Below are 576,716 nucleotides of genomic sequence, written 5' to 3'. Positions count from 1 at the left end.
TCTTTGAATTTTCCTGTCCTTGAAGATTTTACTTTTTCCTTGACCTAAAAGACAGATTTTCTGTATATTATCTCCAATATAGGCAAGTCATGAGCTGCTGGAAACATCTCCCATTACATTCTCATGGAATTTCCATTTCAATTTCCAATCCAAATAATTTTAGACAAGTTCAGATACATTAGCTTAGATATGTTAAGGCATAGGAGCAGGGATTTTTTTTAAGCTTCAGATCGGAAGGACAAAGACCTCCTTAAAACACAAATTAAAAATTTGATAAAACTGTCACAGTTCATCTCCCTGAAACAAGCACTTTCTCTTCTTCTCAGTAAACTGCTGGCTTTTTATGATATGCTATTCAAAAGTCAAGATCCTTTCCAATTCTCACAGACGTCAGATATTCCATCGTATTCATTAAACACATGAAGAGTGTAGAAATATTATTTGTCAGCATTGTCCTTCCCTTCCTCCAGCAAGCTCTACAGATTGACGCTGGTGTGGTTTGCCTGTACAGCTGCATCCCCCAATTAGTTCTTGTCGATATGGATTTCTTAACTGACTGTAACAGAATCGATGATGAGTCTTAATTTGTGGTGCAGGTACATGATACACCTTTGGTATATGAAGTACATTTGGAATAGGGGTGTACGCAAAAAGATTCCCCCACCCCTACCCCCCTAAGATATGTCATATATAGTGTTGTAAAATGACTTAGACTGAGAAAAGAAAAAAGCAAATAGCATTGCTAAAACTTTTTAATATTTACACCAAAACCATATGAATGAAAATTGTATGTTTGTGCATGTGACAAAAAGTCTTTGAAGTGTTTCTAGCCAGCCCTTGTGAAGAAAATCAATATCAAGCAACAAGGATGGAGCTTTCAGTTCTACTAATGCTTCAAACTGATAATCCATTTGGAGGAAAAGCATGTCTAAAGTTCTATTCTAGTTACGTAGCCCTCCTCTCCTGCTGTGCAGGGCTCAGGTGCCAGCTGCCCTGACTGCAAACCGGCAGACACAGTCCAAAACTAGAAAAATCTTTTGTCTGCCCTTGCCCACTCAGAATTCCTGGGAATTTGTATTCTGAAAGACGGACTTTTCAGTATTGCTTCATACATATCCTTACAGAAATCACACTTCATGGTTTGGGGATTTCACTTAAGAACTTTCGTTATTAATTTTTTTTCCTCCAGCCGCTGGTGTAAATCTCCCATGTTTTAGAATCTGCCAGAAGCCAAAGTAGCAGAGGGCTTTCATGTCTGTATATGGCTAGAAAATCTAGTTTGTGAGACCCTGGTGTTTTTTTGCTATTCCTGCTTACTGTTGCTGAGCAAAACAAACCCACCCAACCATCTGGCAGAACTTTTCCATTTCTTCCAGATTACCAGCTTTGTTTCTCTTTCCTGCCTGTTTGCTTTTTTTGTTTTGTTTTGTTTTTTTCCCCTGAAATCGCAGGGCCTTGCTGAACTTTAATCTCTCGCAAGTCTCTGTTTCTAAACAGTCTGGCGGCATTTCCCCCTTTTCCCATCCTCCCGTGGAGCAGTTCATGCACACACATCTCGCTCCTGCTGCAGCCTTCGCCCTTGCCATCCTCACTGCTTCTGGGTGACCTACTACCATTCCCATCACTGACTTCTTTAACAAAAAAATTTATTACATTTATTTAATATCTTCCTTACAAAAAATGTCTGCAAGCAGACTGACTGGGAATTTTTGTCATGACTGTCCACTCCAAACACACATACAAATGGAAATCATAGCTCTTTGAAAATTCCAGTCCCTGGGATTTAAGATAAGCCAAGCAGAACAAAATGTTTTGCTTCAGTTTTCACAAAGGAAAACTGAAACACAATTTGTGATCTTTCTAAAATGGAAACATTTGTTTTTTTCCAGCCAAAGTGAACCGTTTTGTCTGGCATCAGTTCAGCGCTAGCCTGTCTGCCTGTGGAGTTACAGCTCCTACCAGGAGCAGCAGACTGGTTGTCTGTGGCATATATACCTTGTCATTTCGGTTCTGGGAAAATCAAGGACACTGTTCAAGGCAAAAGGAAAGTTGTTTGCAACATTTTGTCCTTGTGAGAAAAACTGGAAACATTTCTATTTCATTTAATCATAACCAATTACATTTGGTGGTTTGTTGTTGGGGTTTTGGGTTGGATTTTTGTTTGTTGGGTTTTGTTTTTGTTTTTGTTTTTTTTGTTAGCAGCTGAAATAAAATATCAATTATTGTTCCATGTATTCTACGGTACACTGCTGCACTGCTCAAAATATCTTTTAAGTTTTGGTCCTTAATACCTAAGTGAGATTTCCAGAAACAGGGGGTTGTATTTTCCTTTCTAGGTCAATAAAATCCCAAGGGAATGTAGAATGTTTTACGTGACAGTTATTCCCAGACTGAAATCCCTAGACCTTTCCATTAATTTATCAACCAAGTAGAATTTATGAGGTATCTAAATTGGAAATTAGATGTGTATTTTAACGGTCTGTTCCCCCTGTAAGCGAATGAATAAATAAATAAATCACACTACTTTTGTGGACAAAATGCAGTTACTTCCATCCCTCTATTCAAGTTTTAAACACTTGCAGATCAAGTGTACACAATGAAAGGAAGAATGATAGAAAATTTGTCACATGCCCGTGATGCACTGTGCAAGAAAAAAATCTATTTGTTGATAAGATGGAAAGTAATAAATATCATTACAAGGATAAACCACAGATTCTAGAACACCTCATACTGCTTAAGATCTAGAGAATATTATTTAGCAGGTGTAGAACGCTGCATGTTTCACACATTGAAAAACAGCGTAACTCAACCCATTATTGCCATGGAGCTTTCAGATCAACTTGGTGTTTTAAGATTTTAATGAAAATAATTAATAAATGAACGTTAGAATTCAAACCCCAGGTTTACAATAATGTACATGATGACCTAACCAAAATAAATGATCGCAGACATCTGTAGTAGGAAACCATTTCACACGTACATCCCTATAACTCATAAAAATATCACCTACTTTTACACAAGAGTTGCTATTCTAAAATACTTGTTAGGGTTTTTTGTTTGTTTGTTTTGGTTTTTTTTCAATGTTTTCTTTCCCGGAACATAATCTTTGATAATATAGCTGATCAAATGTAAATATATTAGTATAATTAGACTGCTTGGAATGTGCTAAAAATTGACCTCTGACCTCTGCTTATGAAAACTGGACATGCTTGATTGCTCCTCACCAACACAGAGCATGTTCAATTAATGCTTACATTATAAGGATTGTGCTAACAACACAAATGGAAATTAAACCTTTTCACTGCCCATCTGCATCTGAACATTCATAAATTGAAATAAGTGTAGAAGAGCTGCACTCAATCAATTTCAGCTTGAGTCCCTGACCTGATTATGTTATGCATGTCAATATACATTCTCTTAATCAATGTGGTTCAGCGAACACTAGTAGTAAGAAAAAGGGAGACTATTGTCCGCTTATTGCTACCCAAAATATTACCAGCAAAACAATAGAAAGCAAATTAATAGGGAAAAACATCAACTAAAGACAAAGCTGTTGTTTTATGTTTTCCTATGCTGAGAAACCAAGCAGGTAACAGTGTCACTATTTTTCCCTTGATGACCAACTGTGGAGCTTAACAACTACACAAAAAGGCATATCATCTCTGAGGAAAATCAAATGCTACACTTAACTGCGTATCACCAATCATCTGCTGTTGCAGACAACAGGAAGGCACCTGCTGGAAAACTGTAATTTAGGAATGAAAGAGCAGCATTGGGCCCAAGGCTTCCTACCGCCCTCAGCTCTCTACATTTCACATCAGCCTGATGTGGTGTCTGCACAGCACAGCAGGCTTTGTGTTTTGGTTTGGTACACACAGAGAGCTTGCTTTCTTCTCAATTCTCTCATTTCTTGCTCCTTTTCTACCTTTTCCCTAACCAGACTGCCACGGTGTCACCCACTGAAGCCACTGGACAGTGGTTGGTGGCACACACAGAACGTAAATGGTTTCAACAAGGAAATATTTTCATCAGTATGAATTGGTAACAGAGGGTCCCACACAAAGACCAAGTTTGCAAGGCTGCAAAGAGCTGATAATGATGTTTGAAAGCATTAATTAAGTTTCTGACAAAGATAGCTTTTTACTCAGGCTGATGCAGATCCTTGGAGGAAAAGAGTTGATGGACTGGAAGAGTCACTGAGCACTGGCATAGAGACTGGCTCAGGAGGAGAAAAAATACCTACAATTGGCTTGTGTTATTTCTATGGTATCTTTTTCTCTTCCCTCTCAGAGTCAGGCTATGGATTACACAGCACATGATTCAGAAGGAATAAAACATCCTCTGGTGTACAAGTGAGCATGTGTTGCTTTGCACAGGTGGGAGTTGGAGGATTCCAAATATCTTTTCCCACCACTGCTGAATGCACGTGGTAGACAGCCTCTTGTTTTAGCCCATTGTGATGAGCTAATCAATTCTGGACCTGGGAATAATATTTAGAAAAAGACGATTTAAGTTCACCTTCATGCACCAAAGCAAATTAAAGCAAGCAAATCAAACATGTTGAAACAAGCTATTTGGAGCAGACTACACTGGAACACAAATCTGACTCAGCACAGTATGGCAACTGTTGTCAGGCTTGAAGAGATAAATATGATGGTGGCTCTCCATCTTGCCTTCCAGAAACCCAGCCAAATCTTATGAACACTCTCTTCCCCCTCTCCCCCCGTGCTCCTCCAATCTAACAACTCTGAAATCCAAACAGGTGAGAGAGGTTTCCATTGCATGTATTGAAGCATATAAATTTTTGTCTTATTTAGCTCTATTTTTTTTCCCCAGTCATGGATGGTTTTCAGGTGCACTGCAATTGGTTCTTATTTATTTGCACAGTAATTTCAGAAAACACTTATAGGCCTTAGATTTTTCACACATATATACTATGATTTTCAGCAAATAGCAGGAAAATTCAGCACTATATGCTTCTAAGTGAAACACAGAAAGATGGTCCCAGTCCCAAATGGAAACAGCTGCAAAAAAAAAGTACATGGCCAAGAAAACACAATATTATCTGTGAAAGAAGAGCCACAGGCAGTAGAAAGTAAATGAGTAAAGCTTAGGGTATATTTATTTTCAATACAGAACTATGTGAAGTGAAAGCACAAACAAATAAATGGGAAAATAAAAAATTCATTAAACTACCATGGGGAAACATTTTGCCTTTTGGTGTTTAACAATGACTGATATTTTTTGCTCCCATAGTGGAAGATTAGAATCAATCAATGGAGGAGAAGGAAGCAAGTTTCTATTTTAATCAGGGCAGTTTGTCTAAGCAAATGCCTTTACTGAAATATGTCAAGGCAGCAAAACAGTAGACATGCAACTGAGATCTGGAAAATTCTGGTTTGGCTAATTTGGCTACTACAGGTGGAAAAAGCTCTGGGTCTTCAACCTTATTTCTTTGAAGCAGAGCAATACAGGGGAGTGCTTGTCTAACACACCAGTAACTTCTGCATCTCTACCTTCAGCTTTTCCTTGCACTGAGAGAACTATTAATAAAAAAATATCTGAACTTCATCAGCACCTGCTTTGTAGAGGGAAGCCACGCACCACTGAGGACTTGACAATGACCTGTTTTTCCAGCAGCCCATCTCTGTGTCATGGTATGGTCTTCATTTTCTTTCAAGGACTCTATGGGTGAACAGTTAGGGAGGGATAGAAAGATCCTAGTGAAGATATTCAAGGTAATTTTGTTATTTACTAGCTCTTCTGGATCTATGTGTTCTTACATTTCAGTTTGTCTCAGTGAAGATGGAGCAGAAAAGCAGCTTTACAGGTACCTGCCCCTACTGTCTTCTCAGTAGCTTTTAGTCTTGCCAGTGGCAGAAGAATCATCAGCAAATACTAGATATGGACCTCATAACTCAAGCATGGAAACAAGCCGTATATTCAATCTTCAGTACTTAAGCAATTGACACAGATTACTTGTCTCCAGTTCCTCAGGCTACAAAATCATGTGTAGCATCATTGTTAGTTCATATGACTTCAGCTGTGAGCCATCTAGGTTTCCCACCAGTCATCATACTAAATCTAGAGCAACTACTCAATCTTCTAACATGACCTACTTTTCCACATAAGATAAACCTCTTGCAAAGCTGTTGATTAAGGGTGATAAGATACTTCAGCCTTTGCTGATGTTGCCAAACAGGATGCTAATTAAAGCTGTTTCTGGTGATAGCGTTTTCTTATTCTCTTTGTTCTTCCCCCACCAGCCCCCACCCCCTTAGTCACATAAAATCCAGACTAAGTGCAAACAACCTTAATCCAATGCTAACATAGAGGCCCTCTTCGCCATCAGCTTCTCAGGGGCTCTGAATGGCAGTCAAGTTCCTAGAATTTCAATAGCTGACATGGTGCCTCTTCCAGAAATTTCCCCTCTTTCCTCTGAGAGCTCTGCAGGCACAGTACTGTAAGTAAAATCAATGACTGCTCTGATAATTGTAAAGCTGTCAGGCTAGCACAAGAAGGGTCCTTTCCCTGCTATTTTTAAAATCAGGAAACCATACTTTTCCATTGACCTTCCCAGATTAATCCAAATTCCCCCTTTGCAAGAACATCTGGAGGTAATTAAATGTAGTAACACAAATCTTTCTAAATGGTTTGAGTTGATGCTTCCATAAAAGTCCCATTTCATTTATGTTCCTATATTTCCCCTGTCTTTCCACTCTCTCACCTATTCAGGGACAATAAAAGATATTATTCACGTCTATCAAAAGATACTTAAGAGCTAAGGAAGTAGAGCAAGTCCACCGAGTCTGACCCATACTGATGAAGCAAAAATCCCAAACAAAACAGCATACATGGCTTATGTAAACGATTAGATTTTAGGCCTGAGGTTGGCTCTGTGAACGTAAAGATTTTCCACCTTTTCACGCAAACACCTCAGCCTTGGTCAAATAATTTCTTTCTTCCACCGAGAGTTTTCTCTCCCAGTTCATCACATGTATCAGTGAGCTTGATTAAGACTTTCCATTGGTTCTGTCTCCCCTTCATCCTTTTGTCTCTCTGCCTACCCCAACCCATTAATCCATCACCCTCAGCACGTTGCTGCTCTTTCAGCCCAAATGTATTAAAAGGTTTAAAATTTAACGTAAAAAAGATAAGAGCTATCCAATGTTAAATTCATACTGCTTTTCCATCTATATCCCTGCACATGTCTTTACCTAGCATATCAAACAAAACCTGATTTTAACATAGCAGATTCATATAATAATCTAAAATTAGTAAGCAATGAAGTTCAAATTTTTTTTGTATGAGATGCATTAAAAAAATTATGCAAATAGCAACACAATTTGCCTTTTGCCATTTAGGAAATCTGACATTGCTTCCCCTGAGATAACAAATTCAATAGCTTGACTAGAACAGTAGAGGAAGTATCCATATATCTCTTTTCCCCTCAGCCACATGTCCCCTGAAGTGACATCTAAGAAGCTCCACCTGCAATAAACAGCACCGATTTTATATTGTGGCAGATCAAGGACATTTCAGTATTATAAATTTCTTATTTACTGGTTGAGAGTTAAGCAGATGCCAGCAACTGATGGTTCCATATTTTGTCTTTAAGGGCTACTGAACTGATATCCAGAGAAAAGCAGACTTGCTGTTGTATTTTCATAGGGATGCCATGACATCTGGAATACAAGTCAGTTAATTTTACTCTTGGTTAATACTCCCCTATGGCAATCCACCCAAAAACAGATCAATTACAATTTTACACTTGTGCTAAAAGTCAATTAGAGGGATGTGTGACCTGATAGTTAAAATCAACCAAAAACAAAACAAATTTTGTTTCTGGTGGTGAAGTCGCAAGTCTCAGAGTTCACATGAAAGGATAGTTTTCCTCATGCCATCTTGATATTATCTCCTTCTTTTGCATCATTATTAAACACAAGGCTGATCACTTCAGCCTGAAGCTTCCACTTGCAAGACCCAGAACATGGTTAAATCTATATCCAGTTGCATGGCATTCCAGTTTTCATGCTGCTGGTCTGATGGCAGTAGGCTAAATTCTTGCCTGTGGATGAATGGTTATACATGTGTTCATGCTCACATGCAAAATTTCAGTCATAGATTTCCAAGAATGAGTCGGAGCAAAGCTGAATATTCAGCACCATTTAAGTGTCACTGTCCCTTTTTCTGAAATGTCCTGGTACTCCACAGTTTTGAATAGAGAATTTTCCATTTAGGAAAAAGGTAACAATAATATCTAGACAGGGGAATAATGAGCAAATTTCCTTGATGATGTCAAAACTAGTTTTTCACTAAATAGGGCTAGCTGGTATTTCTCCAAAATGAAAATTTTATTTTAGATAATTTTAATGCAAAAATTTTCCTCAGTTTTAAAGAAGTGCATTATTTCAGTTTAGAATTTCAAAAATATATAATAATGAAGTATTTTCAAACTACTGGTCGACACATCAGTATCTGTTGAGCCAACTACGTATTATAAAGATGCAATTCATACTTCATTCACTCAAATGATTTCTAAAATCTTTTTCCTTCATTTGGATTTTTTTTAAATGTGTTTTTTTCATATTCAAATTATTAGTAGTTTTACTAAAATTTTACTGTAAGTAAATGTCAATGTGATTTTAGAATAGTTAAATTTACATACATTTTAAATGTTTTAAAATCACTAAATAATGCTACTTGAAATATTTTACCTTCTTTTCTGCAAGAAAATTTGGTGGTTTAAATTTATTATGTTTCTGGGTTTGGCCTCAACACTGTCACGTCACAATCAGTTTTACAGTCCTAGAAAGAGCTTTTCTGTATCCCCTGTATGGAATTAGGCACTTATTGAAGCACAGTGACTGTGCCCCAAAGTTTTCTACCCAAGTTCTGCTAACATTTGCATTGTAGACTGATGGGTCTAATATAAGGACAGGACTTGGGTAATGAAAGGTAAGCAGCCATAGACAAGATGCTATCCTCTTGGGATGGGAAACAGATGACCACATTTTTTAAGACACATGGTTATAGATTGAAAGTCTTTTGGAGAGAAATGTCAGTATCACTATTACATAGTCAGTAAATAACAAATACGACAAAACCATCTAATCCTCTAATCCTTTGAATATCAGGGTCCAGACCTGCTCTTTCTGAAGCCAACAAGGACTTAGGTTCAACTTCCAAATACTTTAATGAAGTTTTATCTCAAGATAGAGGAACAGATTATGCAACAACTGCCACCATTTGAAAAAAGAAACCAAAAAAAGTATGATTTCAATGCTTTTAAACCTGAACTGTACTTAAATATTTAGATTAATTACTACCTCTTCTGCCCCCTCTCCTGCAAATAAGCACTTGAATAATCTTTATTGATTTTGTAAAATAAGCTGAATCGGCAGCTGAAAGAAATTTACTGGGTTTGGATAGTGGTACTGGAAAAAGAAAAAAATTCAAACCTGAAAGAGACAATCTGGCCAGACACCAGGTACATAACTTAAAACTTCTGAAACTGTTCTTCATCTGGGGCGCTTCAAATGAACAGAGATTTTATGAAAGTTACATCACAACATAATTACCAAAAAGTAGGGTGGGAGCATGAGCACATGCAAAGAATGTATGTTTAAAATTTGGAAGACTGTTAACAATGAGTGTGGAAAGAGTTTAGAAGCCTTTCCTTACCATTATGCAGAAAATCTTTTGTCACACCATGATTTTTTTACTGAGCCTGCTCGAAGTATATGGTACATCAATGATGGGAAAAAATCTAAGCCACATGAAAACTGAGTGGACCCACTCCTTGCATATTCTTGGTTCTCCTAATAAGAATCATCCATCATGCTCCAAAACCTTCTTAACAGCTTAGTCTTTTAGAAGATGTTACAGATTTTAGGGCCTTCCCCCCTCCAGGACCTGTTTATTACACTTAATTTGCATGTTGGGATTGCAATACCATGTTTATCATATCAAGTAGTCTCAATACTTAACAGAGTGGACCCTGGACCAACTGTAAGGCATTATATGAGAAAAGGCTGCAGTGAAACCCTCAGCTCCAAAGCTTGAACAAAAAAACAGAGAGAAAAACAAAACAAAACAAAACCGGTTTGGTTGCCTTTCTGTGCACTCAGTGGAAAGAAACTATCAAACTTTTGCACCCCACTGTTCCAAGATGCATTAAAAATCTCTCTCTGGCTGAGAGCAAAATGTGTCAACCACCATTGCTATTCTGGCTCAGTTTAAGGGGAAAGAAATCTATTTATATAAAAGCTTTCACTGAAAAAAAAAATCCATCTAAACATTTATTTATGCTCAGGAGTGGTCCTGTATTTCATGCTTAATGGGCCAAATTTAAAGAACCCCAATGCTGACAGCCAGCACTAACACATGATGGGTAAAGGGCACACGTATGTGGCACTGTTTTCTACTAACAAGAATGCAACTTTGTTTAGAGCATCTTCCAAACAGTTTTGGGTTTAGTTTTCTTCATTCAGCAGCTGTAGGGTGCTAGTACATGGTACTGAGATCAGATCAGATCAATGAAGCCAGTGAGCTCAGGGCTTTCCTGGGCCATCAATAGAAATTTCTGAAAGAGATACAGACATCCAGTGCTTGAAAACAAAGCACAGGTGGTAGCCATGGGGATGGAAGTGGGGGGAGTCAGGAGCTGAATCCCCTCTGCAGTCATCAGCTTACCCTGAAGTGAGAGGTTTTCTTATTGCTACTGCAACACACGGTGCGTACCGGGCAGAAGCCTCACACAGTTCCTGGCATGGTAAGTGTAATTACATATGCTGCCTGCACCTCTGATCAGTTAGAAGCAACAGATATACAACAGTCACGCATTAATATTTGAAAAAAAGCTGTAAGTGAAGAGAAATGAAGGGATGCAAGGAGAATATGACCTTTAGAAGATTAGAGTATCACATTGCCTCTATCAGTGTGTGCCGAGACAAAACCTGTCCCTTTTCAGATGTCTCTCTTTCCTTCTTTTATAGTAAAACACTGAACATGAACACTTATGAGTAATACTTGGTGCAAAACCAGGATATTAATTCTGAGCAATAAACTCCAATAGGAAACCCTGCCTAGGAGCACTGTGAATACTTATAAATTCTTGTCTAATCTTTTCCTACAAACCTTTGGTGAGAGCAGGGAGCGTATATTATGATTTTAGCCTAATGTCGATCTAAATGTTTACTTGATAGGAGTGCTACCCACAGAACTTTTTTCCCAGATTTTATTACGAGGGTAAAACAGTGAGCCAGATGTAAGGAACAGGGCAGCAAAATACCCTTCTTGAGACTGTAATCAGAAGTTAATTTTGTATTCATATCCACTCTTGTTGCCATCTAACTCAGAAAAAAGGGGTGGGGGACCTCATTTGCACCATCTGTTTCTTTTAGATCAACATTTCTCTGGAAATCAGGTCTTGAAATTCTTCTAATTGGTTTTGTTTATTATATGACCATGATAAGACATTCTGTTCTATCAGGTGTGTTTCATTGATTGACATTTTAAATAAGATGTGATAAATTTACAATGATCTGAGCGGTATGTGCCAACTGCTAGGAAATGAACTTCATTTACCATTGAAGCGGTCTACATCTAATGTCCAGGAAGGCAGGATGTGCTGGGTGTCACTGCCTGGGAACAAGCATGTTTCAGACTCCCATTATCGTTAAATCACCCCTAAGATGGGCTTGCAGTTGTGGTTTCCATTTCCCAGCACAGTGACCTCAAAAACACACACAGTGGGATGCCCTTCAGCACCGAAGTGGACCTTGAAATGATGATAAAAGTCCACATCTAGGGATTACTCAATTCTGTAAAAAAAAGATCTTATGTTCTTATTTTGCATTCTTATTTTCACATTTTTGTGCACTTCCTTATTTGGTTTCTAACTTTTAATTAATTTATTTATTTTTACTGCCTGCCTCTATTCTTTCTTCCTTCTTATACTCAAAAGACAAAAACCCTGCAACCAAGTTCCATGCATGTGAGCAGCCGCTTTCCCTAGAGACACTAATTACACTGGCTGGCGGACTCTTGCTGGAGGCAAGAGATGTTGCTGGCAAGAGCTCTTTCCTGTCGCCAGCTGCATTGGGGACAACATGCTAAGAGGCTGCTTGTTATCAGAAATGCAGTCTCCACAACCTATCTTCTGCCTACCTTTTGCTCTTACTGTCCACCAAAATACCCACTTCTGATGTATACCTAGTGTCCATCTCCAGTGCCCATTCATTACATCTTCAAAGAAAACCCATTGTCTCTAATGTTTGGGGTGAACTCTCCATCCGGGGTTTGTCAAGGTGAATTAGCTGAGACAGAGCACATCACCAACATGGCATAATGTCCTGGGAACTCAGGTTACTTAGTTTACAGCCAGCTTTTTCATCATACGGGATACACAGGTCCCCAGGCATATGCAAAAGCACCTCTCTGTCCTCATTCAGACTCTCATGATGTTTATAGGAAAACTTTGGTGACTGTGAGGTGGTAGAAACTGTCACCCCACAGATCATACTGACCAAATTCTGCCTGTTTCTTCTACTCCCCTAACTTTTCTCTACCTCTTTTTGTTTAAATACTTAGGTATTGTACTTTGGTTGTAAAGTTCTCTAGGGCAGGAACTAGGGTTGTCTGCTCTGTAGTGCTTCTGGATAATTTAGTAATGTAATTAACTACAAGCAGGTGTGCAGCAACATCAGGAGGTAGATCCAGGTAGATGTAAGTTGCACACTTCCTTACCCGTCTGATCATATTTTATCATCAGACTGGCCTAAATCCACATTTTAACCTCAAGTCTATTTAAAGTCAAGTGTTATTTTGAGATGTGAAACTGTCCAAATTTTGGACACAAGGAATAATTAGGTAGCTTTCCATACTTGCCAGGTGAGATGGTCTTCTGTATCGTGCCTTAGATGGTCTTACTCTTATTTATCTAAATATACTTGGCCATCTCAGTCCTCCTCTTTGAGTAGCTAAGAGGGATGCACTAAACTTTTGCATCCATGGGACATGCAGATTACTGAGGGTTGTGAGGTTCAAATAGCAAAGCCACTTGATATCCTGTTACATTATTACTTCCGTGGCTTTAGCAGTTAATATGATAGACACCACAGAAGAAATCCTATACTTAATTCACACAGTTGCATAGATAGTAGGGATATGCACACCAGGTAGACTGACATTAGAATGTTTTGCACAGACTCTAGAAGCAAGCACATAAAATAGCAGATTAATTCATTTTCAGGGGTAAAGAGCATATGAGCAGTAAAGAAAAACTCCAAGCTTTCACCTTCACACACCTAATCAGAGATCTGACATTACAATTTTACTGCATTTCCCTTTTGATATATTAAATATGATTATTGGAAGTAACTAAACAACTGTGTTTGGTAGAAAGAGTGGAAAAATAATGAAGATGGTAGTCAATTTTTTATATATTATACACAGACACAACATCTCCTACATATAATCTTAGATATGCTGTTTTGGAGCTCCAAAGGAGAAACAACTTTAAAAAAGCAGTTGGAAAAATAATGTATCAGTGCACTTATTTCCACAGCAGGGAGTGGAGAGCAGAGACGGCAATACCAACAGTAAGCATGTGCCTAATGGCTCAGCAGAAACATCCTCCTACGTCTGGTAACTCTCCATACACAGAGCTATTCAGTGCCCTTTGAACGTACAATCAGTGCTTTCTGAACTAATTATGATGCTGGCATATGGTACATTTACCAAGAAAGAAAGAGACAGACTTTTTGAAAGCTCTGTCATGACCATTATGGCAGAGAAAAAGTTGGCCACTATTACAGGGACGGAGCCAACATTTATTTAAATCAATGCAAAGACTTTCAGTGACTACACAGTGTACTTTGGATCTGGTCCACAGTAAATGGAGAGTTTGCTGAGAGTCCTGGCCTCATAAAGAGCCAAAGACTACTACAGCATGACCAACACCTAGCTAAACAGAAACTGTTCTTACAAAAAAGCCTAGAAGGCATAATAGGGGGAAAAGCAGAAGGTTCCTTTGGAGTTCAAGAGGCTTCTGAAAATGAATGATATGATTCTTACGGAATTTTAATGAACCTGTGTTATTCAATAAAGAACTGTAGCTGTGCTGTAAAATTCTATCGATCAAAATTACTGAATATGACTTATGGGCATTCTCCAGTAAATGCTATAATAGTTTTCCACAAAACTATAACAATATAAGACAATATGCAATGTCTTGTTAAATCTTGTCTAAGCAGTCCCAAGGGAGATTTCTGGTTACAGCATGGTGCTTACTGCCCTAGTAGGGGCTCAGTTTAGAGTCATCCCTTAAGAACTGCCAGTTTGCTGACTATGCAGTAGTCTCCTGCAAATCCCTCAGATCAATTCAAAAAACCAGTTCGTCTCAGACTGGAAAGTTCTGCGTAAGCCCCAAGGCTGAGGTCAGTCTGGAGTTTTCTCAACTCCCATCTCCCTTCTTGCAGAAGTGTTTCCACACACCCTGCAGGCCTCCTGCATGGGAAATCAGTGAGCAGTCACCCCATGATTCCCTGTCTTGACTTCCTCCCTCTGTGTCCCCTCTGGCACTCCTGAACTCTCTGCCAACCCTAGGCAAGGACAGCTTCGTGAAAGAAGACAAGGTGCCTGCAGAGTGATCGCACTGCTTTGTGCAACGCAGCAAAGCTCAGGAGGCATCTTAACGCTGTGCTGGAGATGCTGTACAAATGATTCTGGTTAGGAAGGGTGATGAAGATGAGACAGTTTGAACTTGCTGAGGACAACACTGAGACCAACAGTATCACAGCAGACACAAAATGTCTGATGGTCCAAAATGAGACTGTCAATGCATCTGAGGCTGGCATCTGGAAACATTTGCATTAACAAGGTTTCTGTCTGGGTACAGACTTTCAGAAACAGATCCCCAAAACAGATCACCAAACTTATGCAACTTATTTTTAATCATTTTAACTACTACAGTTCAAACCCTCAGTTATAAAACACATACTCTACCAGGAACTTCCACCACAACCCCAGTTTCCATTAACTCTTAAACTGTAACCCATGTGTTTCTTTTTCAATCTTGCAGCTATTAAAATGATGCAAAGCCCTGCTTTCAAATAGGTGGTGTGCAGCTCATGCTTTAAGCAGCAACATTTTTCTGAACAACCTTAAACTCTTGTCATAAACTCACACACACAAGTGTGAAAAAAAGCTGCTGCAAAACAGAGTATGATGGAAGAAAGTGACAAGGTACCTGGGACACTGCAGGCAGCAGAAGCTGTGGAAGGGTGCTAGCTCTGGCCTCAGCCTGTGCAGCAGGGCAGCAATCCAACAGAGGCAGCATATATTCCCTGATGTCACCAGTACACGTGTGTGCTCACTACAATCTCACCTTCAGCTTTGCCTTGCAGAGATGCTTTCTTCCTGAACCAAAATGAAGCCTAGGAGTGTTTTGGATGAGCATAGAACATGGATGTGGCATCTATAAACTATGACCTACTCTGCACAAGTGCAAAGAGAGAAAAAAGCAGTTTAAGAAAAAGCTTCTGTATAATACAATTTAAACAATCAAACCAACCCTTAAAGGGCTATGGAACAGCAAAAATTGTAATCCTTCTTCTAAACATTTATTTTTTAGGTTTCTTTTTTATTTACATTTGAAATGTATCCAAGTTTTTTGACACAAAGTATACTACAACAGAGCTTAGAACTGTTAATTGAGAACTAAAGTGACAAAACTGTTTAGGAAAACATAAATTCAGCAGTGGTGTGGCCAACAAATCTGACTGCACTGTGAAACAGGCACCCAGCACAGACCTCCTTACATCATCCAAGCATCAAATGTTGCCAATAAAAGAGTTTAGGTTGCATAGAATATATAGCCTGGAATGAGTGTACAACAAAAAAAAAAAAAAAAAGAAAAAAGAAAAAAAGTGTTCAGAATTTTATATGGATTTCAAGAATGCATTTGATATTGTATCAGCACAACAGGAAAGATAGAGTGGTAAAAAGAGAGAGAAATATTATATTGACTTACACACTTAAACGCGTATCAATAGAAGATGGTACAGTTAAATTATGTACTCTGCTTATTATATTGTATATCATGGTCTACAATGAACAGGCCAACACTAGTATGCAGGAAAGTTTTTTTCTTGAAAAAATAAATACCTGTCTTCTCATTCTGAGAAAAATAAACCCTCACTTTTAGAAGTGATGTGTCACCAGTTGCTTTAACTCTTAAGTGCCTTGAAATCATTAATGTCTTCATCTTCACATGCCTCTGGAAGTGATGCCATTTACATTTCAGAGTTTAAGGTGTTTTTTAAAGACTAGTGAGTTCTTTTATTGCCTGTTTCTGTTTAAGGAAACTGCAGGAGCCCAGGTCTTATGGACTGCAGAGATCTAGGATCCTATCTGCACCACAAACTTTAAAAGTCATTTTGGACAGTTTGCATGACAGGGAACTAAATACAGATTTCCATAACCCCAGGCTGCCTCCTTAGCTTCTGAACCACCTTTTTTCTATTATAAGATGGGCATTAAGCAGACTGGCAAAAAAAAAGTGGAGAACCAGGCTGTATTCTTAAGAAAGAGGTGAAAAACAAAAGCTTTCCCGCTAGTTAAGCTCTCACAAGGATAATTTTACGCACATACCAGTTTGATTTAGTTTTCTTGTCTTATTTCTAGAACTGGTGCTGCCCCATAGCAACAGGCTTTTTGTTCCAGAAGTTGGTATTCCCAAAAGCATGAGACATCTCCAGCTTTAATAATAGTAACAACAACCACCAAAGAGTAAGAGAGCGCACCCTAAAAATAAGCCCTGCTAACAATATATATAGACCTAAATGATCACACACCACCAGTGCTGCTCATGTGGGTTCACACACAGCCCACCCTCCTCACCCCCCCCAAAATCATTGCTTAATTCTTATTACACTTCATCATATTCATAGACAGCTCTATCATGAATCAATAGCAAATAAGTTTGTTCATTTCACTTGGCTGACTCACTTAACTCATTTAAATTAATCCTTTTGAATGAACATGCATTATTTAACACGTTAGATCTTACAGCAAGTACCATCCATATTTGTGGGGAAAGGGGTAGAAGACGACATGAATTTAGTATATAAATTTGGGATATAAAATGGTAAGTAGGCAATTGGACAAAATAAAAAGAATAAACATCCAGTAATCCCATTGCTCTTCTTCAGTTTCAAGAAATAGAGATGAAGAACAGAAGCAACAAGCACAGTCAGAAGAACTGATTAGGGAGAGTTAATCTTTATAGTGATAATTCATGATGGTTGAGTGAAGCTGAGATGATGCAGACTGATATTCAGATTTAGGGTGTCGGCTGGACCACCTGCACCTTATCACTTGGACCTCCAGGACAGTATTAAAGGCGCATCTTTCTGATCTGGAAAGAAAATAACAGACCTAAAAAAAGAATGCTGTCTGCTTGGTCTCTTTATGCTACTAGTAACGGTGATGAGAGATGCAAAGAGAGGGTGACAGCCCCTGAATAAGTCTGTAATTACTTCCATTAAAGATGTTACAGCTTCCAAGGCACAGTGCTAACAGGTTTGAAATGAGTAACATTGCATACATCTGACACAACAAGCACATTAGCTAGACAGAGGAGCTTAAGCTCTGAAAATGTCAATTTTCAGCCTATAAAGGGTTACAGACTTTAATGCCAGTGATTTTTTTCAGGTAACACCCATCAATATTAGAAGGGCATGAGTTATGCTCATAACTTCCCATGCATCAAGAACGACAAGGCTATCCTTCAGAGTCTGCAGAATAGAGAGATCTACCAGAAGCAGATGGGAAATAATATTTTGTTGAAAAACAGAAGATTCTAATCTCATCAACAGAACCTAAAAATTACTCTGCGAGCTCTATCAAAGTAAAAAAGGCTATGGACAAAACCTTAGTGAAAGAAAACACATCAGCATGTGTGCATCTGGCTCCAAATAGCTGGCTCATGTTCTGCATCATCTGTGCTCTGTGGCTTTGCCTGTACTTAAGTTTATGAAGCTTGCTGCCTATCACTAAAATAATGATATACACCTTCAGGGTTATGCTAGGATGTGTGATGGTGCAGTGCAGAGGGTTACACCACATAGGTCAGGATGAACCTTGAATGTTAAGAACAAAACATAACATAGGAACAAGAAGTATTGAATGGGTGTAACTTGTGCACTCATTTGTGAGCAACCTGTGCTCAGCATGACTGGTACGGCGGTCAGAGAGCACCTCCACCTCTGAAATAAATGAAGAATCATCAGGCAGGGGCAATTGCCCAAGATTACTCTGTCAAAGGTAAGGAAACTAACCCTACTGCACGGGCTCTGTGTGCACTCCCCTCACATGTACCTTACCCAGCCCAGGATACAGTTGTGTCTTAAGTACTACAGATACTAAGGGCTCTGTGCTATAATCACTACTAATATGTTCACACTCCTTCACTTATTGTAAATACACCTTCCTGTGGACTGTGGTACACAGACCAGCTTTCAAGTTCTCCAAGGACTTTCTGTCTGGAATGGACCAACAAGGGAGCACAGGGTTGGAAGACCACCTCCAAGTAAACCACCAGCTACAAAATATATGCAAAACGTATACAGCAACGGAAATTTCTTAACATCTCCTTTTATGTGACCCTGCTTTTCACTGCTCACTGCTACATTTTACCTGTACTTGCTGGAAACTGAACTATTTAAAGGAATTATTCACCACCTCCCCTCCTCATTAATCTACACAGAGACACTGCTGTACTGATGTTGACACCGCTTCTGCAGCTGGTGAAGCTGGAATCTGAAATGGCTGTGTGTCAGTGCCCTCCTCTTTAAAGTCAGTTGGGGTTTGGTTCCCAGTGTCAAACGCGGAGCCCTTTCACGTTCTTGTGGGAAGTCAGTCTTCTGTTTAGCTGTATATGCATTTTAAAAGCTAGAGTTGACACAGCAGAAGCTCACCATTTTTAAACACCACTCTCTCTCACCCCATATAAGAAAAAAACCACAAAGTCCTTACTCACAAGAGATGTTCTAGCTTAGATCAAGTGGAGCTCTTCCTGCAATAGCAAACTTCTGAACCAAGAGCATTTCTCTTTCCACTACTGCCAGAGCCCAGAAGCTTCCCAGGAGCTGGATAGGAAGACACCCAATGCTGCAGATAAAGGTGAGGAGGAGATTTGGACTGGAGAATGTGTGACTTGGGCCATGCCAGAGGGATTTGGGGGCTGGCTGAATAATGCTAGAACATCAGAGGAAAGGACATAGACTTTATGTGTTTCAGGTCAAGTGAGTCTTGGGCAGTAGCTGAGACCATCTGCAGAAAATGACTAGGAAATGGGAGCCAGTGCTGCAGAGGGGCCATGCTGAATAAGAGACCAAAGTAGAAGACCAGGCCTGAGTGAGCCAAGCATTAAGTAATGAAAAGTGGCTGAATGAGCAGCAAAGTCTAAAAAAAAAAAAAAAAAAAAAAAAAAAGAAAAGGCAAATTCTGGAGGCTACACCACACAAAATAACCTGGAAAAAGGGAAAGGAGAAACTCAGAAATAGATGTAGGCAACTGAAAAAAGGGGAATAGGTAAGTTTTCTGATTAAAAGGCTGGATACAGTATTTGATGGAAAAGTGTCACAGCACTCTCAAAACTATCAAACTACAACAAGGTCTTTTACCATCACATACCAAGATACTCTTCACATCAGTCCCTCTGCTGCCTTCTCCTGGTCTCTCCTCACCCAAACCACACTTCCCTCCTCTCTCTGCTTCTTCCTCCTCCCTCTTTATTGGCTGCAAACCCCTTAACAGAACCAGACACACCTGCACCTTATCTACATTGGCCAACCCACCGCCCTTGAAGCCAACCCACAGCTGTATATTATCAATATGAATTAACCCAGCTTCATTCCTCTACAGGAAAGGAAACAGAACTGAAAGGCAGGGCAGACGAGACTGGATATGAAAGGACTCAAGCAGATTGGAGGATCTGTGTCATTAAAGTACACTTATCTCCAGGGTGGGAAGGGTGCCAATGAGTAGAAACCTCCCCTCTCCCTCTGAAACCAGGCACTGTCCCAGAACGGCTCACCTCCTGTTGAGGTCTTGGCCACTGTTACCTCTAGTGATGGGGCAAACCGTGAATAGTGAGCAGATGGGGTTTTCTTCCAGATATTTTGTTCATTAATTCTAGAAGCTACATGCACCACACAGTTAGTAGAATGACAAAATTTAAATGCAAATGCTCGAGAACCAGAAAATCCCCAAATGAAATTTGCTTTTGCTGAATTCAGTGCGCTGGGAGTATACACAATTCACTAATATTTTTAACTATGCAATCATAGGCAAACTGTCCCCAAATATATATGCCCACCTACATTTTGTAGGGATGGCTCTAACTTGCTGTTTTCAGAAGAGCCCTAGGAATGAGGAAGCAGCAATTGAAGTAAACTGTTTTCCAGAGTAGAGATCCTTTAACTTCATCTTTTCCTTTATGTGCATAAGTCCCACTGAAGCAAAACAAAACAAAAAGATAACACATTTGTACAGGAGCACATTAAACAACAGCAAACCAGCTGACCAAAACACATCCATATCTATCTTTGTCTCTCTGTCTCAGGTTTCTACCAAACCTAATTTAGAAAAAATAAATAAATAGCACGCACTTTACTGGAAAAATGCATCCTTAGTTCTCCCACAGGCACTGCAGGGGGCAATACTGAGGTCAAGGGCCCTAGTTTTCTAAGTTATTTATAGATTCCTACCTCATAGAAATGTGGGATCGGACTCACAGCCACTTGGGAAGATCCTGGAGGGGAAATGCTGTAGCAATAAAGAGAGTATGATCTGTATGTTAAAGTGAAATTGTGGAGAGGGAGGTACGGAGCTTTTGTCCCTGGTATCCAGTAACAGGACATGCGGGAGTAGTTCAAAGCTGTGTCGGGGAGGTTTAGCCTGGTCGTTAGTATGTTTTTCTTTATAGAAAGTGTGATCAAGCGCTGGACCTGGCTTCCTAGAGAGGTGGTCAGTACCCCAAGCCTGTCAGTGTTTAAGAAGCATTTGGACAATGCCCTTAATAACAGGTTTTAAGTTTTGATCAGCCCTGAAGTGGTTAGGCAGTAGGACTAGATGATCACTGTAGGTCCCTCCCAACTGAAACAGTCTAGTCTAGCCTATCCTATTCTGTTCTGTTCTATTCTATTGTAATTTTTTGCAAGGCCAGCTTCACTGGAAAAGAAAAATAACAAAGTTTTGGACACACTAGCCCTTCCATCACAGCTACAGCAGCACTAACACTGCTATGAAAACACAGTATTATAAAGCAAAGCTGTTCACACTATGAAAAGACCAAGGCGAAGAAAGAAAATGTGGACAATATCCAATAACCTGATCGACCAGGCCAAGCCCTTTATCAGTTATTTTCATCTACTGGTATGAAAGTTTCTGTGTTTGTTTTCTTTACAAAAACAGAGTAGCTGCCATTACAAGAATTTCAGAACCTCTCAGTTTTTCTGTGTCCATCATCTTTTTTCTTCACACATCATTTCTTGGGTAATACATCACACTCTCCACCCTTTGCAGCCACTGGTATGATATTATTGAGTAGATGCAGTGCATTGATTCTGGACTGCTGGGAATTACCAGCTGGCGCAGTGGGTAACAGGGTAAGTATTAACTGCTGCAGATAGAATTGTTTCTTCTGTACAGAGAATGGCTCCCTTCAGTTAAAACTAAATAAATATATTCAAAGCATTTCTCTCTCTTTAAGGTCTCCCAATTTCCAGAACTTTTGAAGTGGATCCCTATAATTCATCTTCCATATGCAACATTAGAAGATAACAACTACAGAGTTTTTGCTGCTCTGTATTTATACGCCTGATCCTTACTTCAAAGCTCTGATTTTCACAATGCTCAGACAGATTCAGAATTGATTAGTGCAACGTAACGTCTTCCAAATTCCACCTACATATAAGAAATGCCACACGAGTTACGCAGCATTAAGATGAATAAAGTACAGTAATCCAGGCTGCAACGGGAAGAATTTGCAGTATCGTAATCAGCACACATTGTCATAAACCCCCTGTATTTTCTGGTTTACAAACAGTGCAGATGCAGTACAGGTTTTAACTCTGGCAAGCATATATGAGATTAGATTTTCTTTTCCACGTAATCTTTGTTAAACTTGCCTCCGCATAGGAATCAAGCTAGCAGAGGGCTCTGGGGGGAGTGTACAAATCAAGTCTTACAGGTAATGAGAAATAAGGTTTAAGATACAGTTTAATGTTATTCTCAATAGACTCCTTCTCATGCCAAATTACATCTCAAATGTTTATGGTGCTTCCAAAGGGCATGTTGCCATTCTGAAGGAAGTATGTGATCTGGACATATGGATAATGCACACAGACCATCCAATCTTAATGACATTTGTAACAAGATGTTGTTGCTGTCATGAATATCCTATTGAGACACACCCCCCCCAAAAAAAAAAAAAAGTAACAAAAACAATTGCAGTGCCATTATCTGTATAAGAAAGCCTTTTTATTAATTGTATCTCATTAGTGACTGAAATATTTCACTAGCAAGTACAAACACTGCCATGGGAGGCTTTTAAATTGCTTTGTTGTTTGTTTTTTTGTCTTTTAAGTTGCTTGAATGTGATAAAGGATCTAAACTCCGGAAGATGTTCTAACTTTTGTGGAGCTTAAATGAGAAATAACTTTAGGAAAACTAAAAATTACTCAGGTTTAAATTCAATAATGGGAAGTTGTCGCAGCACTCTACAAACTAGCCAGCTACAACAAGGTCTTTTACCATCTCATACCAACATACTCTTCATGCCAGTCCCTCTGCTGTCTTCTCCTTGTCTCTCCCCACCCAAAGCACACTCCCTCTCTCTGCTCCTTCCTCCTCTCTCTGCTCCTTCCTCCTCTCTCTTTTTTGGCTGCCCAACCACTTAACAGAATGAGCTACAGCTGCACCTTCTCTACATCAGCCAACCCACTGCCCCTGAAGCCAGACCACAGCTGTACATTATCAATGTTAATTAACCCAGCTTCATTCCTCTACAGGGAGCCAATGCATATTATTGGAAGGACAAAGCACCGAGGTGATGGTGCTAAGCAAAATTATGATTAATAACATGAGAATTTGTGCTAAAATACAGAAAAAAAAAGAAGAAAAAATATGAAGGATATCAGAAATACACTTCGTAATGTGGTCATGATGAGATGTAGCTAAACAGGTTGAATGGCTTTTCTGGTACATAAGAAAAGGAATGATACTTGTAGGGAAGTCATAATACCTCATTTCTTGAAACTGATAAGGCACATTCAGAACAAAATTGGAGGTATTTAAGTAAGACAGTGATGTTATATATTAGAAATTGGAGACAAAGGTTTCTAAGCTGATCTAAGTCACAGGCTGTTAGACTAGATGAGTGAGTAGAAAAATGTTAAATAATTCCTTCTTCATTCAACCTGTTCTTTTTTACCATCTTCCCCACCCCACCCCCTCATTTCCCACAACTATGAAGCATCAGTTAGTAAGTATAAAGGCCCTAAACTAATGTGCTGATGTGCACCTTACATCACTTTACATATCTTAATTTGATAATTAGATGAGGGAATGTGAGGAGGAAACATGAAATAGCCCTGCAGGGTGCAGTTTCATGACATAGCTAAATTATCCTAATGGCATTCTCTGCCAGTTTAGCTACCAAAACTGTCACACTAGTCAGGTGAGTGCCAGCGCCATAGCAAGTAAGGAGAGTAAGGAGGACAAAGGAGGGGCAAAGCCCTTTTCACAAGCAGTTAGTTACAGGATTAATGTAGCTGCAATGCAAAATGCAGTAGTTTGTGTTGGAATGAGTGAGTGTTGGTGGAGAGGGAGGGCAGGGAGTAGGTTGTTATGCTTTAATTCCTCCTCCAGATCAGCTCGCTAATGTGGCATTTCATCATAGAATCACAGAATGGTTTGGGGTTGGAAGGGACCTTATAGATCATCTCATTCCAACCTCCCTGCCATGGGCAGGGTCACCTTCCACTACACCAGGTTGCTTAAAGCTCCATCCAACCAGAACTGAACACTTCCAGGGATGGGGCATCTACAACTGCTCTGGGCAACCTGTGCCAGTGCCTCACCACTCTCATAGTGAAGAATTTCTTCCTAATATCTATTTAAATCTACATTCTTTCAGATTAAAACCATTATGCCTTGTCTTATTGTCGCATGCCCTTTTAAAAAGTCCCTCTGCAGCTTTCTCATAGGCCCCTTGAAGTATTAAAAGGCTGCTTTAAGGTCTCCCCAAAGCCTTTTCTTCTCCAGGCTGAACAACAACTCATGGACATATTAGAACTGCTACTAACATGAGTGAGGGAACCAGGAAGGTTTGTGGGGAGAAAGGGGAAAAAGGAAGCTTTGATCTGGGTGCTTCTGCTGCTGTGGAGCTAGCTGCCTTAAGTTCAGGAGGTACCAAAGTCAGACACAGAACAGGGAGTTCTCACTTTTCTCAGTCTTGCAAGATCTGGTTGAGAAAAGCAGCTAGATATTTGACAGGTACAGCAGGTCTGCCACACTTGATCAGGTCATTACTCCATTTGGCCTTTGGACTTAACAGTAATTGAGTTTTCAAAGACAGCCCATAATAGACTGACTACTATTTGGAAATAGCATATGCATAAGAAAATTTCTGCTTCCCCAATAAGCATTTCCCTTATGCAATGAAGCTTCAAGTTTGAGTTTTTGTCTTAGCTTGCATAACTGCAAAAATTATTCATGATTCTAACATTACCAAATGCATTTGCAAGATTTGTCTGGCTGACCTCATAAGGCTCTGATATCCGTAAGGCGATGACTACACATTAGACAAAAAAATATTTTCTTCTATTAGCTCTAGATTTAATACTCTTTGATTTTATTGTCTGTATTTTCCCCCATGTTTCTAAGCGGGTGAATATGAGGGGTTGATCTGTTTTCATTATGCTCATCATACTGCAAGAATATGGGAGAACAATTATACAAAAGCAAACATAATCACATTAAAAAAAAGCAGGGAAAAGCACTTTATCTCATCCTCTGCTTAGGCAAAGACAGTTTCCCCATGTTTCAATCTTTTTTAACACTAGATACCTCAATAGCAGCTTTGGGTTTAATCCATTATTAACTTCTGCAGGGCCTGCCATGCCATAGCTTGAGTGCATAAGCTTGGAAACACCTCCCTGAATCCACTCAACTAAACAATCCCACCTAGATCTTTCAAATGCTGTTGAAGGATCTCACATCATGTATTTCACTTGGTATTATATCTGTAATATATTTATAGAATCAAGCTATCTCACATGCATGCACTTTTTTTTTTTTTTTTTTTTTTGCTAAATTACCTGAGATTTTCAATTCTTCTACCAAATAAACAACCTCATTGATCTATGTAGGTAAAGAGACTCTGAATCAATCAACTATTGGGGTACCAGACATTATAAACAAAGCAAACCAAGTTTTAATTCTGCCAGACTAAACAGAATTCATACTAGAAAAAAAAATCATTTAGTCATCACAGACATATAATTTATTTCAATTTTACTCAACAGAATTCGCATCCTCCTCATTTTAGTTGATACAGGAAAAATAAATTATTTGATGGAGCAGATCCAAGTGTTTCTGTACCCACCGTTCTTTAATTTGAGGCAATTTTTTGATACAATGAGAACTCCAGTCACACTTTATTCCCATTCTGCAACATTAAGTAATGGATTTATTTCAGCTTGGTTTAAGCAAGAACATTATGTTACTATTGGCAAAGCCTTTCTTTCTCTTTCACATCTCAAAAGCAGAATTTTTACCATCCTAGAATGCCTCCTGCAGATGAGTCAGGAGCCTCTGCTTATATGCATAATCTGAATTCCTCCTCTTTTCCACTCTAGAGATTGAAAACAAGGGCAATAACCACCATCCTTTGAAGTCCTTCATTCAATAACTTAAAGCAATTGCTGGGATTAACAGCTTCCAAAATATTGTTTGCTTTCCTATCACCTGGCTATAGAAACAGCTAGATAAGAATGAATGTTATTTTCTCCATCGCTGGTGAAATGTGCAGTAAGAAAACACTTTCTATCAAGCTCAGAGCAGAACAATTGCCAAGAGAGAAGAAGTCAGACCTAGGTCATCTTCTGACTTAATTACTGGAGCAGGATAGAAAGAACAGGGTCAAAGTTCAGAGTTCTGCTGGAGCCAGACACTGCCAGAGCATGCAGAAACCTGTTATAAACATGTTCATGCTTTTGGGTTTATTTGCTCTCTGTCTCTGAGTAGCGCCATTAGTGTAGTTACAACTCAGTGTGCTCTAAATCATAATTTTTGCATGGGAAGTTCTGTAGATTTGTGTTATTTTATGCAAGTTCCTCTTATACAAAAATAAATAAATATTAGGAGCTGTTTGAATGACAGTCCTTTTGTGGACACTTGCTTCCTCTGGATCTTTCTGATCTCTAGTTTTTATTTTGTTATTTATCTGAAAAAGTCAATTCAATTATAAAAAAAATATTAGGGAAAACATTGTAAAATTAGACATTAGGATTATTAGTAAAACTTTGCACTCTTCCAGCCTATGTTTGTCAGTAGATCACAAACCTCAGAAAACATGGAAATAGGTAATTAATTACAGGCCCGTACAAATTTGACTCTGACCCCTATAGAGAGCATTAGCACTGGAAATCTTCTTCACTAAAATACAAGGAGGCAAGAATACACATTTTATTCATCTTTCTCTTTCTTGTCATCCCACATTTTGGTATAAGCACAAAAGAGATAGATATGTAGCTAGAGGGGCCCAGACTGTTTCCTTTTCTAACTGAGTTCTATCAATTCTGGAAGTAGAAATGTGCAGGGAGGCTGTTCATCAAGGTGACTGCCAGCAGTGAGGGAGAATACGGGTTTCCCAGAACGTAAGTAAAATTCTGATGTTAGATGGAAGTCATAGAATAATAGAATGGTTTGAGTTGGAAAGGATTTTAAACATCATCTAGTTCCAACCCCCCCTGCCATGGGAAGGGCCACCGTCCCCTAGACCACACTGCTCAAAGCCTCATCCAACCTGGCATTGAACAATTCTAGGGAGAGGACATCCACTTCCCTGGGCAACCTGTTCCAGTGCCTCACCACTCTCATAGTAAAGAATTTCTTCCTAATATCTAATCTAAATCTACCCTCTTTCAGTTTAAAACCATTACCCCTTGTTCTATCACTACATGCCCTCATAAAAAGCCCCCCTCCAACTTTCTCATAAGCCCCCTTTAAGTACTGGAAGGCTGCTATAAGGTCTCCCTGAAACCTTTTCTGCAGAACAACCCCAGATCTCTCAGATTGTCTTCATATGAGAGGTGCTCCAGCCCTCTGATCATCTTGGTGGCCTGTGGTGACGCATGTTGAGGCAGACTGAAAAAACACTATGTCTGTGTGGCTAGGTTCAGATAAAATGGCCTTTATTGTTTATACAAATTATTTATATATATTAGACAGTAAATGTGTCAGACCCTGATAGGTTTTTGTGTCCTTCTTGCTTGCTATTTCCTGTTGCTGTAGGTGCCCGTATGCTGCGGTTCTAAGTTCCAATTCTTCACATCCTGTTCACATACCTGACAATTTGTGGCTGTCTTAAAGGTACACGGCTAAGTCTTTGAAGTCAACTAACTTGTCTGCAGACCCCAACAGGGGCTCTCCTCTGGACTAGCTCCAACAGGTCCATGTCTTTGTTGTGTTGGAGGCTCCAGAACTAAATACAGAACTCCAGGTGGGGTCTCACAAGAGCAGAATAGAGGTGGAGAATCACCTCCCTCGACCTGCTGGCCATGTTTCTTCTGATGCAGCCCAGGATACAGCTGGCTCTCTGGGCTGCAAGCACATATTGCTGGGTCATGCTGAGCTTGTCATCAACTAACAACTCCGAGTCTTTCTTCTCAGAGCTGCTCTCAATCCATTCTCTGCCCAGCCTGTATTTGTGCTTGGGATTGCCCAGAAACACATGCAGGACCTTGCACTTGGCATTATTGAACTTCATGAGGTTTGCACAGGCCCACTTCTCCAGGCTGTCAAGGTCCCTCTGGATGGCATCTCTTCCCTCCAGTGTATTGACCTCACCACACAGCTTGGTATCATCAGCAAACGTGCAGAGGGTGCACTTAATGCCACTGTGTGTGTCACCTAAAAAGGTGTTGGACATCACCAGACCCAGTACAGACCCCTGAGGAACACCAGTCATCACGGAGCTCCGCTTGGACATTCAGCCATTGACCACAACTCTTTGCATTCCTTATCCACCAAGTAGTCCATCCATCAAATCCATCTCTCCCCAGTTTAGGGACAAGGATGTTGAGTGGGACAGTGTCAAAAGCTTTGCACAAATCCAGATAGATGACATCCATTGCTCTTCCCTTACCCACCAATGCTGTAAGCCTGTTATAGAAGGCCACCAAATTTTTCAGGTGTTACTTGCCCTTAGTGAAGCCATGTTGGCTGTCACCAATCACCTCCTTATTGTCCCTGTGCCTTAGCATAGTTTCCAGGAGGATCTGTTCCATGATCTTGCCAGACACGGAGGTGAGACTGACCAGACTGCAGTTTCACAGGGCTTCCTTATTTCCTTATTTTTAAAGGCGGGGGTTATGTTTCCTCTTTTCTGGTCAGTGGGAGCTTCATTGGACTCAGATATGATGGATAGTGCCTTAGCCACTTGATCTGCCAGTTCCCTCAGGACCCACAGGTGCATCTCATCAGGTCCCATGGACTTGTGGACAAGGTCCCACATGGCACCTCTCCTCAAGTGGAGAAGGGAGTTACCATCAATGCACTCCAAGAACCTCCTGGGTTACCTATGCCTCTTGTGTTACCTATAGGTTGTTCCTCGAATTTATACAGGAGTCTGAGGGGGTAGATGCTGCAGTAGCAGTTGTTAGTGCCCCTGGATGGGCACTGGTCTGCTTGCTGGGCTTGGGCACAGCTGCTTTCTCTGAGCAAGTTTGCCTCTCTGTGAACAACTTTGCACTCCTCTGTTCCTTTCAGTTGGCCTAATTCCTGGCACAAAACTACACACTTTGTATTCTTATACTAGAGCTTCAATTCCCACACACTTGGTTTAGAGGGAAAAGTCTTTTCTCTGTTATTTAGTGGCAATGACACAAAGCTCTAACTATGCTTATTTGTCTTTATTTTAAATAAGGGAAGTCCTGACTGCAGGATATCCAGCTCAAGCATTTTTTACCAACTTGAAATATTTTGCCTCATTAGAAAAGTATTTATAGCTGTTTCTAAATGACCTATTACAAAAGATTACCCATCTCCCGTATTTTCCCCCTCAAAGGTTTTTATGTGCCAGCTCCTGAAAATAAAACACATTGTTCTCATTCTTGCTTTATTATTACTTAATCTATCAAGGACTTCTGAATTCTTGAAGCTCCTTCAAATCCATAGACCTGTAACATGGCAAACAAAATAAAATGTTCTGAATACATTTTTTTTCCCTTGCATGCTTTGGAGGGAATATAGGAAGGCAGCAGGACCTTAGAGGACTTCAAAATCTGAGTGGTTACAAGTTTAAGGACGAATAGAGGAAACACTGAAATCTGGATGCATAACTTCCTAACAAGAAAAAAAATATGAGAAAACAGGGAAGGATAAGTTAGTCTGGGTTTCCTCTCGTTATGGATGCTGATGTCTTAGTTCAAGTAGGGAAATTATAACTGTATTTCTGTAATGACTTTGGTATTACACTGGGTTTTTTTCTGCTGTCAGGCTTCCTGCATATCAACTGCAGAAGGTCCCACATACAACAGCTGCACAGGTACTTCTGCTTCAGCCAGCACCAGCAATGTGCCACAAAGCTCCTTGTTTTCCTCTCTGAGAGTAAGACTATGATCTACGTTGGCACCACTCTCCAGCAGCTCCATAAGATAGCAGATTAATCTTGGTCACTTCTGCTGCTGCTGAAGTTTACCAATATTTGGCCAACCTCTAGTTTCCTTTATGAATGTTGCTACTGCTCATATTATCTTTGACAACACCAACTTTGGATTAAATTCAGCTCATTTTTCCTATGACAGACAAGCTAAACTTCTTTGGCTATTTCACATATCATCCTTCTTTAGCACCTCTGGAGCTTCCTTTTTTTTAATTTTAGGTAAGACTAGTTAAAAAAAAGCTTGTTGATTTTGGAAACCTTAAACTTTGATGGTCGAACACAAAGGCAACATAATTAATCTGTATCTTCATGGTCTACAGATTGCTATTTGCATTTATGCCTGTTTAAACATTAAGTTAGCATGCTGTTAGATATCCACACCAGTTGCTAAATAAGGAGGAGGTGGCATCTGGAAGTTTGTAAAAATAATAATAATAAAAAGGATATCTGAATTTGAGAATACTGAGTCCCAGTGAAAGTGAGATTCATTGAAGTCTAGACCGAGTCACCTGAGGCCTCACATAACAGCAAAAAGAGAAGCCTAAACCAGGAAAATGTAACTATCCCCAAGGAAGCGCCAGCACCTCTGCGCTGTTTCAGAGAAGGTATTCTAAATGCCAGCTCCACCTCACTGTGCTACCTCTCCCAACAGCTGCAGATCTCTGTATGGACTTACTACCAAAGCACAGAAACTGAAATACCATTCATTTCACTTAAAAGAGAAATTTTATACCGCAGAAAATTGTCATTAGTTGGGGATTTATTATTATTATGAAAATGTAATTGTTACTTTATGTGGAAGAAGTGTGTGCATTCAGAATTTGGTACCAAGCACTTTTGTATGGAGAGCTTTCTTAAGCCACTGAGAAAGTATCGGTTCAAGTGGGAAGAAAACAGAGAGAGCTAAAACTTTACAAAGTTGCAGAGTAAACACAAAAGCATAAAAGTAAACACAAAACATGTCAACCCTCTGTTAATCAAGCAGAGATCCAGGATACTAATCAAGTGTTCAGAATATCCTGTAGCAAATCTGTAGCTGAGATTACAGAATACATATCTGACAGTTAAAGAACATCTGTTGATGTGTTGACTTTGGAGTTAGGGGTTGGGTGTCTGGAACATACAATGCATGTATGGTGTGTTTAATAATACATGTGTTTGTCACTTCACTTTTGACAATATTCCTGGAGAAGAAGAGTCTGTAGTCTAAGACCTCCTGCAATCCAGACACATAACTTCTGAAAGAACAGAGTGTGCTAGAGACTTACTCATGGCTCAGCTAGCTGATTCACCTATTGAGCTAGGCTGCAAACCTCACACCATAAATGTCACATCTGTCTAAATTTGGGTAAGCTAATTAGGTATTGCAGAACTAAGTGAAAGTATTCATGGCACTGGGTGTCATTGCAAGCATCCTTGTCCCATGGCTTCCAGAAATCAATTCCAAGTTCAACAGACACTTATCTAGTACCGTCAGAAAATAATTATGTTATAGGCCATTCTGTAAAAAAGGGGCATACATGCAAGCTATGAAAGTGCTATTTAACAGTGCAGAATGGTTACTTGTTACATACCAATTCACATGTCTCCTTTAATGGCAGTCCAAGGCTCCAGCTGTGGAAATGAGGAGTTCTGCAGCATTGCCCTTGCCTCTCACACACACTGCCCCTTGGAAATTCTTTACATGAGAATGCCCAGGCTTATGACCAAGAGATCTAAAGCTTGGTATCAGAACTGTATTTCTTATGGCAATTCAGATCACTCGCTACTCAGGATTTCTGCACATCAAGTACTCTGAAGTTGTTAGATGGAAGTTATAGTCTTGTAAATTAAGCAAGTTCAATCTTTGTGGATTTTAATTGCAGCAGAAATTTGGAAATTGGTACACACAATTAAAATTGATCAGGAATCTTAAGGCAAAATAATGATTTCCATCAGAAATACAATTAATGGAAATGTGTCCCCATGTCTGTTTTTAGAAAATTCTGTGGAAACTCTGGGACATTTCCACTGGAGATCTTCTAAGCTTCAAGCTAGCTTGTATAATTCCCTTAGGAAATCCCAGTCTCCAAAATCTCCAACTCTGAGAGCTTCACCTTGTTGGCTGTCTTGCAATCAAGGTTTGCAAGGCTTTAAGCCTCGAAAACATAAGCAAGGCATGAGGTTCATGATTCTTTTAGCCTCATCACTCCACTAGGACACTTCTTTGCCAGGAATAATGGCTATAAACGCACTCTTATGTGTTTTGACAAATACAAATAAAATAAATGCACTTCCCACACACACAATTGAGCTAACGAATCTGTGACTGCATCAGTGTATATGGAGACTCTCCAAGTCAGAAATTACAGATAGCCAGGACTGCCTGGATGTCCTAGTGAAGGTCAGAGTAAGTAAAATGCTAAATGAGAAAATATCCCTCACTGTAAAGGGGAAATAGCAAGAAATAACCCACAAACATACCCCAAATAAGTTTGGTCAGATCACCAACATACTCAACTGAACTTACACTTGGCTATAAATAGCCAGGGAAGCAAACTTTTTCATTTTTCATATCAGCAGAATAAGAAATCTAAAACCTATTCCAAAGTGAAAGACAGCTTCAGAGAAACCTGCCCAACACTGATGAGAGATGGATCATGATGTACCTGTAGTTGGAGAGATGAATACATCATTCCTGTCTGGCCTAGTTGGTTTTTTTTTTTTTTTCCCCAGATATAATTAATTATCCTTAATCTAAACCTGAAAACCACTACAGCTGCTCTCTATAGTTGCATTCATTGTTTTGGCAGGATAAATCATAAATTACAATCACCATCAGAACAATTATTCATGATATTTATTCGGTGAAGTTTCTTGATACACATTGGGATAAGCCAAACTTTAGCAGACCTTGGATTTACATAAATCCAGTGTTGTTTTTCCAAGCAATGATTCTATCTACAGTATTTTCTTGATCATTATTAATTTTGATGCTAGGGACAGCTTTTTTTTCCCCCCTCTTTTCCTAAAACACATGCTATTTTTGGCCTAGAAAGAGCAGACATATTCTGAAAATATTCAACAAATATCAACACTTTCAGAATCCTTTGGAAGATGGTTTGCTTATTTGTCCTGTATGTAATAGCCAATCACACAGTTAATTTGTGATCAAATTAATCTTTGGTGATGTTTTCCTCAAGACTTTATAACTTTTTTAAAAAGTTTTAATTTATAATTTGATCATATTATAAATCCCAGAAATGGAGAACATTAGAAATGTGAAAGCTTCTATTTCATTGTGACAGATTTTTAATTTGGCATATACACAATACCTCCCAAGCAAAGATCCCAGAATTTCAAAAACATTAGTTCAAACAACGTAAGATAGGTTCATGATCAGTGAATTCTACTTTGTCATTATATGCACTGGTCAGCTGAGGAACAGAACATCTGCATGAATCATCCAGGCTAAGGCTACTGAGGAAGTAAAAGGGAGAGGGAAGGACAGATAAAAACACCATCTTGACTCTTCATTTGTTGTTCCAACCATCTCCAACACGCTCCCGCCATGAGGAACAGTAGGCAAGTTAATGGCTTTAGTTGCCACAACAGCTACTGGTTTTCGTTTGACAAAGTCACCGATTTTATCAATATCTGGAGTCCCATTGTCCTCAGGCAAATAACTGAGATTATTATTCACCAGCTACGAACTAAGACAGTCCTGCTTGTAATTTCTTCTGCACTGACAGAAGAGAGGTCACCTATTATACCTGGCCGTGTGACAATCAGAAAAGGCTACTCAAAAAAGCTATTAAATGTTCTGAATAAAATTACCATTTATAGTCATAACAATGAATTTTGGCAACTAACACACCATGTTTACATCTACAAAAGCTTCAAATTACCCCTTTACAAACAGGGCATTTCAAAAATCTTGTTAACTGTTCCCAAATGGAATCAGGAAACAATGGAAGAGATTTTAAATTTTAACCTCTCTGTTTTAAGACAGTTTCTGACACTTGATTGATGGCCACAGAATTCAAGAGCTACAGTTTGAGAGCCTGCTGATTAAAAGCTCACATCACCTTGAGCTTGGAGGTGAAAAGCAGGGAGAGTGAATATCCTCTAGCTCCATGAACAAAAGCAAGGCAGAAAAAAAAAAAAAAGCGTAGAAAAGAATAACATTTGACTACTAAATGGTATTGATTTCTCATTCATAATTACCATGGTTCCTTGACACCTGAGATGAAAAACACAGCTCCTCTGTGCTAGGTACTGTACAGAGTGATGGTGTGCCAACAGGCTGTATATATATATAGCAACAGACACCAGAAGCAGAAACAAAGAATTAAGGATTCTGATACTGAAACAAGGATTAAGACACTGATTCTTTCCTCCTAATTTGAAGCACTTAACTGACCTACCTAAATCAGGAAGCTAGGAACTTGCACTTTCGCTCTCATCGTCAGTGATGAAAGTGAGAGGGGATGAAGTCCCTGGGTTTTATTCTGCTAGCTTATTCACCAGGTTCCTGACTGATGCGGTTTGCTGCTGTTACCTGTTACAACAGACCACAGCAATTTTGTCCTGTTTTTTCATGTCAGTCCACAGAGTTGAGGTAGGAATTTAGTTCAGATCTTCTCAGCCAGAAAGAAGACCTGTATTCATAGGCAATTTTTCTACCAGCATGTTAGAATGGAAGAGTTGAAATAGTGTTGATGTAGCGCCACAGAAGAATACCTACCCAGACAGAGATTACTTTTCTTTAAATTGGTTTAAGGCAAACTAAAGTGATAAGCTAAAAGGAAAAGAGATGCGCCTACATAAGTAGAACAATGTCCACATAATAATTACAGGGATTTTGATTCACATTACAGCTTGAACTAGCAATAACTGCCCAGCACAACTGAGTTGTGGTCTATGGCCTTATCCGTAGAAAAATCCTCCTTTTTAAGGGAGTTATAGGAAAGATATCAAATATTGAAACATAATTCCACAGTAAAACAAAGCTAAGGATTCATTGATTCGGAAGGTAACAAAGCCCAGGCATGGGTACCTCAGTTTCTGACTGCTTCAGTCTCCTGTACTGCTAGCAGAAGGAATGCTGTATCCCTTCGAAAGGAAAATAAACATCTGGGCTTTGTTTTAACCATCCAAATCTGGATGGAGATACCCAAGGAACACAGAACTGTTGTTAGAGCAGAAAATCCCTCATAACACTGCCTTTGAACAAGACCCAGTTCAGTAGGTCTAGGTTTAGAAGTGTCTGCCTGCCACAGTGAAGTAAGTGCTTGTATTCCAGCATGTACAGTTATAAAATCCTATTGTGAAAACTGCATCTGGGCTAAATTTCCCTACAAATTCACATTGTAGATGTTCATTATATCATACACTGTCCAAAATCTGGAGACAGAAATATTTCTCAAACACCGGGGCTCAGAAACACTAGCACTTTCAGAACAGAAGCACTGCTTCTTCACTCAGTTCCCTCCTGCCCTCTTCAGCAGCTGTACCCAATGCCTGGGACCTCTGTATTCCATACCAGTGCCTGGGACAGCCCATAACTCACCAACCAAATTAGTGGCAGGTTTCAGATCTATCCCAGCACTGAGTCAGAGCCCTGCCCATTACTAAATGCTAAGGAAAGGGGACGGAAACTCTACACAAGCTCCTCAAAACAGGGACATGTAGATGGAGCCACCAAAGAGCTCACTTCAGCATCCATCTGGAGAAAGAGCCATTCCCACCATGAACCAGCTGAGACAAGCGAGAGAACAGGCTGGTGGAGAGGGCAGAGAGCCCATCTCTTGCCTGTGAATAACCTGGCAGGATACTAAACTGTCTGTCAGAAGCAAAGGTAACATCACTACTGTCCTAGCCTGCAGGAAGGAGTTATTTGTCATTGCCTCAGCTCTTCACAGCCTGGACTGTTTTGGGCAGAACATGAGATATAAGCAGGAGGAAAAAAAATTAAAAATCCCAGTGTTCCCCTGTGTAAATCTCATAGAGGTAGAGATTAAATAATTGAACAGCGGATCACCGTTCCAGCCTATGCCTCCAATCTAAGAAATGCATTGACTATTTGTCAGCAGCGACAACAGGCATTTGGGGAGCCAGGCGAGCCTCCAAGCAGGGAAAGCACCCTGGGGTGAGGCAAAGGCATTTGCTCTAATCCACAGAAAAGTGGGAACTCCATTTCCCACACTGTACAAAATGGGACAGAAGACCTCATTTTGCTAAGAGTTTTAAGGGTGCATTGGTTAAAAATGAGTTAAAAGTCATTAGCTAAAAATGTAAACATCCAGGCTGAATTCTAGAGCAAAGACTGTATTATTCATAGTACTTTGAATGTTAACTATTCAAGATTTCATTTAGAATACTTTTCCAACAATGAGATCACTGAATAATACCAAAATACAGTGTATGTGTATGATCTTTTAAGATTGCAATTTGTTTTGATTACATCAAACAGCATCTGCTCTGTTTTCTCTTTACCCAAAGCATCAAGAATACGCATAATCACAATATCACTCTGTATTTTGGAATTTGCAAGTCTTTCTACACATTTCATTAGAGAGGAAGTCTTCTAAGGAAAACTTGAAAATATATAACACAACATGAAAAAAACCCCACCCAACTGTCAGGAATATGGTATATTTGGATTTCTTTTACTAGAGGCATTCATGTTTGAGGGAAAACGTCTGTTTCACCTCAGACCGCCTCAACAGTAGAGAAGTCATAATCTTATGTTTATTCCGTGCCTTGGTGTAGTCAGTCAGGCATAGGCTATGATCACTGTGGTGTACAGTTTTTAATTTCCTAGGGGCAACATTTTTTATTGCAACTGGCAGGTTCTTTATAGTTGTCATTTTGATCTGTTTTTTTGTTTTTCTTCTTTGGGTCTTTTATTAACATACTGCCAGATATCATTCTATGATGGCCCACGCTGGGTTAGTGATAATGTTGTCTGCAGTGGCAGGTCTACCTTGGCAGATTATGGGTATAAAATGGGCAGGGGGCAATTGACTTGTCAGAAAATTTACAAATTCCAAATTGCTATCTGCACCCTTAATGACCTGAAAGATGAAAAAGATTGCTATGCCACCATATCTGCTCTGCGTGATGTATGGTAACAGTTGGAGAAGGTGGAGGGAGACAGCCCTCATTAAAAACAAATAGCTGTGATTGACTTGAAAAACTCTGACGGGAAAAGGAAGTTAAGCACATTCAGATTTAAGTGGCTTTATTGGAGGGCTTACTGAACCAAGAAGCCTTGCTAGCCTTACATAGACTCTGCTACAGAAATAAGTATCAGTCTCAGCCCAATAGCTATTATTCCTGAAGGTACATCTATCTCTTCTTCTGGCTACATTAATCCAAAAAACCACCACCTAAAATCCAAAAAGACTATCACGGCTTTTTTATCTTACATTTTATTCACCTGTCACATGATGTTAAACAATTCAACCTTCTTTTTAATGCAACCTATTACACCTCACATGCATTCTTGCTGCATTTTCCTTTTTCTGAATTCATGTCCCTTTCCCCCAGGCCCCCACCCCTTGGACCACAGAACAGCCCACATTATGATTTCTCTGGAGTGGCTTCCAGTATCGTTTAGTCTCTTAATAGGAAAGGGGAATAAAGACGAAACTGTTGCGATGGAGGGAAGACACAGTCACTCAATATGAGTGATCAGCAGACTTTGTTTATTGTACCTTACAGTCACCTTTTATGCCTTGTTATAATTAGCTCATACATATTACAAAAGTTAAGCTCATTATTGGTTAGTTGCCTAAATACCAAGCCCGCCCCTAGTTTCTCTTCTGTAGTTATCTGTTCCCACCTGCAACATTATTTTCCCACCGCAATCTTCCTGTTATTGTGTAACTTTTGCTTTACTTCAGATAAGCTGAGAGCGATGTGCATTTTTGTCCAGCCAGCTGGACTATGTCTATGTGAACTTTTTCAGCTAGCCAGTTATCCACACAAAACCATCTTTCTTCAATTGTCGTAGAACATCTTTCCCCATCTTTTTTATAGAATGTTCTCGTTATCCTCCCTTTTCCTTCTTCTCTGTGCTTCCTCAACTTATTATCAATTTTTCCTCAGGCTTATAGTCACAAGTGTGGTGAATTTCCAACAATTTTTCCAGCCTTTGGTCAAAGCCTCCATCATAATCTGGGATTCCTGCTTCCAGGCTGGAGACTAATATGGGGCAAAAGCACCAGCCTTTCTCCCACAGAGGCCAGACATTTCAGCAGACACCTGTCAAACAGGAGTCTAAACCCATTAACCAAAGACCTTCATGAACCACAGCATCATGAGCCATAGCATCACCACAGTACAGATCTGACACTGACACAGGCAGGCGTTGGACCACCCAGGGGTCACCAAGAGAACCCAGAGAGGGTTGGCTGCTGCTGAGGTGCAGGCAAGCTGGGAGCAGAGGTGACCCTGGCACAGGCCATGCCCACACCCATGGACACTGTCCCTTGGGTGGCTGAACAAAACGGGCAGAGCCAGGGCTGGTGACAGGGTCTATCAACAGCACCAAGCACAGCAAGGGGACAAACCAGCTCCAGGGACTCCAGGCAGGAGCAGCAGGAGAAAACTTCAAAGACAGGACAGGAGGCAAGGTCACAGCATGGGTCCAAGGGGTCCATCCAGAAGACAGGGCCAAAGGCAGGACTGGGCACAGGCACAACTTTGGCATGGCTCAGGCAGCACTGACGGCCACGGCCTGAGGTGAAATGGGCAGAGCCTGTGGGTGGGCACCAGGTGAGGCTGCGAGGGTCATTAGGCATGTTAACAGTGGACCTTGCACAGCCTTGTTCCCAAACCTGGCAAAGAACCTCATAGAAATTGACTGCAGTTCAAAAGCTACTATCTGACCATTCTTGACACAACAGAAAGCCACTGATTGTCTGTTTCTTCACCACCTATCAGTTTTCTGGGATACCTCACCTTTTTTTGTTGCTATCCTCCTCAAGCTAAGGCGGGATGGGGAAAGCCTCTCAGTCATAGTAAAAAGCAGTAAGAAGAGAAGTTTATAATTTTTTTTAATTATTATTATTTATTTCAGCTGTTTTGCAAACTGAGTTACACTTTATCACTGTCTGTGCCCTCCTGTGGAACCAACTGCTGAAAGACCCATCAACATCCCTGCTAAATGACTCCATCCAGCCCTTCTGCCTCTTCAGAGGTCTCAATATTACTCTTGCCAGAAGGGAAGTACAAAAGCATGCCACCTTGTACCAGCCTAATCATTCCTTCTGGTGAGTAAGATTTTTTCCACTGACTGGAGTGGTGGACTGCATTCTTAATGAGAGCATCTTGTGTGCCCAACGATGCATGGCCACTTAGACGGCAAGACAATGAGGATGATTCAATACATAGCTACTACATATCATGCTTTCATCAATAGATGTCTAAACACTTCAGTAAAATGGTAAGCACCATGTTAGATCACTCGTTCAGATGTCACATGAAAGACAAGAGATTTGCTCTGACAAAACCAGAGTGACAGTAGTAGAACTGGGGAAAGAAACCAGATCTCCTAAATACTAAATACTGTGCCTTATCCACCCAGCAATGCTTTATGCCTAGGATGCTTTCCTTCATACAACATTTACAACAATTTTTGTTAGCATCAGTACAATTTTTCATGATCTTTGAAAATCTTACAAAAGAAGGGGTAACAGTCTAAGCATCTGGTTTGTTAAAAAATGGAATGCGTTTACCTAAAAGTGAAAGATTCACAAATGTTTTTAATGTTACTGTGGAAAGCAGAAAATCTCAAACCACTTGTGTCAGAGCTGTTAACATAGGAATGACACATATTTTCTCCATACCTATGTAAAAACATATTCCTAGCAGAAGCCTCCTGTTTTCATTCTAAAGAAAATGGAAATGGATACAAAATCTTTTGAAATCCAGCACCATTGCTTAACCATGGACCGACAGCAACACAAAAGGGTCAGCATCATAGGACACTGCCAAAATCCCTCATAATCTGAATCTTTGGTCTATCTCTCAGTGGTGTATTTCTTACATTTGCTACCTAACAAGCCATCACATCAAAGGCATTTCAACATGGAAAAGTACTTATTAGAAACTACGTCACCTTCACCTTCATCCCAAACCAAAGCACAAACCAACTTTTTTTGCTGTTATTTTTTTTCTCTTTCTTTCTTTTTAAGTACTCCCATATGAGGTCAACAGGTATTTAAAAGTGAGGGGCCTTGCTTCAGAATAAGTACTGCATTATGAAGAAAATATTTAGTTAATCTGATGTGGCAAAAGAAGCTTAAATTTATATATGCAAAAACCCTCATCACAATCAAGAAGCCAATGTTTACATAAAATTGTACATGTACAGCTAGCCTGAGTCCCATGTACTTCTGGGCATCTCAGTGAGATTTGGGCACTGGGTGCACAGCTATACTCTAGAGACAGGTAGAGAGACCTGGCCATCTCCATGGTTCACCAGTTAGGTGGAAAGAATCAGCCTTTGGTTATGATCATACATCTCTACTGAGTATAAAGGGAGTGTGGAGCAACCACAACCTTAATTCAAAGACTCCATCAAAACAGGGGAAATATATGTAGTGCTCCATATAGCTTCATAGCTTGCCCAGAAAGGGGAAAAAAAAAAAAAAAAAAGCCTCAATAGCGTATATAGCAAACTTAAGGCCTTAGGAACCTGTAACTGGCACTCTAAGTGTAGTCTCTGAACTTGGAAATAATTTTATTTTCACTTATAAGACTTCAGACCTCAAACTGAGAAATACCTGAACTCACCAGAGTGCCAAGGCAGAGTAGTGGATGAGCTACTACTCTGCACCCTAAAGAATCGATTTATAAACATTTGGGTAAGTAAATACAGAAGGAAACTCCAATCTAATCCAGTTTAGTCCCAGATGTCTAAAACCATTCATGAAAATTACTTTAAGAATTAGAACCCTTTATTTCTCTTTGACGTGATTTCCTGATCTCTAATATGAGACCCATGAGACTTACACGTTTTGAGATATATGTAATAAAGAGCAATCCATAGGCAGTAACATCACCATTACAGAGATCCTCAGCATCTGAAATCATGCTTTATATAGTTGCAGACAAAACCATGCCATAACTATTTGCATGCTTCTGTGGGAAAAAAAAAAAAAAGGTACTTAGCCTGTGAAAAGTATGATGAAAAAGAACAAAATTTGGATGTTATGCTAAACTAAGTCACTTGTATATTTTATTCTCTCACAGAGTGCTACCAGAAAAAGCTTTTCTTACCACAGTCCCCTCCAAACTGTCACATCTGTAAATTTGAAAGTGTCAGCTTTTTTTTAATTATTATTTATTTTTTATTAAATACAGGCCATAATGTTTCTGGCTATTAACAACTGATATGAAAGATGGAATTCCCCTCATGTGATTTCACATATCTCACAGTTTAATGGTTTGTTACAGCTAGAAATATAAGCTCCTTTTAACATCAACTGAGAGAAAGAAACTTGCATAAATAAATTAGAACAAAGTGCACTTAAAAGCACACATCCTTTAGATGAGACAAGGTGACTAGACACCTAATTTTTGGATGGATAAAGTTAGCTGAAACAAATTCTCTTCCATCCTGCCTCAACCAGACTTCAAATGCTAGCCTTACAAGAGGCTGAATGTCATCACATACGCAATCTCTGTGAATCCTGTGTTACTTTCACTAGTATAGTAGGTAGCAGCGTTGGTTTAGGTATTACAGTCTTTAAGGAACTGCTGGAGTAAACCCAGGGATCAGGGGTCCAGTGGCTGATGAGGACAATGTGAGAACAATGTGCTGTTCCTCTGGAGAACTAGAATGTGAACTTCAATGATTGCATTTATCCTGATGAAAATGACCTCTGAAAGTCTAGCTCAACTAGAGATACTTCACAACTATCTCATAATACATATCTGAGCACATCTTTCTGAGACAGATTGGACAGCATAAACTCACGAATTAATGCAAATACTCTTCATGAAAACAGCGGCAGTAGTAATGTGAACAAATGCCTGCTAAAATAAGACATGTACAATGTGACACATGAAGGTTGCCACCTATCAATCAGACCTCTTGAAAAAGGCAAGGCTGAGCATTCAGTTTTCCTTCAGTTTCTATGGTTATTTTGAGGTCTTTGAATGACCACTCTAGAGAAGTTAAATTAAACATTGGGAAAGAAATGCGCTATCTAACTTCATTCAACACTAATTTTCCTATAACCATACACACATAACAGGTTTATAAATTATAATACTGACATGTTGCTCCCTGGCATTTAGAATTAATGTTTTATTAGTCATCATCCAAATACTATATATTAGGACTCCCAATGGACCTCTGCTATACTGGAAACAGCAAATACAAACAATTACTATTTTAAAAACAAAGTGATGATGCCATATCTCAAAACTGTGATACTGAAGTACAAATATCTGTTTCAATACATTCTCTACTAGCCAAAATTAAGCAAAATTGGTGTCTAAACAATCCACTTTCAGATGTATCAATAACATACTGAAATCCCTTACTGTTATTTCTGTGCATATTCACAAACATTGCCACCAGTACAACCCTGCCCATGACAACGTACACAGGTGAACTGACCAGATTGCCACTAAAAAAACCTGCTTCAGGATAGAAGGGAAAACAAAGACAAAATTGTTCCCCCCAGAAAAACCAAAACATACTTAGTTGCTTTCACATGTCTGCAGATATTTCCTATGTTTATTTTCTCCTCTCATTAAGGACCTTGTCCTTTATTATTAATTAAATGGAATATATCCATAGCATGCAATTGAATTACCCCAAAGTATCTGCTTAAAATGATCGATATTGATCAAACTAAAGGGTAGAAAGTACTGCTAGTCTTCTTAATGTAAGTGATTTGGCTCAAGAAATGTTTTGATCAAATTAAGTGGAGGATCTAATTAACCTGTGATTAAATTAAGTGGAGGGCAAGCCATATAGGCATAAATCCCATACACATTGAGATGAAACTAATAGTAATGCACATATTTACAGAGGCTGCCAAGAGAAAGCATGCAATAAATTCAGCAAAGAAAAAAGGTCACAGAAAGAAAGGGAAAATAAAGCATGAAGGGATTAGAATACAGAAAGAAGATAAATACAGCCGCAGATAATGATTACCATTGGAAGAGCATTAGCCAAGCCTGGGAGATTAAAGACTGTGAATACGCTGGAGTATGAAAAAAATTCTTCCAGATTAAAAATCTAATGCAATGCAAAACTCCATGATTCAGATTGAAATAGAATTCCAGAAGCTACAAAACAGGCTCTTAGACAAGGCCAAATCCTATATGCTTGTAGTTTGTACCTCATGGGCAGCACATGCTTAAATCAGGGGTAGGGACAAGTTTTCAACTCACAATGCAGGCAGACAGACTCAATGCCGTTCCTGCATGCAGCAGATCCTTGCTGTTTGGGAATTAGGGTGTTTCTGGCTCTACACTCACTGAAGAGCCATTTACAACAATTCAAAAAGATATTCCTCCTTGCACGACCCACTTTCTTTTTGAGACCACTGCCTTAATTCTGTCTGAGGACTCTGAATAGAATCATCACAACTTGTTCCCAAAGAAGCATGCATATTTTCCACCCACTGCCACAATCCTAATACAGCAAGGCTGGAACAACAGAACTGAGGGCTCTTCGTGACTCCACACCAGCCAGAGTCAGAACAAAGCTGTCTCCAAAACAACTGGTTTCAAAATTAGCATCACACTTAAACAAATGAGGAGATTTTAAGCTGGATGACAAATCAGGAAGAAATCCTGAGACCAATCTATGCGTCATTATCTCGCAGAGACTTGTTTTTTTCCAAAGTTTTTTAAGAATTGTTGACATTGTATAGCACCAAACAATAAGCCCTATGTCTTTTGCCCTAATTAGGCCATAATAATACATTAATCTTGATCCTTGTCAGCTGGAGTTTTGAAACCCCACTAGTACTCCCTGTATGCAATCTAGAGGCATATATGCAAACTTTGTTCAACGTTTTTGATAAATTTCTCAGATTAAAGCAATGGGGGGAAATAACTGGCTTTAAATTATTCAAGAAAAATAAATTACGGATATGGAACTTAATGGTACTATATAATTCCTATACTTCTGCCAGATACTTATAACAACAAATGATTATTTAAAAAGACCGTTCCAGAAGTGATAATTCCATTCTGCCAAGGCACTGGTAGTTTTTTCAGACATTCTACTATCTTTCTGTGTTCAGGCAAACGTTCCCCAGAATTTGGAGTCTCCCCTGAAGCGCAAGGCAATCATTTAGAAGAAACCCCATAGTATTTCAGGGCTCAGTGATTATGCAAGAAACATCTGTGCATCTTCCTGAAACTTGCCTGCTCTGAGACAACAGGCAACTATCTTAGGCTCCAATTGTACATAGTAACTCTACTTCTACATCCATTGGCAATTTTCCACAGACTCAGTCACCTTTTTCAGGAGTTTTGCAGGCTTGCAATAACTACAGCAGACAGTGGACTTAATAGGCACTCAGCATTTTCAGCTCACAGATTTAAAGCATCTCTGTGAAAAAACTTTAAATAAGGAAGTTCTTAAAAAAATTCTGGACTTCATCATCTGGATACACCAAACCAAAAAAAAGGCAGCTTTGGCTAATCCAACCTAATACTAAACTTCAGCTATCCAAAGCAGTGTAAGCTATTTTACTGCCATGCTTTGTCTGGATTAATTAATGCTGCTGAAAATGGCAGGTAGAGTTTAGGTAGTCCTACATGGTAATACATTGTCCATTGTACATGTTTCCTCTTCCATGAAGCCAGTGGCGACTACTATAGTTGAAATTTTTGAGGTGATTTATTTAGCTGAGAACTGTCATTTCGTGCAAGTCATCTTAATTGTTTAAGCATAGTATTTCCTTATACAATTTGCAGAAAGCTTAATTAAGCTTTCTTCTCTTTTGTTCTAAGTTCTAGTTTGGAAAAAAAAATTCAGAGACACCTTATTTTACACAAAAACATTTGTTTCTCCCCCATTCCACTTTTTGCCTCTAGGAATGCTCCAGTTTTGACTGGAAGCAGAAGAGCCACAATACATTCTGACAACAAATGTACTTTGAACCTGTGCAGAGAGTTATTAAAAAAGAAATCCCTCAGAAAGAAAAAGAAAACCCTTTGGAAGACTGAACCTTTTTCAGATGCTTTTCAGACCAAATTTGCTGAGCTGCATAGATCGGAAAGATCTGCTGAGCTCTAAGCAGCTCCATGAAGTTGTATGCCTATACAGTGTTGACTTTGGAAAGCATTCACAGGTATCCTAATTCTTTTTTCTTTTCCCTCTCCTGTCAGTTAGAACTGAGGTCTAACTATAGGGAAATTATACACTTAAAATTATGCTTGTCTGTGTGATAATAGAATAGATAATACGGTGGTAAAATTAATGGATGTCAGCAGTTGGAGGGGGGTACAAGTACTCTGGAATACTTCTAGGGCAGGTGTGGAATTCAGAATGATTGTGACACATTTGGGAAAAGCTGTGGAATCAACAAGATGAAATGCAAATCAATATGAGTGCAAAGTACTACACTCAGAATCGTAAAAGTAAGGCACATATAAGAGGAACCAACTGGCCAGGCAATAAGAAAGCAGAAAGCTGAAAGGCTTGGGAACACAATAAAATGTGCATTGATCAGCACTGTGATATAGCCTTGTAAATAAGATAAATCCATTAAAAACCAGGGTGTCATACATACAGCCCAGGAAATACCCTTCTTTTCAGATCCTCTCAATGCTCAGTAGGTTCACCTGAGTTTCTCCTATCCAGTCTGGGAAACACAGTTTCCAAACATTGAGCCTAAGAAAGAGCAACAAGAGATTTGAAAAATGTGCCCAGAAAGGTAAAATTATTGGACTTGCTTTCTTTAAGAAAAGAGGGGGTATGAAGGAATTAATTATGATCTTCCAATAATTAAAAAGTATGAAAAACGAGGACATCTGTGTTAAAAAGAAGTCCTCATTGAGAAGAGGATCTCCACATTTTATAAGGATGGGACAGGACATGTCTAGGTTAACGTACAGCCAGGGAAATTTGGACTGGATATTGAGATATACAACAACAGTTTCTCTGGGGACATTAAAGAATTTCCTTCACTAAGGGGTATTTAAGAATAGCCTGGACAACAATCTACCAGTTGAAGTTAGACTAGACCCTTCCTCACTTTATAAGGAGGAACATGATTTCCCTTTCTACATGCTATAAAGTGTGATATCTCCATTAGTTGTGTTGCTTTAAAGGACCTAAAGAAACTGTTTTATAAAACAGCATTTTGGATACCTCAGTACTTGAGCCACCCACCTTAAGGTATCTCCAGGGATACAACATCTGGTGGGCTGTTACTCTTTAGTTTCTGAGAATCAGAGTGTTTATAAAGCAGAAAATCCAGCTAGTCGGAGTCATTGCCAAGTCTGAAAACCTGACAACTTTTCTTAATATTCCAGCAATGCCTTAATATAGATTTTTGATTGATTACACTGAATGCATAGTGAAGATTTCTTCTTCAAGCTAGGAGGGAATAACGGTCACAGGCAACTTTTTTTTCTTTTTCTTTTTCAGTCAAAGAGATTTACTCCTACACAAAATAATCTCCATTTTGCAACCAATAGCAGTACTGAACAATTGGATTGGAAATCATCGTGCATAATCAACTCCAGCACTCAAACAGCAGAATCCCTATTGTTCTTTCCTGAGCAGACAAATTGAGATCTCTGTTATCTTTTAAGTATCAACAGTTGTGCAGTGAAGATATTAATTTTCCATTAATAGGCATGGAATTGTACATCTGCCTGCTGTCAGCTGTTTTATGTTACTGGAACAATGAATTAACCTTGCACCATGCTGGCAACTCTGCAAAATTATATATTATATCAAGAGCATCCCTTTCCCAACTCAGATGATTGTAATAACTTTGTATCATAAAACCTTATAAAGCAGTTTAATCTTCTTTTATGCATGAAGTAACTTAATCTTTTTATATAGTACCAGTTCATTTCTGTACGTCTAATAGTAACAATAGCTTAATAGAAGGTGTAATAATAATATTTTTCACTTCATCTCTTCTGGGTTACAGAACTCATTGCAGCATCTTCAGTTCCCTAGGACAGTTCTGTTGGTTTCTTCTTTATAATTTGCTATACCCCAAGCAAAATTGGCAGGTGCCCTGCCAACAATCAGGAACATTTGAAGGGTCCAAAAAAGGCCTCTGGTTTTCCACTTCATTGCACATAATCATGGTTTCCATGACCTTCATGACACTGTACCACATGCCTTGAAACAAGAAGGACAACTAGATAGCAAACCTAAGGAAATGGCTGAAACTAAACACATTATTTATCTGGGTTCTCATGACAGCCATAGATTAATGGACAAATGACTCCAGACAATTTCTCTTCCATTTAACTTTTCAGACAGTTTTTTGTTCAGACCTTTGTATCTTAACTCCTTGCTCCTCAGAAGGCACCTACTTTTCTAACTGATTCCAACTGAAGTACCTGCAGAAAGATTCTTGCGATTTCTTTGAGTTTATTCTCGCTGACAAAACCAAGGTGTTAACAGCTAGACTAGGACAATAAACAGTGCATTGACTTCTTCGGTGTAGAGCAGTCCTTTGAATTTTCCTTATGCATTTATTAACTCCTGTGTCTTACACTATTATCTCTACCTGTGGAGAATAATCAGCCCCTTATCCTGGTACTTAATGTCATGTACACTTAACACTGTTAGACTTCAGTGCAAGTGATTTGATGCTTATTCCATAAGCAATTTTTACTTACTTGGGGGAAAAAAATGAGCCTGGAAGGTATCTATAAACAACTGTGTGTACTAGCAGGATGGCTGTACTTGTGGCATTCTAATTCTGCATATGTAGAACCAGTGTCTTAGGAGGCAGAAGGATTCTTTTTTTCTTTCTTTTTTACATGTTTTCAAAGAAGGGGCTAGAAGCATCAGAACAAAGGCAAATTTGGGGAAGTAATCATTCACTTAAGATGCTCCTAACCTGTACTTTGAGAATAGTCCATAATGTAACACGCACACAGAACACCTAACTTGGGGAAAACAGTGAGTTCATCTGTGAATTCTTCCCTCTAGCATCATCACTGGAGAACCACACTCCTGAGACCCACCTCTAGAATCCTAGATGTTTCTGCCAGGCAGAAGGAGCAGATACATGGAAAAAAGTATGGTCAAGGCAGAAGTCCAGCGTGTCTGGAGTTTTTGCTGCCTGCCTTTCAGAGACTTCCACCAAAACCAATGCAGTAATGATTCTCCTTTCTTTTGGATTGTCAGATGTGGATAGATTTTCATAAGAACATCCAAGTCTCAAGCATGGTAACACTTCTGTCACTAAGTGGAGAGGTAGTTCAGCTTCTGAAATCATTGCAAGACTGTTTCCCACCACCTCATAATAGAATAATAAATTTTCTTTAAAGTTCATATTCTAAAACCTAACAAGGTTAATTTTGATGTCTCAAACATTCCCCTAATTCCTTTTTTATTTTTTCTTATTTTTTTTAGTATTTCTAAAAAAATTTGGTAGAGGAAATAGCCATGAAAATTCCAAGCCTACTGGTAAAATCTTGGCAAAACTGTGGGCAATAGACAAAGAGACTCCAGAGTAAAAATCCTTAGTGCAAGTTCCACAGACAATATGTATACATGCTTTGACATCTAGATATCCTTTTTGTCCAAAGAAATTCTGTTAAATTAATTGTGTGTTTGAGAGACCTAGGAAGTGATTGCTGTCTTAATAACTTGTACTAAGAAGCAGTAATTCACTTGACATTAGCAATTACAATCAAACCATTTCAGTACAAATTGATACACATGATATTATAATATTTACTAAAAATTCCTTCTGTCCCTCCTGTTTCAGTTCCTAAGCTATATATTCCCTCGGCTTCTGAGGGGGAAGTCAATAGAAATTGCACATGAAGAACTAGGACAACATACCGGCCTCTGAGGAGTTTGGATGCCCCAGGCAACCTGGAAATCATCCATCCTTCCTTGTTTTCAGTCTCTCACACAGCAGAGACACTAAACATTACACAGCTTTTAATATGCTGGTTCACACACATCTCCAAAGAATATGGATATAATTGGCAATTGCCTAAGAAAACAAAGGAAACAAAAATACACCCAAACGCATAAAAAAATCACGACAGAAAACCTCAGATATTTGTTTTGCTTTCTAAACCTGTGCCTCAAGCAGAATTGTGTCAGATGCCAAGCAGCGTGGGAGAAAGACCACAAATTCTTTATTTTAAGATCAAGTTTCATGAAAAGATTGCCTTTCACTTGCATCTCAGTGAAGGACAAGGTGGACCTACAAGCAACAAGAGGTCTCTTCTTGTTATTACGTCTCTTGTGATGTGACCTCATGTGACCTGATTTAGTAAGCTGAACACTTTGTTTTATGCCTATGTACTTGGCAAAGCGCCACACAGAAATAGCTAAGCTGGTATTTGAAGGTGTTGGCTTGTGTACTAGAAGCTGTAAACAGGATGAGCACACTGGGTCATACCAAACATTCATTTAGGCTACTAACCTCTTCCCAGTGGTGGCCAGCAGCATAAGTTCAGGAAACAGCACCGGTACATAACTGTCTCAGCTCTAGAACAGACTCTTACCTGTCAGTGACCTGGGGGACTTTTAAGGACTTTCAGCCAGTACAGCATCTTTTTCTTCCATAGTCCTCTGTAGCCTTTTCTCCCATGAGTTTGTGCAGCTGTTTTTCAAGTTGGCACGAAGCTGAGAACCCAGGGCTGTTGTGATAGGCAGAGCACTGCGCTAATTATCATTACTTCATGTAGATATAAGTAAATTTTTCTATGAGCACACGCATATAAGAGACTTAACATAGGAGGTAGTTGTATATGAAATTCCTATGCACTCAAACAGCTGTCAGCATACCTAGTTTTCTGAAAGGAAATGTTTATGTGTATCGTAGAGGAATGAAGGCAGTGGGTTGATTGGCATTGATAACATGCATCTGTGGCCTTGCCTCAGAGGCAGTGGGTTGATTGACGTGGACGATGTGCAGCTGTAGCTCATTCCTGCTAAGTGGTTAAATAGCCCTGAGGCATGTGGGGGAAGGGTCTGGATGGAGGAGCAGCATTGTGGTCTGGTCTCTGGAAGAAGGAGAAACAGCACAGATAGTAGACTCTGAGTGATGGTAAAAGCCTTGTTGTAGCTTGCTTGTGCTGTGACAATCGGTGTCCTGCGTAAGGGAAAATGATTTGGGCTCCAACTACAACAGTATATATCATTACAAAAGACAAAGCAAAAGAACAAGGAGGGCAAGGAACTCTGGTCCACAAGAAGAAGACAAGTTCAGAACTTGAAAGATGGGTTTATCTGGTTTGTTCATAGTCTCATGACTATGGTTACAAACACATTTCACCATTTCTGCATTCTAAAGCTAAAGTATAGCAACATCAAATTATAGCCAAAGAAATTAAAAATGCTTTCATTTAAATGTAATTATATCATTAAATGTAATTTTTGTATTACACAAAAGGTTAATATCATAGCAACTTATTAAAAGAATTTCTGTGAACCTCATCAAGAAAGTTAATAATTTAGATACTGTATGAAGTACAAGAAAAATTCCTCTGATACATTTGTATGTATAAAGCAATAGTTTTCAAGGTTATTCCTTTCATATGTCTTAATAGAGGTGAATGCTGCTAACTGTAAAACTAAATATAATTTGAGATTTATTATTCCAGTAATTGCATTTCAGGTGCTAATTAAAAGCAAAGCCAAGAAGAATATTTCAGGAGATTAAAAAAGTGACTTTTTGTGAATACACACATACACATGATATAAAGTACACATACAATACCACTGTCTAGAGCTTCCCTGTCCAGTATCTAAGGTGATGCACATGCAGATCTCCCCCAAAGGAGCAATTCTGGCCAGAAATTCTGCCGTTCCCCTTCCTGCTGGGACCACAGAACACCAATCAGTTCACTATACAATACAATATTCTGAACGGGGCAAAGAAGCAATGAAAAGGCAGAAAAGCTAAAGAGGATTCTTGATCTTGGTTCGTGCAAAGTACACCAAAGTTAAAATGCAAAGGTTGCTATTTGTAAGGTTTAGAAGGGGAGTTGGAAAGCCAGTTCTAGAGGTGTGAAATACTTCCAGATTTGTGCAGAAAGAGACTAGAAAGATCAGGAAACAGAATGAAAACACTCACAAGAAGAGAAGGTGGAAAATCTGGGTATCAGGAGAAAAAAAAAAAAAAAAAAGGAAACTCAAGGCAAAATGTCATAGGACCCTTCTGTAATTCTATAGACATATTAAATGGCATTTTCTTAATAGATGTGATTCATGTAGATTATTAATCTCTAAGTGGAGGGAGAAGAACAAGTGTGGTGGCTTGGATAAGTTTCCTTGACTAGTAAGCAGGGGTATCCATTTACCACCATGATGTATTTTGAAAGTGTACCAAAGACTCTTGTTTTCTACCAAGGGGAGTTTAATATTGTTTCAAATGTTCACCAAGAGATGAAAAAAGATATAAGAATATGGGCATTTCAGAAATCATATTCACTAGAGTCTTATTTAGAGGAACATTTTAATTTCTCTTTTTCACAATCATTCCTTACATTGCAGCAACATGTATACCTTTTCATCTCCTTTTCCTTTTCTTTCCTTGTTGCTGGCTGTAATAACTCAAATGGAGTTATTACAGCAGGCTTTTCATCCTTACTGGTATTATGCTTACATTTTAAAGAAATGGCTTTGAACTAAGAGTAGTAATGGATGAAAGAGCAAAGTTGAATTCAGGGAGAAAACTGCCAGGTAGCAGAGAAGAAGCCAAATGGGAAGGTAAAGATGACCTCATTTGTGTGAAAAGCATTATGGATTATTTTACATTAGTTCTTAGCCACAGATTCAAAAAATTAATATTTTTAATTTTCTCAGTTCAGACTTTTAGTGTCTGTATAAGCATAGGGAATACTGTAAATCTAAGTGGGATATCTTGCTGTAAAAATAACTATACAACCTTTTTTCATTATCCTAATGGAAAAATAATCTATTGTCCACTTCCTGTATCTTGTCCTTGAGAGACTAGTTCTTAAACAAGATGTACAATTGCTTTTGGTTGAAATGGCAGCACAAACAAGAGTGTAAAGGTACAAATATAAAGGCCAAGAACAAACCTCATATAACAAAGTGAGGCAGTGGAAGATGTTATGAATTTCTCTTCCAGTTTTCCACCTGTGTAGTCACTCTAAAGACACCAAGGCCAGCCAGGCAAAGGGATATTATCTGACATACAACTGAAGTCAATAGCACTCTTTATATAAAAGTGCAGAAAGTTGGAGCAGAGTGCAGTTGCATATGATGGTATAGCAAATGTAGGAGAGCTTTTTCATATCAGCTTACTACACAGACTAAGTGTAAGTTGCTGGGCCAAATCAGACATGAAATGTAACTTAAAAGAAATAATAATTCCAATGGAATTCTTTGCTGTAATTACAAACTCATCTATCTGCTATTTACACCTGAAACTGAAGAAAAAAAAGAGCATAAAGAGAAGGGGTCCATTTACCAAACAGAGCAACACAATATGGAACAAAAGTGAAGTTTAACTCGGTTTTCACTTTGTATAGGAGGGAACTTTGTTAAAGCACGTAGTTATTTATTGCAAAAGACACCATTAACAGAAAGTGAAATTGTCTAGTGCTGCTCATCCCATTCTGGCTCAACTTAGACCTCTTAAATAGAGAATTAAAATAAAGCTTTCCATATCACAACATTATCCTGGTATTACAGTATTCAGGGCATGAATTCCTTCTTTGCTGGCAAGAATACTTTTGACTTTTCTTAGCATCATAGCTGTAATATTAAAGACTATCAAAAATGTATTTTGAAAACAACGCAAGTTTTTCTACAAACAGCAAAGACTCTTTAGTCCCACAGACGTGGGTAACTTGTGTTAAGAGGCATTGTAAATTCCCCGTGGACCATGACAGTTCTGACTTGACAGCAGTATGTATTGGGTGATGAACCTGTATTCTGTTGTCTGCTATTTATTTCTTTGGGGAAAAAAGAATAATTGTTTCATAGAAATATCTGATCTGTTGGGAATGCTTTCTGGATTCAGAGTTCTTTGGTTGGGGTTTTTCTTTTTTCCTTTACATAATGGCAGAAACATCTGCAGCTAGTTCTCCCATGACAAGAGATTGCAATTAAGTGTCTTAATGAAGAGCTGGGATAAGTTTATCTTTTTCTTTTTAGCAACCAGTTCATACTCAGGCTGTACATTTTCCTCACAGAAACATTTCCAACTGCAGGAACTATAACCACAGTGGTTTTCATGTTGAGAATCTGTTCTAGTCTCCCATGATATTCATAGTTTCTGAAAATTGAGGGATTTTCGGAAGGATTTTTCTATACAGACTGTCTGAAACACTAAACCAATCTCTCTCTTCCCATCTCAATGTCTTGCCTCAATAGTATGTTAACATTCTTTCTTTTTTAGTTGTTTACAATGAGGGAGAGAACAAATTGTCTGAAAATGGCATCTTGTGGCGCTTTGCAGATGGCAGGTACACATCAGGGAGCTGGTACTCAGCCCAGTGGAAACTATTCCTTGGCAGGGATGTTCTGTACTTTCATGTCAGCTACAGCACAGTGACATAGGATTTGCCACATTAGATCAAGCCACTGGCCCATCAAGCCCAGCCCCTGGCAGCAGCCAGCACGTGGTGCAGCAGGGTGGGGGTATGCAACATAAATACCCGGGAGCATGGGATAGTCTGTGGAAAAATCACTGAGCTGCCTTCCCCTCCAGCACTTATTCCTCCCTGGCTCTTTAAAGGATTCACTAAATACCGCCACTGCATCTGCAGTTGTTTCCTGCGTTGCTTTCTTTTGAGTTTTTCGTCTGTTAAACATTAAGGATTGGTCCATAATGTTCTTTCAGGGGGAAATGGGCTTTTTTAAAAAAATATCTGTTTTCCTGAGTACCAGGACAGTCTGAACTGCCAGCTTTTCTACGAGGGTTATCAGCAAAAGGAACATCAGGGTTGTTTTATGATGTCAGCTCTTTTACAACATGATGATAATATATTTAATGAGAAACATAAGAACATCCAGAGAAAAAAAGAGCCACTATCCTGCCAAGATGCAGGTGCTTGATTTCAGACATACTGACAACAGGGTTGGAAGCTGGGGAAAAAAAAAACATTGAAAACTAAGGATGCAGCAGTAACCTGACTGAAAGAGCTTTTCAAGAGCAGAGTCATTTCATAATCTAGGTTACATTTTTGTACACAATCATTGCTGTCAGTTTATTTGACCAGGTATTTGTGGATTCACAGTTAAAGCCCACTTATTAGAGCTGTCCCACAACTCAGTCTGAATAAAAAGGTGCTGCGAAGTACTATGAGTGAGGCATCATGGGTTTTGCACTCTAAATTATCTGTTTTAGACTAAAGAAGGGATGAACAGTAAGCTTTAATGAAATGCAGTAATTTCTTTCCCCCTCTGCCTGCTCATGCCATTCAGCACGACGATGGTAGAAATGACAACTGAGTCACTAAAACAACATAATTGGAATTGACAGGGACTGAGACAGTCATATTTGACTCTAAAAGATGCAGTCTAGGGGCATCTGACTGGGCTGAAGTTGGCAAATTTAGGTACCTGCAGACTCACATCTGGTTACATTTTATTCTAAATTCCAATGAGGTTATTGATTCTGTTTGTATAAGAATTCAGGTGAAACTGGGTGTTCTTTACAAAGTAAATTGTTACCTGAACCATGCTATAAGTGACTGCTCATCTCACAAATAATTTTGTATGCAGTCGCTTATAGAATATGGCTATGGCCACTATAGATATTGCTGGCTTTCTGGAGATTAAATGTTCTACAGTACTAATTCCAGAGATTTATAACTCATGACAATTTTATATCCTGCCTTAAATAGTTGCCCTCTGTAAAAAGGCACCCTGTACTTAGAACAGCATGAATGGTATGAGCTTCTTTGCATAAGTTTTACAGATCATGTGCTTCAGTGTTTAGCACTAGGTATCAGTGGACAATTCACTCTGAGACAAATCTCCAAGTGCCCAATGAAGTCCGGGGGGGTGGGGGGGTGCGAGTGTGTGAAGAAAAGGTGACAAATTACAACCTTGCAATAGCTTATACAAACAGGCTGCTTCTCTCTCACTGTATAACAGCAGATCAACAGCGCAGTGCCAAAAAACACAGAAGAAGTAATCTTAATATTTGCGTGCTTCTCTGCAGTTTTTCCTTTCATCATGACTGTGAAAGTCCTATTAAAAATGAAATAAGTGAATAAGCTACTAATAAGTAGTACTTTCAATAGGTAAAAGTGAGTGAGACAGTGTAAGAACTGTGTGTGTAGAGCCAGAGTTCCTCCCACAAACATTACTTATTTTAACTCATTTTTCTCATGGTGTAATGCTGATGGGAGCTCACGTATAGTCACCTTTCCTGGGGAGACTATTATGGCAGAAAGCTTTATAATGAGGAGAGGAAGGAGGAATTACCTGTTCACACCCTCTCACTTTTGAGCAGAGAGGGTTTGTGTCTATGCAGTTGAATTACATTTCATAAGGTCATTCTCCCAGGTATTAATATTTGTACTAGCATTATCACAGCACACATAGAAACCCAGGGACTATATAATAAAACCAAGGGGCAGGAGACAGTGTCTGAACAAAGGTGATCATGAAGAACTAGATTTTGCAATGTTTTTCCTATCTGACCACAAACAGCACAGAAAATTGAGATGAAAAACAAGGCCAGAGGGCACAGGTTTGAGAGGTTAGGAAAAAACAATGAGAGTTTTGAGCTGAATGAATGTACTGGAATTTACAGATGTTCCGTTTCAGAATTCTGTTAATAGTAAATAACTTTATAGAAGTATGTTGGCAGATTCTAGGTACAAAGCCATTACAAGGAAGCAGCTTTATTAAGTGGCTCCTTCACACATCTTTGAAAGTCCAGTTTGAAGTGCAACCTGGCAAGATGCATATTGCCACACAGGCAGATCTGCAACCCATTCATATCCAGGTTCAGGGGTCCAATATAAAAACTGTAATGCTTAACCAAGTTTGGAATTAAACCTTAGATAAAAGAAGGTAGAAAGATGACAGAAGACAAGTTTGGTAGCAGAGAGCAAGTTTGCAGGTGTTCCTATGGCTTCATTTCCCTGTGGACACTGTTTGCAGAAAGCAAAGTCTATAATGAAGCAAAGCAATTGCAGTGAATTACCACAAAGCAAACCAATTACATTAACTGGAGAGAGGACTTGTCACCAAGCTCAGATCTAGCTGAGCTGTAAAACACAGCCACAGAATGGTATAGTAAGTTAACTTTGACTTTGACCTCTCTGAGTAGAAGTGTTGCAATATGTGTTATTATCTATTGATATTAATGAGTTTGGGACCATTTGAAAACTGTTATGTGCACGAGCAAGAGCAAGATACTTCTAACCTGTAATAAACAATGCTTATGTTACACTAAATCAGTTCTTTGAAAGATCTGGTGACAATTGTAAAGATAAGTTTTTTACAGAAGCCCTTCCTTTTTAACTTCTCATCAGGTAAAACTCAATGAATACCACAAAGTTTTTATTACAGTCTTGATGGACCTGTTAGGATGCATAGAGGGCATCCAGAGAGCAAGACTGCTGGCATCTCTTCCATATCTACAGATGGTATCAACTGTCTCTAGGAGCAAACAATAGAATTTAAAATCAAAGAGTAAAGCAGGCCAATAAAAATGTTGATGCATAGAGAAGTTTGGGGGGGGTGGGTGGGGGGTGGGTGGGTGTTGTTTGTTTGGTTTTTAATTACTTGATATTACTTATCTTCTGCTCTTGACCACTTAACCTACAAGCTTCTAAAAGTCAGTGAACCAAGCTGTAAGCGTCAGATCAGACATGGCAACTTCTTTGCACTTCAGCTATTTCCCACAGGCAATACCCTTCTAGCAACACAGCATTTGTACTGAAACATTGTGACATGCCACAAGAAGCACAGTTTCTCAAAATTGATGGGTTGCTAAAGAAGCTGTGTCTCTAACTTCATGAGTCAAATGACATGGAATCTTATGCACAACTTAAGCTTTCCTGGGCCTTTACTGGACTCTAAAGCCAATAGGACTGGGGATGTCTCCCCTCTGCAGAAAAGATTCTGATATAAGCCACATCCCCCTTAGCACTCCAATAACAGAAAAAAAAAAAAAAGGAAGTACAAGTACTGAGCACAACAAAGTCCTGCAGTGGTCAGTGGAAATGGTATATTAGCTGCTGGAGCATTGTTGTTTGCACAGCTGAAAACTGGCATCATACTTAGAAAGAGCTTTCAATCGTTACTTGTCAGCTTTAGAAAGGATCACTTAGAAATACATATATCTCCAAATTAAATAATTTGTAATTGTCCTCAGAACTTAAAAAAAAAAAAATATTTCTGTTCAACTTTCTAGAATTTATTGGAAGACACAAAGTGTTTTCCAGTGTGACTCCTCTTCAAAAATTAAGGACTTTATAGATCCCAAGTAGAGATACCTTTGAAAGCCTTTCTTTGATATCCCTTTTCTCTTCTGAAAAGTTGCCTAGGGGCCTTCCAAGCACCCTATAAAGATAAATCAGTTTTGTAACACAAGATAAATGATATGGTTTTGTAATACACAACTGGATTGACACTGATGATTTTCCACTGTTCCTGTGCACAGGTGATCAGGCAGATGCAAAATTCTCCCTCCCTTGTAGGAAGGCTGCACAGACTCTCCCTGGGGTTCAGCAGGTGGCACAGAGGCAGTCCTGTCGAAAGTGCTGCTCTCAGAAGTATGCAAGCAGGTAACACAGCTGGGGAATGACCAGAGATGTGGTTTTATTCACAGCTGCATAGAAACTGATGAAACCAAACCCACATTTACTTTTTGAGCAGCCTTATCACAGGCACCTCCTTACTCGGGGCAGATTGTACTATAGTTTAACCTTTGTTCCAGGGAGTATTTTAGGGGCATATCTTTGCCAAGAGACAACTGTGGGAAATTGAGAAAGTCAGCAAACTGCATGCCATGCAAAAAGCTTAGGCACCCAAGGCAAGTTCCACAAGGATTTGAGGTCAATGCACACAATTAAAAATTAACCATCAGTGAATTAAGGCCACCACATTTCTTGGATGACAAAGATGCTTTAGGGTTTAACAGGCATTTGTGTCTCATTTCTAATCAACTCTCCTGTGGTTTCATAAAGAAAAAAAATAACAAAACTCACAATAGTGGCTTATTTTTCTATAGACATTAAAAAAAATGCAGCAGATGGGTTAGTACTAACCATGTAGCATTCACCAAAACCATACAGATGTAGAAATACACAGTGAAGCTGAAAGCACCATGAAGGACTACCATGAATCACAACCAAAAGAAACTGAGTAGAGACCTTTTAGGTTATTCCTTATTTGCCCATCCAGCAAAGAAATACAGCAGTTCCAAATGACAAGGCGGGTGAAAATCCTGAATTGCTTCTCAGAATGGCCTATTATCACCTCAGCAGCCCTTGGGCACATATATTTGATAGGGGAAAAGCAGTTTCTGATGCCCAGGGCAAAATCATTTTTTGAGGGGGGAAAAAAAAAGATAAACAAATTGTGGCATATAAAATCTGCAGGCAATTTAGGGCAGTAAAATAAAATGTGAAAGAAATGGAAAACAATCTGGAAAATCATCCTAAGGAAGGAGGTCTTTAACAAGTGTCTTGTAAGCCAGGTGGCTCAAGGTGTTCCCCTGAGGTGATTAAGAGACCCTTTGAGATAACATCTTCGTGAAAATAACACTGCAGCTGTTTGGTGCAGCCCCTGCTCTAGGTAGGCTGAGAGAAAGTTTTCTGTGGAGTGAAGAAGTAAATGTATTTTGGCAATGGAGGTGATATATGATGATTTTACAGGAACTTCCTGGTGGAAACCAAGCCCCCAGTGACAAAGCATCAATTTGCTGCTCTTCTAAGCAGCAGTGGGCTTCCTCAATGAGGACTCGGAGACCCTTCTTTCTAGAAAGCAGCATACACAGCAACAAGGGGTTTGGCTATGAGATATTCCATGAAGAACCACAATGCAATGGGTTTCTTTTAAAATTCACTTCTCCCAGCTACTCCAGCTGAAAGACCCTGTGCACTGTATATGGACTTAGGACAGAAGTACATTGCAGGTTGCAGAGATATCCGAGCCACTGTGAAATGAACTAGCTTAGGAACCAGAAGTGGTTTACCCTTAGCAGCTTTCTAACTTATTCTGCTGATGCATCTGATGATACAACGAGATCAAAAAGATTCAGTTCTTTTAATCTGCAATGGAATCAAGTGGCTGAAAAAACAGACTGAAAACCCAACACCACGCTACCTAACTTTTGAATTTATCTACTCATCTCAATTGTCTTTGTAAGGGGGTGACATGTCTTTTGGCCAGGAAGCACAACAAAAGGTGATGATGACTAATATTCAATAGATGGGTTGTATGAAGTGCTTATAATCTGTAAGTCTTTACCTACTGAAATCCTAGGTTGACATCCTTGAACAGATATGGTCAAATAGGATGCATATCCAACCCATGCTGTGCTGAAAATTTCAGCCTGTTGAATTAATATGAATCATCACCAATCACAACCTGTGCTAATGTGCTGAGCTGAGAAATGGAGTAGCACTTATGAGTTAACACGCCCACTGTTAGGCTTTCCTGCTCCTGGCAGCTTCTTAAAGACATGGTGTAGGCAGCTGTTGACAGTAATCACACTGTGAGTTACGGTTAAATCTACCACCAAACATGAACCAGAACTCTAATTTGGCTGATTAAATTAAACACAGTTGTGTGAATCTTGAAACTGTGCTCAGTTCCAAACAGGGAGACATCTCCTTGGGGTGATGAGGTAGACCAGGTATCTTATTCTTCACCTATACAATTCATTTTTCTACAGAGCAATCCAAACAAGGTACACTGCTTCATGGGTTCAGCTAGCTGATTGCCAGGATTTTGGAGGACACTCCATTGTGCAAGGCAGACATGCCCTTAATCACAATAGAGACAATAAGCAAGGAAGAATACCAGGTTACACTTGACAGCCTCACAATATTTTGGAGTTTTTACTAGATTTGAGAAACAGAAAAAAGCCAGAATCCTTGCAAAGTAAATTATCAGATAAAGCATACATAGAACATGCAAACAAACAAACACAGCCCGCTTATTGAAAAGACACCAGGCTAAGATGTCCAATTCAATACCACAGGTGATCAAAACCCAGAGTTACTATCCCCCAGCATTTTCCTGTATTTCACCTTTGTCTTCGACTAGACTCAGAATGTTTCATTTTCAGCCCTGCACGATGTATGCTTAAACTACCCCTATGGAATAATATATGCACTCTACTTCCTATGCTTATACTGTCTTCCCAGATGGATTGCATTTTCCACGAGGTGTTGGCTATGGGGTTCCTATGACATATTTCAGCAGAAGGAGCTGCAGAAAAGATGCAGTCTGGTTGAATGAGGAAAAAAGAAAAGAGTATGTCATGATGGCTGATCTGCCAAACTCTCTCTTTAACACTTTAACAAAAAGACAATAATGTAATCATTTGCAGTCATCTCTGACTTCAAAGGGTTGGATGATGATTACCTCTGGAAGAAAAATTAACCTGCAAACATAGGCACATTACATATATTGACAATTATTACCATATAACCTGAAATAGGCTGATAATTAGCCAGTGGGATGACTGCTGTAAGCAGTTCTCAAGAGTTTGGGAATTATATCTTAAAATAAAAGGTGGCACTCCAAGTAAAATACCAGCTCTGACAACATATCAGCTGCACACACAGATGATTCGGTAAACACAGGAGGTGCAACACAACTCCAGTGTGCCTGTGACCACCTTCAGGCCAAAGCCAAAAAACAAAGGAAAACCTGAGCATGGCAGACCAACATTCTGCAAGCAGAGTGAAGCCCACAGAATTTGGATAGTACGGAACAGATGCAGAAATTAACAGAAATTCTCATGGTTGACAGTTATTGGGAAGAAGTGGTTGATTAATTCATCAGACAAAAAAGAAGTCAAGTGAACTAAAGCACTTAATTGAATGTCTACCTACAATATTTACTCTGGTTATTACTCCCATTTATTTAGCAACCCGTCCAAAAAAGTATAGCTAAGGACCAAAATGCAGCGATATCCTATTTTGCCAATGTTTTTACTTCTTGTTTAATACACCAATATATTCTTCTAATCCATTGCTTGGTCTAAATTTCCTTACAATTTAAAAAAATCCAGTGACACTTGGGGTATGGGAATCATGATGGGATGCTCTCAGGCAAAAGGGGATTAATTGTAATTGTCGCCTTTTCTGAGCACACTTAACAAAGTAGCAGCCACACGCTGCCTTATTCCATGAATCAGGAGATTCTTTGAGCAGGCAGTGTTATATTACTCCGGGGTGGGAATGAAATCATGTGGGAGCAGCAAGCACAGCTCATGGAGAAAAATTACCATTTTATATTTATTACTTTGGCTGGCTTAAGTGCCACAGGAATAGACTTTCTAATGCATTTGAGTGCAATTCCCCAACAATTTGACTCTGTCGCTTTGTAAACTATTTTTAGGGAAAGTCTCACAGGGCTGTTAAAGGCACAAGCCATCTGATTTTCAAAGGTTATTTTAGTAGTTTATCAAAAGGATATAAATAACATGATACATCTCTCCAGATTAGATTGATACTTTGAATTCAGTTAGGAGATCAGAACTTTAGGACAAAAATGCACATTTTTAACTTGCACATCATTTTTGTTCCATAAGCTTGAGTACACTTCTTCAGCAAGCTTATTATCATTTTGGCTTTCCATTGGTAACTGTAAAGTGTGTATTCTTCATGCTTTTAAAACAAGGTATTATTCTAATGAAGCTACAAGTCTGAAGGTACATAATCATAGAACTATACTGTTCACATGTTAATGGAAAAAGAGCACAAAGAAGTTCTTTTTTAGAGGAGATGCATCTTAAGGAAAAAGTAGACAGGCATAAGTTCATGTTTCTAAAAGGATATCTAATCAAAACTACATTCTTAGAAAACAAGGTAATTTCAGGTTCACTTCCCTGCCTTACACCTTCACGTAGCCATAGAATTTAGCTACATCCAGTTCTTCATGTTGCATGTGGGAAATCTGGTTTACCAGCATAAAAATGTACCTTCCAGCTGCTAGGACCATACTACTGGTAAATATTTGGGTTGGTCTTCCAATACATTAAATTGGTACCCTGAGGAAGTATATGCATTGTTCCTGTGTATGTAGTAATAGCCATATATTGAATGAACCAGGTGCTAAAACTGAAAACTCAGCCTGGTTACTGATTTATGACATTATATAGACATCAGTGGTGCTTCCTGTTTAAGTCTTTTCTATCTTAGTTACTGAATCTTGGACTGGATACATTCCAAGGCAGAGTCAGAGGATGCTTTGAGTCTGAAACCTCTGAACAAGGTCTCTTTTCTCAGCTGTGATTTCAGTAAATACCAGCAAGTATTTTCCAAGCCACCCAGCTTGCTGCCAAAACTGCTGTGCTAAACTTTATAAAATATTTATAGTGCTTCTTAAAGGACACAACAGGCTCTCATAACAGCTCAAAATCATTTCTATAAGGAGCTCACGTACTCTCCCCTGGAACTGCCCAGGGCATCCTTAAAGCAGCAGACAGTGTAGGTGTGGGAGGAGCCAATACTTTTTTTGCCATTATACTGTTTATACTAGCACTAGGAGAGAAAGTGAGAAAAGCATCGACATCTAACTATCGTCATCCCAGGAAATCCTAATTCAGAATGCAACATTAGCCCATCCTAATTCATCACAAATCAGCAGTTTCAAGCTCTGTTTCCTTTCAGAAAGCTGGATGCACCAAGCAGCCAACCTATTTGATGCACCAGATGAGGACAGCCACACCAAATTGGCAAGGTCATTGAGCCTTGCAGGGTCTGATAGGAACCACATGATCTTTGCCAGACTGCAGTAGCCTTAGGACTGCAGCTGTCTTCCTGGAACAAGACTTTCAGATGGCTATTCCTTCTCCTACCTCTCAGGTAAGTTGGTGAATTGATAAAGGGAATAGAAAAAAGTAAGCAATCTCTCCTTTAGTCGCACACAACAACATCTGTGCTTGAATAACGGTGCTGGAGTTGCGTGGCATGCAGCTGGCAGTGAATCACACCAAGGAAATCGGTGTAGACCTGACGACTTTGGTGAGTCACACTGATTTAAGTTAACTGTAGCTGTAATATACCAAATGACACAACAAAATCAGAAAACACATTATTCTAGTAGTTTTGTTATTGCATTCAAAGATCCTCCTGTTCTGAGATGTACTAACCATTTTTTTTCCCAATTTTTGCACATAAAGATACAAGTAAAGTATCCTATAACAAGGTTAAACTATGTGTTAAATGCTTTCTGAGAAACACTGTACAGATCACTGGACGGTCTTCCTCAGTGCTTTAGAGCAGGCCAGATCCTTCTCCCACTGCTTTTATTCATTGTCCCATTTTCTCTAATTGGATTACTCCTTAAGGAATGGAATGAATGTCTTCACTCCAGCTCTCAAGACTAAAAAGTTCAGTGTCTTTACAACTAGGGTCTTCAAACCTGCATGGATTTAGCAACAGTAGGAAAGAAAAGGATCTTCCAAATCTTGTTCTTCATTTCCGTGAGAGTTACCATTATATGCAACAATTCCAACACAACAATTCCACATCTTTGACTTTTTTTTTAAGTGATGTGACATATATAGTTGACTGTAAGGGCAAGGCATAGTAAATAAATTGAAAAGAAATTCAAGAAAATGCAATTATTTCTCATGGAAAAAAAAAAAAAAAAAAAAAAAAAAGCCAAACAGTACACATGAAAGCAGCAATATAAATGCACCCTGAAAATAGTACCAGAAAGACGTTAAAACCAGTAGTCAGATATAGATCAGACGAGTCAGAAAAGTATTTTCTTTCTTTCTTTCCTTCTCCCCTAGCCCCAGCCATATTCACATAAACATGAAGCCATACCACAGAAACAACTATTAATGAGAAAAGCAAAGGACAATGCAGAGATCAGTGCAAAGATCAACAGGTGACCTTGCTTCTAGAAAATCTCTCTCTTTCCAAACTCCTGAAACTGCATGCAATGAACTACAGCCACTTGCCATTTATAGATGAAAAAATAAGTCAAAAGAAAAATGGCAGCAATGACAGTAAATTAAGATAAATAATGAGTTCTACCATAGCACTGCATGGGCTAGGAAGGGGGGAAGGACACACATCAGATACCTACACTGCATTGGAAAAAGACAGTTCAGACACATTTTTACAGCTGTTTTCTTCTCATCATTTCTCACTTAATATCTGTAACTGGGAGAACATAGATGAAAAAAGCCAAAGATTTAGGGAAGTAGGGATTGAGAAGCAAGACATCAATAGTTTCCTACAGAGATGAAAGAAAGAACAGAGCAGCAAGATCAAATCTAACCAAGAAAGAAATCACATATGGCAGCTCAGTAATGGTCAAATACACATCTCTGGTACAGTTTTTAACCCGTACAACACAGAGTTCTAGGTTTAAAATAAGGTAGAAACATTGCCACATTTGCTTCATCTGCAAGTAACAGTGAAGAATTCATTTTAAACAGCCAGCCAACAGACTTCTTCCCTAGTCATAGAAATGCACAATGACATTCAGTGACATTGGATTTTATCTGTCATTTTCTGCTGGTTACCCAATTAAGCACTGGCTTACGAAATTTCTTGCATCTGATGTATTCTGTAGCAGAACAGTTACTACATCTGTCGAATTTTTGAGAGATCCTTGAAAGTATCAACTTTGCTATTTGGCCAGGATTTTTTAAAAACTTTTTTCTTCATGCAGAATGAAAGACAAGTGATACAGTTAAACTCATCAATACAGAACCCCTTTTTAAACTAATTCAGATAAAAAGTTTTGGGTATCAGGTAATACAGAAAAAAAGTCTGAGATGCAAGCTTAATTTATATATTTAGTTTCATCCAGCAAATACTTTTGCTAGTTGATATTACGTGACCAAATTTCAAGTGACTTTTCCCCTTAACTTCAAGGAAAGAGAAAAAGAGAAGAATGAAATTTTCTTTTGCTTTAAATCCACATCTACTTCACGTACAGCTTTCTGCAAGAAAAGCTGAACTCACTTTTAGATTATAAAATTAAGCACTTAATAGTCCCTCCCCCCCCAAATAAATAATTCTGAACACTTTGGTGAAGCAAATACATTTTTAAAATTTAAGAGACTTCTCTGTGTTTAAGCAGAGATGGAAAAACTTCACACTTAAAATAATGTTTTCTGAGGAAGTGGAAAGAAAGCTGGAAATAAAGCTCAAGTTAATCTTTTAGCCTTAAATTATGGTGGTCTTCTCTGACTCCACAGGAAGTCAATAGTCCGATGGGTGACATGCTTAGCCAGGGATCAGACAACTGCAGGGTTGATTATCCCTGTCTTGTGTAGATTTGTAACTTCCCTTTGGAAATTATTTACGCAGACCAAAACTTTTGGAGCAAAATCAGAAGAATGAGGTTGATATTGCCACAAGCTGGTTATGCATTTAGCATATCTGGCTATAATTTGTCACTGTTTTTATGTACCTCTACAACAGGTTATGATTCTGTTCTGAGTGTAAACCAGGAGGTTACAGAAAAACAGAGAAAAACCACTTTACTCAGAGTCATAAAAAAATGCAAAACCTACATCAATTCTCTACATTTTTGATCATATATTTAAGCACATTACGGTTCTCCATTCTAGTCTCAAGTCTGACTTGTCTGTTGGAGATGTGAAGTTAGACCTGTAAATGAAAGTGCTAACTAAATGAATAGCAGACTGTCAAGGAGAGGATGCCGGCTCTGTTCTCACGAGGCTACAAAGCTACATTGCGAGCTACCATTTTTATTCTTGCAACAGCAAGTAGTTCCAAAGCTCTGACTGTTTTATTTTCAGTATAGTCCACTCTGAAATCATTTTGTCAGTGTGCATGTCTTTTGGCACTTGTTTGCTATGGTTGCAGACCCTAACAAAGATCTTGCCACAGTCATCTCTCTTTGATAAGTGAGAGTTCAAGTTTCAGGTGTTAAACAAAGAATACAGGTAAGGTCATTTCTGTCCCCTCACCCTCCCCACCTTTCCAGCCTCTGGTATGCAGCTTACCTAAGGAATTAAATGGCAGCCTTTAACAGCAGCAAAAGGATAGCCAGTAGCCCCTGTTGTGTTTGATTCATGACCCACTTAACGAGTGCTCTGGTGAAACTTCAATTCATTTCTTTAGGTCTATTTCTTATTTTCTCACAGCACAATCTCTCTTATGGCTCAGTCAGCACCACGAGGCAAACTGCAGTCCCATCTCCCAGCCTGTGCAACGGGATGCAAGTATGAAGAGGAGGAGACGCGCTGCAGATGCTGTCAGTCAGCCCAATGAACATATGAAACAACCCACTGCTCATTCCCAGGCACCAGAAACAACCTGTACTCTCACGCTATGATTCAGACTCATCAGGTGCTTGCAGTTAGGCAGCAGCTCAGGAGCGTGGCTCTGCCAGTGCCAGAAGAGCAACCAGCTCCAGAAACAGCAACTGAAATGTGCTGTGTGGGCAAAGATGGAGCAGCAGTGCTACCCTTCATTGGCTATCACTGGTCAGAGCAGGGGGGGACGTGCCATTCCCCAAGTGTCCCTGCCTCAGCACTGACAAAGAAGCGCTTTGGGTGTCTCACAGATCAGTCAAGACTACAACCTTCTTTACAAGTGCCACTGAACATGTTGCAGTGCTCCAAACACACATAGGCTGCTTTCTACGGGGAAATATCTTAACTGCACAAGCAGTGAGTATTTTGTAAAACTGCCAGAGGATGCAGCCAGCATCACTGATGTCATCACACAAAACACTGATGGTAAGAACATTATTTAAAAAAATTGTAGTCCAAATCAATTAGAAAAGTTAAAATATATACCCTAGAATTCCAAAGCGATGCACAATTTTATATACAGAAACTACCCATATAACCAAAAAAACAGATGAGATTGAATTTTCAAGAGGTTCTTATTTCTTATAAAACCAACGAGAAATAGCTACAGTAAAGCCTGCCAATTTGCAGTGTTTGAGGGATTTATATCCCTTTGCAGACAGCTTCTGATTTTGATTGGATTTTTCAGGTTATTAGCAGATCTATCCTTCTCAAGGAAAACCATTGCTTTATTGAATGGGCCCGAGATCAAAACCCAAATCCAGGGCTGCAGAGGCCCATGCAGAAGGCAAATAAGCAGAGTGGCGGGAAGGGTTCATCTCTACCTCCAAGCAGCTGCTGGGGGTTACAGCCCAGCCCTTTCGACAGGAACCGAAGCCAGCAGCAGCCCGTGCTCCCACGCTGTGAAATGCCGACATCTGGGCAGGCACTGGCCTTTTCCAACACCCCTCTGCCTGGGATCTGTGCGTGGGACACACAGAGGGTGTTGGGCTGCTGGCAAGGGAGAGCAGGGGCAGCAGCCACAGCCACCAGCCTTTCTGAGCTTGCTGCCTGCTGGTGATCAGTCCCCCACAGAAAACAGGGGAAAGGACCCAGCAGCTTACGTTCCACAGGCAGCCGCCCAGACGATGCTGGTGGATTGCCCACAAGGGTACTGAGGGCCACCTCCCAGCAGGCTGGGCTGGAGCTGAGATCCTAAAAGGCCAGGACATGGGAGAGCTGCCTTTTCAACATCTTGGGTAACACGATTATACCGTACATATACAAGTATGCTTATTTCAGGGTAAACATTTTACATGTTTAATGATTTGGCTGATGGAAAATCAAGAACAGACCCTGATAGCTATTACCCACATGGCCAGGTTCTGACCCACTTTGCTCGGCACCTCACACTTTATTTGATGAACTGACCAGTTTTGATGAAGTAGGGAGGCTGTTCAAGGAGCAGGACTTTATACACAGTATGAAAAAGGATGGAAGAATTCAGAAAGAAATTAACTGTTATAAACAGTATAAGTTATTTTGAACTCTTTGTTATCTAAATGAAAGGTTAAATAGTGCAGTGTTTGGGAGCACACAGAAAAACTCTGATTCTTAATTGCTACATTTTCTTCAAGGCTCATGTGCAACAATTGGATGTACATTAAACTATCACTTCAAATATATTACAGGAAAACAAGCCTCTCTTTTTTATTTATTTTCTTTTTCCCATTATCTGCCCAAATGGGCAGAGGCTATATAATTTTGCGGTTTGTGACCTAGTAAAAACAAAGACCAAATAACTCTTCCAAAGCTGTGAACGCTCTCCAGTGGACTTCTTTTCTGGTGTCTGCTCTGAGGGGAGCCAATTTACAATGAAGAAAATAAGGGATCCAGTCCTGTACCCTCCAAACATTTTAATGGCAGCAGGATTGAGCCTCAGAGTAGAGAATTAAGAATCCTTTCACAAGTTAAATGCTGATTGTGCTGGCAGTACACTTAACATCAAACAAGGCTGGTTGGAATTGGGTTTATCACTTAGTAGCAACCACCATCGCAGCCTGGCTTGTGGGAGGGAAACAAACCGTGTCTGCAACCTCCAGGTGACGCTCTGCCTCCTGCAAGAAACCTCCCCAGATCTGCCCTCAGAAAAGCAGCTCCAACTCACTCACCCTTTGGGGTATTTGCACTGCTGAGCTCTGGATTAACATAAAGGGCTGTTAATAAAGTAAATAAAACAAGATACATCCCTCAGAAGACAGTCACAAATAAAAATGAAAATAAAAAGAAAAAACAAAATCAAGAGGTGTTTGGTTTGTTTTAGGGGAAATTTTTGGGTTTTTTTGGGGGGAGGATTGTGTCATTTTTAAGGAGAAACTAGGAGAGAAAACAGGATGAGGGAAGAAAAGACATTTCCCATCATGAATGCTTGAATGCTGTACACGTGATCTCACTGGTAATGGGTCAATGCCTCCTGCTGTGCCTTGGGCAAGATGGCTGTGATACATAAAATACTTGTAGTGGCTATTGATGTTGCAGAAATCTTCTCTCTCTCTCTCTCTCTCTCTTTCTCTCTTTTTAACTGCATCTATGTCTCCATCTTAAGCCTATAAAAATTAAGAATTTCGTAGCAATCAGTTAGCTTAGCTAGCAATTGTATAAGACACCATTTACCACACACAATCAACATTTGTCGCTCTGTTAACAAAAGGAGCTGAAAATTTAAACACAAGTAAGGACATTCATGACACATTGTCATCAGTGGTGCTGATGTCAGGGACCAGTTCCAGCAAATCGTCAGGGGCCTGGAGACATCAGCTCACACCCAAACTACCTGAAATCAACAGAAAGATTCCCTTCCATACCAGGAAGAAAATAGTAAGTGGTGTAACCACTAAGAGGTTATTTTTGCTTTCAGTAGCTCATTTATCAAACATTTTGGGGAAAAAAAAATCCTACTACTTTTCCTTCAGGAAAATTGCTATTTCATGCAATCATTGTCCTCAGAGAAACACGAAACCCCAAGAGGGCTCAGCAAAGTATCCTGATGCTTCTAAGGGGAAGGTGATGGGCAGAGATCAGATAGGAGTTTTTGCTCTACATAAAGAGCAGACAGAGGCTGGTATAGAAATGACATAGCAGAAGAAAGCAGTAAAATTGCAAAATATAGCCTCATTATAGCAAATACATAGGATCATGATTACTAATGGCAAAAAGCAAGTGAATTTTCTAGATTACCAGTGACATTTCATCTTTCTGTAGGACACTGAAACAGAAATTTCATGTATAGTAGACGGAGAGTGATTCTTCCTTTTCCTCTGTTTTTTCCAGTTAAACAGTAAACCAAATAGGAATAGACTATTAATATGATTAGAATCTAGCACAAAGAAGAAGAAATAATATTTGAATATTTTGTACCCCATACTTCCATGGGCTCACTATGGTGCCCATCAGTAAACAAGGAGAGATTAGAGTGCCAAAAGCCATCTGCTTATTTTTATTGTGTTTATTACTTACTGTTATTTACTTGCAGTTCTTAAAACTAACACAGGATGCCATTTAAAATGATTTAGAAGATGAGTTTTGCTGCACTATCCTTTCCTCTTCCCAAGGGAAAAAGCTAAGTTACAATACACAGGCAGTGAAGAATTTCAGAGGCTGGATATTGCTCAGGCTATTAAGATCCAAAGCAAAACCCATGATGCCAGAAATTTCAGCAAGAATGTACTATAGAAAACACATGCAGAGTGTCTAACACTAACTATTTTTCCTCATTCGTGGTACTTTTTACTGCATTCTTTCTTCTCTGTATTCAGGTGCATGTAAGCTTATTCTGTACTATGGAAGAGACGTCAAGGTATAATTCCCTGCTTTTGCCAAAGGGGCACAGTAAAACTCAGCTGCTGTCAGAATATTTGCTCCAGGATGCTGCTTTTCACGAAAAGTACCACTACAGACAGACACCAAGAAGGGCAGTCAGACTAATCAGATTCTTTCCCCGCAATGTTTAGTAAAATCTCCATTTTATAGTTCCATTTGTAATAACCAGCTTCTAATCAAAGGAGGAAGACATTTTCCACACCAAAAAATTACTAACAAGAAAGGTGGAAAAGCAGAAGGCTCCATTGGGTTTAACTGCATCCACTCACACAGATCCAAGCTCTCTGGAGAGCTTAGTAGCCCAGGGAAAGACCTTAAGGAACTATCCTTATCCCATTTCCACCAGGAAAGACAGAAAAATCTGTAAGATGCATGAAGGCCAGCTGTTCTGATCCATACCCAACTCACCCAAACATTTGGCCCCAGTATGAAAGAAACTGAATGCAAGGCTTCAGCTTGCACTTCAAAACTTAAAATGGGTGATCTCAGAGACTACTTTAAGCCTTAAAAAAAGCCCCTATGTATTACTTTTTGTACCCTTTTATGTTCTCTCCTTTTTATTCTGTTTCTTTCCCTCAGACAACTTGTTGCATCTATCTGTAATTTGGTAAAAGGAATAAGTAGAATCTCTGCAAACACACAGAGTGTACGTATGTGTGTGTAGCTACACCTCTCCCCCAGCCTGGGCCAGAAACGAGGGATGTGCTAAGGGGACACATTAAACGTCCTGGCAAAAACAAGCATTGGATGAAATTCAGTATCTTTTGGATATGCAATGAATACGGGGACGGTAGAGTTAAAAATACAACCTGTCCTACTACAGAAAATATAAATTCATGTATTGTATCTTTCATGGCTATCTGTTGTTCTGTCTCATATTCTTTTGCCCTCCTTCCATATGCAAGGCTGCTCATTTCAAAATGTCAGGAGGTCAAATAAAAATCGAAAGACTTCTAAGCCACTGAAGAAAACTCTCAGTACTCACTGGGTGGCATTTGCCTTCAGAGAAGCATTACTAGCATGCAATCCTTGACCACTCAGCCGTAAGGTACAGCAGATGATCACCACATCCTAAAGGATATGCCCTACTCAAAACCCAAGTGAACAGGTAAGGCAATGACTGACTGATTAAAAATAAAATAACTCCCAAACTTTGGCTTATCTCTGTCCTGCACACCCTGCAAAACTGCAGCTCAAAAATAAGGAGAGCACCTTGATAATTTATGACAGAAAATACCTCTCCCAGGCGTTGTGATTTTGTCTGGCTCAAGATACTTCCTAGTCAAGCCCAAGGTAAAATGGTGAAATTAGGGTAAAAGAGTGGCTGAAAATGTTAAACATTTAGATCCAAAACAGAAAACCAAGGCCGAAAGCCTGGCCTCCACACACTCTAAAATGCAAAACCAAAAAGAGCAACTATAATATTAATAATTAAAATTAAATTAAAAGTAGTGTAAGTTAAGGCCAAGGGAGTATTTTTAGTTTATAAATTTTTTATTGGTTTTGATCACTCAGAGCCATGGAAGGCTGTGAATACAGAAATATGCATGTAAATGAAATAGTATGTACTAAGATGGCCTATCTGAGAACTGACTTTTTTTTTTATAAACCATAAAACCTGTATAATTAATGTAATAATAGATTAAGGATACGAATAAGTAATGAGAATTATGTTTGAATAACTGCTGCGTAGACAAGAGTCCAAGAGAATAAAAATACAACCTTGAAGCCAGATTCTCATTTTGTCAACACCATAGCAATTGCTGTAGAGTTGTAATGCTAGGGTGATCATAGCCTTGCATCCTTAGCCTAGCTTTGAATTATTATGGTGTGGCAAGATTGGCTTGACTTGAATTACACGGTATTTCTGAGAGCCTTAAAGGGAACCTTTTTTCCAGAAAAGTAAGGGCAATAATCATCCTCAGATTTGGAAAATTCATTGGTTATACATCAGTCTCCAAAGGTTAATGGCATGTCAGAAGCAGAGGGCTGAGGGAGGAAAGGCTGTATCTCCTTCCTCCACTCTATCTGGGATGCTTGGGTACCCACCCAGCTCCCATGGAAGGTTCACCACAGCAGGTTTCTCAAAGGCAGGGGGAGAGATTGATCTGGGGGACCCAGGAGGAACAGTCCCAGTGCTTGAAGGGTCCGGTGTTGACCTGAGCTCAGCAGTCATGAAGTCTGTTCTGTTGCATCTGGGATGGGAAGGGGTGGCTTGGCTCTCCAGGAAGAAGGAGAGCAAAGGAAGCTTTACACTCCCAAATTCTCCATGCTGATTTGGAGAACAGACTTTAACCACTGTGCCCGCTCTCCCCTCTGCAGCCTTGGCATTAGGTGGGTGTGGGAATCCCCGCAGGGCACCACTCCACTTCCAGAATTCTCACCACCACATGCCCCACCGCCACTGCCTGGCACACTGCCTCCCTAGTCATGTCTGCTATGGCCCAGTCATAGCCAGTATTTAAAAACCTGAGTATTTACTCAGCTCTTTGAAGGTGAAAGGCAGCATCTGATCATTACAATGGAATTCAGTGTTTAGGCTGCATAATAATAGACGGTGCATGAGGGTTTTTAAATGTACATTATTAGTATTTTGTAACACTAGGCAAATGAGATTTTTTAAAGATGTTATTACCTCTGATGCAATTGCTATCCACCACATCCCCTGTCTGATAACTGGATCTGAGATACAGATGATCCTTCACAAATACTCTGGGCTTTGTGGAGGAAGAATAAATAGTCTGTCTAGAGCTGTCATCACAGCGATTGCAGATTAAAGATGAGGTCTGAAGTCCAGCTGCTAGAATACTTCAGAAGTGTTGCTGAAAACATTTTAATGGCAATAAGAGTTTGATGCTTCGTAAACTAATAATACAAATATTTTAAGCATTCATATGAGAAAAATATTAAGTCGATATGATGAATCCTGCAAAAGATTCACTGGTCAGAACTGCAGCACTGTTCCACACCAGACTTAAGGACTACCTGCTGTGTTTAGATGCCTGGCCGTGACTGACTGCCCTGGTTTTCAGTCATATAAGTCAGCAGAAAACTCGGACCTTAAGGTCAGTCTTAAAAACAATCACTTTTCTGCTCCCCACCCCTCTCTGAGATCACTGGAAAGTTACATTGGGATCCATCATTCCTCTTGCCATCTTCTGACCCTGCCCCTCAACCCTTGCATTTTTTTCCTCCTTGCAGGAAAGTCAAAGTGCCAGCAAGACCGTGAAAGAAGGAAGGAAAAAGTAATACTGAAAATAATTATTCTTTTAAAGTGAATCCTGCCCATGTGAAGCATGATTTCACAGACACCTTAATGTATCATGAACTTAGCTACTCCTTTAAGCGATTGTGGCATGTACAGTCACCCTGAGAAAGTTATTAGTTATTCCTTGCTGACAAAACCAGTGCCAGTTAGTGGGAAAACAACCCAAACTTCTTGGCTAGCTGGCCATACTCTTCCTAAGAAAAAAACTTTCTCTTCCAAGGCTGACATACATACATAAGAGGATTCTCCCTCAAAACCAGTCTAATTTACCATCGTTCATAAAGTAAATACACATGCATCTTACTTCCAGTGCCTCAGAAAAATCGTATTAAGACATGGACTTAACTTCAACATTATTACCCATTATGGCTAACAATTTTTTTTTTATTTAGACTCTGGACTGAATTAACCTCTCATATACTGCGGTAAAAGTCACAGAAAACAAAGGAGCAAAGCACAGGATAACTTTCTGCAGTTGAATGGCGCCCTGCCTCCAGCGCACCCACGCTGGTGCCCATGAGCCGAACACACTGCTGGGTGGGGGTACATCCATTTTAAAATAAAAATATTGATTGCATGTAGGTTGATGGCTTCATGTCACGGAGCTGAGGAGTCATGCTACACCCACTTTTTTGATTGTTCTCTTGTGGTACCTCAAGGATTCTCATTGTGGTAGTGATATGCTGCAAATAAAGTGTTCACTGTGGACCTGACATAACTGCATGACCTTAACCTTGTGCTTTTGAGAAGAAGGAGACAGGTGACAGAGGCATGGCCATGTTATCTGAAAATGTGTCTTTATTTTACACATATGATCTGTCTAAAAAAAACCCACAGAAGAGCAACATTAGCCCTAAGGCACTTTTTTTGCCTGGAACAGAAGGGTTGCACAGGAGCTTAGGGGCAATTTCTGCTTTCCAAACAAAAACAAAAGGGAAAGGAAAAAAAAAATTGGATGTGCAGATTTATTCTGAACAGTAATGGTAAGGAACACAATTTTGACATGTACAAAAGCTGGGTTTATTATCCCCTGGAGAGAAGATGAGTGGAGAAGCTGACATTGGTTGCACAGTGACATTTCAGGATGGAAGGCAGGCATGTAGCCAATTAAGTCTAGCATTTGTACCCTGTAGTGTTTTTCCCCTCAAGTGCTTATCTAACCCTCTTTAGAATATGTTCACAGCTGCAGCTTCTATTTCTGCCATTAGTAAACTTTTCTACTCTTGCTTTAAAGGAACATGCCCTAAACTTCCTTCCTGATTCATTCTTTCTGTGATTTGGCAGGATCTGGGACCTCAAATGAAACACAAACATTTTATCCTACTTACTATTTTCAGCCCTCTTCTAACTAATTTAAAATCTTCCCTATTTTAAAATGAACTCACTGTCAGCTGAATCAGTGCCTATTTATTCATTGCCCTTTGATTTCAATCCTGCATTGACTAGCCATATTGTTTCTAGTATTACCCTAGATGAAAATGAAAAGACCACATACAATATTGGTCTCACTCTTATTACATTTGCTGCCTCTCTTCCACTGTATCTATAACCATTTACAGGTTCCCTAGTCTTGAAAACAAGGTGTTTTCATAGGACTGCATTCTTAACTGATGCAGGTATGCTTCATTCCCTTGCTCACTGTACCACCAAAGCATCCTCAATATGCTTAGTATTGTAGCACATTGTAGGGTGCATATCAGCTAAATTTCCCAGCTTCAGAACCTGAAACAACCCAGGGGTCCAGACCATTCTCCCCTTGATAACAGTGAAGTTACAAACCACCATCTGACTTGCAGAGATTTCCAGCCCCTACAGCTGTAAGTTTGCTTTAAATCATGTGCAGCTGCTCCAGTGCTGAAGAATCAACAGTAAGAAACTTGGCCCAAAGGACTACACTTCCTTTTCTCATTAAGGAGTTTGTACAAAGCCAGAAACTGGACAGCTTCCCAATTATTTTTCTATAACATAAGGAGGAACTCTACTTCTCCCTCCATAAATGTGATAGTAGCTTTGGCTGGAAAACAATTTTTTTTTTTCCCCCAAAAAGCAGAAAAGCTCTGGATATTGACTTACACAACATCAAAATAAAACAAAAGCATTGAAAGGATTTTCAGGCCCAAAGAAGGTTTTATACATTGGAGTTTTTGTTGTTCTTTTAAAAATTTGGCTCAAAACTTTTTGCTTCAATGAGTTAATATTCTTCAACAAAAAGTGTTGTTCAAGATGACATTAACTATTTATTAACAAGATACACAGCAATCTAAGCAACTGACTCAATTTTAAAAAATAGTTACCCACCCAGTGGTTTATTCCAAAGGAGGAAAAAGAGCATGTTTTTCTCACATAACTTCATAGTCATGTTATTTGACCAAAAACTGTATCCAGATTTAATTGTTGTAACAAGAGTAGTGGAATCAGCCCACACTGGCCTCTTTCAGGTACTTATCTTTGTAAAACACAAGCTGATAATTAGGAATGCTGATGTAACACAAGGATGTTGTAAATAGCTATGGCTACTCAACAGCACAGGTAGGTTGTTGTTGTTGTTGTTTTGGTGTTTTTAAGCCAGCTATAAGAGGTAATGAGATAAAACCCTAGGTATTCTTCTGCTAACAGAATTGTTTGCATAAGGGAGTAAGAAAATTAGAGCAGATATATGCGTTTATAAGAACATTGTGAAAGTGTGCAATAGACCTTACAATGCATGCTGATATTTTAAGGTACTTCACAGAACATTTTGAGGATGTTCATACAAATTACAATGGCTCTTGTATATGAAGCTGTGTCATCTGCAAGAACCTATTTCAGGACATTATCTGCAAATTGGTTCGAACTTGTCATTGATGGAAAATTACTGCCATTAAAGAGATTCCTACATCACAATCAGCTGGTGATTTTGTCCTGGTACAGACTCTGATCTCTCCCTGGGAACTGCACAGGCAACTGTATTGGGACTAATACAGCAGATCCATATGCTTTTAAACTCTTCAGTGCAGAATACACTCTATCCAGAGCCTCAGGACACAAACACTGCCACTGATATGTTTAGGAAGCACTCCCTAAATTTGTTCCAGAGCTAAAGAACACACTTGTAAGGCAAAGCACAAAATGCAGTGTATAAGCAATTTCCTCCCTTGTGCATGGGGCATGCTGGTGCGCTTGGGGTCCCACTTGCTTATCGTTTCTTACAGCAAGTTCATTGTTTTCCTCAGCCCTGCTTTCTTGTTCCAGCTGCACAGCAAGTGACCTAGACGAATTCTTGTCCTTCATGAATTTCCTCTCCCCTGTCCCACACAATTTTTTGTTATATGGAAAAAGTTCCCAAGAGCAAATTTCCCAAGAAAACAAATCAGTTTGTCACCTATCTGAAATCCAAGATGGGAAACAATAAGTGTTTCCTGAGCTTTAGCAACAGCTCTGAGGACATAACTGGTATCACAAAGACAAAGTCACTCTCTGTTAATGACCCTTAATTGCTCATCACTGTTTGCTCCCTTGTGTCAACACCTTTTGGAATTTCAGTTCAAGTTGAAGACTAAAAATAACAGAGAATACACAATTAAATTGACAAAACAGAATACATGTTGATACTCTAAAACATCCCAGAGGGCCTTATCTATTCCGTGAGAAAAAAAGTTGATATTGGAACAAAATACTACAAGGAGCTCCTGTCTTTTTTGCCAGAGGCTAAGGACAGATCATTTCTTTCACCAATATGACTGATTAGACAACCATTGGGATAAAGAACAAGGAGTTTTATGAAATATTCCTCTAGGATGGGCCATAGTTACAGGAATGTCTTTTTGACTTCACCTGTATCACTAAGTAGTAAAAGTACCTGAGCCTCATTAGTAGAGTTTTGGATGGCTTTTTGGACATCTATCCACCCACTAGCTCAGTCAGCTGTTTACCATTCTGTTACTTCCCCTATGAAACACTTTTAAAACCCCCAAACACATACTTAACCTAACAACAATACTGTTACACTCTATCTCCATTTGTTTATTGTTTCTTTCTTAGAAAGCCATTGACATTAAAGTCTATAATGCAAGAGCCTTGTGAGCTCACCTAGCAGAGCCAGACCATGGCTTTTCAAACTTAAGCCTCTATTCTAAAAGCCAGACACTCTTTACATTGAAGTCAGCAACAAAAGTTTAACCTACTCAAAAAGGAAGGAAATGTAGCAAAATACAGGTATTTCCTTTTGTATTAAAGTAGTGAGAGTAGAGGAACAATTTTTGCTGAATCTGAAGAACACAAGCTGTGGATGTTCATTCTTCCTTGTTCCTGAGGAACAAGGATAGATGGGGAAAGAAGATGACGGATCAGTTATGTCACTGGCACAGCAATGACCTTATCTCAATTCTACTTTCCCCGAAATTGCTGCTGACCAATGTTTTAGGTGCAGTTAGTCTATTCTCGTATGCAAGCCACAGCACAGCAAAACATTTCTTGTGAAGCCTACAAAAAGGAGTGTGGAGAGAAAAGGGATCCACTGACCTTGAGGCTATAGCAAACTGTTCAGTTTCCTGCTTCTCTTCTCCAGTTCACATCTAGGAAGTTAGAATGGCAGAGGACTGCTGATGTGAAAATATATTCCAGATGACAAAGGAAAATGGCATGTCCAAAACTGGGAAAATGAATAGTGAAGAGGGCCAAAGCAGTAAGAAAATTATCACTTTCTAAAAAGCACATGGAAAAATACTATGATTTTTCATTTTAGCTGACATTCAGCTCCTTCCTTTAGGGCATTGCTTTACTACTGAGTGAAAAACAAAGGTTTCCCTTAGACACAGAATCACAGGCTGAAGTCAGAAAAGACATCTGGAGGTCATCTCATCCAATCTCCCTGCTCAGGCAGGGTCTCCTAAAGCAAGTTGCCCAAGACCGTATCCAGATACCACATATGTATGTAGCTATATATACACATATAATATATAGAAAAAGAGGTAGTTTACAAAAGATAGAAGTACTTTATATATAAGCTGTATATATAGATAATCAACATAGACGTTACATATAGATACCAAATGTATATTAAAATGCATATACACAACATAGACAATAATAATAATGATATTAATAATGATGATTATGATAATGATTAATATATAGATGTTATATAGAGAAATATACAATAGAGTGCAGACAATAGCAGGACTCAATAATCCTCAAGTGCTGCATGGACTTACCCTGTAGTCACTAAAGGAAGAGCTCTGGCTTCTTTGTTAAAAGCGCTTGAGTTAAGCCTGCAGCTCCAGTGGAGGTTTAAACAGGCTCTGTTTAATCCAGCCATTCCAAATCTGGAGCTCAACATATTTTTCATTCTCATACAACCGATTTCACAATAAGCTGTTACAGACAGGTGATAATTGTGACCCTGATCTTTTTGTAAGCACAAAGATATCCCCAAAGCTGGATGTGGGACATCACTTCGGCATTTTGTTAACATACCAGGTTGGCTTCATGGTTAATTCACTTTAGTATTAGTCCATAGGAAGATATTTACAACCTGTAAATACATGAGAGCGCTAATATCAAAGATGACAATACTTATATAACTGCTTGCACAAGTTTGTGCATGTAGAACTTTTTTATTTTGACACAACGAGTTTATTGAATATTCTTGTCTCGCAGTGATGGGTCATTTAGGGATTTGCCTCAGATTGCCCTCCTCAAAACTGACACTCTCCAGCTCAGTTCAAGGCCATCACACTCTGTATCCCATCCCTGCTCATCTGAAGGGAATTACATGTCTATTCATATCATCTTGCAAGCTTTTTCCCTTCTAAAGGACCTGCAGACTGCTGAACTGCACTCTTGTAGATCCATACTGCTGACTCTCCATTGCTTCTTAAAGTTTACCACTCTTCTGTTGCCCAGACTTCTTCATTTCTCCCTCACTCCTACTCTTCCTGCAGTAAGATGCCGTTTCCCATAGCGTTTTTACAAGTAGTTCATTTGAAGAACAATGCAGATCTTTTTTTAAGAACAGAAGGGATAAATACAGTAGGGGCGAAATATTAATGTCTTTCTGGTTTTCTTTCCTTTTGGCTTTTCACCTGATTTAAAGTCTAGTCCTCCTTGCAATGGATGCCTGACTCCTGTTAATCACTGCTTCTTTGGCTGTCCTCCCACACTGGACTTCAGGATATTCCCATGATCCATTCTTACATCTAACCCTACTGGCCATGCAACCACCAGCACCACAGGTCCAGGAGCTGGGGGGATAGAGCTACTGTGAAAATGCAAAGACATAAGAAGATTTCAGGAAGCAGAGGTAAGGTGGAAAACTCAACAGAGGCATCTTTTGAGCTCCTTATATACAGAAAATAAGTATTTTTCTTCACTCTTGGACACTGTCATTGGTCCCTTCCAAATACCAACGGAAAAATGGGGGGAAAACTGCAAACAGATCACTGAGTATTTCTTCCTTGAACTCCTTAACAGGGTGGGATCATATAGACCTCTAGAAACCTGGTCTATGACTATGCCAACTTAAAATCAGATTTCTTTCCCTGGGAAAACTGGGGTCTACTAAAACTTGAGATTTCTCTCCCTCTCTTCTCTAAAATATCAGCAAGGGACCTTTGACAATCAAACTAGATAATTAATAGATTTCTATGAATTGATACAAATCATATAAAAATGCAACTGGGTTTTTCACTAGTACCTAGATGTAGCAACACGAATACTGACATCAGTTGTGATTTTCTTGTTGTCAGTTGTTGGTATAAGGCCAATAAATATAAGCACTTATTGTATTGCTTTTAATCTGGACTTGCTTTGCAAACTGCAGCAGAAAGCAAGGTGCTAATATTAGTTTGCACTGCAGTAGTAACAAATTAAAAATGGCACATTGTTACATCAGGCAGTGTACAGTTCTGCCAATTGATTTATGAGGTCAGGAGTAAAAAAATTTATCACCTGGCATTATCTCTGCCCAGATTTAATGCCTGCTTTGTCATCAATGCACAAAAAAAGTATAGAGTAGCGAAAGGTCTTTTGCAAAGACAAGGGCTGTTTACAAAGGAGTGTTTCTCCCTAAGACACCTTAATAAAATAATAGCCTCAGTGACATAAATCTCACAGCATAGTAAGAAATCTGTATGGTGGTGGCTTTTGGCTCCAGACAAATATTTTTCAATTCATTGTCAAATAATGAGAAGACTGTCACGTTACCTCTAGCCGTGAGGAACATATTAAGCTCTGGACTGTCTGGCATCTTTGCTCCCCCTTTCTGTCTCCCGGTATCACAAATTTAAAGGTAGACTGAGACGCTTTGCTGAAGTTCAGAACAACATGTTCACCGTTAACTCAAAGTCTCCTTTCAAAAACAAGCACTGACAAAGGACAGAGAACTGTGTTAGTTCCAGTATAAGAAATCATAGGAAGAAAAAGAAAGGGAGAAGGTAGTCCTCGATTTATGGTATAGCTTCATCCTCTTTTTTTTTTTTAAAAAAAAAAAGTGATCAGACTACCAGCAGTACTTTAATGTAAGAACTGCTGCCAGGTTTCACCTCAGAGGTGACTGCACTTCAGTGACAGATGAATATGTCCCTCTTCACTGTATGCTGAATACATTTAAATACTTCCTGGACTGGAAGAGAGGTTGTAAACAAAAGGGTTTATTATAATGGCATTCATCTGAAGAGAAACAGGAATAAGTATGTACTCAGGAGACCGTAAGAAGTTTATCAGCACTACCAGCTTCTACTCTCATTGTAATCCTTGATATAAGAGTGATTTGGGTGTCTTCCACTTCCACTATGCATAGATACTCAAAATCACAAAAGTTCTAATTCACAGTCTTACAATAGACAATTCATGCCCTATTTACTGCTCAGAGTCCATGAAATTCATTGCTGGAAAAATATCAGGTGATTCACATTCTAAAAGGGAGGATGAGGAATCCGAGACTTTATTAAAACCTAGTGAAAATGTTGAACATTATTAAATCCTAAAAAAAACATTTTGACATCACCTCATTTATAATTATGCTAAATACAAATGAGTACAACTAAAGTTGTAAATCTAATGTCAAAAGTCAGGAAAAATATTTAATTTTTTAGATGCTAAGTATAACTTTAGGGCCCAGTAAATTCAAAGCCTGCTTAAGGTCATATAAATTGCTGTGGTCAGGCTGGGGAAACTTAAGTCTATTTTACGCATTTTGCTGAATTGTATGCTGCTACATGTTGTAGAAGACCTGCACTTTGCTACTGGTCACTCTACTCTTAATTAAAACAGTATTCCTCTCTGAACACACTCAGACTTTGGAAAAGATCAGCTTTGGCATCTGCTCATTTCTAATTACAAGTCATACAGTCTTAATGGAGTCTAGCCAAGTGCAGAACCCCCCAGCTGTCTGTCACTGTACGACCATTCATCTGAAATTAATAATATGAATATATTTTTAATTAAGAACTATTTTAAAATGTTAAGAGGCCTGTGTATGGAGGTATTTTTTTCTTCATTTCCCAATTTTAAGCAGCAGCAAAGCAAATACAGGCATCACCTGGAACTGCATTTTAGATACTCTGAAGCATAAATGAAAATGTGGTATAAAAGAATCATTTGTTAGGGATTTAACTGGGGGTGGGTGGGAGTGTAGGGATGGGAAGGAAGACACATTTTGATCCACCTACTAGGGCTTTACCTCAAGCTTTATTTTACCCCAAATCCAAAAATCCCATAATAATGTAACTCCCCTGATTTCTCTCACATAGTCACTGTACTCAAGGAACATGTTACAGTTGGTATTTTGTATATAAAATTATTTTGCTCCCATATATACTGCAAAATAGGACTAAAATAGTTTCATAGGCCCTATGGCAGTTAAGAAAAATGAAAATATGTGTACATGTGCCCCTTAGTTTCCTTTTAATAGTTGGGGTTTCTTCATTTCAAAAGTGGTTGCTGTTCAGCAATCCAGACTTTGTGTCAGACTTTAGACCCATGGAAACCCAGTAATTTTAGCAGAGCTTTGTCTTATGTACAGCACAGTCATCAACCTTCTCCCACATCCTATCAAACCTATTGCTTCTATTGCTGAAAAAGATTAGATTATTATGTATGTATGTTTCTCAATAACAATACCAGCCTTTTCTCTTCTAATATACAATAAAAGAGTCAAAATACAGCTTTAGGTCTCAGAGAAAAATGTAAGCAGTGCCCCATAGTGCTGAAATTGTCCCTGCAGTGATCTGAAGCCGAAGTCTAGGCCGCTTCCTCAGCTCCTGACCTAGGAAAACATATTGGATTATACTTAATCCCTTCAGAGTCTCACCATCTTCAGATGGGTTGCTCCGCCTCTTATACAACTTTGCATTAAGAAATCTTCTTTCAAAAGTTCTTCATCTGCAGCCTTTAAACGTGAGGGTGTTCAACTACATACAGCAACACGGTGTAGTATAGGGCCTGGGAACACACTCCAAACACTCATATGTGTAGATCAGCTTCAGAGGGTTGGGGACTGGGCAACTGTGGCTGTGCCTAACCACAGGCTTAGCTGAAATCAGGGGTGGAAGTTTGGGAAGGTGAACCAGAGCACTCAGTCATCACTTCTTTTACCCATTAGGTGCACGTCCACCTTTCTACTTGTAACTAGCTGTTACTCTGTGACTGACTCTTTCAAGGACAAAGATCCTGCCCTGAGAGAGAATGAAATCATCCCACTTGAAATTACTGAAAACGCTGGGCTTTGGAGCCTTCCTACTGCAACTAACATAAAATTCCAAAGCAGCATTTCTTGTAACACCAAAAGAGACCTGTGCATTCCACATACCCAAGCTCTTGGCTCTACATCTGTAATCAAGACAGAGCAACACTGCACAGAGCCCTGTTGGAATATTAGTTGAATGCTGACACAGGAGCAGGTATAATAGCATCTAATAAATGAATCACTGACAAGTACCAGAATAAACATACGCTGTTTGTATATAAACACAAGTGCGTAGGCATAACAATGGGTGTCCATGCATCTCTCAGACACACATACACATGTAAGACACCATTGCTACATATACAAGTGGCATGAGTAAACTGAACTCCCATACACTTTTTTGATATAGAAAGCCAGGGTTTTGTAGTAATTAGCAGCTAATTTGTATTAACACAGATGCACTTGGAAAGTTACTGCAGTTCCCTGGTACGTTCTCACTCAGTTTCAGTAAGGGCCACTGAACCTAAGCTGTTGGTTACTTCTGTAAGAAGAAAGAGGTTTCAAAGAGCAAGTTAATCTCCAAACCTAGTTTTTCATCTTACTAGTGAACATTTTGTCTGGCCTTTGTTATTTTTTATCCCACACCTTTTGTTATTTCTAGGCTTCTCTAAGAAGCCCCAGCAGGAGAAGAGGTCACAGTACCATAAAAATACTACTGCTTTTGAATAATTTATTTCTAATTTCTGGGTTTTAGAACTTCTCTCTGTGATGTGTATCCCACTTTCCCCTTCCCCCATTCACAAATGACATTTTATTACTCCACCGTATTCTAAGAAAAATCTTTCAGCAGCCAGCTTCCAGTGATGCTGAAGCCTGAGCAGAATGCAAAGGTATACAACAGGGCCACCCCATGGATCTCAGGGAGGAGGGAGGAAGGACACAATACCACTACATACAGAGATTAACCGTACAAAAACATATCCAGTTGGCAATGCAACTAAATCTTTATTGTATTTGAGTCACTCGTTCATTTCTATCCCCCGCTGCCCATAGGTTAAAAGTGTTACAATTAAGATATTGATGATCAAACAAGGAAATAATTTCACGCAATTCCTTGCACTGAACATTGTTTTGAGATCTCTTTGTCCAGGAGTGACTGAGAACTGAGCTTCCCTCTCCTCTGTTAGAGTTGTTTCTTTCAGATAAAATGTGAGGTTACACAGGTGGTGACCAGTTCTGATTTTTTCTGCACTACTCATATTTCATACCTAAGCAAGGAAATTCTTAGGTAGGCTGCTGCTCAGTCACCTTTCCCAAAGTGATTTTGGATCCCATCAAAATGTGAAATCTTTTAGTAGATATAGGAAAAATGCAATTGTAGCCAAGGGCTACTGTTAAAATGTGGTAGCCATCCTTAGGTCTCTGTAAAGTCAGGCATTTATTGTGAATAATCTTTGTAAAGACAGTGGAGAAATCACACCAAAGAATTTTGTGGTGATACAGAGGAGAAACTCAGTAATAAGTGTCCTTGACTTTAATCCTCTTGCACTCATATCTGAAACAACGCTTATTCTTCAAGACCTTACTGCCTAGGGAGCATCTGGGAAAACAAACCTGACAAAATGAAAGGTAACCAAAAGCCATACCAGGAAGATATAAGGAAAGAAAAAGTGAAAATGGCACCCCAGTGGAAGAATAAGCATGATAGATTTGAAAGGCCAATGTACATGAGAAAGCAAAAGTTACTTTTTTTAATCCTTGCTTATATGTTTTGAAAAAGGAATACAAATGATGAATATCTGTGTAACTACACCGAGTGTTTTCAGGACTGCATTTTTAGGAAAAGGTTCAATTGTTATTTTATTACCCAGATTACTGAGACATGGCAGATATCGTTTTTCAGCGTACTGTAGCACTTAGGCTCAGGGCCACTGGGTAACCACAGCATGAACCCTTGAGAAATCCACTGGGCCCCGTGGAGGCGGTTAGAGCTCTTACGTATCTATCGATAGAGATAGATAGATAGGTATTAAGGTTTGATCTTTCAGTCATTTCTCAAATCCGTTCAGCTATGAGTTGACCACAGGCATGTAACATGACTGCAGGATGGCCTTGTAGTAGGATGTCTGAGCATTAATGAAGCTTTATTCCGTTGCCAAGTGTTTCTTCTGCTTCCATGCTCTTTATCATCCAGCATCATCCTCCCTTATTCAGCATAGCACAAGTAATGAAATGAACAATGTCCTTCAGGGCTGAGGCTTATGTGCTATCACTAATTAGCTTACAAGGCTTCCCACCCTAAGGGATGTGGGAGGTAGACCTGGGAGTTAGTGGCTTGGAGATTAAATTTATATTACACATGTGGATGTAATGTATTTAATATGTATTTCCCAATACATTCACAGGAAAGTTCCAAAGAGATTCATACCACTACTAATGATTGCTTTATCTCGGCTAAGGCACAAAAAGGAACAAAAAGAGTATTTTAAATCGGAATTCTCCTCCTAGGAAATCACATAACCAACAATACATAGCAACTCAAAAGTTCAGTGTGCCTCTAAGTTCATCAAAGCAGCTCTTTGCTGATGATGGGCACAGGGGAAGGGGGAGGAAGAAGGAGAAGAGATCAAAACCCAGAATGACATGGATCGAGGTGGCAGCGCTGAGCATGTGTCATGAGACAGGAGGGCTCAAAAGGCTTAGCTGTGGGTTTCATTACTTAGGAAGATAAGCTACTAAGAGACAGAGTAAATATCAAACCCTGATTTTTGGTACCTCATTATACAAAAGGTTCCAAAAGTTGGGACATTCCTGAATGCTGACATTCTTTCCCCATTAATCACCTGGCATTTCCACCCTCTCAGCATCCCACTGAAGAGCCAAGGCCAAGATTATGCCAGTCTGCCGATCTGTACTGATGAAAATCTTTGCACAAACTCTTTGTTAAAAATAAGCTGCCTTGACAAAAGTCTCACCATTAGATCTATCTTCCATCATTCCCACCATGCACATATGCACTGCTCATTTCCCACATGAAAGGTTTTGTATATATTTCCACAGCAGGCTTTATTCGATCTTACTTGACAGCCATCCTTTTTAGATTGCTTTGCTACTGACACCAAAAGCCAAGAACAGCTCAGGAAAATCCTTTGTCATAACTCCCTTGGTACTGCAGTATCTGTACCAGGATACCAAAGATCTTATTACTCCTGCTCCTGCCTGTCCTGCTGGTAACGGTAGAATCAGAGACCCTCGTTATAGGCAGGTCCTATGCCTGATCAGGATAAACTCACTTGTCAGCACTTCCTTTCCTCCAATGCCATTTAATAGAAATTTAAACCATTTGAGAAACACAATTCTGAATCAATTTCTTTTGTCTGATTACCTATCTCCCAAAAGCCCACCTTTCCAAGGCACAGAATCTCCAGTGAACATATATCCATGTCAAAAGATATGACTGCCTTTGTTGTTATACCTCTGGCCCTTTCTCCCTTCCTGTGGAAATATGCCATAAATAAAACCCATGTTTGCCAAGCTTAGAACAGTTTAAAAGCATGATTAGCTGCAGAGATGCACTACTTAACTTTTTGTTGTTGTTGCTGTTTAGAAAATGCCCAAGATTAACAAAATATGTGGTATAATTTATGGGAAGAATTGGTAAGAATTCTGGCCTTTATGAGGATAGAACCATCCTACAGTACTTCTGTTGACCCAAAGCAGGAATACCTATCAGAGTCTGAGGATGCTGACCAAACTCAGAACCACCACTTGCAGAGTAAAAAATTGCTCTGTAAGTAAGTATGCCACAGGCTGAGCATAGCTGAAATATTCAATACAATGCTTAATTAGCTTGGACTGGTGGATACTCCTGCTGATAAGCTATCACAGTTTGAAGACACTAGGGCAGAGCAAACAGGTATGGAAGAAACTATAATGCATAGGAAATGAATTCCAATTGTTTCTGGCTGAAAGTTGCCTGTTTGAAATTTCTCATCATGGAAGAGAACTAATTAAGTCCTGAATGCTCCTGACTGTGGTGCATAATGTTAATTTTTTGCTCAGACAAATTGTAGGGTGGTCAGAGATATGCAAAGCCATGTGGAAAAGTACTTGTGTGAGCAGGTCATACAAGGTTTTAAGCCCAAAAGCTCCAAAAGTTCTTTTTGCTCATCACATCATTTTAGTGGTGGATTTGTGGCTATGCAGGTGAGGGGGAAAAAAATGGTAAAAAAAAGAATCTTATGTTTTCATCGATTATTCACAATATGTAAGCCTGCATAACATTTCTGCATACCAAAATGAACTTTTCTGTGACAGGCTTTTCTAGCGTTAGCTGAAATAGCACAGCAGCAGGCCTTCAATGATTCCTCTGGAGTACCCAGGACTAGGCTCTACTAATCCATAATGTTTCATTTTTCTAACTCTATCACTGCATCCAATTTATATGTCTAGAAATGGAAAACTTCAAGTTATTCTGGTTTCAGTTATAGCTTACAAGAAGCCTTGGGGAAGCCAGGTCTTCAGACAATGCAGCATGGCTTACTCTATCATCTGTAAAAAATTGTAACGACAAGCGTTGCCGGGAAAACCACCAAAATGTTATGAAATACAGTTATGTGGCAAAAATATGGTTATATGTAATGTCATTCACCTTCCTGTTTCTTTTCTTTTCTGCTTTTATTTTTTTCAACTTTTCTGCTACAGTTCTCAGTAACAGTGGCCTTTCTATTTCTGCAGGATCCATGTTTTGGTCAACGGCTGAGCTCAGTTCATTACTGTGGTGCATCTTCACAGTATGTGGTCCATGACTTATGATTCAAACTGTTCCCAAAACAGAATTTTCCCTTGGCTTTTCTATGGTACTCCCCATGGCAAGGCCTGAATAGGAATTAACTTTCACAACCTGCAAGCAAGGCAGAAGCATTCCTTCCATTCTGCAGAAGGGCAACAAGGCCACAAATTTATTAAGATCGAAAGTTCTCTCACTTCAGGCTTCACAACTGGGCACCGGTTGTTTTTTCCTTGTGTGCCCAGTACTGCATGCCATCACTTATGATCATAGCACAGCTCCAAGAAATTCAGTTATAGCTGAAAGAGGTCCCATCTTAGACACCATAAATGGCATGCAGGAAATTCCTTGCCAACTGTGACAAGAATGATTTGAAACCCCTCACCTAACATCACATAGGATTTCTATGGCAAGAAAAGGAAGAAAATCCATCTCTATAGGCTGATATTCAAGGATACAATCAAGAAACTATAATTTCTCTCCTTGCAGCTACCTATCTGATTCACTATATGTATTTAAAAGAATACAGACAACAAGACAAGACACTTACAGGGAATAATGTCATTTGTTAACATTTTCCTCACTTCTCTTTTGTATAGGCCCATCCTGCACACAGGTCACAAATCCTGAGAAAAGGGTAGCATCTGATCACACAAGTAGGCTGTAGTAATAAGCACATGTGTAGTGGAGCACACCAAAGTTATATAAACAAATTAACTCTGTCATTTTCTAGCTTTTTCACATTTGGAGTCTTTTTTGCAACTTCACTGTCTTTTCACATGGGTATACTTGTTTATTTGCTTAGCATTGTGTGTGTGTGTGTGGTTGCCATGGTTTTTAAGAGGGCAAAGTAGGAAAAAGATAATTTATCCCAAGGCATCAGAGTGATCATCTGTAGGGTTGTAACCTTCACATCAGCCACACAAACCTCTGCTGTTTCAGATGGTTGCCTTCAGAAAGGCTGATAGCAGGAATAGCCTGTCATTGTTAACACAGATCAGATTTAGAGGTCAACAAGATTAGCACTATTTTTCTGACTGCTCTGAATATTGTAGAAAAGAGTCTACGTATTTCATGAAAGACAGTCCTGACCAAACTGTTTTGTCCTGTTTAGACAAGATTTGTTTGGAGCAGCTTCACAGTTCAGTTTTATAGGCATTCTGTTCCTAAAAGACACCTTCAGCTGATCTCAAGCAACTGTGGCCCTTCCCACAAGGGCACATGCTCTTGCCTGCATAACCCTCTGTTTCACCACATAGACGGATGTGCTACTTGCTCCACCTTTTACACCCTTCATATCTATCTCCTCCTTACATAGTGGAAAGATGGAGGTAGAAGAGAGGATGTGGTGTTCCCACAAGAGCTACAGGGACATCCGGTATTGTTGGAAAAGAGGGACCAAGGTACCTTTTTGCAAGAAAAGATTCCAGATTGCAGTAGTTAATCCTCCATTTGCAGACTCTTATTTTCTTCATATAAAACATTTTTACTAAATTGGCTTCTTAGTAGGGTTTGCTGCAACAAAACTCAAATGAGACTAGCCTTTTCCACAGGAGAGCAAGGAAAAGTATGTTTGGGCACAGCAGAAGTGGGTCTGAAATTCAGCCAACATTAAGCATCCTACATTGTTTGTCAGACAGGAAGGCTTGCTCATTCCTGTGTTCAGGCCCTCTTTTCTGGAGGACCGTTTTCTTAAAAAAAAAGGAAAACAAAACACAAACCCAAACAGAAATAATACAAACCCCACAAAACAGTAACTCCCCTCCCCCGATAGCAATGGTCATTGGTTATTGAGCAAAGGTTGTCTCAGCTCTGTCCATCTGCCTGTGTTACTGATACAGATTAATGATTTGACAGATTACTGTGTTTTAATAATATCCGAACTGTAATCCAAACCATGTTAGAACTTCAACATTGCAGCACAAAGTTATCTAGGTGCCTTAATTTTCTTTCTCAAAGAAGCTAAAGGTCAAGTCAATAAAAGGTTAAGCTGACTAGTATGAATTGTTATAATATGCTTCTTAACCTGTCACAAGATCAATAATTGGTGTCATCATTCATTTTCTAGAACTAAAGACACTCAGACTATTATTCTAATACGAGAGAAAGAAAGTATATCAAATTCCTGCTGTTTCTATTCTATTAAATTTGGAAGTTTAGAACTCAAGTGAGTAAAAGAAAATAACCCAATGAAATCAAAACTCAAACTCTCTGTCCTGCATAGAAAAGAAATGACCATTTGATTAATGACATATTGGAAAGCTATAGTACTTTCTGAAGTGTTTAAAGTATGGCATTGAAATAAACTGGGTTTTGCAATGAATTTACCTTAGTGATCTTTGAAGTTATAAGAGTGTTTCACTTTCCTTTAACGCCTGAATACTTTTTCTCAGTTGGTATTTTTTTAACTCATTATAGACTTTCAGAAGAATGCTATGGGCCTAGTTCCCCAGCACTGCATATTTGCAAAGAAAAATTACAATAGAAAAAAGTGGATGTTAAGTAGTAGTATAACACTTTTAGGAGGTGCCATTTCCTTCCTGTTCATTTTGCTCACTGTTTTTAAAAAAAACTCCTTATTCAACAGATGTGAATGATCCTGCTTGCTTCAAGTCAGCATGCAGCCTAGCTAAGTGTTCACTCTTTCATAGTAGCATCTGATTTTTGCTTTCTGTATTGTTCACTTTGCTTCAGCTAAAGGTCATACAGAATTGGCTTCTCTGCACTTAAAAGGATTTCCCAGGAGAGCTGTATGGGCCAATACTGCCAGGGATGACCAGGTTTTATACTGTCAAAAGCTTTCTTTTGATATTGTAAATTAAAATATTCCCTCACGTGGCACTGGTCACAAACAGAAAGGCAGAGTATGGGTATCTTTAGTAGGACATATATATGCATAGTTGCAGACTTAGGCATACAGTTTTTTAAGCAGTAGATGAAATAAGGGAAGAAAGAATGAATTCATATCATGCCAGAAAATTAAAAAACTAAAGCCAAGCCAGTTCTGCAAGACTGAGTCTGAAATTCTATACCTCTGGAAGGCAATGCCGTAAAAGACTCGAAATAACACACAGCAGCTCTGTAGAAGATCTAAATGGGTCCTCAGTAAAATTCTGTAGATGACATAATCTGTATCATGAGATTTTGAATAAGCAAATGTGAAATAGTGAGATATGAAAAATGGTAAATGCATTGTAGTGAATACTAAAATGTAACAGAAAAAATAAGCTCCCTGCAATAAAACAAGGCCATATGGCAAAATAGCATAGATTAACTAAGAAAGCCTTAGGAAATTGATCCAAATTTGATGCTACTACCATGTAATATTTTTAAGTCTGTATTGTCCTCTTACAGACCTGAGAAGCCTCAAGCCCTTTCAGGCAAAAATCCCAATCCACCACCCAATCACTGAAAGAAAAACAAGCAGCGAGACAGTTTGGTTTGGCAGACTTGTGGATGATACACAGACTGAGGCGTAGCTTCACTCTGCATCAGTAGTACGGCATCTAAAATAGCAGTATCAAGTGTCAGGATTTGATTTCATGTTTCCCAGATGTGTAATGGAAGTAGAGCTGTGCAAAAGCTATTTACTCAGAAAAAAATGTCTGTTGTAGCAAAGGAGTCTCTCTAAAGTTCATACAAATCTGGTTATTAGTTTTAGTTATCCACTCAAAAAAAGTTTCTTTTACACATTTGTGTAGTACTTGACTGTAATTTCAAAATATTTTTTTGAACAATTTCCTTCATGTAGTTATAAAGTACTAAAAGAATAAAACCTAAAAGCAATTTTATACAAGCAAAATGTTTTTTTGTTGTTTGGGGTTTTTTTTGACAGCTACAAAATATTTTGTTCTTTTCCTTTAAAAAAAAAAAATAAAAATATTTCTTAATAAGTCCACAAAAACATAGTCATTACTACGGGTATGCTGACCCATCCAGCTCTGACAGGTTCCAGACCTGGGCCTATGTCCCCAGAATTTTTGAAACGGTAGAAATTCACACTTCATTTCATAAAATTTCAGTCTACCTTGAACCCAAACATGGGATCACTATTTCCATTTCTGAATGGAACAAAAGTCTTTTTCGAGTGGTCATAGCACAGAAACCATAACCACCAGTTATAACTGATACTGCACCAGCTAAAAATAGAAGATTCAACAAAAACTCGTATCTGAGGGACCTAAGAGGCCACTGAGAACACTGAAATACATTCTGTGCTAGATTTACTATAGCTGGATTTTAGTATATCATTTGATATAGGGATTCTGCCTTACAAACTTAATTCAGATTGGCTTGCATATGACCATAGTTACTTGGACAATAAATTGGTTGAAAAAATCTGTAAACAAAAAGTAGTGATAAATGCTACCATATGAAGTTGGAAAACCATACAGTATAGTGATATAGAGATTAATGTTCAGTAGAGCCTCTTAATTTTCATCTTTGTTCGGGCAATGGGCAGTAAGTACCCTTTTTTTATATATACATATATAAGAAATTTATGTACTCACACACACAGAATAGTGAACTGGGAAATCTTGTAAATTATAGTGAAGAGAGAACAATGCTATAAGGGGATCCAAAGTCTGAAAACAGATGGTACATCTGTCATGATTTAATCCCAGCCGGTAACCAAGTACCATGCAGCCTCTTGCTCGCTCCCCTTTCACCCAGAGGGATGGGGAGGAGAATTGGAAAGAAATGTAAAACTTAAGGACTGAGATAGGAACAACTTAATAATTGAAATAAAATGAAACAAAACTACTACTACTACTACTACTACTACTACTACTACTACTAGTAACAATGAAAAGGAGGGAGAAGGGGAGAGGACTGAAATCCAAAGGGAAGGGAGAAAAGAAACCAAGTGATGCACAGTACAGCTGCTCACCACCTGCTGACTGATGCCCAGCCAGTCCCCAAGTAACAACCAGCATGCTCCAGCCAACCCCTCCACTCCAACTTTATATACTGAGCATTAACATCCCATGGTATAGAATACCTCTTTGGCTAGTTCAGGTCAGCTGTTCTAGCTGTATCCTGTCCCAATTTCTTGTGCCCCTCCAGTCTTCTCACTGGCAAGGTCTGAGAAACTGAAAAGTCCTTGACTTAACAACAACCAAAATCATCAGCATGTTAATAATATTGTTCACTCATGAAATCCAAAACACAGCACTGCACCAGCTACTAAGAAGAAAGTTAACTCTATCCTATCTGAAACCAGGACAACATCTTAGGAAATGAGAAGCTAATGTCAAATATTCACTAGTAAGAAATCTAGAATACAGGGATCCAGAAGGCAAAGTTAAGGGGTAGCACCGAACGCTACCTTAGAAGCAATTTTCAGTGCTGTATGCTAGTAAGAAGTGCAACACAATCTGGGAGATGCACATACTGAGGTGATATACAACACAGCAAAGCAAACGAGACTGGCCAAGATGCTCCTGGAATATCACGTTCAGTTCTGTGCTCCTTAGTATCTAATACTGACAAATTAGTAGTAATTCAGAGGAGAAAAAAACCCTGCTGCTTAATGGTAGTAATATCTAGGCCAGAGTTCTACTGAAGTCAATGACAGGCACCTACATACCTTTGAGGATCAGGCCCTCAATATCATGTAAAAGGATTTGCTTATGAAGAAAGATTAAAAGGTCTAAATATGAACAGCTCAGCTAAGCTCTGACTAAAGGGAGACGTGATAACTGCCTATAAATATTTGAAGGGTATAAACATTAAGAAGGGCAATGAATTATTTAGATTGGTACAAGGGATATAACGAGGAGTAATGGGATGAAATTAAGAAAGTGAAAATTTAGGCTGCTCCCTGACAGCGAGGTATATTTCATCTGTGAAATAATTTACACTGAACATCATGAAAAACTTCTTCAATGTGAGGCGTATTAACCTGTTATAGTCTCCTAAACAGTAGTGGCAGAAGTCCCATCTTCTTTTGGGGGTTGCTAAAATTAGATGAAACAAAGTATAGGAAAATAAATAGAGGACTATCTTGCATTGGCCAGAAGACTCTTCGAATGACCTAGCTAATAAATCTATTCCCCCACCCCAACTTCTCAGACTCCTGTTAGCTTTTCTATCCAAGAACAACACAGCACTTTCAGCACAATCTCTGTAACCACGTAAGAAAGAGAATACAATCTTGGGAAGCGGATACAATTTGCTTAGAGAAAGAAAGCATCATACTCACCTTTAATTACAACTGTTATCCAGCCAGTACAAGGTAGAACAGGGTTCTGAGAGGAGCACACCAGCGTTTGCAGTCAGCATTATGACAGATTCACAATTAAGACAGTGATGGGGAGTGGGAGAGAAGGACTAGCTAGAAGATGAACTTGTACATCACAGAAATACTATTTAGGAGGCAATCTCATGCCTCTAAGGTTGGCATGCAAAACTTTGCAATTTCATCAGTTGGCTTGTGTCTGTTCAAGCATGACATGCCATAAGTGAAACCCATCTAGTTAGAGCATGACCTTGTCCATTCGCAAAATGATGCAGTGCTGTGGAAAAGAGGGTGTGCACTACCCCAAGGAATTTCATTGTAACTGTAGAAAAAAACAGCTTCAAGGTCTAAATAGAGCTGTCTTTCATCTCTGCCAGCAGTGCTCAGCTAGTACTGCAGCTTACAAAGTTCCCATTTCTGCTCTTTCCATGATGGATTTGCCATCATAGCATCACTGTTTCTTGAATCAAACTTAGGAGGGAATTCAGCAAATAGGCTTTCAGGCAGAACGTAATTTAATTAATTAAAAGCAACCACAGAAGAAGGCCGGGTATCTCAGGAGCACATGGGGGAAAAGATGTGAGATGATTCCTGGTGAAAAGAATGTATTTGTTTTCATGGCAAGGTGTTGGTAGCGGGGGGCACAGGGGTGGCTTCTGTGAGAAGCCGCCAGAAGCCGCCCCATGTCCGATGGAGCCCATGCCAGCCGGCTCCAGGATGGACCCACTGCTGGCCCAGGCCGAGCCCATCAGCCACGGTGGTGGTGCCTGTGGGATAACGGATTTAAGAAGGGGGCGGAAAATTATGAGCAACAGCAATTGCTGCTGGGGAGAGGAGTGGGCCTGTGTGAGAGCAGCAGCCCTGCAGCCCCCAGGCCAGGCCAGGAGCGGCAGGGACAGCGTGTGAGGGACTGACCCCAGCCCCATGCCAGTGTCCCTGCACTGCTGGGGGAGCAGGGAGAGAAACCGCGGGGGAGGCTCAGACCGGGAAGAAGGGAGGTGGGGGGGGACGTGGTTTTATTTCTCATTATTCTACTCTGATTTGATTGGTAATAAATTACCTTAAGTTTTCCCCAAGTCAGGTCAGTTTTGCCCATGATGTAACTAGTGAGTAATGTCTCCCAGACCTTATCTCGACCCAGAAGCCTTTCATTACATTTCCTCTCCCCTGCCCAGCTGAGGAGGGCAGAGATAGAGCAGCTTCCGTGGGCACCTGGCATCCAGCCGGGGTCAACCCACCACAGAGAGATGGGAAAAATATTTAGCTATTTGAATTCCACTGTAGGAGAAAAATGGTTCCACTTTTAAATAATCCCATTACTTTTTATAGTCAATTAAAATGGAAGGCAGTGATATTCAGCATATCTCAAGAATTCATCTCAATGAAATGGATCCTGAAGTTTTTAGAGCGTTCATAGGCTTAGTCTTGCACTACTGAGAGTAGGGAACCATATCAGAACCATATCGCTCATCAACTCAAAACACTTAGGTTAACTCTTCAGCGTACAAAAAGTGACACCTAACTCCCAGTTTTAAGATGTGTGTATTTGTGTGTGTCAATTAATTTTTACTCACTTCTCTAAATACTACATTTTCAAGACAAGAAAGAATCTTTAAAGACTGGCATGAATTTCCAGCAACTAAAATGGTCACAGACAATTTTTTCCCCCACATTAGAGACCAGCAGCAGACCTCAAATGACTCAGACTCCATGCTGGAACATTGCTAACTCGAGTACCACCTACTAACTCACAAATATGCCTTTCTCTATCAAAACAAGTGTTGACCAAGCTAAATACTTTCCATTTTATGATACCTGACAAACACAAGACAGCACTATTACAGTTTAAGGACAATACCCAGTGCTCCAACCTAATTAATCCTGACTGGACTGCTAGCAGGAGTTTGCCTTTCAACTGTACTCTAGACCAAGTATCAAATTTTTTTGTACTCTCACTCCTATTCTAAAGAACCTGTGGACCAAAGCTGTTTATTAAACGGTTTTTCTTTCATTTTTCTTTCATAGAATTATAAGTAAGCATGTTGAGGAAGACATAGCTGAAATTAACTCAGTAACAGTTAAGACTATATATTGCAGGAAGAGGAGCAAGCAAACCTACTGAGAGTTTTTGCCTTATAATGGGTGCAGTTAGCATAGTTTATTTTCATTCTACAGCAGTAACTTGTATGTAGTGCTCTGACACAGTATTTTTGTAATCATTTACATGTGCATTTAAAAATTGGAATCAACTACACTTGTATGAACAAAACTTGTCCTGACTCATATTTATGCAGTCCCAGAGAATTCAATGAGCCAAATTCCACTCCTAGTTGTACCAGCATTAATCCAGGGGACTTAATTGGTCTCCATGGCTTTGCTCCAGAGCATGGAATATACCTTAGCATAACTTCATAGCATAGAAATCAGGATGGGGCATGTTTTCTGCAGTAAAAAGTAAAATAGGACCTTTCAGATTAGTTTATGCTATTTTTGCAGTTTTACTTTCTGACTCCAAAATTTGAGATACTGTGAACAGCAATGCTCAGCAGATTTTCTTTATTTTCAACCTGTATTTTGTGTTAAAAACACACAAACAAACCAACCACCATCACCTTGCAGACCAACATAAATAGCTAATGCTTTATTCTAAGTGGAGATTACAGAAAGTAGTACTGGAAGGGACATCAAGATACTGTCCAGTTCACTCTCTGCTCCAAGGCAGAGTCTGCTGTATATAAATTAGTCTTGACAGACATCTAACACAAGCTGGGAAGCATCTGATAATTGAAATTATCAGCCTTGTTATATAAAATCCATTTCAGTGTTTAACTGCCCTTCCTGCTAGAAGGATAAATCTACAAAAGGATTCTATATTTAGAAGTTGGATTAAAGTGGGATTTACAAGTCCAGAACTGAGATCATCAGACCACCTGCCTGGCTGTCACTGACTTTAGAGGTACATCCCTTTTCCACATGAAAGTTACCCAGACACCTAAGACTTGCATTTGTTCATACAGAGGAGCATCACACTGAGTGACTCAGCATCTGGTTCATGCTTGCACAGTGCTAGAGTCAGTCAACAGGAAAGGCAGCTGAAGGATGGAGAGACTCAGTCTAGAGCCCATGGTGTTGGCAACACCATCAGATTGATTTTTACAAACCTACAGCGCCAACTACCACCTTCCTTCAAAATTAAAAGGATAGAGGAAGGAGAGAGAAGCAGTATAGCACTTAGGTACTCCCTCACTTTCTACTTCATGAAGCACTTTAAATCAGGGTTTTGGAGATGCATCTGCAATTTCCTTCTTCCAGTTAAAAAAGCACTCACCCACCAAGGTGGTGAATCCCAGCGTTGTTCATCCACTTCCACTTAACAGGCTGGAAAACGAGCATAACTGAAGTTGTCTAAAAGCCACTACTCACAGCTAATTTTAGAATCACTGATAAAAAACCCTTTTGAGAGACCATTATAGAGGCTTTGTGAGTCAAAGGGGCCTAGAAACTGCCTTTGGGAAGCCTGGTCCTGGGAAACACCTCACCTTTGTGATCTACAACAATGTCCATGGAACAGGGTGGTGACTGAAATAAGGACCACTTTGAGAGAGAAGAGCTCTTCTCTGGACCACAGAATTTGAAGATATTGTCAGTAAATTAAAATGACCCAGAATAATTGCAATCTAGGGATTCAGACGCTCTTAGAGAGCAGGATGTAAGTTCAAGACCCCAAGGCACAGCATAATGCTAAACTTTCCCCTTCCCACTCATACTGGTAAGTGATCTTGTCTTCAAGTACAAAGCAAAGGAGCCCACATTACTTTCAGCCTTGGGGGCGGGGGGGAGGTTCTATTGTTGGGTTTGTTTCTTTAAAGCAGTGACTTTTGCACTATTGTTTTCATGTTTCTTTTACAAGGCATAGGTGCTTCATATCAGGACTGATTCTAGACAGTGAATTCCAAAGAGGGTAGAATGTTCCTTGAAAGCAAGAGATAGCAACTTGAATTTTTCACCCACTTCCCACAGTTGTGTAAAACAACGCTGTCTCCAGCAGATAGCCTCTAGCCAATCCATATTGTCAGGTTTGAGGCAGTTCAGTGATAACTGGCTGATCCTGAAACTAATGCTCAAACCAGTCTGGAGATTGGTGGGTTTTGTCAGTCCCTATTTCTAAGACATCTAGCTTTCTCAAAGTGTTGCACAGGGACCCTGATGTGCCTTGGTAAGGTTGGTAAGGTTATAGATTCCCCTGCACCAGTGAAATGCCTAAAGCATTGATGTCATAGCACAGAGCCTAGTCTCTGTGTTGTATGCTATATTGTAATGGAAGTTCCAGAAATAAAACCTGACCAAGAAAAACTCTGGACTACTTCATTATAAAAGAACATTATAAACAAAGATAAATCAGCAGATTTATTTCAGAACTGAAACAAAATGCTAATAATTTTTAAAAATACATTGCTCCAGGAACTCATAACTTGAGTGCCTTTGTATATAGAGGCTGTGCCTAGCAGCTTACGCTAGGTGTTATCGGGAATGTTTCAACACAGTACTGACTTCAGCCATATTAGCTTTAAAGACCTAAGCACCATGTGAGGAATTGGCACGATAAACAGAAAATTCATAACAGGTGCATAATAGGCACTTCTGCAAAATGTTATGGACCTTTACCACTCTCACAGATGACACATTTATAATAACTATATACAGATAACTACAAGTTTCAGGAAGTCCACTGTGTGTGCTCTTTTCACGTCTGAACCTGAAGGTGTTTAGTTTCACCCTCAAATAAAACCATGCTTTCCTTTTTTCAGAGACCAGAAAGATTAGTAGAAAAAAGTGTTTATCTCATATATATTTCTGCTGATTTCTACATCTTTTCTCCCAGCATCATTAAATATCAGATATGAGTAGCTTGCTTCAACTAGGTATGATCTTAAAGGTCTTTTCCAACCTAAATTATTCTATGATTCAATGATCCTATGTTCAAGCTTTATATCAATGCAAAAATATATTTTCAAATTTATTTTGTGTTAACTTGTGTAAACAATGCTATATGTGACTTTTCTACATCAGTTCATCACTATGCAAAACCAAGACTTGATCAGTCCAGACAGTAAAAAGTATTAAAGTGACCAAGCTAAATATATCTCCTTTCCCACCTGTTCTATGGATAATTATCAGTCTAGGAAAGGGGGAAAGAAAAAAAAAAAAAAAAGAAAAGAAAAAAAAGGCAAGAAAAAGCCTTTGCCATAGTGCTACAATGCAATAAAAATAGGATCAGTGCCTAAACCTCACAAGCAACCTTAGTTTAAGAAAAATCAAACCAAAATAACAAGCTTTTCTTTTGGTTGCAGCTAAAACTTGAGTTAGTCAGTGGGCAACAAACTGATCAATGGGTCTTGAGACAACAGAAAGTCTTTTTTTCCCTCTTATTCACTTTTTCTTAAGTTACAAGGATGCACCAGCTTGGGAGAATCACTACAGCGACTAAGCAATGAAAGAAAATCAACTAAAAAAATCCCTGTCCACTTCAAAGGGCAGTCACTGGTATGACTGGTTGGGTGCCTGTCATCTACCCAGCACTGGATTGGGCTCAGGCTCAGCTAAGAATGTAAAAACTAAATTCATTTTCCCTGAGCAACTTTTATCCTTTCACAACAAAAAACCCATCCCTGTCCTTTCATAAAGATTTTAACTTGAGACAGTGACAGGTTTTAGACTCCCAGATCTCTACAGCAGCTGTTTTCCAGGAAGGAGATGGCAGTGGAATGCTTGCTTCTTACACCCAGCCAACTTTGGCAGCAGCTGAAGGACTTAAAGAGCTGCCAGCATTGAGGACAGATCCTAGAGATGCACCTGACTGATGGAAATGCCTCGTCCTTAGGAAGAAAACAAAGCTGTGAGCAAAACGCTGACCCAACCCCGCGGCAGAGGGAGTTTCAGCAGCTCAGCCTCGGCTCTGCTCTGGGCTCACGGAGAGAATTTACTCAGCTCAATGGCCCTGGCTTTGCCCTTTTTCCTCACCTCTGTGGAAAATAAAAGCAATTGCTAATTACCTCCAAAAGATAGTGTGAGACACAAGAGCTGAAAACTACCTTTTAAACACACACTTAAAGGAAAGGGCAACACAGTTTGAAGACCCGTGTAGCAAATTAGACAATTACACATTTTTCCTGGACAATTGCACCTGATTTCTGTGTAGTCTAAGTTTGCCAATTAAAAACAAACCAACAAAAATAACCCTTTCTACCTTCTTGGCAAGAAAGCCATCCTGGTGTGAAAACAAAGCACTCTTGTTTCCCAGCATTTCTGTCAGGGAAGCTCCAGGACTTCTGCTGTTGTTCAGACATTTCTCAAGCCACCAAGCAGAGACCATTCGGGGTTTTACCACTTCTCAGGATTTTGCCACTTGCTGGAAGTGTTTTCCAGAACACCATAAAGCAAGGAAACGGATGGGGTTCAAACAGGCCTGGCACTGCAGCTTGAGGAATCTCCCTGCTGAGCAGGAGCAAGGAGCACCAAGCATGTGTGGGAACAGTGAGACATGTAAGAATGGGAAGGAGGTAAAACGAGCTGGCCCCATCACATTAGGGCACCAGCTGACAACTACTTGCAGCTACACTCTCAGCAGCAGATGGCTTGGAGGCAGATGGGTGCAGAGACAGGAAAATAACCTGTGTGTATGAACCAATAAATGGAATTTGGGGATCATTTCACCCAGTCAAAACAGGAGTGTGATGTGTAGCACCAAGAAGCTCAGTGCCCTTCTTCCCTGGAAGCCTGTAGTAAAAGGAGTTATTTTTCACCTAAACACAGCTTTTGACTAGTGCCAACATCATTATTTCCTAGTGGTTCACAACTATGAAATACGTGGCATGTTTCCAAGATGTGTACATGAGAGTTTAAGAGTCATTGGTTTTACAGAGGAAAGAATTTGAGAAAAGTGCAGAAAGGAATAAAATAAAATGTACAAGCTGAAAGAGCAAACATGACGTGAGGGGGGAAGAGAAAAAAGTACAACAGGTCACCCATGGGTGAGGAAGAAGAAACAGGTCAAGAAGATAATTATGGTAAAGGTGAGGAAGCAACATTATGATCAGGAAACCCATAAATGTACTTACCGGAAAATGCATAAAGAAAATGGAGCCATGCCAAGAAAATTAAAAGGCTTCAAAAAGCAACTGAGAATGTGGGACCTGCCAAGCTACATTCATCACATATTAGACACATTCCACCAGTATATGTCAAATTTACTCAACAAATACTATTTGCTGCCTTAGCTGGCCAAGTACTTTCCAGCAAACATATTGTTCAGCAAATATCAGGGAAATTAATTCAATAATCTATTCAGTTACTATTTTTCTAGTTATATCACCCATTCCAAAAGTGAGCTGTGCTGTCGTTAAATTTGTTAACTGGAATGAGTGCTATTTGTGACAAGAAGAGTTTATCCCATCGTAGCTGATGTACATATGGGTCTTATTTATAGGAATAAAAACAGGAATCTGGCAGCACTACAATTGACTACCATACTTAGCAAACCGTATATAACCTGTTTTCTCTTTGCTTATGTTATGCAGGCATGGGTAATTTTCTCTTGGTGTAGTAGGACTAGTCCTTTGCCTAGTAAGTGTCAACTTTTGACAACCAGATTACCATAATTAAAATCCTTTGGTGCTAAATAAAAAAGCTACAGTTACCAGCAGGTAATTTGCGTCTCATCTGTTTAAATACACCAGTGCTCTGTCAGATTAGCTTTGGCCCTATTACTGGAAGGGTATAAGATAAGGTAATTTTCAGCTCCGTATGTATTCATATCAGTTTTCTGTACTGTTAAAAGACAACATCCTTTCTCCCTTATACTGTTTTTGATCCCAAAATATATTGCAAATTAAGTACTATGTTAGAATCTGAAAAGATACATTAAAATTAACTTTACATACAAAGGAAACTATCAAATATTAGGAAAACTTCACATTTAATGCTGTACAGGTGACCTTAATTTAGACCCCTGGTGTACCTACATTACAATACAATCTTTAATAATGCAATTGCATAGGAAATTTCCACATGACCCTTCCTTCAATCAGTGTACAAGCTGGATGGTTCTTTGGGACTGAATTAGCTATTCAGTATTTCTTTTTATCCTCATCGTTCAACATGTAGTCTCACCTTATTTACTGCATAACATCCATACCCTGCTCTGAATACCTAATTATTAATGTCCTCATGGGCTTTTCTGTGGCACTCATCACTACGGTATTTGATGTTTCACAAATATTAATGAATTTCTCTTCCAACCCTGTGAGAAAAGCTAATAATACTTTCCCCACTTTGCAGCTGTAGAAAGGGGAACAAAGACCATGGGAATTGCCTGAGACCACAGAGAGAATTCAGGAGCAGAGACAAATTTAGAGTCGCAGGTCCCTGGGATCCCAAAGCCAGCCCTCACTCTGCCAGACTACATCATCTTGCTGGCAGAGGTGCCAAGGACTAGCAGACTCCATTTATCTAAATCATGGCTGCTTGTGCTCAGCACCCACCCAGGTCAGGCACCCATGGCTGTGGCCAGTCCAGGGAACACACTGCCCAGCTACCAGCTCCTGCCACCCTTCCCACATCTCTGAGTGCCTCACATACAAGTATCTGCCTGACCCCAGCTTTCTTTTTTTTTTTTTTTTTTTTTTTTTCCCCGCATTAGATGGAATTACAGTCCAAAACTATCCAGAGAAAAACGGGGATAGCAATCTATTACTACACAGTAATAAAATTCAGGAGCCTTACATTTGCAGTACAGGTTCACCAAAGTGTCTGATTCTGGATCCAGATCCTTGGTGCCTCCTGTTTCCTGTAATGAAAGGCACTATGCTAATTCTCCACCTGCTGCCTGGCAGAATTAGAAACAGATTCCCATAGCTTCTTCACAACTGGTACCTCCAGACATATACAACTGGGGGCAAGGAGAGAGAAAGTAAACATACATATATTTGGAGAACTGAGAAGGTGGGTGCGAAAGCCTAAGTTTACATGTGCAAATTGAGAGTTGAAGTTATCTTCATAGTTAGTTTTGGGTTTTCTTAATACTATTATTCAGGAAGCTGTTGTTACAAAAATGAAGCAACCCCCCTAAATATTACACAAGCTTCCAATGATCAACTCAATGTCCCAGACCACTTCTATATTTTTAAGGATTTTTTCAGAATGCTATTATGAAGTCCTATTGAACATGTCTGTGCATGCAAAAGCATAGATGTCCATGCACATTTAATCCTAACTCTGAGCAGTTCAGACTAATTTTAAAATTTGTAGGACAGATTCTCAACATAAAACTCTTCTGCCTTCCCTACTTTAGCATAATGAAGTAAAACCAAAGTGAGTTTAAGTACACAGATGAGTTTTTTGCAGCTGCAGAAAGCATTTAACTGTCACTCAGAAAGTGTTTATTTTTCAGGGGAAAAAAGGTGAGAAAACAAATATATATTGACTCTGTTGACCTTGCCAGCTAGCGAGGTGACTTTTCATAGAGGACAATTTGGCCAAATGACAAATAACATATTCCTAAGTACTTCAAATGGATCCCAACAGCTAGAGCACCCTAAAGGACTAAAAAGACTACTTTGAATCTTGCAAGGAGCACACACAGACACTCCTGCATGCTCACAGACCATACATGTGTTTCATAAAGACAATGCATTAAACACAGCAAAGATCACAGGGAAACCAAACAAACCCCAACATAGTGAGCTAAAGCTATGGATTCTTTCTCTAGCAAAAGCCTAGCTGATTTCTACACTCTCAAGTTTACTGACTCACACAGGGCAGAATGAAATCTCAAGAATTAGTTCCTCTGATAAACAGCTCAGCTTTCCATCAAGCTGACATGAAGTGCAATCTCTGCTCTAAAAAGCCAAAATGCTCTGTGATGGAGAGAGAGCAGGAGGAGATGCATCACCCAAGTAGTGATGGCTGGAGAATTTTTTTCAAGCAGAAACCCAAAGAAGGTATTATGTCTTCACTGGATGCTGAAAAGCATTGCTTTCAGCAACCGTACAGAGGCTTCCACAGTGTTTTCTCTCCCCCAGGGAAATTGTGTGTGCATAACCATCACTTTCCTTGTACAGGCATGCCCATGAGGAGCACTGCTGGGTCGCTAATGGGTCTCTTTCCTTTCTGCCCTAACAGACACATTTTAGCTGCCCTACAAGGGCAGCACAGGCAGGAGGGTCACCTGATAGCTCTCTGGTGTTTGGCACCCCAGGCAGCAGTACCAAATTATGCTCAGAAGCACACATGAACTGCAGAAGTCCTACAGCAGCAGAGCTGGGCTTCAAAACTGGATCAAATCACATGACTGTCAGTACCAAAACTTTCAGCAGGTTCAGCAGGCACCAGATCAGACCTGGAGCATTTTGTCTGTCCCTTTCACCCAGAGAATCCCAAGGCCAGACCTCAGGGTCTTTCAACGCCTTAACTTGCAGCTCTAAGTTTTTTTACAGCAGCGTCAGCAAGAAGTTTTAGAAACCTGATTTTTTTTTTTTTTTTTTTTCCCCTCTAGGAATATGTTTTCTACCTAAACAGCTTGGGTAATTAGAGTGCTTTTTTTCCCACGTGAAGTATTACATTTCTTTCTCATTTCCCCACTCATCTCCACCTACTAGGTTTAATGTATTTCCAGGTCAGTTCTCATACAGCTTTAACACTTTCTACTCAGCTTGCTTAGGAAATTCAGCAAATTTTACTCAGCCAGCTTGCTCATGCTGCTTTATAGCTTGCTGTGGTCATTCATTCTCAGCTGAACTGAGCATTCAAGATAAACACAAGGTAGGTGCTCTGCTTTAAAGCCCAGAATCACTCACAAAAATCCACTAGACCTGCTAGACAGTCCTTTCAAACCAAGTACTCTGCATCAGTACTCTACTAGCAGCGCCCTGTCCTCCTTTATTCCCAGTTCCAGGGAGGCAGATACCCCTCTAGGTCCAGGATTTATTTATTTTTTTTAAGACAAAACAACCTCATCTATATGACAACACTTTGTTTGAAATATCCCCTCCTGTTGCCAAATACATAGCTAGCCCCTCACCCATCCACTCCCCCATCCCTGCTATCCCAGCTAATGAGGTGCTGGGCACCCAGGCTTCTCTCCTCTCCCATGGGGAAGGCCCTGCGTCCCTACCCGCTATTGTGAGGCAGGACATTCAATCTCCCTTTCCCTCCCCATCAGAAGCAAGATGCCAAGTAGGCCACCTCCCTTCAACTTTCTCACTGCCCCATAAACAAACAAACAAACAAAATTACTTATTAACAATGTTTCATATGGGATGGAGAAAACAGTGTCAGTTACAGATGACCCAAGCACATCAACCATCAGATTTCATTACATTGAAATACCATAATAGCTTATTAGTTGGGATTTTATTTTGCTTTTTCTCACAGAACAGAAAAAAATCTTGCTAGCAATTGCCCATGTTAAAATGTGAATTCTTTTTGTCCTTTCAGCAAACAGGCAACTATTTCTCTCCTTGGAAAGTTTCTAATTAAAAGCTAGGTTTCTCTCTCTTTCCCTTTCGAAAGTACCATAAATTATAAATAAATAACTAGTCTTTCACTGTCTCTAATGCACAGAACCTAATATACTTTCTCCACTTTTTCCAACTTTGCTGTCAGAGGGACTTTTTATATTTGGGTTGGGAGGAGACAGGCTGCTCAAGATATCTGATGAAACCCCAAGACTGAAAGCGTCTTGAAATCCCAAGAATGAAACCTACAGGAAGCACATTATGAAGGCAGCTGCAATGCAATCAAAGTCACTACACAGTATGGGCTCCTTCAAATGACTTTCCCCGTGATATGGTGCAGTTTCTTTGAGCACAAGGTAATGCAGTGTTCATGCTAGCTTAGTCCTGGGCCTCTCTGAAGCAGATACTGTCAATCATTTCAGACTGTGTTGAACTGAACATAACATTTTCAATATGGTGTTTACAGTTTTCCAGTGAAGGTAAAGCTGACATGGCCAATGCATTTTACTGAGCAGTATGTTAAAGTCCCCTTAAACTATGCCATGGATATGAAAGAGGTGACTAAACACAGTCTGGTCATTAAGAATCAGTTTCCGTATTGTACTAAGCATCCTATCACTAGGGGGCGTAGATAAAGAGCTCAGCCCCTTATTTAATACCAAAAAAAAAAAAAAAAAAAAAAAAAAAAGAAAGGGGAAAAAAAAAGGAAAAAGAAATTAAAATAAAAGATACAGCATCATTAGAGTTTGGATCCTGAAACTACCGTTGCCACCATGAGAAATCTTACGAGCACATGCTGGAATGAGGTTGCTGCTCCTTACAGCAGGCTGCCTCCTAGCCCTAAACCATCCTTGTATCCAAGCAGACTGGTAGGGGTAGGTAAATGAGCCACAGCCTCTAACTCTGTACTCAAACTGCAAAGCAGCAATTGGATGCAAATATGTATTGACAAAAGCGGTCAGTCTGTGGGTGTTCTGTGAGGAAAAGCACTCTATGAGTTATACTGCAGATGGCTCATCTTATACCTCCTCACTTTGCAACACCAAACTGGCAGTCCCACAGGAACAATTTCACTCAGGGGATTTTGGCATCTCTGCATCTGGCAATGATCAGGATAATGAGCAGTGCAGGCAAAGGGGCCTTGGGAGTCACAACCCTTCCAGTGTTTCAGCCTCCTCAGGACTCATCACATCCATCCATGCCTCCACAGCTCACTTCCAAGCCTTTTTCCCGACACTGCACTGAAGGGATGCTCTATAGTGCCCTGCCTCTCTCCTCTGGGCTCACATGTGAGGCATTCACCTTTCCCTGTATCCTCCGTTATGCCTCAAATTTAAGAGGTGGGTTTGCACTCTCCTCCCTGGTACCAGCACCCTTAGACTTCCTGGCACACACACCCTCCTTCAGTGCTCTTCACACTCAGATTTGTAAGTATTTCCCTATGCACCATGACAGGGGATCTGCAAACTCTTTTTAATCAAAGTGAAGGACTTGGAACCCACCATCTGGAGACAAAGGAGATTCTCTTTCCCTCTATTCTACATTCCTCATTCCTTTCTTCCACACGCTGTCTTTCCCCTGACACTCTACCAAGCTGGTCCAGGTAGCAGGTTCTCCCCATCCACAGCCTCCATACCAGTCCTCCTCCCTTATCTCTCCTGCTCTGGGGAGAATTTGCTCAAAAAAATATCCTGACATGTGATAAAACAGTGACTTTACTTGGAGGGGGGTGCAGGGTGGGGGCAGGGAGAGGGGTTTACACTGAAAACAATATATATAGTGCTTAAAAATATGTTAAGAATTATTTGTAGAGTGGTTACAACAGCTATAATTGTTGCACAGTCAGCCCTCAGATCCCCATCAGAGATGAGATCTAAAGCCTTGATTTGGCAAGTATCATTACTTTCATTTAACAGATGGCAAAACTTAAGCTACAACTTGCCTGAATGAGTGGTTTTTAAAGAGACAGAAAAAAGACAAACCAAATTTCTTTTTAATACACAGTTTATGGTTTTTGCCTTCCCTTCTTATAAGAAGTAAGCTCTGTCACAGAAGTGAACATACTACTCTCAGAACAATGTGAGAAAGAGTTGCAGTTCCCACCGTCTCTACTTCTGTCCCATCAGGACCCAGATGTTCCCTGCCTTCAGATGCACTCCTTATTTTGCTTTAGGTAAAAGTTAGGTTATCTAAGCTACTCAATCTAAAACGGTTCAAGTTAACTGGTTGTTTTACTTGAAACTGACCTCAAACTCAAACTGCCTTGCTGTAGCTCATAGCAAAACCACCTTGCGCCATCCCCACTAGGTGATCCTGGACGACAAAAGCTTTCCATGGTCAAAGACTCCAAGCTATCTTTTTGGCACTGCCCTTTTTCTAAACTGAGCAATCTTTGGTTTTACTTTGGTTTTTAGTGGAAGTAAGAGCCACCACACACCAACCTTTGAGGTGACCTGATCTTGAATTCACTCTAAAGTTTTTACTTCTGCTCTGTCTGCCCTCCTTTCTCCTCTTCATGCAAAAGATTTTTAGGGGGACATCAGCACAATTGTTCTGACATCAATTCCCAGCCATGGGAAGCTGCAACAACCTCTGACTCTTCTCTCAAAGATCTGCTGTTTGTACACTTTGCTCTTCTATTCAGCCCATTGACTTACCTCCCTTATCTTCAATCTATAATTAGCAGAGATTAAGTGACCTGATTTTTTTAGAAAAGGAAATAAACAAAAGGGATCGGGGATGTGTTGAAGTCTAGGGGGGGGGGGGAAGTAAAGAATCGGCACAGTCTTCCTCTTGAGAAGGTCATTCCGAGGAGGAGAAAGAGCAAAATCAATGAGGTTTGGCTCAGCAGTGATGGGAGTCAATCCATCAGGCAAACCGATGGCAGTCAGTCAGGCTCTCACAGACAGCACCTGTCCCTGCCAGCAAAATGTCACATTTCTGAATTAATTTCCATAGTAAGATAGCACTCCCTCTGGGGCAGCACTTAACAGTTTCACAGCTGTGAGAGCAACCTACTGAGCAGGGACAGAAGAGGCAGCTCTTCCCCACCGGGGCAGCCAGCATTTCAAAGGAATGGTGGTATGGACCATATCCAGAGTCACACTTTTTCAGGCATTTTCCTTCTGTAGGCTGTGGTCCCTAAACCAAAATTCACTAAAGGAATATCTCAATTTCCCGTTTTTTGTGTCACTAACCAGAGCAAAAGAGCAAAATTCTGCACCTGTACCTTTCTCACCCCCGAGTTTAAGTTCCCCAGCTGCATCAAATCCCTCACAGATAAAGGTGACAGCATTGACCTCAACTAGCTACATCAAAGTAAAAATTTAGTCCATATTCAGTATAATTCTAGCTGTCTTTCTATAGCAGAGACTTTTCATGATAGGACTGATTCCCTTCAGCTTGTTCAGAGAGCACACTTTCAGTGGTTGTCATTCATTGCTGAACATAGAGGTGACATAACCCTGAATTCTCTGCTCACCCACACGAAAACAAGTGCTTATCTTTCCACCACAACAAGGTGAACAACACTGTACTCTTCCCTTCCACCTTCCATCACTGGAGTATCATCAGGGTGATTTTCAATATAAGACAGTGTCAACAGAATCTCCAGAAGTGGCAAATTTCTATCACAGAAATACTTTCAGGAACTTTATTTTTAAACGGTTTTAATTGGCAGTGCAACAGGCTGGAGTGAGATAGAGAGAGAAGATAGTCCAATTGCACCCTGAGCTTTAATTTTGTCCATTTAGACATATATTACATCATTAGAGACAGTTTAAAAGTTTAAGATGTCAAGCTGTTGGGCACAATGTTTACACAACTTACGAGGCACAAGTTTAAAATAAAATTAATACCAAAGTTTTGATTTAGCAGAGCACTTATCCCAAATTCCCAAAATATTTCACACCTCTCTACTTCTTTAAAGGTATAACTCCACCATTTAGGTTCTTCTGACATCCTCAGAAATCATCATTTACCAGCTGTCTAACACCATGGGTTGTCTAGTTCCAACACCCTCAAATTCACAGGCAAGAGTTAGTGAAAAAACAACAGAGGTGGGACAGTGATGCCAGCCAACTCCCAAGTGTGGGAGGTTCTTGCCAGTGGACGAGGATTTAAGTAAAGATACCTGACAATCTTTCAAGACAGGTACACACATTCTTCCTGTTGGCTCTGCTGTTGGATGTCCAGAAAAGGACAGATGAACTGATGGGAGGGTAACACCCTAAATGTCCCCAGTTAGCTTTGTCAGAACTGGTTTGACTGGTGTCACACCCTGCTAGCTGTAGAAGTGCACAGTGACAGGCTGGCTGAAGTTTTGGCCCCAAAGTTCCTCAAGCAGGATTGACAGACTGTGAAGGGGAGCCTGCCTGCACAAGAGCCCCAGGATCATCCAAAAGATCAGATACATCGCAGGGGAGAGACACTGGGCTGTGTGGTGTGCTGACACCCAACGGTGTAAGCACTCTGAAACACAGGATGCCCTAGGAGGGCATCTGCTCAGAGGCGTGTGGTTCACCATGAAACCTGAAGCTGAGCCTTCAGATTCTCAATTTTTTACATATAGAGAGAGACAGATAGATAGATAGTTATAATAAAACTCTCATTTCATGGCAAGCTCTACCTGATCTCTTTTCAGAAATTTGTAGAAAAACATACAGACGGCTCACAGTTTTGCAAACATTTCAATGCTTTGGTAAAAAGTCTTTGATGACAAATATTGCTAACTGCCTTACAGGAGCAGATTTGCAAACAAATCATCACACTGTTTATAGTATGAGAGTGTTTAGCAGATTCTTCATCTTTAAACCTATATTGCTAATCTACTTAAATGCCATTTCAGGGGTTTTGTGGTTGTGTTTGGTTTTTCTAAAAAAGTCTTCTTTTAAATTAATATATATTAATTTGGAATTCACAGTCATTGTATGTGTTAACCCAGTTGGTGGAATAATTGTAAGGTACTTTGTCTTAATTATAGCACCATGATACAGAGCAGTTAAATATCCATATAATTTCATATTGTTGCCCTGAAGGCCCTTACTTGAAGTCAACCTTTTCTTTTCTTTTCCTATTTTTTAAGCAGGACTTAATTTGTAAGTGTTAGGAAAGTAGGGAGAATTACTTCACTGTAGTTCCTTTATATTTTTTCTCCACTTTTATTCTCACTTTTGAAGATTAATATAAATGAGTATAGAGAAGTGTCTTTCTAGTTAATTATGCTTTGGGGAACTTTATTCTCTCCTCCCTACCCCGAATTCTATTTTAAGGCCTAATATCATTCTCTTGTTCATTAAGAAACATTAGGAAACAGCCAACTGTATCATATAGCAGCTGATTCTTCCTTTCATGCACGTCCCCAGCTCACCCTCTTTGCATTGTATAACTCAAAGAGAATTCAAGTTGAAATAGGCCCCTTTGAAAAAACTGAGGGGTAGGATGTTTGGGATTATTTTTTTTTCCCTTGATTGCCAGGTAAAATTATAGCATGATATCCACTATCATTACCTTCTTACATACAAAAAGTAAAATACAACCCACATCTCCAGTGACAGTTTTCCCTGTGATTCTCCTCCTCCATAACCCTTGTCCAGAAATTATTTATTCTGAAGCAAGAATCCAGCCTGACACAGGTAACAAAGCCAAGCTCCAGTTTTCAAATGGACCCTGCGGCAACATTTAAACACAGATTCAGGAGGGAGTCCCTAACTGAATGGTATCATCAGTCACAGGCATTTAACAAATCAGAATTCACATCCCCTTCTTCTAGCACCTTCACAACCCTTGTGTTGTTGCACTCCCCCGTCTTTGTCAATAACACATCTGGATAGGCAGAAGCCCCCATCTTACCAGGAAGGACTTCTGTCACTCTGTGTGAGAACTGGTACTCGTAAATTCAATAGCAAAGAAACCATAAAAAATATTAAAAGACCATTTCATGATTCTGTAATACAATGTCATAGTAGGTCAAAGGAGTTCCTATTACAATACCACTAAACAGTAGTGCTAAAAAGGACAGGGAGACAGTTGTTTCTGGCCATTGCTTCCTCATGTTGAAATACTTTGGGCCAGTTAATACTGTGGCCAGAAATCTCATCAGCCAACAGCAGCAGAGGCAGTGACAAATTCCCTTTTTTTTTTTTTTTTTTCTACAGCACCGTCACGATACAGTGCTGATGGCACAACCAGTGGATCAGTTTGGCATGCATGACATGAAGGCAGAAACAGGCAGCAGCAGTGGGAACACCTTTAGTCAGTGTTGCAGCCAGATGCAGTAAGTTAGTCTTTGTTCTGTCTGCTAGCACAGCTGGGTGAAGAACCTCTGTTGTCTGAAATAAGTTTTAAATTTAAAAATGTGTTTTTAAAAACAGCTTAATGGATTTTATGGTTTTAATTTCAAAAATACATTCCTGGGTTTGAAGTTTTGAGCTTTTTTTCTACTTCTTTGTATTTTAACTCTTAAAATAGGGTCAGAATTGAAGAGTCAAAAATATAGGAATATAAAATCTAACATTTTCTCTGAATTAAGGAAACAGATTCCTTTGTTGTTGGCTGGTTTTGGTTTGTATTTTTATTTCTATTTTAGAAACATACTATTTACCCAAGGAAGAGTATAAGACCAAAAAAACCCCAACAAAACAAAACCTAAAAAAACCCAAAAAACCCACAACCAAAAACCCCAAACAACACAGAAGGGATTTTTTGGGTAAACACATCAGTCTTTATGACTAGGTATAAAAAAATTGGTTAGGCCATTGGCCAGGTGTGTTAGGAATAAAGATTTGCTCTGAGTAACACCTAATGCTGTTAATAGAGCAATAAAGAGTTATTTTCTCTGAGCACTGAGCCAGCAGAGCAAAGCTATCTCCAGAGTCACGAGCACATCCTGTCCATTTTCTGCACAACAGGCTTTCTGTCTGCAAACTCTTTGTGCTGTCTCCACACTTGTTTAAAGTTATTGTGGAAAACCAAAGAAACCACTTACACACACATTTCTATGCTTGGTTTCACAGTCTTCTGTCAGTTTATAATAAAGCAACATTTCTCTCTGTTATTGGATGACATGAAAAACAGAAGGGCAATTTACTAAAACAAATAGTCCAGCAATTGATCTGCAGCAGCTGTTAAACTCTTAAGCCAGGAAGAGCCTCAGTGAGTTATCTGCCCATCGAACACGGCTTCCATCTGCAACGCAGATATGTCAAGGTAAGACACAAGTTTTGCTAAGTCAATGGCACAGCTCCCAGTGACCTCCTTACAGGATCCAAAACAGTAACTGGGTCTCTCAAGAGTCAACAAACCTAAAGAACAGATAGGGACCCCCAAGGTTTTAAAGGCATGAAAAGAGGAAAAGTGGCCACTATCAGAGGGAGGATACTGGATGTTAGTCTCATCTGCTAAGTCAAACTAGTCTTGGACTCCAGCTGTATCTCCAATCACAGGCAGAGTGCTCTGCACAGCAATGTTTCCAGCAGCAGCATGTGACTTCACAGCATCTGCACTGAAAGGAAGAATATAGTTCAAAGGAAGACCTTGCCCATTTTGAAATTCTAAAGGCCAGTGGGTTTTCCTTCTTAAGATATTGACCACAGTGTTTAAAATAGAAAGGTTTTTGTTGGTTGGTTTTTTTTAATCAGCATACCTAGATAGCTTTATCTTAAAGAATTGCACATGTCCAGGTAAGACATTGATTTTTAAAATAAAATTTTTCAGAAGATGAATGTTTCTGTATACCTACGGTAGCATTCAGCTTTCTTAGAGGGTTTCTCAGCACTTTTTTTTTTTCTTTAATGGGTTATTAAGACCATTAACACTCCAATTATTTTGAAGTACTATTACTCTACATTATGTGGTAGAGTTAAGGAGAGGTCTATTACAACCAAGAGTTGCTTTATTTCCTTTAATTCTCTAAGGTGAACTTAAATACCAAGAAAAAGACAACACTTGTATCAGAATGCTTCAGTGAAGCAAGGACAGGGGGAGGAGGAACGAAGCTTTAAAAATTTCTTTCTAGACTCCTATGTATTTCTTCAACTTAGTCAACTAGGCAGAGACAATACCCTCTTAATTTTCTTCCCACCAGTGACAGTTACAATGAGTCATAGTACCTGCCTACTCCAAGCATTTTTGTGTCTTGCCTACCACCATTTTCAGAGATTTATTGAATGCTATCCTGACCTACTTGTTGCCCATGTGAAGAAGCAGAAGCCAGTTACAATGAGTAATAATTTTAATATTGAGAAGAAGAAAAGAAATTAAAATGCTTGGACATAGCATAGAACTTTGCTACTGTATTCTTTCAAGCAGCCATTCTCCTGCCATCCCAAGTCTCCAAGAAGTAAATAAGCAAATGATTGTATTTACCTGTCAGGTTCCAGCCCAAAATACTTTAAAAGCTGTACAAACTACATTAAGAGAGAGTTAAATCCTGGAGAGTTAAAAAAAATAATTTGCAAATGCTGTATATTGTAGAGGTACTCTCATTCTTCTGAGGGTTTTTGAGTAGGACTTCAGCCATTAAGATATTAGGATCTTGCCCATATGAATTACACAGGGTCACTTAGAGCCAAAGGGAAAACTCAGGTACCTTCAGGTTTCAAGACATTTACCTCCAGCAGAAGCATTCAAGATGGATTACATTAATTATTCTCTAGAAATACTCCTTTCTCCTTGTATACAGTAGAGACTTTCTAGCCAACATGACTTTCTTTGGTCATCTAAAAGGCCATGACTAAGTGTGGGACTCATGGAAGCTATCTCCTGTCTCCTGGTTTAAATAACGCATCCTTCATCCTTCTGAGATATGTAACGTTGTTCAACTAAAGAATGATATTCTATTACAAACTTAACAAATGCTTTAGTACAGCACCTGCCATATGTTACAGACCTTCTTAAGCAAGCCAATATAAATGTCTACAGCCCAGCTCTGGGCCTCTCACTTGGGTTACAAAGCCAGCATTGTTTTACTGAAATGAGAGTTATGCTTTTAAAAATCAAGATCTTTATAAAAGTTGTTCCTTGGATGACTAAAAAATATGATTCAGTAAAAAAAAAAAAAAAAAAAGGTTGTAGTCCTTACATTTCTGATATTCTGCTAGATGTCTGCCTTTTATTCTTCATTTCAAAGAAAACCATATCTTCCTCCAAGTATCAGAGCAGACATATTTTTTTTTTTCCTTTTGCATGCTTCCTTTCCCAAGTAAATCCTCAATTTACAGCTTATCCTCATGGAAGTAGAGTGAGAAGCACAGCTGAGCATAGGAGGGAGTTTAACCAGGAAACTAGAGAAATCAGTCTCTGGATGGAAAACCATCCTCCCAGAAGGAGCAAATTTATACATTACACATAGGGAGCCCATTTCTGTCACAAAGGGTACGTGGGGGAATTCTCCTGCTGGAATAAGTTCATCATTTCTTCCCACAAGTTTTATCGTCAAGAGTTTCAGGAAAGTGCTGAAAAGAGCTCTCTTGGGTCCTGTTTCAGCACAGCACTAAAATCCATTAACTTTTGGATTCCTATATTTGGGCTTCTAGGTCAATATCAGGATCTACTGCAAATATTTGAAGTGATTTGCCATGAGAGCACCTTGCTTCTTTGTGATGCATGCTTTGAACCATGTTATCTTCCCTAAATCTCCTCCAGAACTTAGTTTAGCAGGTAGCATCAAGGATGGAGAAGCTGCAAAAGCCAGCATTAGAGCTCAGGGTGATCTGGCCAATGTGGATAAATTGATCTCGAAACAGATAATATAACTTAGCCAAAACAAGTATTATCCAGAGGAGTATATGGGATAAAGAATGACTGTGTCAGTGCATCAGTTCTCTAGAAAGGGAGCCACAAGCTCAACTGGACAACATTTGTTCTGTTCCTGAAGAAAGAACGCATTCAGATAGACTTGCAAGCAGAAATACAGCCTGTAAAAGAGAAAACCATCCTTTTGCTCAGTACTAAAAAGGCTTCTTCTGTGTTTGGGTATCATATTTCAAGAAGGTGGAGATAGTTCACATGAGAAGCAAAAAAGGATCAGTAAACTGCAAAGCCTGCCCTCTAAGGAAAGTCCATGAGAACTGGAGCTGTCCATCATAAGGAAGAGACGGCTGAAAGGTAATAACTTTAAGGTAGATCAAAGATTGCTGCAAAGAAGAAGAAAATAAATTATTTTTCAATTTCTATTGTCAATGAACAGTAATAGTTCTGATCAACCTGGATGCCTCTTGCTGTCAAATTCAGGACAATCTTTCCAGCAGTAGGGAGAAGAAAACATTGAAGAGGTTGCGGGAGGACGCTGGCAGGACCACTACTAGAGGGGTTTTTGACAACGGGTCTGACAAAGAAACATCATTAAAGAAGATTCCGGCATAGCTGATCTGCCTCAGGGGCAGAAGCATGAACTACGAAATTTTTTGAGGTCTTTTTAAGGTTGTCACCTTCTGTATACAAAACACATGGACACATAATGAGTAGAAACAGCTAAAATGCAGCAATTAATTTGCTAAGGCTAGTACCAGATCAACACCATCCATAGTTTGCAGCAAGCTGTTCAAAGCCCAGGCAAAACCGTATATTGTTAATGCTCCTGCCACTGGATCCAGTTGGGCTAGCACATGTACTGCCTGGGCCACGGGTGTTGAAGCTTCAGGGCAGACAGATGTTAGAAATTATTTGCACTGGGGTCACACAGGCCTGCATTTTCAAATCTTGGAGAGGCCTGTATGTAAGATAATAATTGTTGATACCCCTCCAGGCACTCTCCATGTATAAATCAGGCATAGGACACATACTATTACAAACATCACTAAGGAACTAAGCCAGGCTCTTCTGTTTTTCTAAGCAATTTTACAAACCTGAGGAACGCAAAGGAACAAGCACCCTGGGAGTTCAACAAATGAACAGGATCAAGATTTCAAACTGTGAGTAGCATTGAAGGATTTCTTTGCCATTGATGCAGATCCCTGGTGGACAGTCTGCTGCCACTTTGAGAAGAATAAGTAACAATTATTAATTGATTGTGTAGTGCCAATAATTTACCAGGTGGTTTCTTGGTTTTCATTTAGCAGCATACATGAATTTGGAAGCAATGCTGAAGCAAGGAGCTACTCAGGACAGAGGAGGACAGGAGTGTCTCAGAAACAAGGCTCACAGTGTCATGAGGGAAAGCTTATCTGAGCTGTTTTCTTTTGTTTCAGGAGAGAGCACATACACTATGGAATTTTCTACTTCTGGGGAAAATGCAGGGCTCAACACACATTCTGAACCATGGGATCTCCTCCTCTCAGGTCAGTATGGTTTTCTGTTTCATGTGGGTCTGCAGCACTGTCTGAAAAAGAGTTTGTTGGCTGTCCAAGTTAGCAAACACAAAGGGCAGATGTTAGGATCAGTGCCTAGCAGCCAGTGGTTAATAAACACAGTCTTCAGCAGGACGCACAAGCAAACTGAAAGGTGAATGGCTTCACCAGGAATGGTATGGCAAATCCCACTAGGTCTTTCTCAGTCTTTCTTCCTCTTTCTCTCTTGCATAAGAAAGTAACACCATGATGACAGGAGAGAGAGTAGGATTTTTCGGGTACTCCACACAGAGGGGTGGAAGTGAAGATATTAATTTAGCACATAAACAAAACTTATAATGATTTACAGAATAACTCAGCTGAAGATTTTTAAGGGTCAAGATCTGGTATCACTGATGGAGCAATGTGTTGCATCAGACAGTTAAAGAAGAAAAACAGCAAAAACAAGCAAACAAAACAGCCATCTTTAGTTCATCTAGTGCTGTCTAACCTCCATTCTCAATCAGAAGTAACGGCTCCAGCTCATGTTACAATCATCTCTTGTCTTATACACAATGGTGAGTAGAAAACACAATGTCAGGAGCCCAGGACCATGTCCTTGTGGGTCTGCAAGGACAAGGTGCAAGACCTCAGTTTTCACTGTAGAAAAGTCAGGAATTTTAATACAAAAAGCTATAAAATGGCTAATACTTAAGGAAATACCCCCCCACACCCCCCACCCCCAAAATCTAGAAAAAGCAGAAATAATTTAAAGGCAGGAATTTTGAGGCTGGAAATATAAATACTACCCCTTTCTGCTAACTTACATGTTTGCTTGAGTCAGATTGTAAGCATTGGCTTTCATCTGGGTTGAAATTCATGGATAGTTCACTAATGTTTGAAGGTGATATTTTGCATAGATTTATTCTTGGTACTGCTGGTTGTTCATGACATTTATCTGATGGTCCACATTTAATCTTTATCATTCTTTTTATTGAAGAAATAAATTCTCATTAATATTTTTAATGGGTTTTAGTGGGTGTTAATGAATTTGGGAAGGTCCTCCAGGGACCATACTTTCTGCCACATTGGAAGTGACACTACGTGATGTGATAAACAATAACACATTAGGAGTCATCAGGGTTTAGCTGAGCGCTGTCATGGAACTAAAAAGTTCCTTCTCTGTGCACAATATCAAAAATAACTGAGCAAATTTAACAAAATGCATCAATAACACACACAAAAATAAGGAGCTTCTTGAAACAAGTATTAAAAGTCATCTTGTAGTCCAGATGGAAGATCCTGCTTATTCCCAAACAAACCAAACCAAACCAAAAACCACTTATAGAGGATTGAGGTTGGATGTGTGGTTTACAGTTTCTAGCCAACATATAACAAGTCATCCAGTAAAGGGACAGTCAAATCAATTACCCATCTTTTTCCAAGTACGAGTTGCTTTAAGAAGAAATAAGTCCTTTTCCTGAAGAGTGCTACATTTCAAAACAACTGTCCTACACAAAAAGTCAGCAAATGAACTTGTTATGGAGGCTATTCTGATCCTTTAATGCTAAATAATACTTTGTCACCCACTGTAACCCCAGATGACCTTAATTTTATATGCCTTTGTTTTATTCTGTAATCAAAATGTAATATTTTCTCCTTGCTTAATACAGTAATAGAAATACAATATTTAATGTATAAGCTTAGGATTGTAAAATTATTGCTTATTAAATGTATAAATAAGGGAATAGTCATTGAGGGTGCATTATTTATGCCAGAGTTCTCTGGTGCTTTCATAACATTGTTGGTAAAGAATAGCATATTTTGAAGGAAGTATAAAATGATTGAGCCAACCCTGTACTGGGTAAGTGCTTTATATCTTACTTGTTTATGTTTCAGTTGTACTGTGTCTGAATTAAAACAGGCCTTTTCTCAGTCACTAATGACACATTTTTGGAATTAACAGCAATATACCACATTAATCCAGTGTCTTAGTTACTGAAATGAAAGTTAATGAAGTATGGTGATGCAACAAGCCTATACAGAAAACAAAGAAACAAGCAAGAGGAAGAGTTCCTTACAAGACAGAAGTCATGTAGGAAATCAGTCTAGAGCTCCTGTCTGCCAGAATTCTAAAAGCCTAGGTAGGAAAGGCACACATTTTTGGCTTTATCTAGGAACTACTGCAACCTTTGAAGCTCAGAGAACTTCAGACAACGCCAGATCCCATCACTGCGGAATGAGATTTTTTTACTTGAAGAGGAACAGTGAGTGAGACTTGGGATATGAACTTTGACCCAAATAAGAGATAATATTTTCTGAATGAAAATAAGCTAGGTGAGTTGCATGTATAAGATACATGGAATTCTAAAAACAAAATTTGCTCCAAATTCAGTCTATTCACAAATAAAGATCTTCTGGTGATAGCGATGACATTACAGCACAAAACAACTTTTGAGAACACAGCTGAATGCTAGGAAAGGCACAGAGCTAATAAAGATAGTATATCACACAGACACTGTTGTTATCACCAAAGTACCACAGATGACTGGTGCTAGGATGAAGCCATTCATTATAGCTGGTATTAAGAGTGCAGTTGAAAGTCTCCCCACCTAAGATAAGAAGTGAGACAATTCCAGCAGCTAAAAGTACATTTGATCAGCCAATCTCTTCTCAGATTAGTAGTTTATTTCCTCTGGTTTGTTTTCCAAGCAACCCAGTTCTGAAGAGATGCTTCATCATGTTTGTCTCCATTGGCACTCAGATATGGCAACCTACAAACTTTACACGCCAACGGAAGGAAACATTCATTTAGCTGAGGCAAGTACCATTCTCTTAAGCTCATTTTAGGAACTTGTGAAATGCACTAGGTATGGAGTGGCAGGAAATATGACGAAAACATTGTTGGGCCAACATCACAGACAGTTCTGGCAGTGTGCCAGAAGTACCCTTCACCTAAATTTGTGAATCACTAGATTTGTGATGTTACAGTAATCCATATGGTGATGTCCTTTACTGTACTCCTAAATAATAACAATTTTAAAAAGTAAAAAGATCTTACTCTTATGTGATTCTTATGGTACCTTCTGTTTTTATGGGCAGAAAGAGAAGAAAAAAAAAGGATTATGATGTACATTTACATAAAAATACAGACCAGACTGCAGGAGCCAAACCCTTCACTGCTTCTCTGTGGCATTAAAGACCTGTGATTTGTGGAGGCAGACTGGGGTGCACAAGAGGGCCAGAAGGACTACAACCATCGGCAGTTCCATCATTTACTACAATAACAAAACCCAACAAACAAAAGAAAGCCCAGTTCAGGGGCTGAATCCCCATGAGCACAGCTAGTTTCCTTTCTGCCCAGTCTGGGTGCTGACTATCCAGCATGCATGACACTAGCTGCCATACCCACACCCAAGGACACATCAGCTCATTGTCACAACACCTTGGTTTCTCCTTTTACTTTGAAATCTACAGTCTTGTCTCGCTCACTGCAACAGCTAGCAAATGAGACTGTTGGACTATTCTCACTACAACAGACAGCAAATAAGAGTTTGGGCCAATACAATACCTGAAGGCAAAAATGCTGGATACAGCAAATTATTAAAAAGTGAAATAACTGGGGAAGAATAATCTGGAAAAATTATTAGAAACAGCAGTGTCTTCATGTGATGGGCTACTACAACAGAAATATGGTCATCTTCCAATATAAGAAGCATAAACTTGTCTCCTGAAGAACAGAGCAGACACAGCTGAGGGAAGAGATCACAGAGGCATTCTTCAGTAGTTATGCTTTATCAAAGGTTTAAAAGACCAGATATGGTGGGTTGACCCCGGCTGGATGCCAGGTGCCCACGGAAGCTGCTCTATCTCTGCCCTCCTCAGCTGGGCAGGGGAGAGGAAATGTAATGAAAGGCTTCTGGGTCGAGATAAGGTCTGGGAGACATTACTCACTAGTTACATCATGGGCAAAACTGACCTGACTTGGGGAAAACTTAAGGTAATTTATTACCAATCAAATCAGAGTAGAATAATGAGAAATAAAACCACGTCCCCCCCCACCTCCCTTCTTCCCAGTCTGAGCCTCCCCCGCGGTTTCTCTCCCTGCTCCCCCAGCAGTGCAGGGACACTGGCATGGGGCTGGGGTCGGTCCCTCACACGCTGTCCCTGCCGCTCCTGCCCTGGCCTGGGGGCTGCAGGGCTGCTGCTCTCACACAGGCCCACTCCTCTCCCCAGCAGCAATTGCTGTTGCTCATAATTTTCCGCCCCCTTCTTAAATCCGTTATCCCACAGGCACCGCCACCGTGGGTGATGGGCTCGGCCTGGGCCAGCAGTGGGTCCATCCTGGAGCCGGCTGGCATGGGCTCCATCGGACATGGGGCGGCTTCTGGCGGCTTCTCACAGAAGCCACCCCTGTGCCCCCCGCTACCAACACCTTGCCATGCAAAACCAATACACCAGAGTAGTAATTTTAAATTCAAAGCAGTGATGGACAGAACACACTGTGGGCAGCCTATTAAGACAACAACTACACAGTCCGCTCTGTAAATATGTAATGGTGACAGCACCAATTATAGATTTTCTTTTATTCCTTGAAGCCCTCAGAAAGGTGAAGGAGTGATAAAAACACGAACACTGCTAGAAATATAAAACACTAGTAAGGCCATAGTATGACATTTTTTACTACCCTGGCAACATTACTAGACAGAAACAGAATAAGATTAAGTCAAATACACTTCGAGGTGACTTTACTAGAAGCAGCATTCTTTTCGTCAGTTTCCTCAATATTTTTTTCTTCTATATTCATATATGCATAATTAAAGACAATTATGAACATTATATATAATTAAACAGATGAATTTACAGAGTATTCAACCCCCTGACAAAGAACTAAATATATTTGCTGATAATTAAAATCTTCTGATATATTGTCTTCTGCAGCCAAAAATTCCACTATCACCTTTCTGGGAAACAGTGGCAGGAGTATTCTGTTACTGTAGACAGGCCTTATTTTTCAGTAATCAGATCTGCTAAACATTTCCTCTTTTCTGGAAAGCTGGCAGCTTGAGTTTGTTACTTTTTTATTCTTTTAATTTTAGAAAAATTGTTGCACCTTCTGATTAATTTTTCCACATCGCTCCCTGTATAAAGGCAGCTTATATGAAAGACAGATGCTTTTTATCAGAGCTTGTAGTGAACAGGACAAAGGACCATAATTTTAAACTGAAAGAAGGTAGATTTACATTAGACGTAAGGAAGAATTTTTTGTTTTCATTATGAGGGTAGTGAGACAGTGGAATGGGTTGCTCAGAGAAATTTTTTATGCCCCTTGCTGGAAGAGCTGCAACCTGATCTAGTGAAAGATGTCCCTGGCCATGACAGGGGGGTCAAGCTAGCTTGTAAGGGTCTCTTCCAAGCCAAACCTTTCTATGATTCTGTGATAATTACTTCTGAGGTTACTTATAGTTTTAACATGTTAGAATTGTTACAGGTTGCATATTTCTTTAAGCCTTAAATGGAAAGATTTCCATACAAAACATAAAATTATGAAAGCTTATCATTTGCAATAAAAACATTGCAAAAGACAAACAACAGGACTTGCATTTATACACATATTTATATTAGTCTTTAGGAAACCCATTGTGTCTATTAAGAAGTAGTAAATTTTATTGTGATGGGTTGGATATGCAGTGCTCCTGAGCATTTTTAACCACGTAATGCAGTCTGTGATGCGAGCTGTTCAGAAAAGCACACATTCTGAACTGAGCATTCATCTTCTGTGTTAAAGACTTTCATTCTTAAAGCCTCACTTACAAGGGGTGGTGATTGCTTAAGTGCATAAGGATTAGTGACTATGATGGTGAAATCCACTTGCTGCTCACAATTTCTTCTCATAAGATGTTCAAGCCCTAGAGGTCCAGCACAGAGCACTTACCAGGGCCCGCTGTGTGCCTTGGCTGGCACTCAGACAGCCCCAAGGAAAAGTATCATTGGAGTCTCCTAAGGATTGCAGGGTAGGGGGGGCTAAAAAGGAGGAAAAGCCATAAAAGCCCCAAAACCTAAACCACAGAATATCTGTCTAACCTGCCGCTCCTCTGTTTAGGGTAAGTCTTTATCTGCCACAGGGACTTGAGAACGAAATGACAGCCTAATAGTTTGTAAGCATTGAAATCAAAGTTTAAGGCACAGGTCTCTTTGTATTCAAATACGTGCTGAAGATATAGTTAAGTATCTCATATTAAGACCTGAAATAGAATAATGAAAACAGACATTTTAACTATGAAAATAGATTTCTAGCTCTAATAGAGGTGCTTGATAACACTTCCATTATAAAGATTGCAGTAAAGGTCCCATTCTAAGTCTTACCCTGAAGGCGTCTTTCCATCCAAAACAATGAAATATTCTCTGCTTTCAGTGCACAGACTTAACTATGAACAATTTATTTCTAAACTATTTTTACAGATGGAATGAAAATATTGATCTGTCTCCATTTTTGTAGCTTGTTTCTAACATTCTTATTTTCTGTAGATTAAAAATTGCTTTCATTCCAAAGTTTTGTTTTGTTTTTTTTTAAAGAGTATGGTGTTTATATCACATAAATCTTATCTGAATATTTTTCCTCTTCCTTCTCTTCTCCTCACAGAATTACAATTTCAGAAAGAACTTTCACAATGAATTTTACTGGGATTCCAAATAAGGAAAAATAAGTAATGAAATCTATGAAAATGGGCATTTTATTCCACTAAAAGTAAAGCTGCACTTCACAATGTCTTTATTGCTAATGAGCTTTTATGATTACAGCGAACTAAAGTTTATATAACACTATTTTTCTGTAGTTTTAAAGCACACCAAGGATAGATATTTCATCTCTCATTGACTACTGCTACCCACATTTAGCAGACTACAAAAAAACCTATCTCCTAATGTGTATGATTATTCAACAAAATGAAACACATTTTGCATCTTTTGTGTACACTTCTTTTAATGCAAGACTCTGGGAATCAAAAATTCATGAATCTTTCTTGGTATATGCAAACCTGTTTTGAGAGCTTATTAAAGCCTTTGAGGATTCAGACTTGGACAATTCTCTCAAGTGAACAGTTTTCTTTCCAGCTAAAGGAAATATGGTTTGAAAACTTAGCATTTTGTCTCTCTCCTATATCTGGAAATCAAAAATAAATAAATAAATAAATAAATAAATTAAATATAATAAAAAAGTATCTGCGAAGAGGAGCAGGAATTTAACTGACCACTTGAGCTTCAAGAATCTTTCAAAAAGGATTTAGTCTAAAACTTAGAGTAAGATTTCACATATAAAGAAAAGGACACACATTCCAGATTGCAAAAGGGAGACTCCAAATGGATGATGAAGATCTTGCCAGCACCATGAAAATTAAATTCATTTTGTAAAGGTGAAGGAAGGACCTGGGTGGATTCCTGAAACCCAAATTTCCTGACAGGGAAATCTAATCTAAACTAGGCATTGAAAGTAGGTACATTTGCATGGCCATGCCTGTGAACATGTATGTCCCTGCACACACAGCTTGTGTGGTCAAGGACAGACTTCACTTATCACAGACTTCCATGCAAATCATCACATTACAACCACTTCAAGCACCACACACCAAATCAACTTGTCTTATCTTCTGTCCTGGGTTCAACAAGGACTACCTTTACTCTTGCTTCCACTGTCTAGGAGGACAATAAACCAAAAAACAGAAATAGAATAGCTCTTTTAATAATTCAAATAATCATACATTAATTTAGGTTGAAAAAGACCTTTGAGATCATCAGTCCAACTGTTAACCCAGGGCTGCCGAGTCCACCACTAAACCTGTCCCTAAGTGTCACATCTACACATCTTCTGAATACCTCCAGGGATGGTGATTCCACCAGCATCCTAGGCAGCCTGTTCCAATGCTTGACCACCCCTTCAGTGAAGAAATTTTTCCTAATATCCAATCTAAGCCATCCCTGCTGTAACTTGAGGCCATTTCCTCACGCCCTGTCACTTGTTATCTGGGAGAAGGGTCTGACCCCCACCTTGCTACAGCCTCCCTTCAGGTAGCTGTAGAGAGCAGTAAGGTCTCCCCTAAGTCTCCTTTCCTCCAGGCTAAACAACCCCAGTTCCCTCAGCCGCTCCTCATTAAGACTTGTGCTCCAGGCCCTTCATGAGCCCCATGGCCCATCTCTGGACACGCTCCAGCACCTCAGTGTCTGCTTTGTGGTGAGGGGCCCAAAACTGAACACAGTATTTGAGGTGCAGCCTCACCAGTGCCCAGTACAGTGGGACCATCACTCCTCTAGTCCTGCTGGCCACACTGTTTTGGATAGGAGCCAGGATGCTGTTGGCCACCTTGGCCACCTGGGCACACTGCTGGCTCATGCTCAGCTGGCTGTCAACCAGCACCCCCAGGCCCTTTCCCACCAGGCAGTTTCCAGCCGCTCTTCCCCAGCCTGTAGCGCTGTGTGGGGTTGGTGTGACTCAAGTGCAGGACCCGGCACTTGTCCTTCTTGACCCTCATACAATTGGCCTTGGCCCATCAGCCCAGCCTGTCCAGATCCCCCTGCAGAGCCTTCCTGCCCTCAGGCAGGTCAACACTCCCCCCAACTTGGTGTTGTCTGCAAACTTACTGAAGGGTACGCTCAATCCCCTTGTCCAGATCATTCATAAAGACATTAAACAACTGGCCCCAGTACTGAGCCCTAGTGAACACACCTTGTGACCAGCCACTAACCAGATGTAAATCCATTTACTACCACTATTTGGGCTCGGCCACTCTGCCAGCTTTTTAGCCAGCATGAAGTATACATGCCCAAGCCATTTTGCTCCATTCTTTTTCGTATTTGATGTGTACAAGAAACCACTAGGAGAATTACTCAGCAATAGCATTTACAGTGTATCCAAATATGGATGATACCTACTTGCATCCCATATTTGACCTGCCTGGCACATGGGAACAATGGCTCACCCCGATTCAGATTCTCTAATGCCAAGTTTCTATTTGAAGGTGTTGAATCCGTGAAGTCTAAGCTTTCCTGGATACCACAACTGTTAAAAGTGCCAATGCAACAAACACCAGCCTGAATATCCTGCTTCCAGAGCATCCCAAGAGCATGGGTTGCTGAATGGAAAGGTTCTTCAGCCTGCAAGTCCACTAGCCATCAAGCTATCACACTGGCTACTCAGTACAATTATTTGTTTTGGGTTTGTTTGGTTGTTGGGTTGGTTTTTTTGCCTTGGTCTGCATCAGGGGGGAAAAAAAAAAAAAATGAATCTGGAATTTCCTAAACAGATGTTCAAAGCATTTTTGGACCATCAGGTCCCTTCAGTTCCCATCTTCTCTCTGATATTTCAGGTCCTCTATACCCAACTTTCTCTATGGCTGTCTTGATGGACCCTCAGCTATTTGGGAAAGAACAGTGTCTCAAGTCTAATGCTGAGTGAAAATGAACTGCAACGCACACTCTTTAACTTCTGTTTAAGGGTTAAAAAGACTTGTGTTCTTTTAATGTGCACACATGCAACAGATCTTTTTAATAAACAATATTTATTTAGGGATGAAAATTGCTTCATTTTATAAAGGTCAGTGGAATGTAAATAAACCTCTTTCCTTGAATATAGGTTTTACATGCATGGTCTTAATAGGCAAGGCATGCTTGCTTAGTTTCACAAAACAACAGCAACAAAAGCTCATAGCTTCTTTATCTTTGTTTAAATGTCACAATCACAGATGTCCTCTGTCTAATCACTTTGGCTGAACCAACTTACATACGCAAACTCACCTTCCTTTATTTGCATCTCCCACATTCTACATTGGCTTTCTCTTCTACAATAAATTGTGGTACCTTAATCAGTGGCCCACCAGGGTACAAAAACCTTTGCAAGGGATGAATGACAGCTTTCCAACTGCTTCTCCATTGTCCTCAAAATTTTTCATTATCTCTATTACTTTCACAAAACAGAAGGGGCAGAGTATTTCTTTTGATAAGACGTCCATTTTTCTCTTATTGATAGGAAGAGAGAGAAGACCAGGGAGATCCTCAAAAAGAGAGCTGCCATCAAATCTACTTTTTTATAGGGCCATAATAGTACTTCTATTTCCTTTAGGTTCATGTTTGTTTTGCTCATGAATCTCTTGTTCACTAAGAACCAACCACAAGTGCATTTAAAATAACAAGGGTTTCACAGAGTTTTCATTCAATATCATTGGAGAACTGACCAGACAGAAAAAGGTTAAAGGTTTAGCGTTATTACCATTAGAAACTTTGGAGAAGTCCCAGATCTTATCCTCAATTATCTTTTTCTAGTTTTTTTTCATTCCTTTCCATTAAATTTTGTCTTTTTCTGTTTTCTTGACATTCAACTATGAAAGATAATGTGCTAATTAGAGACACAGCATATATATAGTTTCACTTTCATTCTTGCAAGGATTATACATTGATTTCCAGCCAGCTTCCTTTCATTTGTCTACAAGCTGCATATAACGTAAGAACATAATCTATTCTTGACTGGGTCTCTCCATGACATATTTTTATCTGGAATGTTCATTTGTACTAGAAACAGTGCAATTTCTTTCAATTCATAAAACCATGAGAATGTGCTTTCCATTGTATCATCTCTGCTTGAATGACACTTGTGTTTCTCCAGGGAAGTCAATCTGTTGTGAAGGACATTGAGTGCTGTGGTGAGGGTAACATCCTTTGCCTGCAAGGCAGTGCAAACAACCTGAGCCAGTCCATGAAATTCATCACACACAAGCAAACAGACAATGAAATGAAGGGCATTCAGCTGAAACCACAGACCATATGCTTCCATGGTATACTTTCACTATGGTTCACTTAATTCTGTCAAAGCCTTTATGATGGCAGGGAGAGAGACATGTGAGTGCATATGTTCCTATGTACTTTTTTCCTCTTTTTCCCAAAGCTTTGAGAAGGCTTTAACTGGCAAACCCAGAAGTTTCCAATCAGCCTTGGAATTTCATGTTTTCTGAATCTTAGAAGGCAGCCCATTTTTGCAAGGTATTTTAAGCCTACCAAATAAACTCTCAAGCTTACAGGAGTCAAGACAGGTTTCTAAACAGAGGCCTTACTAACTTCTCTTCTCCCATAGATACTGAGAAACAAACTATTGCAATTTACAAGCAATACCATGCTGTAAACTGAATTATTTTTCAAATACAACTGTTCTCTAAAAACAGGTGGAGAAAGACAGGCATTTGTTTTTTGCTGGGTATGTCATTTCATACCAAATATATCCACTGTTCCTCCAAAAGAAAAAGACGTAGTAGCTCCTTACTGTTAGAAGAACAATTAATCTTCATTCTAAGGAAGTGTTCTGTGACCTGTTCAACGAGTTCCTGGTGTATCATTATAATTACAGAGTGATTAAAACTACATTGTCTTATAGCAGACTGGTTTGTCTGGAGTGATAACAGGAGGGAAAAATAATAGAAAGACTTTCTCACATTAACACCACATCATCTCTACTCCAGTTTTTCCTGTGGAAAGCTGAGAACATTTTGAAAAACCCTTCTGCAGACCCCTCAGAGACATAGTAGAGTCCTCAGAGTTAGAGAATCTGCCCACAGAAACTGGGAACTGTTGACGCGAAACCAAACCTTGTAACTGCATGTATCAACGCAGACACCAGAGAACTGGTAAGAAACCTCTGTATTATGTTACTGCTGCTTCTTGCACAACACTATTGTGCTATTTAAATTAATGGGCTTCCACTGCGGTCCATTACCATTTCCCTCTCCTATGGGGAGGCAAAAAGCATGTAGCAGCGACTTACTGAATTAAAACCACTGCAGGCAGTGGTTTATAGTTTCAGGTTTATAGTTTCAAAGATGTTAAAACTACAAGAAAACTGTTAAAATTATGTACTCTGACTACCTTTATATCTAACAATACAGTCTGCCCATATACCCCTAAGACCAATAAACTCTGTTTGGCTAAAATATATCTTCCAGATAGTTTTGATGTTAAGACAGAGCTAGAGAATCCTTTTTTCACGCATGGTAATTTGTTCCAGTGGTCAGTCTCTCTCACTAGCAGTTTTTGTGCACACTAATTTTCCATTTTAAATTTGCTAGACTTAAACTTTCAGCCACTAGTTCTGTCTTTACCTTTTCCTTCAGTAGGTCAAATATATTTCAGAACCCATTTTTCCCCTATGTGTTCATGTATTACACTGCAAAAGCTCCCAAGGCAATTTCCTAATAAACCAAAGTCTTTCATCTCTCTCCCCATGTGCATTTCTGACTGTTCTCCAGTTCAGTAGGAGTTTTGTGTTTACTTTCTAGACTGTCAGTGAAAGTGCTGAACTGGCAGATCTGGACTGAGTACTGGCACTTTCAGAGCCTCATTTGAAAAGTATCTACTCAGTGATGGTCCCCCTTGTTGGGGATTTTGTTATCTGTCAGTTTATCAGTTCACAAGTCACTTGTATCTGCACTTGTATGGTCCTGTCAATCCACATGGCACCAAGTCAATCCGCTTACCTCCCACTACTCCCCACTCTCAGTCAAATTTCATAAATTTCCTTTCATAAGACTGTTGTTGCCTGACAAGACCAGCTCTCCAACATCCTCTTTCTGTCTTCCACTTCTAGAACAGAAGAAATTTCCTCTACGTGCACTCCCAATGCTGTAAGTCAGCTTACAGAATGTATATTCCAGCATTTAATTCTTCACTAAAGGTAGCCCATTTCAGTTGTTCCATTGCTTTCTCCCAGGCTGAAGTCAGGCTAAACACTTTATACTTACCCATGTTACCTTACTCGACATTTAAGAACAGCCAGAATGACCTTATTTTTGCAGGCAAGCTGGGATACGAACAGGGTTTATCGCACACACCTCATTTTTGCTCAATGCTCAGAAAATAACCCAGATCCATTGCAGCTTTTTTTCACAGAGGAACCCCTGACCTCAGGCTTCCAAGAACCTTGTATTTGGCTCTGTCTTATTCAGGATCTGGTGCCTGTCAAGAGGATAGCCCTCAAGTAAGCAGTACAGAACAGCATACACTTCTGTCAGTGGCCTACCTAACATCAACTCCAGCAACAGAAATAGTAAAACATTTGTGGGATGATAACTGCAAAGGGAAGAAACAATTTGCTTACTTGCACAGCAACAAGTAGTGGCAGCAGCCTCACCTCTTCAAGCTTCAACCTTCCCATCCCAAGAAACCAGAGACAAAAAGGAGGAGCCACCAGATTTCAGCAGAACATGAAAATCAAGCAGGTAACCTGCAGCACAAATGCAACAATTTTATTTATGCACCATTTAAATGCAAACACCCCTTGGGAACACAGGACTACAAGAGGCAGGGAGTGGGCAGTAGCAGCATTTTCTCTGAGCACAGCACTAGTTCTCAGCCTTCAGATCTGCTGCAGCAGACCTGGCCAGCAGGCTGAGAACCCGAAAGAAGGGGAACAGGAGCAGGCTTGACATTTTAACTCTCTGCAGGCCAAATTGGACTGTGTGGAGTGCTTAAGGAACAGTAAAGGGCTCCTTTACAACATCCTCCCACTTCTCAGCAGATATCTTTTCTCTGACTAAGCACCTATCTACTAACTACAGGCTCACCAAAAATACAGTGAAAGCTTTCAGACCCTGGGTTTAAAAATGTACAGAAAGCAAAAGTTCCCCCACCTACCCAAGCTATCTTGTACTGAAGGAAAGAATACATTCATTCCCCAGTTAGAAGGGTTGTATCTGAGAGGAGGGAACAGAGTATGCTAAACATACTACTGTTCAGAAACATTTAATGGTTTTAGTGAAAACCATTATGGTACACTTAGAATAATTAGACTTGAATAAGACAGAACCTGAGCAAAGACTCAGACAAACTAGATAGCCCATTAGCCAGATACCTCAAAATAAAGTGAAAACTAGAGCCAGTTTCTTTAAGGGAATACTGCTGTTTCAGGAATTTTTGTCCCCTTATCCTCTGCAACATTCAGCTTGCTTTTTCCTTTGCCAAATTTCATTTCATTATATTTCTTGGACCACCCCAAACAACACTTCTGCTTCTGCTTGGTGTGGACAGCCTCCAGATACTTGTAGATGTTTATTGCACTAACCCTGCCTGTTAGCACATGCTTAGCTGAGAAACATCAGTTCTCATTTGGATCATCTCTGATGCCTACAATATTTGTTATTTTCCAATTCCAGCATCCAACTAGCTCTTATTTTAGATAGCTACACAGTTGTGCTCCCATCCAGAACACCACACACACATAACTATCTGTATTGCTAAACTCATTGTATCGTCAGGAAAAAATTTGCCATAATTAAGAGTCTAAAACAAACATATCCCACTGAGGGCCTTTAAAGTTTATGGTCCGTCTAGCCTTGTGTCCTGCACTGTGTAATTTGTGAAGTGCTGTGTTAGCAGGACCACAGAAGCCTAGATTTGGCATGGGTAGATGCTCTCCCTACCCTCCCAACTAATTTATAATCTGCACAGTATTTTAAGTCTCAGACAGTTGACTGCGAAATAACGACGCACATAGTGATTATCTCTCCAGTCTAATAATCTGATTTGAGTTGGAACCTGCTGCAATGATAACATTTCACAAGGAAATGGTTGAATGCCTTCTCTTCAATCTTTCTGTACATCAGAGATCTCAGGAGAGAAGCTCTGAACAGACAGAAAAAGCTACAATCTTATTATATGGAGTTAAAGGGAAGCCACTATGTAATACATGCTGTTTTCAAGCCTGTTATGCTTGAGGAATCATTTTTAATGTCCATGGCCAAATTAAAATTTTGTTATGACTGAATTCAGTGAAAATTGGTGGGTTTCTCATTACCTGATTAGAAGATATGCTGAAGATTTTTTTTTTTTCCCTGGCAAATTCCAGCTCTTCTTTTTCTTGGTGGCTGATTCAGAGGGAGGATTTGGCTGGCAAAAATAATGCTTTAAAAAAAAAAAAAAAACAAAAAACAAAAAACAAAAATCTGGGTCCAAGCCTCATCTGCTGTGATATGGAGCAGAACACCTGAATAATGGGCTAAGAACTCTACACCTTTTGATTGCTTTTCTGCTGGTATAAACTAGAACAGATTTTGGACCTTAGGCAGAGAAACCCATATTCAGGCTGGGTTTTATTAGTTTTTCTTAGAGCTTAGTGTAAAAAAATCCACAACAACCCACAACCCCCAAACAAACAAACAAACAAAAAAAAAAAAAAAAACAACCCCAAAACCCCCGGAAAACAGCACAGTGCCAAAACCAGAACCCACTACTCATGTCCTTTCAGAGTAAATGTGGTCAGGAGAAAGAAGGGGATTTTTCTTTAGTGTGGTTCTGCACAGTTTGTGGAATGCTGGGATGTAAGCATAAAGGCTAAGAAACATGCACAGCCTATAAGCAGCACACTGACCAGAATCAGAAGAAATATTCTTCTTGGCAAACCAGCTCCTTCCCAGTGAAAGAATTGGAGGCATCATTTGTCCTCTGTCTCTTTCACCCCCCTCTTACCTACCCAAAGTGCCTTTTAAAGCATCATTACCTATCAACAATCAAGCTGACAATCCTACAGACCAGGAATAACAAGAGGGGGAGAACAGGTGTTTGCAGTCAGGTGGCTGAGTCTGACTTCCACCCCACAGTAAAAAAAAAAAAAAAAAATAAATAAGAAAGGTTTTGCATCCTCCAAACTCTGGCAGTCACTTATGCATGGCAAATAGGGTTAGGATATCTTCAATAGCAGCACTGCCATCTCTAACAGTGTCACAGCTCTATCCATCGTTCCTTGCTATATTTAAATTAATATCAACACAGGGGAAAACAAAGGCAAGATACAAACCTTCCCAGATCCTCAACAGTATTTCATAGATTGAGTCCTCTCCCTTCCCCCAGGCCATCCCCATAACTGTGAATTCCTCAAACTTACATGCTTTTGCTGCCTGCACGAAGTGGTGGTGTCAGCACAGACAAGTCCACACATTATAAGGACAGGTGCAAAAATTAGTAGAAAGCCAACAAGATATAAATATTTTTGTAAAGCAACTTGAGGTGATACAGGCATACCCTTCAGTTCAGGGTACAGGTTTATATCCAATAGCAGCTGATGGACAATAACTTTCTTTTAGGTGACCCTGCACCTAGACATGAGTAAAGGTTATGAGTGTGTGCTACTACTCAATTATGAGAGCACTAGTAGTACTTTTGGTTATGAGGATTCATAGATACATGCAGAAATCAAAGGGGCAGAGAACAGAATATGTAGACAAAGAATGACTCAACCTATCTGTTTTAAAATGTGAAAGAGCCAAAGCACATGCATAGCACAGGGAATTGGACACATGAGCACTTCCTGACAATACCAGAGCTATGTATGTCCTGTGGATTACAGCCTAAAAACAACAAAACCAAATGAACCCCTAAGTGTCCAGCTAACATGTTGCTTAAGTGAAGTGCTAAACTATAAAAAGTCTCTATATTATATCTGCCCACATAAAATCTCCTAGGGGAAAAAAAGGAGAGAAAAAAAAAAAAAAGCTAAAAGAGAACACATTAACTCTCTAATATGTCATATGAACTTCAGTATTGAAATTGTCTTAGGGGAAAATGTTTCATAAGAAATTGACATTTTTCTTTTAAGACTCTAGTAGGAACAAAGCTGTTTTCCATGCTGTCTCCCTCTTTCTATAATAAAAGAAGAGGTTGCAGCTTATATATGATTTTTAAAAACAGAACCTTGTCCAAGGAGATTATACCCCTAAAGCAGTCCAAAAAAGTTTTGATGATGGCATGACTTTTGGCAGACCAACACTAAAAAAATTCACAAGGACTGTTTAAAGAATCCAATTAATTTGGACCCTTTGCAGGGGGGGGAAGTGTCTCAGAAGGAAGCTTGTCAAGCAGAAGCAGAGTCACATCAAGATCAGACCTTGTTCCTCAAGGCTGGTGAAATGCCTGCTTGCCAAGCAAACACATTTTCACTGTTCAATACTGTTTTCTTGATTAACTTGATTCATGTTGCACTGCATGGGACATTTTAGACTTGTTATGTTGCAGTGAGCATTAGAGATTAGAAATTAAAGGAAAGCCCAGTAACCGCATCCTGAAGTACTGGCTAGACATCCCACAAAAAGTGGGTTTAGTTCCGTCTATTTCTAATGGTCTCTGGAAGACTTTAATTCTTAGTGTACTTTATCAATCAAAAAATCCCAATGTTTTCGATGCCCTCCACTCTAACTGTTTGAGTGAAAATCTCACAGATTTTCTTTTCAATTACCCTGCTTTTCATATGACAGAAGATCAGAAAAAAACGTAAATATTTCCCTTTTTCTTCACTGTAAAACTTCATTTCCATTGCTTCCCACACATGATTTCCCCAAAACACCTAGCATTTTTTAAATCCATTTTAAAAGATACTAATGGAATTTGCACACTCACATCACCTTTAGGTGGCTTTGAAGAATACCTCTCTCTATTATTTTTGTCTGTCATGGGAATTAACACAAGTGCTGCCCTGTTGCACAGAAGTCTCAGCAATTAAGCAAGGGCTCCCTACAGTGCTAGTACAGTTCCTTTCTCCCAAAATAATCCAACTGAGAACAGCCACACAAACATGACATCAAACCCTACCAGCAAAAAACACCCCAAAACCACCCACAAACCCCAAAATAAACAAAAACAAAACCCCCAACTAACCAAACTAGACAAAAAAAAAAATCCAAAGCAGTACTTTTAATATGTTAAGAAAGCTATTTTCTATTATTGCTATATAAAATCCATCAGGTCTGATATTATACTTGATGAAGCAGGTAGAAGGAAAGCAAGTGTGAGTTTTTGTTAACCATAACTTGCAATTCCCCTACCCCGGCTCTCCACCTGTCACTGAAGTTCATTATTGCAAACACAGAAACACAAGTGCGTGTATTGTAAAACTCAGTATTAAACCCTTCATTGAAAAGGACAGAGGGGGTTTTTTGGTAATCAGGAACAGATTACTGAAGACATGACAAGTGCCAGTCTTAACAAAGTGTTTAAGTCAACACACAGAAACACTTTGAACACGTTGAAACACTTGAGCACATGCCTATCTCTAAGTGGTGACATAAAAGCTTTGTTGAATAGAGATGAGTCTTCTTGCATGTGACAATAAGGTACACACTTAAGTCCTTGTCTGAATCAGCATCTACTTGAACAAACAATCTCCTGGATTTCCACTTACTGTTTGCACACAGAAAACCTGCAAGGACAAACACTAAAAGCATACTGAGAGCACATCCACTCTCCCCACTGTATCAGTGGGGCTTTTGTGTTTGGGATTAACTTTGTTTCCTCTCTGATCCCATGTTGCTACCTAATACTCAGGAAATACACACTTCAGGGAACCTCTTGGAAGAAAAGGAAGTGCAACAAGATGTTTTGGAAATTGCCCACAGTGGGACACTGTACTGATGATATGGCCTGAACACGAGGAAATTAGAGCTATACTACCAGTGAAGGACCCATTTACAGAAAACAGAGTTCCTCACGTACATGGACCCAGGCTACTTAGCACTGAAAATTAGTGAATTAAAACTGGAATGTTTTTTTAAAATTAAATCATTATTTAAATGGAATCAGTAGGAATCAGCTGGGAAAATAAAATAGGGAGCACTGATTCTCTTCAAGTCAATTGCACCTCCAAAGCAAGAGCTCCTAAACTTTTACAGATTAACAATCAACATCTAAAATACTAGATGGCATCTTCTGCAGACCACCACTGCAAACTGGACTACAGCACAGCCTTCACCTCTTATGTGGGTTAATTATCTGTAGCAAAGAGGAAAACAACCTGAGCCATTAACCTCAAATACTAGAGGTCTCAACATATTAGTATTAAAATATTCTGCAGTTTATACTTAGTTTATATAGATATATATATATAAATTGACCTACAATTTTCCACATTCAACACATGGTCATCTTACAATAGCTGTCACCCAGACAGATGAAGCATTCCCAAAACAAGAGAAGGAATCATTGCTTAGATAGAGTCAGATGTTACTATCCTGTTGCATATAGGCATAAAAGTGAAACTACTAATCTAAGTGTAATGGCTGTAAACATATCCATTTTCCAAGCTGGAAAACATCAGCCTAATCATCTTAGAGAAGGGGAAAAATGCAGATTATAAATTATAGTTAAGTTAAAATAGGTAAGAACCATTTAAAACAACCAGGATATGTTCCCAAAAGTCACAATCCATCTGCTATGAATGGAAGTCATTGTGGACTAAGAAAAGTCTCTTTTAGAGAAATAAGAAAAATCTGTCAATAAATACACACTCTCACACGGAGATGACAGCATTATAACAGTGAATATGAATTAAAAGCTAGAAAGACCAGAAATTTTATACAGCAAACAATAGACATAAAAATAACTGACTAGCACTCAAAGGTTTTTAATGACAGCAAGAATACAAATGGATCTCAGTACATATGGATTACTAGCAAGTTATGCACAACAATATAAAAAAGGGAAGAATTATTAAATATTTTTCTCCTGAATTTTGTGAAGGAAAAATGGAAAGTATTGGCATTCTCTGAAGATAATAATATACTTCTACATCATCTTCAGTTACAGTTGGAATGTAAATACCAGTTCAACATCTTAAAAATAAAGTCATCAGGAAAACAAAACAAAAAAGCCAAAAAAAACCCCTGCAATCATACAAAAAGAGCTGGCTAAGAAGCAACCTGAGTCACTAAAATAGATTTTCAACAGCTTCTGGAGCCCTAAAAAACTTCAGCAGTACAAGAAAATGAAGTAGTGATAGAACAATACTTCACAAAGGCAAATGGGCTGACTGGTTTAACATCAGCAATCAGGAAACCTGGCATCAGTCCCAACAAAATAACGAAATGACTAATTTATGGTACAGTTTGGCATTAAAAGGAATGCAATGTAATCAAAGACAATGAACGTGGGCTTATGAAATCTAAATCTTGCTTTCAAACAAGCTTTTGCTGTTAGGAAGGTAAACCTGTTAAAGTAATAGATTTCTTTAAAGTATTAGGTTTGACCTTAATTAATGAATTAGAATTATGCAAGATCAGCATGGCATGCATTACACAAATTCAAAACTCCCAGAGTAATAGGCTTTTAAATGTTGGGTTTTGTTGTTGTTTTAAATGTAGAGCACCGCTGAACAGCAGCATTTCTGGAGATGTGTTCTGAGACCTACACTATTTGCTCCCAAAAAAAAGGGAGAGTGGAGAGTAGCCCCAAGCCATTTGGATCATCTTGGGCAGTTTTCAAACATTCCTCTCCCCCCAGCCATAAGATTATGGATCTTCTAAAAATACATACTTCTGGGCCAGGTATTAGGCATGGCCACACAACCACAATTCCAGAGGTTAGTCATCCAGGGTCCTTTACTGCAGTTCAAGACAGCTAGGTATCGCAGGAAATGTTTCCATGAAACCTGCTGTGAAATTTAGCTAATCAGCTCTGAAATACAGAGGAAAAAGCCAAGTCCTACATGCCGATGTAATAATCACTATAGGAGAGTTCAGATCTAGCATCTATTTCCCCAAAAATAAAGTGGTGAAATAAAAGTGTTTAACAAATAGTCTAAAGGATGACTAAAGGCCCGGAAAACCTGCTTTATAATAAACAATAAAATGAGTTCAGGGTATTTAACTGTCAGAGAGAATATTGAAGTTCATTTTGACTGTATACCAACATGCGCATGGAATAGAAATTTTATAGAATGCATTTCAATTTAGCAGACAAAGAAATTATAAGATCCACAGCATCTTGAATCTTTGTCTGGGTATGTTCAGACCAGAATGAGGTATTTAGGGAACAACGAAGATAACTGAACAGTTTAATTAGCACAGAAACAAAAAACCCAGAATACTACACTGCTCCTATTGCTATTCCTTTTCCTATTGACAGTTTATGCAGTGTGAACAGGAAAAAAATAAAATAAAAATCAGACTACATCTTTGAAACCGTTCAGACACAGCAGCACAAGATTTATACTTGCAGTGCTTGGGTTGGGAACACAGGAAGTTTACTTGTACTTTGTTTTAATGCATAATGCCAGTCAAATAAAGTTTTCTAATACAAGTTTTTGTAACACTTCACAAAATGCAAGCAACAGATTCAGGCCAAATTTCATCTAACAGCCTCCTTTCACATTTGTACCATCCTGGTATCACTGCTGTGAAACAGTGAAGTGACAAATTATTTCGTACCCACTATTCACTGTGCAGTCCAACATTAACCTAAACACCCTAATGTCCCCAGTGCACTATGATGTTGCTGTCTGCCTTGTCCCGTTACTGCAATTTTAGCAAGATGGTTTCTTCTTTTGGTAACTGCATGACAAATAATCACAACCTTTAGCTTTACTACTAAAATTACAGGCATAACAATAGCACTTCCATAATGTATATGCTAATATAGTGGTATTATTCCGTATGCTAAGATATTGCTGATTTCTTATGCAACAAATATAATTATAATATATAATATATATAATTAGTATCATACACAGTCATTTTGCCAGTATTTCTCAAGTCACTGTATTTGAATAACTATGTTAAAATACTGTGAATGTAAACTAAGAGTTAATTTTATGTTGATCTTCAGTAAAATCAAAATGAAATCATTGCTTAATTTGTATAAATCTTAACACATAATGAAATATATTATTTAAGCTGTTAAAAAAAACCCCTAAGATCTTTAACAAAAGTTTAAGCATTTGCTTTAACTCTGATTTACATTGCCCTCCATAAGTTGAGAGTAATGATGAGTCCAGCAGATTTAGGCTTTAATGAGGGCCCTGAGTAATGATGAACAGCTGGCCATCTTGAATCAGGATGTCTGCTGAGAGTGGGCAATTTGAAAAAACATAGACTATCTGTTGCCAACATTTCAGAAGCAATGCCAAAAATCTAAGAAATCAAGGGGAAAATGCCTTTACTAGGATTTAAACCTCTGGCTATCCCAAGTGCGTGGAGAGAGTGACCACGTTTGTACGCTCAGCAAGGGAATGAGTGACACAGCACAAGAGTGAAATCTGACTGTCCTTTCATGGCTGCAGCCAGACAGTTTTGGGGCAGGAGATGAAAACACAGAAGCATTTGATCTCTCTTCCTTGGAAAAGAATCGAGACCTTTTCATAGCTGTACTACACAGACCACTGAAAGCTACTACAAACCAGCAGCTGTCCACAGGTGAAAGGTTTTATCCCCTTGTTGCTGCCTCTTGAGAAAGTAAACCCCTGCAACACACTGTAGTTATCGTTACTACATGTTGCAACTTGCATTACAGAGCTAAGCAATGCATTAGAGCAACTTAGTAAAGAAAAACTTTTCCATTAAATAAGTCTACTGGCTACAGTACATATTCACTGAATAACTGGGACAAAGACTAGAATGAAAAATCCAGAAGGATGTAACAATAGCAGACTTGCCATCTTTTTTTTTTTTTTTAATGTTGCCTTGTTATATTTTACAATTTTTGTGACCAGTTACTATACCATCCATCACAAATAGCCCAAGAACATTCCAAACTATGATTAACTATCACAGTAAGCTGAAGGAGAACATAACCAAGTTGCCCTGTACCTGAAAGATTATCACCTCTCTCTTCTCACTGTTTTCTTTCCTAAGCCATTACACATCCCATTAGTTTTGCTAACATTCATTTTCCATCCTGCTTTTATGCTGTCATCTCTTACAATAAATTCCACATTCTTTTCCTTAAATCAATACACCATCAGCTGCAAATCCACAGTGATTCAGCCTTGCTTTCTATTTACCCTAATAGCCATTCTCATCTGAGCTCTTGTTAAACACCACGTGTAGGGTCCAAATAGCACACACATTATGTCAGAAGGAAACAGTGGCTCCTCTCTGAAATCTCCTTGATCAAACACAGCCTCATGTGTGCTGGCTGCTTGTTCTAATAGCACTGTATGCAAGTCAGGACAGCCAAGAAAGAGCAGGTAAAAGGGAAGAAAACTGCATGACCACTGGATGAAGTCCTGGTATGGACTCTGACTATGCTAGACCCAAATCGCAGATGCCACAGGATTACCAGAGAGAGTCCACTGGCCATTGGGCTGTCAACTTATAGGCAGACTTCTGGGTCAGTCTCGCTCTAGCATATGTTTTGCTTAAAACCTCAGACCAAGGCTGAGTTACTCAAAGTTTCTTTGTAGAAATGGCATGTTCTCTCCTCAACAAATGTGTTAGCTTTGACTTCCTAAGAGACAGTTAAAAGCAAGAGGCACACCAATACTGCAATGGAATTTTATCCCAGCCATTTTACAAGCAAGATACTCTTCCCCAAGAACAGCAGATCAAAGCACAAAAGTTATCTTTGGAGACAGAAAACACTGACACAGCTGATTCACAGGATGAACAGAAAGACTGGCTGCTTGCATAGACAAATGAGAAAGTATGGGAGACTGAAAGGGAGCTTTCACACTCCTCGTGTCTTTGGAGATACAAATCTGCCACTAGACTCAGAGAAGTGCTGTTTGTAGCCCTTTGCAGTCTGTGATTGTTTTCTTCAGTAAGGGTTTACAGTGCATAGAGTTGTCTGAAGTGATTGGTGCAAAATGGCTGTCAGGACTTATTGATTAGACTTCATCCTACCAACTGTTAATTGCTGGCTATGCCTGATCCCATATGACTGCATAAAGGAAATGAAGGTGACCAAGGTTGGCATTTGGCCTGGGGTGCCTCATGCACAACTAAAGCAGAAAAGAAACAGTATGAACATTAATGTATTTCTCAATAAAACTGTTTATTCTCCATCTGCAGCTTTGGTTTTAATATCTCCCATTATGAAACCATACTTCGTTTTCTCCTGGTTATTCCCTCTCTTAGAAAAAGTAGAGAACTCCATACAGTATTTAAATTAATTACACTTTTGAATGAAGAATGATAAGTTATCAGACAAAAAAGATTGCATTGCTTTAAAACAATGTATATTAACTATGTGAATGAGAGATTTTTGCAGTACTTCATAGGAAAAAACTGTACGCTGCTTCTGCTGAGTTGTTTGTGTTTTGTATCCTGCCAGTTGTATAGCCCATGTCCCTATTCACAGGCTGTTCTGATGTGCTTGTTTTCTTTAAGTTACTGCCTTACGGTTAGGGATCAGAGTGACTGCATTACTTGTATGGCATTTCTTGGAAGGAGACTGAACTGCTGCACTAGGGGAACACTCAGGTTGAATGTGTCTTCTGGAGAAGAAATATTTTCTCTAAAGTGACTGAGAGACAAATGAAAGAAAGAGAGTCCAAAATACGGGGCAGAGCTGCTACAGATGTGAATAACTACCCATTTTCACCTCATAAGCATTTGCGTGAGGAAAACTAGTTGCTACAAGTACAGTGTCTTCAGTGTAATTTAGTCACCAGTTGGCACTTAATTTGATCCTCCATTTAATTTGATCAAGACCTCTGAAACTAAATCATCTGGTGCTTAAAAGTACAACTTCCTCTCCTAATTTTTTTTTCTGCTTTAGTCAGGATAAATTGCTGCTGGATAAATTGATTCTTGGCTACAATTAGTTCCTATTTAATTAATGGTGATGAGCATAAAGAAATGCTTAGAAATAAATGAAGGACGTAATCCAAAAAGGATAGAGGCTGATCAAGGAAAACTTGTACAACAGTTAAGGATAGCTACAAAGCTAAGAAAATATTTTTATAAGTACTGCCATAATAGCACTCAGGGCTCATTATTTCTCTCCTATTACTAGCATACTATATGGCTGTCATTTACTTCCAAAGAGTTCTTGTTAAGTAATATTATGCCCATTTCACAGATGAGCAAACGCAAACTGATTAAGATTTTCTATGTCGTTACATGTGTGATACATCTGCACAACATCTGGGAACAGAACCACTTCCTTGAAAGTCCCTGTTCAGGACACTTGACACAGGACCAGTCTGCTTCCTCACAGGCTGGACAAGCTACAGCATAGACCCCAACAGCCGTATCAATAACACAAGAAACCACAGATTTTAGTAAGAAGAGGGAAAAAGAAGGATTAACATTAAACAGAAGGCTGACATTATATAGTCCAATGCAGGGAACACTTTACCCTTCAACTCTATTCCTACAGGGACATTGCTTTTCATCCTCCAAGTTAAAATATTTTCCTCACACATATTTGGCAGATTTAAACCTTGATTTTATGACATACAATATGGAAAATGGATTTGGCTAATGCAGAGAGCCCTTGGTAGATGACCAAAGAGATGAATATAGCAGACAACGGATACTGCCCTTGGTAGCCGAAGTAAAGAGGTGAAACACTCTGTAGCATACCAAATTTCAGGGCTCAAACGTTTGTAGTGTCACTTGGCATCCCAACTCACCATTTCATAGAGCCAGACACATAATGTATGAGGTCACAAATGATTCATCATCACTGCACAATATCTTTGTAAAGATGCCATCAGAAAGAACACAAGCATGGCACATAGTGATATGCATCATGCATGGAGAGTACTTTTTTCCCCATGTTTTCCCAGGGATCAAGAGCTTTTGTTTTTAGCCTGTTCCACCACCACCACTCCCCACCATGGGACAGTATTATGTTTGAGGCTGTCTTAGTCACATAATGTTACTCATATTCCCCTTCCACTCTGCACATGTTCTTCCTTGATTAATTTTATTTTTCAGGTGGTGGCTGTACTGTTGGTTGTCCAATAACATTATTTTTATTTTTATTAATCTGTTCCATGCTAGTCTATTCAGAGGGTAGCTTGTGTCAGCAGCACATTTCTGTATCTTAGGTAATTTTCTCCCTTTTAAAATAAATCAGGGCACTGACAACTCTTCTGTTTTGAAAGATACAATGAGATAGAACATCTCTTATCCCCCCCCCCCCCCCCCCCCCAGTCAGGATCATTCAAAAAAAGCTCACTACAGCATTTCTACACCATCTTCCACTCCTTTGCAATGCCTTCCCTCACTTCTACATTTCAAGAAGCAAACAGACAGAAGGAGAACACTAACAAACACCTAAGGCAGAGAGGGGGTTAATGAGACTTATAGCCAAGGGTTCTCATTAGACGTGAAGACATCTTATTAGAGGATTATGTGGATTACGAAAGTAAAGTGAGGCACTGCACAGCAGTGTCACTGAATTTCAGAGGATCTCATTCCAGTCACCGTAACATTAAAAAAAAAATAAATAAAAAAATAAAAAGGAAAGTAGACCTAATTAATTACTATTGCACAAGAGGTATGACCATTGCAACCTGTCATGGACAATTTCACAGTCAGGATTTGTGACTCAAATATAACGTGGTTTTAATTGTTCATGATGCAAAGCACTTTATGTTGACTGCAACTCTGCTACAAATAAAAACTACTTGACAGGGAAAGAAAGACAACCGCAAAGCAAAGCCGCACCGCTCAAACCGCTGCATATTTCCATTGTCAGCCATAGAAAGCGGATTGTCTCTCTGGGGCAAAACAGAGGGACAGAAATTTGAGACTACTCTTTTGCTTCAGCCCAGCAGGCTGCATCATTGCATGTTATTGAGAAGAAAAGTGATGGAGAGGACAGGGCTAGGGGGGCAGCAGCACCCCAGATTGGCACCAGCAGAAGTAGCACTTACTTGAGTCAAGTGGTGGAGGAACAGATTTTGCCCCTCCCCTATCAAGGCTGCATGCCTTGCCCCATCACCATATGCCTACATTCAATTTAACTCAATCTAAGCATTAAGTATTTTTGAATAATTATTATGTGCCTGTTTCCCCACACAGGTTTGAAATTGAGGAATACCATAGCTGAATACAGTATTTCACGCAGCTCACGAGAAGGGGATGTTTTTGTTTTGAGGAGATTTTGTTATTTTTATGTTCTGTGCTTTGCAATACATGCAGCATTTGCCATACTCTCAGCTACTGTAATTATTATAAAGCTGTGTATGTTACAAGAAATGAAGTAAAATTCAGCCATCGCTTTGGTACCTAAGAATAATTCAGATATGCACAAAGTAAAGCAATTCTCCTATCTGGATCTACCCACGTCTCTTTCTTCCACAAGAGAATTAAAAAAAATATATATAATTAAATGTGAAAAAAAAAAGTAAGGGGCCAATACAAAAGTGTACTTCCTGAAGCTGTGTATTCCTACTTATATTAGCAAAAGCAGCACTCAGTTTGGAAATTAACAATTTTCTATGATCTCAAAAGGGCTTTTCATCAGCATACCCACAAATATATACTTCCTGTAAATAATAAATCAAAGTGCTCTTACCCTCAGTTGTTTCAAAGATAGAAAGCTATGTGTGGAGTGTGAGCAACACCCTTGAACTGGTTAAAAATACACTGTTAAACAGAGGCTGAGAAGGACTTTGAGAAGCAGCAGGGGGGAAGGAAAAGGGCACCAGATAACTCAGGTGAGAGATGAAGATAAGTTCATCAGCATATTAGAGAAGCAGAAAAAAATGCTCATCTTTGTCTGGAGGTCCCAGTGGGCACTCAGTGCCTCACCTGCAGCCCCATGCTGGGTGGATTACAGCACAGCAGCCTTTCACTGATCGACTTATAGGAAGTCTCACCTCACTGGCCTCCTGAAGGAAGGGAAGCGTATCTCTGCATAAGTCTACCTAAAGAACAGACTAGTAACTTCCCTTTACCCTGAATTAATTTTGACCCAAGAAGATTTTAGTGTGGATTTTAAAAGAATTACACAATTGTAGTACAAGCTGAACATGAGACACGGTAGTTAGTATATGTTAGGAAACATCTATACAACTTTTGAAAAAATTATTATTTTTTCAAGTTGAAAATCAAAGTCAAAGGGTAGGGTAGACTGAAGGCCATACCAAGAAAAATACAGCAGTGTCAGGAGTCTGTATCCAGTTCTTCCATGTTCATGCTCCAACTACAAGTCTAAACTATTTCTCACATGGACAGTTGGACCAACGAATAAAGTAAAGAGAAGGGGAAAAACTAACTAGGCACAGGAGATGTGGACAGAGAGCCTGTCACTTCCTGAATTACCATAGAGCTTGTTATTGCTGCTGCATTAAGTTCAGTTGTTTCAATAATTTAACAGGAGCTCAAACAAGGTTGCCAGCTTCAGACAAAACATAGCAGATTGAACAGATAAATAGGAGACTACTGTAGCCAGATAGACCAGCTGATAGGTGTGGTTTACTAATAATATAATTAGTAGGAAATATATTACTATTATTATTATCATCATCGTTACTGTCATTAAAAAAGCCCCGAACCAAAGCCCCAAAACATCACCTCCATGCTACCCCGATGCACTTTTGATAAGCCTTAGTTAACACAAAACCAGTCATAAAACTGGTAAAGATCTAGTGCTACACATAGAACCCAAACCAAGATAAACACTGACAGCAACAAACTCAAGATTATAGTAGCTGAATAGAGGCGTACAATAACTGCTAAAATAACATGTTTTAAAAAAATGCAAAAATGCAATTGCAATGGTTTACTGTTGTACAAGCTGCCCTTTGTTCACAGAAGCAGAAATTACGTAAGATTTTAAGATTAATTTACCCACTTAATTCCAGACAAGTAAAATAGGGTAGGATGATTCTAGCAGGCTTTGTTCACTATTCATGAGCAGCTTCTAATCTGGATTTAGAGTTTAGCATGTAGAAGTGCCACTTTTCACAGTAAACTGCAGATTTAACAGTATTACACTTTGTTAATTCTGCAGAGCTTTAATGGGACTTCCCAGCTCACACACTTAGTTAACTCCTTGCTCCCCAACTGAGCAGTAATGGCAAAGCAAAAAAACCCCCAAAAAACAACAAACCAAACAAAAAAAAAAAAAAAAAACAAAGAAAAAATATCTCTTAATAATCAGATGATGTTCCTGTCCAGCCTGAAGCAGGTAACAGTGAATTTTTGTTTCATTTTCTATAGACTCTTTGTGTCAGAGCACTCTGTCTTCCTGGTAATACTTAGATTTCACATATCCACCCCCCACCCCCCTCCAATTTTATTTTATTTTTTGTCCAAATTCCATTTGTCTACTGCCTTCATTTAGCTTTTTTTTAGAATCCTTCAGCTTTCAATTCAACCATCGACCTACCACCACCACCACACCTGCCCAAAAAATGAACTAAATTGAATGGAGGGACCTTAAAGTCATTGCTCTGGAGAGCATTCTGGGGAGTGGGGTAGGGAGGAAGTGTGCATGCATTCATTATTTCTCTCATTGAAACGTGTTTCTGAAACCTCAGAGCATCCAGCTGAGTGCTGCTTGATCCAAATGGAAAGAGCCTCATCAGCTCAGTGGACATCAGACCTGCAGACTGGATATCAGTGAAAAGGCAAAGGATAGCAGTTTATCTGAAATACCATTCTTACCAAGAAATTTATGAGGACACAGAAGACTTACCCTTGCTGGACAAGGATCAGGTGTATGAATGTTTAAACAAGCTGGACATGCACAAGTCCAAGGGACTTGACAGTTTTTACCCGTAAGTGTTGAGGGAGCTGGCCAACACCATTGTGAGATGACCCCCAATTACCTTTGAAACATCATAGGAAATGGTGAAAATTCCGAAGGACTGAAGGAAAACAAGTATCACTCCTATGGTCAAGAAGTGAACTACAGGCCAGTCAGCTTCACCTCAGTGCTGGGAAGCAGATGAAACAAATCCTCCCGGAACCCATTTCCAAATACATGAAAGCAATGAGGAGTAGTTAGCAAGGATGTAGAAAGAGAAAAATCATGCTTAGCCAACCCAGCAACCTACAACAAGGTGACTGGCTTGGTGGATAAGGAGGCAGGGGGGATGGGATCTAATGGATATGGCTTATATCAAATTTAGTAAGGCTTTGACACTATCTCCCATAAGATCCTCGTAGACAAACTGATGAATTAGTTGACAGATAAATGTGAAAACTGAATGAACTGCCTAGGTCACAGAAATGTTGTACCAGTGGCAGTAAAGTTCATGTGGAGGCAGTTGCTTGGTGTTCCAAAGAGATCAGTACTGAGACCAATGCAGCTAAACACCTTCATGAAATGTCCCATTAATGACTGGAGAATGCAACTTCACCAGAAGAGGCTTCCTAGGGAGGCAGTCAATGCCCCAAGCCTGCAAGTATTTAAGACATATTTGGAAAGTGTTCTTAACAACATGGTTTAACTTTTGGTCATCCCTGAAGTGATCAGGTAGTTGGAGTAGATGTTCTTTGTAAGGCCCTTCCAACTGAAATAGTCTAGTCTAGTCTATAAATGAGTAGAGCCTGAGAGAGCTAGGACTGTTCAGTGTGGCAAAGAGAAGGCTTGCAGGGCTTTGATCAATGTATAATAAACACCTGATGGGGGAATAAGACAGAGCCAGACTCTTCTCAGTAGTTCCCAGTGACTGGAGAAGAGGCAATGGCACAAACTGCATTACAGGAAACTCTGTTTAAACCTAAGAAAATACTTTTTTACTCTGAGGGTGATTAAACACTGGAACAAGTTTGGAAAGAAGTTGTGGGAAGTTCAACCTCTGAGATATTCAAAACGAGACTGAACACATCCCTGAGCAACCTCTTATAGTTAACCCCCTTCTGAGCCAGTGGGGATGGGGAGAGTGGACTATGGACCAGATGATTTCCAGAAGTGCCTTCGCACCTCAGTAATTCTATAGCTCACCCTGGGAAGAATTACAAGATGGGCAGATGGGATAGTCTGCAGGCATCCAGTTGCTAAATATCAAAACAGAAGCTCACTTCATCCTAACCCTGTTCACCATTACAAAAGCATTTGACCAAAAGTGAGTAGATTTTCAGCTTCTTGCATCAGGCAGATCTTGAAGTTGTAGGAGCATCCAAAAATTCTGCTGACAAGATGAAGGCCCTCCAACTCAGCAGTCAATTCTGTGAAGTGTTCTCAGCTGCTTCTAACCATGCTGAACAAAACAAATTTTCTGTCAGTCTCTAGTGACAGTAAGCAGCACTCTAACATGGCTTTAAACTCAGCAGAACTGCGTGATCAAGCAACAACTTTTCATTGTGCTTCTAGCCTGCTTGATTGTTTATTCATTCAACTCAGAATTCATCGCACTTAGGTTAACATCAGGAGTTTTTCAGATGTTTCTCTTAGCTCTACAAACCATCAGCACATTAGCAAAGTTGGCTTGAAGGTGATGCTGTTTCAAATTATATTTAGCAGATGTAAACAGACCATACAAATCCACTTCTGCTTTGGATTTCAGTTGTTTAACAGGGAATTCAAACGCCACAGTGCAGACTGACTCAGAGAGCTCCAGGAAGGGTTGCCAGCATGCTAGTTTGGTATTATTCCATTATTTCTGTACTGTTGCAAGCATTGGTTAAGATTGTCTATATCGACTTGCTCTACAAAGTCTTGCTTTCAATTCTAGTGTTTCAACATTTTCTTGCAAAGTAGTTAAAGAAACAAAGATGAATGGATTGGCACTCAAACATATAGCAAGGAGTCACATTAAAACAAGGTTTAAAGAAATTGAGGTAACTCATACTGGTTCAACTTCTGCCTGTGTAAAATGGGAAGAGTTCATTTGTAAATAAATTTTTTTAGATTGAATAAATTCCTGGGGTTTTTTTTTGGTCTAATTTAATTTAATTTAAATAATAATTAATTTGTCTAATTGAGAAGGAGAACAATATTGCCTACTGATTTCCAGGAAATCCTGGTGGGTTTTAGTTTGTTTGGTTTGTTGTTTTTGTGTTGGGTTTTTGTTTTGTTTTGTTTTTAAGGTTTGCTTACATCTCTCATTTCACCTCCATTTTTTAACTTTAAGATTTTTGCAATTTGAGAGTGAGTGAGTAGCAGGGAGTGAAGAAAGCTTCTAAAGACTGCTGCAGGGGAGAAAAAACAAAAATCCCCCAAGGAACACTTTTCTTAATGGCAATTCAGAATGGCAAGAGCCACGCATGGAGAACCATGCTGGGCTGGCAGCTTCAAGAGAGGCTTTTCTTTCCGTTGCCATGACACTTGCTTCCCACTACCAAGGAACCCCTTGAGGGCACTAATATAGAAATGTCCAGCACGCATTCTTTTTCATCGCAAAAATTTGAAACTGGCTTTAAGCTTTGGAAAAGAGTGGACCAATCTTTAGAAAACAAATTACTGCAGACTGATCATCGTGGAGGGTTTGACTGTAAAGTCAAAACCAGAGAGCTTAGGTGAAAGCAGTCACCATCACATTTATCATTTTGGCTTTAATACTGAAATGCCAAAACTGGAAATGTTTTCCACTAGAGTTTTAAAAATATTCACTCTTAGCTTATCCTTCAGGAGATAAGCTATTCCAACAATCTTTATAAAGAATGATTTTATTATAAAAGTATAAGAAAGCTATTCCTGTCTGAGCAAATGAGTGGTGAAATATGCAGTTGATTAATATAATCAGAATTAATGGGGAGATCACTAGACTTCACAACTCTTCACTAGAGGAGGAAGGATCCATCCACATACTGCTCTTATGCAAGAGACAATAACAAGAAATCTCCAGTCTTAATCTGTGATTCTGTGGAACCTGTCAAATATCAATACGTATCTCCTTGGAGGCTTTTGGATATTAAGTCTTGTCACCCACATGTCAAGGGGATACCAGCTGACTCTGCATTACAGTGGTTCCTCAGAGTGTGCATGGTGGGCAACTCCCTCATGAAGGAGATGTAGTCACAGATATTAGTGTGACTGATGATTCTTTCAGGTACTTCTGTGTTTCCCCCATATTACTCCGTGTGCCATTACTGTCCTATCCTTTTTATTAAAAAAAAATAAAAAATCTAATTTTTGCTACAACTGCCACCAAAAACTAACCCACATCTGGACACAGAGTACTCAAGACAAATCATGTGCAAATACTTGACATGACATTGATCCAATTCTCAGAGATACTGAGAATTTAGGAGTCTGGCCAAACTCAGCTTGATGTTCTATCTCCAAATCAGGGATTGAAAATTAGCAGAATGCACACCTCAGAGTGGGAGACATTGGTTCCAGTGGTTCAGCTGTGTTCACTATAGCATTTTGCCAGGGGATGCTGCATGCCAAAATAAAAATGATATCTTCAGCACTGAATGAAGCCAAGGAAAGCTGCCAAACCTTTTCAAAATGGTACCTGTCCTAGAAGCTCTTCATAGTACACAAGAAGCAGCAGCTCTGTGTTTATTTTACAGTAGCAATGCAGAACTGTGCAGGACCCAGCCTCATCAGGGACATTGCCTGGATAAAAAAGCCCTTAGTTCCCCAGCTAGGTGGAACATTCTAGGCTATATAAATGCCACAAAAGTTAATCCATTAAGTCTGGCTTGGAGTGGAAGGGAAAAAAAAAACCCAACCCAAACCACAACCAAAAAAACCCCAGTCCTGAAATCAGGAGTCATACACTCCTGGCAAGTCATAGTAAGTATTACCATCAGGTGCCAACCTCCCTTTCTTTTGTTGCCTACATTCCTTGAACATGGGAAGCTAAACCACCTAACTCCAAGTCGTGTATTACTGTAGAAATTTAAGTTTCAGCTCCTCATTACATTGCATGACGGCATGCACCAAAACCCTTTTCAGGAGAAATGAGTCCTTTAGAACTTCTTTCTGCTACAAATTGTGCTACAATTTCCCCATCCCCAACTGCAGGTATTACCTCATCAGCTCTGCAGAGCTGTTCAGGTGTTTCCCCACTACATTTCAACATAGGAAAAGTTCAGCTGTACATTGGAGAAGGTTCTGAGACAGTTGGTACTGCTGTGCTTTTAGGTTCTCCTATGCAAGATAAGCCATAGAAATAAAGAGTTCAGAATGTGTTAAAGCCAAGTTACTGGCTAATAAATAAATAAAAATATACAGAGAAGAAAGGAAATTAAATGTGAGAGACTGAAGCACCAATAAAACTACCCTCACAACCGGAGGCAGAACCATTAATCTTTTCCAAGCTCATTAAGAGCAGTTATGCTCCTAAATGTTATCTACAGACCTAATATTTTGAGGTTGTCTAAGTGCAGGACAGTTTTCTTGACAACCATAACAGTGCTGACTGGACTTGGCAACCTGCAGTCCATGAGCAGTCACTTTAAAAAAGTCAGTCCTCTGATCCATTAGAAAATTTCTGTCTCTTTGAACTTCTTTGGTCCAGAATTGTTGCTGTTCCCCCAGTGCCACATCTCCCATCAATTACTGATTGCTGTGGAATATTGTTTAATAAACATCATTTTTTTGGCAAAGTACATCTTCTAAGTGATCAGTCATAAGAGTCTAGGAAATAGAGTTCTAAGTACTATATCAGCTTCCTGTCTCTCCACTGAATGGTATCCCATAGTCATTTAAAAAAAAACGCCCCACCCTTAGCATTAACATGATTTATTTTAATATAAACAGAGATTACTTTAATTAAACACACTTTATTCCACTTGAAAGTGACAGAGCACTCCCCTGAAGGCCTCTACCACTCTATTTATCAAATGATTCCAGAGGGAGCAGCAAGCTGCTCCTCCCAGACCACTTTGCTATGAAGCTTCTGTTTTGCTTCAAAAACAGGGAGAAGAAAAATTCACAATAAGAAAATATAGATCGAACTAATCTCAGATAACACTACAGCTACGTCAAGGGACTTCTACTACCATGAATCAGCTACTGAGTTGTAACTGGATACTAAACAAAGCTGCACAGTTTATATAAAAAAAAATAAAATCCATGTTTCAACACTGACAAAACATAGGAACATCTGAAGCTAGAGTTTTGTTCAGGCAAAGGAAAGGGTCTGGCTCATCTTTATGATTATTCTGGAGCATTTGTAGTGACTGAAGGTCAATAAAACCCAGAGCTTGCTGTACAGGGGCTTTACAAATGGAGCAGCAGAGGTCTCCTGATCAGAGAATGTTGCATAAGAAAACATTGACACTCACCCTTAAGATATTTGTAGACATTGGTAAGATCCCCTCTCAGTCTTCTCTTGTCCAGGCTGAACAGACCCAGCTCTCTCAGCCTCTCCTCATAAGGGAGATGGTCCAGTCCCCTGATCATCTTCATAGCGCTCTGCTGGACCCCCTCCAGTACTTCCCTTTCTCTCTTGAACTGGGCAACCCAGAACTGGACCCAGCACTCCAGATGGGGCCTCACCAGGGCAGAGTAGAGGGGCAGGGTCACCTCACTTAACCTGCTGGCCACACTTCTCCTAACACACCCCTAATGCACCGAAGGAGATCCTTTTCAGTGGTGCCCAGCGACAGGACAAGGGGCAATGGGCACAAACTGCAACACAAGAAGTTTCATCTGATTATGAGGAAAAAATTCTTTACCGTGTGGGTGATGGAGCACTGGAACAGGCTGTCCAGAGAGGCTGTGGAGTCTCCTTCTCTGGAGACATTCAAAACCCTCCTGGACACGACTCTGTGCAACCTGCTTTAGGAGAACCTGCTTTAGCAGGGGAGTGGATTAGATGAATTAATCCAGAGGTCCCTGGCCATTCTGTGATTGCTGGAGAAGCATCAGATAAGCAGTTTAAGGAGATGCTGGGAAGGTATGACTAACAACAGATGCACAGGACTGCAAAGTTAGTTCACGGTGAGTCAGAAATAATAACAAAGTAAGTACTTTAAATCAGCCATGCTAACATTTAATCCTCCTCTAAGACATCCCAGAAAACACTGGGAGGAATGTTATTGGAGTCAGAGGAATTATATCTGCCTATGTCTAGAGCTGTGCTTTGAAAGCAGTTAGGACTGTTTGAAGAGTAGGAGGAATAGACACATAAATATGCTTTCACCTTTCTTTTAGCAAGATTTTTTTTTATTTATTTAAAAAAGCAACAAAACCCATTTCAGAAAGATCAAAATATGCAGTGGATTCCTTTTTCTTGTCACCTCCAATATACAGGGGAGGTGGGGAGTCATCGTATTGTCACAAGAAAAGACTGGTTTACATCAGCATTAAACCAAAATATAACTAGAGGTACTCATAAACATCTCAAAATAATCCATTTCCCCTTCCTTCCAAATTCAACATTTCCAGTCTAATTTACAGACAAGTATCTGAAATGCATCCAAACTATTATCAAATCAGCATGCTAGGTGACTGACATTCACCCTTCACTGAAAGTCTCTTGGAAGAGATTCATGAAAATTCTACTCCAGATGTCTGAGCCTTTTAATGACTAATAGAACAGTGTCTTTCCAGGCTCACCTTTCATTTGTTATTTACTCAGCAGTATTTACACACTGTTAAGGCAGGCTAAGCCATACAGCACAAATATAAACAGAATTATAATGTCCTGGTTGCAAGATAGCTGTGATAGAAAAATATACTGGCTGCGTGGAAGAACCTAGGGATGAGTCACCACTCTGAAACATTCAGGCAGTTCTTAAAACGGCTATAATTATCCTTCCCACTCAAGTATGGGATACACCTTTTATTGCCTTTGAGCCATTTACCGCCATGCACTGCGCTTCCAAGGATTTGTACCCGAGGAGGCTGGCAGAAAGAGAGTCTTAGTCCTGCAGTACACATCTTGGAAGACATAAGGGTACCCACTGATCCTGATCTTAAACTACAGGGACAGGTTTTGTCCCTCAGCTGTTTTAAAGCACAAGAATACAGACAAAGCCCCACCGAAACAGAAAGAAAATTACTACCAAAAAATCCCACAAAAATATAGGTAAGAGTACCTGTATCTCCTAGTGGGCAGCATAAATACATGAGAACTCTGATGAAGCTGTTTATCCTGCAGGAACCAAGCCTCCTTTAGACATTTTCATTGATCAAATTCTTTATATGCACTTATCAGTATTCAGGTGTGCTTAATATTTTTCATGCTTAGAGGGCTAATTAAACCTATACAAAGTCTCTAGTCACTCCATCTCAGGGCTATGTCTTCCTCCAGATAAAACGTGATGATTTAACAAATCAAATAGTGTTAGCCTAGAGAGAAGTTCACAACTTTTTGCATGTAAAAGACTAATCTTCCCTGTAACTTATTCTCTGCTGAGTGAACAATCTAGCTTGGTAAGACCATGCCCTGTGTTCCAGGTATCACACAGTGAGAGGATTTCATGCACATGAGAAATTAATACTCCATTCCCCTAGGTTCTACTTCTGCCCTTTTTTAGAGGCTGCCGGCTCCCTGACTCAACGCTTCACCAGCCTACAGGCAAAAACATCAAGCAAGTAAAGTGCTCTAGGCAACACTGTATTTTTCCTACCATCTTGGCCTGCAGAGGCAGAGACCTCCTGACAGCAGGGAGAAGTAACAGGGAGGGGTGTGGCTGAACCCAAAATTAATCCTTATCAGACAGGTAAAGCATCTTCATCCTTACTCTGTCAGAAAACTTGTTTGAATACTCAAAATATGCAACAAATTCTCTTCAGAAAGCTCTCAAAAGTTAGTGTCCTAATAAGGTCAGAAGGACAAGCTACAAAATTCCCTTCCCTGGTTAGGACAAGCTGGTTGACAGATGCTTTCCTACTTTAAACTTTCTTCTGCAGCTTTGGTTAGCTCACCTGTGTTTTTTAAAAAGCAATATTAGTTATGAGCACCAACAAACTGGCTCCTCACAAATCTCTACATAGGGATACATCCCAGGTCTTCTCCTTCCCACAAGAGAAAGCTCAGCCACCTTCTCTTGCAAAGGGAGAGTGACTGGCTGTGACACCATCCCTTGAGGCAATCCTAGGCAGTCCCATAGAATAATTTTTGGATTGGAAAAGGTCTTTTCACCAAGAAAACAACAAATACTAAGTCTTCCTCTGGAAAGATATTAACAGAAGAAAGGAAGGAAGAGAAGGGAATTTGTGTGGGGAGATGTAAAGGTTTTCTGATTCAAGGAATGAACTGCAGTGTGTTTTGGGGTGTGAAGATACTAGAAATGCTGTTGTTTAGTGCCTGGTTATCTAAAAAATATTCTAGTTTATTTTCAGTCACCCTTTACAGTTTACTTTAGGTACCCCACAAAGAGACATCTCTCCAGACATAAGACTGCAAAACAACAATAATAAAAAGTAATATCCTGTATTACTAGACATTGATTTGGTTGTCATTTCAGAAAATTTATTCATAATCCATAAAAAAAATAGTGACCTGTTCTCTAGGGAAAGAGGCAAGAAGGAAAGGGATTGGGGCCGAGATTTTTCCTGTGTAAAAAATTCCACCTACACATGTTAATCGCTGTTTTCATTTTACTATCTCATCCTAGGAAGCTAACACAATGCTATCATTCCAGTCTATTAAAAACATTTACTCTGGTTTTGTTTCTCCTTTCCACTTCAATTTAAATACTTCAACAGCTCTCACCACAAGCAAGATCTGTTGATACATCGCAGCACAAGTTAGTGACTTGGCAAACCAAACACACAACCTTCTCCATCTAATCAGTTCTTCAGACTCTACAAATACAAGAATTAAATTAGGCAAATTCCTAACTGGTGCAGACTGCTTTCCCTGCTAGCAATGAACCTTTATATCATTGTTACCAGTCTCCTATGATTAATTAGGTCAATGGCAGCAGACTAAACTTCTTATTTCTATAGGCTTGCAAAACACAGCATTCATTATAGAGGCAGTGGTAAAAAAAAAAATCATTATGCAGTTCATCTTGTACCTCACTTTACAATGGCTTTGGCTCTAGCAGCTTTCAATAACTGGCACTTCAGTTCTTCCCCTCCCACAGTTTGGAGGTGCAAGGCAGGTAGCCAAAGATAGAACATGCTATGAGTGAGCACTCTTGCCTTAGACTGGGTTTTGCTTGCCAAAACTGAGGCTGAGAGACAAGGAAGGAAGAAAAGAAAGAGAGTTGCCTAAAGAATAAAGCGATAAGATTTGCCTTAAAGCAACATGTACTACCATACACAGTGACCTATGCTTGGACAAGTGTTCATCATATATTTTATTGAAAAAATATAGAATTCAAAATAACATGTGGAAAAAGCATAGCTTCTGCCTGTTATTCCTGTAGCATTTGCCACTTTCTGGAAATAAAGACTGATGAGCTGAAAGAATCAGGAGTTTAGAAACCATCCAAGCAGTAAGCATGGAGATAGGAGTCAGACCTTTAAACATCTTGAAACAACCATAGTAAAAATTCAAGGTTTGGGCTAGCGATATTTTACAGAGAAATTCCCTGTATATTAAAATCTCTTTTCATCAAGATAGTGTTGCCTCACAGAATTTCCACGTTGAGAAACAACTGTAAGAGAACATTAAGAGGGATGGAGAGAAGGCTATGATATATTGAACAGTAACGCTTCCACAAAACCCTACCTGGAAAACAGGATTACAGCCGGTTTCACCTAAAGAGGAATAATTTTCACTTATGCTTTATCCACTACCATTTTCCCCAAACATAACAAAGCAACTCTAAAAAGTTAGAAGTGAACTTGCAGCTTCAAAAGCTCAAAGTCATACTGCTAACACAGGCCAAACAAGTCTTGTCTGTGTTTGTTACATTCAAAGATCCCTCATTTTAAAATTTCTTCATTAAAAAAAACAACAAAACAAACAAAAAAAAAAAGAAAAAAGCCATTTTTCTGAATTCATTAGGGGTTAAAAAAATCCAGACCTCTGTAAACACTTGAAACCAGCATTATGTTCAGTATTTTAATTGATATTACATGTGAAGTTTGTTTGAATTTCCTATAAACCACACTGAAATTCTTCCTTTTTAAGGCAGTTTCTTCAAAATGAATTTTTTAAAAATCATGCCTCTAAGCACCACATCTACATGTCTTCTGAACACTTCCAGGGATGGTGATTCCACCACGTCCCTTGGCAGCCTCTTCCAATGCTTGACCACCCTTGCAGTGAAGAAATATCAGCTTATAAACAAGACTTCAGTTTCAGCAGTGGAAATGAAATGGACTACTCACTACATAAATGAGATTCCAGTATTCCCCTGATCTGAACAGCACAGCAGACAACTTCTATGCCAGGAGCAGAGAAACAAGACAGTTAATGGGTCTTAGCCACAGTAGTCTGTAGAAATAATAAATAAATAAAAAAAAAAACAAACAAAACAACAAAAAAACAACCACCAAACCACCAACATCCTACCACCAAATAACCACCAAACAACAAAACAAGGGTGAAAAAGAATTAAGACAGCTCCCAGAAATACTTCGACTGAGGTGTAATAAATAATGGTTATTTGAGTTTAAAGACCTAAGAACCAAAGGTCTTTTGGCCACAATTTATACCTGTCTAGAGCTTCAAAACTTTACTTTATCAAATAGACCTTTCCAGGGGCATTTAAGGAATTAACAAATATGTTAAGTGAAAGAGTCGTTCATAATATTGTTTCTTGTGAGTTTGCATTGAATGTGTAAGAGTAATTGTCAAGATAAAATACTGATATATTTTTGGAAAATGTAACCATTTTTAGTGAAGTGTACAAACAGTATTGCTCAAGCCCAAAAATCAACCCACAAGGAAATTTTATCTCCTTCAGAAATATACTTCTACAGCTGAGAACTTTTTGGTCAGTGGCTTGCTGTTTTCTTTTTAAAAAGTATTGAGAAGTCCTCAGTAACAACTTTCTAGTTGATGTGGAACAAAACCCTCAATTCTGGTCCTCTAAAGGCTAGATGCCAGGCGCAAAAATGCCAAATAGAACTGCAACAACCAGATCAGAGTCCAAGAAGAACCTGTTCTCAGATTTAGTTCACTGGTTAAAAGCTCTCAGATACTGGTCAACACCCTTTCCACAAAGGTTCAGAGGGAAAGCAAACAAATATGAAACTGTCTCTTTACAAGATTTGTTTTGATCCAAAAATCCGAGCCTTTATTACAGACTACAGTATAATCAGTAAAATAAGTAGTTGTGGGTTTTTTTTTTTCCCTTGGGGGGTTGCGGGGGGTGGGGGTGCTATTGCACTAATATAAAAACTCCTTTGTGTTAAAAACACCCAGTTATCCTCTATTTGTAAGACAATGTCCTGAACGCCTGCTAACACATGCCTTCTTACCGGCTCACTTTGTGAGAAATGGACACAAGCCTGTACTGGGTAACAGCTTTTGTGTCTGCTGTGGGGAGTGGGAGATAACAAGGTGATACCCGTCTGTTTCAGAGATGAAGCACAGGGATAAGCAAAACTCTAGGAATAATATTAATAGATTCATCTCTGCCACCTTACATCCTCTCCTCACCCTCCAAAACTCCCCTATAGAAATTCTCTGACTTGTTGAAACTGAGAGATAGAAGGGCCTCAGTCATCTGCTTGACCCCCACCAGCTCAGCCCCTTCTCACATTGACTCCCACTTATCTGCTTAACTTGGTTTGAATTTCAGATAGTTTCAATCTTATCACTGCATAGCTAAATTCAACCCCACTAAAAACGCAAAAGCTCTGCTGTAATTCAGTTGCTTAGAATACTTAATAATATTTTATTGTGGTTTTAAATATGATACACAGCACCAAAAAGACACATTAAACAGGAAGTCTAAAATCACATAAAATACTGCAATTTGAAAGGAAACTATAACTCTATAGTTAACATGTCTCTTCTATAAAAAATCTGGTTTTACATTAAAAGACTTGATAGGAAGCTGTTTAAACAGGTCACCCTATAACAATAATGAGTAGAACTACACATAGCTACATCTTCTAATAAATTTAAACAAAGACATACAGATCCGAGTCCAACACGCTGGCAAGCCATATAAAGCTCTGTCAGCCAAACCTGGGTTAAAGGACTAAGCCAGCCAAGCAGGCTTTTCCAAGGGAGAAATATTGATTCACAGAATCTAAAATGTTTTCAGGAAACATATCTAGTCTCAGGATCTTTCTAATGTAGCTTAACAAAACATTTTATTTTAAAGTATACAAATGTTTGAAATAATTTTTAATAGGTCACAATGAAATCTAAACAGACTAATTCTATGAGACCAAAACTAAGTGTGCTGTGAAAGATAAATGCATTTCTACCTAATTGGGGCCACTACTTTAAAATGTCTCAGGAGGTGGGAATCATATTTTGAATCTGTGTCTGTCTAGTAGCCTATATTGGTGGAACATAACCTCATGCAAGAGAATAATGATTTTTGAACAGAGGTATTTGGAATTGCAGGCTCAGTTTCAGCACTTGCACACCCCACAACATATAAACTTTGCATCTGTAATGAGTTTCACAGTGTATGGTACAAATAGCAAACAATAGTGTTCGCATTCTGATACAGAACACCCAAGACGAGACCACTTCAGTCTTGTATTCATTGCAACAGACTAGTGATGCAGTTAAATACAAGCATAAATAACCATTCTTCATTACATTTAATTGTAAAGGGCATGAGATCTAGGTGATGTTCCCTGCCACGTAATAAACTGAACAAAGAAAACCTGATGCACTACTCACCACAGCTGCTGTATGGCAAATCGAGTGGCCAATAAAGTTTTTAGCACTGTGATGCCTATTACTTGAATTTTATAAAGGGCCTTCTTTTATTTTTGCAAACAAGTCACAAAGAAAAAATAGTCAGAAAATCCGGTTTTAAAGCCCTGTGCTTCTGGTGAAACAGAACAGGGACAGAAAACAACATAAGGCAAAAATAATCTGGAAGTTAGATACATACCACAGTTGCAGCAAGAGTCACAGAAGTTCAATTTCAGTTATCACTAGAGATCATCATCCTCACTTACCAGATTTCTGCTGATAATGTGCAACATTAAGGTAGTAAAAAACCTGGTATACGGATGCAGCAACTATGTAAACCATCTGCTGCTTAAAAAGTCAGCTGAGAGAATGACTATGGACATATGGGGATACCAGCAGTGAATCAACCCTTTAAGAGTAAGGCAAATCTGGTCAAATCAAGCTCTGAAAACCAAGCAAGGATGGGGAAGGGGCCATAAGGCAACAACTGCTGCTGGTTTGTGGTGTCGTCAGGGCTCATCCCAAAGCTGCCACCACCTCTAAGGTCAGCCTGTCACCTGGGACATCACTTGCTGTAGTTCAGCATAATTTAAATACTGTCCATCAGTGGAGGACTGGCAGGGAAAATGCAGGCACCAGGGATACTTGTGAAGGCACTTTAAGATAGGAAGAATGAAATTATTTAAAAGACCCCAAAACTGAATCAAAGAGGGATTTTTATTCAGATTTTAAAAGTTCAGGTTCTGTTTCCAAAGTGAACAGAGGGCTGGATCAAATCCTTTAACCTAAATTTGTCCTTTTGCCTTTATCTGAGTGCCCAGCAGACCTTCCACTGCTTTCTCCATTGTCACAGAAAGCACTGGAGTGGAGTCAACCAAATGAGCCACCCAGGCTGATATTTTGCCTCCAGCTGGCAAAAGTAGATCTCAGGAAAGCATATGACATTGGACACTTTTCCATATGGAGGCAGAAATTATTTTTTGCTGGACTTACTAACAAGTAGGTTGATGCAACAGCAGCACAACAGATATAAGATCTGTGGCTGCAGGGGGGATGCTGTTCATGTTGCAGTAACAAAACAGAAGACACACAAAACAGGTTGCTCCAAAGTGGGTCTCAATGAATCCTTCCTACAGACTAACACAATTTTCATCTGTGCAAATTCAAACAGACACTGAACAAGATATTGCTAACAAGATATTACTAACAAAACTATGCACACCAAAAGTCCCCCAAACCACCAAACCCACAATATCTTACACCAACAAAACTACGCACACCAGAAGTCCCCCAAACCACCAAAAAAAACCACCTCACCCTCAAATGCCATAACGCTGAAATTAAAGTACTCTGCAGAACTTCCATCCTCAAAGCATCCCACAGAAGTACGTTCAATTGATATTTGCAGAGGAAGCCATCTCCTTTCAATAATTTAATATTTTTCACCTTTTCATCCAAAGACCTAATTCATTGTTTCCAGAAAAAACAAATACTGTGCTTGTAGACGATATAAATGCTACCCCCACTACTTCTGATTTGCCTATTTTGTACCTTCACTTCCCCTTTTACTCTGTTAGAGGAAAGCCTTATTAGAGGAAAAAATTGTGTTACTAAGGTACCAGATACAAACCAGATAGTTGTAACTTCACAGTTCAAACCCTTCACTCTTAACCTGAGATACGCAGAGAGATGCCTGGTGAGAGGCTGCTGCTTCTTGGCAAACCAGGTCTTTTGCACTTGATCAGAACTGCCCTGAGGAGTAGCAACTGCAAGAAATGTGTTTTATACATGAATGTCCTGTCTTTACTCTCCAAGGACATCTAAAATGTGGTAAATGCACGAACACCACAGAAACACAGGATGGCTGAGGTTTGAGGGTACCTCTGGAGGTCATCTGGTCCGCTTAGAGCAGGCTGCCCAGGACCAGACAGCTTTTAAATATCTCCAAGGATGAAGACTCCACAACCTCTCTAGGCAACCTGTTCCAAAGCTCAGTCACCTTCACAGTAAAAAGGAAGTGTTTCCTGGTGTTCAGACACAGACTCCTGTGCTTCATTTTGTCCCTGTTACCTCTTGCCCTGTCACTAGGCGTCACTAAAAAGAGCCTGGCACCCTCTTCTTCACACCCTGCCTTCAGGTTTTTATATATATTGATCAGATCCTCCTAAGCCTTCTCTTCTCCAGGCTAACCATTCCCAACTCTCAGCCTTTCCTCATAGGAGATGCTCCGGTCCCTTCCTCATCTTCATGGTCCTACAGTATGTAACAAATATTTTTTGTTCTTTTCCATGTTAGAAGTTCAGAAAAAAATGATAGTTAAATCATTAGTAATGACTATTTGTCCTGTGAAGTAATCTTCCTATCAAAATAACTTTTTTTAGCCACATGAAGGGCCAGTACGCTACATTTTTAAGACAGTGTATTGTTTTGCATTGTTTTAAGGTTCTTAACATTTTAACAGCATGTTACAATGTGACAGTCAAAATACTGACACAATTTTATCTTGGGAAACTTGCAAGGACTTTGGGTTATCCACAACTATATACAAAGTCAGAGACAGAGTCTGGCCAAAAAGGCCAGTGTCCATTCTATACATTAGCCACAAAACGTAATCTCATTGGGCATCAGTATTTAGTGTTTTAATTGCAGTGTTTTTTGGTGTGCATGGTTCTGTTACTGGAAGACATTTCCTACTAGGTCAAGAATGGCATTCCCAGTCAGTACTGCAGCCAGTTCTGTTTAACGTCTTTATCATTGATCTGGATGAGAGAATCAAGCACACCCTCAGTAAGTTTGCAGACAACACCAAGTTGGGGGGAGTGTTGACCTGCCTGAGGGCAGGAGGGCTCTGCAGGGGGATCTGGACAGGCTGGGCTGATGGGCCAAGGCCAATTGTATGAGGGTCAAGAAGGGCAAGTGCTGGGTCCTGCCCTTGGGTCACACCAACCCCACACAACCCTAAAGGCTTGGTGATGAGCAGCTGGAAAGCTGCCTGGTGGGAAAGGATCTGAGGGTGCTGGTTAACGGCCAACTGAGCATGAGCCAGCAGTGTGCCCAGGTGGCCAAGGTGGCCAACAGCATCCTGGCTCCTATCCAAAACAGTGTGGCCAGCAGGACTAGAGGAGTGATGGTCCCACTGTACTGGGCACTGGTGAGGCTGCACCTCAAATACTGTGTTCAGTTTTGGGCCCCTCACCACAAAGCAGACACTGAGGTGCTGGAGCGTGTCCAGAGATGGGCCATGGGGCTCATGAAGGGCCTGGAGCACAAGTCTTAATGAGGAGCGGCTGAGGGAACTGGGGTTGTTTAGCCTGGAGGAAAGGAGACTTAGGGGAGACCTTACTGCTCTCTACAGCTACCTGAAGGGAGGCTGTAGCAAGGTGGGGGTCAGACCCTTCTCCCAGATAACAAGTGACAGGGCGTGAGGAAATGGCCTCAAGTTACAGCAGGGGTGGCTTAGATTGGATATTAGGAAAAATTTCTTCACTGAAGGGGTGGTCAAGCATTGGAAAAGGCTGCTCAGTGAAGTGGTTGAGTCACCATCCCTGGAGGTATTCAGAAGATGTGTAGATGTGACACTTAGGGACAGGTTTAGTGGTGGACTTGGCACTGTTAGGTTAACAGTTGGACTCCACAATCTTAAAGGTCTTTTCCAACCTAAACCATTCTATGATTCTATCTCCAGACCCTGGTGTGAATACGAAATAGCAAGACACCTGTTTTCAGCAAGATTTTGGTAGAGTCAGAGAAAAATCTACCCCAGAATATAGTAAATATTTGAGATTATTCTACATTATGCTGTTCTAGTTTTCAATAGCCAGTTTGTGGAGGCCAGACATGTGGAAGCACAAGTGACAGCAGCACCTGCAGGCAGCTTTTGTTCTGTCCAAGATAAACGTTCTTCTCAACACTTTACAGAATGTGAGTGGAAATGGTTATAGCAAGCAAATACATAACCCGTACACCTATCCTGCCTTTCACCAAAGCCACAGAGCTTCACTATACTGCTGTGTCTCCATCTGTACCACATTTTCTGCTTGTCTGAAAAGAGGCTTTATTATAGAAGCAAGGATTTGTTTACAGTAATGTTTCCTCTTCTCTTTCCTCCTGCTATTTTAACTCTCCTCCAGATGTTTTCTTTCCTTTATGCAAGGCAAATGGAGTTAAATGGGAAGATCAAACTGAGGCAAGGAAGGTATGTCCATCTGAGACATTACTTTATGACAATCCAAATTTTGAATTTTAATTAGGTTCATTACCAGAACAGCTGTGCTGCCTTTTCATCACTGTATATAAAAGATGAAGAACTGGTCCCATTCTTAAGTTCTTGTTTCACTTTCAGTTCTCATCCTCTCAGATTCCCTTTGCCCCTTTCAGCAGCATCCTTTCAACTGTTCTATTAAAGTTTTACTTTTTTTCTGGCATGCAGGCCCTTAGTTTCTAGTGGCAGAGGATCAGTAGCTCTGCACTGGCCTCTCTACCCAGATAAAATATTCTGGCACCGAGACCACCAAGGTCATTGATGCCAAAGGCTGGCTAAGACCCTGGCCTCAGCCCCAGTCAGCTAAAGGAGCCACAAACCTCCAGGCTTCATTCGTGTTTTTATGAAGTTTGTTCTTAGCAACCCAAATATCATTCCAAGGGTTTTCATAGACCATGATCTTCTGGAGGTTACTCAGGAAATGGGAGTGGCCGCAGGGTCAGAGGGTTTGGGAACCTGTGTTGAACACTGGGATACTGTTTCTGAGATCGCTGTGGGTATGAATTGGGTCACAGCATCTGATGAATGAGGTTAGTCAGCCTGTTATTTCCTCCATCTGTAAAAAGCTTGTTTTCTTTTCTCCCTGGCCTCCCACGAGACAAAATTTGTACAACAGATTACTGCAGCTTCTCAAAGGTGCCAATAGAAAATCCTTCTTTCTTTATTATTAATTATCCTCATAATCACTGGTATTTTAATAAACCTCTAAGCAGGGTGGATTATTTAAAATACCCACTCAGTTTTAATTACAGTATTTTTTAAGATAGTATTTTGTAACAAAGATTGTTACATTAGCTCTGAGACAGTACTAACAAGTTATAGCCACTGTGTTTTTTCCTTCCAACAAACAAATGCCATCCTTATTCAGATTAACATATTTGCATGGCAATTGTGCTTAAGACTCCTGTCAGTCAGCAGTACTAGAAATAACACAAGTGAGTACTCTGGGTCTTTGCCGCAAGGAAATACATTTTAACCAGGTAACAGGAAAAATACAGTCACAGGTTAAAGACTTAATTTTCCACAGACATTCATGCAGGTGTCCATTGTGCAGCTTTGTGCCTCCTAAGGGGCACATTCACACTATTTAAGTTAAGGCATCTAAGTCAGGAACTAGTTTGATGGCAGCAGGTTTTGAACTGAAGTAATTAAAGTTGCCTTCAGGAGGCTAAATGGGGAACTGAGGTTCTGGATGGCCACAGTTAGACACGAGCACCCCCAGGTATTTGAAAAACCTGTTCACAAGTTCAAAACTAAGCCTTTTTCCCCCACTTCTGAAAGCGGGAAGGACATGCTGTTGTGCTCAAAATTTTGTGTATGGATAACGAGGAAACATCCTATGTTTAAAACCAAGGATTTATTGTTAATGTAATTGACATTTTGTGATCACTGGCAGTTCAGAACTGGTTGCTACAAAAAAAGAAAAGGCTAATAATACTGTTAGAACACAGAAAAAAACCTTAGTAATGGTTGTAATACTCTGAACACTATTTTACACAAAGTTCTTGTCTGTACCCTATTTCCTGGTGTTATGGCAACCCTGTACTGCTCCTCTGAGTCTTAAAGTTTGTGTTTTCACCCTGAGATTGGCAGAAGCAGGGAAAAAGGTGTTATGGCAACCTATGAGCATCTGGAGTCTTTCACCAGGAGGAATGTAATGTTTATGTTGGTGGCTTTTTTCTTTGTTACTCTAGGATCCACTTGGGGTCCTTTTTATAGCCCAGCTAACACAGTTTTATTCCTTTGTTCCTTCATCAGTTTGTAGCTCCACATAGCCTCTAAGTTTACTATATATGGTGCCTTTTACATATGTTAGATACTACTTCTTTGTTCTCTTTGTTACCTCTAAAGCCAGTTTTGTCCAGCTCCAAGTCTGCATTTTTTTAACCAGTGGTTGGCAAGCTGTTAATATCTGCTGGGTCTCCCTAGCCAAGCCACATCTCTTATTGTCACATGTTGACACTCCTCTACACCACATCCTGCATCTCCAATTGTCAAGGCCTCTTCTTTACACTACATCATTACATTAGCATCATAAATTTCTGATTCTACTCAGAATAACTGCTTCTTAATGCTATTTATGTAAAAGGTTGTACCACACAAAGATAACAAAAGTTTTAAAAAATTTGCCATAGATACCTGGTCAGTTAAAGAAACCACTGTCACAGCTAACCCACATAAAATAAAGCTGCTGGCAAGTCAAGAAAGTCAAGCAAGCCTGACAAAGGAGAGTCCTGAGACCTTGCAAATTCAGTACATTCAGTACAGAGCTAATGCCTTGTTACTAGGAACAGCAATGCTGTATTACAGCACCACACAGCTACAACACGCAGAAATACGAAAGTGCCTTCCAGTATGCCAAAAGACCTTTTATGAATTTAAGAGGTAACTTCTTTAATACAAAGATGGAGAGGGAATGAATCTTATAGAAGATTCCAGGACCTGAAGCATCCAGCAAGTCTGCAGCCATGCTACAGAATGTGCTATTCAAGGAAGGAAGGGGAAGGTGTATCTTGTATCCATGGTCCCGTAATTTTTTCCCTTAATGCCAGCAACTTCACAAGTAAGAGACGCCTTTGTATCCAACACTAATTCTCACTGTTCTCAGAACTCACAACTCTTCAGTAATTCAACTCTACACAGAAAAGGCTCCACAGACAAGAGGTGGAGCATTTCACAGCTCGTACACTTGAAACATTACCAATTCCACCATCCAAACTTTACTTGGACTCTAGATCTCTTTATTATCACCAGCTGCAGCCAAAGCACAGTGATGGCTACATTTCCACCCTAAAGATATGTGTTTGCTAAAGTTACATGTTAATTTAAATCAAAAGGCAACCTCTGACCTGAGCTGTCCCAGCTGCAGCAACAGAGAAAGACAAGGATACACATCTGGGCAGAAATGCTCTTCCTACCGAAATCAGGTAGGCAGGATCCACAAGACTAAATTTACAGGTTGTTAATTCAGTGAAAAATGAACTGATACTGCCAGGACACATGAACAGCTTATGTGGATTTCTGGAAAACCTGGTGGAGAGGAATACTGATAATTTAACTAGTGTTATAAAAATGAAAAGATTAATATCACTGCAGCCTTCCTATCTAAGAAGGCTTCAAATATGAATGCCTCTTTCAAAAGCGATTTGATTGATATGATTTGTATTAACAAAAGAAGAAATGAGTTAATCAAAACATTCACTTTTGGAAGAAAAAAAGTTTTCTGAGAGTTCAGATACTGAAGCCCAGCAAATACTGCCCACCTTTTTACACAAAGACAAGCCCCACAGCAAAGCAAGCCCTGCTAAACATGCAGGGGAGACTATGGATTATGAGATATGCCGCAACTCTGATAAGTGCTACCGTGGATTTCTTATCTGCAGAAGCCATATGACAAATCACCCTACAACAAAACCTTATTGTGCCTTATTCATTTTCCTCCAAGCCAAATCATACATTGCTCTTTGACTGATATGCTAATGATACAGGGCAGGGGGAGGGAGATGTGGTTGCAACTTCAGGATCACATTAACAAAGATACCAGGAGGGACTCTGAAACCAGATCTTTTTGTGTTCATGCAGAATTTTTACCAAGGTCCCTAGAGGTCACGCGTGTCAAATCACTGAATTTGTCCACTGTGCCTCTAGCTCTCTCAAGGCTTTGCATTAGGAAGACAAATGGCTAATTCGCTACAGCCAAATGTTGCACACTTCATGATTAAACACAAGCCTCCTCAGACTTGGCTTCATTTATTTCCTCTGCAATGAAATATGTGCAGGTTTATGTTTTTTCATTACTAGATGAATACAAGCAGTTTATAAAATGCTGGAAGAATTATCAAAGCTGAATCTTTCATTCCAACATCAAAATTTGTTTTGGTCACTATTTTTTCCTACTGTCTGCTGCGATATAGTTATTTAATGGCATTATTTAATTGTGTTTAAATGATTTTAATAATTGCCAATGCTCCTCCCCTTAAGAAGTGAATTAAATCTAACCCCAGATCTGTAGACATTAATAGGAAGAGTGAAATCATGCTACTCCAACTAGCTATTGTTATTAAGATTTATATAGTGTTAATTATCAGTAGACCCTTATTATTCAGTTTTCAACATTAGCATAGCTAACAAAAAGCACCCTGTAGTATGCTCATGACCATGAATGCTAGCTTGGTGCTTAATGACGTTAAATGATTGGTGCAGGTGGTGTTTGGTTGGTGGTGGGACTTACTGTTTTGTGTAGGTTTTTTTGGTTTGTGGGTTGGGGGGTTTTGGGGTTTTTTTTTGGGTTTTTTTGTTGTTGTTGGGGGGGAGGTGAGCTGAGCAGCAGGGGTTGTAGTTTCTTTGGTTTTTAAAGAAGAACTGTCCATACCATAAAGACCTTGTGTATGACATAATCTTTATCAGGCCTGATTCCTTGTATACCCACGACTGCACAACAAACATTGCCTTTCTTCACTCACCACTCCACCTCAATCCCTACTGTTACAAACACTGTTACAGCAGTTCAGAGACATTGGCTATATTCAGCTTTTTCCATTAAGAATTCCCCTGTAGAACAGGGCTCTTCTGTGGTGATGGAGAAGCAAATCATCAATTTCTTGAGATGAAACCCCATCATTCTACAAGCATACACCTGCACGGCAGTCCTTCCTCTTCACTGTCCACAATGACCTCTGCCCACCTGCTCTATTGCCATCTAGCCTTGACAGATTTGCACACCCCCAGCTTGCTCTCACTTCAGCCAACAAAGGCAATGAGAGTGCCAAATTTATCTTCTGCTGATATAAATAGCAGATTGTACTGTCCCTACTGTAAATGAAACTAAAGACACGGTAGTGAAATTGTTAATCTATGAGCATAAAAGCTTAGAAAGAAAATGTGTTTCTCATTTAAACCTCCCCAACCATGCAAAGCCCCTAATCCAATTCAAAAAACTCTGAGAAGGTGGCTGTAGCACCTCAGACTACCAAGGAGGAAGAGTCTACACGCTGAAGCAGGTAAGATGCAGGAAACGGACCAATAGGTTAAAATTATTCTTCCACTTTTCCAAATCAACCTAATGTCTGAATGACTGGGGCTTTGAGAGCTTAACACCTTCTGTCTTCACAGGCAGGAGAGAGAGGTATAGCACATGGCTTCAAGCTGCCAGATAAATCACTGCAATGCCTTCCTTTACAGTTTTCAACAACTACTCCAAAAAAACACAGGAACAAGGAGATACCTGATCTTACCCCAAGTGGGATCTTTGTGCTTCTTTTTCACTTCTCCAGCTTCACTACACACTGCACCTTCTTTCCTTCTCTACCCCCAAGGTTACCATGGGCCAAGGAAAGGGCTTGTGCCTCCCTGAGGTTTGTGCAACAACTTGTGGGCTGCTGCATCTGCTGCTATCTCAGCAGGTACACAGTACAAATACACAGTTGCTCAGGTAAAAAAAAATTTGTCAAGAATTACAGCAAAAATTTTTGGCCTATTTAAGACCAACACAATCTAACTTTATCTTTTGTTTGTGTTATATCGATACATACAAAATTTTACATTTTATTAAAATTGTCTTCTTTTTTTGGTATGTCACTCTTGTGGGGACTAATAAAAAGAAATAACCATGACAACAAAGTAATAAATGGTACTTCTAGAATATCTTTAAATAATTTTTGAATAACTTCTTGACAGTTACTATAGGCAAAACATGTGCATATTTTTCACAAAATACATGTTACATTATTGCCACTGTAAGCAACAGAGATAAATTATAGGTAATTTCTACTTTTAAAGTCCTGTTTCTATGGTAATATGAGCAACTGCCATTACTTCAGCACTTGTTACCATGGTTATTTCAGGTAATTCCTGGGTTTTAATACCCTTAAACCTGAAGTGATACTTTTTCCTCCTATTTTGCTGTTGAGCAAAATCACAGCTCAACTTCAGGGGGAACACAACTCTTCCAGTTAAAATAAATACAGCATATAATGCACACCTGTGAAAAGACAAGCCAAAGTGAATTACTTACCATGCATTCCCTAGCTAACTCTCTTCTAAAAGGGCAGTGGCTCTTTCCCAGACATATTTCTATTAAAAAAGGAAGGTGTAAATCCTCTAACTGCCCTCAGCTGTGCAGACCACTCCCTGTGGCTATCACGCTCCCTGATAAAGCTGCAGAAGTGGGATATAGTAGGCTAGGGGTTTGCTCCTCCAAATCCTAGTTTTGAGAGCTGACTGATGAGCTGTTAGCTGCCTTCCAGCTCCTTAACAGAGAGGGTCAATGGGGAGCCTGGGTCTGCTCACTGGCAAGTCATCCAACACTTATACCTAATTAAAATGCCCTGAAGATTAAAAGGGGCTTAATAGAGCCTTCTGAGGTAGTGGGGCAACCTTCATCACTCCTGTACTGATGTGAACAGTACCAGAATCTTCACCAATGCTCCGTAGGTACCTTTGGGGATTTGAAAATGACCAGGATAATTCTGCCTGCACTTTTGTGTAGGAAAGAGGCAGCAGGAGGTTTTGTGTACCAGCAGCTAAGTGATAACAGAAATCACTCTAAATCTGATTTTTCTTCTTGAGAAATCTTTATGTGGTAGCTGTGTGACCACAGCCTGCCTTTTCGATAGGTCTCCTTGCTCATGCCTTCTCCAAGTGCTGCTCTTGACCTCAGTCCATGCAGACTGGTCCCACGAAGAGTTTTCCAAGCTTTACTTAGAAAGGACAATTTGTGTGATCTGCCTCTTTTCCATCACAGTGGGAGTCACTTGCTTGAACAAACTGTTACTTGCACTGAAGAGCAATTTTTGCTTACAGTAATTTGCTATAGCTGGGTTATGAGGTCAGGGCACTGGTCCAGTCTGAGTCACTCAGAGACCATATGATGCTACTGAGTTGGCTTCAGCGTTGTCAGGATTTTGGCGTTTTCATTACCATTTCTTTTGAAAACACAAATGAGAGAACATCACCTTTTTTTTTTTAAGCAAAAAATAATTTTAAGCCACATAATTGTAGAGAAAAGATAACTCTGAAATAAATGGACCCAAATGACTTGGAAGCAGGTAAGCAAATATCAATATTCCAAGATGTTTTGCCGTTTTCAATTAACCTTTTATTTTAACATACCTAAAACCCTCATACTTCAGGCTAACAGTGTTATGTCTGTTATATGGCTGTGATTTTTTTTTTCATACTGATTAATAAGATTTATTATAGTAAGGTACTCTGTTCAGTTCTTTATTCACCAAAAAAAGTGTTAGTCCTTTTGCAAGGTTTACTTACAAACACTCAAAAGTCAGCTTCAGTCATCCAGGCATGGATTTTATCCAAATAATTAACACATGTCCTCAAATTCAACGGTTAATAACATCAAGACAGTGTAGTAGCTTAGAACAAGGGAAAGAAGTATGTGACCTCAGAAACCCGTTTTCCTGCCAGTGGGTGATTAGTGGAACCTAATATTGATGTTCCACATGAACTGTACTGATCAGCACTGGCTATGCCTATATACATTATTAAATACCTTGGTATCATAGGACAGATCCATAAATCAAAGCAGTTGGTGCTGATGCTCTCTCAATAAAAGTATTTTGGGGGTTTTACCTCATATTAACCTTACAGTGCTCTGGACAATGCATGCCCACCATGCATTTGGTTTAATACATATGCTCTGTATGCATCTGATGTGTATTTCCTCATCACTGGTTATAGTGCATTTGCCATCCATCTGGAGCTCCTGGGGAACAGGGAAAACCAGGGCATGTACATTGCTGCTCTAAAACAAAACAGTAACCTGCACACAGCCTTTCTATCCTCTTGGATATGAATATCACTTTAGACAGAGAGCAAGCAGTGGAGGGCTGGTTTAAGTTACGCAAGAATAATGGGCTGTTGTTAGAGATATGAAACAGTGAGCCAGGGTATCACCTGGGTTGGGGTTTTTTTTCCAGTTGCTTCAAGGGCAACGGTGAATATGTAATGGCTGAAACTCTTCTACTTGCACTTGGGAGTTTACAAAGAGAATCTCTAACTCTGAGAGGAAGAACAGGTCCAGCTGAGCAAGTAGTGCCCAGATTACACTCACAAACCTGAGTATGGGGAGCAGGTACATCTGAAACTCCTCTGGACCAAAAGTGCTATCACTGTCTGAAAAACTCTCTTATTTCCTAGTAATACTGGAAATACTGTGTTGTTGTCGAATGGCTACCATGGAGTTCTCAACCACCTTGGAGTCATGCGCATGCCCATCATTTGAGAAGTACGGTCAGTCCAAAAAGTTTTAGGTTTCTTTGAGATTTCTTTATGGCCAGGCATTATGCATACATGTTACACATTTTCTAAGCTGATACATTGATGTCACCTAAGGTGTCGACATCTGTAGAGAGCAGTCCTGCAAATGGCATGGCAAGCTGTTCCACAAAATTCTGTATACTGCCAGGCCAGCTGGCAGAAAGGCACTAGTCTAACCAGTTAAATTGCTCAGGCATTTTCTAGAACCAACCCTTAAATGCAGGTTTGCAACATAAAAAAAAATTAACAAGGCTTTCTGGGAGCTCTTTGGACTGCCCTTTCTTTTAGAGTTATGACTTCTAAGATCCTGATAAGATGAAGGGCTTGTTTTTGCTTCCTTAAAATGTGACGACTCTCCTGTTCTCAGATTTATCCATCACTATTTACAGGATCAGCTTGAACTGTATTTATAGACAATATCTTTTTATAGCAGTGGCACATTTCTCGTTTGGCTATTCTGTTTCATTTTCCTTTTTTTAATGGCAACCTTGGACTCTATTATGACAAACTCCTGGCATTTTGCTTGAGCTCAGTCAGGGTGGGCCTAAGTTAGAAGCTTTGAAAAAAGCCCAAGACATATCTCTCTCTCCAGTGCACGCCAGCTGTGCTTTTTCCATGATGAATTCTCCTAAGGATTGTGATATTTTTAATTATTTGTCTCCTTTGTTCCCGAAAATACTATCTATTTCCTAATCTACCCACTGAAATAATCTCTGACGTAGGCAGATCATACAATGACAAACTGGAAAAAAGTACTGATAGATGTCTGTCTATATGATCCAAACCTCTGATCCTGATTTTTTTGAAAAACATAAACGTTTCTGCTTTTTCAGTTTCCTCTTTCTGCATTTCGGCCATTGCCAAATTCAGCTTCCAGAGAGAGGAGACTGGAAGGGACTAAACCATTCCCTGTTTCAAAACACTAACTACAGCATCGGTTAATGTGCATTTCAGCAATTACCTGTTTCTATTTGGAAACACTCTTTCTCTAACAAAAAGTGTCCCCATAGCTTTCTCCATCTTGGAAGGATTTTTCCTACCTTTGTGTCAGATAATTCAAGGAACTAGTTCCATGACAAATACAGACCTATTATCTAAATCGGAACTACTTCTTTTCTTGTCGGAGAAACATGGGTTGGAGGTGTAGGGGAGAAGCAGGGGAGGTAGGAGGTGCATGTTCAGAGCAGCCTTGGAGGTTTCAAAGTAAGTCTTCCATTGAAGTTAACTGGTGACCAGCACACAAGAGAGTTAAATTTCTCAGGACTTGCTTTGGAAAGCTTAGCCAATGAATTCTTTTCAGAAATTCATCTTTTTTAGAAATTTAGTAATTGGAATTAATTCAAACTGTTAAAAAGTCATTGGAAGATTCATGTCATTTTACATACGCTACATCTAGTTCTCCAGAAAATACCAGTCAACAGAAGAAACCAACTCCTACTACAGTGGACCTTCACTAGGACCTCTAGAAAGTAGGAATAAATTCTACCAGATGCAAATGATACTGTTGTAATACCTCACTTGCAAAAGCAAGAAACAAGCTCGTGGGTTTGACACACCTTCCTGAAAAACGTGGCACAGGCTGTGTTTCTTGAGACAATGGGTCTTCTAAAACGATCTCAGGGTCCTTTGAGAAGGAAAGAGCTAGCAGTAAGATCAGTCATCACTAACATTTGAGACACAGGCTACCTATTTTCCAACAGCACAGAATATACTTTAACTGGCATTTCAGGGAATATTTGGCTCAGGCAGTGAGGTTCTGCAAGAACTTCTCATTAAGCAAAGCAAAAGCAACTTGCGTCATTGGTTTTAAGATGCAGCTCAATCTGTTTATTATAGCAAATCTAACACAGCACTTTTGGTGCTGTGCTCAGGAGAATGGCTTTGATGGTTCAGGATATCCCTCTGAGTCCTATGTTCTTGTTGTTATCACAGAGCTAAGACAGAAAGGTATGTTCCACTCATAAATCCCTCCCTTCCCTCATACTGACTTTGAGGGACACCATCCCAGCACGGCCCTCAGCAGTACCACTTCTCACCTGCTCTGTGGAGTGGGATGTGAAGCATGTAGGCTATGTGTAGGCTACATCAGCTAAGTAGAGACATGAGCAGGGCCAGAGGCTCACAGAAAACTCTGGGCAATTGCAGTTGCCCATGGGCCCTACAGCTGTGGCCTTGGCCATCTGGCACCTCCTGTAGCACATCGGTGGGGGTTTACGTCCCTCCCCCAGGCAGCAGCAAGCAGAGCACATTCACCATGGGCCAGCATTTCAGAGGGAATGTGAGGGAACTTGAGCATTCAAACAATCTCTGCTCAACCTGGAGCCTAGAAAACCTGACTTTAACCCCAGTGGGGGGATCTGCATGGTTTAGCACTTCAGAAACCTGTGCAATTGATATGGGAAATCTCAGATCACTGACTGAATGATCTGGACCTGTGTTTGACTCTCCTGTCCATCTCCTTCCTTCTCCCTGGAATTTTCTCACCAACTGTTTGTCTTCAAGATCTCCATTCTCAAGCAAAAAGTGTACTGACTCCAAGTGGAGGAGGTAGGTCACAGTGGGTATTTCCCATATGACCTTTTCATCTATAATTCCCTCCTACATAAAGGACACAGCCGCATATTTATTATAAATCAACCCCAGAGAATAACCACTATCTGAAAAAATGTTAACAATTAAACTATAATTCAGGGATTTTGAAATTAAGTACCCTGTGTGTGAACAGATTAAGAGAATATTGTCTATGTAATTCTGGAGAAAACCAATTAAGCTTACAATCTAATGAGCAATGATGCTCTCTCACATCTGCCAGCAAAATGAATCAACATAATCTATTGCAGGTGTTCTGCTTTCTATTCACTATGCTACAGAAATGATTCAGCACCATAAATTATGGAACCATAATCAGCAATTGGTAATACGAGGGAGCTTACCCTTTCCTTAGTTTATAGGCTCATAGCTCCTATTACGTCAAAAAGGAGCACTCAGATTTTGCCCACAATTAACAGCTACTCATAAAACATCAACATTATTTTTTTTCACCAGCTCTTAGTCACATGACATTTCAAGACCCCAGCCAAACTGAACTAATGACAGAAGTTCAAGAATCATCACTTTCTGCCAAAAGTTTGCCTTTCATATAGATGATCAGAAAGTCATCAAATCAGGAGACAGATTTCCTACTTGCATTGCAAGGGGGATAACATTTTTCCTGTTCTATCATCTTTGACATAACCTTGTTATTCAATAATGCATTTTTTTATCCTTTGGTAAAGTTGGTCTGATAACAATCTTACATGAACTTCCACTAACTTCTAAAAGTTTTTGGGTTTAGTAGGGAAATGTTTTGGTACATGTACATAAAAACATTCTAGCCCCTAACATAATGTTGTATAACTGTAAACATAAGGACTCCACATTTTTCTAAGACTTGGTAAAATTACTGATTTCTGGCACAATGGACCCTTCTAATATGAGCCACATAAATGTGCAGAGTCCCAGAGTAAATCCATGAACACCTGATACAAAGCCATTGAACTGAGGGTAATTAAATCAAAGAGAAATGTAGCCCATAATCATTACCCATAGCTGCAACGAAAATCAGCATAAGCGTGGCCCACCCACCCTGCTGTCTTCCCAAAGTTGATATATCACTCAAGTAACTGGTGCTGGAGTTTCTTCCATAAGAAAGAGTAACTCAATCAAAATAGAAACAGTATTATTGCATTGTATCCTTCAACCTATCATGCTGCTGTACAAAGGGAACTAATTTGTGTTCGAAAAAATATATCACCTGTTTCCAGTTTTAGGGAAATAAACTTCCACTTCTAACAGTCCAAATAGGAGTTGGACGCAGAATCCATGACATGGTAGGTCTCTGACATCTAGAACTTTAGAAACCTAAAATAGCAAGTAACACTTCAGAAATCATATTCTTTTCCGGTTCAAGTTAGAGAAAGTTTCAGATGAAAATAACAGAAAACAGTTTTCTATTATACCCATGGTATTCTTAATGTTATTTTGAAATTTACTAAATAAATAAATAAATAATAATATTTAAATACTTAAATAAACCAAACGTTTCAAGGATATTTTCCATGGATATATTTGATTGCTTGTTTGTTTTGGAGTTTTTGTGTGTGTGTGTATTTTTGATTGCTTGTTTGGTTATTTTTTGGGAGGTATGTTATTTTTGTTCATTTTTCTTTGCTTGGGGAGGCCTTTTGTTTGCTTAACAAAAAAAAACCCCACATTTGCTCACTTCAATTTGAAGGCAAATGGTTTCTTCAGTTTGTCTCTTGCTTTCTCTTTTGAAGGTTTCATAAAGCATCCCGAGGTCACTAGATGCCTCCGCAGCCATTCGGCAGGGGGTGATGAGGAAAATTCAGAAGATAACTTCACCCCTTCTACACACACTTCAACAGAACATTTTGCTGGGAGAACAAAGGAAGAATGCCCCCCTTCCCAGTTCACAGGTTTCCCTGTAATATTTTGACAGAGATCCCGACTAAGCTGGAGATACTCAGGGTTCTGAGGAGCAAAATGAAGGCTTGTGCCAAAAGACCTTCTGAACCTCTTGCAAAACATGAACAAAGTTACACGGAAAGAAGCAACTTTCTGATAAGCTGCAAAAGGGTAAAAAAAGAGCCACTGAATCACAAAAGCTTAGAAAGGAAGCTATTTAGTGATCGTAACTAAAGTAGACTGTGACTGATATCAGTATAATACAGATAGTTAAAATGTCATAGGTTGGTTTATTGCTTACTATTTCACTGTAGTCATTCATGAGGAAACCTTGAAAAAAAAATTCTTGTGTAAAAATGTTTTTACCTGGCATCTGAAATAAACCCTCCTTCTTCCTTTACATAGGAGTCTATTTCTTGTGAAAATGACAGCCAATGTTTATTACTGAATATAACCTGGAAATGATCAATCCAGCCTGAAAATCACACTATAAAGATCTGCATGTTTACCAGGGCACAGAAAAGGTCTCAGTGAACCTGTAAAAGTGCCCAGTGGTTATAAGAAAGCTTGCAACAGGGTCTTTTTTATCATTATTCACCCTCAGTGACAAACCAGTGATTCTATAAAAAATAAGAAACAAGAAAACACATCAGTGTGTGCCCCTTATACTTTCTGCTGTTAAAGTGCTCTAATAGTATATTCCTTAACAGATTGCACAGCATATCTATTTTTAATATTTCTAACAGATTCACATCTACAGACTGCACTCCCTGAGGAGCAGGGGAGTGATGTCCTCTTTCCCCCTTCAGCTGTTTTCTCCCCTTAGCTGTAATAGCTTCTTTCTCTCACAAATGGGAAGACTCACACAAATAACAGGAATCTCAAGAATCACATTGTTTCTTGTTATTTCAATGGAGATGAGGGTTTAAAACCCATCATATACATTCCACAAATGGTAACGTGAATAGTGTACATACACACTCTTCGCATTTCCATTTCCCCAGACCCACAGGACAGCAGGGAATAAAACCATCTGAATTTACATATGCTCGCAGTCTACTTAAATGAAGACACTATGGAGACACAGTATCTCTCTGATCTGGCCCTGCTGGCCCTCTGGTCTTAGCTATTATTAGCTGTTTTATTCTTTACTGAAGTTTTAGGAATATTATAAATGATAACTCCTCATCTAACTGAACAGGGAATGGGACTGTGAACTAGTACACAGTGAAAAAATATAACCTCTGACTGGATCTGGGGCCACAGAGAGAGCATCAAAAGCAAAGGCCAACCATAAATATAATAAAGAAGAATGGGTCATTTAACTGTCATTTGGTAAAACCACCACTACAACTTGTTGAACTCTTGGATAACAGCTAGAGGTTGTTAGCACATTACACACCATGTGCCATTTCTTTGTGTTTAACTTTATTTAATAGTTGGCAGCACAATGTGTTTGTGTACTTCTGTCATTACCTTAGCACTTCCCAAATTTTGCATCATCTCTCCTTTTTTGTATACCTTTTTTACCCCAAAGAATCTTAAACTTGCTTCTAAGATCTTATGGATGGATGAAGCCACAAGAACTTCATGACATGCACTTTCTGAATGAGCATCTCTACTCTCACCTGCCTTACGAACTCTATCAAAAAGGGATTTATGGCACTGGCTCTGGCACACAGTTCTTCCTTGCTTCTGTTGTATGCTTTTTGTTATTATATAGTGCTCCAGTTTTGCTATAGCCATCCCTTCGATTGTGCAGAAGCTTTACCACAAAAGTGCTATTAAAAAGAGCTAGATAACTTTCATATAACCTTTGCAGAGCCTCTGCCTTCGAAGAATTTTTTATTAATATTGTACATATGCTGCAAGTCTACCTATAATCCTTATTATATAAAGCTTTGCTCTCCATTTGACAGATGCAGGCTTCTAGTAATCTGCAATAACAATGAGCATTTGCAATTACACATGTAATGTGTTTTTTACTTTAAATACAACTGCAAAGCCAGCTGTGGAGGCCCCACTCTATTTAACCTGCACTATCAATGATACAACACAGAAAAGACATTCCAGTAGCACCATTAAAGTCAACTGTAAAAGGACCAGTAACTTTAAGAAGGTGAAGTTTTTCTATGAAAACTAAATTACAGTAATGAAGGAAAAAATTAAAGGTTTACCTGATGTTCCACTATGCTTTTTCTAGTCACTGCACTTGTGTTAGTGTTGTATAAAACATTCAAGCCTTCACAGTGCAAACATGCATCTAAGATTTGGTCTTTTTCTAAATTACATTTAAATTAGCAGAGATTACATGTCTCTATAGATGTGTCCTTGTGACAAGAAGGTAAAAAAGGATCTAAATGGACTGAGAAATTCATAGGTCAGAAAACTGCTTTTTACGCCTTTTGCTTGTGTGCTTCACTAGTCTCAAAATTTTCAGTCTTGTATTTATGTCTACCCAGGCACATACATGTGCTGCCAAGCTGTTCATTTATAAGCCCTTCCCTGAACTTGTTGAAGCAAGAACAGTATACACAAACCTTTTGTTCCCGGAAAAAAAAAAAAGAGCTCTTTTTGAAGAGGAAACACATCAAATAGAACAAACCCTTTGTCAGCCCTGAGGTCAAGTTATCTCAATGAGTAACAGTAGAAAGCAGAGACTGTATCTGTATCTTCTTTCCCAGACTGGCCACCTTTTTACAAAGTCCCACCAAAACAGCAGCTTTGTGGCAGTTACATGCATCTATGTGGGAATGCCAATTATTTTCATACCATTTTCTGAAATACATGCCATTGGGAGGGAAGCAAAGTGTATGTGTATTACTCCACAAGGTAACATTTCTTCTAACATTAAGGGAGCTGCCAGCAGCAGGCTCCGTGTGGAGTACTTACGGTATCAAGTAGCAGATCAATTCTCAGCTGCATCATGGAACAAACTTTAAGTGAATGCATCAGGATGTAATTGTATGAATGCATATTGACAAATGACTGATTCTTTGTAGTCCCACTGAATAGCAAACGCTGTCATAACAAATTGCTGCTGTTAGGAACAGGTATCTAGAAAAAGCTGACACAGAGTACACTTGTGACTATTGCCCAGTACTTTACACAATAGGAGCAAAACACTATTGTTTCCTTAACATTCATAGTTCTACCATCCATCACTAAGCATTCTTTTGCCATTCACATAGACATAATGAGCCTTTCCATAGCAATTTCAGTAGTATTTAAAACCAGCATCCATTAGTGTCTGCTTATTGTCAAATGCTTGTTTATGCACAGTTGTACTACTGAGATATAGCTGTGCTGCCCGTGTACCATGTCACGTTGCAACCTCATAACTCCACAGTGGCTGTGATTTTTGTGAGGGAAAAGTGATCTGTAAAGGGTCACATTAAAATTCCTTGATTTTTCTTAAGAAAAATGTGACCTAATCTTCATTACTTCCAAATAAATGTCATATTTCAGTTGAAGGAATGTTGGTGATAGCCTGTATCTTTTATGAAATTGACCAAGGATGATATTTCATTCCCCTCTATCCAGAAGAATAATGAGCTAGGTTTGACTAAGAACAGTTAAAAAGGTCATATCTTTGTTTCCTTAATATGATATAGATAGTTAGTAATAAAAAAATGCAACATTTATCCCTCTTGTTGACAGTCATAATTGACAATTAAATAATGCAATGGATTACGAAAGGGAAACCCAGCTCATTCACTGAGTTCCTGTTACAGCAGCTTTAATTACATTACAGAGCAGTTCCAATATTGAGAAGTGTGCCAGCTTCATACTGGTTGTTTCATACTGGTATTGTTGACTCCCCCACTTCATAGGTTTAAAACTGATTTTATGTTAGACATTATACCTGTCTACATCCACATCAGCCAGACTATTCAGTCTCGGGCTTTCAATTTTGCTGAAGAGCTGTTCTCCTACTTCCAACACTTCCTGCTTTAAAAAGATGAAATCCTCCTTCATCCCAACTACTGTGGTGATAGGGAAGTTAAAATGCAGTAGATGACAATGGGTCTGATTCTGGCAGCAAACACAGGTGTCTGTGCAGTATTTGTATCCTTTCAGAGACAAAAGGGGGAGACAAAGCCTGGTGAGCCCAAAGCATGTGGTCTGTCTTTTGGCCCGCTGAGAATCACAAGCCTGCAATAAGGACAGCGCTCATTTAAAAGTAATACCCTTAAATGTGTACACATACTTACATATAAACTTAACTGCACTCCTTGTATGAAGAAAAGAAGCCAAATCTTGGGGCATTTTCCCAACTAAAAAATAAAGAAATTCAATCAGCCTGCTGCCCTTTTCTCAGATCAGGCACAGACAGATACTTCATGCCATGTAAAACATTGCCGGTAGCCTAGTTTAAGCACAACCCCTGAAAACATATCTTATTTTAGTTCTGGTTCTTATCAACATCTACCATAGTATCACTCTCTTGGGTCTCTTTATTGCTCTTCTTGAGCCCATATCAAGCCTCCCCCTCCTTTGATCCCTTTCTCCCAGTAACCCCATGGGTAACTATGATGGATACATTTGCAAGGCTACTGTATAAACCAGCTCCCATGCATGCCTGGTTAATGATTTCCTAGTTTATTACTGGAATTAAAGCCCAACTTCTTTTACCTAAAAGTGCCCTCTTTGCATTGTCAGGTGAAGGAAATCTTTTTGTTAGGCAGATTCCTTCCTAATCAGAGTTCAGGTTTTTCTCCCAAATCTTCAGTCTTGTTTTCCCAAACTCCAGTTCTCCATCAGACTTTCTCTAACCTCATGAGTCTTTCACTTCTCCTGAAATCTTCTCTAATTGGCAATTTTCTGGTTTTCTCTCCAGTCCCTCCTCAAGCAGAGGCACATGCTTAAATATTTGAGGACAATGTCTCTGATAAACGGAACCATTGCGAGTCCCAAGATATTAACTCACATTTTATGTCCAACAGTAAACATTACTCTCTTAGAAATATTAATACGTGCCTCCTCTCACTAAAATAAATTCCCTAAATTATATACTATTTTCTTGCAGAACTTGTAAGTAACATATCAAAGCTTTCTTGAAATTCTATTAATAAGTGTAAAGATGTTTTGAGATATTTCTCCTAATTGTCCTTAAAATAAAAACTAGGTATTCCCTGACTTCAACAAAAACCTCGTACAACTGATGTATTCACAGGAACAGAAGTCTTGCACACTTGCAATAAATATTTACTTACAAAACGGTATATGCCAAACCCATGGAAGGGTCACAGTGAAATCTGATTTGCTTTCTCTTTTTGAGCTCTTCTGTCATTTAATCATGAAGGAAAAAGAATAGGATACAATTTTAAAAGGTCAATTACTCATGAGCAAATGGTTGGTGACAATCCACATAAATAGCCTAGAAACACCCCATAGGCTGAAATGCGCTTCATTAAGTTTCTGAGTGCTACCAAGCTAAAGCTGTGTACAAAAATACATTCTGATGATTTATAAGCAGCAGGAGTTAAATTGGGCAATTATATGTTCACTACTAATTAACTCACTTGTTAATTGGTGTTTATTTGCTATTTCATGTTCTCCAGACATGTGCTAATATGTGCATATGGAAACGTTGTGACATCATGAAACAAGCATGAATATAATTGTGACAGTTAAGTGTTTAAGACCCAAATAAGGGGGAAATGATGTTTCAAAATCATTATTTCACTTCTTCTCCAGCTCAGTTTATGACTCTCTTCCTTCCCTTGCCAATATGTACACAATCTTCCTTTATAGCATCAGTAAAACTATTTGGGTATCCACCTTCACACATTTGGATTTCTTTTTAAGATTAGTCTCCTTCTTAAAAATGTCTTAGATTTGGAATGCTTGATTTGAAAATATTTAGAGTGTCACTGTAATAAACATTTATTTGAAATAATTCATACGTTGTCTTTAAACACTATTTTAACATAACATTTGTCTAACAATGTGCATGCTTGTAAGACTAAATATTTCCTGCAGTAAGACATAAAAACCCACAACCTACTATTTTTACTATTTTCATACCAAGGTATTAGGAATAAACCATTTTCCATTTAAATGCATTTTTTTTCTAGACTAATCAGGAAAAATGTTTTGACCCTTTTTGGCCCCTCTGTAGTAGTGTAATGCACCCATAGAGTATTTTCCAGCTGAGTTTCCACCAATTCTGCCTCGTACCTCATTCAACAGGTCTTCATTTCCTCCCTCCCGTCCCACCACAGCCACGCACCCCCTTGAACAATCTTCCTATACTGATCATCCATCACACTTCTCCCAGTTTCTGCCTATCCAGACGCAAATATGTATATTTATGTGCAATTTCATTTCCCCTTCCAGGCAGCCCTCACTTCTGAGTACACTGTCGTTGCAGTATCATATCAAAGCTGGTATATCATCACAGACTGCTGCATGGTTGTGTTTTTTTCCCTTCAGAACTGAAGTCAGACATTTCAAAACCTTGTTTCTAGTAAACATGAGGCCATAGGCCAATGTTATATTTCAGACATCAGCCCCCTATACGGTTCTAGATAAAAAGAAAAGCAAAAGTAATTCCCTTATCTCTCTGGTGACAGCGGGGAGTATTTGGCCCCTATTTCAAATAGCAAGATGGAAACGTCCACATGTCATTGTCTCATCAAGATGAATGTGAGTCAGCAAAGATTTGGAAAGAAGTCATTTATACAGAGGCATGGTGTATATTTCCCCTGGGTACTGATACTCCTAGTGATGATGCACTGGTCAGTCAGCAGTCACCCCCATCCTCTGGGTCCTTAACCCCGACCAGTACTATCACTGACCTTTGGAACGTCCCTGGTTATCCGAGTACTCAAAGAGTTTGATATCTTCAGAACAATGTTAGGATGACATGTATTTGCATTTTAATTTTGACAAAACACTGAAGCCTCTGAAATAATTTTGTGGAGGTGTGTTTCTACTGTGAAGAACTGGAAAGACATGATGCAAAGGTCTTAGTGATGTGAGAGACCTTGAAACCAGGGTTTCCCAGTCCCATTTGAGGCCCAGCTGGCTGGTTCTCAAACCAGAAAGTTTAGAACATTCAGGGTTAATTCCTTCCCAACACAGTTGTCACCAGAACTAGTATCTTCCTAAAAATAAACTCAGTTTAAACACATTTTTGTTTTCTGACTAGGAAGATTCTTTAGAAAAAGTTTCCCCACCCAATTCTGTTACTAACCTCATTCCATTGCTGGCAGTGGTCATTTGCTGGTCCCCTCACTCTGACACCCACCAGAAAACTTAATTCAACAGCGTTCAAAAACCTAAGTGCATCATTACATTTGTGAGTTGTATTTCATTATTTTACCTTATCACATAAGCAGTGATTGTTAGTGATTTAAATATTCTCTAAATTAAAGATACTCTCGGCAGGCTTATTTCTCACAAGCAATGCTAACAAGAGAAAATAAATAAATAAATCAGTCCTACAATATTAAGGGAGAGGGAAGAAATATTTAAAGATTTATTCCAAAAAGCTTGAAATTATTCGGCCTGCAGCATCTGTTTTAATATGAAAAATATTTCTGCACAGATATATGCATATTTTTCCTATATGCAGAAAAGTAGCACCATCTTCAAGAGGCATACAGCATCTGACTTTCAATACCTGCAGCCTCGTCTCTTTAGGAATAAAATAAAAGCTCTTCAAAGCCCTGGGTCACATCTTCAGTTAACCATTTCACATGCAACTTTTGAGGAAAAAAATAATTGTATGGGCCGCATCCAAACCCTTTGAAGCAAACTTTTTGAGGTCTAATGGACTTTAAGTCAGATTTTTGTTTGTTTAGAGTATTTTTCTCCTTGTATTATTTTATTTTTAAATAAACCTCTTTAATGTCAGTTCACAATACTGGAATTATTCTGAACTGGTAAGGAACCTGGTTTTGTTATCAAAATCTACTTTTTTCCGCTATTGTATAAGATATTTATATTTTGTATGGGATACAAAAGATGAAATAGAACTGAAAAGAAACTGCTGAAGATTTTTGAATTATAAAACCCAGGTTGGTTGAGTTATGTTTTCCGTGACTAACGCTGTTATAAAGCCTCAATGTCCAGAGGTCTAACATATTGAAGGAAAAAGCTGTAAAATTTATAATAAGCATGAGATATTCAAAATTTAGAGCACAGAACTTTGCTTCAGGACTCATGAAGACTTCATTGCCATCAGGGATTCACTGTATGACAGGGAACAATTAACATCTCTGCTGCAGCCTACTTCATCGGTAAAACAAACTGTAATATGCTACCTGTACTGGGAATTGGAGAAGGTGGGAGCTGCAGCTTAATTGTTTTTACAATTTATAAAAATACACCTGGTCCCTAAACATAGAGTCCTTTTTCCCCCTCCCACAAATTAATGTATATGTAGAATAAGAAATTTTAAAAATTGTCACCAGCCCTGCAAAAACACTCACACTTAGACTTCAAGACACTTAAGAAATACGTGAAGAAGCCAGAGATCTTCACTGAGGTGCTCTGAAGATCAGGACAGTCGATCTAAGTAAGAAAATGCTTACGGGGATGCTGTCATACCCACTCTACAGCCTCAGGCAGAGAAGTCTGAGGCTGCCAGGGTGACAACCACGACTCAGCTGTGACACCAGGTCTGTGCAGTACTTTAAGATCCACAGTTGGAAGGGGGAGCTCTGTACCCACAACACCTGCACTGCAAGTACCCAAGGTACCTCCACTGTCCTGCCTTGGACAAACCAGGTCCCTTTAGCTGTAGAATTATGCAGTATGGCAGTTGCTATGGAAACTAGTTTTATTTCATTTTTTAATAATATTTTTGTCAATAAGAACACCCTGTATGTTGTATGTCTCAGCTGCCAGAATGACTTATGCCCTCTTTGCTTGAACATGAATACCCGTATTTATACAGAAATGGACGGGCTGTTTATTTCTTATGTGACTGACTGTGCTCCTTTTGGCATGGTATGCTCTTATAAATAGTCAGGTGAAAACAACCCACTTACCTCCACAATAATAAATTAGCCTGTGTGACTCAGAGAGGAAGTAACAGGGCCAAAGGGGAGCAAGAATTAAAGTTTTGTGCAGCTCTGCTGAAATTCAAGCTACATAATCCCCACACACCCATGCATATAAAAGGGAGGCTCTGGAGCAGTAAAGGTTCTATAGAAAAGAAAATTTTAAGACCTGACTGGCCTTTGGTTATGTAAAGAAATGAAGATTGAGCAGCTGCACTGACATTTCGTTTCTGGATAGCAGAGGATGGTAGTGACTCATTCCTCATTGCTATGCCAGCATACCTTTTCTGCACAAGTTTTCATTAAGGTTAAAAACAAATGAGAAGGCAATGCATTTCAGCTTGCATCAATGTGTTGCTGACAAGTAGCGTGAGTAAGTGACCTGCCACAGTGGCCCAAGCTAAAGCATTCTCATTTGGATAGCTCAAGAGCAAGTATTTCTTATGTGAAATTCAGAAAGGGCATGCTATATAGAAATGAAATTAGGTTTTACTCTTGCACTGCAAAAAGCCATGGAGCCTACATTCACAGCTATTCACGCTATATAAAAGAAAGCCTGAATTACCACGCACAATGGAATATAAATGGCAAATATAAGAAACTAATACAGTATATGATGAATTAAGTGTGGAGATAAAAACAGACACAGCATAATCAGTACCTGCCTCTGGTAATGATAAAATTTGATCAAGAAAGAATAGGTCTGTACGCAGAATATTAGTCAGAGCTCAAAGGGGAATATTAGTCAGAAGCTAAAACTTCCTTAGCAAAGTATTTATGTATGGCAGAGAAAACCTATGCAGGGCTAGCTGGGACACCTTGAGCTAAGCTTCAGGTCCTGCAGTTAGAAACTTTTCAGCTAACACCTCATGTTAATTCTTGTTCAGGAAAGACGTCAGTGCCCTCAGGCACTGATCCTTCTAAAAGCCATTTTGGGCTTCTTTCAGCCTCCCGTCTGCACTGTGCTTTAGAGCGAGCAGGTGAGTGCAAGCCGTCTCCCAGACCTCACACAACACCTAAGGAAAGCTCAGCTAAATGCCATTCATACAATAAGAGCTCTTCCCCATGCCTTGGACACTACCCCAGAAGATGCTCCCCTGAGCTTCACACCTGAGCCCTGGCTCTCTGCCTGGGAGAAGCCAGAGATGTCCCATTCTCTGTGAAACTCACCCCAGACAAGCCACATCTGTTAAGTGTAAGAAAAGCTGACCCTAAGGGAAAGACACCTTCCTGACTGTAGCATCTCTGAGAGTCAGATCACTGACCAAGCAAGAAAACACATGTAGTGACAGCACCAGTTCTTTTCTGTGGAGTAATTCCACATCCATCAGCCAGGGAACATTAGTATTTGACCTTCTAGTTAGTGGGACTGGAGAGGTTTTGTACAGGCTGTCCCAAAAGTGGGATATTGCTTCTGTTTCACTCCTTAGCAGCAGCAAAATCACACAACAGCAGAATTCAGAGTACTCTCAGTGTTATACCATTTTTCCAACACTAAAAAACGCTGCTCCTTTCATTGCTTTTCATACGCTTCAAAGTCCTGATCTAGAAGGTTATCTCCAGCCACAGCAGTTTCTATGCTTATTAAATCTGGCTTTGTCTCCTAATGAATGAACTTGTAATGCTGGGTCTTAAAACACAGGCATCTGTCCTTGAAGTTAAGAGACAAATAGAAATCAACCATTCCCTGCACCCCATAGCCCTGTGAACAGTTTTTAGCTAGTAACAACAGTAAAAGACCTGGTAGTTAACAAGAACTAGGTTTGGGCTAGTTATGTATGAAAGCTAAAGCTGTCATTCTTGTGTCACTAATCTTGTGAACCATCTGACGCAAAAATGCAATATGAACAGAACCTCTTAACAAAAAAACAGCTTTTCAGTACTAGGTAAAACCTGCATTGTAAAATCACTGTACTTCATCAGAAAGGTTCGACTTAAGTTAACTAAGAGGTCCTAGTAAAACACATAGCAAATAGCTCAAGTTCTATTCTCAGCTATGCAGAGATAAGTAAGCCTCCAGTGACTTCTGTGGTGGTCTATAGCAGAATTTAGTCAATTACATAAAAGCTTCACTATTCTGCACATCTCATATGTATTAAAGAAGCAAATGGGAGCAAGCTGAAAATTGGTAGGATTTGATTTCCTATCCCGGAATCAGCTTGTTGCCAGCAGTCTGCACAATGAGATGGCATGGAACAAATGGAGTAGGGCTGAAAATCCATTGCACTTAAGAGTGCACAAAAAAGCATCTTTCAATGGAGTGCCGGTTCTCTAAAAAGTGGGGTTATTCATGTCCGTTCCTGTACAGAAACATTAATGCATTTTGTTTTGTGTTAGGTTAGCCTAAAACTCCTCAAGATTGAGCCTCAGATGTCTGAGGAAGTGGACTTGAAAGGTTCTTAACCGTGCAAATCCTTGTGCAGAATTCTACAATTAATGCATCCACAGTGGTAACTAACTGCCTGTAATAATAACCCCAAATCACCATGTTGTCCATCTGTTTCCTTTCTACCTTGTTACAGAGTTAATAGACTTACAGATGGAGAAGAAAAAAGTAATGAAATCTCATCTTCTTTCCAAACACTTTCAGCACAGTGCAGAGCAGAGAAAGCCATGTTTGGAGGCAATGACCTTAGCGTGGTTCTCCACAAGCAACTGGGTCTACATTTTTCTTGTTCGAAAAGGACTCAAACATGCCCCTTCTACAGGCATTGCTGTTTAGGCTGCCATTTCCATTTCACTGTACTGGCAGCACTTGTCTTTACATACTTCATAAAGATAAAAGCCAAGGAACCACAGTGAGGAAACCCTTTGTACAACTGGGCAGAGGGAGGGAGACAGGAAGGTGAAGGCAAGGATGAAGAGAAAAAATTAAAGAAAACAAATTTCCTGCTATTGGAAGGGCCAAGAAAAGAGGACTTACTGGTTTTCTTTCACATATTGTGTAGAGAGCATGGATCCTGTGCCAGTTAGTGGTCTTCTGTAGTTTTTAAGTGTGTTACAGGAAACTGTGATCTGTGGTATAAGGCAGAATGACTTTCACAGCTATTACATGATTACTTGCAATTGCAGTGAACTGCAATCAGTGAGTCCTTTCCAGTCCTCAGTACTATGATCCACAAATGCTCAGCTTACCTTGAACTCTTCTCCGATGGATACCTAACTCATATTTCACCTCTCTCAGGGGGAGCGTTTCTCCTCTTGCTCTTATCAGAGCTAGCATTTAAGGTTCCCTACTAAAACGCATAAAAGAAAATTCACTGTCCAAAGGTTGTGTCCCAGGCAGGAGGAGAGCCACACAGCTAAAAACCCTGAAAAAATCATGCTCAGACTGCAGACATTAGTGGATACATACAGACATACACGTACCCCTGCACAATCTATAAAGTCTATATTTATATATGCATAGTCTTTCTCAGTCTACTTTGATGGCATTTACCTTGCCCTGTCAGAAAGCAGCTTCCAGGCCTGCTGGCTGAGGAGCCGTCACAGGGATGCTCAGCAGATGCTCTATCTCATACACTGGATGTATGTCCTCAGACCTGACTCAACCATTTAGTTCATCAGGATGACACACACAAGAAACGTATAACTCAGCCAGTCAGCATCCATCCTAGTAGTCTGCATGCTGTAATCAACATTCTTTATCCCAAAGCATTTCCCATAAACAAGCAGAGAAGTGTCTAACTGGAGTAATTCTTACTAGGCAGTATAACACCTTCTTTGCTACATGGATTGCCTGTGCTCTGCTCCCAACACAGACCCTTTTGCCACTCCTTTTTCTTCCTTTCACCCCAGACCCACCTCCAACAACCAACTTACCTGCATCTCAGCCTGGCTTATACGTGTGCCCTCCTCCATAAAACATCCTCTTTCCAGGAAGGACAGGGTACATAAGGTCACACTGTTTGGCCGTAGAGGGTGTTTCTGATTGACATCTGCTGTGTCTTTATAGTGTCATGCGGTAATATGATGGCCAAAGCAAGGACGAGGAGTCTTAATACAGAGCTCATGATGAGAAAGTCTGTCTGCCCACTCCACCATCCATCAATCCACCAGGATGGGGTCATACCATGGTCCGCTAGGTCCCTAATTCAGGGTTTTATGTCATCATGGTGCTCCTAAGATGGTCGGATGAACCTTCCACTTCCATGCAGGGTTATCTGTAAAATAGGCCCTTCATGGCCTCTTCTGTTTAATCACAATATTGTGCAGTAGGGCAAAAATGTTACAGACATGCAGAGCTCCATTTGAGCCAGTATTGGAGCAGGATACTCTTTGTATAGAATGTTCACAATACACTTGATCTTGTACCTTCATCTCTTGTATTGGATGGCAGACACTGCTTCCTCTTCAGTGCTTCAATAATTTCTGGCTGAGGATCAATTCTTAGAGATGGAGGAGAAGAAGCGCTGAAAAGGAAAAGAAGAAAGCATTATTAGCGTTGTCGGTACCTGTTCTAAGACCTTGTTGTCCCTCCACCTTTCTTTGTCCCAGCTGCCACTCTGTTCTTCCTTTCCTTCGTCTTGTTTTTCTTAAGAGTAAACCAAGCCATCTTTGGGTCCTGCTGATGTGCTTGGATCCAGAAACCCAGACGAAGGACAAAAGGAGGCACACTTTATCAGTCATTCAGGAGGGTAGTGCTGTGCACATGAGCTCTCCAGCCCTGTGTGGGCTGCCACGTACACTTGAAGCTGGGAGATGAACAAGACCTGGCCACCCTACAGTTATAAGCACAAGTGTCCCCTGTGATGATTAGGACAGCCTCAGCTCAGGTGTTCAGGAAGTGCCTAAAAGGTTTCCCTGAAGCAGATGCTTGAAGCATTGTCACCCAGGGGTGACCCAACAGAGAAATATAAACACGCTGAGAGTCAACGGGGTATGATAGTATGAACCAGCTTTGCTGGCATGTTGTAACGTTCTTTTCATTCTCACAGTCTTTCCAAGAGCCTTTCCTCAGCTCATGTTTACAGTGTGTCAGGCTGCTGACAGATGCTGCCTTCTCTTTCCCAGGAGACACCTTAGAAAAAAGAGCGACGAATCTCCACAGGCAATCTAATTTGTCCTGTATTTAAACTGAGTTGGCTAACCCAGGCTAAGGGTCCTTTTTTTAACTCTCGAAAAAGAAGATGAACTCTCGAAAAAGAAGATGAAGAAGTGACTCAAAACAGAGGCAACACTTTATACAGTACCAGGTGGAAAAAGCTGCTTCAATAGAAGGAGCTCTGAGAGTTTTACAGAAAGAAGTTGTAACAACTCTTAACACTGAATTCCCCAGCTGGAAGTGAAACTGCTGTGAGACATTACTTTAATGTGCATTCTTTGTCTCCGCTACATTGCCTGCTTCATGTTTATAAATTAATAAGTAAGCTGGCACAGAACATGGTTCACCTATGGGATAGAAACAGGTAAAATCCAGAAACTAAAATTTAAATTACAGTAAAATCAGGCACTAGAAATTCTTTAGAAGAATTTAAGTCTGAAGGCTCTCCTACAGACATTTTTCTTCACTTAGGAAAATAAATGTAATCAATACAAACCAGGAATTTATTCATAATCTAAACTGCAAATTGCATTATGACAAATCAATAAAATACAAGCTTTGCATGAGATAACCATGTGATTTATTATTTTAAATCAGTAACTTTATGATCATTTAGAAAACAGGCAAAAACATAGTATAACATTAATAAATCTTATTCTCAGCAGCTGAGAAACCTTTACTTTTGTGAGGCTTTGCTCTTGGGGAGGCTCCCAAGGAACTTATATATTTAAGGAAGAAGTGTTTAGCTAGCACCACACTCCCAAAATTGAGTGTTTTTATATTAATCAGCTAAGGTAGAATTAATCTCATCCACCTTTAGAACCCCAGTGTCCACAATTAAGCTAGTCATGAAGAGAAATAGGTGCTTTTTAGACCTAGCTCACCTGATGAAATACGGACTTTTGCTTTAGTATGAGAGGAGTCATGCACTAGAAGTACCTATTTAACTCCACTGATCATAGAGGGAGCCTAGGATGTCTGATTTGGATGCAAGTATCTCCAATACAGAAATCTGCATGGGGTCATTTTAATCACATCCCCGCTGACCAGGGATATAGGGAAATAAATATCTCAGACCTTTGCTTCCCTTCCCCTCCCCGCCCCTCTCCCCACCCCACCCCCCCGGCCCAGTTTTGAGTTTCATATAAGAAACCACAGTCCCTCTCCCATTTAGTCCCTCTGTCTTATCTTCTGTCACGACACTTCTTGTGGTCCTCCTAACTGCACTTTTTCTTCTTTTCAGATCAGCTATTATCTCATAAAGGACATTTAATATATTTAGGGCAAACTATAGAAAGCAAGAGCACATCTACTAGTTCTGTTATCAAGCAGAAAGATTCCCTGGATGCATTCAAGCTAATTCATAGATATCGTAAGATTATCAAATGCTCTGAATAGAACTACCTAGGCCTCTTAATGAAGAGACAGAACATGGGAATGTTTGTACTTGACTGAACTTGTATTGCACTATCAACTCTGAAATTAAAACAGACCTCGTCAGTGTCACCATCTTAAGAAACGTGACCAGTTCATTCAAAGGTAAGCAGGACTAGAAGCCAGAAATTCGTTGGCACCAGCCCAATTACATATATTACTTAGGAAAACTGTCCAAGTCTTGGAAAAGGGGTGATAAAGAGATAAGCTCGGCTGATCTTCTCTGAGATATTTCTAGTTCTAGGGAGACTAAAAAAAGTTGAAAATTCTTGAGAAGGTGGTTAGGTGCACAGGAAGTACAAAGCAGAGAGTCTGGATTGCATGGACTAGCAGGATGCATTCTCATGGAAGAAAAAGCCATACTGAGGAAATGGCCTGTATCACCTAGGTAAGGTAAATAATTTGATCGTTAGAAACTGTCTGGAAGATTCAAAAAGGTCTGAAAATTAAACATGAAAGGAAAGGTATTCAGAAAATAATTCATACAACTTAAATCCAGCATATTCTAAATTTGGAAGTATTTTTTTTATTTGAAAAATATTTGAATATTTTGAAGTAATGTGGCAAAGGAATGAAAATAATAAGATTTCTCTTTTATACCATCACTATAAATTCAGACAGTAAGCAAAAATAATTGAAAATTGTTGTTGATGAGAAGAAATTCAATACAATTGGCATTACTGAAAGGTGGTGAGACTATTTTCATGTCTAGGATGCTCAAATCACAGCCTATAACCTGTTTGGGAAAAGCTATATAAGAAAAAGAGGTTGAAAGGGTGTTCATTTTAGAAGAAAATTACCAGCTTTAGAGTTATTGATAACTCAGAACAGCAGGACCTTGAGCGTACATGGATCAATGAGTTCACTAACAAAACCCCAGAGGGGGTTCTGATGAGCAGCTGTTGCAGACCACCAAATCAAACTACAGAAGAGGATGAGCTAATCCTTAAATACTTGTCAGAGATGTGGGGAAAGAGATATCTTGAGGCTTCCACTCAGCAGATGAATGCTCCAAGTTTCAATCAGCTAACAGTAAATCATCATTAAATCTTCTGATATAACGCTTATCTTTATTCTAAAACCATAGCGTGCTCTGTGCAACATGAGGCAACTATTTTATAACAAATCAGATGACTGAGTCATTAGACTGGAAGTTGGCAGTTATCTAAAGATCAATGGTAGCAATCCAATTATGTTCAACAAGGGCAAAGGGAGGATAGTCTCAAAGGGCTTTGTAGGCAAGCAGACAGTTAGACAGGCAGCACTTCCAAAGTGTTAATTTCCGAAAGCCAAGGAAAGTACAAACAAAACTAAAAGGGAACTCCAACAATACAAATGAAAATCTAAGCTCCTGAAAAATAATAACTCAAAAGCTTCACTTGCACAGTAAAGAAAACTTGACCAAAAACTTGGGAAGCTACATGTATGAAAAGATACCTAACAAATAGATATCAAATGCAACATGTGTAAATAAATACTGGTTGGCATAAATCGAGGTAGCAACCCCAGAAAGTAGATAAGGAAGGAATGAAGAGGCTGTATTGAACCCACGTCTGTCAACACTAATGCAATCAGAAGTTACTTTGTGCTAGGTTATGGGATTAAGCCTCATCTCTGTGAGCAGATACAAGCAATGGCTGGAGGATGCCCAATATCAAACTGAAGCTCCTGAATCCCCCTGCACTTGTCTCCTGAGATTGTCCCAGGAGAGGTGCCAAACCACAGTCTCTCAGACGTACTGACAGGAAAGGCTCTCCCTGAGTCATCTCAGACTGAGGGATCTACAGAGGCACAAGTTGAGGTGGAAAGCTGGGGAGGAGCATTTAGGGAGTGCATAAGTCTTGGGTTTTGGTGTTTACAACAAGGGCCTAAACATGGAAAAGGGAAAGATTGTGGTGGTTTGGGGGAACACGTGCAGGCAAGCAGAAGGAAAAGAGGATGAAAGGGGCCAGTCATGTACGAACAGGCTGCTGCTCAGCAGCGGGTCTGACCATGCTGCTCTGACCAGCAATGGCTGTCCTGTCTCCTCTCTGAGCATTGCTTCCAGCCCTTCTCCTGGGAGAAGGAGCTTTTCTGTCCATGGGGATGGGGGTTCGACTGCAGCAACTGGAATGAGACCAGGGCCTGGGTGAGGGGGGCACGTGCCTGCGGCCAGCAGCTGGAGAGGCTGAAGGGTGTGCATGCTGTGCATGTGCCTATGCCCCATCGCTGCCAACCTCCAGCCAGGCCAACCAGTCAGCAGGACGGGAGGTGGCTGTGAGCCTGTGCTGGGCACAGGAGAGACCACTGGATCTGCATGTTGGCTGCTGGAGGAACCAGGAGGTCCAAGCCAGCTGCTGGAGAGAATCTGTGCATGTGTTTGTGTGTGGCAAGGGGAGACTAGGGGATGATGTGAATAGTCACTGGATGGGTTGAGTGTCTGACCCTGGCTGCCAGAGGGATCCATCTTGTATTCATGTCTGTATACACGTGTAGGCCTTTTTCCAGTAAGGGGCTTTCATCCCAGCCAGCCAGAGGGGAGCAGGATGAGTGTGCATGCCCACTGGGAACATGTGCTCAGCGTTCCCCCAGCTGGGTCTGGGGACCTGAAGCTGTGGCAGCATTGCTTCTGTCAAGCAGATTCAGCAGCTCCCTGCAGTCTGAGCTTGCCGAAAACAAAAAGCAGCACTACAAACAGGTGGTAATATTTCCTAGGTGAAAACTGTAGCACTAGTCATCGGAAATCTGAAGAGTTCAAAATATTCTTGTTCTGTATTTGGAAAGAGGGGGACTGAAGCAGTGCTCTGCAAGGTACTCGTTACCAAGAGGAGTGTTAAACAGTACATACTAAAAAAAAACTGAATCAGAAAGAAAACAATATCTGAATTTTCTTTGTATTGTTTTCAGCCCGATGAAATATATACAAGACTCATCAAAAGAGCCATCTATTCCCTGGGGGTAGGGGGTTAGGGGAGTGGTTGTTTGTGGAGGGGGTTGTAGGGGTTTTGGATTTTGATAAAATAATACAATTGCTGAATGTTTCCAACACTACAGTGTTGGAAGAACACTGTTTATCAGTGCTCAAAAAGAAAACCACTCAGCAGCTGTGAGTTGGGTAGATTGGCTAGCCAGTCATCAACCCCAAACCAAATTATGGCTAACCAGACATCAACCCCAAGCAAAACTGCAGAAAGAATAAAATAGGATTCAACTGATATAGAATTAGGATAGAGAAAGAAAGAATTATTGATAATAAAAATCACTTTATAGAAAATTACACCAAGGAAACCTGATTTCCTCCTTTGAGGGGATTTTGTTCCATCACTAAAGGTAGATTCAGAGAACAAGATTCTTGGGTATTTTTGTAACATTTGCCATAGCTCTATAGAACATTCTGATTAAAACTGGCACTGTAGAATATGGCATGCATTAGATGAGATAAGAACTAGGCTGGCCCAAAAAGTATTTGTCAGATAGTGAATATTTGCCAATGGGAGTTTGTTTCAAAGGAGTCCTGCTATGACTAGCAATAGGTCTAATTCTATTCCACATTTTCATTAATGAAACATAATAAATAAATAACAGTCAATTAAATCTTCATTTAAGACAATGATTGATGGAATGGTTAATAGCAATCACAAAAGGACTTGGGATTACTCAAACAAAATGTGCTTAAGTATAGCCAAGCACACAATAATGTGGCTAAAAGGAAGGGTGCATGTGCCAGTCATGGAGTGGGAAAGATGTCACTCCAAAATGGCTTTTGCAGGGATGGCTGGTAAGCAACTCAGTACCTGCTCCTTGGACAATGTTGTAGGCAAAAGGTCTATTATAATCTCTGGACATGTAAGCAGCAGAAGTAGGACTGGTATTGGTATGCTGCCAACAGTTTTACTGGCCAAATTTTGAGAAGGACATTAGAAAACAGAAGAAGGTGAAGAGAAAGGTTATTAAAAATTGACTTTGAGAGCTGAAGAATATGTGTTAAAGTGGAAAACTTTAACAGCTCAAGCTGTTTAGCTTTTGAGAGGGCAGACTGAGAGTGATTTGACTGCAGTATTTAAATATTTTTGATGGAAGAAAATAGGAAGCGTTAAAGGATTATTTAACAAAAACAGCTATAACAAGAATCAAATTTAGAAATTAAGCCAAATATGAAATCATGCACTAATTTGTAATTGTAAGAGCAATTAGGCGCTGGGAAAAAATATAAAGGAAAGCCTATCTTCATCTCTTGATGCCTCCAGATCATGAGTAGACGCCTTTGTGGAATATATTGTTTTGACAGAGAAGTTATTTTTTTTAAATCAATGTGTTCAGCTAATAACCAGCCTGGGAATTAGATCCATAGGAAATTTCTATTTGGCCTGCAGCTCTTTTCTTGAAAAAGGCTGGCGCTCTGGCTTGGGCAGCAGCCTTCCCATCCTTGCTCTTACTCCCCTGCTTCTCCAGCAGCAGATGCCCAGCTCTGCTTTGGTTCTGCAGGAAGGAGATTTCTGCCATCTGCTGCTGCCTGTGGAGGGTGCCAGTTGATCAGCCATTGTGCAGGGGGAGCAGAGATCCTGTGCTGCTGTCAGGAGGAGGAAGAGGCTTGAAACTTGCTCTAGCCCCGTGGCTGCTGCGATCAGATGTCCCTGCTTTGCCTTTAGTAAGTTATTGAACTTTGGATGATGAGAAGTACAGAAAGCTGTGCATTTCATCAAGGCACAAAGTGGTTCATATAGCATGAGTATTATAGTTCATGTCTAAATTTATGTATAGAATCAAGCCTGATAAAGCAGCCTTGCTAATGAGGAAAAGTTGACACATCCTTTATCAATGAAAAATAAAGTAATCTAATAGTCTTTGGAAGGCTTTTGGAAAAAAGTTTCCCATCTAATTCAGATGCCTACAGCTAGACAAAGTGGAGGGAACCCACCTCTGGAGAGAAGCCTCCATTGCTCACTATTGACTAGGCAGAGCGTTTAGACTTGAACAGTAGCAAGGTGATTCATCAGGCACTGTACAATGTGTAGGTACAAATTAGATCCAGCTCAGGTACGTGAAATCTTGTTTGTAGCTTGGATCATCTAACAAGGTCTTCTGCCCTTAAAGCCTAAGACTCTGAATACCATTCAAGTGAGGCAAGGCTTATAGGGAGAAGTGTATTTAACTAGACCAAGTGATGTATTACAGCTATATATCACCACTAATACTACTAAAGAAAGGACTAAGAGCAGAGGGAGAGCTGGGACTTGCAAGCAGAGAAGCAGTGTTTGGTCACAGAGCTATCTAACAGGCTATGGGAAGAGGAAAAAATCCCAGACTTCAGAAAATTTAGAAGAGCAGTTCAATGTTTTTAGACAATTTGGTTTAAATCCCCATATTTCTTAAATCTTTCAGCAACCAGAGAACAGAAATTGGGAAGTCAGCTATCAGTGTCTGACCCGCAGTTACTCACCCAGGATAAGCTGCAGCCACAAAGGCAGAGCGTGGGCATATGCTCCCGTCCAGACTCCCAGCATGATGACTTCTTCCCTGGAACATCACCAGCAGTGTGGACAGGGAGTGCTGTGGCCTGTGTGGTATGTATATGACAATCACAGATTTACCTTTGTAATAAATTGTTTCCCCTGGGGTGCACCTGACAATAAGATGTTGAGCATTTTTCATTGATGAAATCACCACTTCTTGAGATGCATCTAAAAGGTTTGGGTTGTTGTTTTTTGTTTTTTGTTTTGTTTTTTTTTATAGAGACATCAGTCTGTACCTTTGATTTATAACATGCATTGGCCTCTCTTTGTTTTGGTTTTGTTTGTTTGTTTGGGTTTTGATTTGAGTTTCTTTGGCATGTGGAAGTGGGTAGAGGGAGGAAGAAAAAGACTTAATATGTCACATTCGGGAATTTGGGTTTTGCTTTGGGGAAAGAATGGCAGATACAAAAGTATTCTTTTATATCAAAATATTGCCAAATTCAGGTATGTTTATACTTTCTCCATAAACTAGAAGTTCTTTGGAACTTTGTGGACAACTTTTCGTTCATGAACATTTTTAAGGAGAGACAGGTTTTCACCTAAATACCCTTAACATCATGAAAGCCAGAGCTTCCATACAGGAACAACAATATTTGCTACCTACTACTTGCCTTACACAATTTAGACATGCCATCAAAAACCATTTGACACAAAACAATCTGGCTATTGAACAGCAAAATGGATCACAGACAATCTGTAGTCTAACTATTTTTTTAACCAAACTATCCAATAAGCATTTATGAATAATATACATGCTTCTGTGCTCAGAAATTGTTCACAAATGATTTGTGAACAGAAAAAAGAGACAAATCTGCAATGCATATTTTTTGTAATAACCCATTCAATCAGAATTACTTCGGGAAAGATTGTTCAGCATTAGCTAGTCATCGTACCATGCATTTTTAGGGAACATATTAGATTGGTAAGTGGTCCATCAAAAAAATGATAATTCAGCACTATAAAGTAATTTGAGGGCATGCTTTAAAATATATGGTGTTTAGGAGGATATCTAAACACTCTCACAATTCTAAAAAACGATTCATTGTCCAAAGAGTGCTGAGATTTAGGCTGGCTCATAAGTGTTAAGCAATCAATTTTTGTAGACACAGCTTCAAAAATGCTTCCATTTTGTCTGGTTGAATTACAAATGAGTTATTTCATTAGCAGAATTATTATTTTGGATGAACTCCAGAACATTAAAGTTTTACATTTAACCTCCATTACAGTCCAGAATTGAATTAACTTTTCTTTCCCATATAAAAGTAGCTAATGCACTTTCCTTGTAAAATGCAAATGTCTATATACTATACTTTGCAGAAAGCACTTAGAAATATTCAGTGGAATTATGGTTCATAATATTTTTTATGCATTCAATTAAAACACTACATTTTAAGAAAATTAGTTTATTTTCTTTCCTGTCACTGAATACTGACACTTGGTGTAACAAGTACTGCTGAGTTACATGCTGAAATATCAAGTCAGTATCTCAAGGAAAAACTCAGTGCTGCTGCAACACATACGATGTACAAACACAAAGGCAGATGTTGGAAGTTCCATGTTCAGTGTAGTTAAAAGAATCAATCAGGACTTTATTTTTCCTAAAATCTTAGAAGCTTTTAGAAGCACCTCTGGGCTTATTTTGCTCCCATTCCTCATTCCGAATTAAAAAAGAAATAAAGCATAAATTTTCATGTTGCTGGAAGCAGGCTGAATCAAAGCTGAAGATTTTGTGAGTGGCTCTACTTCTGATGCCTATTATCTTCAAATCATGACTGAAATTCTGTGTCTCTAGTTACGCTTCACCATGTTTTTCTAATGTTATATAATAGTTACGATTTGGAAGTAGATTCTTGTGATTTGGCTTTGTTCTGAATAAGAACAGAAAACTTCTACACATACTGAAAAGGAAAAATCTGGAAAAAAACACATGCCAAATAGTCATTTCACTGAACACTTTAGTGTTAGCTATTTCTTTACAATATGAAACAAAAATATGCAGGACAAAGTGAAAAAATATTAATCTTGAAACAGGGTATTTTAGCAGGAAATCTGTAAGGTTTTGTTTTGTTTTGTTTTTGTTTTAGTTACTGGAAACACACCTGATTTTGCAGTGTGCCAGTTTTTATAAATAGCATACACAGACTGAATTCTGGGTTCAAATGGCAACAACAAACTTGACATTGTTCAAAGCATGATGAATTCGACCATGAGATCTTGTCAACTGAAAAGATCAAGCAGTTGAAACACAGAGAGAAGAGGCTGGATCCTAGCTGGTGATGATAATAGATATAAAATGATATAGTGGCTTTTATTGGTGCAACATAGCCATATGATAGTCATAGTCACTGTTACAGCTATGGCAAATAGCAAATAACATGGACCATTTTTGTATTGTATCAGAAGTATAGTCACCTAGAAAAATGAAAGGGAGTGGTTTTGTAGGGCTCAGAATCCATCATATTTCCAAACAAATTTTCTAAATGTTGATGGGACTACCCAGATAAAGATAATTTTCTTTTCTGACCAGCTGTATTTTCTTGCATTCAGAAAGAATTCATTCACTGCAAGAAATTCAGGTGCCAGGAGCTGAATGAAGAAGCTCTCAGAGACTGCCAGCTTACATTGCTTGACAAGAATCTCAGAAAGGCCACATCCAGAAAAAGCCCTGGTTTAATCTGAAGATTATCCCTCGCTTTGCAGTAGATTTTCCAAAAACATCCAAACTGGAAAAAAACAGCTAATATAGAAAGTGAAAATTTGTGTGTTAGAATAAAGAAGAAAGCACCACTGAAGTGTGCTAAAAACTAACTAAGGAATGTTGGAGTACTCTTCTAAAGTAGCTCACGGTCAGTCCTCTAGGCTGTCACTAATATCAGAAAGATCAAAAACAAAATGGGTAAGGATGAAGAGTACAGGTAAAGCCATTATAAAAGAACAAGGCAATTTATCAAGTATATTGATATATTTTAAGGATAGGACACTGGCAGAATCTTCCACCAGCAGATAATTAGATTAATATTTTCACATTTTCTTTTATCCTTTCCAAGTTTATTCCCCACATTAGAATGCAGGTTTTACAGTTTTGACAAGACATTTAAGAGGAGTCAGTCTGTAAAGCTTAATTGTTTGTTTTCTCCTGGGGGTCTTTTGCACTTGTTTTGAACCATTCATTGGAGGTGGCTTTCAATTATGAGCCAAGATTCAGATCCTTGTATAGACAGACCTTACACTGTCCATAAATCTTGGAATTTCACAACCATCAGACAGACTCTCTAAAAGCTTTTATGAGAAAATATGGTTTAGGATGGAGACAGCTGGTATTTAAATTATCCATGTGAGAGAAATTACTCTTATTCATTCACCAGATGCTTTATTCATATATAGATTTTTAAATTAATAATTCCATAATACTTACAGATCCTAAGATCCACACAGTGTTGCACAATGACCTTAACAAGCTTTGACATCTTTTTTTTATTTTTTGGAAATAGTGCAGCAGATTTTGCCAATTGCCATTTTGATGAAACATTACAACAGATGAAGGAATACAAAAGTCAGTGTCCACTGACAAGATGAATGAAGTTCATCAGACTGTTCTTTCTGCTTCTACTCTAGGTACAGGCTCCAGAACCATGAAACTAGGAAAAATATATCTGCTAGTCCCATGCAACATCTAGCCCTACTACTCACAAACTGTTCTGTAATATATTTTTAAAACCCAATAACTAGGAGCCAGAGATACCTGAAAAGATGGGAAAATACTTCTTCTCTACTAGCATAAATTGGCAGCAAAAGGTTTAGGGAAGAAAAAGAGGAATAACAGGAAATACAAAAGAAAAAAAATGCTGGAACATTCTGGGAGATGATTTCAGTTGACATGGTTGGCATTTATGATAAATAATAAAGAGGTGGAAATGCAGCTGAGCTCTCTTGAGCATGGACTCCATGAAAAATAAACCTGAAATCTCAAGGTACATCATTTTTCAGAAAAAAACTTTATTCAGTCAAATGATGTTGTTCTTCCTTGCAACCCTGAAAATATTTTTCTCTTTTTCCACTGGAATACTTGTTCATTTGTAATTCTTTCATTGTGATCACTACAGCTTCCTTCTTCCAGGTTTCACTGCATTTTTTTTTCCTCCTCTTGGAAAGTGCTACCACTTTTTCCTCACTTTGAATCCCTGAACTGGTTAAATTCCACTTTACATGGAGTCCAGAAGCCTTTTCTTTACTCTGGAGGCACCACACAACGCTTCTTACACCTTCAGCATTCCTCTTATTTCCTCTGCTCTTAAGTCTTCTGCCACACACTCTTGTGTGAAGGGCATTCCCTAATCATCACTCGTGCCTATCAAAACCCACAGTCTTTTTATCTTAATCCTTCTTTAATGTACTTGTCTGTGAGAGGTTTATCAGAAATCATAATATTAAAAAAAACAACAAGAACGAGTAAATGTATTTGAAAGCTACTCCAACTCATGTGTCTAAATGGTAAGCTGCCTAGCAGTTCGTTTTCTTCTAACCATGCCAAAACCAATAAGGATACATAAGTGAGCCCTCCTTTCTCTTCCAGTTTCTCAACATTTAAAGATTTCTGCCTGGGCAAGGTTTTCAGAAGGACTGGCTCTTGAGACACAAAGCTCCAACCACAGGTTTCCTAACTTGAAGGCTTAGAAATAACGTACCTGTCTACAATACAAGTCTTTCACTCCTCTTCCAAGGTATTCCATGGATAAAAGTGGTAGTAATAGGTTTTTCAGTAAGAGTTCAAATGTGGCAGCTATGATATGGGAATGACCCACGCTTGTTAAGTGCCAGCATTCCGTCAGAAAATACATATGAACCTTGAAGTCTGTGAGCCTCTGTGATTCTTGCCCAAGCTAACTGAATACCTATCATCCTTCAAAGGCCTTTCAAATATTTGCAGCTAGGAATCAACCCCAGCACATTATCTGATTTCCAGCTCTGCAGCAAGACCTTAAGCATGGAAAGTAAGCCTAGTTTCCTCCTTCATTTTTGTAAAGGACTTGTTTAAGCTTCAGGCACCGACCAAAAGCATCACATGCCTGACCTTTCACAGATGTTCTCCCAGACACTACCAAGCAGAGGATATGGTCACATTCAGCAGGAGAGTGGGGCCAAACTGTAAACAGAGAGTTTCAGGGGGCTGTCGACACAGAGCACACCTGCTGCATGCAACTCCTGCAGCCTCGCACTGCTGCTGGCCCTGCCAGGGAAAATGCGCAAGGTGGGGTTTATGTTCTTTCGCCTCACTCTGCTTTTTCAACCAATTTTCTTGATTTCTAATTCAGTATAGACCAAGTATACTTTAAAGTACACTTCAATTACATCAATCAATTTAAACCAAAGCACCTTTGTTAAGTAAGGAGTGCAGAAAATATTTAGTAAGTACTTCTACTTCATAATCCTTTCCATGCATGGCAGGATACTAACAGTTGTAGCGACAGCCAGAAGTCCACACTAGAACAGCTTGTGATTACTTGTGAGACCAGAGAAAACACAATTTGAGCAATTACACCCTGGAATACCTCCATATAACTCACCCATCACAAACTGGGCTTTTACAGCAGCTTGAAAAAACTGACTTTATCAAGGCAACTTTCCTGCAATAATCTGAATGCCAGAACACAGACAATACACGTACTCCACAGCGCTAGGCAGTGTGACCCAGAACAGGTTAGCAACAGAAAATCTTCACATCTCACCCTCTGCTCCAATCCCCTCTGGCTTTTGCTCAAGTTTCCCCATCCCCAACAGATGTAGTGCTCACCCACCCAATACACAGTTGTGTTATGAGGATTACTTAGTATCTAACTACTTGAATATTTAAAGTGCTATTCTTAAAGTCCTAATTTTATCACCAGTACATTTGCATATGATTTTATTTATGCTTCTGACATTTGCTTTCCAGATTTTATTAGAGCTTATAAACAATTGAAAACTACTGCTGCCAGGCCCTACTACGCACTTCCATGAAATGACTAAGGCACTCTCAGACCCTTCAGGTTTGTTGAACTCATAACCACTTAACAAATTTACTGAACTGCTTTGGATCAGACCCTTCCGTAAAAAGAGAAATGACATTTTTATCTTACTCTAATGTTCTTTCTACAGCAAAGAATTAGTTCGATATCACTATAACAACAGCATTTTCAGTTCTTTGAATGAAGAAAGAAGGAAGTCCCAGATCTCTGCAGTGATCACTGCCCTGTTACTTTGGTTAAATGTATGCCTCCAGAGTACTACAAGAGCTTCAGCAGCTGGGTGCAAAAAAGGTGATCTCTGATCTGATGCTCCTGAGTCAGGCTATTTTATGCGCAGTGGAAATTTCTGCAGATAATAAAAAGGAGAAATAATAGCTCTGCAGAGATGGTTCTCTTAGATGTTTTGGCAGACTGGTCTATTCTGTTCATATACTTTAGAAAAACTTTGATTTTTGACATAAAATAGCCAAGTTTTGTTATTTCCCTGTGTGCAACCCAAAGCCCACTAGTTACAGTCATGGTCTCAGTCTTCAGGCTTTCATTTGATGTGTGTGCACACATCCATGCATGCGACATCGATGTATTGAGAGTGATGGGGAGTTGGCTGAAAGTTTGTCTATGTTACTTTCCATTAGTTGTCTATTGAAAGTAATGTTTTAATAACAATCATAATATATCTTCCCATCTCAAATAAAATACATTAATTTTGTCACACATCAGTTGTTCATTAATACTAGTTAAAAACTCCTTGATCTTTGAATTCAAAGCTGTCCCTTTTGCCCTCTGGACACAACAAATTCATTCTCTCTGAATTCTTAATTTACATGCATGCACTCACACACCAAAACTTGCACATACCTCAGAGCTTTCAAATAGCTACCATCCCAGGAAATCTTATGCTCTAAACATGAACAATCACACTAAAACAGTCACAGCACATTTTAGGAGTTTGAGAGGAGTCACTTGGTCCAACAGTTGATCTTTGCAATGACAAAACTATTGGACCTCTGACATTTTCTCTTGCATGCAAGTGAAAAAAACATTCAGACTTTTCCAGAACCGAGAGGAATTGGGGACCAGGAAAAATGTTGATTTGTACCAAAGATCTGATTCCCTATTTTCAACTTTCTACTTAAACTGGATTCATTTCACTGAATCAGAAAGGCTGCAGGAGATTGTCTAGTCCACACATACCCTTGCTCAACTGTTCTGCCTAAATCTGTATCCACAGGCTTTTCTGGTAGTACTTTAAATATGTATAAAAAGAGAGGACAGAAAGCCTTCCATGATCATGATCTGGAATTCAGTTTAGGATTAGTATGGAGTACATAGTAGAATTTTTGTATACCACTCAAAAATACACCCTATCAAAAGGCTAACTAATAAATGAAGGCACATACACAATATATCTATATCCAAAAAGGTCCTATAGGATCTGTCAAAATCTTTGGCCTCAAGTCCTGAAACACTGAGGTATCTGCATAATTTTCTAGTTTTGATGCTACTTGCTTATATACACATAGCTCAGGTACACGTGGAGCCTCTAAAAAGAAAATGTCTGACATAAACTTTGCCTATGTATAATCAGCAAACCTTCCCTTTTCCATAAGGGATATAAATTATAGGTAATTATGTCTTCTACAGCTACATGGGTGATTATCTGTTTCTCTGGAGCTTATCAACAAATTAAGACTCTTATATTAACTACACTCAATATCGCCAACTGTGCTGCTCTGGCAGTCCTGTTAAGAAACATTCTCATATCACAAAACGGATTGACGAGCAAAGAATAAATCTGTATAACTAAGTAACCTAGTTTATGTTGATGGTTTGTTACTGGATAAGACTTAAAGAATGCCAGTAGAAATACAAAGATGTTGATGTGTTCCAGAATATACTGGGTATTCATTCTTCCTGTTATAAAAAGCCAAAACGTGGATTAACAGCTATCCATTTATCCTGAAAGTTTGACATCTGCCAAAGCCCTTATTAATCACTCAGAGATAGCCAAACACTACATATTGGTGTTTGGTTTTGGATGTCATAACTGATACCATAAAGGAGCTAAGATAGTAAACAGGCAATTGCAAGCATGCAGGAGCCAATGTGAAGAGTATCCATTAGCTATACTTCAGTGGTAACCACATCATCGATGATGCACTGTCCTACTGAGAGGCTTGCAAGCTTTCAAAGCATTAGCTACTCCCCAGCCTTATTATGCCTGCTATCAAGATTACTAACAGATGATTTCATCTAAGTTATAGCAATGACTCCAAAAATAAGCTTGCTGACGGTAGTTTTTTAAAAAACAGCAAACAAGAAAAAAAAAGTTATAAAAAGTGCTGAAGTAGTTAGCAATGAGTCAGCCTGGAAGCATCATTTAGGACATCTACACATTGAGTTGGCAATTATAATATATGTCGATGAGTCCAATCAGAACAGCTGGAATGTTAAATATCAAACCTCACAACAAACTGCTGCAGACCAAGAATTATTCAGTGAATCATTCTGAGTGGAAGTACCTCTGAGAAGTCATGATCTCTTGTGGATAATTCATGAACAGAAAAAGGCCAAATTCGTAAAATTATTCATTATAAATTATTCACCCTCCTTTTTGGAAGTATGAAGTGTAAAATTAAGTGTTTAGTTTTGATTAAGTGGGGAACTGAACATCATAAATACAGCATTTGACTCAATAGATCCTAGGAAATTAACTGCTTTTGGAGGAAGGAGAATAAACTTCTCTTTCTATCACTCTTGAAACCTGATTAGCTGTTTGCACTGTGAATGTGTACACAGAGCCATATCCCAAAAGATGCTGAGCTTGTACAACTCCCACCACCTTCAGCTGTGGTTACTCGGTACATTTCAAGTTCATCTGCAAAACAACATATGCAAAATGCTAAATTTTGGTATCTTTTCTTGGAAAAGCTCATCAAATTAAAGAAAGCACGGATAAATGTTGGAAGAATTGTATCAGAACTTTCACTAGCAACCCCTTACCTTCCCAGTCTTCCTTTCTGAAGGCATCTTTGCCCCTGATTAAGCTGGAAATACCAGGTTCACAACTCTTCCCATTGATGTTTGTTTCTGCACATAAAGAAACTTTTCCTTTTGAAGAGCTGCTTTTTTTCTCAACTCAGAAATACCTCATTCCTCATCCACCCATTGCACTGTACACGAAGACAAGCACAAAACATGCAGATTCAGTTAGATGAAAATATAACACCCAGGGTAGAGGACTACTTGCATTTTTTAAAAAAAAAATAATAATTTTGAAATTGCATTTCCCAATAGGCTAGTTGCTGAATATTTTCCTTTTATCTTTTAAAGTGCACTGAAGATTTTCCTCTCCCCTGTTATTAATTACATAGCATTTGCTTTTTGTCTATTTGGGGTGTGTTTTGGTCAGGCCCCAAAGAGGCATCATCAGACAGAATCTCCCATGTCTTGCTTTGTTCTTTCCTGCCTGCTGCTGCATTAGCTTCAGCTTTGTTAGCATTGTTACCTATAAACACTCTCTCATATTGCTAAGATACTAATGAGAGCACTAAAACTGCACACATTAATTACTAACAAGAACACACACAGATTTTCCTTTTTAAGCTCATTCAGATGTGGCAGGACTTGCAGCCATCGTACTTTTAATACGTTTCAACAGTGAAACATACATACAGTTTTCTATGAGTATGTTTTTTCGAGTTGCTGCCCATATAAAGTCCTGGCAAAGCAGGGAAGAAAGTAAAAGCTGATGCGAAAGCACACAACACAACACCCTGTCCTGAACAAAATTGAACACAGCGAAAATCAATGAGATGTAAGGTCAAGTGATGGCCATACCTTAGAAAATGTGTCACATGTGCTTGCCTTTTCAAACCCATGCAAGAATTTGGGGGGATCTAAGCATACAGAGCAGAGAAACGGATGCAGAGATATACAACCAAATTTGTGACAAACCACATGGCTAGAACAACCCCAAAATCAAGGGAAGATCTGGCACTGTTCGTATTCAAACTGAAGCAGTTTCCTTATCCTTTTGTGAAATTGAACCACTTCTTTTCACACACCAGTTGTCCTGTGAACTCGGACAATGGTGGGCAATGAAAAAAAAAGCAGCCTACAGGGATGAAATCTTACTGACAGATAACATTAGTGAATGTTACCCCTTTCATGAAAAGCAGAAACCTGCCATCCTTCCCAGCCTCTGCAAGACTTTTGCACCCCCTGAAGGTGCTTTTACATTTCTCCTTAGCTCTCCCGAACTAAAAGGAAACTTTCCCAAGGTTACAGTAGTTAGAGGTGAGATTGATGTGTCTTATCACCCTGGGCTCAGGAATATTAAAACATGACAAAAATGAAGCATTTTCTTTCAAAATTACTTAAAAGTATTACATCTCCTAAAAGGGAAACTGTGGACCCTCATTTGTTTCACTTATTCCTCAGTCTACAGCTTTTTCCCAGGAGGAAAGAGTCATCTTTTCTTTAGCCTTCTGAGGAGGAAAAGCTGTAACTAGTTCATTGCCAAATGTTGCACTCCACCAACAGGGCACTCTTGCAGACTGGTGTTTTTTCCAACATCACAGACACAATTTTAGAAATAAAAAATAATTCCTGTCTGCTAGCTTTGCAGAACTCCATTTCATAACACATCAGCTTAGGACGTAAACTTAAAGCCTATCTCCTGTCAAAAGCATGTAAGTTTTTACCCTTACCCTGTGAGTCTGGCATCTCTCCAGCCTAGATCCATATTTAGGAGCAATATTAATTTGTGTTTCTCTCAGTTGCAGCTGTGCAGGGATAAAAAAGTCATTTTTCTATCCTGGCAGGATATAACATGCTTTTTAATTTGTCACTAGATTAAGTTAATGGCCAAGTACTGAAATCATTCGTTGGAATGACCTACCATCCAACTGGAGGTGGGAGGTGCACAATCTCCTTGTACTGGAGCTTTTCTCTTTTATAGTAGAGTGACAGTCAAACTTTTCAGGTGTCCCAGAGAAAGCCTTGCCTAATCCTGTGCATTGCAGGTGTCAGCAGCCAAAGCCACATATCCATATTGATTAAGGATAACTAAAATTGGTAAAACCTAAGCTTTTCTGCTGATAGGAGAAAAAAACAAAACCACTTTCTGCCAGCTGAAGAACGCTGGTAGGAGCACATTACCTTTCATCCAGCCTTACCAACACAATCCACATTTTATCTGTGAAGCATGTTGCTGTAGGCATATGCAAACTGCACAGAAATATACACCATGCAAGAAGGCATCCCAGACAGGATAGCTGTAGGGGAATGGTAGGACCACTGAGTGTTAGTGCAGATGGCACTACACATGGAAATTCAAAACCAGTCCTGAAACGGTGCGTGTATACAACACCAACTGCACCGTCAGTCTGTCGCAAGGTAGGTAGCAAGGGTAATTGAACATCTGCTAGAATTTGGTCCCATAGTTATTTCTAATTGGGTTCTTTCTCTTTCTACACCTGAATTGATAGCGGGTGTTTGGTCTAAGCACTGTTTTAAACATTTCTGATGGTTCTGGCACATCTCTTTATGAGGCACCAGATGTGCAGGTACGGAAATAGCTGCTGCCGACTTCTACCTATAGGGAAACTGGTAAGCACGTAATTAAAAATTAAAATAAAATATAATAAAATAAAAACTTTTCTGCATTTTGATAATTAAAAAAAGAAGAAAGAGAGAAAGAGAAAAAGAGAGAAAGAGAAAAAGAGAGAAAGAAAGAGAGAGAAAGAAAGAGAGAGAAAGAGAGAGAGAAAGAGAGAGAGAGAAAGAGAGAGAGAGAAAGAGAGAAAGAGAGAAAGAGAGAAAGAGAGAAAGAGAGAAAGAGAGAAAGAGAGAAAGAGAGAAAGAGAGAAAGAAAGAGAAAGAAAGAGAGAAAGAAAGAGAGAAAGAAAGAGAGAAAGAGAGAAAGAGAGAAAGAGAGAAAGAAAGAAAGAGAGAAAGAAAGAAAGAAAGAAAGAAAGAAAGAAAGAAAGAAAGAAAGAAAGAGAAAGAAAGAAAGAAAGATTGAAAAGTGGGTTAACCAGGGGTAAGCGGGAGATTTCTATTTTGATATGCTGTTTTGAATTTCTCCAGGCTTGACAGTCCATCTGGACATTGCTAGATGCCTAGTTACAGCAACACATCATGTTTCATTTCAGTTCTCATATTTTTTTGCTTTTAGAGTGTCCCCTATAGTCTCACCCCACCACAACATATTGCTAAAATTCCATATTACGTTTTTGTCAGAAAAGCATCAGTAAAAAGCAACACATGGGTTGCTTAGTGCAGTGCTCAGGCCACCAGGAAAGCAATGACTGTTCCTCTCTTCTGCCTGTTATTTTCTTGGCTCCCTTATCAGCATCTTCCCTGGATAGTTCCACACAACTCTAATTATAGGACTGAGGATAACAACCATCATGAAAGCAATACTTTATTTTTATACCTACTGCCAGTAGTTTGCTACTCACATTGCTCTAGGAAAAGAGAAAAAAAAATGTTTACAAATGTATCATTATACAGCAGATCTTAAATTGCACAACTATTAGCTGTAAGTATTGACTATTGTCAGAGCTCTGCTGTGGCCCATGAAAAGGTCAGGCCTTTTCATTTGTGTTCTTTTTATGTGAGGAATACCAAATAATAAAGTACACAATTTATTGGACTGCTGAAATTTTTTTCCCCCAGACCTGCAAAACAGTCACCAGGTTTGAATCTTCTTTCCAATTATTATAGCAATAAGGTGATTTCACTTTCTTTTCTTTCTTGAGGAAAAGAATTTAATTTCCCATAGTAGCACCCAAAACAAATAGTCTTTATTTTCCAGGTAAGCATTATACAAACATTTATATCTTTATGAGCTTTCTGTACGTCTATCCTTAGGATGTCAATAGAGAGTGGGGTGCTTTTGCTCAGAAGACATGATAGAAATAATAGCTCCTTTACTGGTCTATCAAGCCAGCTAACAACGTTTTCAAAGCACCAACATTTTCAAAGCGCTGAGTACCTCATTTTAAGGAATCATATCCAAATGTAGACGTCTGAATGAAAACAATTTGACCTTAGGATCCCTCAATCTCTAATAGTGCTCGACATTCAGCACTTTTATAAACCATCCATTTTATATAAATTTCCTAATTAACTACATGAAATTTTAATCTTAAGCCATATGAGTCATACAAATGGAGCTGCCTAGCTCCATTTGTACAGCCTCACAATTTCACAATAGATGTCAGGTGTTTTTCTGAAGCTTAATTCTGTGTTGTTACACCAAGCGCATCATCTTCTGAATAGCCGGTGAAGTTAATACTGCTTTAGGGAGAACTATAAAACACAGGAGGCAAAAGCCAACAAGACTCTCAGCCCATTATTTTTAATTCTTCTGCCACTTAAAAGGAAATATCACAGTAAGATAAAACTACATGGAAATACCTACTACCTTTGCAGTCAAACACATGACACCAGAGAAATGTACAATTTATCTGGCATTTGCAAACTGTAACAGCGATGGCATTACTTACTTATCCCAAGCCGAAGATCACCCAAGCTTCATGGAGGCAAACTCCAGCTGCTCCTGCAGGAAGCAAGGCGAGTATATTCCTTACCTGGCTGGGGCAAGACTCCAAATCTACTAAGGTTTCAATAAAGGTCAGTCTTTAGCTCTCAGACCAAAAGCTTACTACAGAAGATTTATTTTCTCCCCTAAGTAACCTGGGAGGCTACAAAATCCCATCAAATACACTTGCACTGGTCCATGTAAATACATGGGGAAACTGATAACTTCAAATAACAAGTTTGGCAACCAAGGTCTATGCAGAACCAAGTTAGTTCTTCAAAGATGATAATAAAAAGGATAAGATTATTGGTAAAAGATAGCTAAAGACTTGAAGAGCTTCAGGGACTCTTTTTTTCTGTTCACCTTTTCCTCACTCCCTGAAGGCTGCAGACCTTCTGACTGCAAACATTTTTTAGCACCTCTCTCCTCACCTAACACTGGCAACCCATCCAGCTTCTGCCAACCCATTCAAACCCAGTGTCCTCGTTTTGGCTGGGATAGAGTTAATTTTCTTCTTAGTAGCTGGTAGAGTGCTGCATTTTGGATTTAATATGAGAATAATGTCGGTAAGACACTGATGTATTTAGTTGCTGCTAAGTAACACATACTCTAAGTCAAGCACTTTTCAAGTTACCCATGCTCTGCCAGTGAGCAGGTGCACAAGAAGCTGGGAGGGAGCAAAGCCAGGACAGCTGACACAAACTAGCCACAAGGATATTCCATACCATTGAACATCATGCACAGTACATAAACTGGGGGGAATTTGGTGGGGTCTGCCAATCACTGCTTGGGGACTAGCTGGGCATGGGTCAACAGGTGGTGAGCAACTGTATTGTGTATCTTTGGGGTTTAGGCTTTTTCTCCCCCTCACTGGGTTTTATACCTCTCTCTTTCTCTCTCCCTTTTATTACAATTGCTATTACTATTATTATTATTATATTTCAATTATTAAATTGTTGTTGGCTCAACCCACAGGTTTTACCCTTTTCCCAATTCTCCTCCCCATCCCATGGGGCAGGGTGGTGGGGGGAGGTGGGTGAGTAAATAGCTGCCTGGTACTTAGCTGCTGCCTGGGATTAAACCACAACACCCAGGAATCTCCATGACAAACGTGCCAAACACTTCACATGATGGTCCTGAGAAAGCATGAACCTAGAGACCATCATACCCCAAACACATGTACTGCATTACCCACTGAAAACTCCAGACTGCAACGTGGTAACTCCAAGGTAGGACTCACATTGTCTGTCATTCCTGTGCTAGGGCAGAAGCACCAAGTAAGGGCCAGGAGACAACACCTCAATACTACCATTTTCAATGGCCTCAGCCACTTTTACTGATGAGCAATCATTAACAGTTTTGCTCCCCTATTTGCTACACTGCTCTCTATGCCACGCTGGAAGACACAAGACTGCTGGTGAAAGGAAGAGAAATTTGGTGGGGGTGTGTGTGTAAAATAAATTAATAAATAAAATCTTAGACACAACTCCATGCCAACAGCCCTGTTGTTTATTTCATGGCTGTTTCCAGGTGTCAAATATTTCCATTTTATTATTATATAATAATCATCTAGGGACTGTTGAACTACTACAGCACCAAAATTAAGTTTGACTTTAGAGGCTACAGAGTGTACATCTTTTCTTACCCTGTTTCCAGGAACCTCCAGACATCTATGATGAATGGGGCAAACTTAGCTGATCCACCTTGGGGATGGAAAGGATGACTTCCAGCACTTCTCAATTCCCACAGCCTTATTTTCTGTGATCCTGTGGAAATAATACACTTGTGTAGCAAGTAAGACCATTCCTCCTTCTAAAGTTAATTTTAAAGCAAGAGTTTTGAGTAAGACATAAGACTGTGCTTCAGGGTTTACATTAATATTGAGGATGTGTATTTTTTCAGAATGGTGTGGATAGAGTTTCATCCACCTCACTCTGATGCATCCCATATTGGCCAGGCCTTGGGATGAGGATCAGGCAGACTGCACTTTGGATACGGTATGACAATTCCAAGGTGGCATATCTGTGCAGAAAACCACGGACATGACTTCATGCACAGAAGAGCACTTAACATTTTGAAAAGTTTCACTTTCTTAAGTAACATTTTACCTATTAAATATACGACATAGCAATAAAATTAGTTTTTCCCAACATGCATACATACATATAATACACATACACTAACTATATGTATACTTACAAATAAAGTCTCTTGCATGGCACAAAAGCGTGATTATTTTGTTGTTAAATACAAATGAACATTGTTTCTAAATTAAATGAATTGAACTTCAAAGGCCTTGAACACAGATTTAATCATTAGAGCCGAGGTTTGACGACAACAGCATCAACCATGTCTCCCTTGAAAGATCAAACAATACTCTGCTCTTCTGCTTCAGTAGACAAAGTTTCATTCAATGACATTTTTGATCTCAAGGAATGTGAAGAAACTGATATTCTGCACTTTAAGTAATGTCCAGCAATATTTTTTTCTCTTGCTTTTAACAGCTCTTGCAAGTGTTTACATTTTACCCTGGAATTGTCAGATTTAATTCCTTCAGACCACTTAATCCCTCGTTTCTTTACCACTCCCTTCAAAGTTAGGCATCTGGAGACAAATAAATTCATATACTGATGTTTGGCAACCACTGAACACTGATTATTGTTTGCAGTTCTGATCAGCAGCTTTCACATTTCGTGCAGTTAGAAGAAGAAAACCTCTTAGTGAAGTCTGTGTATTCACACACCAAAAACTGGACAAGGAAAGAGCTAGTCAATTTTTACTGGTTTGTGTCAGTTCGATGTGTTTTAGCTCTTTGTAGAAAAACACAAAAGAGAAGTCAGGAGGGCTCAAACACACCCCAATACATAAAAAAACCTTACAGCTACTTCATTCTTCAACAGTGAACAACTGCTAAGCTGATAGACACCAGTTTACCCAGGAAGACACGTTTTCATTTTCCTCTAAGTTTCTGTGTAGCTTTTGCGTGTTCACTTTTTTATATGTTGTCTCTCCTGAGAAACTGGTATTTTTCAAGTTTTTAACCATAGAATAAAATTCAAGTTATATTTTTAATACACTAAAAAATGGAAAATACTTTCGATACAACTTCAGACAGATTTTTCAGAATGGCACAGATTAAACCCAATCAAAAATATTAGAAGTTGCCTTGGGATTGCTTGACTAAGGGAAAAAAACCAACCCACACCATCTGTTTAAAAATACAGGAATATATTTTTCTCCATTGCTTCAGCAGAAGAAGTCAAGGGAAGAGGGAGGTAGGGCAGAACGGAAGGGATAAAGAGATCTTCAGGCTTGCCTGCTACACATACAGCTCTGCTTACACCAGAAACGCCAGCATTACACTGAACACTGATCTGTTCACTGGAGAAACCATGGCAGCTGTTACTGACATCTTCTGAAAGGGTACTGGAAAATTCCCAAATATTACATTGATGAGACTGATAAGTATAAAAATCAATATAGAACAGCACACACAGGTTTAAAGGCAAAGCTCATATGATGAAGGTAGAAGAGGCTCGGTTTTAGTTGCATACAAACCATTTTCCCCATTGCTGGAAACATATCCCACACTTCCAAAAAACATTGACAGAGAGCAAATATTGCCTCCTGCACATCCATGCAATAGAAAAAAAAACCTGAGGCAGTCACAGCTAGGGACAACAACAGTCTACATCATCTCAAACTCTTCCTCATCTCAAACATTGCCCTGTCTTGATTATTCACGGACTCATATTATAACATGCACACCTAATTCCTGGAAGGATTTTCCATGGACAAAACTTCTACTCCTTTAATTTTCTTCTTTGATTCAGGTATCTTCATTTTGTGGAGGCAGAGCAGAGTTTGTACCTTTAGCTGATTGTCAGGAATTTAAGGTACATTAATAACTGTAGATTAAGAATAAAAAGGAGATTATCTAAGAGTAGTAAGTGCCAGAAATTCGGTAAGATAGTATTTGGAAAATAAATTGTATCAATTTTGATTCACTTATTGTCCCAACTGGAGTTTTACGGAGTTCTAGTGCAATTACATTGAGAAGATTTTCACAGAAAACCTTAATTTTGGATTAAAATGTCTGGGGAAACAAATGCATTAGGGTTTGTATTTTATTTTTCTTTAGCAATCTGAAAAATCTATATTACAGCATTTATTATGGACTCAGAGATACTTCATTGCACTTCTGTAGAAAACAGCTGTTTATCCTACTGTGTCTCTGAACTCAGTGAGGCAGTCCTTAAAAATGGAATACCGAAAGGCTGGGGACTCCCACTCCTCTCTTGCAGAAAGTGTATGCCCCTCATGGCATTAGGAATGGTGAAGGGCTCCATTTACTACTGACTTCTGGCACAAAACACCATGAGAAATTGAATAGATGACAGTTCCTGCTGTTAGAATATTTTTTCCTTTTTGTTCTTTTTTTTTTTTTTTTATAATTAATGTTTCTATGTCTGCACATAGGACCCTATCACCTGACTTTGACAGAGAACTAGTATCTTCAGTGTGCAGAATGCCCCCTCTGAAGTTACACGTGTGTATATTTGTTCATGCACACTGTGCACACCCACCGCAATGAGCAAAAAAATCAGAATGGCAAGAAACTGCTTTTCTCTTTGGGAATCCTGCATTAATCTTTTCCCTTTTCTTTCCTTGTCAGTAAATGTAATGAAAACACTGGCTCAATACAGCATAACTCATTAATACTAGAACCTAATGTGTTAAGCACTGTTAGAACATCTAGCCCATTATACAATAATGAACGCTAATCTAAATATGCAGTCCAAAACAAAAATCTATGACCTTTTTATTTTTCATTTGGTAGGTTTCTTGCTGACTTCATTTTGCTGCTCTGCTTTCCCTACATTTTGTAGAAGCCAAGGAAAAAAAAAAAAAAAAAAAAAAAGGTAAGAAACCATTATAAAAAGCAGGACACAATAGAGCGATTGCATAGTACCATCTAGAGCCTGTGACTGTTATAACACCTCTGAAAAGAAAGCTGTTACTGGACTCTCGCTAGTAGGGTCTGTGTGAAAGAGGGAAAAAGAAATACTGTCTTTTTCCCAGGGCCACAGAGGGGATATTCCAGTATGATGGAAAGCAACCTAGAACCAAGCACTTTGTATCCTTTATGCAAGCATGCTGGTTTTAATACTCTGTTTTCACAGATGCCATTTTCAGGATGCTTTACTATCCTACCGCTGATCCTTCACAGAAAATGGATCAAGGGATAAAATGTTCTATTTGACTTAATCATTTTGGCATGTTGAATTCTTTGGTCTGTCAGTGTCTCCTGAAAGCATATTTTTCACCAGTCACTGCAGACAGACTCACAGCATGTAGCTCACATCTCAGCAGCACTTTCAAGATGACTAACTGTTGACAATATTTGAACTTCTGAGCCCTGCCATCCTTGGGCACAGTAACAAGAAGAGCAGGCAAAAATACATCAGTCTTCAAGGACACTAGGTCCCTCCCCCTCTTCAAGAACTAAAGCATTCAGCCTCCCCTTTCAAAACCCCTCTCAAAACCAAACCATGAATCCCATTTAGTTAGAAATGCTCTCACACATTCATTATACATGCGGGTTTTGACTCAGAGAGCGTATTCTTCTGGCTCATTTCTATATGCAGCAGCTCTGTTCAAACACAAGGCTCCATAAGCAGGACCTGTGTTTTCCCTATGCTTTCTTAAGCCAGGAATTGAGCCCTCTGGCAACTCTTAAATATTAGTAATAGTAACAGGCCACTTAGACTTCTAGGGACATGTGAAAGAGGAGTGGACAGACAGACAAATCCATGCCCATACACCTCTTTCACTTCCCCCTTGCCCCATTCCTTTTTCTCCAGCCAGTCAGCCTTTCCTCTTGCCTCTATTCCATTTTATGAATATCTCTTCCACAGAGGCTTGCCTACTGCTATCGGTGGTCCACAGCATAGCAGAATTAATGTAGTTGATATGTGATAGAAAGGGGAAATGTTGGCAATATATGATTACAGATTAAATGATGCAATTTCAGGGTCAGCACTACAGAAGGCACTTATGAAGAGGCTGACAAGTAAAGATGAATGGCAAATGAATGAGGGCAGTTACAGTATTTAGTGTACATTTGCCTTCTCTGAAATCTGTAGACTCTGCTACCATCTGCTGGTTTATGAAAAAGAGCCAGGGAATCTATTTTAGTGGCTCTATATACATAATCTTTCAGCTGTCTCTCATTATAAGAACAGTCCTCATTTCAGGTCACAGCCTACCTTCAGTCTCCACAGAGCTGTCAATTAGGCTTACTTTTGTTTCCTGATGCATTTCCGACAGCAGGCATGAGGAAGAATGGCAAACAGGCAGTGTAAAATTTATGCTAGAGTAGAGCATATTTTCAGTATTCTGGAAAAAAAAAAAAAAAAAAAAAAGAAAAGAAAAAAAAATGAATCATTGCAATTAGTTTCCGTTTATTCTAGAGGGCAGAGGGTGAGGACAGATTGACAGGCATTCAATTCCGGTGTTGAATGAGCATACCCTTCATTATGCTTCCCTATACAACTGATACATAAATTGTCATACTCCACAGAAATCAATGGAGCAATGCAGCCCACTGTCCTCTGAGAATCTGACCCAGGGAAGATATGCCAGACCTAAATGTAACTTAATGCAAAGTCATGGCCAAGTTACATTAAATACAGGAAGAGAGAAAACATGAATGTATTTCCAAATATAGCATTTTTATTCTACACATTCTTCCCTTAGACACATGCGATAATACTTAGACACTTACAGAACTCACAAAATAAACTAATTTTAAAATCACCACCTCTTCTTCATCCATTTACCCTGTCAGGTCTACCAGGAAAGGGTTGCCAGTGGTGGTAGCCTCTACAGAAGTGTGGATTTAGAAATTGGATGCACACAATCAAGCTACTTCTGTAGAGTTTAAGGCCAAAAGTGATCCTCATGGCCACTTCCATACTTACCACAGTCCCCAGAGTTTCCTCTTTCGGATAATCACTTCTAGCAGAGCTGGAGTTTCAGAGTGGAGAAAAGCACATGTATGTTCCTCAATTGAGAAGATTAACTACATGCTCAGGTCATTTATTCTCACTCAGCCTTATTTCTGGCGCACAGTAAGGTCCTCCTTGGTACTTGAACAAATTTGTAGCACTCCATGGGAAGCTCAAGGAGTCTGGCAAGCTGGAGGCCAGAGCCCTCCAACAGCTACCTGGCTTCACAAAAAAAAAGTCCATGCTATCCCAGTATCCCAGCCCTTTGGATAGTCATTTCCCCTCCTGGAACTAACCAAAGCTCCCCTAGCCCAGCTGGAGGATGCTGTGCCTCACTGATGGCACTGGTTACCTCCATATCATGACAATGTCTAGTGGCGGAGGATTCCTAGATTTGGAGGCATTTGAGCAAAGAGCTTTTGGAAGCAGTTTTGCGAAAAGCCTGTGATTAATGGCCTGTAGCGAGCCTTCTGTATATTCCCTCACAAAATTGGACTCATAACCAGCACCATAAAGTAACAGCAAGCAGCTTCCTTTAGGACCTCCATATTAACATGAACGAGGAAAAGGGATGTGCTCACACTGCTTTGCAAGGGTAAACACCGCAGCAGCCTGTGTTCACTACTTGCCATCTAGCAAAAAGGAAACTTAGGTTACTAGAGTCAATGAGAAAACATTGGCTATATCTTTTCACACAGGTTACACCAGAACTCCTTTTAAAACAAAATTGGACACAAACCCAGCGGTACATATTCTCTGGAGAAACAGAATTAAGGTGGCTGACATGTGCTGCTTGGTTCAGAGGTGAGATGAGGCAACAGAAACCTTGCAGATGAATCACAGCAAAGCCCTGGTGTAGCCCCAAGGGACTTGGAGCAGTCTGTCTAGAGATGGACTTTTCTTGGTATATTTCAGCCAGAACTTTTCTATTACTACAGTGTTTTTAATAGCTTTGTACTTCTATAAACAACTCTGTGATGAGCGTAAAAAAATGAAAAAATTAAAACCACACCTTCTGATAAATTTAAATCTTTAACAATTTTTAACTATGTGTCATCCTAATATTTGCTTTTGGGAGGGACAGAGAGCAAGTATTCCATTAGGTTAAACCAACAAGAGTTATAGACCATGCATTGCTTGTCATTAACAGGCATAGAAGAATATGGGAAAAGATCTGGCTCAAAAAAAAAGAAATCATCAAAGACAGCAACATAGAATGAATTATTTATACAACAAACTTCTTGAGCTGCTTCATACACCCAAGAAGCCAAGGGACAAATGAAAGAATCAGGCTCCAGTCACATGGTTACCCATCCCTACTAGATTAATTCAGTCATCTACAGGATTTGCTATTTATACCAAACAAATTAAAAAAATATACAATATGTTTGGTTCTATTTATTAGAAAGGAGCAAATGCACAAATAAGTTTTGCAATTATAGTTTCCTTTTTTTTTTGCTATATAGCTGAGAAGAGAATTTGGCTTTTATTTTTGAGACCCCAGAAGGGGATAATCCTTGACACTAGAAAAGAGCTTTTTTTTCAGTTTCCAGAGAACCACAAGGGAAGGATAAGAAACAGCCACAAATGTAACCACTAACATAGGCTTCAGATCGACATAGCAGGACTTCTACACACAAACAGCCTCGCAGCCCAAGGGGCACAATAATGGTCTTTGCTCCTTGTAGGTCCCAGCTCCAAGCTCCCCCTCCTTTCTATTGAGCCAGCATTGCTCTGGGGGGTGTGGGGTGGGTGTGTGTGTGTGTGTGTTTGTATGTGCTTTAGGTCTAGAAGACCTACATCTATTTACAACACTACATTTGAAGAGCAGGTGGCTTCGTGCAAGTATTGGAGAGCTGCTACCTACAATATGGCTTTGCAGAGGTATATAACATGTAACATGATATGCTGCACTTATTTGCCTAACTCTTAATAGTCTACATTAACACTAATAAAACACTCCCTATAAGGGAGGGGTTTTTTTAGCATTAATCAATCTCATTTGTAAATAAGACAGCAGAGAGAAATAAAATCCAGGTCCTAAGATGTTTTACTTGTAAGATCAGAACAAAAATATTGCTTTGTGATTCACACACAGCTAAGGGTTATACAGAGATTAATTCTCACACTTGTTGATGTCAGAGTCGCTGCAAAATAACTATGCATTTCATCAGAGAACCATTAAAATGAGCTAAAATGTATATAAATTTATAGCAAGAATAGCAATAAATTTCCTTTATTTTCAAGCTAAAGAAAATTGAGAGGGCAGATCATTCAGCTTTTTCCCAATAAAATTATATGATTAAAAAATTATAGAGTACAGAAAACATTTAATTTTTTCACTAATCTGTTATTTAGTCAGTCTGACATTTTATTTAGGCAGTAGAAATGAAAGTTCTGAATAACAGTATATATGTGTGTGTGTAGTTTAATTCTTCATGTATCCATCTTTCCCAAAGGAATCGGCTAAAATTAATTATTAACTTCATCATGTGAATACACAGATGCACATAGCACTCCTATAACAAATAGATAGGAACAGCAAAGAAAAGAAATCCATTATTTTGTGCCTGTTAAAATTCCACTGGTCTACTAAGTCTTGCTTTCATATGGGTTATTCTAATGTAATTACTATTTTTCACAAGAAAACAGGATGACACATTTGGCGCGTCTATGATAAGAATGAAATTTAACATGAAAAGGTAATAATAGTGCACTCTCATTCTCATTCTCATTTTCTTCCTGCTGTGAATTAACCAAATGTTCCTTAAATTACCTCAGAAATCCAAGAATCAACAAAAATATTTCCATTAAATTACCATGAGAGAATTTTCATTTTCCATAAATCTCTTCATGTCTGTTAGCAGAAAGAGGTTTTTGCCTTCACATCTGATCTTTTCCCTGATAGGAGTGCTCTGAGTGGCATCACACCTACCAAAATAGCCACTTGCTTAAATGACTTTCCAGAAACAGAGGTTCTGTCTGTCCTTTGCATAAGACAGATGATGATTTTGAACATAAAGCTGATACCTCCCAGACACATATCCCTTTAACTGAGCGAATATTTCATAAGAATTACAGCACTTCCCAACTGTGAATAGAGAGCTACATTTTGACATTTAATTTTTTTTTTAAATGAGGTAACAGATTTTTTTTTTCTAACTTCAGTGATAATCTCAATTAGTACCTTCTTCTGAAGTCCTTCTTCTAGGCATAGAACCAACATTTACCAAGGGTAAATATTAAAACCTCCATGTTTACTGTTTTGGGGAAAGTAAAAAAACTAAAAAGACTAACTCTTTAGTTGTAAATATGAGCAACAGCTTTGCCTTCTCAGTAAAACCAGTAGTCAAATCTGGACCCAACTAAATCAGCAGAAATCTTTCCCCTGACTTAATGAAGCATAGCTTTTCACCCTAAAACTTTAAACCAAGTAAAAGGGAAGAGCAAAGCTTACCTCTATAGCAAGAAAAGAGAGCAAAGAAAAGAAAATGGATTTTTTTTAAGAGTTAAAAGGTCATTCATCTTTACAAAAGCTAACGTAACAAATGTCATTAGATGTAGGAGATATAAAAGGTCAAATAAATATCCTGAACATGGATCTAAAATGTTACAGAAAGACTAAAGGAAGAGGAGAAGCACATTTCTTCCTTTGAGGATAAAATGATTAAAGAATAAAAATAATTTTAGAAAAAACAAGCTCAAGCAAGAAAAAGAAAAAGTCCACATGGAAAATATTTTAAGTAATAAACCTGCAGTAGAAAAGAAATCATGGAACAGTTTGGGTTGGAAGCTTTAAGATCATCTAGTTCCAACCCCCCTGCCATGGAGGGACAACTTCCACTAGATCAGATTGCTCAAAGCCCCATCCAGCCTGGCCTTGAAAATTTCCAGGGATGGGACATCCACAGCTTCTCTGGGAAACATGTTCCTATATCTTGCCACCCTCACAGTAAAGAATTTCTTCCTAGTATCTAATCTAAATCTACCCTCTTTCAGTTTAAAGCCATTATCTAAGGAGCAAGAAGTATCAAGAAGCTATAGTGATCACGTCTAGAACATTATTGAACTTGGGTTTTGAAACTTCACATTTCATAGGAATCAACCCCAACAGAAGAAAGAACATTCCATGACAGAATGATATCTGTTATATCTCATCTGAATAACCATATCTGACCAATTAATGAAAAGCAAAAGGAAAAAAGAAGCAAGTCCAAAAAGAAAAAAAGCAGCAAGAGAAATGTTAATTTATGAGTGGATTTTTACCAAAGGATGCATTAAACTACATTGATCCTTTGACTCAGGGTTAGATAACTCTTCACAATTGTCCTTGAAAGGGAGGTCTTCATGTTTAGGAAATCTTCTTTAAAAATTACAGGGGTTTGGATGTGCAGATGGAGTACCTGCCCATTGCATAAGGCCAAACCAAAACAAAAAAATCACTGACATTGCCACCAACTTTCAGGATCAAAGCTATCATCCAAGAAGATTTATTCAGGACTGTATTGATGTCTAAGTGCTGCAGATTTAGGGTCATATATACATTAGAATTCTTGGGGAAATTTTATTTCTTTATTCTTCTGTATTTACTAGATTTTCATCACTAGAAATTGTGTATAATTTTAGAACCTTTAAGATAGAATAGACACATTACACTATTTTTCTTATTACTTGAGTAACTGTCAGCGTTCTTATTCCTTCCCTTTCTTGATTCTGACAAAGTCTCTGAACAATAAGTTGATTATGATAATGTCAACATGCTATTTCTAGAGAAGCATATGTTCTGGTGAATTCATAACATATTTTATATACTTTCTGATTTGATTATATGAAGTCAGCTATGAGGTGAATCAGGACCAGGATGCACTTTCTCCTAATTTAATGCTCTGTTTTAAAAGTATGACCCTTCTCCTCTGACCTGAAAAATATCAGCTGCTCTCCAACAGGATAAGCATGAGTAAACTGAAAATGTCATATTTCTACATTCAATCACAGGTACACACACCTGTTTCCAGATGCTAAGTATTCCATACGGCTATATGGCAAGTGCGCTTTCCACACAGAAGAGTTAAGCTTCATTGGCTATACTGTACGTATATGGGACAATTAAGCATAGAAATAGGAAGTAAACTACCCAACATCTATCGTTGTTTCATGATTAGGACAGATATGTTTTCTACAAACCAGTCTTAAGTGTCCTGATCTTCCTGTATCTCACCTTGTAACGGATAGGGCTGGGCAGAGATTAATGTGTCACGGTCTACCCAAAGTGAACAGAATTACAGTCAGACAGCAGGAAAGATAAGAAAGGAGTCTCACACAAAACACACTTCAAGGTGTGGTCAGAGTAACTGTGTTGTAAGCTAAGACAAGAATTTAGGCTGTCCATAGCTCTTCAGTAAATGGCCGTTGGTATACACAATGTAGCTCAGCCAGCCCTCTTCCACTGAAGGTAAGACTTTTCACTGCAAGACATGTGCATGCAAACAGTTCCTGGAAAATTATGATAGGCTGTAAACACACATCTGTGATTACTCAGGAATAACTAGTTGTTTGTCCATATCCCCCTGAGGGCCAGAGGGATGGGACAGAGCAGAGGGTCACATGCAGAAACGAGTTCCCTTTTGCCAGATCCCAAATTACATAAGTGATACATGCAATGTTGTCCCATACCTTTGAAACTGCTCTAGTTACTCACACATCCCTCCAGTGAGTTTCATAAACCAAAGTACAACTTCACCCCCCTCAAACACTTGCAGAGACATTTACACCCCGTTTCTGTAAATTTCCCTCTCAGTTCTTCACACTATGTGTGGGGGGGTTGCAAGTATTTTGACATAACTCAAAACCCAGAGCAGGACTGTGTAGTCAATACAATAAAAACAGTTCTCCTGTTTCAGTGACACAGGTGGAGCTTTGCTACAGAAGTGTCATTGACAGCTGAGAGGACTCTGTATTATGGTCATCTCTAAAAGTTCACACCAGTTTAGCCCAATTTAAGTGAGGCAACACCAGCATAAAATCTGACATTATGGAAATCAGTCTCCCCTCTCTGTAGAAGCTGGATGCCAGCTGCTGGAAAAGAGACTAAGTAAGTGTGCTATACCCTGTACCTTTGCACTGGTAATCACTTACAAAGTGCCAAGAGAAAGCCACGACACCTCTTTGCACTAGTTCCAAAGGGAGCCCTGAGTCACATCAGTAGAGATGCAAGTGGGAAAGAACAAGTCACCTATGGGCTCCATCAATGTGCAATATCCTAAATGGGACAATAAATTCTGCTGCCAGTTTCTGTAAGCATTGATGGAGAAACAGAGAATTCACCAGAAAATCACTGAAAAGCCTACTTCTCTGGTAACATGGCCCTAGCACTCCTCTACTGCTCAGGGTTATCCTTTCTTCTGAGAAAGCAGGCCAAAGACCTCAGGGCCTGCAATGTCCTGATGCACACCTGCTAACCTCACATCTCTGCCTTTCTCAATCTTTACTTTGAAAGCCTACACAGGATGGAAGTAGAGAAGATCTGTTGCTTCCCACAGCTACACCAAGTTAGCATATAGATTAAAATAATTAGAACATTCCAATACGACACACAAGCAAGGACATCCAGGCTACTGCCCAGAATTTGTAATTGCAGTTACAGCTAGGTGCTGACATTGCATGCCATGGTTCTTTCCAATATTTATGTGTACTTATGTGGTCACCTGGCTCCTAGAAGAGGTTGACCCTTTCAGAGAACTACACAACACTCTGCCACAATACCAGTAATGCTTGTAAATGTTGAGGATTACACGGGGTGAAATGCTTACAGAGGATGTTTACTCAGATGACCTCATGTTTCCTTCTAACCTCAAAACCCGTTAGCCTAAAAGTCGATTAGTAAAGGGATTTCTGATACTAATAAAAATGTTAAAATGCTGATTACCTAGAAGCAAACATAATGGCACTAATTTTCCTCAGAACAAAAACCTTGGATTTGAGAAATAGTCTTCTAAAAACTAGATGACAGTTCTGCCTTTCTCCAGGAAGTTTTAGAATTAGTTCTTAGAACAGTTACATACATACATGTGTAGATACGTAACATCTATGTGATTAAAGAATTTATTCAGTGAAAATCTATTTTGTCAGGTTATTCACAGGAGATTGCTCCAGGACTCTAGTCCTTACCCCTAGCATCCCCAAAAGCTTGTGGAAATAACTAGAGAAAACTGTTTTCAAATAAATAATCCAAGATAATATCTTCAGTGTTCTGATTATATATAGCTGCATTATGTGCATCTTGTGCTATTGACTATATTCTCTTGTATGTCCACACAGAAACAAGGACTGAGCCTCTGTAAGAAGGGAGAGAATAAAAAAGAAACAAACCACCAAAACAGTCACATATTTCAGAAAAGGTGCTGCTGTAGAGTGGTGCCACAGCTCTGAAAAGATCATTCTTTGATAATTTTATTGGTTAAATATTTATGAAGAACCTCTGCTTGAGCAGGTGAAACATATATCCACCTCTCAGTTGCCAGTCTGTCTTCTTGCAGGCTAATTCATAAAAGGGAGCACAATTATTCTAATTCAATGAAAAAAAAATCTACATACAGAGATACAAATTAATACAATTTTGTAACATTACAGATACAAAATATATTAATAATTAAGTGGTGCAACAAAGTTGTGAAGAAATAAGGAAATAAATGAATACAGTTTGAAATGACACCCAAAACTATGCTGCTTCAAAATCGTATGGTCAATAATGCACTGAATGGTTTTACTCTGAAAGAAACACAAGTATGCCCACTACCCACAACACAAGCAAAGCTGCAGTTCTGCAAAATATATAATTTTAAACTTAAATTATTTGAAAATAAATGCAGGTTTTTGATTAAAACTGTAAAATATTATTTTCAGTTAAGCAACTAACACAAATTTAATGGATGAAATCTACACTGTCACTATTTAATCGCCCAAAGATGGTTTCAGATGCATTCAAATCATATTACCTGTAAGCAAGGAAGAATGATAAAACACTTTGCAGTTTGTAGAGTAGGAGATGTCAATCAGGCTTGACTTACTTAAAGCTCTTTGAAGAACTGGGGCATAAAAATGAAAGCAGCAAGTGAAAGTCTTTCTGTTTGGTAAAAAAAGCACTGATACAGCTGTGATTGATTGATTGTTTTTCCACAATGCAGCCATGCCTTGGATATAACTCCCATGGTCGTCAGATGGTGATGATAAAAGAAAAAGAAAAAAAAAATAGAAAAAATTTAATCCAAAATCTTGATCTTCACTGGCAGCTCATATCTTTTGCTGAGAGCAAGCTATACAAGAAAAAAAATAAAATTCCATATTTCCAAGATATTTTTGCTCTTAAATTATATAAATTTGGCAGAATTGATATGTGAATTGCAATTCAAAGCTTATACATACAGCTTAATGAAACTCCTGCACTAGATTTGCAGGATTTGAACAGCTTAGCTTAGTTACAGAACATAAATAGACACAACTAAATAAATATATACATTTCTAAAAATCCTCCCATCTTTGTGGATGAAGTGATTAATCTCATATGGAAACAAGAACTGATGTTACATGTGAGCTTCAGATAGGATCCCCATGTACCATTGCAGCAAAATGTGAACATATTGACTGCCATCAGTAGATCAGAATTGTAGCTGCTCTCAACACACTAGTGTCTATAATAGTTGGTTTGAGTTGCTGCAGCAAAAGGTGCATGAAACTATAGAAGGCTGAGGTAGGATAATCTCCCTTTAACTTATCCCTGACACTTAAGAAAAAGACATGCAAGAAAATTAGTAACGGATGCCTTGGAAACCATTGTAAAGAATCTTTCTCATGGACAGGACACGCAAGAATCTGGCTGGATTATACATACCTCACTAATAATGGCTTCAGCATCTTTTATGGTAAAAGATTTGAAGCTTAGCTAAGTAAATATGAAAAGATCCTGCTACCTCTGTGTAATGCACACAATTACAATTGCTAAAAAAGCAAATCACAGTACCTAAAAAAACCTCTCTTTATCCATGTCCTAGCAAACTCTCAGGTCCACATCTCTTCCTTTCCGGTTTGTTTTATCTGACTTGTCATCTCTAAAGCCTTGTGTGTGTTGAGATATATATCACACGATGCACAAGGCAACACAACACTACTATGCAGCAAATCCCTTCACTCAAAACAGGAAAAAACTCATTCCTTTCTTGCCAGTGCTAGATGGGGTTTATTTACCCCACCACAGTGACTTCTGTGGTCATAGAGTTGGCTCATTATATAAATGACTACAAAACATACATACCCAGCAATCCTCAGAGGAAACTGGAAATCATCGGTTACTGATGCATAGCTGAAAAAAGAGCTGAATTTGTCCCCACAGGCACTATTTGTGCATTCACGCACTTAATATTTCACATCACATCTGACTGTTTGAGTAAATAAAGTGACATTTTGATTATGGAACATATTAGAGACTGACAGTAGTTTTATTGATCTATCAAAACATTTGAAGGATTGATTACTATAGTTTCAAAGTCATTCATTTCAACAGAGGTGCAGGCACCAGACTGCTCTTGTCCATGGCAAGTAGGTAAGAACAAAGCCTGAATAATGTCAATTAGAAATCTAAGTCTAAGACTTGTAAATAAAGAAAACTTTATAATTTAAGGAGCCATTCAACAATGTTTGATTACTGCAGTGATGCAGCTCTCTTTTTATAGGGCCCTAGAAGATTCTTCTTTCATACTCTGCCCTTGGTAATCTCAAGGGAAAAACAACGTGATTACACTGAAAATCCCCTAGAATGAAATAATATATGTCCAGTAATGAAACTAAACCAAACTCATTACAATCAGGTGCATAACAATAATTATTCAATTTAGATAAGTCACTTCAGGCTGGTTTCAGCAGTACTCCTCTTTCTCACACTCCCGAGTGTGACCAACGCACGGCACTCCCCTACCCTTTATCTGCTAGTCCAACAAATGAACCTTCCAAATTTCACAGTAAAATTACAGCCATTTGCCTTCCAAATTGTGCTGCTATCCATGCCTAGTAATTTAAAGCCTCTTAAAGTTCCTTAAAGCCCCAAGAAGAGTGGGAGACAGAAACAACCACACACATCTTCAGCAGTGCAATTTTATCACTGTGATGCCTTCAAATTGTAGTCTCCCCATTATGAGACCCCTTAGCATAATTACCTGCAGAGCCAAGGGTGGGGAGAGAGTACAGAACAGAGTGTAACAAATCAAAATGCTTTGAGAGGTGTCACAGCCTTCATGTAGCACAGAGATGAAGTTTTATAAAACCAAAAGGAGAGGTTAAAAATAAAAGACAGACTCAAGACAAGGTCCTCTAATGAGATGTATTAAGTAGCATCTCAGGATAGCAAAATAGCATAAGACATGACCAGCATGAAACAGACTCAAAACCAGAAGCTGAAATACAGTGTTCATGTCACATGCTTCTACAAATACCTGGGTCACAGAAGGGGTTCTTAAGGTTTACTGCAAGTTTTGGTTCACACATGTTTTAACTCAGTTATCTGAAGACAATGGTGAAGAGGCTCCCTCTTGTAAAAAAACAAACAAACAAACAAACAAACCACAACCAAAACCCCCCAAACAAATCCAGATCACCAAGCTTAGGTGAAAATGTTGTAAGAACATAACTGTAGCAAGGACTACACTTTAACACAGGGAAAAACTAATGGAGTAGCAAGAGAGTGTCAAAGAGATTAACTAATACCTTTTCCTTTTGTGACCTTCACTTCCTACAGGACAGGGGAGGAGAAAGGTCCCTCCAAGCTACAGTCCCTATCTGGACCTCCTCTTCCTAGGACAAATCTGCTTTCTGTCATCCCTTTCAGAGGGCTAAAGATAAACCTTGAAGTTGACCTAGATCAGTTTGGTATAAGGGTCCTATTTTGTCTTCCTATATGGCAATACAGTGAGTAAGACCTTCACATATAGACCTTGTTCCCAAATCTAAGTCCACCTTTTTTGCCAAGAGTTTGAGAGCTTTTGAGTGGGTTTGGTTCTGAAGCAAATGAAAAGGGAGAAATTGTGATTATAACACTTCTGGAGAAAAAAAAAAAATAAAAGAAAAAAAAGAAAAAGCGGGGGCAATTTCTGTCAGCCAAAGGCAGTTTTTCAGTGAGAATCAAAAATAAAACTTTAAAGACACTTAAAGATACATTCCATTGTATTCCAAAAGGGAATAATAATTTTAAATGTGAAGATAAGCTTATCAGTAAGTTATCACAAGCAGACATGTTCTCCAGAAATTTCCAAAGCAGAGAAAATCAGCTTATTAGGATGTTTTCATTCCTCTGTGGCTCCTTCTGATCCTGGAGTAGACAAGGTAGAAATGCACCCTGAATGTCCCACCACATTTATTTCTAGGGAGAAGAGCCATTCCCATAAGGAGAGTCATACTTATTGGGACCCTCCTTATACAAAATTTACTCATCAGCTCAGCATTTTATCTCAGTTAAAAATATAATTTAACAGACTACAGAAATATTTCCTCTTAGAAAAATAGAAAATACACTGGCTTTATCCGCTACCAGAGGAAATAAAAAACTCTAAGAAGGAAGGAAAAAACACAGTGCTCCAAGCATAAAGAGCTGACAAGAGAGGTGAAGGAGCAGCCAGTCCAGAGTTTCCTAATGAGGTTGATTTCTTTTGCTCTAGCTTCCTGTAGTTAACTATCCAGTATACATGTGGGTTATTATTATTATTTTTAATTGAATGATTTAAAGAAAGCAGAGGACAAACCCCACAGTCCTAGATGCCAAACCTTTTCTCAGCTGAGGCATAACATTGCCAAAAACAATCAGGAGTTTGGCTGGGTTTAGTCCTTTATTCAGCACATGATGTTTGAAGAGAAAATTCTATACTTTAATGAAAAGTTTTAAATACGCACCCAAAATTCATTATCAATATTTGAGCTACATAGTACCAGATGTTTCCAACACTTAGGAAAGGTAAAGAAGGAAGCAGAATGGCACATATAGCAACTGAATGGAACATGTAAATTAGCTTCATTGCACCAAGCGCATTAGTGTACAGAGTGCATGTGTTCCACCAGCAGTTCACTGAGCTAATTTGCTCATAGACTGCTTTACCATGCTCACAGAGAAACAAGCACCAGGAAGAATGCTTTTTAATGAAAAGTGCTTTGTGTAACATCCACTACAAAGTGGTCATGTAAATATACTAAACCTTTGAATTACAGGAGCAGACAAAGAACTTCACCCGCACCAATGACTCCCAAGCAGAGTAGCCTCTTACATTCTACTATACATTTGCTTAACGTACCTTAACATGAGAAAGGCGTATCCAACACTAAGCCAAAAAGATAGCTGTCATGGGTCAGTCTGGTCTTTCTGAAAAGAGGCACAACCTCTGACATAGATCACAAGTGAAGTAGTCACCACTGGTTTAATTTTCTACCACCCTTTAAGTTAAGCTGTAGGCACCTATCCTACACTGTAGAGATGAAGTAAGCAAACGTGTTAATTGCTATATTTGGTTAACCAGAATGACTAGTCCATTGTTTTAAATAAAGATATTTCCAAAGGAAAGTCACCAATGCATGAAATTGTGACCAAGAGAGCATAAGATAGGAATAACCAAAGATGGTCATCCACACTGCAGAAGCACTGTTATCACTCTAGTTATAAGGCTGGAACAGAATCTTCAGATTAAAAATCCACTGAAGATTCAATGAACTGGCCCACAAGTGCACTAGCATATTAACTGTGTTCCTTTCAGAAAGTCTGCAAGTCTTTCATTAGGTCCAGGACTACCTGAACATTGCTAGTTACAATTTCAATAGACCCCATTTACTCTCCACATTTTCTTCTAGAGAACCTTGTGACATAGTCTATTTTTTCCCTCTGACTGCTGTGCTTTTGACAAAATGAGATCTTTATGATCTCCATCAAGGCTTCATTTTCATTGGTTTCAATAAGCTACCCCATGAAAAATGCATTGATGTTTGTACCTCCACTGTCAGACATACCCTATGTAGATGGCCCCTTAGACAGCCAAACTGCAAAGGCAATACTGCTGAATACTAAAACTGTTACCTGGAAGTAGATATTTGGAGAGCCTTCAAATTCACTGCAACAGCAATCCGGGTTTTTATTACAGTGTAAGACAGTATTTTTTAAAACATGCTTCAGCAAATAAATATACCCATTGTACTGGATAGCTTTCAGTGACCTGGAGCTGGTTTATCAGTTGCAGCCACCAGGATAAGGACTGCAAATGGAAAAAAAGAATAATATCTGGCCACAGAGTTGTCATCTTAGGGGGCTGCTTTTGTGGCCAGTAAAGTGACGTGAAAAAAACACAAATAGGTCAGGACAGCCTAAAGGCTGGGCTAATTTGCACTGAGTTTGGAAAGAGTGGCAAGGCTTGAAGCATGCAGGTGGTATTTGCGTCCTTCTCATCACTGTGATCATCAGACTTTATCCAAACAAGGGAAATGGACCTTCTTGATCTCCAGAGCTCCGTTTCTTATCCATAAGCCAAGACTTAACTTCCTCAAAGTACTCAAAAAAAAAAAAAAAAAAAAATTTTTGCAACTATGTGTCCCCCAAGTTCAAGCCAAAATAGAATGAAAGTTTCAAAGCAAGGTTTAAAGTGTTCGGAACTAAGAACTGGGCACTGTGCCACTCTTTGGACCGGACTTAGCAATAGAATTTACCCCAGGCTGGTCCTTAAATTAAGGAAACTCCTTATTCTGACACCTAATGTCAAAAAGAGGAAGGCAGCTGACAAGACACCATTCCAGGGCTTCTGCAAAAACGGAGCACACTATTTTAAGTGGGCAGGTGTGAATGGCTGGAAAAGGAGAGAAGTAGACCATTAACATTTGCTAATCTAATTGAAATCCAAAAATAGGAACTATTTTTTTTCCTTCTATAGGACTTTAAAGACTGCTCTAAACAATAATAAAAATCTCCTAAATATAAGCTTCCTAAATGAAGTACATAATGTTCCATGCTATAATCACCACTTCAACAAGAAAATTGCTCAAATCGTTTTTGAGCCAGATTTGTCAGTCATGCTGCTTTGTGCTCTGAGTAACAATGTTCTGTGCAATTAATATCAAACCTTCCAAGGCAGCTCTGAGTTCTGATGTTCTGGGTGTTTCTGTCATTACAGAAACTGCAAAGCCATTCTAGACTGTAATACAGAGCACCGATGGGAAGGAGAGAAAGAAATGGGGGTGAGGGAATAGAAAAAAGGAAAAAAAAAATTGCAGCCAAACCAGAGGCCAGGAATAGTAAAATAATTAGGGTAGTTGGTTTTGGTTTGTTTTTTTTTCAAGCAGCAGCTTGAATTGCTGCCCCCGTTTTATGTTTAATTACAGTTTTTATTGCACTCATAAGAAATTCAGCTGCTGAAATAATCCAAGGAGCCAAGAACAATTCATTTCTCCTCATTCTTCTAAAACTTTCAGCTCAGCCATTATATACTCTGTAACACAAGACAGAACAATGTGCTATTGCACTATTGTTTATGTTACGGTCTTAGATGCCATCATTATTCTCAATCTGCCTGAAAATCCTAGGATAAGAAATGAATTGGGGAGACACAGGGTCATAAAGAGGATAGAATTATTTTTCTCACTGTGCCTCTGCATTGCAAAATTACCACTTACATCAATAAAACACACATCAGGTGATAATGAATGTATAGAGACCTTGCAGAGGGAAAAATCACAGCTCCAATACAGACGAAACATCAGCTTCCTACATATGCTTAAAATTGTACACCGTATGCTGAGACTTCTGAAGAGGCATTCACTCAGTGGAAATGCAGGGATGGGAGAGGACGGAGTACATACACCATTCCTAAAGAGCATTCCGATCTGCTAAATACTGATTACTGTCAAACCTTAAAGCATAATATTTAGCACAATAAAAAGCTGCAGGTACTTAATATCTGTGACCAGATCAAAAATTAAGCCTATACACTGGCAAGCAGTATATGGGAATAAACAGGAAGCCATTGAACAGACTGCATACACCTGTCACAGTATATTCAGCTTTTGATCCACAACCCTGGCCTGCGTGGATAGTCATACTGAAATCAATAAAATTTTTATCAATAAAAGTTAGTGGATTGGGCCAGTCACATCATTTTCATAGTGGGGAAACATATTACAAAAACAGTCACTTGCATTCAGACTGCACAAACGAAACCTTTCGTTCAGGAATTCTGGGGATACATTGGAGAAGGGAAAAAAATACCTTCTTTATATTGAGAGTTAAAACTCAGCTGAAGGAAAACACACTAATGCACTACTACTTACAGAGAATTTCACTCCTCATCACTGACTTGAGGCTTGTCTGCAGCTGTCTTCTTCATAATGTTCTCTTCAACCCTAGCCTCAGCTACGCCCCCCCCCCCCCCCCAAATTAGTAACAAAGATATTTTTCTACAGAAAAGTATCAATGTAACATTCATAGATGCTGAACAACCTGGCAGGAATTTCACCTATGATACCTCCACAGGCAACTGCCTTATTTGAAGGGACAACTATTCCATTTTAGCCTGATACGGCAACAGTGAGCTTTTACCAGAATTAAGCTCAAAGCAATGTCCCAAATGCCACACACATAAAAAGGAAAAGAACCAGACAAAACCAACAACAACAACAAAAAAAAAAAAAAACACCAAACAAAAACCACCCACAAAAGAAAGAAACAATAGGCCCAAACAAACAAGGCAAACTAAAACCTTCCACTATGACTGAGGGAACTGGCACAGTAGAATAGGCAAATGAAACAAAAAAATGGAAGTTGAACAAAAAAACAGCTTTCACTATTAGCAGAGTACAGAACAAAACATTAGCCACAGAAAAGGAAAAGATGTTCCGTTCTGCCCTCAAGATGAGTCATTCATGAAGGGAACCGGTCAAAGTTCTCTAGCAAAGAACCTTACCATAGCCTAGGCAGTGTAGGAGTTAAGGAAAAAAATACTTGAAGGCCTTGTGATGACTTCACGTCTCATTGACCATCAAAAATGGGTACACTCAAGGAGAAATAGATCAGGAAGTAATATTTAGGCATGAAAATCAAAGTTTGCTTTGATCAAACAGGCCTTCACAACAACCCTCCAGCAGAAATCAGTTGCAATTGTCCCCTTGAACATGAGTAGAAGCCTGGTGAGACACAAGGTTAGCCATATGCCTGAGACTTGACTTTTTACCTTTGAAAGGCCTAGGCAACTGACTGAATTTTCCAAAGGCTCAAATGATTAAGGAGCAAAAGACCTGCTGACCATGGTGTTCTCATTCTTCAAAGAACCGTTACAGTGCTCTTAATAATGGACAACTTTATCTTAAGACACTGCATGTCAAAGAGTGTTGCATGGAATAAAAAAGAGAGAACAAGTTTTCCCTGCCCTTTACCTAACGGTATGAGCATTTCCAGCCCTTGGCATCTGTCTCTCTGCTTTTCTCACTCCCCCCTTAGCATTTGCAGGCACACCTTGCAGTAATGGAGTTTACAAACCAGCAATCTCACCCATAATCCCACCTGGCTGTGGGGTTAGATCACATTTAAAATAGCATTGTATTTTAAGGCCCTTATCTTTCAGAGGCTGTCAAAGCCAAATGGAGGAAAAACATTAAAGAGGGAGAAATCTCGAGTGATGCTGAGAAAAAAAAAGATCTGGATCTGAGGAAGAAAGCATAACTAATGCGTATATAAATCGAAACCTTCACAGCAAGCCTAGTTCAGCCATTCAGAGTGGCATTGTCTGTGCTGCACAGTCTGGAGACAAAATCAGAGCGGTCCTCTGGGCATAAAATCTTCCATTGCCTCTGTGATAATATGTCTGATCTTCCTGTTTATCATTTCAGATTTTATCTCCTCTCAGCACATTTGATTAATCTTGGATTTCTGGGGGAAATGGAGCAGGAGGTGCAATACAGCCTCAGACTAAGTGAGGCAATGGCACATTTGCTGAGCTGTATAACAGCACAGGAGCATCACCGCCACAGCCAGCTCCACCAGCTGGGTCAGCAAGTACCACCCTCCCTGCCCCAGGACACCCATACACCTGTCATATGGCATGAAGCAGGTGTAAATCTGACCCAAGGAATCCTCATCAATGAACAGAAGAATACCAAGGTTCACTTCTTCAGCATTACATTTTCTCTTGCCTGTGAAGATGTTAAGTATGATATAACATTTTCAGCTTACACTGCTGTACCTCCAAACTTAAAGCCCAGTAGTGTCTTGCTCACAATCACTTGTGTACATAGGTCTCCTGGCCCCACTGAATACCAGGAGCTAGCCATCCCTACTCATGTGAAGTATTTTATCATTTATAATGGCTTCTTATTAAAGCAATACATCTTTCCAAATACACTTATCATAAAAGATTAAGTGATAATTTTTCCACCTCAGAATATTCACAAGTAAGCTAGCATGAAATGCCAAATTCTTTTCAACTCTATTCAGTCTTTGCATTTGACTTATGGATAGAAATTTCCCTTGGTAACTTGCCATTCAATTTCATTTTCCCAGACATCCCTAGAAGCTGTTAAGCTTGAACTCTTGATCATGTACTTAAACTTTCTGCAGTGTCATAATATCCAAACTTTTCTCAGATGAAATATCATTACCCTCTATGTCCCATAAGAATTTTTTAAATCAATAATTAATACTATTAAGAAGATGAGAAAAGCCAAGCTTCCCAGTATTCATTAACCTTGAACAGATCTAAACTTCTTTGTTTTAAACTGGGAGGAAGATGGAGTATCAACTCTATAAATATCTGGGAAGACTTCTCAACAGGCTTTCATTTATACTCACACAGAACTACTGATTAATTTTTCCAGAAGGTACACACACTAGTTTCAGAAAGCCCAACAAAAAGTTAATTCTCTCACAACTTCTAGGCTGTATTACAGCATAAGGAGTCACAGCTCTCCCCTTCCTTTAGCTTCTCAAAACAGGTCTGGAGCAAAACACCTTCCTTGCTCTGTTGTGGAGGCCCTTTAATTACCAGAAGTAGTCCTTATACATCTCTAAAAACGCTGGGGAAAACAACCATAGTTAAATCAACTGAATAATACATAGCTATAAAACAAGATTGTTGCTTTTCTCCCTCCCTGAGACTCACCTCCAACAGGCCAATGCTGATGGCAGTAGAGATCAGAGTGAAAGCTAACAAATCTCTTCCCTGCCACCCCTCTTCCCAGTCACCCACCAGCAACAGCCATCCTTGCCTTTGTGCCACAGCGATGTTTGACTAGACACAGCAGTGAGCAGGAAAATGGAGTTCTTCTGAGATTCAGTCTGTCTTGTCTTCTGTGCTTTTCCTGTAGCAGAGACGATCAGCTTTTCTTCCCTGTTAAAACCAGACTCCATCAAGGCATAACACAAAGCTAGGGCAACTAAAACAGGGAACACACTCTCTGCAGGAATTTGCAGTAAGGATAGCGCAAAGCTGTAGGAATGGGGAGTAGAAATGAATTTGCTAGAAATTAATTTGCATTCAGTGCTTCCAGGATTAAGAGAAGAACAGGGGGAGCCTATCTTGGCAAATGGGTGGTAACAGCCTCCATTTCTACCACTGTTGTCAACCAACTCACATGTCCCAGGAGTCTGTCCTGAAGAAGGAAATGTAACTCTCAGACAAAAGATGATGTTCAAATTTCCCCTTTCAGTATGAAAATTACGCTTTTCAGAGTTGATACTCACAAGAGAACATTTGAGTTGGTGAGAAAAAGTAGGACATTTTGCATTGGTAGCACACCAGAAAACAAGAAACACCAGTTTGGGATTAATAGGCCATTATGCAACCCAAATAACCTTGGGTATAACACAGTATTGTTTGTTGTTGTTACGGTGATTTTTGTGTATAAAGTTCTTCATCTTCATAAGGGAATATGAGAAGTTGTCACATACCCTGTTTGTCCTTGTAGCTGGGACAATAAAGAAGAGGCACTGAGCAGAAGCAGGGCTTTCTTCTCCTTAGAAGGAGGGTATTAACTTGCGCCAGATGTCCTTGGCCATTTGGGGTATGAAGTTTAATAACAGAAAACCCATTTTGCTACCCACTTTGTTGCTTATGATTATAAAAACACTTGCTCTAATTTAGCCAAAAAGAATGGCTGTATTAGAAAGCTGGAGATAAATTGTTTGGCTTCTTGGGGCATGAGACTTCTAAATGAAGGGGAAGGATTTGGAGAGAGATGAAAAGAATAAAAAATACAATCTGAAAGAAGGATTTTCTCTTAAAAAAAAAAAAAAAAGTTGATATAATTATACAAACACAAAAACAAGGAAAAAAATACCACAAGACAAAAAAACCCAAGCTCTGTAACTGAATTCAGTTACGTTAGTGTTAACATTGATTTACTCACAAATGTGCAATCACGCCTAAAGCACAGTTGAAGTAGATTTTGTAGGGGAGTCATTTTTGTACATTACATTAGCTTTTCTACTTCCTATTTAAAAATAAAAATGGTATTTTAACACTCATATTACTCTCTACTGGGCACTTCGCAAGTACTGAAGATCTTGCAAAAGATACCCCTTACTCTGACACTAGACTTCCACTCCTGAGAGCCAAGGGAATTGTGATTGTTTCACTAGCCATTCGTTTTTGAAACAGCAAGTCTCCTGTCTTCCTCCTTCAACATCCTGGCAGGATAACGGTCAATAGGAGGTCACAACCACCCCCACTTTGACCATCATTTCCTCAGTGTCACCAGTTTCCTCTCTCCTCTGTACAATAGAAAGTACATGTGAAGTCTGCAGACTTTAATTAGTCCATCTAGACAACAGTCACTTTTTGTTCATCTTCTGGGCAAGGCAAAAGTGAAAAGAAAAGCAAGAAGTCTTGAAGCAGCTCCTGCAGACTCTTTATGTTTCAATCAGTTGGCAGGTTTGTTAGATCCTCTTTGACAGGATCCTACTGTATTGGGACAGTTTTTCCGCACTGAAGAACAACTTCTAAACACCTGAGCTTCAAACTTGGGGGAATTTGAACAATTTAAACTAAAATTAGGGATGCAAGTAAATGATCAGCACAGGACAAAACTGCTTTTTCTCATCAAAACTATGCCAGCTGCACATCCAGTCATGTCAGCTTGCTATGGGAGCAAAGCCCTTGTTAATCCTGCAGCACCAGGTCAGTGAACAGAAATGTTAGGCATAGTCTGTCCTTTGGAACAACAGCATTGCTGTGCAAATTAAATTGATTACACTTGAAGAAATGCACCTATGTCTGTGGGGGTTGCACAAGTGTCATGAGGAGCAAAATACAGTTAGAGTAGGATTGTATTACTCTCAATTAAATCAACCCAGCTCAATATTCAGAGCAAGGACTGACTGAACTGATATGGCTGGTGGATAAAAAATTTCAATGCACCTAGTTCCTATTCAATTTAAGCTGTGCCCACAACTTTTTTAAGCCTAAGAGTAGTTAATAACAGCACTTACTATCAGATAATCTGTCTTCCTTTACATAGTCTAGGCTGGATTACTTTAAGCTTTAAAGAAATATACAAATTTTTGGCAAAATCAATATTTATTTTCTTATTTTAAGTTATACTGGTGATTGTCTAAATCAGAAGAAATAGAAGAGAAAGGTCTCAAAGGATTAGCACTAGAAAGAAACATTTCCTCTACTTTAGGCTGAAGTCCAGTCTGAATAGTACTTGAAAATAACCTGAAAATTTAGGTTGAGCCCAAAATAACCTAAAACTTCAGGTTGAGCCCAAGTGGGATGGGCTCAAGAGCAGAGTGAGAGCTGCTTCTCTGCTCCGTCTCTCATCAGAGAAGTCAAAGCTATGATCTGACTCATGGACAAAAAGAAAGCTTCAGGTAGTCAACTGTTTATTTTCCTTTGAATACTGCCTCATTAACTATAGACAGGCAAGTATAGCCATGTTTTCCCAGCTGCACAATGCTGGCTATACGCCTATTGAGACACCACATGCAGCATGAGTTCGCATCTAATCCAGGCACATAAACTTTTTGGGTTGATTCTCTGCAATCCATAGGTCAGCCCCAAAGATAAGAGCTAAAAGACAACTGACAACTAAGGACTTAGTAAAGCAGCTGAGAGAAACTGGAGAATATTTCCAAAAGGGAACCAACTTCCCCAAAGCTTTTCTAAAAGAGTCTCTCTAGAAACTCAGGTGGCTCTATTTCCCCTCCTATTCCCCTCCCAAGCTTATTAGAGAATAAGCTGTGTGGAGGTTATAAAGGAGTCAGTCTGATGTTTTCCCATCAGTATAAAACTCACATTTAGAAAAGGAACAAAGTGAAAAGAAGTTTAATTTCTCTACTGCTGTTAAAATTTTGTTTCCAGGCAGGTTGTAGGTGCCAAGCAAAGGCATTTTTAGAAGAACTTGTAATATCTTCATGTGCCACATTTTCCAGGGAAGTAAGTCTTCCCTCCAGACAACAGTGTTACCACTCCAGTGCCACATGCCTCTTTTTGATGGATCAAACCTAGTGACATTTACAGAATCAAAAAGAAATACCTGAACAGCTCAGGGAAAGACGCTTTCTTTATGTTAGAAGACAATTAGATACTATGGGAACTGCTGCCTGCAAATAGAGTACCAAAATATGCACTAAGAGGAGTAGTCTTGCACATGAAGACAGATCATCTGGATGCTCCTGGAGGCAGGAGCAACAGGGGAATAACTCATACAATTACAATGGATTTTTAGGATACCAGAATAAAATGCAGATAACCAAATGGGAATGTAGAACAGGGAGCACAACAGCTGTAAGCTTCCCCTTCAGCCTCTCTGGTTCCCTTCATTTACACTGTATATTCCTGGAGAAGCAAGAAAAGGTCTCCAAAAACCAAAAGGTTACATTAACATGAAGGGATGACTGTGACCTGCCCTGTTAGGAGAAATAAGGACACTTTTCTGTATCTGCCAGAATTGTTCCGACCTTCACAAATGCCATCTTCCAGAAACCCCGGATATAATGAACCAATAGCCACCTGTTAGAAGTGTCATTCAATCAGGACAAAGTTACTGCCTGACCAAAGACTGTTAAGAAAGTACCTTTCATTTCACAGACAGGAGATTGTTAGGGTTTTAGTCCATGCTCCACAAACCAACCCTTCCCTGTCTGGGGCTAGTTTAAATGTCAGAAAACATAGCCCTACATATATACACACAAAGTCATAGCATTTCCACATGCAGATTTAGCTTATTTGTAAGCTTCCCATTACAGAGATCAACAAGGAGAACAGCAAGTCCATAGCTACTTGTCCTGGTTACATGCACATATTAAAGCTGGTCCATTTTTCCTTGTGTCATTTGGAAAAGATCTGCAGCCCCTTGCTCACACCTGGAGTTTCAGTCTTGGCAGATATCTTAACGTTCTCTCTAGGCTCTAGCTCATTGCCTCTGTACTGGCAGCATGCAGTCGCTCTGCACGGCTGTTTTTTCCCCACCGTTTGTCAGTACACGCGCTCTGGGCTTCCCGCTGCCATCTGGCAATCAGTGTGCGATCACAGCTCCTGGTCCCATGAGGAAGGCACCACAAGACAAGGTCACAGATAAAACAATACCAGAATACACAAACCTTTGTGTAGCTGCACCACACAGTTTGGCATTCCTGTGACCCATTTTTTTACCTTTTCATAGCAATTCAATCAGTGATTTTCCTACAGTAGGTAAACAGTTGTTTACTGATACCACAAAACCATACAGTCCAGGAATTCTCATAGATCCTAATGCCAGTCAGTTCATTAATCTTTGGCAACTGATTTCATCGAGCACCAAAACTGAATTACACAGTGTTTTCCTTTATTCAGAAATCATATTGCTGATGTCTCCTTATTGTTTCTTCAGAGTCTAACAACAGCATTTCTGCTCCGGTTTCTTCAGCTGCTTAGAGGACATCACATCTCTTAGCATTTGCACTACCCTATTTCTTACATACCTCACATTTTGCACAGAATTACAGGATTGTCAAGTTTGGATGGGATACCTGGGTGTCATTTTTGCATAGATATAGGGACAATCTATGAGTAAGAACAAAACTGGCAAATTAATCTTGAGGGATTGCAGTATCCTTAATTTGCACCAATCTGACTAGGGGGAAGAGACAGCTCAGTGTCATTTAGGCTGTCTGGACCTGACTAGGTCAAAAGGCAATTAAACCACCAGAAGGCTGGGCAAGGCATTTTAAGTTACCAAAGACAAATGTGCACCTTAATGTATTTTAGAAAGAAAACTCCTCATCCAGCTTCCCACATACTTCATCTTAAATTATGTTTAATAAAAGCTGGGAAAACTAACACCCACCAACACACAAATTAAGATTTTTCTCTTTGGTTCCAGCTATTTTGTTGCTTTAAATGTGAATTTCTCATAAGCAGTAACCCAGTATACTCATGTGATTGCTACAGAATGGCAGAGAGCAGTGGAGTCTTTCTTTGCCATGTGCTGTACATTCAGAATTTTTCACAACACCCAGAACTCTTGCCTAAGAAAAAAATTTCTCATAGTAATTTTCAATGAAGCTCTGTGCAGCTTATTCCATAAACAAAATTGATCTGTCAACTTTTTATCTAGTGTAATGGAAAATTCAGATGAGAAAGCCAAGCCTTTTTAAACATGTTAAGTAACTTCTCTCTTAAATGTTGAGTAGTCATGGAAGTTATTACTGTCCTGTATGGCTCAGATATTTTCTTGGTTGAATAGAGTTTTCTTTAATAGCTTGTGCTCACATTCAGTTTCTAGTTCATTGTCTCTCCAGGGTTATGAGGCCCTTCATCAAGGAAAACATGTGCAGTTCAGGCACTCTTCAGAATATATATCTTTCCTTGTACTCTTCATTACTGCTTACGTAAGAAAAGAGTTCATAAATGTGTTGAGTCTCTCTGTAATTTCATTAAGGCACATATTCACTTTCAGAGCTAAGAACATTTCCTCTCTATTTATTTTTAGTTTTTTAAAAGGACTGACTCAAACAAACTTAGGAAAGATTGGATAAGCAAAGAGACACATCTGAAATAAAAACAGAAAGTGAGTTGAAACTGTAAGATGCAAACCTAAGTAAACCCTTTGAACTGTGAAGACATTCAGAGTCTTAACTATGGTACTGATTTATTTACTAGAAAATGTCAATTTTGTCAGAATTTGAAAGAAACCAGCAAACATCTGAGCTCGTTTCTCTGAATTATCCTCAGTACTGAGACTGCTATTTCTGTGTACATTTAATTCAAATACTGCAACATTATTAGCACAGATCATTATCCACATAGTATGTCACTTGTGCAGTAGGAGTTATGGTTAAAAACAAAAGTCTGAGAAAGGGAGAAGGAGAACATTTTTGCCAGCTAATGTTACTGTGTATTTTCATCACTACCACAGCATTTGTTCTGTATATCATACAAGATGATGAAGTCAGAAGAACTCCCTGCAGCCAAGACCTGGCAATGGGAATTTACGCAGAGCCTCAAGAGTAATGGGGTTCAATTTACTTTATATATTCCTGGGAAAATAAGCAAGATTTGCCACATATATATTTCATCATGTTTAACATACTTCACTGCAAAATGGAATCTTTGTAAATATGTTTCCATCTTTACTGTATTCTGCTCAATTTAATTTTGACCTTAATGAAACCTGAGACTGGAGTTGAAGATGAGATGTAGCATTTTATCACACAAGATCAAGCGTGTGCGCAACTGAATTTGGTGCTTAGTCACTAGGGACAGTCGTCAGAAATACCTTAACATGGCTTTCATCACTGTGCTGAAACAGGTAGAAGGATTCTCTTGGTGGGAAGGGCAGTTGTGATAACTAGGTCAAAGGAGAAAAGTGAGGTAAGTGAGAATAAATCAGAAAAGAAATATGTTTAAAGACTGACAGTGTTCAGCCCTGTAGCAACATTAAGCAACAAATACACAGCAACAAATACACCCAAAACACCCTTTTAGTCAGGAGTGTTATTTTCCCTCAGGCTAAAAGGCAACAGTTCTCACATATGTAAAGACATTTAGCCATCTAAATTAATTTTCACACTCAAAGGCTGCTGAGAGCTGCAATAAGATACCTTGTGAGGTTCACTGTATGGCTCATGATTTTATGTTTCACTGAACACCAGAACTTGCCACAACAGCACTGTACCTATGTTGCTAGTATTCAGATACTCTATTTAGGTATTAAACAGTATTCAGCAGCCAATTCTTCAATGGAAAACAAATTTGCAGTTTAGCTTATCCAGGCGTCATCCTATCACAGACAGGTTTTCACCTACCATTACTTGTGAAATATTTCATGCTTTTCTTGAGGAATCACTTTTTCGAACCAAAAGATTCTGCAAAAATCTGTTTTCGTGTCCTGGAGGAACACAAAGGGACTCTTGCCACTATAATCATAGAGGAAACCTTGAAAGCATTCATTGAGTACATCCTCCTCAGATTACTTGAACCCTTTTTTTTCCCTTTTTTTTTAAATTTATATATATATATATATATATATATATAAAATATCAAGTAGATTTGTAAACCTGATGCACAGTTTCTTCCAAGATTTGGCAGTTCTTCTAGATTATTTTTACCAGGCTACATAATACACCAGTAGAACAACAAAGTATTTAGCTGGCCTTCCCACACATAGCCTTCACCTGGACTTCTAAAGATGTGTTTGCTATAGATGCAGGAGCATGTGGGCCTTACCCTCCCTACATGTGCAGTATAAAAATACTGCAAACTGAAATGAAAAAAAAAAATTGATGTGATTTAGTACAAGCAATGTACTGCATGCCCAAATACAGCATATATGAATTGTCTTCTAGCAACTTTGATTTATTTTTGCATTATTCATTTTTGCCTAAATAGATAGGCAGTGTTACCCAACCAATAGAAAATATAGCCTTGTATTAGACAGTTTCATTTCCCAGAAAAGCACAGAACATGTGGGTCTCCATTTAATTTCAGAATATAATCAAACAATTAAGAAATTCAAAGAACTAGGCGAGGGGAGGGGAAGGAAAGCTTTACTTACATTGGGTTTTCAAAAATTAAAAGAAATTAATATAAAATGTACAATAACAGCTGCCTGTGTCAGATTCTGCTGAAGAAAAATGGAAGCCGGAGTTCATCATGTTCATTGTCAACACTTTCAAAAAAAAAAAAAAAAAAAAGCAAGAACTAACATCTGCAAAAGTGTTTGTTCTGCACAGTGAGAAATTATCCATCAATCTCCTTGTAATGTTTTCTGCTATGGTGCCGACTTGTTATCCTCCCATATTTTACTCAATGCTTTGGGGAAAAAAAGACACACATAACAAAATCAAAGCATATGCATCCTTGAATAAATTTCTCTCTAAAACAGAGAGGTTTATGTATTAGTTATCTTTTGTGAACACAGAAACTCACCTGTTAACCTCATGCATGCAAGTTTATATGACAGACCAAGAGCCATTCACTGGCTGGATCCCAGTGACAATTAAAACTGCAGTAGCTGGTAGCTTACAAAACTACAGATGTAAGCATTAATTTGATCTGCTTACTGATATGAAACCCATTTTTACTTAACCATGAGCATAGAAATATTGATTCATTGTTCATGAGTTATGCTTTCACTGTAAAATCTGAAGTCATAGTTGTCAGCCTGGAACAAATTAAGATGTTAAATAGCAACAGCAGATCTTCTGTGTCTAGACGAATTAAAACAAACAAACAAACAAAAAAAAAAACCACCAAAAAAACCCAACAAAAAAAACCCCAGGCTATTACAAGGTAGGAATGGTATCCCAATATTAATCCTTATATTTAGAGTTTATTTATAGTGTATATTTTCACTCCTACTCTCCTGAACTACCAAATCTTCCTTATTATAAAACTTATTAGAGCCATTTCCAAAAATATAGTTACACATAAAGTATTTCATGTTAATAAACTTTTCTGCTTTAATGGTATAAGCAGGGAAATAAGCACTAATGTTAGGTCTTAATCCAAGAAATGAACAAAAATGAACCAGAAATGAACAAAGAAAAACTGTAACAGGCAAGAATCAAAATATTCTGTTGGGTTTAACATCAAGGATGTTGAATTTTCTACCATATCTCTTTAAAAATTAGGTTTAGTATATATGCAAAACAAAGTGTTTATTATTCACTGATTTTTTTCCTGATCAGAAGCTGGAGTGGGAGGAGGGAATTAAAAAAACAGAACAAGTTTCTGTGAACACAGTGCAAACAGAATTTATATAAATTGCCAAATGAGACCTCAGTCAGTAGCAACATCTATTTCCTTACTTTTATGCAACACATAAATGACCATTTCTTGATGGCAGTAGCTGCCACTCTGCTCGGGTATACAACAGGCTAAAGGCTGCGTGGACACAGAAGCTAGAACTCTGCGCTTAAGTAATCCCTTACACGAGAGGATTAAAACATGGTGTCAAGGTGTCAAGACAAAACCAGGTTTTATTGCTTGCGTTCGTTTTTATCTAGGGGTTTTGTTGTTCTAGGATTTTGTGTTTGGGGGTGGTGTTTTTTGGGGTAAGACTTCTTTGGTTTGTTGGGTTTTTTTCAGAAGAAACAATCACATATCTGTCTTAAAAAACAAAGATGCAGCCTTTGTAGTAGTTAACCTTGTGCTTCAGATGCATACCAAAGCAAAATAAATAAAAGGAAATGAAAAACCTGTCTGTTCATACTCTGCTACACCTGAAGCATCTTTCTTAGCATCCATTAATTTAGCATACCAATTTTTAATGAACTTTGTCTTGGCTTGATTTAACCTCTACTAACTTTTTCCTCTTAGGAAACCATGAAGTTGCTGTACTGGATCAAGGACAAAGATAAGCCAACAATCAAAATCAAGAGGTGATATTGCAAATTTTGCAGCTATATTATAGTTTTAATCCACCTAACAGGTGTAGGGAGTCAATAAGATGCAGATTCCAGCAGCATCTTTATTCACCACGTTACCTGGCATGTATATGTCAACCTGCCACCACCTCATGTCACCAAAACTGCTTCACTGACAATACTCACACCACATAATGCCAAGGTAGATTTAGTATCTCCATGTGAATATTAGTTTACAGCACACCTGATAGTCCCCTAGAAAAGCTCAGCTCCACTTGTTTCAGAGGACAAGCTCAAGATTTCTCCTGAAGACACACAGGCGCCACAGTATTGGCGTGATCCCATCAGTAAAGGGGGTATCTGGAACTGTCATAATTCACAGAAAAGCTGCATTGGCTTCAGGTCAGTACTAAGGGTGCTTCAGCAGCTGCAAAAGATGTTGTGTGGTCATCAGAAACAGTACTGGAAACCAGTGAAAAATTTGCATTACCCCTTCCGTGCATATCACTGAAAGAAGAAAGCTAAAAGGAGAGTCATGTGCTAATATACTCCACTGACGGCCCATAAGGGAGTCTGCTCTGGAAAACTGATACACATATACCACATTTTCGAAGGCACCCTGTAGAAAATTCCTTTTAGTGCCCCTGAAAGCCACTGAAAATATTCCTTCTTCTGGATAGTTTGCAAGAATTCAGCCCTTTCTTCCTCAGCTCTTGGACTGTGTCATGATGCAATATCATGACCAAAAGATTTGAATTCAATGTTATTTCAGGACAGACCCCCTCACTGATGATATTACAACATCAAGTTCCCGTTCTCACTTCAGAACAAAGCAACATCTCAGCTCAGTATAGCACATACAAAGGCTTATAATTCAGCAAGTGTTCAGAATTACGCCACCCTCTCTGCCTTTACAAGGGAGGCAGAAGCAATGAAATATTAACATGCTTTGTTGCAGCAGTGCCCTTAGAAGTCAGCATCTATTCCCAATTACCACATTCTGCCCAAGCAAACAAAATAATACACAGAAAACCTTTTAAAAATCTGATAGTCACAGAAATTATGGAAAATTAAAATGCCTGTGACTAAGCAGGAGTGTCAAGACATTTGCTTTTCTAGATGGCCAGCAGCAAAGTAGCCTTTAATTAATCTCTTTTATATTAAAGTAATCTTCTTGAAAATATAATTTTCTTTCTGAAAGACCCAAAACTTAGACTTGAAACAGTTGTACTCATCCAAACAAAAACAAGCACAAGAAAAAACATAAACATCCCATTTCTTAATTCATTTTATCATGTAACTTTCACAGGCATTTGGATAACAGCCATTTAATCCTTCTCAATCCCTTTTCTGTTAAAATCATTCTTCACAGATTATTGCCTTTTTCCTTTCTCTTTTTATGGTGTATAAAATCATGCTGCCAGATCCAATGAGTTGACACCCCTGGCTGTAACCACAAGCCAGAGCTTGATTTCAGTTCAGTTCTTCACCTGAAAAAGACAGACCATTCAGTGTTAGAAGTGTGAACGAGCCTAGTGAGGTTATATAATAAAGGCTAATTAAAAGTTATACTCTGAGATTCCACAATTGAGCCCTATGACCTGGAAGTAAGTCACAAGCTGGGCAGCACAGTGCACTGCAGCAAAGTAAACATCTGTTTGCAGCCCAGACCTTTACCTGTTTGGAGCACATGCCCCAAGTAAATATCTTGCATGGATTCCCTCTTTGCTTACCTGAAGTCATCTTGATCTTGCTGATCACAAGCGATCCACACAGTTAGCAGACAACAAGGTTTCCATTTCCATGCTCTGAAAACCATGTTCTTTTTAACAGGTCATATAAAAAAAGCAGCAGAGAGGTGGGGAAAAGAACAATATTTCTGTATTTGTTTGTGTTTTCTGTTTTTTTCCTGATCATTTCCATGAATTAGAATGGCTCTGAAATTATAAGACAATAGGGGAAAAGAAATCAATAATATTTATTTTTGGATTTCAGAACCAGAGATCAGTTGAACATCATTCACATTTCTGCAGTGAACCCATACTTGCAGAGCAAAACTTTCAGCTTCGTATGCTAGGCCAGTCTTTAGCCAAACCTGCAGTCAGGAAGGAAATATAGGAAGAAGAGAAAAGAGAAAAATTAACAGAATAAAAGTGTTCATTTCCAAGATGGAAACCATCATGTTTCATCTTCTTACCTGAATTCCATTTTACAGTCTGCATAACAAAGTGTGTCCTGCTGAAAATCTTTTGCTCCTCAAGGAATTGCAGAGGAATAGACAGAAAAGCCACAAACACATCAGTGCTTTTATTTACACTCCCCATGCTACAGCAGCTGCTACAGAGAGACGTATTTTGATGGAGAGAGATGACAATAGAGTCAAGAAAAAGCCCCAAAAGGTGTGTGAAGGGCCCAAAACCATAGCAATGCAGCAACCCCTAGCCACTATATGGTTCCTTAGAGATCATACATGACAGAATTTACACCAGCTTTCTGTAATCTGAGCTAAGGCTGACATAGAATATGAGGATCAGCTGCTGGCTTTTTGGGTAGCCATTTTATTGTTCCTAGCAAAAATCAGAGGCATCAGAAAACATGCCACATCAGATGCAAAATCAAGAGAGGAATTATTTAAAAACAGCAAATAAACCATTAGGAAGTTTTTGAAGTTTGTTTATGTTCATGCATCTTGAAGGTAAAAAAACCTCAAACAACCCAACACCTGCTTTCAGTAGATTAAATTATTAATGAAATAATCAGCAAAATTCAGTATTATAACTGATCTATGCAGTCTTTTGCTGCACTATTATGTTAATAAGAACTGCAGTATTGATTTGTGTGAGGCTAATGTAATTCCAAATTTTGGACTTTATTCTCTTCCAGAGAACAGTCAGAGCCCAGAGCAGGAACTCAAGACTTTGGATGCAGTGTCCAGCATTTCCATCCACTTTTGGTGTGACATTGTGCAGACTGCTTTATTCCTCCAGGCTTTCCTTATCTATGAGAGTCATTATTCCTTTCTCTTGCCATTTATTGTTTATAAACCACCCCGCTTGACATGGCATGATCAACATTTCAACAGGAAACCTAACAATGTGTTAAAAATATTGTATTTTCAAAGTCTAGGGAACGTTACTTACTACATGGCTACAGTATCTAAAACAGCCACACAAAGTCACTAAAGATACTTCCAAGCTTGCTGTGATGTCACCCTGAACCAACAAAAGGTAACGCAACTGTAATGTGCACAGTAGGAACCCCAAGAAAAATACCTCGACCCAAGGAAAAGGTATATTACCTCAGGTTTAGCACCATGTAAACACAGCGTTGCAGTTAGCCTGAAGTGCATAGTGTGGAGCAATCCTCTTGACCTACCCCACACTGTCATCTGTCCCTGATCCTCATTCGTCACATTCAATCATACCTTGCTCTGAATAGCATACAGCCTACAGCAGGCAGGGCTGGATATCTGCTAAGTTGTCCCAGTTTTCTGAATGATACTAGATCATTGCCTCCTTTGACATTTCTTGCCAGTAGTGAATACAATAGTCTTCATCACAAAGCAACAACTGGCAGAAAACCCCGTTCTAGACTGACACATATTCAAAATCTTGTATGACACAGCAAAGTCATTAAGCACATACTGTGCTAAATCCCAAATATCTCTAATCACAGACTCAGAGAATAATTTAGGTTGGGAGGGATTTCCAGTGGCCATCTAATCCAACCCCCAGTTCAAAGCAGATCTAGCCAGACCACACTTTTCAAGGCCTTGTCCAGGGTCCTGTACACCTCCCAGGATGGAGATTCCCTCCCCTCCTCTGGCAATTCATGTTTGATCCCCCTCGTCACAAAAAGGATTTCTTAGCACCCAGTCAGAATTTCACATCTTGCAACTGATCCACACTGTCTCGCACCTTTTCTTTGGGTACCTCCAAGAAGGGTCTGACTCCATCTTATCAGTGTCCTGCAAGCAGGTAGTTGTAGACAGCAACAAGATCTCCCCCAGTCCTCTTCTCCAGGCCAGTTCCTTCAGCCTTATTCATATGTCATGGGTCAGCACCTTGGCTATCTTGGCAGCCCTTCTGCCTTTAGAATCTGTGGCATGGTTCACTTTTCCTCGTGTATTCAATCTTTCAGAGGTTGATCAAGGGTGTCCATACTGGGACAACAACTATCTCTTGGGATTGAAAAATTATAACTCTCTTTAATCAAATCCCAAGACCAGAGCTCCAGGAGGAGACTGCTCCTAATGTCATGAGGGGTTAAAATCAATTGCCAGTAACTTGAATATTTTCTCTTGTATTAAAAACAAACAAACAAAACAAACAAACAAACAAACCACCACAAACCCAACTAAACAGGGTGATTATTATTTATTATTTTTTAGTGTAGACTTTCTTTTTAATGAAAACTAGCATGACATAAATTTTCCTTTCCAGCCTGCAACAGAAATTAAATCTTCACAAAGGCAGCTGATTTTTTTTTCCTCTTGATCAATCCACCTTGAAAGATGTTCTACATTACTTACCATTGGCAACGAGTACATGATGGCGTAGAATATTGGCACGTTTGTCACAGAGATTTCTCTGTACCCATGGACCTATGCCAGTTTTAAATTGTCTAGCATCCCGATTACAAGGGTACCGAGTACTGCAATCAAGGAGATTCTACTATGCAATTTCATCATTTAAAGCTGGGCTGGCTTCCATGACAGTAGCTAGTTTCCGTAAGTCCTGTGACAGTGCCAGAAACATATGTCATAGGATAAGATCTGGATACGGAACTATTTTCTCGGGGACATTTTTTAAACCACTATTTTATGTTTTATTGCTAGTGCCACATACTGAGTCAGCCACAATTAACCCTGCAAATGCCCTGTCTAAGCATGGATAGAAGATAAGTTAGCTGTTCTCATTGATTCTTTAAGCAGTAATGAATTATTTTATCTACATTTACCTCTGATCTCACCAAGGTGCTAAATGAGCAACTTCCTACCTGATTAATTATCTTCTGATCCACTCCTTCCCCAAACAAATAATTTGAAAATCTCCACCTCTTCCTTGCAAACAAGGAGTCTCCCATAACACACTCCGTTACCCAGTGCTTTTTCAAGACCCATTCCACAACCCAAATCTGAACTATGTCTCCAGCTAGTAGATGTTAGGGCAAAACCCAGCAGCATAATTTCAAGCAGTCTCAAAAAAGGCTGGTTGGAAAGAACTGTCCATTGACTAAGAGAGACCTATAGGGAGAAATGAGAAAGAAAAGCTGTAGCAGGGTGCCATGGGAAAAGACCTTACCTACTTTTCAGTACAGGATAATTTGCAGCCCTCTCTCATCCTGGGTAACAATTAGAAAATGTTATAAGAATCAGCATAGGTTTTGTGTAACAAGGTAATAAAATAAGATTCACACCTTGATTCTCATCCAGCACTACAGTGCGTGGCCTAGATGCTCTAGAGATGCATTAACAACCTTACAAGGATCTTAAGGCTGACTATCTCCTCTTCTGAAAAGCTGCAGGGTTTGCAGTCTGTGTGTGGCAAATCTTAGTCAAAACAACGTATCTGCAATGACTGGGTGAATCAAGTAACGGTTATTCTGCAGGCATTTGCCAGCCCACACCACATCAAAGCATCTCTTGTGCTTGAGCATATATGACTGGCAACAACGTGGAGCCAAAGCAATACAGGGTAAGGATAGACACATGCATTCTAGTCTGAATGAGGAGATAAAACAAGTTTCAGATCTACTTCTGTGCAGGCATTTGCATCTGTAGCTGCTACAACATAGTCCTCAGTGGAACATTTATGCCAAACAATGCAATATCAATAAGCTTCACGTGTACTGAGCCCAATTATACCTGGAAAGAGGATGTCAACTTACTGCAGTTGGTGCAGCTGCCTCTTGGCAGCAGTGATGAATTCAAAAGACAAGGATTCTGTACTATTTTCAGACATATTGCTGTTATGCATGAAGCTCAGAACTTCCAGAAGCATCATTTAGACCCTTACTGCCCAGCAGCAGCTGCCTTGATTCCTCACATTCTCTTTCCTTCTGTTCATTTTATTCCCCTGAGCAGACAAGAAGCAGAAGCAGGTGCACCACTGCTAGTTCTCATGCTAGCATCCCAGGCAGAAATATCCAACAGGGTGTATTTGCTATTCTCGCTTTCCTCAGGCAGGGCAATGGGATCATGGCCTTCTACACCTATGCCATGGCACTGCTATGACTGCTCGGGGAAAAGTGAAGGTTCAAAGAGGGATCTTGTTATTCAGTTCCATTTCTCCTTTTGCACCATGTGGCAAAGATGAAGTGTGACACTGCAGTGTGACTGTTTCCTGCATATAATCTGGATGCTGATTTTTAAAATAACATTTTTAAGGAAGGAGAAACCATGGAAATTCTCCACAGCCCTAAGACAACATTCATAAAAGGAAAAACCTTTTGTTTTCTCTAGACAGCTGATCCACAGCCTCTTGCACTATTTCTCTGCATTTTGGGGTACGCTGCTAAGCTTAACAATCTTGCCTCTGCTTGCAGTTGCCATTTCTCTTGCCACCTCTTTTATGTGCAGTGACAACTTTTAATCTACCTACTATGGTCCTAGGAAAAAGGAAAGACTTTCTCCCATACTTGGCATTTCTGCAGGTAAAAAGAGTCAGAGTGAAGCTGGGAACGTTCATCTTGGGTGAACAGCACTACCACTAACTGCAAAGTGTAGAGAGAATGTTAATGGAGAGAGAAGAAAGGAAACCAGGAACAATTGTGGTCCTGGTTCCATTTTCTGCAGCGCTCAGAGGTACTACTGTCATAAGTTACAACAGAAGGGACATCAAGACACATCTGCTCAAGACATGGCTTTCACAGCAACACTAGTCCTGAGAGCAGTAGAACTAACAAAGCCAACATTCCTAGGGATGTGTGCCTCATGCCTGAATTTCCTTATGTGTAAAAACGAAAACCTCAGTCAATGCTTTCTCCATGGCTGGAGCATTTTTAAATGCTGACTGCATGTGGTTTCTACTCCTCAAATGCTTAATTAAGGTTAAGACCACTCTTCTTTTCTATTGGCTGTTTTCTCTCTGCAAATACCTATCTATTGGGTCTCTACTACCATACAGATACGTCTGGCTTCAAATTTTTACAAAAGAAACATTAGATACTAAGAGGAAGATGTTTAACAACCAAAGTATGTCTACAACAGGTCCATTTCTCCAGGAAACCACTGTCAACAAATAAAAAGAAAAAAAAAGCTATCTGTGCAGACTACCAGAATTCCTATCTTCAGGTTAATTAATGATCACTGTGTTCCATAAAATCCCTTTCAGAAATTCCTCTGTGTGTTTTTCATTTTGCAGGTGGGGAAACTGAGGCAACAAATATCTTCCCAAGTCCATATAATATCATTTATGGTCATGGATAAAAGGTGGAAATTGCTGCTCCAAACCTGTTGTAAAATGGTTACTGAGTTTTTCTCTACTGTTCTGCCAATATCACTCAAAGCTACAGAACTCTAACCATAGCAGAGGACCATCAAGGTCACTACTAATCAAAGTCACTTGTCATTTTCACATACCTGGAAGATTTTACCCTGATTTCCAGGAAGCCACAATCTCCTGTTAGATCTAATGTGCAATAGACCCCAGACAATAACTGAGTTTACGGAAGAAAATATTCTGAAGCTGTTTTCAGAGGTGACATTCTACTCTTATAACAGGGCCATCTAAAAAGGTGCTTCCCAATACCAGTACATTATCTGAAGCTTTGAGTTTTCCCTAGACTTCATTGACTTCTTTAAAAAAAGTTAAAAAATTTAAGCTCTCTGCCACATCTGCATCTTACTTTCTCTTTCACTGTATTCTTGATCTTACAGTATTCTCTGGCAACTCGCATTGTATTTTATAGTCAACTCTACTGCCTTCTGTAAGTTATACTACTTAGCATTACTTAATTGTATAGAGCTCACACCAAACAGAAATGCTCTGCAGAGTAAAACAGTGGCATGCTCCTGGTCTCAGCACGATTTCCTTATGCTTGCAATCAGCTATGAAAGTGAATACCGCCAGTGAGCAATATAGGACACACAGGGAACTCAGCTTGCATTTGCAGACACATAGGCATGTACAGAATAGACGTATTCAAGAAGTCATTCAGCAGGTCAGTCACATTTAGGGTGGCAGAGGAAATAAAAATCAGAACCTGTTTCATTAAGGATCTGAAATTTTCCTATATTGCAAAGCATTGCCTTTTGTTCCACACGTTGTGCTGGGCAAAATTTTTACTGAAGAAAATACCTTTTAAAGCAAACAGCTTAAAGCTTTCAAAGTTTGCTTCCAAGCTCCCCATGGCTTCATGTGTTTATTCACACAGGCCAAATATCTTGTCTCCTTCCAAAGGAATACAATGAGAGCTTTAGTTTACATGGCACACGCAGTCGGCTTATCTTGTAATTTGCACCAGCAGTGTGGCCCACAAGCCTTCCCTGTACCAGTGAACAATGCAGCCATCAAACCTGCTAATCAGGTAAGCTTCCAACAGGATTCAAGCTGTGCAGAACCCCAACAGCAGCAGCACCTTCTGCATTGTCAAATCCCTCCCTTGTAAGGCACAGTGACTGGAAAGGAGCAGGACCCAGACAGAAGGGCCACAGCCTGTAGGGTTTCTTGGCCTTTTTGACCTGCTCTTTCTTTTGCTGGATATCAGTTACACAGCAAAGCCCTTCCACATCAGACCTGTGAACCCCCTGGGCCACCTTCATGACAAGCACATAGGCAGGCATACCTACTCCAGCATTTCTTAGTTGCAGGCATAAAGGAAAGAGAGGAGAGAGGTCAGTCAGATGCATTTCTGGCATGTGATGGAAAGAGGTCTGGTGGGGGAGAAAAGAACAATCTTTTCAGCACCACTCAACACAGTTCAGTTCTGTATGTTTCTGCCACCAGCACCACTAATAGCACACAGGAAGGGAAAACCAGCTGTCCTAACCTGTCATCCCAAACACCTCCAGCACCAGGTCAGACCACTCTCTGGGCTTCCTCCCCACGTAGAGCCTCTTGCTTCCTTGTGACCATTTGTCTCTTGACTGACACTCCCACAAGCTACCTCACCTTTCTTATACTGTAGCTTTATATCTGTGCTGTGACAGATGTAACATACACTATCCTCACATGCAGCAAAAAGGCACTCTCTGCCAAGGACAAAGGAGACTGATAGTTTCCTTTAGGAAAAATGTGCATTACCACATGTTACTATTAGTTCAGGTGAGGTCAAAGGGAGGTATTTTACCTGTGGAGCAGAAGATATGGGAGTGCTCTGCGGTGCTTTCATCCTTGGGCAGGTACATTGCACAGGTTCAGACCTGTAGCTACGGAACATCTGTCTATTGGCCCAGAAGCATACTCTACCTGAGGAGAGATTTTACTAATGATGATGTCCACTGAAAAGTATGAGAAATCGCCAGAAGGACAGGATGAGGAAAAGAAAATAGGGATCTCTCACCTCTGGTGTCTTGTGTGCTTTCTACTTACCATTTGTGACCATAGCTGTATCTAATTTGGACTGCTTTCAAAAAAGAAGGCTCTGCCAGCACTACTCTGACAGCTTGTTGGCTGCACCAGAGCCACAGGTATACATTACAGAGCTAGAAAGTGGAGGAGCAGTTAGCCTAAAGGGAACAGATACAACAAAAGGCAGAAGAAGATGCCATTGGTAAGTGTAGGAAAAAAGAAACAAATTGTTCTAACCAAAATCATCAAGTGAAAGAGAGAAAGGTTACTAAACACACTAGAAAGAGAAGATTGATAAAACTATTCTCTAGCTAGCACAGTGGCATGTTTACTTCAGGAAGGATGCTCTGACACCTGAGGCACTGAACAAAGAATCAAGATATGTGGCTTCAGCTTCCAGCTCTGACAGGTTTCCTGTCTGATCTGTGGAGCTTCCCATCTCCCTGCCCTCGGTTCTGCAGCTGCAGAACATACTCCCCTCCTTGGTACTGCTCTTTTAATGGAGGACATTTTGCAAAAAAGCTGGCTCTGGACCTGTGAGGGATGACTGCAGTGGCAGCAGCAGCACTGGTGCTGCCAGAGCAGTGTCGTGGCAGCAGGCTGCAGACCATGCTCACCACTTGCCACCAGCACTCACATGCAGGCATGCCCTGCAGGCCAGCTGTGGGGCAGCACAGCTGTGGCTCTCAAGCAGAAAATCTCAGTCGTACTACAGGATCTGGGACCCATTGCCCTGCTGTTTGGAAGGGCTTTGAACTTCTTTTGTCTAATCAGCAGCTTCCAGCCACTCTGGGGCTGAGGTCTCATATCCACTGTATGGCAGCTAAAACCACCTAAAAGATGAGAAAGTCCCAGAAAGGCCCCATCCCTTGATAGCTCTTTTTTGCAATCTGAGCTCAAGCTGCCCATGCACACAGTGTAGACACAAGAGCTTCACGTGCATCAGCGTTTCACCACTTTTCAGGGCCTCTCAGCTAGCAGTCACTACACATGAAGGTGGTTTGTTATTTACAACTAACCTATAGCCAGAAATGAAGGCAATACGCCATTGCACTGCAAGGTGGACAGCAAAAGACGTGTGATTTCTAATCAAAGAAATAAATTGGTATGTGGACATAGCTCAAAAGCTGGCTTCTTATTCTGTAGTCTTTAGCATATGTGATTTTTTCCCCAGGTCATACTTACTAGTAAAAACTAAGGTAGGCATCACCGCAAGAAAGGCAGCAAAGCCAAAATGTCATGTTGTTTCATCTTCATCAAGAAAAGGCACTTGCCAACAAGCCAAAGTGCAGCATTTCTGCAAGGCACAGATCTATTCTGCAGGCACAGGCCAACCTGAACCAACCTAGCTAGCTCCCTCAGCCTGTCATCATGCTTCCACTAACCATCTTTGTACCCATCTACCGGATTCCTTCCAATTTGGTAAAGTACCAGAAGGCCCAGCGCTGGGCATGCCATTCCAGATGCAGTCTCACAATCACTAAATAGAAGAGAATCACTTCCTTTGACTTTAAAGGTCTTTTTAAAGCTGGCTGTGCTTTAAAAAGATGTTATCTACCTTTACTTTCAACCCCCAAAAAGTCTAATATGGTGTTTCAAAACTTGCCACCATCCACCAAATCTCACACAAGTGGTAGCTGGGACTAATGCTACCATTATTAAGGCTGCCTCCTACTTCTTCCATTATTTCTTTTTTCTGTTTTTCCAGTTGGTTACTGTTTGGCAGCACTTGGGCTAGTGTCCCCTGTCAACATCCATCTCAAGCTGAACCTTTGTGGAAAACTTCAGTCAAAATGATTCAGCCATTTCTGAGCACACAAGTAGAGATAATTATTCCAACCAATATGAAAAATTTTGACAGGGTCTGCTTTGGGTCAGAAAAATACTTTTTCCTACCCTTGTGAAAGACTGCCAAAACCTGGGTGAGTTACAAGCCTTCAAAATGTCACAGTTCATATACGCTCAGATAAAACCCAGCAAGCAAAATCTCTGAGGGTTCTGTCTGAACTGGACATGCTTCATTTTCTTGCAAAGCTTAACACTCCCCAGACCACACAAGTACAGACCAGCTGGATACAGCTGCTATGGAGACCCGTGCAGTAGCAGGTGCGGGTGCATTCCAGGCTTCATTCTGGCAGAGGCTAGATTTTGAGCAAATCATTTGAACCTTTATTTGCAGGTTAAAAATAAAAAATAAAATAATAAATAGAAGCCATGAATCAACAGGACTTGTATGAGACAAAGTTTGCAAGTTAGAGATGATAGGATGAAAGATAGTTAAGGAAAGTTAAATATAGTTAAGGAAGTTTACTTTTATTAGACAGACCTATGAAATTCCTTCGTTGCATTCTGACAGATGTAGCTGATTGTCAGACTTGGCTGGTAAAACAGCTATCTGTTCAGACTGCTTATAGCAGAGAGACAAGCCCGACTTCTACTGGAAACATAAAATGTTTATCCACCACCTGCTAGGAAGGCTTTTGTTACTTGAAATTTGTCTTTTGAGCTCTGTGGAAGGCAAGTATGTATTCTAAATGTACTTTCAAATAATGAAGCAGTTTTGATGTCTTAAAACATGTTTTCTTCAAAATAAATAACAGGTTTTATCACTTGAATTGACTTTTAAATGCTTATAAAAAGGTTCAGGATGGAACACCCTAGAGAGAATAAGTTTCTCAAGTCCCAGACAGACTGTAAATCCCTTACCACCAATGGCAAACAGCTACTCACATTCATAAGCCGGTGAGCACTGGTGTGAACAATTCTTCACTGACAGGAATTAAGCCTTCATATTTTTAACTCAGTACAGCACAAAACGGTTATCATCAGTGGATATTTTCCCCATTACATTCTTCAAAATGTGCAGCAAACATCCATCTGGAAACGGTCTCTCATAGGAAAAAAAAAAAAAAAAAAAAAAAAACAACAACACAGCCAAAACATCAGAAGCCACCGTTTACTGGAGCAAAAGTTAGATGCTCTTTTGATGGAAAAGCATTTATTTGATACCAGGCTGCACTGGGAATTCTGTTTTACAGAAACCTGGAACCAAACACCTCACGCTGTACAGGCAACATGAAACAGTCTACAGAAAGAAGTCTTGACTTGGGCTGAGGGTGAGCCAGGCAGTATGGGAACAGGGCACCCCGAGCCCTCTGCCACCAGACCTCAGCAGCTATTGTCATTTATAATGGGAGTCTGGCAGTGGAGAATACGAAAGAAAAAATAACAGCATACTAGCAAGCATGTGTCAATAACAGTATCATTAAAACACTGGAAAAGGACTGGTTTTTAGAGGTCTTCATCAGCTCTAGCAGAATTCTCCCCTGCATACTGGCAGCACTATTAAAAAGAATAGATCTGTGAATTTTTGATCCAGAGGAGAACATTGCTAGCAATTTTGTCTGACCTAAATATACAAAATCACATCCAAATAAAATACTTTAAAAATAATGCCATTAAGGTCATATAATCTAGCATTCAAAAGCCGCAAAATGGCAGTATTAAGGTCACCCGCATGACCTTAATTCAGCAACCCTTAATTCAGCCTCCCTCAGTGTCACATTATGTGACTGCAGAGAATGGACAAGGCTCCTTAAATAGGTAGCTAATCAGCTTCTACTTTTGCCCTTGCTCAACTTGTATCTCAGAGTAGCAGCTAACACGTACCACATGAACCCAGCCCCAGAACTGCCTGTTATTTTACAGGTCATTACAAGCCCAGAGCAATGCTCTCGGTGACCCCAGGCTGCAGCACTCCTAGGGGATTCAGAAATACTATCTCAAGGCTGAGACTGAAAAAAAACGGGAAAGGCACAAGCCAGATTTTTAAAGCCCTTTTGAAACTTGGCTGCCATTTTAAGAGTCCAAAACTTAGAACCTCTGCATCACCACTTTTAACCTGTTGTGCCTGCAATCCTTTACTGGTAAAAAAGCACCTGCTTCTAGACGTACACAAAGGAGCTTGTGCCTGGGCAACAGTACACTTCTCAGCAGCAGTCTCATAACTACACTCCAGAAGAAATCCCATACTTACTCTTTCCTGACCTCTGTGGTCCACTGTGGTAATATACTCATAAATAACTACAAAGGTCAGAGGGAGAGGTGGTGTGCCTGCCCTCTCCTTTATCACACTATCACACTGGTCAGAGCATTCACACCAGGCTGAAGAGGCCTGGGTTTCAAAGTATCTCTTCCCTAAATGGGTTCATGCCCATCTTTGGGGAGCGCTTCCATTCCACCAAATCAGCATTTTGTGAGCAGCCGCACACACCAACAACAGGAATGCCCACAACAGTGGCTGGACGCTTTGCTATCACAGTGCTTTATGTGTCAGCATAATTACTTTTTTTCCATGGCATCCAACTCAACAGACTGGTATGTTCTTTACTCAAGTACTTTCAGACACACATATCAGATGAATAAGGTGAATTCTAAACAAGATAAAGGGAATCCACTTTGGATCATCCAGCACCCCTCAGTATAGCCTGATCTGAACCCAGGAAGTAGAGAAGATGATAGCTCATAAGAAGGACGTTAGACAACTCAATTCTGTAGAAGTAAGGCAAGCAGTGAACTTCTATTCTAGTCCTTTAAGTCAGCTTTCATGATTCAAACATTTCACATACAAATGTGACTTGATACAGCCCTCCCAAAAAATACATCCCTACTGCACAGCACAGTGCCATGCAGAGACTTGGAAGCTGCCAGAAAGCAGCATCCTTTCACTCCTTCCACTGTTTATGGACCTGGGCAAGCCAAAACAATTTGTTCAGCCACAGGGAGAGCTACACCAGTATTTTCACAAAGCCATGGGAAGATTTCTCACTCTGCCACCTGGTTTCTGAGCGTATATTCATGCCCTAATCCTCTAGATGCTGTGCTGAGGAGGACAGGATCTGTGAAGGCTTTGAAGACCCTGGGCAGGTAATTTCTCAGGTAATTCTGAAAGCAAAACAAAGTGGCAGTCTGTTTCCTGATCCATTTTTCTAGGAAAATTATGTTTTATGGCAAATTCTGTCCTTACACACTGACTATAAAATTAACTTATTAGCTGACTCAACTCCATTTTGTGTGAAGGATTGAGAACGATTGCCTCCAGCCCTTGTCCCTTTAACTCTAATTATCAAGTGTATACCAGATTAAATTCAGAATGAAGTAGCCGGGTCAAGCAATCTACTTAAAGTTTAATGGAAGTTAATGATTCATTGATCAAACTCATTTATGTCTAATTAAAGCCTTCTTGCATTATAAAAGACAAGGGGGAAGTTTTATAATGCACCTCGCTCCCTCTCTGTGTATGGTGGATTTTCTGCAGAACAGAATGGAAAATTCACAGCATCTGTCTTCCGTGAGTACATGGTTTGGCAACAGGCCTGTAGATTTAAAAGTATAATTATATTAGATGACTTCACTAAATGGATAGAGTTTATACAATGCTGCCCGATACAACACCAACATTCAGCTGCACACAACCACATTGCAAATGAGTCTTGTATGCACCAGCACCAGCTCACAACGATGAAATTCAGGGATGGTAATAATAACCAGACCTGCACGTGGCTCCCAGGCATGAGCCTTACTGGAATAAGGCAGCAGTGACGTTAAGCCTGAGACAGGGAGGAAAGCTTCCCATTGCATATGGTTTCACTTCAGGTGCTGCTCATGCTTCAAAACTGGCAAAGCAGCCGAGCTGTCCAAATCACAGCACAGATAGTGTTCAGCATTCTAGCATAAATGAGAGTGACAGGCAACCCACTGCCACACTCAGGATTTATTCCTTCCTCCACTGACTGTCCCTTCTTATTCAGCACTTCCTAGACATTGTCTTGTACATAAATATGTGATCACACTACAATGCCCCTATTGAGGGACTATCCACCAGAACATTACTTTTGGCACATTTATTCAAGACATTATAATTAAACAGGAATACCATGGCCTACTTACATATTTATCATTCTGTTACATGGTTTTAAATTTTGTACCATTCATGTGAGGAGAAAAAAAACACCACATTTTTACAATTTCAGGCTGCTGGGCTACAAAGAGCTTTTTTTTTTTTTTAGCTGTGTAATTTGAATTGATTGGTACCTCACATGTTAGATAGCATTATATAGTCTTTAAAATTATGTTTTTCCAATCTTTTTGATGTATAGGTCCATAAAATGGCATAATGGCATAAATTACTTCAGAGAAACAAAATTAAATGTACTGTAATAATTTGCCTTCTTTGGTAATCAAACGTATCACTTCTCACATGTCTACCAAACACAGGATAAAACTAGCTGGCATTGCAAGTTAATGGATAGTTTAAACAAATTTGTGTTGAAGCAAGTAACAGGTTTTCATGTGATGGAAAGATAATTCTTCCCCACGCACATCACCACCACACACACACACCACACCCTATGTCATTTTAGTTGTATGACATTTTGCAAATCTGTATGGATGTCTTGATAACTTCTTGACCTCTTCCTTCTTGCTCATTAACTCCCAGTGGAGTGCGCATTTCACCACCCTCAAAATTACATTTCTGCTTTGCATTCCTGATTGCCCAATATAATTGTCCTTTAAGTAAACTTGTATTGTTACTCACTACGAGGTTAATATGAATGGTTGCTTATACGTTAAATGAATGCTATTTCCCAGCAAAAACCTGAATTGTCCCAAAGGACCATTTTGAACCTAACCAGTTATAGTTCATGGAAATCTAGTAGAAACAGCAGCAAGCTTTAGTCTTTTATACTTTTTTAGATATAACCTTTCTACCATCGTTTTGAGCCCTGGTACACCAGAAAAACGTGGTACCCAGCACTCTGCTAAGCTGCAGATTAAACAGGCCTTTGGTAGCATCTCTTTTCACTCCCAAAATGGTTTGCCATATATTTCCTTTGCTTTTTGTAGTTTTCTTTCATAAAGCCTTTACAGTTTTAACTCAGTTTAACAGCAGCGAGCGGCTGTTCTTGTATGGCAGTAAGATACGGCTTAATTTCTATTTTATGGTAAATTGTACAGACCTGCTGTGAATACACTGGGGTCTGTGATCTTAAATCGTACTGTTTTAAACTCCATTCCTGCCCAAATATTTTCTTTCTTTATCCGCAACTGTTTCAAGTCCAAGAAATCAGTCAGTTCCCAGAATTCTACAGAGCAGACTATAATAATGAGGCTGTGTGCATGATTTGCAATGGAAAGGTCGTTTCCTACTTTTTTCCAAGGTCTGTTGGGAATGTCTTTTATTTTTATTGTTTCTTTTTGCTATATGGCCTACATATAATTTAACTGCAATAAAATCAAATGGCAATTGCAATTTAATTTAATTGCAATTTAATTTAACTGCAATTGCAATTAATTCTAAGATCTCTGAAAGACTTGGTCAAGTTTGACTGGTATATGGCCCCTCTGGGTTTCCAGAGGCAGGCTTTGATTCCAGAATGGTCATACGTATACTTGGGGAAAAAAACCAAGGAGTTCTCTATGATCTAGGCATTATGATCCAACCACCTCTATATGTGCCACTATATATGCTCAAATCATCTTAATATTTCCATTAACCTTGAAAGACAGGTGGGCTTCATCTTAGCTGTCAGACTATTCAGGGAGAATGATGTACATGAATACTTGTAAATCTTTAGTAGATTGTTCACCAGTTCTTTTCAGTCTGCCTTGTGATTCACACATAAACATTTAATAAACTGAAAATTAGAGAAGAACCATGCAAGAAGTGGAAACAAGGACACATGACTAAGAATGAATGAGGGAGAAACACAGCCCATAAGAATAAAATCAGGAAGAGGAAGATACTAAAGGAGTTACGGCTAGCAAGGAACATAAAAGGCTCCAAGAAAAAGTTCACAGATTGCATCAGAAACACTTCTATCTTATTCATTGCATATAAGGGAAAGAATAGAAAAAAAGCACATACCATAGAAGAAAAACAAATAATGTATGACACAGATATGACTGAAATACTGACATTGCCATTCTCTTTTTAGAATGACACGAGTGATAAAAAAGGGGAGAGGAACATGGACCAGAATAAGGAAAGGACATCTTAAAAGTATGAAGGCAAGACAGATATTTTCAACATAGCTGGACCTGATGAAGTTCACCTTAAAGTATTTCAGGAACCAGCTAAAGTAATCCCTAATAAGTCAGAGGACAAAAGTGTCTCTGAAACAGAGAAAAGCAAAGCAGCACCAACGGTGCCTGTCTAAAATAACTTTCCAATATACACTAATTAAGTTATTTACAGTGCTTAACAAAAATACCAGCAAGAAAAATTACTGGTTACTAGGACAAAGAAGATAATAGGCTAACAAAAAGCAATAATAAAACAAGGATAAATTCTATTATGCCAGTTTAATTTGGTATATTTGTTAGGATAATTGGTCTACAGGACAAGGAGAAAGGAACCAATATGACATTTATATCTTTTATTTAATTTTTTTCACACACCTGCATGATATTTTCACATCAGGAAAATATGATTCAAAGGAAATATCAGTGCATGAATACCTGACTTTAAAACAGGATCAAATGTTAACTAAAAATGTTTAACCTCAAGCTGAGATTTGGAGGGACCTGCTGAATCCGGCGCTACTCAGTATTTTCAACAGTGACTTAAAATTAAATAAAATTATATTTAGAGTATTTAGTGTAGTCACGTGCTGAAAAGGATTGTAAGCAAGTCAGAACATAGAATGACTTTGAGAATCAGAGAAACAACGATAGGAAAATTTAGATTGGAAAGGACCTCAAGAGATCTCTAGTCCAACTTCCTGCTCAAAGGATCAGACCAGGTTGCTCAGAAAGATTTTCAAGACCTGACTGAGTAAAGCCACGTATGGAGACAGCAGAAACTACATTCACAACCTGCCATAAGCAATCTGTTCCACTGACCTCACTATGAATGTTTTCCCTTATATTCAGTCTCAGCCTTTCTTATTCCCAATTATACCCATTGCCTGTCATCCTCCCATCTTTGCTAAGAGTTTGGCTCTCATCTTCTTGATGATCTCCTCATTGGTACTGGGGGGAGCCATCTGGTCTCCACAGTCTTTTGCCTGTTTAAATGTTGTTCTCCTTCTCCTAATAAGAAAAAATATAATACAAAGGTAAGTGTTTAGATCCATGGAGAAGCAGCTAAATTCACAAATACAAAATGGGAAATAACTAGCAAGGCAGCAGTGTTTCAAATACTGACAGGCTGTTGCACTGTATCAATACATGTGCCACATGAAATACATTAATTTGTTGTGCTTTGGGGATTTTCTTTGTTAGGAAAGACAAAGAAATCGCTTTGTGGGAGCATGGTGGTAGTGGTGGTATGTGCAGGGAGGGAGGAGGGGGAGAGAGAGAGAGAAGACTGAAGAAGGGCGTGGAAACAGCATTCCAGTAGCTCAGTAGATAGAAGTCTTCCAGTATTAGAGGTAAAAAGAGCAAGGTCCCCTGTGCTCACTGTGATCATGACAAATAGAAATATGCTCACAGCCAAAAAATATTAGATCAGATATTATGAAAAAACCTCTAACTACAAGAATAATCAAGTGGCAAACCAGGCTGCAAAGCAAGCGCATGGAATCTACATCAGCGCAGCCTTTCAACCAAGGGTATATAAATATGTCAGGTTAGACACTGCCAGCCCTTTGTCAGGGCAGAGAGGAGCAGCAGATGTCTCATAGCCCTTCCTATTCAAAGACCAAAAAACTTCTTCACATTTGAGTGATGCTTTATATAGACGCCTGTTCTAAATAAAATCTAAACAAGAGCACTGCCTTAAAGATTTGAGAGATTCTAATGTCATTAAAGGGAACCAAAGAAACACTGGCTGAAAGCAACCTCTTGTATGATGTTTACACAATGTGAATTCTCAGAACGAGTATTTTTCCTTAGAATTTCCTTGTAGTTCACAGTATCCTAATGACATTGTTTCTTGCTAACAGAACTTTAATTTGGCTTTTTTTTTATTTTTCTTTTTTCTTTATCTTGTCTAATCTAGCTTATTTGTTGATATTTAACAATTTATTCATCATTTATGTCTCTTTTTTGTAGAGTGTTGCCATATTATTAAAGCATTATGCCTTGTTGTTTGTTCAGAGGGTTGGGTTTGTGGTGCTTTTATTTTCTTAAGTACATTTACGTAACATTTGTTTAAAAAAAAATCTTATTCTTTGCATCATACGCTTCTGTAATTTTTCTTTTCTTTCTAAGCTTCCAAGCTTTGGTACGTCTTTTATCACAGTTGCTTCATATGACTTTACATACAGATTTGTATGTTTACTTCTGCAGATATCTACAGCTTGGCGCAATGATGTTCTCAAAACATTTCTACTTAACTTATACATCTGCTATCCCTGCGGACTGGGATCTGAAACCCTGTAACAAGGACACTGAGACATTCTCTTGTCCTGAAACACCATACATGTGGTAAAAGCCCTGACTGAAGACAAATTGGGGACTGAACAAATTGTCAGGTAGAAGCAAGGAATGGAAGAACATTTGGGACATGAATGCCCTTGGCTCCACCAGCAGGTCCACCTGGAGTTATTCAATCAGCCAGTCAAGCTTCAATGCCCAAAGAACAGTCTACCAACCAGAGCCACATTTACTACTTGCAAACCTCTTCTTACAGCTTACCTTGGCTTCCAAAGTATGATACAAGCAGGGAATTTCTTATACATTATTTCTTAACAATTAAAAATAAATTCAACTTTTATAGATGGATTTTCACATGATAACATTAACGATGTAATTTTAGAGACTTTGTCACAGTACCTGAAAACTTGGCTTTTGCTTATCTTTTCCACTGCATATCTGGTAAGCAAAAAGTGTTCTGGATTACAGTTAAGATCCCACATGAGACCTCATCTGCTACCAGCACATCAAGGTACTCTAGAAGCATAAAATCCTCTCTGTCCATTAAAGCAAGATGCAGCTGCTTTTACCGAATCCTGTTAAAGTGAGCTCTTTCCCTGTTGTGAGCTAAAGACTAATTGCTACACATGTAACCACTTTTACATTTGTATGCTGTATTCTTTTGGGGAATAGTAGAAAAAAGGTAACCTTCATGTATTTTATTTGTTTTTGTAATAACTCCAGTTTCTGATAAACTGTATCCACAGAAAGCTAATTCACTTTGAAAACAGTGCTCAATTTGACTATAAAACGATACATGAAAAAAACCTGTGCATCTGGGGTTTTCATTCCTTGTCCTAAGTGTACTATTCTCTCATCAGGCTGTTCCTAAAAGTATGTGCCTGAACACTGAGGTATTATCTCAGTACAGTAATAGTTTTCACCATCCTTGGCGCCTTTTCTAGGGTCCTGTTCCCCACGCATGGTCTTTTCAAGTGATAGTGCTGCGTTTCCACTTTTCTTTGGAGAAAAGGGCTCTGTAGTGTAACCATATTTATCGGCATGATGGGGTTATTCCATTTTGATTAGCAGCCTTGATAACAAGCAGGATTAACAGCTCCCCTGAGGGAGTCTTGCATAATAACAGTGTGCAGCAGCTTCCTCAAAACTAAAGTATCCATCAAAAAGTCCATGGCACTCAGATGAAGCTATTTAAAGATCAGGCTTATGTGGACAATGTCTTTCCTATTCTTGGCATGTCTTTTTAACCCCCACAGGAAAACATGACTTCAGGACAGTGTCTCTTGAGGATGTCATTATGATTCACCTGACCTTAGTGTGTCCATGTCACTTTGCTGCAGCTGACAACTCTCCCACATCCATTCCCTCACTTTCCACACACTGTTTTCTGAGCTCTAACTCTTCAACGTCGTAATCCAGCCAGGAGAAGCTATTCATGGAAAGTGGGCTTTAAATAAAGAAAAAATTCCCATGCAGCTCTCCACCAGGTGACTCCATGAAGGTATGCATAAAGCTGAGGATGACCTCCTGTCACTCAGCTGCTGACACACTCTGGACCTTCCTCATACTCTGGAAAACAACCCACCCTTCAGCTGCACCTTCATTAAGGGCAGCTGAAAAAAACCTGTCAAAACTGTGTTTATGAAGTTACAGTATTTGGAATGTATTTACATTCCTTTGTCTCTTCCTTTCATTTTTAGGGAAAGTTAGACACACTGCAAATGGAGAAATTAACATCTGGAAACCTGATCTCGAACAAAGATTCAGGGGACACTGATCTCTGCAAGACCCTGTGAACAATATCAGGATGGTCCGACTTAAAATTTCTCTCCCTAATGGGTACTGTTAAGTTACTTAGGAGCACCATATACATGTATACATCTTATACTTCTACGAACATAATTTAAATAAGCGTTATCTGTCTTAAGCAAATAAAAAGCATAGAGGTTTTCTAAAAGAACTGGACTATTAGGAAAAATAAAAATAAGGAAACAAAAAAAGCACCAGTTTTACATTGTAGAAAAACTCAGCTGAGAAGCTCACATGGTCAGGAAGGAAAGAGCAAAAAAAGGCAGAAGCACTGGTTTATCACCCCTGAAGCCTGAAAGCTATTCATTTCAATGGTTCAGAGCAATCACGAGGACTTAACAAAATAGCAAGAGTTCCCTGACTGGAACCCCACTATATTAGATGATGTGTTAACAAAAACATAGCACTTACCCTGCAGAGGTTTATCACCAACTATAAGATGACAGAGACACACGTTTGACTGAGGCAAATGTAATGACAGGTGAGACAGCAAAAGAGAGATGCTCTTTTGCAAACCTCATTGCTAAAAAGTAGTTAAGTATCTATGAGATGCCTATTTCCTAGCAGAACAATAGAAAACAAAACAAAACAAACCGAGCCATAATCTGTAGCATAGCTTATATTTGGAGTATGGCTGAATACGAGCCAAGTTAAATAACAATCTTTTAATTAAGGTTTAGAGCACAACTCAGGCAACGTTGAACAAATAAATAGCACTGATCTCAATAAGGCAGTACCAAAATACAAAAATAACTATCCTTAAATACATTTTTTATTTTTCTTCTTTGAAGAAATTTAAGAAGCCATGAAAATTCATGAACTATAATATTTAGAAGAAATCTGTATGTTATTTCATGAACAGTAGACTTAGTAAAGTCTGCCTTCCTACAAATTGTATCTTTCCTACCCAGAACATCACTTCCTACCTCAATACCAAACCATATTCTCAGTCTCCCTGCAAAACTTCCACTGTAGGTAGGAAGCTAGAGACTCCCATCCCTCTTTCAACTAAGCTTTGTCAAAACTGGCTAAAAGGCCCCACCTATTTCTAGGGTCAGAAAAGCAGCAAAATCACATCAGCTGATTTCCTATAAGAAACAGGATATAACTGAGAAGGTTCCTAAACTCTTACACTTTATTGCTATCTTCCTGCTCCAGTGAGTGCAGTAAATAAAATATGAACCTTGACCAGTAAGGAAAACAATAAAATGCACAGCACAGTTACCACTCCAAGCCTCAGCCTGGCTCCTGTTGAACTTCTCAGGGCTGGCAGCCAGGAGCTGCTTTCTCACAGGAATGTACTCATTCCTCCTGCAGCCTAGCACTCCTTGCCAACCACATTGCCTTCTTTTTTTTTTCTTTTTTTTTTTTTTCCTTTTTTTTAATTGCTGCCTTGTTGGCATACACGCTCATCATAGGGCTTCTTGGACTTTCAGATTCTTACCACTGTTAGACAAAAATTATGGTTTAAGTATATAACTAGTTTGCTCCAGTTTATCTCCTGTGGCTTTACTGCCCAAATTTTAAAGTAGAACTATTACACCTCTGTTAAAACTATCTACCTTTGAAAGATGTAGTGACACAAAAGATCTTAAGGAAATGAGATTACTCTTTTGGAAGATCAGTGGTATCTGCAGTTCCTAAATTACTAAATTATTTTAGAAAGATTCAAGCAAAGATGTTGCTACAATGAATAATCACCCATGTATGTTACAGTTTTGAGGCCATTAATATTTGCTACATGGCTGGAAAAACTGGATACTGCGTAATTAATAATAAGCCATTCTTTCTTATGACATTGTAAAACCAAAGACCATATTATTTTAGGATTAGGTGGCTAAAAACCACAGAAAATGCACCAAGTTATACACAGTAATTACAATATGGCTGAATTTGTCCTTTCTTTGTGTCTACAGCCACATGAGCAAAGCATAAAAGTCCCAGTCTTTCTTCCCACAAAGTTTCTAGAGCTGACTGTTTCCTTCAGCAGATATGTGTGCAACAAGTACAGAAGGGTGGACACTTCCACCCACACATATCAGATCATAGATGATCACACAGCCAATGATAAGCAGGTATCCATCAATTTGCTAACTTCTTAATGCTGAGCAGTCTTTGTAATTCCCTTTAAAGAGATCGCATCTGTAGTTTTTTTACCATAGGAGAGGAAGAATAAAAGTTCTTGTGCAAATTTCCAGCAAAGCAAAATAACAAAGATGGTCCAGACCTGATTTTATTGCAGCCAAGCATCTGACATGACCAGAAATGTCTAGTATTGCAGCCAAATCAATTTCAAGGGACTGCAGCATGACGGACTGTCATCATGAAGCTGTGGGTGTGGGAAGTAGAATGTCTGTGGCATACTAAGATGGAAAGCATACAGATAGGAAACAGATTTCATGGAAAAGATTTGCCAGGGGAGATTAAGATGACTGGTTTTGACATTAAAAAGTAGTATTTAAGTTGTAAAGCCCCACATGAATTCAGGATAAGTTTCTCCTCCCTGTAACACAACAGGGAGAAAACCTCCTTTCTTCTGCAGTCTTAGAGTTCCACCCATCTTGGGAATGACATTCAGTCTTCCTAGGTAAATATTACCGAACAACAAAGAATTTTTGTAAGTTTTATTTTGTTCAATAAAGATTTCCTGCAAAAGTTTGGAGGATTCTTAAATCTTCAAGACTAAGTATGAGCAATCTTTAAATTGCCACTACCTCTACAGAGAGTTTATGCCAGCTGTTTTCAACTGGAGAGCAGATTGCAGTAAAATCTCCTACAGTGCTCTCAATCTCAAAAGCCAGCACAAGGTAATCATTCTCACCTGTCCTTCCTGTTCCCTGAGAAAAGCCTGGGCATGGAAAACAGGAAAAAAGAACTGCATTAAGGAGAGGAAACAATCTGCATGTAGCTATCAAGAGAAGAAGGGAGACATCAAGAAGACGTATTTGTCTGGTAAAAGAAAGGATTCCTATATAATAAATACTGGGCAAAGCGACAAACAGCTGTAGTGAAAAAAAAAATATTTAGTTACTAGCTTTACTAAAGGATTCAGTTTCAAAGAATTTCTTCAATGAAGGGCCTACACTGTACATGACAATTCAGTGAACAGGTGTCCTACATCACTTATGTGATCAAATATGCTTCAGAAATGCTAGTCTTTTAAGAAGACCACACCTAATAGTGTAGTTTTATTAACATACACACATTTCTCATATAGGTTGATACAGGGCTCCAAGATCCTGAGCTGCAGAACCACAGTATCCGAGTTAGTTCTCACAGGATGGCCAGTGCAGGCACGTTAGGCTAAGTCATCCTGCCAGCAAGGCATTGCACCCACAAACCTCGTGGGACCACAAGGGATAGCAAAGCAGAAAAGACCAAGAAAACAAGCTCCTTCAGTGGCAGGGAGCACTTAAGCTAGAACAACAACAGGGCACACAGAGGGGAGGGCACGAAGAAGCTTGAGGTATTGGGGCAAAAAGGAGCCGGAATATCGCTTTCTATAGATTGCAAAATCCAAGCGTAAGAAACCCTGAATGTCAGCAGTTGTTTGGAGTTAAGACAAAACTTACAGCACAGAGTGTTCATTAGGTGACCACATTTCTATTCCACTAAAAAGGGTGAATCTGCATTACTAATCCTGAAATTATAACTCAAACATTATTCTTGTCACTCTCTTCAGACCTGAAGCACTAATTTTCCACATCAAAACGTTTTAATAGATGATGCATTACGGGAAAAGATGAAAGAATATAACTTGCATTGAAGAAAACAATATTTTAATAAGTTTTTAATTATAATTAGTCAAAAGTACTTTTAAACAACTGTCATATAAGATCTGAATCTGCTAATTCTCTGACTAGTTGAGGGTTTTTGTGGTTGTTGTTAAAGAAACACTAAAAATACCTGTAATCCTTCTAATGAAAATAGAAAACTTTAGCAAACATACATGGGATACTCCCAACATTCAACACCCATATTTCCTTTATTAGTATACTCTTAATTAAATAAACCAATCCTATTCAGAATAACAATATACCTTAGAATTCCTATGGGTTATAATCACAAACAGTTCTTGTTATTTGATGTCTTTTGTCTGTTTTAATAATCCAGAAATGCTGGTGTTTTTTCTCATGTAAACTGAGAAACTTTGATTAATGAGGAAAGGAAAAGGTCAAAAAGGTAGAGCTGATGGATGCTTTCCATTGTTACCTACCCATACGCACCAAATCAGGACTCAGTGGCCACATGGCATATACTCAGAAAGAGTACAGCCTTAGTAGTGTTCGGAAAGGACATGACCTGCAAATATTATAGATATAGTTGTTCTCTAGGCCTGATAGCATTAGCTAGAAATACTGGAATATAAAATGCAGAACTTTTATTGAACGTGTTCAAATAAAAATCCCAAAATCAATGTTAAAGAAATTCAATAAAATTGCTTTTAGATTATAACATCTTTCATGGCAGAATGAAAACAAAACAAAAACATATGGCCAATTACCCTTGTGAATTATCATCTGCAGAAAATAGATGATAAAGAGTCCCTGTAATAGGGAAAATTGCCTGAATCACTTTTAAAGGTGTCAAAAGAGAATGACAAGAGCTTTCTTTGTGTCTACAGTTCTACATCAATCCACAAACCTTTGCAGCCTCCCTCCAGGCCCATATCAATGAATGTTGTTGAAATTAGTCCGTTTAAAGGATAAGTTGAACCATTTTCACATTGGCTTATATAAAGCCATTTTTCTGTTTTATTAGTCACATTAGCATTCTATTGCCCTTTAAATGTCACAAGTTCAAGAGCATAGCTGTACATATCCTGGAAATATTCCTGGTTGATGTAATAAAACAGAAAGCCACAATTTCCTGGGACAGATAAGGTGACAAAAAAGAGGGAAACAAACACGGCATAACAGCACAGAGTAAAACAACAGGCAGTAAAGCAAGATTGTTTCCAAGTGAAAGAGGAGCAGGAGTGTTACTGGGAGTGGAAATTTAGAAAGGCTTGTTTGCATTGTCTCTACCAACATGTGTGAAACAACTGATGAACCTGCCACTCCCTGTAGCTCACAGAAAGGAAGAAAAATGACACTGCACTCCTTTCAGACATATTCCCTAGTGTGTTACGTACCTTTGCAAAGCCACATTGTACATTGCAACTACATTCATTTATTAGCGGTGATTGATTTCAAAACAGAAACCTGCAAAATTCCCTGGCTGCATGTTATCTAACCTGGAGCATTGTCAGGGTTATCAAGGGCAATGTGAAAAAATCAGAAAATAGTTGGAAAGAATTTTTGGAGATCAAATTAATTTTGAAGTCTGCAGGATCTGACCTACCACCTTCTTCTGCCAAAGGCACAGAGAGGATTGGGGGGGGGGGGGGGGGGGGAAGGAGGAGAAATGTAGAAGTGTGCTTCTTCTACACTTCTACACAAGAAGAGAAGATACAAGACAGTGAAAAATAGTACATTAAATAGTACAGTGAAACCAAAGTAGTAATCCTTATCCTGTGAACTTCTTGTTTTGGAAATACATTATATGTTAATGGAGCTGCATTATGAGTCCCCTGGTCTAAGTACTGTCTAAGGCAGGCAAGCCTGCAGCTAACAGCAGTGTAGTGTTTAGAACAGGGTAAATGTGGCTTGAAAATATCACCTGAACCACCAAGTCCAGTTACGCACAAAGGAAAGCAATGTACAAAAGTTTTTCCCAAAACTGCTATGAAAATGACTTCCCTATGCGCCACCACAACCTACACTACCTACCACCTCCGCACAAATACAGGCCTCATTAATGTGGCTTTTAAATGTCCACTGCAATGGGCCACACAAAAACACAACTCTGTGTCTTGTTTCTGTTGCCAGGTGTCACAGCTCCCCACAATTACAACCAACTTGCTAGATAAAGTTCTCAAATTATGTTAAGAAGAATGTCCCATGGTACAAAGAAGGGCAACCTCTTCCTCCCCTCTCCCTTCCCTCCACTCCAGAAATCCCTGCCAACCTCATCAAGGAGAAAGCTACATACACCCACAAGGATGCACATAACATGACAACTTAAACATCTCCACAGCCACTCAGTGGGCACATTTTTAAACTTGGCATGTTACAACCATGTCATGACACATGAACTGTGTCCACACCAACAAACCCATGGTGGCTTCAGTGCTCTGTGTCCCATTGTGCACATGAAAGTCTACTCACATTTCATCAGGGTGTCACAGGGGCCAGCGGTTCCCTGTTGGCTGGGGCTCCCCATGAGGGTCTGCTGGGGCAGTGCCCAGCCCTGTGACACAGCCCCTGGCCAAGCAGAGGAAGCTCACCTGAAATCCTCAGTCTTGCCAAGAGCCCTGCTAACCAAAACCTCAAAGGCAGCACTGGTACAGCCTCTGTGCCACCACCATGCAGCAGTCCCTTGAAGGGGCTGAGCTCCCAAGCAGGGCTGCACACACGGACCTCCTGCTGTGGGAACTTCACCCAGCAGCTCTCCCAGAGGTGGGAGGCAGAGGGGGGCATGGGGTAAGGAGAACCATGGCAATACAGGCACGCAGAGATCCTCCACCTGTGGATGTAGCTACCTTCTCCAGTGCAACCTGCATATCTGCTGTCAGGCTCGGGGCAGGTGTGGTGTGGGGGGGTGAGAAACAAATGCATGACTGACAGTCTGAAGGTCCAGTTACAGCTCTGGGAGGACAGGAAGGCCAGCAAGGGAGAGGGATGTCTGCTCAAACGAAAGTGGGAGCTTGTAGTACTGGCTTAGTATTGCTACCTGGTCCTTCCAGCTGGCAGGCTGTCACCACCTCCTGAGGGTAGAGCAGGGCCCCAGTGAGGCAGAACCAAGGACTCTGTTGGGGGGCACTGCCCAGCTGTTCCGGGATCCCACACTGCAAGTACTTGGCATGTGGCAAAGTTCCACGTATGGCAACAGGCGAAGAAACTCATCTGCCATTGCTGCTGAAGGGCAGCCAATACCAGCCAGCTTTGTAGAAGGGACCTGGGTGCACAAGACACAAGATGAGTGCTGTTTAAGCAGGCTGTTGGTAAAAAAGTAAAGTCTGCAGATGGCTGCATAAAAATGCCAAGGCACAGGGAACTTTCTGTGCCTGACAAAGCCAATATATCAGTCTCCAGGAGGATGAGTAAAAGAAGCCAGGGAAAGGGGTTTCTCTGACCCAGCAGGTGCTTAAACCACTACACCAAGGAACAGCCTCAACGCTGTATTTAGGCAGGGCAAGTGAGCAGACCATCTGGAAGCTATTGTGTCATCTTGTCACACTAAATGATGGAGTAGTTCAAGGCTGAGAAACATGACTTCCAGTCAGGTCTTCTGTTTTAGACTATCCTGATCCATTCCTGGTTTACATATAGCACAGAATACATTAAAGAGTCCAACACAATCCTTAAAAAAGACCTGGACTCAGCTCTTGTGCACATACTTTCTTCCTATGCATGCTCCAACTCCAACTGACCAAAAGATCGGATGCAAGTGTCTTCTAAGAAATTGTATAAATATTTTCATGCATGGTGCCCACTGGAAAGTTTGTTCTCTTTCCCTGAAGCTGTGATGGCTCTTCCCTTGCAGTCTGCCAGGTTTGCAACTAGAGTACTAAAAATGTGCTCCCAGGAACTGTTAAATGCACTCATCAGATGCAGTACAGCAATTCTGGTCAAAGCTGACTGTGCTTCTGGAACTGACAGCCCACATGATTCATCCTCAGTGATAGACACAGATTGCTTTCTTCATGAGAGCAGCTCCTTGCTCTGAACTAACGCACAAATCCCACACCTTTCATTCAAGTTTCTCCAGAAAATACATCCTAGATTGTCCTCCTGCAAGTTCTGTTGGCGTTTCTTCCCTCCCTCTGTTGTTTCAAACACAAGGAAAAGGAATTTAGGTAGAACTACATTCAACTATTTTCCGAAGCTATAGAAATCAGACATCGCTTAAGCTGCATGTTAAATCAACAAGCTATGCAATGGCCATCATCTTGTTCCAGAAAACTATTGATCCACTCATCCATTTCTGCATTCTTATGGAATAGAACTAAGCATTTCTGAAAAAAAAACTTCTATCTCCCTCATTTACAGTAGATGTGTCTTCTTTATCTAAAGAGATATTTCAGGCTCATCCATACTGAAATACACTAGGAAAGCCAATAATACTGGATATGCTTTATTTTCCTGCATTTTCAAAAAGTTTTTACTTACGAGTAAGATTACTCATGATGCTTTAGTTCTGTCATGTTTTCATGACTTTTTTCTTTTGTTGGTCTGTCCTTATGAAGAAAAACATCCAAACTCTGGAAGTCTGGTATTTGTATTCCACTGCAATAATGCAGAAGTGGTCCTACCAACTCAGGGTAGACATTCATCTGGTTCGCAGTTCTGCCTCTACTATGACTAGGGAAAAAGGAAAAATCAGAGAAAGCATGGCTACGTGTTTCATAGAGCATCTCCCAAATCCCAGCAATTAGAAAAGAGGGAAGCAAGAATTAATACTTTTTCTGGGGTGATCTGTTTCAGCTCTCAGTTTGTGTATGAGAATCATACCCAAGTGTAAACTGTGTGATTACTATGCTTGCTTGTGTTCTCTCACAAATTTAATCAGGGGTCTGCATTTTCTACTCTACATAATGTAGACTTTCAACGTTCACTACCATCTTCCTGGGTGCAAGGAAATTAAGGTCACTTTTAGTCCTCTTTGTGCAATACCCATTCTGAGCTGTTCCCACAAAGTAAACTGCTTTCTCAAAGACCTCTAGGTTCCTGTGCCAATACCAACATTTCTCTAAAATCAGCCTCCTAACCTACTTCCTCTTACGGGCCAGAATATTACCTGGAATAATTTCAGTGTTTCAGGTCTGTCCCTCAATGCATCTCTTACTCCTCCATCCTTCTCCAGCCCTCTGCTCTGCATTAGCCCCCTATGCAAGGAGATCCTTGGAAAGCAGATTAAATTAGGGGAAAAGATTTCTCCAGTCCTTACCCATCTAAATGTCAAGCAGAGGCTGAAAAAAGGCTAGTGCTCTAACACAAGTCCCTGACTACCTATCAGAGCAAAGAGTACCAAAGAGCCTGACAGAGACATCATAACTCAACATGAACCCAAGGGGTGTGTTAGTTTATGTTTTCTAGATTTATGCAATTGAAAGTCATACCTAGCGTAAAAGCTAATCTTTAAAACCTTCATTACTTCTCACCCAACATAAAATTTGAAAAGCAAGTCAGGAATCTCCTTTTCATCTATCTACTTGATATTTCCTGTTCACAGGTGTAAAAAAGGAAGCTTACTGTTACTGGAAGCTTTTGAAGGTCCCAACATCTTTGCCTCCATAATGCCACTGCCAGGGTCTGCAGCAGTGATATCCTCCTCAGCTTCCAAACAACAAAAGTGTAATCCCTGAATTGCACATTAACTTTAACTTTTGTGGTTCCCAAGAAATCTGGAGGGTTTTACATGCCCATGGCCCATGATACAGCCTGAGTCTGGGATACCGTATTAGAAGCAGTAACCCATCACCCTCTGTCAGCACAACTGGGGCAGGCTGCTGTGAGGAGAAGCTAGCATTTTCATTGCATCTCTTTACCAGAGAGGCCAATTAAATAAATAATTAAAAAAAAATAAAAAGAGGACAAAAAAAAGGCTGCTATTTCCACCCCTAATATTTTCCAGCTGGCCAGGATGCTGAATAGAAATGTCACAGCAAAATCCACTTTTCCTGTAGCTAAGCAGTAAAGACACTTGTGCATCACAACCCAGAGCTGAAGACACAATATTCCTGGAAAGGGATATTTTGCTGATCTGAATCTCTTCTCTGGCATCAGCAACATTTCTGCTAATAAGAGTCAGCCCCACAGTGGGGCTTGTGACAGCATTGGGGTAGACTGGGAGATGATGGAAAAGGCAGGGGGGAAATTCTAAGCTATCAAAGGACAAGCTCTAATCCAATTCTTCTGTGTTTATGAAAAGAGCAAGTGAAAGCTGATGCACCCCCTAAGAAGGCAAGGACTGTCATCACTGACCTTAGTGAGTGATTTGTGCATGCCTATTGTAACACAGCCTCCTATTCTGTTCTCTAGCAGGAGAAAGACTGTTTATCATCGTTCAGTGACTTTAGCGGAACAAGAGGAAGTTCCCCGCTCCTTTCCCTGCCTTGCTCAGAAGCCAGGAGGTGCAGCCTCAGGAGCTGGCTCTGATTGGTACTGTGATGTACTGGATATAAGTAGGTCCTGTGTGCATCCCTGTCCTTGAATGGATGTAATGTCAGCTGTGATCATGGGCTTACTATGCCAAACATATCAAGCTGGCCTGAAAAACAGGCTTTTTGCTTTACTGACACCACGTGGAGAGACTGCTGCTTTTTCTGTAACAGCCTGCAACCGTGAACCTGCAGTCCTCAGCTGGAGCCAGGACCTTGTCTCCTCATCTACACGCATCTGACACCACAAAGTAATCAGGGAGCCAGATAATGAAGACCTCATTGCCCCCTCCGACCCCCTGTGCCCATACCTAAGCAAGTGTCCTACAACATGGAATGAGCAGCACACAAACAGGGCTGCAGTGACTTTATAGCCAGCAATTCTTCTCTTACATGATGATGCTTTGGGGGAGGGGGATGCCTACCACCCAAACTATAAGTTACAAAAAATCCATCCTGCCACAGCCAGATCCTTAGCTGATTGAAGTGGTTGAGGGCATAAAAAGGACAAAGCTTACATCTACTGTGCCCCAAGCATATAGTAATGAAGAACCAAGTCTATAGGATCACATATGTTTGCTGTTGCTGCGGTTACAAGCTCTCCATAATATTGCCATACATTTGTCTCTTTGCAGAGACCACTTGGTAGGTTTCTCATAGCCCAGACAATGTTTAATGTCAGAAGCCTTGGGCATATGTAAGAATTTCTTTAAACCCTTGTATGAAAGAATATAGAAGGTGAAAAAAAAAGGTTTATTTTTGAAAACTGTTTTCTGTCTTTTTTTTTTTTTTTTTACGAAAATAGGAACACATTTTCTCATAGGCTTTACTAAACACAATATTGACTAAGAATCATGCCATTTGTATCTGTGAGGCAGAGTATGACAGAGCAGGCAGAAAATAATGTTTACATTGTGGTATAGAAATCATTAATTTTCATCACTGGCATACAAAGGGTAAAGATAATGAAGAACGGTAGCTGAGAACTTGACATAAAATAGCTATAATTTTTGAGTATAGTATTTGAGATCTCTAATTAAACAGATTTCAACATGCACACTTGATGAGAGCTGTATAAAATTAATAGCAAAAGAAAATCCTCTGCATTTTGCTAATGGCACCAGACTGCTTGAAACCTACAGGTCAGTTGTAACTGATGGTCTCTTATTTCTTTTAATACAGCAAAATAAATGCCACACATTTGTAAAATCTACATTTCATAAAGTCAGAACAAATAAAAATGAGCCCTTGCTTTCCTCCATCAGCTTTTTGCAATTCAATACTTCTTTCTTTATCCTCCCTTCTTTCACAGATATGCTTTTTTCTTTCCCCTTAAGAAATCGAAACTGAGAGCTTAAAATATCCCATGTATCTGATTTTTTTTTTTTAAGGTAATTGAAGTTTCAGACAGTGAAGCCAAGGGTATAAACACATCTGAAACTCATGACCAGTCTATTCTTTCAATATTAAAACCATATTTTTAAAGCCCTTCACATGACTAAGCTATGAATCCAATGTCTTGTTATACATAGGCCTACACTTCAAGTAGCAGAAGGATGCTGAGTGACAGTTTCTGTACAAGAATTCCACAAGTCACATTGTACAACAGTTGTTATTCTTAGACAAACACAGGGCTTTTATTATAAAATACTTTAAAATGCATTGCAGTGATGAAGACAGAAACTCCTGGTCCTCATTACTCATTCCACTGATATAGAAATATACTTTCACAAATACTGGTGCTAAGTTTATTCGGAGGAATATTTTCACTTGCAATTACACAAGCATCTTTCTCTTTCCACTCTTATTTCAGGCTGTGATTTTACCAGAGACTTCAGGGCAAACAGAAACATGAGCAACCACAGCTCCAAATAAACCCCACAATTCAAATGTCAATAGATCACTTTCCAGAACCTGATTAATCCTCTCCAGAACCTGGTTAATAGGAAGTACATGTAAATTCACTGAATTCAGTGGAAATAACATTTTAGATGAGAATAGCCTCTCCAAGTACTAGGGCAGAGTTGTGAGCTAATTCAAAGACAGAGCTCTTAAACCGTTTCTTCCAATATGACACTGAATGGGATTATACTCCTAAACCTGCACTTATACTACATTGCACCTCATGTAAAAGTTGTTGGAATTTACTGTTCCACAAAAGAAATGTAAAATGCTCATAAAACAGCTCTGCAATGGAGGTTCAAGGCACTAAGGTTTTGAATAATGGATGACATCCAGGCCTAAGTAACATTCAGCAATTAGAACAGGTGCTAATTGTCCAGATACAGGGAAGACTAGAATACATAGTTATAGCAGTGCTATAAATAAAATAATCAAAACAGAACCCTCAAAGGCAATCTCCTTCACAAACAATTGTCTCCCTGGGGAAAGGATGAGATTAAAAAAGCTAACAAAAAATGCAATTCGTGACACAAATCTTATTGCTTAATGAACTCAGATATTCTGAATAATACAGTTGTCCAAGAGCCTACCTAAATCAGAGTCAAATCACTAGCTGAAGATTTGGCCAGAAAAAAATAGAAGATTGTATTTTGAACTACTTGTATGTGAATATTTGCCACCAGTGTGACACACCAGCTTTCCATTTGTATTAATTACAGCATTGTTTGACACTTACGCATGATGAACATTTTATTCTGCGAGGGGAGTGGCAGACCCAACAGGAAATATTTAATCCTGATTTTCTCTGAGACAAAAGACTTTTTGCTATGTCAGGGTCTCTTACATTGAAAATTGTGCTGTCATGATAAGTGCTATTTGAAAAACCAAAAAGAACAAGAAACAAAAAAATCAAATACTTAACAATTACCACCAAAACCTGACCAGTGCTACAGTTAAACAAAGTACAGTCACAGAAGAGGCTTTTTTATAGATGGAGCCTTAACTTAAATCTGACCTCAGATTTTGATCACTTGAAGGTAAGCTTAATATCTTATCACTCTAAAATGCACTCAACTTCTAATTTAAATCCTCTTGCTTTGATTAGACTGTAATTCTGCAGAAAGTCCCTAAACCCAAGAAAGGAATAAGCAAAAGTGTATGCATGAAATATGTTAGAAAGTAGATTTTCCAAGGGCATATTGAAAGCGTAGCCTAAGAACAAGTAAATAACATTTTAACTTAAGTAGCTTCACCCAAATAGCCCTCTATTTAAAGAATGTTCCAAGTTTTCAGGAAAGATGCATTATATTGTGAAATCTGTTCATTGTTCAATAAAGATGATACCACAGAAAGATGATGGCCAAGGGAATAATCTGCAAAAAAAGTCAGACATGAGAGATTTGGATCACCAGCTGGTAAACTGAGCCTCATTAGTGTCCCTCTCCCCACTACTCCCAATTCTGAGAAACTGGTCAAAACGCATGTTTCAGAAATTGCATGAAGCTTTTGTGTCCTCAGGGACAATGCTTTACCCACTTGCACCTTATTTAAGACCTATTTATAGACAGATATTATAATACAGCTACCTGCCTACCAAAAGAGAAAGCACAACTTTTTGAGGTAGCTAATGAGATTAAGGAGTGGTGAAGCTGTAAAAGGTTACTTTTCCTGACCTTTCATACAGGTCTGTTTTAATGGATTCACAGGCTATGGCAGATTGGCTATAAATGCTTAATCCCAGATTCCCATACAATCACAAGGGGAAACATCTTCCCAGATTTACTAAAGAATTTACTCATGGTAAAAAAAAAAAAATAAAAAGGAAAACAGAAAAAGAGAGAGGAAAATACAATCATGCAATAGACTTGTAACCCAAATAACTAAGTGATAAGGACAGATCTGGCTAGTTAAATGATAAGCTATAAAAGAACCGGGTGGGGGAATTATCTGCAGAAATCTGAGGGAGGGACAAAGAAGTATACATAAAGGAAACAGGATAGAACTTGAGGGGGTGGGCAGGGAAAGCTGGAAATACAGAATAATGAATTTCCATAAGAATTTGCTAGGTGCAATTCTGGCTTCCCTGAGGTTTATAGGTGCAACTAAGGATCAAGTTCATCATTATATACAAAATTACATTAATTTTAACAATCTTATACTTGAAACTGAGTTACAGCTCCTTGCCCTCCTCTGTAGTGACCACCTGAGATCACTGAAAAACAGCTCTTTCTGTCCAGAAATAGCTTTCACACAGCAAACCTGTTAGTCCCACCCTCCTTATCCAGCTTTTTGGCCCCCGGACGCCACTCAGTCCAAAGATTGCCCATCTAGCAGTATGAAGGATAGCTGCAGCTATTTTTTTGTAGCAAAAGGTACTGTTCAAGATGAAACGTTCAGCGGTTCCTCTGGGAAGAGAAAAAATTGAATAAAACAGTGATTTAGAAAGTTAGAATTCTGGCATTGAATCTCAGTTAATACTATGACCTCCAATAGTGTATATTACTGTAAAGAAAAGGAAATAAAATGTAAGGGTGTATATTGCATTGGTGGTTTAACTATTTAATTTCACTAATTAAATTGCCTCATGTCTAGTATGGTTTTTTCATCGTTATAATTGTCAAGTGAAATTAATTCACAGATTTCTTTCACCTCCAGGGTTTACTACATGTCTGTGCTGATGCAATTATCTTCATAGTGTGCTTCTTTTTTTTGCATGGCTATTATTATATAGGTCCCTTGAAAGCCACAAACAGAACCATCCTCTAGACAAAAAAAAAAGAAAAAGTTTAATAAAAAATGTTTAAACATCCTAGCATTGTTGACAAAATGTCCACATTCAATACTCATAAGCTTTCTTTCAGTAGTAAAATATTTCTGAGCCCTGGCAGGGGTGATTTTTAATACAGAGCTGATTGTTAGCAAGAGTTCCATAAAACAGTCAAGCTTTCCATTTCCAAGGCAGGGTCATAAAATATGCCAACGCTGAATAAGTAGAGATACAGAGCAGATCAAGGGCTAGGTTTCTCAGAGGGTAGCATACAGCTTGGAGGAGGTGTCAGCTAGCCTTGGCTTATGATATGGTCTAGAATTTAAAGATGAAAATTCTGTAACTTAGTAGATTTGCAATCCCTGATCAGCAATGTTAATTGAAAGCCATCAGCTGGCAATATGAAAGACAACATTTAGCACTATATTTGTCAAAAGCATGCCTTTGGCTAAATCCTTGAGAAGTTCTTCTGCTAGTGATAATGCCGTACATCTCTAGCTCTGTCTTTATACCAGGAAGAATGATCTGCCTCTGTATCTATAAGGACTTGACAAGCATATGGGTACAGCAATTGCTGAATGCTGAATTAGGAGCTTCCTGAACGTTTCAAATAGCTGTGCAGACCTCTGCTTACTTCCCTATTCACCCCAGAGCTGTGCAGCAACAATAGCAAAACTGACAAAACTTCATATCCAGCAACCGAAAATCTCCTGAACTTTCCCTTCCCATTACCATTACCACAGCAGCATAGCACTAAATGATTTATCTCCACCTGATAAGACAACCACACCTGACCCTCTGACTGCAAAGCAGATTGCTCATTATAGCAGCTTTATGAGAAGAGATTTATTGTTCCAGGGTGACAGACCTGAATGTCCCACAGCAATGACAACTTTCTTTTTTCCAACAGTGATTACCAGTGCATACAGGCCAGTGTCTGCAAGGAGTAAGCTCACTATCAGTGACCTCCCCCAGGAACCAAATGGCAATGAGACTTACTCAGTTACTCACTCTTCTGTCCAAAGCAATCTATTTTATCTGCATACAAGGACAAATCTATAAAGCCATGAAGATTATTTAGAACATCTCATGTATGAAATCTAGTTTGGTTAGAAAGTCACGTGCAACAATTTTGGTAATGAGTGTACCTACCCTTGCTGAATCAAAGGTTATGCAACCAAGGAGAGATGCAGCATCATTTTGGCAAAGTCATGGATCCAGAGCATTTAGATGCATGCTTTAATAATAACAATTAAAAAATGTAACCACCCACACAGGGCTGTCACTTTTTATTGCTGTACTCACTCCAGCTAGGACGGAGTTAACATTCCCCATAGCAGCCCATATAGCACTGTGCTTTGCACTTGTGGCTAGAAGGGTGCTGATAACCCACCAGTACTTTGGCCGCTGCTGCTGCACCAAGGCTGTCTCTCCAACACCACACACCCAGAAAGGCCAGGAGGCTGGGGCTGGGCAAGGGGTTGGGAGTGGACACAGGTGGGACAGCTGGCCCAAACTGACCAAAGGGGTATTCCACACCATATGATGTCATGCTAAGCAATAAAAATGAAGAGAAAGGAGGACGTGGGCAGCAGAGGGGGGAGCAATTGTTATTAAAGCTTTTGTCTTCCCAAGTAGCTGCTACACATACTGAGGCCTTGCTTTACTGAAAGTGACTGAACATCGTCTGCTGAGGGGAAGTAGAGAATAAATATCTTTTTGTTTGTTTGTTCTTGCTTTGCTTCCACCCACAGCCTTTGCCATTTTTTCCTTCATCCTTTTTTGTTCATTAAACTGCCTTTATTGCAATTGGAAGGTTTTTTTTAACTTATTTTCTCTCCCTGTCCTGCTGAGGAGTGGGCTTGGGCACCTGGTAGCCAGCCAAGGTTAACCCACCACAGAGATAAATGTAACAAAAGGTCATAGTTTCATATAATTGAACACAAAAAGTATGTAGATTGATGTGCTGGTTTTAGCTGGGATAGAGGTAATTTTCTTCATAGTAGCTGGTATGGGGCTATGTTTTGGATTTGTGCTGGAAACATTGTGGATAATTCAGGGATGTTTTCGTTCTTGATGAGCAGGGTTCACCCAGAGTCAAGGACTTTTCTGCTTCTCACCCCACCCCACCAGCGAGCAGGCTGGGTGGGCACAAGAAGCTGTGAAGGGACACAGCCAGGACAGCTGATCCCAACTGACCCAAGGGATATTCAGTACCATATGATGTCATGCTCAGCAATAAAAAGCTGGAGGAAGATGAAGGAAGGTGGGAACATTTGGAGTAATGGCATTTGTCTTCCCAAGTAACCGTTATCTGTGATGGAGCCCTGCTTTCCTGGAGATGGCTGAGCACTGGGAAGACACTGGCCAGGCAAAGGAAGTAGTGAATGAATGCCCTGTTTTGCTTTGCTTGTGTGTGTGACTTTTGCTTTATGTGTTAACCTGTCTTTATCTCAACCCACAAGTTTTCTCACTTTTACCTTTTTGATTGTCTCCCCCATCCCACTGGGTGGGGAGTGAGCGAGTGGCTGGCTGGTGCTTAATTGCTGGCTGGGGTTAAACCATGACAATTGACTATTCAGAAGAGCATGGCTGCATAACACTTGTATTTTTATTTACAAAAATATTTCAATTCCCTCATTCTTGAGCTCGTACTTCTCTTTTCTAACAGCAACAAGAGCAGTTCTGCTCTATACAGGAAAGATTCAGGAACAAATTGTTTTGTCAAGAAGAAACAGCAAGTTATACAGAATTTAGATGCAGTTGGATTCTGAGAAGTGACTTAAAAGTAACATTACGGATCTCTGTGTATAATGTGCCCTGTTTATTGCATAGCAGATTTCTTCAGCTGTATACTCTGACAGACCTGAAATGCACTTTGGGGTCTCTACCAGACCCCCACCCATTCTGATAGGGATGCTCTGCCCCAACTCTCAGCTACTCTGTGCAACCCCATGGCTTCCTCTTGGGATTGTATTTCTACTTTGACTTTTGGTGTGGAAGCAGGTCATTTTTGGGGGGTTACACTGGCTTTCCATAATTAGCAGTTAAGCAAATATGGGTTTTGTATGAACTGTGGCTCCAGAGAATTTCCACACTATTTAGATCTGCATGTTTTGTATTGTTTGGGTTTCCTTTTTCTATTTAAAATTAATTAGATACATTAACATGCTTCACTGTTTCAATAACACAGTTTAGCATACATTGGTTTCAAGACCTACACATTTGTGCTTGCAACATAACTTGACCCTAAAAATTATTCCACCGTGCTTCTTGAGAACTAGAGAGAAATACTCCAAAACCTGTTATTTAAGTAGCTCTCATTAACTCTGCCACCTGCGTTGGACAGCTATGCTTTTAGCTCACAATCATTACAGCTCACTTAGAGCATTCAGCTCAACATAACTTTACATATAAATCACTAGAATCAGTGGACTAAATGCTCCTTCATAATACAGATGTTTTCCATATTGCCGTCTGCACATTTAAACAGCAGCTGTAGTGCTGTTGAATATAAGGGATGTAATAAATAAAGGCAGCAATATTGAAGGACATTGAGATAAATGCAGAGATACAAGGTTAACACTCTTCATGGAAGAAACTTTATGCTTCACACTGAAAACTCAAAGAAAGAACGAACAACAATGCTGTATTTCTCAAAGTATCATGCAGTAGTCAGCATTGAAAGTCTGAGATTAACAACCTTCTACTCGAAGACATTAAAACAATTTTCTTTCATAAGTTCATTGTGCTCCTCAAGCTTATCCTGACTGCCTTTACTAACCTACAAAAAGAACTGTAGTAGCTCTTTCACAAATACATTACTTACTCTTTAAACTTACCCCTCTTTAGACTCACATGACTTGCTGTAGCTTTTATAAAAAGGCAAAAGGCTGCAAAGTCTGGAAGAGCATATAATTGATAATTGCACAAAGCAATTCAAAATGGCATTTTATAAGAGAATAAAGAAGGAAGTCTCTTGTCTTGTCAAAGGCTAATATTGGAACATTACACTTTCCACTTCCTCAGTCTAAGCATGCAATCAAAATACTTCGGGTTTTTTCTATAGTTATTGAGTGGTATCAGAAAAGAATCTTCAATTACAATCATTTGGACACAAGATATTGTAACACTGATAAAAGCAAATATTTTGAACACTATAATGCTATTCTCAAAATAGAAAAAAGAAAATTCTAGATATACAAAGCATTCAACAACCAGTCATTAAATGAGGAAGTGGCGTTTTGAGCAAATGATGTCTGCAGAGTGTTTGGTTGTGTAGCGCTATTCATTCAAGTCCTAATGTAACAAACCTGGAAGAATGAAACATTATTTCAATGAATACCTTCCTTCCTCTGCACTTCAATGGTCGTGTCAATATCTTTTCCTCTTGCCACCTCTGTGGTTGCCTACACAGATTTAAACAGATGTAGTACAGAATATTTCCATGCAGAACATCTGATTTGAAGGGCTATGATTTTTAAGCCAAGGAGCTTAATAGAATTTAAAACAACAAAGTTTCTCTCTCACATTCACAGTTTATGCTATTCAGTCAGTAATGAAACATCAACATGAATTCACTCAGCTGTAGAGCAATCAAAGAAGCCTTACAAATGAGGCAAAGCCATTTCTGGAGAGGTGAACTACAAATGAACCTAGGATTAACTCAATTTCATCAACAGCAAAGCATACAGATTAGATACTCAAGGTTCAAGAGTAAATTCATGATGCTACCAAAAAGCTCACTAATTACTTTTTTTATTTCATGTTTCTGCAATGTACACACCTGCTTTGCAAAGGTGGATCCAGTCTGACTACAACCACCATCTGTGACCACACCATGCTAATAGTCCCCTAAATCTTGCTTAGTAACACCAAGGAATTGCAGGGTCTCAATATGGAGCAGAACATCTTCCAAACCTCTGTGTATGCACAGAAGCAGTTTTCCCAGTGCTAGAGACCATTACTGGAGACTAGGAGATAAAGTAGGCACCTAGAAGCAAGGTACTGAAATTCCTGCTTTTTAGAAAACATTGGGTTTCCAGAGCAAAAGCAGGAAGTTAGAATCAGCACCCAATCTGTGCTAATATGTCAGTTTAGAAGACCAAGCTATATAAATGAATAAGATTGTTGCCTTTGTATCAAATCAGTAGGAAATTGGTCTATCTGAATATCTGAACTCTTGCTCACTTTCTAGAGTTTAGATCCTGAAGTCAGGACTGGATTAATCCTCTTCGTCTGTCAGGCACCTACAACTCTCCAGAATGAGCCAAAAAATAATAATAATTAAAAAAAAACCAAACCCAAAACAAAACTAACTTTTTAAACCACAGATAACTGAAAGAAAAAGAGAGGACCCTTGCATGGCCTATCATTTATATAACAGCTTTTCTCAGATGTTTTGGATCAAAAGACCACAGTCAACCTTCAGAGTTTATCTTGGATAAGGTCAAGTTATCCAGCTGATAAATGAAAACACAGTTAACACTCACCCGGTTCCCACTTCAAGGATTCTTTCTCTTCAGCATCCTGTAATATTTTTTACAAGGAAACTACAGAAACAATCCTGAGCTACAAAGCGGAAATGAAGCCTTACCAATCCCAGGCAACAAGCCCTACTTTAAGAATTTTCTTCTTTCTCCAGTACTCCACAAAAGACCCTCTACAGAAGGCAGCTTGTACCTCTCACATCTGGTGAATATCTAGACATGCAGTGACAGAGCCATAGCCCTGCTCCACAGCCCCCATCTTCTGCTCAATTCGATCCAGTTTCTTGCAGGAGAGAGAAAAGCACCCAAGATTTCCAGGGATGTGTTTTTGATGTGGACTGTGAAGAGTTCTTAGCATTGAGCAGTTGCCTAGTGATCGTTAAAAAGATGATCAGTTGAGAATCAGCTTTAAAACACATTACAGAATTAAGAGGTGACACGCTAAACCTAGGGTATATCTTATCTCGCCAAGGATGCCACCTTCACATCAGACTGGTGAACGCAGAGTGTGGCCCAGCCCTGCACATTGGGAGGGTGGAGTGAACCCTGGCTGGGACCAAGTGGTACAGGGCTGCCCTTTCTGCCTCGGCTGCACTCACCACAGGCTTTCCTTCCAAGGTTACACCTACCCACACAGAGTCGTACATAGAAGTGAGAAGGTCAGAACCAGGCAGGCATCAAGACTGAGGCAGGAGGAACAGGGGTTTTCTTCCTAGGGTCACACAGCCAAAGCACCAAATTAGAGGCCAATTTAATTTGTTTCATTGTAGCTGAGCCCTCTAGTCCACAAGGTAATCTTCAGTCTTTTGTCTTTTCCTTTTGTAAAGCCTTTCGATGTCTTTTGAATGCAATGCTAAGCACAGCCTTTAATCACAATGCTTTAAAATTTATTTCAACTGAAACTGAAAACAGAATCTAAAGTGAATTTGTTACAAACAATCTCCTTTTGAAGAAGGTTCAAGACAATGTTGTTTATTATACAATTGTATGAGTCTGCTACTGACTAATAAATGGAAAATTCTTCATTGGAGAAGTGCTACTAAGCTTTCACAGGTAGGGCACAGAGTTAAAGTTTAAAGAGTAATGTAATTATGGATAATACTATACTGTGACTGGCAAAATACTCTATAGACCTAGTTACCTTTCTGGTTTTGGTTGTTATTTGTTGGGGTTCTTTTTGTTTGGGGATTTTGTTTTTGTTTTGGTTTTTTTGCAAGGGGGAGGCAGCGATTTTGGGTTTTTAAAAAAATATTTGTATTTAAAAGTCTTTTTTTAAGAACAACTTTTAGAGATGGCTACTAATTAAATAATTGGAATAATCAACTATCTACTTAATCAAGTATATTTTTAACTGGATTCTGAAAAAAATGCAGAAAGCAAGCAAAAATGCACAAAGGCAATTAGACTAACTTGTTAGGACCAGTCTTTTCAAAGGTCTTCCCTTCTACTCCCACTAGGTGACCCAAGAGGACAGGACTGATGCCCAGTACCTACAACACCAAGCTGTACAGGAACCCCATGTAGATGCAGCTGCTAGAACGAAAGCAGAGATGAGGTCTCCATGAACCCTCAGGCACGAAGTTCATGCAGGAGCTAGGCTGTGAAGCCACTGAGTCAGCAGCAAAGCCTAGACTCACGCTGAGACTACAGCAACAGACAAACAACAGATAAGAGGATGGGCACAACAAATGCCCAGCAAATAGCAAAGGGGGATGGGAAGGTTTGGACTGGTCTGCTTTAACTCATAAGGGTATCATCAGAGTCTCTTCCCTGAGAGAAAGAAATCTGGAAACATGAGGCGTTCAAATGGCTCTGGTTGTTTTGGTTTGGCTAAACCAAAGCTTAGCCAGGCCAGCCACTGTCCCATCACATTGTATCATTTCTACTTCTAGTTGTGGCCAGAATTAGGATGTGCAAAGAAACGTGACAGAGGAAACCAAACCAACAAGCACAACTATCCCTCAGTTTCTCTGCAGATGTGAGTCATTTCATAGGATCAGAGTGTCCTGTCAGACTTGTTCCATCTGTATAACTTCTGTTCCAGGCACTTCTTTCTCAGCATAAAGGTATAAATTATTGAGCAGCTTCTAACAAGTTATGAAAGACAGGATCACTTTCTAGAGGATTAACCTAACAGCAAAAAATGTGAACTAACAGTCGTCATGCACAAACATGAATACTGTTTTAATCACAAGCAGCTTGATAGCTATGAACAACAAGAAAGAGTCAATAAGAATCCATAACAGGAAGTGTAACTATTGCCTCAAGTACATAATGGGCTCTTAGGAAGCAGTGAACATTACTGTACATTTTGGAAATAGAAGGACTGACACTTTTTCATAGAGCTCAACCATACATTTATCATGTGAGTCCACTGCAACACTGAATATGACGCTGGGCCAGCCTGCAGCATTATTAAAACCATAAATAGCTCCCAGACTAATTAACACAAAGCAGTAAAATCATGTTCAGTGTGATCTGAATGATCACATTAGAATCTCTGTTCATGCAAATCTGAAACTTGTGGATCAACGAGATACTTTGCCTTTTAGAGCCACTTTGTAGCATCTCCACACAATTGATGAACATCACATATCAGGACAAAAAAAAACATTCTTCATGAGGGTCTGTGTGTCAATAAGTAGTAAACAACATGGAAGCAGGAAGAGAGAAGCCACATTGACAGGGATCTGTGAACCAGTAGTGAAATGGTGGTTTACGTGTCATTTACCAAAGGCATTGGCCACCCAGCTTGCTAGCTGTGGTCTATCCAACACTGTTAAGTTAAATTAAATTTCCTAGAGATACATGCAGTGCAATAAAACCACAAGCATCAGCACACAATCCTTTAACAATCCCAATCCTACAGCAGCATTAGCAGAAGTTTTAATAGTTGTAAGCTGTTTCAGTATATATTTAGACTCTAGCTTGGAAATAAGTGATACATCAGATAACAGTTCTGGTAAATGCAGTATAAAAATTGGCACATCAGTGAATAAATATCATGCCTGTTACTTGCATTTGCCTCAGAATACCACGCATCACTCTTCTTCCCTATTCGCTCCTAAAGTTTTATGTCCTAAGAACAGATTATTTAATCCCATTTATATTCTTTTCCTTTCCATGCAGCAAACTGTGCTCTGAAGGAAAGCCTGGGTGCATTTGCAATCCTTCATGTATGCAGCTTTGGATAACAATTTTCTGACATCACAACATGGCATGCCAGTGCATTTGTAGTCCTGTTGCTTAGATTTGTCTGGACAAGCTGAAAATTGCCATGCTTACATTTTTATGCAAAATCTTTTTCTAATCCGCTATGGCAAGTCACCAGTAGAAGCTCTGCTTGTGGTAACCCTGACACCAAAAGTATACACAAACAACTATACTACAAGAGGAACCACAAAGAGAAAAAGAAAAAGAAATCAAGAGAAAGCATTGATAGTCCAAGCTATCATGAGAAAGGATTAATGAGTAATGAAAAACACCATCTGTCCAGTTCTCCTCCTTAAGGAGAAGAATAATTCCTATGTAGAACAATAAAAATTAGTCATTGCACTGCTTGGAGTTGAAGAAAGAGACTGTAGGGGAGAAGAAACAGAAGAAACTGACAACGAACAGAAGCAGATGTAAGAAATAAAGCAGACAAAATACCAGTAAGCGTTAAGCATTGTAATTCCAAGTCAAGCAGTGGAAAAACTCAAAGATATACCACCTTTCCCCACTATATTTAGCTTTGGAAACAATGTTTATGTCTATTTTATCTGGGCATAAGTGTCAGAGATGGGAGTGCCTACAGGAGAGAAGGAAACACTTTTTCATCTTGCACTTGCATGGGAGCAAAAATGCAATATCTGCACACATAACAGTACACCATTTTTATCTACCTGGGTATGAAATTTCTGATATCAACAAAGAAAGTTGATCTTAACTGTTGAACAGTTGTAGATCTCTGTATTTCTTCCACCCACTTCAACAGTGATTTTATCAAGTCTCCTTTGATGATTGATGGCACGCTGGCCACTGCAGTGTGGAAGGCAGGATGGAAGGAACAAATCGATGTGTTTGCATGGAGCTGTTTATTTGCCAGCTGTATTCAATGTGCTGAACAGGTTTCACAAGTTGATCTATTAAACCCAGACTACTTTCAACAAATTAAGATAGCTTCAAGAGAGATTGAAAAATTCTTAAATTCCTAGGAGACACTAACTGCTGATCAAAAATATAGTTTTCATGTAAAAAAAAAAAAGTTTCTATATCTCAAATTCTGATTATCATATGGCAGCAAAAATTAAGCACAAAGCTAGTGAAACAATTTAGCCATTAAAAAAAGGAGGAGACAGAAAAATAATGTTGGTCATTCAGTTAGTATTTTAAAATCAAGGTTCTAATTACCAAGCTATTAAAAGAAATCTGATCTCTTTCTGTTTAGCAACCTAAAAGCAGTCGCTTTTCAGCATGTATCATTGTTGTGCCACATTTAATTATTTTAATTTTTTATTTAAACAGGTTCGAGCCGTACAACCTGTGAAGTTGTCATGCAGGAAATGAAAGTGCCCTTTGCTCTGGGTATTCATTCACTTTTTGCACTGAAAAGATATTCAAGCATTCACCACTATCAGTTCCACCCTGCATGAATGATAGCACCAGAAGTTTACACATCTCACGCAGAAGCAAGATCTATGTTGACTCTCAGTAAAAATTAGTCTTTATGCCCCAAAAGGTCTGGAGCAAACTTAATACAGCAAGGGAAAAAACACAGCAAAGGATCAGTTCCACTTTGGCTCTTTCTGAGAGGTCAGGAAGGGTGCAGTAAGATTCTCTGGCCAAACTAACCCAGCAGAAAGTAGTAAAAAGCATTCATTGCATGCCATATGCGCTTGAGAAGAGCAATTACCTATAAACTCAGAAACTAGCCCTTCAGAATATAATTTTCATAGTGTATTTACAGCACATTTAGTGGCCTTTTTCTAGTGTCTGATGATTGGTATAGAATTATATTAGAATTGCTGTCCCCGACAGGAATGCCCACTGTCTGTCTATTTCTTTGACTCTGAAACATCTGAGAATTTCCCTTGAAGTAGTTTAAATTACTGTAATTGTAAAAAAAACAAAAACCCAAAACAAAAAACAAACAACATTATTTCAAAACATATTCTTAATTTGCTCACCAGATTCCAAGATGTCTTGAAATAAACTATATGATGGTTTGGTTTCAGCTCATCTTACACAGCCCTGCACATTTAACTCAGGCAGACACTTCATTTTTCAGGGCTGGGCACTACGAAGGGAGAAATCAAGGTGGATTTTAGTAAAACAGAAGCTAGTTATCCTGATGAAAGATTTGAGGGAATCGCAGCTGTAAGCAACTGTGACCCTTGGCATTTTCTGTGTAGAGACAGTATCCAGAAAATAAAGGCACGTTATACAGAGATCCTTCTTGAATCTGAACATTGACAACTCTGCTCCTGGTTTTCCTTGTACGTTCATAATATCAACACCTTGGATGTGTAGAGGCAATATTGTGGATTTTAATTGTAAGGAGGAGACAGCATTTGGAGAAGTTCACTTTGTGATGTGGGCAGCTAGATTTTGACAGTGCTTTCTGTACCTGTAAATTTTGCCATAACTTGTGACTTGCATAATTCATCTGGGTTTGGTGAACAGAATCAGTGGATGATGAAAAGAGTATGAATGAACTTATTTTCTCATGAATTCCTGATTTCCTTATATAAAAAGGAAATATAAGGGCAGGAGGAAGAAACAAAGGTGAAAAAAAAAGATGTAAAAAACTTCAAAAAAACACCACACAAACCAGAAGCAGATAGGACATTTCTCAAGAAATGAATAAATACTAGCAGACTTGAAAGATGATGTGGTTTCCATCAGGCCATGTTGCTGATATATTTTAGAATGGGAATAGAAGACCCAGGGAACTGGTAGTGGATTACAGGTTTTCTGCTTTGTCTGAACAGAGCCTGAAGACCATGCAAAGCCAGGAAGTTACTGTCAGTTCATTATTTTCCACCTATTTTCCGTTTGTGTGAAATGAACAGATAGCCCAAATCAACTCTGTAGTAAACTAGAGTATGAATCACTGAAGCTATCATTACAAGCCACATTAATTGGCAGTTTAGCAATCCACTTGGCCCTTACCCAAATAGGCATAGTTACATATTCTTTTACACTTTAGTAGCAGGCCCCTTTGGGTACAATACGTAAGACAGTCTGGAGAACTTTCCATTGCAGTGTATTATGCTACGTCTACCCAGAGACGACATAGCCAAACTTTGAAAATCCAGTATTTTTATTAACACAAAACCCCGGAGGTTACTCTCTGTGAGAGTGAGCGAGTGGCTGTGTGGTACCTGATTACCAGCCAGGGTTAAACCACAACACCACTACCACCCTACACTGAAGGAGCCATAAATGTCTAAAAGCTATTAATAGGAGATTTTTTTAGAGCAAGCCCCAAAGAAGCAAACAGTATATGTTGAAGTTGGGAAAACCTTCTGCATAGGTGGAGCATTCCTAAAGAAACTGTTGTTAATTTAATCTAATCTACCTCCAAGTCTGCTCAGGGATATTATGGAACCCTGGGAATGACTTAAAAGCCCCCTAAATACCATCTTTCCCTACAGACTGTGTGTTTCCTCTTTTCATCTTGAGCTCTAAGAGGAAAATTATTCTTTCCCTGTTGGTGATCTTTACTTTTTCCTTCAATTAAAGAGCATGGAAAGAACAGCAAAAGAATTATTTGCACTGTAAATATGTTTGATACACGGAGTGTGGTTCAGAGACTGAAGTTTATTCCCTAGCCCTAGCAATCAGAGTAGCAAAGGCTGCAAGAGTCAATAAAACGCAAGACCCAGGTCTAATTTCACTTCCTCTGCTTTAACAGAGGTATAACTCTGTCTCCGTTTCTCCCAATTTACTTTACTGTTGAAGTAAAAATATCAACTGCATGAAAAAATTATAGAGCGACTATAAACAAAACTAGACATTGTAAGGGAAAACAAATAGTTGAGAGATTATTTCTGATGTCATTTTAAATAAGTGAGAAAGTCAGAGCTCTGTTGAAGTCATCTAGATAGTCAGGTAATCCATAGCACAGAAGACCCTAAGTGTACAGGTTTGGCTAAGGGTGGGCTAGTAAGTTTGTGTGACACTTGTGGCTAAACAAAATACAGATAAGCTTTCCTGTTCTTTTTTCAGTCTTTGAGAAGCGATGACTCCATCTCAAAAGATGCAGACAGCTTCATACACTATTTCATGATAATACACTTTCAAAAGACCTCATGGAATAACTGCACTGCAGGAAGACAATGACAAACTGTACAAGAGTTCCCTACAAAGTTACCCAGCAAAACTTTGGCTGGCTTGGGAGGACTGGTTTAGGAGAAGGGCATCTCTGTTGATATGTCAAGACAAATGCAATGCTCGTTACCTGCTAGGTCTATGGAGTGGAGGGAAATACGTTGGCTTTCAAAGTTTTTGTATTCCAAAGGAGAAACAATGTCATTTCAGCTCAGGTAGATTTTCAGGTTTTAGAAGGCTTATCGCTTCACTGTTTCTGAGTAACATTATTATGAAATGTCTTTCCACATACAGAATTTTCAAAGCATTCATCAAATGCACAATAAGTGTCAGATTTAGTATCCAAGTGAATTAGTTATTCATCAGTGGAGAAGGCTTTTCAAATCAAAACCCTTTGTCCATCTCTTTCTATAATAAGCAAAATCGGCTACTTTTCCTTCCAACTCATCCTGCTCCCGCTTCCTCCTAACCCTTGGCAGAGCTGCCTGCAATGCTGGCATGGAGAGCTCTGAAGATTATGACATCTGGGAAAACCTGAAAAGCAGAGGGAGATGGAAATATTTAACAACAGCAGCTGCATCCCATTCAGCTGGCTTGTCAAAGTACATCCTGATTGGAATAAATTACATCTCAGCCTCTGAACACTGGAGGGGAAACAAGGTATTTACAACATAACACTTAGCTGGATCAATTCCAAACTGTGACATATGTCACACAAAGTTGCCTTGATGGAGCTAAGCACAGGTTTCTTTCCAAAGTTGAAATCAGTGCATTAGCATTAAAATCTTGATCTTCATTTTGAATGACAGCATCATCACGTTAGCACATAATCAACATAACCTTGTAAAGAAATGCAAGATTGTGTTCCTGCAAGAGGGGGACACATCTTGAGGAAGTGTATTGATACTTTAGAACTGAATAAAGCCTACAGAAAATTATCAAATTCCCCAGATAAGATACCAGCTACATTTTCCTCGGCTTCTGTAAAATGGTCAGTCACTATTTAGGTGAATTTTTTTTTTTAAAACAAACAAACAAAAAGTTAAAATATAAATTCTGCCATTGGTAGTAAGAGTATTTCAAAGCCAGACTCTGGATCCAAGTAGCTTCAGTCAACTCCAGCTGCAAGCTCTCAATGCAAGTTTGCAAGTTTCTCTTACCCTCCCCGCAAAGACAAGTGAATTTTGCGAACTGCCAAACCAACTCAGAGTAGACTAGAAGTTAAACCCAGATGCTGCCATCCTACATTAATTCACCATAATACAGCTCAATGCAGACTTCTTGCATCTTTGTTAGCCATGTGTTGGGCCTCTGCTTATCACAAAAAAAGGTAGAGCCCTCCTGAATGTATAACACACAGTTACGCCACATCAACAGGATAAATAGGACCCCAAGACAAACAGGTCTTACACATCTCCGACTCCTCTTTGTAGGACTATACCAGAGTAGTAATCATAACAAACTTTTTCTTTGGTGCAGTAAGGATTTGGACAGTACATACTTCAGGTATTTTACAGTTACACTGAATAGCTGCATCTGCTGCAAGAGAAAAATACCATTTCTGGTGAAAGAGAATTTAAAAGTTGGAAAGCAGTGAGAAGAATGTCACTGAGCCTTCATTTCACTGATTTATAACACAACAGCACTAAGATTATAGCATTAACCAAAGATTACATAACAAAACAGAGGATCAGATCCTAACTCTGAGTTATGGGAACTTATATACATTTAAGAAACAGCACAAGGCAATGTTGAAAAATCATGTTCATGAGGTATTTATCTGGTAATTTTGGGGCCCAAATGAAATTTGCTGAAGCATGTGTACAAAGGTAACATTAAGCAAATGTAGATTAGTAGCCCACCCACACCCCCACCCCCTCAAAAAAAAAAAAAATTAAGGAGGGTTTTTTTTCTTTAAAGTTATTTATCACTTAGATTTCTAACTGCATAATTTTAACATTAATGATTTTTTGTTCCAGGATGACAGCCTGCGCGAAGTTCTGCTTCCTCAGTTCTGAAGGGCAGCTCATGGCTGAGACTGCCATCTTCCAGCAGTGCACAGCCCAGCTGGCTGCCTTCCCCAATACCCTTCCCAACAGGTAGATTGTGCAATGACAAGTGATTTTGTGCTTACTCAGCGTCCAGGAGGCAGCCTCTGCTAAGCAGGAATAGTTTTGTCGCCAGTCCTTTCAATTCCTACTCAATTATTGCAGAAAGGAACATTCCTCCCAGTGTACCACATCAAATGGCATGTTATGGCAACTACTCTTCTGTCTCCCCCCTCCCAGTCTCACTGAAACCAGCTTAATAGCCAACCTCTCACCCTCTTTCTGGACCCCAAGTATTATCAAGAGTACAAAGGGAGGTCCTGACCGAAACTTTTTGTTTCACCTTCATCATGGGGTTATTTGCTTCATTTACAGATAGGCAGCTGAATAAATGTATTGAGCTGTCTGCATTTAAGCGGAAAATGACACTGATTGTCACTAAATATAATGAGTGCCGTATGTATGTTTCATTGAAACCACAAGCTCAAATTAGCCTGTCAGAATTTGACTGTACCCTGATGCCAGCCTGACAAGTGACACAATTAGCTCAAGAGAATAGAGAAAAGGCTTGTCAAAGCCATCAAGGCTTTCCACTTGCTCAAGTCCCATCCCTTTGCTCACTGCCTTTATTAAATCTAAATGCATTTTGTATTTGCAGATAGGTAGATGCCATCTCTCTGTTCCCTATTCCTCAACTCCCTCTTCACCACCACTTTCTTACCAAAAACCCATCAAATCTGTGGAGAGGAAAAGGAAGTAATTTCGTTACAGGTCCCTAAAGTCTCATTTTCTTACAGCTAAAGGAAATGTTTACCTGTAGATAAAACCTTATCAGTGGCTCAACTTTGCTTTTCTTGCAGAGCACTAAAAAGCATTAGAATAACATTGGATTTAGAGATGAACTGAAAGAGCAGAGACTTCAAGCAGAAGAGCAGTCTTCCTTCTAACTCTTTCTTTCCCCACCAAATCCATACAGAGGTGCAGCATTTCTTGTCACAGATCTCTTAAAGACCAGCAGAAAAAAAAGTGAGATCAAGCTCAGAATTGCTATCTGTTGCTTCAAGGGCACGAACGTATCTAACATAAACTGCAAACTCACTAATCCCAAGCTTTCCAAAACTGACTCAGAGGCTGGCAACTCCAAGAGGAGTTGGATCTACAAAGCAGCCAGCCTGTTCAGAATGCCCCTTAGCAACAGCACTTGCACCTTTTCCCAAGGACCCCTCTCGGCTCCTTCCCAGCTCTTCACCCTTTTTAGCTGACTCCATTTTTTAGGTGACCCCACACCACCTCTTTGTAATGCCAAAGACTCTGTGACAATACTAACTCAATAGCAAAGAGGGGAGAAAAATAGAAGAAAAAAAAAAAAGAAAGAAAGAAAAAGAAAATGACAGAATGATATATCCCCTTAATGAGTATTTTAGTGGTTTTCCTTCTCTGACTATGAAAATATTCTTATTTGTATAACTGTTTTTAAAAAAATAATATTAAAAAGTGATCTGTGATCTTTTCCACAGACTAGACTCAGCCATGCTGCTGGTATTTCACAAGATGAAGTAACACACTCACTGCTGATCATGGAGTCAAAGGCACCTTGGGAAGTGCTTTGGAAGCTTCCCCAAGATGCCTGGTGTCTTCAAAGGGGCAAGGAAGGGGTATCTGTGTCCTGCTTTTTCTGTGCTAGTGGAAAGTCCAGCAAGGCTAGTTCTTATATTGGCCTTGTAACTGCAGGAGATGCTTTCCAACCCCTTACACACCTCACAGAACAGTTTTCCCAAGGATTATGCTCTTATCACTGTATTTGGAATGGTTTCCTTTAAAGGAAGAAACACTCCAAACTTGTAAGGTCTCCTTGGGGCCATCTCCAGCAGAATCTAAGCATTAAAACTTATATTGAATTCATTAAGGGAAGAAAATCAAAATCCTAGTTCCAAGACTGAAAAACAGGTTACAAATAAAACCTAATTACCTCACACCAAATTCCAAGATTGTACTTACAAGAAGATGCTTTGCCACGTCTTAACTCTGACTTCTCAGTTCCTACAATTCCAGGGCAGAGGTCTTCACAAAATAATCCAGCAGTTCTTTTGAGAAGTGCATATCATATAGAAGTCGCACTAACTTACATGCTATATGAAGTGCTGGTGCAGGACGCTACCTGCAGGCAGAGACCAGCCTTTCACTTTAATGGCACAGCAACTGGTGTGCTAAGAGTGGCTCTTCTAAGCTGATATCCTAAAATTATAGCCTCCTGGCCTCACTCCCTGTGGCTTGGCTTCACCAGGGAGAGGGGTAATGAGTACTCTGGCAAGTCTGGGCTCAGTGGCTACCTTAGCTTCTCACTGGCCCCTTTGCTGAATCGCTCGCCCCATGGCAACCAAGCACGCATAAGGTAATGATGAGTTGGCCTCTCTTAACACATCTTGTGCACTAACCTTTCAAATTAGGCAGTTTTCTTCTTCATAGACTTTTTTTTTTCTTTTGTTTTTGCTGGTTTTGCTCAGTTTTTTTAGACAAGCCCTCAATATTGGTCTAATACAAGTCTACCTTTGTGGCTGCTACCATTAAATTCAGCAATCCTTACACGGGATGCTTACACTTCATGCCCCCTACTTGATTTTCATTTGAACTCCATATTTACTTATTTATTAGAAAATTTAGCAAGTCATTGTCTGTGATGCTGACAGACATTGCCTTTAAAATTTCAGTTATGTGAGGTTGTCATTTTGCAGCTATCACACAAGAAGCTTTTATCCATATTTCTCCACCCAATAAGTAATTTTCATAAAGGTGATGTCTCAGCTTAGAATCCACCCCCTCTAGCACATATGGATCATTTAATCAAAGGCCTCACCTGAAGGAAGGGAACAAATGGATGGGGAAAACATCTAGGACTCTTCCCATGCTTCCATGATGAATGCAAGGGAGGAAAAAGTCAACAATAAGGAAACAGTGAAGAGAAATGAAGAGAAAGGTTGTGTGAAATTTTCAGAAAGGAATAAGGTAGGAGTTTCCAGTTTCTTAGCACTGCTTTGAGATACGTGGGCTCCTTGATGGTATCACTACTTGACCTCAGTTTCTGTCAGTGAAAGATTGCCCCTTTGTCTGCATGTTGCTGAGGAAGGAGGAGAGTAAATTAACTGATAAAGCAGCAGTTGCCCCTGGCAGGACTTCTGTTCCACTCAGATGTCATTGTTTTGCACTTTAAATATCTTTTCACCCGAAGGCACAACATTGGGTCTTACTTTGATAAGGACAAGACTCATAGACAAGACTATGAGGACATGTCATCTAGCTCAACCTGTATTTTCTCTATATGTTGCTTAGCTTAGAACCAGTATTCTGCACTTCAACAGCTAACAATTGCTCAGCTTAAAGGCTTCCCCTTTGGCTTTGCTCTTGGATAGTTTAATATGCTGTCAAGTGCAGCATGTCTTTCAAGAACTAAAATTCAGGAGGGCATTAGTCCAGTGCACACTTTTAAATGATAGTCAAGCCAAAACAATCTTCACTGCTTCTGTAGTTATGCATGAAAATGCAGGTCTGAGGAATGTAGCCTTCTTTAACCCACAAAATACCCCCCCAAACCCTCTTCAGTATACTTTTTGGTGATAGATAATAGCTCATATTCATCTGTAGCAGAAAACATTCCTCATGATCATTCCTCATGAACCTTACTTCTGAGGTATCTCAGGATCCTCAAATCTACACCAGGCAGCCTGTTTAATCTGCTGTATGGTTTGTTGAAGCTTCAACCAAGGGCTGCTAAACAAAAAACTTCAGTTACACTAAGAAACAAAAAAACATAACTAGTGCACCAACACTTAAATATTAATTAGACAGGACTGGAACGTGGAAACATTTGAAATAAATGTTCTTGGTGGTATTATTAAATGTTAAATTTTATGCATACTAAATCATTTTGTAGCCTGATAAAATAGCTTTTATCTGTGGCTTAGGAGATGCATGATTAATATATTTTTTCTAGCCATCAGTGTTTCATTATTAAAGAGTTTGACTAACATTTAGATGGAAAAAGTATAAAAGTCCTTTGAAAAAGCCTAACACTTTTGTGAAGAACATGACTGAAATAAGTAATTTTCCTTGGAGGGGGTGGGGTGTTATTATCATTTATTTTAAAATACCACATACTTGCCACTTGAGGCCCTTCTGAAATCTGGGGTAAGGAGAGGTTGGGGTCTTTTTTTTCCCCTAGTTTGTTCTTGAATATATAAGTCAAGTATTTTTTTCTTGTGCTGACAACTAAGGTGCAAGGAAGACCTAAATAAACATGAGAAAATAACTTACAAAATAACTGGAATTTTTATGTTTGGATTGTCTTTGTATTTGATATCAGCCAAAATCAAGACTTTTAGTAATAGTTAACACTTTTCACTACAGATTTCAGTTTACAGATCTATACCCTGTATACCTGATAAATATATGCTGTATAAAAGAAATCAAACATAAATTAATTAAGAGAGTAGAGAAAGATCACACAAACTTGCAGGGCCAGGAAGGGAACCCAGAGCAGTGCTGCCTGTTTTGGCAGGAGTTATAGAAGGGTCCTGGACACTCAGCACACAAAAGCAGAAGAGATCTCTATAGTGTAAATACTGAACACACAACTGAGCGACACTGCTGCATGCATCACACAGCCAAAATAAGCCTTCCATCACTATAACATCTTGGCACACATCTATTTCAAATATCTATGCATTCATACAGTGATTTTTATGGTATCGCTGGTGTATCATTGCATTGAGCAAAATTAAATTGCTAGATACAACACAACAAGGCAGTGGATGGAAGTTCCCCAACATCTGTGATACGGATTTCTCATCTTGCCTCCACATACCAGCCTGCTGGTCACACGTAACAGCTCACAGCACAGGCAGACAAGCAAATGGAGCATCAGCCTCCAAGCTTTAGGGTCTGAACACAAGCAAAGGCATCTCAAAACAAGGAGAAACCAGCACTCAGCATTGCAGCTGACGCCAACCCGTTGGTGGCCCAATCCATGGTGGCTCAGCTCTTGGTAAGTTTCTGGTAGGTATTAGGGAAATTGTAAGGAGAATTACAAGCAGGCATTTGAAAGAGAGCAATGAACTCACTTCATAGTGGTGGAGGAGAGCACCAGGATTGCTCAAAAGCACCTGCGCTAGAAGGAAACAGCATGAAAGTACTTACCCAAGAACATAAAAAAAAATACAGTGAAAGTATCTGGCATTTCTGGTTCCAGATGGTTACTGGAGGTGGGAGTCAAGCTCTCAGTGCTGGGAGGAAGGCTAGGCAGGCTTTGGGAGAAAAGCTGTGGCTTATGTTTGACATGACGCAGAGAGGAGAGCAGAGTGATGAAAATTATGTGCAATACAAATGATGATTGCAGCAGTAGTGCATAATTGCAACCTAAATGGAAGGAGGGAAAAACAGGGTTCTTGGTTATAGTTTGAAATGGCAAAGGGAGAGCAATTCAGGGAGAAAAAAAAAGTCTTGTTTTCTGATGGAAGAAGGCTCAAGGTAAATGATTCTATACCCAGGAGGGCAGATTTCGGTAAAAACAGACAGAGAAGAAAATGCAACACTGCAGTAACTTTCTTATCCCAGGCTAAAAGCTGATTCCACTTTTTCCTTGCTCTTCAAAGTATCACAGCACCACCATTTCCTAGGAGTCCAGTAAGGACCAGCCTGAGCCTGAATAAATGCAGCAGGAGCACTGTTGCTTTACAATAGGCTTTTCTGGAGCTTTCCCACCACACCCTCTGAAGGAATAAAACAAGTTGATAGCTGAATAATGTAATCAACAGCAATTCATTGCCTTGAAGTTTAGTAAATAAGCAGAAAATATGGACTATAGGGTAACGTACTTCAGAAAAAATGACTGTACTGAAGCAGACTGGAATTTCCTGTGTTAATGAAAATTTTATATACTTTGTGCTTTATGGTTACATAGTTCAAATGCTATACTTCAGGAGATATAGCATGATAGGTATGGAATTTAAAAACATTAATGAAGATTCTGGGCAAAACATATGAATTTTGTTAAATAATTTTTTGAATAACTGTGAAATTGCTAACCAGGAAAGTTTAACTCCCATCCAGAAATCAATTAGCTGCCACATTAACTAAATGCATGCAACTTGTTCCACTAAAAGCAGCGTATATTCTTAGTGAGTAAAACATCCTGCTGCCTTCACTCTCCTGAAAAACACCAGTGATGACAAATCATAACAGGTTTGGGTTGTTGTTTGTTTTTTGGGTTTTTTTGGTGCCATGACTGTCATCTTGCCACCCTGCTACGTGGCAATTTGGTGTTAGCAGAGGGTGGCTTTGGTGCCCTCCTGCCCAGGTTTCCCACCGGCAGAACCTGGGCTTGCCCTGTCCCACAGCTCCTGGTGCTGGTAGCCCCACATAAGGGAAGTTCGGGGGAAGAAAAAGTAAAATTTCCCCAAAAGGGTGGTAAGGAGAAAAAGTCCAACAACTTCCAAGCAAAATTATATGTATTCGATATGAACTGTCATGCAGGCTGCCCCACCGTCTGTCTAACAGCAGGAGTAAGTACTTCTGCCTAATAACAATCAGTGGACTAATTAATGCAGCCTATTTACAGAAAGCCTAGGATGGTAAACGTGGTGAAGGGGGGGGGGGGGGGGGGTAATCTACATGCTTTTAGTCTAAGTGTTACAACTATTTTATCCACAGAACTGTAAGGCATTAGTTATCAAATCAAAGCTAATAGAGATAAAGGGAGTTTGATCTGAAATACAGTTTATAAATACCATTTCACGACTGATGATGTGTCTTACACTTCCATAACCACAACCTACATGAATCTGTGATAATAAACATTTGCAAATCAACTCCCTCAACCTCTTAACTGAAAAGTGTAACAGCAAAAAGATGTGTTTTAAGAGAAGCTGAAAGCATTCCTCATCATAAGCAATAATGAGAAGGAGCAAAAAACCCCAAAACCTAAAGTGTCTACAGCACTGTCAGAAAATCTTGAATATTACTCCCTGAGTTGTGTGACTCCAGGACAAAATTCACCTACCATCACAGCAGGTTACACACACAGGAAAAGCATTGAAAATACAAAAACACTGCTTTACAAAAAAAATAAATCTACCCACTACCTGTGTTCTTCACATATAGAAGCAAGTAGTCAACAAGTAAAATCTAAAAGCAGAGAAGGACACTGCTACATTGGAAAAGAGGGAAAAATGAGACAAACAATCAACCTGGGAAATAAAACCCAGACCTTATTCAGAGGGACTTGCAATGGCATTTGCCATTGTAAAGCCAGAATCTGATATCATTATTCATCAGAAATCTTTTTAAATTCTTCAGTTAAGCCTGAAGTAAGAACACAGAAGAAATCTGACGTGAAACTGTCAGGTTTTGGTTAGAGGTTTTTTGTATTTATTCTTCATGAGCACCCAGCAGTGAATAGAACTCAGACTCTTCTTACAAAAGAACAGAAACAGCATTGAAAAAATAAACTGTTACTTTTAGAAATGCAGTTCAGGCTGACGAGCTGAAGCACTTTCTTTTTGAGAGGTGCTTTGTATCACATCTGGATGTCACAAGATACAGATATAGATATTACTTCTGTCAAGTCAGAAGTATAACAGAGATGATAAGGAAAATCACAGAAGTGAGTTTTCCAGTGCAAGAGGAAGATTTCAAACTTGTTGACACGAAATAGAGGGTTCATACCTCAGATCAGTGAGTCAGCTCAGAGCATTGATACAATTCATTACAAATGCTTCTCCATAAAACAAGTAACTCATATACATTATTTCAACCTGAGTCTTGCCTTAAAAAGTTGGTCTCCATAAGTTGTTGGCTTACAACACTGAAAAAAAGGTATCTAGCCACCTCCTCGGTATGGGTAGTAGAGGTAACAAACTCAGAATTCTTGTTTTGTGGGAAATGATGATGTTTCACCACAACTCAAAACAAAATAAGGCAAAACATTCTAAAAAAAATTATACATTTCACAATGAGTCAGCAGTAACACACTTCAGACTTTACTACAGCTATCAATGGCTCAGGCTCATTTAATACAAAAGCTAAAATATTTTCCCCACCAGTTAATAAAGATTGAAATATTTGCTTCTGCTCGAACAACATCTCCTGCTTCCACTGTTGTGAAATATTTTGACAGAACCATTTGATTGTTTCATTACAAACAGGAGAAAACCTGAAACGGATGATATTCCATTTATTTCTATGGAGTGGCCTCCTTGGTTATTCAAGCTAGTATTTTAACATCTGAATTACACCTCCTGAATTTTAGCTTTCAATAAAGTCTTAAAATACAATTAAAACCCAAATACAATATTACTGACTATCACTAACCACACAAATTTCTGAGGGTAGAAACATGAAGTTTCTAGGAATTCACAGACTAGCACAGTCCTAATCCATATTCTCAAACAGGTGCAATATTATTCTACATTGAATCCAAGGGCAAAGACCTGCAAACCTTTACAGGGAAACTTCCCGTGAAACCAGGCCAGGAGTTTTCAGTTGCAACTGTGAGGCAAGTCCCCTATCAACAGCAAACCTGATTTCTGTTTATACAAACACCAGCTTCTGCAGAATATTAGAGCAAATGAAAAAATATAAATAATATCTTTAGGTGCAAAAGTGAAAGTAGTATCCTCTTCATTCCATTCCTTAGATATTTTAATGGTTTTGTGTACACAACCTGTGCAGATATGCTCAAGGCATCTCAGAGCCTTCTAGAAGGCCAGTTATATTTGCTTGTTATTGAGCCTACTGTTGTCTTTACTTGCAAGAAAACAGCTATCTTGCTTAGGCAGAATATCATTTAAAAAAGCTACCAAAGGTCCAGATCCAAACTAAGCTTTGGCATCCCTAAGAGTATGAAAATTGTCATTCTCAGTTAAACCAGAGGTCTACTTAGTCCGATAACTTGTCACTGACAGTGGCCGTAAGAAGATGCCCTGGAAACAGTGCAAGAAAAGAAGAAGCACGTATGAGTCACAGCATCTCTTTTTTCTTCCCACTGTTCATGCTGGCGGAGTTTCCCAGCCGCACTTGGTGTCCGCATCACTGACTCCCTCAATTAATTTTTCTTCCAAGAAAGAACCTGTCTTTTCTCTTGACCTCCAGGACATTCCATCATTTGGCCTATATGTATCCTTTTGTTTCATAAGGTTCCGTTGCTACAACTGGTTCTGCAGCTCAGATTCTGACTAATTAGCCTTGCATTGAAAGGACAGCATTACTACCTTTCATAAACTGGAACTCATTCAATTAAAACTAAATAACTTCTTAATAAAAAGGATACTGCAAAATACGAGTGAATAAAGGCAGTTACTTAATTAAGCAGATGGTAAGCCATAACACAGATATTTCTTTGACACACACCACCCACCCCAGTACCTGCAGTTTTGGATATGAAGACATTTCCCCACTTCAGAAAACACATGAGTTAATAATTTTCAAACTATGAAAGAAACTTTTACCTAAAAAGTGTTGCTTTGATTTCTCTTTTGTATTTCTTTTTTTTTTTCTAAGAAGAAAAAGATAAATTTAAAATAAGGGAAAAAATAGAAAGGCTGATATGGGAACAAGTTTTACACTTGAAAGAAAAATATCTTTTGTTCAATATGCAAAAAGCAAAGATCAAGTGTTTTCCAGTCCTCAATGCACTGGCTGACAGAAAGGTCTGTAGTTCATAACACAACAAACCAAGCCAACAGCAGCCATGTTGACACCAGATTCTGCAAGAAACCTTCTCTTCATCTGGATGGGACTGGAGCTTTCCACACTTCCATGACATCCTTACCACACCAAAGGTTCGGAGCTTCCAGACCTGGAGCTGGCCAGGGTGCACACTCAGATCCAGCCCCTGCAGCAGATCAGGGCTCAGGTGAGCTGCAATCTTCTCCACTAAAATCCATATACAACTCATCCAAGGAGAATAAGCACATGTTGGCTGCAGCTGCTGGTACAGCAGGGGCAGGAGTTGTAAGGTGTCCTGGGAAAATTTTTCCCAGAGACAAAATTATTTTCTGATATTATATAATTTTTAAGGGTTTAATGTTACTGAAGATGTGATTAGGATTAAAACAATTTCCTTCTGAATTCATGCATTCAAATAATTATTTCCAACAGGGAAAACAATCCTGCCTTGAACCTCCACTTGTACAAAAACGCAATTACACCAGGGGGTCGGGGGCAGGCTATGGCTATGAAACATCTTGGCAGAGAAACAGGTATTTCAGCATGCATTATAATGAAATACCACCTTCTTGTTCTTACCTTTAACTCGTTTTTCCACACACATGCAAACAGGTATTGGAAGGGGAATTTTCTGTCTCAGTTTTTCACTAATACAAAGCCTGATTCCACAAGTCTCAGCCATGTGGATAGCCCTTATCAAAACTACTCAAGTGAGGAAGGAGGTAAAGTATCAGCTCTGCTTAGTGCTTTATTTATTTAATCATAGATAATAAGTATCTGCAGTATGGGTGCTAGTCACCTATTGAACTCAGCAGAGCCGCATTTTTGCTAGCCAAAAGAACAGACTGAAGAAGTAATTGTGTAAGGTAACACATTTTTCAAATACGCTGACTTTTCCTAGCATGGGGCATACAGTTTTCTAGTGAATATTCAGGATTTTCTCAGGTTTTACATGTCCAACAGCATGGTCCTTGCCTTCAATTCAGCTTCTCTGGCCCTTACAAAACCCCTTGTAGGTGGTTTTCATACTTTCTGTTAGGGCCTCCTGCCACTGTTAATGTTTTGGAGGTTTACTGATTAAAAATGCTTTCAACCATACCCATTTCTGGTCAAGTATGTCCATGCAGAAGTAAGCAGCAAATAAACTTCCCATATTTCTTCCCTTCCCAAGGGAAATGACAACCACAGCATTTTCCCTTTGAGGCTTTTCTGTTCTCCTCCTTAAGTGACCTCACTTATCAATCTCTCTCCCTTATCACCATATGAGTGTGATTTATTGCAACCAGTATGAAAACTGTGCTTTGGGCTCTCAAATAGCAAGCTATGCCACCTGTGACATGAAATAGAGACACTTTGAAAACATTACAGCTACTTGAATTAGTCTTTCCTTTCATTTTCAGCAAAAGAAATCATCCACCCCAGGCTTTAGAACATTCCCTTCTCTGACTTGCATTTTTGGTATTAAAATCCCTATCAAGTTTAAAGATGAGTGCGGGAAGGAACAGAAAAAAGATTTTAATTGTGCTCACTCCCAGGTCAATAATAAGAACTGCTAAGGGCAGGGGTACCAGGAGAGAACAGGAAAAATGGCCATGGCTTGTGAATAGTACCTTAGACCAGCAGTCTGGAGCATAATATTCCAAACACTATTTAGTAATTGCTCTGCCTGTGGAGTTTCATTTCTTTTTCATTTTTTTCCCCTCCATAATACCTTTAAACTAGCAACCAAATAAACATCACACAGTATTGCCACTCAGGAGCTAGGCCAATTCTACTACATGCTACTTATTTCAATGACATACAAAGGCATAAGCTATTTGCCCTTAAGCTGCTAAAGCACGCATGCATATACAAGTGATCGCCATTACAGTTCTGACACTTCTTTTTATGCTAGACATGGTGAGAACACCGCAGTGACATTATTTATAAAGGAAATTTGCAAGTTTTAATGGAATCCATGGGGTCTGTTTACATATACACTAGAGAATAGACTTTTACCAAAAGGGGAGGAGGGGAAATAAAAGCCATGAGAAAGCTGAAATTTCCAGTCTGCACCAAAAATGAAATTGTTTTCATGCAGATGTTGCCTGCTGGGAGTTTTAATTAAGTGCCTTAGGGGGTATGCTCAGCAGATAACCGTGCTCCTTGGCCAGACTGCCTCAGCTCCCAGCATGCCCTGCCATTTCCAGACTTAACAAGTATATGACCTTCATGAAGTGTGGGATCCTGCTCCTGTTGGGAGTGTCCATACTGGAGAAAAAGTGAATGAAAAACAAAACTACAGCTTCCCAGCACATCATTGCTAGATAACCACATAGAAACATACTCGCTGACAGCATGCCTTTTGAGGAGAAAGTCTGAGGTTTTCTTCTGAGAGCAGGCACTTTTCACACACCAGCAAGTAGTTGAGTCAAAACCAATTTTTCAAAAAAAGAATTTACTTAGGTCTAATACACACAAAAAATAAAAGTTGTTTCTCCTAAAGTTCATGCCTGGGTTTTGTGACATTTGTGGGCTGGGGGTAGAAGTGGAAGGAAATCATTCAACTGGTTGTCAGGTCTCGGAAAAAAAGGAAAACCAAGAATGCCCCAGTGCAGACTTCTGGCATAACGCTTGAACACTACCGAAGTTCTGCTTAAAACATTAGCATCAGTTTTGAGTGTATAGTGGTCCTCTTCAGATGGGTGAGGATTACCCTTAACTGAGATAGTAACATCAATCAAAATATCTGCATCTGCATTATCTCTCATGGTTATAGCACTATCACTTTTCTTTCCCCTGAAGCACTGTGGCCTTATTGTACAATTTAGTACCAGGTGTGAAAAAAGATTGTTGCAGTAACTACATTGGAGGCCTACTTTCAAATTTGCCAGAATTTTGCACTGTTTCATATGCCACTGCAAATACTTCATTTGACTCTAGACGCGAGAGCAGGTTTTGTTCAGCCACCTGTACAACACAAAAATGACAATTAGTTGGGATAAATAAATTAATATTCTTGGGGAAGTTAGAAATTAAAGAAAGCAATAAATTTGCTTAAACTTTCTTATGCAAATGTAGGTCAGTTGTGAACTAATTCCCTTGTCTGACAAGAATTTTCAGCCGCAGTTCTATTTCCTGCACACCCCCCACCCCCCCACCCCCCCCACCCCCGGCCTCCGCCATGGCCAGTAGTTTCCAGCAGTCTGATCTTTCCACTCCTTTGTTTCACAAAGTCAGTCTGTGAGACTTCAGGTAAAAATTCTGTTTGGGGAATGTATTTTTATTATTTCTTAATAAATACTTTATGTGTCTCATTCCACATCCAGCAGTACTCTGGTCACAGGGGTTAATAATGAAAGTCTGCAATTATGGATGGTGGCTGGTCACTTCAGCTTTACAGCCTTAGTTCTCCCTGTGGTTGCTCCAAGATGATATAAATATGCCATAAGTGCCCTTATATTCAAATATACTTTGACTTTGCAGCAAAGAGCAACATTTGTTAAGATAACAGTGTGGATGTATTTCAAATAATATAAGGTGCCTTTCAAGTTCACAGAGAATTATGGTAAAGCACAACACACACACTAAGAAATAAATTGTTTTGTATATTTAACAACGGTAGTATATTGTTTCATAACCCTTCACCTCCATGTGTGTGCACACTTCAGACGAAAATACAGAAATCTGCCCATCCAAGACAGAGAAACTGTGCACTGTGTATTATTATTTTTTTCTCCTGGAAGGGCTAATCAACCTAATTTGCATGCACAATATCAAATATCCATACCACCACAGTACACAGCCTTCATAGGTAAAAAAATATCTGAAGCAATAGGATAATCTTTCTTAGAGCACAGAGACATGCCCTTGCTAATGCAGCTATAGCAGTTACAGGACCAATACCACTGTTTGCTACTTACATGTTCTCCAGTCTAGTTTTTTGCACAGTGAAAAAGTCTAAATGATGAAGAACAATGATGAAGACTCCAAAATGGTAATATCAGAAGGTAATATGGTGATTTTCTACATTTTTCAGTTGCAGAGACAGAAGTAATTCACCAAGTTAATTTTGTCCAGATCATACTAAGCAACCTTATTATATCAAAATGATCTTGTGCTTGAAGTACCTTGATTGCTACTGTCTAGGTCTGGGTTACCCAGTATTTTAGTTTTCTGAGTGATAGAGCAGTTTGGCTTAGCTCAGACTGTAATGATCAACCCAGTTACATAGCCTGAAATGCACAAAATAAGATGATCTAGAGGTTCCTGTAGCCTTGTTTTTCTAAATAGTTTTAAAGGGCATTTCATCACATTACTATTACCCACATTGTTTTGGCATGCCTATCCTACTATTTTTCCTCCTCTTTCCTTAACACCCACAAGATTGTAAGTAAAGAAATACAAAGCTAGGGATTCCAGCTGTTTTGCTGAAACCTCAAAATGTAGGGTCTGACATTGCATACTGCCACTGCAGCTGCTCTGCTGCCTCAGGAAAATACCAATCCACACTCAAATGCCAAAGGTGCCATTTAGGCAAACTGGTAGGTGCCTACATAGAAAAGTAACTAAAAATTCTCAAGAATCTACTCAGATACCTAGGGCACCAAAAGTTTCTAGTAATTCAAGCAAAAACTGAAACTGTGCTACCCTGCAAGCTGACAGCACCAGTGCCTTCTGTAAGCAGATGCCTAACTGCTTACATCAAGAGCTCACAAAGCAGGTGAGTTCTCACACACCTGAGAAACACAAGCCAACAGGCATATATAACACCCTGAGAGATGTGTAGAGAAGCACCCTGGGTGGTACCCACCTTCTGGCTAGAAGGAGTTTGGCAATTACAGGCTGAGATGAGGAAACTGGAAATTAGGTGTAAGGTCTCTCTCCTGCCTGGACAGAGCTGCATCACATGCAGCACAGGAGCACATCCTAGCCATGGCAGTACTCTCTCTTGTGCACGTTACTTCTCTTTGATAAGATACTGAAATGTTCACTAAGTGTGATGGGAAGAGTAAATAACCAGTCACTGGGACACTCAGCTGGGAATTGAGACACTTGTGTTCTGGTCTTCACATCCAAAAAAAATTTTCAGTATTATACCCAAAGTGGAACAGTCCTTAAAAAGAAAATAATAAAAAAAAAACCAACCACAACAACCACCACAAAACTATGAAAGCAATTGAGGCAGACTAATATATAATCCAGAGCATTCACTTGCAGGGGAAAAAAGGGTTCAGGTTTCTTTACTACATTCAGATCAGGGATCTGGGATTAAAAAATAAAGCATACTCATGGTTAGAAGGTAAGGTGTGTGTTTCCTCTCCCCAAATAAGCAATAATGATGCTCAACAAGACTGACTGCAAAGACGCAGAAACTTGTGACAGCCATGAAGGGAGTCTACTAAATACCTTTGGTTTTACTCTGAGACAGTATGTAGGTATAGATACAGATGGCAGCATTACACTTGTGCACATTTGCATGCTACAGAAATCAGATCTTAGCTTAAAACTTATAAAAACAGTGAGCAAAACAACATCTGCAGATCTCCATCCAGTGGTAATGTTAGCAGTATTATATACAGAAAAGTATTGCTCCATCACCACAAACTAAGTTTTAATTCCAAATTGGTAGGCAGGCAAATGACAGTTTACCAAAATTGTCATTACTTTTTCATAGAAGCAGCCAGAAGATCCTTAATTTCACATATACAGGCAGAAAGCAATCCCTCAGCACTAACCTTTCTCTCAGAAAAGATTTCCTGAGCATCTCTGTAGATAAAAAGGTGCAAAACAGTCATTTACAGATCCTAGACAGCCACCCAGACCACACGATAACTTTTTAAGAAGAGATTATTCTTCCTAAAGGTGTCATTCTATTCCATGTTATTCATAACTCCATCTTGAAACACTTATTAAAGAAGTATTACCTGCTCCACTGTAACCAACGACCCAGAGTGGAGCTGGGAGGGTACTTTAGGAGACTCCTGGGCTGTTTGTCAGCCCACAGGGCATCACCCAGCTGCCCAGAGAGGGCTGTGACAGCTCAGCAGCTGCCGAAAGCCAAAAGATGCAAACAGCTCATGACAGACAAGGAAAGACCAAGGAGATCAGTAAGCTAGATCAGATGTGGCAGGCACACAGAGAAATCTTAAAAAAAGAATACCCTGCAGGAACACTATGAACAAGCCAGAAGGAACATACTGTGTCCAGTAAAGATTTCCACTCACACACACACACATTCCTGCCCCATAGCAAAAGGAAACTAGGAGTTTCTGTCTTTTAAAGCAAAGTAACATTAGGATAAGCAGGAAAGACCTCTTGTTGAAACCCATACCCCTGCAGACTGTACAGAGCTACAATTCAGCCCAAGTGTGTTTGAACACATGTACATCAAACTGGGTACCAACACACATAACTACAAAATGGTGCAGGGCCACCTCCCCACATCATCATTGAAAAGATTCACAGAAACCACCATCAAAGCTCTTCAAGTACTTAGAAACAAATCACAAAGAGAAAAAACAGGTTTGCTTGCTTTTTGCAAACATCTTCTGACATCTGTGTGAGGTAAAGGCTTCTCATTTATTGTTTGCTTATATCACTTCTGCCACTCTTCTTCCCATTATGCAGACTGAAGCATATTGCACCTTATCTGTATGGATTTTTCTTTTCCAACATGTTTCTTCCTATCCCTGTTACCTTATAACATCTCTAATTAAAATTTCAGTAATTCCTTGGCACCTGAATAATAGTTAGCTCACAAAGACTTCAGAACATGTTTGGAACCTTATTTAGATTTGAATTTGTTTTCCCACTCATGTCTTCACTTAAGAAAATGAGGAGAGACTGGCTTCTGCATGAACACTCTTTAAAACAGTAGAGCATACAAGTGTACCTATTTTATATAAAAGCCTATCTCTTCCAAAAAGCAGATTCCCACCTGGAATTTATATTGCTTCAGTAAGCTATGAATGTTCTCATTAGTGCATCTTGCTTTTGACAGCTGCACATTTCCCTCATTATAATTTTGGAGGATTAGCATACCTCTTGAACAAAATTTTTCTCCAGCTTGGTCTTGTCTCATAACAATGACATCTGCCAGACATACTTCAAGGGGACATATTATTACAACCTTAAATATATGCTATGCAGGCCTAATACTAGGAAACACTGATGGCAATCGCACAATTCTTCCTCTGTGTTACCATCTTTCCCAGGTGCTGGTGCCCTTTTACTTGACCTGGCTGCAGCTTCTCTGTAGACAACTCTTCTGGAGCAGACCCAGCCCATGGGCCAGCGGGGGGCATGGGCAGCCCCTGAAAGTAGCAGGATAATAGTGTACCTGTGTGACCCCTGAAACAAGGAGGAGAGGCAGAGCAAGGCAAAGGTGTGTAAGGGTAGAAGCAAATGTCTGCATGGAGAAAGGATGGTTTGCAGGTATCAGGAGGGGCTGTAAAGCAAAGGTTTAAACCTCAAATAGTTGGAGGGGAGAAAAGAGGAAAGACAAGCTAGGACAAGGGAGGAGGGGACTTTACTCACAGATCTCAAAGGTCCCATTAAATCATGTGATTACTATCCACAGCTTCCTAAAAACTGTATTACTTACTTTTCTCAAACCTTTCAAAAATATCACTAGCTGCTCCCCACACATCCCTCTGGCACTACAGTAATCCTTTCCACACTCACCTATAGGTCGTAAAATATCCAGACTGCTCCCAGCTGCTATTCTGATGCCAGGATGTCCTGAACTGGTTCTACTGCACAGGATCCTGGAGAACACACAGCAGTGTCTCTTAGTCCTGCCTATTTGCTAGTCAAGATACTGTTCCAAAATACTGTACTTTATGAAAACAAGCAAAGAGATAAGGATGATGGAGATTTTAGACACGTGAATCTGCTCCTGATTAGACAGGTGATGCAATGTAGACATTAACTGTACCACTTCATTCACATCGCCAAACAGCTGGTGATAACGTAATAACTAGGTTTTCACTGTGTACACAGGCAGCTTTATATGTTCTGTTCTACGTTCACTTAGGTAACTGATTTCATGATATGTTTGAGGTTTGTTTTGGTTTTTTTTTTCATTAATAGAACTAAATGTGAATTACAATATCTTACTACTACTACCCATTTTTGCATTTTGTTTATTGGGAAAAAAAAAAGAGATTAAGTACACCAACTATTCTAGGTTAAATAATTTAATAGTTTTGGATAATGGCTTAATTAACTAGAAAAACAACATTAAAAAAAATGCATGCCACGCTTTGATTGTATTTCATGTCCTGATTTTGTAATGACTTAAGGTAAATATCCCATTCTTGGCAGCTAATAATGGAGAATTACTTGCTCATTTTTAGCAATATTGTGCTGGAGTCACAAACATATAGAGTAGGTCCCTAGCAGGGTACAGGTAGACATTGCAAGATCTAAGGAGTTGAGCTAATTTTCTTTAAGGTAGTAGAGAAGAGTAAGCTTGTTTTTTGACTGCTAATGGTAGTTTGTAATCCTGAAAGTTACCTTTATTTCCCTTATGAGTGGGAAACAAAGGTTTTCTGAGATAAATGAGCCAAGCAAACCAAGAGAACTGCAGAACTGAAAATCTGTGACATTGTATAGTCATGTATGAGGGCAAGAACCATCTAACATGAAAGTGATAAGAAAAACCCTTCCTCAATGGTTGCAAAATGGATAAAGGTTGATGATCCTACAGAATGAGCCACTGAAGAAGATTTACTCCACTTATGATGAGTCCTGCCTACAAAGGTCTTCCTCACTCCAAAGCTCTCTCTATGTGGTTCATCACTTTCAAAGCAGATGTTCTTCACATTTTTCTATGCTTACCTTGTGTAACGCACAATCTGGAAATAACCATAGCTTTCCTTCTGCATCATTCATCCCACAATACTAAACATGTGAATGGAATCCTCGTACTGCTGGCATGGATGGTAGTGAGAGTTTTGCTACTGAAAGAGCTCTGCTTTTATTTAAGACAAGCTGTTCTCATGAGTATTTAGAAGCCCTAGTCCTTTTCATGACTTAAATGATGTTTCACTTAGTGAAGGACACAGTTTTCCCCCCTCCATCAAAGCACATGACTGAAACCTCATTAAAAGGTAATTCCCCTTTCAAAGACTGCAAGAAGAAATCAGCCAGATGCACTCCTAAGAAGACTTCAAGTTGCATTTCAGAACACTGTTCCAGCTGTCTAACAGTCAGGAAAGTGAAACACAAGATAAGGCACACTAGAGTGGGTGAGAATATACCTCACTCTCTATATCTTTAAGATTTTAAGAACAGGTTATGGGGACTACGTTAAGCTTCATAGGCACTCTTCCAGCTCTGCGTTTCCGTGATTCAGGCACCCAACTCAATATTCTGCTCAAAACACTTTGCAAGTTTGAGCTTGCTGGATAGGACAAAAGGACAAGTTTACATACCAGAATAGAATGAGGGGGGGGGGGGGGGGGGGGGAATCTAAGGCTGTGTTATCTTCATCATAGTGCAAATAATGTTGGCTTTAAAGATCGTTCTTTTTTCAACATGATTTCTCATTTTATGAATAGAACAGGAATAAAATAATATTTACATAGCATTTATAATTGATTTTCAGAGTGCAAAAGAACAATACATCTGAGAAGAAAATTACAGTTCTGCTACTAAAAAGAAATGTCTCTATCTAATAAAAGTTCCAACAGTACTCTTTTAAATCCACTTAGGAGGTCTGCTTTCCTGGGATGTAATGACAGAAATGTCCTATTTTAAGAGTCATGTGGAAACTTCTACCAAGACTTTGAGTGTTCACTAGTAGAAAACATTAACCATATAGGCAAAAGGAGACCTAATTAAAGACACTTTATAATAGGTACAGGCATATACACAAGAAAAAAAATAATCTCAAGTTTCCACTTTGCTGTCAGTTGGTATCCTAGAAATAGCATCATTATTACAAACACTATTATGAACACCATAAGCACAGCAGGAAAGAGGAGTGCCATGCCCAGGTGGCTTTATGTTAGGTCCTTGACTCACCATTAAGGTAAAGAAAACCATCAAGAATACACAGGATTTACTAACTGTTCATATCCTAAAAGACGCTCAGTTTTCCAGGGACTGTATCTACTGTGTGTGCATCCATGTTTTAGAACATGAATGGGGGTTCTGTCTTAGAGTTCCTAAACTCTAACACTTGGCTTCAGGCTCTCTTCTGTTAAACTACTTCCAGTTCTGGATCAGATATCCTGCTTGCAGAATACATCAGAGCAGTGCCCTCTCGCTTTTAATGCTTGAATATCCTCCATTTCAGATTGTTTATTCTTCCAGTCTTACTTTATCAAAAATCCCCTCCTCAGCTTACCCTCTCCAGCTGATGGCCTGAATCTTGTCATATGCTTTCCAAGGATAAGAATAGGTTCCCCCCACCTGAAAAGGGAGTAAGTATCGCCTAGTCAATTTTATAAAATTGATTGTAAACTAAATGTTGGATACCACCAACTTCTTTGAGGTTCAGGTTATTCTTTATCTAATTAACACTTTTAGCCAAAAAAAGGATTCTTCCACATAGATCTCTACCATCAGCTGGTAAACTGGCTCATGCAGCTGGGCAGGTGCTGAGATTCCTTTTGGAAACCAAGTGCAATAGGTTTGTTGGACACAGAGAGAAAAAAAAAAAAAAATTCCAGCAGTCAAGTTTAAGGCTCCCTACCCAGAAGTAATTGACCTTGGCATTTGCCAGCCCCCTGAAATCAACATAAATTCAAGCCAAATTATGGTAAATATAAAAGAAACCATTCACTGACAGAAGCTAAAGAGATAAGAGCTAAGAAATTTACAGAAAAAATATAAAAGATAAAAAGGAAACTTTCTACTTTACTCAGCTCTGAAGGTTGACATTGTTAGACATTCAGAGCTCAAGTCCCACCATCTAGTTGCTTAGCACAACCAAAAGAAATACATTTTTTAAACAAAAGAGGATTTGATTTGGGTTTCTCTACTTTCTGCTTCTCCCCAGCCCCTCAGATCTTCTCTTTCAAATCTTCTTTTTCCCCATCACTGCTTCCTTCAAAGATGTCTTTTGATCTACCACCCTCTGGCTGCTCTTATTTGCTTTGGAAACATTGGTGTCCCCTGGGCATGATTAGATGTGATTATCACTAGCCCAAATGGCAAGCAGTCAGCTAGTGACTGCTGTGGTGCTTGACAGCCTGATAGCCCCTCCTGGAGCACAAGGCCAGCCTGGACAGCTTCAAAGCCTTATGTGAGTCTTCTTCATGTTATTAACTTACATTCCTTTATACACAGGTAATCTTGGCAATCATACTTTATACAGTCACCCTGCTGGGATTAATATATGCATCATATGACTGAATTTAATTCAGGAGGAGACATAACAGTAATCACTCACTTCAGGGTAATAATGGGCCTCCACTGACTGCTCCCTAAGCTAATATTTGAGTTATGTTCTGACATATTTTTAAATAATAATGCTGTTTATAACAAAGAGAATTATCATAATGTACCTACCCACCTGTTCTAATGATTGTCCATCTTGGTGCCAAAATCAGAAAGAACCAGCTGGCATTTCTAAATCACATAGGTTAGTAAGGATGGCTTTCTCCTGAGAGAATGTCCCTGAAATCTGGAAGTTATCAGTACAGCAATGTACCAAGATTTCTTTGGCACCTCCTTTAGCCCAGGAAAAATAATTCCAGGAACTTCCAATACTATAAAAATAATGATCCATTTTTCACATGGAAGTAATTCCTCCATGGTCATAGAGTGACTAGTAGAGGTCCTTCTGCCTTTCTAATTAATATCACACATAAAGGAGAACTGAGACAACCTTTAAAAAAAAAAAAAAACACGGAAAATTTTTATTACCTAGAGCTGATATGGAAGGAGAGCAACTGTAAAAGCTATAAGCTTTCCATTTAAACCCACAATTAGATATATCTCTTAGGTTGAAAAGGGCTACCAACGATACAAAAAGAAAAACTCTACAATGAACAATTTTTTTTTAAAAAAAAAAAAAAGAAGTTGTAATCATTCCAACCTGTGTGAATAAATGTATAAGAGTCCACAACAGAACAAAACAGTTCCTCATCCTCTTGTGCATGCCTTACCAACCATCACCATAAAAACATTAGGAAGTGGAAAGGATTCTGTGCAAGGAAAAATAAAACTGAGGAACTAGAGAGATCAATTTATAATACAAGCATGAGGAAATGATCCAAAAGCCACTGTTGTCAGAGGGAACGCATCTTAAAAGTAACCACAAAAAATTATTTGTGCTGTGCTTTCTATCATCCTGTGCTAGCAGCATACACAAATGTTAGAAGCAACCAAAGGTGAGGATAAGCATTATCTTTAACTATAAATACTAGCCTGGGTATTTGAGAGCTTTATTAAAACGAAATGTTGGCAAGTTTTCAGTGATTCAGAAGGAAAAACAAAATGGCAACTTAGTTCGTTTAAAACAGTGTCAAATGTAAATAAACTATGTGGCAGCATGCTCCCTGGCTAGACCCAAGTGAAGGACTGGGAGACAGTGTAAGAACTCTATTCCCAATTTCCAACGTGATTCAGGCCAAGTTATTTAGCTCCCATTTGTTTATCTATCTGTAACATGGGTGTAAGAAAAGTTATTTCCCAGATGACAGCATGGTGAAACCTAATTGATATTTGTAAACTTCTGGCAGAGTCCCTGATGAGAGGTGAGCACAAAATAATATTACATTCACCTTCTGGGAGCTTCTACATTTATTTCATAAATGCAATAAAGATAAATTGAGGGTTACAAGGAAAGAATTATTAAAAATCTGCTGTAATAATTAGTGAGTTCAAAAGGCACATTCTTGTTCACAGAATACTAATCAGCACTCACACATGAGTACAGATCAGACTTGGGTAATGGCTGTTTTATATTGTGAGATGAATGCATACCTTGTCCCTAGAAGAAAGTTCAAAACACTTTCCCCTGCCCTGATTTTACTGAAATAGTCAGATAGGCTCCAAATCAAAAAGAGACAGAGAGCGAGAGAGAGAAATCAAATATGGAATTTAGGACTTTGTGGCTATGATATTTTAAGTTACGCTCTATAGAGTACATTCCTGAGCAATCACAAATTGCAGCAGTGCTCCATTTTCAGTCTCTAAAACAGGACATGGAAAGTGGCATTACGGACCCAAATTCAGAAAGCGTTTTCCACAGAATGCTGTCTCCAGCAGCGAGCAGCACCATATGTTGCTATATGACGTTCCCTTCCTACTCCACAGATTAGATATTACTGAGGGATTCTGGCTTACTTTCAATTCTTTTCCTGTTTTAAACAGTAACTCTTATGATTCTGACTACTCTTGTTACCCATAGAAAAACTATCCTTCTCACTTCTTGGTGACAATGTCATTCTATAGCAAGTTTCTACAGCCAAATGAAACCCTGGGCAGCAAATCATGGAGATAATACCACTGCCTTTCTCTCTTCCTTTTTCATCATGGCTTGTTTAACCGCTCTCTAGTAGGACAGATGGTGGAGAATGGAAGCGGCTCACTAGAAGCTGGGAGACACTGTTAATTCCCCTATTCATCCCTGGTTTTGTACTCTTCCTCAAAAGACAGGATAAAGGGGCTACAAGTCCAAAATAAAATAAAATAAAATAGTTTAAAATGCATCTTTTAGGACAAGTTGGAATCATGCTCTGACATGTCTATGTCTAAGACAGGGACAGTAATGCCTCATTGGTGGATCCCATGGAATCTAATGCAAGTGAGGTATCAAAATACTGTGACACCATAGGAACTACTACAGAATTTGGACTTCATGCATGTCCTGTCTTAGACAGCATTTTGACCCAGAAGGAAGGTAGAGGAAGAAGGCTACAGATTTTTTACTTTTGGTAGCTACAGGATTTAGTGGTTCTGCACCTAAAATAATGCCAAAACCTAACAAGACAGCTCCATGAACTTATTCAACTTGACGTCTTGCAATATCACTTACTACAGTGACAACCTGTTCATGAAATTCTATTAAACCACTTCATTGAAAACAATAGCAAAAAATTACTAAAATAACCTTTTCATTTTCCCAAGTAAGAAAAAACTTCAAGGAATCCCAAGACCCCTGGGTTGTTTGGTTTGGGTGTTTTTTTTCTAAATGGTGGGTTTGGCTGTTTAATTTGGTTTGGTTTTGCTTTATAAAAAGACTTCTCCCAGGTTGCCAGCGATACACTGTGTACCTTAGCTAAATCGGAATATATAGTCTGAGTCTCTTGGATTAAGCGTCCCTCCAGTGAATACAAATACAGCCATTTGACACGTTGACGTTCCTAGGTTTGTCTTGCTTGCTGCAAAGTGTGAATGTTTCCATGTCCCCCTTACATTTGATTACTTATTAAGTTAAAAAAAAAAAAGATACCATTGTTCCCAGGTTGATCCTGCATAGGCCAAAAGAAGATATTCCTTTAGCAAGGATACAGCTATGCAGTTGGCATAATCTGTCTCCTTCCTACTTTTTCTTCACATTCTTTCATAAAGATAAAGAGAAACAATTCTATAGGGAGAGTTTAATTATGGGTATTCACAACAGCACCCCTTCCAGTTGAAAGGACTGGTTCTTTTCTTTGACCTGTTTTTTCAGGCTTTCTGTAAAATCAGGCAGATGCTTCCACTTGATCTGAACCCAACTCATGTTTTCAAAAATAATTGCAGCCATAATCAGATTTCATAAAATAAAAGCCAGAATTTGGGGATCATGAAAAGACTCTCATAAGCAATGTTCATGTGCCAGTATGTACTACCATAGCTGAAAGCCTGATTCAAGACTAGTATATGTATCTTACTTGAACATACCACTTTGATTTACTTAAATAACTTTCACTTGTGAGTTCTGTCCTGAGAGTTTGATTAATACCTGCTAGTGCTTCCATAAGGAAAAGAGCCATGATGGAAAGAGGGCACTGTCTACTGAAAACCATAGAGAAGAACACAGCTATTTAATGTAACAACTATTAGCATTAGACATTTTCTAAAAATGCTATATGAAAATATCTCTTTATTTAGACAATATAGCTATCCAGAATAATGCATGCAAAAATGAAATCACATTTCTGATTTTGAAGTTGCATTATAATATTTGATTCTAAGGTCCAACAATAGTTTTTCAAGCCTGGATTCCATTGGCATAAATTCAAAAGATTAAGCATACATTTGAAATGCTATTTATTTTCCTTCACTTCATTTGCATTTATTTCCTTTACCCTTCCTTTCTTCTGGATACTCAGAAATTCATTCTTCATTTTCAGGTAACAATAACCCCTCTGTTAGCTCCCACACCTTCCAAAAAAGAGTATAGCATAGAACCAACAGAATCACTGAGCAGAAACTGAGCTCTATCTTAGTGATAGCCAACACCCCAGTGTAAACAGGCAGCACTGGGCTGTCTTGCCATTATAAACCATACAAAAGGAACTAAGACCAACTCATCTAACCTGAGGCACTTGAGATTGCTTATAGAGAAAGAAAGATTCATGTCCAGAGGATGATTCATCCTCCCTGACATCTTGCTAGATGACTGAAATTTGTTGGAATGGATCTAGGCAGAAAGCTACTATCCACCTATCTGTTCTTCTCAACTGGATGCAGTAGCTCTAGAATGTAAAGATATGCTGTTCCTCTGTCTGAAGAACACAGACCAAAAAAGAGACCTATTCTAGATCTGGTATTATGCACTGAATGTAAAGACAGTTTATGTTCATGGCACTGGCCCATAAGATTTTATAATTCTGAGTGTGGATGTCATTGTTTCCACAGCATAGCTTGCTTTCCCTCTGCCTTCCTTTCCTACAGTGACTTAGACATGGATCAAATAGAGCTGTTAAGGCTTGACAATAAATACAGGGGTTTTTTTTTCCTCATAAATATTTACTCACATTAAAAAGAATGTATTTCATCACATTTTGTAGTTGTTTTCTAGACACCTCCTACAAAGTCCTGAGAGACAGTTGACAGATACAAATGAGAACAGAAAGCTAAGTGCAAAAGGAATTTCACTACTTCCACTAGAGTTGTGGATACAACAGTCTAACCAGGAAAGCAAATAAAACCATATGACTTCATCCATCCATTTAAACAATAGTGTTCAAACTTTTGTATCTTGAATATTTTTAATTTCTCAAATGAGCATTACAAATAAAAAGTTTTTAATCAGCTGCTAAGCCTGAAGAAATCACATTCTTGCTGCAGAAACAGTAGAAACTTGTTTAAGTAAATTGTTTGCTGCAAAATATTTATTTAGCTGCAGACACAGGCTAAATATTTGCCCCAATTCATTGCACAATCTCTTAGCACCTAAGGGAAGCTTCTACTGTAGATATTAAATAAGTATTAATCCATGCTTTGTCTCTAATTAAATGTCATCTAAGTTATCTTATGTGCATTAAGGCTAAGGATGATACAGTTTTGACTTAGGTAATTAGACGCCCTCCTTTAACTATGCCTCAAGATAGGCTTTGATTCAGAACTCTCATGCTACTGTTAAGGTTTGTCTCCTGATCTGTCCTGGAGAAAGACAATAATGTCAGCTCTAGAAATGTGATTCATAACATTGTGGGGGAGGGGCAGAATTTTGGATAGTAATTTTATAAAGTATCTTATTATGCAAATATCCCAAGACAGTGTGCATCTTTAAAAGCTTTATACATAAGCTCTGCTGGAAGCAAAATGGTAAGAGTCTTTTGGTTATATTTTTTAAAACTTTTAGTGAGATCACTTCTGTAAGTATCCCAGGGCTGATTACTTTTAATAATTAACATCGTACAAATGAGACTAATTACCCTTGTATTCAACTATACATACTACTAATTACCTTGATGTTATATTTCTAATAGCCTTTTGGCTGACCAATGATGCCATGTTAATAATGTTCCCAAATTTAAACTTTTCACAAAATACAGTCTGTCAAATGACATTGACTTTTTTTCTGTTAAGTTCCATACCTGATCTGCTGGTCATGCAACTCTTATTTCAAAATCAAAGAAATACCAGAAAGTAGGTTCATGCACAGTGCTGTAATTTCTAAGCAGCTGCAAGTGTGATCATGTCTTAGTATCTTGTTTGAACCTTTCCTGTTGTGCATATTCTTAGACCATGACCCATCAATAACTTTTTGAAGGGAAGGATCAAAGAACTCTACTATTCATACAGGTCCTTCATGTCATCCTTATCACCTCAGCTGCCCTGACTTACGTTCAGTTCCTGAAGAGAACGTAACTGTTAGTAACCAACACATTTCTATGTAACTTTGCATAAAATTTTGTAATCACCCAGAAATTTCTAGATCTACTAGTACTCATCTCTGGCAAAGCAAGTCTTGCAAATTTAAGCAGGAGGCCAGATACATACCATTGTCTAGTAAGCGATCTCCATGTTGTTTGTGGGGAGACTCTTATTTAGATTTCATGCTTTGCTTTACTGTTGTTTTCTTTCAGTTCCTCCCCTCCCACTCATTAAGCTTAACGAATACATCCATCCAGGAAATTTTATTAGCGTAATATAGAGCAACTTCATACCATAAAGCAGGTTACTTTCCATGTTCATGAAATTATCATATATTTGTGGGTTTACATCATTATGTAGCAGCTCCTGAATTGAAAGCTATTCACATTCCCACTCTCCAACAACAAAAGTCTACTGTAACTGTACACACCGCCTTGTGAAAGTTGACATTGACAATTCTCAACTTAATCAAAGAGACAGAAACAGTAAGTTAACTGAAACTTAATTTTAAGATTCCATAGACTCCCAGAATTCATAATTTTCTATTTTAAGATAAAAGTTAACTGAAAATCTTTGTATCTCATAAGATCTGAGTTCAGGGTGCTTTTTTGCCAAGACTCAAGTCTTCTTTGAATAAAGTTTTTTTCTTACCTTCCGAATACAATTGAAAAGAAAAAAAATCTGTCTGTGTCAGCAAATAAAACATATTCCCTTTAACAACAAATGTTGGCAATAAGATGAAAATAGAATCATTCTTTTCTATATTAATGGATCTTGTTCTCTGGAGTCTATAAGTATCATTTTGGATTTTTACCAACAAACTCATAACTGTGCATGAAAGCATATAGCTCACACACAAACACAACCGGAATCTGCAATGGCTGTCTTGAGAAACCATTCTCCTAGGTAGTGTTGTGTTATAACAATAGGAGAACAAATCCATGTCAGCCTAATGTCTGAAAATCCAAGAGGCTGAAACAAAATGCACTAAGGTCAGTGAGCCTTTCTGTGTGTTGCTCAGGCTTTTTACTAATCTGCAATGTCCATCTCCAGCAGCTAGAATAAATCATTTGCATTACATGTGCAGATATAAACTAACAAATTAGACACACGGCAAACTAAGGAATTAAACTGATTGCAGCCTACCACTACCTGATCTGCCTGGATGCAATGGTTTCTTACACTGATGAACTGTACGTGCAAAAATGCTTGTGGACAGCAGCAGAGCACATGAGTGCAAAGCTACCTTCTGTTCTGACAGTAAACCAGACTTTTCAGCTATTTGACAGATGTATTTTTTTCAGCTCATACAGAGCCTCAATTATAGCTGACATTTGCTCAGTTTTTGTAAAACTGTTGCAGGTATGAAAGGGAAACCTGTGAGCAGCACTACAAACTGACAACAAATCTGAAGTTATGCCACATACGTTGAAACCTATACCTCTCTGAGTATGTACATTTCATGGCATTCACAATGGATGAATAACTAGAGATAGCCTCTCTTCCACGCTGTTTCAGCTTGGATGGCTCTTCATCCAAGTCTTTGGAACATGAAAAACATACCAAGGATAAACATAGTGGGCTAAACCTAAATACTGAATGTACCACAGCAACAAATATACTCTGTATTTACTTTTGACAGGCAGCATCAATAACCAAAGCTGCATGATTTAACTTCTTAAAACATGTTACCTCAAACGCTTGAGACGACCCCATAATCCACTCCTTTCCAAAAAAGTTTTTTTTAAAAGTAAAAAAAAAAAAAAAAAGTTTGAAACAAGACTAGGAATCTCAAGCCAGTTCCCAACACAAAAAATAAAAAAAAATTCACAAGGAAGTTATCAAAAATGGCACTAGTGAACAGTGTCAGAACAAGGGATTGAATTCCTTTGCATCAGGTGTGAAAAAAACATTCAGCGGGACACCATCAGAAAACTTAAAAGGCTTTAACAAGTACCATAATGTGTCTGTTTGGTACCTAAATAAACAACTGAAGCAAGCAGAGTTGTTAATCAAACACTATGTGTAATTCCCATTGTTAATTTTTCTTATTTAACACTCTGGGCCATATTGAAGTCAAATCTATAATATCTAATCATGGTTCCCAGCTGCTACTGTGTGTGCTTTATGTAAAACCAGCACTTGAACGCAGCTGCTATTAATAACTAATCTGTCTTTCTTTGGCCTAGCAAGTTGTTACAACTGGCATTTCCATCACTCTAACACTTTCTCTGTAACCACACTGACATAGATATTTGAACGTTTCAGACTGACCTTTGATTTTCCTGGGTGATTCTCAGTTTATTTAAAATTTCTGTGGTATTTCCTTCAACCTCCTGTAAAAAAGACATAAAAGTTGAGAAACATTGAAATATCCTTCAGTACATAAGAAAAAAATCTGCAGTGATACTAATTGGCAACGTGTCTGATCAGCATTTAAAATACTCCAATACTTTTTACTCCATTAACCTTGAAATAAATTATAGTAAGTAGTTCCTGTGTGACAGGAGTTTTAATTTAGTACTACATCTCAAGTTACACGTCTTTGAGTCTGACATAGAGAACTTCTTGCCAGTTCTTGCACCCTGAGGGAAACCCAACAGACAGTAAAACCAGGTCTTACCGCGTAAACAAGGAAGGGTGTTTGTAGCATCGCTTTTGCTAAATCAATTACTTTGATACAAATGACTTGATTTTGTCTTTCAGCATACATGCCAATTTCTGGCTTTTAGACTGAGCTGCTAGACGGAACTCTGTTTGGCTGTAAAGAGCTTTGTTCTTCACATTTCACTAACATCTGGAATGATGCCTGCTCTGTTCCATGGCTACCAACAGAGAGCTTCAGACTTGAGTGTGCAAGAGAATATTATCTGAACGAAAGATTGTTTTATTCAAACTGTTACTCACTTCTCTCAAGACATCTGTTAGTCCCTATATTTTACAGAAGTCTTTCCAAGTTCTGTTTGCTGAGCTATTCCATGGATTTTATATGTTGGAGTTATCTACCACAAGCTCTTTTACCTCATTCCAGTGACTTCAGTACAGTTAGAAGCAGGAAGCTTTTGCTGCTTTGATTTACATATTTAGATTGAAGTACACTAATAGGTCTCCTCCGTAGTTATAAAAAAAAAAGGGGGGGAGCTGGAAATACATCCAGTACCTTTTCACTTTCTAGCTGGCAAAGCACACACAGCAGGCCTAATCTGGAACTTGCTGAAGCCAAAGAGAAGCTTTCCAGTAATTTGGGGTTAGACCTAGTGAAAGTACCTCATGTATACAATAGTTTGCAGTACACCTGAACCACAGCAGGTTCTAAGGAAATAACTAACTTATTTTTATTTGGTCTTAGAGAAATACATTTGATGAGTTGATTTTCATAGTTTCAGCCTGAAAAGGCAGTAACAGATCAGCTAAATTGTCATACAATATTATAGCAAAAGCAAATGCATCAGAGCCACTTATCTTTTTAAAAATGCAGTCTGTGTGGGAAAGAACATGTTGTACTTATGTAGCATTATGAAATCATGTTTTTGAAAGAATATGGAAATGCACTAGTTTAATTAAATTGCTCTTCTTAAATGATAATGGGCTTGCCCTTTCAAATGAGGGGTTTTAAATGTTGGATTGCTGTTACAAATAGTAACAAAAACTCTGTAATCCTACATAAGCAATCAGCCAAAGCATGACTGGAGGGCCAACTCTCCGATGGCCTGGAGGGGCCACTCCGTTTTCCCTCATGGCTACTTCGGGTGTATGAGAAGTTTCCCTCCCCTGGCTGAGGTGGCTGTCTCCTGCTGGAACAGCTATACAACATTGCCATCTGCTGACTGCCCTTTTTCATTATAGTGCAAAGCCCAGTCACCAAAAAAAAAACCCCAAAAAAACCATTCTAGAAGCCAGCAATTTGTATTTAAAGACCTTCTGAATATTCATATTTGTTTAAATAAAAAAAAAAAAGCAAAGAGGACATTCTCAGAGTGCTTATTTTTTTCAGAGGACCAGTTTTCATACAGTCATTTGTAGTCGTGCTGTGGAAGCACATCTCACAGACCGTACACAGGAATGTTTCAAAAGGCACATGGAGCCTAAGATCTGTTTGCCGGGGGGGGGGGGGGGGGGGGGGGGGGAAGAAAATTAAAAAAAAAAAAAAAAGAAAAAAAGAAGAAAAAAGGAAGTTGTCATGACTAATTGCTGCTTTTCATTGTTTTAATATCTTGATACCAATTACATTCATCTAAATTAACCAAGAATTCACCTCCTTCCCCCAAGGCTCTCTGATGCTGGAGGCCTGCTAATTGCTTTAGAAACAAGTGACAGACTTCTGTCTTGTACTCTTAGGTAGCGTGCACAGAGCTGGCTGAAAACTTTGGCAGGGAAAACAATGGTTTTAAATATATCATTCAATTTAAAGACAGCCAAGCATAGTACAAGAACACAATGGCTGTACCTATTCCTGAACTGGTTAAGAGAAAAATACAGGCATCTAGCAATTTTCATGTTATATTTTTCACATTTTTCAACTTTTCTGTGACTTTCTGGCAGCTGTTATATTCTCAGTACAATTAACTGATTAATGTGATCTCCTGTCAATAGGTATAACTCTGCCTCCAGGCACAGAAAGTTTGGAGAAATGTGGTTGGACCTTTTGGATGCTTAGCCCAACATAAGCTCTACGTAAACAACTGCTATTTGCCCACCATTAGGAGTGACACATTATTCCCTGCTCAAGCTACTCTGTACTTTTAACATCTATTTAGCTGCACTAAATTACCTCCTCACCTCACACAGTTGGAACACTTATCAGCTTAAGCAGTGACAAAGACAGGTTTAAAATAACTTTATTGAGTCCATGTGCTATTTCTAACTGCACAATTGCCAATAGAAAAGGAATACTGCCTTTAAGTGCTGAATGCACTAATCCTGCAGAAATTTGCAAGCATCTAACTTTTATAGTGTAAGTCATCCTCACACAGGCCACTCTCAGTATGCAAATTTTAGCACATAAACAAATCTCTGCAAGTTCTGTACTTTGGATTGCACAATGTCCAATACAAGCCTGTCTCTCACTGTGTACACCACTGACAACATTTTCACCAGTCTGAACAGTGGCACGGGAGCTATGCCACTCACCTTTCACAGCCACCCCAACCAAGGTCCTTTCGCACTTCATGCAGAAATATGGTCAGGCTCTAGGTACAACGGGAACACAGCCAAGGAGGAAATCACTGCATCCCAGCACGGGGAACAAATAACAGCAAGCAAGGAGCAGAATAAACATGTTGTACTCCCTTAGGAGAGTCCAGAAAATGCACTTCAGAATTTTACAGGCTAACTTCACTGCCACCTCACCTACTCACCTCACTAAAACACATCATTAGTGTGATCCTACAAGATCCAACATGGTCATCTCATGCTTCTGCCCAGGCACGGTCTTATTTGAGTCAAAGTCCTTTTTAGCTTTTCACAGCTTGTCAGCGAGCTCATCTGCAGCCTGTTGGTGTCCCTGCTACTGCAGCCAGAGCTGTATTATGGGGCCTTGGCACCTCCTCATCTAGGGAATGAGGGGAGTTACATGCACAGACGATTAGTGCCCCTCACTACCAGGGTCTGGACTAATAGAAATAAACTGCTTTCTTCCCTGGCGACGGTGCAGCTCAAGGTCATGCTGTTTTATCTCGCTCACACCCCTTGGTTCACCCCCTGGTGTTCGTCTGCAAGGGGAGCTGTGGAAAGTGGGAGCAGCCAGGAAAGATGCCAGGGTGCAGGGTTACACCTTTGAGGCTCTTTCGATTGCAGAGCAGGCAGACAGGGGAAGGAAGGAGGGAGGGAAGAAAGGCACCAGCAAAGAGAATGAGAACAGGGAGAGGAAGAACAGGTCTGGCTCTGCTTCCTGAGAGATCTTAATGGTGCGCCCTGGCTTGTCTGACTGGTGCAGCCAGCGGGGCAAGAAAATCCTGGTGACTCGGGAGCTGCCCTGGTGCTGGAAGGGGCTTTTAGAGCTCACAGTAGTTCATTAGCCACAATTGCAACATAATGGTTTTGCACCATGCTGTCAGATTCAGAACCAAGCCAGTGTTGCATAATGACGTTTCAATGATTAAAGGCTGCCTGTTGTGATCCCAGGACACTCGAATTTCCTACTTTCCAAGCAGCTTGTCATGGGCAGCCCACACCCCTCTGCCTCCCTCTGGTCTGCAGAGCAGTGTGAGTGCGAAGTCAACAGGTTCAGGGAGACCCTACAGCTTTGATGAAAAGTGAGACAGGCTGGGGGAAGAGAGGGTGAGCCCCCCTTGAGTGATGCACTGCCTCCTGGGAAAGTGCCTGACTCCGTGTGCTTCCTGCTGCTCCCCACCCCAGGGGATAACAGCCATTAGCTTCCCAAAAATCCTGTCCTTTCATGTGAGCCACTGAAAATGACAGAGAGCATATACCCCTTCTGTGGATCAGGATAGCTACTGGCCCTGGAAGGGCCTTATAGAAATGCTACCTCAAGAGAAAGGAAATAATGCCTCCTTGTTTAGAAAAGATATAGAAAACATTTTATTCAATTTTTTCAAAAAATAAATAATCAGATCTCCAATTTTTCCTCTGGGAAAACTGTAAAGTTCTCATTTCCAGTTAACTTGAACTGAATACTTTTTTAATTGCTTAGCACCTGACCTCACACAAAACAACAATCCCCCAAAACCCCAACAAGTATTTGCAGAGCCTTGTTCCCCATAGTGCCAGCATGTTAGCACATTTAGCCCAAATTTCTTGGCTTGGGCTTGTAAATACAGCTGTAACACAAAAAGGAGAACAACAACATTTACGTTCTGACTTGGCTGGTTTTGATTCCTCAATGTGTAATTGAGGAAGGTAGGGAGGGGAAGTCTGAGGTTAACCAATTAAGTATTTTTTTAAATTAGTACCTGGTGGGGAGGAGAAGGGAAGAAACCTTTACTCGTTGTTTAAATGTCTTTTAGCTGATTTTATGCAAAACCATTCCTCAGATATGCCTTGGCCTAGAGAGTTCTGATTGCGTTATTCATTAGTCCGGCAGGAGACCCAGAGCCAATGACTGATTTCACGGGGTTTTTAGTGGCTGGCTGCAAAGCTCTGGAATTCCAAACCTGCACCATGCTGTAGAAACAAACACAATCAGGGCAGCTGCATTCAGGCATACATTCATTGACAGGAAGACAGCTACACTAGGGAGGAATTTGGGCCAGCTTAATTGCTGCAGAAAAAAAATTAAAAAAAGCAGAAGCTGGTTTGATTGTTCGAGCATTGTTCCTACTGAAGGTGTGTCTGTAAAAGTGAGTTAGAGGCCGGTGACAGGAGCTGCCTATGGTGAAGCTAACAACTGCCCACAGCCTGGAGCAGGACACTAGGGCACTGAGACACTACAGAGAAAGCAAATTTAGGTCTTCCTCTTTCCTCAAAGAGGAAATGCAGAAGGCATTTTATATCACCATTTAAACATCTATTTCCTTATTTGCCGTGTTATAATTTGCTAACCAGTATGTTCTGATGCTCTGGAAAAAAAACTGTGCTTTGAGTACAGGTTTTCAATAAAGTCATAAAATGCAGGTATATTACAGCCCGCCTAGTTATACTATACTCTATCCTGATGGCATTTCACAGTATTTCCTAGTTCATCAGCCAGCTTTCCTTTTTGCTCTTCTACATCATTCCAGATTCATGTATTTTATCTTACTCAAAGGTCCTGACCCAGACTCCACTGATCAAAGACACTCCTTTTTCAAGCAGTACATAAATAGACTGTAAACCTCATTGCTGCTACCTAAACCAACTACCCAGCAAGCATCCAAGAGGCACTAGACTATTGTATGGATAAGCAGAGCATCCAGGACTGATACAATGAAGGCTGAAAAGAAGCTTGGGAAGGTCACGTGAAAGCACATGATTCAAGGCTTAACCTGCTCATGATAAGCATGAAATCCAGTTATCATGTTTTTGCCAGCTGATGGGTTTCCTGTACCGTCCCCTGAGTTTTCTTTAACACACCAGAGTGCAGTGACTCTGACAGTGACAGAACCAGCCACAGACTCATAAAGATGATTTGGCAGTTCCCTAGGTTTCTTCAGCATTAGGAAGTCTTCCACTGACATCTACTGGTTTCAGATAAGGCCAGGAGTGAAAGAAGTATAAGAAAGATGTTGTGTGCCCAATTTCATTAGATGACAGCACATTTTGATCATACTAACAGGAAAAATCTCAACAGCTAATGTAATTTTTGGTTGATTTTTCTTCCAACCCTTAATAATACCTCATTACTGTAATTTGTGCCATATTTCTTTTCTGCTTTATTCAGAACTGTCCTACCACTCACCTGTTTTATCTTCTGGAGTCTGACTCACATGTAGCACCATTTCTAGTTTATTCTTCAGTCTAGAACAGAACAAAAGAGAACAAAAGTTTCACAAATACATTTCAAAGATCATATACAAAGTTAGATGTGAGGAAATAGTTGTTATATGTAATGAAGATTATTATACATGTCCAGAGGCCAAATGTTGCTTTAACAGGGCATAGGCCACATTCAAGCTCACTGAATTACAGTGAAGTGACTCCAGATCTGGATGCTTAGTGGTGCAAAGGAGAGGAGAACTGACTCTCTGTGTGGAGCTAACAGGACTCAGTCACTCTCTACTTCATTAAAACTGCAGCTTCTCTTCCTAAGAGGGGAAACCTCCTATTCACCGAATGGAAATGTTGAGGCAATTATAGATGACTTACACACATGGTGAGACACATAGGTATCACAATAACATAAGTAGACAGCTTAGTTCTTTGCACACCAATATTCTTCATTCCCCTCTCCTCATCGTATCTCAAAAATCCTACCACATACTCTTAATATCTACAAAACAATGTTATTTTTAAAAAGACATCAGTCTTGTATGAAAAATCTTTTCCTTCAAGGATGGTCTTCTATACATAGAAAGGAATACACATGGTTCAAGGCAAGCGGGAAAAATTGGTCTTAGGCTCCCAGTAGCAATAAATGCACACAAATGACTCAGACGTTGATTGATAGTTTTCATGCAAAGCTAGAAAGTAGTCATCAGGATAGCCAAGTTCCTAGACTTCTCTGCAAACAGATTGCTATCCAGAACTGAGCAGTCTTATAAGGTATTGGATTTTTATACCTATTGCTGTCAAATCTCCCAAGAATTCCTTTAGATTATTCTAGGATGTTTATCATTATTCCCTTTCAGCCCTTCAGAAGAAGGCAAAATGTCATATTTTTTTCCATTTACCTCTAAAATACTTATAAAAGCTTGTTCAAAAATCAGTCTCTGTAGCTTAGATAAAATTTGCATATGCATGTTTTATAAATATTCTACACTATATCCCTGATCCATCTTAAAGTCATGACAGTTTGACTTTATCCATAGTAACACATCATGAATTCTTTTGCTGTATAGACATGACAGGTACTGGACCACTGATAATTATCTTCCTGCTTACACTAGCAACAACTATTGAACATGAGTCTCTTTCACACTCAGTACCTTCATTGCAGAATCATCCAAATTATATTTCAAAAGCACAGTGTAAATCTTGTAACGTGTACACGCTAAATATAGCGGAAACAACAATTGCAAAGACATAAAAGACCTCTTAAGTCATTTAGTCTACCTAAAGCAACATTTACAAACAAAAGGGATGGGTAAGAAGGGGAACTAGCAGCTTAGTGAAAGGGTTACAGTTCTTCAGATTCAGACAGTGGAGGGGGCAAGAACAGGAAAGTTGGTAATTAAGATCTCCTGCCTGAAGGTTACAGCTCTAGAAATAAACAACCATAAGATCAAACACTGAGGGTAGCAAGTGAGATCAGAGCTTGGAGCAGGAGTGAGGATGTTTGGAAGCTGTGATATAAAGTATCAGGGGCATACAACAGACACATGGTAGCACTGTGTCAGTCCAAAGAAGACAGGGAGCCTCAGAAAGTCTGAGAATAAGCTAGTCAAAATAAGGAAGCAAAACCAAGTCCTGTCTTAAAGGACAGGACACAGATAATCAAAAGTACAGGTTTTGTTGCCTCCATAATGAGGAACAAAACCATCGCCCCAGAAAAAGTGATATAGTCTGAAATTTAACAATGCAGGCTGCGGTCTGTGTGGTCAGCAGATTTCTCTGTGATGATACAAGCTTTTGGAGGGGGTCAGCCTGGAACGGTAAAGGAAAGCCTTTGCCCTGCTCAGAGCTAAACCACATCTCCCTGCATGATTGGTAAAAAAGAAGGGGGAGCAGGGAATAAATAATATGTTAAGAAAGGTGAAAGATCTTCACCTAGAACAGGCCATCTGTAGGGTCTAATCCCTTGGCCTTCCCTCCAAGACCTGACATTTTAAAAACTTCAAGAACTCAACTTACTTGTTTCTGTTTTACCCAATCTACCTAGTTGCTGCTAGAGGGGTTGACACCATTTGCAACACTTACTCCTTTTTTCTTTCCAGAGCAGTACTGGCTTTCTTCAAGAACCTGCACATCATTCCTGAATGCCTGTATTTCTGGAGCCTTTGCACGCTTTGTTCCCATCCCTTTGACCTGAGCCTTCAAAGCCTACGAGAATGCATGAAAAAGAGTAAAATGTGAAGTCATGTCATTGAATATTTATTTCCTCTGCTACAAGTTCTGGCATAATTTCTAAAATTATATTTTCAGTAAAATTCAGTTCTGATGAAAACTTCTGAATGAGCTGCTTGTCAGACTGATGAGCTAATATGGCCAGATATGAACAAAAAAATCCCTCCATTTAGAGTCACTTGGAGTTTTTTCCACTTGTAAATTGATTTAAGGTTTGTTTTACAAATAATAATAATAATAAAAAAAAAAAAGAATACGGACAATTCTCCCTGTGTGTCACATCCAGTAAAAATGAAGACTCAGACTCATGCAGACCCCTTGCTTTTGGGTATTTAATTCATGTGTTTTGCCACTGAGCAGCGTGTTACTCATCCTGGACAAAGCATTTATGCTGTCAGCTATGCCACATCCATCATTACCTTTAATTTTCATTTCAGCACATTGTCAATACCACACAAGAGCTCACAGGCTCAGTGCCAAAGGGAACGGATAGCTAGGGTGAAATTCTCACAGCAACACCAAAGGATTGGTTCTGGGTCAACAGAGAACACTGGCCTAAAAAGCTATCAGGAGCAGAAGGGGCTAGTTTGGAGTAGGGAAAATAAAAAGAGAAAGAATACAAACGATTCAGAGAAAGGGGCAGGGAATGACAGGTCCAGGCTGGGCTGAAATGGGGTCCTGTACCATGGGCAGGGTGGGAAAAGGTTCCAGGGAGGCTGGGCAAGGCCAGCCAGGAGTGGATCTATCCTCAGGGCTTGACATCTCCTCTGTGCTCCTCTTCTACTTCCATAGGGGAGCATACCTTTCCTGGTGTCTCTTTATTTTGCCAGAAGTAAGGTGTCACTTGTGGGAGAGATGGGGGCAAAAGGTATGCCACTACTTCTGGCAGCCTGAGGCCAATGTCAGCATCTGTACTGCAGCACTCCAATGTCACTCTGCAGTAAAGGTGGCACAAAGCCTGATGAGACCCTACCAAAGAGGAGACAGAAGGACAATAGATTTGATACTTCTGAAACTCAGCACAGGCTGTTCAGCCAGTGCTCTGCTTATTCTGTAGCAGCTGCTGTATCAAATTTCTCTACTGTGGGTTGCTCCTACAGAAACTGTTATAAGCAGTGAAGCAAAGGGCAAGCACTAGATCTCCTATGTCAAAGATAAGGTCACGAAGTGTCCATATCTGACTTCAAATAATTAATTTCTCTGTAGCATCACCAGGGAAAAGAGATTATATTGACAAGCAAATATTACCTTGTATTGTGCTATAGGCAGAGTGCAGAAGCATTATCATTTACAGCTCATACTCACTCTAAATAAATTGAGAGGAAAGAAGACCATCAAAAAATGTTTAACACAGTCCAGAAATGGCAGACTCTTGTTTCAGTTTGGATCCAGGAAAATCATACCTTTTGTGCTGTGATAGGAGGTCTACTTATGCTACCACAGATGGGTTTGTTCAAAACCCAGAGATGATCATTTGGGTTTTGACTATGTTAAAGTCATTCTGAGCACAGTTCACTTACCTATCTACTTCCTCTTCCTCAAGGATTTCTTGGTTGTAATGCCTGTCACTTCTTCCCCTCTCTTGCCTATAAATGCTGGATTTTAGCAGGTAATTATCTTATCAACAAATATGAAGGAATGACTTTTTCCCCCATCAGCTGCTACTGGGAGAGTGAATGTAGAATTTCTACCACCACTAGCACCACAACACAGTGTAAAGAATCAGAGTGCAACTTCATTTTTCACCTATACTATTATAGCTGTGTTCCACATGCAAATTACTGTCTTAAGTGTCCAAGGGGAGAAACAAATGGATTTGATCCCCATATAAAGGATTTCAAATGTCATCCTTCAGCACAGTGAAAAATCAAAAGGAAAAAAAAGAATAGGAAACTACCTGATAAGTCAGATAAGAATTGCGATTCCTCACATGTAACTGTCAAAGTGAGAACTGAAAAACTAATTCACCAATAGGTTACAGCCTGAATGTTTGGCGTTTTTTCCTCCAAACATTTTGAGAATTTTAGAATTAGGGCTACAGTTCCAGGGAAAAAAAAGATAGTGAAGGTTGGGATTTGGGGGGTTTTGATTTCTTTTGTGGGGTTTCTTTAGTAATCCGTTTATCAAAGCGTGTAAGTGGTAGACAGATGTCTGGTGTCTGTTTATGTAACTAACTCACAATACATCTTTCCCAAAAGCTGTCTGTCCTTCTCTCCTGACCATAGAGATGTTCAAGCAAGTTGCAAATGTATTTCATGTGATGCTGCCTTGTAACCTGGGGGGCAGTGCAGGGAGAAACAGTCATGGCTTCCTGCTATATGATTAATTAAAAGGCATAAAGTCACAGTAGGAACACTGGGACACATGCTTGTCATCTCACCTGCACAGTCAGAAGCAGAACTGGGAACCCACTAAAGACAAAATCACATGGTTTTTGTAGCCATGCGGTTTAGTTTACTGGTCAGCTAGAGAGAGAGGGAGAGAGAGAACACGCACATAGTCATGGCCCTAATTTGAATGAATGAAAGCAGTGACTGAAAACATAGCCTGGTCCTGAACCACTGCATATGAGCAATCTGCAATTCACCTTTCTCCCCAGTGCTATTTCTTCTAGTCTTGTGGCCTTTGCATCTACAGGTGATTTGAAGAGATGTGCAATTCCTTGTGATTGCTCCTTTCTTCATTGACATGATGATGCTTATAGGTGGAAATGGTATCAGCTCAAATCACTGAGCAGATTGGAAATCAGCTTTCTATACAGGCATACCTCTTAATAATTCTAGGCTCTGTTCTTGTCTGCTTACCTATGTACAACGGAAGAAGGAGCAAAAATGAGGAAGAAATCAGCTATCCCCTTTGAGATCACAAGTGAGTAAATAAAAAACCCAAATGATGCTATGAACTCATGAAGTTTGTTACGTAAGTTTGATTTTAAAATGTGAACAAGGGGGCAGAGAAAAAGTCTCCTGAAGAATATAAATCCCTGGGAGAATCACTTTCCTCACTGTAGCTAAAAAGGCTTAAATGTCCCAGGCACACTGAGAAAAACTGGCAAAGGGCACTGGGAGAGAATGCATTTAAAACAATAGTTAAGGTACATTTGGCTTATGTTGTGCTAAAGTTTAGGAATATTTCTTACCTTAAGTTCCTTCAGAATATCACCAATATCCGAGACCTGTCGCATATATTTTCGAATACTTCTTAAACAACCTGTACTCAGTTGAAATGGAAGGTTTTACAGCCACAGATTTTTTGGGGGCACCTGTACAATCATCAAAATTAGCAACTAAATACTTCCACGTGCAGAAGGTGCTCTAAACAGTTACTGTCAGAATGTATTACTTTCTTCAAGTTCATGTTATTTCTCCTGACAGTATGCAGTAAGAAATGTAAGAATCCAGATCAAGTCACGGTCATAGCATGAATTCTGTATTTTGATCATCAGTAAGGAGAAAGCTCACATTCAACAAAACAGGATGTACTAATCATCAAAAAGACTAGTAGAAAACAAAGAAGACACAGATCTGTGTGGCGGAAGACAATTACTACATTATGCCTCAACTTATTGCTGAATATCTTGCTTACATCTTTACAGCCAATCCTTCCATAAGTATAAATCAGTCTGTCTCTACTGATCATCTCCAGCTTTGGAAGAAGCAGCCCTTGGAACACATTGCATTTCTTAAAGCAGCTGTTAGCTCCAGGAGACGTAATTAACATATGAATAACCCAAGAAACCCTAGCTAGGGAATACAACAGTTACAATCATACACTTATAAATTTCATGGTTAAACACATCAGCTCTGAGTAATAAACCTGAGAGAAAGAAAGGGTCTCGTAGGCAACCTGTACTGTGTGTTCCTCTGCCATGGGAACTTCTTCTCTAGAGGGCTGCTGGCCTCACTTCAAAGTGCTCTGTTAACTTTTTCACAACAAGCTTCTTAGGTAGATAATAAACTATGGCAGTTTTTCACTTTATGAATATCCTTCTTTCAAACCAAGGCTGATAGATATTTTGACCATTTAATCAAAGGACAAAGCCTGCCATCACTGCTAGTTAGTACAGCTTTCTGCTACCTCACTATCTCACAAAAATTGTACTGATTCAAATTGTTCCTGGGGAAAATGTTTTCTGGGAAAAAATGCTTTAAATATTACAACATCAAGCTCTTATTCTGCTATAATACTGCACTTTGCCTCCTCTGTTTTCCCCCATGCCTTCTTTACTCTGGCCTCAGCCCAGAGACATAAGAGAAAGGTTGCTTGAGGATTTTGGTGAGGTAGCAAGTAGCCAACTTTTTGGCAAGTTGGTTAACTGTATGGCAGATGATACCTCCTACAATCCAGTGGAACATGGATTATGCTGCTTCTCCAAGTTATACCCACAAGTAGATTGAATGAATTTACAGCCTCACTTCCCTCATTTTCCATAATTTTCCTGAAAAGCTTTGCTAGCACGTTGGAGGTATACAAGAACGACCTCTGCTTATTTGCTTGATCATTTCTTTACCACTTTCCAGTATACATAACACTGCTATTGGGATCGCTGTTTCAGTCAAGCCTGACCTCTATTTTCTCTGTCAGCAACCATCTCTTCCCCAGTTCTGCAAATACCACTGCTCAATTCTCCGTAAAACACCCTTGATAAATCAGCTGGCATCTTACAAATGATGAAAACCTGGCCATAAGTACCACCTGGCCAAATTCTTTCAAAAACTGTTCTCATCTACATGAAATGACAGATCTTTTCCAGCCCACAGTAGCCTAATCATTTCTGAGTTTGCTGACCCCCAACTGCTTTCATTAAGTTCCATCTCTAATTTCTATAAATCCAGTGTCTTACTCACTCCTGCATTTGGCTCTGCATGCTGATGAGATTATTAATGCTTCCCCCAGGGCAACAACTCAAGCAACACAAGCAACTTCTTCAAGGTGTATGTGTCTGACTGATCAAATTAACTCACCATCCTACCCATCATGAGTGCAGCAACTCTCTGTGTACAGGGAAAGTCTACAGCACACATAGAGAAGGGAGCTTCTTACAAATCGTCTCAGACATGCTGCTGGACAAGACACTGAATATGTGGTTCCTACAGAGCTGCTGACCAACAGTGATTTTTTGCATATAGATTACTAGCTTGCAAGATCCTGTTTTACTATATTTCCACATGACAATGGAAGGAACGGTAAATGATGTACAGCCTTGGTCTCAGGGCTTTGGAGCACATAGTAGATGTGTCTTATGAGGAAATGCATGGGATCATGTCTGATAAGAAGAAAGAAGTGATTTTGCCTAAACCCATTCCATTTTCCTGGAACACACATAACCAATCCACCCAGAAAGATAATGCAAAATTTACTTTTCCCTCAACCTGGGGACTCTTTTTCTTACCTTAGCCAGCTCTCTTTTATGCTGCTCTGATATTTTGCTCCCTGTGAAATCAGTCTGTAACAGTTCATGCTTTCCTGTGAACTCCTGGAAATGTAAAAACTTGTTAAACTGTTTAAACTCCTTGATCCTTGGCAAGCTCCACAGCACACTGTTAGCTGTTCTTAACCGGTTTGGTTTTCAGCACCCTAATCTAACTCACCTCTTCTGAGACACTTATGGAGTCCATCAATTCCCTCCTCTAATTTCTTTTTAAGTGCTTTCAACTTTAACATTTCCAGTGGAGTAGAAAAGTCTGCTGAGGCACCAATGCTGGTCATGACTGTTGTTAGGGGACAAAGATTCAGCCTGTGCTGGAAACAGAGGAATACTGGACAAAAGTTACCTGAAAATCTTTTCATCTTCGTTGTCCTCTTATTTTCAGCTGGGAATTGATTTCTTACTGTCATGAAACTAGTTTGTTTCCTGGAAAAGTATCATCATCCCTGCTTTATTTTCTCCAGAGGCTTATAAAGCTTGTTATGTGTCCAGAGCTGTAAAGTTTAACATCTGTTCTGCAGGCCATTTCCACACTAAGAGATGAGCCAGGCTCACTTGATGGTTTCTCTCCATGATGAAACATTGTTGTAGCACACACTTAAAAGAAAGAGGAAAGACAAAGTACACTTTTAAAAGGGAAAACTTTAGATGACAAAAACTTTCAACACAGAAAAAAAACCTCTTCTGCTTTTAGAACAGACTATTTTAGGAAGACATGGCCTACAACAATATGCTACCTTCCTTCTTATCCACAGCAGTATACAAATAATGATAAAACACCTGTGGGTTTCTGCAAAGATCAGCCTCTGCCCATACTTCTTGGTAACACAGTTTCTGACTTTTTTTTCCCCCAGGCCTCCCCATGAACTCTGCTGATTAAGAGAACAGCTTTTCTGCCCACTCATTAACACTAGGTCTAAGGCTGGTCCCTTTCTATGGTATGTCAAATAATCCTTTTCAGAAACAAACTCTCAGTCCAAATTTAAAGTCTTTGTTCATTGTCAGATAATACTTTGTTATCTGCTAATCTTGTGCCAGTTCTTTACTTTCAATAGTTTTTCCCTAACCATCTACTCTTATGTCATCTATAGAGAGAAGTCATGGCTCCTCTCAGGCTTCCTCTTTTTGTCCAGGATCAGTGTAGGTTGTTTATGTACAAACACAGTTTTTTAAGGTAGGCTCATCATTCTTCTAGTCATCTCAGTAACAATGCTTTGCTCCTCTTATAGTTACACAGAGTCACAAAACAGTTGATATCGATTCTGGAGATCGTCTAGTTCAAACACCCTTTTCAGAGCATGGTCAGCTACATCAGGTTGCTCAAAGCCACTTTTAGTTGAGTTTTGATTATCTATAGGATGGAGCCTCCACAACCTCTGTGGGCAACCTGTTCTGGGGTTTGATCACCCTCACCATGGAAAAGTCTGTTTCTTGTGCTTAAATTGAATTACCTGTGTTTTTCTTTGTGCCTATTGCTTCTTGTCCTGTCACTAGGCACCACTGAGAAAAGCCTGGGTCCATCCTCTTTGCTCCTCCCATCAGGTATGAAGATGGCATAGTCTGTTCTATGTCACCTTCATGACTCAGAAGGCCCACAAACATTGCAGCTGATAACTAGCTGGTAATTTTTACGGCCATGACTTTGTCATCCATTTACTCACTCAGCATTAAATAATGCAATATATTCAGGTAACATCAGGGATGTTACCAGCATATTCCTAACACTTGATAAAAATAGTAGGCTGATTTTTCCTAGGTTTTCCTGGAAGGTTAGCCATTAATTGATTATTGTTTTTTTACAGTAATCTCATCTCCCCCCCACCAAAAAAAAAAAAAAAAAAATTCTACTTACGTTATCATTGTACTTTGTCTCAGCAACCTAATAAATGAGTCACTGTTGCACTCTGGTGTATTTAGAGATATTAAGATTTATGTACACAGGTACTCTGGTCCTGCAGGACCTTGTTTCCCTGGAGGGGTGAGGCAGTGAAAGCCACAGGAGCAGAATTAGGAAGGCAGGTGGTTTGTGAGTTGTCTCCAAATGGACAGGAATTTGGAGGAAAACAATGTAACGCCTTTCAATGCTACACTGAGATAACGGACCAGTTGGTAATCAAGGGGCAGGCTGGAGAGTAGGGCAGCTCACTGTACCTCTGGGTTCTGTATAGAACCTTAAAATATCTACACACACTACCAGACATCCACATAACATACGAAAGACACTTGAGCCTGCAGGATGCCATGCTAAAATGTCAGGGCACAGCCTGATCTCAGCATCCCACAACTCAAACCCAATGGCAGCCCATGAAAAAGCTAATGAGAAAGGTAAGAGTACATTTATATTAACTGTCAGCATGCACCAGGAGCCTAAGTAGCATTTGTTATCTATGCTTTCAATAGGCAAGACCAACTTCAATGAGCTAATATTTCCAAGTGGCTCTCACTTTTGTCTCCCTAGTACAGCTTGCTTCACCCCCTCAAGATGGTAGCAACCTAATGTGGCTAAAACAGGTTCCTCTTAGACCGTCCTACCTCCCCAAGTTTGCATGTCTGCTGCATTAGCAGCACACCAGTGCTTTTCTTGGCAAGCAGACCCTGCCCGGTGGTGAACATGAGGGCTTGTAGCAAGGGGAGACTTTGAACCAGCAAGCCAGTAGTATTGTTACAGTGACAACCTATGTCCAGTAGTTCTGAATCATCAGGACGTGTTTCTTCATGAAGGGATACAGTCCCTCCACAGAAATGCATGAAACCACTGCCTCTTCACTTCAAACAGTACAAGACATTATGAGGAGAATGCATTAACATTAGTAGAAAAAAACAAAGAAATTTTGCCACCCTGGTCGATAATGAAGGGGGTGGAGGAGATAAAAAAATGCTCAAGTGAGCTTTTTCCTTCACTCATTACTGAAAATGTGAGCAGGTGGCTGGTACAGGTAACATCAGTGAGAGAAGGGTAAATAAATGTTGAAAAAAACTAATACCCTGAATGAGCAGATTAGACAGCACTTACAGTAATGTGTTGCTAATTTGGCTGAACCTGATGAACATCTGTCTAGCATATGTGAAAAAGTGCCTAAAACAGTCTCAGACACATTAGCAGTTATTTTCGAGAAGGTCAGCTGGGGACTGGTGAGCCAACAATGATGGGAACAGCACAAGTACAGGGTCTGTGTTTAAAAGTGGGGAAGGGAGAAAAGCTCCACAACTTTACCTTCAATTCCAAAAAGAAAAAAAAAAAAAACAAAACACCATCCTGGAAAAATGTAGGATGCTCTAAGCACCCAGATGACAAACAAGGAGCTGAATAACAGCCAGTATGATGGTTTAAGAGCATTAGTGCAGGGGAGAAGCTGTAGCTGTTGCATATTTTCTCTTTACTTAGGCTTCTGGCATTGTCTTGTGTAGCATCCTTATGAGCAAGCAAAACAAAACAAAACAAAACAAAAAACTAGATGGAGGTAGGCTAGCATGGATGCAAAATGATAACAAAACAAAACTCTGTAAAACTATATTCAAAGAGTCGCTATAAAGATTCCCTGTCCAAATGGAAGAGGTACTAAGCAGTATTATATGGGGATTCATCCTGAATCTCTATCTAATTTTCCTAGAATGATGGAATACACAGCATGATTGTTAAATTTGCAGATGACGTGAAATGGAGAGGGGATGCAGATATTCTTAGAGACAGAATTGGAACCAAAAATGCTTTTGATAAATTGGAAAATTCTGAGAACAGCTGAATGGACTTCGATACGTGCAGAAACAAGCAGCTGCCCAGTGGCCAGCAACAGCTGGCTCAGTAGAAAGTTATTTAGAAAATATCTGGGGAATATAGTGGATGACATGGTCAGCACAAATCAACACTGTCAGTACGGTGAACAAGACAAATGCCATTCTGGGATATACAAGCTAGTGTTTAACACATCGCAAGAGGGAATATTCCTGTCAGTGTGCCCAGCACAGAAGAGGCTTCAGCCAAATGTTATGCCCGTTTTCAGGCACCACTCTTCAGGAAAGATTTAGGACAACTGGAGTTGACTGAGTTGAAACCTCAATGAAAAGAAAATGTACATGGACGGAAGAATTTAATTTCACTGAAAAAGAGACCAAATGAGGGAGATGTAGCAGAAAATATGCTCGTAGTATGACTGCAAAGATTTTAAGAGTTCAGATATTAAAAAAACCCCAAACCACAGCTTTCCAGTGTTACAAAGCATGCCTTGCTTTTCTTCGTTTCCAAATGAACAGACTGGGGGGGTCAAGAACAGAACCGAACTGCTCTTGCTACCCAGAAAAACAGGCTAGGGACTGATAGACACAGCCAGAAAGTCAAAGCCTGACCCGTCAGCCTAGACAGCATGATAACCCACAGAATCCTCTTGCTGCTAAATGGTATCTGAAACGCATATCTAAATGATGCAGTTGAAGCCTTGATTTACCCATCAAGGAGCAATACATGTAAGTGGCATTGGCTCACTGAAAGAAGGACCACAGGGGAGAAGTAGGAGAAATCGTGCAGGTATGGGTAGGTTTTAGGTAGCACAGAGTAAATTTTATAAACTGACATCTAATAAGGAAGAAATTTATTATTTCTTCAACAACAATAGGATACAAGGAGCAAAGGGGAGGGGGGAAAGAAACCATTTAATTTTCCTTTCCTGCCACTCAGTTCTTATATCTGTTTCTTTTTTAATTGTCACTTTAAATCCAGAACTTTTTAATTGTTCCCATGATTGACTTGTGCTAGAGGGATGGAAATGAGCATGATAATAAGGTCGTGATTTTTTTTTTTCATAGAAGCATATTGAGTAGAAGAGAAGCAGCAGCAGCTGCCACTGAGAAGGATCTGCCTAGCTGATTATATTTACTCTTCTTTTCTGTCTTTATACAGACACAAAACCCTCTTGTGGAGATTACCGTTACTTTTCCTAGAAATGTAACAGTAGGCTGGTGAGGTATATGGCAGAAAAGTGAACTAACTGTGTTTTCCCATTCAGAATATAGCCTGGCATGTCCATGAAAGGAAGTCTAGAACTGGATTGGGATAAGGTCATACTCAGATGCTGTCCTTTCATTTCTTCTCTGGGCAGATCACAGTAGTCTGAAAACCTCAACACAAAGACAGCCTTGAGTTCAGTTCTCATTTAAGCTGAAGCTTTAAGGTCTAAGAAGATAGGAGATGAGGCAAAGTGCAAGGTAAGGCATGAAGCAAAAGAAAGCAAATTGTCTGGTATGAAATGGTTTCCTTGAACAGTCGAGAAGCTAGAATTCTCTAATTTGTCTCCTTGGTGACTCTGTCAATGAGCAGATAGCAAAGCTGAAGACCTCAGGGCCTGTGTTGCCTGCCAGCGGATAGCTCTGCATCATGTCACTGTAATTTCTGGTGGTAAGTGGGAGACCAACAAGAAAGCGAAAGTTTCCAAAGGCACTGGGCAACATGCTAGGGAGCACAGGTCCTTCCTCTTCCAAGACTATCTCCTCTGCAAGAGTAGTCTTCTAAAAAAACTTCCCACCATGCCACTATAGTCCATAATAAAAGAAAACACTGCTCTGAGGAGAAAGTAGGTCTTTGAACATGTCTGTCCAGCATAAACACAACACAAAAGGATAGGAAACTACCTGTCTAACAAAAACTAAAGGACAGGAAGAACAGTCTGAGACCTTGACAGGCTAAAGGAATGGGCCAACAGAAATCTCTTGAAGGTCAAAAAGGTGCAACATCTACAGCTGGGATGGCCTAATCCTACATGCTAGGGTTGAACTGGATAACAAAAGCTTTGCAGAGGAGTGTTTGAGGGGTCCTTTAGGGCAAGTTGCACAAGAGACAGCAGCATGCCTTGTGATGAAGGCAGCTAACCACATACCAGGATACACAAGCAAGCGCATAGCTTGCACTTGGACAGGAAGTCTTTGAAAGATAAAGGAAAGTGTTTATTTCCCTCTACTCCATACTGGCAAGGCCATGCCTGGAGCACTGTGTCCAGTCTTGGGCCCTATAGAGCAAGCAAGACATTAACAAAGTGGAGAGTCCTGCAGAGGAACACTGAGATTGCTGAGAGGCTAAAGAACAGGCTACCCCAGGAGGAATTTCTTTTTTACTACTTCTCTTTTACTACTGCAGTAAGTAGTAGAGAAGAAAGAGCCTCTTCTCAGAACTGAACTGTGAAAGAGTAAAGGGCCACAGCCACTTCTTGAAACATCGGAAAAAAAGGTTGGAGGTAAGGAAAAAAACCTTCACAGCAAGAATTGTTCATCACTGAAGCACATGACCAGAGAGGCTGTGAAATCTCCATCCTTGGAAGCACCTGTAGCTTCACTGGATAAGGTCCTGAGCATTTGACGAAAATGTCTTAGCCCAGCATGGACTGGACAAACATCAGAAGTCCCTTCCAAATTAACTTTTTCTATGTTTCCAGGAATGTCTTTAAGCTTGCAAATGGAACACTGTAAAGTTAGGAAATACCCTGATGTGCTTCCCCTTATCCTCTCTCTTGTGCATTCAAGCTGTGCACTGCAGGTGGCAGAGAAGCAACAGGAAAGAAGCACCAGCATCATAATTGTAGTCACAGTGCCTGAAAGATGTAAACCAGCCAAGGTCTGTAGGAAGAGGTAATCTCTTTTATTAGACCTACTGATACAGTTAGAACTTGGATGGGATTTCAGACATGCAAACGCTTCTTCAGCTCAAAAATAGAAGCAGCCCACTTCAGTGCTAAACACAGGTTGAAAACAGTCTGAATTTAGCTAGCTATATTTATCAACTAGACCATATGAGGGAAAAAACCACATAATTGGCACTTGTGGAATAGAAGAGATGTTAACTACATTTTCATCTCTTCTCTTGATATACCTCCTGAGGGTGACAGAGGGATATTTTTGTCCACAGAACATGAGGGCGAAAGAGAGATTTGAAGCATGACAAAGCAGCTCGGCATGGCTGAGAATGGCATCCCAGGATCCAGAGAAACTTGGGATGCACATGGCAAAACACACTTACGTATGCCAGTGCCCGGCAGGAGTTTTTTGACAAGGTCATTGAACAGGGGTGGCCCTGCAGCATGTGCCGTGCCAATCCCTGCTCACCAATGTGGATCACACAGGGGATGATGCTGGGCTTTCCCTGCTGTGTGGCAAGTCCAGGCACCAGCCACAGGCTGGGCAAAGGCTTCACCCACTGCATCCCTCGTGGCTTCCTCACCACATGCCAAGTGTCCCATCTGTCCCTTCAGCCACGACGGGCTGATGGGAGCCAGTGCCTCAAGCCCTGGGGTGCTCCCCTGATCCTCCCACTGCCACCAGGGCCGCACTCACCACAGGCCCCATCCGTCACCACAGACACTTTCTGGAAGCCACGCTGTCCCCAGGGCCCCTACTCAGCACTAAGCCTCACCTCAGTCACGTTTCAGCCTGGGACTTCAGGCCAGACCCAGGCTTGACTTGAGATCAGCCCTGTGAGGTGCTGGTCTGCCACCCCACTGTCACCTCCTGAGGCTACAGCATGGTCCCCAAATTTACCACAGGCACCCATTGCTTCTGTACAAGCGTTAACCTCCAGTTGTGAACTGTCCCCTCCCCAGTGCAAGGTCAGCCCGACTGGCGGTATGGCTCTCCTGGCCACCCGCCACTGGCCCAACCACAGCATCCTGGAGCACGGATGCTGGGACATACAGCGCACCCAGCCAGGCTTTTGGGATAGCCCCTTCATCTCCCCAGTTACTTCTTGTGCTGATTACTACTGCTTCTTGCACTAATAACTGTTTTCTCTGGTTTAATCCGAGAATGGCTCTACTGACACTATTCCAAACTCCCACAGACAACCAACACCATGTATCCCTTGTACAAAAGGATTAGTTATCACTGGAGAAAATAAAGGGGGGGGGGGGGGGGGGGGGAGGGGGGTGGCGGCACGGGGGGGTGGGGTGGGGGGAATGACACGGACGACAAGCATTTTTCCTGGCATGCCCTATTTTTGCTAAACTTTCCCCCTACAACTCCATCTTCTGTTCCCTCCATGTATTTGTTTAGATTTACTTTCCAGATTTGTCCTGAATGTATATGTTCCTCATGTAACTAAAGGTCAATTAATCTGGATGCAGTGCCTAGCTGTTACTTCTTCCCTTCCTCTCCCCCTGCTGTCCTTGAATATGGGTGACATGTTTGCTATTTTCTAGTTTGGTGACGATACCTTTCATCTGACATCCTTTTGTAAAAAGCTCCCAGGCTCGCAGTACCATGCACCACTCCTTTCAATATCTGTGCACCACAAGCAGTCAGACTCCCCAGAGGTGACCTGAGTACAGATGGAGCAGTTGTGATTCCTGTTCAGACAAGGCCGACTCCTTTCCTCCTGACTTGGTCTCTATCCCTTTTCCTCCTGCATTCCCCTCTTCTCCACTCACCCTCATTTGCCTCCCTCCACCTCATTTAAAGAAAAAGCTGTGGCAAAGCAAGCACAGTTACGTGCCACTCAGGAGCATGGTGGTAGCAAACCTGAGGCACTAAGCACCCATTTCTGAAGTAATTCCTTCTTCCTGGACATGTGGGCATCCACCTGCTTTTTTCAGTAAGAGAGGCTGCAGGGGTGCCAGGCAAGATGTGGGGGGGAGCCAGGAGGAATGCCTACTCAGAACACATGCTTAGATTATCTCCTGCATATATGACATTGACCCTGTTCCCACTGCTTATCTCCTACCACCCCACTTCCACTCCCTCACCTGCCTGCAGATGCCTGTTTCCTGGTACAATTTCCCAAGTCTTGCACCAGCTTTCCTGCCAACACAGGAGTGCAGAGGAGCGAGACCACCACCCTCACCTCCTTGCAGGGCAAGGCTCCATCTGCTTCTAAAGAGATCACATGAATCAGCTATTACTAACACAAAGGAGCTTAAGGACCAAGACCTTACATCTAGTCCTCCAATAACACTTGTTTTTTCTCTCCACATCAGCTGACCTCCAAAAAATATAGTGCTCCTGTCTGGGAGATTCCTTTCATCGACGGAGCACCAAGCCTTTTCATTTTATATCACAAATATTTTAACCTTTAAGGAAAGAGGGCTTCCTGCTTTGTTTTGCTGACAGCAGTCAGTGACTGAAGATTTTTAGCTTTGGACTGAGCTGAGGTGTTGGGTGGGTGCAGTGTGGAGGACCAGCAACAGAAACAGCAAAGCTGAATTCCCATATCCTCAGACAGACACACCAGTATCTAGTGAAAGACCAAGAAGCAGGATGGAGTCAGGGCATGGGCCCCTCCAAGAATTTCAGGTGACAGGGTGACTGTGTATCAATAGGACCTGCTACAGGGGAAACGGGCTATAGACAAGTCTGTATACTTAAAATCAACGAGGGGGAAAACCATACTGTAAATGGTCTGTGGAAGAGATAAAAGAAAACAAATTATAGAAAGTCTTGAGAGCATGATATCTAGCAAAGCCATAGACAAACAGCCCCCACGAGTGTCAGACCAGATTTCTGAACCCACATCAAGTTACTGAATCAAAATGTAGACAAGCTGATGACATAGTGTGGGTGCATGAGAAATGAAGTGGGAGATAGTCTTTCCCTAACGATAAACAGACACATGTCTGATTGGCTTTAGGACCATGACCAAGACCACATCTTCTTAGCACAGTTGTCCCATCACATACGCATTAGCTTGAAAATCCCATAATTTGTTCCTGGTGCAGGTAGAAAGGAAGAACTAAAAAAAGAACACCCAACCACATGAAAACAAAATAACAAACCAAAACCAAACAACCATCCTGATGCTTGTACATTAGTCCTACAAGCACATCTAATGAAATCCACTTCTCCAGATTTTTGAGTAATATCAGACTGCACGCCTCATTCCTGACAAACTATATGACAACTACTTTAGTAAACATCGACCACAGCACTGGTCTTCACACCTGCTTGACTCAAGAGGCTGTCCTTAGGCTGACATACATCCTGCAGACTGGAGTCACAAAGCATTTGGACCCAGTTATAGTTTAGAATAAACATGAAACCTCCCATATGCACTCAGCAGTGATCACTTCCAGCCAGCATTCCTGTATACGGTGACCACAAATCTAGCTAAGTCAGTATAGCTTTGTTATTTGTGAAATGTGTAGGCGCCAAGATGCAAAGCCTCTCTTATCCCTCAGCTATTACTCCTGGTTCTCAAACTATGTTTGTGTAAGGGGGAAAGAAGCAGCAGCATTCCTTCCATTGCTGTTGGTGCTACATGGGACTTTTGTTTGCAATGATCAACAGAAAAGGCTGTCAAGAAATCAGATCTATTGCTGCAAGTTTTATGGATATTATTTTTCACCTCAGTGCCCTGAAAGGCAAATATCTTATGGTTGTTATGTACTTCGTCACAGTCATAAGTTCCATTTACCTTAATTTCATATAGTTATTACATAGAAAAAGACACAATCAACCAGAGGGCAAGGAGTCCGTTTGAAGGGTCAGAAGTATTTGTTCTGCAAGCGCTGGTGAAGGGCCGAAACCAAACTACTGACCTCGTACTCAGATCCATGAAGCAGTGCAGAGCTGCACAGGCCCATTGCATTAAGCAGAGGCAGCCCTACGGGGCATGGAAGCGGCAGGATGAGAGCAGGCTCCTCCTCAGTTATCTGCAGCACAGAACCAGGCTGGATGCTGTGTTGAGCCAGATGTGTAATCTGGGTCATGCAGTGGCCCAGGCAGGCTCAGACAGGCACCTCTGTCAAAGGCAGGCTTCCATGCTGGGGAACGGGGGCAAGCAGCATTTGCATTATTAGCATAGGTCTTCTGAGGCCACTACCAACCATTGCTAATTACACTGCTACCTTTGGAGGCTAAATGGACATCAGACTTCAGGGACAGACATTCAGCCATTTAAACCTGTCCCAACCCACCTCTAAAACTGGTCTTTATGAAAGGAGTCAGCAAGACCTTTCTGTGAAAATCCTCCATGAACACAGCCAGGATCCAGCTCCAATTTTTCTGCATGGACGAGGAAGAGCTGAAGGCTCTAGGGTACAGAAGGAAAATAGCAGGAGGCTTACAATAGGACTGAGATAATTCAAACCTGTCTGCTGGGCAGGGCAGGCTTTATACAAAGGACAAAATGGAGCCCTTAAATACATACAGCCCACCTGTCATAAAGTGTTTACGGGATCTGGGGACAACACTGCAGCTCAGCTGTTCAGCAGCCACAGCATTCAGTCTCATCAGTACCACTGGGAAGGCTGGTGTCAACACCAGCAGGCTCCAGGATTAGATCTAAGAGAGTTTCTAAAGTTAAATCCTTAGACTAAACTAGAAGTCCTTAAGCCAAAATCTAAGATCATTTTAAAATATGTGCTGCTTAGTTGTCTCCATCCCAGCTTCATAATCACACTTATGTCCCAGAAACATAACCTGTATGTAGTCAAAAGCATTGCTGCACTTGAAACCCAGACTTACCTGTTAGGAAGCATTGTTCTCCACTGCAGACAGAGGTAAAATACCTCTACACAATGTATCTTAAACAGAAGAAAACAAAGTAAGCCCAGGCTTGTTCTGAGATACTGCAGGCAAGTTGCATTGTTTAGTTTGTGTATTAGGAATGCCAAAAATAAGTTCCTGGCATTCATACAGTATGTGGGTCTTCAACAGATCTTACTCTATTCTAAAGTCAAAGTAAATTGTAAAGCGCAGTCTGCCATCATAGGTGGCCTTCCAGCAATGTCAGACTAGACCTCCCACTCCCTGCTGTCTTCATGCTCCTTCCGTAAACCTTTTGAACGTATTGGCCGATTTCATCCAAACTTCAGAGGGGAACAGTATCAAAAATAACAAAGTTCAATGTTCTATAAAAGAGGAAGCTGTTTAGAGAGAGGACTGGGGTCCACCCCAAAACTTTTCATTTTGTTGGCCAGTTTCTACAGAATATGGGAGTCTGTGTATCACCAAAGCACAGCAAGAAATGCATTGTAATGGGAAACAGAGGAGAAATTCAAATTTATGTGTAAAGATAGCAGAAAACCTAACTTAATTTTTCAAACCTAAGAATAATAATGCAAACCTATAGGAACCCAGGCTTTATCAGCCCCATGGGTCAGAAGAATACCTGTTTGGGAACGCAGTGCAGGCTCAGGCGCTTTGGGTAGGATTTCGTATAGCTCTGTTCCTGTGGATTCCACTAGTTAATACCACTCAGAGCAGAGATGAGCAACACCATGGACTCCTGTCCCAAAGTCTTTTCTGCACAGGGATATATTTGGTTTGCTTGTGTCCACTGCTTGTTGTTTTGGTATTGGCAGAGATTGCTTTACGGTAGTACTTGCCTCTTCCTTGTCAAACAGAGAGGACTTGCAGTCACACTGAGCACTCTCCAATCCCATTAACGCAGTGACAGAACAGTTTCTGGGTTAGATTGCTCTGAAGAGCCAGTGCTAAACGAGCTGCAGTATCACACAGGCACATGTGACTTCAAGACAGAAAAGTGACTACAGCTTTCCTAGAGCTTTCTCTGCCCTGTCAACACCTTGCTTTTCCAACGAGCTTGTGTTTCCAGCAAGCTGGGGATTACCACGTGCTGAAAGTAGTTGAGAAAGTGATTTCTAAACATTTCCGCATTTTAAAACACCAATGTTTTGGCTTTTGTAGTTTGATTTTCATAGTTTAGTTATGAAGTCTGTTTCTATGTGTTCCCTGCCTGTTGCTACCAATAGATTTTGAGTTTACCAATACCAATAAATGTTGAGATTATATTATTTGCAGCAATCATAATAGCTGGAGTAGTAGTATCCGGGTGGTTTACTATCAAGTTAAATGCAACTATCCTCTGAATAATTTTTTTTCCCAAAAATATTTTTTTTTCAAAACTCTCTAATAGAGTTTTCACAAGCACTTCCTTCTCACCATTTCTTGGCATGCAGAAATTATAACATTACATTTTTCTCCAAGGCTACTTGTGTTTGAAACAAGCACCAAATGCAACATGGGTACAGTGCTAGAGAACCATACAGGCTGTGGGGTAATCATTTTAAAAATGTGTGCACTTTTATGCACATGAAAAAGCATGTGAAAGATTTGGACCAGCTCTGTAGGGTCATGGGGAAAAATATACAGTTCATATCTGGTTTCTAATCTTATTGCAGAATGTGGCATATTCTATTTATTTCAGTGTATTTTATATTCAGGTGCAAGTGACATATTAGTGGAACTGATGTTCCCAACCACTGTATCTCCAGGATAACTTGATGAGACAAGCTCTAGAAAGGAAAATAATTCAGTCAGTCGCAGCCCATCCTCTCTCTGTGATGGGGTTATCAATATTCCCCTCAATTCAGGACAAGCACGGCAGTGATATCACTTATGGAAGTAGAGAAAATAGGTTACAGCCATCAGCCTACTCTGTAAAGATCATAGAATAGACAGTTGCAGGCAGCGTCAACCTCATTTGCCTTGAATGTGGCAGCATAAACACTAAATTACAGCATTCTTAGTCACAGGACTCTCTTGTTTAAAATGTAGAGTTGCTACTAAACCACAGCAAAACAGTTGGTGACAAGTCACTGACACAAAGCCTTCCCACATCTGCAAAAGAAATAATGGTCTGCTCCAGTCTTCCCGTGGTATGGTTTATATTGACTAACTTAACTGAAAAAGGCAACACAGATTCTCTTTTGGTACATATTCCAGTTGAAAGAATGTGAAAAAATCTTTCTTGTTTACCATGAGGATGTCTGCCACAGCATTTCCTGCAGCATCAGTATTCCTGAGGAGGTGGAACTCTTATCAGTGTCAGAAGTGTTTTGTCAGACTAAGGTTAGATACCAAACAGAGATGGAAGCTGAAGCAAAGTTTTGCAAACTCTGTTCTGTTTTACTGCCACTATAAGCTAGCAGCAAAAAGAGTAAGATACACATCTGTGACGCAGGTAATGCAGGATCAGCTAAATACAGGAAATTGGTAAAAGGTCTTGGAAATGAAAAATGCTCTTGATCTCACTCTGCAGCCTGTTCTTGTCACTTCCTAAACAGCTCTGTAATATAGTTTCAGTTTCAAAAGAAAAACACCAGGATCCCCAATCACATCCATTTAATCTATGCCAACTCTGAGTAGAGGCACTTTCCAAAGCATTCAGAAAGCTCTTCTGCATGATAAGCATTACATGGCACTGCTGTGAGGCAGAGGGTCATTCTGTACGAGGCCTTTATGCAATTCGGGGCAAAACAACGTGCAGCAAGACTGGTGAGGAGCTGAGACTTTAAATCAGCATCCCTACTTTAGGCGATCCAGTGGGTGAGAGAAGCTTTCCCTATATGCAGAGTCTTTCATTTTAGTTCTGCCCTCACCTTACCCTGACATGCCACAGCATCTGCTTCATTCCAGGCTTTTCAGGTATGCAATACTGCATGCAAACTATTACTCTCAGGGCAGAAAGAAACTAAGGTCTCCTTTCCACAATTCCAGCCCATTAACTCAGTATTTGGTACACACCCTGTTCTCTATGCTTTATACAAACCTTGAAAGCATAGCCCTGCAGAATAGCTTTACACTTTGAATTCCCAATCACTGGGAATTAATTCAGACCACAGAACCAGAGAGAGTAGAAGAGGCTGTAGGGATGGCAGTCTGTTTAACTGATGCAGCCCTCAAAGGTGAAAAACCACCAAATTGTTCCACCAGGAAAGCAAATGCATAGGACAAAAAAAGCAGAAAGGAAAAAGGCAGAAAATACCAACCTTATCAGCAAATTCTATTTAATGATTTCAAGGAACTGATTTAGAAGCTTTCAGATAACAACTACGCAACTCTCACAGGATGTCAGTTTTCCTGCATGAAGCTTTCTTTTAAGTCTGCAGTACAGTATCTTTTGCTTTTCTGAGGCTGGCGGTCTTGTGCTTTGGTGAAGGACAGAAAAAATCTTGAGCTGCAGGTGAAGCACCGGTTAGAATGGCAACCACCTCTAAATACTAGGTCGGCTCCCTCTGATCTGTCAGCATTGAAAAGGTTGAGAACAAACTCAGTGAAGACTGCTGTCCTTACACATTCAGGAAGCAAAACTACATTAGCAGGTATGCTGGATTAGCTCCAAGTCTCAAACTATGTGGAAGTTTAGGTTTGCTTGATGGACCATTTCTCTCCTTTATGATCAACTCATCCATCAGCACTAATTCCAAACTACCCATATTCACTGCTGCACCACATTTACCACTGCTACTAATGTATGGCAAAACTTTCAAAGGTTTTGGACAGATATCGAGTCTCTTAGGTGTTTCCAAAAGTTTCTTTTGTTGGCTTTTTAAAAAATTATTTCTTTTACAAGCCCTATTTTTTTTCATTTCCATATGCTTAATTAAATAGTGTTTATTAACATCTTATGTCGCTTCAATAAGCAGCATAAATACAGCTCAAGGAACAGAGGGAGCTCTACAAACATCATATTCACACCTGCATTCACAGGGTTTACATCACTGTAAAAAATAAAAATAATTAATGCCAGCTGAATGTCAACAGATGATGTGGTGAAAATCATTTAGCCTTTCCAGGAAAGTTAGAAACAAACAAACAAAAAAACAAACCATGAGAGGAAAACTTTACCAGGTATAATTCATTCTTTTCAAAGTTCTTGAATCTCAGGTTTCCCCTTTCTTTTAGAAGACTTTTAAACAACAGGTCTTACACACACACCAACTACCTTCTGAAGCATTTCTCTGTACCTCGTTCTTGACCCAGAAAGAAAGAATTTAATCTTCATAAGCAACATCCATGGTACAGGCAGCTCTTCCTAGAGCACTACTGAAACACATTGAAAAAACCACTTTTCTCCCTAGTCTAAAGAAGAGAGACTACAGACTGAGGAAGGGGAATTTCTCCTTAGTAATTGTCTTCAGCCAAATTAGTAAAACAAAGTAATCTCCAACACTTATTGAACAGGTGAAATCAATTTAAGTCTCTTTCCCCTTACAATTGACTCAAATGAGCACAGGATTTCACAGAGCACTTGGATACATCCACATAAGCCTAATTCAAAGTTCCTCAAAACCAACACAAATGCTCCTTTCCTCCCTTCAATGAGCTTGTTAAAAGTGTTTTTACATTTATATTTTCCAGTATCTTCAAAGGAATGTATTCAGTGGCTGGTTTTTATTAGTCTCTGATGATGTTTTTTCAATAATAAAGGGCTAACAATCTTAAAGAAAGCATACTAACTGGTCAGTGACCATCAATGGCAACACAGCATGCTGTGCTACAAGAGCTAAGTCTGCATGACAAGCAGAAAAATATGAAAAGGCATGTGACTGACAGCCACCAATTTTAAAAGCTTGGCCAGAAAGTCATTAATTGACTTCACCCTACAGTTCCTTGCCAACAACAGCAAAACAGGTGGAAAGGACCAAGTTAATAGTATCTACAGAAACATTCTCCTTTTATTGCCTATCTCTCAAAACTTAAAAAGCTAAAAATATGCATTAAATGTCAGTGCAGTTTCTGTTTCATCACACAAGTTAGCCCGAGCAGCATGTCCCCTGCAGCAAACACAGCTTTCTGGAAGGGGTGGCCGCAACAGCACAAACCCAAGTTTATTTTGTAAAAATATGTTTTTGACAACTTTATGCAGTACTTAGACCAAAAGAGTTGTCTTGGAAACCTGTTCCTGGTGAAGTTGTCCTAGCAATGCTGACTTCCTTCATGTGGAGGGAGACCAGCAACATTTGGAGACCATGCTGAGAACCAGAGACAGAGCTCAGGTTGAACGCTCTATCCCAGGCCAAACATTTTAGAGCATGGAAGGATCATGCAGAGCCATAGACACAAGGCCACTCTGAGGCCTATGAACGGCAACTACCCTGTTTACCGAACATGAACAGTGCAAGAGATCTTTGAAACAAATCAATGTATTAGGTGGGTAAATACACAGGATATTTTTTCCCCTCATTTTTTTCACCTATTTTATAAAAATCTGCTGATGTGTTCAAAATTGTGCTTTACGGTTCCCTGAACCTACCTCATCTTTCCAGGGTATTGCCAACTGTCAAAGCCTTATATCACCTTGGACTAGCAAACCTTAAAAATTTGGCTGCAGGACTATTTTTTCTTACAATTCAGCATCTGAGCATGTCCATAATTCCCAAAAGGTAGCAAATGATTCTGCATCAGCTGTACTGCCATTTGACAGTGGCAAAGCAACAATTTGTGTGGAAGTATCTGTCAACAGCAAGGTGAGCTCTCTGCCAGCAGGAGGGCAAACAGGAAAGTGGATCCCTTTGCAGTTTGTGACAATGTGAACTTGCAATAGGTGATAAAATATATATTTTTTTTTCTTTTAAAAAAGAATGAACTTTCATGTTGCGAAAACACATCATAATCCATAAACTGCAATTACATGGAAAATCAGGCACCACCTTTTTAAAGGATTCTGTTACGTTTTGAATCCCTTTCTCCTGTGGTTTACTTGTGGTATAAACACACATATACACATACACACACACTTTCCCATCCCTCACTTCCACTCCCAATAATAGCAAAAATAAACGTGAAAAATAATATTAAAAAACTCTGTATTCAGTAATATTCACACCAAAGTATATGTATAGATATATCAATTAAAATTATGAACATTTCTAAATATATTTTATGTATCATACATATATTTATATGTATAATTACATATCCACAGAAGTAGTCTTGCTGTGCTAAAGCCAGCAGTAAAAGCAAAAACAGGTTTCACAATAGGACACCCATATATGCATATGTACTGGCTGTTTGGTTTGTGAATTTATTTACAACTTAACTGTATCATAATAAATGCTTACTGTTCTATTGTACAAACGTAATAGTAAAGGTTTAGGTTTGTTTTTTAAATACAAAGACTGCAAATGAATACATGAAAAAAATTACACACCATGTACAGTATTTATAATTTATAAATGCAAAGTTAAGACCTCTTTAAATTATTGCACTTGCATATTTTTGTTTTTTTACAAAGATATTTTATATGTATCATATATATATATATGTGTGTGTGTAAATATATATATATATATAAAACATTTTTTTCAGCTCACTAACTGTAGTAAAGTTGAATGTTGTTACCTTGAAGTTCTTTCTTCTTCACATAACAGCCCAACCTGAATTTTGAATATATATGAAACTACTCTACAAATCAGTTTGATCTACCCTAGAAAGCAGTCTGTTATTTTAGGTTGTTTGACAGAGTATACACCCGTATTACAATCGAGCACAGTTTTTGGTCAAAAAGCAAAACAGGAGTTATGATGTGCCTTTGCTAGATTGGGATATATAACTTAAAGTTTGAACATGAACTTCCTTGTAGTAGTGTGCAGAAAGCCTTTTCTGTGTTTAGAATGAGTAAATTAATTGTTTCACTTCACAGAACTGTTTCTGTATCACAGTGTTTGAGGCAAATGCATTATTTCAAGAGGGTCATAATTGTTTTAAGCATCTAACAATCTATTTTTTTAACATGAATAGTTACTTGCTATCCCTACAATTTTAACACGAAATATTCTAAATGCAGTCACAGCAAACTGATCACACTGTTCTAAGTTTAAACACATGACAGAAGTCTGTGCTACGTAAAAAGATGAAATCCACACTGCATGTCCTCTCCAATGTAAATATGTTTTATCACATACTTACTAAAAAAATCTATTGCATTTCTATAATGGTCACTTATAAAAAAAATAATAATACTGCCATGAGTTGAACCATTACAGCAGAACGTTGCACTATGGAACAAAATTCACAGAGTGATTATAACAGTGCAGTTTCTATCAGCACTGTAAAAAAATATGCAACACCTCAGATGAGGAACATGCTATGTCAACTACTTTTCTCACTTAGTGCATACCTTCCAGGCATGATTTCATAATAGATTAGAAATGCTCAGATACAGCTTCAGCATTTTTACCTTTACTGGGCTTAGAAGGGAAAAGCGATTGGAATTGTCAATAAACATAATGCAGTTCTGGGAGTATAAAGTCTAACACTTCTAGGAAAGGAGAGATCTGTTAGGGTTTTTATACATTCTTATTGGTCTTGGGAAAATCAGCTTTAGCAGGATAAAAATGCAAGGAAGAATGGCTTTTGGCGATTTAATTTAAGATGCCTTACAGACCTAGATGTCTTACACTATCTGTGAGTTCCATTCAGAATTTGTAATAGTCAAATCTCAACATGAACTTAAGCCATGAAATTCAAATGCAGCTTCAGAGTTTTAATTTTTGGTGTTTTTAATTTGGAATCACGGGTATAAGTCTGCTCCTACAAAAAAAACCCAAAACAAACAAACAACCCATATCTGAATCTTCACTCTGTAAATGCTGAGGCAGACTAAATTTGCTTAGAAAATACAGCCCATCATGGCGCTTTTTTTTTTTTTTTTTTTTTTTTTTTTTTTTTTGTCTAGGTGCTAACAGAGAGTAACATTTTTGTCATGACCTCTCTCCTTTTACACACCAGGGAAACAAACCAAACCACAAATATTGACACCATAATTTTTAATTCTAATGGACATTGTACTATAGCAAACATATATATTACGTGGTTTGGATAGTTCTATATTAGAAACAATACCTGATTGACTTGAGACATTAATAGAACAAATTACTGACAATTTGACAGATTTGCTAGGGAAACATGTTTTGTATCAGTACTTATAACCTTCAAAATATAAATTATGTGATACTGCCAAATATTTTGAATGGTAAGTAACAGAACTAGTGAAGTTACCTTCACTGTCAATGAGTAAAAGATTAATTAAAAGCTTAACATACACACAGAAACAGAATGGTAAGCAATATTTTTGCAATGCTTGTAATATCAGCATTCAAAGAGGGAGAATAGCAGCAATTATACTTAACCCATGAAGGAAAAACTACCCATCCAGTTGTTGGGGTATCTGAATTGTAGAGAGTATTTTTGTAGTCACTGTGGATTTGGATAATTTCCATGTAAATTAGGAACCATGGATTGCGTCTCAAGTACTCAGCAGATGAAAGGCTGCATCTGCATGATTTACTTAAAACAGAACTGCTAAGGATTAAAGCAGAGGACACAGCATGAGATACTATTTTTTCTACTTTGGTGTGTTTCCTGCCATTTTTAAAAAAATGCCAAACTAATTTGCTGTGGTTAACAATGAATTTCTGCACTTAGAATTGGTAAAGCAAACAAAAAAATTATGGGGTTGCTGCTAGGTAATCTGTTTCATACAAATAAGATAACTTCATATTGAATTCTCAACCTCTGGGATATCTATGTACTGCAAAGGCTTAGGTGCATTTACATTATGCAATTATTTATCACATACTGTACACATGTACAGATACTGGTATGTGCTCGACCATAACAGAAGGCAAAACTCAAGAGTCCAAGTAATTTACATGAAACCCATAAGATGGCATGCTTATTAGAGCAACACAGCTCAACAGACATGAGATGGAAAAAGAGAACCTGTGTTCTGTCTTTAAGTCCCTATTAATTGTTAAAGTTACACAAATGGCCATGTTATCATGGAACCACTGCAAAAGGGTATTACCTGTGAAAAAGCATATAATGCAGTATAGGCTGTATGTGAAAGGTATGCAAAGCCTGTGTTTTCACCTACTGTATGGATCAATATGAAGATTTTTTTTCCTCATTATTTTTAAGGGAAAGATGAAGGCAAATTAAGTGTTGTTGAAACATACTCTGCAAAATTGCACTAAATTTAAAAGAGTGGCATTAAATGCAAGGTCTTAAAGTCTGTGCAGAGGTTTGTAAGGCTGAAGCCTAAGTCAGCACAGAACTGTAAACACACTATTTTAGCGTACTTTTCTTCAGTCAGCTATTCTTTCACTAAGAAAGGCAGTTCTAAGCCCTGGAAAATTTTCTGTACTAGGGGAAAAAAAGCAAACAGACAAATGGAGAATTTTTGTAATTTCACTCATCTCAGGATGGGGGAAAAGAGCAGCAGAAGACATGCAGTGTTACTGTGCAACACAAAAGCTAGTCAATACAAAAACATTTTTGATTTATTGTGATGGTACCACCATCCCTCTTATCAGACCTGACTTTTCTGACAAAGCTTTTGTTCCCAGCAGATAGCATACCTCGGGTATGTCTCCAATACCTTTTAAAATACAACTCAGCAGGTAGAAATAAAAATTATGACTTTACTTAATTGTGAGCTAGGCAAGGAAATCTTTGCTGTCACATTTAAATTTTAATCTGATACTTCTGTCACTATGGATACAAAAACTCCAACCTGAAACCCTCTCATATCAGAGATAAATATCCAGTACTTCCAGTGTTTAAAGGGAGGAGTTGTCTAGCTTTATAAACTATTCTGAAGAACAAAGCACCATCACTAGTTCTTTCAACGTTTGCCATGTAAGTGACAGATAATTTGCATCATGATGCTTAATGAAGTACTTTGAAACTTTAACCTGAATGTTGGTTTTCCTTTAGTTTGCAGCAAGAGAATTCACTGTAACCTAAGCATGAATGATAGCCTCCAAGGATTCTGCTGGAATTCAAACTGATTACAAGTAGATCACACATAAACATTCACAATAGCAATGGGTATATTGTTCTATTTATAGCCAAGAACTCCCAAGTGACACTGGTGTTAAAGCCAGCCACAGGACGGTATAATAAAAGTACCATTGAAACCCTTACTAGAAAGATACAATTTAGAAGTACCCCCTAAGATTTTATTCTGCCCCCCTCCCTGCCCCCCCATCAGTTTTAAATTAAGGCCTCAGCAACGTAGCCCATGAGATAAGGCCAGTCTTTTATATTCACAAGTTGTAAGTTCTCTTTTGATAGCTGACTCCAAAACATCTGGGTTGTCATTTTCCCTCTGTTGATGTTGTGTCACTAGTGTAGATCAGGAGATTGGCTGCCAGAGTCATTTAGCTGAGGTAACTCCATGAGTGTTACCTTCCTAGGCAGATCTACTTCTTAGCATTCTGTAGCTTTTCTTTTTCCTTTTTTTTTCTCTCTTTTTTTTTTTTTTTTTTTTTTTTTTTTTATTCCCCAAATAAAAACGAACCAAAACTAAAACCCCCCAAAATAAGAAGGGATGCTTTTCAGGTTCAAGCAATCTGTTGCTGCTGTTCAGTCATCGATCTTCACTGGAAGTGAATCTGAGGTCCCAGGAGCGAGGGACTGGGAGGGAATCCATATGGAGGCTTCCTCACCTCTTGTTACTTTCTCCCATTGGTTGAGATTGTCCCTGGAGATGCAAAGAAGTCAGAGGTAAAGCACAGTTCATAAGTTTACCAGGATTTCTTCCTAACAATACTGTCTGTTGTACTATAATTTGAGATTTAGCTTTATGCTGTATATTGGTAACTGTCATCAAGATTTTATCATCTTTCGATTATTTCAGCCTTTACCTTCAGTTATTCTATTTTCTAATTTGTGTGGCTCATACAGGTGTAGACTATATATAAGCCTACAGTATACCTTCCCCAGAATGAGCCCTGCAGCTACAGGCAGCACCTGATTCCATTACAGATTTCTAGCCCTCATGGCTGCAGAGAAAACCCAGCTGTGACCCAAGAGAGACACATCTGCAAAGACTGAAACAGCAGTCTGGACACAAGCAGCCTTCCTCACTTCAGACTTCAGGGATTTTACCACAGTGTACTTTGGCCCTTTTCAAAACCACCACAGAAATCAGGACTTTTGCCAGGAAACTTCCTTCCCTGGAAACCACAGAAGCACATTAAGCCTTCTTAAACTCCTGCACATGGGCTCTATAAAATGACGTGTGCCAACATCATAGTATCAACTTTCTATTACTATTATGGTGATCATACTGTCAAGCTAGTACATTTAAAAAGTAGTGCAAGCTGCTACATTTAAAGAGTAACTTCCCTAAGACAGAAAGTTTTTTTTAGTGTCACAGCCTGGCCAACCCCCCAGTCCAAAGTTTGGTTCACAAGACATAAAATGATGAGGAATCAAGCTGGTGATGTTCTGATGATCTGAAGGGAGTACAGACCCATCATCTTACTTGTGGTACACTAGTACCACTCCAGTGACTTGGAATTCTATGCTGATGATATCCAACAGCAGACAATACTTGCTTGCAACCCGTGGCCAAATCTAGCATTCGGTCTTCCAATACAGAGAAAGCAAGCAAGCACAACTTCTCACTATCAGATACCTAGTTACTATAACAACAGGTCTCAGATGTCTTCAGTAAACAAACAGGATGGTAAAAAGTGCTACGTGTCATATTATCGTATTACACTGGAATTTATGTTGCAGAGCTCTTCTGATTTTTATGTCACAGCTTTGCCAAAACAGTTGATAAGACAGCAATGAGCTGAAAGTGCAGTGAAGGGGTTAGAAAAAATGTGGCATTTTCTGGGGATGAGGGAAGGCAGGACCTGATGGAGCCTGTCACAGAAAGCCAGTACCCTCTATTCAGGGGTCCTCAAACTACGGCCCGCGGGCTGGATACGGCCCCCCAGGGTCCTCAATCTGCCCCCCCGGTATTTACAGAACCCCCTCACCCCCCGCCAGGGGGTTGGGGGGGAAACCAAGCAGCCGCAGATGACCTCCTGCCACTTCATCCGTGCGCCGGCCCCCTGGTTAAAAAGATTGAGGACCCCTGGGCTAGGGTAACACCTACACCATTTTCTGCAGACAGATGGAAACCTGCTCTGCCAGTGCTCCAGGCCAACTGGAAGTCATGAAGCCAGCACTAATATGGTGTTGAATCTCAGCTCACACAATCCCGCAATAAGGGTTATCAAAATCAAACTGTCACTATTTCTAGGTCCTTTTCCTGAAATTGGGAAAGTAATGAGAAGGATTGCAGCCAAAATATTTTTAAATTATACCAGTTTCATCAATAATTGAGAAACCTGAAAGCACATGGAAATTTGTTTAAAATTATTGGGTCTGAAATAAAGAGAAAAAAAAATAATCATCTCCCCTCATCCTCAAAATAAATATATTGTCATAGATTTGCCACTTTGGCAGGCCTACTGAGTGCGTGCGCTACAAAACACACATAGGACTTACTCTGAACACTGTAACACAGGTAGCTGGTAGTTTTGATCTACAGTGAATGACAAAAGAGTATTTTAAAAATGTGGAATAAATTACAGGACTAGAAAAACTTCTAGATTCTTTGCTGCTACTTTACCTCAGAGAAATCAGTGACTGATACTTTTTTGTTTTGTTGTTTTTAAAAGATTTAGATAATATGATTCATTTGCCTTTGTGCTTCCAATGAAGCCCTGGCTCCTGAGTGTCTGGAATAAATGCCCAGAGGCTCTCAAAATAAAAACCTTGATGCTGACATGCTGCCTTGGCTGCTTCTGCTGCTATTATTTGCAGCTGGTGTCTGCCTTCCAAACAACTCAAGGATGCAGCAGTTTAAACACTGTGTTCCAAGAACGAGCACTGCTGGTGAGGGGGTGATATCAAAATCAGTTCAGTCAGCAACTGAGGCAATACCAGACAGGAACGAGGCTGTATTCCTCTCCTCACACTGAATAAGTTACCTGTCAAAACTAAAGGAAAAAAACAGTCTAGTGCAAAATCAGCTATTTGCAACACTCTGGAGTAACCTAAACCCTGCGATAACATACATTTTTAGTAATTGGGGAGTTGAAATTAGATCTAAGTTCTTGATTTCCTACTCTGCATCTCCTAGTCTGAACTCTCAACACTTCCTCAAACAGACAGCAGAAGGTAATCTCAAGGCTAAGCTAAAACTATCAAACTGCTCCTCAGAAGACTTTATGCCAGGGTGTGGATTTTCAGGAAGCTCTTTAGTCTTACGGAGATTTTACACCCCATCCACACACCTATGCTCCAGTTCTGCATCAGTGCAATCTGAATTAAGGAATGTATAAGAACAAGGTGAGGAGCTGTGTCTGTACAGAGCTGTGCCCAGTCTGGAGGCTGTGGCAGTGTAGCTTTCAGAAGTATCAGTATTATAACTATAATTAGAACTCCAAACAATAAACATAATTTCTAGAATAGAAAAAGTTCATATAATCTCTGCCACCAGTCTGATTGCTTTTACTTCAGACATCATGCCTTTTGCAGAGACACCCACTGTTGAAAATATGTCCATGCTTGATCTTTAGAATCATGGAGAATCTTTCATCTAGAACACATACGCATGTGGGTTCTTGACACTCTGCAATTCAACTTTAAAACTCCTCAGCTGAGTACTGAAAGATGGACTGTGAGGTATTACAAGCCACTTTTGCCAATAAGCCTCATATGGATATCCGTATGGCTAGAAAACAAAAGATATGGGTCTTCCCAGAACGCTGCTCCTGAAAAAGACACCGTGCAGTCTTAAGTGCTCATCCTAGCCTCTCTGCACCTCAGTTCCCATTAAGTGGAGTAACAATGCTTCTTACCAAAGGTACTGGCAGGCTTACACAACTTGTTCTACAGTAACTATAAACGCAAATATAAACCTCCCATTTGATTGTGCTAGTGCCAGAACTTTCCTGACATCCAGCGCTGAGGTTACTTTATTAGTCATACAGACTCTGCAAGAGATTTCCATGTGAAAAGCATATAAATACTGATTTGGGGAGTAAAAGTACACCCAGCTGTTGACAAGTAATATAAAAGAAATAAAAATTTTCACATATATAAAACAGTTTGACAATATTTATTAGCTTGAGTAGAGACAGGTCACTGGAAACCACTCATGAGAGCATTACTGCCTTTCTAATGGTAGGTATTATAGTCAATAGTACATATACCCATTAAATATATAGTGGGTATAAAACTCTGACTGACAACATGGTTATGCAAAGTACAATCTGTGTTCCAGTTACATGGATTGAAAAACCGATCATTTAGCTTTCAGCCATCAATACAGCTGACGCAACATGCATTCAAGCAAGGATTACAATGAGTTAGAAAACTTCCAAGAACTCAGACTACCTCTCAGTAAAGCAGTTGTAAAGCATCACAACCTTGCAGAGACTGAAAGGATTATAAGTGGTTCTGTAATTTACTTCATGTTCTCTGACTTCACACTGAAAGCAACACTTCTTTATTTATCAGCATACACATTATTCAATAATCACACTACCAACACGTATATATTAGGTCAACATGGCCCGGGGAGTACATGTTCCTACCCTATACTGTAGCTCTGACTTCCAAAACAGGATTTAGACTTTAATACCATTATGATAGTAACACACTCCACAGCATTTTGAAACTGGACAAGTGTTTAATGCTATCTTGTAACTGATGGAATCACTAAAATATGCACTTATGAATACTTCCATGTTACTCAATTTAGGATAACAAATTACAGCCTATTATTTACCAGATATTGTTACTTTCATAGCTTCTAAAGACAAAAGACACTAACAGAAGGATCACCTAGCCCGGTCTCCTGGAAAAGACAGGCCTTAGTAATTTTATCACAGTAACTGTGCCTCAGGCCTGTATCCTTTTTACCTTTCTCTTTTTAGAACTATACCTAGCTCCGGTTTAAGATCTTCAATTGACAAAATTCCAAATGATTTTTTTTTTTTTTTTTTTAAAGACACATTCACCATATTCCTTGTTTGAACATTTGGGCTTCGAGTAGTCTTTACCTGCTAAATTAATGAACTTGTTCTACTCAGAACACATACTATGGAGACTGTCACAGATTTTGAAAAAGTAATTCTCTTGGATAAACTAAATACATCATGTCAGATTTTTTAGTCTCTCACTATAAGCTCTCAAAACATTCTTTAAGCTCTTTCTTAATCTTTTCTTATTTGCTTGTGTCTTTATCCACTCTACTTAAAGCACAGACACTAAACAGGATTCCATCTGTAGCCCCATTAATGTAACAACCGCAGAGGTATAGTCTCTAATCCTACTTAATATTCCCTTCCAAATCCATCTAAGGGTTGCAGAGCCATGCCCAGCAGTGGGACCTTAGAGGCAGCTGACTTAATGATGGCTCCCAGATAGATATTGACTGCTTCTCGTAAGATAGTCCACTGTCCCACTGGTACAGGCCTACATATTCTTCTCATAGCTACGTGAAATACTGTCTGGGTGCAAAGGAAATTACTTGCTAACCACTACCTTAAATTTCACAGTATTTTGTATATAGTGGGCACCCTTCTGTCACTTCACACAGGTCATTTAATCCACAAGATCAGGAAAGTGACAGACTTGGTAGATCTGCCAGACAGGACAAAGAAAAAGTTCAATGCAAGCTAGAGAAAGGACCACAGGAGAAAAAATAAAGATTATGAGAAAAGTCTTAGCAAGAGCATAGAAAACAGGCCTCTTTTCCCTGGATGTGACTAAAGATTGGTGGCACTTTATGAACCATTTTTCTTTAGGGAATACCGATTAACCTGAAACTGGAACATTTTCATGAAGTATGCTGGTTTCAACATAAGTTTTGTCAGGAAAGATTGCTAAGGTTCAGGATATAATTATTGGACAGAACTACCTACAAAGAGTTTCATGATCATTCCAGGGTACAAGCAACCAGTTGGCTAAGGACCATTGCCCCTTCTCCAGAAGATCCCAAGCTACATGCCAGCTGACTGATAGGAAAACATTACATTTGCTTCTCCCAAATCCCAGTGGTACTATCCTTATGCTATGCTCCCAATTACTGAATATTCCAGGGATCTTTACTTTTCTGCTTTTTAATAAAAATGTTCTGACATGAAATAAAACCACATGCAAACCCATGTTTTTTTAATGAAACAGAATTCTAGCCAATCTTAGTTGTGAGAACTATGTTGAAGTAAAAAGGACACAGAGGGAAATTGCACTGAACCAGCCTAGATAAGGATACATAAGCACTGAACCTCTTTCCCTCTAAATGCTTTTGGGGTCAAATGCATTTAATCAGCTGTGTCTGTAGATCTGCACTGGATAGTCCCAGCCAGTGGTTATTGCCTCTGGATTTCTGCACAGATTAACGTGAGATGCGTAACCCTGTTTATCTGCATGCAAATTCTAAAATTAAAAGTCTGTTTTTCCAGCCAAACTTGTAAAGCATGTTTGTTTTTTCTTTAACCAAGCTACATGCTATGCAAAAACTTGTACATTTACTCACCTGCATGCTCGGAGTAGTGGCCCAGTTGGAGGAAAGATCTGTGCAAGTGTGCTGTAACATGGGATGGCTACAGCATTGTAGAAACCAATCTATGAAAAACAACAATAAAAAAGTTAAATGTTGCCAAACTACAATACTGGAAGTTAACAGCCAACTATCTCAAAGCTGTTGACTACTCTCTTAATTACTGCTTACGTTAGCACTTCATACTTCTGCATCTCCTCTCAATATCTGAATACTTCAAAACAAAGCAGCAAAGCCTCTGGCAATTACAAGTTGTTTACATGCCTCTCTGTTAGGACTAATATAGCTGCTTCAGACAGGATTTTCTATGGGACCTTTTGTTATCCAATTGATTTAAACTGATCTACTCAGGATCTGTTTGGCTTTTTTGGTGTCAGTAGTGGCTGGAAGTAGGTGTAGGTGGCAGAACCATTTCATAGAACCATAGAAAAGTTGGAATGGATTGCAAGGGACCTTAAAGATCATCTGGTTCCAACCCCTTGCCATGGGCAGGGACACCTTCTGCTAGAACAGGTTGCTCAAAGCCCCATCCACTGCAATTTCTGCAAACTATAGTCTTGTGATGTTTGGTTTGTTTTTTTTCTTTTATAAAAGGAAAGTTGTACAGCATTGCTAAAACATGGTCAAATTCTGGATGGTTCTGATGTCCTCCAGAGTATGTATTCCATACTTTAATTTACTGGAGATGCTAGGGGTTTTGCACCTTTGCAAAGTGTACACTGTTACCAATAATTGGTTTTCAAGTTCTTTTAATGTATGTGGTTCAGTGACATATATTTTTACCATTAGCATATAAACCTATTTAGAGAACATCAAATGAGCACCTTTTTAATGGTATCTGATTCATACAGGCTCAGAGGCCTATGACAGCTACCATGTCACAGCTGAATTGTCATGACATGATGGAATTTTTAGAAAATGCTACTTATCTATTAGCAAGGATGACAGGTTAAATTCAGATCCATTATAACATCACTCATTCATCTCAGACTCTTATGATAGTTACAGTAGCGCACTATGATCCTTTTCTTTGGGCAGAGTTTTTAAATGCCTTTTATTGAAATACCATGTACTGTACTGTGACCAAAGCATTTTATAAAAAGTCTCCTTTTAACAGTCTGATTTCTGAATAAGGGACAACATTTAAAGAGCAACTCTTGCCATCACCTCCATCAATGCAGAGATTCCTCCCATTCTGCTAGGTAACAGGTCCATTCTGTACTTGGAAAAAAATAAGATACATTTTCTGACCTGAGAACCTAATAGTCTGAATAGAAGTAATCATATGTAACCAACAGAAAGAAACTGCATCTGGTGAGAAGGCAAGGCTGCACAAAGCTGTGATGTCTGCTCAACAAAAAGTTATGCATAGTGCATTGTTTTCTTCCTATGTGCTTTTTCTTGTGGTTTTTTTTTTTCCTTTGCTTGTTTGTAAGGCGGACTACTCCGCTTGTCTGCAGCTCTTGTACTCTGAGACTTGTTTGTTTAAACAGTAATAAATTCATCACTCGCCATCAGAGAACCACTCCAGTCAGCTAACGGCCTACTTAAGCAACTGTTTGTGTATCTAGAGATTGAACTGAAATGAGGTAATAGCAGAAGGTGTCCCTGCCCATGGCTGGGCGGTTGGAACTAGATGATTGTTAAGGTCCCTTCCAACCCACACCATTCTATGATTTCACTGGAAAATGGCAGATTACTCCACAGCTATCAAAAATTAAAATGGCACCTTAGGTACAGTCACAATTCTGGCTCAATGGGAAGTGTGTTGCCATTGCAAAACATAAAAGATTTTAACCAAACTAAGTTCATTTGCAATATAATCTGAACAACCTTCTCTTTGGAACCCTGATATTTAGAATAAAATGTGTTCTTTAAGGTCCTGAAATCTTTTAGGTTAAAATGCGTATCATTCATGGAAGAAATAGCCTAAAAGTCTCAAAGGATTTAAGTTTTGAATATAGCCAAGCTAATTAAAAACATTCCTTTACAAGCATTTCCATTTCTGATCAGAGCAAACTCACACAAATCCCTTTTGTAAAAGGATTAGATTATCTGAATAAATTATTGCAGATTGATTTTCATGTTGCCATGGCTAGACAGAAAGCCTAGAGTTCGCTCAGGTACAAGCAAACTGTTGAAGTCACGGCAGGAAAGGCAAGGTATTCTGAAAACACATAAGCAAGAGGAACTGGAAAGTATCTTTAGTTTCTGAAATAAATTGTCCCTGTCTCTTCAACTGTGCATCTTAAACATACCGCTAGCTTTAAGAGCTGGATCTTCTATGTTCTGACTGAAGAAAGAAATCACCCTTAACATATTAATCTTCACTGCATGAGAGTAAACTTTTTACTTCTACCTTGAAAACTATATTTTGGAGATAAGCTTTGAATGGCTGAAGGACATGAACTGTTCCTTCTCTCTCCCTTCATTACTCAGGCTGGCTTGACTTGTTTATGAAAAGTGCTTTCAGGTCACTGCATAGTTTTGGCATTTCTATTTTCTTCACAGGTTACAAAAGGAGGGGCAGAAAAGAAGGTGATGGGATCTTTGCTGAATCAGGAACAAATCCTCAGTGCAGGCTCCACAGCAGGAAGACACCAAACTCAGAGACCTTAGAGGAGCTGTGCTGCAAAGGGTGTAAAGGGCAACAGAAACCCAGTGATCCAGCCACCCAAGTGAGAGGAAGAGCCAAGTACAAGCTGTTCTCATCAAAGATGAGTAGCTGAGGCAGAAGTAGTTGTCTTCAGAGGTTGCATGTTTACACAAATCCTCATTTCCTAAACATCATTGCAATTTAAATAAGGTATTAATGCTTTAATTAAAAGCCACATAAAAATCATCGTTAATTCTTTTTGTTAGAGCCCAAGGAAATGGATGATAATGCTTTATTAAACTATTTAGTCTCTACATAAATACAGGAATGGTTACTTTCACCGAGTTACGTATGTCTTAAATCTCACATTTTGCTGTAACGTTGTTTTAAGATACAGCAGCTTCAACTGTACTACTGAAGTTGGCTTTTGTCATCTATTTTGCTTAATATTTCACTGTTATGCTATTAAGAAGCTTGAAACTGAGCACAAAGTAAAAAAGAACCTGAAGAAAACAGTACCTGGAAAAATAATTATTGCATTTTAAAGAGGAAAAAGTAGCTTATTTCTTAGATCTGTGGTTTCAACCCATTAACAATTCTTTCAGAAATGCCAACATGACTATGTACTACAATACTGTATACTTTTCAAGATCATCAAAGATAACTAATCTAGTGTGTGGAAAAATAAATCATATGCAGAAAAATGTTTCTTCTCTTTTTTAGGCTTATACTGAGCACAGAAATTTAGTAAATTAACTGCTAAATCCTCAATATAATAAGGGTAATCGTTTTAATGCTAAAAAATGATAAGAGCATGTGTCAAAATGTAAAGTGTCAGAATATAAAAAATTCCATACTCTTTCTTACAAGTTTTTAATCTACAATGATTTTGTGATACTTTGTCATGTTTATTTCAAATATTATTTTTAATTTTAGAATTCATTAAATGCTTTGTGAGTGCTAACTACTGACAATTAAAACATCAGAGGCCACTGAAATAAAAAAACCCTTATGCATATATATATATATTTGTATATGAATGGAGAATTTAAATTTATTTTTCCCTGCTCAGATAATCAAAGAACAAGCTACTTTTTTCATTTACCCAAAAAAGTTAGTTCAAAGACCTTTCTTCCACCTAAATTTATGTTACAATTTTGCCTAAGAAAAGCATAAAAAAGTAGTCATTTCTGCACAGAAAAATCAGTACTCAAAGACTTTGAAAAACAGTTGAGGCTTTTAGAAATACACCCTTTATTGCTTATCCTCAAGAAACTCTTCACATTATTCTTTTTTATTTTTTAAGAATGTCAAAAAGCAGTGATTGTAGTTATCCAAAAATATGATGAAGTTTTGGTCCAGAATCACAAATATTTTGAAATCTGAACCTGAGTATTTTAATGAAGAACAGGTGACAAAGTTCATTTTGCATTCAGGGTAAAACTGCAAAACCCAAAACCTTTTAGCTAAAAGATGAAGCAACCACTTACTAAGTTGAAAAAGTGTTATTGACACCTCTCAAAATCGTAGGTGATTGTGGTTTAGCTGGAGTTACAAACACAGAGAATGGAACAAGTGATAACAGCAAAGAGCATACTGTCATTTAAGTAAAGATTTGAAAACAAGTTTTCCACTGCTACTTAAAAAAAAAAAAAAAAAAATCACTGTTTTGCATGCAGAACATAGAATTCATACTCAACATCAAATGCAATATGAACTAATATATATATATAAAGTGTTTTTCATACATGTTTTATTAACACTATAAACATGTATCATTTTACTGAGAGTTCATACCTGACCCTGAGGGACTTCATCTTTCTTGTCTCTGTCCATCATAGGAATAGGTTGAATACCTGTTTTCTTCATCTCATCACCCTGGACAAAAGCAGACAAAGAGAGAGATTAGGACAAGACTACTGAGATCTGAATTAATTTCCATCTTCTATTGTATGTCAATCTAAAAATTCAGCGTTTAAAATATTGTGTGGTACCAGTCCAAGGCAATCTCAGAAAACTGCCTAAGGAGGGGCTCATTTTATACATTCACCTAAATGATAAGGTAAAACAGCAGATCCTGAAAATGAAGTTTTTGAGTCAATGTACACACATTCTCCTTGTTTCCAAGGGGGTCTCCATAATAAAAAGCAACTGGAAGAAAAAAAACCCAAAGAAATCAGTTCATTCTATTCTGTTCTATTCATAGTCAGTCTCATCTTTCAAAACATGACCTGTTTAAAGCACTATACTATGATGACCAGCAGAGCACAACTCCTCCATCAAAGTAAAAGCTGAGTAAAAGAGGTGAATGTACAATGTGCCCTCTTTGTCAACAATCCAGTCTTTTTGACAATGCTGCTTTGAAGAAGCCGCCTGTCAAACAGTCTTCTTTTCTTTAAGTATGTTATCCCTCTACATTTGTAAGATGAATAGCGGGAAGGATGCAGTATATGTAAAGACCAGATATATGCAATGTACAAGAGAAAACTGTCTCCTTGTATTTACCCATTACCAGCAGAGCAGTCAAAACACATTTCTGAGCACTATACTGGGCTTGAACACAATTACTCCTTAAAAATCTGTAAGTAGCTGGCTACTTTCTCTAACAAATTGAAGTTTTCCAAGTCTTATGCCTCAACTGCATTGTCAAAACACCATGGATGTTTAATCTTGAGGTGCTAAAGGCAACTACAGCTGCAGCAATGGTTGCTTTCGGCTACTGCTCATGTCTGAGATTCCAAAGTCAATATGATCTTCAAACTGTTAACCTTATGTATGGAGTTTTCATAGCAAGGTTTAGGTCGTGGGGACGGGGGTGCTACAGGAGTGACTTCTGCGAGAAGATGCTAGAAGCACTTTGAGGGCTGCTATAGGGCAACTTAAACCCATCCCAGCCAGACACAATACACCTTATTCAGGGACAAAGTTCATTTAGGGTAACTGCTCACACAATATTTCCTTATCTGTGTCCTTTAATGTGAGATTCAACTTCTTAGCTATCTGAAAGTCTGGGACGTTTCCTAAATCCATGTTCTATGCTTCTGCTACAGTTAGTGAAGGCATCTCCAGAAGACAATGTATTGTATCTTCCTCCTTTCCAAGGAAGGATTTCGGCATCTTTACTCTAAGAGAAGTTTGCGGTATAATAAATTGATTCTAGTTTGAGCAGAGCATCTTTCTGTTTGACTGCCTTGCAACTACTGTAACTATAGAAAGTTCTGGAAGTCAATTCCCTCTTACATATTTAGCCTCAACATCATATTAACTACAACCCTGCTCAATTAACCAAAGATGTAATCAGGAAGCTATTTTTGAATTGATATCTGTATTAGTCTCTCATATTTTTTCACCTAGTCAAGAGACTACAATCATTGAGTCTGGTCTCTGTTAGACATTTTACTGCTGAAAGAAACAAAAGGAAAAGCTTCCTTCCTCAGCTGATAAAAAAAGATGCCTATAGCAATTCCAAGCACAGAAATTCAGTGGAGTGTTATTTAGGAGCTATAAGCAAATTTTGGTTTCATCTGCCCCCAGTAAATAATATTTTTTTTTGCATTTGCTTGATGTACTGCAATTGATTGATCCAAGACTATCTGCAGCTACTGTAGTCTCAATGATAAGCTCCTCAACACTAAACCATTCAGCATCATATGATTTCACACTCTTTGCTTAACATAAGATCAAGTGCCTGAGAAACACCTGAAGTCAGAGCTTTGAAGAAACTGTACAGCCTCTGACTGATTATGCCAAAATTGAACAAAGCTCAGATTTATGTTTGCCATCTCACCTTGGGGAAAAAAAAGAAAGAAAAAAAAAAAAGGTACCACAGAATCACAGCATGGTTTGGGTTGGAAGGGACCTCTTGGGATCATCCAATTCATCCCACACACCTGCCCCAGCAGGATCAGCTAGAGCAGGTGATCCAGGGCTGTGTCCAGTCAGCTTCTGAATATCTCCAGTGATGGAGACCCCACAACCTCTCTGGGCAACCAGTGCCACCAGTTGACCACCCTCACAGTAAAAAAGTATTACCTTTAGTTGGAATGCATGCACTCGAAACACAAGTGTTTTCTTCTGTTCAGTATGTGCAAACACATATATGTTACACTGTTATGAAAAAAATACTGCTTTTATCCTCATAGTTATGATCATGGCCAGAAAGTTAAAGTTGAAATTTTAAGCAAAGAAGCTTGTATCATAGTTGCATGGCTATAATAATTGGCTTTAAATCTCTAAAAAAATACTGCAGAAATGGTTTAATGACTGCCTAGTGTCTCACATCTCAAAAAATAAAAATCACAGCAGATAAATCCTGTAATCCTATATAACTGATCAGCAAACATATTATTTTGCTTGAGTTATAGCACTATAGGAAAGCTTCATGTTAAGTGACAACAGGCTAGATCTTAGCTGAAAGCACCAACTATACTGGGCTTTGTCCAATAAAGAAAAGATCAGCGTGACATACCACAAAACTGATGCAAACTCTTCTGCAGTTACTGTTTTAGCTAATGATTACACAAAGAAGAAATATTATAAACATGCTCTGATTAAATCATTCAACATATTAAGATTATGAGTTCAAGCAGTAATTAGAGGCAACAGTCTATCCTACTTCTAGAAGGTAACATAACCATTCAATCTAGTCAAATATACTTTTCTAGAGTTTACCTTTTTTCCAATTAAGGAACAATTTATGCAGTAAAACACAGTCTAAACTTTCTATTGATTTAGCTTTCCCAGGATTTTCTTTATATCTGTCTCCGGCTTTCCAATTTCCAGAAGCATTTAGATCTGTGGCTGAATTTGTCAGCCATCCTGACTGGATCACAACATATCCAACTTCTGCCATGTATTAATTAACCTCTTCTTAAAGAGGACTCAGTAAAACACCAACTATAGAATTCAATTTCTGTCAATAACTTCTAATTTACATTTGCTCCATGAAGTAGCAATTTAACAAGATACACCTTTATTAACTTATCCTTGGATTACAAAACAGGTTAAAGTTGGAGCAAGCTCAATTATGTCCATAATTCCATCTTTATTATTGTTGAGTAGGAAAAATCAGTTTGATCCTTCCTTCTCCACTCGGTTCACCAGATTTGCATGAAAAAGTCTTTTCACAAGTAAGCAAAAGAGTTGAATATGTAATCAGTGAGGCAGATCAGTATTATACATCCATTATATCACTCATAAAAACACACCAGTGCTGACATTATAGAAAGTGAGTACTGAACTAGATTTTTGAGCTTATATAGCCTGCATTTTTCAAATATTTTATTTTAGTCTGAGCTGTTCGCAATTAAGAGAATGAAAACACATGAATACATATAACACCCACAAGCCATGCACACCTTGAATTTCATAATGAACACGCAACAGGCAGGACAACAATCTCAGCACTATATGCATGCTATATCAGATCTATGAGCTTGATTTCCATTTTACACCTGTGTAAAACAGAAATAAGCCACTGAATTCTGCAGGCTTCCACAGGGCACATAACAGAAAAGAGCAACACTTTATGATACAGGTGTGCAATAGTAGCTCTGAAAATACAGCACATCTTTTACAACTGCATACTTGAACTCTGCAACACTGTCAGAATTTATTCTTTATCCCTAAAATAGTCACTTCCACTTTACAAATGATCAGATAAGGAAATTGTAAGGTTTGTCATATTTGCTTTAGCATTTCCTAGACACATACTACAGCTTCACAAGTGTGTTTCAAGGCAAGTGACATGGAAGCTGGTTTCATATTTTGAATTTTAGAAACAAATAGATCCTTCACAAAACTACAGCTAGTGACTCAAAAAGCCTTACAGATTTTCTTCTATGTTCCATTGCTTGATCATTTTATATTAGGGCATACTTTTTAAATTCATCTTTAACAGAGAGAAGAAACATTGCCTGACAATTAGGAATCTAACTCAGCTCTTTAAATAGCTTCAGAGTAAACAACAATAAATGTGCATGCATCAATGAACATTCTTTAAAACAAGCATGCTAAGATATTGATTGAAAAATACTTTTCTTCTTCTTCTTCTTCTTCTTCCTGGATGCTTCCATTTATAAAGATAGTAAGCAAAAGAAACACACATACCTCAGCCCAGAATTCCGCATATATATCATTGGCTGTCAGTCTGGTAACTGGCCACAACTTTGTTACAGAACACAGATCACAAGCTGTCATCATCAGTCCAATCACTCTGTCTCTAAAATAAAATAACATTAAATTGTGAGTTAAATTGGTAAAGAATTAATGAACACACTGCAAAGTTTTTACTTGCCCTTCCTCAGTTCAATCAGCAGTAAAGTACCTATAATACAAAATTTCCTCCACTTTGCTTGTTTCTTCCTCGCTTGTTTATGATTCATTGGTAAAGTATCACACAAATGGTATATTATAATCCCTGTAGTATTCCCTGCATTGTTTGCAGCCAGAGTTCACTGACCACCCTCTGCACAATCGCATTCACAGAAAAGCACGCAAGAGTCTCTGCATTGTTAAAACACTCACACACCCTCCTTCATTTTCTGAAAATACAGTACAAGTCTATAAAAAGAAAGACAGCATATCCTGTTGTTGGATTTCTTTCTGTTCTTTAAAAGAGAGAAACACATGCTCAAAAAAAGAGGAAAAACTAGTCCTGAGACTGCCTCAAGGTACTGTCATTGCTTTGTTGGAATGAATTCTAACCCTGACAGAACAAGAATCCTACACGTAACTCTGTCCTACACAGCAACGAATCTGCTCACAGAATAACTGAACAGTATCAGTGGGCTTATAACCATTATTATCATAAGGCACACACACAAAAAAATCTTATCTAAACAGTTTTCTAGCACTTATCTACCACCCCAAACCTATGGTTTATGAATCTAAGTTTTATAAAGAAAACTGGCCAATTCAATGAATGAATTCATGTGTTTTCCACCCAGTGAAGGATTTAAGATGACACTTAAGGTCACCTGCATCTTTGTTAATAATGCCTACTGCATGAAAAAAACATACAGCTTGCTAACTTGCATGCCAGGGTGATGCCAGTCATTACAACTGTACCAACAGACAAATATACCACGGAAAACACACAATATAACCAATAGGTAAATGGCAAAGTGCAATTCCCCTGAGACAAGAAAGAGGATTCACCAGCTATTTAAGGGCCAAATCTAGCATTGCATCGCATGTACAGACACCAGTTAGAAGCCTTGGATATTTTAGCCACATTACAAACTGATGTCTTCTCTTCAGGCAGGAGGCTTTGCACTGAAAATGCTCTGAGGGCAGGTAAGATTAAAAAAAAAAAAAACAAAAACAGAATAGAATATTCAATCACACACTAAATAGTTGTGATCCTGTTTAAATTTTACAAACACTAAATTCAAGTTTCCCAGAAAACTTCATTCTGAGCTTATCAGGAGTTACTATATCTTTGGGTTTTTTAAGATGTTGAAGTTTATTCAAGACTGAGAAGCTTCAGTTCCATACTGGGAAATAGGCTTTTAAAAGCTGCCCTTCATACAGTGTTGCAATAATTGATTCAAAACTACTGGCAAAAACCTGTAAAACTCCTCATAAAGAAGACCCAAGTATCAAAGATCCTTTTGAAAAGAAATCAGAATCATGACTCAATATTTTCCCGTAATACCTCTCTAATTTTTCACTTCATTACATTAATGACAAGATCCACTTTAAATAAGCTCTGAATGGCTGCATGAACACTTGAATGTAGCCTGTTATGAGCCACATCTCTCATCCAGGGTGCACCGTGTTTTGCTTATATGGACAAAGAAAGTAATGTATTAATGAATATATGCACTTCTATTTTTAAAAAAAAACTTAGAGTTATCTTAATTCAGAAAGGTTGGGGTCTGACTAGAATTCCTTCCAAAAAAAAGCATGTGAAAGAATAACAAAAATAATGACATAAAAATAAAACTAAGTACTTATTCCACTATACCTTTTTCCCCACCACGTAACTGCCTGTGCACTAACTTTGCTCTGTAGTTGGTCTGTCACTGAATTGTGCAGATGACATCCAAAAGGCAGTGACATGCAATATAACCTGATAGAAATTACTGTTACATACTTGGGATTCCACACACAGCTGGACTTCAAAGTTTCATATGTAAGAAAATTACCATTTACACAGAGGGTTTTTGCAAAAATGAGGTTTTTCTTTCTGGAACTAATGCTATAGTGAACTAATACTGGTTTGCTGCTTTACCTGTGTGCTTGATTCTTAAGGTTTAATGCTCCCGTCTGATGCAGCTCTTCAAGCTGTTTTCTATTTCCAAAATACAGGGCAAGGTCTGTGGCAATGATGGCTTTCCGGATGATCTCAAGTACTTGCTCATATTCACTGGAGCTCAGATTGGAGAAGACATTGTGCCCTTCCAGCTATGAAAAAGTAAAAAACCAATAAAAAGCACAAGCTCTAATTTTGAGATGATTGTAGTCCTTACTTCACCAGTCAGGTTACAACGGTTTTACAGTCCAATGACAACTTTTGTTGCAAATTCAAATGCTAACAGCCTGAAATTCCCATTTTCATCTTTCCTTTTCAAATACCATCATGAAACCTATGACAGACGCTGATTTAGTTTTGGAACTGCTCCTTCTGAAGCCTAAAGGTATTATGAGAAAAAAATGCTAGCTGCTTCTTCTTTGATTTATAAGCACTAAAGACACAGCATTTCTAGACAGTTTTAGCTTGGGAACTTGTGATTCAATCCTGATCCAGAGCACTGCACTGCCAAGCTGGCAAACTGAGTATCTGATTCACTCTGAAGTACAATTTTGATCCTCCATAACATAATATGAATAAGGAAATATCCAAGTTAAAGTACTAAAACGATTTTGTTTCCACAGTGTTCCAAATGAAATGTGCCTGAAATTGCTGCATTTACTGATACAATTTTCTCTATAGAAATAAAGTTAATTACAGTATTTTAAGGTATATGAACATTTAGGGGAAAAAGCTGCTTTGTTCAACCATGAGTTGACTGACTCACAAATTAAAGACAATGGTTTCCACTATGAACACTCTGGCAACATGCCACTGTCATCCCTTTTTAATTTTCACTACGTTTTATTGCACATTTAACTGACAATATCCATGTACTGTGATCGCTCATGAAGCTGTATCACATTTTGAAAAGTCGACACCATTTGCTGACTCTAAGGTCTGGAAAATGACTTGTCAAAAGTCTTACTACTGTTGAGAGGAAACAGAGAAAAATAAGAAAAAATAAGCCAGCCATGTCAAGGTGTGCACATTCACAAATAGGAAATATTATTAAAATATATCAAATGCAGATGTGTTTTGACATTTAATTGGCATTTGGACCAAAGCTCATAAAAAGTTTCTCTGGCTTTTGTCAAGCATTTACATAATTTGTTCAAAATAAATCCTCCGTGGTACAAACAGGCTTGATTTCCTCTCACCATCTGGAACATAAACATCATTTTCCAACATTTTTACTTGGACAAGTAGATTTCTTGTGAATAATAAATAGAAAATACAATCCATCTATGTCTCAGTGCTCCTTTGACAAACCCCTAAGTCACAGAAAATGATGTTTGAACAAAAAAAGTTCAGAACAGTTTAACCCATCATCATCACTTTGGGAGCAGGGAATGACTACTACTACTTTTCATGATTTAGGGTTTTGGGGACCCTTTCCTTCCCAATCTTGCTCCCGAATCCATGTGAACAGGCTATTTTGTCGTAATATTAAAATTATTCTGGATTCTATCCTTTAGGCTTTACAAGCTGCGCTATCAGAAAGACCACTGTGACAAATTCTGTTCATACTACTAAAGAAGACATATTCTGTGAAGTACTGGCAGAAGCTGCCATTTCTGAGCATGTCACTTGGGCTTTTGAGTAGTACATCCAAAGTACAGCTCCTAAGATTTTATTTTTTCCCTGCTGAGCTAAAGTTAGTGAATAGAATCCTCTGTATTTGCAAGTATGGTAAACTGCAGGTGGATGAGCAAAGTAGCTATAAAGTTTCAAGCAGTAAAAAGTACCACAGGTTACTAACTTAAAGTTAAAACTCATTGAGATAAAACCTAAACAGTCTGGTGGGCTGGTTGGCTTTTTTTTTTTTTTGTAACAGTCCAGGAATTTAGTAAGGCTTTTTGATTCAAACAGAAAACAGCAAGTCCAAAAGGCTGCTTTAATCTGTCTTGCTGCTAATTACCACCATGGGCACTTGGTAGCCAGTGTCTGAATCCAGTCTACAGCCCTGACTCCCTATCTCCCTTTCCTCACTCACGCTGATGCCATGGCTAGGAGGTAGCAGGGAAGCAAAAGGGTTCCCTGCCTTCTTGGCAAATGGGACTTTCACTGATTACAACATTTCTGCAGGAAAAACACAAAATGTGTTTTGAAGAATGACTGAAGTCTACTTCATGTAGCCATAGAGGGAAAGGGAAGTGTTAATGGCTGAGGAACTTGCTCACTGTGCACATACTCACACAAAGAATGAATACTAAAAATCTAATGCCATACCACCACTGAAGGATTCAGTTACACCCTCCTACATGAAGGAGCATTCAGAGATAAAGTTTCCATTCTGTGATGAAATGTACAAGATACCTAAACCCATAACCACAAGGTGTACTTCTGAATGCAATACAGAATATGTATTTTTCCTAAAAGGTGATTAGGTATTTAAGAAAATAAATATCTTCCCCCTGAAAGACCAGAAAGAAAGAAAAGTTAACAACAAATAGTGGCACAGTAGCATGGTAAGGCTGTGCATTGAGTGTGTGCACGGTAAACTAAAACCAGTGAGCACAAGTATGCTATGGACTGGCAGTAGTTTCACAGGTGAGAGTTCTCTCTTCTAATTGAGCATGAAAAAGTTTTCACTGATGAGAAAATATTTGTGTGTCAGTAGCACACTTGGGTTTCCCAAAATGTGCCTGCATGACTTCTTGTAGTTTTCTGTTAATTAAACATACAAACACTTTACCTTACGTTAGGAGCTCTCTTTCACAGATTATTACCTCACTCAGTTTTTTTTTTGAATTTCAAATTGCTGCATGACAAAAAACCACATTATAACATAATGAAAAAAGTTTAAACTTTTCATGCGTGCAAAATTAACATTGTCTCTTTCATGCCACACATTTAATGTCTGCGGAATTTATTACAGCAGGTTTTCAAGCTTCTCATGCAAACTTTTGCCAGCACTTGAGTTTTCATTCAGAATTTCAGGCTGGCTGTAGACTTTGCTGAAGGACACTATGCCAGAAATACCTAAATGAGAATCTGATTTTTCATTTTCAAAGTTCCTGTTCCATATGGTCATAGGAAAAAACATCATTGAGCCAGAAGCCAAAAGCTCCAAAGGAAGGCCATAAGCAAACTCCTTCAAATACACAATTTTTTTTTATAACATCAAGATTTGGGAAGGCTATCTTTTGCACTATTATTGAATGCTTGGCTTGCTAACTATGAAACATGACTTGCTGTAATAAATCATCCACTCTTCTAAATGAGCACTACAATCCAGAAATTAAATCAATCATGCTTCAGAAAATCTATTGGGTAAGGATGTGACTCGTATTTCCACCACGGGATTCTACTGCACAGAAGATACAATTTCAGTAATCCTACCTGCAGGATGGACACCGTCTGAGAGAAGTGGTGCTGTTCCATCGTTGACGTGGAATAGAGAGCAGCCAAGGGGTGATCAAATTTCTGAAGATAGCTGTTACTGTAGCCTCTGTGATCCAGGTCATGACACAGGCATGCAACTAAAAGACCTTTTCGCTACAAAAAAAAAAAAAAAAAAAAAAAGATAAACATGAAAAGTAAGATGTATTTCCTGCCCCTAGATGTCACTCTTTTGTCAAAATACTGTAAAAGTTGCACTATGCTTTCATTACCTTCAAAAAACACGTGGAGAAACATCCCTAAAACTGCAAGAAACACAAAAGTGAGGACGTGCTGAATTAACATTCTCAGTTCAGTTGTAATCCAAACCTTTTATATATTATGAATTTAAAAAACGTTGTTACACAATCGTATACTATTAGAGGGATTCTGCTTCAGGAAGAAACCTGAGTTTTAAAGAGTTTGGTCATCCACTGATTCCTTACTGTGTTTATTAACAAAAAAAAAAAAAAAAAAAAAAAACAAAAACCAACAAACAAACCCAAAAAAATATACAGTTATTGAGAGAGGAAATACATAAGATGTATGATCTCCTTGTCAAGGCAGCTGCACTGAAGTCTAACTGAAGTCTGATGCTAGACCTGCCTCTGCAACACTCCTCAAAGACACTGACCAAGTCTCCTAGGTGAAAATTTTCCTTGGAAGTCACTAATGAGAGCCACAGAAATGCTGGACAACAGCAACTGCAAACAAGGTAAGAAGGTAACTGATGTTTTTATCTAATTAACTCTTTAATATCCTGAAGAAAGCGAGTCCCTGAAATCTCTCTTTCAACACACAAACTGTGTGAACACTTGCAAAAGGTTGTCACACAGCAGATGTGTTTTGAAAACACATTCATTAATGGCTGTGAAGCAGTCACTGTCATTATAGATTTCACAGCTCTGTCTTATAGTTGGTTCTGATGAGTGTTCAGTAAACAAGGATAAAGCTATAAAATTAAGCAGAAAAAGAATACTGATTAACCACATATTAAGTGAGCAACATCCAATCTGTCTACCGTACTGAGGCACACGATTCTGTGGAAAAATAGCAAACCACGATGTAACTAAAGATTTTATCACAAGCTTACAATATATAGAATTAAGATTGTAGCAACCCTAACCGCAATTCTGATTTTGAGACCCTGAGCCTTTCACTTTTATTTTAAATCCTTCACTTTTATTTTTAATGATATCTTTCCAATATTGCATCTTGTGAAATGCATTTTTTTTTAAAGCATGTAATAAAACAGATGATGCAGCAGCACACATCCACACAGCAGAAGTGCACCCTTCATAACATAACACACAACATTCCTTGAAGTTGTGCAGTAACAGCTGTAGGAAGCTGGTATCCCCTTTTCCTTACCATCAGGAGGGGAAGTTGTGTAATGAATAGGCTTGAAAAACAGTCTCTGAGCAAAAGAAAGATGAATCTCAGTGTTCGTTGTGCTACGTGTTAGATCTAGTGGGCATAAACTTTTGTGTCCTTCCCCCCAAAGTTTAACTCTTCTGTTGCATCTTTTACAACCCGCGTTTTTTTCCAGCCTTACAATTCTCATCAGTCTGCCCCTTGTACCAGATGATTCTCTTTGTCTAGCTCACCCCAGCCTCCATGTCCCGGAAATTCATTCATGTCTCACTTCTTCAGGATTACACAATGCCTAAACCCAGCACTCTTGACCTTGTATCCATTGTCCCTGTTTGGATCCCAAATCTTTGACCACTGCCAACTGCTGGACCTATTTGTCTCTAGACCAGAGTCCACTTTACAGTGTTTCATACTTCTCTTCCCATCTTCAAGTCTAGGTGTTCATGTCATCAGCCCTCACCTGAGACCAGCCCATTCTAGTTCCCAAAACTTTCGTTCAGCAGTTTCCTGTATTCTTGCTGGATTCACCTCCAGTCTCAAGAAGGGTGACTGCTAGGAAGAGCTGGAACACAGACTGGGATAAGGCATCCAAACAGGTGAAGGCTGGCTGGCGTTTGGCAGGGAACAGACTGATACCATGTCTCTTAACAGCCTCCTCTTTTGCTCTTTCTGTCTTTCTTGCTCTGCATCTCCCAAAAGATGAGGTTTACTATTTGGCTAGTACTGAATGTTAACAGAACTCTAAATATTCCCTGAGTCTGCACTCCACAGATTTTTGTTGTTAAAGGAATACTGACTTTTTTTCTAACTTGCATAGCTTTGCCAACTTTCAGCATATGCCTGGCAAATGCCACCTTCCTCTTTTAGTGTTGGTTTTCAGGTCCCTGCTATACAGCAGAATAAACTTGACCTTTTTAAATGAAAGATTCCCAAATTTTATTTCACTCTCATACACCAAAAAAACCCTTGATTTCTCCTAGCACGTTTCTTTAAAAGACTCAAACAATTCGGGCTGAAATTTCCCCAAATGAATCAGCTGGAGGAAGTCACAGAGCTTCAGAAATTACAGCCCAAATGGCTAGTATTTGGCAAAGTTACACACAACTGAAAATAGGTTCTCCCAGTCAGAAGTTTCAGGTAGTATTAATAATAGACAGCGCTCCCAGTTGCACCACCATAATTCAGAAAAAAAATAGTGACAGTTCTTCATAGTGTATATTAACATTTAATCATTCTAAGTCTTTCATCTTATTATTACAACTTTTCAGTTGGTGGTCTATTCAAAGATTTTTTTTTCCCCTCGATTTCTTTAAACACCATGCATTTATCTTTAAAAAATATACACACATACTAAGGAAAACTGTTGTACAATAAAAGTTAATCAGTAAATTAGAACATTTGGACAACTGTTTTCCTTACATCCTTTCTACACTTCTCCCTTACTCACACATGTCAACCACCTCTGCAACCCTTGTCTGCCTATTCAGAATCTCTCTAACCTCATAGGGTTCAAGATCCAGGGTGCTTCCCTCCCCTCAGTACAGACCTGACAGTTCGTTAAATAATTAAAGACTGACTGTAAGCAACCAGGGAGAACCTCAAAATATGGGCAAGGGCTTAGAGCAAATCTGTTACTCCTCCCCTTCAGTGGGCAGACCTGAGAAACATGAAGGAAACACTAGGAGTAGGAATCTGAATAATCCTCATTCCTCAGGCTTTCCACTCATACCCGTTCCTCTACAGGGACCTTTATGTATACTCTGCTCAAGCTGACAGCAAAATTCTAGCATAGAAAATGGACTTCTATGATGGCTGATACCTCTGACGAGGTCTAGTAACTGATGCAGTCATCTCACCTACCTCTAGGTCCGTGAAAAGCCCCTGGTTGTTCTGAAGTATGGCATACATGCAATGTGCAACGGTAACGGCATGCTTCCAGTTGTGGTAGGGCACACGGCGATAATTCTTCTTTACAGACATAGTAAATCGGCATAGCTTTTCAAGTTCAAAGCTAGAAAGAAATTAATTTGGTTAGAGACAAAAAATAAGAATGGAAAAATAACCAACAGAGAAGAAAAGATGCTCTTTGATTTAATCTTCTCGCTAGGATTGACTCTCCTTGCAGATGACTCATTGATTACAAGAGTCATTCAAGTTTTGGCAAGGACAGGGGAGCGTGGATACCTGATAATGCTCTTCGTTTAGTTCGTGGAGTTCTGGAACACAAGTGAAGCTACGCAGCTCAGGCAACACAATTACACAACCTTGCCTGATCCCAGAAACTTGAAGTGTGGTTTCTTTAATTCATTATCTATTCAACTTGCCAAGTAGGGAAACTGCATCTAATGGAAAATCTGAAAACTTTGTTTGTGATCAGAACAGAAAATCAGGGTTTTTGAAGCAAATGACACAGAGGAAATTTAAAATTTAAATTAAAATTTTAGTCAAATGCCAAAAGTGTAAGTTGTTTTGAATAAAAGAAGTTGAGATGCTCCATATTGACATTGTGAAAAGAAGATGATTTTACTTTTTCCAAGACTTCAAGATTTTTTTCCAGTTTGGCTAAATGAACAGAAATCCACATTTCACTGTTTCTTCCTTTTTCAAACAATATTTTGTTAAGTACTGCCATCCATGAAAATCTCCAAATCTATAGCATTTATGGGATTATTTCTTAAAGATTTTTTATATCTTTTTCTATTAATATAGACAAGCAAAAAGAATTTATGATCAAGAATATTTTCACTAAGGTAATAATAAAAAGCAGTAATAAAGTAATAGTGATGTTTGGCTTATGTGCTTATCAAAACCACCTCTTGAGAGAGTTCATACTCAATAGTACCAAAGCTCTGCACAATCTTTAACAGACTTTATCTACCTATGTTCCTTTGAAAGAAAAGCTGAATACTTATCATTTACAGCTGAGAAATTCAGGCACAAATTATATATCTGGTAAAATTTTCTGAAGTACCTAATCCGAGCTGCCCAGGGTGAAAATGGAATATTACGCTTGCGCTCAGGACTGAACTGAAGATGCCAGAGTCCCAAGTCACTGACTTTTTCCCTCATAAACAGATCACTTTTCCTTATTCTCAGTTTTTCCTTTGTTACAGTGGTTTGACTTTTTTTAAGTTCCATGTTTTGATAATTTCTTGGGTATCTCAGGGAAGCGTTATTAATGTTCTAGTTTTGCAGTCTATGTGGGCTGAGAAAACAGTGTTTAATGTCTCTGACCTATATATAAAAATGTAAACACATCTAATGTATGGAGCCAGCTAGATAGAAAAACATATTCCTATGTGTGCTGAGCAAGGTTATTATTATTCTTAGCCTTAGTCTGACATCAGTAAAAATGGAGGCATATTGTCTTTCAAAAAAAGCTTTAGGCTTTTTTTTTTAATTAATATCTTCACCATCTTCTCTCTGAAAAGCAATCTCACCTCAGAACTAAACAATACTTCTATATATTGAAAGGACAACTGTGTGGATGATATCATGAGTTCTTTTGCCTGGCCATTCCCAAATTATATTAACTGAAGACCAAGAAGCTGGGACAGGAAACCAAAGCTGGTTATTACAGCCCTGTACAGACCAGACATAGTGAATAAACTCCAAAGAAAATAAGATCTTGAATTAGAAAATAATGATCTCAAAATCTTCTAATAAACACACACATAAAGAAAAGAATTAAAGCAATAAATTATGTACTTCATACCAGGCTGTCCCACAGGACTGATGAACCATGTAGACAAAAATGGCAGGCCAGACATCCTCGTAGGGACTGATATCAAAGTGGTATCTAAGAAGACAGTTTCAGTTTAGTAAGGGCAAACACCTTCTCATCCTTACCAAAAGCAAGTGAAAATGAGTAGGTAATGCGTAACTGACAGCACTCACTTCTTTCTGAATACACACCGAAAACTGACTTTACAGGCTATATTTTCCAGCAATGTCAGTTAATGTATTTCCACATAGAATCATGGAATCATTTATGTTGGAAAAGATCCCAAAGATCATTGAGTCCAACCGTTACCCTTTGGCTTTCTTCAGTTAATAGAAACATAAATCTTTATTTAAGAATCCATTGCTTAAGCAACGTACAAAAATCTTTGTTCAGGGATGATGAGAGTTTTACAGGCATTTCTAAAATATTTCAGACTTTTGTCCCAGGAATTGTAAAGATGGTGGTTTTAATAATATATTTACCAGCTTTTTTTGAATAATTTCTATCATTAATTCAGTGAGACTTGCACTAATTTTGATAGAGAGGGGAAAAAAAAATCAACTTTTATTGACTAATAGAAGTTGAGTCCAAAATTCAAACCCCAAACATTTCATACTGCATTTTTTTCTGTTTCATTAGCTGAGGGTTCTCCCCTCTCCCAACATCAACATTTAGGCCTAATATTAGGGACCCACTCAGCAGAACTGTTTGTCCTTCAATTATTAATTAACCCCTTTCCCTGCACCTGCTGCGCTGCAAGTCTTCTATTTACTTTCCATTGAACCCAGCTAAACGCTTGCACATACGTGGCATACTGAACAGCACAGCAGGTGCAGGAGAGCTGAAGGTAGCTGAACTGCTTGGAAAATGGTTAAATGTATTCGGACTGCCTGAACTAAAGGATGTTAATATAATTTAAAATTAAATCTGTCATATTTGCAAGAAAAAGTATTTTTTGCTGAGGAGGTGGATTATATAATATCTAAAAAAGCACAAGAAATTGTATTGCAAAGAATAAGCTTTATTAGGGTGTAATCCTGCAAGCTGCTAATACTTTGGCGTTCAAGCAAATCACTTCAGCATGTAATGAACTCTAACTGTATCCAGTCCCTGTTAAGCATACGCTTGCATACTTTGCTCACTCACAGCTACAACATCCGGTGCCTAACAGAAGCGAGCAAGCTCCGGAGACTACGTTCACAAAGACAACTTAGATTTTGTGACTCTATATCACAGAGTTCTGACTTTAGGCACCTGGTCACTACAGTGTAATTTATTGTCCTGGGCCAGAAACAGTGATTGAAAATGAGATGACTCCCTGTGTGAGCGCTGAGCGGGGACAGACTGATAAAATACACGTAGAGGTATGTCTTCAGCACACAGCAGATCCTCGAGAGCTGAAAGCAACTAAATTCTTTCAGAGAAAGCCTAAGAGGCTGGATGGGATGTCCTTATCCAAATTAAGGCTGCAGCTCTAAACTGTAGCACTTGGGATTTATAACCTTAAATTATCTTTGGAAGTGTAGGGATTTGTATCCATTTTCCCCTCCTTCAAGAAACACAAGCAGATGCGCAACACATGCACACTAAAAAAACCCCCAACCAAACAAAAAAACCCAAAGCCCAACCCAAAACTGAAACACACTACCCAGAAAATCCCAGAAACGAGCTGAATCTTTTATTCTAAAACATATACAAGGGGATGAGATCATGCATTTGGTATTAATTACTGATGTTCCAGCTCATCCTCCTCTCTGGCTCTGAAATGTTGGTGACTTGGGACTATCAGAAAGCAAGCTCATCTCCACCATCCTTAGATATAAACTAATGCTTAAACCAACTACTGTAGCTACCCACGCCTGAGGATAGGTATTATTTTACATCTTCGATATATAAATTTTGTTCACAGGTCACTGAGTATAACTAAGTATAAGAAAGCCAGAGATAAACCCCTATGATTTTGGGACAGTTCAATAATAAAAGTGCTTCCTACAAAGCTCCACTACAGCTAGGGGAAAGAAAAAGACACATCATCTTTTCCACAGAATGACACAAGGTGCCAATGTCGCTACATGAGAAAAATACTTACAGTTCAATTTCTTTATAAATATGTGGAGGCAGTGTACAGTGCATGAGATTTTGCCACTCTTCTGCTGTACAAACACTGTGGTAGGATAGCTTCTCCATCGTTACACGGTAAATACACTCTGAATGGCGAATTCTGTGGTACATCTGAAAAAGGGAAGTCATTCATTAATGTAAAATTTTAATAAAGGAAGAAACATTTATTTCTTGTATTCAAGCAATTAGTCTGAAAATACACATCTGCAAAATCGTTAGTGCTTTTGGCTGCTCATCTTCACACATTAGAAAAGTGATGGATTATATGAAATTCAGTACTTCTGGAAAACAGGGCCTTTATCACATCATTCGGCATCTACTCACTTGGGTAAACATCTAAGGCTTGGCTGATCTTTCACTGCATCTAAGCTCGTCCCCAAAAAAAAAAAATAATCAAAGCTCAGGCATTAGAAACAGAGCTCAGTCCCTTGCAGCATGCTAACAGAAAGAAAACTGGTAATGGCACAATTCATGTTTTATGCCACTGCATGAATTCAGTCATTAATTGGTACAAATAACTGCTACTTAGGCACAGTAAAAAGTATATGAGATGTTTATCATACCTACATTACTATGCAATAACTGTGAAAAATAAGTACAGTTAATTATTGAGATGTTCAGATAGCAATGGCATGGTTTGTAAAGTGAGGACACAACAATTTTAATAGCAAAGATAATCCTCTGGATCAGTATGCCCTGAGTGGCGACATTTGCCATCTAAAAAGAGTGAACTCACACATACTTGAGTGATTGCATGGTCCCAAGTTTCATTTTTATGCAGGCCTTTCTACTTGCCTTGAGTCATGTGGAGCAAGTTTAAGTAATTGTTAGTAAAATTTCCTGCCCCAGTATATCGACAGTATGATGTCGGTAAAATGGCTTAATGTAAATCACCAAGCTTAACTGGCATTGTGTTGTGTTATTCATGGCATACTTCCCATGAATATGACACATTTCTTCTGCATTGCATTTTTCTTTCATTTATTGCATTTTTCTTTCATTTATTGCATTTTTATGCTTATGTAGTAATGACCGTTAAATTGCTTACACTTCATACAGGAATAGTAATTTTTGTGATGATAAATGGTATGAAAACAAAAATAGCTATTCACTCTTACCTAGAGGTATGGACAACTATGAGTACATAGCACAGCATATAAATGTATAAATTGACGTCTTTGAATATTAAATGTATGGAATAGAGAGAAAACATAACATCTCCATCCCCCAGCTAAAATTGTAAAGCATGTGATCTGAATTTATAAAAATAGATAAGAATTTTAATTTCTAAAGGAAAAGAGAAGACAGACAGGTATCATTCACATTTCAGAGCTTGCTCTCTCAGTTTAGCTACAAGAAATTGATGTATCCAGGCTACAATTATTTCAGAAAGCATCAAATGTTTCCCTATCATTCTCTGGAAATACAATTATTCAGCAAAGAATTCAATGATTTCTGTTTCCTTGTTAATTCAATGGAACAAACTTATGAATCATTTTAATAACGTAGAACATCAAAATCCTTAAGTAGGATTTCAAGTCTTCCCATTATAACCAACAGCTTACAAAATTTTAAATAAAACTTACATTAGCACAGTGTAAGGCTAAAGCACAAAAGACTGCAAACATTTTAAAGTTGTTCTCATCAGTTTTAGAGAAGGCACTTCCACTTATTTTGTTCACCATCTGCACAACACCTATTACACTTCCGCGGCTTACAATAGGCATGCACAGGATATTTCTGGTTGTGTAGCCTGTGTAGAGGTCTACTTCTCTGCAGAGCCAGAAAAGAGAAAGGAAAAAAAGAAAATAGTTAATGTTATCAATTAATATCTATTCCTTGACTCTCAGAAATGTTGATCCACAATATACAAAATGGTTTTAAAGTACATGTAATTCGTATCTGCAAGAAGTTCACCTCCAGAGCTCTGAAATATTTCCATCTACTGTGTCATATTAAGATAGAATTTTATAATCCTTTAAGTCTCCATTTTTAAGATAAAGAATGAATACTTCCTCAAATGTACAGTCGGTTGACTTATAAAATCAAGGAATATATTCAGGTACTTAGGCGTGGTATTTGCTAGTGAACACTTTTTTTTTCTCCCCTGAAACAAATCGGATTGGAGGGAGGCTAAAAAAGAAAATCAGCAGCAGTCTACCTAACTGGGCAGAGTTCTGTAACAGGAAAAATAACTAGATTTTCCTCCATTATATTTATATTTGGTAAAAATAATACATTTTATTTGTATCTTAAAAATATCTCTGATGGCTGAAGTATTTAAATAGATGATAGGTTGTCTCCTCATCGGTGGATCACAGCTGCACAACTGCATCCTAATATGAAATCTAAGTAAAAGTTTTGGTGAGCTATCTTCCCTTCTCATGAATAAAATCCTACCTGTTAAAGCGTGGGTCTGCATAGGCATCAGGGATGTTAAGGACTTCTCCTGTTCTTGCCACTTGACCAGCTATTCCTTTTTCTATAGAAAATCTGCAGAAAATAAAGATGTGCATAAGCCACAACATGATCTACCTGGAAAGATATTTTTCCAGTGGAGTCTGTCTTGGGCACAGTAATGGATATTTGTTCACAACCAGCGTCAGTTCAATGCTTTTAGGAGAAAAACCTTATAAGAGAATAACTAATAGTAAGTAATAAAATACAAAAGCACATACTAACAGATACTTTTGAAAAGATTTTATATAACTACATAGTTTAATACAAAAAATGCCACAATATGTCACATTTTAGTGACAAAAATGCGAAGTCTTCTATAACCCTGGGGGTTATGCCAAGTAAACGTGACAGTTGTACAGAACCCGAGACTTGTGTTTACCTTTACAAGCTATCGAAATTATCATCACTTTTAGGTACTCATTGTTTCTTTAGACACATCATATGCAATATGGAGCTTGTTTCTTCAGGAAGGGCAGGTGGATTTGGTAAAATAAACTTGGAAAAAGACCAGTGGAGACTTCAAAGCTAAATATTTTACACATTTGCCACGTACACCAGAATAATCAGCTTGTTTCGTCTCATGAAACGCTAAAAATGCCATGGTATAAACTGCACCCCTTAATCACCACAACAAAGTTAAACACAACAAATATATTCTGGAGCTAAATCAGAAAAAAAATAAATATCTGTCTTGCAAGGAAATTTTTAATTCTTTGACATAGAACAAATTCTTGACATAAAACAGTTATGACATATAAGCACAAAAGAATTTGTGGAGAAAAATAAGTAGACAGGATCACATGTGGAACACTTTCAAATTTAAATGTACCCAGCTAGTATCCCGCCCCCACAGAAGTCAGTGACAAAGCTGACAGGATTTCACCCTGCACACCTGATTTTAAGTTATTTTCTGCTGCTTCTTGTGATAGGTACATCACACCAACTTAAAGCTCCTTCCTGATTACTGACTGACTCAGTGTCACTTTCTTACAGATATTTGAGTTGTACTTCTCTTTCAGTACACAGAACCTGAGAAATGGCTCACACCCTTGCACTCAAAGTCAACATTTCAGTAATTTTCATACAGAGAAGACAGAAAGATATAAGCAAGAAAAACAATTAACAAGGAGTATGAAAGCGTATGTTAAAGCAAGCCACCTTCTTTAATTTACACCACCTCCTTGCTTGTCAGTATGTAAATTGCACCAATTTTTTGACTCCTTCCATTCTCACTTACACAATGTAGTAAGTGGGAGTAAGTTTGTCTAAAGGAGTTCAAGCGAAGATATGAACCACATCTCGTATTGGCCCAGAACTTTAAAGTATGAGGAAATTTAAAAAAATCTGATAAAATCTATGCTAAGTATTTTAACAAAATTTTAGTGCAGAATATTAAGTTATACATTTCTTTCTTTTTACGAAGCTGCATGTTTAAAACCTGTGCGTGTCTTTGAAAATCTGTATCTACTAAGGATTCACAATTTTTGAAAAGTGGAAAACATTATATTGACTTTGTTGTTTTGCCTCTTTCATTAAAGAAATGTCTGTATGGGTAAAAATTATGTACTTGTGACACGAAGCAGAAATACATATCAATTTTAGACAGAGAACCCTATGTATTCATTACAAGTCCATATACATTTTCAAATTCACCACTTCAAGCATACTTCAAAATCACAATTATTTAAAAGTTTGAAAATACTCTAAATTCACATAAGAGTAAGTAAAACTAAATTACTGGACTTGAAGTTTTCAAAACCAATGATGAGTCCATACTAGATTCTACATATGCCTAATCCATCTGTAAGAAGTACAAATTGTGATTTCCCTGCTTTGGATGTGCTTGAATTGCAGAAATTTCAATTCCTCTTGGGGAAAAAAAGTCCCATACTGGCAGACTACGGGTTAGGTGCACCTTTACCTGCACCTTTACCTACCTCAGAACACCTCTGTTTTTTCCCCAACATGATTTCCAAAAGGACCGCCTCCGGAAGACGGCATTTCCAGGAGTGACGTTATAGCTTCAGAGACGTTGTTTCGATGGCACTGCAATGTCATTCCCAGAAGTACTACCTTCTGGAGGCGGGTCCTGGTGGGAATGATATCACAGTATGACAAGTATTGTCAGGGTACCTGCAGATAGGCACAGAGACTGGGTAATAAAATGCCTGCACATCCATAGTTACAACGAAAATGCATTCTTCTGCTAGCACTCTTACCTTATTTCTTTGGTCTTCTTGAAGACAGGTTTCCCATCATTCTCTTCTCCAATATCAAAAAGGTCTGAATACAGCTCCTTATTTTTGTGGTCAACCTGGAAGAGTGCACATCTATCTGCATTCACCAGGTTTTTTGCATATATCTATAGACAAAAAATACCAAAACTAGAGTTAATGGTCATGAGTTAGATTATCTTCAGTCATTTATCTGATACAAACATAAGCCCCTAGAAGGCAAAAGTTTTAAGGAATCATCCAGTATGAAAATCTGTTTAAGGGAGCATCCACCTTCACAGTAATCTTTAAAGATATAACTAAAAAGGAAAATGTGTCTTTTATTCAGTATTTTGTTGTAAATTACAGTGTTTCTCTCTTTGAGAAATGCAAGAATATCTTTAAAGGCATGAATGTTTGCTAAAAGAAAAAGGGCTTTCCTACTACACTCTTTTTCAAGTACAAGGAATGCTTTTCAAAATGGTACCTTTCCTCCCTCTGTGTCTGGATATTATTCACCTTTACCTGATTTTATATAGATGGAATATAGCAAGACCTAAGAATATTTTTGTTTTTTTCTCTTTATCTTCCATGAAAATATATTGCTATTAAATATCCTACAAAAGAAGACATAACAGAGAGGCTAGTGTTTGTTTCTTAAAAAGCTAAATGCACCTGTAATACATAACAATGAACAAACAGGGACTATTGCAAGTGTCCTTATGGATTGCCCTGTGCAGCGGTCCAGGAAATGGCTGCAGCCTCCTGAAGCTGGGGACAGTTCTTGCACAAAAGCTGAGGCTTAATAGTTCTGCATGAACTAACAAAAGCCCACATGGCATCACCCACAGTCAAGACAGTACCATAGACTTGCACAGTCTCTTTCATGCTTTGAACCAACTAGTTTTATTGTAGCAAAACTAACTGCCAGCCAGTACTGATTGTCAGAACAGAATCTGGCCCCAGGAACACAGCAGCTCTTCACTGAAATGTTGCTCAGACATACAATGGACTTTCTGAGAACAAGAGGAAGAGCGAACCAAAGTTGAACAAGGATTACTGTGTTAACTTAAGATGCTGTATAGTCAGGTGCAAGGATCTGCTCTATCCAATTCAGATACATGTCCTATGTTTCTTACCTGTTCAGAAAGTATAGTAACTGCATGGTAGAGCATGATCTCAGGTGGATCTTGCTCAACTTTTTAAAATTGTATATAATAGCTATGACTACATCTTGGTGTGCAGGTCACATCTTAAGAATTCTCAAGACATCCACATGGATGAATTAACTTCCCCCTCCTCCTCTCTTGTCTTTCAAAAATAAAAACAAAACCCTAAAATATTTCATTTCACACTAATGCAAAGAGATAAACATTAAACCTTGACAGAAAAAAACCTATGAGACTATAAACCATTAGTCGGGAGACTAATCCCATGCCATATGAGCTGTGAAATGGGGACTGCACAGAAATGATCTAGGCCAACTCTACAGAGCTTGGAGGGCCTTCCCGTACCAACAGAATCTATGGCTGGAAAGATTATGTCACTTTCTACTCCATTTTTGCTTCATCAGAGCAGTAGGATGTCAGGGAGACTGCAAGTTAAGAGGTAACTTTTGTGAAGTATTTCCCACTTTAGAGCATTAAGAAGTTCAAACATCTTGACCACTCGCACCATATTTTCCTTTGCTCAAACTGGAGTGAATGCAAACTGTGCCAAAAAGGACAAGGTGCCCAGTACATGCTTCTCTACACCTGTTCAGAAAGTGTATTACATTTATTTATAAAATCAACAGCAAGGAGTCCTTCAATTTATACAATTAAATGTTTGTGTTCTAATTCACATGACTCAAGAACTTACCTTGATCATGACTCATGCTTTTCAAAAATAACTGTTTAAACACTACTAATTGAGTGAAAAATTTAATGGGATAAGAAAGTCTTACTTCTCTGAAGCCCTAGCTCAAATCCAGGCCAATGGCTGAAAGAGAGTATCAATACAAAACGTATGTTCTGCACCATCAATATGAAGGCCAGCAACCACCTTTTGGGTAGCTTGCTAGTACTCAAATATATTGTAAGAAAATTTGCAAGGCAATTTGAACTTCTGCTTCCCCTCCTTGTATTTATACTCAAAAACACCCTGATGCCACTAACTGAGTGATTTTAATGAAAATAAAAATCAAAAGAATGCTAAAATCCCTGTACTTTTTTCTTTACTATTACAGGAACAAATAAAACTTTAAATGCAATCACTAAAGGGTGAAGTAGTGAGGTGAAATTGAGTTCCACCTCTTCATCACTAAGAGACACAGAATAAGTCACATAACGATAAAAATCATGCTCCCATAAAATGGCAATAAATGTGCAAACAAGTAATTTAATTAATTGGCCCAAGAAACAGTCAACTGCTACAGTTTATAAAGGAAGCTAAATATGAAACATCTACGCAGGTTAAAATGCAGAATCATGATGTAGCCAAGTGTTGGAAAAGGAGATGAAAGAGTAAGCATATTTTACTGCCCATTGTGTTTTCCACCAGACCTCTCTTCATACGGAAGAACAGGAAAGAATATCAATATTTGTTCTTAATGCCGTATGTTATATTACACGAGCTCTTTTAAATGTTAAGCTATTTTTAAGCAGTTCATTTAAATTGAAAAAGTCAATGTTCAGGAACGTGTCCTATGTGCAGAATTCTTGACTGTGTACTAACTAGAATAAGACAAACACTGCAGAATATTTTCCATTACTAATTCAAGTTTCTAAATAAAACCACTTTAATGTTGTTTATATTCTAAGTTTGTTGTCTTTGAATAGTCTAGCCATGAATATAGCTTTGAAGATTGGAGTAAGTACCAGAGTACTGTTGGAGAGTAATTTTTTGAATACACAAATTGAAACAATGGTATCACAGACCCAATTAAGATTTACATTCAGGAAAAAGAACTGCAGCACGCAAGCACAATGAATGTGCTTAAATCTAAATAGCAGAATTCATATATCAAACACTCAAAATGTGCTACGAACAACCAGTCCATACGTATTTGTAAACACTGCTCAGGAAATAATTCTGAATTCAAGCTTGATTCAGAAAATTATAATCTGTTTCTGAACTGTACTTCAAGCCATTGATTAGTTATTTCAATGGACTTGGCCTTTAGTGTTTTTTTATAAAACACTGACTGACTCTGTCACTCTTGTTATTGGTGTAAATACTTCTGCAAAGCAAAAGGGATGTCATGACTTGCATATTGCATTCAGCAAATGGAACAAATACCCTAGAAGTAATGTTTGACCTCTAGTCCTTCCTACAGACAATAACTTCTTCAGGAGTGTTTTGCAGCATGTAGCAAATAGAATTTATGAAAAAGGAATTAATACAAGTTGAAATAAAAACAGAAGCCTTTCTGTTACTGTGTTTTAGAGAAGCTTTAAAAATTGTAACATTTTATTTCAGTGATCATCACGTTTCGTCACTTATGAAAGCTGTGAAATGAAGTTGTGAGAATGAAAAAAAGCAAGCTGACCTTTGCCATCTTCTTCCATCCAGAGATGTTACTACTGTTTGTAATACATGTCCATTATAAACAGCTTCTATTTTTCAATGGTGTAATGTCTTATTTCAAGGAAAGGAGAATGAAGGGCTTTAATAACTAAGACTAATAAACTTAGAAGTGAAAAAGACAACTTACCATTATATGTTCAAGTAGAGAATCTATTGCAACTATATTATCAAAATACGTTCTGCAGAGAAAGAGGAGTCAGTAAATATCGGCATTTAGTCAAACACTTCTCAAACGACTGTCCTGCACTCTTGTTTTAAAACCACTTAACAGTGGAGCCTGAATGGGTGAGGACAAACCTCTGTACCGTGAAAATCACCGACTGGCTTGCTATAGCACAAAGGAATTGAGAAATGGCCCTAGCTCTGTTCCTTTAATGACAATGACAGAATTGTAGAATATTCTCTATAATATGCAGAATTTTCTCTGTAGAAAGGAAAAGATCACCAAACATTGCCTACCATGGATTGAACAGGCTCTGCTGAGCAACACTAAAAATGTACCAAAATGCTTTGGCACCCTTTTCACACTCATCATTTTAAAAGGATGAGAAGTAAAAAGGAAAAGAAAAGCAATCCAAAAGATTTTTTAAAAAAAAAAAAAAAAGTTATTTCATTGCTAATAAGTATTATCTACATGATTTTAAAATATCTCATTAGGTTTGTGCTTAGAGGAATATGTATTGAGAACTAATGGAAACTATGTATTGCAGCTAAATTCACATCATATTATCCAACCTTTATCACTATTTAAAAGGCAACAATTTATAAAACTCTTCATGAGTCTTCTCTATCAATCCCGGTGTGACATGTTGAAGTTGCAGAAACAGACTGATCTTGTGACTTTAAAAAAAAAAATTAAAAATCTCAGTTTCAGAAGCAAAGTGGTAACTGTCCAAGGACAGTCAAGAACATTGAAAGATAAAGGTCAAACTTATTAGTAAAAGAAGTCTAAATCTTCCACATGCCAAGTCTTAATAACCCTCGGATTACAACGTTCCCGGCAGATAGAAAGATATTGTCCCATGGCCTTGAACATATACACAGCTCAGTTCTGTTTGTGTCTAGTGGAAAGGAAACCTATAATACACTGCTCTTACATTGTCAGGGACATGAAGAGGTAAAGCACTGCATATAATGCCCTTTCTAAAATGTTACAGAACTGGTCCCAGTGACATCGCATACTAACAATTTCCTCACTGAATAGGAAACCCTCTTTCCATGTAAGGAAAAGGTACAGACCATTTCTAAGAGGAAACTAATTATTTTCTTGCTAGTGCAAGTCTTCACCTACATGAAGTGCATAAAGTTGCTATTAAATGATACCAAATTGTGTGGCTCAAAACAGGGTTTCTTTTATGTTAATACTAAACAATTCTAGCAATTGATAATGCTGTATAGGAAGTATATTCTTATAGACATACATACTAAATATTTGCAGTATTTATTATAATTTTTATCTTCAAAAATTAAAATAATTTCAAAGTTCTTTGAAACACTCTCACTACTATGTAACAAAAGTAAATTGCCAACCCATTAATTTGGGTAGATTAATCCAGAGATCTCTGGTAAAATAGCTCAGTACAGATGTTAGCAACATAAAAGCACTCTGGAAACGAACATAATTGTCAAGACACTGTAGTAAGTGGGTAGCTCTGGCAAGGGAATGATGAGAGAGCCCTTTAGGAGACACACTCTGAACCTAAGCTGGAAAAAAAAATAAAAGGTTATCCCTGAGGAAAAGAGCTAGGAAAAAAATCTGGATGCAACCAGCTTGCCCGCTTGCAAGGAGTAGACTCCTCCCTGCGGTGTATCACTCCCCATTCCAGCTGGGTTGACTCCACTGCCTGCATTCCTGAGGAATGGCATAGGAATCTTGGACTCCCTCTAATCTCATCAGTTTGAGAATTGTTCATCAAGACCCACAGAAGTGTTTGTAACAGCAAAACTCCAAGACATTTCATTTGCCCACAGTATCATCAGTCTTTTGTGATGGACTTAGAAATTCTTCAACCAATTAGTTCGATAACATACTGTTAAGCACCCTAAACTGTGATTTACCAAAAGTAAACTTGGTTTGTCTTAATTTATTGGCTATCTCTTCTATTTAAATATGCAAATAGCAACAACAGAGAAAAAAGGATGAAGGAAGAGTAGAACACCGAAGACACTAAACTGACTTTCCAAGTCTAAGCCCAAGCTTTCATACTCTTACTGTTTTCAAGTTAATCCTGCATTCACTGTGGTAAAAAAATAAAAGAAAACATACGTCATGCAGTGACAGTCTTTGAAAATGAAAACAGAGCCTCCGGAAAATGCAGGGAAAGAATAATCGTGTGGTAGCCCAAAGAACCGTGGAAGAGCCATGTTAGAAAAACTCATCAAAATAAATTGATGAGATTATAGTGCAAATCACACTTACTTTGATACATCAAGCAAGAAGTCATTCAGTTCAGTCTGCTTGGCAAGGCCCCGGCACACCTAGAAGCACAAATCATGTTATCATTTGCTCCAGAAAAACAATGAAGTTAGAGGGATACTGAGGTTGCACAGCCTACCCCTTTAATTTGTACAAAAAAAAAAAAAAAAATACCACTACTAGTATATACATATTTTACAGCACTGTATAAAATTAAAAGCTAGATTTGTGTGCTGGGCTTCAATCTTAGCTGTCTAGCTGCTAACTTAAAACTGTCAGCCAAATGCAAGTAACAGCTTATGTCTCTTTATAAATGTTAGTTGTTACATTTGTTCATGCTGCCTCAAAGGCTGCCACTGAGTGTAGTTATGAAACCAATTTAACGACACCTCCTTATCCAGACCCTCAGCTCTTCTGAGAATGTTAAATATCTGGTTTGCTTTCTTTCTTACCTTACTTTTACCATTTTTTTCCAGGTTGCGAAGTAGCATGTAGACACAACTGCAGATTGACATCAGACAAGTTTAAGTAAGCTAAGTAGCAGATGACGTATGCTCAACTTTGAGAGAAATCAGCATGAATATGAACACAAAAAATAGTCTGCATACTACATTCTAGAAGCAAAGTATTAGATGAAGCTAGCTTTGAACTGTGTTTTTACTTCATCTAACTGCATACTTCATACCTAAAGTACAACTGTACACCCGTATGTTACTAGAGCAAGCACTGAGGTCAGTAAAAGAAAAGAAGCCTCTACTGCTGTACCTTTTACACAACAAAATAACACACAGAACTAGTAGTATCTTATCTGTCCAAAGCAGATATAAGTATGCAAAACACGATGGCTATATACAGAAGCCTTACTCTTGCATACAATTAGGTAACTAGGTACATTGTCTTGATATACACTACTTGATAAACCCCAGCTTTGAGTCTGGTAGGTACAGCCCAATGCCAGATCAAGACTCATGCATTCTTCTCACACAAAAACTTGGGAAGGGCATGCTTTCTGCTTAGCAGAAAGGAGAGAAACAAAAGTGACCAATGGACAGGCTTAAATTAAACTCTCCGTGTTTTGTTTTGTTAGGTGTGAAAGACTTCTCAGTTAAAGAGAGTCATTGTTACAAAGTGAAGCTACAACAGCATACAATTGCATTTCTACCAGCCTACAATAGTCTACACCTGCTAATTCCGCGTAAATGTGCCAGGGTGAATGACCATTCCAATGTCAATGACTTCCAGCACCAACGTGGCAAATATTAGAGGCTAGAAAAGAAAAGCAGGAAGCTTTGTGCGAGTCTTCTGCCAAGTGTATGAAAGACACCTTGAACAAAAGAACGTCATGACCTCCCTCCTGTGAGTTGACAGAAGAAACTATTTTAGCATCTTCTGTGAGTTGATGGAATATGTTTCATTACAGCATTACCACCTTCTATTAACTGAAGTAATAAAACCTATTAGCAAAGCTGCTGGGGTTTGCTAGAGCAGCGTGCACTGTGTGGAGCTTCATTTGGCACTCAACAAGGGACAGCATGAAGCATCCTTAGTGGGAGTAGTTACAGGACCACGAAGCAGCTAGCAAGTGCAGTTTAAAGTAGGCTTAGGCAGCAACACCTAATAATCTCAAAATGAATACCAAAAGCAGGAGGAAACCAACCAGTTGGTCTAGCAGGTGCCTTCTTACAAGAAAAAAAAACCTGCGAAGTTGCCATAATTCTGGTTTAACAATTATCTACTTTGTTAAAGGTTTTTTCCCTTAGTAAAAATACTGTTTAAGTTATTTCATCCATGGTTGCAAGTGAGGAAAACTAGCTCCATGAACACCAAAAATGTTAGCGTGTTTTTCTCAGTTGCAGAGAAGGGGTTTGAATCAATGTTTTAGTAATGACCTCCACTTAAATTTGATCATAACCCATGTTCCTACTAATCAATTTCTGGCAGAATGGCTACACAATGAAAATGAAAAACCACCCACACTTACTTGTACTTGATGTATTGCTACTGAAGCCCATGCAAGATTTGCTGTTGCAACCTGAAATAAAAAAGTAGTAATTAACTCTGAGGAAACCTTGAAAACTGCACATCAGTTACGTGTTTGTTTTCTCTATCCAGCTGCCAAGTAAACCAACAGCTGTTTTAGACAGGCAGGCAGTAACGATTTGTGGGAAGACAGTTATTTTGTGTAAGTCTCGGTAAACTTGCAAGCGTTGCAATTTTAGTAAGGTACGTTCAGTCACAAAGATCAGTACCAACGAAATGCTTGTCAATGCTCTTCAGAAGCAGTATTGGGAACCCATCAGCTCAGAAGTACAACATCAAAACAAAAATCCCATAAGCCGAGGGCTTTAAAAATTACATTATGTACATTATTGAAAGACATCTGCCATAGAAATAAGATACTCCATTACATCTTCGCGGGGCTGTATCTCTTCAGCCACAGCTATTTCCAGCTGTAAACAGGCAGTTCCTTTCACTACCATTTTGGTTGGTGGCAGAAGAACCAGACCTGATCCCTCAGCTCAAGACTAATATTTTAAGTATGACAGTTTCCAGGCAACATTTTGAACAACTGTCACGTAAACTGCAGTTAACTAAGATGTGCTACCATACATAATCTCCTGTCCTTGACACACAGGAGCTTTATAGGAACAGAGGACAGAAGTACAAAAGGTCTGCCGCTGCATACCCTCCTAAGGTTATATATACATTTTTTAAGCAGAACACACTTTACACATTTTATAAAAACTGCTAATGGTATCCAAAGGCTTTCTGAAACCTGAAAATTAAAAGACTGCTTTAGAACACCCAGAAAGTTACCTTAAAACATTTTTAGTTTACTAATAAAATACTTTTATTTAGCAGTTAATCTTTTCCAAGTAGAACATTCATAAACTTCAGTTACAGAATGTATTTCATATAACAAAAATATTCATGTTTGCACAGAACAATGCATGTCTAAGACCTACCTGACTTGCAGACTGATTAACGTAATAAGCACAATTTTTAAAAGTAAATACATTGTGTGTAAGCAGCAGAATTAATAAAGTCTGGGGGTTTATGAATGCCTGTTCTTTGATCTGTGAGCAGGGACACTGGCACTGCCATATTAATCCAGTCCCCCACCACAACCTCTACTTACCAATGAAAAAATACCAGGTGTGACACTGAGGCTGAAGTGACACTGACTGCCCAACTAATATACATGTATATGAGCATCACATGTATGCTAGGCTACTTAGGTTACTGACAAATAGAATATACAATTGACAAATATCGCTGTTTTTTCCTTCCTTGGCACAGCTAGCTTTAATATCTCTTGTCTGCACATTTTCTGTTCATTTCACGAGAATAATTCCTGTTCAGTACAGTTAAACTGCTCCATGGTGTTTCTTGTACTGCTATCAAGGCAACAGACCTGACTAGAACTCACCCCATTTTGTCCTAAACTCTGTGTCCAGGCTCCCTTCCCTGGGGAAAGGTACTGAGAGAAATGAATGGCACATCTTCATGTGAGAACCATCTTAGTGTGTAGATGGGACATAACAAGGATCCTCACCTAGACATGCAGGTGCACTTCTAGCACCTTTAATACAGCAAAAGCCTTTGACATATTTGCTCCATTTTCAAATTTGTTTGCACTTGGCTAACAACTCATAATTTTGGGTTGACAAATGGACATGTACAGACAACGTAGCTACACAGACCTTATATAAATACAGTAAATCATACAGTGTAGAGATCAGTCATGGAAATCGTAAGACAGTTATGAATGGGAATATCTGGATGGGGAAGCATCAGAAGGAAAGAAAAAGCAGAAGAGAGCATTACGAATGGCACTTAGATTAGCAGGTCATCCAGGCAGCAGCACAGCTACGCACAGTTTCCAAGGACAACTAGGTCAGGAGAGAAAGGACCGTGAGTAAAACTTGATGACTCACAGAGATGGAACAGGCTAGATAGACAAGACATCAGCTTCTAAAGGCTGAAGAAAAGGCTGACTCAAAACTAACAGATGGTTGTCAACCTAGGAAGAAACTGGGAGACATAAGGACTCACCAGCCCTCATCCTCTGTCCTCCCATTGCAAAGCATCCTGGAAAGACTACCTGGATACACACATCTTTGTCCACAACTCTTGGAAATACCACCTGGACACATACATCTTGGTGTCTGAGAGCATGTGCACATAAGAATGTGAATGCGAATATATGAAATCTCTTTTGCTTCACTTCAGTTTTACAATAAAATCACTTTCCACTCCTGTGAGACCTAGCATCAAGACTTGCTATGGCAAGAGAAGAACCCTACTGTAAAATATCACGTTGCAACGTTGTAACAACAGCATACTGTTTGACATTTGATTTACACTTACATTTCATTCAAATGCTCTGCATTAAGCTCACTAACAACTCCATACTGAGCTTATAATCAAGAAATCTTTAACTTGTTTTTCCACAAAAGAACATAAGGTGAGATTCTTGATGTGTCCCTGTACTTGTATATGTAAATTTTACCTCCTGTGACTGAAATGCACATCACTGCCTGCTTTTTTCAATAAGTAACATTTGCTGATGAGGAAAAATAAACTATGAAAATGGTAAAATACACACGACAAGAGCAAGAGAAGAAAGTTGGGGAGGGCTGGAGTTCTGGCCATTGTGGGGAAGCAGGCAAAGGCTGGGCATGAGCTCACTCACCTCTTGATGACTAAGGTGGAAGGCTTCTTTACCCCAGTGACGGTAAAGCTCCAGGATACCAATTAGATCACCAATGGCAGTGACAATTGGCAAACACAGAACAGATTGGATACGAGTCCCTGATTCCAGACCAGTACCTTTGGGAAATCGCTCATCCTAGAAAATGTAAACATAATCTGATAAAATGTAAATATCATAACATTAATGTGAAAGATACACTGACATTTTCGTCGCTCTCCTGGCTCATCAGATCTGCAGGAAAATGATAAAATTCACTAAAACTCATATCTCTCAGCATAATTTACACACAGTATTAAGACATCTACTAAAACAATGCAACAAAAAAAGTCTCAGCATTACTTCACATGTATTAATAAGGTTATTAATGTAAAGTCTGGACTAGCTGTGATATTAGACCCAGCTTTAGGTCTGTTTTTATAATACATTTTCTATAATGTCACAGGCAGCAAAACCGTCACTTCTTTGCTAATACCGGTCCAGATTAAGTAAAAACCTGGACAAACAACACTAACCCCCGGCTCCTCCCACCCCCACGCCCCCACACCCCCACCCCACCCCACCCCCAAAAAAAACACACACAAAAAAAAAACCAAAACAAAACAAGAAAGCATTTGTAATCATCAAGTGGACTGCTCAGATTTCAAGATTTCAGTGCTACGAAGCAGACAGCAGCACTTGCAAGAGAACAAAAATCAAAACCTGAGGCTAAGGCTTTAGGTTATACTGAGTTATAATCCTCAACCAACTCCTGAGGAGAAAATTGTGTTTCCAAAAACGTATGCATGAGAGTAAGAATCTTCCTCCTTCCCTTGCTTATACATCCTGAATAAACCAGTGCAGAAGTTATAGGAATAAATGTTAAAATAAACCTACCAGCTGCTAATAAAAGGTCCAAATGCGTAACTTTTAATCTACATAGGGAATGTCCAAGGCTTTATAGCTTTGGTTCCCCATGTAGGAAAATCCACAAAGACCTGAAAAACCACCTGGATGTTGCAATTGATAAGGCAGTAAATAGCAGATGCAAAGTATTTGAGACCCACTTCTTTGCACATTGGCCCTTCAGTACTTGATTTGTACCAGATGTTCCCTGCAGGCTGTGCTTAGGAAAAACAGAATCTCCTTCAAGGCTGATCAAAATCGCTCCTTTCTCAAAGAAAACATCAAGTAATCTCTACCTATTTACTAAGATGACAATCAATGTGAAAGGCTAGGAACAAATGACAAACAAGAATGAGTGGGAAACACTTTGCTTCAGGAGCAAAAAACCCCAGGAGCCTCCTGCTTTCACTTTTTAATTCTGTCCTCCCCCCCCCAAAAAAAAAAATGGCTGGAAAATCTATCTGCAAGTGCTTCCCTTTCACTGTTGTGATGCTCCTAAAATCACACAAATGCAAATCATGTCACCAAAATGAATCTCCCTGCTCAGCCAATAATCCACTGATACTGTAAACCAACAAACAAAGTTCAAAACTCCTCCCCACTCCCCCCACCTCCCGAATTTATTGTGAATGTAATCACAATACATCATCAAATACATACAACATATATATACATACAACATATAACAAGCATTAAAGGATATCATTATATTAATTGGAAATCACCAGTAACAAATTAAGCCCTACATGTGTCTGAAAAAAAACCTAATGTATAAAATCTTTATAGTCCAGGGTGTATAGAAAGCATTTATTGTTACTACAGGGAAAGCAACTTCTGCCTTTTGTTTTTGTGGTTCTGTTTAAGTGTACTCACATTAGGCATTTGGTATTTTGTTTACAGCCCGGGTTTGCTCAATAAAGGTCATACATTTTTTAACAAATATTTTTAAAATAGAGACAGCAATATCCAATTTTGGCCACAGTATCCAAAGATTGTTATTCTGGACAGACCTCAAAAGGATAGAAAACACTGAAGAGAGAAGAGAATTTAAATTTCCTTGATGTTCTCATAACCAGTAGGTCATAAAACCCTCTCATAAAGTACAGTTTAAATAACAGCTTCATACAATTGCATAGGTGTGACTAGAGGATGAAGTTTTTCGAAAAAGTAAAAAAGACAGATGTGCAGAGTGCCAAGAATTATCAGAATATGACTTTAGGATTTTCTGAAACCTTTCATGGAAAAAGGCCTGAATTTTGATATCTGTTACATTAGTGTGCCTTTCATGTAGGTCTACTATTATAGTATAAGAATTCCAGCTTTGTGTTGGTGTAAGCAGAGATCAAAATCCTGTCTAATAAACAGAATTCTGGTTGACATTCTTGTCAGTGTGCACCCTGCATTATAATTAAATCAAACTTTGATTGACTATGCAGAAGTTGTATTTCAAGACCAGAAGGACAGCAGTTTTGACTGATTTTTTTTTTTTTTTTTAATCTCCAAGTGACTATGGTACCATTACTTCCCTTATCTGACAATGAAAAAAATGTTAAAAGAAAAAAAAAGATCTTTAAAGTTAAGAATAAAAGAGATGTTCTGAAATGATTCCATCAAGCTAATCCAAATTCAAATTTATTTCTTGGTAGCAAGACAGATGTAAATTCTATCATTACAGATCCATCTCAATAAACATTTCAGAATCAAAACAGTCATTCTAGGAACATGCTGTAATCATCTCATTAAAAAAGGAAAGCTTTTTACCCCCAAAATATCTTCTACTAACAACGTTTTTCTGGATCTGGCTACATAAGCAGATACTGTAGTGCCATGTGCAATGGGCCCTGCAGGAATGAGCCGTGGTTGTCCTTCTTTAGCTCCTGGTGGTGTAAATACACACAGACTCTGGTCAGAAGGAGAGAGAAAAAAAAAGAAAAAAAAAAAAGAAAAAAAAATCCAATTAGAAAGCATGGTTACTTTTGCAGAGTTACTGTGCTACCTATGTAGTGTAAAGGATTAAGTAGATAATGTAGAAAAACACAGCTTTTGACAATGAACAGTAGTTGGATAAACTCCATTGAACTGGTTTGAAATCTTAGTAAATCCTAGTCTAAAGTCACCCTTCAGGCAGTGGATAACTCTTCTGCTGAAGCCACTCATTGCTTATATCACAGTTGGATTGCGTTTATTTTGAACATAAGACTCACAGATGAAAATATTACCTTATAAGAGAAAGATTTTTTTTTTCTAGGATGCACTTATTTATTTCAATAGATAATACTCAAAAAGTAGAGATAATCTTTAAATGTCTTGTTTATCTCACCCCAAGGAAGGGTAATTTCAAATTTTTCCTAACACTATTTCCTGAAATCCAAGTGACAGCATTCATACCCTGCACTAGAAGAAACATTATCTTACTTGCTGCCTACCTAAAACTCTCTTATTTGTTGAAACATCAGGTATGGTGACATTTAGATCATGAAACTCATCCAGAAACATCTGATAATTGTTATATAACAAAAAGACAAGTTAACACCACCAGAAAGAATGTGATTACAAATATTATTTTACAAAACCAAAATTAAACGCACATATAATGGTCGAACCTACAAACCCTTCTGTATGCCAAAACTCTTCAAATTTAAAATCTCATTCATTTTTGCTTGAAAAATAAAACTTTTATGGAACAGTAGAGTGCTGGAAAACAATGCCCTGTCACTTCAAAATTTTTATTCTTCCCCTCAGACAACCTGCAAAGTAGCAGTCTGTTGGTGACAACAGATTTTAAAGTCATAAAAACACAAGAAAACCCCAACCTGTCTCCAATGAAATCGGCAGGAACAGTTCATTTTACAAGCAAAATGTTTCATTTTCTATTTCATTTTTCTACCTTCATCTCATCACATCCCTTAGTTTATGTGTCTCCTAATGCTACAGGATCCCAAGGACCCAAAATTTTAAAGCATTTATAACTGTCACACCGTGTTCAGCATAGCAGAGCTATTACCCTCTAAACACAAAGAGAATTTAGGCACATGAAGAATAAATGACATGGCAAAGGTTACACAAAGTGTTAGAATAGCAGGGATCAAATCTGTATTCCCAAGACTTCAGTTTAATGTCCTAAATTTCTTGACCCATCCCTCCTTATACATTCTTCATATTAGCACAACTAAAGGACCTCAAAGACTCACCTTCTATTGACAAATTGTGTTTTCTTACTTCCTGTAATCAATGATCCAATTTATTTCACTGATAAATTTGTAAGACCAGGAGTACACAGAGAGCTCTTGTAGTAACTCACTCCACTGCTAAATAGCTATATGATTTTAAATTAGGAACTTAAAGCATATGAATTAAGATGAATAATTTTAAGCAAAGATCCTTGCTAGGAAAATAGATTTTTTAAAGATTTTTATATTATTATGATTATGATTACTATATTTTATTACTATTAATTACATATATAATATCACAGATAGATGATAGTGCCACCACACAATGTATTACTAACATTCCTGGTAAGAATGGCCACATATTGTGCCACTCCTTTGTACTGATTAATTTTACTATCAGATTTTGCTTTCATTAGGGCTGCTATGAGGGTTAATTTGTCCAAGTTTCTGCAGCATCAATGGTTATGTTGATTAATATTAATTACATCTAATCTGTCTCCTATGTTTATCATTCACAACGGTTTCTGTAACAGCACAATAGACAGAAACAGGTGCACAGGAATTCCAGATTCCAGTAGCTAGAATGCAGCATTGCCTTGAAAGACTGAACAAAGAGCTTCTAGTTTGTTCAAATAAGATTTCAGCTTAGGCTTAGCAATAAGCATGGAGCTTTGCAATGGAATTGTTAATATTTAAATATTACGCCATTAAACGCATGCTTAATTTCCTGCAGAAAAACACACACCAGAAAATCTAAAACAAACAAACAAAATCTATGTGTCTGATTCATTAAAAAGATTAAGTGACATCTAGGCACTATGAAATCAATGGCAGTTCTCTTATTTGCTCTCCTAGACCCATGAGGTCAGTACCACTATAGCACCCAAGCACCTCACAGTCTGTAACTATGCATTATTACAACTCTCCTGTAAGTCGGGTAGTGAGACTATCCTCACTTTATAGATGGAAACTACGATAAAAAATTTGTATTACTCCAATTACCATTTAAGTACAAACTTTGCACTATAGCTTAGAGCTAGAATCAGCCAAATGGATCACAAGGCAGAGAAAACTCAGGTGTGAAAGAAAGGAGACAGATTTCAGAGATTGATAGTTACCAATTTGGACCACATGAGATAGGGTAAATTACTAAACAGGGCCTGTTTTCTAGCACATAATATTAAAGATACAATTTGCATGTGGAAATTCAGCATCTATTCTCAGCTGTTGAAAATGAAGTGACAGTATGAGATGCACCCTCCCATAATTATCATTCCTTTGTTCTGCAAACATGCAAGGCACATTACAAAACCTCCTAAATAACTGAAAAAAGAACACACTGAAATGTTCAGAACCTAAGGAGATGCAATATAACACACCATATGTAGGTACTCCTGCAGCAATGAAGGTACCTTAGCTGTAATGGATTAACAACAATTTGGAAAAAGAAAGTTGGACTTCATGATGAGGAAAAAAAAGTTCAAGGAAAAGTACAGAATTCATAGCCAAAGCAAGTGTGAAGTCTGTACAGTGAAGTCTATCTAAGAAGAATCAGTAGTCCAATGGTTAGGGCATTTAATGAGATCAAAAGAAAAACACTCAAGTTTATGACAAAACCAGTAACTGAGTATTTGTCTTCTTCTTAAGCAGAAAGTCAGGCAGTCTCAAAAAGTTCAGCATGTCAAGGAAGAGAGTTTTCCACCCAGTTATTAATTTGTTAATATTGTGATACAGATAAGAATTAAACTACCTTGAAAGAGAAAACAGGGCTGCCATATAGTCTTTCAGCTCTGACAAGTCATTTTGGCATATTTATTTCCTTTATCTCATGTAGTTGGAAAGAAAGATACTTCTTCCATGGTAGCTCTGCTGAACATTCACGGTATTTACTCCATTTTGATGTCTTGCATTGTGGTACAAGTGCATAAAAACCTGACATTTTCTGTTTATTCCGATCCCAAAACTTAAGCTTATTCTTCAAACCCATTTACAGCTTCTTTAAAGCATGGCCTTTAGCAGTGAAAGACACTGGGAAAGTCAGAATGCTTATTTTCCATATGAATTACAAGAATGCGCTACAAAAAAGAAAGCAACACACAAAAAAAAAACCATATAAGAAAACTCATTAAATCAGTACATTGAATCTGCCAGAACCAACCTGCTCAATTTACGGAATAAAAAGCTCCATTTATTCTTACTTTCTTATAATCTAATAAAGATACCTATAACTCTTAAATGAAAACTTAGTTTCGCAGTTACTTGCCTTCATAAGCTTCAGTTTCATGTTTTTACATGCACTTAAATAGTATGAAAAAGAATATTTTACATAACATATCCAAGAAAAGCACCTCAAGACCTGAAAAAAAGTACATTATTCTAATGAAACTGAAGAAACCACAGTTCACTATTTATTTAAATCAGTGTTCTGACAAAGTATTTTTTAAAAAAAAATCAAAGAAGCTAGTAAAAGGGTTATGATATTAAGGGCATAGAAATAGTGAAATATGTTATCTTCACAAATATTTGACCTGCTATACTATATGCTTAGAAGAAAAAGACTTCCTATTAAAAAGTACTTTTATAGTAGGAACACTAAAAATATAATGTGTTCAATACTGAAAAAGTGGCTCATATTGCAGAGTGTTACAAAATGTAGGAGATTAAACACAATGTTTACAGTCTGAATTATGCAGTCTAAATAGTGGAATGAGTCAAATTAAATTAACAGGACACTGGAGACCAAAGTTGATCTCTCCAAAGATTAACGCATTTATTCACACCATTCTTCTTACTTATTCTTAAGACATATTTGGTTCTTTATGCCAAGATAGCAATGTGTAATGCTTACCAAACTAACTGTGTTATTTAAATTATGTGTATAAAATGTGCTCTTCCACACTGATTTCCTGAGTCATGCCCATAACTAAATATAAAACAATGCACAAATTTTCTCTTCTCAGAAACAGCTTCTCAAAACAAAATTCAAGAAAAAAGGATAAAATCAAATGGCTACTTTCAGCAGAAAACTAAGAACTCCTTCTACACATACATATTTTCCTCCAGAAAAGGCCTTGACTGGATCTTCAGTGGCCAAAACCCTGTGTTGACACTACACAGTGTTGCTGCCAAAAGTCTTTCCTGTTGTTTTTGCCAGCACAGTCTTTGCTGTGTCCTTGTGTTATCAGTTTGACTGGTAAACCCCTGTTGCTACCACCATGAAGTACTATTATGAATAACCATCCTTATATTACAAAAACCTCCTGGACCTTACTTCCAGTGATAAAAAAAGAGTTTTGCTGAAGCAATCCTATTCTGCTTCTTGTGGGAAACTACAGACCCCACTGCTAAGGGGTCAGTGATCAAAAATCTCTTCAAACTACCCAGTAGGTTCCAAATTTGCCACTATTCCTCCTGACTCTGTACAGGTAGAAAAGTGTGACTGTGCAAGGACAGACCTCCCCCTAGACCTCAAACAACAACCCTTGATCTCCAAGGCCACAGGACGATCTTACCTTGACTGTGCAGCACTATTGAAAAGCAAATTTTCTCATAACCATATATAAACTTCAATTAGTCCTTAAGCTTCTACAGTTCCACATTGACTTTATACATACACCTAATAAAGTTCCATGCCTGATGATACATTCCATGTATGATCAATTTAAATCCGAGTGAGTTTAAACACTTATCACCAATTAAGGTTAGGGAAATTTCTCGAGTTTAGTTGGGGTTTTGTTAGCAAAGCTTTTGAATCCTAGAAGCCACCAATGGCAATGTCAACTGAACAAAATGCAGTAGAAACAAAAAAGCTGTGCTCTGCTCTACTACGGCATGTTACTGATGTAATCCCTGAGGCATCCCACAGACACAGCTTTAAAGGAATCTCTTTCACTACCACTGTCCAAACCCACTGGGTTTCTCACACCACCTATCCAGCTCACATTTCCTGTTTCTCCTTTTGCTTAAGAAAATACTTATAAAATAAAAGGTACTGTAGCAATAATAAAATTTGGGAGTCACCTACTCTCTTCTAAACATGAATAACTTCACCATTCTTATAATTTGCAAATGCACATTCAAACGATCTTTCATCAGCTCAAAGAATAGTTATAAATGTTCCCATGCACACATCAGATACATTGTACACAGCTTTACAAGTAAATGAAGAAATGAATAGATTGGGCCCTTTCAAATTACTTGCATTTCTTTAGTGGGTTTGAATATTTTACTTCAAAAACCGACTAACAGGATTTTGGGTAATGACACTGAACAGTGATTAGTAATCAAAATTAGGAACCAGTGGATTTTCAACCACAATTTAAACACTATATAGTCAACAAAAAAGGAAATATGAGAACACAAACTCTCATAATTTACCAAATACTATACTGACAACTCACAACGCAGTAAAATGAAAAGGTTGAAGACACAGCACGATGCCTGCGCACTGCTCACAGTATCTTTTGGTGCTACAACCATTTGCACTGAGAATGTAAGTCAGTATCAGAAACAAACATGAATAGCTCTTTACCAACACTGCGATGTCACTGTCTGTCTCCTGGCAAAAGTCAAGTAATACACAACATCTGGTGTAGACTGAGAGTTAGATATCTCTATTGCCGATAAGGGAGAAGACAACCAAGATGGGAGAGTCACTTGGTTTGATAAACTACCAAAAGAGCAAACATTGGCTTGGAAAGCAAATCCTTCACAAGGCTTCAGGTTCATTCATTCTGGCACCGAGCAGCCCATGGGATCCTGCAGTTCCCTATTTTGATCTGTTTCCCCTCCTTCCCGCCAGACAGAATCTCCTTACCTACATCAAGCTCAACTACCCTATTACCAACAAGTTCCATGTGGTGATGGACTTCTTTCTTTATATGTAGTCAGGCAGGGCAACATTGAAGTCTGACACCAGAAACTTCCTATACCTTGTTGGAACCTCAGAACACACAAGGTGCTGCCTTTCCTGCCTTCTGTGTCATGACAGATTGTTCCAGCTGGGCCCCAAATCTTCAGAATTATTCCTTCCCTCCTAGTTTAATCTTTTAATTCACTATGATAAAGTCTCCAACCAAAGAAACCCACCACCTCTATTTACTGTGACTGACGTTAACATAGTGTGGCTTTGAATCCACTAATGGCTTTATCTCGACCACAGAGAGCAAGAGGTGCTTTAAAAAACCAAACTGAAATAAAATAGAAAGTCCAAAACAAATGACAACCATAACAAACGTTCAACCACTGGTGAACACAGACAAATGTAAGAAAATTCATCATTCCATATTTCATAGGTACTTTAGGTATAGGTATATCTATATTACAGTACAGATATGGTAATCTTTAAAGTCTTCTGAAAATGCTAATATATTAACAAGTCTTCCAGTCCACAGGAATGCAGAATGATGTACACTGTAATCAGTTCTTGAGGGATATTAACATTACAGTATTCTCAATTCACAGCTGAACACACAAACTTGGCTTTCAGATACATAACAAAATTAGTATATAACCAATAAAACTTAATACCATGGGTTTTGGTGCTCTTTTCTTGGTGCCATGCACGCCGTCTGTTGAAATTACTGAGTAATTTATCTTGAACTTCTTTTATGGTGGCTGAAAAAATTGTCATTATTCCTCTTTTATAACAACTAAGAGCACGCACGTGAAGAATTACTGATGCTCATCTTGTCGTGCTGTCGTAACTTGGCCCCACAGTTGGTCTTTCTAGTGAAAATCTAATGCTTAACAGAGGAAGCAGATTAAAATCCCAATAAAAGAAAAGACTAGGAATAGCAGCTCAGGTCTTGTAACACAATACCATCAGCACCTCCTGACAGATATTCTTACAGTGATAAGAAAGGACCTATAGTTTCCAGGTGCTTTCAGGCTTTGGTTCTAATGCTGGAAAGGTCAACTACAGGTGTAATTGATGCTATTTTTCTAGTGGCAGTTGGTACGTTACCCATGGGAATCTGGCACAACACCAAATCTCAACCCACTAGGCTAGATTTGGCTAGAAACCATTCAACTAACTATATAAAATTTCCCAGGGCTGGATTTGAACTGCAAACATGTACAGCTTGCCATTTCAAACTGTTTGCTTCTTCCTTTTTTATAATACCCCCTATAACTAGAGCAAATACCAATATGCAATCATAAACTGATTTTTCTAAAATTTCTTTGCAGAAAAGAGATCTGGATAAGAATAATCAGGTTTAATGATTAGAATGAGGATTAAAGTGCACACGTGACAAGCATACTGCTGACAAACCATTCTGGTGGTAAAGGCAACTGGATCCTGATATAGTTTCTTCCACAGTGAATTTTGCTGCCAAAACTAGCCCTAAAAATGCTTAATGGAAAATCATTTAATATTCAACAGACATTAACTGAAAGCCTTAATACTAAAGCATTGCTATACAACTTGATGCTTAGTAAAAAAAAGATTAAAGAGAAATGGGAATTATGCAAGTTGATATTAAGTGAGCTTAATGGTTTTTCCTGCTCACGCCCTTTTCTGTTCAGTAACAATAGATTTTTGCTCTCAGTAAAGGATGTAACAACCTATATGTCAGACCACACAGCCTAATGATAAAATTATTTGCAGACAGGTATAAAGGCTCTAAGAACAGTTTTTTGCAGGAATAAAACTCAGCACAATAAGCAAGGGTGACCAAGAAAACCAAAGGCATAGAACTGGTTTGGAAAGTATCCATAGGCAAAATACTGGATTTCTGAACTGGCTAAGTTGAAGCAATAAGCCAATACTACCATGCTAATTGTCTACAGCTCTTTGCAATTTTATGTCCTGGGTTTAAACACAAGTGCAGGCATCCTAGTACCTGAAACATATAGGGATTAAAAAAAATAAATAAATAAAAAAGAAGAAAAATAAACAAACCACAAACTAGAAACTTATTATTTCCTTTTTGATAACTGACAGTGTACGTGACAGGAGATTTGCATTTTTAAACTACATTGTACATACAAATGTTGCATACTTGTGAAGTGAAGATGATGCACTTATAAACTGTAAAACAGCTAGTAGTTTTGGAGGTTTTTTTAATGATTTCATCCTTCTAAATGGTATCAATTTCTAACTGTGCTGTGTTCCTGGAAGCTTTCCAGTTGATTTACAGAACCGAAAAAAAACCACAAGAGTTATACCAGTTTATTGACACAGAAAACTAAGCTGACATACCTCTCTTCCATCCCTTCTGTTTTAAGGCATGGTCAGCTAAACATTTTTCTGAAATATGTTTGTCCAGACAGTACCCAACCACCTCCAAGAATGAGGATCCCTGAACTTTGAAAAGCAACACACAGGTATGGAGAAGAGAGATTCCCTACCTCTCTGCCTTATCCGGGCATGTCTTCATCCCTCAACTTTCTTTTCTTTAGAACAAACAATACCAGTTTTGTTTCCTGACCATTCTCCCTGCTCTCTCCTGGCCTTACTTCAGCTCTTCCAATTCTTATTTAAAAGTTCAGTGCTTAAACCAGACATTACTCCACCTGAGACCTTAGCAGTGGACAGAGGAATGGGAAAATTACTTTACATGAAGGCTAGATTTCTGCTTTTGCTACATACAATGGTGGGTTGGTTTTGGGTTTTGGGTTTTTTTTTGTTTTGGTTTGGTTTTGTTGGTGGTGGTGGTGGGGTTTTTTTGGGTTTTTTTGCTACAGCAATGATATTGCTGATTCAAGTTTACTTTCAAATTCTCTGCAGAATCTTTCTCAAAGTCATCAGCTGCCCTACACAGAGAGAGGCAATCTATGGAGACACCAGCACTTGTCCTCACTGAATCACCGGCCAGTTTCTTCAGACCATTTTCCCAAAATCATTTTGACTTCTAATCCTTCTCTACAAACACATCTGCGGTCCTTCCCAACTTCCTGTCGTATGCACGTTTAATAAGCCTATCCAGGATCAATCCTTGAGGATTTATGCAAAATGCCCTCCCATTCTGACAGTGAACCACAAACAACTAGTCTCTGTAGTTTTCTAACCCGTTCTGCATTCTACTACCTACAGTACATTCATCATGACCATATTCCACAAGTCCATTTCACTAAAATATATCGACATTTATTTATCCATTTTTTTTTCAGTTTGATAATTTATTGACTCAAAGTTAAACTCACACACCGTTACTCCTCCATATCTTTCCCTCTGTGCTGAGTATCACTATTCACTGGCACATAAGAAAACAACATATTTCCTCTACTTTATATAGAAAAAGAGTACATGTTAGAATTGATTCAAGGATAGAGACTAAAATTTTCTAAATTGACTTGTAGCCAGAAGGGTTTCACCTGGAAACATATTTAAAAGACTCCAATTTCAGAGAAGCTGTCTACACATTCAAAATAATGTGCCTTAGCCTGGCACAAAAACCTGAGGCAGTTAGCAAACAGTAGATGTTTTTATCTTGTTTAATAATTCAAATCACCCACCCCACAAATTCACTAGATGGCACTGCACATCAAGCTGCAACAATTTCTGCATGACCAGAAAGTCTAGAATAGCTTAATAAAATACACCTTGAGGCACAGAATATGTGCACGAATTTGTTAGGTCACGTAATTATTTCTTACCATATCTATTGGAAACTTCTACCTGAAGTAAGGATGATCTGTCAACACAATCTGCAGTTTCAGGAACTAAGTAACACTCACAAGACCTAATAAAAGCTACTTTAAGTGTATGCCTATTAAATCCAAGGTCATACATCTTTACGTAGGAATCACAATGTAATCATGAAGTGAATTACTGACACAAGTAAGGACTATATACAAGATGGATCTGAAGAATCAGGTAATGTAATAATAAATACGAAACTCTGTAGCTGTGATCAGTATTTTAGAAATATTGCCTTGTAAAGATATCAGCTTACAGGCTTAAATCCATACCCAGCTAGCATGGAACTTTGGCAATTGATTTACATGCACCCCATCCAATATGAGGATTTCAGTAAATCCTTTAAGTCACCTGTGAAGAAGTTATTCAATTAAGGTCATAAGATAAGAATTATGAAGTATATATTCATAACCATAAGGAATAAAACACAAAACTGAAATAAAGTCAAGTCCTTTGCTGGAGACATTTGAAACATTCCTGTTTTATTTAGAAGTGTTTCTGATGTCTGACATATAGTGTTTGCAAAATGGATGTTACATACCTCAAGAATAAATCATTTAATTTGCATAACTGCACGAACCCATGGACAAAGATGATTTTCTGGATATGGAGAAAGTTCAAGAACCAGGGGCAGTATGGGCACAGGTCTGTTCAGATCACTTGACCCTGAATAGGAAGTTACATTTTGTCTAGTAACTGAGTATTTTGCACTGCATTCCACCTTATACACAAGTGGTGTTCCCCAGGGCTCAGTACTGGGGCCAGTCCTCTTTAATGTCTTTATCGACGATCTGGATGAGGGGATCAAGTGCACCCTCAGTAAGTTTGCAGACAACACCAAGCTGGGGGGGAGTGTTGACCTGCCTGAGGGCAGGAGGGCTCTGCAGGGGGATCTGGACAGGCTGGACCGATGGGCCAAGGCCAATTGTATGAGGTTCAACAAGGGCAAGTGCTGGGTCACACCAACCCCACACAACCCTAAAGGCTTGGTGATGAGCAGCTGGAAAGCTGCCTGGTGGGAAAGGATCTGAGGGTGCTGGTTAACGGCCAACTGAGCATGAGCCAGCAGTGTGCCCAGGTGGCCAAGAAGGCCAACAGCATCCTGGCTCCTATCCAAAACAGTGTGGCCAGCAGGACTAGGGAAGTGATTGTCCCCCTGTACTGGGCATCGGTGAAGCCACACCTCAAATTCTATGGTCAGCTTTGGGCCCCTCACTTCAGGAGGGAGTAGAGGTGCTGGAGCGTGTCCAGGGACGGGCGATGGAGCTGGTGAAGAGTCTGGAGCACAAGTCTGATGAGGGGCGGCTGAGGGAACTGGGGATGTTTAGCCTGGAGAGGAGGAGGCTCAGGGGGGACCTTATTGCTCTCTACAACCACCTGAAAGGAGCCTGTTGGCAGGTGGGGGTCAGTCTCTTTTCCCAGATAACAGGAGACAGGACAAGATGAAATGGCCTCAAGTTATCCAGGGGAGGTTTAGATTGGATATCAGGAAAAATATTTTCACTGAAAGGGTGGTCAAACATTGGAAGAGGCTGCCCAGGGAAGTGGCAGAATCACCATCCCTGGTGGTGTTTAATAAACACGTAAATGCAGTGCTTAGGGACATGGTTTAGTGGTGGACTTGACAGTCCTGGGTTAATGGGTGGACTTCATGACCTTAATCTTTTCCAGCCGAAATGATCCCGTGATTCTAAGTAGAGCATATGCAAAACCAGGTTCTGATACACAGGGCAACTTTATGTGGAAGGAAGGAAGGAGTTGCGCGTGCGAGTGGTACTTTTGGGGGCAACCAGTTGAAAAGCAGAATCATATTATCAGAAGAGAAGCGCTACAAGTGCTAGTGCCCCCAGGCAATCTGAACAACCAGAAGGTTGCTAAAACAACTTAAATGGCCACACTCATTCTAGCGCCAATTTTGAGTAATACAGAAATGCGCTGTAACCTGCAATTGGTGTGGATCTTCCATTTCAAGCAAATTCACCCAAGTAAAGATCCTGAAGGCATTTGATCTCACCTGTCATCCAGAAGTTACCTTTTCCTTATGCTGTTATCCAAATCTAATACAAGTCAAGTTATAGTTCAGTAAATTTCAACAGAGAGAAAAAAAATAAGGCCATAAAGAAACTTTATATATAGACAGGTATTTTAACAAAAGCACATTTGTGCTGTTATACTCCAAAGAATTTTTTTCTAAAACAAGGTTCTCCTTTAAAGGCCAGTGTATCATCTATGTTTTGTAAAAAGAAAAGGACAAGCTAATCTAGCTTTTCTTCACATTAAACAAATTTTCTTCAAGTTCTAATATAATTTTCATGTAAGGGAAGTGCCATCTATATTTAAAAAAGAAAGATTTAAAATGAATTCTTAGTAACCCATGGGGGAAAAAAAAAAAAAAAAAAAAAAAAGCAATGATATGGCAATTCTCTCAGTATTAAAAAATAACAGCTCACAGTATGGAGTAATCATCTGCTGCTTTTCATTTCACAAATACCTATAATTTCTGTAAAAGGAAGGTATCTTCTATCCTAATTAGAAACTTACTTTTTAATCAAGGCTAAAGGTAGTTATGGAAATCTCATATTGCAAAAATGTTCTTTAACTGAGATTAACTCATGTCAAGATTCTCAAATTCTGATTTCTTTAAGCAGGCACAACACATACTTACAGCAGGAGCTGAAATTGAGTTAATGCTTTTGCTTCAGTTTTGATCCCAAGTTCCCTTATAGAATACAGTCAGAACTCACATTACTAAACATTACGAAACCATTTAGGAGAAAGTAGGTATCTACTTATTAAAAGGATTCCTCCATTTTTACACAATCCCCTCCAGTACCTAATTCTCAAAAAGACACATACTCCAGAAAAGCTGTATTCAGGCACAAAGTATTTCTCTGAAAGGATGGTGGAAATAACTATTACCTCAGGTCTAGTTCTGAAACACAAGGATGCTTACCAGATAAATACAAGCAGTTTTATGTATATTTCTTAAGCTAAGAAACAAAAAGCCAAATGATGGGAAAAAAAAAAAAAAAAAGGATAAGAAAGAATAATTTTGCTGTATTTGTGATACTGAAGTCACAAACCAAGCACCAAAAACTTTAAGCCACTAAAAACCAGAAGGCATTCTTCAACATGTGGCCACAGCTGTTTGGCAGTTATCTTGTCCAGGCTAACGACATGGGGGTTTATAATTTTTGAAACTTCACCATAAAGCATTAGTTCCTTTCTGCCAATTATGCTATAAAGAATCATTTGTCCCTATTTTAAAATGATATTTAATAAACAAATAAAAATAAATGGCTGGTATTTGCTGGACAATGGTTAATCTCACTTGGACACATCCTTTAACTTAAATATTCAGAAGACCAAGATATTCAAATTAATTTTCAGTAATAATTTCTTAGAAAAAGTAGGCTAATGCATTACCATTCGGTTACATGACTACAAACATGAGTCTGGCCCAAAGCCCACTAATGTGAATGGAAAATGTCGCACCAACTTCAAAGGACTTGGGGTCAGTCCCTATAATAACTACATGAAGAACATTCCATTTTGGGAGATGCAGCTACATAGTAGTGGTTAATAAAGTCAATGTGTGTTTTTAGTGGTTGGAACTTTTTTCAGGAAAGAGTTATACTGAGAAGCAAATAGATTAAATTGCCTAATAGGCTGTTTAAAAAAAAAAAAAAAAAAAAAAGAACAAAAAAACTAAAAAGGAAACAAAAACAAAAAAAAATCCCAGAAGGTCATAAAGTGCCCATGCCCTCAAGGCATCAGAAGACTGGGAGGAACCCCGTATTATGCCATACTAATAGGAGTAACCTCACCATCACAGGAATTCTCTAGGTCTTCAGCTGTAACGTTAATTTTACTGTAATCTTTTAGAAGGCATTTAGCGATGAACATGCTCAGCTGGCATGCAGTTACTGCCACTGTAGCTGGCCAGCACTGTGCATTCAGAACGGATGGCTGCACCTCCTGCAAGCTTCTGCCTTTGGCAGCAGGAGGAAGCTCTTCAACGACCATGTGCATCACCCCCCACCCATGACAGTGGATGCTGTCACCTACTAATGAGAACCAATGATTGTATTCATGAAGGATGAACAACAGATTACATAAATTACATCCCTTAGTGAAAGGGTTATTAAAAAATATATGCTATTTACATACTTCTACATGCATTCAGAGCAGACCCAATTTCTGAATAATAAAAATGGGTTATCTTTACTATATGAAATAATCATTAAATGACAAAAAAAGCAAAATCCATTTCCATTCCTTTTAGGAAACTTTTATACGGGTCTTCTTCCACATCTTTCAAATGAGACACTATCTTTTTGAGTGAGTAAAAAATATTCTCAGGCAAGGCTCAAGTCACCTGTAGGTTTGTACAACTTCATTTCTGTTTCGATTATTTAAAAAATGTAATTCTTTCCCTTTTCTGAATTCAGTTGTTTCACAAAGAGCAAAGGAAATTGGCAAATGGACTATACAAAAATAAACTATTAAAACTGGCTGTGTACATAAGGAAACAAAAACAAAGAGAAAAATATTTTCCTCTCTAGTCATTTTTCAGTAAGAAGAATTTAACTTGTTTCTTAAACCAATGAAAGACATAACATTTCTGACAAATTGTGATTTTTAAGTTGATGGAACTGACTGCAGTATAAACTGCATTTCCTTCTTGGTAGCCATTTGAATTAACTGCAAAACCTTGTATAATGGTAATTGTACAAATTATTTGAGACAAAAATGTAATGTGTTCTAAATGACAAATAACAGAACAGCAAATATTGGACTCACTGTTATTCCAATTATTACATCACAAGCTACTTTCATTCATAAATTTTAAATGTAAAATTTTATGCTAATTAAAATCTACATCTGAAATTTACATTAGCTCACTATTAATTTGCAGGTGACAGTTAAAAGAAGACCTGATAATATTTTTTTAAAATAATCACAGGGATAACTAGGTGAAAAATACAGGCTATGCAGAGAGTAAATTCAAGTTGTTTTCTGTTTGATAAAGACAATTAATAATGAGGCTAAATCACAAGTTAAGTTGCTACAGTCAGAGAAACAACAGCAATACTGCCAAATCTTGAAAAAAAAATTAAATAATAAATTAAAAGGCCAAGGATCTAAATGCAGGAACCATTTTTTCATTACCACTATGTTCAACAAACTTTTATTTTGCAGAAATAAAGATAACATAAAGGTAATATGCAGCACTCAGGCAATATTTCCTGCTAAATGACATGCAAAGTAAAATCAAAATGTCATTGTCAAATTGGAAAATGCACATGTAACTGTACAGAAAATCAGCGTCTTAATCCAGTATACTTACATTATTGCATTCTCCCAGGAAATATAGTGCAAATCCATCAGCTTTTGTAGCTGCCAAAGCAATAAAAAAAAAAAAAAAAAAAAAAAAGAAATAATTGTACTCACAGGGGGAAATTGAACTGACACAAGATCTTTGGGGTGAAACCACAGATTCACTTCCACTTAGGACAAACATCAAAAGTTCTAAAAGTGAAGGTCTACTGCTGTGTCCCTTGACACTTCCCAGACTCTACAAAGCTAGAGACAGGAGGTATTTCTTGTTTTCCCCATTGTCATTTACCACATTCTAGAATTCTAGAAAATTAGAAACCATCTCTTTATACATCTTATTCTTATTCTGGGGCCTAATGTCTGTAAATTCAAATTAATTCATATGACAGTATAGAAATAACATAAGGATATGTATTTACAATATAATCAGCCAGATAACATCATAAATTCTCAGTAAAATAAATACCATTTGTAGATGGTTAGCTATGTTTGTCCCTGCCTTGATAGAAAATGATGAAAAATAGCAAAAATAAAGTGTTGTAAATATTGCCATAAAAATGTGTTTCAAAACAAACTTCCTGTTTTCTGCACCTGCTCCATATTAAAAACACTGATGCTACCCAGAAAGTTTTTACTTGTCAGATTTCTGCCAGATTCAGATTGCTGTATGAAACAGGGTAAAGTCAAAGTCCTTAAACTCCCAAAAGTTTGAAGCCAACCAACCATCACAACTTATTGCTAAAATAAAAACTCTCAAAATCAGAAGAGGATACAGCAGGCAACGTTTTTTACTTCACTTTACACAACAGACATTAATACTGTAAGTCTGTCTGTCTTCCTAACACTTAATAAACATTCTAACCAGTAAATGTACATATCTGATACCCATTTTTTCTATGAATGAAAACAATAATTCATTTAGTACATTTCAGGGGAGTGAATATACTTGTGTGCAATCAAATCAATTGACTTTGTGCATTTCTTTAGCAAAATGAAAAAAATCGCACTGTGTAGTTACTTGCTTATTGTCAACTGTGTAACACCAAGGAGAGTTCATGGCATTTGCATTCAGATTTTAAATCCTTCAGCTTTACGTAAGTATGTAAGCATATTGAGTTATGAGGCAAACGAGCACTGTAAAGGAAATTTTAAACATATAATCTCATCTGCTTTACAAAAGAAAACAAATAACTGTAAAAGATTAACAGACCCTGCCTCCTATAATTTCTCACTTGCTGTGTATTAACAAAATACAGTCTGATTTGCTGTGAGCTGGACACTGATATCCAAATAAACACTTAAACAAAATCAGTAAACAGAAGTGATCCTTTTAAAAAAACGTGTATGTAAACCAGAACTATTAGTCATCATTAAAAAATGATGAAGTAGCAGGGATTGTAAAACCTTTCCAAAGAGTTGACTGAAATCTATACTGGACAAAGCTACTGATACTTCCTATTGAAGTCTGAGTACATCCACCCTGGTTATAAAGATGCCAAATTACACTTTACTGTTAGTAGGATTTTTTTTGTTGTTGTTTTTATTTTTAAATTTTTGATCATGTATAGTATTTTCTTACCACAAAAGGTACTTACATTATAACCATTTTTTCCTATCTAAACAACTAAATGTAATTTGAGATCACACAAAAGTTCTGCCCTTTCAGTAACATCTCAGTTTTCTTTCAAAAGGAGTTCAAGTATGCAGTGATACTACTGATAGGGGGTTTTTTTGTTTGGTTGTTTTTTTGGTTTGGTTGTGGTTTTTTTTTTTTTACTTTCAATGTTGACATTGCAACACCATCATGACCAGAATAGTCTATTCTTTGGCTCATTTAACAGGGGACTCTGATTTTGCAACTGGATACTCAAAAATGAAATACACTCAAGTGCAGTCAGGGATTCACTGAGGGACAGAAGGCAAAGTAATTTCATACTGAGACAACATCCAAAGAAAACACTGGTATCCCTCAATACCTGTCTTTATTAATTAAACCACATAAGAAATGTGCTGTGTAAGTAACAATTCAGAGACATCTACTCTCTTTCTTACCTATTTTAATGATGCTGCTCAGTTCATACAGAAGTAGTTGGTTATCTCCTCCTGTATCCAGGCGTTGTTCTATGTAGCTGTTCAATTCGTACACTACACCTTGCATATTCGTATCCTGGTACTACGGAAGCAAAGATGAGGAGAACATTTTTAGAATAACTCTGATTTATTTTGCAGATTTTATACATGTAAATTCACTACAAATAGTAAGTTGAGATTTTTATACCACATCAATCGTGACTGTCCTAATCTGACTGCCTGAAGAACTGAGTCACTGCCAAGCAAAAGGCACAGTGCTCCACTCTATGCTCCATTAGATAGTTGTTCAAAGTGTCCTGAGTACACCACTATGCAATTAATAATCACCTAAACTTGTCCAAGGTCACACGACAATGCCTCAAGAAGGAATTGAGAGATGCGACAATTATAAGGTAAGTAATCTTCAATCCCTCCTTTTCAGCTCCTACTCCACCACAAAAGGAGGCAACTCGCTGCCTTTGCCAGCATCTCCCACCTCAACTTCATGAACCAAAAGACAAAACTGTGCCAATCACCAGAGCTTTGAGGTGTAGCTCAAGGCACTCAGCCTTCCAAATACAGCAGCAGTTATCACCAACAGACTGAAGAACAGAAATCGCGTGAGTCAAAATCATGCTAGCTGCTGTGGCCTAACAGGAACTTGCTTCAACTGAAGACAGCAGACAAAGCCAGAAAGACATTATAAATCAGTTTGGATATTTAGATGGGAGCAATGGGGTGCTGGCTGCTGGTGTGATGAAACAGCAGGACGTAGCTAAAACTTCCTAGGAAAGGAGATGCAGCCTCCCTTCAGGGGCCCAGCTGCATTTGGTTATCTGGTTCCTGAGTCCCAAAACCAAGTCCTGAAGGGCTGATAACTCTGGCAGTAAGTGTGCATGTGTAGCCCAACAGCATCAAGAACAATACTTTCACAGAAAGCAATACTTGGCAATAAGTAAAGATTCATTACCCTGCCCAAAACTGGTAATGTGGTAACTGAAGAAAGTAATATGGTCAATTACTTACTGAATTCAGTGACGCAGTAAATTATGTTGCTTAAACTAAAAATGAAGCTGGTGATATTTAGACAAATTAATGTTGCTTGAAAGACTAAGACTGACTCTCCTACTCATTCATATTTTACAGCAAAATGTAATATAGACTGGACAAATGTAAACAGTACTATAGAAAATGCCACTAAAGTTCAGAGTACAACAGTCTACCACCACTCTCACGTTTATGTGCATATATGTAATTCTGCTCCACATCTCTCTATATCTTCTCTGTAACTTGGTAAAACCTCTGACACTTACTGATGGATTAAGCACATAACTTACACAATATATTCCATGATGTAACTTTTATTCCCACTAATACTTGTATTAGTGTTGTTGCACTCCTTGTACAACACACTATGTCATGAATACAGAGCATACGGCCATGTGTTTAGGACACATTTGCTGCCTTCATCTCAAAAAAAACCCAAACTCTACCAACAGAAAACCCAAGTGCTTGCTGGATAATATCAATCCCCAATTCCATTAAATTAAGCAGATCTTAATCTTGACTTTAAAATGGCTCCTAAAAATATACAACCTTTGTCATGACCCCTTCTTAACACATGGTGGTGTATTAATCTCTTGCTCCAGATGGACATATTAGAACATTTGAGACCTAGGGTGTGCCTGAAATTTTCTCAATGTATAATAAACTCAACGCTTCATAATTCTTTCTATAAATCCATGTGGTGATTATAAATCTGGACAGCAACGTAAGGTCACACTGCATACATGTGTAAATTGCTTGAAGTCTTGTGTTTACAATACAGCATACCATTACTGTTATTAGCACCGTATGGCAGCTGGCAAGCTTCCATTGACTGTCCTCTGTTGTGTCCCAAATTTACTACTGTATCATTCTTTAAAGGGAGAAAACAATAACATCGTTTCATGAAAGCGGAATTTTCATACTTAGAATACAGCCATAAGTAGCCATATAACAGGAAAATGCTGAATGAGTCTATATTATTCATATGTGTTAACCCATATCTGCAAAAGTATGTGTAGCCACATATCCTAAAGCAACAACAGCTAATCAAGCACACATGCATAAAGCCTTTATCATGTGGAAAAATGCCTTCTCAGAACTTGGAAATGAATATATATGTCTTGGCCTGTGATGCACAGTCAGGACTTAAATCAAATCTTCAAAGGTTAAAGCTAATACATTAAGTGAATGCATCATCAAAATGAGCCCACTGGCATAACAGCCGTGGCAGAATAATAACTTCCCCTGTAATCAAGCAGCAGTTCTGCGTGCATAGTAATTACATAATAAGCTCTGTGCCCTTTATCCTCACCTCTGCAACATATGCTTGCAAACATTTTGTAAGCAGGGCAAATCATTGCATGCATCCATGTTACTAAAAAGATGGCAGCTGCGTAATACATACAATTGTAATATGGCAGATTTGTATTATCAACAATCTGTGGATCCACCGCTGGCCAGATGAATAGAATTTGTCCAGATTCACAATTAAGTAATTCTATGACTTAGATCAACCACCAGCAATGTCATGCTGTAAAATGTTTTTTTAGTTTTATTATGGTGGAGTGAAAGAGGTTTATTTATTTGGTTCTAGGCATTTTAGATTGAATAACCACAATTACGTTTGCTTGAAAAGCCACAATATTCTTTATGAAACCATGTATTTAAACACTGAATAAATCACCAACAAACCCTGGTACAAGCACTATCCAATGCAGTTACTAACACAGACCTGCACATATTTGGGTATTTAAGTAAAACTTAACTTGAGGGAAGTAATTCATAAAAAAAATTCAACATGCTTGGTGGAAAAAAATACTTATTTGTCACCATATATGGCATAAGTACTGTTTCTTCATTTGTTTATAATAGTTTTGTTTGCAATTTAAACATCATTAATGCTCAAGTACTTTTACTTAATTCATTCTTCCCGTTGTTGATCTCCTTCTATTAAAGATTCAGTGTCTACAAGTATTTTGACCTATTTACTGTAAAATTCTGAATTTCAGTGACATTACATTAAAATAATTCAAGTGGACTACAAGCTGGTTTAGCACTATCATACTACTATCATACTGGCATCATATTTCTAGTAGCTGCATATATATAATGCTATGAAAAAGATACAACAATTAAGAAGGGAAATCCTGTTATAAATATTCATATTCAAATTTATAAATATGAAATAACTTTTTTGCAGGATTTATATGAAAATATTTCTACGGTTATTTGTCTTTAGAATATTGTGGTGCAACAGAAGACAGCAACTCATAAGTGATTTAAGAATAACGCTGTGCCTTAGCTCTAAACAGAGAGGCTGAGAATCATAAAATTTTTATTCCATGAATGGAGATACTGAAATATCCATAGAGTGAGATTAATTTTAAGCATTCATTCTGAACAATTAAGACACACACAAAAAAATATTCAAGGGAACTTTAAGCATTCAGTCTGAATGATTAAGGCACCAAAAAAAAAAATATTCAAGGATACATTTTAATCCAAAGTAAACTTAATGAATGACAAACTGAAATGAAGGTTAATTTCCACACTTTCATGCTTATAAGGTAGCTGGGCCAGGGGCAGTTTATACTCCTGCAGAAAAGAAAAAGCCCTTCTGCTGCAGCAAAAAGCCTTCATTAATACAGCACAGGGTCAATAAGTGCCAACATAATCCAGAAGTTGATCTGTTTTCTCTGTAAATTCTTAAAATGTCTTCTGAATAGCAATGAGAAAAGCAAGTTCCTATGCAATACTTACTCCCTACTACAGAGCTCTTTCTCCGCAGCAACAATTGCCTGGTTCTGCAACAGAACCATGTCCTTCCACAGTCCTCATAGTGCATGCCATTGTTGCAGGCTAGGAGGAGTTAGAATAAACAAACAGCCCAAATTCCACATAACGTGGAGAAGGATGGCCAAATGTACTTTGGGGATGCAGAACTTCATTAGATGAGGAGAGGGGAAAAAAACCTAAAACCTAACTGTGAAAACCACAAAACATGGGGGAAACATCCACATCCAGAGAGATTCCTCTTGATGTTGCTTATTTTTCGTCTGTAATCTAGGCATCTTGGGCTGGTGTCAGAGGACGTCAGAGGGAACCATAAGACAGAGCTCTTTGTCAGCTGGCACTGGAGGCCGCTAGCCAGCCACGGGGCTATAAGAGCCATAGTACCGCCTTCTGGAGGTGGCTGTGAACTCCTGTCTCATTACAGGCTCAGCGGGGAAGGACAGCACACATGTTTTGCCCAGGGAAAGAAAGAAGGTACTGACCTGTTATATTAGTATGCCTTGCAAACAGGCTTTTGGGAACACAAAGACCAACTCTTTATTAAGCATTTTCTTAAACATTTTCAAGGCTTTTTACCAGCCCTTTCAAGTATTATCCAATGGAGATGTAGCAAGGCCCTGGGAAAGCAGTAGGGATCTTCGTAATCAGTGCTCCAGGTCCAGCCCCTGGTGCCATCCCAGCCTTCCCCCACTCCATCTGCTGTGCAGGAGGAGCTGGGAGGTGAGGGGCACAGCCTCACCACTGTTCAGGCTGGCTGGACAGAGCCTGCAATGAGGACATCAGCAGTGCCGAGCGAGCTTATGTTATACATGTGTCCAGTGCCACCCCATCCATTTGCAAGGCACTCTAGAGGTGTCAGAGGGGCCAAACCATGGGGAAGTGTAGGCTATTCTGTCCCAGAACACTTGAAACTGAGGCCATAAATGAAATGAGACATGTAAGCAGGCAAAAAAAAAACCAAACCAATAAAACAAAACAACAACCACCACCAAAAAAAACAGCCTCAAAAACCTAAGGACAAAAAAGCTTCGTAAGATCAAAATGACAATGACATTCTTAAAAAAAAAAAAAAAAAAGGCTAACCCAGCAGTTCAGGTAAGAAGCAATTCCTGGACAAGGATTAGGATCCATTCAGACAAACAGCGGCTCTTGTAAGGAGCCTGTTTTTGAAGGGTGCTAAATCACTAAGAACAAAGGATGTACATAGGCCACAGAGATTGCATATAGACACAGGAGTTAAAAATACCTATTCTCTCTTTTGTTACATCAAGTAGTATTTCAGATAACCAGCTAATGCTTTATCAAACCACCTAAATTAATCTGTTGACAGCATCAAGACTTGCATGTAATGAATCCAAGTGACTCTGTGCAGCACTTTATACAAAACAATGTCTTTTTGACAGGGACTGGATTTCACCACAAATAAAATCATGAGATCAGAAATGTGAAGACAACCTGCACCCAGACTTCTTCAGTCTTCTGCTTTCTTCTCTACGAAGTATACTACAGAACATCAGTAAGCTGCTAAACCCAAAATGACCCAAATCTCCTGATAAACTTCCAGCCAACACAAGTTTTCTTTCCCTTAAAACTACAGTTGGCAACAAGAATCATCAGGAACAAATTCAAAGATGAGCTAAAAAAAGGTCAAATAATAATAAAAAAAAGACTGCATTTGTTTGCAGTCTTAATGGTCTGAACATTTGCTTGTCATTTGATTGAGGTGTCAATCTAAACTATTTCATGCTAGGTATGCTCATACTAGACCAGAGGTATAAAATGACTGGTCTTACTTAGGGATGTTATATATATTCAATGCCATTGATACCTGCTTTATAAAGAAATAATTTCCAACAGCAACACTTTTGTACTACTTAAAAACAAGCATTGCAGTCACAAAAATAAACAAACAAAATTGTTTGATGCCTTTTGTTGAAATAGAGCATTATGAAAAACCCAGATCACCAGTTACCACCCTGATTTACAAGACTCAATCTATATAATTTTCTGGTTGCCTCTATAATTTATTTTCTGGGAGGATCATCAATACTCAATTACTGTATCTCTTTTAAAGAAATAGTATATTTCCTTTAAGATTTTTTGCACCATAACTTTATTTGCCCACATAATAAGCAGGTTTTTAAACTGAAAAATATCCTGTCCTCTCTCTTTGGGGTTTTTTCCCTCCCCCCTGCAAAGTAATGCATAACTAGAGAGGAACATATTGGCGATCAAATCCAGCCTGTTGCAGGCAAAAGAAGCCTTTTAAGAGATGTCATGTTTAAAAGTACCTAGAACGTGCATTCCATGTGTCACTACACTTTACCATAATGAGTATTCAGACATCCCATTTAGAAACCAAAAAAGCCAGACCTGTTTCACCTGAAAGTCACCTACTTCTTTAAATGCAAGAAATTGTTGTGTTTTAGTTATAGTAATGTTACTGCATTTCTGATGACCGATGGGTATAAAAAGAGAAATGCTGGTAGAAAAAAAAGCCAAAGTATTTAATTAAACCAATAATAAAATTGGGAAAAGGGCACCAACTTTTATTTGGGTCACTTTTCACTTTCATGTGTACATAACTTGGGCTCTGTACATGTTTGATATGTATGTTTACATGTACTGCTACCTTCTCTAGGCCTGGCACTTCCACTGGCTGCAATATCTTGCATTGTTTAGCTGCAATGATGGCTAATTCGCATCTTGCATAGAAACCGTTGTCTCTCATTTTTGAGCACAGATAACGAAGAGGCAACTGTGTCCTAATAACAGTGAAGCACATCTAAACTGCACATACGAAGAACCAAAAGTATGGATCTGGACTTCATTCCAGAAAAAGCAAAAAAAAAGATCCACAAAAAACCAAAACAAAACCAATCAAAAAAACCCCAACAAAAACCCAAAACAAAGCCCAAACCTAGAGAAAAGGAATAGAACTGTTTGCTTGCTTCAAGGTGGAAATGCTGAGCTGAAGGATGTCAAATGCTTAGACTGAAAAAGTAGAGGGAATGTGGCAAGCAAGCTTACAGTGCAGAGCTGGCTTTCAGAGGAGCAGTGAGCTTGGAGAGGAAACTCAGAAAAAAGGTATCTCTGCTCCAAATAATCAGAAAAGGTAACTGGGGTTGGCTGGAGTAACCAGTTTTATTTAAACTTGGACACTGGAAAGAGAGAAGCTATAAAGAGCAGACTTAGCTGAGGTGATTAATTTTAATGCTTGTACATAGCCTCAGAGAAAACTGCTTCCACAAGCATTTGTCTGACGTCTGTTCTTCTTGTTTTGACTGGAGAGGACATGGGTTAGAACTTGCTCAGTAAATAAAGTTTAGCATTGCAGCACGGTACACAGGTATTTATGAATTGTTTGTTCACACATCAAGCATTGTTCACGACAAAAGCAAAGAAGGGAAAATATGAGATGACATTTGGCAAGACGGGCCCTATGATGTCAAAAGATGAAAACCATCTCTTTCACTCTGCATAGCAAAGGTTCACTAATTTTGAAGGCATGTCTTTCCCAATCTGTTTACGTAGCTGATTTCCAAGTCTTGGAGAGATGGTGAACACCTTCCCTAGAAGAAGCTTCCTGCCAAATAGCCCCCATCCACTGACATCCAATTCTAATCTTTCCATCAGCTCCTTCCCTTTGTCAAATGGTAACACTGAAATAAACTGCTTCACTAGTAATAGGAAAAACACTTAATAAAAAGCAAAGCCTTGGCTTACGAGAAAAGAACATTATGATCATATAGAAGTAACCACATAAGCTGTTATTAACTGTAAGGCTCATAAAACTGCATGAATATCTCAATTATATCACCTCTCCAGATTATATAATAAAACAGCATAACAAGCTTCATTTTAACTTGACAAGGCTGGATACTGCTCCTCTCTTTAAAAAGCTTTTTATAAAATCACATTCCTTCCTAATACTTGACTTGCAAGAACTCTAAAGACATCATGTACAAAATTAAAAATAAACTTCCTCATTTTCCTACCACTGTTGCTTATCACTACCACCGTATCCACAAGATTTTCTTTATAAAGAAATCAGCTTATACAAGCATCATCTTCTTGTGACAATGGGTGCAATGCCATTTGCATCACTTCTAAAGGCTAAATACATATGTTTGCTCTAGTTCCGCTAACTTTTTGATTAATTTGTCACAGTCTTCAGTTCTGGGACTGTGCAAAAACATTTAAATTCCATCTTTAATAAGGAAATACTACAAAGAATTAGATTGTTTTGCCAATGTGTCATAAAAAGCTCAAACTTTTATTACCAGTTGCATAGTGAAGATACATGCAATTACTGCAACTGTTTACTGAAAACACACTTGCTAATTCTGTAACTGTCAGTGACATACTGTGCTGGGTGCTAGCTGGTGCCAAGGCAGCTGCCAAAAGCTGAAGTCCAAAAAGGGGAAAGGAGAGGATTAAAGTATTACTCCTGTTTCCAAGAATAAAGTACTATAAATGAGCTAGTCACTTGCTAGGTAATAATTTTCTGGTGTTTATATGGTAAACTTCTGCAAAGTGAATTGCTGTTGGCATCACCGGAGTTTACAAAGCAAAGGTACTTGCCAAAGGCAGCTTCACTGGAAGGGCCGTTCAAGTAAACATGGAATGGAAAGTCATTAGGCAAAATGAACAACAGCTAATTTTGCTATGATCATATCAGGAACATTAAGTATTTCTGTTTAAACTTCAGAATCTGAGGTACAAAAGAGCACACAGTGATCACGGGAAACTTAGCAGCACGTAGAACAAAATCCTGGCTATAGTTCACGTAGGAATGGGGTTATTTTTGCCAACTGAAAAGAATAACATGTTTCCAATGCACACTGTTTTCACTAGTACTGTCAAAGAAATATCTCTTTAGCCTAGATGTACATGAATACATACACACTTAGTGCTCATACTAACACTTCTCTATTCCAATGCACACTGTTTTCACTAGTACTGTCAAAGAAATATCTCTTTAGCCTAGATATGCATGAATACATACGCACTTAGTGCTCAAACTCACACTCCTCTACTTGTGTTTCTTTTGTGGGTAAAACAGCTCAAAGTAAAAAATTCAGCTTAAGTTTTCTTCATCAAACGGTTCAGTATCTGGTTTTCTTTCTGAAATCCCTCTGCCCAGAAAACCATTTCTGTAGCTAGGATGGATGGGATCAGCCAACACACATCTGCACAATAAGTAAGCAGAAGAAACTCAGTATTTCCAAGGATGTTCCCAATTCTACATCATGTGAAGAGGAGGTTCGGTCCCCAGTTACATATATTTCATAAACACTGGAATCTAGCATGCAGAAAAAAGTTCACAGGTTCACTGTTTGGTCACAGAAACTCATGAGATATTTTATAATCAGAGTTGTTCTTATGCCAAAAGCAGTCTGCAGGAATCGGGAAATCTTCCCCACCCCCCATCCAACAGCTACTGCATCAGGCCAGTGGAATAACTAAACAACTAAACACCAAAACATTGACTAAAATTGCCATGAGTAGACTGGGTTTAAAAATAAAACATTTTTAAAAGCTTCTTTTCTATTCTACAAATCTCAAAATTTAAAATATGTGGAAGGTTTCATCTACTCCTTGTTTCAAAACCATGCAACGTAATGCTGATAGCTAAGATTGCTACTTTAGCTTCATTTTTCTACTAAGCTGCTAAAAATGGCAAAAGATTAAAAATGCAGTTCCCTATACAACAGCATTTTTCAGAACTTCCTCGGTTTTCAAAGCACTGAACTGCAATACAAACCCTTGAAAATACTGGAATTTCCTTCCAATAATTCAAGAGCTAAAAGTTTGGTTTTGTTTTTGGTTTGGTTTTTTTTTTTTTAACCCAGAAATCTGGACAACATTCATCCCACTGCATTTTGCTGATAAAAAGAAAAAAAGGCAAATGAATGACAAGTTCAGTATTTAGAGCCCCCCGAACATACAGAAATGTGTATGTTTATAAAGAAAAAAGGTGAGGTTTTTTAGGGGGAGAAAGGGGTTAAATATATTTAACAAAAAATATCTTCAATTTAAATTTTTTGTCCTGCATAAGCACAACAAAAAAGGAGAGGATTGAAGGAAGTTGTCACAGCATATGACTATGAATGTTTTAATGTTTTCACTCTGCCCAACATTGAAAAATGGGGGGGGGGGGGGGGGGGCGGAAATCAGTGATGAAAAATACATTTTATCAGCATATTTCTACTTTGGTTCCTAGTTAATACAACATTTTAAACCTGTTAGTGATTTAATTCTGCAATAAATTTCCTCTCACTTTTACTTTTGCTTCCCTATGATATAAGCTCCTTCTTGCAGACATTTTCAGGAATTAAAAATGTAACACTTAATGACTTTAAAACTCATAATTCTTCAGTCAGCATGAATATGTCTTTTTGTCTGAGAAACATTACTCACGTGCAGAACTTTCCTAATTTAAATTCCCATTTATGTTCAGATTTTAATTAAACTGGCATTTGTTTGAGCTGCTGCTGCTGAGGAAAGAGGTTGTATTACAAGGGTCTATATTGTTATGTATGGCGTTATTCAAAAATACTACAAACTTACAAACATCTTCATTTGTAGTAAGGTGCATTACCAAGAGCCCTCAAATATTTTACTTTAAATAAAAAACCCAGTAGTGTAACACGGTATACACACAAAGTGCACAATGACTGATAGCTAAAAATACCCAAGGGGGACAACGTTTACTTAAGAACTTCTGAAGTATCATCTGCGTTCGGCTGACTCCAGGACTTCACGTGACAGCCCATCCATTTTCAGGATAACTCCAAGTCACTGTATGTGACTGAGGGGCTGAGATGGCTGGGACCAGCATGCCTCAGAGATGGGGGGTCACTGGGCAGGGCAGACTCAGGCGGGTTCTGGGCTCCAGAACTTGCTTTTTTTGCGCCTTAAACAGCTCAAATGTGGTAACCTAGATAGGATTTGTAACTCATTTTATAGAGTTTTAGGTAAAACATGAATCTGATTACCAAATTCATGACAATTAAAAGGAATTTTCTTCCACATAAATGAGTACTACTTCTGAGATTTTTAGGCAGATATTTACTTACTTTGAAATCAAAACAATATGTAAGATATACTAATAACCATAATCTTTTGTTATACCTGTTGAATAATAAGGGATGACCAAAAACCGTGTTAACAATTAATAAATTACTAAAACATACTAATTTTTACCTAAATTCTCAACACCTTTATACGTCCTGAGCATATCATGTATACAGAGAACATCTGCTTTAATAAACTCATTTTAGACATCATTTAATCTCTTTTTCATTGTCTCCTAAGAGGTGAATTTCAGTTCCCCTTTCTGCCAGCCCCTTGCTCTCAGGGTTACCCAGCTGAGGTTTCCACTGCCAGCCTGTTTCCACCCCTTCCTTACCCTAGTATTTTCCAAAGGACTTCCACTGAGAGCAAGACCACCCAACCAGCTTTTGCACCCTTTCAATTAGTGTTATTTTTAATATGTGTCTAATGATACTGTGTTTCTCCTGGGAACATGCAATACTTTACACAAGACACTGAAGAAGAGCTGGGCAACAGGACTGCGATTTCACCTCAGAAAGCTCTAAGTGGCTCCCTCATCTTATTTAAAATAACATTTGGGTGCTTCAGGCTGACTGGACACATCTAAGGGCAACAGATTGTCCTGTACTGATCTTTTGTCACTCCCAGCAAAGGCACTAGTTTCTAACTGATCCCCCTAACTAGTCCTCCACCATAGACTGGCATTCTGCAGGACAGTGTCAATCAGAGGTAAGGTTAGAGTTGCGAATTCATTACTACACATGTGGGTTTTTTTAAGATTTTACGTTACATTTCATACAGTACACTGCAAAACTTTTCAAAATAAAGAATTTAGCTTATCTGTACCACAGCACATCTCAAAGGGAGTTATTAGATCAGGCATATTCCTTCCCTTGGTTCCTCTTATGCTTGCCATCTCTCAAGGCAGTAACACTGATTAAATAGTCTGCCGTTATGCTCAAAGTCCCATGATTTCCCTGGTTTCCGTGAAGTAACTTTTTAAAACTACATCATGAAAATAACAGTGAGAACTCTAAATTTGTTAATGCAAAATACCTTTTAATTTATTTACAGCCAATCAAGTGTTCTTAATGTTTACTTTACTTATTAACTGTTCTCTAATCAGTCAGTACACCAATTTCTTTTCTCTGGAGACCTACTGCGTCCAGGGAATAGAGTCGGATCTTGATCAGAGACTGCACAAAAATCATCTCAAGTGAACAGTGAGCCTCAGAGACTACACTTCTTTACAGAGGGGATAGAGAGCAGCACTTACCCTGCTGACTTCTTTAGGAGTCGATTCATCTAAGAGAAAACAAAACAAACAATTAGGCACTCAGGGAAGTTTCCAGGCTGAATGAAGAACAAGATGCCACACATCAAACAATTTTTGCACCTTTGTATAAAACTTTTCTAACATGGTTCAATAAAGTAATTGAAATATCCTGAGACCAGTGTGCAGCTGCAATCTTTACGCTTCTAAATCTAAAAATGAATTTAAATTAGGGTAAAGTATTCAGGAATTCTGTCCTGACTTAATAAGAACACAAAATTTCCCACATTTCTTAAGTCAACTCACAGGCCAGCTAAACCAACAAGTATTGTACCATTCTTCTACATTTACATTCCAACTCAGTATGGCACAGTTGGAGAAGTAAAGGCCTTTTGCTACCAAACACATGCCACCAACATCCCACATGTGCAAGAGAGTGAGTAGGCTTAGACTTTCTGTTCTGAAGATCAAAGATGCTATCCCTGTTGACCTCTTTGCATGTGGAAAAAAAGCCTTGTGACTATAAGAATAGAAGAGTATCACCAATGTGATCTGGCATAACACATTAAAAGCACATAGATTACAGGTTTTATATATATATATATATATATATATATACACACACACACAAACACTATCATGTTTTGTGCTTTCAAATACAAGCAGATTCTCGTGCATTTTTTTGTAATGTAAATATGTAAAGATAAACACAGATACAATACCAGAGCACTAGCTAAAACACTAAGGTATTTCGGAAAATAAAGGGAAAGCAGTTACATAGTAAGAATGCATCTGCCATAGGAAGAGTTTCCAACTTCCAGTTCAACCACACCAAAAACAGTTTAAGCACACCTTTACAAACTTTCAGTTGGCTAGCTTCTGAAAACACGAAGGGAACTATTTGTAACCTTTTATTTGATGCTAGGAATCAAATTGCTATGCTTTGGAAATACAATTTTAAGTCACCAAATAGATTTAATCTCACAGAATACATGTATTTTGATACATGTCTATTGGAGTAGATAGAAAATTTAGAAATTTAGAAATTTAGAAAATTAATTCAAGAATGTCTAGAAAAAAAATTCAAATTTCCAATGAAAGAACCCTACATAATACAGATTTCTCCTCAAAACTGAGTGATACCAAGTAAAATTATGTATTTCACAACTATAAGTGAGTATTAGTCTTCTCTTACCCCCAAATCAAATCATATAGCAGTAATTTACACATGCAGAACACAGACATAAACTTAAATGAGCTGTTTAAGGTAGTTCTGTTGTTTGCAATGCAATGTATAACACATACTCTGCAATCTTCAGTGATGTTATCTTCCTTGACCAGATGAATCTACACACCAGTTACAAGACCAGCCAGAGCTAGAATCAAAATCCATCTCCGCCACTACCTGATGTCTGACAGGGAGCAGCAGCAGATGTGAACAGCAGAAAACAGTGATGACATAATGATGCTTTCTGTGGAGCATACGCTCAGTTTTCAGTAAGCAACTGATCAAACATTTCTTGAACCAGTGGTGACATTTTTCTGTTTAAAAGACTAGGATGAGGTTTTCATCCTCACACTTTCAGGCAGCAGGAGGGATGTCAGGTTTTGTTTGTTTTGTGATTGTTTTTTTTCCCAACCTAAGCCACCATCCCTCAGCATTCACACCACTCTCCGAGTTTCATGGTTTAAACACTTACTATGAGAAAAGCTGTCTCTCTTTTCTTTTGAATGTGCACATTGCAAACTTCATCTCATGCTGTCTGTTCACCTTATCTATGGAGCCTGTGACTCTACAAATCTGTCAAACAAGCTTTTCTCTGCATCACGCCCCATCAAAACCTTTCCTGGCTTGAGAGGTCTGGTCTGATTTGCTGCTGGTGCCAAGCAAGCCGCTCAGCACTGCTGGGTGCTATCACTGCTCCTACTACCTCTATCCCACTGCATCCTTCTGAGATGGAAAGTCCAGAACTACAGGCAATACAGCAGCTCTGGAAAACATAATGGGGACATACAGGATGACACAGGGATGATTTAGGGGTTTTCTCTCTATTTGAAAATAATAATTCCAAACATTTTACCTGTGTCTTGATGGTTCCTGAACACTGGGCTAATATTTTCAAACGTTTATACATTGTAATACCAATATCTCTCTCCAGAGCACTAACAACTAATTAAGAGCCCACTACTGTATATGTAAAATTAGAAACATCCGCCCCCATGTAAAGTAGCCAGTATTTATCAGTATTAACTTTGTCAGCTGTTTTATCTCTGTTACTTTGTACTTTTAGCACCCTGAATAACTTCATACCCTAAAAAAACCCACCAAAACCAAAGTTATCTTCAACCCTGTATGTATCCACTTAACAAAATCATGCACGTGTATGCTGAACAGCATGGGTAAATCATAATAGTCATCCTCTACTGGAACAAAATGAATTTATTGTAATATACCTAGTAAAAATGGCCACCACAATCTTATGGCTTTCACACTATTGTGAGACGTAACTGCCACTGCAGTTTCCAATGATAGACAGAGGATAGATTAAATGCACCAAATCTAAAGCTTACTAAACAGTATAAAAGTTTACGTAATCTCTATTTGAGCCACCATAAAAATTTTCAGTCCTCCAATATCAGAAAGACCAATTAAGCACTTCCAATTCTCTGAGATCCTTGACAATGCAATTTCATAGTCTGAGCAGGATGTTACAAATGCCACCAACCCAACATGAAACTTCCCACACATATATAATACTGTGCTTTAATTTGTACATGAGATACACAGGTGTCACTCCCTCCTTGCAATTCATTGTTAATTCCCTTACTTATAATAAAGAATAATTCCTGTACTTATAATATTTATATTTATTTAGATTAAAGGAATAATTCTTTCATTAAGTAATTGCATAAAGGTAACATATGAAAACTCCATCCAGGTCTAGTTCCATTTTTGCTGGATAAAAGACATGAAAATGGACAGATGGTCATTATATCAAAAAACTTATTTCTTTCTGTGAGAAAATTAAAAGAAATATGCTAACAGATCAGGAAGGGAAAAAATAATACCTATGGAATTCAATAAAGATACATTTTATGGAACAATTATTAGAGCAAATACTTTTTCATAATAAAAAAATAGATATAATCAATATGCCATTTTTTGAGAATAAACAAAGTGGGAGGTTTGGTATTAAAAATCCACAGATAAGGTTTGCAATTCAGGAATTATGAACTGGCGCGAAAAATGGAAGATTTTTTAGGGGAAGAAGGAAAGCAAAAGATGAAGGGGAGAGGGAAAAAACAGCATGGAATACTCTAATACATCTAGGTGAAATTACTACACAATGAACTAGAAAATAATTTTCCCTATTAAATTAAATGAAAAGCCTAACAAGACACCGCCACCCTCACCCTGCCCCTCAAGAGTAAAGGAAGAAACGTGACCTGAAGTGAATCAAAATGCTTTTCTGGAGATGCAGTCTTTATGGTCCAGGTGCACGCCAAGTAACACGTATACCTCACTGCTGGCACCACCTTGCTGTGGTTTCATCCACAGGAGAAAATGCTTATTAGCATCTGCACTGAGGGAAATAAATACCCTGGGAGAAAGCAAGTGTTTGTGAAAGAGATCACACTAATGCTCCAGTCACTAGAAACTTTTCAGCTGGAGCTCACTTCTTTAAACATCACACACAATCAACCAATGCACCTGAATAACTGTCACTCTCTCAATTCCATTTGCTGGTAGTATTGCTGTCCGCAGAATTTAGGAGGATAACGTGTATTTTTTGTGATACCCGAGATAATTATTAAAACAGAGTAGTACAAGAAAAATGTATGATTTTGTTCTAGCACTCTGAATATGCCAACGCCCTTCTTAATTTAAAAAATAAAGTGATGAATTCTTGAAAAGTAGTCACTCTACACGCATATGTTAACTTGGCTGCACTGCTCAGTCGAGGCTGTATCAAGCTGTATTTTTAACATCATGATTCTCAACGTCACCTGATGCACAGTGAGATAGGTAGTCAACAGCAGTGCGATGGGAGCAGCTCAGAAGAGAACACAAGCCGAGCAAGAGGTAATTTTGCCCTCCAGAGGCACTAGGCATTCATCAGTAAATCTAGCAGAATGTCCTGATTCAGCTGGTGCTATAAACTGTTTGTTGTTCATGTCTTCTTAATTTGAGCATAAGCACACACATACCACAACTAAAAAAAAAAAAAAAAAAAAAAAAACCAACAAAAAAAACAAACAGAAAACTGTGGGGAACTGGACTAGATTTCAAGGGCTTCCCCACCCCCATACACGAGACCAAAACCCTTGCACCAGCAATAATGTTCTACCCCTCTGTGAGCTGGTTCAGTCCTCCAAATGTACAGAATATGGTTCACTTTCTAAACTTTCAAAACCAGGTTAACTATTCTAGACCACAAGAATACAGTTACATTTGGTTTTATCTTGACACCTTTGCAAACATTACTATTTAAATAGCTCTCTTCAGAGGTTAGTGACATCGGGAGGAGGCACTGAAGAATGAGAAATGTTCCATGATAAGATTTGGGTTTTAAAAACAAAATTAAAAACTGACAAACCTTAATAACCTCAACTTTACTACCTATACAATTCTAATCAACAACTGCACAGCACACAACAGATATACATAATAACTAGTATGATAATTAAAGACAACATCCATCTGGAAAAGTTTCCATACGAAACCAAGGCAAGCAAGATAGGAAGAAGCAGACAACAAGAAAAGGAACCAACAGGAAAAAAAACTCTGCAGAGGATTTTCCATTTGGCACAGCATAAATGAGGCCAGGTTTGGTATTTGGCACAATTTACACAAGGCCAGGTTTAGTATAATTTGGGGTTCTCTTTTAGGTGGGGGGTGAAGAGGTGTTAAAATGTGTAATAGTTAATTTAATAGGAAAAATAATACTTTACTTCACATATTCAAAAAAAAGAATCTCTTTTCATACTTGTCTTCTACACATCTGGGTGTTTTGTTTTGTTTTGTTTTGAAAGTTATCTTCCGACAATTCCAAGACGCTAAGCCAGAGTAGTCACAAAGGCAACTGTGATGCAAAGCAAGCTTTCAGCATCTGAGATATGATATTCTGATGCATTTATCAAGGAAGCAATAATTCTAATCCCTAGTTAGTTTTATCAGAAGAACTCTTTTGGAAAAATAGTATTGTGCTTTCTCCCTGGTCTTATGCAGTTTTCTGCACTGCGTACTTAAATACTGCTGCTGGCCCACCATTGTTGATGACAGCAAACAAATGCTTAGGATTAATTCTGTTTATGAGATCCCAGATAGCTGTACAGTCACAGTTTCCCAAGGAATGTTTCCCCACACAGCAGATGTCACATTGACCTAATAATTTTTCTTTTAAAAATTTGCTTTAGGCTAATAAAACACAAGTTGTTTGGAATGCAATTAGACCAGCATAAATATCTTTGCTTTTATTTCTCCCTTAAGTGTCATACACACACACATCAATACAAATTCCACATCAATATGTATGGACTGGTTAAAGACTGATCTCACCACCATGAGATAAAAGTTTACCATGTTTAATTTATTTCTGTAGTAGAATGGCATCAATCAGATGAGTTGGTCAGTCTACTTTAATTGCAGTTTGCATCCTTGCTTGAGACACTCTGCATCCTTATTTTAGACACCTTGCATCTGGCAGCCTATGCTTCCACTCAATTTGTAATATCTTTCAAAGACACCTTAGCTGAGGATGAGCTTCCTAAAGTGGCAACTATCACACATATGTAATGGAAATGCTTAAGCCGCCACTCAAAAATGTTCTTACTTCTTAATGCACAATTTCACTGAGAGCACCTGAGCAGCTCTCCTGACTTTCAACTGTCTGGATTTATTTCACAATTCAGAAGCACTTGTAACATTACTTCATAGAAAACTAACTGACATCGTTTTTTTAGACAGACTTAGACATTGAAAAGGAATATTCATTAGTATTGATCCCTGGTGGCACAGTAGGTTTCTTTCCTTCAAGAGGAGAAAACATGAATTCTAGCTTTTTTTACAACAGTAAAATCCACATTTTTAAAAGTTCCTGACAAAGGATACTTAGTTCTTCCTCTTCTTAAACAACAAAGTAACGGATCAGAAAATAAGTCCTGAACCAAGACTTCATTGAAGATGGTAAGCACAGAACCATATTGTCTGCCAGGTGTCCTAAAATTTTTGTACATTCCTTTGCATATAAGCAAATAGAACACTACACAAAACAGGAGCCAGGAGACAGCATGTTTGACTTCGTTAGATACACTTAAGTGTTTGGAAGTTTATTGTTTTCTGTGGTCTTAGCCCTCACAAAACAGATGGAACTTCTGGAGCAATTTTGCAGGACAGCCAGAAAATTTCCAAAAGGGACTTTCTGAAAGTATCACCAGCCCATGGTAAGAACAGAAAGGCACACAGAGGATCCAAATTTTCCTCGTTTCTGAAATTGCTTAGCAATACAAAGCTTATTGATATAGGCTTCGCCCTTTCTGTATCCACAGATGGAAAATTCTCAACTGTATACTTGATGTGATAATTTAGGCTAACATAAACAGGGTATTTCCACAAAACTATGATCCAGAAAATTGTTTTATAATTAACATAGACTTATCTTCTCACTTCTGTTTAAATAGCGGGACGATGGATGTGCCTCTGAACTTGTGGAATAATACCATCAACACATCAGCTCCAAGTTTCATAAAAATCCGTAAAAGTCTCTCCAGTTGAAATCAACTCAGCAAAAATCATGTTAGAACCTGGTCTCTGACCACCAGGAAGAAACTTAATGGTTTCCAGCAGTGAACATACTTCACCATGTTTTATGGTAATTAGCCTATGACTTCATATCCTACTCAACGTGACTGTTGAATGAAGGGAGCATTAAATGGGTTACGTCATCTATCTTATCAGTCAATGAGGTGCAATCACCATTGTTTATTACTGGAATACAGCCACCAGACAATGGGCTTACAATTTTGTTTTATACTTACCATATACACCTACCTCTTTTTGCCTCTATCTACCACTTTCCTTGCCTGACACTGAATCCTGTTTGGCATTCACTGCACTACCTGTTGTAGGCAGCTTTCTTTGAAGTTGATTACAGGTCTTGCAAATGTATTTGGTGAAGCAAGTCTCTCACCCAGTAGTAATACAATTTCAGTATCACTCTTGATAAATCAAACTTGATTTTCTCCTGGGTTTTGGTCCCAGAACCCTGCTGGTTGCCAGGTATAAGGTATCCTTATAGCTTACTGTAACTGATGGATTTCAGAAACAGCATTACACTACTAAGTGGTTCTCTCACTGCTGAATAGAGCTGTTCCTTCACTTTTTAATGTGTTTCAAACACACTGCACAAAGGTTGAAGTTTTATTGTGTTCAGCAGGTGTTTTCAATGAGAGGGAAAAAATTACATCACTGTTGGTTCAAATACTGAGACATACACCTTTAAGCAATGCCATTGAAATCAATAGGACTGCTACAGCTTGCACTGGAAACCAGAAATGCTTTTATGTATTAAATGTCATGGTATACCTATTATGTATAGTGATCCAGGGCTGAAGGAGATCATTAAAAAAGAACACTACTCAAAGCAGGTCCTACAAAGCTCCAACAACCTGAGAAAGCCACACTGGATCTTGTCCGTTGCAAGACATTTGGATATTTTACAAACACACATTATTATGCATGCTTTTTGGACCCTGCTGAGCCTCTTGGGTTTGGCTTGTTCATTCCTAGTCCATGAATCCCTCTTTCTGACTGATAAACTGTCTGGAGGATTTTAAGGAAAGGCACTTCCTCCTCCTTCCCCAACATCTGTATACAGCTTGCCTATCCTCCACCCTCAGCCCGACGCAGCAGGGGACGGATCGCAGAACGCACACAGCTCCGTGCCATGAAGTTCCAGTCCCTGGCACAGAGTGAGGCTTGAAAGCTTTGTTGGCCCAAACAGGCCAAGAAATTTCAGCAGGTTCTCAGCCTCTGGAGCAGGAAATACTGCATATGGCTCAGTGACAGCGAGAGAATATAATAATCTTACACTTAAATGTAATGTTACACTTACCTTGGGGAAAAAAAGCATCAGATACCAAGATTTTTACTATGCTTTCTCTCTTTAAGTCTTTGTATATTGTTCTCATCCCTACCTTTTTGTTTACTGTATTCTCACCTCTTTCTGTTTAGAAACATAGGATCTTTTAAGGGAAAAACATGTCCATGTAATAAAACTATAAGCTATCACATTCATATGAAGTTGTTTAAAATTTTCAAATTCTACTGTTTATCTGCTATAGAGACCCTAAAGCAGAACAAGAAGCTTTGCTGCCTGTCTGATTTTCTGATTTCTGTGTCTCTGACTACATTGAAAACAAATGTTGTGTTACTGAACTTTGCAGTAAAATCCTCAACATCTGCAGAAAAATCAAGACTGAGCAGTTTTCTTCTCTTTAGACCAGCTGACAAAAGAAACAAAAGAAAATGCCCCAGAGGAAAAGTTTGCTAACGTCAACAAGGGTAAAGGATCATTAGAGCTTGAGATGATAGGTTACCACATGGGAGGATGTAGTGATCCGATGTAAACCATTTACGTCAGGGGAATCGTTTCAATCCTTCTGAAGAAACCCTACTTTAACTCCCATGGACGTACATTTGTATTAGAGATGCATTTTATTTATTTTACCCTGGAGACTGAAAACTGAAAAACTGAGAAAATGTTGGATAATACTGAAGAAGAAAAAGTAACAGAATAAAATTTACAAATAAAGCCTTTTTGCTTTTAGGATATTTCAGCTGATTTGTTTGTAATCATAATCAAGCTCTCAGCTACTGTGTGTTGAGTGTTACAGAATAATGATATGCAGATAATTCAGGACATTGGAGTCTGCAAAATTGCATGTTACACTAACACAAAAAAATAGACTGAAACCAAGAGAAAATAGAACTATTTACTACTTATCCATACCACTACCATGACTGAAACATTTTGCTTGCAAGGAAGAGACTGTTTGAAAAAAAAAATATATATAATTATAACTTCAGTGAATGTCAAGGAACAGAATATGTAACTACAAAATTATAGCTAGCTCTCTATGAAAGATAAAGACGGTATCATCTGAATTTCTAAACTAGACAGTTTTACAGTAAGACGACTTATAATGACAGATAATTATAATCCACAGGAACTATACAGGAAAAAATAACAACAAAATTTATCTTTTTGGCTGCTGCACAACAACAACAACAAAAAGAATCCAAAACATGTTACAGAGTTCAGTATTCTTATACCAACATTTCAACAAATGCAAAATTTTAACTCTGCCTAGTAGCAGGTACAGTAGTAAAGATACTAGGCCAGACTTAGAAAAATTTTCAGGCAGCAATACATGCACTACGATTTCCAAAACTCTAAACAAGTCAGGTTCCCAGTTCCCTGAAAGGAAAGGAAGTTCAGTAACCCAGCTATGAGTAGGCATGATGATTTACCACGGCTCAAGTGAGAATGATAATTCACTAAGTTGTGGGGACTCAGCCACTTGTGAGTCTATAGGTTCATCTTAAGGCTCTCCACTACATAATGAATCTCTGATTTAACATGTGAAATGATTGATGAAGGCTGTAATATTGGACAGTGAGCTTAGTAAGATGTAATATAAAAAAAGTGACACATACCAGTTGTTCCTGGCTGAAAACAAGAATGTTTCAAATGAAACTTTGTTTATATACCTCCAGCTGGTCTTGTGTAAACCTCAAGGACACACTGTGACAGCCAACGTCAGACACTTTAGCACCAGAAGACATTGCAAAGTTGTGGCACCTAACAGTCCACATACATCAGAAGTTATAGTCATTAAATACCTTGGCACATCAGCCTCCAGATTACTCAGTCCTTTTATCCACAGTGGATCTTTAAGAGATTCCACAAAAATTCTATAAAAATCTGGCAGAACCCAGTTGTTAGTGGACCAAAGACCTTCTCATTTCTGAATATACCTACCAGTGCATCCTTATGCTCCACTACACTATCAAATCTACTGCATACCAACTGTAATACAGAAACTTTGACACAGGCTTCCAGCAGGGGACCAGGGGTACTCTCAGGCACAGGTTGCTGCCCCGTCAGAAGGATCTAGCTGACCAAAACATTCAACCATAAGCAAGACATGTAAATCACAGTACCTCTGCAGTTTGGAACATACGAAAGACTTGGTGACAGAAAGTATCCCATTTTTAGAGGCTGCAAGGCAAACTCAGACACACACCCATAAAGAGAACAGATTACACTGGCAGTTTCAGAAGGAATTCTCTGCTCACAGCCCACCTGATAGATAGATAACAAGGAACAAGGCGGGGGGGGAGGGGGAGGGGAACTGTATAAATATCCAAAAGAAAACTGCAAACACAGATGTATAAGCCAAGAGTGAATGAAGAACTGGATGGTTCATGCAAGACAAAATTACTTTCATGTGCTTTTTTAACTAACAAAATCCAGTGCAGATGGTAAATTAATTGAAATACTAAGAACTCAGGAAATAGTAAAGAAATCAGCTGGGAAGCTAATAAACTATATCTAACACAGCAGTAAAAGCAAGTGGAAGTACCACTTCTGTCAGTGGAATAAAGGGAACCAGAGCCAACCGTACCTCTTCAGCATGGCTGAAGTTGCCACCTGCTGGGATAAGGAGCTGTGTCTATCTCCCAAATTGTCAGTCTAAGAGAATTACTAATGATCACACACTGAGAGCAGGCAACCAAGTGAGAGATCTATTCCTGCAAGTATGAAAAGGGTAATTCATAATCTAAGTCCCTTCCCCCCCATGCCTTCAAACTAGTTTTGAAACAGTCATAATTGAGGAGTCTCATATTTTGTCAGTTAAAGCATCGTTCTCAACTTCCTCCATCAGGCCTGCCATATAGTTCTGGCAACACCAATATGAGTTTCTTACATAAGCAAGTATGACACAACTACATTGAAGAGGAATCTGGAAAACAAGCCCGTGACACAACCGCTCCTTAGAAGCTTTCTTTATAATCTGCACCTACTCTGTTAAGGAACACAAGAGCTGTGTTAGTTAATCTGTTTGGGTCTCACATCCACGTAGGCATACTTATAAGGCCATCTGATTTTCACAAGCAATAAATGGCCAGCAGCACTAATTCGTTAAGGGATAAATTAGTCCCCTACTGCAAGTCCTCTACTAGGGACTTGACGATTTCTAAACATCAGGCCACTTGTTTTGACACCTAAATTAAAGATTAAGTTACAAAAGAGTACGCCACAGGGAACAGCCTGATAACTACATAATAAGATGGCAGTTCAAAAGACAAACATTGACATAATTAAATAAAGCAAGACTGAAAGTAGAAAGAGCCAAAGAAAAGAGCTTCAAACAGAGTTTCAAAAGGAAGAGATGCAGGGAGAGAGGGACACAGATGCCAGATGAGTAAGAAGCTTGGACAAGGACATCATATGCTACTGGGATGTACTTTTCTAACCTCTCTAGGATTACTTTACTTTCTAAACAAGTTCTACTCAAAAGAAAAAATAATACTGTTTATTACTGATCAAAAAAACAAACTTCATCTATAGAAAATCATACACATAATTCACAAAGTGAGATTTGTGCCAAAACATGTCCTTTTGTTTGCAATATTGTTCACTGCCACTGTTAAAGAAAAAGCTGGAAACTTTAATCTTAAGCTTTAAAAATACAGCTGTCAAGAAAAAAAAAAATAGGCACTTGCTTCAATGTGCTTTGCCATTTCCCATCAAGTGAACAGATGGCATTATTAAAATTCTAGTAGAATGAAGTATTTATAAGTTCATTAGACAACACTAACTATACAAAAAAGACAGTAATATTCCAAATAAAGCTGCAGGATTCAAAATAGCATAAAAGTACAAATATCGGTTATAAACCCACATTTATGAGCTAGTATATAAAAACAATAATGACAAATGAAACAAAAGTATACAAGAAATGCATGAAAAATTCTATTAAAAAGTAATTTATTTGGCAGGGTCACTTCCAAGTTACTCTATGCATTCTGAGCCTGAATTCTACACAAAGGGTTTCAACTTAGTCTATAAGACAGGTGCGAGGGAAAAAGCCTGTTGATTTCACTACATTTACTTTTCTTTAAACATATATGTAAAATTCATACTATGATATACGATGAAATTACTCTAGAAATAATCTCCACAGAAATTTCAGTTTTACTCTCCAAGGTGATGTTCCCAGAAAATAAACAAAAGGTCAGCCAAATACATGTCAGTGCTTTTGAATGCTGTGCCAGGCTGGCATATTTGATACCCGAGATGCTTTATCTGCTGTTCTCTTCACCATCTTGAATTATTAGCCTATACAGAATTTACTTAGGAATGGTACGATTTTTAATTGCCTGTCTTACTTATTACTGCCTTTCTTCCAGCCACAGCAACGTCTTGACTTAGTAAAGTGGTGTCTGTTAGTATTCTAATTTACTTGAAAAAGATGCAAAACCCTGTCACCTTCAAAATGTGATAAAATGGATTCACTATAAAAGGAGAGAGCTAACACACTGAAAATTCAGCTTTCACTCCAAACTAATATATATCAGTTCCCATATGCGCTGATTTGTTCAGCTGTACACCGCTTCTCTCTGCAATTTGTATTAGTACAATCTCTGTTAAGATTTAACGCCTTTAAGCACCCTGTCCACTCTGAATATATTTTATCCAGTCTAACACGTCATCCCTGGAAGATCTTCACTTTGATACCTACATGGAAAATGATTTAAAAGAGGGAGGTATATTATGTCAAAATGTGTATTTTTCCCATAGTTTGAAGAATCGCATAGCACTTCTTTTTTGTTTTGATGAATCTACTACCCAAACCTTATCCAATGTTTTGCCAATGTGTGCCTATTACTTAATCAACTACAACTGATGCAATCTCAGATTAGAATATTTTAAACTTCCTTCCTGAAGAGCTGAACTTCTCTAGAAAGGAATTGCAAGGTGCAGGTCCACAGCAGCAAGAAACCAGTTTAAGCCTGAGCTGCCACCTCTGCCTTGGGGCACTTTTCAGCTGCAGCAACTCAGTGAACTGTAAATATAATCCAAAATTACATAAACACAACCACCAATGCAAAGGAAAGGCTCGATGTACACACCCGGGGATGGAAGCTGAAGGCAGGCAGAGCAGACCTAGATCAACCACAGAGTTACCTCCTGGGAACCAAGAGGTTCTGGCTTGAGTGAATACTCTTGAGCAGACAGGACTCGTCATCTCAGTTTCTTAATGATTGGGCTATTCAAGACTAGTTGATGCCTAGTAAAAAAGCCCGAGATTCTGAAGACTCTTAAGGAGACATTGACAGTTGTCTTTGCTAAGATGACTGTTAATTTAATTGGGTTTTTTAGCATAACACCTCCACCATATGTAGTAATTTCATACTTAATAAAAATTGTCGTTATGGCTACCTTCAGGTAGGAGACATATATACATCCTCTTTAGTGAAATGTATCAGTTGCAGAGATGTCTAGATTTAATGGGTTCTTCCATTTAAAAGGTAAGATAATCTATATCAACATTCATTTCTATTAATTTTTTCCAGCACATTACAAGAAAGAAATTTCAATATGTTTTAGATATCTGTACAGCATGCAGAAAAAGGCTTATGTAAGATTTCACACTACTAGCTTTGAATCTTGAAACACTAACATTCAACACAAACACAGCCAAGTCATACCACTGAGCAGCTTCTGTTGGTTCATTCTACATTTAACTACAATTAATGATTTAGGATTGACCCTTAGGTAAGATGATGTTAGGAACAGTCAAAGGAAGGGGCTATTAAGATTTAGAATTATTGTTAGCTTCCTGGTTTCTATTTATTTAGTCAAATCTCAAGAAGAAAACAAGCATGAAGAGAAACTCACTGTGGCAGCACAATAGCAGATTCCCCAACTTTGTTCTAAAAGATGCCTGTGATTCCATCACTGATTTATGCTGTATTATTACCTTTAATGCTTTCTTTTCCCAGTATAATTCCAGGTATAGCAAAAGAATACAAAACTACTCATTTACTTTTCTTTACTTGCCTAACATCATATGGCAACGAAATTGGATAAGATATACCTACAATGCCAGTGACAATGTAAAAATGTGTCCATTTCCAAGGAAAAGCCTGGCTAGAGAGTACAAAGTTCACAAAGATACTTTAGGAATTAAATGAGTCTATTAGGTTTCAGCTTTGGTTTGGAAGAAATATGATCTACATGGCTGCAGAAAGTTTATTCCTATGAATATCTAATAAAAGATTACCATAAAATAAAAGCTATGGCTTAATACTGTAAAGGGGTAGATGCACCCTACCGTGCAGTAGAAAGTAGAAAATAATAGCTGGCTTTCCAGTGGAAAGACTTGGCAGTCAGCCATGTGGTGCAGGCTGGGTTCTGTCCCCAAAGACACATTCATATTGGCAACATATCGGGAGGTTATTTAGAGTCTAAAGATTAAGAAGAATAATCTTTCAATTTAATCTATCACCTCGTCAATGCTAGTCATAACCATATTGTACATAATTTGATCCAAAGAACACAGAGCACAACAAATACTCAAAAAGAATTATTTTAATGACAGAACCTTGTTCTTCTGATAAATACAATTTTGTAGCCATCAAAACAAGCAAAAAAATCCTGATTAAATGGTGCAGCTATGTTTTAATATATTACCAGTCAGTGGACTTATTTCTCATTATATATATCATTTAGCAATAGTGTCCTTTAATTTGACTTATAAAAGGATTTCCCATAACCTTAAAACAAGTATATAACTACAGGCATTCCTTTAGGAACTCTAAGCTGTCTAAGTTAACAGCTAAGATTAATATAAATAGTACCTATTACTTGAATTCTAACTTGTTATATTCTGGAAATTATATTCTCTTTAAGCCCAAAGAAACCTAGGCTCTGTAGCATCCTATGTGATCAATCTACTAACAGCTGGAAAAGAAAATCAGCAAGAAAATGAAAAGCAAAAATAAATATCCTGTATTTGTTGGAATATATGAGGTCTTAATTAGTTGAAAGGGATGATCTGTCAGCCTGCCATCAGCATTACACTACACAAGCGAATGCTCCTTTTGCTAGTCCAAGTGTATCTACTCCCCCTGGTTTTGTCCACTTCTTATCAGTCCTGTGCTACCCCAAAGAGCTCCAGTTTCACTACATAAAGGAATCCTTAAAAAACCCCATATTAGATAAAATCACTTCATATTCCTATCTTTACTGGGAACGTAGCCAAGACTGTTTACAAAGAGCATGAGTGGGATAAACAGGTAAGCTGTTTTCTAAGCTTCTCTACTGACAGAGCCGCTAGGTTTGTCATGTACTATGCCACAATGCCTTTGAAACGCTAATCTTCAGAGCAGTAGTTTTTCTAGTAAATGCTAAACCTAGTAGTGGAAAAATTATAAGATTCTGAATTTGTACAAGAGGTCTCAGTAAGGTGAGGCTGTATAAGAGGGTTCATCAGATAAGAGTTCAGTATGAAAGGCAGGAGTAAATGCTTAGGTACTGACAACTTATTTAACACAACTACCCTTTGCATACAATATCTTTTTGGCCAAAGACACAGGCTTCTTCTTTAGATGTGTTTTAGGAGCAAAACAACAAGACTTTTGTATCATCAACCGTAAGAAAAGCACCATTGTTTAACATGTATTCTCCTGCAATATTTCAATTGGCCGTAATGAATTCCAGAAACCTTTTCTCTGAAAACAAATACATTCTGCTTTGGCATAAACCTAAACTTTTCTAGTAGAATTCATGAAATGAACTGGAGCTATGTGATTTTTTTTGTGTGATTTAAAGATGTCAAATGAAAAATACTTAATTAATTATGATCTCTTTTGCAACTAATCAGAGATTTTCAAAGCAGAGGTCAGACTGAGATGATAACAGGATTACTGGAAGGTCAGAACAGAAATGCAATACTGTTCTCTACATTCCTAATCCGTTTCACAGGAGTTACCAAGCCAGTTTTCACTAATTCCTCCTCCAGGTCTGGATCCTAGACAGGTTCTAAAAACATTTTCAAAAACCAAAATGACATCTGATGCAAAAATCCCAAAAGAGGTCCTGGTAAGAATGAAGCAATGCCTGCTCTTTTTTTATTTGATTCTCCTTATGGAAATGTGTGTCCTTGCCACTTACCACAGCAATGGTCTTCCTTAAGGTCTTGAGAAGCCTCAAGGATATGAAAATAGTAATAACAGGAGCCCTTATTAAAGACTTTTTTTCTAAGAAGTAAAAGTAGAGTCAGAACTCACCAAGGCTTTATTAAATGAAGCAGGCTATCGGTCAGAAAGCCCCTGTCTGGCTCTGAGACAAATCTCATCTAACTGCTGTACAAAAAAAGGCTTTGTACAAGTCTCTCTGTTTCCGCACTCTTTAAGAAAAACCCATCTTCAGAAAGAGCACTGAAAGAAAGAGAACCATGTCTGAGGTATTCTGACATATCAAGAGAGGAAGAACCTTGAAACTAAGGGAAACCATTCCCCATCACTATGACATGAACAAATGGAAGAAGTTAAAATGAAAACCTACTAAAAGTGGTATATCTCCCAATAACCTCAGAACTACACAAATATATTAATATACATATATAAAACAACTACAAGCCTATGAAGGTAGAAGAAATTAAGTAACATCAGGCTTCATTCTGCTCATTTATCAAAAGGTAAATAAGGAACAAATACAAACAAGCTGATGCTGACCTAATCAAGTGTTGGTTTCAAAGCCTGAAGAGAAGGTCTACGTAGAGGCAATCACTCAGGAAAAGGCAATAATTTCTTAACAGTCTGTAGAAGAGAGAGCTCTTCAAAAACTCAACTAAGACATTCTAGAGTTGAGAAAACTTGCAGAGAAAATACTGTATTATTTGAAATATGCCATTAGTGTGTATTTAAAGATGCATCACAGAAATACAGAAAAACAAGTCCCAAGTACTAAGATATATTTATCCAAGATCTTATGCACATTTACTGAGAATGAAGAGAAGCTAAATCAAATATCTTCTCTCTCTTTAGCTACAGATTTACAAGAGAAAAATAAGAAAGGAAAAAAAGTTGAACTTCCAGACTGGCATTTATTCCAGAAGATTCTGTATATATAGCTTTGCTTCTTTCATTGTTCCTATTAAAAAAAAAAATTAAAAATTGGGTCTGCTAAATATCAGAAACCTGCCCAATGAGTTTGTTTCAGCTGAGCCCAGAAGCATTTCTGGATTCTGTCAGCACTTCTATATTCCTAGAAGTGCTCCAGAAGCACCTCCAGATAATTAAGGGATGGACAGCCACATAAAATAACAAATAACAAGTTCAGAATGATGACAAGTCATCCACATCTGCGAATAGGAACATCACCTCCACTGTCACACTGCAAAGAAAATGTTCAATTAACCTACAACATCCAGGAAAAAAAGCACAGGTTTGGTGAAATAAAAACACCTTATTTATGTCCCCATTTCTAAGGGCCAATCTTGGCAAGACTTAAATAAATCTGTCTGTGAGAAAACATACAGTTGCAGTAAGTATTCCCAAATCTGAGTCTATCCATTCTCCAATCATAAAGACTTATTTGTGAAACACAAAACTGCCATCAAGGACTAGTGGCTATTAATCAGTATTCAGCTCTGAAAATGGTCAGTAAAAGATGCTGTACTGGACCATATCAGACAACAGTATTTCTCAGGTTTCTTATGGTTTTTTGCCTCTCCAATACTACTCTATGCCACCTGTTGTGAATGGAAACACCAAACATTTTGAAGAGACTAAATTTTTTCAAGACCTGCTCAGACCATGATGATTCAAAATTTGACAACTATTATTAATCAGTGCAACCAAAAGTTTTTGATGGAAAGAGAAAAAAAGGAAAAAAACCAACCCACAACAGAGAAGTGTTGGAAAAGGCAATCTGGTAACAGTGCATAACTGTAAAAACACACTATCGTTTGTAGAACTAAAATTTTGCTTAAGAAAAGTAACAAGCAATAGGGAAAATTCAGATTAATCCTAAACCACATTTATATGATCTACCATGAAATAAATGTATGATGATAAACCAGCAGGTGTCACAGTGACATAGCTTCCCAGGTTATACAATGCAAAAAGAGCATATTCCAGTAACTTAAAACTTCAGATGAAGTAACCTCCTCCTGTCCTAAAGAGGTGTTCACTGTGTGGGTCATGCAACTGATTCAAAAAGATGGGTCACCATATAGTTATCAGGTTTAAGAGTTGTTTTGATAAACTTCCACAAGCATTCTATAGTAAATCTAAAATCACTACGAAAATCACTGCCCAGCAAGTCCTCAGCAATGAACATCTCTCTACTGCTATACAAATACCTGATGACTGCATGAAGTTATTCCTGCATTTTCACAATGAACCTACTGGAACTGAGTTAGTATAATTGTAACAGGTCTGTTATCGCTTCCCCGCCCCAATCACCAAAAGCCAATGTCACTGTTACACCCAAATACTACAAATCCTTCAAAAATTTACACACATTCCACCTCCCACACCTATTATTGAATTGTGTCTTACTAATTTCCTAACTCTTGTTCCTCATCAACACAATCATCTTCTTCCCTTTCACTCGCCATACTTAATGACAAATGAAATTAAATTGTAGCACTTTGGGGTAAGGACCAAGCACCCTATAAAAGAGCTCCCTTCTGTATAGCTGAACAGCCAATCAAGCACACAAAACATTCTAGCTTTGCATTAAAAAGAAAAAAAAAAAAAAAGTGTGTAAAGAGTTACTCTGTTGCTCAGTGTTGCTCAGCAATTTCAACTGGATGAAGATAAAACTTTTTTTTTTTTTTTTTTTTTTTCTGCATACTAAGGAAGATTCACAGTCATCACCTACGGGTACCTCTGCATAGTGCAGGTTGACAGAAAGAATAAGATAATTTAGCTCAGTACTGCAGCTAAGCAACATGAGTTAGGATAAGGTGCTGTCTCCAAAGGGTTTGAAAGACACCTTAGTTTTACAACTGGAAAGATCTCTTATGGCTTATCTAAAAAGATCCATAAAAAAGGTATCATAATATAAAACCACAATTTCTTTTTCAGCATATTCAAATGTCTTATTAAGCCAACTTGACTCACACTTCTAACACTGGATAGTATATAAATCCCAGAGAGGCAGCAGAAGCGTAATGATAAAGAACGGTCCTACTCTGGTAAACTAAAAGTCCATCTGCTCAAGTTCATGATCTATGACAACAGCTAGTAACAGCTCATTACGAAAAAAATATGAAAAACCTATATGAAAAGGAGAGAGAGCACTGACTACAGATGTATGGCATATACTTACTCCAGTACGTTCTTAGACCAATCAGATGCTTATGAATTTCCTCAGCTGGAGGTTGCATCAGGATCATAGTATGTAACAGCTCTTGATGAAGTATTTCTTTCTTGGAATGTGTCTAATCACTTTTTGAAACCATTTACATTTTTAACATCTAAAATATCATATGCTAATGAGTTCAAAATTTAGGCATGGGTTGTATGAAAAGGGATGTCCTGTTGTTTCAGATTTGTAGCCAATTTATTTTGTGGGGTACTCTTCAGTTCTTCTCTCATGGAAAAGGTAAATCTCAACTGTCTACAGTTTAGGTCTTTTGCAGAATGAAGAATCTCCCTCTGTTTGGCAGCAGCAGCATAAAAGTCATTACAGTGTAAAGATAACAAGCAAGGCAGGCTTTATAAAGAAGTAATAGTGTTATCAGGGGTGGGGATCTGTTTGTGGCTGAATTTAACTAGATACACTACCTAGTGCAAAACAGTCAGACCTTGCTAACCTCCCTCCGCCATCCCCACAAGCCCCCTACAAAAGAATACAAGATATACGGATACTAATGTCATATATTTAGTTCAATGGACATAAAGGTCTTCATGGAATTTATATATAAAGAACAGAAACTCAACATTACTATTGAGAAAAGATTATTGTTTTAAGAACTAATTCTTTTTAGCTTTTCAGTCCTGATGCTTAAAGAGGACAAATCCTTCAAATAACAAGTTACTGACTCAACACCAGTTGATACCAGTTTTACACCCCATTATAATTTCTCCCAAAACCTCCTTGCACCTGATCCTTAAGTATTCTACAGGGGAAAAAAAAAAGACCTACCCTTCTCAGACACAGAGAAGCTTACAACCCACAATCTCCTCCTGTTCCATAATCAATAGTCACTCTTTTCACTCAAAATGTCTAAATGATTAAAATAATTAAACATAATTAAACTCAGTCTGATGTTATCCAAGTACATTCTCCACTGACAATGTCAGGATAAGTGGTTCCTCCAAGTCCTCACATGGTGCTAGTCAAACAGTTCATTGCCCCCCTCAGCTGTGCTGATAGAACTGTTAGCATTGGATCAACAGAAAAGATCTACATTTAAAAAAAAATGCTTCCTTTCTTGTTTGTTTTTTGGACTTTCAGAAATACAGATTATTGACTTCTACACATCTGGTCATCTTTGCACTTCTGTGTATCCTGAGAAAGTGACTTTACCTGTTCAGAGCACCTGAACTTCAAATTAATTGCGAATTTCATGACGACTTAAAAGATGATTCCTGTTTGGTTGTATTTGGTGAACTATCTATCTGTTGCTAAACCCTAAGGGCTGATTTTTCCACTGTATTCCTAGCTCCTCTCCTTGAGCTGCATTAGCTAATTCAAGCTATTCCTAAAGTAACGCAGGAAACAGGGTGGGGACTGGGCTTGACCACCACTAGTACATGATTGACTGACTGTACCCACAGAGTGGCTTGGACCTTGCCAATTTGCACTTTCCCAAAACAACATATGGGCTCACATGAGAAGACGAGCACATGCCCAAGACCATTCCAGGAGGCAGCTTGGATGCAATGTCCTGTTTGAGAGGGAGGGACAAGTACTTTAGCCTTGTAGACATGACTTATGCAATATAACTTGGCCTCAGAGGCAGTCAAAACTAACTTTTATCTGACCCTTTATTACTCAATTATTCAAATTTACAAGATTCTTTTGAGTCTTTATACACCTGGTTTTAATTTTCAGTATGCCTGAAACCTTATCATAGAACCATTTAGGCTGGAAAATACCTTTAAGATCATCAAGTCCAACTGTTAGCCTAACGCTGCAAGCCCACCACTAAACGATGTCCCTAAGTGCCACATCTACACATCTTTTAAACACCTCCAGGGATGGTGACTCAACCGCTTCCCTGGGCAGCCTGTTCCAGTGCTTGACAGCCCTTTCAGTGAAGAAATTTTCCCTAATATCCAATTTAAACCTCCCCTGGTATAACTTGAGGCCATCTCCTCTTGTCCTGTTGCTAGTTATCTGGGAGAAGAGACTGATCCCCACCTGCCAACAGGCTCCTTTCAGGTGGTTGTAGAGAGCAATAAGGTCCCTCCAAGCCTCCTCCTCTCCAGGCTAAACCACCTCAGTTTCCTCAGCTGCTCCCCTATGGGACTTGTTTTCTAGACCCTTCACCAGCTCCGTTGCCCATCTCTGGACATGCTCCAGCACTTCTACATCCCTCCTGTAATGAGTGGCCCAAAACTGACACAGGATCAGAGATGCAACCTCACCAGTGCTGAGTAAAGGGGGACAATCACATCCCTTGTCCTGCTGGCCACACTGTTTCCAGTAAAAGCTGTTGGCCACCCTGGCCACCTGGGCACACTACTGGCTCATCCTATTATGCACCCATTTTTCCAGAAAGCTTATAAAAATAAAAATTCCTCTCAGACTACTGACTTCTGTAGTGAAAGTTGCCTAGGCATTTCTATAGCTTAATACCCAGTTTTTAGCAACTTAATAATAATCTTTAGGAGGTCTTTTTATCTAATACATATATCTTTGTATATCACTGAAGAAAGTTCATCTCAAACCTTTGTGGGTTACACTGGGGTTTGTTATCTGAACGTTGAGTGCACATTTTGAACCAAATTATTTCCATCTACATTCTTAATAATATCTTCAAAGTATTTGAGTAATATTTGTGACTTAAGTCTTCCTTCAACAAAACTCTATGGCAATTAAACAGAGGTAGCAGGATTCATTTGTGTGCAATACATGTCTCCCTCCTACAACGTACTTAAACAAGTATCATCACCTGAAGCTGTAAGCTAGGGAATGTATAGCAGTAAGCCAGGGGGAATGGAGTCATGCTTAGACCTTCCTCTTCCTGAATGAAGTGGGAATGTAATTTAACATGCATTCATAAAACATGCAAAAGTGAAAAAAAAAAAGTAGTTTATTATCCTCTAATTGAAAGTTAATTGTCAGGATTTATTTCACTATGCATAATATGAAAAAGTCATTTTAGGACAAAGGTAACTCTTCAAAGCACTTGACCTACCAATGACCAGTAGGACATTCAGGGGATGGTGTCCAAAGTGGCAATGCTCATGCCATTGCATCCAGCTGGGGAATAAGTCAGGCCAACCAGAGCAGTGACACATGTTCCTTTGCTCCTCCCAAGGTGAGAACCAGAAGGCCAAACACCTCAAGGGTGTGCATCACTATGGTGGATCCTCTCGCACTCCTCCTGGGGAAATCTGTGTGTTTAATTACCTCTCTGAAATGCCTGTATACCAATGCATGCAGCATGGAAAACAACCATATAGAATTAGAGATCTGTGTGCAGTCACAGGGTCATGATCCTCACTGTAATTACAGAGACGTGGTGGAACAGTTCGCATGACTGCAGTGCTGTTGTGGGTGGCTATGTAATTTTTAGGAAAGACAGGCCAGCAAGGTGAGGTGATGGAGTTGCTCTTTATGTGAGGGAGCAACTGGAATCTATCAAGGGGTGGATGCAGAAATGAGTGGAGAGCTTTACGGGTAAACATTCAGGGGCAGGCCAACATGGGGGACACTGTCGGCCACACTACAGGCCACCTGATCAGAAAGAGGAAGTCAATTATGGCCTTCTACAAACAAGTCCAAGGGACCTGGGTAACATTAAAGCATCTCTTCCTCCAAGCTCAAGATAGGTGCATCCCTTCAAGTATGAAATTGAGCAATGGGGACAGGAGGTCTATATGGACAAGCAAGGAACTTCTGGCAAACCTCAAATGGAAGAAAGTTAATGGGATGTGGAAAAGGGACAGGCCACTTGGGAGGAATATGGGGTGTGGTGAGACCATGCAGGGAGGCAACAAGGAATGGTAAGGTCCATTTGGAATTAAATCTGGCAAGAGAAGTCAGGGCAACAAGAAGGTCTACCTACTTACGTACTTGAAGAAAAGGAAGACAAGGGCAAATGCAGACCTGCTGCTGAATGAGGTGGGTGTTGTGGTGACGAAGGACACAAGAGAAGGCAAGAGTTACTGAATGCTGCCTTTGCTTCAGTCTTCAGTGCCAAAGCCATCCATGAGGAATCCCAGACCCTGGAGGCAAGAGAGGATGTCTGGAGAAAGGGAGACTTCCCCTTGGTCAAGGACAATCAGGTTAGAGATCACTTAAGCACACCTGACACCCAAAAATCCATGGGCTCTGATGGGATACAGCCCCGAGTGCTGAGGAAGCTGGCAGATGTTATTGCCAAGCCATTCTCCATCATCTTTGAAAGGTCAGGGAGAACAGGAGAGGTGCCTGAGGACTGGAGGAAAGCCAATGTCCCTCCAGTTTTCAAAAAGGGCAAGAAGCAGGGCCCAGGAAACTACAGGCATATCAGCCTCACCTTCACCTCTGGAAAGAACAGCTCATCCTGGAGGTCATCTCAGAGCATGTGGAGGAAAAGAAGGTCATCAGGAACAGCCAATTCATAAGAAGGAATCATGCCTGACCAATCTGATAGAATGACTGGCTAGGTAGGTGAGGGGAAAATAGTGGATGTTTTCTACCTTCACCTCTCCAAGGCTTTTGACACTGCCTTCCATAACATCCTCATAGGTGAGCTCAGGAGGTGGGGGACATGAGTGGGCAGTGAGGTGGACTGAGAGCTGGCTGAATGGCAGAGCTCAGAGGGTTGTGATCAATGGCACAGAGCTTGGCTGGAGGCCTGTAGCTAGTGGTGTTCCCCAGGGGTCACTACTGGGTCCAGTCCTGTTCAGCTTACTGATCAATGACCTGGATGAGGGGACAAGGTGCACCCTCAGCAAGTTTGCTGATGATACAAAGCCAGCAGGAGTGGCTGACACACCAGAAGGCTGCGCTGCCATTCAGTGAGACCTGGGCAGGCTGGAGAGTTGGGCAGAGAGGAACCTAATGAAGTTCAGGAAAGGCAAGTGTAGGGTCCTGCAGCTGGGGAGGAACAAGCCCACGCACCAGTACAGGCTGGGGCTGACCTGCTGGAACACAGCTCTGTGGAGAAGGACCCAGGACTTCTGGTGGGTGGCAAGCTGCCCATGAGCCAGCAGTGTGCCCTGGTGGCCAAGAAGGCCAACGGGATCCTGGGGTGCATCAGGAGGAGCGTGGCCATCAGGTCAAGGGAGGTGATCGTCTCCCTCTACTCTGCCCTGGTGAGGCCCCATCTGGAGTGCTGGGTCCAGTTCTGGGCTGCCCAGGTCAAGGGAGAGAGACAGAGAACTACTGGGAGGGTCCAGTGGAGGGCTGTGAAGATGATCAAGGGACTGCAGCATCACCCTTATGAGGAAACGTTGAGAGAGTTGGGCCTGTTCATCCTGGACAAGAGAAGATTGAGAGGGGATCTTGTCAGTGTCTACAAATATCTTAAGGGTGAGTGTCAAGAGGATGGGGCCAGGCTCTTTCCAGTAGCTCCCAGCAACAGGACAAGAGGCAACAGGCACAAACTGAAACACAAGAAGTTCCATCTGAGTATGAGGAAGAACTTCTTCACCTTGAGGGTGACAGAGCACTGGAACAGGCTGCCCAGAGAGGCTGTGGAGTCTCCTTCTCTGGAGACATTCAAAACCCACCTGGACACAACTCTGTGCAACCTGCTCTAGGAGAATCTGCTTTAGCAGGGGGTTGGACTGGATGATCTCCAGAGGTCACTTCCAACCCTGGCCATTCTGTGACAAACAAAATTATTATCTATGACTCACCATGAGTAGTGCACTTTCTGAATCAGCTGCACTAAATCTGATATACTATTGTCCTGTGGTTGTCTAAAATTCTTATGTAATCATAGATACTTTGAAGGATAAAGTAACTGAAATACCACCATCATTATCTAAATCACTATAGGATGACACACTGAAAATTTATAGTCTTCATTAAGCCTGTACTATGAATATACTCGTGTCTGTGCTTTACTTTTCTGTCTTTACAATCTGAATTCTAAGCCTTAATACAATAGAGCAGTTTCAGAAGTAAACTTCCTGCAGAAAATCTTCACCAAGAGCCAACATGATGTTAAGACAAATACCATTATTTTCTTCCATCCACAGGAACATAAAATCATCCCTTTACAGACTATGCCATCATTTACATCCAACTAGCTATCGCCACGGTAAAAGATGAATTTTCACTGATCCTCAGGGCTTTCTGTACTTTTTGGAATATAAAAGAGATGGCAGAAGTTTTACACATACATTATATATGGATGATGTATCAAGAACTTTGCTGAACTGAGTTTTCACTACTCGCATACAGAACATCCATGAACAAATATGTTACTCATCATTTCTTTGTGCATATGTAGTGTAACAGACTATTAAACTGCATGGTCACATACCATTTCACCAAAGATGCAAGTGTCATTTAATGGACAGAACAAGCCATGTTAACGTACATGATTATTTTACATTTTGTCTCTTTATCCATATCGGTAAATGTTACAGGTGTTGTCTAGCCAACATTTCCTAAATTAATACTGTTACACTTGGATTAAATGCTACTATCCCATAACAGTTAATGACTAGTCTCTTGTTCTTATTTATTGGTTTCTCAGCTTACAGACCACGGGAATGTTCCTACTCCATTTTAATGCAGGAAAAGCAGGTTATCTCACATCGCCATAAATATTCCTTACTAAAAAGTTCTGCCTATGTGGGTATACAGTCTCTACACATATGGTTGGAACGGACCTTCTCCATAAATTACTGAGAGACTTCTTTTTTTCTTTTGCTTGCTTGATTTTTACTCTGAAACCAAAGTTCCCATGTACAGGAGGGAAAAAAACTGAAAACAAAGAGCAGAACGGCCAGACACATTAAGGACTACTGTCTTGCATAGGAAGGAAATGGCTTTGTATCGCATACAGTACTAATGAGCCCTATTGCAAAACTGTATCTCTTACACTGCCCACACTTTACAGAAGACATTGATAATCTGAAAAGGTTCAAAACACAAATTGATGACAAACAATAAAAGTGGGAAACTTGTTTCTTCTAAATATTAATAAGTATTATGATACTGGTTTAGTATCGTAAGATACTAAAAGAAGCTCCATGCCCTCATTCACTTGAAAAATTGAAAGATGACAAAAATCACAGTCTTTTTACTTTCTAATACAACTAGCAGATACAGGCAGAAAATGATTCAGTGAAGCAAGTCTTATAAATAAGGAGAAGCAGTACTCTTGAGCAGACAGGAAAAAAGCCATAAAAAATTCCTAATTCAAGCCTAACAGACACAACAAACATCAGTTTAAGTACATGTTGAGAATAATTCCTCTAGATATAATGTGATTAACATGACTAGTTCAAGAGGGAACTCAGACCAAGAAGTGACGTCTACTTCCTAAGACCAAATATCTCATCATTAAAGGATTACCCTCTGCAAATCTGTGACCACCTAAACAATTCTAAATATGCAGGAGAGCTCCTGAAAAAAAAAAAAAAACAGAAAAATCACCTCCACCTGACCCACTCAACATTTTTTTTCAGACAATAAACTCTCACATACTCCAGCAAATTAGAAGAAAACAATCTAGAAACATGTTCAACTAATCAGGCTTATTTTTGCAGTTGTTCGGAGTTTGCTAGTGATAGCCATTCAAATAATAAAGAATAAAATCAGTAACTGCTTCAGCATTAAGACACATACTAATCAAAACACATCACCGCCACTCAAGACCTCAGTACCATCTATCAAGGGGTCACTGCTCAATACTTCTGTACTAACAGTACGTAAAAACAATTTCTGATCTATCCAATCTATATATCCTTTCCACTAACCGTTTTTTCTGCCCAAAGGAACAGCCTGACAACACAACAGAGAGAAACTTTTTCACTAACTTCTCAATATTTTCACAGCCAAAACGAACCCTCTTCTAGAGAAATGGCTCTCTTCTGATTAACTCAGGGAAAACAATAAAGACCTCATTGAACTGGACACACAGGAAAGAAATAATTTGACCTTGGGTAATTATACCGACTTTTTCAGGAAATGACACAGGAATAAAGTAATTTTTAAAAGCAGTAACACAATACAACAGTCTCCCCAGAAGTGAGGTCCAAAATTGTTCTGCACCCGTGATGGATGTATGCCATTTTCATCATCTGGACTAAAACAGGTCTGGGGAGTGCCATCGCTTCATCTGTCTGCCTCTGAAATACTGATATAATAACATACACTAACATAAACTTTCTGGACACATGAAAGACGGCAACTTGTAAACTACTCCATACAAAAATCTACCAGTCAGTTTTATCTCTATGGAAGTCAGGACTATACCAAATACACAGAGGAACAGGGTCTATGCAGTCAAGCCCCCGGATATTATTGCAACTTTTCCAGGAAAAACATTCAATAAAAACAACTTTTATCAGTCTGGATATTATCCCGGAAAAGTAGCACCTGTCAGTGTCATAACTACATTGGTTCAGACCAACAGGACCACCTAGCCCAACATCTTGTCTCCAACTGGCCATTAGCAGATGCTGAGGGAAGAGTAAGAAGAGAGTAAGCTATTATGCCACTTGTACTGGGGGAATGGGTCTGGAGGATTCATCCTTTCTGTATTATCTCAAGAAAAAAAATTCCAAGAAAGGCATCAAAATATTTAAATAGTAGGGTTGGGTTAATAAGAAGCATTAAGAGCTACTACTATTGTGTCAATGGTGCAAGTCCCATGTTACCCAAATCACTCCCACATTCATTCTCGCTTTCTGGCAAGTCTTTGTTGCCTGCTTGGATGCCACTAACATAAGCACAGCAGGGCTGCATCGGAATGAAACAGTATGTCTGCAGCGTCAATGAAATATTAAGACAGCCTAATTATAAATCAAGGAGGTCATTAACATGCTGACGTATCAGTTCCTCTTGCCTAGGTTGGAGAGATGACAGAACTGCAGCAAGCTGTGGAGTATCAAAACATGATAGACTCCAGCTTCTGAGTATCCTTCATCTACAGGGCTACAACCACTACCCTAGGCTACAGAACAGGTATTTCTGATTAGCTAGCATGGAAATCCACAATCCTCAAAAACTAACAAATCAAGCATAGGCTCCTTTTTTTTTTTTTCTTTTTAATTCTGGCAGCAAGCTGACATACATTTAGCATACATATACTCTTCCTGCTTATATATATCTTTTCATATATTTTACCACTGCTTATGGAAATGCTTGTTAGCCATCCTTTCACATATTTAACAACCTTAGCCAAAGTGCAAATAACATTCCTCTACACAGCATCATTTAAATACAGGAATGAGTTACCTATTCAAAAAAGTAAATAAAGGAATAACTATGATTTATTGTAGAAATGTGTACTTCAGTATTGCTTAAGAATAAATACCTAAGCACAGACTTGCTCCCTAAATAGAGCCACACATCAACATCTCTCTAAAACTCACTACTTTCTCATAGGACTATAGCAAATTTTAAAGCACATTATACTGATATATTAGTATCTGAAACTGCAGCACCAGAAAAGAAATAATTTTCAGTCTATTTTGATCACAGAACTTTTTTTTTTACATTTTAATGATGCAGCTTAGCACAGTTTTTCTTATTAGCCTTAAAGGACTAGTAAAAAAACCTCTTTCTCTGTATATAGTCTCAAAGTCTGGGTATGATGAAGCCTTTTGCCACGGCTCCTATTCCTCCAATCCTTTCTCTAGCAAAATATAATAATAATTTAAAAAAGACTTCTTTGTCTAAAGATCACAGGTGGTTTCAGGCTTAAACAAACTAGCTTAGGCACCAGAACCACTTCAGTCACTGAAATCTTCAGTTCAGCACAGAGTACAAAGTAAGAAAAGTAAATGTTTTTAACTTACCTGCACAGAGCTCTGTCCTTTCTATGTTGAATTATCTCGCTGAAAGCTATCATTGGTGTTGTTAAAGCATGCATATATATGTATATACACACATGCATATATAAGTATATTGGAAGACTTAAAGGAATATGTGGCTGAGGGATTTTATGCAGGTGTCTTTTTTCCTCATGAAGCCTACTCAATTTCCTACCAAGAGGGAAGCTAGAGTGATTTTCCAAATGACAAGAATGAGTGTATCCAGCAACAATCAGTTCCAGCCCTTACCCAAAAAAAAGCCATCCACTGCACCAAATCAGACTGCCACCTGTGCCCAGTACTAGGGCACGTAGTAGAAAGGAAGGGGAAAATGGTAAAAAGCAAAATGGCTGGGCTAAAAAAAGGACAGAACTGGGTCTTCATTTGAATTCCTAACCCGCACAAAGTTATTGTATTCATTTCACAAGAAACAACTCAATAATGTGATATGCTGTGAGAAAACCATGCATTTAAATAACTACATTTTATCCTGCAGTCAGCCAGACTGTAATTATATAAAAGCAGCAATGAATACACTTTGATTTACTGTGTAATAATAATAAATAAAAAAGGAGGAAAAGTACTTTGAATGTTCACAAATGTCCTCTAACTGAAAACCAAATTCACTCATTTAACGATTTGCATCATATTAGCAACAGTGTATCTATTGAACAGCACTAATTTAATACTGACAGGAAATCTAATGGATATGGAAAAGCACAACAGGAAAAATCAACAGTCCATAAAAGAATGTATGCAAAATTACTTTAAAAAAGTCGTTTCATGTTTCTCTTTAAACAACTCATGTAAGGCAATATCAGAAAATGCTAAATATTTTGGTCACACTACATAATACATTCTCTTCCTTCTTGAATGTACAGCAGGTTATAGCCCAGTATTACATTATGAAGTCTGTAAATGGAAATACTAGTATTGGGATGACAGTACCTTGGACTTACCCTAAGACAATCAATCATATTGTTTTTAAAAGCCAAGGAAAATATGCAGTATCTTCTGGAGGGCTATACATCCCGAATAAACATTACAGCAATATGATACTAACATTACATTAAGCAATTAATTTTCTAATTTCTTTATCTTTTTTTTAAAAAAAAGGTCAATTATGAAATCTTGGGTTCCTGTAAATGCAGTAAGTCCACTGCACTTAACAGACAGTAACTTCTAACAGTGTGTAATCAGTGTCATATTGTGTTCTGAATGTACTGTTCTATATACAATTATCCATTTAAAAAAAATTAAAATACTTCATTTAAGAATTACTTAACCACAGCATCTGTGTGATAGAAAACACCTTAAGTTCCCACTATACCTAGCTTTATGTGGTTTTGGCAAATACTGCTGGGAGAAAATAAGGCATAAAGCTGTTATTGATGTGTCCAGATTTATCAGTAATTGAGCAGTAACGACCACGCATTTTGATGAACATTTTGAGGGCCACTCCCTTAGGGAAGTGATAACTTTGTTCCTACAAGAGATGATATAGGCAGCTTTCCCTGTAGAAATTCTGTGTCAGTAGTTTGTCTTTCCTTCCTATACAAACACACCATTAAAAAATTAGGAAAGACACCTGTGAAATTCAGTATCAGCAGTGTAAAAGATGTGCATCTGGCTTGTAATCAATGTGTTATCCACCTCGTTGTGGCAGTGAAGCTTCGAATAATGTAATTAAGGTTGAAGTTGGTAAATATTTTTTCTAAGAAATTTGTTGGGTGATGAGGATTTATACATCAGAGCTTAAAACCATCATAATCTTATGGCTCTTGCTACTATCATCATTTACTTCTGCTTGAATGATATGGAACAGGACAAATGGAAGAAGTCTTGTGAATTCTGTAAATATTGTATCTATGCATCTGGAAAAGAAAAGATCTCCTGCTGGCAGATTAACTCTTAATTGAAAAAAATCTTCTATCAAGATGTACCTTTAATGAATCTTTAAAGGAAGATCATATACCTTGTAGGTATCACTTACACCAGCACCTCAAGTAAGACTAGATATAAGAGCAAAGGCACTTTCTACCGTATCTATATGAAAATATTTTTCTGATCTATAAACTTCATAAAAAACCCCATGAGGCCATAATGCATAAAGCACAGACCAGACCTCACACTACAAGTAGCAGGCTTAATCTGTAAACAAGTTTATTCCATAGCTAATATGTAAACAACTTTAAAAAGGAGTTAAAATTAATCCAGAAATATCTAATTAGTTTCTTTAATCAAGACACCCTCTTACTTGGCTAAATTTTGCTTGCAAAAACCAATCAACAGTACTTTGCATGAGACACAGTTCAGTTTGTGCTCCAATTTCATTCATTTCCTGCTTAACTCAGCCATGATCTGGACACGAAAAATTTAAAACTCAAGTGTTAGTTTTTTGAGAAATAGAGTTGTTTGGAAATGCTGTGTGGAACAATATAAGACCTGGGTGCGTTTTGAGCATGTATTTTATTGATAGATAACAGTCAGGGTTCAAAAAGTTGCAGTAAATACCCAAATATCAGTATGGGCAACATTCCTTCCCAATGCCACCTTTGCAGGTTTTCTCCAATATACTTAACAAAAAAAAAAAAAAATATATATATATATATGTATGTATCCTATAATCCCAGGTAGATCACCATCAACCCGTCGTGAACGACTTTCAATCTAGCATTTACTGTGACAGATACGAGATTTACCTGGTACACACTGATGACACAGTTAATGATATTTTGGGATATAGTTATCCTTTAAACATTGCAGTACTTACTGATTGCCTCCCTTTTTAATACTTTGGGTTTTTTACAAAAAAACAAAATCCATCTAAAGTACCCAATTCAGTGAATCACAGTCACAGATAAATTTCAGTTCATTTAAGTCCAAATCAGACATTTTAGTTCATGTTCATGCTAATGAAATTCAGATAAATTACCCTGGCTGCAGGCCCATTGACTTTTGGCTGAAGAGTACACACAGCTGGATGCCTGTAAATCAGGCAGGACACGATTTCTGCATCGAGGTTAACAACTGATATGCGTCACCAGCATATAAGAGTATAGACACTAAGCCAGAGATCTCAAAACAGCGTTTCTCCTGCCTGGCAACTTTCTAATAAAAACAAAGCTTATTCTTCTGTCTGCATCACTTTATATGACGTGAACATCTGTAAAGCAGACTACGCTAAAGCAAGAGGGATAGCGGGAACATTACACCCCTATTGATGTAAAGTGACTTAGTCTACATATTCACTTTAAGTCAGCACAGATTCATGCTGACACCAATCAGTTCCATCTCCTCCTCCTCATTTCTGACCACCACCATTACTCAGGCAGTAGGATTTGTACATACATAACACAAACTGAGTAAATCACCTAGCAAGTTTCTTTCTTAAAAATGCTGCATTCTGACAAATTAAGATGTTTTGTTATCAGATATATTTTATATAGCTATAGCCTTTATCTTTCTAGAAGAAAGTCATAGATAAGGCTAATCAGTATCTGTTTCATTCTATAAACAACAGGCATTCAATTTTTTACTGGACTAGTGTAGTTTTAGATGTGGTTCTGCTCATTTTCATCTAAAAATCCAACACTAAGAAAGCCACATCTTTAACTGCCTTTAATTTAACAAATAAGGCTACCTTAAAGATCACCGTCTTTAAGGTGAAGACAGAAAGACCTGCTTGACGATAACAGATATAAAGCTGAATGCTAATGATAGCGCAACTATTGTTTGACACTTAATTCCACAGCTTGGGGAGCGTTAGCCACAAAATAGAAGCTTTAAAGTTTAAGAACACAATAGACTAATCACACTGTTGCAGTTACATTAAAACTTCATGAAAACAATGGTTAGAAGTTACTTTGGTTTTGTAGTTGGCTCAAAAAACTTTATAAGCACTTTCACAAAAATGTATTTTCAGGTCACACACATACACACACACAAAAAAAACCCCAAAAACCTGAAAATGTGAGCAACTGGTAATAAATTCTATTTAGCAATACAAGATTCTTGAAGCTGAAATGTTATCCAAAGCACTTTTATTATCAAGTGTTCAGTTTTAGTACTGAGATCCTTGACCCAGACTATAAATTGTATTTCAGACAAGCAATAATTTCTTATAGTGATTTCAAGCATCTTAGAGAAAATCATCATTTTCACAGGACCAAGGCTCTTTAAAATTAGTATTTGTTTCTTTCTCTTCTGTCTGCAAAAAGCATTGCCATGACTTATTCACTCGATTCATAAGACTGTTTTTCTAATTGCAATTGTGGCTTATAACATCTACATATATCATATATTCATATATATATATATACACACACACACAGTATAACAAATTATGACATCCTGAGCAGTCTGTAAACCACAAAGTAGCAAACAGGTGGTCTACTGCTACATACTTTCACACTTCCATTATATAACCTCTTTGCACCAACAAAAAAGTACTATCACCTTAGTGTTAGACATATAGCCATCACCACCATAAATCTGTCTCAATATAGCCCTTTCTGTCACTTGCTCACCATTTTCTTTTTTCTATAATTATCCAGAAAACACTCAGTTATCTTCTAGAAAGTAGCATCAAACCCTCTATTTAAAATGGGAATTAACATCAGAACTTAAAGACCAAGCACCTTAGAAGTCAGGCACAGAGCAATGCGCACACACAGTAAAATCAGTGTTTCTTTCCTCACGTTCTTGGTAATCTCTTTGGCATTTTACCTGGTACATTCCAAGTAACTTTTAGAATTGCATGAATCTTATATTTGCACACAATCTCACAAAATTTACAACCACTGTTAGCCCAGGCTGACTCGTAAGGAACAGTTCTGGGTCTTGTAAGTGAGGGATTATACCTAACTCAACCCATCAGAAATGCCTCCAGAATTCAACATGCTGCTTTAAAACCTCTGTGTTCATATGTAAAATTGACTTAATACATGTTGCAAGTAGGAACTTTTGAGATGATGACCCAGTATTTTACTGAGGCTTACATCCCACACGTACAGAATAATTTTAATCCAAGACTCAACAATTTTAGATCCAAGAAGACCAAAGTATGTTCTCCAAATATACACTGATGTAAGATATTATGGGGTGGTAGAATAGCATTCGCAACTCAAAATGGGTAAACTGCACCTCCAAAATTAATACCAGTATTTTCAAAAATAGGAATATGAAAAGGCTTAAAAAACTAAAAAAATTATTAACATCTTTTGCCTTCGAAAAAATGGTGGAACCTAGACATACAATTATAACAGGTTTTACCAAAACTAGGTTTCCTTTTTAAATCCAAAAATAAGAATTGAGTTGTTCAAATCTAAACATAAATCACAAATAGGAAGGACTTACCTTCTTGTCTATTATTTTTCCTCTTTAACCATTTTTCCACAGTTTCCGCACTTACACTTTCTGACACAAACTCATCCAGTACCTGGGGGTGAAGAGAAAGATAGGCCTTCACTTTTTCATCCGTTAAACCTGAAAGAGAGAATATTAATTGATTACATTATTGGCATGAAATTCCTCATATGCAACAATACCTAGATGCCAGTGACAATCAGTACTCTTGTTTTTTTTAACACACTGATTGAACGCAGGCTATTTAAATTGCCTCCTCCCAGACAGAAAAAATATCCAGTCAAAAAACAAGCTGTCATAGAAAAGAGTAGAAGCAAAGCTTATCCATACAAGGTACCTTGTACAAAAAGTTCCCTACAGGAGTACACATAAACGCTACCTGGGAGAAATGGCCAGGAAGGAATTTATTAGTATGAGTGTAAAATTACTTATTTCCATGATATGCAAGATGATACACTGAATAAGAAAGTGGGTGGGAAGGAGATAGAAGAAAGTAGAAGAAAGTGAACTGGTATTTCTTGTAGACCGTCAAATTCAGTATTCTTACTGCATGTGGCAGCAAAAGCAACAACTATTATGCAACAAAAAATCAAGTACAATTTTTAAATACTGCAGTTACTTAAGTAACTTCAGAAATATAAACTGCTTTCACGTGCACGTTTATATACTCCAGTACACATATTGGACAAAAAAGCACAACTCAGAACCTCACATCCCTGACAATCATAAACAAATTCCCAAATTCATAACATTACAAGGACAAGAGGAAATGGCCTCAAGTTGTGCCAAGGTGTTTAGATTCAATATTAGGAAAAATTTCTCCGCTGAAAGGGTGGTCACGCATTGCAACAGGCTGCCCAGGGAAGTGGTAGAATCACCATCCCTGGAGGCATTTAAAAAAATTGTAGATGTGGTGCTTAGAGACATGGTTTAGTGATGGGCTTGGCAGTCCCGGGTTAATGGTTGGACTTGATGATCTCAAAGGTCTTTTCCAACCTGAATGGTTCTATGATCATACTCTTCATAAATCCCCCCAACAAAACCACTGGCCACAGGGAGGTGAATCCAAGGGTGCTGAGGGTTTCCGAGGGCGGGCAGGAAGGACGCACACCTGTCCCGAGGGACTAAGTTCCAGGTTGCCACAAAGGGAGCGGGCACCCCGAGTACAAAAACCTCGGTGACATTTGAGGGGGTAAGTAACAATCACTGTAATGACTCTAAAAACGCCTTTTCCTCTTGTGTTATATGTATATAAACGTAATTATAAATCCTCCACAGAAAACAGCCTAGGTTCAGCAGAAGAGAAACTCCCCTCCGAAAAATGCTGGCCTCTTTTGGAGAGTATTAATGCTATAAAATAAGATCAATTTTCTTATTTTATTCTTCACACAGTAACAGAACATGCTGAAAACAGCTATGGTGTAATTCAAATGCTAGTCAATGACTGTAACCTTTAAGATATCTTACCAATGTTACTATGAAAGCCTTCAGGAAACAATACCAGAACACAAACCAACAACTCCCGCCTGCTGATTGCCAGCCACACATGCCACTCTCCCCACACCAACTGCACCACATCATTCCCACATCAGCCCCCATGAGCCCAAACCTGGTTTAAAACACCCTTTCTCTTAATCCACACAGGTGGCTGTTCCTGGTAGGTATCATAGACTCAGATAACAATATTCCCACTTAGGCAAGACTCTCCAGATCTGTATCACTTGAATTAAGAAAGCTAAGTGAGCATCCCGTTTTTCATTAGTAAAGAAGAAAAGGCTCTTCCTAAGTCAGTAAGATCAGGAGATGACCAGCAAGTGGGAGGAAAACAAACAAACAAAATCCCACAACTTTGACTGCTTAACCTGATGTGATATTTTGTAAACTGACATCACAATGCATCTATAAAGAAGTACATGCCACATGAATGAAAAGATTTTTCAACCAATCAGACCAATTAATCTAAGTCTGCCATTTGCTCAACTACGAAAAACATGATACCTTGAAAGTTTAAGTCTTTCTAATTTCATAGTAACAGAATTTGAAAAGAAAACATGTTTGGAGAATCATTCATAAAGAATATAGCATTTCAAAGATTTACCAGAGTTAACCATCATTAAGTCATCAACATGTATCTGCCTTTAAGTTCTGGATGAAAAATGATCAATACAGGTTTGTCACAAAATGCTTGCTGCTTCCCAGTTGTCTTTAGACTGGAAACAAACACTTTTTGCTTCTGGTAAGAAACAAGGAAATGAAAAGTTTGTAAAATTAGCAACTGACATTGTACAAGGGATGATTTGTGTTTTCAGTGAAAATAACCTTAACTTTCTTACGCATGCATTCTGTATACCTTGACTTCAAAGATATACTTCCTTGATTCAAATCTTTATGGGTTGTGGGTTTTGTAACATACACATCAAAAATCAATAAAATGTCAATTTGAAATAAGATTTTCATCTACATGTCCCAAGTTTAATTTCCATTCCAGATATTCTGCCCCTGAGGGTGAAAATTCTGGTTTAACCTTATACAGAGAAGTGATTCATGCAGATGATAGAAGAAATCCTACAATGGCCTTTAAATTACCCTCCTTTATTTCACTGAAGGCATCTGTGCAGATGTGTTTTTTCAATGTCAGATTTGTAGATGGGAGCAGGCAGAACAGGATTTGCAACTGCATTTGCAGAGTAAAAAAGGAGTAACTTGAACTTATTTTCTACACAGACTAAAGCAGAGTTATCTGTCCTCCTGTTAGGCTACTGGGTTGAAAAATCCCTGCTACAACCACACACACAAAATCCACAACCAAAACCAGCAAGAGCAAAAACACATTGTAACTTCACAAAATGTAACGTTAATAGAAAGTAGCCTTTCAGAAGAAGCTTAAACGTTTTGTTGTTTATGTACCTCAAGGCAAAGGAGTGTTCTAAAGAAGCTTGAATGTAAGAGTGTTTTACAGCTGTGGATAAACAACTATTTTGTGTCATATATAAAGCCTTCTACACTGTAAAATGCATGTAAGAATAAGAATTTTACATAAGAATATGCATAGGTTCAATGATGGACACACTTGCTTTCTTGAACACTCACATGTTCCTGAAAACTCGTACATATATTTTTGCTAAATATTATCGACCTCTATATTGATCTGTTGTAATCTTTTAATTCTGAAATACAAAAAAAAAAAAACAAAAAACCAACCAAAAAACGACAAACAATATTGAGAATTCAGAGGCAATGATTAATAACATTTGAATAAACCAAACTATAACACCCCCAAACTCAGGAACCAAAGGTTTATCAAGCCAATCAAGTATCATTTACAAATTAGAAACAAACAAACAAAGCACAAGCCAATGTTGGTTATTAACTTTTCTGTTACTAATGTACTGGTCTGAAGTATTTGGGGCAGTAAACTCTTCTACATGCATCCACATTAGAAATATTTCTCCACTACTCCTTTCTTCTCCCCTTACTACTATTGGGCTCACAGACTAGTAGAAAGAATAGTCTATGTTTACTATTTCCACAGCACACTCTACACAACAGGGAGCTTCCCATCACCTCCAGTGATGCCAAGACTGCTCTTATTCTTGTCCATCAGTTCTTGTATGGAGCATAAAGTACACACATCAACAGTGTCTAACAAAGGAAAAGGCAGCAGTGCACACACCCATAATTGTGTTGGTCTATACACTTTCTTGCAATCAGCCCAAACAAAAGCTCCCCTCACTTATTTTCATGCATATCCAGATGGCATTGACTCTTGTATCTGGAACCTGTCTGTCCTCTGACAGAGCTATGACAGTTATCAAGATGGACCATCACTCAGGAGGGCTGAACTCTGGCCAACAGCCTAGCACGCAGCAGGCCAGAAAGCACAGAAAGACTGGAACGACCGAAATTCCTCTGGGAATTAAAGGAGGAACCTGGCATTTGGGTTGAGTGTCCATTCATTCCATTTATGAATTGGAGTTTGCCTTCCTGATTCATGCATGTATCCTGTTTACTTAAAAACACACACACCAAACCACCTTTGCCCCTTGTATTCTTATTTTAAAATCATAAACCCACATTTCAGTGCTGATTTCTTTCTGGCACAACTTACTATTGCCATATTTTATGCACCCATTAGCTATCTGTCCTGGATTTGTGATTAGATAATGAAAATGATAATAAAAATACCATGCAAAATGACACACGTGTACCAGATAAGCTTTTGCTTTTTTTTCCATTTCCCTCTGAACAAATCATAGGCAAAGCAGCAGCTCAGGCTGCCTGCCGCGTGTGCAAGCTCAGCAGCTCCTCGCTTCCTGACCAACACTCCCATTTAGGTTCTCTGTGTAGATCTCATTCTCTTTGGCCATGCTATCTGCTGTTAAAAGTTCATTCATACACGTGGAAAACATTAATCAAGGTTCGTGTGGTTTCATTGTTTTCCATTTCTTGGCTACCCCTGTCTGAAAAGTAAGTAGAATATACCTTGTCAATAAATGCTGGGTCTTACACAAGTGTTTCACCTTATTGTGGGTTTTGTCTGTCTCATTTATTAGAGGGTAGGAAAACAGAAAACTGGCAAAGCTTGATACAAAGCAGAGGGCTGAAGACAGCCTGTCCCTCCAACACCATCCAAGAGGCAACTCCTTAATCAGTGAAAGGCCTTTTCACTGCCAGAGGGAATGATCTTTCTGGCAGGACATTTGCTCTGAGATGTTAGAAGTGGGAATGGTGAATCAAATGATAGAAAAGACATAATTGTATTTATTTACAGTATTTCTATGAACTGACTTATCGGTGCACTCTACCAAATAAACAATAGTCCTGTTTTTCCACTTTGCATATGCCTGAGGCTCAAGCTGTTCATTTAATTTGGCCTAGCTCATGTCAGTCTATCAAAATTTTGGTTTTGTGGTTGGGGGTTGGGTTTTATGGTGGTGGTGGTGGTGGATGTGGGTTTATTTTGAACAACTCCTTGTCTTTCAATAGAGAGTGTATATGAGTGTTGTGGCATTGGGGTTTTTTTCCTTACACAAACTACAAGATGTAGTTTCTTTTTCACTGAAATTGATAGCAGGAATACATATAGTAGAAGACAGAATTATGGGTGCACTTCTTCCCCTTCCTATTTTAGTAAACTAGCTATGGAAAATATAAATGTTACCACCAAATATCACAGTTCAGTAATTTCAGCATAAACTAGAAAGCCAAATGTTTGCAATAGTCTGATTCAACAAATAACTATCTCTTCAGGGTCCTATGATTAATACTTAAAAAACACGTTTCATTTCACTAAAGGAAAAGAATAAAGAAACATTTACCTAAAGATAGTTTAGCAAGTTTAGTAGAGCAGTTTAAAGAGGAATAGTTATTCATGTAGATCATGAACAACCACAACTGTCTTTTCTTTTTATTTATTTGAACAGTGTACCAGGACTAGATCATTCAGGCTTCAAAAGCATAACCAGGACTCTGACTGGGTTTGTTAGTACTTACACTAAAAGCCAAACAAAAGCACAAACACCACCACCTTCCAAAATACCTATATTTCTGTGTCTCATAAAAAGCCAGTGAGAGGACTGCAGGCTGCTTGATTTAGTGATTGCCTGGCCTGCTCAAGCATGAATTCCCCTTGTCACCTACCGGTAAGGCTTTCAGTTCAAAAACTCCAGCATTTCTTAGTGATAACATCAGCTAGAATGCTAAAAGAGATCAACTGAATTCACAGAGCAATCTCCCACTGTCCAGTGTAAGTCAACCAACAGCTTCATAAGTAAAAAAGAAAATATGTAGCACTAAAAAAAAAAAAAAAACCAAAACCCCCAAAATATCCTAATTAAAATGAGAGGGGAAAAAAGGAACTTTTGCTGCAGCTGGGCGTACTACACAAGCAGATCATTTTACAGGTACCGGCACAAACAGTTTTCAAGAACCCTCAAGTGAGCAAACACAGTTTCCAAATGAAATGTGTATTTGAATGACAAAAAAAGAATAAAGCATAACAGTGGACAGAGCTTAGGGAATAGGAAGATTCAAGTAATAAACATGTTCATAGTCACCCTGTTGATTACCGCAATCCTCACAATGTCTATGTTAGGGTTTAAGAGAGACAGAAACTGTAAACACTGTCACAGTCTTATATGCTGCTGTCCACTTAAAATGCCAGCAAAATACTCTTTGGAAAATAACCGATTATCAACAATTGTTTGGGTTTTTTTAAATAAAACAAATGTATAAAACACTATTACTTCTATCTTAAGGGAGAAACTGGTTTTTGAGCAGATGTGACAAAGCATACCAAACTCAGCATCCTAGAGACCCACGTTACTGGTTCCAATTGTAATGGCACTGCAAGGCAACATGGTCGGCTTGTCCACCAGTCAAGGGAATGTGTTCATTGCTGTTCAGGCTGTTCACTGACCTGAAACCAAATGGCTTCTGACTTCCTCCATCCTTGCTATTAAGTTCTCTTGACTTCCAACAATCAAGACGAAGGAAAACTGGAAGGGGATTACATGCTGATTGCCTGCTGAGAACCATCCCTGGACTGACCCTACTCCAGAGCAACACCCGGTACCTGTCTGGGACGTCAGTAGATGGCTTTGATCAACGCATTGCCAAGAACCACTCTTAACAATGTAACAGCATAGACAAAAAAAAATAAAAATCTAGTACATAGCAATGCTCCTTCACACTTTTTGTTTACTAGCCCACATAGAGCATAGCTAGATTCAAAAATAAACTAAGAAACAAGACGTCCTTCATACATCAATTATCAGTAATTAGTCCTTGCCTTTGAGCCAGTCTCCAACTGCCTTCGTTTAAAGAAAATGAATAAAGCCAAAAATCACTTTAAAATCATATTTTTGCTTTCAGCTTTTTATGCTGCTTAAACTAAATTAAATATTTCTTAGATATTAGATAACCTGTGTAGTACTGAATCGATTAATGGCTCCACTCCCTCACTCTTAATCCATGTTGTACTGCACTCTCCTCTGAGAATAGCTTCACTGAGCTCAGAATAAAGCAGAACTGACTGTGAATGAGCTGAAAGAACTGAAGCCTAGAGCTATGTTTAAAAATCTGCTCCATTTAGCAACATGAGTCAGTCACATCATTAGGAATTCTTGCAATTTTTTCATTAGTGTTGTGATATTTGGTCTTTTTTCCTAAAACCACTAGCTTAATCAAATCTCCTGATTAGGCAGAAATTTTAGTTTTCAACTAAAGTTTCTGGTTCCCAGGCTGGGGGGGCACATGGGGAGGCGGAGGAGAATGGGTAAAAATTGATGAGCCAGCCTAATACTTATCAGGGCTCAGCATGTTACCCTAGAACCACTAAACTGAAACACTGCAGTCATTGCTTTCCTCAAAACCCTTGCAACAGTGTCTGATGTGTATGACATACCTTTCGCCCAGTTAGACAGGATCCAGTGCTTTGAAAACACGGTGTGAGGGTACACATTGGTCAATACAAGAAATCAGATGGATTTTATGTAATGAGATTAATAATAATTATTAATAAAGGTGACATGAAATACCTATAAATGTTGTAAATGTTACATCTGTTAACATAAAAAATAATAAATGAACAAAAAAAAACCCACCCAAAACTGAAAAAAAAAAAACCACCACAAATTGCTTATTTTCTTTAATAAGCAATTCTTCCCTGAAATTAGAGGGGCTATGGAGTCACAGCAAATATGGGCGCAGTCATAATTTCTCCAAGTAACAATATGCTGTGCCACATAGGAAATCCGAAAGCCAAGGATGGAAGTGGGGGTGGGGGTTATCAAATCACGATGATAAATACTTTCCAGATAAGGTATTATCTGAAACAGAAAACCTTTGCCTCAAATACATGTTTTTTTTAAAAAAGTATAAAATTAAAAGAAACTTTCTCATCTGGAATAACAAATTAAGAGAAATGTATAACAGTTCCTCAAAATCAGCACTTGAAAATACATAGCATACTTGTACAAAAACAGAAGCCTATAAAGTATCTGAAAGTAACCCAGAAGAGCTAATTTGGGCACAACTTTGCCTGTGTTCTCCTTTATTTAAAGCTGTCTTGCCCCATCACTTTCTTACACAAAGATCGCTTCTCTGTATCTTTCCACAGAACCTTATAAATGATATTTGCAGTTATTCTCAAAAGCATTCAAGGCATGTGTGTACATTGCTTCATTTGGATTAAGCATTAATCCCATTAAATCAATCCCTTCTTTGTTCAAAGCATCAGGATTCAAAACCACAGGCACAGTCAGTTTTGGAATACCCTTTTCAAGTCAGACTTTTTATCTTAATCCATTTAAGTGTACAGGAATGTAATGCAACCAAGTGCCCAAACTCTGTGAGATCTGACATTACTGGTCTGGCAAAAAGTATAATCCCTAATGAGAGGCAATCAGAATGGTCAAACCTCTTTTTGATTTCTCTCATCTTGAAAAATCAATTCACAAACTCATCCATGAGCAGCTCCATTCACATTTTTTGCCCCTCCTCCAACTGCCGCCTGCATTGCTAAAACAAAATCAATACGCAGCACCAGCGTTCACAGTATTTGCAGTGAAACACAGTAACGTGGTACAGAAAAAAAAACACTACACTGTTGATCTGGATATTTTAAAAGGGTATATGTTTGTTTCACATATAATAAATTTTATCATTAAACATTTCAAATCTTCACAGAGACGACTGTTTATGCCAGCCTCCAGCCACTGCATAAAACTTTTAGATCACAGTTTCACCCACAACCAAGCACCCTCACTCGTGCAGCAGCTACAGCAGCCAGCAGTAGGCAACACAACGTTTCAGCCAGGACACTGGCAGCCCTGCCGAAGTTTTAGAAAGAAGAAAGAAAGACCAGCTTGGCTAAACGGAGCTCGAATACATTCATACAGAAAGAACACCAATAACCACCTCATCCTGTATCCTGTAATTCAAATCCCTTATTCCTGATGAAAAAGCCATGGATGTATCTTTGCACCTGAACATTCCACATGCTGAGCAAGGCATGGACAAGTCATAAGCACCTTTAGTTTCCGCCAGCTTCCACAGTGGTTTTCCTGATACTACCAGCACCTTGCAAGCTCAAGCCCTAGACATCTACAGGTACTCAGCTGTACTTGTCTCCCAAAACCTAGCACTCAGGAACTTCACCGTACTGGCAGCTCAGAGCACTGCTTCAGTATTAAGTTAAAAAGCAAGAACCTATGTGAACGTCAATGAAATCAGTTTTCATTACCTAGAGTTACAAGGCGTATCATCTTTCCATAGGATCTATACGTATGCTCAATGAGGTGAACGTGTTCCTAACCTGAATAATGATTTTTCACAGGGAATCAAAACACGCTTCAAATTGTCTGGATGGCATAACCCTGCACAGCATGTATAGTGTGGCACTGAAATACCATCCATTATTTGATGTATAGGGCTTTTGAAAAGTCTGACTGTTAATGTCCTGGTTTGAGAGTAGCTTCTCTCCAATTCTAATTAGCACATTGCAGTAACTTTGAGGGGTTGGTAACAAGCTTTATTCTCCCTCCAGGTGCATGATGGGACCAAATTTGGGAGTTTAATTAACACTGCAAAAAGCTAACAAAAGGAATACAGATATGCTTTAGGACTTGCAAATTGTAATCAAATAAATTTGAAGTCTTTGCTTGAGGAGAAAGCTACGTATCATATTAAGGTTACCAATTAAAACAATTATAACATACTTAAAAATAATTCACACTGAAGTAAGTGAAAATGTATTTGTAAACACATAAGGAACATCTCAATATGACTTATAATTATTTGCTCTTTTTTATTCTTTTGTGCAACACACACAGCCAGGGTACCTTGTCTCCTGCCCAAAACATACCTGACCATAATAGTCAACTTAATGGTGACAAGTACTAAAATACAGTTCATTCATAGCACATGATGAAAAATGTCAAGTCACCCAGGACTTGCACATACTTAATCTCTGGAAAGATCCTAAGCAACTGTGAATTAAACATCTTAAAGTCTAATGATTAACCAAGGTAAGAATGCCTTAACTCTTCCATTGAGTGCAGGTGTTGGAACCAAGTTCTTGATTTATGACTTCTCCAGTAATACCTTCTGGGTGATGTAATGTCTTCCTCCCACCTGACACCTGATCCTGGAGTAGCTCCCTTTTTGAGTAAACTCTGCTGGCTCAAGAGTAGTCAAGAGTGTCTTTATTGCCTAAGTTTTACTGCTGATTTTTCTTCAGATGAACTCCCATGAATAAAGTTCTGTAAATCCTTTATAACATATTAACAACGTAAACATGCAGTGCTGTTCACTAAAATGGTATTTAATTTATTCCACAAACAAGATCCAGTATGATGAAACCTTTGAAGGATACTACATGCCTGTGCCAAGTCTCACTCTGTTATTTCACTAAAAAGGAAACAGAGAATGTTCTTCCTTCTGAAAGGAGCATCCCACTTCATCTTAACATTTACCTTAGTAGATGTGTTAGGACAGTTTCCCAGGGCACAGGACTCTTCTTAAATAACAACTACACATAGTCAAATAACACGCTACTTACCAACAAGACTGCACACCCGAGCGTTCTCTACTTTTATAGTACTAGGACCATATCTGCAGCACCACATTGAGGATCTGTCATTCTTTCTTAATCCTCCACAACCTTAGAGTTTTAGGAGTCTTAAAGAGAAATACAGTCAACATACTTCACAAAATGAGAAGGTACAAACCCCAGAGAAATCTGGCACTGGAAAGCTCTATTAGGAAGGAACCTCACACAACCACTTCCAGAAAGGTTTTATCTGGTTCATAGAATGTGAGCTTTTTCAAAAATAAACCATGCTAGTCCAGCATTTTTTCTAGATATCATAGCTAAAATAAAACATGTAGAAAAATACACGTCTGTTAGTTTAAATTATATATTTAACAGATTCTGTAACTCTACTATGCACAAGTCTGCTGAGTTGTTGAATGGAAGACTTCACAGAGGTTGCATGGAGCAGGCTGGAAGGTGCTATTCTTACCTGATCTAAAGCTCAGCCATGTCATTTATGGGTTCATTTGTTTTAAGACAGACAGAAAGTACTGTCATCTGCTAGCTGTACATTAAGCCTAATAAACTGAAGGCTGAACTGGTGCATATTTTTTAGGAAAATACATCTGATTTAAATAAAAGAAACTATAGAAGCGTTTAGTACATTTCTCAGTCTCTTCAGATTGCTAATGGATACAAAACGGGTGTATCTATTAATAATAATAATAAATAAAAAATTCTCATTGTACTTCAAATATCAAGTCTTTTTATTTCAGCTTCCAGTAATTAAGATTTTTTCATATTTTAACTCCTAGCTTAAGAGTTTTCAGCATCAGTGATCATCTGTTTTTAAAGGTACCAACAGTCTAAATGAGCAATATCTATCCCCTTTACAAAGTAGAATAGGCTCACTTTTCAAAATTATAACACTGTATTCTTAAGCATTTCACAATTCCAAAGATATTTAACTCCAATTATTCATATGTGCCATCTTACAGTAGTTTCAAAAAGTCTCTAACCTAACTCAAGCACCTTGATCAAACTTCCATACTTGCAACTCAAAAAGAAGTGTTGTGTTGTTTTTTTTAAAAAAAAAAAAAAAACAAACAAAAAAAACAAAAAACAAACAAACAAAAAAAAACAAACCCCCAAAAAAAAAAAACAAAAAAAAAGCTTCCAAAAGTCTCAAAAAACTCAGTTTTTGTGACAAAGATTCTGGCTTCATCATGGTACCACACAGCCTTCCCTCAATCCCACCAGAAGTACTAAAGCAGATGTTTTAGCAATAACGTTGAAATTCAAAAAGTTGGTATTACATAATGAATCCTGGAAATGGCTTTTTTTACCTTACCTTTGGTATTACTATAAAATTTAGATACAAGATGCCTCCTTATTCAAAACTCAACTTTGACATTTAAAATAAAGAAAAACCCTATATAATTATTTTGTGGGGAAAAGAAAGCCTACCTTCACACTAATTAAGCACTGAAAGTAAAGCACTGAATCCATCAAACTGTCACAAAAAAGTGGTAAGAAACTCCAATTTATTTAAAACACTATAAAGGGAGACATGATTTTCTTTTTCTGCCACATCTTTTTTTCAGCTATATAAAAGAATAGAAGGAAAGATGATTTTTCAGAGATGCTGTCTCTGCTCAATCTTATGGTGGTGGATGTAACGATATCTCTGTGTCAGTAAAATATGACCTAGGAAAAGCAGTATAATTTGAGATATTTAAATGAACATGCCACTGAAGTCATAATTAAATACTGTGTTACATATGCTTATACATTACAGACAAGGCCACATTGTGCAACCCTTACTTGCACCAGTGAACACTTATAGGAGTAGTCCTATTGACGTCAATGAGACTACTTATGTGGGTAAGAGCTCACTAACATGTGAAGAGTTGTGCAACAAAGCCCCAAACATGTTTCATTCCGCACATTGTTTCAAGCTTTGTTCCTCAACCACAAGTTTTTCCTTAATAGTGTTAATAATATTATTTCATTAATGTTACCATTCCAAAAAATATGAAAGATCATATGACTTGTTCAGTGGTATTCGACATGGTCCAGTATTTTGGCTAAATACCAAACCAGAGGTACACAAGAATGGCAGCTTCACAGAGGCTGGCAGGCACCCCTAGACATCGCCTAATCCACCGCCGGCTCAAGCGGGGTCAGCTATAGCAGGTTGCTCAGGGTCCTGTCCCAGTGGCTTCTGAGTATCTCCAAGGATGGAGACCCCACACTACCTCAGAGCGGCCTGTGCCAGTGCTCAGTCACCCCGCAGTGGGTTCAGGTGGAAACGGCCATGTTTCAGTTAGTGCCCATGGCCTTTTGCCCTGCTGCTGGACACTGCCAAGAGCCTGCCTCTGTTTTAGTTTCCCCTCCATAAGGTACTTATACACACAGATAAGATCCCCCACTGCATCATCTTTTCTCCAGGCTAAACAGTCCCAGTCATCTTTATGTCCCTTCACCAGACCCTCACGCCACTATGTCCATGTCTCCCTTGTACTGGGGACCACCATCCATTTTGGCATGGATGCAGCATGCCAGATGTGTCTCACCATAGCCGGGTAGAGGGACAGGATCATGTCTCCAGACCTGCTGGCAATGCTCTTCCTAATGTATCCCAGGATGCTGCTGGCCACCTTTGCTGTGAGGGCACACTGCTTGTGCAGGTTCAATAGGAAGGAATTACCGGACAAACACTATAGGGCTTCCTGCTTCCTAGCAGGTGAAATAAATGGAAATACCTTCTACTGACTTGGATGTTGGCACAACGGGATAAAAAACAACATATGGGGTTGGCTGCTTTTCCACAAGTTTTCACTGGTGTGGCAACCCTCTACTCATGCAATCTCATCTGGGAAAACATCTTCCATTGATACTATTTTAGACAAGAATTCAAATAATCTGTTTGTTACTATTTTAATATTTTCTCATTGGCAGCCACAGTAAAACAAAGACACAGTGTTTCAGTTGGGCCCCTAGTTTTTATTGTAAAGCTTAAGTAAATGCCACAGAATTCAAGGTTAGTTTCAAAAATTAAAAATGAGCAGCTGCATCTTTTCTTTGTCCTCCTCCCCCTCATCACCTCCCCACCCTCCTTTGTTTGTTTTGGAGACAGTGTAGCTCACTAACACGTGTCCATCCCCAAAAAGCATCCTTAAAAGAGAAGGCGGGGGAGGGGGAGGGTTGGGGGGGGGGGGGGGGGCGGGGTAGAACAGTTGGAAAAAGCAGAAGTGAAAAGGAAAATGGGAGAGATGGAAACTGAGAACTTGTATTTGTATAGGACTCGGGAAACACCTTAAAAAAGTAATTCAGTCTACATTACTGCATTCACAGCATGCAAGTGCTGCATCGTGCCTTTGCTATAATATAAACTTTTCACAGACAAGGAGGATAAAGTAGTCATTGAGAAAAAAGTTCTGGTACAATCACTTCATCTTTCAATGTAATTCAGCTTTGTAATAACCTCATTTTATCTAAAGCCTACTTGAACTTGGCCATTGGCTACATTCAGAAAACACTTTTAAAACGATAAAGATGTCCATGTAAGACAGAGGCTCTAATACTGGAATTTAAGGCACATTTCCACAGGACTAGTCATAAATTTTCACTTTAGCGTGTTACAGTCCTGGAGGCTAAGATTCCAATTTCTGTCCAGCACACTGACAAACCAAAACAGTTCTCATGAGACTGTAATAGGCCATATAATGACAAAACAAAAATTTGAAAAACATACCTAAAAATCACATTGACAGCAAATAAATAGACTGATCCGCTGCCAAAACTAGCCTGTTAAAAGCTGTATCACAAAATATCTAATAGAAGTAAACAAAAGAACTTCAAAAATTTCAGATCAGACAAAACAGAGGTTTAACAAATAGGTAGATTTCAACATTTTAAAACACCTTCAGATTCACTCTGGGAAAGCCTCCAAGACTGCAACTTCTGTAGGCTGGAGAATATAAATTTTTATTCTACTCAGTCTAACTGACAGCAACACAAAAGATCTGAAGAAAAACCAGTGCACCCAAGATAACTACAAAGTAACTCTGAGTTGTATTGTAAGAAAAACAGCACCAGGGGGTCTCTCAGGGCTATGGTATCAACAATAAAAAGCAGTCATAAATGGCAGTACATGACTGTTTCTCCTCTAGCACCACTGTCATATTATTTTACAGATCAATGCTTAGTAATGTTATGAACAGCAGTTTTGGGGACTTAATAGTGCTGGTGTTTTGTCCATGTCACTTCATGAGCTAATGAACATACACCTGACAGTCCAGCCCCTCCGAGTCCCCTGGCACGTCTTGCCAGCAAACATGCAACCCTGTAATGCTTATGTTCAAACGGCAGTGACACACATACTGTAACTTCATTATGAGATAGCCAAGCATCCTGAGGTCAGTAAATACAAAATATTTCATAATCTGTGCGCACATAGTATGACAGCAGCTGAGGAAATCTTAATCCGTATGTACTTTTCATGGGGCACAGGGGGGAGGAGTATCAAAAGCAATGAAGAAAGAGGCAAGAAAAGGGCTAATGAAAAAATGCATCGACTCAAAGTTTTTAGGTACAGTTGTCCCCTCTTGTGATAGGCAGGCTTAAGAAATACTGGATATATTATCAGCAGGAAAAGGTCACAAGGCTCCAATCATGACCACTCTTTCATTATGGATAAATGGGCAGAAAAAAGCTGGGAGAAAGCACAAAGAAAAGACAGAAGCAAACTTGAGGGGCATGAGGATAAACAGAGGTCAGAAACAGTACAACGGCTGTATTCAGGAGGGTAAGGGAATGAAGCTTCTGTTTGGATAGGCACCACCCAGAACTGGAATGAGGAACCAAACTAGTTCCAAATTAACTTGGGGGGGCGGGGGGGTGGGGGGTGGGGGGCGGGGGGTGGGAGGGAGGGGGCAGCGGGGCCATGACATGATGGAACAGGACACCATCACCACCAAAAGCCCACAAAGTAACAAAGTGACAGCTTTTGCCACAATCAATTGATCCTGTCTACCTGCATGAACCTTTACGCTGTAGCGAAAAGTCAGCAGTATGAGGGTGGCAACAAGCAGCCTGGACGGAGGGAAGGCAGGATCTCTTCATACCTCCTCTGGTTTACAGGGATTGTGAATCACAGCCTAAAACACGCAGAATGAGTCTGCCAAGCGAGAGGCCACACAGCTACACTTTAACATGCCAGTATCTAATGTTCAGAAAAGATCAACTAACACGGTTTTGGGTTACAATAAGCATGTCACTCACACCACAACGCATTTGACACAAGGATGAATCTGTTGTTACAAAGACATTACAAAAAATGCCAAAGATTACTAGATCTCTCCTGCATACAGACATGAGCTGTTCAGCCTTTCTGGACCATAAAAACAAGCAGATGGAGGATAAAAAGGGGTTTCTGATAATTTGCTCATTGCACAACACTGTCTTACCTACTGTACAATGTTTCCATGTCAACAACGATAACAGCAAGCTATATTATTCTATGTAGTCTACTCTAGGAAGTTCCTCTGAAGAATATATATATATTTATTTTTTTTTACAAAAGGGGTCTCTTACCCTTGAAAGTCTGATTTGAAGATACAATGTATAATGCCTCTTTTACAAACATAAGAAATAGGAGTTTTAAAAAACTGATGGAAGCTGTGCAAGGAATTGCCTTAACATCCTTGGAAACAAAAATCTCTCCAGACACCTGCAACACAAGAACAAGACAATGCAAGTGTTTCTACAGTCACCTGATTTTAAAGGGTCATTGTACAAGTGTGAAAGCAAGGCTTGCAACTCTTGGTCAATGATTAGTACCTTTAAGCTCTTCTGAGAACTGCTGTCGCACCACGGACAATGCCACTACCCTGAGATTTGAACTGATGGACGCTATTGTCCCTCTACCTCCCTTTCCGCTTCCCTGGAAAGACAACTCCATTACTCTGTTCTTTGAGAAATCTTGGGGAAGGGAGAGGTTGGGTTTTATTTTCCAGAAGGTCTGCAGGCAAAGAGAAGCTTCTCTTTGATATAAATTTCTGAACTCCTCTGCTCATAGATTTTCTTATGATCACTCATGAAAACTCCACTAACAGCAGTTCACCACCAGAAGGGACAGTGCTGCTTCATCTTCCACGCCCAACTGCATATTCCTAATGCCTTTTTTGTTTCTTCGCAAGCTTTTGAGCAGTTGTGAGGTGAACTGCACAGAAAATCCATCCATCTGAAAACAGATGCAGCAAAAAAGTTTGATTTCAGCAACCTCTTCCCTGGGAGTGAAGTGAATGAGTAGTGAGGACATCCCATCTGATGGCATCCTATCTTTGTATTACCTTAAATCAAACTTCACTTAATGGAAGAGAAAAAAAGAAAAGAAAAAAAAAAGAAAAAAAAGCTTTAAAGTGGTGTGAGTCTCAGCAGGTGTCTGATGACCATAAGAGCTCTGACAGATAGCAAGATAACTGAATATAGATTTCTTATTTTATTTTGATGCTGCACAATGAAGTTGTGCATTTTCCACAACCTACAAGGGAGTGGTGAGAGCCCACTTGTCTCCATGCCACTCAAAATCCTGCTATTATGCCATATGTAGACATGTACTTGGTTTTAAAGAAGCTTCTCTTTACCAGCACCACTGGAATAAGCTGAACCTTACTAATCAATTTACTTGGGAAACCATGAAGAAAAATATATTACAAGTAGCATGGTCTCATAGAAACAAAAAACACAACCGAGCTTCCTTAGAGCCAGAGAAAGGAAAATAAGCTGCTATCAAGCAGTGGTTTTTAAATATAAGCAGGCTACCTAGTCAAGCTGAAGATGCCACCCAAGAGACACAGACACACTGGAGTCAGAACTGCCATTCGAGAACTGTTTTGTGCATAATCATCCCTCGTGGAGCACTTACGTATATAATTATGAACTTGTAAAACTTCAGTCAATCTGTTAGTAAAAACCATCATTTGAAAATAGAAAGATGAAAACCCAATCCTTCTTTCCCCGTCCACAGGAAGGTTTACTAGCAGAGATATGTGTAGATTAGCATTTGCAGGTTTTCTTCAGGAAAAAGAAAGAGTGATATCAAAAAAACTCTGCCCATGAGAAGCACTTTGCTAAAAAGTAAGTCCAAATATTAATCCATGTGACACACAAAAAAATGAGTGGTTTTACTGATGTAAAGAATAATTATCTTGAATAACTCGTTTAAAGAAAATATCATTTTCAACACAGTCCAACAACTGCTAGGTAAAATCAGTTCTTAGTTGCTTCACTTTTGCAATTACATATAGAAGTGGAAAACCACAAGGTAATTCTTTGTAAAAGTTTTTTACTTCAAGAGGATTAGCAAATTTTATTTGTTGGAACTCTCCTGTTAATGTCAAGCCCATTTTGACTTTAAAGCTTTTTTATAAAGATTATCAACCTTTCATCAACCATAAAAAATGTAGTAGATACTTCCCAAATTTAGAGTTACCATGAAAGGAGAATGAAATCTTTGGGGTTTGGTGGGTTGTGGGTTTTGGGGATTTTGGTTTGGTGGTTTTGGGGTGGGGGTGAGGGTTTGGTTTTCTTGCACCTACGGAGATTGTAGAATGTGTCGTATCATTACTCTCCATAGCAAAAGCTACTCAAACCACAACTCTTACATGCCTGCAGAGTGCCTTAACCACCAAGCAGTGAGGAGCTCTAGCTGAAGGCAGGGCGAAGGAGGGAGGTAAGTTTCTGAAGCAGGTTGCAGTCCCCCTCGACACTGAGAAGTGACAAAGCCAGAAGCAGAGTAAGCAACAGTATGCCAAGCACAGGGACCCCTGGGTCCTGGTTTGTCCTCCCAAAACTATTTCTTGTTCCCATAGAGTGACCTGTACTCTACTGTACAATAGACATAAAATTACTGTACAATACACATAAAAGTAACAATATAGGGCCTTTTTTGCTTTAAGTCTCCTAGAACAACTCACATCCATGCTGCATGCACACTTCTTTTTTCTTTTTCTTTTTTTTTATTTTTTATTTTAACATGTAGCAGGAAATGCTGCTGTACTACTGTATCAATTAAGGACTACACTTTCCACTTCCCTAAAAGAAATTTAATGCCCATGCTGGCAAGATGTTCAGTCATAAACATTGCAAATCCAGATCAAATATTACTACTTTGTTCTCACGAAATAGTGCTCCCCTTCATGACACTCCTCACACACCCCCTAAAAAAGAGAAATTCAAACTTGTTACTGCAGGAGGCCGCTATTTCCGAAAGTTACTGTACAAACACCTTGTGTGCAACCATTCCACATTCATGCTAGAACAACTACTCCCTTGATGGAGCTTTAATGAAATTGATAGAAATCTACCAAAGGATTAACATCCCCCTATTACTAAGGATACATAGTTATGCTTGCCAAACTAATTTAGCATTTAATAATGTAATAGATATATCTGCTAAAAATGCATAAAGTTTATTTCACTTGCACTAGTAAACAAAAATATTAACTGAAACATTACATCTATGGTCATAACGTAGTACATAAGCATGACATGTACCTGTCCAGTCACTTAAAGAAAAAAAGCCATAGAAATGGAAATATTGTAGACTGGCATGACAACTAAATCATGGCAAGTGATAGAACAATCAGAAATATGTTCATTCACATTAGCATAACAGAAGCTTTTATTGTGAATCACAGCAATGAGTTGGTAGCTGTACAGAGTCCCTGTTTCAGAGAACTTTTGATTTGAGATGAGGTAGTAGGCACACACAGAGCTTGCTCTGGAGAGCATTAGGAAGCAGCTAAACAGATGAATTCAGTATACTAAAATCTGGCTCTGACTGTTTTGAATACAGAGAAACCTCAGCAGACTAGCAGCACTTTTGCTGGAACATTAAAAGTGAAACTCTTCTTTCTGTCCAGTCAGGAAGAACAGCAAAGGAAAAGCATCAAGATATACACTAATCTTATGTCTGCTACAGCAGTGATTTCACCTTGCTTTTATATGTCTGTTTCTTTTAAATAGCATCATGAAAAAAATGTGTTATTTAATTAAAATTAAAATTACAGCAGCACCATGTGCAGCCACAAAAAAACCAGCCAATGTCATGGTGCCTTGACGCTGAAACTTAATTTCAGTATCATTGTTCTGAAGTAGAGAACAAGAGAAGTGTCTTCTCTCTTTAATGACTGGCTTATTGGAAGCAACATCTTCAAAACATCCTCAGGTTTTCTTTGCAAAAAATACATTGCCTCTAAAGCCAAAAAAAATGGTGTTGCAGAGGTTTGTAGGCAATAACTAGTTCTTAAGTCTTGTCCTCCTGCATTTCCTATAATTTTACTCTATCAAGCTGTAAAATCACTGGGTAAACTAATTTTTAGGGCCCACAGGCACTACCTTATTATTTCAAAATATAGCATAAACCTCTCAAAAAATTGAAATACAGCATTTCCATGTTTGCCTAAAATTTTTTCTTTTCATTTATATATCACCTCAATGTACTATAAACACTAATTAAATCCACATACATTCAAGAATATACATTTTACGATCATATAAAAGAAACAGAGAGGTAATATGATTCCTGCACTTTGTTGTGCTGTAAGTTTGGAGGAGTCTAAATTACTACTACTTCATTATACAGAATAAACTCATTCAGCTTTAAAAGCCTGTAATATTCCTGACACTTAAAGATGACCTCAGGACAGTATTTTAGTCTTAATAAAGCTATACACTCATATCAAATAAGAAATATTTCAACATCAATGTCTTTGCCAGAAACCTTATATATTATTTACAACTCCTAAGAAAACATCTAGCAATGTTTATACTCGTGTACACAATGACTTTGCTCTACATACCCTGCATAAAGATTTTCAAAAGCTATTTGTGTCAGGTCCTTTTAATCATTTGAAGTACTGTCTGTCTTTCATATTCCCAAACAGTTTGTACAGCTAAAATATTGGCTGCTCGTAAGCACCCATCTCCATTAATTTAACAATAAGCTGCTACTGACAACAAAAGGAAGAAATGTTTTTGCACACAGTGATCAGGTGGATGACACAGCTACAGCGTAGCCTGCCCCTAGCCAGAAATAGTAGGTGCTGACTTTGGTCTTGAGTGTAGAAAAAGGCACAATAAAATTCACTCCCTGGATTCCACGTGAATAGCACCTGCAACAGCACTTGGCATGGCAGAGATGAATTTTCATTCTTTGTTCATACTTTGCTTTGCCCTCAAGAATAGCAGTGAGACTGAGTCCAGGCTTCAATGATTCCCCCATCCTAGTTAACTCCTTTTAAAAAAAACTTCATAGAAGACAACCATTTCTTTCAGCCATTTTCTTCTACCTTCCACGTTATTATACACGCAGCAATCTCTCCTGAGGGCTCGACACCAATCACATTATCAGTATGGACATCAGTTCTCAGTAATACACACAGTTGCATGAAAATACATCTCTCACACATAAGAGGAATGTAGTTTTTTAAATGATGTGTGAGGGGCCTTATGTTTCTGATCCTAGCATTTTAAGACCCTCATCTAATCTTTTCAGAAGTGCAAAGTCTTCCCGTTAACTTCTACTTAACTCAGTGGGAGTTAACTGTACTGTTGCCATGTCCTGAATGTGCAGTCCACTTTTTCAGTGCTACTTACCCAAAAACAGTGTGACTAAAATATTTAGAGCCTTCTGATTTTTCAGATCACCTATAAACTCTGAGAACAGTGACAAGTTTTCACACTTTCCAGTTCACCCTAAAAGGCAGACATGTATGCAGCAAAATCAATGCAGTCTGAAATACAGCAATGACTCTACAAATGTTTCTAAAACCATACTGTAAAAGGAGATAAAGAACAAATCTTTTTTTATGTCTAAATTTGTGAATTCACTTATAAATACTATTGAATTTTTTTACCTGCAGAAAGTTACACATTCTCAATGAAAGATCCGTTCCAATGAGATAAAGGATTATGAATCAAAAAACTTACACCACAGGGAAACCTCACTATTTCTGGAAAGACCAAATTGTTCCCACAGATGTCACATCCACAAGAAAGTATCCCTATGCTTTCAGCAAACAGAGCATAATATGACAATAACAGGAATTTAATTTGAGACTTGAAAAGAGTTAAGGACAATGAGCCAAATTTGCAGAGATTATACCGTCACATAAAGATGGCAGATGCTTTAATAAGATTTTTAAAGGAGGTATAACCCTCTAGAAGCCTCAGCAGCATTTAATTCTATAACAGTCATCCAACCGGTTTCAGTTCTTTTGTAAATCCTACTGCTTAGTGGAAAAAAAGGATGGTGTCTATTTGGATAATTCACAGCAAGTTATAATAAAATGCTGTAATAACATTCTGGCTTTCAAGTGATAAAAGGAAAACTGTCAGTTTAAATTTATTGAAATCATGGGTGCTCAAAACTTTTCTTTTTGATGTGCAGGCAGTGCAAAACAACAGCTAGAGGCTCTAGGCCACAGCTGTCCCATCACTGCTTCCCTCTAATCCACACAATGCATTCCTTCTAGTCCATGAAGTTTGAAGCCTGCCTGCCTTTAACTGCAACCTCACACCTTCTTTTGAAGCGAAACCTCCTATTACCCCTTCCTTTTGTTTTAAAGTATTTTCTTCAGTTCTTAGTAAAGGAAGAAATAGTATGTTTTGGAGCCACTGACAAAAATGAAAATCAATCAGCCAGCACAGGACTGCACATTCAGCTGCTCCAACTTAGCCAAGCTCTCTGTAGAGCACTAACCATCCGAAAACACCACCTACCTTGCTGAATTGCTGAACACTATGTTGAACAGTTGAATTATAAACACTGGCAGCAAGATCATATGCAAAAACATACCTGTTTTCTCCACAGCTTGTGTTTTCCATTTACAACCATCATTCTGTATCAGAATAGAAGCAATAATGCACCACAAATGTGCGCTACAGCACCCCTCACATCAGGCCTCCTTGATGCACTTTTATTGACACCTAATTTGTTTCCTGCCCAAACTTCTGCAATTCCCTGTATACCATAATAAAAGCACACATTTCTCAAGGTCAAACACTGTGGCTAAGTTCTGCCATCATGCCAGTTAGGAAGTTTTTATCACCTCTCTCCTCCCCCTCCACCACAATCCTCCAACCTCCAGCACGGACTGCCTACAGCCACTCTTAGGGTAACAATTCTAAAACGACATGCTGGTTTCCAGACTTTCTATAGGCAAATCCTCTCATTTTCTGAAATTCAAATATTCGCCTAATCTCGTTGCCTGCTCATTTTGCTTATTCTGTCTCGATCCTGCATTTTTCTATAACTAGGGACAGAGACACTGAACTTTCAGTTTTCCTTACACATACACCAAGAATATTTTGTCCCTTCTGTAAACAATAGGTTCCTATCTGAGGCATCACTTAAATAAATATTGCCCAAATTCTTGCCCTCTCCTACATTATAAATGCCTCCTAATGGATTTTGGAAGACACTTCATAAAGAACAGAAAGTAAAAGTAAACCAAATTGCTTAATCACATTAATTTAACAACAGCATAGTGTTCACATACCAAAATCTGTTTTGGAAGAAGTAAAAAAGCTGTGAAAGAAGTTTAAACTGTTGTTCTTTGTGAAAGAAAAAACAGGAGGGGATTTCTAAAATCTCATAAATCTTGTATTTCTGCTATTTGTTGCCAAGATTCAGGGGAGAGACTAAAGAAGTAAATGCAGGTCGCTCACTAATTGTCTGTTGTCGTCATTTTTTTTATTTTTTTTTTTTTTAATTAGTGAAAACCAAGCCAAAATTTTCATTTTCACTATTCCAAAGCTTCTGGATTTAAATCCTTATCTTCAGAGATTTAAAGTTACACAATAGAGGTGATCAAAAAAAGGACTCAATTACACAGCAAACAGCATAGAAACACAGAGTATGAGAGGATCTCTGTGTATCGCTCTGCTCTGAATCAAGATCAAACAAATAATTTTAAGTGTATCTCTTCTCCAATATCACTTGAAAGCTATTCCTGAAAGTCTATGGTAGCAAGCATTCCAGTGTATATTGTTTTACTTTCTTGTATTTCTTTCTATTTAGTCAGCATCTCCCTGATGTTTTCTTTTGTGATGCCACGACCTCCTATGGAAAACAACTGTCTTTATTCACATTCCAAGTTCTCTCAAACCGACTGCTGTATTCTATATTGCCCACTTCAATCCATCTTTTCTCGACAGATCAAAATTTATTATGTTCCCTAAATCTCTTACAAGTTCTGTTGTTTTCCTTTGGATTCTAACCCGCTCGTTCTCAGAGCTTGGTCTTCCAACATACACAGGTTACTTTGGCTACAACCTCACCAGTGCAGAATTGTTTTTTCACATTTCACTTGTAATGTTTCTGTTAATAAAACCTTTACCATACTTGTTGACTTACTCGTTTTGCTATCCATTATTATCCCTGTATCTGATTCTGCAGTACTTACACTTACCTGGCTCTGATTTTACATTTGCATGTGTTGTATTTAGCATTATTTATCATAGTTCATTTGGTTCATTACAAATCACTACTCCAGTTTATCAATATTTTTGAATTATATACCTTCTTTGCATCTTCTCTCTTGCTTGGCAGCATCCACTGATTTTTTGTATACATACCCTCATGTTTTGTACCCTCTTCCATGAAAGATATGAAACATATGTAGGCCAAGAAAAGGCCTGCATGTGCAGCCAAGTTCAAGAGCAAATGACTAGTAATTCTTTGAGTATTGCTCACTTTGTAAAGTAATCCCATTATAATTAAAGTGCCAGTTCCCTGATTTCCTTGTGATAATGCACAGAACGGCATTAACATTGAGATAAAGGTCTGTAGGTCACCATAGCAGCTCTCAAACCAAGAAGCAGAAAAGCCTGAAATAGCACAGGAGGAGGAAGGAGGAGAGCAACAAAGGGCACAAGAAACGTTCATCACATAGGAGCCACAGCAACGATGGACAGCTATCGCTGGTATCCGTTCTGAATGCCTGAGGGATGACATTTGGAAGTAACTCTCAGAGGCACAGAGGAAGCACAGAAGAGCATGGAGAAAAATGTACGTCCCATTCGCGAGCAGCCTCGCCATGCTGCAAACTCCCTGCAGCTCTTCTGGCTGCCCAGGCCAGCAATGCAGCACACTGGAGCGCAGGCGCTGGCTGTGGGGCAAAGAAGGAGCAGCAGGCCACTGCAACCCCATCCCACCTGGGAGGGACAGGGCAGCCCCTGCAGAATTAGAGCCTCAAACACAGAGATGGAGAAGAATTTGATCAAATCCTACTGTTTAGGCTGCACGTAACTTCCAGAAATGTTCCTCGCCTGCTGTGTTCCTACTAGGCACTGTTAATACAGCTGTATAAAATGATCAGGCATAGTTAACCTTCCTACAGCCATTAGTTCACCCTTAAGTGCTCACTTCACTTGTCGCTTCCCTCTGGCTCTAACGGCTAGGCTTTTTCTAAGGAAAACCTTGGGATAATTTTTTTTCCACGCAAGCTGTAACTCATTTTACATGTCACCATTTCTGGCTGGTTGGTTTTCAGGGGGTGGTCCTGTTTGTTTGTTGGGGTTTTTTGGTTTTGGGGTTTTTTTTTTGGTTTGGTCTGGTTTGGTTTTTGTTTTGGTTTGGGTTGTTTGTTTTAAAGGGACATTTTCCCAGTTAATCTACATAATGTCATTTCCATCCCTTCTCCATTCACATCATGCTGTACATCCAGTATTAAGATTATAAAACAACTGGAATGTTACAAACATATCACTTAAACCACCCTTAACATAAAAACCTGTCTTTTCAAATAATTGAGTTATTCTAAAAGGTATTCCATCAGTGAGATTCAGTACCTGCTTTATAATTGCTTTTACTCAGAAGAAAATTATTTCATGAGTTTTAGGAAATATAAGCAATACAATAATCATTATAGCAAAAGCAAGAGTACAAAGCCTGGTTCTTCCCTTAAATACAATGAGATCATGCTGCCCACTATAATGAAATACATTTCAGCCTCCAAATCATTGAAGGACCAACATTATATAATTATCCACATTAAAACACAAATGTCTTTCATGTTATTCTTAAAATGATAATGAAAAAATGAAGATTTATTTTGTATTTTATAAACATTACATTTCATGAATATAATTTACAGTCACATTACACAGGAAATTAATACTATGTATGACAGCTTCCACTGAGGACTCATGGAATTTTTTTCACGTCAAAATAATAACAGTAATTCTTTCCAAAATTATCTGGGGATAATCCTTCATGAATCCCTAGGGTGAAACATCATGCTGCTCAAGTTGGACGGTGACATTTGGCCTCTATTACAGTATCTATCTATAGTTCTTGTTGCAAAGTTTAAGCAGAAAAAAAGATTTGTCAGAGAAAGGCTCGCTCTAAATGTGGCAATTGTGAAAATATACAGGTATGTGTACAATATCTGGATCTCTCCATTTTATTTTTGTTGTCAATAGTGAACTCAATATTCGCCTTTTAAGTCATGCCTCATAATATATTCTCTTTAATAGGATTTTACAGTGAATAGAGTCTCTAGAAATCAGAAGCAGCAGAGGACTTTGGGAATACCTCTTATTTTCCATAAAAGGGATCCATAAAACACTTTTCATAAACTTTATCTTGAGAAACAAGCATGCAACAACCAGTCTGAGAAGAGCAAGAGAGCTAAGAGAAACCCTCCCATACAATCAGGAAATAATGCCCACTATCATATGGGAGAGAGGAGGGAAGATGGGATGAATTGATAAAATTCACTAAATAATTTATTTCTAACCAATAATTCCCCAAAAAGTCAGAATTGCACATAATTTAAACCACACACTATTCATTCTGACTTTTCTATGCAGTCAAAAAAAAAATATGCATAATGGATCACTTGATGCCTGATTTCACTCCAGGATGATTTAGGTATCTCTTAAAACAACTACCTGCTTGAGAAGGAGCATGGCCTTTCACAACAAATAACACTGAGTCTAGTATTCCTATCTTAATAAAAGCACATAAACTACTAATAATATGAAGTCCCATTGTTCCTAACACACCTATATATCCAGTCCTTAGAGAAATGAAGCATGCTTGTGGTTTAGACTTCAATGCTGTGAAACCAGTGAGGCACGAATCCTGCAAGCTTTCTCTTCCTGATCAGAGAAATTCAGCTGAATTTTACAAGTATTGCCTACATAGCCAGGGGCGTACCAGCCCCAAGAGAAGTTGTATTTTGAGATACCCAGAACAGTACTTTGAGCAGCACAGAAAGCTAGCTTCATTTTCCAATTGTGAAAAGCCATTTCATTTTGCAGCAGACTTTTGCCTTTGGTATTTTAAATGTACAGACACACACTACTCAGGCAATTTTTGGTCTGTGATACATGTATGAAGTTCTACAAATGAATGACAAGTAAGATATATGTAGCCCAAATTGAGTCCAAATATTTTAATAACGTCTGTTTAACACCTGTAAGATGGCACATACACCACACATACGCTTTATCATCACTGAAAATGCCACTTCAAAGTTAGCATCAACCTTGCACTTCTCAACACACAGCCATATCCTATTTGGTTCAGGTGGCACTAAATGTAGAGCCCCAAAAGTTGCACGAGGTATTCCCTTAGACCACGAAGCTTCCCCAAAAGTTTGAGGTAAGGGTTTGAATCCTTAGCACAGGATAACAATGTTAGTGCCATTCTGTCACTGCTTCACTACGTACAGCAACATTTCAAGGCTGCCTCCAGCAGCTTTAGAGGGGCTTCAACAACAGTAGCCCCTGCAGTGGCTGTGATTACCTGGGCCATCTTGGCACGTCTGTTTTGGATTTGGCTTTACAGCAGTGTAAAACAAAATTCTCACCGCATATTCCTATAAATAAATGTCCAAGTACGCTGAAGTGTGAAAAAATGAACATACATTTAAAAATAGCAAACAACGCAAATTTTGAAACATTTTTAGATGAAGATACCATTTTCAAGAAAAAGGCTTCTGTAAATACACAAATACAAGCATGTGATTATGAAACGCATTCAGTTTCCTAGCTTCAAAAGACTAGAATACTTCAAGCTTTGAAGCGATGTAAGCTAATGAACTCATCTTATTTCTAAAGGTTTCCGCAATAGTCACAAAAGATTATTTTGTTAAGAACGGTTAACAAAAGAAATTATAAAACTTTCGAAGCTTGAGCACATCTCTCAAAATCTGAAGTACTAAAACCACAATTTAAAACAGAAGGTCAAACAAAAGTATAAAGATTAATAGAAACAATAAAAAAGGTGAAGGACTTCAAAGAGTACTACTCTTCTGCTTATTATGGAATCATTTTTTGACAGCTAACTTTTTATCATAAATGTAGTCTTAAATTTGTAATATGCATTTTTTTTAATTCTGCTCCATGGTTAAGATATTAGGTTCTTGAAAAGCATGCTTCATATGGCTTTACACGGCATTGTAACTTGGGCTTGGCTATCATACTTTATAAACACTACACACTGTATTGCATGTCTGATGCTGCAAGTACAGTCAAATATACATCACCCATGATGAATTAAACACACTTTTTTGAGCGGACATCTATTCTTGCCAAACAATTCAGAAATAATACTAAATAGTTTAAACAGACAGAACTCTGGCCTGAATTCAAGAAAAGCAGCAAGATGTTAAAAAAATATCTCAACAGAGCTGCCTTTTCCAGACAAAGAGCCTTTTTTTCCCTCTTGGCACAGAGGTTTGGGACCAGAGCCAAGGTGCTACTTATCAGCTGTTTGACATCAGGGGAGGACTGCGTGCGTCAGTGGACCCAGTAGGGACCCCTGGCTTATGGCAATGCACCATGTGGCTCTTATCTTATCAGTTTGCAGGGTCTGGCACTTCAACCTCTGCAATGTGAAAAGGAAAAAAAAAGGGGGGAAGGAAGGAAGGTGTGTATAACTGGGAGGGAGGAGGTCAAAGGGGACTTGTGAGCCAGGTTGGACTGCAGAACAGCCCCTGGATTATACTTTAGCCTACTGCGCTACGTATGCTTGCAAAAAATCCTAACGAAGATTTCTCCCGCTTTCTCCATATGCTCATAGGAGAGGGGAACTACATCTCATTTAGGTTCAGAGAAGGCAGAACAATGTGTGCGGCAGGGGGACAATGCTCCCTTCCACATCCAGCTGACAGAGAGGGCTGCCAGAGAAATGAGGAATATGATATACTCATGAAAAAGCTTACCAAGGTAAGCATGTCCTCCAGGAAATCTCTGAACTGGTGCAATTTCTCATTGCAAACAAGATTTAAACAGCTTGGATTATTTCTTCAAATGTACATCTTCAGCAGGATTTATTATAGCAAATTATTCTCAGGGAATAACAAGACTTACGATACAGTACACCTCCAAGCCTGAAACTCAATTGCACAAATGAACCTTTGTATTTAGTATTTAGAAAAACATTCACCCAGGAAGGCAATTATCAAGTAAAACATTTGCCTTCCAAGGTTTATTCCAGCTGAAAAATTAATATAATTACTCAGAAAAAGATGATTTTTCTCACTCTACCCTTCCTACACAACATGTATGAATCAGACAGGAAAAGAAAGTCACCTCCTTCAGATTAATTTCCTTAAATTAAGTACTATTCTACCTATAAAACTCCATCACAAGGTATAAATTACAAGAAAAAATGAGAAGCTGTTAAAGTGTCTCTGGAAATTACTGGGTTTGTACCCCTGACCAAACTTTATAATTATTTCCAGGTATTTCCCTTCAAAAACTTTCCATCTTATACTCCAGTGAGCCAGACTAACATCAGTACAGAACAAAAGAACTGCTCAACACTTGCACAGAAATCTCATTTGCTAAGGATTCAGCAAAGCTCTGAGAACACCTTGCTGAGGACCAGGACTGGGCAGCCTGTCATGGACTTCTGCTCATTCTAATGAAGGTTCCAGTTTTGTTACTTCCAAACACTGTTTTCATAAACTGTATCATCAAAAATTATGTTTTGCTGCATACACCACCCTGTGCTTCAAATTTCATTCCTCATGTTGCATCAACTTTCTGAACCACAATAATACTATGTAGTCTGTGGGACAATCATTCATCTGAAGAGGTAAAATGCTTTTATGGTCAAAACACATTAGCAGAAATGAAGAATTAAATGAAAACATATCCTAAGCCTTTGTCAACATTGCCAGTAGGAGAACAAAATCTGCAGTGTGAGTTTAGTGTATTTTGGGAAATCTTCCAGTACAAGTAGTACACTTTCTTCTCCAAATATGGCCCAACTATTTACTAGGTAAATACCAGTAACGTATTCTTACATAAAACGTAAAATAAAAATTTATGATCAAGGATCCTGACATTGAAAAAGCTGTCTATAGAGTGAAATACTACATAACCACTGGTTTGCTATGAAAATCTATGAAATTGTCACAACATGACACTTTTTATGATTGTGATTTATTTTTCTGGGGTTTTATTTGTTAACTTTGTTTTGGTCAAACAGGTTGTTACTTTATCCAGTTTAGGAGATGGAGAGAAAAATAGAATCAGAAGCCTGAAGAGAAACATCACCTTTAGACAGTAATTTGCAGTCTAACCTTTACCAATTAATTTCTGCACTTGGATGAAGTCACCGCTGCGCTCACCTCAGAAGCATGTGCATAGGGACTGGGATACAGGATCGGCAGCTTACAGAGCATGCTGTTTCCCCTTGAGTTAAATGATAAACATGAAAGTTATTGGCAGTGATCAAAGATCACTTCATATGGGCTCATGCGTCTCCATGTGTCACGTGACTTAGAGCAGGTACTTTTCTCAAATTGTGATTTTTCAAGAAACTCCTCTTTCTACTTCAATCAGAAAACACAATTGACAAATGAATTTTAAGTGTAGTTACAGTTCTAGGACACACACACATAAACACTGGATGTGATGCTTCATTATCCAAGAATAAGACACACATGAAAAAATAATATGCATCACCTTTGAATATCTGTCTGTAATACTGTATCTGTCACATTCCGTGGCTGCTCAAGTACAAAAAGGGCTTACCTTGTATCCACATTTTTTGCAAGTCCCCCTCTTCTTCCTCCTTTGTTTTTTTGAACAACAGATTCAAGATCTCAGTGCAAATATACAACACCAAGTCACTTAATATAAGTTGATTTAAGTTCTAAACTGAAGTTAATACCAATGCTTTGCCAGCTGTTGTTAACACAATTAAGTCATTTTCCACATAATTAAATCAGATCGCAGGCTCTACATAGTGAATATATATACTATGTGCTACTCAAGTATGGCTTTCTTCAAATATGAAAGCTGATTTGTTCTTATAATAATGAATTCAAAGCTACAGCCGATTAAATCAATGACCAAAGTCGTGTTCGGGTAACACTTTCCCCCACCCTTCAAATCCTGCAGAACCAACCCAGGCCTTGAAAAATGAACCAGATACCACTCCTTGCATACTCTTGCTCAATTTATGTAAACTGTATTCAAATTCTTAATAAGGAAAACATTATCATGTCTACCAAAGATTTGATGTCACAACTGGCACATTGTCACCCACCAAGCTTCCGTTATTTGTACTGCGGTAACTTACAGAGAAGGACGACCTCAGTTTCATTTTCAGCTTCAGAATTTAACTTGCTGTCAGACACAAAGAAGTTGGTTTAGGAATTCTGCTGTTGTTGTTTGGAGGTTTATTTTAGGTTTGTGTTCAGATTTTTAGGGAATTTTTTGGATTTTGGTTTTCAAAGGGATAAAGAAGAGAAAAGAAAATATGGAAGGAGGGGAAGGAAGAATAAAAAAGGATTATTATTTTTCCTAGAAAATAACAGAAAACTAGAATTCAAGTTATTTACAGGGAAAGGGTTACTGTTCATGCCGTTCATATGACAAGTATGTTCCCCCAGCTTTTATCCCAGAACACGAAACAAGTATAGTATTTTTTCTGGCAAGCTCAGTTTGGGACTGGAACTCTGGATCCAGACTGAATCCACCACGGATACAACGCAGCCCTCCGGAGGAGGGCACCTCAGCCATTTCTTACTGTGACTTGATTCCTTTTCAACTAAAGAAACGTACTTCTGCTAAACATAACCCTATCCCAGAGGAAGAAATTCAGATGACATGTTGGCCTTCACACCAGAAAGAATAAAAAAATCTGGCCCTCTGCTTGAAAGTGTGACCTGCCAGACTCACACAGATGAGATTACTGGGGAAGCACAGTACAATTAGCAAACTTGTTCAAACATGGTCAGTCTTTCAACACAACTACGTGTAGCTGCAGTCCTCAAAGGATTACCTAGCTTCACAGGAAGGCAGTATTTCTGAATTAAAACCATTGATTTTTATACTAAACAATTTCAAAATACTTGTCAAAAAGTAGCACCCAAATTGATGGAGGAAGGATACTAACTTTTTTAAGGAAAAAAAATTGTCTCATTTCTCATTTCAATATAGAACTGTAAAAGACATTACATTCATTTCTCTGGAATTTTAAATAGATCAAAAATTAACAAGGACTATTTTGTATTCTCTGTTACTGAAACAGAACAAAAATTATGGAGTAACTAGAGGTAGCTAGGATATTCATTCTTTTATTTAGGTGATAAGCTACATAAGGAGGAGGGCATGGAGAACATGTTATTGACTCAGCAATTGAACGTTTCATGCAACCAAATCATATTTCAAGCTGAAAAAGAGGAATAGTTCTTTGGTAACCAATAACCTCAGAATAAAAAGAATTAAGTTTAATATCCTAATTCTTGTGTCTGACCATGGAACACTGCTTTGCTCCATACACCTTATTTTTGTATGTGCAATACTGATATAATTATTTTCATTTAAACTTTACTCTTCTCTTAGGGTAATATCCCAATGCTTCCATGCTCTTTCTACTAATGTATTTAGTATAATGAAATGAATAGGATTCCTTCACATGCATAAAGATAACCACATCTGTGGTAAGCAAAAATAAAAAGGAATCTGTTTGTACACTGCACAGGTTGAACATCCTGTTGAGCAGCGTGGCCTTGATCTTGACCATTTCTACTAAAAATACTCTAACAAAAACTAAACAAACAAAAAAAAAAAACCAACCTTGCTATTAATGATTCTTTTGTAACTACTTTCACTGATTTCTTTAGTTTCCATGACCGACTTCTCCAGTTTTCAAACTGCTATGCAAACAGTGGATGAAATAAAGGCTCCCAACACCCATGTGAGAAGGATGAAGTGATTCCCAAACTTTCCTGTTGTTAAAGAAACTCCATCAGGCTTTAAGGCAATGCTGCTTTTTTGACGTTCTGATGTAATTCAGTTCAACAGCTTTATGTATGTAAGTAGGAAAGCATTATTGAACCAAAACTGCACAAAGAACGTAAGTCAGAAGGAAAAGAATTAAGTGAGCTAAAATGGCCAAAACAAAAGATTAACATACCCCAGCTAATGAAGTGCCATGAGAAAGTTAACAACCCCATACAGTATGAATAGTTATCTTATCCAAAGATAAGACATGTCCACAGCTAGAAGAACGATTCAGCATGGACTGAAGGAAAAAAAAAATGTTTCTTTAACCATATCAAATACCTTAAAATACTCCTTAGCATGAGATCCCTCCAAAGATCATAGTGCAAAAGGTATGCACTTGGGCAAACACTATCTCAAAAACACCTAGAATGTGCTCAAAAAAATACTAAGAGAACCACAGAAGAAAGCAAAGTATAAATGTATGCCCTCTTTAAAACTAATATAGATTTTGGGTTGGTTTTCTTTTCCCCTGCTTTTTATGTTTTCATTTATTACCAACTAAGATCCTCTTAGCTTTGGTAAGACGAACAGCTGTAGGATTGTAAAAAAAAAAAAAAAAAAACCTTCACGTATATAAGGAATTTTTAGTCTATTATGACCAAGTTGTACTTTAAGCAACTTTAAGTTGTTTAAAAATATCAATTACGTAAAACCATGTAAGATGGAATTACTGAATATTTTACTCTTCTTGCATTCCACCATGGAAAATACTACAGAAGTACCGGAAAAGATTGTACTGTGCTATTATTTTAACATGTCAGACAGCATGAAGATCTACAGAAAAATAAACTTTAAATAAATCTATATAAAAAAAGAAAGTATTTTATACAGACTCAGTATTATCTACATAATCTTCATTGAACAAATAACACTGCCCCACAAGACATTAGTATGGGAAATTAAGCATGTTATAAGCTACATATTGATGCAGTGAATCTTCTATACATTGCTATTGGGGCAAAATGTTGATTCCTCCACTGAATTCAGTAAGAATACCCAGATGGGTTACTTTCAAGAAAACACCATAGACATGCTCACAATCATGACCATTGTTTTTAGTTCTAATTAATATGAAATTACAGATTGTCTTAACACCCGTTCCTATTTTCTCACAGAGAAATACAGTTTATAAGGTTAAAAGCCTAAACTAAACATCTTGCCTCAACACAATTTTAAAAGGACTGAAAGAGCACTCATACCAAAAACATTAGCTGTTAAGCCTTCTGGCAACTCATTTTTTCCACCTTAACAAAACCTCTTCTTAAACAAACAATTCTGTCTTTATTTTACCACTGTCAAGTAACAGATAGGGTACCAGACCTAAGCACTGCATTACCTGACTTTACATCGCATGTCCAAATTATACTTTTCTGGAAATTTAGACCCTGTACATCCTAGAAAGTTTGACACAAAAATAAAATAGTAATTAAAAAACCATCTAGACTCTTGCTAGCAGCCAAAGTGTTCCACCAGAACATTCCCAGTTGGCTGCCTTTGCTTGGCCTGTCTTCACATCAGGTCAGCCCAGCTGAAGAGATCTGGCCTTCTTTGTGGGCACTCTTTCATGCCACATGCTGCCAGCTAACATTCCCCTTTGGAGAAAACTTTTCCAGGACAGCCAAAGCTGATGCAGTGCACTGCAGAATGCAGACATGCTTATATCCTCTCAGGGAACTGCAGTCATCTGCAGTCAAACTCCAGTAAGTTCTATCTCAACCTGTTACTTTTTCATCTCATTTTTCATAGACATGGGAAACACGATGACATACAGAAAAACATACACTTTCAAAATCTCTAGACACAAACACTCCCCATGCAGCGGGAGAATAACAAATTGTTTGGCATTAGTAAAGCACCTCTATTACTTGGACTCTATTAATTGCATTAATTAAATTAAATTAAAGTCTTATTTTGCACGAACAATGGTTCTACCTGATTCTTAAGGGTTCTCAGTGGTTGACTGATCTGGTACCATTTTTCTGCCATTTTTATTTACAGGCTTTTGTGCAGCAGCTCCAGGCTAACTGCAGTGCATCATCCAATACCTTTACTGCATGCCCACAGTGATAATACCATCATATTTCAAAATTACACTGAGCTGCTCACTTCAGGGGCAAAGTGCAATGTTAAAATTTACTTATTTATCTTTTTTAAATACCCACAGGGATTGTTCTGTTCACAGTGATCTCTGGATTGAAGAGTTTAAGATTTATCCAGAATATTCATTTCTGCAAGGAGACTGCATTACCTGTTCACCACTGGAGAAAGGGTTTTACTGACACTGGGACATGAACATTCCCAGTACCAGTACACTAGAAAACGTCTTTGGTTTGTTCATAAACCTGTCAGCAGATTTGCCAGCAAAATCTAACAGGTTTTGTTTCAGACTCCAACTTTGAGCGGGGAGGCACATGAAATGATGCTTACAGAATAAATTTTTTGCTCAGAAAATGTTTTGTGCTGAAACCTAGAACTCAAAACCTGCAAACACGTCAGCACGTGTCCAATTTCAAGTATTACTGATTTCAGTAGGCACATTCACATATCTAAGAAATTTTAAGTGACTCCCACACACAAATGTCTACAGCAGCACTGAAATTGTGAAAGGGATCGAAACTGTTGTATAAAGACGACTTGTCATCTTCATGTTTTAAAATAAATCTTGCAAGTATTTAAAGGTATTTTTAAAGTAGAAAATTAAGAACTTCATCTCGTGAAATCTAGCCACAGAACTGTAATATTGTAGTACTGTAGTAATACCAGGACTTGTTTATTTTTAAAGCAGTCTCACTGTTAGAGAACAAAACCTGGGATTCCACCTGGCTTTGCTTTTCATACGGTTGGCCCCTCCTCCCAAGTCAAGCAGGGATAAATAATGAAAAGATGGGCCAATGGATGGCTGCAAAGATTTTTCTCTGAAAGGTATGCCCCCCCTTGCACTGCAGTACTACCTCTGCGCCTCCAGTTAAGACAATAACGCTTTGTCTGCAAGAGGCTTTGAAAGGTGTCAGCCAGCCTCAATAAAACTAACTAACCCTTAGCCTTTCAGACCTGAAAGTTCTGATGGTTTCTCTTTGATTTGAGGGTTGGGTTTTTTTAAGCTGAGCGACAATTAGGTAGAAGTAACCAACACATTTGTCATACATGTTTCAAGTAGTTACCCCAGGCTCAAGTGTCTGTGGTTTATCCAGAAGGTTTACAAGGCAAGCCACAAGTGTTTGTAGCTGGGAACAAACATTTGAAGAGTGTCCAGATGATCCTTTCAAATGTGTTGACAAACTTGAGAAAGTAGCATGTAATGACCCAGTTTTCAGGTGTGGTGAGGACGAACACACAGAGAACCGTTCTGGGAAACAGATGCCAGTAACTGCTTGAGCCTCTCTGAGGTAAGAACAGTGAGTGATGCAAGTGGCAAGAACCAAGGAGCCCCAAACGTTCATGTAAACTTTTAATGGATGCTTCAAGCTGGTCACATCATTGATTTCACATACCAACACATTCATCCATTTTAAAGCCACAGGCCTCTACACAGCAGAAAATATACTGTGATAAGAAATCCTAGGCTGACAGAGGGATACCACATGAAAAAAGAAAAGTTAGTCTTGCATCTTAACAAAGGGGTTTTTAATATCAAAGCTATCAATATTTCCATGTGAACAATGGAAAGGCAGTTCAATTGAGTTCAGGCCAAGTACCGCAACAGAAACACTCAGCAATTCCATATAAATCAGTAGAAAGTAGAAGTACAAAATGACAACAGGATTCAACTTCAAACATCCAGGATTTTACACAGGAGACAATCCTTAATTTTTAGGCTATTCCTTTCTGAATGTAACACAAAGAATAATCAGAATACTCAGAGTGTGAAAAGTACAGGACCTATATTTGATTCATGTTAATATGTCTTTAAAAGAGAGCAAAGCAAAGCCATACACTGATAAATGGCCCATTATACAAGGAATTAATTTTTAACTGTTCAGACACTGAAACTCTAGCTAACCGCATGCTTGGTACCATTTTGGCCTTTAGAGCTATGCCCATTGCTTACTCTTAACTAGATACCATGTTTTCCCCTTCCTTCGCTGTACATACTCCTTTCATTCCACCCGTTTTCCCCTCCCTCCTTAATAGACAGGCATCTATTATTATTATTACCTATTATATGGGGCAAACAGTGCTTGGATACTTGGGGAATGTGACAAACTAACAACAGAGGAACCTGGTAAAGGGGGCAAAGCAAACATACCACTGAATAGCTCCAGGTGAGTCTAGCCATGGTCTGGTGTGGATTCCGACACCTGGCACACTGAAGAACTAGAAGAGACATCCAATATTTCTGCAGTAACCACCCGTGCACGTAGTATTTGGTGCCCCATTAGGCTAAAAAGGGGCATCAAGTGAAACACAAAGATAACTTTATAAACACTACTCAATCATGTATTACAAAGTGTACTTCCTGTGCAACTCTAAAACCTCAAAAGTTGACAGTATGACCCACTTGTTTTAAATTTATTTTAGCTGATCATCCTCATTACAACATGATTTAAGAAGCCACAAGAAAGGCATCTCTGAATCCTGCCTTGACAATTAAATCAATACAACACAGAAAATACAAGAATTTAAGAGGCAAATAGAATTAACTGATGTTGTACAAGCAAAGGCCAGGTTCTTAGAAGCAGCAAAAAAAGTGATTTACAGCTAGCTTTTAACTTTAGCCAAGCTGTATGCTCCTTGCTTTCCCAAGTCCAAAATGTTAACAAAACTCATGTACTGTAAACACCATCCTTTATTCAAAATAACTCAGCTTGAGCTTATGTAATATAAGTAATAACTTTCAATTCCACGTCTAGGCTGACCACAGCCTCAAGCAAGGAATGAAAAGCTGCTGCTTAAAGATATGTAAGTTTACTAACTATTAAGCATATATGCTTAACTACTTAACTCAAAACATTTTCAGGCTTCTTTTAATCAGCCTTCTCTTACACAAATGTTCCTACTTGCATACAAAAATTTGTCACCTACAGCATGTTAAGAGACACAGATTATTCCTAAATAAAATTTTGTTAGGTTTTACACATTTTAATAATTAAAAGGAAACTCTTTCAACATTAAAATATGTGCATAAAGTTATATTTTGACCATCTATACTTGACACCAAGTCAGCTTCAGTTTGCATTCTTAAGGTCTCGGATTAATCGGTCCTGTGAAACATTACTGTTCATGCTTGCACAAAAAGAATAAAAATAGGTTTCAGAAATTCAAATTGTCATTAGCATAAACCAGTAAAAAAAACAGTTCCTAACTATGACTGATTTGTGGATGTTCATTTCAGGAGTTATGTCTTTAACAGGATAATTAAACAGCTTTAACAAACACAAAGTTGGAGCCCACCTTGACAGCAGTGCTGTTCAAATGTCTGAAAAAAATTACAGTACAGCAAAAGAACCACAGAAGCCACCTTCTTAATATGGCCATGATTTCTTTCACTCACTTTTTAATGTGATATTTATGACCTTTGACTCACATGTTTTCAGCTTAGTTGTATCACATTTTTACCTTTATTTCCCCAAACCCAGCAACAACCATCCTGCAGCTGAAAGGCATGAAAATTGTACAGTATTACAGAAACAACCAACATTAAATGCCTATCAAATTTCTCACACAAGAATGACTTTAGAGTAGTGTCCATTTCTTGAACACAGTATTTAAGTTATTACATACAGAAAAGAAAAATTAAGATTAATAATACTTAGAATTACAAAGGTCATCCACTTTTACAAAAAACGTACGGCATGCATGTAGAGTAAAGCATGCATGCACCGTATGGCATTATGGATTAGAAGGAAGGAGCACTAAAATACTCTTTAAAAAGTACTGGCAGTTTCTCTACAAAATGCATTAGTACTTTTCAACTGACGTTCCTAAGCCTCCACACATACATCACTAGTGCAAAACAACAGCAAAGAGAATCTGGGAAGCTACACATTTTAAATCCTAAATAAAATTTTTGGCTCTGATCCACAGATTTATGTTATGATTAAATCCAGAGTCCCATGCAGAAACGCAACTACTCCACAGTGCTTGGAAAGAATTGCCAATACATAACAAGAAGTTGATCATGAATGCTCTTTAAATAATTATTTAAAGCATAAAACAAGATCTCAATTGAAGTTTTCATTTATTCACACAAAAAGAGATACTATATAATGAAGAAATGCATTGAAAATAACATTAAATAATTTTTGCCATCACATATTACCAATATTTGTATTCAGGTCTCTGGGTTCTAGTTCCCTGTGCTGTAATTGGCAGCATCACTAGAACCTAAATCAGCAAAAGGAATGCAATTTCCCATAATTTAGGTGTGAGTGATGTCAGCAGCTGTTAGAGAAAAACAGTAACCCTTCGGGCTTTGCTCATGTGAGGAAAAAGCCTTTCAATTAACGTTTAAAATTAAAAGCTGCAGTATTATTTAATTAAAATAGTGTGGCTATTTGGCTCCACTCCAGCCATAGTTGGTTAAAAGTCCTCTCCTTGAAGTAGTCAGCAGCCTTAGTTTGTATGCATCCTTCTCAAGAGCATAAGGAGAAGGCAGAAGCATTTGAAACACAATGAGATACAAACCTCATAATGGCAGAAAGATCCAGTTTTTCAAAGTCTTCTGAGGGCTGAAATAATTTTCACCTCATTAACATGAAATTAGATCCCAAACTGACAATTATTAAGATTACTCATATCAGAAATAGCCTTTTTCAGTTGATTTTCATTTTCAATGTTCAAGACAAGTTTATCAACACATTTGCAGCTAGTGAAGACCAAACTTACAGAGAAGTAGTTCAATTTGTTTCAGAAATGATAAAAAAAAAAAGTATACTTGCCATTTTGGGGAGGAAAAAAAACCACACAGCAAAAACACCCCACCCCACAAAAAAAAAAAAAAAAAAAAAAAAATCCACCAAATTTAACAGCAAATTTAATCCAGTCAAATTTAACAGCACCTCAGCTACTCAAAGGATTTACAAGTTGAGTTTTAGTTTGAAGACAGACCTCCACTCCATTGGTGAAAATCTGGTTTGCATTTGGTCAAGTTGAATTTTAGACCACGCTAGCATAATGTTAGCCTTCTTCAATGCCTGATCTTGAGATGTGAAACATTAAAACACACATTTGTAAAACACAAGGTTATTGAAACATGTAAGCAGCAGACCCTCTCTAACCACTCACTTTTATACACTTAATAGCGCTTCAAAGTGAATCCTGCACATACACTAGATTTCAAATTTTGTAGAGTAATCAAATAGACACCTGAAATACTTCAACAGGTATCTCCTTATTAGAAGTTATCTGTTGGTTTTGCTTTAATTAAAAATAAATAAATAAGGTCACTGTCATCATTCACTGTCTCTTCTCTCCCTCAGAAAACCGTATTAATGTAAATTCCCAAAATAACCATTCTCAGCCAGAAGAAAAGTCTGGGATTTGCTACCTAAAGAGCACTAAGTTTTAGAGGGCAACAAGCATTTAAACCAGAAACACTGAGTGGAAACCATGATGAAGCCTTAATTACAACATTTTTGTTAATAAAAATAGATTTGCTCTAGAGAAAAAATTTCTGTTTCCACTTCTGACATCATTTTCCCATGAGATACTGAGGAAGTTCTAAAGGCCAAACCACTCAGCAGGAACCAGCAATTCCGGATGTCACGTTCTGGTACCCGTCAGAGACTTCTTCAGCCTGATTGTCAGAAGGGCTAGTTTGTTTTATATTTAGGTTCACTCTGTGTTATTAAAGCAATTTTCAAAAGCCCAGAATTTTGAGAATAGAAATGCTAGCATAGAGAAATGTAAAATTTGTGGCTACATTTCATCATACAAGTCAGAATGTTTCTATTTCCCCACCTGTAAAACCGCCTTTGTGCTAAAAGGCTACAGTAACGAGCTTGACCAGAAAAACATGTATAACAAACCAAGAGACAGTTATGATCTTTACTGCCATTGACTTATTTTTAGAATTTTTTCTTGGAATTCTTTCACATTGAATACCATGATTAAACTATGGTGAATAATTCCATTAGTCAAGCAAGCAAGCAAGCAAGAATATAAAGGCAAAGCAGACTGTGTCTTGTTTTTTCAGTCAGAATGATCAAATAAGCTGTTACTGAGTCAGGATATAAAAATCCCTATCATACTTAGAAGGTTAAAGTTAGTTGAATTGTTTTACTGCCAAGAATTCATGGCTTCGCTTTTTTTTTTTTTCTTCTTCTTTTTTTTGATAAACATGTAATTGTCAACTGCTACTGTGTTGCAGCACAGATTAATTCCATCAAAAAAAGCTGCATGCTTAATTCAGACTCCTTAGCTACCAAAGTACTGGGTTTGCATGGCAAGGTGTTGGTAGCGGGGGGCACAGGGGTGGCTTCTGTGAGAAGCCGCCAGAAGCCGCCCCATGTCCGATGCAGCCCATGCCAGCCGGCTCCAGGATGGACCCACTGCTGGCCCAGGCCGAGCCCATCAGCCACGGTGGTGGTGCCTGTGGGATAACGGATTTAAGAAGGGGGCGGAAAATTATGAGCAACAGCAATTGCTGCTGGGGAGAGGAGTGGGCCTGTGTGAGAGCAGCAGCCCTGCAGCCCCCAGGCCAGGCCAGGAGCGGCAGGGACAGCGTGTGAGGGACCGACCCCAGCCCCATGCCAGTGTCCCTGCACTGCTGGGGGAGCAGGGAGAGAAACCGCGGGGGAGGCTCAGACCGGGAAGAAGGGAGGCGGGGGAAGGCGTATGTAAGAGTTGGTTTGATTTCCCACTATCCTACTCTGATTTGATTGGCAATAAACTAATTCCTCAAAGTCGAGCCTGTTTTGCCCCTGATGGTAACTGCCGAGTGATCTCTCCCTGTCCTCATCTTAACCTACGGAGCTTTTAATTATTTTTTCTCTTCCCGTCCAACTGAGGATGGGAGTGAGAGAGCAGATTATGGTGGGCACCTGGCATCCAGCCAAGATCACCCTACCACAACTACCTAAAAAATTTTTACATACATATTATTACTTTATTTAATGTTATCTTCTCATATAACTATTAAAAGCTAACTAGACCCAAATGTTTAATAGATATGGATAATAATACTGAAAGACAGGAATCAGAACTGCCCAAACTCCTCAAATGTTATGTTACTTATGAACATTTAATATAAAAATGTTATTATAAGTATGGAAAACGTTTTCCCTCTTCTCTCTTACATGGCTTATAGAAATCATAACATTGCTATCATTTTTATTTTTTCTTTTGAGCAGCTGTTATTGGCTATTAGCTTTGTGCCCTTTTTTTTTTTTTTTTAAACACATGAATACCAAAGCCTGTTACTAATCTGTTAGTTTGTACACTTGGTGACTGAAAAGAAACAACATTTGTCTAATATGACACATCTGTTATAAACTCTTGAGATTAACATCTAGTGTGAGCTGATAAACAACTGGATTTATATTTTACTTAAATTTCTTTGGCCTAACCAATATTCCTCCAACAACAGAAACTATTCTGTTCCATTGTTTCTGGTTTCTTTAACATTAACCTGAGCAGTACATTTTGCTAATGGTCGCTACATACATATCACAACATAGCACGATCTATATTCAGCAGATCATACAAAAGCATCTATACCTATCTCAGCTTCTGTATGTAAACAATATTCCTTGTTCTTTCCCTACCCTTTGCTTAAACGTTGTAAGTAAATTGCAAGTGTCACACAGTCACATTTTACAACTGATCCTGCAACGAGCTGCCTATGAATGATCCAACTATAGATTCAGTGTTAATTTTGACTGTCTGAAGATGCAGAGTCTGCCTCTGCAGAGCTGCTATTAGATTATGGACAATTTTGGACAGTATTTTCTCTGTGATCATCTGTAATAAATTTCATGATGCAATGCTGCGGGAGTGAATCGTGGCATCAGTCCCTCAATGAGCTGTTTGTATGGAAGTATCGCTGGACAGAGGCTGAAAACACAAAGGAAAATTAAATACCATACTACACAGTCACACAGGTGTTACTGTACAATTATCAGCACCCATGGAAAGTGTGAAGGGATCTCTGAAGCCCATTTCAAGACAGTTCTGGAGCACACTGATGAACCAACTTGGGAATTCTGAGAAATGTTAGAGAAGCTCTAGCTACAGAGAAGAAACCAAGGTTTTAGCTAGTAGATTTTCCTCCTAACAAGCACTGAATTAAGTATGCCAATTTAGTTTTTACAGATGTACATATTCAAGCTTTAAAGTATTTCTGTGTGGAAACTGGTTAAGATTGTCTCCAAAATATCACGAAGACAGAACTGCAAACAACCAACTGAATAGGAAAAAGAAAACAATGAGGTATCTTCATAGGTAGTTAGTGCAGTAACTCTGGATAACCAAAGGAGCCCAATTACAAATACAATTATTCCTCTCCAGTTGTAGATTCAACAGCACTAAATGCACTCCAAGTGAAACATAAGCTTACAAAGACCATATAGTAATACTGTTGTTAGTAAGGCTGAGGAAAACATTGACATTCTGTTTCTATGCCCTACTGGTTTTTGTTATAAACTGCAGAATGTATAGTACTAAAATTTCAAGAACTTACACAGATGCATCTGTTAATAAAGAAAGCACTACCTCTAACCTTGCATCAGATTAGATATACAGTACTGCCCCTGGCAGCGGCAAACTGCCACTGAGCACATCATTAGATATGTAATCTCAGTGGCAATGTCTAGAAGCATTTATACAGTTATCGCAGTATAAACAGAAAAGCTAAGAACATATAAGGGCACCTATCTTCTACATCCCCATATATCCTCTGCCTCTTACTTTGAAGTGGTACAGGCTATTCTCTTCTTGGTGCTGGTTTGTCAACGCACGCAAGGTCATTTTTTCCTTTCACGGCAACGTGACACCCTGGTATCCTTTTAGGAACCATTAGGATAACTTGCTGCAGCAGTAGTAATAGAGACATTACACTGCTCATAGCAGTCAGATCAGTTCTGATAGCTCAACAAAAAGGAAATATGAGCAGGGCTGAAAAAAAATGACACAAAACAGAAGATAAAGTATTACTCAAAAGCAAAAGGCTTTAAGATCAGACACGTTCTCCTGCTCAGTTTTCCAGCCCAACAGTCACCACAGTTCTTAACAGTAGGTAAAGCACAGAAATGGGACATCAAGTCTCAAAGTTGCATTCAGTCCTTGCAGCCCTTCCAGTATCCCAGTACAGGATGGAATTATATCTATACTACAGGCATGAATTAGTTGTTTGGTTTTTTTTAAGTATAGTCTTAAAAAATGTATTCTCTGGCTTGGAAACATTCGCCTCTTTTTTTTTTTTTTTTTCTTTTTTTAATAAAATTTCCATTCTGCTTTTGCATGTGTACATGCAGAAGGTGAGCAAATGAAAATATTATGAAACCTCAGGCATGACATCCAGAAATATGAACATTTAATTTTCATCTGGCCTGTGAAATGCAACCTTGTCTACACACTTTCCCATATCAATCATTTCCTTTCTCATACATTTGATACTGTTGCTAGAAGTTTATGAAATATAGTATTATAAACTAAAACACCAGCAGCATTCATTTTTAACCAGAATGGTATCTGCAATCAATAAATTGGTGAAAAAGAAGCTACATGATCCACTTGATTATCAGATGTTTTGGATTAGATCAGTTTTGAAATAAGCTAGGAAGCTTATTTTCACAGCTGGGTTTGCCTTATATTCTATCATCTACCTCAGGAGTGCAGCAGAGCCTCCCAGGAGGCATTTCTGTAAAGCATATAATGTTAATCTGGGAGCAAGATTTTCAAGAGTAATAAAACTTTGTGGATTGGTCAAAACCTAGGGGAAAAAAGTTGCTTCCTTGCTCTAATACAAAAAGTACCAGTTAATTCTACTGTGCTACTCCCAAACACAACATAATGAGCATCGAATTGTATTTGGCGGATTTATTTTACTGCCAATTTTTTCTGCCTTTAGCCAAGAAGCAAAACTAGAATAAGGAATTCAAAATTTCTTAGTCAACATTTAAAGCTGTTGCCATTGTCAAGCTGATAATGCTAATTTGTTTTATTATTACTAACCTGACAGACCCAGCTGTTGTCTTAGGCAAAACCTGAGTTCTCCAATAACTAGGAACTGCAGCTGCTCAGAATGGGTCACCAGGGATTTAAACCACCACAAACATTAGTCATCTGGTCCTGCCCTGATCAGACATCTTTGGCCAAAAGGCAGGGTTAGGCCTGCCTGAGATTTGAAATATACAAATTAAAAGCTTTTTTTTTCCCCTATCTTCAGAAAAATAGTGTTTCTCATTCTGCCTTTGAAAAGTTATCCATGATTCTCATCTAATGTGCATCCAATCTGGCAAGGCCTACTTTTTTTGGATACTCTACACTAATTAACTTTTTTGGGGAAAAAAAAACCACCCAAACATGAACTATAACTGAAGATATCCACTAAGTTACTGCTCCCATCTATCACTCTGTCAGTGCCAAAAAACTCAAAACCAGGAAAGTATTTTTCATTTCAAATACCTTTACTTAAACAATTGATACCCATAAATTCCTACAGTATGTATTTGACCGCTGCTTAGAACAGGTGTAACCATAAACGTTAGAAAATGCCGCATTTAGATGAGCAAGCAGCCAAAGTGCTGCCCGATTTAAACATCCCAAACTGGAATTATTTTTGACAAACGCTGTCACATGAAGTACCTTCAACAGAGCCCCAGGACTTATGGGAAGTGACTATTTAATGTTTAACGTTTCACTTATTGTTGCTTTTTCTCTCATACATTAGTTTCAGGTGGGAATCTTCACAAAAAAACACCCTAACTTTCCATTCCTCCAACTCTTAACTGTTTCTGTTTGGATTACTGACATCACACATTCCAATTTCTTCCTTTCAACAAGTTTCTCTCCAAAAACATAATCAAGTTGTCCTGCTTGCTGAGCTCTGCGGCCCTCTACTGTTTGTCCTTCCTCCTCCATATTTTCTTTCCTGTTATTCTGGTTTTAAGTTCAGAATACCACTCTCCTGACATTTTCCTACCATTTCTGCATTGTACAACATAGTAAACTCTCCTGGTAAGTGGAAGCACTTGCTGATGTGCAACTATCTAATTGGAGAAGTCAACATAGCTTGTTCAAACTCACTGGACGCAGATGTGTTTTAACCACAGAGACAGTCTAAATAGGTAATTTCCCTGTGGCTCAAGATATACGTACATGTGTTGTACGTAGTACAGGCTAGATAGCACCCAACAACCAGGGCCTGTTTCCTGCAGAGTGAAGAGCTCCACAGACAAAGCATACCCAGCACAGTCTAGCAGAGTACAAGCAAACCATTCAGAAAACACATACTTATACAAAGTCATATGAAAGTTTCTTAACTAATGGACTGGGCCCTCTGTTTCCATCTTGGCCATTTCAATATTCAACAGCACACTAGCCTTTAATATTACGCTAAGCTCCTACTCCCTTACAGACACAGGAGAAAGCAAGTCACACACTGGCCAAACCAGTTCCGACCAGTTCAGTTGGAGACCTTTTCTCTTTGGCATTACCAGGCTTTTCCATATTCAAAAGCGGCATGACTACAAGCTGACACTGTCCTTTGCTTCTCCAAGATTTTCAGGTTTGACAGAAAAAATAACAAATTACTCATTAACCTCCATACAAAAAGTACACATTTGTCAGTGATGGAAGTGACAGGTCAGTCAAGTGAGTAGGCAAGCCACAACGTGCGCAGTGGCAGGGAGAAGAAAAGGGTGCAGGGACAGAAATGTCTTTTGGAGTGAAAAAGCTTGAAGGCTTTCCCTTCTGCTAAGTTTGCCTCTCATTTTTTTAAAGTTGAGGTGGAAAAACATGAACAAGCAAACCTTGAACAACGCATTTTAAAATACACCTTTCACTGACCTTGTAAAAATTAAAAGAGAAAAATTTATAAATTCCAAAGCTACTGAATTGCCTACTGCAAACAAAAACTGAATCTTCTTCAGACAAAAAATCTGCCAGTCATAAATTAATCAGTGAGGCATATTTATTTGCAAAGATTTCTCACTTTAAGCCCCACGGTCTCTCCAAGCACTGCCAAAATTTTTAATCCTAGAAAAGCGGATAATTCATCCCATTCAGCTGACCAGCTCTACCTTTCTCCCCCCAAAAGGAGCTAACACCTTCCCTTTCCCCATAAAGCTAGCTAACCTCTCTCCAGGAGAGGCCAAGGCCATGAACGGAGTTACTCAACAATAGCTCTTTTCTCCTCACACAGAAGACTGACCTTTCTATCCACTGAGACCTGGCTGGCTCTATGGGTTTTTCTCTTTCCCCTTTGCTAGCTTTCTCCCCATTGCACCTCACTTGGCCCTGCTTTTTTCTTTGTATCTTCTGGTGGTCTGCAAATACCTGCCAACACCTGTCATCAGTTGCAGTGCTTATAGTTTAGGATGTGTCCACTGACTTTGCTGCTGAGGGCTAACCACCACTGACACTAATCTTCGGCTTCCTCACAGCTACCAAACTTCAGAATGTCTAAAAAAAAAAAATAAAATAGTATTACTTTCTTTAAAAAAAAAAAAAAAAAAAAAAAAAAAAGAGAGAGAGAGAGAGAGACTTTACATGAGACCAGTGAAAATATTTCTTTTAAATTCACAGAAGTAACTTAGGACCTACAGAAGCTCTGAAAAGAAAATGCAGACAGACAGCATGCATTCATTTCAGCTAATAGGCTTTTGCAGCCTCTTCTGAACAGTGACAAATGTGTTAATTTTAAAGCCAACAAAACAACCAACCAAACTGCTGAAAGAAGTTCGAATACATTTATGCCTGCCCACTTGGGCAAGAAATGCATACAAAGCAAAAACCAGCCCTGAATTTTGACATGTCAAGGCTTTCCCCTCCTTCAGCAATCATTTTCCATCAGTTTTCCCTCAACAGACGAGCCTTGCCCATTTGGTGCTGTTCACAAGCCCTGGTTCCTAAGCATTTTTTCTTCACTCATTTCTCCTTCCTTTTCCCTTTTTTTTGTGATCTTGCCCATGGGTCCAGGTGTCACTGTTCAGTCCCCTCTGACACACTGCTTTACACCACCTGGTGGATCAGAGGTCAAGGACATAAATGCTGCACGCCCTTCCAGGGCTGAGGACACACTCTGCTCCCTTAGCTGGCAGTAAGGACAAAGGATGGGGTGGATCAACAGTGTGGAGCAGTAAGCACCCTGCCCCTTGCCTGCTGACAGGCGACACTGGCACACCATGCCACTGGCCTTCAGTCCACCATCACTCTCTGGAAGCTTTCACTGTGGGCCCTCACAAAATACAGTATAAGGCTCGCCCATGCAGGACAGCCCAGCATCACCACCTCTGCAGCCCATCACAGACACTGGAGGGAAGAAAACCTGAAGCAAAGCACTACTAGAAGATTCCAGTGTTCTTTAAGCATGTTAGCAGCATGCTAACCAGAGGCGCCCTATGGGGTGCATATCCAAGCTAGCATGCTATTCATACATCACAGGCTCAGAAGTTTGCTTCTGAAGCAAATCTCCCCATTCCCCCGCTCATGGCACCTTGGTTCCCACGGCATAGCAGTCTCAGAGCACATGCATGGAGGTTCCCCCATAGGCTGAGCTACATGGGAAGATGCACTCCAGGAACTTAAGGGTATTATAATGCACAGAAATGAAGCAGAGCCAGGCCTACTAAACCTCACTAAAACACAGAGGATCAATGTTGAATCCTCAGCACAAACCGTTTTCCCCTAAAAATTCACTTCTCATCACGATACTCTCTCTCTTTTCCACATCTCCTTCCCTGCAACATGCATCCTCTCCACTATCCCATTTCTGCAGTTACCACTACATACCATCCTGGAAAGGGTTAGACTCCCTGGCACTTCATTGCATTACTTCCAAGCATCATGATTCCCGTTCTCAATATACTGAGAAACACTGCATGTCACCAATAGCTTTTGCCTGAAAGAGGACTTTGTCTCCAACAGAAAAAGCACTGAAACAATAGTGTGGATGGAGAATGAAATGAGATTGCAGACAGGCTTACCTCTCAAGCTGACAGAACACTAGTCTATCTCCTCACATGTTATACAAGTCCTCAGAGAGTCACATGCTAGGCACTCCTCTTGGTACACTGGGTCACACACCAGGGGAGAATAAGTGTATTTTTAACTAGATACACTGGACACACTCACATCCACTCCACATCCCAGAACAGTCAGTCTGTTGACCTGCAGAGTTTGGCACACCACCTTCTCAGGCAGGCAGCGACTACATGCTGCCCTGCAACTTGACATCAAGGACACAAATACCACAACATGGGAGTGTAAAGTGGAGGCAAGACAACAGAACAAAATCTGCATTCACCCCATTAGACTTAGGTAAGTCTGGAAACATCCTGTGCAAGTCAGAGCCACTGCAGGAGTCCAGAGGAGAAGACACGCAGGCTCCGCAGTGTCCACACCTTCAGCCCAGTTCCTGTCTGACTGGCCAGATCAGCAGCCTTTCTGCTTTTGTCCATTAATAACTTCTAGGCTTATGAACCAATTGCAGCTATAACCAACACAGAACACTTATCCAAAGATAACTACGTTCCTGAAAGTTTTATGGACACTGGCAACTGGATAATCTGACATGCCTGTGGTTAAAAGAGCTTCAGATTTTCTCTTGCCTGGGCAGGGTTTAGTCAATCAGCACACTGGCAGCCAGTCAACCCACACCATCAGTTATGTCGCATCGTCTCCACATGGCCGCTGGGGGCCATGGGAGGAAAAGTGTTTGGGGACACAGGCCAAAAGCACTACAGTGAGGAAGAGGTACCTCTAGAGACTGTAAATTCAGAACATGTAATTCAGGTCAACATGAAACAACTTCAGTTGTGCCTGATTTCCAAAACAAGTGAGAAAATTTGATAATCAATAGATGTGCAAACGTGCACATCTATGTGAGAAAATACTAAGTTCTGTTAATTTGCAACTAAAAATATTCATCTCTTTCAGGAATTTAATCCATTTGAGGTCACCATAGAATACTTGTATTAATGAGCAGCCTGGTAGAAGTATATCTGGTAGAGTGTATCTGTACCTCCACTGAGAAAAAGGCTGCAACATTGCCTAAATCCTTACAACACACAAGGACATCTTACAGAGGGTGGACCAGCCACCAGACAAAACCAGAGGAAAAAAAGCTTTATTAGTCCCACTGTTCAGTCTCATGGGGCTACTTAATCACTTGTTCTCACACTCAGGAACCGACCAACCCTAACTTTGCCCAGCCTGAGGCTAACTCAACAGATAATGTGATCTGGCATACATCAACATCTCTGGAACACCACTTTCTCTTCTCTCCCCTATTCACTCCTCTCCCCACAAAGTCTTCCCTGTTGTTCTTAGGCACATCAACACACTCCCTTCTGAGGGAAATGTTTTGCCTTACCCTCCCTTGAGCTGGCAAGCAGAAGATCTGAGAAACGCCAGCACCGACTCTTAGCAGCAACGTTGGCATATGCTAGCTCGAAGTATTTGTCAGACTGCCCTAAAACATCAAAGCACAAGGTCTCAGTGGTCCAACTGCTATCTAGTTTTTCTTCTTTTCTCACTGATATTTATCTTCACAAAGCTTAATGAACACAAGCAAGCATCACACCTAATTATTATTACTATAATTACTGTTAAATCATTAGGCAATTTATCAAAGTAAAAACAAAATCTACAGTTAATAAATTTTCCAAAATGGATGACTGGATAACAGTGTCTTTATAGTTAAGACTGCCCAACACTATTCTTTAAAATCATCACTTTATAAATCACACATTTTAAATAAAAGTTTTCTGTGACTGGATTTAATTCAGTGGAACTTACATTGAACACAAAACCAGCAAAGAATTGTTTCAGAAAACAGTGACACCAAATGTACAGATTTGCCCACATTCAGTAAACTCTACTCATTTGCACATTTGCCTAATTAGTTCTAGTGTCTCATGGGGTTAGAAATAGGAATTAGGCTCACCACAGAAGTCAGAGTGATACACAGCTATGCATAAAAACTTAACCAAATATGGTTAAACAGTAAACACCAGATATTCTTAATTGACTATGCTGACTATACTTCAACACTTGACTCGGAAACTTCTTGATGTTCCACCTGCATTGACTGTGTTCCCAAAGTGTGGTTAGTCTCAGGAAAAACATCCAGCTCCACAGAAATCACCGTAGAATTGGTAGCTCTGCATTTTATAAGCATATTATTTAGCCTCACAGCATGGTAGAACATGTTCTCTTTGAAATCCTCACTTTATAATGTTCTGCTCAGCTTCCCCTCACACTCGCTTGGGTTGAGGCTTCACTTCACAAGCTTTCTTAACAAACAGTGCCACATGCTGCTAATTTAAGAGGCCCCATTTTACAAGTTGGATATCTGAGTATTTGTACAATGGGAATATAATTAAATTTTGCTGGTTCTTCAGTTTTCTATTTATTTTTTTTTTATAAAAGGACATTTCAGACAAAACCACTATTTTATGTCTTCATTTCTCACTCATGCAGTGCCAGAAATCAGAACTTAGAACACACCAACTTCAGGCTAATCATTCAAATCTCACCCCATTTTCCTGCGCCTGTGTAGTATTGTTATCACCGTTAATTACATGAGTGCATACTACAATACCCTAAGGACTGTCTTAGTGGGCACACAAAGTACGCATTTCTTTTGGAAAGAGACAACTGTTAGCATTTATTAATCTCTATGAAAGTGTGATCTCAACACCTACCATGCAACAGTTAAACAATGCAAGGCACGTGGAATTATTACTCCCTCTTGACCTTTTTTTTAAACTATATTAAAAAAAAAAAAAAAAAAATTTCAACATAAATGAAAATCAATCAGATGAGTGTCATAAACAGTTTCCATATATTTCACTGTATTTTTACATTTTTTTCTTTATATGTAGTATTGGTGTTATATACAGCACTGGTTAAACTGCAGTCTTTCTGTCTGAAAGGTTTATAACTTCTAAGTTTCTACTGCAATAAACATCATCTAAAACTGAGCATGCTATCCCAGGTGGAACTTTCAGATCTTGTTAAGAGGGTGGGCACCTGAGCTTTACACCTTTTCAAAATTAGAAAGTACACGAAGTACAAAGTATATAAATCATCAAAATATGTAATGTAGTCTTGGTGATTTGTAAGTTAAATTCATTATACTGTAATGATTTATATATTTATTACAGCATCATTGTTGCAAACTCATTACAATAATCAATCTGCTTCAAAAATCAACATGTGCAAAACACACAAGACCTGAAGTCAGCCTGAACTAAGTATCAATCGTCTTTAGGTAACTTAAACTCCCTCCTGCCCCTTCCCAACCCCCCAGTTATCAACAGTCTTATTATGGAAAAAGGCTTAGATAATAACCTAATGTTTCAGTGACTATTCCTTTTTATAACACCGGACAGAGAAAAAACAAGTTATTTTGTGCTTGCATTTATTTTCACAATAATGGTGAAGTGCACCCTAGCAGCTCTATCTTCTGCAGTTGACAGCAAGAACTGCTTTGCCTCAGGAACAGCTTAAGAAAAATGAATAAAACATGGGCTCTAGAGAAATGGACATTAAACAAGATCAAACATACAGATTTTATATGGTGGCATGTACAAAATACAACGCTGACAAACGTGGATGAGAAAATTAAAGAACGTATGCCCAGCCAGACTCCTACATCACCACCCATGATTTCAATGTAGTTTAAATCCTATGGCTCTACCATAACTTTTCAGGAGGGGGCGGGGGGGGGGGGGGGGCGGAATGCAATTCACAATAACTGCAGCAATTATTCAAGCTGGGAATACCGTTCTCAGAAACAGATTCTTACAGTGCTATTTTTTTCCAAAACACAAAATCCATACCTTGAAGGTAGTATCCAACATATGTCTGTAGTGCACAAATCTTACATGTGACTATAAAGATAACAGGAACAGCTGGGCTGATGGTTCAATTCATCTCAAGAGGGCACGCAGTCAGTCACCAACTCTGCATGGTTTATGTCTGTTACGTGCACAAATATGTTCATTTACAGTGTTGCATCCCATTCATTACTTCACACAAGCACACTCATCAACTCCACTCTGATATTTTTCCAGCTAATAGCCCAGAACCTTGTACAACAAACACCACCTGTGACAAATGCCATATCTGTATTTTTAACATGCTCTCAATGTACAGAAACAGCAAAGACAGAACTATAATAAAAAGTACCAACACAGTACCAATGTAACATTACACAAAAGAGCGATTAATAAAGTCACCTCATCTGTGGTTAAAACATTGCTGCCAGTATCATCTATATGAGCTACACAACACTACTAAAATTCAAAAATGCCTAGCTAGTTAGCTTATATTGTTGTAGTCAAAGGCAGCCGTGGATAACTTAGCGGAGACCAGTATGGGTACTGACTGCATTTATCACTCAAGAGTTTGTAAAGTTTACTTCCTAAGGCAACTCCACATCAGAACCTCTGGATATCAAAAACTAAGAAACTGCTCATGTTGCCACAGTAGCATTGACAATGTTCGGCTTAAAACAACTAAAGAAAACAAAAAACCAACAAAAACCCCAACACATACACAGTCACTCCCTAACGTTACAAACATCAAACACTTTATATAAATATGTCAGTTTACGCAATACTTCCTGAAAGCTCTACTGGATTACTCCAAGAAAAAGTGAGATAACACCAAACTTTAACATGTTTCTGTCAGTGCAGTGTTTGCACTAGAGACAATTATAGTGTTGGTAATGAAATACATCAAATTGCAAGATAGAACAGTGATTTCTTATCAGTCAATAAAACCCTTGCAAATAACTGTGACCATGGTTACATAAAACATCAGCATTAGCAGAACATGCTGCACCTGCCAAAGGTAAAACCAGTGATTTACTAGGAAGAGAAAGAGGAAAAAAAAAAAAACAGTAATTTATTCTACACCTAAATATATCACACTCATGATTATTTTTTTTATTTTGTCTTATTTGGCATTCCAGAAAATGTATTAAAACACTTTTCATCAAAACACAAATTATTAAATCACAGCAAGAATTTCATAGCACCATCCTATGAACATCTCCCCATGCCATGCAGAGAAGTAAGAACTGCCCCAGTGCATCAGACATGGAAGTAGCCATCCCAGCTCCCAGGAGCCAGGGAAAGTTTCACTATAAACTTCAGCAGGAGTGAAGTACAGCTAGTGCTTATTATAATATTGGTTCTGCGCTTCATTGCCGAAACATGCACTTTCTTGACAGCGAATATAAATTCCTGTTAGACTTACAATGTTACACTGAAAAATGGCATAAGATATCAAGTAAGACTGGTCTTAACACAAATAGGAATCTAATTAAAATGCTATCAGCATAGCCCCCAGCAGAGGATGCGATATTCAGTTTTATTTATTTTCACAAATACAGATGTTCCTATGGCCTGCCACTGCCACTGTGCACTGCCAAATGAGAAGTCAAGTTTGAAGTTCAAAACTAGCCTTTTGCTTTTGTGCTTGGGAACATGAAAGCAGTAGTTCCTGGTATGCGATGCAGCAACACACCACCTCAGACACCATACTCACTCTGTTCCGCAGCTGCTTTAAGAACCAAGCTAGATTTGGATGGTTCTCATTTAGCTTACCTAGCCAGAAATGATACTAAAACAAAGACGAGAAAATGCAAAGTGAATCTTATATAGACAAGGGACAGTATGAATATTAACATAAAAGATCTATTCAAAATTAAATTATACCACTGGAAACTGAGAACAAGCCCACTGGAATTATTCTGTATGGGAGAAGGAACAGTTCAGAACTGGCATCACACAGTTCACGAACACCTGTGTTCTTCAGACTTTTCTGATTAAGGCTATTTTATTTATAACTAGGTTAAATAGAAAAGGGGGCATAAGTTTGTCCATTAGCCATTATGAGGTTATGAAAAAAGTGTACTTGGCTAGATACAAGGAGAACAAGGGAAAGAAAAAAAATGACAGATTTTGCCAAGAAAACTCTCATTATATGGTTTAAATTAGGACTTTTCTATCAGATTCAATATTGATATAAATACAAAAAGAACACACAATAAAGGATTAGAAGTTCGGTCTACAAAATCAGTTGTAAACCAGAAAAAACATTGAGTAGCACACCATTATTTAAGCATGGGGAAGAAAGTAACATTCCTCTCATCATTTGTGTTCTGAAAGTATATTGGATTTTTCAGTTATGGCATTTCAAAACCACACTTATTTGAACTTTCCATAACTACATCCGACACAGTGCATAATGTTGTTCTCGGCGAAATAAAAATTCTGATTTTTCTTCGCAAGTAGGCTGAGTTCAGCAGGATCAAATTTATAACATTAATAAATCACCCAAACCCAAGATAGCATCTCAAAACAGTGTAATATATAAGCCTTAGCTATGTTTTACAAACACATTAATCACGAACAGATTGAATAGGCTCACAGTAAAGTGATCCTTCATCCACATCCATCTGATTTCCTTTCAGTCGTTGATGAAATATTCTTAAAGGACCATTCTACACTCTTTCCACCATGCTTTGCTAAAGCTATTCAGCAGACTGTGGTCTTCTGAAGTCATTTTTCAGATGCTTGAGTGAAAACAAAACATCAGTCAATGCATGACATAGACCTTGGGTCCCCGCTTCTGCCACGACAACCACTGTCAAGGATTCCTGTGGCACTGCCGAATTTTCAAAGCAGAGCAACGTGCAAATCAGATCCATGCCTACATTACCATAGCCTGCCTACTAGTGCATTTCCAGACCAAAGCAGGTGATTATGAGGACCCAGCATTTATACTTTTAATGGTTTAGTGGGTTTTATTTAAAACTAGATCTAATCTGCTTCTATACACCAAACTGGTTTCATTAGGTAGAATACTGCAGCTCACATCCCAATTTTGTTTAGTCTGGAAAAAATCCAGTTAATGGATGGATGCTCTGTTGAACCATTTTCTGATGTGAGCCAAGAACTAATGAGAACAATTAGGACAGTCACCTCAAAAGCATGCTTCTGACTGGAACACACTAAATGCGCACATGCTCCCAGCCACAATTCTCCACTTACTGTTAGATCTTGATGTCAGCCAACAAGAACAATCCAGCAGACAGAGGCTTCAGCAACGGGCAGTCTAGTACCCTGTCACAGGCATAACTGAGCCTCCAATAAGAAAAAATTGTCCGAGGTTCTTCATAGCCTGACTACATAAATCTGCCCCAGATCCCTGCCCTTCTCTCTGCCTGATCACATGCTTCCTTAGACCTAGGCTGAAACTGCTTCCTCCATAGCCCAATCCTTCTGCTTTCTCACTCAGCCCACAGCCTGAAATGCACTTCCCCAGCAACTTCCCCACTGACTTTGTTCCTTTCCTCCTTAAACTAACTGTAAGTAAAGCAGACATCCTGGGTGATGTCTCACACAGGCTTCCTACCAACCTGTACAATCATCTAACTCTCATTCTTCCAAACCAAAACCGGGGCTCCAGCAGACCTGCACACACAGCCCTGAAGTACAGAAATGATGCTGAAAGAACAGATGAGGAAGAGGAGGAGTCAGCCCATGGCAGCCCGGAAAAGAAAGAGATCTCAACAATCTGGATAATGAAAAACCTTGTGCGAGTTCAACAATCAGAGAATGGTATTACACTTGAGTTGGGAGATCATCAAAAGACATTCAAAAAGCAATTTTACAAAATACAAGGGGAGAGGTACTCCAGAGAGTAAAGTTGCCAGGGACATAATGAAAACAGGCTTGGAAAGTACTACACACAATGTAGAAGCATAAGAAAAAGTAAGAAAATATGCAGATAATTCACATGGCTACTTTTTTCATTGGAAAAATCTAAAATACTATTATGCTATTATTTAACAAAGTGCTTCTCACTAACATGTCACAACATCTTCAATTTAATGCTAAATAAACTTATTTTAGAGCTTGGGCTGGAGGTGGGATGCAGCCAAGCTCAGTAATGGTTAATACACCATTTAACTGACCTACTTAATGCAATCTAAGTATTAGTGTAACGTATGAAGAAAAGCATAATGTATGTATATTTTAAAAAGCAGTGAAATGTAAAAATAAAATTAACATACACCTTATTTTTATTCATGTGTGCTTTCACATTCATTCTCCTTGAAAAAGGAAACTATCACTATAAACTTCACCTCCAACAAACAGATTTGTACAAAGAAGGAAAGAAAAATATTTAATTTTATCTAGCTCAGCTGGTTTTTGTTAGCTGAACCTAACCTAACCCAACGTTTCACTTAGTGAAAAAGCGGCCTAATGTTTGCTATGGAACTATGAGCAGATACAGATTTTCTTTTCAATATGTTAAATGGTTTTGCATGGCAAGGTGTTGGTAGCAGGGGGCACAGGGGTGGCTTCTGCCTGCAGGATAACGTATTTAAGAAGGGGGCGGAAAAATATGAGCAACAGCAATTGCTGCTGGGGAGAGGAGTGGGCCTGTGTGAGAGCAGCAGCCCTGCAGCCCCCAGGCCAGGCCAGGAGCGGCAGGGACAGCGTGTGAGGGACTGACCCCAGCCCCATGCCAGTGTCCCTGCACTGCTGGGGGAGCAGGGAGAGAAACCGCGGGGGAGGCTCAGACCGGGAAGAAGGGAGGCGGGGGAAGGCGTATTTAAGAGTTGGTTTTATTTCCCACTATCCTACTCTGATTTGATTGATAATAAACTAATTCCTCAAAGTCGAGCCTGTTTTGCCCCTGATGGTAACTGCCGAGTGATCTCTCCCTGTCCTCATCTTAGCCCACAAGTTTGTCTGTTACATTTCCTCTCCCCGTCCAGCTGAGGAGGGCAGTGATGGAGCAGCTTTAGTGGGCACCTGGCATCCAGCCAGGGTCAACCCATCACAGTAGGTCATTAGGTATTTCTGAAAGCAGGCAGTAGTATTAAGAGACTATTTTGCAGCACTAGCTGTCTTTTGCTTTCAGCAAAAGCTGTTATAGTAAAAACAGGAACAGGCTTAAACTAGCTCGATTTAATAAGAAATACAAGAAAGTGCAGTAATAGGTTTCGCAGCTGAAGACCTGTGCAAGGGTTCTACATTCAGCTCTGTAAGAGGAAAGCACTGTAAGATTACCAGGAAACTGAAACACTTACTGCTAAGTTTAAAAGACAAAACAGAAACAAACCATTTATTTTTTCAATTAAAAAAAAATCATCACAAAATTTAAATCAAAAGTCATTGCTGCTCAGAATAGTCATATAAAATCCTTAAAGCTGCAAAGCACTTTCCCCACAGCATGGAAAAAACTCAAGGTCAAAAATTCAGGCCAGAAAGGGTGAATTCAACCCACATCAATCTCCTGCTGATTGAAGAGAGTTAAACTTACAGAATGCCACAGATTTAGAGACAGACTATGGAAACTGCATTATTTGATGTCCTGCCCGGTAATGCAGTCAGTCTGGGCACTGTTCCTTTATAACACTTAAACACCCTGGTCTCAAAGACAGGATGCATGCTGTTCTCTTCCCCTATATCCATTCCTTCCTCCCCATTTTGAAACTTCAATTCATGCAGTAGCCGAAGTTATTTTTATAACCTTTTTGACCCAACCTCTAAAGACAAAAAACCATATTTAAGGGGATTTCTCTACTTTTGGGAGGACTCCTACCTACTGTCAAAAAGACAGACCATTCAGTTTCAAGCATCTGTCAAATCTAAGTAATCTACTGTACAATATTTTATTCCTCTGTAAGAGATGCAGCTGAAGTTTTCAGCGATGCCTAAAGCAAACCAGCTGCTCTGTTCCTACTACCCTTTAAAAATAAAACAAAATCTTGCCTACTGTCTCTTACATACCTTGTCCTTCCAAATACAACAGGTAGGAGGAAAAAGAAAATAAAGATGTTCTGGGCTTTAATGTGCCAAAAAATGTCACCGTCTTCAAGACTGTCAACACAACAACTTTTAAGTGAACCTGCAGAGCAACGTAACAGTTTTAGGGAGGTTTTTTGCTATTCAGTATACTGCGTGATCTCTTCTAAGTCAAGAGCAAAGCAATGTGCTCATCGGGCCTGTCAACACAAGCATTAGGACAAGTCCTACACATAACCCCTTACCAGAAACCAAGGGTTCTTTCTACAGCCCTTATTAATCAGAAATCAAGGTTTCTTCTACTATACCTGGAACAGAGGTACTAAACATGAAACATTGTAACCAGTTGAAATTATATTAGATATAACAATCCGACAAGCACCAGTTCCACTTACACACACACAGGGCACTTTCTGCCCTCAAGTCTGTCATCTGATGAAACTCAGAGATAACAGCATTCCATAATGGCTGAAAGAAGCTCATTTTGTGGTGTTTCAGGATCCATCTGAGAGAAAACTCTTTCACTGCTTCCATACACACATACTCTGTATTTTATAGTCCCCTTGAGTAAAAACTGGGGGGAGCTCCACATAAACCCCAAACTTTTTGAATGACTAGAAAATAACACCACAATTCTGCAGTCAGCTCAAGATTTGTCCAGTTGTTCTTGGATCTCCTATGTGACAACAATCAGCTTGACCCTCCAAATCATCAAGGAATACTATTACAGTTCTTCATACAATGATAAACAAGCAAACTATGGAGCCACAGATGGTCAAAGACTGAAATAATCTTTCTTGTATTTAACTTCACCTTAAATGTTTGCCTAATCTTTAATCCAAAACTAAATAAAAAGGCAGTGAAAGCTTACAGGTCTCGTCTGCACTAGCATCAGCGCTGGTCCTTCTCAAAGCAAAGGCTGCCAAACAACTAGGGTAAGCGTAAACACACTTACACACTTAACATCTATAGCTGCAACTCTGTAACACACTTCCAGGATACAAACCTGAGCACCCATGCTGTTCTGATGTGCAATGAAGCGAACAACCATCCATTATTTTAAGCTAGACCTCTGCTTATAAAACCTTCATTTTCCAAAGTCCTGTAACATGCTATCCTTTCCTGAAAGATGACTGTTTTTACTCAGCCTGGCAAAAGATTTGCCCATATATGGACAACCCTGAAGACAACAAATGGCTCTTTTCCCAGTCTATTATCAAGCCAGGAAATTAGACTGCCTGAGGTACTCACTCTGCCTTACTTACTGGGTTCAGAGCCGAAAGGAAACGTTCACGAGTTCGTCAATCATCCATTTTCACACGAATGTGAACGGATGCTTTTCCTTTACAGCTTTAGCAGCAATAATCAGCGCCAATTACACACAGGATTAAAGTCCTCACACAGCCATGTAAGATAACAGAGTGTTAATGATGACAGTGGAAGTTACAGGGCAGACAGCTGTGTCCCCTAGGGCTTGGCAGAGGGGCAACTAAGAAAAAAGATTTTTTAAAAAAAAGAAATAAAAAAACCCAAACAATCCACACATCAATAAATTCAGGAACACTGAAAGAGTGGAAATGGGAAGAAAGCAAAATCACTTGCCTGTTTTTTTGTGAAGCCTCGGAGCTTTCCTTGCCATTGCTAATATTTATATCCAGTTCTATATAAAGCTAAAGTCTGAAGAATGCTATTCATATGAAACACTTTGCCCTCTGATAGTCAGGTGTTGGTAAAGCTCTTTTTTGCCTTTCCACCCTCACCTCGCAGCTGAACTCACTTTCTTTAGTAAGAAAACATACACATAGGGAGAATCTATACTCTGAATAGCTCTGAAAAATAGATTCAAGGTCCAAAGAGGTTAAAACTTCCTAAGCGGTCAAGCAATACCATCTTCCTTTCACGTTGGAAATCCTGCAAAGAAACCTGTCTCACATAGTCAGCTCAGCTGCCTAGAAACTTAGCAGCAAGCCAGTCTTTGGCTTTTTAAGCTGCAACAAAGGAAATTATTAAGGAAGCATTAAAACCTAAGTGCACCATAAAAGGCATCTACCAGAAAACTAGTTGCTATTTTCAAATAAAGAAGGTGCCTATTTGCACAATAAAAAAAATACCACAGTCCCTATATGCTCCTAACATTTAGAGGAAAAGAATGTATCACAAGAAATATGACCAAAGATTGATATTTCAGCTCCTCAGACTGACAGAATTTCTTTCAGAAACATGAGTAGGTGGGACTGTATCTCCTCAATGGAAAAATATGAACTCATGTGTCATAATCTATTTTTGTTTTGTTGGGATTTTTTAAATCTTCTTCTTCTGCCAGAAAATTCCTTATTGCCCCTTCCATTTATTGATGTCCCAATTGTCTTTCCAGCTATGTTTATTTTCTGATTGGCAAGGAAACTATGAAATTCTATCTTGTTTCTTTTATATGCTATCTTGCTCTCTGCTGTTTTCCTCCTATTAACACATCCTGTGCATGTAAATCTTTCAAAGTACAGTTTGCAGTAGAATCAAGCAGCCCTTTATGTTGCCAGCATTAGTCAAGATAATAAATAGCTGTAAGATGACTACTTAAATCAGTCACAGAATTGTAACTGTTCCTGATATTTCTCAAAATGATTATGGGTATCTATAAAACTACAACCTCATTCAACAGCTGTTCTGCCTTGGTAAAGCTGTCAACATGGGGGCAGGTGTTTGTTTTTTCAGAGAAAAGTCCCTTCTGAAACGGAGTTGTGATGGGATAAAAGAATGAAAAAAAAACCCCAACTCTTCCTGAGGATACTACAACTCCTAAAAGGCTGTGGTAGGAGTGAATTAACAAAATATGCAAGAAGTTTTGGAAGGAGGAAAGGCCACTGAAAGCTCTCTCACCCTTTCACCAGATAGCCCTAATAGGGGTAGCAAGGCTGTTAACTCATCCCACCAGTAATCCCAAATAAACCAAATATTCATTTCCTGAAATATAGCAGCTTCTTGCTTTCCACTTTCAAGAGAGAAAAACTCAGGTAAATATAATGAACTAAATCATACTCAGATGTCAAATATTTTGGCTTGGGCAGTTCCACCGTGCTTTCTTCAAAACCTGAAAAAACTAAGTTAATTAAATTAATTATCCCTATGGAAATGATTATCCTAGCAGCTTTTTAGTGTGTTTGTTAGGGAGCTTTGATGGTCTGTTTCCACAAGTGTCAAATAAAAAAAAAAAAAAAAAAAAAACACAAAAATAAACCCAAAAATTACGTCGACAGACTTTCAGCTCTGAACATTGCACAACTGGCTGAAGGGCAAGCAGGGAGTTGTCTGTCTGCAGCATCCAATGAGGAAAACCATCTTTATGCTCTAATATTCCAACTGCTACAGGATCAGCATTTTCCTTCACTCATTTTTAATACTTGCCACAAACACTGGAGGAAATAAAAAGTCTGTTTCAAGTTCATAATGCAACTCATAATTCAGAAATATACCTCTAGTGTGTTTTATGACTGGTACCCCTTTGTACAACAGCTATTTAATGTTTTGTTTTCTTAAAAACTTCCATAAAAACATCACAACCCTTTCATAAGCAAACCATGAGTCGCCATCCCCACCCCCCACACACACCCCATCCGCCACTGCAGGACAGCAGGAAAAAAGGCCCTATTTATCACAGGGGAGGCAGTGAAGCAAAACCGTTTTCCATTTTCTGTTAGACATGCACATAAGGAGAAAATCAGCAGCAAAGTTGTGTAGGAATTTCATTAGAAAAACCCATTACCACTTGCAATTCCCTCCTTTCCCTTCATTTCCATTTTCTTTATAAACATAAAATGCAGTTCATGCCCTTGAGCTTGTGCCAGTGTATGATTTTACAGAAAGGCCATGTGAAAAACTTAGTGTTCAATATGATTTAAATGACAAAAAAAAAAAAAAAAAACTGTAAGAGGATGACAGTTGTTTCAGATGAAATTGCTATGAAGTAGGAACTCAGTGCACCAACATCTGAAAAAAGAAAACTTTCACTAGTTTCACTCATACCTTATTCATTAGTTCAGACCACCCCATAGTATCCTTTCAAGTTCATTTTCCTGAAATCTGAAGCTAAACCAGCCTTCATTCAATTCACAAATGCATTCAGAGACACATTATCCCACTTAAAAGAAAAACAGTCTGTTTGAAAAAAAAATCTATGTACCATTCTCATCTGTAAACCCAACTCTTGTTCATAAAGTTTTATTGGGATTTGAGTTGCAAATTCATCTCTGGGCCTGGAAAAATGAACAGCCACAAAATGACCATAAACAGAATATCTTCAAGCTGTTATAAAAACATACTTTGTTTTATTTTACAAAATCATTTTATCCTACTGTTTTTAAACCACTTGAAGTTTTCTTCAGCAAGATTTATGCAGTTAGGCATATAAAAACCCAACCATCGAGTCTTCTGCGCTACAGCATACAGAAAGAACAACTGTCTGTCTAGTTATCGTTGCCTTCCTATCAAGGCTGCCACAAGGCTCAGCCCATGGCTTTCAAATTTCCCTGAGGTCATGGGCTATATATAATATATATATATATATAATTATATATATATAATTGTTATTGAATTGAATAATTGTTCTATTATATAGAAAAAATTGTTCTATTATATAGAAAAATGTTATATAATATATATATTACATAACATTTGTTCTATATAGTAGAACAAATAATTACCATTACTTTTGATAACACAGAGCCATCACAGCATCATTATGACCAAGAAAAAGGGGAACTTTTGCAAGTAGTCATTTTTGCTCCCATACCTGCATACTGGTAAAGTGCCTAAAAAGTTCCACAGAACAACATCACACCACCACGATGCAGGTCTGGCTGAATTCTAAAAACATCTCTGTGATCCAAGTGTCTGTACACAGGAGGGACTTTTTTGCTTTACTTTTTTTTTTAATTTGCTGCATGCCTTCCTGCCCCCTATACTACCATTGCCTTAAATACAACAATAATCAGGTAAAGCTACTAAGCACCAAACCTGTCCTCTACTCTACTGCTATGATCCCCACCAAAATTAAGGATAAACAAGAATAACTAAGGGAAAACTCTTTCCTTTGGGGTGTTCTTGAAGATTTTCTGGTCACAAATCAGTTACACACAATTATGAACTCTACCAATTATCACTAAGGTAAATTTCTGTGTGTTGTATTCTAACTGTGACCAGATAAAAACATTTGGATACCTCAACCATTCAGAGCAACCACTTGTATAACACAGATCTCATGTTCTTCCATATATTGCCATAACTTACTTTTTCCGAAGTCAACACAGAAGCCATGTCAAAAATTGTCAAGACACTCGTTATTTTCCAGGCCAAAACCCAGTATTTAGAAGTAGTCAATGAACATTTTAATCTTTAATCTTTGAAAAAAGACAGCGTTTCTGCAAGGGATGAAATGCAATGTGTTCCTACTTCAGATTAAATGAGTTTTTAGACAAAATAGTTAAAATGGTGTACGCAGCAAAGTGATTTTGCTTAAACATACACTTCTGCAGCAGACAGGATAGATGATACTGTTTCAACTTAATACATTTTAGTTTCCAAAACAGACTGAGAGGAAACAATGTATCTGTATCAGAAAATATATTCCTGACAGGACTGATACATATTAGATAAATACTTTTATCTATTTGAAGAAGTTATCTATCAAGTTCATCCATCTTTATGCATCTAGCCCCTCTTACTGTATCAATTATGTTGATTCCCTGGTTTAGCATAGTCTGCAGAGGAAGAGACTAGAAATTTTGCTGAAATCAGATTTGGCTGCAACATATTTCAAAATGTCTTGTAAAAATACTCTTCACGAATAAAAAACGTTAAACACTGTTTTGAGGGACTGATGTCAGGAAATTGGATTCATAGAGCATGAACAACCTGTTACAACACAAGGATCAAATGATAGGAGTAAATATGGCAACTGAAATCAGTGACAAATCTTGCATTAAACAGAGCAGAGCTGTGATTTTGTTCTGTTTCAAGGAAACACAAATGCATTACATCAGTTGAGATGTACTTCCCATCATGATGACTCAATTGCAGAGTCCCTTGGTAAATTACACTTGAGAAGAAAGAAGCTACCGAAAAAAACATCATTAACTTCTCCTCCACAAGCTATGTATCTCCACCTTGTATATAAAACATTAAAAATATTAGTAATCCAAAGACATTAGAGCCATCATTAATAGAAATTCAATGCTACCAGAGAACTAATAAAGATGCAACAACAACAAAAAGCCAACAAATCTTCAGAAGGTCGAAAGAAAAAAGACATGCAATTGTCTTACTGGCTATTCAGCTCCAAAATTTGCCACTACAAATACATTTTGACTTCAATGACTAAGTGCAATCAAGTTTGACCAAACAGTACAGGTATCAGATGAGTTCATAAAAACCAGCAGCTAGGAAGACCACAGAGACATCAATAAGTGGCCGTTAAAAGAGAACAGTAAGTTTTGTGCACCTGATGAGATAGCAGAGGTTCCAGACAGCATGAAGGCTAGGCAGAAAGAAATGGTGGAGAGAAGAAAAAGCAGCAGGAACATCCAGACTTCACATCTAATGCCCACTGAATTGCTTGGGGTTTAGAGATTATTGGTCTTTGTCTTAACTTTAATTGCTCCGTCACAGATACAGAGTTGAGTAGATTACCTGTGTTACAGCAGAAAAATGATGCAAGCAAGGTAGCTGAAAATATGAAGACATTTAAAATAAGAGAGCAGCACTTCAGGTGGTACCCAAATTATGCATTGTTCGAAAAAAAAAACCCAAAGCATTATGGTAGCAAGATGACAGTATTTGTGTTACAGTGTTTTACCAAAATAATTCATACACAGCAATACTTTTTTCCAGAACAGTGTTTTACCAAACAAGTGTGGCATAGAAATAAACAGCTAAAAACTAACTAAATAAATCCCAAGCCTGAATTCAGAAGGTTCACTGATCTGTGCATCAGCTGATAAAACTGAAGGACTAAACCTTCAAATTCAGATTTTGACAGCCAAACAGTAAGTAAAGGACCACACATAACGTCCAGCAGCAGAAGACAGAAGGTCATTGCCATCCATGCTTCTGCATGTAAATAACAGTATGCATGCTGAACAGCAACATAGGAAGGTATCAGTAGCCATCAACTAGACTGACGTTACATTACTTTACAGTCATTGTACAATTTTAAATGTGCTTATCTATTTCTCCTTATTTTCACCCTTTACTGATAGTCCTCCCAAAAAAAACAGTAATTACTCTGAAGTTTAAGAGCTCTGACATAGTTTCACAAAGTTTTCCCAACTGATGTAAAGATGCAGGTTTGAGTTATGAAAACATCTACAAAAAAATCACATTCCCAGACTGCAGTTCTCCCTCAGTACAGCTTAATACTTCACTCTTCAAAGCAATGGCACTGACTGCAGCACCACTAGCCCTGGCAAGACCACAGTAGTAAATACATAGGAGGAAGAACCTATCTTCTTAAACTCAGAGCAAAATCATATTAAAAGGGAAGTAAAAGAGCTGCAAGTTCTAATGCTCAAGATCAATAAATGAGGCAGAAAATGGTAAAGTGCCCAAAAAACTATAAATTGCAAATACAGTCTAGAAGCATCTGAAGGATATCTTCTATCTTCTCTTTCATCTTGTTTTCTCCCCCTCAGTCTTATTGATGCTGGTGAGGTAAACCTGCTTTTTTTATTGTTCTTACCGTTTCTCAATGAATTTAACATTGTTTGCTAAAAGCAGTAATTTTTCCCTCAACAAAAATGTATCTTGGAAAAGTTGCAGCAGCAGAAGTAGGCCTAATCAAAACCAATCATCACCTCACTTCGCTGTTTTAATACAACCACATTTAAATTGGTTTCACTGTTGGCCTTGAAGAGAACAATGCAGCGTTATGTTTTTCATTCAAAACTCCTGGATCCCCAGTGTCTGGGAGCTGTTTACAGAAAGAGATAAACATAACAAATTAAGTCACCGGAAGCTATGGCAACATTCTCCCTGGATCATTACAGCAATGTTGTCTGGCAGAGGGAACCCCAATTAGAAGCCAGGTCATGAAGCCTCATTGTGGCTCTGCCATTTTTCTACTTTGTAGTCGATCATCTAATTTGAAATGGTTTCCCCAACTGCTTGGAAAGATGACAGAGGTGTCCATGTTGTCTAAGTTTTAGACAACCTCCTGGTTTAGAAAACCTCTAGGTTTGTTGTGAGAACTGGTTTGTGCTCACCCAGCACTTACGGGGGTAGGGGTGGTGGCCATCATTATTTCAGGTTATCTCCAATCACTGACATACACAACACTAGCGAATATTCTTGTATTTCTGTCTAATCCCTTTTGCAATCTTCAGTAACATGGAAGTGACAAGCATCTATTACTGCCCCATAGTACAAAAAAAATTTATTTCATGTCCACAAAACTTCCACACAACCAGCACCAGTAGAAAAGCCCATAAGGTAACCAGCAATTCCATGCTCTGTGGAAGGTCTTCACTATAGAATTAGAAGGAATCAGGGTCTGCTAAGAAAAAAAGAAATACCACCTAACACTTCCTGTCATCAACATCATGCACATTCTGGGCTAAGTAAAGTACTGGGCAAGCAAAGCAAAAGTCCTGTGGGGAAATAAAAACAAATGCCAAAACAAAAACCACCGAGCATGCAAGTAGAGACCTTCATAAAGCTGACTTCCAAGATGGCAAAATCTACATTACGTAAGTCATGCTATTTCCCCATCTCTGAAGGACATTTCCACGTTAAATAACAGGTTTTAAACACGCACTTCCAACATTTTCAGAAGTTTATGAACCCTTTAAGGCATGTATCTTCTCCCTTTTTAAACCTAGTCTGGTTTGAGAGCAGCTCCTCAATCAAGACCACCATGAGGCCACACAAACAAGACCACACAAAGGAGGAGTACAAATGTATAGTAAAGAGCAGCCTTAAGGAGGAAGCATTAGGCTATTTCTTCAAACAGGAGGGTTAGTTTATGTGAACTTCAAGTGACCATAAAACTATGGCGTAACTGTATCAAGCACAACCACGCTGATCTAAGATGAGCTGCTGATGAAAAAGGTTATCCTCTCATCAGCTCCCAGCAGCACGCTGACGTGGCTTGTTTTCCCATCAGTACCAGTGATCCTCCGACTCCACGGTGAACATATTCAGGAAGCTAACTAGCAGAAAACTTACCCTACACCAGAGAGAGTCAACAGGCACCTACCATCTCAGCTCCCTGAAACAGCTTTCCTTGGGGTCAGATATGTTCCAGCTTTAACAGACAGAAACGGGAACAAAACAAGTGGGTGTAACAGTTTATGTCCTCATTGCTCCTAAAAACCTCTTGCAACCTGCTTCTAGAGGTTACCAGCACACGAGTAGGACCCAAGGTCACTTTTTTAGCTCTTCATCAAATCACAGCAGCTTAAAGCTCAGTATATTAGTAGACGTTCACGCCTGCATGCATCACAGGTTAGGAAGCCAGACAACGTGCTTTCAGCCTTTCTTCTGCTACCTCTGCTGAGCTGGTAGTGACTTCGAGTAGAGATGCATAGGTTAGGTATCTCAGCTGCCATTGGTAGACCTGCCAGAGCTCACCTCTGAAAAGCCTAAAACCTACCAAAATTACATAGTTTAAGCCAATATAGAAGTCTGTATACAGGCTTTCAAATCACTTTGAGAACTCTGTTTTAAGTTCCAAAGTGAAGTTCAGCACAGGGTATTTCTGTGATTAAACAAAGTTTAAGTCTTACCAATTTATGTTTTAGCAAAAGAATTTCAATATTCCAATATTGCTCAATATAACTATGTAACTGTTCTTGCGTTCTCTTTTCAATTTTGTTATATATAGCAGATTTCAACTTCCTGGCCATTCCTCCCTTCAGCTCCATAAACACCAAAAGAATTGTCAAACAAGAAAAGCAAAAACCTCCTTTTACAAGTGCTTGAGAAAAATAATTTCTTGGCACAGCAGAATGGCTAGTTGCTTTAATTCAAACACAAGTTGTTAAAACAAGATGTTGCAAAGTGCTAAGAAAGTAGTTCAACATATTTTTTTTAAAAAAGGTACCTACAACTGAATGAAAAAAACAAACAAAAAATTAGTTTTGCAGTCAAATCATAAGGTAACAACTGCAATATCATCTTGTAAACAAGAATCAAGGCTTGTCATGAGCAAGTAACAGGTCACCCATCAGCAAAGTAACCAGCCACAGTGGTGTTAGCTATACTCACAATGTATCCATTGCTAGAGACATCCAAGGTGATTCACATTAAGAGACAGAGAAGGGGCATGCACTTTACATATAGCCATATTTATGCTTTAATAAAACTGTTAGAAAAAGCAGAAACAGCATGGACATGTTATTAAACTACAAATAAAGATTTAAGAAGAAAAAAAAAAAAAAGAAAGAAGGAAAAAACACACAGGGTAGAACAGTAAAACTTTCAGAGTGACCTAGTAAAATAATGGTAAAAGACATGGCCAGCTGGCACACACAAGAGATTGTCAAATCTCTCGTTGGCTGATTGGTGAAGATAACATTAAACTACATGTGAGGAAATAAATTAAAAGGTTATCTGTAAGTAGGTTCACATAGTACTTAAGTTTCACCAAGGACTGTTTATGTTTTTACTAAAAAGAGAAAAAAAATTCTAGTTAAGCAGAAAGCAAGCATTTTTGACATTAAAAAGAAAAATAATCCTCACACTTAAAAAGCCCATGGTCCTACACTTCAGTGAAAAGATTTCTTCAAAATTTGATGATTTTCTGGGAGTTATTTACATATCAAGTCTTTTACCTACTCCAAAAGAAACCTCTCAAGAGTTTATAAATAGCTTTCCCTACAACGATGAACATTTCCTTCTCCTGTAATCATATTCCTTTGAGCAATAAAAATGTTAAACTTCTCTTACCATTCTAATATTCTCCTTTTTCTGCTTCTGATTTCTACCCCTTCAGTACCACTGCCACAGATGGATAAACCTCCATCATTTTTTGGTAACATAAGATACGCAATATCACCACTCACACTTCATTCATCCTTGCCAACTCACAAACTTTATGTCTTCTTGTTACCCTATGAACATTCATTTACACATTTTAGCCACAACTTTTATGAAGCCTTCCAAAGCGGCAAGTTGAGGAAATAAAGACAGACAAGCTAAATGATTGCAGCAAGCCATGTCCTCCAGCAATGATTCCTTATTCACTCGACCCATCTTTCATTCAGGACTGTGCAGAACCTGTAGTTCATTCACTAGGAGAACTTCGGCTGAAGAAGCAAGGTCTGCCCTAGTGCCACAAACGGTATAGATTCCTCTGCTGTCCATAGGGCTACGTCCCGATACAGGTACACAAGACAGCTCAGAGCCTGTTCTCTAGCCACAAAGTAAAGGGGCATGACACAGCTTGTGTTCACAATGCTAAACTCTTCTCCTTACACCAGGTCAGAAGAGACAGGTACTATTCCCTCTGCCTTTTGGGAACAGTCCCCCTTTGCTTTCTGCCAACACACATGCAGGCAGTTAGGCATTGGCCTAAGGTGGACCAAGGAGAACAATAAAAATTCAGCAGAATGAACAGGGCTACAGCTTGAGCCCACATCCTCTCTGTGCTCTGTTCAAAAGTATAAGCCCTGCATATAGTTCCAGTGAAAGTCCAAAAAAGGTTTGAAAGAAATGTGCAATCTACAAGCACATTCCTACCCACAAACAGCCTATGAAAGTTCCTATAACACGCCAGATGATCCTGTCCTCTCTACTAAGCCAGAAGTTGTAAGGGGAATGCACTGTTCTGTAAACATTAGAGACTGCAGGTCACCCACACTCTCTGACTTCTTGAAAGCACTTCTCAAAAAGATACCTCTAATCTCAAGACCCTCTTGCATTCATAATCATGAACTGAAGGCCACAGAACTACATTTAAGACTCAAGATTCATGAAAAAGGAGCTTCTTGAAGGTATTTGTCTCGGGAGCCTTTACTGGTGAAAACTGAAGCCTGAAGAAACAGGAACAGTGAAGCACAAAAGCATTTTGCTCACAAGCATGAGATAGGGAGCCTGGCATGATGAAACCTGAGCATACTGGCTAAGGCAGTGCCTGTTTTGAGAACAGATGAGTTCAGTTTCCTGTTACATCAAACAGTAACTTTCATCAGTCCTACGTTTGCTTAAAAAAAAAAAGGGGGGGGGGGGGGGGGGGGGCAAGAAAAAAACCTCTACTGACATCACACTTAGGGCTGGGCAGACAGTGGCAGATTAGGAAATACAATGAGTCACTGCAAACACAGAACACACAGCAAGAGTTTTCAAACTGACATGCAAAATTTAGTCTTAGCAAAAATAATTAGACAATACAGCTGAAGTGAACTACAGCAGCAGAAGAGTAACAGCAGTGTAGTGCCTTCACTCAATCACAATAGTTGGGAAAAATAAGAACATTGTAAAAAGAACAAGGTAAGACACAGACCCCTGCAGAAAGAAATAAAATCAACACAATTCACCCATCAAGAAGGAAACATCAGCTAAAATAAGCTGATGGTTGGACAAGGAAGAAATAATATTAAGCCAAAAATATAGATACAACTGAAAGAAAGAGAAAGCCATGCAAAGAAAGCACAATCAACGGAGCTATGTTCCAAGAAAGAATTCACTCTGGAGAAGTTGCCAAGGTGTCTGTATATACATGAAAGAAAATCAAAATATAAACACAAGAAACCAGTGTAAGTAAAAGAATGAGTTATCATAAACCAACTGCTAAACTAACTGCTGGAGGGGGGGAGGGAATCATTAGTAAAATACTAAGTCACATAACCATTTTTTTAGGTTTTATTTGTTTGGGGGGTTTTAGAGCAAGTTGAAGACCATTAGAAGTGAGTAGCAGCTTTACCTAGTTTAGATGTAAATAGAATAAGACACTACGGAAGAAATACAATTCAGAAATAAAAATTAGGCAGTGAGGAAAACCATAAAAGAATAAACAAGATGCACACTTAATCACTGTAATTCGGGCTAAGCATCCTACACTCTGAACCAGCAGAACACCCCAGTGTTGCAGAAATGCTACTGAAGTATCTAGGGCAAGGAAAGTGGCATCTTTCCTGCCAGTTACACAATTTCCCTACAGGGCGAAGCAAAGTAAACAGTATTATTAAGGTGAACATGGCAATGCTTGTGAGCAGCTAGAAATATCTGCTATTTGGGGTATGTATGGATCAGAAGTATTAGAGATGTGAGGTTTCTGTACAAAGCTGTTAGAACTTTGATTGCAGAAGTTTTCTTGCCTTAAGGAACTATCAGTGGCTTGACATTAGGGGATTTCTTTTTGATGCAAGTGGAACGATAAGAGGAAGGAAGAATGTTGGAATTATTAACAGCTGAATAAACTTTGTTAAGAAATGTACAGCTCAGCTGCACAGGAGTTGGTTGATAATGCAGAAACAAGGAATCAGATCAATAAGTGCTAATGAAAGCATTTAATCTTCAGAGTTTCCAGATGGAAGGTGGATTAACTGGTCTCAGATCCTGACAGTCTCTTCTTTGGGTCCCAGCATCAAAGAAGGTCAGATTACTACTGCTGCTCCTATGTTGAGGTTTTTTATTATTATTTTAATCAGAAACCACTCAACTGAGTATGAGTTCTCTAAAGGCAGCAAGTAACATCCAAAAGCCTTCTCTTTTGCTATTCTTGAGCCAGAAGTACTTTGGAAAGCCTTCCAGAAACCCCAATTCTAGTCCTATCAAACCATAAGATTTGGCATCACTTAATGATGTGACATTTTATTGTTAAAAACCTCACCCAGACTAAAGTTTGCTATCAACGTGTTTTTCAAAAGAACATGAAATTTGGAAACACAGTATTTTTTTTCTTCTTAATGCCACCTAAGCCAAGGTGTTTAGGAGCTGGGAGTTAAGAGAGCTTCCTGTTGCAATAAATCACTGGGAAGAAGACATATAAAAAGAACACTGAAATAAAGGAGTTCCTTGTAAATATGTAAATGATACAAGGTTTATTTTAACTAATTCATACTCTTGCCAAGTGTGTTTTTTTTTTCCCTAAGAACCTAATTAGCATACTTGTAAGTTGAAATAAAGCACTCTCAGTGTGCACCAACAGTAAAGATGAATTCATCAGTTTACCATAAAAATTTAGAACTTGTTAACCAGACTGTACTTCTCCCCTGCAAAAACAAACACAGGATGAGCGTTTTGGAATGTTCATTTGTTAATAAAGCTATGATTGCAAGACTGTTACCTGCCTTTTGAACTGTCTCATTCAAGCGCGCAACACATCAATGCATTGTCTGGCATTACAGAAGCCAAAGTCTTCTATAAACATCAGCCAGGCTGGTTCCTCCCACACTAATTATGACAGCTTGACAAGAAGTGATGATGAAACCACATAAATATGCTACTTTCTCACAAGCTTTTAAAAAGGGGCCGTGGGGGTGGGGGAAGCCCACCACCCAGGATGAAAATCCTGTTTCCTCACCTTGATAAAAATTAGAAAGAAAAAATAAGCATCATTTAATAGAAGAGGTCAAAGCTGAGACTTGATTCAACACAGTTGCCACATTCAACCACATCAACTTGTCACATCCCACAAAATAAGCAAGGCTGAGTGAGCTGTGAGAGCCTTCAGATGGCAAAGGAACGCAGTACTGCAAGGAGCTGTCAATCAGTAGGTGGCACTCTTCAAACTCTGACAGTGGGAAGCCAAGTACCAGCACAAGTGAGGACACATAACACAGCAAAGTCTGGATCTTTAGCAGAAATATCAACAAGAAATATTGAACAATTTTAACCATAACTGATACCCATGTGGAATGCAATGGTTTAATTTCAATAACACATACAGCAATCCTTGTATGTAATCTCTTAAAGGAATGTTCCTAAACATTGTAATTTTTGAGTGCTGTAAATATTCTGGATGAACACTAGTGTGTACTAGTGTACTAAAACCAGTAACTCAAGAAATTATCCATTACATCTGCAGGATACTTTCAGTGCACTCTTGTAGCTAATTATGTAGACGTAAGCAAACTCATCAATGATAACAACAAAGCATAGCATTGTTACAATAAACGGAATAGATAACTAAATCTTTTGGAACAATATATGATTGTCATTTCTGTGATATTTGCTGGTGAGGATGTGGCCCATGCACCAAAAGATTGAATTGTTTTTAGAGTTCAAAGCAACACAAGGTATAACAAAAATTAAAACATTGTTCCATGAAACAGGTGACAGATTTTCAATTCCTGCAAATAGCTTTTCTTTATTTAACAATCACAGGTGCTTTTCTTTGTATTTTGCTTGTCTGATAAAACAGTAAAGAGCAGATTTAGTAACAAAGTACAAGTACAGGCACTTGTAATTGAAACAGCCAGCAGAGGGAGTATAAAAACAAAATAATAAAACCCAAACAGCCCTTTTTATATATATTTTTGTACTTATGATCTTAGCTTTCTTTTAGAATATAATAGTGCCAAAAATGCAAAAATCAGAATATTCTACAAAACACTGTATTTTAAAAGTATTAAATATGACTTGAAACTAAGATACTTTTTAAAAGTAGCATTACAAAAAAGCTCATATTAGCCTCACCAAACTGAAATAGGATTTTAATGATGGATAAGGTTAAAATCGACCAACAAGCTGCATAAGCCATTTCCAAGTTATAAATCCATGCACACACAGACTCTCATTCTTATTTTCCAAATCTAAAATTAAATTCATGACTTAAGAATATTGAGAGAATGTTTAGGTATAACCTATTTGTAAAAGAATACAGCACAAAATATTAAAACTGAAAAAAAGGTACTTTGATACTGTTGTACTGCCTGTACAACAGAAGATTTAAAAGCAAGGAGGCCAAGCATGTGCCCTAGACTATCAGTGGAAGTGAAAGTTTACATGACTGTTTCAAAGTCAAGTCACTAAGTCTTGTATATGTTGAAATAAAAATTCATTTCTACACATTCAGGTTTTTACCATGTCCAGCTGATGAGTATGGCTTAAACACAACCAAAAGGAAGGACATGAATGGGATGATTGGAGCTGCCAGCCTTGTATTAGAATTTTAAAGAAGCTGCCATCCTCCTCACACAAGTAACAAAAAGAAAAAATCTCCCAACTCACCTACACTATCCCACTGTGCAAAATCACACCTTCCACAGTCCATTTTACACAAGCAGCAAGCTTACTGAGTTAACAGTGAAGGCGTTACCTCCTCTCTCAAGGCCTAAGAGCACTAGGTACCCCCAAGCCATCAGGCAAACATGGGCTGCAGAGCTGAGGACTCAAAGGGACAGAGGATTAGTTATTTCAAATGTAGACTGCATTCTGTATAGACAGGCAGTTATAAAAATACTTGACTCGGACAAACAAGCCCTTCTTCACTGTAAAATGACTTTGCATGGACAGTTTCCATTCCCTTTCCATGCCATTCCTTGCTCTCTGCCCATTGTATTGGTCCATTATCCCCCTAAATATAAGGGCAGGCAGTGCTTCAGACCAGGATACATGGTGTTCCTGTACATTAATGCAAAATGTGGTATTACAAAACACCAGTCCTGATGGGAGCTGCTGAATGACAACACTTATCATAACTATACACTCCTTTAGTGACGATTTTGCTTTCAATTAATGCAGAACCAGAATCCCTGGAGTGAAAACCAGAGATAATTCCATTTTCTACATTAGCATCTAAATTTTACTGGGTTTTAACTGTATTTAACTGTAAAACCAAACCCTATCTACCTTTACACATGGGATTCATGCTGAAGATCAGCATTTGGCTTACAAAAACCCTGATTGCAAGTAATGAATACACAGAGCAGGAAAAAACATGTCAAGCCAAGATTAACTCTGCCATTAGCGCAGGTAACAGGAATATTTTTAAGTTTATTTAAACTTTAGTTGCTATTTCCTTCCACAACTACAGATCTTACCACAGCTAATCTTTCTTAGAGTACTACTCAATCGGAAAGTCTTAGCATCTGGCACATGAAGGTGCAGCATAAACTTACTGCATCACAAAAAAAAAAGTCAGATAAAAGGTAACTGTATAAAATATTAATATACCGATAATACTCTGACAAGCAGAAAGCTCCCATACTGTAAAATACCCATACCTGTCAGTAGACTCACAGGACACAGATAAAATATACTACCCATGCAGCTTAAGAGACCTTAAGTATAGAAGGAACATGGGATGCTCCCCTGAAAGTAAGATATTTCACAGAAACTTGGAATACCTGGTAGCTTGCAGTATCCTAAATATGGTAGAACTCCACTGGAGAATTGATTCAGGCTGTTAGCTACTAAAAGTTTCTCATAAGACTATCCTATGCACCAAGTTATTGATTTTAAACAGTCAAGAAAAACAACACACACCACATAAAGTTCATGTAAGCTTCTGCAGCCCAGTCCAGTGCTTTATTAGGAATCTTAAAAACAAAAATAGCCAGATATGGCACAAGCAAATTATTGCAGAACATAACATTTTAATAATATCAAAAACCTACTAAAAAAATCCTGACTGGGGAGCATGCAAGTCAAAAGAGCTCAGAGGAGACAGAGAAATGCATCTCTGATGATTTCACTGTTTTACAGTGTTGAGGATTCTATTAAGTCACTCTTAAATCTCCCCTCCAAAAAAGCTCGTGTCAATTCTCTTCCCTACAGAACTCCTGTTTCCCTGTAAAAACATGTAGACTTTTTGTCTTTAAAGTCAAACAGTGTATATATATGTATGATTTAGAAACTAAAATACAATTCAAGAAACAAAAGCTATGAGATACAGCACTCTGTCTTCACTGTTCTACATGATCTCATCCTCTTCAAAACAACAGTAGTCTTCTGGTTGCACTGTAACCAGGACCGTGCACAGTACTCCAAACAGTTGGACAAGTGCTCTTTGCAGTAGCTACACTGGAACTGAATAGCATCTTGTTTGACTTCCCCTCCACTCCTTTTTTTCAGCCTGGTTTCCGAAGGAAATCAGACATGCAATCACTCGGGAAGTGTATGCATATGTATATAAGCACACACGTGGATATCTGTCCGTCTGACCTCACCAATGCTTTTTGAGCCCATTGGTCAGTTTCAATCACATTCAAAAAAGGAGAAAGATATCAGTCATTTAGGTTCCTGAAAGTTTCATGATAGCAGGCTGCAGAGCACAGAAAAGTGTCTCCACAGCAAGAGAGGCTGTATGTCGGCTTAGATGTCAGTAAACTCACAAGGGAAAGAACCATTCTGCTCCTTTCCTGCCTGCAGGAAAATCTGCAGTCAGGGGTCACGATCAGTCAGTGATGACCAGGTTTCTTCTGTTCAAGTGTTCATAAAACAGCTTAAGTTGGAATTCACCATTGCTTTTAAAATGGTGTTTTGAACAGAGCTGATATTCTCCATGTCATTTTTTCTTGGTCTAGGCATAGGAGAGAATTGCCCTACGCAACACACACTCCCTGACTTGGTCCCTTGGTCCCAAAAACATTTATGTTAAAACATCAGAGTTGCACCACACACACGACAGCATCCTACTGCTCTCAAACACAGAGAAAACAAAAACTGGAAGAGTTTAGGATTCTCTTCAGGCCTCAAAACTAAACAAGTATGTGGCTCTGTAACATTATCAACTATTGAATATAGTTTCAAAGAGACAGTGCATTAAATATATAGTCATCTTTATCCACCTCTACCATAGAACAGAGAAAGTACTACGATACTACAATGCTTGCAGGCTATTGTGCTAAAGACAGCTAGCTGTAAGGAAATAAGACACATAATGGGGTTACAGCTGACATCTCTACAGTTATTCTCACATCCCCCCAAAAACACATACATGTGTCAACTATGTACTCTTCGCCTGTATCAAAAAAAGCCACCTAATAAAAGTAAGCTATCAGATTAAAATGCAAGTAAACTTAAGGCTATTACTAAACTTAAGGAACATCTTAAGGCTATGATTTAAGAAACTGTCACCAAAAAAAACCAAAAAAAAAAACCTAAAAAACAACCAACAAAGAAATAGCCACAGCTGACTGAAGACACCCAAAGCATCAAAACACTAGGCGAGCAGAAAAAAAAAGTTTCTAATAAAAAAAAAATAATAATGTATTTCAGCCCTGATACATGCTCCGCTTGGAAATTGATCAGCCCCATGACCAAACCGAACCCCGGCACGGCTCCCGGCGGGGCGCTGGGGGTTGCGGGCTGGGGGGACGGCACGGGCAGCCCGGCCCCGGCAGGTCTCAGCCCGAAGCCCCGGGGGCTCCGGGGGCGCCCGCCCGGCGGGGCGCGGTGTGTCAGCGCAACGCCTCGGAGCGGGGGAGGCGGCAGCGGCAGGATCGGGGCGAGACACCCGCGGGGGAGCCGGGCCGCATCCCTGTGAACGGGGAGCCTCTGCCCTGCGAAACCCACCGCCCCATCTCACAAGACCTCGGCGGCTGGGCCGGCCAGCGGCCCCCGGCACCGCCGGGCTCCCCCGCCCACTGGCCAAGCCCCGCGCCGAGAGGCCGAGCGGCTGCTCCTGGCCCGCTCCCGGCTCCCGGCACGGGCCGAGCGCGGCCCCGCGCCCTTCCCCCGCCGCTGGTCTCGGTGGGAACCGGCCAGGGTTCGGCCGGCAGCGGCTCGCTGCGGAGCGCCCGCCACGGAGCGCCTCAATGCCCCCTTTATTCCGCCCTCCCCGGCAGCCGGTCCCTGTCCCCGTTACAGCGCCAGCCCCCCCAAGCAAGGAGCACATGTTTCCTCTCCGGCTCCTCGCCCGCCTTGCGATGAGCCACGGGCAAGGGAAGGAGGCACCCGGCACCAAAGCCGGATCAGAAACACGGGATTTGCACGCGTGTGGCGGATCTAACAGGGGATGCCGAAAGGAGCGATACGTTACACCCTTTTCGGTCCTCCACCGCCGCTTTTCTGTCAGCTGTCGATACCGTAATGCTTCCTTATTGCTACTTCAAGTAAGTAGCGGGGGGGCCGGGGGGTAGTCTCCATTCCCCTACGTATCGTTCCTGAGCAAATTAAGCATGCACCACGTAGAAGCCTGACACATATACGTGGAGTTGTCTGATCTCGAAAGGATGCCGAAATCCCCGAAGCGTTAACAGCCAGCTCCCACAAAGAGCACTCGGTTACACCGAGCATCCCCTTTGTCCGTGCATCCTCAATACACACCCGGCCGCTCCTCCATGCGTCCACGCACGCCCCACGTATACGGCCCCTTTGTGTCTTCGCCTCCCCCCCACTCACAAAGAAATGCCCCTTCCCCAAGGCATGCACCCAGCCTCGGGCACGGCTCTTCGCCTCCCGCCGACACACGCGCGACCCGCCGCTGGGCGCAGCGCTCCGGTACCTACTTGTGTTCAAGAAACAGTCCGTAAACCTCCTAAAGCAGCTTGCAGAATTAGATCCATCTTCCATGTCTGGCCCTAGGAGCAAGGGAGACGAGAAGGAGAAGAAGGCGTCTCTCTGCCGCTGCTGCCGCCTAGGAGTCCTGCTCCCGCCGGGGCCGTCGCCTCCTCGGATCCCGTCGCCGCGGGCTGCTGCTGCTGCAGCACCGAGGGAATTGCAGGACCACGGGAGAGAGGCGGCTGGCGAGAGGAGGAGCCGGGAGTGGTGCTGCCGGGGGCCGCCGGCTGCGGAACGGAGCAGCAAGCCCTGGATGGAGGAAGAACAGAAGAGTCTCCTCCTGCCGCTGCCGCCTGGATGGGCGATCAAGTGAGCTGCTGCTGCTGCTGCTCCGCCAACATCTCTTCCTCCTCCTCCTCCTGCCGCTCTCGCTGCCTCTCCTCCTCCTTCCCTCCCTTGGAGACTTGTGAGGTTAAAGGAAGACGAGGAGGGGAAACGAGGAGGCGGCGGCAAGAAGTAAAAAGAAGATGGAGAAGCGGAGGAAAAGGAGGGGACTGAAGCGAGGAAAGGAGCCGCTGCCGCTCTGGGGACGATGCTGGCGGAGGCGGCGGAGGAGGCTGTCCCTGCAGCGCGGCTCCTGCTGCTGGTGGTGGTTGTTAGGAGAGAGAGAGAGCTGCAGGCAGCCGAGCCGCCTCCAGGAGCGGGGGGAGGAGGAGGAGAACCGCCGCTGCCTCCACCTCCGCCGCTCTGGCCATGGGAGTGGAGCGGGCGGCTGCCGGAGCCGGGCTTTTCCCCGGGTGCTGCAGCCAGGGGGGCCGAGGGGCGGGATAAGATCCGCTTCTCCGGGTTGGACATGCTTCCGCTCTTCCCTCCCTTTCGCGGTAGTTTAAGGCAGGACGTCTAGGAGAGAGACCGGAGTAAAGCGAAAGGGGAAGCCGAAAAAGGACGGAGCCGAAGAAGGGGCGACCGCGGTTCGGTCCTGCGTTCCCTCCAGCACCCCCCGGGCAGTGCTTCCTCCGCACCCCGGCTCCCCGCCCTCACAAAATCCTCACATTTCCGTTCCCCCTTTAGGCCGGAGGGGACAGGGCGCTACTGACCGCCGAGCGGTTCCGATCCCCTTTTAAAGTCCGCTTTTCCTCATGCTCCCACCTCGCATTCAAAGCAAGAAAACGGCAACAACCTGTATTTTCTTCGAGCGAGGCAAATATTGCCCCGTATGTGCGTGCTCGTCTGCAAAGAGGCAGATAAAATCACTGCAGTGCCGCTTCCAGTACCAGCCCCGGCCGCCGGAAAACGCCCACTGGCGGAGCCAGCGCTTCCCAGGCTGCCTCCCTGCCTCCCGCTCCCCGGCGCGCACAGGAGCCGCGGCACAGCGGTTACCTAAAGGGAACGCGGGGAGAGGCACGAGAAAAAGACCCTCCCTATGCGGCCGCGTTGTTTTAAACAGCTGTTTCCAGCCGCCGAGAGCAAAAGGCAGGCGCCCTGGACGGAGATTCCAGGGAGCTGCCCCTCCGGGCTGTGGGGCACCGGGCCCCCGGTCCTATACAGAGATGCACAGTCCCTCCGCGATGCCCCGCACCGCACGTGTTTGCTGCGGCCCCCCTCTGCCCCGCCCCCCCACACACACTTACCACAGTTGCAGCCACCCGCCCCTCGGCCCCAGCCCTCCGCGCAGCCCGGCTGCCCGAGGGGCTCCCCCAGACCCCGCCTCAGGCGCGGCGCGGCCGCCGCCGGCCTTGTTCCACCGGCACAGGCGACGCCGCTCACTAGCGAGCCTGTCGCGCCGGCCAGCCACCGCCCCGACTCCGTGGCGGGGTCCCCGGGCAGGCGGGGGTCCCATCCGCAGCCTCCAGGCGGTCGCGCTCCCCTCGAAGGAGCGTCCCGCCGCCGCCCCTTCGGCCGCCGCCTCTCCACCCCGCCCCGCCAGCGCGGCCGCAGCCCGCCCGTCCCGGCGGCACGGAGCCTCGGCGGGCCGCGCTGCGGCGTCCCTCCGCGGGGCAGCCGCCGGGGGAACGCCCGGCCAAGGGAAGCCCGAGGACGGGCTCGGAACGGAGCGGGGCCGAGGGCTGCGCTGGAAGCCCCCGCCCCTCATATTTCGTTTTCGCCCCGAACACGCTCTGCCCGGTGCGCCAGCCGACGCCGAGAGGCGGGCGGGGAGGCCCGAGCCCACCGCGGTTCACCTGCGGCAGCCGGCAGGGGCGGGGGCGGCACTGCCCGCCGGCGCGGGGCTCCCCTCAGCCCGGCCCGCCGCTTCCTCCGGGACGAGCCCGCCGGGGAGCCGCTGCCCCGCGCCGCCTGCCAGCTTAACGGAAGCCCGGGGCCGCGGGCAGCCCGCCGCCGCCCTGCCCTCCCGGGACAGGCGCTCCCTCGCCCCACAGCCCCGCCAGCGCCGTTAGCCGCCCGGCATCGTTCGTGTCCCGGGCGGCTCGTGGAGCCCGTGGAGCTTCTGCCCTCGCCCTGAGGCGGCGGCGCTCACCCAGGCGGGGCCCGCCCTGCCCTGCCCTCGCCTCCCTTCGCCCGGCGGGCAGCTGCCGGACAGCGGGGCTCCCCCCGCCCCCAGAGGGGCGCTGAGGCTCGGAGCCCGGTACCCGAGCGCCGGGCTGGCGGCTCCCTCGGGGCAGCCTGGGCTCCAGCCGCCAGCGCGCAGGGAGCCTCCGGTGCGGGGCCGGCACACGCCGCCGTGCCAGCCCGCCGCCGGGGGACGTCCCGGCCGGGGCTTCTTCTCTTCGAACACCTGGCCGGGGCGGGGGGCACCGCGCCTCGCAGGTAGCCAGCCGGCTCTCCCGGCCGCCAGCGGGCGGAGAAGCGACCGTCGCTGCGGTGCCCGCCCGGCCGGGGCCGTCGCCGTGTCCGTGGCGGCAGATTTTGTTGCGGGGCGGCGGGGACCGGCTCCGGGGCGGCGGGGAGACGCCGCCCGGCAGCGCGGGGCTGCCCCGCTCGGGGGGGGCGGCCGCAGGCGCCGCGGAAACGGTCTCGGACAGCTGCGGAGAAGGTGTTTGTTTCGGTGCTGTCAGCGGGGCACCCGCAACGCGAGCGATTCTGTTTTCCTCCGCTCCCCGCCGGGAGCCAGAGCCCGGCGCCGTGCGCTGTGCCTCCTGGTGCTGCCGTGGCCGGTCCGCGGTCCTGGGATCCTCGCCGAGCCGCCGCAATACTCCCTGTGCCGTTCGAAATCAGGGTCGCTCTTTCCGAATTTCGACTCCTGCTTTGAAAAAAAATCAACCTCCGCTTTTGGTTTTTATTTTAAATCCTTCGAGAATTTCACATCTATCATTTCAGGATTTCTTTTAACGCTAGAATACACACAAACTCCTGTCAAAGTTAGAGTCTTCATGTATCCCTGAATCTGGAAGGCTGCAGAATAAGATGTTCCTCTGAAAATAACAACGCTTTCACGTTAAAGTGCCTTTTCAGCCGGTTGAATGTTCTGTAACAGTGAGAAACAATCCACAGAGTTTGCAAAAGGTTAAAACGCCAAAGGAGATTAAAAGACTCTCATTAAACAAACAAAACGCATAAAACCAAACAAAAACCTCAGAGAGGACAAGTTTTACTAAACTGTTTTCTTCTGCATGGCTCTTAAAAACCTGCTGTTGCCTAAATATCCTGAACAAAAATAAAGAAAACTGTATCTGCTTTTGTGATCCATTTCTTTCGGGATATTTGACTTTATCAGAACAGTTTGATAACTTCTGTTTCATACATCTATTTGTATGAGATGGTTTTATTTCCTTAAGTCCACATATACTTCACATATAGAGCTCTTCTCTCACAACTACTGCAGGATGACTAAAGATCCAGCAAATATTTATAAATTCTCTGAGAGAAAACTAAGCTAATGGAAACAAAACTTTAGTGAACTGTGTTTTGTTGTTGCAGCCTACTTGTTTAGCAGTTAACAACTTCTTGGTAGAAAATCTTTTATACTAAAATTTCTAAATTGAAAGAAAGAATCAGACTGAAATGACTGACAAAAAGCAAGAGCTATTTACCTGAAAAAATGAAAGCTGCTCTTTTAGACAGATTAGTCCCAAATTGTTCTGTCAATATCAAGAGTAAATTACTGAAACTTTACATCTCCAGTTTATAATTGTAGAAATCTTGTTTGACTATGCTAATATATGCTAAATACCTCAACTGCTGTTCATCCAAACTACAGTTGTTCAAATATCACTGCCTGAAACTGGATATCTGTGTATTTATACAAGGAAGGTGAATTGTGCATGTATAAATATGTATATGTATATTCAACAAACCAGGCAAAATACACTTTGATTTTTAAGAAATCATCAGATATTCTAGACAAGCAGCTTTCAGGTTAAGGGTTATTTACAAACTGTTAATTTGGTGATTATTCACTAGCCACCGGCAATTCATACCTGATTGGTCACCTGGTTCTTGGCTGGGCAAGCAAAACCAATTACAGAAGAAAAGTTAGATGACAGTGAAAATTGATTTTCAAGCTCTCTACCTGTATGTTTGTAAAATATACTGATCTGTGGACAAGTCAAATATGCTTGGTGGTCATCTGAATACCTGGGGATAAATAAGCGATGAATCACATTTGCTTGTTCCCCAATGTATCTGTCAATCTGGGGCTTCATTGCTTAGTCAGCATGACAGTTTCCATTGCCACAGAACAATGATGTCATTGCTGCCAATATGGTACTAACCATACACTCACATCATTTACCAGGAAATCCTCCCCCACTCTAATAGGAATTTTTGATGTGAAACAGTGAGGTTTGCCACATCATCCTAAAAAAAAACCAACTTAAAACCCCTGAAACACAAAGAAACTTATATTAAAATAACCTGATGCATCCATTTCCATCAGATGCAAGGTTTCTGGTATGAATGCACTGTGTCAGTGCAATGATGAGCAAAAGTTTTTAGTTTTATTTGCACGGATAAATGCGATTTCACAAGAGTACCCACTGAAGCCATCAGGAGGTCTAGCATGCATCGTACTTACAAGAACAGGCCTGGTTTGAAAGCAGAAAGTAAGCCTGTTTGACAATAATCTGGCAATATTAATCAAAATAGTTGAAGGAAAACATTGTGGGGAAAAAGTAAAATCAAGTTATAACAACAGTTGTTTGGTATTAAACACAGCTTAAAACCAAACACCTGTTCTTTCCCAATTCTATCTGCTACATTTTAAAAGTGACAGTGACTCATCTTTTATCTGGTCCCACTCTTCTGCCTGGTAAATCCTCTTATCTCACACATTATCCTTATATCCTAAGAGTCCCCTCTATGATGAATGATCAATTGCTAGGGGGAAAAAAAAAAGTAATAAAACAGATTATGGGGAAAGTGATATTAGAAAAATGTCGGATGACGGCAGTAGAGGACCTAATGGAACCAATCACCTGAATGTAGGTGAGGCAGAAGCAGCCACAATGAAATGCAGAAAAGTCAACCTGCTGGAAAGGTGGGGCAGGGGGGAGCAAAAGGATAAATGCAGCTAAAACCCAAGCTCTAGAGCTGAGTAAATGTAGCCTCAAATTAAAGCCTTTATGGAAAAGTCCTGTAAGATCATTTAGCAGAAAATCACTAGAGAAGAAAAATGCATTATTTTTATTAACTTGCACAAAATACAGTAATTATTACTCAGCTACTGAATTGCTATCAGAAATTGAAAATCTACAGAAAATACATTGTTTCCTAAAGCCTTATTATATAAACACTTAGAGTCATTTATAGAAAACCCTACTTCATAATAAGGGATTCTTTTTACAAAGGATTATTCTTAAAAGACTGTGCACATGCAAGGAGTAAGTGTGTTTAAAGGGTATGTATCAGCCATTTTCTTTGATTTCCACAAACACTTTTACAAGTCACCTCTTTTCCACAAGAATATTAACTGTGAGTGTTGATAACACACAAACACATGCCAGCAGCCATCTTGAAAGTGGTTTTGGGAATTACCTAGTCCAGATGCAGAAGAAATATGTGAGATCCAAAATGAACTGCAACTCGTTCAGCAAATCAAAACAACACTTTTTTTCCTAAGAAGTCCAGGTCTGTTCAAAGATAACTGACATACAGAAAAAGAAGAAAAAAAATAAAGGGTAAATAAATATATTGTTCGCTTTTATAAGTTTGTTCAGCTCTGCATATGTCACCTCACCTTCTGCTCTGCAAGGTGACAGCTGAAAAGTTATGTGACTGGAACTATAAATAATAAAAGTTTCTCTAGAAGTGCTATACTATGTGATGTATGATGGTGGGTACATTAATAAACTTGTGAAGACCATGTCTCTCGCAGGCAATTTTTTCCTTTTAGAAATACACAAAACTACACAAGGTTTCCAGTATTATTTTTCAGGGGAAAACTGCAGTTCTTCATGGGAAGAAGATATCACATATGCAAGGGTAGGACTTTTTTAATCTCAAAATTTCAGGTAGACACATTGCTAGATATTACATTGTAATTAAAAGCAAAATACATTTAATTTAAAAACTCCACAAAACTAGTATGTACAAAGGAAAATTTTTACAATAATTGTATTTAGATTTGTTTCCTATAAAGAAATAGGAAAGAAGCTAAAGAAAACATCTTTTAGATGATGACATCTACCATTTTGTGCTGTCCTATGCAGCACAAAGATTAGTTATTTACTGGTTTTATTTAAAAGGTGTTCAGAAAAGGAAATGGCTGTTTGGGTTTAAGTTTCTTTTGTTAAAGTAGAGGACCCCCCTCCAGAGAAACTGTCCTCTCAATAAAGTAAAACTCCAACAGCAGCTCTCTTTACTGAGATGCTATATTATAAACCCAAAGCATCATAAACACTGTAAGCTCTTTGATACAAAGACCATCTTTTGAATCATATCCAGCACAACTGGATGCTGGCCTGGGACCAGTGCCTTTTAGGTAGTAATGAGACACAGCAAACAACGTAACAGTTGGCATGGTAGGCAACAGCACTGTTGTTACCCAATGCTATTGGAATAGCCATTTTTATTGCAAGAAAAATAAGTAGGGTTATCAGGATTTTGGTAATTTTATCTTTCACGATGAAATCTCAAGTTAATTTGTCACAGAAGAACACTTATATTTTGCTTTCTGCTAGAGGCAAATAATTACGTTATTTCAATTCTGTGTTCAATTGGAACATAGAAATTCTGACCTTTACATGGATGAAAGTTGCTTTATATGTAACAGATTTAAAGACAAATCCAAAAGAAAAAGTTAATACTGACTTATCTTTTACTCCTTCACCATGAGTTGTGCAGCTTGCTAGCCTGTAGCACAGACCCATAGGCTGCTATTGTCACAATGGAGATGGCCAGCTTTCCCCCATAACTCTCTCTTGCAACCCCCTTCTTCACTTTTCCAAATCTTCCAACCACTAGAAACAAGCAGACTCTTCCCCAACATGGTTTGCATAGTTCATGAGCAATCCTACTGCCCTATCACTGCCAAATTCTAGGATGGAACTAGGAATCTCAGATCTGAGTTTAAGTGTACGGCTTTGTTCTAGCCCAAACTTACAGCCAATTCCTCTTTGATATTAACAACAGGTGCAAAAATAAATTAAGAGACTGAGCCCAGCCTTTAGAATTATCTACAAAGAAACCAAATCTACAGTGAATTCAAGAACTTTGTTGTGATTTCTGAGTATCACTTGGAGGGAAACAAGTTTCTTTTTGGAACAACCCTTTGTCCTTTTCACTTGAATTCCTCCTGTGTTTTATAGTTTCTGACAAGTCCCATTTCACTCAGTTACAGTAACCACCAAGTTGCCACCTGGGAAGAACAGGACTCCCATCCCATCTATTAAAGATTCAATCCTGAAACTGTGGCTGTTGATAGTGAAACACACCCATTAGTCTTCAGAGTTAACACCCTGATGAGACAGAAAGCACAAAGAAATGCACACCTCTAGCAACCACGGGCTATTTAATGTTTCGTAAAACAGGCTGATTTCAAATACAAGCCCTGTTTCTATGCAGAAATACATCTTTGCAATTCTGAAAACTAGAAAGCTTGAATTCAAAATGAAAGCTTGAACTCTTCAGGTTTGTTGTTCACCCCTAGCTCTCCTGTGTGGAATCTCTAATATGCATTCGTTCAACACCACAATCGAGCTGGTAAAACTGAGAAAAGTTTATTATCTGAGTAATTTTTCTATATTCCGTTCTCACTTTAGGCACCAAGAAATTTCACCCCATTTGTCTCCCTACCTCAGCACATATTTACACACTATGAACATACATACCTTCTGTCTTTATATCCCACCCTAGGATATACTTGCTATCTTTTTATTGCCTGTTTTTCACATTTCTCCCTCTCTTTTTTTCTCTTTTTCTTTCTCCCCTGAGGTCTCCCAGAGACATGAAGAGCCAGTAGTTCTCTAGTTGCAGAATCAACAGAATGGTACAGATTTTCTTTGCAAAACACTTTAATAGCAACATGTGAAAAACACCATCTAGAAGGCTGGGGTATTGCTGCCATCACACCTGAACAAACACTGTCTCACATATGCAACCCTAGACCACTGCAAACAAGCTTATTTGATTCAGTACAATTCTTCTCCTCCAGAAATAAGACACCGCTACTATACACACTTATTTATTTGTTCTCTTTTATCTGTTTACTTACTGCCCATTACCTCCTTTGCCATCATCCAGCAGCCCCTGTTAGTCCAATAGCTTTCTCTCCCTCATGCACAATACACCCTTCCATTCTTCTCACCATTTCTCCCCACACTACCACATCTGCCATGTCTCAGCAAACACACTTTAAGCTGGCAGCATCCTTGTTGTCTCGGCTGCAACAAGCTCTTCCCCTGCTTTTCCTCTGCTGTGTCTAGTCTTTCCCCAGCAGAAGTACCTCCTCCTGCCCTTCTGCTGGCTGGATCCCATGGAGAGCTCTTGTACTTCACTAGGGGAGGGGGATTCTTCCCAAGACTTGGGTCTAAATGAAGGTCAGGTGGTAAAGCAGAGGAAGAGGAAGAACAGAGACTGCTTGTGCTCTACCAGAAGCCTGGGGCTGCCTGTAGAAGAGACTTTAGAATGATAGAAATGAAGCAGCAGCATCTTATCAGCCTAGCCACAGAGACAGGGAGTTGCTCATCTCTCGTGCTTGATATCGGTTCCTTGAATGAATGACTGGGAGACTGAGTACAGACCATGGAGCTTAAGCAGAACAAACAGGACACATCCTAATCCCATGATAACACAGGATCAGCAGCTACTCCAAAACGGCCCAGAAATAAAATAAGCACAAATAATTTCTTTATGAGTTTTCTTAAGAAAGAAAGTAAAGTTATGTTCCATAGGTATAACTGACAGGAGTCCTGTTCAGGCTAGGAAGCTTTGTGTTCATGTTAGCCAAAGAGGACGGGGATTTTAAGAGATATTGATTGCTTTATTATATAGAAAATAAATGCAAAGCAGTATACTGCAAAATACTGCAATCACATTTGGAAGGAGCAGAGCTGAGTATCTTAGCAGATTTTTGCAAACAGTTTATTTGAACTTTATTTATTTATTTATTTATTTTTCTGTAAATCTCCTGAACCTCAGACAAAAGCAGAAGAGAAAGCACAGCATAACCCACCTGAAGCAATCTCTACAGTATCCTCAGCTCAGCTTTGTCTTGCTGGATACAGTCTGCAGAGATGTAAATGCTGCACTTGTGGGTCTGACTGTTCTTAAGACAAAGCAGCAATGTGGCTCCCACTGAATCCTGTAACCCACAATCCCTACACTGAGAAAGCTTCTGGCAAGCCCTCTAGTTTGTAGTTTCTAAGAGCAGAAAAAGTAAATCATACAGTAGTCCCAACACCCAAGTTACAGCAGACCATCTCTACATCTGATCTGGCTCATGCACACTCAGATATAATTATCTATCATAACTTTTTTTTTTTTTTTTAAGTACAGATTGATGTCTGGACTAAACAAGCCATTAATGCAGGAGCAACGCTGGGTTTATTTCTGAAGAAAGAGCTCCTCTGCGAGATCTCAAACCTCCTATTTAACAAAAGCTCTATGTGGGGTTTTTCACCCATGGCTACTCTAACCTAAGTTGTAGTTTGAGTGGATGTGGCTTCACTAAGTAAGATCTAAAGGATTTTATTGGAAAAAGCTGAATTTTTGCTGCCAATAGCTTTTGTTGCCTGCCAGCCCTTGTCCTGCACATGGCTTATCACAATATAGACTCAAAATTGGAGACCATTTATCTCACCTACAAAACTATCAGAGTTGATTTTCTATTTAAACCCCATGGAGCTCCAAAATAGGCTACCGTTAACGCAGCATTAAATGATCTGTGGAGCAGGGCTTTAAATGAGGGGGAAAGGGAGCCACCAAAACCTTTAAAAGGGGAAGAAAATAAAAATGAGACAATCAGGGAGAATTTTGGTATGAGGGGAAGCTCGGGAAAGAGCGTGTGCTACAGCAGGGGAACCTACCCACCACCCCCTTGCTTAGAAGCCAGGCTCCAGCTGCAGGCACTGCCACATGGAGCCCATCACTTTCTTCCAGGTCAGTGGAGCTCTGAGCCAGAGGCCTGCAAGGGATCCTTTGATCCCTGACGTCAGTCCCTACTATCATACACTGGTCACACATCTAAAAATCAGTTACGCAGATTCCAGTGCCCCAGTAAAAAGGTCATTCAGAATCTCACTCTTCCTCCTCCCAGTTCCCAGCCAAAATAAATCTATGGCCATTTCTTTTGGACAAGCTTTTCCTTCTAGCTTTAAATATCTCTTCTGACTTCCTGATCCTTGGCATTTAAAAGGAGCGTTAGTATCTTTCTTAGACTTCATTTTCCTTGACTAATTGAAGCAAAACCTTCCAGTTCTTTCATACAACAGTGGCTCCAGCCTCCTGACGTCTCACCTTACAAGCCCCTCTCTATACCTCTTCCACTTGGAATTCATCATTCCTCAGTACAGATGACTACAGTTGCAGACACATTCTCACTAAGATTTTACAGATGGATTAAACCCTTGCTGAGTTCTTTGGAAGAAATTTTGCCTGATATATCATGGTCTCAATACTGAGGGGGTGGGAGGGTTCACCATTGCCCAAGTCATTTTGTGTTGAACACAGCCGTAGGGACTTTCCTCTCAGTTGTTTCCAACTGATGAGCTCAAAGACAAAATTCATATTTGCCCCTAGGTGAATGATTTTGCACTTTGTACTGCTACGTTTCGTTCTGCTTCCAGTAATGTGACTTCTGAGCTCTCTGAATCATCCCAAAATCTGCTCCAGCTCCCCTCTGTGCAGACAATGGCCTCTCAAATTTTGTAACCTATAAACTCTGCTAACACACCCTTGCATACAGGAAAAAAATACAAGCAACAATTCAGTCTCCAATTGCTTAATTCAACTTGTATCCTTCCTTATGCCAGTGAGGCAATTGTTCTCCCTTTAGCTATAAGCACCTCATTCTCAGGTGGTCTAGCGCACCCAGCCTTTCTGCAGTCTTCGCAAATACTCAAGATGTTGCCTGACAGCTCTGCAAAACAGGGAAGTATCATTCATTAATGCTGCCTTACAGAGGAAGAAACACAGAAGTTTAATTTTTCCCCCTAAAGTTATGCAGGAAATTTAAAAACAAAAAGAGTTAGAAAAGAACATTGAAAGAGTGTCAAAAAAGTATCCTAGTCCCCCCTCTACTCCTCTGCCTGCAATATCGCCCTGTGTTTTCTCATCTATCAGGCACATGAGGAAGGAGTCCAGGCTGGAGCTGGCTTCAGGCAGAGGCAAAGTAAGCAGATCCCGAAAGCCGCAGACTGCCAGAGGGCACCTGGCTGCCTGCTCTGCCCTTCCAGGAAGGCGAGCAGACCAGCTCTTCCAGCAGGGTAGCCACACAACGAGCACAGCTCCAGCCCTGCCTAAAAAGCCTCCTGCTGTCTCAGCCACCGAGGGTATGATCGCAATGCATGGCTTGTCCCTAGCGCCTGCTGTCCTGCTTTTTTAAGGAAAAGAAAAAATTCTGCTCTCCTTTGTTTTTCCTCTTCCCATGGCCATTTTTCTTTGTTATACATGACACTAAACAGTTTTTAAAACAAACCCTGGCATTGAACAGAATTGTAATTTTTCAAAACTGCACTTATTGCTGAGATCAAACCATCCCTCCTGGGCTGTGAACTAGCAGCCTTCCATGCAGGCCCGCTCCATCAAACATTCAATTACGATGTACATAAATGACTTAATTTAATCTGAGAAGAAATTTAGAAACTCCAAGCAACAGTGACTGACCTGTTATTTGATTTTAAAAATCCACCAGCCTCTTGTTTGTTTGTTTGTTCATAGGGAGATGCAAAAAAGCCCCCACCCCTCCAGCTATAGATACCTTCTTGTAAGTGAGAACTCATTCTCTGTAATCAGATTTCTGGCCTGGGCTGGGCACAGAAGGAAGTTTCCCACCTAGAGATTAGTGCATCGTCAATATTAACAGCTTTCACGACATTACTGCGCTACTCTGTCAAGCAAAAATACTTGATCTATGTGACCTGTATAGGAGCCTGGCGCACAGTTTGAGGCGCTTCTGAAATTTTTCTTAGGGTTTCCCAATAGTTAGGTTTCAGGCGGTAATGTGAAGGCAACTGACACAGCAGCAGCTGCTGCAGTTGCATCGACCTGTACTTCTTTTTGGGACACAAATGACCCGATCACAGCAGGATTTGTTACAGCTGCTACTTCTGTGTACACTTTGTTCAGATTAGTTTTTCAAAAGACATTTTGACATGGCTCTCGTTTTGAGCAACACCACCACCACAGTTAATTCGTACTACTACTCTGCTATGAAAATCAGCATAGGTGTGTTTCAGCAAAGATATTTCTCTACAGAAAAGAGATCTCAGTGTACACTACTTCCCCAAGTCTCTATAGCACTTTAAGGAAATACAATAATAAATGTAGGAAGGAATGGAAAAGATCTAGAAATTTGATGTATGAAAGTATACAAAAGACAAAGGAAAACCAGTTGTGCTATCAGATGGCAGGTTAAAACTTGGAAGGAAGGGAAATGTAGAGAAAGGTAATGGAAAAGTAAGTCACCATCTTGAAGCTCTGGGGGAGCCCCAGGAAAAGATGCATCATCATTATTGAAAAAACATAGCATTTTTTTTAGCTGTTTAGCTAGCAGTTATTGTAAATCCTACCACACCCTTGCTGTAGATGCAGGCAATCAGAGATATGCTTGTCTAGTGGACCCTTCATGTTCTTACTTTCCAGTCATCTTGGTAAGAAGCTCAAGCTGAACAATGATAATTCAGTCATTTACCCACCTGAAAGACTGTGCCCTCACTACGTCTGAAACCTTGCGCCTGATTCTTTTCTGCTTTGTGCCAGAAGCCATGGCCTCCAACGGTTTGAGTTATTTCTACTGCAAAGAGCCAGATTGCATGTTTTTGGCCTTTCCTTCCAGCCCTTCCCTTGCCTGCCTGCCTTATTCACTCTCTTTGTAATGCTGGTTGTTTTCTCTGTTTCAAAGCCTCTTCAACTGCAGCTCACAGTGATCTAGCTGAGATGAGGTTCTCTCTAGGCCAATGAATGCTGGAAGTTACCTAAAGCTTTAATGCTGGGGGTGAGTACTTGCTGAAGTGACATGGGACAAGAAGTAGATCTGCTTCTCAATGAACTCTGGAAGCGGAGGGAAGTTTAGGAATCCCCATGCAGGTAACACTGATCGATTTGCATGAAATGAGCAGCAGTGAACAACTTCAAGACCACCACTGCAATTAGATGAATCTACCAGATGGAAAATTACTTAAAAAGCTAACAAGACTGTCATATTTTGCTGATTCGTCAACATGTGCCCTCCCAGCATGTTTGCAAACAAAACAAAACAAAACAAAACCCTCAGAAAGCCAGGGAAAGCAGTATTATAACTGGGCTTTTCACACATGAGACCAAAACAGACTGTCCACATTTGCAGACTCAGTCTTCACTGGCTATTTAGATGTAAGGTACATTTTCCAAGCCCTGCATTAACTGCTGAATGAAAGGGATTTCTTTATAGTTCTTTACAATAAGTATATTTTTAAGAGAAAATCAGGTGGGACAGAAGGAGTAGATGTTATATGAAAGCCCGTTTGTACTTAATACACCAAAGAAATTGTTTAAGGCTCATTATTCCCTGGTGTCACTGTCTGATTAGGTAACTCCGTGTAAGTTACACTGGGAGTAATACAGATTTTGCAGATATCTTCAAGAGCATTATGGTCTGCTGTTTGGGAAATACTTTGTTTACTTGAAAAAAGGTTTTTCTAAATTTCTTTACTTTTGGCATCATTTTTAATATTGTACTTACCATAAAAGCCCAATGGAATGTTTTTTTTGGCTCCATTGGTACACACTGTGATCATTGTTTTGTTAGAGGTTTGCATATTCCAAGCACAAACATTGACCATCCTCAGCTGACAGGTCATTTCAGCCCACATTTAATCCTTGGAACATTTTATTCTTGTGTGTCTAAGGAGTCTGTGAACACTGTGTTTGTGCAAATGGCTATGCACACAGAATTAACTAAATAATTAACACTAAATACTGCGGTATACCTAAGCACTTGTGCATGGTGATGGTACCTGGTTGCTTTCAGAAACTTGAGGAGTCAGGCTAGTGTAGTGGAGTTAATAACTAAAACATTTTTTTTCTTTTCCAGAAAAGCTAAAACCATATAACTGGTTAAAAATATTTAGAATACACAATGCGTAACCATGCTGTTGGAATCACTGCTATTTTAAAAAGGAGGTGTTTATAGACAGCTAACGAGGTTAAGCTTGAAATTAGAAAAGAAGTTCACCTAAGTTTCAGCATTTAGGCTGGCAATTCAATGAATGAGGCTAGAAAAAATCCTCTCCCATGTGCAGATGATTCCACAGGTGCCTTCACTGAGATTTCTTGCAGATTCTTCCACAGTTTTTAAGAGTGGACCTTCTCAAATCAGGGCAAGACCACTAGACAGGCTTATCTGCAATGGCTTCTTCTCTGTTTCTAGCAAACCTAACCTGGGAAAAAATAAAAAAATGCTGCAGGAAAGGGGCCCGCATGGTTTAACAGGAGCAATGGAGCACTTCAGATGAAAAAGAAATTTAGTGGAACAGAAGATGAGTAAGGGCTTCAGAATATAGCCCGACGAACAGACTGCATTCCCAAACGGTACCTGGCTGGAACAGTTGGTTTAACTTGTTCTGTGTGATATAACAGTACCTATGAGTAGGAAGCGATCTAAAAATATTAGTGTTCATATGTTAGCAATAGTGTTTTTACAAAACATTAAAATATTGTCAGAAAGTAGAGATTAAAGCATGCAGCATAAATGTAGCAGTTGCCAAATGTCTCTGTCCCATATTGTTGGAAACTCTGAAATGTGCCTGTTCACAAATGCCTTCTGGACATTGATTTTCTGCCTCACTGTCTCACTCCTTTCCCCCACCCCCAGTCATCAGTTCTCATTTGCAGCTCCGTGAATCACAAAACTGAACGCACTCTGAATCACCCCAACACTCATCCAAAAGGTAATTCCCCAAGCAACACTTTGCTTGATGTGGTGATAGCAAACAACATATACATGGCTGAGACGCAAGGAGCTGCGTGTTACCACCAGACAGTTTTGGCCACCAAGGCCAGCTGAGCTCAGCTGAGAAAAATACTCCACCTTTTAGAAAGTTTAGCTATTTCCTCCCTTGATTCTTTTCCCCATATGAATGTATTGAAAAAAAAAAAAGTTATTTTAAAGCTGTCTGGAATACGAAAATGTAAACAAGGAACTGAAAGGCACATAAGCATATGGACACACAAAGATCCACCAGACCTATTGAAATGTTAGCGTTTAATGACTCTCTTCACGTTCAAGAGGCTGCACTCCATGCTCATACTGAGAGACCCTTTTGTGACAACTTGATACATTTAAACATAGATACCATTTTTTTTCTGATTTTGGTTCCACAAATTGGAAGAAGTTTCAAATGGGAGGGGAAAAAAAGTTTACTTTCTCTCCCAGTAGAGCAGCCTCTCTTGGGGGTGGAGGGGGTAAGAAAGCATACTCTGGGGGCACAGAGGGCACTCCTGGGCTGGGAATAGCAGTCTGCTCCAGAGCTGGCTCTCTCTCTGACAGCCCATCTTCTTCCACCCCACAGGACAGGAATTCCTCCTTGTTCATTCCCACAGAGGGTGTCACATTGTTACCCTGCTTTCTCCTCCTGTTCTCTGTTGACAGGAGGACCAATACACCTCAGCTAGTCATCCAAACTGTTAAGTTTGGCCCTTTTCCTTCTCCCTCCATTTAATACAGGGTTGAAATGATGAAGCAAAATTGATGACCTCAATTTGCACTGCCTAGCCCTGATTCTTAATGCAGTCAGGCAGACATTGCCTCTAACAGGATGTAGGAGTTATTCCTCAGCAACAGGTGATGGAAGTTCCTTACACCTTACTTTTTATGTTGGAAACCTTTTAGGCATGTCTACTTTCCATTACTGTAGGTGCAAACATTACTGAGCTCATTTTTATCTCCTTGTCTTTCATGTCTTTGTACACAGAGCTTTTCCTTCTCCTCTAAGTCGTCCCTTTGACAGATTTTGCATGTTTGAATTTCTAGGAGCTGGTGCCTTGTTTCATTTTAACATCTTTATGGCTGTGCTGGAATCATGACTGCAATGCTGAGCAGCACAAGACTCCCCAGAGAGGGCTTAGATAAATCCCACTCCCTGTACCTCTAAACATCTTCCTCCTTTCTCTCCATGCACTTACTGCAACTCTGGAGCGAGGCCTTGGTCTCCAGGGGTGCTGAATGGGCTCTGGCTCTCAAAAGAGGACTCAGTCCCCTCCATACCCAGCCAAACTTGCCCAGGGTGCCAAGCTCCACACCGGCACCTGCACTCAGCACCTAGGGGCTCTCTGTGCTCTCCCTTTCCCCACCTCATAGCCAATGTCAAATGCCTTACTTCCATTTTCCAGGGTCTCTTTACAAGCAAATCCCCTTCCCTCCTCTGCCTGCCCATCCTCCTCCTCTCACTGTCTCCATCTGTTCAGCCTGGTTCTCCCCCATCTCCATTCACCCCCTCACTCCAGCCCCTTTGTGTTACCCTCACATGCCCGCTTGCAAGCTCTTTTCATGCTGTTTCTTTGCTTGGATTTCTCCTCTTAAACCCCATCTGGCACACATTCGCTCTCTCTTCCTCCCACCTTACACCCCTTCACAAAATTAACTTCAATGAGCCTTAAACAGTGGCCTCTGCCACATTCAAAACCAGGCCTTTACACTTATTCATATTACCCTGAAAGACTCACTGGCATCAGTAATCTGAATTAGTTTTTCCAGTAATCACGCCGGTCTCTCCTTCATTCACTTTCCCCCCCTCTTCCCTCTGACCCCCCTCCCTGTTGCCCTTCCCTCCTGTTTGTTCTCCTTTTAACTCAGACTGGAAGCTTTTCAGGGCATCTTTATCTTGATTGGAAAGTGCGGTGCATATTGATGAGAGGATTGAGCTGAATAGTACCAAAACATTCTGCTAACTCCAGACACTGCTGGAGATGTTACATCTGAGCTGACTTAGTAAATACCAGTGAGAAAGGATGAGTTGAGAAGTTGTAACTAGAGGTTTGGCTCATGCCAAGGAGTGATTTCCTGAGGTAAAGTCTGATAACCCCTTCTTCGACAACAACTGGTGTTTTTCCCTCACAGCTGAAGGCGAATGAATCCACCAGGAAACTCATCACTGTTTTCCAGCACACAGGAGCAGCACACAGCATAACCCGGGCTCCCCAGCATCTCCAGACTTACAGTGGGTGACCCTTTTTAAAACTCAGGATGATTGCATTTTACATGTTCTCCACATCAGCATGCTGCATCTGGCGTTCCTCTCCCACAGGCACCAGCCACTGAATTTCACTGCTAACTCAAGACCCATAAGCATTGCGCTGCTCAAACTTTGCAGGTAGGTAACCACATCTGCCTGCCCTGCCTCCTCCAATCTGAACTGGAGATAATGTGTATATACCCAAAAATGAGCTGTGAAGACTATTTTTTCTCTCCTAACATACAGAAGAAAGTAAAGATGTATAGGTCACTTGATTATTTGTATAATGGTAGCACTCAAGAGGGCCTGTGGGGACCCAGGTACTGTGCAACACTTACTCTGGTGAGTCTGTCACCCAAACTCTGTAAAGATGTTCCCAGTGAGGGCAGTTACACTGCTGGGAAAAGTACTCTGGGCAAGCAGAGAGGGAAGGCACAGAGGCCAGGGAGAAGAACAAGAGGCAAGGATAGCACCTGACCTGCTGTGAAGGGGGAAGGAACCAAGAGTCCTCTGACAGAGGCACAACTGACTTACCTGCCTATTCCTTCAGCAGTCCCCAATGGCAATTTGGAATCCTACAATTAATGCATAATGGCTTGCATCAACAAAGTAGCCTAGCATGAAACACAAAAAGCAGAAGTGTTTGCATGTTGGCAGTGCATTACTGAATTACCATCTCCCGTAACAACAAAGGAAGAGCAAAAAGATACCCAAACAACTTCCTTTACAGGGTAGAGCATCAAAATCAGTGCAGTGTACAAAACTGGAGTGGAATGGGTATCTCAGGAGTCTGGTAATAGCTACAGCACTTCATCTTGAGGCCGACCAGACTAAGAATTTAGTTATTAATGTCCCAAGACTCAATACAGCACTCCTGACCCCTTAAGAAAAGGGGTCTCATTTCATTTGTCATTTGGAGGGAGATATTTCTGTCAAGTACAGCTCAAACCTTTCTGCTCTGATGGCTTTCTGGTTGCCTGTAGGGCATTAATGGTTGCAAATCACTTCTATAAACAGGAGGGCAACCACCTTTTGAAAACACGTCTCTAGAATGAAAAGTTATTAACAAGCCTCCTCAGTAGTTTCAGTGGAAGAAACTGAATTAGCTTGAAGACTCTCTCCCTTCACTCTTAAGAGTCCTTCCAGCCAGAGCAGAAGAAAACAGGGCCAAGATGTTGCTTCTGTGCCTAAACCTGTCCGGGCCTGCCAGTCTCAAAGCTATTTGTGAAGAGCAACTGGAGTTTCCTCAGCTGGGATGGCTTCAGCATCTTGGTGGCATTTTCATGGGCCAGAATTTCTATTACAAAGAGAAATCCCAACCTCTCATCTGAAAAGCAACTTTAACTTTTGGGAGATTGATTATCACTAACCATTACCTTGAGAGGAATCTCAGGACTCCTCCTTCCAGTTTATTGACCTTCAGCTATTAACTGGTTGTCAAGAACTGTATTTTTTTTCACGGAGAAGATTTATGAGAGGGCGTAATTAATCAAAGCATCTGACTGCAGGGAAGTGCTAACACCCACGAAAGCTAATTTTCAAGGACTTGTTAAGCCTCATGCACCTTTCTAACAGTACTACGGAAATCTATAGCCCAATAATTCATCCCTGAGTTTTATCTCTGCTAGGCCAGCAGAACCCCAGGGACAGTCCTGCAGTTTCAGAGTGATGACAGCAGACTGTGTTCAGCAGCCACTATACATTTCCCTAAAAATTCACCAGAACTTTCCTAAATTTCTCTTTTGTCTTTCACTAAGAGCATTGAGTTGTACCACTATGAAGTGGCCGTTGCCTGAACTTAGCTTTATATGGGTTTTTTTTTAGATTTCATTTAGACTAAGAAGTTACCAGTTTGCTCGTCAGGGCTTTGAAGCAGCGACAGTCTACTGTTCTGCATTCGAGAGTGTAACAAACTAGCACGACAGACCTCTGTTCTGGGTTAGTCCAGGGCAATTCTGAAAAAAAACATAGCAAGTGGTCAGTACAGGGGACACAGAGCAAGTACCTTAAACGCACCATTTTCAATTGACCTTTCTTCACTGCAGTTTAAGAGCAACCTCTGCCCCTGGAATGCAAACAGTAGCACAGTGGTCTCCTTCCAGTGTCTACAGTGCCGTAGTCACAAGACCTTGGCACAAGCAATTTTTTGCCCGGGGAATATTGGGGTAGAGAAAGACTTCACTGAGCCTCCATGCATGTACACACAGGGTGCATGAATGTCAGGGAGCAGGGGAGATTAATGAAAACCTGATTTAAAACACCTTGTTACTTCACAGTAACAGTCCAAAACACCATAGCCATAACACAGTGTTAAGATGTGGTTGGTTTAGCCACTGCTGTGAAAGACTAAGTTTTATCCTGGAAGGAAATGCCTCACATTGCTCAGCAATGATTCCTTTGGGCAATTAGGAACGACATCAACAGGCTAGAGGGAGGTTTGCCCAGAAAAATGAAGGGTGCTGGCCAGAAAGCAACAACAGCAGACCCTTGGAGGTTTGAAAGTAACATGAAGGATACCCAGAGGCAAGACCGGGAACATCTTAAATCAGGGAAAACAGCAGTAGCTGCATAAAGCCCATGCTGTTTGCTGTTTTCAGGTTTACAAAAGCTTCTGCAAATGAGTAATCCATGTGAAAACGTTAAAAGGTTACAGATAAGACAGGGAGTAAACTCAGCTGTATCTGTGTCACAACCAGCAATATGCTGCATTCCTAACTAGAAGATCCTGGATACATTTTGGAAGGGACTCAAGCTGCCAGGCTCAAAGCCAACACAATCTGTGGGTGGGTGCTGGATGCTTGCCTTGATATCCTCGCCTTGCCAGTGAACCTATGGAGTAATAATGGCATCAGTTTTGGAGGGAGATTTCATAGTGTTTAAAGCTAGAAGAGACCACAAGTTGATCTACCATGACCTCCTGCTTATCCCTGGCTGGTAAATGTTACTACTGCCTTTTCTGTTGAGAATAATGATTTTTATTATAACCAAGCAATTCATTCTTCAGTCAACCAAGCCCTTCGTATGCTGCAAAACTACAAGCAGGAAGGGAAGACGGAGCTCAAACCCTTGCAACCACAGGTGTGGTACAACCACACATTCCTTGTAGGTGATCCACATACCTATCCTGAGTTAAAATCAAGAAGCTTCCAGGTCTCAGCCAAGTGACCAGGAGAATAATTTTTCCTCTGGTTGATCCAAATCCTACCAGCAGTTTCACATGGGGGGCATAAGGCTATGAGACAGTAGATTGGTATCTCAAAATGAGAGCTCCCTCTACTATCTACCCTATCAGGTCTCTCATCTACAACTGTGACCTGTCCATAAGGAGTCAAAAGAAGGTGAAAAACACCCCCAGAATGCATCTGTGCATCAAAGAAAAATATCCTTCTTAACCCCTGTGGGCAGTCAGCTGAAGCCCTGGAGCATGAGACTTTATTTCAACACCAGGTTGCCTTCCAGAAAGGAAATGGGAAAAGACAACAGGATGGAAAGACTAAGTACAAAACCACAGCACTGTCTCAATTCCAAGGAAATGTGCCACCTTCCAACTCCAGTACACTACGTCAGAAACTTACAAGGTAGACATTTTTGAAGATCACACTCAGAGGTAAAATCATACCATGAGCTCCCATTCTCTTCTAGCCCTGTCCAACTTCTAAAGGCAGTAGCAGAAGGCATTTCTAAAAAAGTTAAAAGAAGGTAGACTTAGCCCACTGAGATGATAGTAGCATGAGAAATACACATAACATAAACCTGAAAAATGAGAGAGCAAACTAGGCTTCTTGAGAGACAATAAAGCAAGCATTAATTTGAAAGTGTGGTAGATTGAACCAGTTTATTCTGTACATCAGGAAATAAATATTAACCATGCTAACATTTGCAGGTGAACTAATGAGAGTAAGAAGCAGAAAAATGGTTGTGAGCAAGGGGTAAGCATGCCTATTTTAGGGACAGAGGAAGATTAAGCTCTGTGTCAGTATGAGCTACCTAGAGATGAAAGATGAAAAACATGAGTCATTCACTATTTGTAGAAGTATTTTCCAAGTATTTGGAAACAGACATTTAGCAAATCAAGATTCTAGAAGATAGGCTGACATTATCTTCCTGAAAGACCAACACCTTAATTGTTTTAAATGCTCTGAGATATTTATGAGTAGCCAGGGGGTGCACTTGGAATCATGAAATTTAATTAGTCAGTCACTACAGGATTTTGAAGTGTAAATCAGGTCAAATTAATTTTTATGCACTAGCTGTTGGTCTTGATTCAGGCAAAGAACCCACAGATCCAACCTAACAGATCTTCAAGGATATTTGCTTTTTAATCAGGTTCCACATGGACTGGATTGCCAAATAATCCACTTCACTCATTAACAGCAGTTTTAAGAAATTAGTCTCATTCTGTAGCCAATATGTTAAAAAGTCCATGGACTATCACCGCTGGGAAAGCTTTCTGTTTAAGAAAAAGGGAGCAAGAAGGCAGAGATCTAAATCCAGAGGGTTTGTACCCTGCCCTGGAGCTGGTGAGTAGCAGAGCACCAACTGGGCTCTCATCATTCATTGACCATTTACATCAAATACAAGAACATCATTGTCCCTTGCACCGTACTCTCCAGGCAAGGTTCTCCCAGCACCTTCCAAAGGTGGCTGTTACGCACAGACAGCTGGATATGGGCAAGGCTTGACGATCTATCTCAAGTCCCACAGCCAGTGTCTGGGTTTGTGCCAGGGAAGCAGTTGTGGTTTGGCCAATGGGAACGATGAGAACAAACCATAAGCTAATTTCAAAGATGTGCTCACTTCTATCAAGGTCATGCTGAGTGCTATTGCTAGCATCATTCCTACTACCACAGCAGCAGGATTTCTTCTTTGAATCCCTGCTCTGTTTCTAGTTCCTTTTTTTTTTTTCTGTGAAAAACAATCACGTGATCTTGCTCTCATTGTCAGAAATACTTGCCTCTGTGCCCATATTGCCTGTGCTCATCCATCTTACTCACCCATGTGCCAGTCAATCCCTGATCTGATGATTCTTGCAGGTTCTGTCTCCTGTTCTTTGTTCAGAGTAGAACAGCATTAAAGAAGGCTAGCAGCTACTTGTTTGCAGCAAGAAGAGCATGCTTTATAAACCCAAGTTCTTACAAGAGTAGTATGGAAGTAGTATTCAATCACATTGTGTTGTGGTTGTCTGGTATCAAAAATGGAGGTATATGAAATATCTGAACAAGGCAAGGGTTATTTCCTTGTCCACTCGCTCGAAACTTTTGCACCAAGTACAGCAACTCACAATGAAATAACTGCTCTAAAAAATCATTAATTATTTAGTTTCTCCATTTAATGTTGCTGACAGTGGTTGCTATTTGCTTATGCATTCTTCTTTTTTCCTTTTGACCATAAACACAGACAGAAAAATTCCTCTTAGAATGTTTTATTGTTTTAAAGTCATGGTAACAGTGCTTGAGGTGCAGTCTAAAAACTGACAGTCAAGTTTTAAAATCATGTTAAACTTGGTGATCCAAAGGAAGTTGTCCAGAGCATGAGGCAGGGATACTGGCATGTCAACTGAATAAAACTACCGAAAAAACCCCAACCCAACCCAAACTTAAACCTCAGAAAACACTACTATTTTACACCAAGCTGTGAATAATTGAAGCTGACATTGCTAGCCAAGTGCCAGCAAGTTTTTAAACAAAACCTGGAGGACAACATGATGTGCACCAAGAAGGTACTTATTGGAAGTACAAAGGCAAAATGCCATCCTTGTGGATTTAGTGACTTTTGTTCAGTTCTACCACCCAGCCCAGCCCGGTATCTGGGATATTTTACATGGCAGAGTTTCTGTGATCTTTCTTCCAGAGATGCTCTAGACAATTTGACTTTCTGTTAATGGCTCATTTTACTCTCTGGCTACAAGGCATCAGCACAGCGCTCCTGTGTTTGGCTTTGCAAGATGAAAGGGAACAGTTTTTAAACCTATTTTCTGGCCCTTCCTGCAGGCCCTAAAAAATGACGACTTGAAAATAATTTGCTTCAGACTAGTTTTGTAAACCTAGGCTCTAAATTAAACTTAAGAACTAAATACCAGGCCCCAACTAAGCTGGTACTGTCTTTCCTTAAGTCTTTTTAATCATTGCTCTCAAAAGAATAAGAAAGTTTTAAGCAGTAGTCTCAAGCTAGAAGGTATTTAAACCTCCACACATTACTAAACCAACACCATTCAAAAGCAACTTCCACAAAGAATCCCTAAGGTATCTACATGTGCAGTCATTAGAAGACACCAGAATTATCTCAAAAATATTAAAAAAAATTAAAACAAATCACTTGAGACCCAGTGTTTAATAAAGAACTGTGGGGAGAGCGTGTTCTGTATTTTCAGTTTCTCTGAATATCTTTGTTGCAGTGAAATGAATTAAAGGACGTACATTCCAGTTCAGCCCATAGCAGACATGCACATTCAAAGACAATATTCTCATGAGACATGTACACGGTTTGCTAGGTTCCCTGAACTCTTCTTAGGGCTCATGCATACTCTCCTGTTACAGTGATGGGGGAAGGTACTACCCAATGGTTGATCCAGAGTTATCAAACACACACACTCACGGGTGGGACAGCAGAAAGTTTAAGTAAAGGCAATATACATTTGAACTTGTAAAGGCACAAGGGGGTTATCTTGTCTCTATTAGCCCATAGCAACTTAACGGTGAGCCAAAGTCCATAGTAAGTTTCCTATATTCCAGCAACACAAGCATGGTCAGTAACAAGGACAGCCTTATACTGCAGACTTCTATGCTTTGCGGGAGCTCTGCAGCCCAGATATGGTAGGGACAGGAGCAGCAGATATGCATGACCTTCTTCTGATCGCCAGCTCTAAGCTTAGGGGAGGAAGAATGTCTTTGGCTTTTATTCCCACATGTATTTATTTAGTTAGTACTTTCATTTCTCCTGCATCATCATTAGGGGATTTCACCAGCTTACCAGGTAGAGAGATTGTGTCATTGAAAGTGGCAAGTAGTTAAGTTCCTCAGAAACAATTCATGTGAAAATGGCTTTAAAGGCAGAGCACTGAGGAAAGGATAGGTTTGACATGTAGGGCCCCAAACTGGACCCACTTAATGGCTCTGCAGAAACTTCTCGTATGATTTAATCCCTCTTTTGACACCTTTTACAACCAGGCCAATGGTACTTCTCAACCTTGTGAGGATGATGTCAGGGCTAAGCCTCTAGTACTAGAGATACTCAGATTTGTTGATGATTAGGAGCTTCAGCAACTTCCATGATGAGTAACAACTGGCAATACAGTACAGGCACCTATCTCTTTACAGGTATATTAAAAAAAAAACAAAATAAAACCCACAATCCCTTTGCATCAGCTCTGAATCCTATATGATTGATTTTGGTTTCCCATACTTTCAATATACAGAATCTAAACAGGTTTAATCCAGTTAGTGTTTATAAAAGTATAATCATTAAACACCAGCATCAAATACTACATCACAGAACAACAAAAAACCCACCCCAAAACTTCAGAAATCTAAGCTTGACCTAAGAATGGCAAACCCCCCCTTCCAGTCTGGAAACTTCTGGACTTTGTTCTCCCTTTCTGCAACAAATTAAATTGCAAGTGACCTGAA

General features: G+C 39.2%; 1 protein-coding gene across 4 annotated transcripts; it reads right to left on the bottom strand.

The window, feature by feature from the left end:
- Positions 1 to 296,735: 296,735 nt before the first annotated feature.
- PDE10A (phosphodiesterase 10A) lies at positions 296,736 to 552,408 on the bottom strand. 4 transcript variants are annotated; one of them, XM_080390538.1, is made up of 22 exons: positions 551,335 to 552,408; positions 472,142 to 472,270; positions 437,542 to 437,570; positions 425,349 to 425,469; positions 423,307 to 423,356; positions 407,901 to 408,041; positions 405,237 to 405,392; positions 402,522 to 402,572; positions 400,544 to 400,602; positions 398,252 to 398,303; positions 394,564 to 394,706; positions 392,285 to 392,377; positions 391,471 to 391,657; positions 389,853 to 389,995; positions 387,755 to 387,838; positions 385,900 to 386,050; positions 382,627 to 382,782; positions 379,222 to 379,394; positions 377,094 to 377,205; positions 372,783 to 372,863; positions 368,366 to 368,454; positions 296,736 to 340,911 (listed from the first exon to the last, which is right to left on the bottom strand). In XM_080390538.1, exons 1-22 carry the CDS (start codon positions 552,179 to 552,181, stop codon positions 340,866 to 340,868), a joined length of 3,093 nt encoding a protein of 1,030 aa, XP_080246664.1. In that variant the 5' UTR covers positions 552,182 to 552,408; the 3' UTR covers positions 296,736 to 340,865. The 4 variants fall into 4 exon arrangements, with proteins under 4 accessions (XP_080246664.1, XP_080246663.1, XP_080246665.1 ...); XM_080390537.1 differs by lacking the exon at positions 296,736 to 340,911 and adding an exon at positions 357,820 to 362,518 and having other exon boundaries at positions 551,335 to 552,407; XM_080390539.1 differs by lacking the exons at positions 296,736 to 340,911; positions 551,335 to 552,408 and adding exons at positions 357,820 to 362,518; positions 531,957 to 532,703.
- Between the last annotated feature and the right edge of the window lie 24,308 nt (positions 552,409 to 576,716).

The sequence above is a fragment of the Falco punctatus genome (genome assembly GCF_963210335.1).
Source record: "Falco punctatus genome assembly, chromosome: 5".
Lineage (NCBI taxonomy): Eukaryota > Metazoa > Chordata > Aves > Falconiformes > Falconidae > Falco > Falco punctatus.
This window is presented reverse-complemented; position numbering and strand designations above follow the sequence as displayed.

Bases quoted from the DNA above. Each gene is read 5' to 3' on its own strand.
- PDE10A (XM_080390537.1), bottom strand. From the start codon at position 552,181: ATGTCCAACCCGGAGAAGCGGATCTTATCCCGCCCCTCGGCCCCCCTG. The intron at 398,304-400,543 runs GTAAGTGTGATT...CTTTCTCTGCAG, and splicing joins TTCTTGCTTGATGTATCAAA to AACGTATTTTGATAATATAG. The intron at 362,519-368,365 runs GTGAGTAAATGT...TTGCATCTCCAG, and splicing joins CCACTACTCCGAGCATGCAG to GGACAATCTCAACCAATGGG.